The sequence below is a fragment of the Apteryx mantelli genome, chromosome 9 (genome assembly GCF_036417845.1).
Source record: "Apteryx mantelli isolate bAptMan1 chromosome 9, bAptMan1.hap1, whole genome shotgun sequence".
Taxonomy (NCBI): Eukaryota; Metazoa; Chordata; class Aves; order Apterygiformes; family Apterygidae; genus Apteryx; species Apteryx mantelli.
The window spans coordinates 14,782,993-15,254,795 of record NC_089986.1 but is presented as its reverse complement, the minus strand read 5'-3'; the positions used below and the strand labels follow the sequence as shown (position 1 = coordinate 15,254,795).

General features: G+C 44.1%; 2 protein-coding genes across 6 annotated transcripts; both read left to right on the top strand.

Moving 5' to 3' along the window:
- Window positions 1–46,711: 46,711 nt before the first annotated feature.
- MB21D2 (Mab-21 domain containing 2) lies at window positions 46,712–112,717 on the top strand. 3 transcript variants are annotated; one of them, XM_067301452.1, is made up of 3 exons: window positions 102,950–102,977; window positions 103,917–103,984; window positions 109,020–112,717. In XM_067301452.1, the coding sequence occupies exon 3, from the start codon at window positions 109,022–109,024 to the stop codon at window positions 110,282–110,284; it is 1,263 nt and encodes a 420-aa protein (XP_067157553.1). In that variant the 5' UTR covers window positions 102,950–102,977; window positions 103,917–103,984; window positions 109,020–109,021; the 3' UTR covers window positions 110,285–112,717. The 3 variants fall into 3 exon arrangements, with proteins under 3 accessions (XP_067157552.1, XP_067157553.1, XP_067157554.1); XM_067301451.1 differs by lacking the exons at window positions 102,950–102,977; window positions 103,917–103,984 and adding an exon at window positions 46,712–47,056; XM_067301453.1 differs by lacking the exons at window positions 102,950–102,977; window positions 103,917–103,984 and adding an exon at window positions 107,084–107,147.
- Window positions 112,718–142,055: 29,338 nt separating this feature from the next.
- On the top strand, window positions 142,056–389,501 carry FGF12 (fibroblast growth factor 12). 3 transcript variants are annotated; one of them, XM_067301797.1, is made up of 5 exons: window positions 142,056–142,083; window positions 299,989–300,099; window positions 308,442–308,545; window positions 379,545–379,743; window positions 388,743–389,501. In XM_067301797.1, exons 1-5 carry the CDS (start codon window positions 142,071–142,073, stop codon window positions 388,859–388,861), a joined length of 546 nt encoding a protein of 181 aa, XP_067157898.1. In that variant the 5' UTR covers window positions 142,056–142,070; the 3' UTR covers window positions 388,862–389,501. The 3 variants fall into 3 exon arrangements, with proteins under 3 accessions (XP_067157898.1, XP_067157896.1, XP_013810865.2); XM_067301795.1 differs by lacking the exon at window positions 142,056–142,083 and adding an exon at window positions 230,240–230,524; XM_013955411.2 differs by lacking the exon at window positions 142,056–142,083 and adding an exon at window positions 276,910–278,196.
- The last annotated feature ends 82,302 nt before the right edge of the window (window positions 389,502–471,803 follow it).

Genomic DNA, 471,803 nt, shown 5'->3' with positions numbered 1-471,803 from the left:
ACACAAACAAGATCTATTTCATCAATGACATGCACAAAGCATTTGGAAAGCAGACTGAGCTAAAGCTAAGGAGGAAAGATAAGGAGTGAAGATAGATCAAGAAAGAAAATTTTCTTTACTGTTTCTTCCTGGATTTCTTCCTCCATGAGAAAGAGCAAACTGTGACAATATTGCCATTTAGGGTCTACTCAGTGTTCTCTTTAAACTGTTACACACCAGACAAGTCCAAAGGCAAAGGGTGCTACTGTAGGTATAATCATAGAATCAAAAAACATTTGATATCTACTGTGGATATTTTGGCCAGATCTCTCCCTTTCAGATGTGCCAATAGAAATCCACATTTGTTACAGATTTCTCTTATAGCCAGAAGCCAGTGCAGATTTAGATGACAACAAAACTGAATTATTTCTCCGGTTTAGAAATTACATGGTTCAATTGTACAATAGCCCACATTTATAAAGTGAAGAAAAAATATTTATCTTTAACATTAGCTAAGCTTCCTGAATTAAGGTACATTCAGTACTGTGCTACTTACCCTGTGGTATCCAGCACTGAAATACACAATAAAATTAAAGTGCATTGTAAGTGCCAAAGAGTCCCCATGCTAGAAGACAGAGTTAAGTCTGTGTGGTACACTCTGCATAGTAATCCACCAGCTTTACTCAGCAAGAGGGAAATGAGGACGACCTACAGTGAAACAGAAGAATATATTGACCAGAGGGTGGAGACGATCATAAAAATCCGTTCAACCATGTGTCAGTACTGCTCCCTAGGTTATCTACCTCAAGAAAGCACATATTAGCAGAAACCATATTCTGCGTCACTTGCTTTGACACCCTTTGTTGTTTGCTAAAGAAATCAGTTTGAATTTGCTTATTTTTGATGCTGCTGTTGTATATTTAAAAAGTCTGCATTTTTAAATGGATTTCTTTTCACATTGATGGCAAGAAAACTTACCTCATTTTTACTTCATGGTAGTGCAAGTGTGATTTCTCTTATGCATTGAATTTTCTCTCATTCTGAAACTAACATTCAGCAGAGCAGCAGAGTTTTCAATTTACTCATAACTGTCCTGTTGTCATCGGCACAGTTCGGGAATGTTCTGAAACATTACTGCTACTTTGCCCCTGTTTTGGACAGATGCATGAAGGACTATTTTCTGAGCTGTGTGGATAAAGTGTCTGTGGGCTGTGTGCACAGAAAAAGCAGTCTGATCATTCCCACTGCCTCTTGGGCCTTTGCCATTCTGTTCTTTTGCAGCATCCCTTGCACTGGGGTCTGCAGAGAGACATCTCTAAAGCAGGCAGATTCCCTACTACATCTAGGTTTCACAGGTGATGAGTAGCAGAGGAGTATCAGGAGGTGTACAGTGATTCCTGCATTGCCTGGAAAACCCAGACAACGACTCCTGTTTTGTCTAAAAGGAGGATGGACCTGAGAGTAGGGGTACTCTGAAAAAGCAGCCTCTCAGTTACAGCCACTTTCCCTTTGTGATTGTATTCTAGTGGCTAAGGTCATTGAGACTTCATAATTTTAAGTGACTGGGATTTCCTCAACTCTTTCTCCTTACTCAGTGCAAAAGTTTTTCACTTATCATTAATGAGTAACTGAGGACGGTACTTACAGAAACAAAAGAAAGAGGAAGGATCAAAAGAGGTTGAGCAGGAACATAAATGTATTTCAAGTTAGGCGTTAACGGCTGTGATGACAGAAGGCCTGGGGCTATATTTTGCTACAGGCTTGTGCCCCACACAAGCCCATCAAAACCCAGAGGATGTATGGAGCTGATGTTGACTTGACTGGTATCCATTCTTCTCCAGTGAAAATCCTTTCCCTGGAAAATGTGTAGATTTTTGCCAATCAATCCACAGGGAAGAGGATTTCTGTGATTCAGAGACAAAGGAGACTCATTCCCTGAAGAAAACCTTTGGCCACATTTTTCCAGTCCAGCTGAGAAGAGCTCAATGTGAGGGGGAGAATAATACTAGTGACCTTCACATAAAAGTTGCATTGAGCGCACCAAGTATTTTCAGCAGGGCTGCTGAGATGCTAGTCCAACAGGTGGCAATTTTGGGGACAGCTGCCCCTAGCACTGTAACAGGTAGCAGGTATTCAGGTACATTCCCTCCTTTTATGCATATACTTTGCTCCTGCAGATAGTTTTAGGACTTCCTCATGAATCTCATGCTGCTCTGTATCTTTCTGATAAGAGACTGTGAGTCCATCTGCAAGAAGCCACACAAGCCTCCCTGGCTAGGAGATATTGCCCATGTTGGAAAGAAAGCATCCCTCTGGTAAACCCATCCATCTACATGATACACTGTCTTTGAGCACTCCTCACCATGACATATCTGAGGCACTGCAGCTCCATGAACTCTGCCAAAAGAACAAGCCATGCTATTCAGCCACACTGACTGCCCTTTTCTGTCACCTTGTCACCCCTGTTTCCTACCAGCTCAGGTACTTTGTGAATGGTGAAATGGAACACAGATTATGGCTTTCCAGCAAGGGATAAATATTAATATCCCCTTTTGCAGATGGGGAAAGATGACAGGGAAATGACTTGCTCACTGAGTCACCATCTGATTTCAACGGGATGTGACCTTACCCTGAATTCCTGACAGTCCAGCTGATCAACTTGCAGGCCCGCTATTTGTCTTCTCCATCTGCATGCTTTGTATCTCTGACAGGCGTCTGGGAGACACTGCCATTTGTATTAAAATACTGGTCTGGACTGCACAGCAACCTGAAGAAAAGTAGTTCTTCATTTCTAATACAATGAAGATAAAATTCTTTCAGGGCAAGGCATTTACAGACAATCTTAAGAAGAAGTTACCTTTTACGTGTGCCTTAAACCAAGAATGCAAGTGATGCACAGCTGGCAGCTAATCCCTATGACTGGCTTCCTAGTATACACTATACTGCTGTGCTTCTTTTTGAAACCACATGCCAGATTTCTTCTCATCCACAGTCAACATTAGAAATTTCCCTCACCTCATGCCTGTTGACGAGGCACACTGAGGCCACTCATGGGAACCAACTGCCTTTACGTGACACAAATAAATTTCCCACAAAATCTGCAGGAAAAGATGCAAATAGTAGGGCTTGTCAATGAACACAGTGCGTGTAGAAACATGCTTGAAAGGACAGGGATATACTGCACACAATTTTATTTCTGGCTGGTGGTCAGAAAGGGACTCCTTTTTTATTTTTGCAGTATGAAATTCTGTTCTCAGGAGAGAGAATCATCATGAGACCCCAGCAAAGGGACAGCAAAATGAAGGCACAACCAAAAGACAATTGTCCCAAGCAAGAAAAATTAAACAATGAAGGAAGTGAACAATCTCTGAATTTCCTCCATTCTAGTAAGTGCTGTCTAGTGTAGTTTTTGCTGCACATTTTTGCTAACATACATAATTGTCTTCAAGTATCTAAATTTGGTTACTCCATTTTCCTGAGCCAGAGTATTCTATGATGAATAGCAATTGCATTTGAATGTGCTGCTAATGTTCAGCCTGTGATGTTGTAGCCAGTGGCATGTTAGGGAGATTGGTAAACATAGAGAATGAGGAAAATTATACAAAACCTTTTTCCCTTAATCTACGGGTTTGGAGATAGCTGAGCCTCAGAATGGCACTAAGGAAGACTGGTCCGCTGCTACCTAATGTGATGCAGAGATGTCACCAGCTACTATGAAATGCTGGTATCTTGTTGGGGTGCACTCACAGCACATATATGTCCCAGGACCCATTCTGTCTGAAGCTAGATCTAGAAGAAATTTTAACTAGATTAACTAAATGGCTGGTTTTAAGGGGCAGAATCCTGCACAGATTCTCTTAATTTAGAATATACCTGATTCAGTAAATTTACATGCATAGTTTAAAAATCTTTATCTGATTTTCAGACAACATAAATGTATCTTACTAGGCTTTGCATAAATTTAACTACATTGGGTTTTGAAGCAATTTTTGTTAAACTGATGCAACTTGTGTGGGTAGAAGGAACCCTCTGTTATTTTATTGTTTCTTCCCATTTAGGTAATAAGTAAATTCTTCCTCTGTCCTAACAAAAGAGTGAATTAGTTCTGGTAGCACGCAATACCTATGTCGCAGTCAGTTTCCGGAATTCCCAGCGCTCTCTGGACTCCACTTTGCCTCTATTGATGTCATATATGAGAAGGCATTGCTAGATTTTACTCTTATTCCTTCAGAAAGCTGTCTATGACAGACTCCTGTTGGAGCTACTCTCAAGTCAGTGCTCTGGTAAACCTGCACTAAAGAGTTATGAAACAGACCATCAACACCCATAAATCCATAATCAGACAAATTTAGATTATACAGCAGTGCAATTAATCCCACCTTTGCTCTGTTGAGCAACATGCTTTGATAGGCTGAGGAGGAAGTACACAAAAAAATTCTGTTGCTAGAAAATAAATTGATTTTTTTTGATGAGTAAAGTGTACCTATGCTCTGAAGAACACAAGCTGAGGTTGCTTTTCTAGTTACTGGCTCTCCACACGAAAGCTTAGATTTAAAATTCAAGCATTCTTCTTCCTGATCTGACAGCCATAATGATTTTGAATGTAAAATCATATTAGAGTGCAGGTGCCAGATTAAAATTTCATTCTGTTTCTTATGTTTCGAACAGTACAGAGCTAACGGAAAGAAAAAGATAATGGCTTTTTGGTCAGTATTCTCAGTTGTCAATTCTCCACAGATAGAACTCCAAACTGCAGTTGGCAGTATTTGCCTTCATCTTATACCATGACCTAGAAGAAACACATATCTAGGGTAATGTTCACAAGCGTTTACAAATGAGTACTATATGAATAATGTATTACTAAAATTATAACTATTAAGGGCTTTCTTATTTTTGAATTGAAATATATTCACAATGTATTTCAATTCCAACATGGGTGGAGAATGCAACATTTCTCTCACTCAATGTGATATAGATTTTTTTGCTGGCATTCCAGTGGGTATTTGAATAAAGGAAAGATTATGATAGGTAAAACTACTCTCTTCCAAAGTTTGGGGGTGCTATGCTTGCAATCATGAGATCAGTAAAATCTCCAGTTAAATCAGTTTATAAAAGCCCAGAAGTTTCTGTTAGTCTATCTGTTAATAATAGATGAGATATAAAAAGACACTTTTGAATATGTATTTTGGGAACAGATCTCTGGCAGGAGGAAACTGTTGTGATTTAACTCTTCAAACTGCCTTCTTTGTGTAGGGACATTCTTTTTGGTTTATGATAATCTAATCAACTGGCTTTGGCTCTCTGGAGTTCAGCAATCTTCATACCTGCACCTTGATGCATTTTACATTTATTGTCTGAGATTTAAAATACACAGCAAACCTGTGGTGTGCAGAGTCCATTCTCTAACAGCAGTTTTTTTCAGAGGCAGAACAGTACTTTCTATTTTCCATCAAATGGTTTGTAAAACCAAGTTTCCTACATTGATAAAGGGTTCAGATTACTGCCAAGGTCCGATTCTGCTCTTGCACTGTTTTAATTACATTATTCTGCTGTAAAGTTTGCGGTTCTGGTCCTGAATTATTCTGGTGTAAATGAGAGGGACTCCTGGCTCTTTCTCTATGGCCAAACTGATATTACAGATGCAGCTCTGCTTAAAATTCAGGTTTGCAGTCTGGCTTAATGAATCCTGAGGTACATTTGAAATTTTGGCTCAGCAGTGCAAACTCCTTTGAAGCTGATTAAGCCTGTGTTGTCCCTCCCCTCCTCAGTACTATATTAGCAGTCCAATATTAGCAAGCCTTTCCCATACTTGAATCCTGTTCTAAACAGCTGTGTGTGCCTGGCTGATCTTTTCTGCTAATCCCAGAAAAACTGGCGCAGCTCTTTGCCTTCTAACCCCATTCCTCAGGCCCTGAGCAAACCTGCAAACCTCTTACCTCTTCCTGGCCATTTCAGGAAGGGCGATTTCTCCCATCAGTTATCTCTTGGATAAGGCTGCTTCCTCTCAGGATATAGTCCTAAGGTATAGTCACTTCCTACAGTAAGAAAGCCTCCTAAATTTTCAATGGCTCCTGCAATAAAGCTGTTAAAGCTGGTTACTGCAGTTGCTTCCCCAAAAATTCCTAATACAATTTCCTTTTTATTTAAATATGTACAGATGTATAAATTACTTTAAAACAACAACAACAAAAAAAAGAAAGTCATCAACATCTAGTCATATGGCTTTTCCTGATCTAAATCCTTCATTGCCCAGGACTACTGGAGCAATGTACTGTTCACCATTATCTATACCACAGACATCTCCCTGCCCAGTCTTCAGGAAAACTCACTGAGAGATGACTGAGTCCAGCTAAAAAAAGTCTCAGTTTGGCAGCTCCTACTGCTTTAAAGGTGGAGGGAGACTGGAGAGTTAAGCTGCTGCTCAGTCCATCCCCAGATCACAAACTAAACCGACTCTGGGCTCTAGCAAGGTGTGAAGCTTGTGAAATGCATTGCTATTTGCACTTTGTTCTACAAGCTCCACATCTGAAATGAACTAAACTGAAATGGTGACTACTTATGTCATTGACTGGTTCAGGGTGAGTGATCAGCACTCTGCTGTTTGCTTTGGAGAGAACAGTTTTTATAAAAGATTGTTTGAATTTTGAGCTATGCAGGAAAACAAGGCTTATGTCTCAGGAGGTAAGCAAAGTTCCTCATCAGCAAAGCATTTAAACTCTAGACGACATCTGGGTGTGTTTGCATACTTCTGTATACATAAAAATGTGTGTGAACAAAGTTTAGCAAGTACAGCTGACCACAGGAGAGGATTTTTTTGGTGCATGACTGTGATTTACTTCTCTGGAAACCAAAGACAGCTAGATAGCATTTTCTATCAGAGCCAGTTCAAAGTATGACATTCTAGAAATTATCATTGTATTTTGATCAAGGCAGAATGGTTTGGTTTGGGTTCTGCTGGTCAAAATACCGACTTTGTACATTTCAGAACTTCAAGCTTCCCCCTTTGCCACTGAATCTGAAAATCACTGGATAACCAAATTCAGACAAAAACAGATAAAAGATAAAGAGCTATGAAGCTAGAGCTTCATGCTGCTATGAAGGGAATGCTCATTATCAAACAGAATACATGCATGTACATTGCCTTTATGATTTAAATTAAAAGATGATCTTTCTGCCTCTAAACATGATATGATCTGCTGAGAAGCAGTGCTCACAGGACTGGATATGGACACAAGAAGGAAGAAAATAGGCTCTGGATATGTTATCTCAGAATCAAGTAGGTAAAAAGGGGCAACAAAGCAACCTAGGAAACAATACTCCTTGGAAAGAGGGATGCTGAAGCTTTTGCCAGCAAAGTCCGTGATATATTAGACATCCAGTTCTTGATGAACGTCACTGATTTGCGTTAGATAAGAGTAATGAGATGAGTGGCTATTAACATGATTCAGAAAGATAAAATATATTGCCATTATGCTAAAATCATATATGACCTCTGAAAGCTGGATGTTCCTATTGAAGCAAGCAACCTTTACACAGTTAACAATGCAGAGGTGGAAAATGCTTTCACTGGACCCCAGCAATGATGCCTTGTTGAGAATAGATGTGCTCTTCCACATAAAATCTTCCTTCCTTCTCCCCTCCTTTCTTGTGCACAGGGAAATTGAGCAGTGATACTACACTTCCAAAGCAGATCAATAACCTCAGAATATACCACCTTTATTTTAGGATAGCATGCCTATATGTATAATTGTATGAGTAAAACTGTAGCAGTGTTCTGATTCAGCTAGAATTATACCAGCCAACACCTCAAGCTAGACAAGCCCATTGCAATGCATATGAATTGCAGAATCATACAGTAATTTAGGGTGGAAGGGACCTCTGGAAGTCACCTGGTCCAGCTCCTCCTTAAAGCATGTGTAACTTCAAAGTTACATTAAGTGTGTCTGGGCCTTGTCCAACCAGTATTTGAGCATGTCCCTGGATGGAGATCCCATGACCTTTCTGGGCCACTCTCTGATTTCTGTGTTCACTTACTCCCATTGTGAAGATATTTTTATATAATTGGAATCAACTTGCATTCAGAAATACATGCAGAAGTGCCTGTACATGTGCTGTAACCAGGAATAACAGAATACATAAAAATAGACCTTTCTTTGATAGCCTAGCCAAACCAAATGGGAGAGAACATGCTTTATCTGGATGGTACATAATACGTCTGTGCCATGAGCAGGACATCTAACTGTAAATGTTGAAAATTCATATTAGGCTTCAGAAATCAACTTGTGACTTGCTTAATAATCGCAAAGCTCATATTTCTGCTTTTTCTTCACTTCCCTCAGAGCTCTCAGCCTCCAGGTCATTGTCAGGTTATGATTTCAGGTTTCCAAAGAAGTAAAATGTTTCTCTCCCTTGTCTATTTTTAAGCAAAACACCAGCTGTGAGTCAAAAGTATCCACCTAACTCCACAAGTTAAAGTTTTTAAAATAATTTAATAAGACAAGAATCAAAAAGGAAGAATTAGCAATGCTTCAGAAACATCTGAATACAGTGTGGGCGATAGAAGCAGAGGCAATTCCCTTCATACTGTTAATGTTGTAAGTACAGGACTTTCAAGAAAGGCAAACCTGTAAATCGTCCCTGTATTTCTGAATGAGGCTTTTAGAGATGGAGCGTGTGGTGCCCCCAAGTACTTGGAATTCTCTACTCTTTATTCAGGCCTGCTATACAAGGAGTATAGCAGAGGAGAATCTGTGAGAAAAGCTGTATGGGGAAAAAAAAACTAAATAAAATTAAGTATAATAATCAGTTAACATTTTACTGAAGAAAACAGCTTTCATTTTATCCCACAGTTCTATTGTCTTGTGTTAACATGTAAATCCAGGAGGAGAATAAAATGAAGAAAATAATACGATGATATGCTTAGAAAAATCTTCTAAGCAACTAGACGACTGTAAAGCATTGCTCTGGGCTGTCTTTGCATGCAGACAGCAAAGAGAGGAGGTTTCCAGACTGCTGTGCTCAAAGGCTTAGGTGCAATAAATCGCCCTAATTCCACTCACTTAGTGAAGCCACATGCACAAGCTACAAGCTGAGGGTTTGCTCCTTATTTCTGAAAAAGCTTTACCCAGGCTACGTTTCAAATCTGCTGGTGTGCTCCCATTTCCCAGGGAGGAACAGTGTGAGATTACAGGATTTGTCAGAGGTCACGGGTTCAGAGCATGGAAGGGGAAATCAAGCCTTACATTTATCTCAAAAGTCTGTTCAGTGAAATGAGCTCTTTAACCTTTGTCTCCCACACCCCATATGGGTCAGTCTGTCTTTCTGACCCAAAGGTGATTTAATTTATTTAATTAATTTAATTACCTCATTAGCCCAGGGAAAAGAGCACTCACCTGAATAAGACACCAAAGAGAAAGAGTGGAAGTGCTGGAGGCTGGGAGCTGACACTTAAGACATGAAGCTGGGCAAACTGCACTGTGTCAACAGTCTAAGAAAGAAAAACGTCTGCACTGAAAAGTGCAATTAATGGTGAGGCTTCTCCCTGGAAAGCAGGTAGCTGAGAGACTGCCGAAGTCCCCTGGCTTGTCTAAAAGCAAATGCGCTGTTAGCGAGATGATGGTAAATCACGTTGGGGATTCACTTTGTAAATCGCTGGTAAGGCTCGCCTCGCTTCAGCAATACTCCCTGGTGCCTATCAGCGAGCTGAGAGGGGTCTCAGAGACGTCGGCAACAGCAGTCAAAATCAGAAGCTGGACCATCTGCACTGGGCATAACGTCAGGGCTCTGAGTGCACTAATAGGCCTTGCTGTCCCTGCCTACCTGCCCTGGGGCCTCCCCACCCCGCCCGGCCCGGGCCCCATCTCAGCCCAGCCGGGGCGGCAGTCGCTGCCCCACAATGCCACAGCGGTGCCAGCTCCAGCCCTGCCCTGCCCCTGCCCCTGCCCGGCCGTGGCCCCTCCGGTCCCCGCGCCGGCCTCAGCCCGGCCCAGCCCCATGGCGGCACCTGATGCCCGGGGCTGCGGCTGCCCCTGTGCCCTGCTCTGCCCCGCAGGGAGCCCCCGCCGACACCGGCCCCCCGGGGAGCCCTGACAGACAGAGCGCAGGGTGCCCCGTGCGGGAGGAGGCCGGGAGCTGCCCTGGGCCGGTCAGAACTGGTTCCAGCCGGCGTGAGCCGCCATGGCGCTCGCCCTGCAGGGCGACGCCTGCCCAGGGGCTTGGGTCAGGCTGGGCGCAGCCAGTGGCCGAGGCATGGGAGGGCTCGGGAGCACGGGTGTTTGACCTTGGCTGAGCACGGGGAAGAAGGAAGAACGACGCTTACTGAAGCGTTCGCTTAATTGTGCTCTCTTTTTCACAATAACTGAATCAGTCATCAGAAGTCTGTGCTAACTGGCAACAAATTAGACTATGTAAAAACTCCTCAGGGTGAGACTGTTTTACCTAGGACACCATCCCCTCTGCGGCTGACGTGGTGAGTTGGTATTAATGTGAAAGCAAGTTTCTTTTCATGCTCTTTAGTTTCATTTCCAGTGGGTGATCTTATTGTGATCTGCGGTGTTAATTCAGTTTGTCGGGGAGTCAATTGTTTAGCAAGGAACTTGAGTGCAATTTCTTCCGTGAGTCAAAATTCCGTATTTACCACACCCAGCATTTAAAAGAGTGAGCTTTGATACACACCAGCAAGGCAGCACGGTCCAGCGGTTAGTTTGCTGGAATCCAATATCTGTTCCTGTTTCTGCTACTGACCAGCTGAATAATCCTTGACAGGTTGCTTCATCTTGATAATTATGTAACGTTGTCAACCACTTTGGTATCTGCAGATGAGCAGACACAGAAAAGAATCACTGCTTTTCTTATCCCCGTAGATTTTAATGTTGGGATTAAGGTTGCGTAAGCCTGAAAAGCAAGGGTAGGTTTCAAAGTTTAAGTTAAACCTACAGCTGTGGTGACATTTGCCTTTTGCTTCATTCCCTGGGAGAGAGATTGGATAAGATTGGGGCCAATCATTTGCTGTCCAGGCCTGGTTCAATGAGACATTCAAAAATGTCTTATGTTAGGCCTGTGTTCAGCCCTGTTGGTGTCAATGAGCCTAGTCAAGGCCTCAAACATTTCTAGGCTTTCTTGAACCTTTTGCTGAATCTGGTCCTGGAATCTGTGGATACGTTTCCTTAACGTTTGGCAGACATTTTTATGTCCCCGTACATGTTCATCTTTATGCACAGTCCTTATTTTCTTTTCCCTCCAAAGTTTAAGACTGAGCCTAGATCTGAATTTCACAACTAATTTTCTCTCTTAATAGACTGAAACAAAATCAATGGAGTCAAATACTCTGATATCAAATCTGTAGACAGTAACTGAGGAAAGACAGTGTTAATAGTTTACTTGTTTGATGCTATTCCTGCTAATTTTTGTCACCTCTGCTATCTCCAGAGACCACCAGACATTAAGAAGGCTGCCTAAAATGAAACAAAGGCAAGAATATAGTATGGGGGGTCCAATAGGGCCAGTCTTCACTAATCCCTGGAGAATCCCAGTGCTGCAGATGACTGCCCCTGTCAAACTGTGCTGCTTTCAGTGCTTTTGTTAAAGACCTGCTGATACCTTAGGGTGTTGAAAAGGTCTCCAAAGAGACAACCTGCTTCTGTAGGTCTGATATCTAGTATTTCTTTGTGTGATTATTCACACTGTAAATACCTTAATAAACACTCGGTAAGCATAGACACTTTTGCATGGTCCCTACCTGGCAGCTAGGAGAGTTCAGAGCAAACACAATCCTCTAACAAAGCCACATTGGCAGCTCTATGAAAAATGTTTTTGTGAGAACAACTTTTAATTCTCGAGGAGTTCTTTTTCTAGCTGTATTATTTGCTAAATCCCAAAGGGTAACTATGAATGAGGAATTATCACACTGTGGGTGTGTTTCCCATATGTAGCTTAGGCTCAGTTCTTGGGCGTATGCTGTGTAATATTCTAAGCAATGATTTGGAAGACACCATAAAATCATGACTGATGAGGTGTGCAGATGACACAGATTTATGGATATATTAGATATGGAAGACTATAGAACAGTACAACAAAGATCTGTAGTGCCTGGTAACATGCAAGCACGTTAACTTAAGGCAAATATACAGTCACACTTCTGTTACTAAAATACAGGTGTATTTAAAGGATGGTGACTGGGCAAAGGAAGTCTTGCAAAAGATTGGATATTCACTGTGCATGATCAGCAGAATTCAATATCATAAATGGAAGGGCTGGTGTGATTTTGAGGGTATGCTGACTCAGAAATTGGATGTGAAGTCAGCTAAGCATTTTCATTCTTTTGGAATATAGTATCTTAGTCTGGAGTCAAAACTTTAAGAAAGCTGCTAAAAATGTGGAAACAATAATGAAAGAGAATGAGTAGAAAAAGCTGGAAACATATTGTTTAAATAATATACAATGGTGCAATTAAATGTCATAATGCATGTGGAGAATGAGGCCAAACTGAAGTTGAAAAGGCAGCTTTAAATTCTGTCATTACTAAATTACTAAATGTTGGGAGCTGTACAAGGGTTTTTTGTTGTTGTTTTTTAACCCAGATCTGCATGTGATAGAAATTTGCATGTCATAATTTCCTCTTTTGTTAGAGCAAACGAAAAAGAGCAGCACTCCATCACGTGTTCTTGTACGATGCCTTAAAGTTATCAGTGAGGTTGGACTGGTTATCTCTGCTGCCTCGTGGCAGTACTGGTGACTTTTATTAGCTTCTCAGCCTTTGGCTGGTCCAGTGCTTGCAGATGATTCATTTGCTCTGCCATTGCCTTTGCAGCTGCTTGCTGGGGCAGAGCACTGTCAGTGCAGTGGAGTGCTGTTCTCCACCTTCCCTGTGCCTGAGTCACCCTGCTCTTCCCCTCAGTCTGCCTCAGGCTGCTCCTTCCTGTCTTTACCACCTCATACCAGATTCCTTACCCAGCCTCTGTCCCCACTTCTTGGACTTCTACCCTCATGTCCATTTTCTTGCTCTATCCCCAGGATATGTCTGCCTCACCTGGTTCTGTCCTTCCAACCCCTGCTATTTGCACCCTAGTTTCCCTTCCTACTGCCACACAAGTCTCTGTTCCAGTATGCCTTTCACCTGGCTCTGTGTCATGACCAGAACTGAATGCCTTTCTCCTCCCACCAACCTGTGCCCAGTGGTATTGGGTGGGGTGGGTGGGGTAGCAGCTTGACAGTAAAGATGAAGCAGGATGTCAGTTCAGTTTATTTTCTCAGAATTTATCTGTTTAATACCTAACAACATTTGTAGTGCTGGGTACATGAGGCTTTGCTCACGTACAGTTGGGCTGGAGGTTGCTTAATGCATTTAATGCAGCCACAATAGGAAACTCATCTACAGGGATCTGGCTAGACTCTATCAGTGAAGTCTGATTCTTCATGAAGTTGGGCAAACTTGGTGACAAAAAGCACAGTTCTGACAAGTGCACTTTTCCCCAAGCAAATTATAAGCTCCATTTTAAGGGGAGAGTGCACTAGCCTGTAAGAAGGAAAAGGTTACTATAATTTTAAAATGCAGAGGGGGGATCTTCCAAATGGCCACAGTGTTTTGCCTGGAGTATGCCAGGAGAACACAACTTGAGGCTCATAGCTTCATGGAAGGTGTTGACCCCAAACTGTTTGGATTTGCTACATCATAAGCAACTGAACACAGCAGCAGAGAGTTCTGTTTTTAATAGCTCAGATTCTCAGAAGTAATTAGTCATTGTGATTGCCTCATTTTTAAGGTGTTCAACTGCTGACCTCCTGATGGCCTCTGAAAAAAGAGCTTCTTCAGGGGCATTTCAAGCTAAGCAAGAGAAGCTAAGTATCCTACTCACCAAACACTTTAAAATAGAAGGCTTTCTATTTCCATCAGGTATCTCTATTGGTCTTTCAGGCAGCCTGTCACTAGGAACAAGAAGAAGGTGCCATTTAAAATGTTTGCCTATGCATAATAATATTTTAACTCTTCTCAGTTAGCTAACATTTTCTCTGGTACTTTAAAGGGACTGAAAGGTCCAAACTATCATAGCAGAGGTCACAAGTCTGGAAGTTGTTCATAATCTCAATTTTTTTTCACAGCTGGTTTGAGTCACGAGAACTTCTAGTATGGGACGAATCAGTGGTAGGCTGTGAATCTCTGCATTACATTGCATTGTGTAGATATGCCCTGAGTCATGTCCTTTTATTGTCTCAGATTGAGGCTGTAGAAAGTACAAAGATGAAAGGAATCCCCCACAGTAGCATGACTGTCTTCAATGCTGTCCTTTGACATTGCATGACTTAGAGCATAATGTAAATGAAAACTCAGAGACATAATGGTAACCTTATTATTACAGAATGAAAAAAACGTTCTTAGCAGTCAGACTGTCAGATTAATGAAGTAGAGTAGGGGTAGAACAGAGGCCCTGTAGTCATTAAAATTGAAAGCCATGGATGGAACAGTTCAGGCAGCTGAAATATTTTTCAGCATTTCCAGGTATCTCAAGGTAGGGTCCTTAACATGGGACCATCCCAAATCATTAGCCATTCCTGAAACTTGTGGGTAGAAACTAGTCTCAATATGCAAGAGACATATTCTGAGATGTATCTGAATGAAAGATGCTGTATAAAAGAGTCTGACAATAATCATCTAGGAAATTTCCACAGATTTCTGAAAGGATTGTAAACTTTGAGGAAAAAATAACTTTTTATCTGAGGCTGTTTCTTCATCTCTTTGTATCAGGTTTCTTTGGGTGACTTGTGTGGTGATGGATGATGCTGAACACTGAATTGTATTCATATCATTTGATAGCATTACAGTGATTGCTAAATAAACATTACAGTTTTATTGCTTAGCTATTGCCAGCAGGGTACTTAAATCTCCCTAAGACTAAAACAAGTTGATGTTGAACTGATTTCATGTAGTTATTCTCCTCCATTAGCTCTGGAATATACATGCCCCTCTACTGAAGGCCAACTTGAAAGTTTGCTTTTAGACACTGGGCAGAAGACATGGGATTAAATTCTGATTATTACAGACCATTTGCATAGTGATGTGCAGATCTTTCAGAGTATATCCAGATGCTGACTTGGCCATGCTAACTCTGATGCAAAGAAATTCAAAAGCTGGGGTGTAGAGAGCCAAAGTGACTGAGTAATCACCAATCTCAGTCTGGAAGCAATCTAGCAATATTCACATAGCACAGATCTGATAAGTCTGGATAAGAGGTGTGCTAGCTCAAGGCAATGCCATGTTATGCTGCCCTTGCCTGTCCAAATAGTGATTTTAACAACACAGGACTTTATCAGCTAGTTCAGGGTCCTGAGCCACTGTGTACAAACTGGAGGTACCCTCTGCTACATCCTCTGTCCGTAGCATGGAGATAAAAATATTTTCTTTCTGTCATCTATATGTTAGGACTGAAAGGTCTTTGGGCCATTGCCTGTCACTCGAAGTGCCTTTGCACCACACCTTGTCTGATGGGGAGCCTGATCTCAGCAGAGACACACAGTCTGTGGGTGGCAATAAAGTCTTGTCTGACAAATGCAGGTTGGCTGCAGCCAGTCAGGACTCCATAAAATGCACTGATTTCCATTCTGTAGCAGATGCAGTTCAATTACTGACTTTGACCTAAGAAACCTTCAGGACCCAACCCATTCTGCCTTAAAGAGCCCCTCTCTGCCCATGTGTCATTGCAGCAGAGGTCAAGCAGGGTGTCCTTACTAGGTCTGCCAATCAGGGAACCAAAAGAATTAGTATCTGAGGGCCCTGCTTTTGGCCATCAAATCCTCCCTCAGTCCAACAAGGCTGCGTAGATTGGCAGGACAACGTACATGAATGTTATTTTGGGTGGGGTTTCTGCCTGAGGGTGGGAAAGAGCACAGGTCATTGGGTGTGAAGAGCTTATTTTTGTAGCCAAATAAATGTTAATATATAATTTGGATTTGTCTTGTTCCATAAATGTGAAAGTATTTAAGCCACAAGAGGACTCAATAAACAAGCTGGCACTGCCTATCAGTCTGCTCTAAGTGACCCTGCTGGAGCACAGGGGTTGGACTAGATGATCTCTAAAGGTCCCTTCCAACCTCAACCATTCTGTGATTCTGTAAAATCCTGCCAATAGGAAGGGAGGACATGACAAAACTCAGCTCCTAAAAATAGGGAAGGTACTAAATGCTTTGGAGCTGAAGGTGCTGCCAGCTTCCACAAATCCCTCTCTGCCCTGGAGATGACCCCAAACCAGAAAGTAGGATTGCAAAGCAGGAAGAGCAGCTCTTTCCTCAAGGAAGCAATTCCAGATGGGGCAGGTGGGAACTGATCACTGTTGTGGAGCAGAGAGCTGCAGTTCCAGAGGGTTTTTCCATTCTAACAGCAGTGTGTGTGCCCTGGTGCCTCTCCCCTTTGGATATGGGTTCCTCATAGATTCCCTGTGTGGCATCTGAGAGAATTGAGTTATCTATTCACAAACAACAAATCTTGTCATATGGCTGCTATATAATAAATCCAGGAACATGTAGATATTATTTCTGTTGTCTGTTGCTCACCACCCCATAGAATTTTTGCCTCATATATAACACAATGAAAAGATCTAAAAGTCTTACATCTTTGGACTTCATTAAATTGATCTCTGTTCAGAAAGACTGGACAGAAGATGCATGTTACACAAATCAGAAGGCATGTCTTAGTGCACCCAACTGAAACAGATTTGTTTTTCAAGTATAAAAGAGCTTTTTTATTTCTGCCAGCACATATATTTCATTAGCATTATACTGCAGGAACTCTTATTCTAAGACTTCTGTGTAGCTATAGTTTAAAGATTGAGTTGTACCTGCTTGTTAGAATATATTTTTCTCTGAAAAGAAGTTGTAGTCATAAGAAAATGTTGGCTGTATAAACCTTTGGCAGAGGATGCACATGTGTAGTCAGAAGTCTTCCATAACTTGGATTCCTAATGGGAGACATCAGCTTTCTCAAATAACCCCTGCTCTACAGCCTTACATAATGACACTTACATAATAAGAAGTAGCCACTGTTTAAATATGGCACGTGATTGCCCCATCCTCAGCAAGGTCTGTTGGTGCTGCAGTACAGATGTGTGGTGGTGGATAGCTCCCTCTGTCTCACTGTGGAGGATATAAGAGGAGAGGAGTTCATCCACAGCAGAGAAATGGGGTGCACCAAACCAGCAATCACCTCTGCATTAGTAGGTGAAGTTTCATAATAACGATGATGTGAAAGGGATTCATGATCTCAGCTCAGTTCCTATGTGGCAATTGTCTCCGTACCTCATCTGACTGGCCCAGGAGGAATCTCTCTTGAAAATGCTGACAAACAGGGAGATGGAAAAAGAGAGTCCAAACTGTTGCCACCCTGTAGCAGGCCAACACTGTTTCCAACAGCTCAAGACAGCGTGAAGGCTCGGGAACCAGATGTAGGAGACAATTCACCAGAAAGATATAGCTATTATTTCTGCTCTCCTCAGACTGTGACAAAGCATGTTCATTATCCCGAAAGGCCTGTACATTGCCTGTTGTCATTTCTCCCTCTGACTGTAATTTTAGACAAATGCAAGATTTATCCTTTCCACTGGAACTTATTTAGCTCAGCTGCTTTTACTGTTCTAGTACAAATTTGTTTGCCACCACTCTCTAGAATTTTAATTTAGGAAGGGTGGTTGCAGTCTTTCCTCCAGGACTTCCAGTGCTTGGTTTCACCAGGAGGTGGCAGTGTGCAATCCCTGCACCTGGGCTGGGACTGACCCGATGACAAACTGCAGGGAATATGGAACTGCTAAATAGCCAAATCTGGAGTTCATATCCTCTGAAACACCACTCCCAGAAAAAACAAAAACAAAACTAAAAATCAAACAAAATCCCCCACCTTTTTGGATTTTATCATATCTCAATTCCTTCTGGTCTGTAGGAAACAAAGGGCAACAGATATCTTCTCCAGACCCAAGCGTTTGCTGTGTCTCTGGTTGTTCCTACTCCAGGCCCAGCTCTGTTATCAGCCAGTGCCCTTGCTGGCAGTGGTGTTTGCCAGACAGGTGTTCTCGTTGGTGTCTGCCCAGAGAGCTGCATGTTTCCATTCAGGCTAAGACCCCACCTGTAAGGATTACTTCTTCCTTCACACATTCCTAGATTTGTAATCTTACTTATCTGCTCAGTTCTTAGTACCTTTGTAGTCCCATAGTTAAATTGCTCCTGCTTTGTCTGAAGTGTTATTGTTATTTTTCTCAGCCACACATCAGTGTTCACATTGTAAAAGGAACTAGCCTTTGATGAGGCCTGTGTTCATGTGGGACATGCTTCAGAAATGCCAGGATCAGACCAACAGCTGGAGACAATGTGAGCAGACTCACTGCAGCAGACTCTCTGCTTCTCTTCCTTGCTGCCAGCTCTTCCCTCTAACTTTTCACAGTTAGCTTGTTACACTGAGTACTTTCAAGCTTTACAAGCTTGTAAATCATAATTGTGTGGAAACAGAGTGATCATTAAGCAACCATATAGCTTCATCTTTGTACCTGCAATAGTAGAAGAGTGACATTTCAACCAGCTACCAAGTCAGCCTATTCAAACATAACTAAATTTAATTTTAAATAATAAAAAATGAAAATGCACAAAAACAGTACGGACCCTTTATTAGAGCAGAACACATCTGAGCACAGCCCAGTGATAAAAAGGAATTTTACTGGACTTTTCTAAATCATAAGCTCTGAGATACAGCATCTAGAACACCACCCTGGGAATGCAGACTGACTCCTCCAGAGCATTCACCAGGAACAAGCAGAGCACAGAAAATCTAAATGTAGATCAGACATAGAAAACGAAATTGAATTGTGTCTCAGCCAAGACTGATGGTTCATCCAAGGTATCGTACCTGCAGAAAGCTGTCAAGAATTCAGGAGTAGGCTTTAGACACCCACTGCTACAATTTGGGAAATCTGGGCTCATCTCCCAAATCTCTATTTCTCAACAACAGAAAATAGGAATGCAGACAGCAGACCTGGAGGGAGTCACAAAAATGACAAAACCCAGTCCCTCTGCAATCACAGCAACTAGGCAATCACTGAAAGATGCACAGTCTCAGAGTTAGGAAACAGAGAAGACATGGAATCACTCTTTCATCGAAGAGAAACCACTCTAAGCCAAGTCTGTCTCCTCTGACTTGGGCACCAGCTGGGCTGTTATGGGAATGCCATGGTTCTGCTTTGCTAGTTTTTGCCACTGATAATAACTGGGGGGGAACTTTTTCCTTTAGATACATGTCCCCAGCAGTATCTTCCATGTCTGGAAATGTATACTGGTGAAAAATATTCTTTTTTTTTAAATCAAAAATCCACAAGCAAAGTCCAGAATTTTGTACTTCAGAAATAGCTAGTTTCCCTTTCTTAAGTGTAAGGAGAGAGCAGGTCACAGGTTTTCAGAGGAAAGAATGAACTTTATTCGTGGGAAATTCTGAAAGGAAAAGAGCATTAAATATTTTTTTCATTGGGAAGCGAAGGCAAGTGGCCTTGTTCCTCAGCTCTAACAAATCACTGTGAGGTGATTTCTTCCAGCACTGTACAAGAAATACGGAAATTCATGCCAGCCCTACCGTAGGTTAGTGCCTGTGTGTTCCCTGCAGTTTCTGCACAGAATCTCCTGTCACAAAGCATAACATCATGCTGTGTACAATATTTTCTCACAGCAATATCCTACAGGGAATTTGAGATTCAAGAGGCTAATGATTCTACTTATTTCTCAGGGAATAAAGTGTGGTCATTCCAGAAGGGCTTATATTCATTTCTCTTCCTCATACTGGACTTTTCTAGAGGGGGAAGTGGCTTTACATTTCGTACTTGACATCTACTTGACAAACTGGAACAGAGTCTGCTTGTCATCCTTATTTGAATAAGCCAGCAATTGCCGTATACAGGGTATGCTGCCTCAAGGCCAGAAATAGTCCTTTGCAGAGGAGAGAACCAGTACATCCATAAGCCACCACTGCAAGTGGTGCTTCTGTGCTCCCAGGCCAGCATGCCCCCAGTTGTGCCAGTTTGGCTGGCGGCAGTCCTGTTGCTGGTTGTGACCACAGCAAACACTGGAGGAGATTGAACTTTGAGCTCTGTGGAGGGTGATTTGGGTGTTTAATCAGAAGGCAAGCTGAGCTTTGAACACTGATAATGTAGCCCCAAACAGTAGAAATTAAAGATTCAAAATACATTTGTCAGCATTAGCTTAACTAAATAAAAGGGAAGAATACAGTTCTGCAGGAGATGCTTTGGCACAGTGCCTCTCTCCTTGCTCCAAAACCCTGGCAGCAGGCTAGCTGGGTTACTTGAAGTGGGATTTGATTATGGCCTGCCAGCCAGAGCCTCTGCTGCTGTGCTTGACTGCACAGTGTGAGTGTGTCAGGACAAGTTCACTGCAAGGGAAACTCCAATGAAGTCAAAAGAGTTGTGCTAAGAACAAATCCAGCCCATCATTAGTTTTTTTTCAGGGTGAATTAAGTGCTTATGCAAGCGGGCAGAGGTCCCACTGCAGCTGGCAGGAGTCTTTTAAGAGAGTCAGGCTGACTATTCTGTGCTGCCCTGCTCTAGGACCTGCCAAATAGTTTGGTGCCTCTTGCCACATGGCAGTGCTCTGCAGACGGAGATATTAAAGACAAGTATCGCAAGTGCTTATAACTGTGGAGAAAACTGAGGCAATCTAAGCAGAATATATGTCACTGATAAACTACTATCTTCCTGGTGCTGAAAACAGCACGGAAAACTAGTTCTGAGAGACCAACATGCAATTTCAGCTTTCACAACCAAATTACTACCATTAGTACCATAGCAGTGCATTTGTCAGTTCTGCTTTGCCACTGATCATATTACAGAAGCACACAGCTAATTTACTTATCTCATCATCCCAAATTACCTCCTGTGGCAATCTGGCTACCACTCCCCATCTCCCCTTCCCACTGCCCCCACTTGGGACAGCTTCTGCAGTCGTGTACTAAGCTATCAACACAGAGATCAGAACTCATGAAGCTGAATATGTGGGGTAGAGTCTAACAGAATCACAGAATCACAGAATCGCTGAGGTTGGAAGGGACCTCTGGAGATCATCTAGTCCAACCCCCCTGCTCAAGCAGGGTCACCTAGAGCACATTGCACAGGATCGCATCCAGGCACGTTTTGAATATCTCCAGAGAAGGAGACTCCACAACCTCTCTGGGCAACCTGTTCCAGTGCTCTGTCACCCTCACAGTGAAAAAGTTTTTCCTTATGTTCAGATGGAAGCGTCTGCGTTTCAGTTTGTGCCCGTTGCCTCGCGTCCTGTCGCTCGGCACCACTGAAAAGAGTCTGGTCCCATCCTCTCGACACCCTCCCTTCAGATACTTGTACACGTTGATAAGATCTCCTCTCAGCCTTCTCTTCTCCAGGCTGAACAGGCCCAGCTCTCTCAGCCTTTCCTCATAACAGAACCTTCTTAAAGTAAAATAGACAAGCACAGACAGTGCTCCAAACATTACATCATTTTGGTTACCATTTGTAGAGGAGAAACCTCTAGTTTTTGGAGTTATCTGACACAAAGTTTTCAGGCTACTGCATTGATCGGATGTAAAAATCAGGGACCTAGCTGCATAATGGAAGCTCAAAGAGTTCCATGGGGTATCCCAGTTTTTTGACCATTATCCTTCAGGATTATATTCCCAGATTTTTCCCTTATTTTCTTCTCCTTTGTAAAACTCAGGCTGAGGTCAAATGTTCAGAAGAACCATCCGTCCTGCAGCATCTCTGTCACCCAGTGTCCACCAGCACAACTGCACTGCCTCTCCTGAGGCAACAGAAACTAGCACGAGGCAAAGGTCTGGGCAGGCATGGCAGAAATAGAGACGCCAGTGGAAGGGCATGTTTCCAGGCTCCAGCAATGAATGGGCTATTAGTGTTTTTAGTGATGGTGACTATGACATTTTGCTGAAGATTGGTAATGCAAGGGAACAGTTCTGTTCTTTGGTAATGATAAACCTGAAATATGGGTCACACAACACACAGCAAAGTCCTCCTGCTTTGCAAAACCTATGGGACTTCTCATGCAAACACTGTCTTGAAATCAAGGCCACAGGCTGTACAAGCCTCTTCTTTAAAGGCAAGTTCACCACTTGGAGGCAGTGTCTCTGGAATACAAGCTCTGCAGTTACTCTGGGCCATCACTGCAGTCACATCGTACTACACTTTTTAAAGGGCAGAAATATATGTAAATATTAATTTGCAAAAAGTATTGACATTTCAGAGATGGGAAAAATCACTGATGTGTGATTGTAAATGGCTGAGATTGCACATGCTGATGTGCAGTCCCTAACATTTTTGATTTCTGAGGGAATGTTGTAAAAAGAGGATCTTATTATTCAAAATAACTATTCCTTCAGTGAGTAGGGCAGGAGGGAGTGGGAGCACTCTCTGAATGCAGGGAAATTCAGATGGTAAGTAATGTGTGATGGAAAGACCTCAAATGGAGCCCAGCCAGGTTTTGATTATGCCAGTTCAGATCAGCAAAAAAGAATCAGTGACCTGCTGGATTTAAATGGTCAGCTTTAGCGGCCTGATTCTACCTTTTATGATAAACCCCATCAATGCTTCTTTTACGCCACTTTACAAGCCTTTTGCCTGATTGAGGCACATAGAGGGGGAGCCAAGCACACATCGTGGCTCAGCAGACAAAACATTGCTGATGTCAGGGAGGCCCTGTCCACTCCTCCCAGTGCAGGATTTGGCCCTGGTTGTCCACATCTGTAGGACAGAGTCCTAGCAGATGGCAGTGTTCAAATATGTACTGCGTAGGTGTATTTCTTATCTGTCTGCAACCCCAGTCAGCTCTTAAGCTGGGAGACTGAGATGCATGGAGATGGACAGCAGAGCAAACGAACAACAAAAATATATTTGCTTATATATGTGAATCTACTGTATCTACCATAAATGGAGTGCATGCAACTTTACCTGCATAGACTGATATGACACTTCAGAGACACTGAGTTCTTTTCCTCATAGTCACAGATGTGTTTTTGTGACCATGGACAGGTCACTTCACCAAAGTATCTTCTGCAGAATTTGTTTAATACAATAATTCATCCATTTGTTTAATTTTACAGTTGAGAACTGCTTAGCTACCTAGTCTCAAGTATGACCTACACTGTAATTCCCAAGGAGATGGAGAGAAAAAGTAAGGCGTAAATTATTTTATTAGCTAAGAAGGCTAGAGTGGCATGAATGTACATGCAGTTATGTACGTGGCATAAATACACACATAAGCTTCTGCTCACAGCACAGAAGGAAAGGATGTGGGCTTTTATGTATTTTCACAAATAAGGATGAGGTATTTTTTTCTTAAGCTTTCCATAAATAAACTGCAACTGGAAGCAAATAAACAAGCAGAATTTCATTCTAAATGAAATTAATTGTCTAAATCTCTGAGGAAAATAAATGGAGTTGTTTTAGACAAGGAAAAATTTTTTTTACTATTGTAGTTGTTATATTAAGTATAGTTGGATCAATATTATAAGTTGGCTCATAAATATATGCAGTTCTTGATTGTTCTTTTCTACATTTATTTATTTTATGCTGTGTGATGTTTTGAATGCAAATACAGGGCCAGATTGTAGCTAATAGTGCTTAGCGATTACTTCTGAAAAGCACTAAGAAATTGTCTCCTGTGAATCTGAGGTATGGCTGAATGGGTTACAAGGATCCCCAGTTTATGACTGTCCCCTAAGCCCAGCAGGTCTCCTGGAAGCCTTCCTGTTTATGAAATCTGTCTGTCACAAATAGCAAATCAGGGATTATGGAACATCACAATCTCATTATGGGATGTCATCCCTCAGCACAAATACATTATTCTCAGTGGATTTGCAGACAGCCCAGCCAACATTGCTACCAAGACATGACAGATGTACTGGGTCCAGATTTACACTGAAACATGATTTACACCTTTCAGGACAGTGGCAAGAACAGGCTGCAGAGAAGACTAGAAATACTGTCGAGAGTTTCTCCTTCATGGTTCCTTAGACACCATAATCCCTGTCCTGCAGCATGGAGAGGGGGAGGGAGCAGCTCTCCCTTGCTCTTTCAGTTACAGCAGGATGAAGGGAATAATACTCTGCTCAGTATTTCTGTCTGCAGAGCTTGAGCTGTGCTTTCCACCTGTGGGAGCAAAACATATTATCCACTGCCAGTGAATAAGCCTTGTAATTTCCTTATAGCGTGGTCCATGCATCCTAGAGATGTGTCTTAGAGGGTGAGCAAAAATGTCCGTGGCTGTTCAAGTTGCATGGACTTCAGTGCAAATTGGGTAAGGAGTGAAGATGCTCCCTCTGATAGCTCTGTAGCAGCCCGGGAAGCACATCCTTATCTCCAATTCAATCTACCATTCTTTGCACTGCATGAAACTCATTCAGGGACCTTCTGTCTCGGGGCTCAGGCCATGCAGGGGATACAGGGAGAGGAGATGGCACTGGTCTGTGCTGGCTGCCTGCCATGAGGCAGTTCCACCCCTCACCAACACAAGCTAAGGCTCTAAGGCTTTGCAGCAGTATGCAGTTCTTATACCTCAAATGCCACTAGCAGCAAAGCACTTCTGAGGCCACATGGTGAATGACAGAGCTTGAGGACAAGGCTAGGAGCAGAGCTCTCCAAAAGAGAAACCCGGTAGGTTTTTGCTCCTATGGGGCTGAGGGAGCAGTCTAGAAGTTCACTAAACTAATTGCTGCCTGGGATTATCGGAAGAACTGGATTAGGCAGGAGACAGAGAGAGCTTTTTTTTGTCTGGATGGCCTCAAACTGTGCTCTGTGTGGAGGGTGCCTTAGCACTGCCCTGCACCCCGCAGAGAACCACCCTCAATGGCTTTCCAGGCACTCCCTCCTGTCAGGGTGAGCCTCTCTCAGCTGTGCTGTCTGCTCCCTGCTTGAAGCCCAAGCTGTTGGCTTTGTGTATGCTTGAAATCCATCCCTCCAGCCCAGGCTCTGTAGGAGCCTACAAACCAGACCTGAGCTGCACGGGGAGCTCTCCTTACAGACCATATTTCTTCACAGCCAGAGTACCCTTTTGGTAGGTTGTCAGGGTGCTTGTGGAGGCAAGCTATCCAGGATCCCACTGAAGAGGGAACAAAATTATAATAATAAAAATAACAGCAGTAATAACAGTTTGGTTGTATTTAATCTAAGAACAAGCCTCCCTAGGAAAGGGAAACATAAAGTGTCTGGGAATGAAAGCAAATTGAACTGCAACATAGGGAAATCAGCTCCACCAGAGCCTAAAATGAATGTGAGCAGACCTCCAGGGTTCTCTGAGATGAGATAAAGGAGAAAAGAAATGATCCGCTTGGAGCTAGAGGGGCCCAGTTACCATATTATCATGGGACAGCAGGGAGGAACTTAGGGGACATATGCAAAACAAGGGAGAGAAATGTCACCCACAGAACCAGCAGGACTGGTGGTACTCAGTACCATGGCAGCCTGTCAGGTCAGCAGGGAGTCACTGTTTCTAGGGCACAGGGAGGAGATTTTCTCTGTTTCTTAATGAAGAGGAAATCAGAACATCCTTTCACGGGCATATGGTACAGGAGTGTGGTGGTGCTGCTGGGAAGAGGACAGGCTCTGCTTTCTGGAGATAGGAGAAGCAAAGAGGGCTGCCCTGAGGGAGCAGGGAAGGAAAGGAGCTTGGCTGAGGTGTAAGCAGAATTTGGAGAGATGAGCGTGAGTTGTGAAGTTCACCCTACTATCATATATAGAACCCGATCCTGAAAAGTGGGTACCCTTCAACCTTTGCCCAAGATTCAGACTACAATGCATTCCCAGAACACAGTACCCTTTTGTGCAAGAAGCTGTCCTCAGAAGCACACATCTCCGCACGGAAATGAGCTCTTTTGATGCAAACACAAGGCCACCCTGGGTCAGTGATCCTCTGGCCCAAAGAAATGGAAGCAAGCCAGAACAATGCTGACATATCTCCAGCCACCAACTTACAACCTAATTTCCATTTCTAAACTATGGACATTTCAAGCCCAAAGTTTTTCTGAGTAAAGTGTCTGTGGAAATCGGGGCCTTCCCAATCCAGAGAGTTTGTTTATGGCTCAGGTCTGAATGAGTCTAGTGCTTAACCTTCCCATCTGTGAAATTTTAATGGGTGATCCTAAGTAATAAGAGAATTCTGCACAGTTTTACAGAAAAATCCAAGACTCACAGATTTATATTTGAAATATCCACTATGCAAAGTCAGAGTCAAGTGCAGGGAGATTCAAATATAAATGAAAAAAAATGTCTGCATGAAAGTGAAAATCTGGAGATGGATTACTGTTACATCTCTATGGTCACCCATGCAACTAGCATGATTCCTTGGATGGAAATTAGTAAGCAAGATACCCAAAAGTCTGTATTTCCACTGGGAATACTTCTTTTTGCAAAGTTCGTCCCAGTACTGATTGATTCTGGCTTTTAATGGGAAATAAAACCTAGAAGGAACTCTTGAAATGGTGAAGAAAAAAAATCATGCAGAGGAGAAATTGATAGTTTTGCCTAAGCAATGGCTGTTTGATGTCCATTTACAAATGATGTGTATCAGACACTGTCCCTCCCTATGACAGAGCAGGCTTGAATTCAGAATATAATCACATTGATTTCCTGACCCAGGAAGATGGGAAATCACATGCCCACCTGGGAAATGAGCATGTCTAATGATGAGGCAGCTGCAGAAGCAGCATGCAGACATTGTAATGTCTCATCAGGTCACACTTCAGGGGGAAATTCGCAAAATTAAATGTCTGTAGCCAGCATTGCAGCGTGGCTGGTATTCTTCCTGGTGGAAGAAACAAAGCGGGGCCCCTGTCCAGCCAGTCCCCAGTACTCATCTCCCTGCCCCTCATCTTTTTAGGCCAGCACACAGCCCTGCTGCAATGGGGGTCTTGTTGCTTTGTGTCTTGTGGCAGCATCCTCCCACACAGCTTTGAAATCTAGTTCTGGATCCATTTCCCATGAGAGATGAACAAAACTGCTTCTGAATGCAAAGACACACTGTGAATAGCAGCCACCCTTGAGCCCAGGGTGGCCCAGAGGAGCCACCTCATTGCCTTGGTTTCAGCTGGAAGGAGAAACAAGGGCCTTCTTGATGGTTGGGGACCTAAAATATCCATGCTCCTGTGCTGAAGTCATGCTTCACCATAGCCTGTCTCTGGTTCCAGGCACTTCTTCTCAGTCAAGTCTGCTAAAACAATGCACCAACATTTACCTTCTTAAATCCATTACTCTTTGGTTGTTTGTGGGAGCACCACCTCTTGAAATTCAGGTGATTTAATTAGGTATCCACTTAAGAACTTCCCTAGATCTGGCTTCACAAAACACTTCAAGGTTGCCCAGAGAGAGAGAGTCTATTTTGGGGATACCAGCACTTTCACGTAGTGTGTATCTGGAACAGCTTTACTACTTTCACTTTGCAACCTACCTTTTTGCAGAGCACTTTTCAAAATCGCACTCACTCACTCACAGTCCCTGAGGTCACATGCTACATTGTCACCAGTACAAGGGCAAGGACCCAGAGCAGGGGAAGAGTCCCGTGAAAGTGCTTGGGCACAAGCCTGTTGGATCTGACTGCTACCCTGTGCGAGGCTATCAGTTAAAACTCGACCCTCAACTTCCAGTGACTCTGAACAGCCTCATCTACATCCTGCCTGCAGTGCTTTGTCCAGAGCCCCATGTGTTCCCTTCTATTATGGTGTCTTGATCACACTGACACTGCAGCCATATCACCAAGATGACAAAATACAGATTTCCTTTGGAGCAGGAAACCACTGGGCTGAATTTGTTTGCAGCAGAAATGGAGTTTTGCTATGAGGCTTCTTGTTTGTAGTACAAGGAAAGGCTATATTTTATTTATGGATGAAAAGGCCTGTGAATAAATACAGTCATTAGTGCTCATAATCCCAACACTTACTTCTGCTCTGAAATAAAATTGAAGCATTTCATGACAGTTGGAAATATGGCAAGGCAAATAGTGGCCTTTCAAGGCCCTGGAAGACTTTCTAGGTCTTCCACTCTGTGTGCCTTTGTGAGTTTTCACTGCCCATGCCAAAACTTGGCTCTGTTCCTGCAGCCTTCAGTATGTGGCTTTGAGAAGAGATGAGAAAAATGTCTGCAGAGTTATCCAGCTTGGACAGGGGTAATCTGACTTAACCGTGATGAGACTGCAGGACAAATCCTACCATGCCTCTAATGCTCTGAGTCTCACAGCTACGGTTTTAGTTAGGTATGTTGAAAGGTTCATTAAGACTATACATCTGTCATCTGGGACAGATGATAGGAACCTGAGATTTCTTCTACAGATTTCTTCCACATGAAGGGGGAAAAATGAAATGAAATGAAATGAAATGAAATGAAATGAAATGAAATGTGTGAGTTTCACTTCTTCAAAAGTCTCCTTTCCTGTGACACTAACAGGAACATGATGCTAGATGAATGCAGGTGCAGGACTCTGTCTGTCATGCTGGCCAATACTGCCTTGTTTCTGTGTTTCTTCACAGACTCTTGCCTTATGCTTTTTTGGGGAGCTCTCTGGGGCAGCGATCCTCTTTTTGAATTTTTTTTTACGGCACCTGACACAGTGGAGTTTGGATCCATGTCTTTGTCTCCTGCATGCTAGAATAAAACACCTTTAATGTGAACATTATTTAAGAACTGAGAAGATTTTTAAAACTGTGTGTTGGTCTTGTGCTAGGCCTCTGTGTATGGGTGAACTCTATCCTTTGAGATTTGGTTATGGATCAGAGTTTCATGCTCTGAAGATGTGGCAATGGCAATAATTCAGGGAATTCCCAAGCCCTACATCTTGCCCTGCTCCAGGGCACCTATGCACTTGGTTATGCCAGTGCGATCATTTGTGAAGTCCTTTGCTGAGAACTGGAATAAGGAACTGATCTGCCTTTAAGAAGAAAAAGGCTAAAGAATGCATCTGCATATTCACTGCCGCCCAGATATCAAACTGTCAAACATCGGTACAACTGGGGGAGTTCACTGCAGCATGTGAGTGGGAAACAGCAGCAGGACTGGGGTGAGCGTGGGAATAAGTATTGCTAGTAAACACTTGATATACTGAAACACAGCCTGAAAGTGATGATCTGAAATCTGGTCTTCCTTCCAGTTCCTCTTTCACCTTATTAAATAATAAGGCCTCTTACCCACTTATTATGAGCCAGCATTCTTTCCTGGGGAGAAGCTGCTTATGGGAGAGCAGGAGCAGGACTGGCATTGAACTGATGCTCATCACCTGAGCTAGCGGAGATGCAAATCTAGGTGACAAGGGACAGGTCAGGCCAGGCCTGTGAGGGCTACAGCATAGGGGTGCTGGGGGACTCTCTGTTTCAGTGCTGCACTTAGCTGTTCTGCTTCACAAGCACTGATCTACTTGCCTTTTCTTTCATCTCATGCAGAGCACAGAGTGCAAGGGGGCAGGTGCTCTGACTCCTGGGATAAGCTAAGATGATGACTTCTGCTTTGCTCATCTCTGCAGCAGAGGAATCAGTCAGTTGAGGTTACACACTGACATGCATTTTGCCCCAAAGCCTCTTCAGCTAGAGCTGTGAGAACGGCTTTTGTTCTGCCACAATGGAGAAGAGAATTCTCATGTATATTTTAAACAGCATACTGAAAGCAAAGACTGATCTTCTTTGCTAAATCTAGAGAAACTCTGTCAAACTCAGTGAAACTTGCATCCCTGTGAAACCTCTCAGAGTGGTACCAGAATCTGGTCTGCAGGCACTGTGTCATGCCTGTATGGTTAATTGCCATCAGCAAATTAATTTCCATTTGCTCCTGTTGCAATGAGAGTCCAGCCATCAGCATGAATAAGAGTATTAACACTGGTGTCATCGTCCTTTCCTATCTACTGTTCCTCTCCTGTCCTGAGTTGATTTGGACACAAGTGACATCAGTTGCTTCTGGAGAGATTGCAGGCAGGGTAGATGGATGTGGCAGAGAAAGGAAACTGCAGGAGGACCTGACCCTGTAAAGAATGGGAGAGACACTGCCATGAATCAGCCCAGGAGAGGATGGTGCACATCTGCAGATCTAACAGAAGAAAATGATGTGATCTTATGGCTTCACTTGTAAGAAACTATAAATTCACTTATAACCCAAAGTGAACAAAAAATTCCAGCAGACTGTTAGAGAAGGATGTGTCCATACATTTACTCTCTTCTTTCCTATGGTACTATCCCATAAACAGTGACAGAATATCTGATGTCGCCTGGATGTGAATTAATTAATTAATTCTGATAACTGAGCAGGCACAAATTCTTGCATCAGCAAGGATTTGCACAGAAAAAATTGCATTTTAAATTTGGAGGCCTCTTTTGACCCTGTGCTTTCATTGGAGAGTGCTAGTTATGTTACTGACTGTATTCCCCTGTGGGCTGGTGGACCCTCAGGTAGACAGATAAACAAGTTTAAATTTTCCTTTCATTTGTGAGGCTCACGAAGATCTGCTTGAGGAGGCCATGCTGTGGTGGAATGTCCCAGCCCATGACATGGACTGGTTAGAGAAGGCAGGCTAATGTAGACAGAGAAACCTGCCAGCAAGAAAGCAAGGTTTAACTTACCTCTGATATCTTCATTGTAGAGGGCTGTAGGGGAAGGACTGGTGAGAGTAACCTAAGTATTATAGATAAAGCTATAATAAATCATACTGGTGTTACAGAGATGGACAAACAACTGATTTGGCTGTCCAGCATTTTGGCTGTAATAGCCAGTGGTCGATGTCAACTCCCCCACATCCTGCAAGGCACACTTTCTATTATAGCTTTCCTGCTGGAAAAGGAGTAAATATACTTGAAACAAAACAAACTAAGAAGTCACAGTCCATTTACAATAACTGAGTAGAACTGGGAAAGGAAGAACAGAATAGCTCAAGGAGTCAGGAGCTAAATTACAGGTGGGGAGCATGGATGGATAGATAATGGGATACACAGATCAGACAGTCTCATAGTCACTGATCACTGTATATTATAGTTGAAATGTTGGTCAGCCAATCATCTCTCCATCCCCATAACACCCCTGCATTATGGATCTGCCCATCTCTATGCCTTCCTGTGACACCCAGTGCAGCAGGTGTCAATGACTCAATGACTTTTGCTTGGAATACCCTTGGGTCAGCCTTGCTGAAGGCGTGATTTATTATAGCTTTATTCATAACATTTTGCAACTGATTCCTGTGTCTTTGATTTACCCTTCCATGAATGGCTGATAGGGAGTCTTTCTCCTGCATACTTAAAGTCTTTACTTTCTTCTCCTCTAGCTGCATGTCGTTCACGTGCCACAAGCAGGGCAATCAAAGGGAACTCGAGAGATGGCTGGTTCATTCAGTTTGATCTTCTGCAGAAAGGTAGGCTCTTTCTTTAAATCTTTGAGTACATTTATATGGGTTTCCTCAAGTCTCCCTTTCCGCACAGAATGAAGAAACCAGTTCTGCCCAGCTCAAGACACTGTTTGAAGTCTAGTTTGTCTATACATCATACATCCATATTTGTCTATACATCAGTGGCAAATGCAAACATCTGCACTGAATTGCTGTCACACTGGGCTCACATCCACTGCCTAGCCTCACCCACCTGCTTCAGCTACTTCAGTTCAGAGCTTGTGGATACGGAACTCCTTTTATCTCCTGTATATCTAGGGCCTAGCTGCCTTGCATGAATCTAATAAAAAACGTAAAAAACAAACAGTACAATTTACAGCTAAGTTGCTGAGATATCTATAGTTGTTACAGGGGATTTTTTGATGCTGGAGCTGATGTTTTAACAGGGCTTTTGTTACTCCAGCCAGAATACTGAAAAAACAAAATAGCTGCATGAAAGCATTTTTACACTAGAACAGAGACAGATGTGACCAAGCCTGAGACTGTTTCCCTGCTGTGCCCTTTTTTTCAGGGTACAACCACTTGAAAAATACATGGTGGGATGAAGGAACATGCTGGTGACATCTGGTCACACCATATAATGCCCACCTTTTGGACATGTCATTGTGCACATCTAGTTTCATGATGCAGATAGGCAAAGCTGCCTCATCATGTTTAATCAAACATATATGTTTAATCAAACATATATGCACACTGTTTTAGTCACAAAAGGACTGAGATGAAACCACAGAGGCCTTCCAAGGTCCTTTGCAAGCAGTAGCATTCCTCCTTGGCAAACAGGTTGGGAAGCAGTGCTCTGGACATCTCACCTCATTGCTTCCCCAAGTGGAAGGAGGCAATTTCTCAGCTCTGGGACACCTTCCGAAATGTATCAGCTAATTGTGCTCTGTAGTTACATCAGAAGCTCTTCCAGGCAAGCCCCCCATCCCACTTTGGGTTTCCTCTAAGCTGCACCTGGTGAAACAATGCAGAATGAATGGATGCTGTAAGAAGGCCACAAGGGTCCCAAAATCTATGAAATTTAGGCTGTTGAGTGGTCTGGGGTGCTGAACTGAATCAAGATTGAAATCTTGGCACTTAGCTACATCTCTAGGAGCTAGTAGCTATGACTGACACATTGTATTATTTGTTATTTCTCAGGCAACAGCTCCCAGGCACCAGTGTGCATTCTCCTGTGCCAGAGAGTTTTGTGATGTCCTGTATCCATTTATTTGTGTTTATTTTCTGTCATCCAATTGGTGTGCAGGACACAGCACAGTGGGCCTGTTTCTCACGCCTTTTCCCTACTCTGACCATGTATGCCAAGACAAGTCTTTGGAAATACCTCTTCTGTAGTCACTCCCACTCTAGCCCTACACCCTATCTGCAACATAAACAACTGTCCCTGCTTCTCAGTTCTAGAGCAGAGCGTGGCAGGGGAAAAGGCCATAGTTATTGTTAAACACCTCCCTCCTTCCCCACAATCGGGCGTGAATGCAGGCTAAAGCAACAGAAAATCAGGCTATGTGAGGGACAAAATTGCTCTGGAGAAGAGTTGTGTACAACCACATTCAGGCAAGGTACAAGGCATTAGGCTTGGTGTCTTGCAGGAATGGGATAGGTAATTTCCTTCTTAGTGTTGCATCTTCTCTCTACCCTTACTTCTAACACTCTCTGCTGTCCCTACTCTTCCTTGTGTGTATTTATGCTTATATACACTTTACTGTGTATAGCTGCTGCTTTCCAGGGACTGCTTTATTTCACTGGTTGGCACAGTGATCCCTTCCCCTCCAAACCACATTGGGAGAGGAAACAGGCTCCCCTCAGTTACATCTGTGCTCCTCCTGATTTTCTTGACTCCTTTCACAGGAGCTATTGGGATTAATAGGAACCTCAGACACTTGTCAGAGGGGTCAGGGTGTGTTTGAGAGAGAGGTACAGCGCTTGATTCTCAGCAATGCCTGCTGGGGCTAGAGGTGACTTAAGCTGCCACTGAAAAAGGACAGACACAGGCCAACCCACTGTGGACCTGCATGAAGTCTGTGTGAGGCAGTGGAAGGCTTTACCATGCTAATGCACAGTGTCTTCTTCTGAGAACCTCATCTGACCAGGGATTCATTCATGTTCCAGTGCCAGGAGGTAATGTGGAAAAACACAATTAAAAGGAATGTTTCCCTGAGATATGTTGTGCAAGCAGACCTGGAGAGGACAGCACTATAATTTCTTTGGTGTTATTGTGACATATTACCCATAAGGAATAACACATATCATCAGCAAATTGATTGTGATACACACACTGAAAGCTAAGTGGAATGAATGGGGAGAGACCAGAGACAGAACAGGCTGCTCTCCAGATATTATTCTTAAAATGAAAGTGACTGGATGGAAGATATACATCACAAAAATAATCTATTATACTCAGTGTACTAGAGCAGAACTTCCACCCTTTTAAATTCTCATTAAAATGCAGCCATCTTTGTTTCAAAGGATTAATATGTTGGCTCTAAAGAGAGAGGAAAAATGTGATCACGGAATTAAATATTGTTAATTGAAAATAACCCTAGGCGCTTACACAGTGCTTTTCAGCTCAGAATGTCAAAACTAGGATTTGGGATGAAATTCATTCATGTAAAGGGGCTGGTGAAAAACATTTTGCTGATAGCAAAAATCTCACTGAAAATACTGTGGGAGCTCTTGGATGCCTACACTGTGCACTGAGGCAAACATTGTCTTTGGGGAGAAGGCTTTTGAAAATGTGGGATGATCTCATCATCACATAGGAACAAAATATCTTTCTGTAAAAATGTCAGGAGATGATTTATGATGGTTTGGCTACAGCTGAATGAATGTTTGCACAGTTAGCTAAAACAAGCCCCCTGGAAACTGGAAAAAAATATCTGCTGGTGCGGTCTGACTTCTGTCACTCAGAACATGGGAAAATATTCATTGGGAAATGAGAACTTTGTAACCATGTGCAAACTCCTAATCAAAATGAATGTAGAGAAGAGATTGCCAGTGGTGGTTTTTGACCACAATGGTCTTTATGATGCCCTCAAGACTCCTTTTTAGCAGGGGGGCTTCAGCAAGCTTCCTCAAAAGACTTCAGCAAGAGCTCAAAGGCGGGCACACTGTTAAGGACTTTGCTGAGTTAAGGCCAAGAGCACTCAACCTACCTACATAGCAAATAATGTCTCCACTTGGCAGGTGGGGAAATTGAGGCACACACAGTGTGGCGGCTTACCTAAGGTCACAAAACAATGTGGGCTGGAATAAAATGAAAAACCCTTAAGCCATGTCCTTTCCCCTACCTACCCACCCTGCCGGTGCCAAATGAAGAAGGAGCACCTTTCGTGAGTTAGTAATTTCATAAGCATCAAGCAAAAGCCTTTGAAATGAATAAAAGTAGAAAGAGCTACACTCAGAGAGTGCTCTGTTCTTTCTTGGTCTCTGGACTATTGCACTGGCATTCTGTAGTAGTGCTGTGAGGATTTACAGTTTACTTGCTTGTACAGTACTGCCACTGATGCGTTGTAGTGAAGATTTAGCTTTTTTAGCCATTTGTTTCTGAACTCATTGCGACCTGCTTACTCTAAGTTTGTTGCTAAGTGGCTGGGATTTAAAATGGCTGGGACAACGATGTAATCAAAGTCATGCTTTGGTCTTTGGAGGCAAAATAGGTCATCAGTATCAGTGCTAGGCCAGGAAATTTTGCAATGCACCACCAGATGAAATAAATCACTCTGGAATAAAGACAAGAGGGCATCACAAGCTGGTAGGAAGGATCTGCGTGAAGTGGAGAGAGCAGAAGGATGTTTTTTATGTTGCTAATTGATGCAGTAATTCCAGCAGGAAGTCTTGTCACTGACGAGTGTATCCAACACCTCCACAAGCCCCCTGGGGAACAGAGGTGATGAGCATCTCTGATAGCCCATTATCTGCAGGTTTCAGTTCTTCGGTAAGGCAAAGGATGGCTTCTCACAGCCCTCCTAGCCACTAATGACCTCGTTATCATCAGCTGGGGTCTGCCATCACACAGCTCCTGGAAACGGGAATAGCTTCCTTCCATGCTGCATCTGGGAGGCAGATAATGAGACAGGGAAAAATACAGACTCAGGCAGCAGAGAAGGTGACTAAATCTGAAATATGTTCTGTTCCCAACTTTGCCTGTGGCTTCCCCAAGGAAGAGCTACAAGCTCTATGTAAAGAGGCCAGTGATACTAAAACACTTGGTTCTTAGAGACCTGGGGATGAGAAGTGCCACACAAAAGAAGCTATTATTGTTATAATTTTACTGTGAGTGATTCCCTGTTAGCCTGAAGGACTGGTGGAGGAGAAGGGTGGAATGGAGGATGCTGAAGGAAAAAACACTGGGATGGGCAGATAGCATTACCTGGAGCAGGCTCATTGTAGGACTGGACAAATCCCTCATACCAGAGACCCAGGGAAGTCAATGAAAAATCTCATGTTGCTGTCAGCAAGGTCAGGATTTCACAGGGTTCTCACCTTGGGCTTTATGCAGCCCAAAATGTAGGTCACAGCCTCACGTGGGGAGCTCCAACAAAGCAGGCACAAGAGTGATTTTTGGCTTTAAGCTCTTTAATATGTCACCTCAGCTTTTATGAAAAAAAAAACCACCCTCTTTTCTCTCCCATGTATGACCTCTTCCCAAGGCTCTGCAGTGAGTTCCCTGCAGAGGTCATCAGTGCCTCTCCTGGGGCAGGAAATGTGAAGACAAGGGACAAAGAAATATTTGGGCTCCTCAGGAGCTGAGCACAACATGCTAGAAACATCGCCTCTGCTTCCTGGACAAGACATAGGTAGGTACTGAGCAGGGTTGGTCCTCAGAAAGCTGTCTGAGTGCATGATGGGAAAAACACTAGTGGTGTTTCAGTTAGCACTTGGCAGGGGCCCAGACATGCCACCATTTTCAGAGCTCTGAGTTCACTGCAACACTGAACCTCCATGTGTTAGTGGAGTGGGACCTACTGCTGTGTTCAATGCCTCCGCGAAGCTTACGGCCCCCAACAGCCCAGAGGGAAAAAGTGGAAAAAACACTGAGGTTGTTTGGCGCTAGCAGAAGGTGGAATTTGATGTCCTGCTCTAAAACTCAAAAACAGTAGGCTTCATCATAGGCCCTCGCTGTCTCCTGAAATGAAGTAAAATTCCCATGGAAATGAAAGGAATTTTTTTCTGAATAAACTGCTAGAATTTAGCTTTACTTTGCTTAAGTAACCAAGGAGGATTTAAACTTGATCATTTATTTTCCCATGGAAAAATCCCATGAACTGTAATAGAGGAGACCCTGAAAGGCTTTTATCTCAATTACTGTAGAAAATTAAAGAGAATTAAATCCTTTCTAACAGTTTTCTGAATCATCCTTTGGGATTTTATAGAAGGAATATAATTCACCATTGAATTCTACAGACTAGTGGAAAAACAATGCCTATAGAAAAGTGTTCACTATCTATTAATGTCTATAGGGCTTTCCTATAAAAGGTTTTTAAAAGCCTTTTATTTACAAATACTTCCAGGGTGTTCTATTATGCTGTACACCTCTATTTATACTGGTCACTCATTAGAGTAAGAAAAGCAAAAACAGATGGCAGGGACCAGTGATCTGCTCTCTGGGAGAGAGGACAATGTGAAATCACAGAAGACCATCCCCATAACCCCATGAAAATGCATCACATAGCAAAAAGGCAGAAAAAAATCTAAGGTCTTGATCCCACATGGAGTTCCTACTGGCAGACCCTTGTTCCCACCCAAACCCTGCAGCTCTGAGAGAAGCAAAGAGCTCCACTTCAGATTACAGCTTGAGGGATTGACACTGTAAGTTGGTGACCAAATTTGATCATAGCCTGGAAGCTTGCTTGCAGGAATAAACCCTGACTGCATGTCTTCCCACATCTGCAGCAAAGAGTGGCTTAGATTCAGAGAGGAGCCTGAACAGCAGTTCAGTCTGAACCCCCAGTTCTTTTCTATTACTGGCAAGATGTATTATTAATATCAGGAATCACATGGCACATCTTATCTACAGATCTCAGAGCACTCTTCTAGAGAAGGTGAGGTAGCCAGGTGAGCCTCCCAGGGCAGTGCTAGGGGCAGAAGCTGGCACTCCTTGCTGCTAGACTACCTGCCTGCATACAGTCACTGTTTGGCTGCAACAGCCCTGCACAACATTCAGGGGTTTTTTTTGTTTGTTTGTTTTTACTTTTTTCTTTCAGGCATGTGCAAGGCCAAACTCTTTCCTGGGCTCCAAGTGTTTATCAGTACAGCAGTAATTTTTCAATTTCTTACTCACTTCCTTTAGCAGGGCAGTCTGGTCTCTTGGCTGCAGTAACAGACCCCTCCTAAGCAGACTGTGCTGCATGCCGTCTGTTTCTTTCTCTTTTAGTACTGGTCACACTAATAGAATTGGACTCCCCAAAGTTAGTCCCCCAGTTACTACCATGTAACTGCAAGGAGATTTAGGTCTTAGCTGTGCAGTCTTTTGCTACAAATTCAGTCTTACAGTTAAGAACAAGGTTTTCTCTAATGATGGCAACTGGAAGCTGCTTAAGACTGTCTAGCTGCTGATGTAAATCCTTGTATTCCTTCAAGACTCTGGGGAGTCTTTCCTATAGCCCTTGCTTTTCCTGCTTGTTGAGGCACTCAAGCCTCCAGATCAGATCCTATTGTTCTAGTTAAAGACACTGATGCTGCAGGGGATGGGGCTTCTGTTGAGGAGATGGTTGGCAATGTCTTTTCTTCAGCAAAGGAAGTGACAGTGACGGGAGTGCTGTAGCCAGAACTGAACCCTGGAGCAAAGCTGTCTCCAGCAGCCTCTGCCCTGCTTAAGCTACCTGTTTTTTTCTGAGGGATTCTTGCATTCAGAGCATGGTAGGGTGCTGCTGTGCACTTGGCGTATTTAGGGGTGATGCTGAGCTCCTCTTTCCAGTTCTCTGGTCAACAGGCTTAGAGCAAGGGCTACATAATATCTGCTTTGGGACTTCCCATTCTTGATGGGAATTTCTGTCACCCTTTCTGCTTACGCTAACTGATTTTGCTCTGTTGTTATAAATACAATCCCTGAAGGAAAAGACCTTGCTAACTGTAATTGTATGCTTTTCAGCAGATTTGTTATTCCACCACCTGATGGGGGACGCACTGAACAGTGCTTGACGCTAACGTTCTGACAGAGTTCCCCTGAGCTTAAGCAGTACAGCTAAGGCTGCCACATGCAAGAGCTTGCAGAGCTGAGAACAACAGAAGTCATAGCAAGTGTCCAGACATCCCTCCTCACCTACCTCTTGCAAGTTCACAGCAGGGGACATGGAAGAAAGATGACAGCAGGAACAGCAGGATTTGCCTGTGTCTGAAAAAGAGTGGGGGAGGGAAGGGGGAAACATAGTGACTTAATGTGACTTTCTTTCCAGGTGACAACAACATGCCAGACTTGCAAAACAGAAGCCACAGAGGGATTCTAGCGCGAAAGGATATTATGGCCTTTCTGAGGAAAATTAATTTAGGAAAATGCTAAAAAGGTGCTTCTGTGGCAGGTATCTCAGCATTGCCTGCCCATGTATTGAAAGCCCACATGACAAAAGGTGTCTGATAATCTCAGACTAAAGTGTTTTTCATTTTCAAGGGATGTTTATAAATTTCAGGTATTTGTATGCCAACTGCCAACTGCCAGCTAAAAACACTTAACTGAACAGTAAACACAGATCATTCCAGCAAGCAGAAAACAGCATGCCCAATACTGGAAATAGAAAATAAATTATTTTAGTTATTGGATTTATAAGTTGAACTAAAGCTAGAAAAAAACGTTCATACATCTTGCAGTTCTGGCCAAGTCCTGCCTCACTAATGTCCTTTAGTTGTGAAAAGCATTATTTTGCCCTTTTTTCATTTTTTTTTTCATTTGCATTTGTCTATTTTGGCAAGTATATTGTCTGTTGTTCAGGACACAAACTCCTGCCCCTTATGGTAGATAACTAAAGTGTTTTATTTGACAGATTTGCAGTCTGTCACAAATATTGCAGGAGGGTTTTTTCATTATAATTATATTTAATTAATCAATAATTAAATTGTTGCTGCCATTTCAAGTCTTCTGTTCCTCAGATACGAACCTGTCTGCCAGCCAGAGCTGTGCTGAATGTTGCTGCCCTGTAACACAAAACACAAGCTCTTAAAAGTATGTCTGCAGTGACCACAGGATGTCCCTTGTGCCATCAGATGCTCAAAGGTTATTAGTGAAGTAGAGCAGTTAAATACATTACAGAGCTCAGGCCTCCCAGATTTCATTTTGTGTTAATGTCTTTCTATAAAAAGACACTTGGAAAGCTCTTAGATCTTCATGCTAATGAAAGGGAAACTGATAAAGAAACCAGTGGCTTGACAATCAGTTACAGGTTAGGTATTTTAACAGGAGGCACAATGTGGGGAAAGGCTGAAGGAGGGGACTTTTGGTTCTAGACACAGGGCCGAGGGACTGTGTTTTCTCTTTGTGTGGATGCTGTTACCAGGAATTGTAGCATTTCCTGCAAACCTCCTTCTTTCCACTGCTTTATGACAAGTTGTAAGAACTGTATTTTCCAGGGACACAGGAAACAGTCTAGGGGCTCGAGCTTCTTTGTTTTCACAATTGAAAAAATATCCATCCTTTACAGTTACAACCACTACTCTAAGGTCTGGAGAAGAACTGAGTCACTAGTGAAGCCGATGCAGGATTTTAAATAACAAATAATGCTGGGATTGCTATTCTGTGAATCTCTGAAGAAGTAGCAGGTATGTCTAAATCACAAGGACAGTTGCTATTTGAGACAGTTTGAGTGAAGTGTCATGTAGAAATCTGCTTCACAGCTGCAGAATAGGATGTGGTAGTTAAATTGCTTCTGGTAGCCTCCTTGAGAGCAGAGGGCTGGTGCAGGAGAAATGGTGTAATTTGTTCTTTTCTCCCTGGACCTAACCATCACTACAGGTACAGACTCTCAGGTATCTTTTCTAAGTTCCTGGGTGGGGAGAGAGGAGCTGGGCGAAGTCTGATTATACCGTGAAATGAAGTAGGGGTATGAATGACCAGTTCTTCATTATGTTTATATCTGGTTTCCAGTACAACGAGGCCCTGATTCTCATTTGTGGCTTTGTAGCTTATGTTACTGTAATACAAGTAATTAAGAGCAAGTGAACCACAGTGATGAAGGCAATCAAGCCACAAATAATGCACACACATAATGTGTAAGGGAATGTATCTTGCTGATGATATTCTTCAATTGCCTCACCAGAGTATTTATTATGTATGGGACCAAACCCAAACACCAAATTCGTATCCTTTCCATGTAGGGGGAAGTCACATTCTGGTCATATCCCTGTGTCAGAGCATTAGCTCCAATGCAACACTGCAACTCCCAGCACTGCTCAGACCAGAATCCAAACTTTGCTATTTGAGCTCATCTCAACATAGAAATAAAACTAAAGACAGAAAATTGACATAAACCAGGGAAATGAGTAGCAGAAATATTTCCAAACATTGCTCACAGCGGCCCTGAGCCAACCCACTTACAGTCTATGAAGTTTTTCAGATCAGCTTCAAAGGTGCCTGAGTAGGATCTAATTACACTTCACAACAGTGAGATAGACAGATCGCCAGTATATTTTCACAAAAAAGGACACTGAGGCAAGGAAAGTAAATGAACTGGCAGGGGACTTACAATGATTAGCATATGAAGTTGGTTGAGAATTAAGAGTCTCTCAAAATCCTACTTCAAAAGCCTTGGTTGATATACGAGCTGCAATGACACATTTCTAGCTTGGGATATGGACTAAGCATCTGCTATTCTTTTAGAAAATGTTTTAAGCATCCTGAGTATGGATACTTTGAGGCTGGCTATGACAGATGCAATGCCATTGTTTCAAAAGATTTTAATGAGCACAGCTCTGCTGCCATGTGGATGGCTCTATGCTGTGTTCTGCTGACAGGATGTAGGAGATCACAACTTTTCACAGGAGGAGGCTTTTCTGTTTTTTAATGTGGAGGAAAAGTCTGTCAAGGAGGCAATATGCCTCTTTTTAAAACTGTCTCAAGACTGTGGTATATGCTGGGTGCAATTCGTCTGTCATGATTGCCTGCACGCAGAAGTTGTGTCTATAAATCACCCAGATTTTTATTTACAGACACTAACTGGAAATAATCTCTGGTGATCAGAAGGCGAACAAGGGCAGACAGAGTTTCTCATGGTCTGCGGGAAACACCTGGGACACACCAGGCATTTGCAGACGGGCAGAACTGAGACCAATCCATGCTGCTTTTGCTGCCAGACTTTCACAGCTGGTACCACACATGTCCCTATGTGGGGAAAGCTCCAGGTGGTGAAATGCATGAGGTCCATGGGCCACAATGGCACTGGCTTTCCTTTATAAATGGGCGAAGGTGAGGAGGAGACCTGGGTACAGGAGAAGAGCACATTTCCTTGCCAGCTCCAGATCTCCAGAGGGCATCTGGGAGTGCTTTGGTGGGGCTGTGTGATTTTATGTTCACTGCAGTTGCTTTGTCTCACTACTTTATAGTATGCAGCCCTTGAACAGTAGAGCCAGGAAGAGATTATGAGTCCAGACTTCATCTGAAGGACTTTAATAGCCCTGAGTCTGCACTAAACTTGGCCTGTGTTAGACCTTGTGGAGCCTAAGGGCTGCTCCCTGTACCTGAAGTTTTGAAGGTGTCTTTGGTGTGTGCAAAGCAGAGCACTGTTTCTTACCCCAGAACAAGTGGAAGTTCTCATGTAGAAGCATAGGGAGTGCTTTGGTGAGGTCGTGGGATGCTATGACATACAAATCCTGTCTAGGAGTCCTAAAAGGTCCCACTCCTGAGCCAGACTAGGGTCTGCTAGTGGAGGGAAAGACTGGAAGAGCAAAGAAGCAGTTAATGTACACACAGTATCACCAGGGTGCCCTGATGACAGTGACCACCTCATAAATGTGAAACAGAAATGATCCCTACCTCTCTCTCTGCTCAGACCTGCTCTGGAGGAGGTCCCTACAATGTCTGCACTGCAGAATCATCATGGCAGCACCTGGGGCCAAGCACAAGGCTTTGCCTTTTACTGAGATGCTCTATGTTTGGTGCCACTCTGGGCTCCTTCCTTCTTTCTGGTCTGCCACTGAGCAACTCCCTCCATGTGCATGGCTCACTTCCCTGCTCTGTGTCGCTCTTCTTATGTCACAGTCAGGCTGTTCTGTAGGCCAGGACTGGATTTCTGCAACACCAGGCACAAAGGACCCCTGAACAGCTTAGGAGGTACTGCTATAATATCAGGCATAAATTGCAGGCACCAGGCTGAAAAATAGAAGTGCTTCTAGTCAGTAATTTTGTTCCTGGTGGAGCCCCTTGCCACATGAAACCTTCAGCTACAACTGCTTTAGTGCTCAGTACAGATAGGAAGGATGTTCCTCGAGTCTACTTTTAGCCTCAGAAACTCTGGGTAAAATTTTTATGAAATGAGGGATGAATTTTGCTCATCTATGTCATACCATAATTACCAGCTGCAGTGAAATATCTTAAGATGATGTATCTGAGGCTCCGTCTTATTTCTGGATCTTGCTCTAATTAATTCCCCATACCAGCTCTCAGAACTGAGGGTCAGGAACTGAGTTGCCTGATCTTCCTTTCTCCGTATCCTGGGCCAGTTGCTGTTCATAGCTACTGCACATCTGTCTCCCCAGTCTTAGGATGGTGGTTTTAATACTCACTTGCTACCCAGCAGTTTTTTGAGACAGCCCATTCAACTGTGAAAAGCATTTTGAGGTCTCAGGTCATGCTACAGAAGTGAGAACAGTTATTTCTTCTCTTTCGCTTCATTTCTCTGTGGCCTGTTCTATCGCTAAGCGCTGGGACTGGTGCTGAGCAGAAAAGAGGATATCCGTTCTGCAGGAGGAAAATAAGAGGAAATCTGTTTGTAGGAGAAAAAGAGGAAGATTCTTTGAAGGAAAGAGAAAACATTTGGGAGAGAGGAAGAACATGCATGAGAGAGAGAGCATGTCAGAGAGAGAGCATGTCACAGAGAGAGATTCCAGTCCAGGCAAGGAACAGTCTAGTAGTCAGGGTATTCCATCCCTATCCCAAATCAGGTTAATATCCTCATTAGTAAGTCCTGGGCCTAGTATGGTATAGGCCACAGAGTCCCCCTAGGCCTGATTAATGTTTCCAGGAAAAGCTTTGAGGATGCTGTGGTGTTTCCACAGAAAGTTCCGTTTCAATGAATTGGCATTTTCAGAAAGAAAAAAAACATTTGGTAGAAAAACTCCTGGCCCACTGTACTTGCAATCTCATTCTCAATTATTTGCTCAGATAATCCCCAGTGCTTGATTTACGTAAGAGTTGAATTAACTGTGTATTTATTCAGAGATCTTAAAATGCACTGATGTGATGAGGTAAAATCACAAGCTGATGCAGTTTCAAGGGTATTAACAAGTATATGACAGTGGAGCAGATCTGCAGATCCCACTTGCCACTGAGGGACCTGAGCCCATTCAGAGGTTTACAGAGAAGGCAGTAGGAAGAGGCCTACTTTTGCAAACACAACTGCTTTACGTGAAGGAGAATTTATCTTAGCACTAAGATGGGCTTAGAGAGAAGCATTACCTGTCAGAGACTCTTGAAGAGAATTAAAACTGCTTGCTTGATGCTACTCTTGATAAACAGTTTTAATTAGAGCTCAGACATTAGATGAAGCACATTCTTTGGGTCTGAGCAATTTCTGAATAACACATGGTACCAGGAATAAAACAAACACCAGATGAGTGAAAAGCATGGAGCAGTTAATGCCATAATTTAATGGAAACTGACTGTAACTTTAAGCAGAGATGCCATTAAAACAGGCAATCAGACAGAAGTCACCATTGCTTCTGGTATTAACTGTTTCTGAAGCACCTGAAGTTTTCAATGGGTGTGTAGTGAATTTAAGCAGTCAAAGCTAGCTATGAAGCTGTTACTGAATGGGATTTAAAAATTTTAAATGAAAAGGGAAAAATGAGAGTATAAGGAAGTCTGCGATTAATCTGTGAGTAAAGAGCCAGTCTGACCATTTGAAGACCCAGTGAAAGACAGAACCTGGGACAAAACACTCATGAAAAGACTACTGGAAGACCCAGTATTGAAATTTGATGCTGTAACTAAAATACGGTTAGGAAAGAAAACCACCCAGTCTGTGAAACCTGTGGAGAACACCAAATTGAAAGATATGAGGCAGGAGAATTGGGGATGCAAAGTGTAGCTCATATCAAAAGGTCCAGCTATTTCACCAAGTGGTACCAGTGATGCATGCGTTATACCTGCTGGCATTTTGCTCCACACAAAAGTGAAACAAGGATGCCCATGCAACTAGAAATGGCTATGGCAGGGACACAGGGGACTTAACAGATTTTCAGAGATGGACAGGGCAACAGTAAAGGGCTTGATATGGTTGGGGTTCAGGAGCTATGGTGACTTCTGTGCGTGTCGATGATGAGGACTGGTGTTAGCACAAGAGGGAGCTGTCTGCCTGTATGAGATTGTCACCCCAGAAAAATACACACCGCAAAGAAATAGCAACAGGACTTTAAAAACCTGAGAGGGGCAGGAGGTAAGAGGCCTTGAGCGTGCAGGTAAGCAGTGGCCACAGCAGGCCTGAGAGGGCCTGGACTGAACCTGGTTAGCAGTAGTAACCCTGCTTGCAGAGAGCCATGGCAGGGCAGGCCACTGCTGGCACTAGCTGAGCACCGCTAATTGCTCTTCTGCAAGTGAGATCCCACATTATGTTAATGCTGTCAGTTAATTGTTTTGATTGGCAGGCTTTGCTGAGGAGGGAGACGTAGGTAAGATGCTTGGTCAAAGCCAAACCTGGTGCTGGTCAGAGGTTCATGTGACATGCAGCTGATCACCAACCGCTCAAATGCTGTGTGAAGTGATATATGTCAGATGTGGCTGTGAGTGGTATCTGAACACAAAAGGGCCTGTGTACCCATCAGAGGGCACGTGCATGCACACACTGGAGCTCCAACCTTTACCTTTGGGACATCATTTCTTAGATAATGAGCATATCAGTGCCCTGAGAAACTGTGCAAGTCAATAAAGGACAAAGCCAGAGGCACCAACCTTTCCCCTTTGAATAGGCTGTGGTTTCAGTTACAGGGTCTAAATGCACCTTTGATTTTCATTCTTGTTCCAGATAGGGTCCCACTGCAAGAGGTGCTGAACTGCACTTTTGATCAAGATTAGTGGTCCAGCAGAACCAGGCCAAGTTCCTGAGCACAGGTTTAAGTACTAGCATCTGTGTTTACTATGCATCTGGAAAACCAGCCTGTGACCTCTTTACACCGAGCTTAGTTCCACCTTCCTGCTTTTCTCTGACTCCCTCACACCTAATTTTGTTAGACACATTTTGCCTTAGCCTGGCATTGAGCTGAAAGCTTTGTTTTCTGCCAAGAATCTTGAGAAAATAACCTGTATCCAGGCAGTTTGCATCAGTGCCACAGCACCTGAAGTGCTCTGTAGAAGGCTAACACAGCATGTTTGTAGGCTCCTTGGGCAGGAAGATGGACAGTGCTTCCAGTGGATGGACTAAGGTAAATAATGCATCATGCTATATACGCTGGGTGATGAGACAAGGCACAGCAGATCAGGCTAGAGGGAGAAAAACATGCTAGGCTGAAAAGTTCGTAGGCATTAAAAATATATACAGAAGAAAAGAACTGCAGTATTGAAGATGGGGAAATGGATGGAGGTCAGAGGTCTGGTCTTCCTGCCACAGGCTCTCCGTTTGACCTCAAACAAGTGTTCTGGGCTCCCTTTTCCCCTCCTGTCCTTCGTCTGTGTAGATCGTAGGAGCTTCTAGGCAGGGTTGGTCTGAAGTGCAGCAGTGAGGAAACTTTGTCTTGGTCATTGCCTCTAAGACATACCATAAAATTACTCCATATATATGTGTGTGTGTGTGTGTATATATATGTATAAAATCTCTAGGATGTCTAATGGAGCAGAAAGAAATAAACACAAAATGTCTCCGGGAACATGTGGGAAGAGCAGAGTCCCAAGCCGGTTATTAACCCACTTGCAGGACAAGGCATTTGCTGAAGTTCAAAATTCAATTAAAAAAAAAAAAAGCAATTTTGCACCGAGCCCGAGGTCTGCCCCAGCCCCGGCACCCGCCCCCCCTCCGGCGGCCCCCGGTGGCCCCGCGCCGCGCGGCCCGACCCCCGCAGCGCGGCGGCGGCAGCGGGCGGCTCCGCGGTGGCGCGGGCGGGCGGGCGCGGCGCGGGCGGGGGCGCAGCCAGCGCGGCCGCTTGTTGATCGCGGCGCCCGGCTCCGCTCCGCGCCGCGCCGCGCAGGCAGCCCCCGCGCCCGGGCGGCCGCTGCGCTGCGGCGCCGCTTGCATTCTTCCATTGCAACCTCCGCCGGCTTTTTTCTCTCTCCCTTTCTTTCCTTTTCCTTTTTTTTTTTTTTTTTTTTTTTTTTGCATGAAGATGGCGGCGCCTCTCGCCAGCAAGGCAGGGTCCGCCGGCACCAACAGCAAGCCTCCCTTCCCGGAGCTGGATTTCCGATCGGGAGCCCGGGTGGAAGAATTGAATAAACTCATCCAGGAATTCACCAAGCACGACCAGAGGGAGTACGACGACCAGCGAGCCCTGGAGATCCACACGGCGAAGGACTTCATCTTCTCCATGCTGGGTAGGGCAGGGGCCGTGCGGGGCGGGGGCCGCGGCGGTGCCGCCCGGGGGCCGCGGGCAGGGCTCCCCGGCGGTGTGGCACCGGCACCCGGCACAGGCACCGGCACCGGCGGAGCCTCTCCCGCGCCGCGCCGCGCCGCGCCGCGAACGGGCCGGGCCGGGCCGGCTGGGAGGTGTCCGGCCGCAGGGCGAGTCTCTCCCCCAGCAAACTATTTGTTCCCATCCGCTCCCCTTACCCTTTTGCAGCGATATGTTTCTAAGCGCAGAGGGAAGGCTGGGTCGCGGAGCTGGCCGGTGCCCGAGAAACACGCCGAGCGAGCGGGGGGCGAGCCGAGCCCGACCCTTTATTGTTTTTCCCTCGACTGTCAAGACTGTGGGAAATACAATTTATTTATTTTTTTGACTGCTTATCTTGGTTTTTAGACCGGCTGATGCTTTTACGGGAGCATCCCCCCTGAACTGCGTTTCTTGCTTGGGTTGCAAAACTTGCTGCGAGTGGAGCAAGTCAGATTGTGGCGGGGGAGTCCTCATCTGCGTGAAACTTTGGTAGGCAGGGATCCTTAAACTATAGTATAACAAGTGCTGGCCGTTACAGAAATCACCGGGGCTCTGGCATGACTAAGGCTTATTAAGATTAACAATGGAATGACTAACAACTCTGACTCTCTAGGCGGTCAGTTCCTGATAAATATTTACCTTGTTTTGACTAAGAAATCACTCATCCAAATGGAAGACTTCAAGATACGAAAGGATGCTCTTTTATGTTTAGGTTGCACCTTGGGATCAGTATTCCGGATTTGAATCAATATCCCAAACATCTTTGCATGTAAAATAAGAACCTGGGTAAAAAGCAGGTGTGACCAGTCAATGGTTCTTTGTAGCTCAGAGGTGCACATACACCCTCGAAGTGTATATGGCACATCCCAAATTGGATTACTAATAGCCTATATCCAATTTCTCATTCAGAAGGACAGACCTATCATATTACAATAGTAATTATTTTCTGTAACAAGGGAGTATCCTATCCAGAAATCAACAGTCAGTTGCTTCTTCTGTAACCAGAAACATACCTACACTTACTGAAGCAGCATCTACCTGCCAGGCTGGTTGTCTTGTAGGGTACCTGGATAAGCATAATTGCCTGCTTGGGGTTTGCACAGCCGATTTTATGCGTGTATTGCTTTTTCACCCAGGGCTGGACAGGATATAGCAGACTAAATTTAGCTTGAGAACAAGGACAACAAGTTAAAAAGTCAGTAGCATGTATATTTATAGTTGTTGTTATAAATATTTTTCCCTTCCTGTTTTAAAAAAATGATGTGATGAAGCACAGGTTACATCAAAGTCCATAGGAGTTTTGTTATTGAAAACCTGATCCTACGGAAGTCATCCACAATGATGATCTGATACATCTTTCAATCTGGGCTTTAAATAACTATCTGAGAAAGCAGGGCTGGATGGGATGAAGCAAAGAAGAGAAGAGAGAAAAAAACCAGAACTGCAGTTTTGGGTGTGTGGGTGGCAGGTAGAGAAAGCTTTATATTGCCCTGTTTAAGCATTGCTAGTCTTTGCAGAGGACAAGGACCACAGCGTATTTTTTCCTGCCTGCGCTGGCAGGAGAAGACAATAGCAAAAAGACAGAAAACTGGACTGTAGCATACTTTGTATTTCTGCAGATGCACCTAAATGCCTTGCCATTCATGAAAATGATGAGCCTAAGGCTGTTTAGGACTGACAAATTAATGTGGCTGGCTTTATTGGTATAATGGGTGGGAGATGAGCCTTGTTTAGTTTTACAAGTATAAACTAAAATGGGGTTTAAACAGGAGGTGCATTCTTGTCCAAGTTATATCTGGCAATTAACAATGAGACCTGTTCCTGAAAAAGAGTTTTCAGGACCAAGCACAGGTCAGAAAAGGAGATGGGGTGTCTGATTTGTCTGGGTTGGCCCCAAAGGTTGCATTTCTGGATCACACCCTTCTTAGCTGGAGCAGTGTTCCTGGCTCAAGAGCAGCTTAAATCTAAAAGGATTTAACTTACTAATAAATAGCTCTTTCCCCTGTGCCTGATCCCTCCCATACGTACTGCTCTTATCTCGTCAGTGATGATAGGAAAATTAAACATAGCTTCCCAGATTTAATTACATTGGTGTGTAATTGGTGGATGAACTATAGGCCAGGAGACTTTGTGCAGGTTCTCAGATGTTGGTACTCCAGATGACTTGGCCTCTAGGTCAAATCTTTGCTTTCTGTCTATATTAACTCTTGTTCCTCTATGTGTTGTCTTGCGCTGGCTATTGACAACTGAACTGTGGGAGATCTCAGGTGTTGTGCTATGATAAGATTAGGGAGATGTCCTGCTAGTCATGCCTTTGTCCAGAATCCCTCAAGCTTTGGAGCAGGATTGTAAATGACCCAGCAATCTGGTGATCAGCAGGGGAATGAGTGTTTTCTGGATGTAGTCAGTTTTTGGGCATCTCATCATAGTCACCAAGACAATATGGTCTTGCTAACACTCTACCTGAAACAACACATGTCTTTTGGAGAACCTCTCCTGGGTAACTTCCCATACTCGTGCTGAGCTGTGCCTGAGGATTACTTGTCACTTTGACACAGGTATTACTGAGCATCAAAGGAGGGGAAGCCTGTATTAATCAAGGAAAGGAGTGGAGGAAAGACTGTCTTGTGCTCTGGGTGATGGGCTGACTGGGGGTGACCAGGAACCAAGTCTCCCTGCCAGTCATGAGCCAGGCTAATTACTTCTCACTGTGTCTCATGGTTTTTGTGTTTAAGGTGAGATACACAAGTATTTTTATTTGAGTGATAATGTTGCAGTCGGTTATATTTTGATTTTTAAAGCACTTGCTGCTATTGTGATGGGGGACAAAAAGCACTGATGTTACAAAACCTTTCAGGGGTACCTGACCCCGACAGTAGTGTTCCCTGCCCCCTTCTGCAGTACAGGTACTTCAAGGAAACCTCTTTAATAAAGAGTTCCTCTCTTTCAGTTCAGCGCTTAAATAAAAATGTGTTGTAATGCACAGATGTTCTATGAGACTTTTAAAAACCTCATGTATTATGCTCTTGAGAACTAGAATATTGCATATTAAATAGCCCCTTGAAATTTCCAGTGCTAATGCTGCCTCAAACCAGCTCTAGTATTAGGGATACTGATTCATTTTGCTTCTTAACAAGGGGAGGAAAAAAAAAAAAGAGCAAGGAGGCCTGAATAAATACAGACTATACAGAGCTATTTCCTCCGCTACCGGTACACATGGGCATTCAGTCTTCTAGAGCAGTTCTCAGGTTCTTCAGACTGGTATTTTATTTCCCTTTCCCATCATATGACTTTTCCTTTTCTGTAAAGAGTCGGGAGAGGGATGCTTAGGACACACCATGCCCTTCTTTTTGTTCTCATTGGCCCCTTCCCCCCAAATCAGGGAAAGGCCTGGTTTAAAATGATGATAAAGTGGCATTTATTTTTGAAGGCCTCTGCTGTACCTTTTTGTCGCCTCAGTGGTTGCATCCCGAGTCTGCAGGAGAGGTCTGGAGCCGCCTGCCCAGATCTGCAGATCCCCACTGGACCCGAGGAGGTTTTGCAGCCAGCTGCAACTTAGAGCTGTTGACAAGACCTCTAGAGAGCTTGTATCAGCACCTGATATGGGAGAGGCTGCGAGCCTATTCTGAGAGTGCTTCTTGGCTCTGAGCTTCAACGAGTTGCCTTTTCTGTGGTGTCTTCCCAGTGCTGAGCTGGGTGTACTGATAGGTGTTTGTGGTAGAGGCAAGCTGCATGGTGGAGGTATAGGTGGCATCAGCAAAAGATTTCTACTGCCAAAACCAGCTTCCAGAATGGAGCGAGTTACCCTGCTGGGTCCCTGCATCTGTAGCAGGGTTTCCAGCTGTTTCTTGGACGGATGACTCCTAAAACATGTGCGATGGAGGTGCAGATTGCTGTGCTGAGAACACAGGCGTCCTGACAACAGCTTGCTTTTATTAGCCCCTTTTACAAGAGGAGCATTTCATGGCCTCCTGTGTTCCTGAGCTCTGTATATCAGAATGACACTGATAGTGTGACTCTGTTGTGTGGGTCTGTGTGGCATTTTTTTCACCTTTCTCTAACTTGCATATGAAACCTCCTGTTGTAGACTAGACTTTAGGCATTGTTGGAAGTGTTACCTGTTTGTCTATGATAAATCACAGAAATTCTCTGGTTTCTGTTGTAGCATTGAGCTGACGAAATAGCAACAGGATTGCAGTGATCTCTCTAGGGTTAAGTCTTTTGTGTGTGTATGCCTTTTCTCAAGAGAGGCCAATCATGATAGGAGCGCACTGTACTCTGAGGCCTATGTTAATAAAGGCTCCCTGCTGACATTCCCTGTGCTGCTGAATGCGTAATGCACAGCTGTTAAAAACAACCTTACTGTACTGCAGAATTCATTTCTGGCTTCTGTTGGGCCACTTCTCCCTGCAGCCCACAAGTTTCTGTATTTGTATATGAGCTTGAGCTCTCTTGTTTTAAGGGGCAGAGTGCTATGGTGATATGTAATGCTAGGAAGGCGTTGGTAGCTGCTATTTGGTTGTAGCTCCCAGAAGTCAGCCCATTTCTTCCATCCTTGGGATTTCTTTCTGTGTAACAGTTAAAAAGGATCTGTAGCCTCCTCTGTCTCTTTGTTCAAAGGAATTGCTGCATGTGTGCAGTGAAAATAACTTGAAGATCTTTCTCTCAATTTGCTTTGAGTTGCTGGTACTTCACTTGCTCAACTACTGTTTTGAAACATTAGGCTGTTATGCAAAGTATTTAGTGTAATAGCTAGGAACATGTCCTGAGGGCACAAATTCTTGTGGCAGGCTTGTCAGGTTGCCCACTGCCTGCCTGTTCCTTCAGTCTGTGGAAATATTTGTAAAAGATTTGGGTGAATACTTGCCAAGCCCAATTATGCAATTATGTTTTAAGGGCAATTTTATAATTATAGTGGAGGATGGTAACCAGGATACATGAATTGTTGGGGGTTTTTGACTTTTCCTTTTTTTTTCTTCCACATGACTTTGCATGAACACTAAAACATTTAGAGCAATTCTAGTCAGAAACCCGTTCAACTTTCTTTTAGGCATCTGACTATTTTTATAGGTGAGTCCAAATTAAAGGCAAATACAACCTTGCTCAGGAAGGCTGGAGGACATGTTTTATTACAGCTTTGATGATTTATAAGACAGATGTGCACTTGGAGACCCAGTGCAGCCCGTAGGCAGAGCCCAGCCTGTAACCTAGAGGAGACTCAGGATATAATAGTCCTACCTTCACTTCTCAGAGGGAATCTCCAAGCTGTACAAATTTCTTGGATAATTGGGACCGTCATCTCTAATTTTGATTTGACAAATGCCAGACCCCTTTTGGCTTTGACCACTTCCTGTACAGCCAAAGCTTTTGCATCTTTTCTCTGGCCATAACATGTACAATCTTGCTCCTGTGTATGTCCCAGTCTTTTTGCTGCAAAGATAGTTTTCCCAGGTACATCTCTAAAACCTTTCCCCGTCTTCCTTCTGTGTCTACATTAAACCCTAGCTGTTTGTGCTCTACAAGATCAGTTAGGTGAGAAAGTGCCAGGAGGAAACATGCTTAAAATGAGATTAGCTCTTACCTCCAGTCAAGGAAGGTTTTAGTTGCCAGGGCTGCTACAGCATGACCCTATGAACAGCGAGTGAGGTAACAACCACCATTCCAGGCATGTCTTTATGGGACCTTATGGTGGCAGCTGCAGGTAGAGGCTCTGGCAATTCCTGCCCCTTGAGCATGAGGAGAATGATCCACCATTGGGTCCATTACCTGTGGTTGAGTGATGCTAGCATTTTTCAGAAGGCAGCAGCAGCAGCAGCTGTCCCATTGGACTATGTAGATGCTAGCTTGGGGAGCAAGAGCTATAGCTTATTTGCTATGAAAAGAGAGGTTGAAGAATTGAGAACGTTATGCAGAGTGACGTCCTTTCTGAGCCGGGTTTTACCTTAACAACTTAGAGCTGGGATCAGTTAAGTTCCATTTTCCGAAAGAAAACCACTATTTCTGCTACTTACAGTAGCTTTGTCAGCTATCTTCTGAACAAGGAGATAAAAATCCCTGAGAGTAACAGTCCATTCATCTGTACAATGTACATGTAGACTTTCTTTAATTTACCTGTCTTTGGGGTAAGAAACAAGCAGTATAGTAGATGGAGCACTGTGAAAACAAAGAAGGGGAGCTGCCCTGTTTTTTTCCTAGGAAGAGCATGGGATCTGTCATGGGAGCTAAAGCAGAAGACAGCTTTGGATGTGGTGCTCACAGAACTTCCTTTATTAAGAAAAGGGGAGTGTGCACACATGAGAGCAAGGGTGTGGAAGCTGAGAAGTGTTCTTTAGGTGAATGTCTCTAGTTGTTTGCCTGGGTCTTGTTCTGGTCACTGGTGATGTGATGTGAGTTCAAGAGACTCTAAACTGAAGCCTTATTGAAACTTGCAGCCACACTTTGTAGGTTCCCCATCCTAGTATGGATTTCTGCATCCAGTGAAAGGTTATGACTTCTGATAGCACAACCCTGTTTTACCATACCACTAACAAAAATACGGGTTTGGATTCTTTGCTAATGTAACTGGAAGGCAGCTTATGAGGCATTCAAAATAAATCTTTCAGCAGCTGCTGATGTTCCAATTGACAGATGCTGCTATGGATTTTGCTTTCTTTATTAAAGAGATCGCCACTACTTCCTTTCATTTCTACCATGCTGTTGCATTCCTTTTTACTGCAAATAGCAAATGTCCTGAATGGATTAATCTGAATTTCTGTTTGGACCTTGGTACCTGAGCCAACCTGACAGGTTCCTGAATCATGTGTTTCTGCATTAGATAAACTTCCTGCACTTCTTTCAAAGCACCATTTCAATGACTTTCTGGTTATAAGGGAGTTAAAATTTGCTGTAGCTTTCAGTTTGAGGAAGATTCCTTCCCTTCTCCCCACCGTATTTGACTTCTGAGCTTTTAATAAACACTTGACGCTAAGGAAGTTACAGCAATGCTGTTAATGCATTGTATTTTATCTGCCAGACAGTATGATTTTAGTCTAATTTTAGAGCATTTAATTAAAAGGTGGTTAATGCATTTCGTTGTGAGCATGATGGTGTCAAAAGTACAATTTGCATACCATGAATGGGGGCTGATTAATTACATTAAGGTTCAGAACATCTGTGTCTTGGAAACAGCATTGGTAGCTTCTCCCACCCACTCATTTTCAGATCTCAGGGCAGAAGTTTGCCCAGCACTAGGTGGCTTCAGATTGTAGAGCAGGAGATGGTGGCACCCATTTCTCAACAGAAAAACAGTTCTGTGAGTAAAACTCTGAGTCAGGACACTGTAGACCTATGTTCCATTCTGAGCTGCCCCACAGCTCACATAGCCCTGTACAAGTTTACAAATCTAATGATATGTTCTGGGATTGCGGTACTATCAGAAGCCTTCCACCATCTCTGCTTCAGCTCTCTGTGAAAATGCAGTACTTGTGCCCTTTTTTATTACTTGCTTGGCCTCTGAAAAGCTTTGTGGTAGAGGCACACTGACCACTTCAAGGTAGCTGTGTTCCTGCCTGACTGCTACAAATAATAGGTTTTTATTTATTTATTTATTTATTTATTTATTTCATTAAATACCAAAAGCTGAGAGTTTGAGTCCAAAGCCGTCTTGGGCACTGTGGCTAGCAATGCTATGAGAGTTAAACTCTTGTTACAGACTGCAGTCATCCTTTGCTGCAGAGAGGACTGAAGAGCTGCACCAGTTTGGCCCTGCAGTACTGGAATAGTGAAGCACCACAATGTTACCGTTCTTCAAGTTGGGATGCCTTAGCCATGCAACCCTCTGAGGCTGCAGCTGGAAAAAGAGGCCTGTTCTTGAGAGCCAAGCTTCAGAAAGCATGCAAATACTGAAAGCAGGTTGTTACTCTGTCATTGTGTGTTGATCTAGTGGCTTTGAGATCAAGTGCAGTTTAGCCTCTGAGAGAGAGATTCTAGTCTGACCTATTTAGGCTGTTCTAGCAAGTACTCTTATTTTATACTGAAGGGATCCCAAAGCTCTGACAAATTAGTTTAAAGAGTACATCCTGGTTACAATCTATGTGCCAATACAATTTGGTAGAGTCTGGCAATGCCAGGCAGGAGAAGACAGCAGTTTGGGACAGAAAGCAAGGGAAAAATGCCAGACATGGCCAAAGCTAGAAATTCTGCTAGGATTGCCATAAGAAACTGAGAGAGAATAATTTTCTGTCCAGTGACACCTTTCTAAGGTCATGATTTAGATGGAAAGTAGAAGTTCTTGTGTGGGATGTTTTTTGTCTTCTTAGAACTTCTCTACTGTGGCTTTCAGTCAGACCATGTGGAATTTCTTCCACCCACTGACGGAGTGAGACCTCATAAATGAGTTGGTCCAGAATTGCTGAGTAGCTAGGGAACAGCAGTTGCATCTAGAAATAAGTAAGTTGGTTCCTGCTTTGCTGCAAAAGCTGTTAGACCATGTGCTTTTTCTGTTCTAAAGTGTCTTAACTCTCCCGTACGTGTTGTTGGATCTTTTGATGCTGCTCCACACCTCTCTCAAAGAAGGATGTTTTTATTCAGTGCTGAAAATAAGATCTTGGTTAGAAAGTCAGTGACAGAAATTGTGAGGAAGCGATTGTATTAAACGACTATCAAAAATGTTAAGGCAAACACCGTAATCAACTTATGTGCTTTTCCCTTCAGCAGAGCTTCACTTTGCATTTCAATGGATCTCTTGACAAGCTGATGGTGCTTTGGGTGATCCAGGAATGCAATGGAACCTCCTCCTGGAAATGAATCCTTTGCTAATAGCTCTGGCTGGGCCAGTTCCACAGGACAGATGCTTGGAGATATTTCAAGTTTGTTTTGTACCTCACTAATTAATCTATAACTTAGTGGTAGAGCAGCAGGAAAGCTGCGTTTGCTGACACTTCATGATATAATGATTTAATCCTTTGTGACACATTCCTGCTGAGTGTCAAAGCTGATAGCTCTAATCTCTGTCCCTAGCTCAGTGTTACAGGAACCTGTTCTAGAGGGCATTTTGCAGGAGTTTGCAAGCTCTTGTAGGCACTTCGAGACTCATTCCTGTAAACTTTTTTTGCACGTTGCCACTTCTGAATGTGATTGTACAGCATTGCCTGGTGCACAGAGGAATCTGGAGTTGAGCTCAGACAAACGAGATAACTGATTGCATTCAAATGAAATAGGGCTTGTCTTGAGAGGAAGGGGAGATACCCTAACCTCTTCCTAAGTACACTTCTTTTGCCAGCATTCGGAGCAGTGTAGTTATACTGATTAAGAGGTGCCTAAACCCTCTGGTCTTTGTTATGTGTGATTCTGCAGCCTGAGTATGGATGCAGATCTGTACACTGGGATAAGCGTACAGCTACTCTCCAGTGTTCAATGCCTGTGATACAACCAGCGGAACAAGCTTCTGTTCTAGTATGAACAGTGAATGTTTAGGAAGAATTGCTGGTTATTTTAAACTTTTGGTTGATTGGTATTCATAAAACAATTTGCAGCTCTACAGATAAAGGAGAGAATGTCACTGTAACAACTCTTCAGGGACTTTGTTGCCTTCCATCTCTGAAATCTGCTTTTTGAAAGTTGCATACAGTATGGTGAATGGCAGATCAGGTATTGATATTGGTCCCTTGATATTTGGCCCTCAAAGCTTAAGTTCCTGAAATGTCTGTATTTCATAGACAGTAAGAGCAATCATGTGCTAAGCAATCACTAACCTGAGGAAAATAATAAGAACACAAGTCTTTCTGCAAGTGCAGCATGTCTTTGAACAAACTGCACCTTTGGAATTAAATGGCTGCTATTTTTCTGCATAAAAGCTATAATGCACCTCTAAGTGCAGTGAAGAGAGAAAGGAGCTGTTAGGAAACCTTGAAATTCCCAAAGACTGGATTTGACCGAGCATCTGTCAGAGGTTTGTTTTTTTTGTGCCAGGCTGTCTGTAAAATCTTGACTCTGTGTTCCTAATTTTCCCTGGTATCCACCTTGTGCATGTATAAAGCATGCAGGTGAGCAGCAATGTTAAACTGAAAAAGGCCATTTTCACACAGGCTTGTAATAGCAAAGAATGAATATGTCTATGCAGTTATTTTGATTGTCTTGGGGGAACAAGGGGATTCATGTGTGCTACGTAATGATTACCAAAAAACACTTAGCAAAACTACTTGCAGATTATCAGAGCTGCAGACAGTTAAGCTACAAGTTAGCCTGAAAACCCAAAGGAAAAATAAGTGGCTTTGATCTTCCTAAATCTAAATTCTGCCTCTGGAAACATAGAGCGCTCTTGAGTTACTTTAAAAAACAGACAGCCCCTCTCACTCCCCCACCCCAGCTGCAGACAGGAGGTTTAGAATTGTCTTTTTATCTAAGTTGCATCTTAACAATGCAGGTAAAGAAATTAGCTTGTCTAAAAATCTGTTGTTATGCTGGAACCAGCCCTTTAAGACATCACTTGTATATATGAATCACTTCAGTCTATTGTGCTAGTATGCCTTGCTCTGAGTTCTCAATCTTTTTTAACTAACCCTTTCTTTACCTTGGAAATGAATATGTGCCTTTGTTTTTATTCTTTTTTGTCTTATTTTGCCCAGAACAAATAACTCAAATGGAACCATTCTGTTATTCAAGTTCAGTGATGATAGTGCTCTGGAGCGTGGGAGAGCCCATTTGAGAAGTGATATAACTGAGGTGTGCAGGGGGAATCTCATCCCCTTTCAGCAGAGCTATTCTGCTGTGACTGGCTTGGCTGTGCCGAGGCCAGCTCTGCATGGCGAGAGTTGTAGGAGTCCTATGGAGGGGATTTCTGTCTGAGGGAGACAGGACCAGGGGAGACAAATGATCAAAATCCCCAGACCCACAGCATGTTGATAGACCTCCTGTTGTTCTTAATTCACCTCTGTAAATAGCACTAGTTTCCGCTATTGTGCACTAAGACAATAATAAATAACAATCCTTAGCATTTATACACCACTTCACAATCTTCAGAGTGTTCAAAACACATTAACTAATTCAGTCAAAATGCAAATATTCTCTGAGCAAAGCTGCTCTTCTTGCTACCCAGGGGGACCTTTCCTTACAGCTGGGACAAGCCTTTCTTTTCCTCTTAAATAGAGCTGATGACAAGAATGTTCTCTACAGGCACTAAGTCTTTCTTCCCTAAGTTTCTAAGCCTTTGAATATACCCCTGCTTGCACAGGAATTGGACTACTCCTCAGTCATATATGACACTACTAAGAAAATTATGCAGGAGACTTGCCTACAAGTTCTGTGCCACAAAGGTGTGGACCCTGAGTTGACGGGTACGTGGCTCCAGAAGCTATTGAGTTTGTAAAGGAGCTGATGTGGTAAGTGCATCTCTCAAGGCTTGCGTAAGGCCTTTGGGAAACATCGTCTCCCATGGACCTCAAGGCTGTTCATGCCAATGGCCTCACAGCAGCTCAGTGGAAAAAAGGTGTGGAGGGGAATAAACATCTTTCAGTTTTGACCATACTGGATCATCAGGCCATAGACTAAAGAGAATTTAGGACGCTTCCTGGATGACATTGGTTCATATTTCTCTAGATCAGCACCTACTAAAGCACCCATCTGTCTTTTGGGGCAGGAGAAAGCCCAACAGGAGGTCTATTGCCTGAGAAGAGTTGTGTTTTGGGGAGTTTGTCCTATCGTTCACAGTCCTGAATCCCGAGCCTGGACTAATACTTGCAGTGGTAGCAATCTAATTTGTCTGGCCTTTGACTGAATTTCTGTCTTGACGTTTTCGGTGTATGTGTGCAGTGATGGTGGTAGGGAGTTTGATGTGTCTTCGTACCTTTGAGCTGGAAAGGACTAGATCCACTCTTTATTTGGGAGAATTGCATTTCTTGTTAGCATCCCATTAAGGGGTCTAGGAGATAAGCATCTTTCCTTATCAGGAGACACATAAGGACCTGCTTTTAGTGGTTTACTTTGGAAATAACTATTTAAGAGTCTTTGTAAACTGGTGCCTGGTGCTGTGGAAGTTTAGTTAAAACCTTCTTTCTAACCTGTGAGGTTTAGTCATAACTAGGTGATAGCATTTCTGGATGGCCTCTTTGTCTAACTGCTAGGTAACCTTCTTTTTAGAAGTGGTGCCTATAGGTTTGACCTGCGACTGATTCTGAAAGAAGAGCATAGGTTTTAATTTTCATATAAATGGTTGTACAAACAGGAATGCCATTAACCTCTTAGTGACCTAATTACGCAGGGAGGTAGCAGCGCATTTTGAGATGAAAACTCTCATCTTGCTACAGCTTTCCCTTCACCCAGCTGTGCATGGGAGAATAACAGAGTGCTTTTTGCAGGTGGTGATTACTCTTTCAATGGCTTTGATACCCTCATTTTCTCTTTGAAGTTAATGTGCAGATTGCTAGGTGGCATCACTCAAAGTGACTGACTGAGCTGCTGCTGTATGTGAAGTGTCTCTCAGACGACTCATTTCCTGGTCAAACAGTACATTGGCTTCTGCCACAAGACATTTTAAGGGAGCTGGTCAGCTGAAGGAGCAAGATATTTTAACGGTTTATTATTAGCACTGTCGCTGCCAAATACAGCTCTGAGTCTAAGACTGAAAATGTTCCCATTAAATGCTGGGTGTGAATGGCTAAAAAAAGGATTTTGTGATTGGACTAGTGGACTGATTTAATTTGTCATAGAACTTCTACAAAATAATAGAAATTAAGTGTCTACTTGTGCAGTTCATTTTCTCCAATTGCTACTTGTGTTCCTGTGCTGGAAATATGGGGGATTTGGGAACCTTCTTTCACTTTTATATTTTGGTCTTTTGTGTCTGGGCTTCCCTGCTACATTTGAGCTCTGTTTTTTCTAGTGTTAATGTGCCATATTTTTTTTTTAATGACCAGAAATCAAACGTTTGTTTCCATTTCTCTTCTATTCTAAAACTCTGAAAGGTTTAGTGACTCTTTCCTCTTCTGAAGTTAGGACAAAATAAGCTTAAAGCATTGGTCTTTGTTTTCTGTTGTGTCCCTTCCTCCTGCTCCTCTTTCTCTTCATAGGAGCAGTATTTGTGGACTTGTATAGAGCACTTCCAAGCATTTTTCTTCTGCATTTCTAATTTCTGACTGTGATTTTCTCTCTAAAATATTCCCCTGCCCATCCTGTTTCAAGGAATTAGGTCCAACAAACCAAATCTAAAATATCCTCATTTTTTCCTGCCTTCCTCTCAAGGCTTAGCTGTACTGCCTAGCTGAACAAACCTCACCTTTGTCTTTGCTTTGGAAGAAGAAACAAGCAGGCTTGTTGATTCCTGCTGCATTAACACAATCCTCCTCCTTCATGCTGATGTAGTGTTTTTTTTTTTGGGGGGGGGGGGGGGAGTAGGGCGGAAGTTGCTTGCTGCTGTTTTTGAGAGACCTCTCAGGAGGCTGCTGCAGTGAAGATTTCCTGCACTCAGGCCCCAGAGACCTTACAGCACTTACTTGGGCTGTAACAACTAGAGAAGTGCAAGCAAAAAACCCCTTGTGCAATGGTGCGTGGAGAAGGGACACTGAGGGCGCTAGACTGAGAACACTGAAGACTCCCAAAAGAAAGCCCCAGAGAGACACGGAGTGGTGTCCATGTCCTGACCTCCGTCCTATGGCACATCTGAACCTGAACCGCCAGCTAACAACCCCATAGCCACCAAGAGCCTGCTCTGAGCATGCCTGCCTGCCCTGGGGAATTTCAGGAATGTGGACTTCAGCACAGTTGTGGGGCTGCTGCTGCTCTCCTTCCGTTCAACCGAGAGCTTTGGAAGTTGTGGTGGGGTTGGTATTGCCATAATAAAGCCCCATCGTAATTGTTTGCAGTGTTCTTTAATTAAAGATGTATTTTCCTGGGTAATGTTCCATTAGAACAGCAGGAGCCAACATCAAAGAACTGGAGAGAGGCCTCTTCCCTTCCCTGGCATAGCACAGCTTCACCCCTCTCCCTTCACCACCCCCTCTCCCAATCCCTTTGTTTTTAAGGCATTAAAACTTTAGTGACTAGACTATTGAAGAGGCTGCAATTAGTGGTGTATTGCCCCCAAATTACAGTTTCATTTAAAGGGGAAATTTATCCTCCTATTGATCTAAGGAGGTAAAAGGAGAAAGTATGGGGGAGGATGAAACTAGTATTGCTGATGCAGACCTCTCTCCTTTGCTGTTCCCTGCATGCTAAAGCAGCCTCATTTTTAGCCTCCAGCTACTTGAATTGCTCCTGCTGGAGGATATGGGAGGTCTGCTATTGACCCATGTGGGAGCAAGATCCCATAAGCTGGTCATAAAAATCTCATGACCTGCTTGGCTATGTCCATAGCTCTGTGTCTGGTATGGCCTTGCTCTGCATGCATCTCATACAGCGAGGCAGCCTGAGGCTGTGGTTTTGCGCTCCAGCTGCAGGTATGGCAGCAGGAGGTGAGGGAATGCCCTCCTTAGTCCCCTTTTGTGCTTCTAGTGGGTAATAAAAGGTCCTCTTCTTTGCATTCGAAAACTGCTGACACAGGGAAGCAAAAAAATTTGCGTCCTCAGCACAGCAGGGCAGCCACATGACTGGCATCTCTGAAAGACCTCAAACAGTGTATCCAGGAGTCCCATCCCAACTCTGTCAGCTCAGAGTTCATATACATGCAGGCATTCTGTGCCACACGTGGTTGCTGGAAAGTGATTCAAGCTATCTGAGGTGCTAACTACAGTATAACAAGCAAACTGGACCAAATGAGACCCCAGTGATTCTGCAGAAAAACATAAAGTTATTTTTAGAGTTGTTGCTCTTCTGTCCTGCACCAGGGAGGGTAATGCCCCAGTTGTGTACTGCAGTTCATTATTGTTCTGCCTTATTCCTCATTTATTGATCCTACCTATTTTAACTGGCAAATATTGGTTGCAGACTCACTGGCCTGAATACCTCCTTCCCAGACCTGTGTCTTCTCACCTAGATGGTGGAGACAATCCAGGGCTTGTGTTTCTCTACAAAATATATTTACAATTGATGCTGGTCACCTTGCAGCAAAACTATTTCTGTCTTGCTGATGGCCTGGCTTGCAAGCTGAAAATGTCTGGAGAGAATTTATTATGCTCTGACCATTAAATTTTAAAACACTCTTAATGGTAGATGTTAAATCACTGCTGTCCCAGTTCCAAGCTCTGTGCAAAGTTCCTAAGTTCTTAGGAAGACATTTCCCCTGCCCGCAGTCTGTGACAATCCTTGGTTTCCACGAAGGACAACATCAGCTTACAAGGCCATTCACAGGACAAGCAAGCAGTAGTTTGGTGAGGGACCTGTATGCCATCTGGCCGGTGGCTGGCCGATGTCCAGGCATCTGACTGGCTCTAGTGAGCAGAGCCAGGCAGATCTGGTATGACTGTGCTGTGAACGAGAGATGTTTGTGTTGGTGTCAGGGTGCAGGCACTCCGCTGGGACACAGGGTTTGTGTGGCTCCGCTCTTGGCTTTGTTCCTCCTTGACTGAAGCATCTTTGTAACAGCGAGCAAACAAGTCCAGTGTTTGACATTAAGCTACTTACAGCAAACTATTTTATTTTTGTACATGCCTCATAAATACTGAACTGCTCAGTGTTGTCACTCGACATGGCTTTGTCCCTTGCTGTTGGGAGCCTCTTTAGCTTTCCCTTAAGGCTGGGGAAACATTGCCATAGGTCCTTGGTGAGTTTTGAAGGCTGCTTCCTTGAGTATGACATGAGATGAGCGCTCTCCTAGCTGAGAGGGGACATGGATGCTATTGCCTGTCACCTGTGCTGGGAGGGCACTGAAAGCACTAAGGCAATATCTAACATTTCTCAAACCACTCTAGTAATCTTGAAGTGCTTTTCAGCTTCTTGCAAAGACAGACCCAGCAGGTGCACCTGAGTTGACTTCCTTGTCAAGGAAAGGTAGGTGTCTTGTTCCATGTTGCATTTGTTCGCAGGGGAAGCAGAGCCCTATGCCTTTCACACGGCTCTGTCCTCCTCATAGTAGCCTAGTGCAAGGCTTTCTTTTCCATCAACATGAATAGTATTTGCTGTGTTTTGCTTTCTTTCTCCCAAAGCTGGACTTCATAAAAAATCATCATCCAACATCAGGCTGGTGGGAAATGTTTGAGGTCAGTGTATCAAAAAAGGCTACAAAATTTTACTGTCTGCTGTGGCAGAGTTTCCTAGAGGCTGAGCTTGACCAAAGCGAGATATCCCCGGTCCTCACACAGTGTTTAAAACCACTGTTTATAGCGGTGTTTGCAGGGATGGCAGCTAGAAGTAAAGCTCTGGATCATTGTAGCCAGAAGCTTAAAACCACCTTGTATTTGAGAATTTCCCTCTACTGGAAGATCCTACTCTGGGATTTGCTTACACTGGGAGAGACAGGCAAGAGTAGAGAATGATGATGCTGGACCAGGGGTTTAAGTAAAACCACTTGCAGTAAGAATGCTTTCCCAGAGTGGGAATGCCTGTTTCAAAATAAACAGAAACTCTGACTTTTTATCTGCTTATTCTCACACCTGTAAAGCTTGAGCAGACCATTTTAACAGTGCTGCCGTATGGTTTCTTCCCATATTAGAAGGGAAAGTGGTGGACATGGACATCCCAGTGTGCATGCTGCTGTCTGTCTGGACCTGTCCCATCAATTAAACAGGAGTTGACGTAGTCGTATTTGAAGGTCAGCTGTTTTATAATCTAATATTACCATTTTTTTTTTCCTCTGGGCTCATTATCTCCCTCCAACCTGCAGCTCGGCGCCATCTGGTGTAGGCACACAAGGGAGGAAGATTAGAGGAAAGTAAAGCAGCTTTGTTTGCTTCCCCCATTGCTTCTGATGTACAGAGGAATTGTCAGTCTCTTACAGTATTGAATTTTAAGTGGTGGGAAGGGCTGAATCCTGTTAGCTATCTAGGGGAGGGTGAAATAGTCTGCACTTACCAGTGATCTGTCAGGAAATGTATCATGATTCCTTAAGGGACTTATGTGGCCACAGACTGCAATTCGTTGCATTTTATTTTATATTTAACTACTCTGTTTTTTTTAATGGCTTGTTTTTACCAGCACCTATGTTTTTCTTATGTGTCCATTGCCAAAAGCACTCCTAAATGATTTATATGCACAGTGCTAACCCAGACTACAGTCTGCTTTGGTAGTGAGATGCTGTGAATGCACATAGTGCATTTACACTCCCCAAAGTCACCCCAAAGTCACCAGGCAGACACAGCACAAGCATGTTCTGCTGCACAAGGAGGTTCATCTGCCCTGATGGTGTCCATTAGCACAGACTAAGAAGATGCACTGTTGCTTGTCCATCCCCAGCCTAGCAGGGGAAGCACCCCCACCTGCAAATAGCACCGGTTGTTTCCCTTTAATACACAGGATCGGGTCTGCACTCAAGCTTTCCCCTGCGTCCCTCCATCTGGAAGTATGATCACTCTCCATTCAAACTGCATGCTGCTTGTTTTCTGTAAAAGCAAAGCTCTTTTCTTTCCAATAATAAAATGATGATAATTAAGGAATGCTGATCTCCTAGGCCATCAGGATTACTTGCAGACCAATATCTTATTGTTTAGCTTCAATGCTACAAATTTTGCATTGGGCTGTTTTGAAAAATAATGTCTCTAGCCATAAATAACTATTATGTGTTTAGCTATTTGGAAATGATGGCTAATTGGTGTGCACTGGTTGGATACGAATATCCAAGCCAAGTTATGAAAACATTTGGCTTACTCTGTGATTCATGCCATGTAGATGGCACTGTATCATAAAGCGTATAACGTGCACACAGACTCTTTGTTGTCTGCCTTTTCTCTGCTACTGTGTAGCAATCTTCCAAACTGAGATTTTTTTCAGGTCAAGGATGCTTTATACAAATGCCAAGTTCCTGGAGAGAGGGTAATTCAGTTTTGAGGGTTTGGGGGTGTTGGTTGGTTGATTTTATTTCTTTCTTTAAATAAAATTGAAATGTTTCCTGCCCCTCCCACTATGGAGAGAATCTTGAAGAGAGCTAACATCAGCAGACATCTAAAAAAGGAAGATTTATTTGGGGACAAGGAGGGAGTTCAGGGTTTTTCAGTGTTTTACATTGGCAGTTCTGTGTGTTCTTATTTCTTCAGCTAACCCTCAGCATTGGGCAGGATGATTAGGTAGAGCAGAATGCTAAGGGCATTGTTAGGCTCCTAGTTGTTTCTGTGGTGAAGGAAAGCTCACTAAACACTGGCTTGCATGTACTTGATGGCATAGTAGAATGAATGTCAGTGCTTGATGTCCCATAAATTAACAACTTGAAGTCTTGTTCCAAGCAACATGAATTTTTGTATCCCAGGTTAGTACAGAGCAGCTTTGCTGCTGGCCTGAATAGCTAATTTAATTTGAGGTTTTCATGCTTAATTATGGCCCCCTAAGTTAAGGCAGCTGGAAAGTGAAACTCCTGAATTAATATCGAATGCCAGCATTTTGATTTAATTTCTTGAATTTGCTTGCTTCAAACTGGTTGTGCTATAAAACTCTGCAAGTTATGTAGGAATAAACACATAAAGTGCAATATGCCACGAGAGATGGACTGAGAATTTATTTACTGTCTTTATAATTGTGGTGGACTTTTTATGGAATCCTGGTTGTTGCTTCTTTAAGGGAAACTCAATCTGTCTAGTAAAGGAATATCTGGAAGCTCTAATTTATAACAGAAAAAACATATGTCTCCTTTCACCCATGCTCTGACGCAGTTCTTTCCACTGTAGTCTTTGAGGATAGGATTGGATTTTTCCTCTTATAAATCAGTGTAACATACAGTGTTTCTTCAGTGTCTTATTCAGCTTTTCCTGTCCTCAGCATCTCGATTTATACAAGGATCTTCCTGGGGAAGATCCATGATAAAATGAGCAATGGTTGCCATACTTCTTGACAGGATTGTAGGAATAAAGTGCACTGCCCCAAGTAGTTCGACAGAATTGAAGCCCCTGCACGCTACAGTGAAGAGTTGAGAAGGCAGTTGCACACAGTCAGAGAGGCTAACCATCTCACCACAGTCTTCCTAATGTGAAACTTTGCCATTTAACCTGAGCTTAAAAATACTGCTGTAGATTCTGTTTTGCAGCTCAACTCTGAAACAAATTGTGCTGTGTCTTATTAATTGCCTAGAAAGGTGTTTGCTGCTTCTTTTTCCATTTTGTTTTTAAGACCATTCTTGAAGTGACTCTTGACAGCATTTGTGCCTTCATCACTCTGTCCACTGTAGTTTATAGCACATTTTGCTTTCTGTCCAGACTGGCTCAGTTCTTGCTGTACCGTGGCACTATATAAGTAAAAGGAACTGCTTTGTACTCCCTTGCCATGAGGGAAGACCAGATCTGTGAGACTCCTGAAATGGTGGTTGGGGAGGAGGAAGGAAAGCAACAGAGGCTTTAACTGCAACATAACTCCAAGGGCACATTTTTGTTTCAAAATCCAAGTAAAAATTCAGGGGTGGCGCGAAGGTGTCTGTATAGTGAAATTGCACACGGAGTTCAGGCTTAGGCCCCTGGTTTGTAAAGCAGGCATCCTGCTTTAGGATACCTAGGCATCCTAAAGGACATCCTTCTAGGGCATCCTTCTGGATGAACATTACCCTACAAATGTCATTCCTTTACAACTCCCTGGAGCTGTAAAATGGGGAAACCTATTGCTCTCATTTCCAAGTTTATTTTATCCAGCAAAACCCCCCTTTTAGGAGTTTTGTTGTTGTTTAAACAGCCTGTTCTTTTTAACTAGACTAAAATTAGCTTTTATGCTGTTGCTTTGCCAGGCACTGGGAAATGTTAACACTAGCATTCTTTCAGCAAAATAGATTCAGCCCAGTGGTTTAACATCTTAATTTAATATGCAGTATCTTCTAAATTTTTTCTACCTGTGCTGAGAGTCTGGAAGTGAGAGTTTTGCAAGTGCTCTGAAACTGCCACAGTATATCTCTGGTGGCATTACTGATTTATCTCCCTCTAATTACTGATACACTACTTCTGTTTAAAATGGATTGAGCCCAGTGCCTGGTTGTCTGTATTGTTCAGTGCATGGGAAAATTTTAAACTCCAGAAATGTTTTAGGTTACCATTTCTCATCAGGGGAATGTTACTCTGTATGATGTTTAATCGGATTAATGGATTTAAATGCAACATTAATATTCATCTTGGTTGACTCGTGCTGCTTATTTTGTCAGTCACCCCTTTACAGCATGTGATTGACATCCTCTGCCATGGGAAGCAATGATTTTTCTGTCCAGCTCCTAGCTATGCTGGCCATTTACTCTATCTCTGAGAGAAGAATGAACCAGATAGCAGGTATTTTTCCCTTCAGGTGAGAATGACCCCAGGTTGAATACCTAGATATGATTTTTTTTCCTACCCCCAACTTTGCAGATCCAGTATGTGCATTTCTGAACACTCGAAGCTGTACAGGTCTTCTAAAAAATTTGCCACTTGTATTAAGTTATGTTGGTTTTGAGCTTTGGACCATCACCATGTTCTTAGTTTGAAGGCTGTGGTCCCTTTATTAAAAGAACTCGTGTGGTGATATCCAGACCATGACAGCTGTTAGCGAGAACAGAGCTTGGTTTTCTTGGACTACGTTTTGTTGTGTGGTGAGTGCACTGGGAGACAAAGGATGTAGATGCAAGGGTCAGGGAGAGATTTGTGTGGCAATATGACTGTGGCAGTTCAAAGCCCAAGTGGGACAATTATGATGCATTTGGAAAGACTGGTGAAATTCTTGCAAGGGATTCCCTCATCCAGCCCAGAAATGCATGGCTAGGCCAGAGGTGGGCTTTTGCAGCCCCTGCCTATTTTCTCCTAAAAGATCCTCCAGCCCTCCCCTATTTTCTTGGCTGTCTGAGGAGCTAATTTGTTGCACTTAAACTCAGAATGGACCCAGAGGAAAGTTTTCCTTTACGCCAATTTCTAATCCTCATGTCTTTTTTGCCCATTCCAGTTAGGTAGAAGGATCTAGCTGAATACAGTACATCTAGCATCCAGTATGTACCCACAGACCAGAATCAAGTCAACAGCTGCACGTGATGGACCTGGTGTTTTTGCTGCAGAAGGTTCCGGATGAGATCCCAGCTGCTGCTGTGCTTCTGCATCTGTGGGACAGTTAGGGAGTGAGGTTCTCCTTGGTGCTCTGTGTGGGTTGCTGTAGCTGCAGCTACTCAGTCAGTGGGAAGTAACACTCCAGAGTTTCTTTGTGATTACACGGCCTTGTTGAAGGCTGTTTTGTCTAGTGGAATTGCAAGTTTGCTCAGTTGCTTTTAGTGTCCAATGCAAGATGAAAGGAAGGAAAAAAAATTGTTATTCAGTTCATATTGCTATAAAGTTCAGTAACTTTGCCACCTGAAATTCCTCCTAGACTTCTCAATTCTTTTACTTCCAGGATCTCTCTGAACAGATTTCTGACTTTCCATTTCAAGAACAAGACAATAAGACAGAATCACTTGGCTTGGATCATTATGAAATTCCCTAATCTGCCTATTCATATTTTATTTTGCTTCAGTTTCTGACTCTTGTCTTCATTGGTATTGAAAGCATGCAGCCAAGGTTGATGAGAACAAAACTTAAGCTATGGTCAATCCCTACTTAACTGTTTGCTGCTTTTGAGGGAGGAATGTGAGTGAGCGAAGCCTTTTAATCTTTCTTATTCACCTGCACATGATGCACCCCAATGCAATAAGAATTTTTAATTTGCCTTTTGAAGAGTTGAGAGCTTAGTCACTGATCTGAAGTGGTGTACTGTGCCTGGTGGCACTGAGTGCTCTACAAGGAGTTTGGGTTCCTTTAGGTCTTAGTCTTTTCTTCTGGAGGACAGGAGACGCATACCTCTTATGGGCATGAATATGGCTAAGAATACTCCCCTGGGGAGAGATTGGACACACAAAGTTTCCAGATGTGTGGGGACAGGAAAAGAATTAGCACAATAATAGCTGGCTTTGCTACCCCAGATTTGTGCCCCAGAAGAGAGCGCTACTAATAGAGGCCTTCATGTAGCTCCTGGTACTGGGGCCACAGGGGCACCCACACTATCTCCTGGCAACTTGGTGGGGAATGGACCAGCAGTACTGCTTCATCTGATACACCTCCAGCAAAACCATCCTGCAAGCACCAAGTTAATGGTTGCCAGTAATACTTAAACTAAGAGTTTCTGATAGAGTGCAACAGAGTTAAGTCCTTTAGATGTTGCATATCAGAGGCTTCTAGTTTATATTGCCAGTACCACTAGGAGTTCTCGGTTGGGGACAGAGCCATCAGTACTTGTCTGTACAAAGACTGATAGAAAGCTGTGATCTTTGCCTTGAAGGTGTCCTTAGGATATAAGTAGCAAAAGCATTTTAAGTAGTCCTGTGCCTTGTGCCCCTCTGTTAACTTTCACTTTTATTGAGTTGTTTTAACCACTGATTGAACTGTTTGCAGTTCCTGCTCCTTTTGTTATCCCTCTTTGCATCCCAGCAAAAACCCTGCTGATCATCTTTCAGCATTTGTCCTATTTGTTACTGGAAGTTCCTCTGTAGAGGAGCTTGGAGGGGTTTTGCTCACTGTTTCTAGCAATAACTGAGATGGTTTTGTGAGTTTTGGAGAATAAACTGGATTGATTTCCCTTTTGTAGCCTGGACTAGAAATGCCAGTTCCCTTAGTCTGCTGTGCACTCAAGGCCACAAGCCAAGCTGCTGTCAATTTTACCTACTCCTCCTATGAAATTGCTGTAGAAAAGATGCTTTCCAGATCATGTGTGTGGAACAGATGTGACTGATATTACCAGATGATTCAGCTAAAACTGATGCCAAAACATCTTCCAGAACTCTCAACTGGCTGTTGGACTGAGCAAAGGAATAGCTCAGTAAAAATACTGGGCTGGCTCTGCTGTCTGTGTCTGTCTGTAACTGCAGCCATGCCAGGTACGGTTCTCTTTGATTTACCAAAGGTCGAAGAGGGAAACAGGATGAGGGGTGCATGCAGATGTCTCCTGCCACAGGGGCTAGGGAGGCAGTGGAGTTGTATGTCCAGCACTGGGTGCTCCCAGCCCAGGAGTATCGAAGGAATACAGAAATGCTGTTGCAATCAGCTTGGTTAATATGTGGAGGTACTTTCACGCAGTCTGTGCCCAAACTGTGCACTGCTTTCCCCACTCCAAGTATTTCTTTATTGTCAGGTACTATCAACATAGAGATAAACTTGGGTCTGTTTGGCCAGCTGTATTTCCTTCCAGCTTCTGCTGAGATGAAGGAAATTCTATTTTCATAAATAAAAATGTGATTAGCTTCCCTATTTTTCCCTTTGCAGTTACAATTGGCACTCTCCCAGAGAGTTGCTGGAATAAGTTTTTGGGGGCTAGATGCATACACAGACTTTTGCCAAAGACAGGACTGGGCAGCTGCCCTGAAAGTCTAGCACTGTAAACACACGTTCTTTTCTTTAAGACTTGCTTATATGTAGACTGAGAAGTGCAAGGAATGAGCAGAAGTGCTCGTTCAGATTTGGCCAATGACTTGACAGTGCAGCTCTTTGGACTTTACTGCTGACGTTGTAATTCAGGGGCACTTTAACTCCAATTCAGATTAAACTTTTATACTTGGGTGAAGTCCAAGGACCTATGTGCTGCTGTTGCTGCCGAGAGAATCCAGCCCAGTAAGCAGATACTAGTTGTTTTGTAATGCATTATAGTGAAGTATTAAGCTCAACTGATGGGCAGGTGAACCAGAGGTGTTTTTTTACTCCACAAAGTAATAAGTGTCCACAAAGGACATTTATGTGGTGGGTACAAAGTTGCCAAGTCTTGGCACTGGAAAATGTGGAGTTTGCATTTTTGTGTCTTTGACTGTCAAAAATTACATTTTTGTATGATACCAGCTGCTTCCAGCAGCCAAAGCATGGCATCTGGCTAGCCTAACTCATGAGTGCATAAAAGGGAAGAAATGTCTACAAATGGTGATGGTGGGGATTGTCTCCCCCTCCCTAGTGCTGGGCAGACTTGGGTTCTGGCAGAATCTTCTGCTGAAATCTATACTGTGTTCTCCCTTAATACAGGAAACTATAGGAAGAGCTGTGTTTTTCCTCTGTGACTGCTAAGTCAGGAAGGGAGGGAGGTGAGAAGCACAGGGATGCCATTCGGTGCCTATGGGAAAGCTGGCACCCAAGTTCCTCTCTGTATTTGCCCCTGTGGAAACTCTCTTTGACATTCAGCAGCCCTACCTGCCTTCCATTAGAAAACAGGATATTTTCCTATTCTTCCTTGTTTTTTGGACTGTAGAGTACAACCAGGTTTGCTGTGGAAGTGAGCAGAGCAGCCTACAAAGCACTTTCTACTCAATGTCCCAGGTATGTCTCCTAGCAATTTGGGAGAGGTTCCATGTTGCATGCTTGGGCTACTGCAGACTTTTGAATGTAACCTTGATGTTACATGGGAAATGGTGGCCCTTTAAGCAGTGTGTGATGCTCCCCGTACTCTGTGCCTTTAGACTCCAACAGACTGGGGAATGGGGCAATATTTGCATAGTCTGGCTTGTCTGTTTCTGTGAAATTATTAAATAAGGCAGTTGGGGTCCCAGCTGCGCCTCTCTGGTTTCTTTTGTACTTGATGTTGTGTCTTCTGTTCGCTTCCCAGCTGCTAAAGATTTTCCTTCAGCTCAAAATGCAGGGGCTGATACTTTCAAAGCAGGAGGCTGGTTGTTCTCTCCAGTTGGTAAAGCCAGGTTCTGTCAGCAAAATCTTGTTGAGATGGTTGCAGTTTTTGCCAGGAAGGCTCTTTCCTATCCTTGCCTGTGTCTGAGCAAAAAGTAGTGCTGAGGGGCAAATAGACAAGACTTGTACTGCAGGGTTTCACTGGCAAAACTCTGCTAGTCATGACTTGCATCTCTTGTACCATTTGGCTATGCTGACAGGAGAGCTTGCAGTAGACACTGGGATCATAGAGCTTTTGTATTGCTACAAAATTTCTTAAATGATAGGGTACTTTGTGGTCTTTTGAATTTCACCCATGACTGCATGGATGCTCTGGACCTAAATGTAAAATGCTGTATATCATTGACTTAGGAGTGTTTTGGTAGGTTACAGACCACCCAGTTAGCACAAAACCCAAGCCTGTGTGGATGAAAAGATGAAATAAAATATATTTACCAGGTTTTTATTTATCTTTTGCCACAAAGATATAAAATGGAAATGTGGATGCTGATTGGATAAAGAGGCTGGTTTGTATATTTGAAGTGTAAAAGTTTTCAGTCACTTGCACTGTGGCTAACTAGCTGCAGTATCAGAAGTTTGCAGTTCCCTTCTGTCACTGTTGACTATTGAAGAGGATACAGCAGAGTAAGAGGAGCATAATTTGGAGGAAATTCACTTATCTCTGCTCCACCTCTTCCTATGAGCAAAAGGAGGGGGGAGTCACAATCAAGACATCTGTTCCTTTGAACCCAGAACAGACTTGCTTGGGAGCGCAAGAGAGAACTTGGGGAGAGGAGAGAGGAGTCTATCGCTGCTGTGCAAGTGGCTGTTAATCGTTGATTATTGAGTACTGAGGGGGTGAGCTTTTATCATGCTGACCTTAGGGGATATTGAAAAGGTGCTGGCACTGACCTCTGCCAGGATTTAAATCCTGGAGGTTCAGAATCCCTTTGTGCTCTTTCAAAGAAGAAGCAAATCTCCGTGGTAGCCACGCTCTCCCCTCTGCCTCAGGGTAGGTGCCTCCGCTGTACTGACCCAGATTGCTGCTTTCTCCTCTCCTGAGTGAGCCTTTCACTGCTGGGAAACGGCCACACTCTGGGTTAGAACAAAGCAAACAGGAGTCCTCCAGAAAAAGCAAAATTATCTTGTCACCTGGACCAAAAGGATGTCCTGCCTCCCATCCACATTTTGCTCTTGTTGTGTGTGGTGCTTCAGATCTTGTGGACATAAGCACAGCGCTGCAAGGCCTTTCTTCTTCCCCTCCTGCGCCTCCACCTAATCTCATTTTGCTACTTAGTCACAGCAAAGACTGCTCTGATGGGTTTATGTGCCCCTGCTGCTGGCTGGGTGTGTTGTGCTTTATGTTCAGCCTGGGACAGTTGATGTAAGTAAGAGATCAGGTTGCACAGATCTACAGCTTCAAAGTCCTCCTGTTGTGTCAGCAGGTGCGTGCATGAATATTAAGTTTCCATCTACGTATTATATCTGGAAACAAAAGCTGTGTAGTAACCAGCATGTTACACAATGCCAAGGGGGTGATGCATTGATCTCAAACTAGTAATATGTGGCTGAGAACCCTTTTATGAGCTCACCCACACAATGCAGAGGCAGACAGTCCCCTAAGAGCTTTTCCCAGGCCCCCAGAAAGTTCTAAGACATAAACCAATGGCCCTGGCACCCACTGGCACCAATAATGTTGGTGGGGGTTATTCTTAAATTGTGGATTTGGAGTCTACTGTGTATTCTTCTCTGACATTCTCCCCTAGCTAGTGAGAAGCTGTCAGAGAAATGGCCATCTGGGAGACGCTATAAAGAGACTACTAAACCTATAAACCTGGGATGCTTGTACAGAATGAGAATGGTTCTGTCTTAACCTTAAGGGTAACTAGCAGACAGCTGCTAGAAAGAAGAAATGTGGCTTTGTGCAATGATGTGAAAAATGTGAGTCAGAAGCCTGCTGGTAGGTATATGAAGCGCTGATCGTGCTGGAAAGAAAAATCTCTTAGGCGTATCATGGACACAGGAGTATCTCTGTATTAGTGATTGGGATGGAAACCAAGGCTGAGCTGCGCAGAGGCTTTCAGGATGAGAGATAAGTTCCAGGGTACTGAATGAAACGGCTGATGTCTAGTTTGTGAACGCACCCCTAGTGATTATAGTTCTCAGCACAACTGAGAGCTGCTGATACATGACCTCTGGAAAAATTTCTCATACACCCATATAGTCAGAAACAGTCAGAAATCTCTCTGGTCTTTCTGCTTCTCTCACTAGGTGCAAGTTAGATGAACCCATATGGTGGGGCAGAAATGGAGACTTTCTTAATGTAGGTGGCGCTGGAACATGGGGACATGCTTAAAAATGATGGGATTCTGTAACCTGTGGCTATAAACTAAACATGTTAAGTTATAGATGTGAGAAAGGGGCACAGGAGCCCTCAAACACCTCCCTAAACTCTAATGAGAGACAATACGTGAAGGGAGGAGAAGGAACTAAAATGTAACTACAGATAGTGTGTCTACGAAGGTGAGCAGGCTAGTGGGACTAAACTGCTGCAATGGCCTGGAAAAAGACAGTGGGAGCCAAGCACTGACAGAAGAGAAGCAAGTGAGGCTGATAAAGCAATGGGCAAGAGAAGAGGCTGATGCTGAAGTAATCTTATGAACTAAATAAGAGTTTATTCCAGAAATAATTAGTTGAAATATGAAGCAATGGAGATCGTTAAGGAGTTAAACTCAGTGTCTGGTAGGCATGATTGTCCCATGCCTCAGGGACCCTCTGAGTGCAGGTTTTAAAAAAAAAAGAATCACAAGAAAGGACCCTGCATTCCTCCACCCTCTGTTTTCCTCTCCCGTCTCTCTTTGGTGACATGGAGGGTCTTGCAGTGCTTGGAAGAGCCTGTGGAGACAGGCTTACCCTTAGAAAGAGGAATGGAAAGGAAAACTCAGCATATTCATATATCATAAAGCTCCAGAGGAGGCAAAAAATGACCTCTAAACAACAGAAGCCTGTTTGAAGCTTACACAAAAGGATAAATAATATATCGCAAGAGCTCATCAAGGGAGAGAAACACAAAGCCAAGGATGTTATCAATAGGAGGCAGCCCTCAAAAATGGCATGTGCATGCTAGGCTGTCGGCGAAGGGAGCAGCTGAGCTGGTGAATGATGCTGCAAGGGAACCTCGGTGGTGACGGAGTTGTGTCTTTAAATACGTGATAGCACCACAAGGTGATCTGATTATGCAGATGACTACTCTAGCATTATGTTTACTTAGTTTTAGTGCAAAGCTATAGGCAAAGACAAACGAAAAGGAAATAAATAAAGGTCAAGGTAAGTTCCTCTACAGCAAATGCGTAAAGGTGGTTACAGGGGAGTGGCAAACCTGTTAGTATTGCAGATTGCAACACATTCCCTATGCTGATTTGGATTAACAGGGAGAGAAGATAGAGCAGGGCAAAGAGCTCATTTTAAATAAAAAGGGATATTCTCTCTTCCCATTGAGAAGGAATTCAGGCTGATAGACTTTAATGGGGTGTCTGGAAAAGGCTAGATCATATGTGTGACCATCAGACACTGTTACTGACTTTAAATTCCTCTTTCTTGAAAGACGTTGCTTATTTATAATAAACAAGAAAATGCAGACCTTAGCCAATTTGACTACTCTGTCAGGGGACTAGAGGGGAGCAGATCTTAGAACTGTGTTTAGAGTAGGCTATGATACTGCCTAGTGAAGGTTATAATATTGCCCAGGCACCTTCATCGAAAAGAGACGTCTTTCCATTGCAAGGTAGCTTGAATATTTGAATAATTTTAAATTTAAAGTTTAAATATAAGTTGAAAAATTATTTGATTTCTTTTCACTGAAGTACCTTTTCTGGCAGATCAAACCATGTAGAACATAGTTGTAGAGCATGCTCTATTCTGTCCTAGAGGCAGCAGAAGAGCCACAACAAATTTGGTTAGCAGATCATGTGGGGTCTTCTAAGTTGACAGAAACACCAGGAATGTAACCTGCACTGAGAGCTCATCCTTCTGGAGCAAGGGCCAGGCTTGTTCTCCTTTTCTTCATTGATTCCTAGTCAGTTCTGAGTCTGTAGTTTTGTATGCAACAGTAGTAACTATTGACTCCACTGTGTTCTGGGGACTTAGAGGACGCTTGAAAGGCTGCGGAAACAAAACCTGTGAAATATTCTTCTCTGTCCTTTCTTGAAGGAAGTGCCTGCCTTGGGCCTGAAATGTCCTGGATGGGAGGATTGCTTCTGGTAACTCACAGAGGCGTTGGCTTTATGGAAATGAAATCTCTGTGCACCGCTGCTCTCTCTTCCCTCTGCCTTTTCAAGGTGGAGGTTGTCGCAGAGCCCTGTGGTGCTGCTAAGAAGAACAAGCACAGGGCTGCAGTAGGATCCTGGGAGCCGCTGCCTGGCCCTGCCACGGCACCACTGGCTAAAGGCAGGGATGCGCCGCCAGTGGGTATTGCTCTGTGTGCTCTCGGGTGTGCACTTTGCTGCTCACACCAGCCTGTGCGTGATGGGCAGAGGGACATCTCAGCCTGCTTGGTACTTGACTAGCAGAGGATGGGTTATTTTTAATTTCATAGTGGCATTTAGTCTAGAGTTGTTTCTGGAGTTGCTTCCCTTTGCTGAGCCTGAGCTATTATATGAAAGTGCTACTGTGTGGAAAGACTGTCAGGAGCCAGGGAGGGGAGGCATTGCCCTGAGAAAGGGACTTTAAATCTGTGGTTCTGCTTCAACAAAGAAAAAAATGTGCTTTGAAAATCCTATAAGGGCTCAGATTATTGTCCACAGATTTCTCTTCAATAGGTAGTAGAATCCGCCCTTGGGAGTACAAGGGAACTTGCTTTCGAAGCAGCTTGGAGGGAGAGCATGAATTTATTCTTGCTTACATATAGATCTTTAAAACAAGACCAATACTCAAACCCTCAGCCTGGATGGGTTCCTACCCTCCTCCGGCCAGCAGCACTCACAGGAGAGACGTGACTTGTCCCGGCTGGCTGCTTTTCAGAGGCCCGGCCCTTGCTCCAGGGCTGGCTGGGAGCAGCCCACGGCACAAATGTAGCAATAGACTGGAGCTTGCACCCAGATACCTAGTGAGACCCATGACTGCCTTGTTGGCTGGTTCCTTAGGGACAGGGATTGCTGCCGTCTTCCACAAAGATAGGGCCTCAGCTGCTGCACAGATAAATGAGGTGCCATCAGGCCCTGCTTTGGACGATGCTGACATTCAGTGCTGCTGCAGGGCGTCCTGGGATCCAGAACAGAGGCAGGCTCTGGTGAGTGCTACCCTGCAGGCTGCGAGGAAGAAGCCTTTTCTGATGGTTCAGGGGAGTACAGTTAGAAGATATGTCAGGTCTTGCATCCTTTCCTGAAGCAACCACAGCCAGCTGGTTCTGGAGACAGGACAGTGGATTCAGCAGGCCATTGCTTCTGCTCTGAGGTGGATAGTGGCTCTAGTCTGACTGATGCATCACTATCTGCACAGTGGCATGGACAGACAAACTTTCCTGTGCTAGCAAATCCGTGTATCTTCCTTTTTGTCCTAACAGCATGCTTCTGTTACAGCTCTTCTTACAAATCTCCCAAATATCAGCTTTAATTAAGCAGTGCACAAACCAGACAAAGTTTGTCAGTTCTTTCCCCTAGAGCAGGGTTTGATTAGCCAGTGAACTAGAAGGGATGTGTGTGCCCTGGTGCCTTCCTCTCTTTGCCCCATTCTCCATTACGCAATGGGATTTGTCTGAACTGATAATACTGATATCACTTACAGAAGCACTCTGCCAAGACCTGTCACTGGCTGGTAGAGAAGATTTCTTTTTGATTGCCGAGACTGGACCTGAATATAATCTCACTCTTCCTTCTAAAGCAGCAGTAGAGAGGCCCAAACTGTTGAGATAATGCTCAAGAAAAGAAGCAGCGTAAAATAATGAACTCCTGACCCATGGCATTTGCTACCCTCTTTTAAGATGAGTCTCCTCTTTGTGCTAACCTCCTTTGTCCCCTGACAGGAATGCTAGTGAATGGTGTGAAAAAGGTGATTATAATATGACTTCTGGCCGTCTTCCATACTACAGAAGAATTACAAGCACCAATAAACTTACCAGGTGGCTGATGAAAAGCAAGCAGGAGGAAGTGCTTTTTTTTCCCACGACCCATAATTACGGTGTAGAGCTAATTACCCCATGACATGCGAAGGCCAGAATATAAACAGATTTAAAATGAATTGTGCAAATTCATGGAGGATTTGTCTGTCAATAGCTATTTAATATTTCATAGTCCACATGCAGAAACTTCTAAGCTGCTCATTGCCAGAAGCTGGGGAGGGTGTATCAGAGGAGGAATTACTGTAGGCCTGCTCTGCCTTTTTGCACCTTCCCCTGAAGTTTCTATTCCTGGTCACTGTCAGACACTCTGTGGTAGATGAGCTGACTCAGTATTGTTTTTCTACTGTTGCTGAACACTGCCTATTGCTGTGTCACGATCTCTGTCCCACCCCCTGTCATTTTTGCCTTTTGTACAGGGACCTGTCACACAGGTGTCCCAGTTGGAGCCTGCATGTGTGAAGCATCATTCTAATGAGCACGGTAGCTTAGAAGTTCCCTTTTCGCACAACTAGGGCAGCTGCTCCAGTGTAGGTGAGAGAGGAAAGACAGATGCCAGTGTCGTGAGCAATGAGGGTGTTTAAAAATAAATGGCACAGCAGTTCAGTTGTGCAGACAGATCAGCCGTTTTGCTTTTCTCACCTTGTGTGAGCTTCTCTATGTGCCCACTGTTGTACTTGCAGCTTGATACCTTCTCATTCCCCCTTGGTTTGCTGATCCTTTCTCTCTGGTGCTTTGACTCAAAGGATCTCAAAGTATTTTAAGCAGATGTATGCTTCCATATTAAGTTTTACACTACCCTCACTCTTGGCAGTGGAACAGTAAAGTGAGTGTTACTCAACCTTTTCAGGGGGCCTGGATGTGAAACTTGGAGATTGGCCTCTGGGGAAGGGATTCTGTTTGGTGTTTGATTAGTATCTAGGTGGGTGGCTTGTACACCAGCTGTCTGGGACCAGTGAGGGATGTGTTTGGTAGCAGACTGCATGGCACAGACGCTGTAAAGGGTTTTCATCCAAAATGTGTACTGCATAAATCTTGTCTGGCTGGAACAAGCTTCTTGACCAAACATGAATAGCTCTTAGTTTGTTGGCTTGGTTGATTGTGTGTATTCTTCTGCTTTCACTTCCTCCACCCCCACCCAGCCCCCACGCTCCCCCACTAGTTGCTTTTCATCAAATTTATCTGACATTCTTAGTAGACAGGAATGTCATCAGCCTTTCATTCGAAGTTTTGGATCTCTGTTGAAATGGCTTCTTCCTAGAGGGTGTTCAGGCTTTGATGTCCATCCTGCAAAACTTCAGGATGGAGGGAGGCTTTCTCTGTTGGGAGTGCTGGTCTGCCAAGCATTAGTTGCTGCTGTTGGACACCTTTTCGCCTGTACTCATAGGTGAGGCCATCCTGTCAATGTTTGGTGCCAAGTTTTTTTTCTTCTACCATGATCTCTTCACACAGCTCGCTAATTTGGCTGAGTTTCTATTCCAGTTTTTTCTTCAATACATATGCCTCTCTTCTCCAGCCCTTCCTCTGCTCCCTGTCACCTTCTTGCCTGCTGTGGGGCTCTGGGTGAGAGTTTCAAACACAGCCTGGGTCAGCCTCCTCTTCTCCAACAGCAGGTGAGGCAGATGGCTTGGCTGATTTTTAAGGTTATACGTATGTGTTTGGTTACATTAACATGTTTTTGTGACTTTGGGGAGCATGTATGTATAGAGGTATCACAATGCTAGTCTATGTGCTACAAAAATTTGCAACTTAAAGCTCTTTCCTTAAGAAGAAATGTTGCATACCTTTAGGGATTCCTATTTTTTTCATCTAAACTCCCTTCCTGAAACATCCTGTTAAAATGTGACTCTGTTGTCAAAAGCTGCATGCGTAATCTTGATATAGGCAAAAACGATGCCATTGGTTTTGCATAGGTCTTATTTCCTAGTTAGTCCTAGTTAGTCATCTTATTTCCTAGTTAGTCATTTATTTATTTGCATTAATTTTTTGCAATGCCCAGCTATGTAACCTCAGTGCTGACCCCATTCTGTAATCAGTTCTTCCCATCTGGTTGGAAAGAAAATAAGCACATACTGCAGTTTGTGTTACAAATTGCCGGCGTGCTTGTGTATCTCAGCATGGACTGTGTTGCTACTCTGCACCTTGATGTCTTGTGAAAGCTCACAGAGTTAATCTTTTATAGGGTCCAATCCAGTTCCCTCTTAATGGAAAGAATCTGATTGGTTTCAGTGGTCTCTGGATCAGTCCTCTAATCCTGTGAAGGAATGTGACCGTATTCTTGTGTGGATTTTAGCATGACTGTATGCTGAATGCCATAATGACTGTTGCAGTATTAGCCTGCATATTTTCCATTTGGGTGTGAAGTCATCTGGATGTTTGGAACTGCTCAGATATTTTTCTAAACCATTGCTTATCTCTGCATGGGAGCTCTGTGCTGTAATAGCCTTAGGACTGATTGAATATTGCATGCTACTCGGCTGTGAGTTTCCCCTTAATCCAGGAGGTTCCTACAGTCTTTTTGAAAACTAGGATAAGGAAAGGAGAGGAGAATGTGAGAAATATTTTTAAACGAATTTGTAATGAACCTTTGCAGACAAAGAATTAGGCATTGCAGGTCTGTAAGTGTGGTTTTCTGTATAAATTGACTGATATCTTACTTTGAAGTCATTCTGTAGATTTCCATCCTGTTTTTAATCTTGGTAGCATTACTGAAGCTTATCTAAATGCTATCCAGAGGTTAGCACTGATTTATAGATAATGTGGGGTCTCTGGTAATGTTTCAGTATAAGATTCAAATATTTTTGACAGGTTTATGAAATGCTGTGTATACACAGAGATTTTAGAAAGGAGTTTAAGAATCATTGTCCTGTGTTACTAACACCTCCTCTGTTGAAACACAAAGTAGAATCCTATATAGTGGGTTTTCTTTCTTTATGCTGGCAGGTTTAACTTGTTGCACTTGATTCATTTTGAAGAATTCGTCAGAGACTGGCCACTTTCTCTGCTACTGCTTTGAATCTGTTGCTTTCATGCAGTGCCAACATAGTGTCTGCAAATAGTCACGTCACATTTTCTGTGAATAACACTCTTAAAACCAAAAACTTGCAACTTCCCCTTCCCTTTCCTCTAGATACAGTTTTTCTGTTTGTAAAAGCTGGCTTTTAACCTTGTGTGGTTCTCTTTGGAACTGACAGTTCCTGCTGCTGATGTGCAGTTTCTCTGCAACATTTTGCAAGGCATTTCCTTCACATGGCAAAGTGGATGCATGTCCCTGTGGGGTGGTGGAGGGCACAAGCTGAAGTATGCCAGCTGGCTTGTTTTGGTTCCTGTTTCAGAGGGATTCTTTGTTGCAGTATTGCATTTCTGCAGAGCACAAGTGTGTTGTATCCTTTTGCATGGTAGAGGGAAAGCCAAATGCCACCTAGTCAGAGGATGAAACAGCTTCCAAGCATCCATTGCAATGGCTGAATAGGGCAGCTGAAGCCCTTGGCTCAAAATTGATACCCTGAAGTCTTAGTGACCTTGTGCAGCGCTACAATAATCTTTTTTTGGAAGGGCACCTAGCTTTGGGTCTTTCCTCCCTTGAAATGAAGCTCATCCCCCTATGCTGGTGGCATCAGAAAAACACAAAATGTGAAAATAGCATGTTCCCAGGCCTTGGTGGCAGATGAGAGCACACCTTTCTTAGAAAATTTCTGCCTGAGTTGTGTTGCTTTGTGACACCCATCTACTCGGCAATGGCAGTGAGCTGCACAGCCCTCTCATCCATCCTGTGTGCGGATGTAGAAATGGCAGCTTCCAGGGCACTGATGTTGACAGGTTGGGGAGAATTGTCTTGGCACAGGGAGCACAGAAGTGCTTCACTCACATTCGGTGCCAGATGTCTGCTTATTTCTGGCCACTGGAGTAATGCCAGCTCTGGAATGGGTGGGGGAAAAAGGGATTTGGGCAGTTAAAAGCAAGCTGGCTGCAAGGATGGGGAAGAGAGGTCAGGCCTGGCCGATGCTCAGTGCTTTGCAGGACCTTCTGACAGAAAGAGCCACATGGGAGTGGGTGGTCTGCTGCAACACCTGTGGGCAGCCCTGTGGTCTGTCCCAGGCCCTGCTCCTCATCACCCTCCTTAACATGCACATGAAATACATGTGGGTCTAGCCACACACATGCTTGGCATGAGCAGAGCCAGGAACATGCCTCTGAGCATAGGAAACGTGCTTCCTGGAAATCTGGCCAGGAGCACAATGGGAGCATGTTAGACATGGATCACAGGGTCAGGCTAATGATTAGCCCTACCCCTCCCCAAGTTGTAATTAGTTGCGGTGATGTCACCCTTTGCTCTGACTTCTCTGGCATTAATTACAGAGCTGCAAATTTCCTGTCTTTCCCTTTTAATCGCTCGCTGGGAAACACAGAGTTTACACCCTTTTTTTAATGTCTGCTGGCAAACTTCCTCATCGCATACTACAGAGCCTAGCCTCTGACTTGTAGCACAAACTGGAAACAGGCTCGATTGGGGTGCTTGTGCAGGCAGCTTTCTGAGCATGAACTCACCAGGGGTAAGAATGCTCCCCCTGTTCCTCTTGAGCCTGAAAAACTGGACACTAGGCCAGGAGCATTACTGTGAAGCTTTCCAAAACCTATCTTTTCACCCCATTTCATTTTAGATTCAGTCCTGAGGAGTAAGATCCAAGATGTGTAAAACCCACAGTGATGTTGTCCCTCCATTTAGGGGAGTTCTGCCCTCCCTGGGAAATCTAGGCTTAGCTGTAGCCTGAATGCTAGCAACTGGGGAATTGGTGTAGGAGCTGGTAGATGAGCCAGTTGCTGTTGGAGATATTCTTTCTATTGACAGGACAGCATTGAGATCAAGTCTGAACTGAAGCAGTTCTGCATAGCTTGAGTGGCCTTATTATCCTGGCATCTGTCCTAGTCCTACAAAGACCCTACAGCCCTATGCTTAGGCTGCCCTGTTGCTGGACTCTGCCTGTGCAGCTTAAACCTTGCTTCAGTAAGCTTGGGGCTGTGGCTTGAACCCAGCCAGCAGCAGCTTGTACAACATCTCCATTGCCCAGGGATCCTTGTGAGCTCTATGCAGCCTCTAATCATTGTGGTTGAATGGGAGGGGTAGGAGAGTGCTGCTAGTGGGATGCAGGATGGAAATCACAGGGACTGCACTAAGAGCTGTCAGGGGAGAGACAGTCAGGCCGTTGAGGACAAGTGAGGTGCTGGGGCCCAGGAATGTCAACATGAGCTGGCTGGATTCATGACCAGTTCAACGGGGGCAGTCCCTCGTTAAGTGCCGAGGCTGCGGACCTGATCCTGCAATCCCTGAGCCAGGCTGGTGCTGAGAGGAGGGAAGGAGCCTATGCCCTCCATAGGGGATGCTGCTCTTGGCATGTGGGCGCGCAGGGCTGCCCGTATCCTGTAGCAGTCCTAACCTAGACAGCTTCTGTGCTATACATAGGAGCTGACGCAGGATGTGAGGAACCAAGGAGCTGCACTAATACTCCTCCATTTAGAGAAGTTCTTAAAAATACAGGTCAGATACTGTTCTCAGGAAGCTAAATCCAGAGTGACTGTGGTGCCATTTGCAGGGTTTTTTTGGTATTGATGAGTAATATTTGGCCCTGATCTTCATACTTGCTTTGCAGCCATTTATTTTCCTGGACAACTCAGCCTTATGCATTTTGCTCTGTGCAGACCTCAGCAAGGTGGCCTCACAGCTCCTTCAGTCAAGCGTCTCCCAGTCAGTCCTCCTTTTGTTTTGGGTGACTCTCCTCTTTGAAGTGGGGTGCGTCTATCACAATGGATCTGTCAGTAACAAGAGGGGGAACACATCCCATAATCAGGAGCATTCTGTCTAGAGAAAATTGTTTATTATACGCAACCTGTTAGGGACTATCAATCAGCCAGGCTCCCTTTGTTGCTCCATAATGCATCATTAATGATGGCTGCTGCTATGCATTTAATTTCATTGCACACTAGAGCCTTGTCTCTGTCTCCCCATCCCTTCCCCCCCTCCTTATTATATCACCAGCACAGGAGAAATTAATAAATAGATCCAGGGAAGGAGAGCTGCAGGCTTGCTACAGGCTACGTTCAGTGCCCTTGCTCACACTGAGTTGTATCGTACTCTGAGAGAAATCTCTCAGGTGTCAGTGGAACTATGCTGGGATCAAGGTGCTACTTGCTCTTCATCATATGAAGAGAGTTGGTATGTGCCTGCACATATGTGAGCACAGATAACTGGCCATGTAAAGAAGAACCAGAGGTATCTCACAGAAGTGGTCTGTTGAGTGCTGGGGAAGTGTTCGCCACATGCTTTTCAGCTCTTCATCTGCCCCTGCCTCTTGATCTCTGAGCCTTGAGAACATGCTGATGCTTTGCTGTCTGTTGTTTTGCTTGTTCAGTCCAACTCCATTAACTTTCTTCTTAAAAAAAAAAAAAAGAAGAATATAGGACCTGTCAAAGGTGACTGAGAGAAACTTAATGAGGTTACAAATTCAGTAGGAGAGTTAGTGCCTCTGCTGGAATTTTTTTGGGGGAAACTACAAATAGTGAAAAGAGCTGAAAATCCCTAGTTGAGGCTGATAACATAAGAGGCTGGTGTTAGTGTTTTGTTTGTTTGTTAAATAAACCTAACTGTACAGTTTGAAACTGGCCTGTTGGAAGCCCTGAAGTTGTTTTTTCCCCTACTGTAAAAGTTGGCAACATTCATCTGCAGCTGAAGTTCAGCACCCCAATAATGGCTAAAATAATTCTTACTTCTGTCTGGATTATGCTAAGTGGTTTTGGCTGGTCATCCTGTCCCATGTCTTTCTGAGTATCTCCATGGTTTTTCTAAGCAGAGAGGTTCAGGCCCTGGTGTGAGCCATGGTTACCAAAATCCCTCTTTTTGTTGTGCTTTTCAGGATTAGAAGTGTCTTGGGTTACCAGGGTCCTTTCCTGCTATGTGGAAAATCCAACTGCCTTTGCCATCATGAACCAGCTGGCTGGTGACTGTCTCGGCACCAGTCTTGCATAAATCCCCATGCTGGTGCTGCCCACCCATGCTGAATGTTGCTCAGGTGGGCAAGACTATGACCTTCTGTTTGTTCAGGTGGAGAAAATGGTTTGCGTGGTCATTCCAGCACAAGAGCGAGGAATGGTCTGTGCTGAGGGTGAGACACCCTCACAAACGTAGTTGTACTTTGCATCCCTAGGTTTCTCCGAAGGAGGTCCCCGCCTTATCCTCATACCTGTTGCACAGAAAGACCCATAGCTACTTCACATCAGTCCCCAGGACACTGTGTAGAAACTTGGTCAACTTTAGATGGACTTCTTTAATTCTGTCTCCCCACATCCTTGGCTCCAAGCCATCCTCTTTTGGGATTTCCCCCTGGCAAACAGCTTTGGCAGAGTGCTCCAGGCCGGGCTCCAGCTTGTTCGCCTTTATCCCATCTGCGCTGGGGCAGCCAAGCCTGACTGTGGGCTTCCGGTAATGCTGGACAAGATCCCACTCCTCTCTGTCTGAGTGGGCACTATCTCTCTCTTGTGTAAAAATGAGGAAAGAGGGAGCTATGCATGTATCCTCAGATGGTTTGCAAGAGGGAAAAAGCTTGCCCATACTACTCATGGCCAGCAGCTTGGCCTTTCAGTCAAGGGAGCATCCTGTTTTAGATGGCAAAGGCCAAGAGTGGAGCTGTTTTAAACACCTGCTAAGTAGAGATGTTGCAAAAACCTTTGACCATATTCCAGCTGAAGGGAGTAACTCACAAGACTGCTTTGTCTCAGCTTTCCATTGTAAGGGAAAAATAACAGATTTTGACATTTCTTTTCTGGAACAGAGCACATAACATTTTTTTAAAAACATTTTGCATATTTTTATTAGATGTTACAGTACCCAGCTTTAGTCACTCTGAAGTATTTTTAGATTCTTCCTCTCATGAATGATTTCTGAGGTTTTATGGCCTTTGTTTCAACTCAAAGGGAAGTCAGATTTCAGAATCTTTTATCCTTGTCATAATGGATTTCTGTCTTTGTATTGCTCTACGGATTTGTTTGATATTTGTTTAATGCAGAAGAGAACAAATTTTACCTTTTGGTTCCAGATTATTTCTAAGACCCTCCATTTCACTGAGGTCACATTTCTGGTGTTGCTTTCTCCACACTAGGGTTACCTTCTCCCACAACATGGCATTAATTCTTCTGGTGCCTCCAGTGGAACGTGCCTCAGCCCATCGATGGCAAGACTGGTCTTTTAGGGCTGGGCTGTGAACCTGTTTTCCCAGGACAAGTACATGTCACTGGAATCAAGGGAGTCTCCATGTTTTCACCACAGTGCTGAAGGTATACACTGGCTCTTAATGTGATGAGTTTTGTATGATTTAAACAATTTGGCAGAAATTCCAAATTCATGCTACCAGGAGGAAAGTGTGAAGGTATAGTGAACAGTCTTTCTTTTAAAAAAAACAATTGTGGACTACTCTCAGTGACTTAAATTCATTGAAATTCAGGGGATCAATCTGATCCCTGTAGGGTCAAATCAAACAGTACAAGAAAATTTTAACTAGTAAAAAGGATTTACTGATTTACCTGCTAATTCTTTCCTCTGCTTTAGTACAAATTTCTTCAGAGCTGACTTTGCCATTTAAAAAATGGTGCTGGATTGCAGCAACCAGACAAAATGTATGCAAGACTTAGTTAAATCCTTGTGATGGTGGGAGAGAGACTGAGCAGAAAGTTGGTAAGAGAATGAGATTCACAGCTCAACATGTTCTGAGTTTTTTGCTGTTTTGTTCTTCATTTATAGCCAGTGAATTTTCAGTTTTGCTCAGTCTTGAGGATGCAGCTATAAACTTTGGTGCTGCCCCCCTCGTGTGTGGCTAGTGTAAAGCAAAGAATTACTCATGGAGCCTTAAATCACTGCTCGAAGCCTTAACATCAGATCATCATTCCCTTTAAATCTCTCTGGCACGGGCCCACTACCTCTGATTTTCATGTCTCACCAGTTGCTATTTTTACGTGTTGTGAATGGAAGAGGCTGCTGCAAATAAAACTGTGTGGTGTAGTGACTGTTTGTGGACTTGAAAATGGCTCCCACTCCCTTGTGTGCCTTATAACCTCCTGAATTCCCAGCTCAGCTTTTTCCTTGTGCCAGGAAATGGCTCCTACCTTTGAAACTACTCTCAAGAGATGAGAGAGTAGCTCCGTGCTGTCAGGAGCTGTCATTTCAGGCAATTAGAAATAGATCAGCTGACTGCTGTTAGTTCTGCAAACGTCTTGCTTTCCTGCGACTATTTCATTTCTAGCTGGTTTGAGGGTTATGTGTGGGGTAACCCTTCCTGATTGCCCATGTGTACTCTTTGTTTCTGACAGCTGTTTTCTGGCTGCTTTTTTACTATTTGTGGAGTTTTCAGTAGCTAGTATTGCTGCTGTGAGGTAGCTTTATTTGTAGTACAAGTAGTTTACCCAGGCTCTGAAGGTGGAAATACAGAGAAAATAGATGTGGATATTGCTGAAGGCAGAGGCAAATGAAGAAGCAGATTTATTGCCCTGGAGATCTGTGCTCTGCTACAACTGGGAGGAAATATGCAGCGAGAGCTAGAGAATCACATTAATATAACAAAACTCTTTGCACACCCTTCAGCTACACCTTTCATTAGGAAGTGCCTGCCATCCATATGTTGAGCACTGATCCCTACCCACCTGTCTATTCCTGTGCTCTCTCTGTGTAGGTGCTTCTGGTTTGTTCTATTTCTAGGTTAAATATTGCCACCTGAAGTAGGCAAGGCAAGACTGTTCCCAGAGAAGTCACAGTCCTTGTCAGTGAAAGGCCAAGATCTGTTTCTTTGCATTTTAGGTTGAGTTTGGATTATGAAATCAGTGTGGGAAAGTAAGGGGGAGGCTGAGCCAAGGCTACTGGGAGGAGCACCAGCCTATCTGGTGACCTGTACATCATCTCCAAACCATCCTGTATATGTAAGGAATTATGAGCTCTTCATGGCTCCCTTAAGCTGCCAAATCCATTTTGTCTTTCTCTGTCTCCTAGCCTGTATTTTAACTGAAGTAGAGCTAGCATGCAGTTAACCTGGGTGCTCCACCTTGGAGATGTGCTACCCTGGATAGTAAGATGGTTTCTACCAAACTATTGTTTGAAAGAGGTCTCCTTGACAACTAAGTTCCCTGGCAGGGGTCCGTTATCATTTGATGGAAGCCAGACAGAGTCTGGAAGGTAATGCCGGGAGCTGGCCAGTCTGCTATTTCAGACATCTTCAATAGCAAAGGCAGAGAAGGATTTGCCCGCATCCAGAAATAGCGAGGCAATGAGACTCTTGGCTCCCTACATGCACCTAGACAAGTGGAAGGAAAAATGAGTGCTTGCAAGGGACATTGTGTTCAAAACACTGGTTTTGTCACTGTCTCTGCTCCCCTGGGTGGTAGCCTTTTGTGAGAGGGTCTGAAGGATAGAAAAGCAGAGACTCCGATCTCTGGGATTGAGTGATAGTGCCCCTGATAAGTCTGCAGAGTACTGAAAAAGGCCAGGGCTTGGCCAGATGGAGTCACGGAGAGGGGAGACTGGGAGCATGGCCTTGTGCCAGCCTGCGGAGCGGGGTCGCCAGATCAAGGAGAGCAGCCCGAGGGGGTCAAAGGAGGATAATCCTCCAGCAGTGATGAAGGCTGCAGCTGTTAGTGTTAGAACGCAGCATTGCAAGAGCTTTCTGCTGCTGTGCCGTGGTTATCACCCTCAGTCTGCTGGCCCCGAGAGCCAGGTGAAGTGGGATGCTGATAGTGTCATCCCTTCTCCACCTTCAGTCAAAGTTGCATGGGATGTTCTTGGACACTGAGCTGAAGGTGGGGGAGCCTGCAGGTGCGCAGCGCCCTGAGCAGGAGTTTGTCCAGCATGGGATGGGTTTGTAAACCCTGTGATGGCAGCTGGAAGGGGAGGAGGCACGCTGCTGGAACTGGCATTTAGAAACGCTGGCGTGTGCAGCCTCGGAATAACAGCTGAGCTCAACTTCCGTTTCTGTCCCAGTTTGCACCAAATCAGATAACTCTGCATTGAGTCCTGCTTCCATAATGCTCTGTGTAGCAAGCAAGGCAGCTTGGTGGGGCTGATCTGCTTCCTCTGAGCAGGGAAGCAAGTGAGGAGCCCAGGAGTGGAGCTGGGGAGCAAGTGAGGGCTCTCCAGGCCCCTGGAAGCCACTTGTCACCATTCCTAGCAGAGGCACCCAACTTAGGCTACGCTGCAGGGCCTTGCAGGCAGGCAATCATCCCCGTAATAGAGACTTTATCTCCTGCAATGCATGGCATTTCTAGCTCCCACAAGGAATTGTACCTTGCTGCTGTTTTGCTTTGAGATTGCAGAGAGTTTGGCTGGGTGCAAGATGTGTGAAAATATGTTAGAAAACCCAGAAGAGCTCCCTGTGCAAAAGTGGGCGCCTAGAAGATGACAGCAGGGGCCAAGTGCTTGGCTGCCTGTCCAAGGTAGAGACCAATAGCTGTTGGAAAAGATGCATCACTCCCTTTCAGAGAAGGGAGCTCTGTGTCCTGGGAGGCACCTGCCCTTCTCTGGCCATCCCTAGGGTTGCAGACAGATCCTTTTTAGTGTGTTTTCCCAGGGCACCACTGGCATGGGGAACCATACACGGGATATCTCCATCTCTTTCCTAGTGCAGTGCCACCTCTCCACCTCCCTATATAAGGCTCAGTGACTTTTACTTTGCTGTTTTACCAAGTAAATCTACAGGGAGAGGTGATACCAGCCATCCCAAGGGGAACCTCACAGCGAAGAGCAGTGAGCTGGTTTGCTGAACCTGAAGTACTCAGAAGCTATGAGCTGGACTCTAAAAATAAAATCTCTTTGTGTATTTTTATTTCTGCTCTGTTTTCTTCAGCTCTTTAAGCCTTTCTTAGCCTTATCTTCTTCAGGGTATTTTTGGTTATTTACAGCTGTGATGGATAGAAATTTCTCATTTTTTTCATAAATTTAAGCTGAGACTTGCCCAGTTTTACGGTTACAGAAACTGTGGTCTTTAGCAAAAAGACAGACTCCGAAGACTAGTGAGAATTGGCAACATGGCCAAATGCTGAGTATGGAAAACTTCTCAAGCACCTGCAGCACTTCTTCGCTTAGTGCTAGGACCTGAACACAATGTAAACACATCTCTGCGGCTCAGGATTAGGAGGCCTTGAGAGGCACAGGTCTGTATGTTCCTGTTAACTTGGTACGTGGAGGTAATCGATGAGAATGGCTCTTCCTCTGTGTCATAGTCCAAAATGGTTTGAAACAGAACATAACTGTGATTACTGCTCAACTGGCAGGGGCTGTTGCTAACTACTGTTGTAAAATTGCAGACAGTTTTCCTTTCTCTTCTCTGTGTTAACTGGGAAGTTTGAGTTCTGGCTACAAACTCGGCCAGCAGTTCTGTACGAAAGCTGTCTGAGGCCAGTCCCAGCCCTGCTTGTTCTCATTCTGCAGCTTGGGATGCGCCGGAGCAGGCAGATCACATAGTTACAAAGGGTGTGAATAAACCCTGGAAAAGAGCAAGCAGGCGGCTTGTTTTATGTTTGCTTCCTTGTGTTTGTGTGAGTCATGGAGCTGGTGGTGGTCCTGCATTCACCTCGCGGAGAGTAAGTGTGTAAGAGCCCCATGCTTATTTGCTGAAAAGAGCTGAAGCCAGACTCTTGTGATACTCGCAAGAGATTGCAACTCCTATATCTACTGATTCTCTTTCTTCTCCCTTCAACCTAACGGCTTTTAAAGGATGATACAACAGGGGAGAGCCTGGATGCGCGGTGTGGTGTGGGGCCGTCTGTCCCAGCCCTCGTCTGGATCACCTGCGCGCGTGGCCTAGCAGGGTGTGCACGAGTGACTGCAGGGCCCCCGGGGGGGCGATGTGTAGAGGCTGGCATTTGCAGCAACAGAGAGGAGGTAAAAAACATCTCCCTCTGTTATCCCGGAGGCTGCTGGCATGCCTTGCTGCAGTCACTGCGGCAGAGGGGCTTGCTGTCCACCGTCGCACACCAGCTCTGCCCTAAGCAGTCAGGGGCCAAGGTGGTTTATACCCGAGCTGGTGCAAGTCTCTAGCGGTTGTGGCGTGCCCCTGTCATTCTTCACTGCCGGGAGAAAAACACCAGTTAGGTGCCTTGCAATACTTTCAGCTCATAATTATATTTTTTTTATTTCTGTTTTTAATCAAGAGTGATGTTATATTTTATGCTCTCATTGAAGCTCCAGCTTCTGGAGTCAGTAGATGATGCTGTGAGGATCCCCTCCCCCTCCCTTTTATTTTTTTTTCTGAGAAGTGAAAAGAAGTGTAGAAATGCAGTCTGGCAGCTTGTAGCCCAGGGGCAAAGGCAGCAAGGAGCACCAGCATGTTTCAGTGGGCCAGGTCTGTACTTGAGCTCCTGTTATGGGTTTTGAACACAAGGGTTGGCAGAGCTGCCTTTGATCTAGTCAGCTGCGTGTTGGAAAAAGCAGGAACAGTGCTGTGGCTTGCAGGTTAGGGTCAGTGGGCTGCACAATGGCCATGGATTCAGGTCAGCTCAGTGGAGCAGAAGTGGAAGTAAGTGAGAGGCTGCTCTTGCTTAAGCTATTTATTTGGGGAATGCAGCAGTGGTTTGGAGGTTCTCTAAACCTGGGGCAATTCATATGCTGAGCATCTCAAGCAGGCAAGAGGCAGCAATCCCAGCAATCCGCTTGCATACGATCCAGTCATTGCTCTTCAGCAGCACAGGCTCCCCTGAAGCCTGACTCCTGCATTTGCTGCCTTAAGCAATCTTTGCTTCTTGTTTCTACATCTGTTTCTTCCGTTACACAAACTCTGGTGTCAGGCCTGTGAGCTGAAATAGTCTGGGCTTTCAAAAGCATGACTCTTAATCCCAGAGTGTCTGGCTTCTCTTTGCTGTGTGCCAAGCTCAGTTTACCTGTGGGAAAATGAAGAACAAAGTCAGGGAGGGATACCCCTGTGTATCTTCTGAACTGCCACAGTTCTGCTTCAAACCCAGACCACTCTCAAACCCAGACCACACCGCTGGATTCAGCATTGCTCCCCAGAGGGTCTGCAGGTTTTGCAGCTATGTGAAGGCTCTGTTTTCTGTAGCCACTTAATTCACTTCTGCTGATTTCTCTGCTATTTGACAGATGTGTGCCTGTTCTCAGGGATCTTTAACGTTCCTGCTACCATGGCCTCTCCAAAATGAGCAGGCTCCAGCCTGCAGTGTGTAAGCTGCCTCCTCTGCCCAGCCCTCTTGCAACAAGTGATCTGCCTCTCATGAGGTCTGACTGCTGGGGCTGGGCAGATGTGCCCTGCACGGTGCCCCTCTCCTTTTAACTGCGGGGGAATGGAAAATGGGTATGGAGATTCAGGGTTTTCCATCTACCTCCCTGTTTTCCAGATTCCTGACAGGGATGGGGGGACAAACCTGTGTCCTGCCCTAGAGCACCAGTGAACCAATGCCATGTGGAGTGCTACGCAGCAGTTATGTTCCTCTAGCTGGAAACCAGTTCAGGACCTTGAAATGGGCTCAATGTATGGACTGCTTCTGGTTAAGTTCCTCTTGAACCAACAAGTGAGATATCTCAGCAATATCTCCCGTGAGAGCCCTCTGAGCAGCGTTTCTGGGGTGGGGAGTGTTTTTGGGTAGGTCTGCTAACAAGGAGAAATATGTGTTCATGCCATCCACCAGTGTTTCTGCTAGCTTAAACCTAACTTGTGGATGTAGCAATAGCTATTGAAATGCAGCTTCAGAAGTGTTTGTAGGAGATGCCCAGGATCCTCTGAGAGTTGATTTGCTGTTGCTGAGCACGGTACTACAGCACGTGTTGCAGCAGCTTTACTAACATATTGCTTGTGGTAGCTAGATTTGCTATTCCTGTCAGCTGAAAAGATGCTCTGGTTTTGTTCTAGTGACACACCTTCATCCCAAATGTGTTGTGCATTGCCAAATGTTCACAACTGTCTCTGTTATAGTAGGCAGATCCAAGGCTGCATGAGTGCACCCTCTAACCACCGTTCCTTTGCTTGTCCTGAACTAAGCTGACACGCAGAGTTTGCTGGGTCTCAGTACTGCCGGTGGAGTCATGCTGTAAATTCCTTGCCAGTTCCACAGCACATTGCTCACAGCAGAGGGTCTATATCTTGAATCTCTCTGGAATCACACTGACAAAATAGTAATAAAATTTCTTTGACTAGGAAGCTAGTTTTGGCTCCCAAATGTCTTACTTTTTATATCCATTTTTAATTTGGTTAATTCAGATGCTTTATAGACTCGATTAAAACATGTAAATTTTGCTCTACAAAAACACTGTTGTTTTTTCTTTTTCTTAATGCTTCCTCCCCCCTCCCCTATCTCTGGGTAGTCCATCCATTTATTGTACTGGAACAACTACAAAATCCCAGTGCTGCTCCTCAAATATAGATGTATGTACATTCTTAGTTGACACCCTCTGCATTTCATTTTGAATGCATCTAGTTTACTTTTGCTGTATTCACTCTGCTCTGAGGATGAAAACAAATAAGGCACACCAAGCAGTTAAGCATCGGTTTACGTTTCCAGTATTTAGTTTGAATGACCCAAGGGCTCTGTCTCATTTAAACTGAAGTACCAGCTTTCATTGATCATGGGAACTGTTCCTCTGCATCTGTGCAGGTATGTGCTTGCTGTGAGCTTGCTTGTTTTTTAACGAAGAAATAGCAAATCTAAATTTTGAACTAAATCTACCTGCAATGATTTATTCAGGGGCAATGCTTTCTTTTCATAACCTATCAAAATGCACGAGCAATAAATTTTTTACAGTGCTTCTGTAAACATCAACTGCTCTGTTTTCAAGCCAGGATGCACGTTGCCTGCTCAGTTATGCTGCTATGTAAAGTGACATAAATAGAAATGACAGAAAAGGAGCCCTGTACAGATGGTTTGGACAAAATGCTGACCTTTCCCTTCAGTCATCACAGGCTGGCAATCTGGCATTAAATAGTACATGTAGACAGGTTTGGTGTCTGTCTTCTGGCTTGTCACCTCTTAAACTTGCATTTCGCTCCCACCCTATACACTGTGTACAGTTAGTAAGAGGACTTCTGACTTTCATTAGAAGAAAATTATGTCTCAGATCTGGTTTGTTAAAGGATAGCTTGGCACTGTAGGTCTCTTTCCTGTCTTTAATGGCAGTAATTGTGTGAGAGCTGGTTTTCTGTTCACCTTAAATGCTAATAGGTGGCCAGGAAAGACGTGTGTGTAAGCCTGCATATATTTTCTTCCCTCACCCGTACTGCAGTGTGAAAACTCTATTGCCTTTTGTTTTCCAATGGTTCTTTTTCTCTCCACTCACAAATCCCATAGGCCTGCTGTTCTCTGCAGCCCCGACACGCTGATGCATTCGTGCCATCTGCTGACAGAAGCAATGATTGCACGTCCCAGTTTTGCTGGCGTTTTTCACAACTCCTGTGGGATATCATACATGGAAGGAGAATGAACCATGCTGATAGCAAGAGGGAAATGTTTTCTGTCTTCACATGTTAGTGGTTGGGTAACTAGCGGTAAAGTTTGAAATAGGATTTGAAGCTCAACGTTATGATCTAAAGAACCAGCAGCAAAGTGGGATACTCAAAGCTCGGAAAAGCAGAGAGATGTATTAGTAGCATCATGATTTCATAAGCCACCTTTGTGGGAGGGGGTAAAATGGTGCTTCTCCCTCAAACCCAGAGCTCTGTAGGATAATTTTTGCTTACTTTCAGTCCTGGTTCACAGGGGTGTGAAGAGCAAGAAGATAACATTACTGAGGTTTGAAGGTGTCTAGAGGAGAGCGCTCTAGAAAATCCTGGGATGTGAACAAGGAAGAAAACCCCTTGTTTATTCTTTGCCAGGCAAAACCTTAGCTTTGCAGATTTACTTTTCTCTCCTGCATCTGGACCTATTTGGCCTGTAATGCCGTATTCTGCAGCCCCGGCACTTTCTCAAGGCTTTCCATCTGCCAGGCTGGGATGATGCACTTTAGGGCTCTGCGCGCAGAGCAGAGCTGGGGGTAGCAAGAATGGTGCTGCCTGTCACAGCAGCATCTTTTCCAGCCAGAAAGACAGTGCAGCTCAGTACACGTCTTGTGTTTTGTTGCTGATTGGCTTCAGCTAAAAAGCAGTATTTCTCTCTCTCTCTGCCTCTGCCAGGCCTTTCCCCAAGTGCAGCTAGGAACAAGTTAGTAGGACTGTGCTTACATGCCTTCTGGGCATGAGCTGTACATCAGCTTTGTCTGACTTCAGGGACAAACACCCATGTTAAAGGGCCAGCTCACACCCCTGTGCTCCTGCTTTCGGCTTGTGCAATTAATTCTATTGACTGTGTTAGCAAATTTAGGAGGCCTGTAATCTTCTTTGTTTGTCCATTAATCGCAGTGGGTCCAGCTGTCAGTAGGAAACCAGTGAGGACAGTATTAGTTGTTGCCTTCTCTGAAGCAGGACTGTGTTCAGGCAATATCCATTCCTGCTGTGCTGGGAAGTGTTTTCGTGCAAAAGATGGGGAGCCCTGTGGGAGCTGAACATCCATGAGGGAATTTTACGGAGCGTTTTCACAGCAGCATCTATAAACTACAGGTCTGAAATTCAGCGAGATTTCAAATTACTGACTTCATGGGAAAGATCTGCATTCTCCATGTAACCTGCCTCTTGTAAGCTTATCTTCTTTATCAGCACTTGTGAACGAAGCTTTTTAGCCTGTGTTTGTTTTATCGCTGTTACAGATATATTAGAGAATCTGTAGGATTAAAATTCGAGGTTATCCACTGTGTAAGACAATAAAGAAGGTGGTTTAATTTTTCAGAGGAACTTTAAGTGCAACAGCCTTGCTGGGACAAAATCTACCAATATATGTTGTTTTTCCTTGAGGCTTATTGCTGAAGTCATGTGAGGTTCTCTATTAAATAACGTGGAGTATAAATAAAGTATTTCTAACCCTCACATTTTCAGGGGAAACCTAAGTGAACTAACTGAAATTACTAGATTCTTGGGTTTGAATTTTGAAAGTTAGCCCCCTTTCCCCTGTCCCCCTTGCAAAATGCCCAAAGAAAAATGCCCAAAGCTTGAAGGTACTGCTATGACTTTGAGGCCTGTGCTATACTCATGAATGCTTAGGTTGGGGACACTGCCTCTCAAAACTGGGAGGTTTGGTGAATGGGATCCTGCTCCCCTGAGCTTTTCAGAGTCACCTGGATGAAGAGGTCCTGATAGGAAATGAGATCAGAAGGATGACCTGGAGTGTCATTAGCTTTCCTTTGCAAGAGGACTTTGAGGTCCTCCTTCATGAGGTCTTTTGCGCAACTTTCTGACACTTCCCTGGACCCAAATCTTGCTTCTGTCCACACTCTTTCTGCTAGATTTTTATATGTGAAAGGACTTTGGGACTAGGCTGTTGGAGAGAATGTCTTCCTGGAACATATTCAGCAATTTTGCTTTCTCTTCTCTCCTTCATCTCACAATATACCTATCCTGGTGAGCTGAGAGATGCTCTAAGTGTGTGCGTGAGGCTCTGTTTGATGTGAGGTGAGCACAAAAAGGCTTTACAAGAGATGTGGGGCTGGTCTCCTGGAATTTCCCTGAGTGAACAGAGCAGACAGAATGGGGTGTGGTTCCTGTGCGAAGGGCTGCGAGGATATCATGCCTGAGCTGGCATTAGCATTTCCAGCCCTGTTCCTTGTAACTCCTCCAAAAGCACAGCCCTTGTCTCACTGCAAGGGCTCACAGCTAGCTGTGAGCACTGCCAGACCCTGCAACAGCTCCACCTGCCTCTCCTTCCACCGGCCAATTCACTGCTGGCACGGGAAGAAAGGCAGAGTGGCAGTACCTGGATCTTGCAGGGCCACCTGGCTCAGTGACTCCTGACCATCTGCTGCTCTCTCGAGATCAAAGCATTGCACCTTTGGAGTCCCAGTGCCAAAGTAACAGTGGCACTTTGCTGAGTGCCTTCATGCAAGGCAGCCCAGATTCTGCTCCTGTGCTGTAGCAGCAGTTGTTTAACCCTCTCTCTTTTGCTCTAATTGTCCCAGCTCCTCTGCTTCCTGGCCACTGCCATTGCTGTGGGGATAAGAAATCCTTGAGGGCTGCTGGGGCTGTGGGCTTGGCTCTCGCTGGAGATGGAATCTGCACAGCGCTTCCTGCTGCGCTCTTTAACAGATGACAGTGCTCAGTTGCACATAATTGCCTATAAAATCTGAGAATTTAGGGGCTGAGAGTCCCTGTTAGAAATAGATCATCCCATCGCTTCCTTCTGCTGGCTTTCATGGGCTGTCAAGTATGACCACTGTAAAATAAGGCCGGGGCAGGTGGGCAGGAGGCAGTGGCACATGTGCAGACAGGAGGGCTTAGGTTTTCCTCTGTCTGTCTCCCATGGGAAGGGAGGAGGAATGCCCCTCTAATTTCTGCCAAATGTTCCCGCTCGCTTCAGGGAAGCTGCTCTGCTTTCCTCTAGCAGAAATTTTGGCCTGTGCCTTCTTCCTCTGTCCACGTGGACAAAGAGGAATTCTGTGTGAAAGTCAAAGCCAACCAGCACTTTTCATAGAGCTGATTGCTATGCATTTGGCCTTAACAATATATCTCATATGAGTGTTTTAATAGATCTGGCTCCACATGGCTTTGGCAATGTTCTCTGTGGTGGGTGGGAAATTGGTTAGTACTGCAGAGGAGCTTGCTCTCAGCTCTCTGATCTCAGACGCAGTAGCACTGTTTAAGTCTTTTCAATTTTAGCACTTTCTGACCAAGTACCTACATTCCCTGCCTCATCTTTCTAGTCCAATCTATACTCATCTGTAAAGACAAACCAAACTGATATTGTGGTTCTGGTGTTGGGTAGCTCAGCACTACTGGGCCCATCTATCTTGGCTCCTCACAGAGTTTGGATAGAGGATCCACGGGGCCAGGGATGTATGGAAGGTGACTGGGAATTCGGGGAGCTGGAGAGAGGGTTTACTTGATGTCTTCTCTGCCAGACTCCTCAGACAGGCTTCTGAGGAGACCTGCTTTCCTTCTGCGTTCAGAGAAGGGAGCTCACCTGTGTGCAGAGCTCTTTTGAGGGTTTGCTGGTTTCCTGGTATCATCTTTTGTTCCCCCTTCTTCTGACTTGTCCCATGTTATAAAGCTAAACAGATTTATCCATAGGAAGATGAAGAGAGTGAAAGTGATTGATTGGAGGCGGTGCAGTTTTGATCTTCTCATAGACCCCAGGAGCCAAGTTCAGCTGATTTCAAGGGAGTATCAAGAACACTGTCAAGAACAGAATTATAGCTGTGGTTATCAATCCACCCTCTTATGGCTGCTTGTTGCCATGTAGACCCCACCTTTAAGTTTTAGCTTTGCCAGAAGATTTAGTGAAGAATTTTCGCATCAAGGACAAAACTCCTCCTACCGCTCTGCAGTGAGATAGAGCTGTATTACAGTAGAGGCAGGTACGGAGGATGGGCAGTATTGGTCCACGTCCAATTCATAGAGAATAGTGCTATGATTTGCTCTGACTGTGATTTGTCTCTGTCTAAAACAACTATACTATGGGAACAAAAAACAAGCTGATGGTTAAACACCTGGAGAGAGAATTTCCAATATATTCCAAAAATGATAACTGTAAGCAGGAGGCCTGGCATGAACAGCTCAAAATGCATTTATGATGGAGGCTCTAGTGTGAGTTACAGGATGCAAGGGTGCGGTGACATTCCTCTGGGCATAGCCTGCTTGCTGGCACCCGAACATAAAATGTTGTAGCTACTTAGGCCTTTTAGGACAGGCAAACAAATACCAGACAGTAACTAATAACAGAAAGCCATTGCAGAGGAGCCCAAAGTGCCTTTGCAACCTTGGAGTCAAGTTCTGCCTGACATGCACATGTGCCCCTCTGGCTGCCTTCTCTGTGAGTGAGCGTGAGGAGAGTGTGTTCCTGCGGCCGTAAGGGAACAGCTTTGCTCATCGCTGGAGTGCTGCCACGTGTCTTCTGCGAGAGGCACCTGGCGCTGACTTGTCAGTTTGGAATAAGAGCTCAAGGGTGGCTGAGGACTTTCAGTGCAGACTCCTCTCTTCTCCTGTGCAGTCCCCAAAGCCTTCCTCTTTCCTGCTTCCACTGTTCTCCTTCAGGGTCATCAATGCTCTGTATAAAGTAGTGGGATTGGCACTGGCTTCTTGGGGGAATATCCTAAAGGTGAAATTAAATTTTGGGGAGGAGTGTTCGATTGCATTGAACAAACCAGCAGTGGAGCAGACCTAAACTAGCAAGCAAAGCTGCTGAGGCATTTCCCAGCGGATTGCAAAGATGTATAGGTTATGCCTCTGAAGACATCCTCAAAGAAGTCACCTTTGAATGCTGTGAATGCAGTGTTGGCCACCTTATTTCACATAGGATATAGCAATACTAGGGCCCACCTAAGTGCTGACAGTCAGACACATGGAGGTTAAATAAGCATCCTCTTTAGCCTGAAAGGAAGATGACTGATTAAGCCGTGTAAAATCATGAGTGGTCTGTGGAAGGTGCCACAGCTACCTGAGTTTCTGTTTCATTTGCTGTCCTGTACCCTAGTAAGCCAGCAAAAGGAAAAACTTTTTGACAAAACATGTGATTTGGGGAACACAATGTCGTAAGCTGTTGACAATACCAAAAGTATAAATGATTTAGGAAGCAATGAGAGACGTTCCCAGAAGAAAAGTCCATTGGGGGCTGTTAATGACAAAACTGCAAATACTGCCTCTAGTTTGGGAAAGCCCAAAGCCAGAAACTGCTTGAAGGATGCAGAGGGAAAGTTATTATTCTGTACTTCCCATATTCTTATGCTTTCCCCTTGACAGCAGCCACCAGCAGATGCCTGAGACAAAATACTAGGATAGATGGACATGTTATCTAACTCACTGAGATTGTTCTTATACTCTTTAAAGAGCACAGTAACAGTGAAGGGACTAGGAAGACAAGGGGCAAGATGACCTTTCCTGCAAGGAGCTGCATACTTGCACTCAAGAAGCTTGACCTAGTTTGTGCCCACTGCTGTTACCTTGTAAGCAGATCCAGGACCGGAGTCCTGGTGAATCTTCCTCAGTGTAACATCCTGCTGAATATTTAGCCATGCTTCATAAGGGTAAGTGGGAGCAGAAGGGGCCCATCTAGACCCAAGAAGGGCTTGATAGCCCTTACCAAAGGTGAGTTCTCTGTCCCGGAGGGTGGAACTGATAAAGCAGTGTGTTCCCAGACAGAGTTTCTCTCTGGGATTTCAGTTGCAGATGTGGCCATCTTGTGCTATTTACAAAGGGAATTTTATGTGTGTTATGCACGCTTAAAAATATGCACACAGTCTACAGTGTTAAGCAGGAAGTAGCAGCAAAGCAGGGAGTAGCAGCAAGCTGTTCTTGTTAGTACCTTTCTGTCCCTTCTTCCTATTGCTCTGCTTGTCAGCAGCTCTCAGACCTCATCACCATGTTCCTTGGACCCTAAAACACCTCTTCCACTTGCACCCCTTATTCTTTGCTAGGCTTTCAGCTCTCAGACACTCTTATCTCAGTTTGGCTAATGTAACTCTGGAGCAGACTGGCAGGCTGAAAACCAGACACTGGTTTGGAGGTTGAGTCTTAGACTTTGCACTGCCCAGAGCTGCACAAAGATGCTGGGGCCCCCTCTGAGCTGAGCATGCTGTTCAGCTCCAGAAGCAATTTAGCTATGGTACTGTCATCTCTAAGACCTGGGTATTTTAGTCAGCCAGATCACTGCAGTAACATTACTACGGTTTCTGGTTTGGATGTTTGTGACAGCAGTGCCTTTTGCTGCACAGGCACACACTTTGGGTCTGATTTCTTGCACCATGAAATACCCTTCTGCATTGGCATACAGGATTTCAGCTAGCAGGGCGGCTTCCACCAGGGCACATGGGAACTGGAAAAAAACTGGGACACTACTTTTAAGAATGTTTTTAAAGAAAGCTTTGGAAAAAGAAGCTGATTTCTTTTATGAGGGGGTGTTGTGCCCCTGCAGTGTGTTCTGTCACCATATCACAAGATTTCTAAAAGGAGCAGAATCAGTAGGACATGGGTATATCAGTCTGCAAACAGCAGTTTCCTTTGCTCACCTCCCATGTTTGACTAAACTGGTATCACACGGTTCAGTCTCCCCACTCCCCTCCCGCCCCCTGCGTGCTTCCACCAACCATCCTCTCAAAATGTGCTTTGTAACTAAAGACTCTCCTAAACAGCTGACTCTTTCAGTTCTTCTGTGTAACAAAAACTTGTGCTGCTCATAAATAGATTTGCAATTAGCAAAGGAAACAGAAGAATCAGTTCAACCCAGCTGCATTAGAGTCGGCCTCCCATCCCTGTCTTAAAGAAGCCCGTGAAATTCAGCAGGCATCGCTCAGGCATTTCTGGGAGACCTCTGCAGGGATCTTTCCTTAGAACAATGTTCCTTTTCTGCAGGATTTGCTGTTTGCAGCAGAATTGTCAAGAAACCGCAGAGTGCCTATCTAGCGTCTTTACTAAAAATGACAGAAGCTTTTTGTTTTTTGACTACCCTGGGGTTTCATAGTATTTCTTTCAGCAGCCAAGGGTGAGAATTGCCTGACTGAAGCAGAGGACCCTGAGATTTATCATGAACTTACAAATTAGTTCTCAGATAATAACATCTGATGTGTGTTTTTAGTGCTGTCTGAGCGATTCAAAGCACTCTCTGAGCATCCAGTAGGTCAAATCCTTTAGGTTTTGGGCTAACAAGAGGCTAAGGATTTTATACAGAAGAGTGGGAGCGTGTCAAGGAGAAACTTAAGGAAAGACGTGCCCAAGGTTATCCATCAAACTGCATAGAACTGGGAGGAAAACTCCAGAGCCCTAACTCTGCTGCATCCTGTGCATGGATTCACCAGCAGAAAGCAGGGACGCAGAGCAGGGCATGTGGGGGGTCTTCAGCTGATCTTGTGGCCCTTCTATGTGTCTGCTCCCTAGGCTGCCAGCTGACATGAGGATGGCAGGCACCCAGTATAGTGCTTTTTGAGCACCCGGCTGAGATGAATGGGCACTTCCCCTGCCTTCCAGACCAGCTGTGTCAGCTCACTGCAAACCTACATGGGCTCAGCTTGTCTGAGATCCTGGGCTCAAGCTCTGCTTCCCCAGAAAGTGTGGTTAGTTTCCCAGTGACACATTTCTGCATATCCCAGAAAATGTGCTTGGAGTCAGCACATGTAATTCCATAGAGCAAGCTTCCTGCAAGGACTCTATGCTGCTTCTTGCTGAAAGTGCTGAACAAATGAGGGCAAAAGAGATCTGTCGAATCGAAAGCAATTCCCAGCATTTCTGGTCTCCTCAGAGACACGACTGCTTTCTGGAACCCCTCTGGAGAGTTTCCCTTTGCGGGAATTCACTCGCCCCGGGGGCCTCAGAGTTGGATTTACAGAGGAGTTTAAACATACAAATCTTCTGATGTTAGCGGGGACTTCGGCTGATTTCTTTCATGAGGGGGATGTAGCTGTGTTTCTTCTCAGGTGCTGAGGGTGCAAGAGCAGCAGTTTGATGTTCACTTTTTTTTTTTCTTTCAATATGATTACTAAAGAATGTTGATTAAGACAATAGCCAAGTCTGTGCAAGACAGTGGCTGCAAATAACAGTGTCTTCTGCCAGGGCATAAGCTAATGGTTTGGAGAGGGCACAGTTTAAATGCAAGGTCAACCAATGATTAGTGCCAGAACACCGCATCATTGCTATTGATTGAGGAAATGAGCTTCCAAACCTCTTGTTTTGAGGAGATTAGGTTACATGCAAAGTGAGAAGGAAAAGGGGGATGAAATGGCAAGAAGGTATCAGTGAGAAAACCAGCTCAGGTGTTGAATTTCTCTGGAGAAATGCTCAATTTTAATTCTGTAGGTTTTTTTCCTATGTTTGAGATAAAAAGAAGAGCTGGGGAAAGGATGCTGCTAACTTTGTCCAGTTCTCCCTTCTCTTCCCTCTACCCATATGCATGTGTTGATGTGTGTAAGGCACCTGAGTGTCCCAGTTCTCCCAATTGCTCATGATGCTTTCTGTTCCTGGGCTGAACACGCAGCCCTCGTGCCTGTGTCTGTGCACAGGGTGGGAGGAGGATCCCTCTGGCTTCTTCTAAACTCCATTGTGGGGATGAAAGGCAAGAACCAGGTATGTTTATTCTCTACTGCAGCTGTTTTTAACATCTGATGTTAGACAGCCCTGTGCTTCTTCTGAAATCAGATTAGATGGCAAAGTCAAGAGGTGAACAGAGAAAGCTCAGTAATAAGGAATAACAGCTCACTAACATCACTTTTACTTGTTGAACTCCACTGCAGAGCTGCCTGCAGGCTGCAGCCAGCCACTTCCTATTAATCTTGGGCCTTTTCTTCTTGTGAGAAAGGGCAAGCCCCGGCTGTGTACCCTATGGCTAAGCTCATGGGCACCGTTTACACATCCCTGGGGATCATCATGCCCTAGAGGTCTTTGGCAGCCCAGGCGAGGTATCTTTCATGGCTTAGCAGCCTCTTGTTTGCCTTCTGTGCTGGTGAAGTATAAAATACGTGCGTGGCCCTAAGAGGTTGAAGACAACCTGATGAGGGACCACATGAGCTTTCTGAGCCAGCTTGCAAACCTTTCCTGGCACAGAAAGTGTGCAGGAATGGGGTTGTTACAGTAACACATTGTCCCAGCAGCTTACAGGGAGCATTGCAGGCTGTGCAGGAGGAGTGGGTGATGCAGGGGGCAAGGAAGAAAGCCAAGGCTGTGCGGTTACTTGAACCATCTCTTCCCCAACAGGCTGGGATGTGAGCAAAGCATTTGCTACTGCAAACTGGGGTGTAAGTAGGAGCCCAGGAGCAGTGCAGAGCTAGTGCCTGGATCTGGTTTGTCTCCTGGCAGCATTCCTGCAATATGCTTCCACTGCATGCAGGGTACTGCAAAATCCTTCTTTGCAGAGCCTTCCTGAGCACCCCTTGCTCCTTTGATCTCTCCCAAGGTCCCGTGCAGCAGAAGTGTCGCTTCACTCAGTGACTTCTCTGGTTGTGGATGTGTTTAGTCCAATGAAACCAGGTTGGCTAACAGAATGACACCTTTGCTCATGTTTTCCAGTGGCAGAAATGGCTACATTTCTAAGGCATCAGGAAGGAACCCAAAGTTAGGAAATGCACATGTTGGAAGTAAGTTTTTGTATATTTTTTTTTCTTGTGATTGCTTTCTTCAAAGACTGATCTTCAAGTTCCTCCTTATTTCAACAAAACTGGTCACAAAATAGCAGCAGATTTCTTCATGCACTGTGATGGATATGAAACCAATTCACCTGAAATTCTGTAATGGATTGAGAGCTTTTTACTGCCTTTTTTTTTTTTTTAATGGACAGAATAATCTCTCTGTCGTGTGCATCAGAGTCCCAGTTCATTCAAGGATGTATCCCAAATGCAGATGTTACGTAAATGTAAAATCTCTTTGTTCTGTCCTTTTTTCTTCTCCTTGTATCAAAGTGCTTGGAATAAAAATAAATCCTATTTCCTACCACCAAAGCAACAGCAATAGAATGAAACTGTGTCTGTAGAACTAATTTTCTCACCTGTGTTACCCTGAATTGACTGCTTAGTAAACTAACCAGCAAGCTCAGCCTATGTGTGCTGCTCCTGATTTTTATATTCCCTGCATTTCTCATGCTTTTAAGCATATTTACCTGTTATATTACCAAGTTTCATAGCTTGATCTTAAACTAGTTACACAGCTAGGAGAACAAAGCTTCTGCAAACACTTTAGGCACCCATGGTAAGTGAATATAGATCTCATAGCAAAATATCAACTTTGCCAAACCACCTTTTCAAGATAACGTTACCCAAGGTATGCTTGCAAATTATATGTTTTGTCTGGTAGCAGTAAGGGACTTCTTAAACATTTAGGAATATACTCTGATGCCATGAGATTTGGACTTCCAACTAAAGTAAAAATTTCTGCATTTTTCCCTAGAATTTCTGGGTTCAGTATTTATAGAAACTCCCCAGGGCTTCTACGTATTTCACAAGGTTATCTGTAACCCCTACCCACATCTGCTCCCAGTACTGAGATGAGAAGAAGAGAATCCAAATGTCTTGCTGTTGCTATTATCTCAAATACTTAGTCAAGTACTGGTCTTGATAGTTTTCTACGTATTTGCACTTGCATGCTTGCTGAGCTCGAGTGCCTGTTTCTGCTGTGTGGACACATGGTGCTCTAAGCTGGTGTTTAAGTTGCTGGAACATGGGATGGAAGCTTTTTGCCAGGGTAATGTATGCCATATAATGTTTGTTAACAGGTTTCCTTGATATCCTTTCATATATTAAATAGATATATGAGTAAGGGAGGCAGTCTGAACACATAGCATACCCAAAAAGTCTTAGTGAATCCTGGATTTGGCCTGCTCAGCTATTTATAGAACACACTATGCGTATTCTAAATATATTTTCCTCAAGGGAAATTCATCTCAACCCCTTGCTCCACAACTTAAATTGGATCAGCAGAACTGCTATGATCTGTTAGCAAAAATTCCTTCTCTGGCTCCATGGCAGAGCTGCAAATATTCCTGGTCCAGGCCTTGAAGGAGAAGTTCTGTGCGAGACAGAGTACAAGGGTTTGGATTTAAACTCTGCAACCATCCAGCTAGAGAGATTTTGATGTATTAAATCATTTCCTGGAGCCATTGCCTGAATATTTTTTTATGTTTCTCCTCTGCTGGTAGATCTAGAATTCTGAAGAGGGAAAAGAAAGTGACATATTGGCAGTGTACTGCACTTTTCCCTTTCAGGTGTTTACAGCCTTGCAAACTAGGTTTCATGGAGAGCACACAAAACGTTTTCTCCCTAGAAGAGGTGTAAAGAGTATTCTGTGGGCAGAAAGCACTTCCTGTTGCAAGAATGCTTGAAATTGGGTGTTCTTTTTTTTTTTCTACCGTAGGGAAGAAAAGTGGCTCTTCTGTGGGAGTGCCTAGATGACAGTGCCTGGAGAGCTGTGGCTCTCTCTGTGGGATTGTTCTTCCTGAAGTGTTTTCCACCCACCAGGAGCAGAAGCCTCCTCTTTGCTGGCTGGGATTTTGCGGCCCCGCCAGCAGCAGAGAAGGCAGCGCTGGCTTTGCCCAGTGCAAGCTCTGCTTTGTGTTAGTGAAGCCCACAGTGCTGTACAGTGGTGCAGAATTAATGCTGCAGGAGTGGCTCCTGCTCTCTGACTTTGAAGCTTGATTATACATATCTTGTGGCTTAAAAAGTAGGGGTTGAGCCCCACTTGCTGTTGATTGAATGAGGGCAGACCATCAGCCCTGTTGCTTCTGGGTAAGGATAGAAGATCTCCTTCAGCCAAGGAGAGCAATTCTTCCTATAGTAGATTTCCCATCTCTATCTTCCAGAAAAATCATATGATCTTTTTCAGTCGAAAGCTCTTACTGTACTGTAGGTTAGAAGTTTTGGTGCACAGGGCACACTATAGAACTTCATAGGACATTTTTCATCCTTCCTTAAGTTTAAAAATATTTAGAAAAATACATTCTTTATTGAATTTTGTAGGTTTGAACAATTTCCTCTGTAGGGTGGTTACGTTCTGTCTGCCTCCCTCAGGAACATCTTCCAATCTGCCTGGCAGATGCCACAGATCACAGTCATGAGTGGAGAATTTAGGATCAGTATGGGGGCAGGACTGGCCATTAGGACCCCCACATGTCCAGAATAGCTGTACTGCCCCACACTATGTGTAGGTACTGCCTTGTGTGCTCAGAAGAAGCACCTATGCCTATGATATGATTGACCCAGACTCTGCTCCAGAGGTCTAGGGCTCAACTTATGACTGGGATCTAAAGTACCAAGGCTTCTTGCCCTGATTCAAGGACAGGATTTGGAAGGAGTGGGTCAGTACTGACTCCAGAAGTCAATCAGTTGGAAGTTGCATCTAGGTACCTTTTAGAAATCTTTGTCTTCTGGGTTCAAGAAAGGAGTGACCACTGCTTACTTGGCTTGAGGAACAGAGAAACTTGTGCAAGGCTTTGCCACCCCATGGATCAGGATAACATAGCTCACTGTGTATCTAAGCCTCAGAAAATGTCTTTGAGGTTGACAGAAGCTTTTTTTGGTTACTATCCTTTAAAGGATGAATGGGGCAGCAGCAGGTGGCAAGATCACAGAATGGGATTAGCTGAGGACTTAGCAGGAAGAGTTTTTTAGCGCTCCTCCAGAGCTATTTCCTTCTCTTGCAGCCTCTGGAGCTGCATGAAATGAAAAGGGTTATGTCCTTGCATGCCTGACAAGAAAATCATCCCAAAATGGATGCAAAATGGATGAGGCCAGTGCTCTTGGAAGCAATGAGGTGGGTGAATAGTGCTCAGCAAGGAATTGCACATGGGGGAGAGGGAGGGTGGTGGTAAAACACTACCCTGAGAACCCTGCTACCTTGAGAACAGCATGGCTCTGCCTTGCTTGCAGAGTTACCCTGGATATTGCCCCGACCCTCTTCCCCTTCAGACACAGACCTCTCCCCAAAGTGTCCTAGGCTCATCCAAGGAACTGGTATTAGCCTTGCTTTTGATTTTGCTCTGGTGATTACATGACTAAACCGTGTGCATGCAGATAGTGCTTCCTCGCTCCCCTGTCTAGCATGACCCAAAGGAGAGGTGAGTCTCTCTGAGAGCATTGCAGAGCCACACAGCTTAGTGCGGCATGCAGCACTTTGGGATGCCGCTGCTGCTCTCCCCTGGGGAGACCCCATCAGGTCAGGTGGTACCTGTGTAATTCAGAAAGGCTCTGCAGTACCTGGGGCAATGCCAGGATGAGTACTCAAACTCTGGTGCTGATCATTTGGATTAACGTTGCAGTAAAGAAATACTCCTAATCTATCTGTCTGTGGTTCCTGGTCTGATAGTTTGATTGATAGCTCTCTGGCTCACCTTCTTGTGGTTCTAGCTGTTTATTCTCACTGATGTCTCTCTAAGACTGACTTCCTCATAATGGAAGGTCTAAATTAGACCACTCTTAATGTAAACAGACTATAGTGCCTTGTGAAAGGTAATGTATGCCAGTAAAAATAAGTACATACATTTGTGCTTGTAAGAAATAATGATATATCCCTCTTGCAGCAATTGTGAGAGATTCAGTGTCTTCATTCAGAGTCACTGGACTTAGTTCTCTCATGGCCTGGATGTGTTTTCTGAACTTATGCTGGGAAAGAATCAAGAGCTTGTAACCACAAGATGGACACCAGAAGTGAAACAGCCTAAGTAGCAGGAGCAATCTAAGTATAGAGCTCAATTTTAAGCCTAATTTGAGCATTGATTGAGGTGCTAATATCTCAAGTACTGTGTGGAGTCTCTTTGTCTGCCATTAACATTTTAGGAACAAAATATAATGTTGTAACTGAAGTCCACAGTAAAAAAAAAAAAAAGGTTTGCACAATTGATACAGGCAGTGCAGAATGAGGGGAAGGTGTCTGGTTTTGGTAGGTAAAATAGAAATCTGTCTTCATGGCTGTGCTCTGGGGAGCTCATCAGATGTTTTATGGCGTGGTACTATCATTTCAGCTTGAACAGCTAGCTTCAGAGCTGGCTTCTCTAATTCCCAGTAGTTTAACCTGTCCCCATTCTCCCATAACAGGGTAGCATGTTGCCTTCACTCATGTTGCCTTGTTCATCAGTAAATGTAAAGCAAACTGGTAAAATCAGACCTGTTTGCAGTAATGTTTGTAACTATCCCATTCATTCACACACAAACCAAACCCCACTATGCCAGTCCAGCTTTTTTCTTACACCAGAGAGAAAATAAGAACAGTCAGTCACTTAATATTCTCATTTCTTTTTCAACTGTAGGAGAAGCATTTGGATACCATGGAAATGAGGAACAATATGGTGAAAAACTGGTTTAGAGGGAGTTTAAGTTAAATTTAGTCCTGCAAATAGCTTAGCTGTGCTTTGACAGAGGCTTCTGCTTTTTCTGTTGCTCCCAGTGTGATGTTTAGGATGGACTTCACCCATTTCCAGGAGTGCAGGGAACATTCTCCCCTTGAGTCAGGTAGGACTAGAAGTTGGCTGTATTGGGCCTGATGTAAGTTCGTGTCACTCTAACAGTGTAGATACCCATGATTGTTTTTTTCCCTCTGGACATGGGATAGGTTTTAATCCTGATTAAACCCTGAATCCCAAATCTGTTTGACTCCTCTTAAAAGGACTCCTCTCTCCTTCTTTTGCAGGCATGGTTCAGAAACTTGACCAGAAGCTGCCTGTAGCCAATGAGTACCTGCTGCTTTCGGGCGGTGTGCGGGAAGGTGTAGTGGACATTGATCTTGATGAGCTGAATGTTTATGCACGAGGGACGGACTACGACATGGACTTCACCCTGCTTGTGCCCGCACTGAAGCTGCATGACCGCAACCAACCAGTCACGCTGGACATGCGCCACTCAGCTTTGTGCCACTCCTGGCTGAGCCTTCGGCTTTTTGATGAAGGAACTATCAGCAAGTGGAAGGACTGTTGCACGATCGTGGACCATATCAACGGAGCTACCAATTATTTCTTCTCTCCAACGAAAGTAGCAGACTGGTTCTATGACTCCATTAGCATTGTCCTCTCTGAGATCCAGAAGAAGCCTCAGCGAGGGATGCCAAAGGTGGAGAAGGTAGAGAAAAATGGGACTATCATATCCATCATTTTGGGAGTGGGCAGCAGCCGCATGCTGTATGACATTGTCCCTGTGGTGTCCTTCAAGGGTTGGCCAGCTGTGGCCCAGAGCTGGCTGATGGAAAACCACTTTTGGGATGGGAAGATCACAGAGGAGGAAGTCATAAGTGGGTTTTACTTAGTTCCTGCATGTTCCTACAAGGGGAAGAAGGACAATGAATGGAGGCTGTCATTTGCCAGAAGTGAAGTGCAGCTGAAAAAGTGCATCTCCAGCAGCCTCATGCAAGCCTATCAGGCCTGCAAAGCTATCATCATCAAACTGCTCTCCCGCCCCAAAGCCATTAGTCCATATCATTTGCGGAGCATGATGCTGTGGGCTTGCGACAGGCTACCAGCCAACTACTTGGCTCAGGAGGATTACGCTGCTCATTTCCTCCTGGGTCTCATTGATGATCTCCAGCACTGCTTGGTCAACAAGATGTGCCCTAACTATTTCATCCCTCAGTGTAACATGCTGGAGCACCTCTCTGAAGAAACCGTCATGCTGCATGCACGGAAGCTGTCCTCAGTCCGCTCAGACCCTGCCGAACACCTTCGAACTGCCATTGAACATGTCAAAGCGGCCAATCGGCTAACGCTAGAGCTCCAACGGCGGGGCAGCACCACCAGCATCCCCTCCCCGCAGTCAGATGGAGGGGATACCAACCAGCCTGATGACCGATTAGCCAAAAAGTTGCAACAGCTAGTGACTGAGAACCCAGGGAAGTCCATCTCCGTCTTCATTAACCCAGATGATGTCACAAGGCCCCACTTCAGAATCGACGATAAATTTTTCTGAGCTTTCATCAATGTTTCTTTGGAATTTTTGTTTTGTTTTTAAAAACTCTTATGGTGTGTAGGTTTTTTTGGTTGATTTTCCTTGATGACTCAGTCTCTTGGTTTTTACATATCCAGCATATATTGGATCTGTTGAGAACAATATGAATAAATTATAATTCCTGGTTCTGCAGGACAGTGCAGATTTTGAAACAGTATATTATGGTTTCATATGCTGCTTTTGTTTTTTTTGCCCACCCAGCCCCCTTGTCTGTGAGTAGTTTCTAAAGGAGAACATGCACCATAAACACACATACCAGTGTTATATATAATTTTTTTCAAGCTTCCATAATTTATGTACATTTCTGGGCCAGTGAAGGGATAACTCACCTTCCATTGCTTAGGACATTCACTTTTACTTTCCATGAGCTTCCGTCACCCTAAAGAAATGATGAGAGACTCTAGGCTGGAAAGCACTACTAGCAATTTGATAAGGCCAAACCCATGGGGCTGAAGCCCTGTTCATCTGTTCTTCACACTTCTCACAGTAGGGAAGAAAGTTGACTTTAGAGATGATGATGCGACTTTTGAGGGGAAGAGTTGTTTTTGTTTTGAACTACTTTTTGAATGTAATTGTTCATAATTGGACCTTGTACAGTCCAGAGGGTTGTTTCTGCTGCTTTTCCATGCGGAATAAGGTTATGGAATGTTAGTTTTAGTGTGTGTAATTATTCAAAGCCTTATTTAAATTCTATTAAAGAACATACCATTATAAATGTTAATTGCACTAATGAAATCTCTGCCATTACCTCAGTCCCACTGTTTGTGTTTTTTTCATGAATTAGCATCTGTTATTAGGTCCCAATATTGCAGATTGCTTGAGGCCCTTTGGGTCTCATGGTTTCAGGTGACAATTACTTGATTGTCTTTTGTAAAAGACTCTTCCTTGTTAGCCCTATTACGTGTGAGAAGCCAGATTTTTGCATTGGCATATTTCTTTGGATGTGTATTGTGTGTTGCAGTGCATATTGCATTAATATGTATTGCATGTTGTTGAAACAGGTTTACCATTAGATAAGGATGTAACACTAAAGCAGAGGTATGTGCAAAGTGAATCAGCCAGACCTGGAGCAAAGGAGCTATCTTGCTTCTGTAATGCATGTATTAGGCCTACTCCTTTATGTCAGTTACCGTTCCCTTGACTCCTGTGGACTTTCTGACTTACCCTGGGACATATGAGATCTTACTTAGGTCTCATATTTGCAGAAGTTGGGTTTGTATGTAAACTTGTAGTGCAACAGTAGCCTTGTTCTCTGCAAAACACATTCGCTTTCCTTTTGTGTGTAGGGTAACATGTATGGTAACGAGGGTTAGTCTGAGCCAAAAATAATTCCAAGAGTTCAAGGATGGAGTGGCTTTTTGTGGCTGGCTGGCTGGCCAGTGACTGATATTTAGGCCTTAAATGAGCAATTTGGGTTTACTGATTATCCCAGAGAAGCTGTTCTGATCCAAACTTGATGCATGTTTTAATATGTGATTATTAGAGCAGGCTGAAATATTTTTTAAATATTTGACAGACAAATGAGGCATATAGCTGGTAAATTCTAACAGATGAAAATTGTGTATGAAAAATGTGTCACTTTTTTAGCCCAGCCTTTCTGTAAAGAGACCAGGCTGGTGGAGCAACACAGGAGCTTTGGAGACTACATTAGTTTATCAGATGGCAGGGAGGTTTCAATACCTGATTTAGTGCCCAAGTCACTTCCTAAAATGAGAATTTGACTTCTCCATCTCTTGGGCCTATTTGAAAACTTTACCCCAGTGCTGCAACCAAGGCATTATGAATTTACAGGTATTCTCTTACATGAGCCTGAAGAAGCTCTGAGAAGTTGCTGGCTAGATAAAGTGAATGAGGATTTAACTTCAAAGCACAATTGGCTAGTGATCACAAGCCCCAGCACAGCTGCGGCTGTGGTCTGGGGAAGGACATGTGTTGACTTCAGTGGAAGCAGAACTGGGTCCTAACAGTGTGGCTATTGTGAAAGATGAGTCTCTATTCAAACCTGTGTAAGCTGCGGGGAAGGCAGGAGAGCCAACTGGGAATCCTCTCCACAAGTGGCTGGAAAATGCCAATTCATTGAAATGTTTTTTTTTCCCAAGTCCCTGGGACTTAGTGATTCATCTGTTGGGAAAAGAGTTTGGGCTACTGTATGAAATTTCCCTTCACCATACGAGGGAGAGCTGCTCAGCACAAAGCAGCAGTAGCCTGCCAGGCAGAGCACTTTCCCGGGAGTCCCAGCGTCCGTGCCGGTGCTCCTGACCTACTCAGAAACACAGCTCTCGGCCTTCCTCATGCCAGTTCGACATCCTGATGACCAGCAGCTTGGCTAGTCAGGTCAAGCTCTGGTGTGTGCTCCTTTTTTTGGTTTTAATTAAAAAAATGTTTTGAAAAGTATCTATCTTGTTCTTAATGCATTACGAGGAAAATGTGCGTGTGTTTGGGGGGAGAGGATGTTTGGCTTTTTACTGAACTGGAAAGCAGTTTTCCAGCTAGCTCTGAGAGCATGTAATAACCTTTGACTGGATCCTCAGTCTTCCAAGGAGGCAGAATCCTAATTTCCAGGTGGTTTTGAATCTCTGTCTATCATTTGCTGGTTCACACACTTTATAGTTCAACTTAAAGAGGTAAATTGCCAACTCTGAGAGATGGTGTATGCTGTGTGTACTGGAGAACACCAAAGGCTTTATTTTCTCCCTCTCCTATCATCCCCTCTTGCCTTCCAGTGTGTGCTGGGACAGACTTTCAAGTTGCATAGGTATCTAATGGGATTTCAAAGCACTGACAGTTTCAGTACCAAAGACCTTTTGATTTTTCACTCCACCCTGCAAGTTTCAAGGGGAGTGTAGTGCTTTTTCTATTGGGGAATTCTTAAAAATCCCTCACACAAGTATTTTAGAGTACCAGACCCACTGGGGTTAAAAGGGAAGATTTGGCTGATTTGACAAACACTGAAGGCAGAGGGGTTTGCTTTAAACTAGCAATGTAGTTGTCTTTCCTTCAGGCTCCTTCCCTACTGATGTCAAGAGGAGACAGGTCTGTCCTGTGAGCCCATCTCTCAATGAAGGCTTCTGTTCTGCACCCATTGCTAGATGGGGGATAACGTGAAGAAAGAAGAAAGGTTTTTTGCTTTTGCCCATTAGTTACCTCCATGCTGGCTTCTGTCTCTTGGCAGTGATGTTGAAAAAGGATGGGGACAATTAGTGGGAGACTGGCTGCATGTGTAACTATGTAGGAGGTCTCATGTATATAATACTGCCCTCCTACACTGCTGAAGTGGAGGGGAGTCCCAGCCAAGAAGCTCTTGCCTTGAAGTATCAAAAATGAAGAAGTGCTCTTTAGAGGTTCAGCTTTCATTCCTCACTGTGCCCCTCCATGGGTGTTCTGGCTCTTGTCATACTCTTGGGACAAGCTTTTACCTTTGCTCTTTACATAAGGCTTCTGGCCAATAGCACATGAGAGGAGCAGCTGCTTTGACCAGTTCCTTGTTGCTTCTTTTGGGAGACCCAGTCCTGCCTAGGGGAACATGGGAGCTGCTGCAGAGCTGATGGAAATGCCAGCTGGGAGGGGCAGTACTTACCTCTGTGCTACACTGGTGAGAGGGGATGTTCTGGTAGTTGAAGGAGAAGCAGACAACAAATAGCTTTAGAGCTTTGTGAAAGCCTGCAGAGTTTCTGCTCCTTCAAGCACATTATGTGATGCCTTGGTCACTTCTGGCTGGCTGTGATAAATAGGTTTCTCCACTTTTTCCAGTACTCCAGCATAGAGAAATGCCTGTGCTGCAGCCAGAAAACTACAACTGAGCATTAAGAGTTGCTCATTGAAGGAGACTGAATAAAATATTGGAGGGAGTTTAACCGTTCAATACCTGATGCAAGAGCCGGTCCCAAAAAGCCATTGGAAGAGCTGTTCTTTAGAAATCTGTCTTTTCTGCTGTCCTTCTGTCACTGTGAGAAATTGCTCTCAATTTTGATCTAAGTTCTTGGGCTTTGGCCAACTGCCTTGTTCCAGTGGAGGGCAACCTTGATATGAGCTATGGCAGTTCAGGACTCCTTGGGACATCCAAGCTCTGTGCCCTTCCACCCTTTGGTCTCTTTATTGAGGATGATATTAACTCTGAGACAGGTTTGTGTCTGCTACAAATATGCAGAGATCAGTGACTAATGCACTGAAAAACAGCAGTCACTCCTGACATAAGTGCCTTCAGCTTTTGTTGGCCAAGGTAATGGGCCATAAGAAATAATCCACAAGTCCCAGTCTGTGGGCACTGAAACAAATACAGAGGACCTGGTTTCACTCAAGATGCCATCTTGATGCTATTTGCCAAACATGCACCAGTAGCAAGCAGCCTGCAATCTATTGATTAAATTGTCTGGTAGATTTGGGGACAGAGGTAAAAACAACTACTAATGCCTTAGAATGCCAGAGATTCCTGAGGTTGCATTGCTCTGCTCTCTGGAGGGTATGAACGGTGCTTAAACCCACCTCCACTCAGCCATGTTCTCTAAAAACATTTCTATACAGAAGGTTTTTTTAGATATCACACCAATCTGCATACTGTGTAATGATGAATGCTGATGGTAGCTGGATAATAAAACCAAAAGCATCTAGGAGCTGATGGTTGAGGCTGGAGAGTCACAGGACAGTGTCCTGTCAAATCCTATTGGGACTTGAAAATGTGCTTGAAACTGTGCTTTGCTGAATCAAGTTGATTGTGATCAGAACAAAAGTAAGCAGATTTTTGTCACATTTTAATTAACCCATGCATAACACAAGCAGTACAATGCAAGCAGTGAATGGGGCAGAGGGAATGGAGAAGATATGCTAATAATTATTTCTCCAAAAAGATTTTTTTTTAACATGCATAGTTGGTACCTAGAATTGATTTTAAAAAATACTGTATGTCTCTTTTCACACGTTCAGCACTGGAAACATTTTGCTGCTTTGTGTTGTATTAAAGCAAGTGTGTTTGAAAGGTCACTGGGCAACTGAGCGTAATAATGTTCAGATTCTCTTGGCATTGCTCAGTGATTAAAAATATTCAGCATGCAAATAGCTTACTTTTAACTTCAGCAAGTACATCATCTCCCTCCTGCCAGCCTTGCTTGGGGTGAGCTAATGGACTCTTAACATTATTATGCAACTTATAAAGTTACTGCCTCTAATAGCTTCTGCTTGAGCTCTCCAGAAATGAAAATAACCATGATGGGGCAAAGGCTAAACAAGGGGGGTGGGGGGCAAAAAAAGCAGATGTTAAAAAGTTGCTGTGCCAAGGGCCTCTTGCTGACATGTTTTGTGTTTAGAGAAATTCAGCTTTATATTTAGCACACTTTGGCTTTTGAGAACTGTCTGTCAAATGCAGACCGATTTATTTCCTCTGAATGCTTTTAGAATAGCAATAAAATAGCCCTCCATCCCTTCTCCTCCACCCCTCCCCCCATTTGTAATCTATTATTTTAGGGCTGTTCTGAGGAACTATTGTGTTTTCCTATTATTATTGTCTCTGGCTCAGCACCATGCTTGTGGCTGAGAAAAGCTGAATGTAGGCTTTTGGGGGTTGTTTTTATCTTACTGACCTTCTGTGGTAGAGGAACACACTCTCATTCACTCTCCAGACAGCTGATTTGCTGAGCAGAAAGATGTGAGTGAATACGGGGGGCATCAGGCTCTGTTTAAACTGACTTAGTCCTGTCTCTCCCCTGCAGTTTTTGTGAGCTCGAAGAATAATGAATGTGCTTCTGGAAGACATCACTGAGGTCTTGCTAAGCACAGAGAAGCCATTTGAAGACATGCTATGTGATTCTGAGGTCTTAAGCAAGCTCTTGGGCAAGGTGGAAGTTCAGCCCAAACAGCCACTTTTCTGCCTGATTCTCATTCCTACCAACACCTCTGTTTTAGCTTTCTTTTGGGGAGGTGGAGAGGAGAGAGGTGAGCTGATTTTGTCCGCATCAGTAGGTGCAAATCACAGCTCTAACTTAGGAGTTAGATACTTTAATTCTTAATGGCTCTGTTTGTCTCTAAGGCTGCTTCTTGCTCTACAGCCTGTCATGACATTGGCAGGACAGGGACTGGATTTCATGATCTGTTTAGCCAATTCACAACAGTACTGTGAGCAGGAAAGAATGGGCTTTTCTCACAAAGCACTAATGACCTTATATCCGTCTCCGGTCTCCTGTGTGTGGAGGTTCATGCACACACTGTGCTGACACTCACCTCTAATGGCTTCAGTTGATTAGTGAATAAGGGCCAAGGTGCTTTTGTGCAAACCGGCCAGCTCCCCTTCCTGGCCTTGGGCCTCCTTTATAGGGCAAGGGCCATTCCTATCTAAAGACAGTGCCCTGAGGGAGCCCACTGCAGTCTAACCTGTCTCTCCAACAGTGTGGCTTGTGTAGTGACCAGGAGAAGACACCATGGCTAGTGCTACCATAAGGGCACCCTTGTGTCTAGAGGCTCATGAGTGTCACGCAGCAGCCAGTGTCCCCAAAAAGTGCTGAGGCTGCATTGCTTCCTGCACCCACATGGGAGGGAGACCAGGACTTATGTAAGTGGTCAGGGCATGCGAGGCGCTTCATTGTACCTTACACCTACTTTGCCTCCATGTAAACTAACGCAGAAGAGTCAGGGCAGTGAGGAACAAGGACCAGAAACACTGTCTCTGGGAAGGCATATTTCCGCTCTAAATCCCCTGCTGTTTGGTATATGCACATTCAACTGTGATTGCCCTATGAGGATCCTCCAAATCTTCCTCAACTGTTAATTATCGATGCAGGGCTCAGAGGAGCCGTTTCAATCATTGACTTCAGCCACCACTACAATTACAGACACCTATGCTAGATATTTAGGATCCAGAGATTGTCTATGCCGCCCATCCTGCTTTTTAATGCATCTAGCACAAAAAAATGAAAGCTGAAACGTCCATTTAGCTTCCCTCAAAGGTCCTCTCTATTTGCCAGTGGTTATGACTAGGCTTGGATGATGTACACAGTGCTACAGTGATTACATTACTTTGTTGACCACTGGAGGCAAAACTGGGATTGGTGAGTGCTGTCTTTCAGGACTGCTGTTAGAAGATTTAAATGTTACATTGCTCAATACCTGAACTGTCTGCGCTACCATCATCTCTGCTGCTAATGCAAATGGTGGGAGCAACAGTGGAAGTCGTTAGAGAAAGCCTGCAGAAGAAGCATGAGCCAATCAGTTAAAGGAAAATCTAGAAGCTGAACCCAATGGTCCTGAATCCCTCCAGTCCATTCTGACTATAGGACTGATAAGCTTGTCGTGGCATATGTCATCAGGTTAGTTCCTTACTTGTTCTTTCTCCAAGGCATGGCTCTATTCCACATTAAAACCTGTGCCGAAGTTATTGAGTGTGCAGCCCAGCCCAGCAGGAGGAACCGAGAGCAACTGCTGCTGAACTGGTTCCTCCAGTCTGTTTCTCTTTTGGACCAGGTCTGCGCCATGCAGGAACACTGAAGGGACCAAAAGGATCTTTAAATAAACTCTCTAGAGGTGTTCTGCTACATAGTAATGTACTAGTAAGAAATGAAATGCTGCTGAAAGGAGCTGGATAAATGCCTTGCCATATTTTGTTACAATCACCTAGATCAACCTCATCATCTGTGTCATCTGTCTCTCCAGTTTATTTTCAGAGAGGCAAGCATCATGGTGACTGTGCAAAAAAGGAAGAGAAATGCAAGTTCATGTGACTTGGAGTAAATAATTCAGAGGAACTGTCTTGCCATTCTGATGCATGGTGCTACCCAGGGCTGCCAGGGTGCAGTGGCATGGCATGCACAGAAATCATGCTCTCCCAAGTAGAAGTAAGCTACAGAGAAAACTGAGTGAATCCTCCAGTCTGTTAACTTTCCAGCACATTTAGCAGGCTGAAACTCAGCGGTGTGACTGTCAAGACCAGGAGTGAGGCCACAAGTTGTGGGTGCGGTGTAAGTACATGGACAGTGGGTACTTCTTCAGGCTGGAGGGCTCTTCATCTGGTGCTGCTTGAACCTGTGCACACAGGTAGCTGACGCTGCAATACTGTAAACAGCTGTGGAACTCATTTAATGTGTCAGTGCTTGAGTTTGAAAGCTATTTCTGAATAGCAGCTCAGGAAATAAATTGCCACAAAAATGAATATTTAGGGTGCTTTCTGGAGAAGAGACATGTGATCAAAATAAGCCAACAGCCTACTTTTCCTCTTTATGGCTTACCATGCTCTGTGGTTGAAAAAAATCTGTATCTTACCCCGATATCATTGGGAACAGGAGTAGACTAATGTATGCTCCAGCTGATTGGTTTTTAACAAAGGCTGCAGATTTATGAGTAAATTATGCTAAATACTGAAACATAATAGACATGGATGTTCTTCCAGGCTGGGCTCCCCTCAGAGAACATGGCCTATCACATGTCCTGTTTCCTAGCCCAGACAAGTGTATTTGTTAATGAATAAAAGAAATCTGTACTGGGAAGACAGCAAGCAGAGCTCTGTAGAGCAGACAAGGGCTCCTAGCTGTAGCCTTTATGTCCTTGATACATTCCTGGAGTTTTCTTCTACTTCTTGCTGCGGTAGGAGCAGCATGATCCTGCCTTTTGAAGAGCTGAGTGAGTTTGGACCTTACTGCAGGAGACAAGAGAGGCTGTAGGAAGCCAAGATTTGTGAATAACTGATCAATGCTGGAAGTGTGCAAACCGGGGTAATGAAAACCTGCAATCAGCTTCAGAGCTGAATGGTGCTAATGGGAGCATTTGGGTTTCTTGGGAAAGAGGCTGTGCTTTGAATGCTTATAGTCAGCTCAAATCTTGTCATTTCCCTTCTCAAGACAAAGTGCACTTCTCCTACCAGCCCTCTCTGATATACATCCACACAACTGTGGAAGTTTAAAAAATAGAGTCAAAAAACCCTCTTTTTTTCCAGAAAAATGCAAACCACCTAAAAAGCAGTGCATCATGTACAGCACTTCCACTGAGCAGAGTTGAGAGAGAAAATGAACTTCATTCGATCAGTTTTATTTTTGTGATAGATTTAGATTTCCTGCCCAGCTGCCAACTCATGAGGAACTCTGTTGTATTTTCCTCTGGGTGAAAATGGATATGTTCTAGATATACAGCTCAAATACCTTTGGGAAGATGCAGTTTTGGAGGAAAATGCAGACCTGTGTCCCACCATTCCAATTCAATATTGAGAATGAGGCACAACAGTTGTTTGTGTGTGGCAGCGTATCCTTAATATTTGAGCTCTTAGTGTTTCAGTTCATTATTATTTCAGTGTTTTAGGAGTTCTCCTGAACAGTCAAGATCTCCGGGAGATGTTTCCCACCTTGATACTTCTCTCTAAAAGTGCAAGGAAGACAGTACAATGCAACCGTGCAAGGACAAGGAATGTTAGGTAATTCCCATAAAATGTGCCAGGGGATCTTTATGTTTGTAGAACAGGGTCCCATCTAGTTTGCCTTTCCTGCCCCTCTGTCCCTTCACACACACATGCACACACAGGAGAGGTCTCAGGTGTGGTTTGGAGGTGTCAGACATGGCTACCATTCCCATTTCCTGACTGACCTGCTCTAAGTTCAACTCAGAAGAGCAGAGAGTAAGTCCAGGTGACCTTGTCCTCTGGGAATCTGGCTGTCTCACTGGTTAAATCCTAGTAACAATTCATCTTTTATTTCAGGCATGAATTACTCCTACTATACCACTGCATGTGACTTGAAGGACTAAAAAGATCTTTGCACAAGGCTGGGGCATTATGAATTGCTGTGGTTTGTTTATCACTGGGAGTGGGACTTCATTTATCACAAAGAACTGAGTTACCCTGACTATTTGTGCAGCCAGATCTGAGGTTTAAGGGACTTGCAACATATTTAGACATCTCATTTGTGCCCCTCAGGCATTGTTAGTGCTTCCTGACATAGACCTGGTCCCCCAGTACACTTGTTAAGTCCTGTGATGCTGTTGTCGTATAATAACTCACCCGCTGATTGACTGGGCCCATGTTTAACCGCATGTACTCCTGTGACCTGACTGCAGACAGGTCCTTCCGATCCAAATGCCATTTCTATTTCAATAGTTACTGCTCTCTTACTGAGCACTCTCCTCAATAAGTGCTTCAGCAAGGCACTCTGCAAACATAAAGAGCTCTGACCTGCTGTAACACAGCGAAGGGCCCATCTCCAGCTAGTGAGGAGACAGGGTGCATCTTGCCTCAAATACCTAACTGTCTCTGCTTGACTTGGAAATAGAACCCAGCTCTTCTATCAAGCACATCCAGCAAGGAGAGCTGCCTCCTGTGTAGCACAGAGTGTATCCTCCCCAAGAAACACAGTGTCTTGGTAAAGAGAGAGCTGATGTGTCTGCACAGCACAGCACAGCACAGCACAGCTCAGCTCCACACAGGACTAGCTCAGCATTTGCAGACAAGGCAGCTCTGTTGGTGCAGCACTCCACACAAGCTGATTTTCTCTTTTTTTCAGCAGGACTAATTAGACCACATGCAGCTTCTGTTTTGGGGAAGAACTCATTTAGAGCCAGCTCAGGTATCTCTCAATTGCACAACATTCCCCAGGTTGGAAGCATCCACTATGCTTAGAAATCTAAATAAGAGCAATATCTCATAGCAGTATTTCAGTCTTCCAGTTCTCCTTGGGAATATCCTTCTGGCATTGTATGCCTGTGGCACTGTCCTTTCATGCATCTGGCATTCTTCTGAGAGCTGGGGTATCTATGGGGAAAATATCTGCTCTTCTCTATTTTATACAAATGTCCATGTTTACCAGCCTGAGTTTAAGTGGTGGGGTAGGGAGGGGAGGAGGCAGGGAATAGAATAACAATATAAGTTCATGAATGTGTTTATGAAATAATCTCTTGTACACATAAATCGTTTCTAGCATCTGATCTTCATTCTAGTTAGAGAGAGATATTGTTGATTTGTACTTCTGCAACCAGTGAAATTCCTTTGCAGTCAGTTAGAGCCAGGAATTTCTGTTAAATATATATAGTATTTCCTCTAGGTTCATCTGAAGAGAGTGATAATAAGTTATTGTTCGCAGGGGTATATAGCTACCTCCTAGCTTATGTCTGCTGACATGCATTAGAGCTGAGTTTGAACGGTAGTAATCAATAGTGGGAAATGCTGCCGCTGAAACTGCTGCTAAGTGCAGCTCTAATGTTCCTTATGCAAACGTTAATACTCACCAGAGAGCACACCTGCTAAAATGAACAAAGAAATAAGATTGACTGTTCTATTTGCTAAATGATTCCCCATATTTCCTGTTGTTTTTTTGTGGTTTGCATATCTTAAGAGAAAGAGAGCTGCAGAAACTGGAGAGGGTAAGCACAGCCAGAATTAACCAAAGAGCATCTCTCTTTTTGAGGCCGGTATGGGTTGTCCACACACTCAAGTCCAGGCAGTGTCAGGCTATCTCTGAGCATATTAGGACACAGCTAGACAGGTTCTGCCACCCTTGTGTGCTTAGTCCTGACACAGACCAACACAGGCTCACACTTCCCTGACTCAGCTCAGAGCCAGAACTAGTGCATGGGTTCTACTGCAGAGCCAATTCCTGGACACTCCCATGCCCTGTCAAAGCTCATTATTCACTAAGCTGCTGCTCAACCTGAAGCTGGAACCTGATTTACCAGGGAGCTGAGCACCTGCTGCTCACACCAAAATCAGCAGGAGTCACAAGTTCTCAGGCTTGCCAGTGGCCAGATGTGGAATTCGCTTATGGCTGAAAGCCAATTCATTGCCCTGAACACACAGGTGATGCATGGAGGAAGACTAGTCTTGTGACAGACACAAGCTCTCACTTTCTTGCTCTGTCTGCAAACTGGACTATTTGCAGTGACAACTGAAAACAGGAGAGAGCTTTATAGCAGTACTGTCCTCCTTCCCCCCACCTGTAGTACACAGCAAAGTGAAATAAGAGAAGAAAAATATCTTTAGTGTTTTCTTCACAGGAACCCTGACCTTCTTTACACAGCTGACAGCTTCACAGTCCAAGAAGGTTTATACTTATGAGTCAGGGTCACTGCAGCCTCCAACACAGCTAATTGACTGCTCAGCAACACCTGAGTACAGCAGCAAACCAGGTGAGGTGAATCTGCCTTATCAGCCAGCTGGTAAAGCAAGGTTATAAAGGAGGAAAGGGGCCCTACAGGAGGGTTGTGGGTGGTTATGTTGGCCTGTCTCTGTGCTCTGAGGGAAGCTGGGGTGACCTACAAGGGATGCAATTAACTCTTCAGGTGGAGGAAGTGCATGATTTGGAGGCAGAGGATAGTCAGTGACAAACTGAGAAGCAACATAAGTGAGCCTTTATAAAGAACAGTATGAATCTGTGAATAAGGGGGGAGCAGCACTGTACCCTGGGCCTGTCTTCCTGAGAAGCCTTCAGCAGGCTCTGTGGTCCAGACATGGCTTAAACCCTGCATTGTGAATGAGGACTATGGTAATTTCCATGTTGGAGAACATGGAAAGGGTGCTTGTGTGCATATATATGTGCATGTGCACTCTTTCTCCTCTTTCCATTCAGCCTTCTTTTCTTCTGGAGATAACAGCAAAGCTGCAAGCAAACTTGTAAAATGAATAAGATGAAAGGTAAAGGTTGACTTGCATATACCAGGGGTTGGGGTACCTGGAAAGCCAGAGGCAATATTATGGGCATTTGGAATATCAAGTGTCCTGCTGCTTGCTCTTTCTCTGTGAAGGAATCAACTTAATGTAAGAAGGAGAGCTTGTTAGTGCTGCTGCCTGACAGCCTAGAAGGAGTTTGGCTCTGGAAGAGTTGAGCAGCAGCAAGAGAGATCTGGCTGATCTTGAAGGCAAACAACCTTGGAAATGCTTCTGGGCTCAACTTGTCTGAAGCTGTTGATTCCTTGTGTGATAATGCTGTCTCAGCCAGCAACAACAGCACATCCTCATTAAGGAGGAACTATGTGGTCAGACAGTAAGGAAAGGACATAGATATCTATCCTGGAGTACAGTCAAATGGGAACCTTTATGTTCAATACTCCCAATAGTAAATGGGACACCAGCAGTTGTCATAACGCTTTGTGAGATGTCTTGCAGGGAAGGAGAAGTGATTCCTTACCTTATGTGTTAAGGGTACATTTACACTGTGAGTTGATGGATGCTAAATTTGCTGAGCCTTATATGCTTCCTATCTGTCCTACTGGGTGCTCACCTGGGCACAGCTTGGGTGCAGAGTATGTTAAAGAGCCCTACTCTGGCTATTGCTGGATGTGCTGGGCTATAGCACTCTGCTCTGTAGCACTTAGCCTTGTTGAGGTGCATGCTGTAAGGCCAGGAGGTCACCCCAACCAGGGTGACTATCTCTTGATCAAGCCAGTTCAACAGCTCAGGTTAGATCCTTACTTGAGTGTGTAGTCTGTGTGTTGACTGGTGATGGTAGGAGAGTCTGTACTTGTGAGTGGGAGCCATGCTGAGCAGTGCCTATGTGTCCAGGAAAGGACGTATGGGTGGATTTGAGTCAGACTCCTTATGCATGATCTTGGAGATATCTGCAGACTTGCAAATAAAATTGTGAGCAGGAAAAAAAATCTTGTAGAAAATGGCAAAAAAGTAGCCCTGTGAATAATGTCAGGATTCCTCTTGTTATGCTGCAAAAGGTCTTTCCCCTGAATCTCAAAGAACAGCCAAGCACAGTTTGATTAAGCTGATGAGCAGAAGACCACTCCTCTCTAGGGAGAAATAGCTCTTTTCAGTCCAGGACCTTTAAGCTGATTACTTGTAACAGGGTCTAATGCTTTCTAGCACTACCAGGTCTATGCTGCAGGCATATTTGTGGTGTGGTGGGGCAATAGTGTGATACAAGCTGTCTGTGGTGCAGGACAGAGGTGTTGGTTCAGCTTGTGCACTTCATGACATCGCCCCAGGTTCTGCTCTCTACCAGTTCACATCTCAGGCTGCCTGTGTGTGTTGTCTGATGATCTCATTACTGTGCATCTGACCCCTTGCAGGGAGGGCTGTGGTGCCTGCAATGCTGTCCTGGCTGAGCACAGCCAGCAGGGAAGGAAGATGTCTCTGCCTCTAATTTTCTAAAAAGAGTGGAGTCTAGTCTGTGGCATGGTGTGGAGCTGGGTCTGAATGAAGAAAACTCCTTCCCATGGATCTCAGGAGGTAGCAGAGTTCAGATGTGAGAGCCTGAAAATATGGCCCTTCTCTTTAAAGTGTTGTTTGAAATTCAAAAACAGCTGCCCTAGAAGCTGTCACAGACAGACTCTTCTCACCTTCTCTCATGAGCTCTTACAAAAGTGGTGCAAGCTGGAAATAACATGTCTGTGTTGCGCTCTCTTTTGTATTTGTCCATGGTGGGAGGGCAAAGGGAGATGGAGTACCTTGTGTTGTGTAAAGCATCATCTCCTGTTTCCTGACTCCTGATGCGCTGAGCGCTGAACTCATCCTCCTGGATTATCCCTGCCTAAAATGTCTGCAGTAATTACTTCACTGACCTAAACAGTGTATGAGGCATCAGCAAAGCACAGGTGTGCTTCTTGTTAATTCTAACACCTCAGTGTCCTAGTCTCTGTTCTCAAAGTCTTTGTTGCCTCGACAGTCTCCAGCTTTTTAGAAGTGCAAGCCATGCAACAAAACGCTCTCCAGGGTATCAGCATCAGTGAGTGCTTACCCAGTGCAGCCCAGTTCTGGCTTATTGTATTTTAAAGGCTTTCATTCTTCCTTATGCTCCATTCCTCTGCTTGTCTAAAGAAATAAAAATGTTTCGGAAAAAATTGTTTTTCCAGCTCATATCATTGATTTTAAGCCAATGTCCAGCTCTTGAAGTATTGTTTAGATCGCAAACTCCACCCCACCGCTGTGTTTTTCCAGCTCTATGCAGCTGTGTGCATAACCTATATGGTACGATTATACCATCTATCTTTTGATGCTCTTCCCCAGATGTGGATGAGAGGAGCAGCTGCTCGTCTGATGTCTTACAGTGGAGCCTTCATGCAAGCTGCTTTGAGGGTGTGGACCCAAGGGAGAGCTTCCCTATGGGTATGTGAGTCCTTAGAAATGAAAACAAAAATCTAGAGAAGTAAATTCACTGACTGCAAGGGAGGCTGGTCCTGTTATTCTTGAAATAAGAATTTCAAGCAGGTCTCTAAGCCACAGGTGGGATATGCATTTTTCATTGCTCTCTGTGCAACCTGATTAACACATCAATGGACGTGGGCAGAGACCAGTGGGCAGAAATCAGAGTTCTCAGCTTCAAAGTTTTCATGATAGAGTATGAAAAGAAAAGCCACCACCTTCTCTCTCCTGTCCCCTTCTCCTTTCAGGCTCTTGCAGCCTTCTCTACACATTTTGGGGTGAAAATTCACCCCTCCTTATGGGTTTTCTCTTACCTGCTGGTTTCTATTACTAGGTGGGAGAGTGGGAGCTCCTCTTTGCTGGAGTCCAGCCTCTGGATGACTTGGAAGATCTGATGGCAAAGGGTTTTTTGAACTGCTCTTATTCTACTTATCGTGTGTAAGTGTGTGACAAGCAGTTTGACTATAAGTGCTGGCAAAGCTTGTGAATGGCTCACTTCTCAGAGCCCGACTTGGGCCAGCTGCTCTAGGGCTGTTCCTGGCTCCTACCACTGATGCCTTGTGAAGGGGGCTGCTGATTTCCATGTGGAGACAGGCTAAAACCATCAGCAGCAATGCTCTAGGTCTTGCAGGTTTTCATCCTTATTGCAGAAAGATTTGGTTAAGATGCCTAGCCGTGGTCACTGGTGGGAGATAAGATTGTTCCATGGAGCCATCCATATTTTTGAAATGATAGTGCTCGTTCACTTCTGAGATCTTAACACACAGATAATATGCATGACCTTGCTATTGGTGATGAATGTGAACTGATGACAGCTGGCAACATATTTTCATGTGTTCTCAGCCCAACATCTTCCACCCCAGGCCTCTTCTCCCTGCTTGCCCTTGTAATTGGAGATAAGCTGGACATGCATCACTATGCAGCATCAAAAACGTAATCTAGGCATCTCTCCTGCCTGGGGGGCTGTATGGGGCGCGAGCGCCTGGGCGCTGGTGGCTTGGCGTGAGGTGCCCTGTGTGGAGGCAGCCAGGGACCACCCCCGGCCGGCTCTAACGGATGGGAGCACCCTGGCGCTGGGGTGTGTGGCGGCAGGGGTCGTGGGGATGCCAAAGAAAGGGGGGCAGGAGACAAAGGAGGGGTTGCACAAGGGGACGTGTGAGGAGAAACGTGAGGGGATGCGTTTGGAGAAACAAAATGGAGGAAGCAAGGAGAAGGGGATGTTGCTGGGGCACAGCTGGAGGGGTCTTTCTGGGAGGAGGTGCTCCCTGCTGGGATGCGCAGAGGGGGACTGGAGCAGAGATGCCCCCAAACTAGTTGTGAGGGACCCGTGCTGGGACAAGAACACCCCTGAGAGGACTGTGGCCATGGGGGGGGACCCCATCAAAGCAGAGGAAATGAGTAAGAGGCAAGGAGCTGCGGAAAGCAAGCCCTGTGCACTGACCCCAGCCTCCTGGGCTGCCCGTGGCCTCACCAAAGGGATTGGGAGGGCTTGAGTGTAATGTGCAGAGAAAATGAGGGACATGGGAGGAGAGGTTTTGGACTGAAGCTGAGCCTGGGGAAGCAGGAGGGGAGGTGTTTCCCTAAGCCTTTAATTGTTTGTAGTCTTTGTTTATCAATATCTGATTCAATAATTAAAGGTTAATGTTAATTGACAATAAATTGTCACATTCCCTGAGTCAAGACTGTTTTGTCTGTGACAAGGGCATATTAGAAATGTGATTCACAGAAATCATATGCCTACAGACTCTTTTCTGTGAGCTGCTTGGTAAAATTTGAGCTGCAACTATTGATAGATACATGTTAGAGGGGCACCTGGAGGTGTCTGATGTTCTCACAAAGGCACCATAATACCTCACTGAAAAGCAGCTTTGCTCAAGAACAACTTTATCCTTTTCCTAAAAGGATATCAAACCCTTCATGGGAGGGCAAGTAAGGGCTGCTAGGGCCTTTGATAAGGTGATGAAAGCATCTAAGTGATTCACTTTTCAAGCTGAACAAGCTTTCAGGCTGTGCAGATCTCCAGAAGAGACTTTAAAATACCCTCTCATGCTGTCTGGGAACAAAGCAGGACTTGGTGAAAGATCAGGTGCATTTTCTGCCTTTGTGCCCTATCCAGGCCAGTTTGTTGCTGAGCAAAACCCCACCCGGGCTTCAACTTCTGCTGTGTGTGGTGCAGCAGCTAGCCAAGTTTCAGATGCCCAGAGCTACATCTCCTTTTCAGAGCATCACGGAGCAGTTTTGCTCTTAGCCTTCCTTCCAGAATGGCAAACTTGGAGAAATAGTGGGAAGGAAGATCTCTCAACTGAGGGGAAGCAGAAGTGGAACATTCACACCCACTGATGCCATTTCAGATAACGAGCATTGTCAGACTCTTGCCTTTGTCCAGATACTAGTCCACAAAGTGCAAGCTAGTCCTGACTTTCAGATATTGTCCATATCCAGGGTCTCTTTGGGATCCCTCCCTCAGGAGACTTTATGGCCTTCTGCAAGCACAAATGGCAAGGCTAAGGCGAGGGAAATGGAAAGCTTAGAGGAGGACCAAGGGAGGGATTCAGACCAGAAAGAGCTATCTTGACCATTCCATTGCTCTGGGACAGATTCAGTGGTCCCTACCTGCTCCTGGCAGGTGTGTTGAGTTCTGGAGGCTTTTTAATACAGAAAGGTGGGAGTTCTGCAGCTTCTAAGTGCATAGTGAGATGCCCAGACAAGTGACCGATGCTCTGAAATCCTGATTGTGATGCATCTGTGAGCACTGTGGCCTCTTTCAGAACCATGGCAGTTTTCATTAAAACCCAAACTATTGCATTTGACTGAATTTGGGAATACTTTCCCAAAGCCTTTCCCTAGCCTTTACTAGCCTTCCTTTGCACGAACTCTTCTGGATAGTTGAATCCTTTAAGTGGTAGAAATGAGAGGTAATGCTCTGGAATGCCCTGGCTTGGTAGTCAGTGAAATCCCATGTTGCAAGGCCCAGTAATGCAGAGTTATCCAGATTAGACACTGCAGCTGATTATCTTGCTGATAATCCTGCCCTTGGTAATTTAATCAGGATGGGGATTGTGAGGCCAGGATCAGGCAGAAATAAGGGATGATTGCCCCCTTGTATATCTGTAGTGCTTGGAACTCTTTGTGACAATATCTTTAAAGTATTTAAATATACATGTGTGTGGCAGTGCTGTTTGCTACAGGTACTGCAACTGGAACCTCCTGTTCTTTTCTGGCAGTTTGTAGGTGAGAAGTCAGTTATTGAGTGGCTTGGGGGGGGGAGGTGATGCAGGTTCCTGCATCTGATTTCCTTGAATTCTCACAAAGGGTGCATGTGAGGGGACTGGTATGCGATGCCAATTTAAACAAATTGGAACAGCAAAGATAATGATCTGGCCCAGCAAGAAGAGCAGATGGTGTTAACCTTCCTGTCACAGATACAAGCAGGTCTCCTTCTCTACTGTTATGGGACGGCTGGGTGAAATGATCCACACTCTGCTCCCACCTCTGGGAAAGGCTCCCCTGGTGTGGACTGGGAGCCATGCTGCTTAGCCATGTGTTTGGAGAAGTGCCGAAAGGGGAGCTGCGTTCATGCTGCCTACTTTGGGACAGAGTGATTCAGACTGCCTGACACCTGGGAGCACCAGGCTCTTCAGTCCTGCAGAAAAACTGGTACCCAGGACATTCAGCTTCACAAAACCTGAAGTGAGTTAAGACCTTATTGTTGAACACACTGAACTTTTGCACTATGGGAATAAGAACTGCTGAAGGGAATCTAAGAGGACAACTTGCTCAGTGTACTCTGTGAACCTGATGCTAGTAGCCCAGCATAGCCTTATTCAAGGATGACTGACAGTGTCTTAAGATTTTGGATGCCTGCTATAAGCTACTGGTTAGAGAAGAAAGCGTGCACTTGGAGCAGCTCTGTGCCTTGCTGAGTGAAAGCTGCCTTGTGGATTCCTTATTGCTGACCTGCAAATGTTGTAACTTATGTAGGGCTCTCACAATGCAGACATCTGTAAGGAAAGACATTTTAGCAATGCTAATTTGCTTAAAGGTGTAAAATATATACTCTGTGAAGGCCCACTCTTTTCAAGGAAGGTTGAAATAAGCCTAGAGTGTAAATATTAACTGTCAGGGAAGCCCTTGTCCTGTATACAGTCCAGCTCTGTCACTGTGCAGGGACTGGGGGGAAAACCGAGCTCGACACTTTTTGTTCTGGCCAGAAGAGGGCAGAGGTTTATACACATCCACGTGTGGCCGTCGGGACGTTAATATTTAATGATGACATTTAATGGTCACTACCGAGGGGCTCAGCACTTAGAGCATTGGTCGCGTTTCCCCTCATAGATCATGACACTGGATGGAACAACACGGGGAACATCAGTGAGGCAGAGCAAACAAACTTTCCTTGTCTAGGGAAGGCAACTCTTCCTAGTCCAGGAGTGAGCAGAAGTGACAGGGAGCTAAAAATAAGGAAAGAGGAATGATAAACCAAGGCAGAGAATGGGTACCGCAGAAAGGGGAGGAATAGCAGGTGGCAATGACAAGCCTGGGTGCTGGGCAGGGAGACGAGAGCTTTCCTCCACATGGCAAATGTAACTCGTGTCTTTTTGCAGATGTCAGAATTGCAATGCTTCATGTGTGTGGGAGGACTGCAGCTGGGGAATGGGGGAGATGGCTTAGCCGGAGCTCACAGACTTGGGGGTTGCCTTGGTACTCTGAACACCTCAGGCCTTAGGGTATTTCAGTTCAGCATGACTCCTGCCTGGCATTGTCCCTTTATAGGTGGCACGCTGAGCACTGCACTGCTGATGCACTTTTGTTGCTTAGATGTTTGTGACACTTGAGAATTTTCAGGATCAAGCAGTAAGCGTTTCCAGCAAATGCTTTTATGCTGGAGTTGTTTGCCAGTCGGTGCTTTCTTGGTGCTGGCAGGAAAACATCTTTTCACTGGAAAACAGCCTCACTGCTTTTCCCACTTGCTATTGCTACTGGCTGTTTTGCTACTGCTGGTTGGCTGCACATCCCATTGCTCAGTGTTTCTGCTGCTTTGTCTTGATGCTGCATCCTCTTGTTTCTTTGCTGTCTGTCCTTCTGATTACTACACCTGAACCCCTTCAGCCTGATCCTCTAGCCTTCTTGTCCTATTGCAATGTGGAGCTTGTTGATCCCCTATCCTGGTTCATTCCAGCCTTGACTTCCTCTGCTCCTGTTCCTTGGAGGAGGGTCTCAGACTCCATTGCTGACCTGCACATGCTGAACTCTCCTCGTTCTGCCCCCCTGCTGACTAAATAGGTTTTCTTCTCCAGCTTGCTTGCTGGCATGGGATTCAGTCACAACTGGCTGCCTGCCACTTGAGTCACTCCAAACCTCCTTCTTCTGCCTTCACTTCTTTTTCTGACCAAAATCTCATCTCTTTTTAAGTCTAAAAAGAAACACAATATGATGTGCTCTCCTTTCTCCTCTTTGCCTCTTGGATATTAGCACAAGTACCTCCTCCCATCTCCCAGACTCGCTGTATCTATTCCTATCCATGCCTTTATTGTTTCCCTTCAGGTGTCCCTCTCTTCTGGCAGGTCTTTCTTACAAAAAACCTTGCTATTCAAGCCCCATATATTTCTCTAAATAGAACCCATCTCTGCACCTTGACTTGACAACTAACTTCATCAAAGTCAGTCCTTCTTTCCCATTATGTTCTGCTCTTGCCACTTGGGACACTGTCCTCCTCAGCTATTACCTTCCCTCTCTGGGTAGTCTTCCATAATGTGTTTAGGAAGATGCTTCTCTTCCCTTCGCCTTTTTTCAATCCAAATTTATGCAAGTCTCCCATGTTTATGCAAGTGGCCCTGTCTCTACCTTTAGATCTTATCTGAGTGATCTCATCCAAGGACTGAATTGTGCCTTTGTGGATGATGTCCTCTCAGGCTGAGAACAAAAGGAGGCAGGTTTATCTAGATCTTTGTGGAGATCTAGCCATCATCTAGCTCGCCTCCAGTCCCTTCCTGCTACCTGCTTTTCCACCAACAATGGAGAGTGCCATCAGGCCTACAACTTACATGTTGTTTGTCTTGGATATATCACTGGATTCTCAGGTCCTGGCTACTTCAAAGTTCTGCAGGCTCATGTGCAAGTTCCCCTCTTCCACACCACGCAAACCCTCCCCACTGTCTTTTTCCATTACTGACACATTATTTTTCTTTGATCTTGATGGGAGCAATCTCAGGCTGTTCCGGTCCCCAACTTTGTGTCAGACCGTTCTTACTTTCTGTTACAAAACCTCATCATTGGGTCCAGATCCTGCTGCTACAGTAGCTCTTCTGTAGCATGAGTGTGGGACAGTGGAGGTACTATGCTGTAATATGCAAGAATGGCTTGCTTAGCAGTGGGAAGGAAGAGTAGAGAATCCTTTGCCACCCCTTATCAGCCACTTCTGCATAAGTATCTAGAGGTCTGTTCACACCTCTGACCGTGATGCTAGAGTTGGCCACTTGTTACAACCCCAAACAAGCTCCTTCATTCTTTCCATTATACCTGGGAGAAGAGATTCCCATTAACAGCCACAGAGCTGACCTTTTCTACAATCTTCCTCAGAACTGCCCTTTGCCAAACCCTTTGGTGGCTGAGTTGTGCTGGGCTGCCTGCAAGAGAGCTGATGATGAGGCTGTGCTGTACCCTGCGTGCTGATGCTTGGACTGCTAGTTCTTGGATTGCAACAATCTGCAGCTGTCCAAGTACGTCCTAGCAAGAGTTAGTGCAGGGCAGTCAGCATGTTGTAAATTCAAGACCTTGCTTTCTGCCCTGCTGGAATTATATTCTTGTTTGTTCTGCAAAAGCACTAAAGAATCCAAAGACTAAATGAAACTTCTTGTTTTTAGTGCTCTGATGTCACAGGAAAAAAAATCGAGCTCAGGAAAATCTCTTGCACTCTGTGTTTGTGCCTTGCTGGCTGTTATGTACCTTTAACATACCTCTACAGAATTAATGGCAGACTTCTTTCCAGCACCTTTTCACTTTGTCCCTAGTGTTTGCTTCTCATTGCAAAGCCAGCTACTAATGCAGTGAATACAGTAAAAACTGCCTGAGGAGTGTAATCTCCTCTTCCTCATTCATTCTCTGTGCAGCTGCTTCTCTGGCCAGAGAGGAATGCCCTTTTCTTAGTATTTATTGCTAAAGAAGCTGCTTGGTTCCTCAAGACTTGGAGGGGGAAGAAGGAATCATGGGCAGTCATAGAGGCTGGTCTGAGCTGTCAGGACCAGCTACTCTACTCTCAAACTCTCCTCTCTAGAGCTAACTGCATGGTTTCTGGTATTTTAGTCCTGAAAGATAACCACTTTGTCTAAGAAACACAAATACCTTTTGCTTCATCACAGTCAACTAAGAAAAGGGATCTAGAAAGGCAGGAGGAAGAGGAAAGACTAACTTTATGTGCGGCAGAAAATGAGGTCCCAGGAATGGAGTTTGAAGGGAAAGGGCAATGGTGAGCCTGTTCAGAGTTCTGTTCTCCTGAAGACCATGAAGTTTAGCTTCAAGCATGGCTGTGGGGGGCACTGGCAGGGCTGTGCTCTTTGTATCCTCTGAACTGGCTGGGCACGGCCAGCACTGGTCTGCATGCCAGATAGCTGTGTAGTGCCAGGGCACAGCTAAAAAGCTCTGTCTTTCTGGGGCTTCTGATTCTTCTACCTCAAAGTGCTGTACTTGGTGCAGTCTGCTTGAGCATCTAACCAGCAGTAGGCTACGGCCACTATCTGTGATCTCAAAGACCTGTTTCATCCTCTGCTGAAAGGGCTGCAACAACAGATACTGGAGAATGAACAGGACTTAAATAACTTGCAGCTGGCTGTACCACCTGTCTCTGTCAAATCCCAGCCTCTTCCTGGAATCCCCACTACATGTTTGTTTCTGCATTTAACTGCCTCTTGGAAGAGGCCACTGTGGTATTTAGAAAACACTACAGCAAGATTGCAGGTATGGTCCAGCTTTGGCAAGATGAAGGGATGTGCTCACCAGGTGGAGCTGAGTCCTTGTGAGGCTTTTAAACGGTCATGTCTGGCAGACCTTGGATTAAAGCATGGTTTGGTTGTTCATATAGGTGATGCACACAAACCAATCAAGCTTTTTGATAAGCTGAACCCCAGCAAACAAGAAGTCAGGCATTATCTTTGGTTTATAACACAAGCCACCAAAGAGTGTCTGCCTAGTGTTTAGCTGACTTGGGGACAAAGGGCAGGTTAAGTCTATTTCTGGATACAGAGCCAATTGATGGAAACTAGGGTTCCCTGATCTTTGAATTCCAATCATTAGGCATATTCTGGGTCAGGCAGGCGTTTCCTTTCAGTGCAAGAGCGGTCTCTCTCTGAAGGAAGGGTGTTGTCTTTGCAGCTCAGCCTAGGTTGCCACAATTAATACTTTCACCATGTAGTTTATAGCCCATCTAAAAGACACTGGAGCACAAAGCAAACTGCTCTTAGAAAAGTAGCATCACCTCTTTGTACTACAGGGCTGCTGGAAGCTTGTGCAGGTTAGAATGTCTTTAGGGATCAGGCTTCACCCAGGCAAGCTAGAATTGATAATACTCACTTCAGGGGTCAAGTTCTTCATACAAGCTTGAAGAGCTGTCTCCTTAGCTTGCAGTCTTTCATGTCAGGGATGAAGGCACCCTATTGATTCTCTGTTCCTGAAGATTTGATTTTGGGGAGGATTGAGCTAGCCTTTTTCCACTCCTTGCCGTATGTCTCTTTCTTCTTGCAGTTTCTCCACTGGGCGTGTGGGTGCCAATCCAGCAAAAGACATGAGTTCCTGCTTCAGGGTAAGCATGTGAATGTTTTTTCTTTACAATGGATGCTGTAGTGCTTAAGGTTTGTGGTGTGTCACTGTCTGCTGTAACACTAATGTGATAAATAACTTCACACTAAGGGTCCCCTTTGTACCACTTGAATTAGTTTAATTAGGATTGCTTTTGCTATTCTTTCACTTCTTATCTTTCTGTTCCGTATCTCACCACTTTTAATTGGATTTCACATCCCTTTTGCTGTATATTTTTTTATGTTCTCTGCCAAGAGGAACTCAAGCTCAGGACCAGTCAAGTCAAATGGCTGTCGAGTGGTGCTGGTATCAAGTAGCACTTATCTGCCTTTTGTATTTGGACAAACTGAGTTTCAGCTTGGATTATTACAAAGATTTGATTCCCTGAAGCTGTACTACAGCTACTGATAGTAGTTGTACACACTGATTGTAATGGCTTTGGCTTTGTAGGTTTTGTTGCATTTGGTATATTCTAACATTTTGGCAAGCGTAGCATTAAAAGGAACAGATTAAACAAAGGCAGGTGGAGAAAATGTTGGAGCTGGATAGGGGATGGGAACTTCCTTGTTCCTTGTTTTCTAAGGAGTCCTTTACCTCAGGAAAGCTGGAACAATGTGCACAAGCTTAGGATTTTGGAAGGTGCCAACTGGTACTGAATAGCTCTCTTAGTGGGCATCTCACAGGACTGGGGGGTCTGAGGGCAGAGCTCAGATCTCTAGAAAAGGCTTTTATGTGGCAGGGTAAATGCTAGGAATATGGCAAAGAATCTGCCTCTTGAGACTTGGGCCTCTGCAGAGGTCAGTCTGCTGCTTTCTCTTGTAACAGCAGACAAAGAATATGAATGTTACTTAGCTCTGATGGCTGTAGAGTAGTGATGAGCTAATAGCTTTTTATTGTAGGAAATAGAAGTAGGCAAGTAGGTAATAGGATTTTAAGATAAATAGTCCATCCTCTGCAATCGTTCTAGCACATGGCTCTTAAGAGGGCAGGCTGCCTGCTGTCACCACATGTGATCTGCCAGTAGAATTTTCCTGCCTCTATTCTGTAAAGTCTTTTTTTGTGTGTGCCTGTAAAGCATGCTGAATGGATGTAATTACCTTATTAATCAAACCAAAAAGGGGTTAGTGCTTAAATAGCCTCATTCAGCAGCTTATTTTCATATTTTCTTTTTTTACACAAATGTCTTAAGCTTCTAGAATAACAGCTAGACTTCTGACACCTTCATCCCTGCCCTCCTCTGTGGCAAACAAATCATGAACCATGCAACAGGAGTTGACCAAGTTGTTTACTAAACTGAATAACTAGAAGCTTGTGGTTGGACTTGGAGCAGGAGCTAGCTCCTGCTCCACTAAGCACTTGCTGCAAGGACAGAATCTCTGGCTTCCCTGGACTTGGAGTTCAGGGTGCTCAGTACATCAGAGGTAAAATTTAGAGTTGAGCTGTTTGGGTCAGGTCCAACTACCATTAAAGTCAACAGGAAGACTCTTAGTAATGAGTGTTAGGGTTTCTTCCAAGTGGCTACCTAATGCACTTTCTCCCAACCTAGCAAGGCAAATAGCTGGGTGGGGTTTTCCAGCTGTTTTCTGGGAAGCTGCTTGCTGAGTGACCTTAGTATATTTTGGTATACTTCCATACTTTTGGGGGAGTTTTGATTTACAAATCTCAAGTTTTCTCATATCTGGCACATTTTTCTGACTTGAAATTAACAGCCTGATGAATCAAAAAACCTACAATCTTTAAGTTCAGTATTTTAACAAAAATTGATACAAACAGATCTGTCTACAAATATTTATGAAGAATAGTAGGAGCGGCAGGAAGTTGATGATACTCTGTACCAAACCCAATGCTGATGCTCAAAAGGATCTTCCTTTCAGAGTCAATACAATGATGATTGTTCTTTCCTAATTTTCTTCCATAATAAATTTTTATTCCTTAATTATAAACAATTTCAAAGCTATGCCCTTGTTTTGGTACTTTTGTTAGTGCTTTCTCCTTTAAGAATATTGTCTGATTAATCTCAATATTTGATCAGTAATTGTACGTAATTAAACTGATTATATGTTTCCTCAAAGGTTGTGGCCTGCTTTTGTCTTTATTTTACACCCCAGCTCCTAATGCACTTACACTCTGCTTCTAGCAATTATTTGGATGAGATGAGGAAATGACATCAGCTGATGATGTAGTAGTTTGTTGTTGTTTATTTCTTGTTCAGAATCAGAAGGCCTGTATATCATCCTTAAGGTAATGGATGACAGGTTGTGGAATATGCCTTGTATTTTATTCACACCTGTATCATTCATTACAAGCTTCTAGCCTGCTTACTCTCCCTTTCTCTTATGTCCATTCATTCCTTTTTTTAGTGGTGTTAGAGGTCCTTTGCTGCTGCAGTGTCATGGCCCATTTTCTTGGAACCTGCTGTTTCAGCTTGTGCTTTTCTGAGTACAGCTCATGGTATATGGACATCTGAGACCAGTGTGGGACAGAGCGGTTGTATTTGCTCTGTCCTAGAGAAGTTTTTTCTGCTGGCTAATGATGACAGTTGGCTAATGATGCCTATTGGTTTTTGTGAATAGATGCTAGAATTCAAAAGTAGGATTTTTTCAGAACTACTTGGCTGAGTTCTGCTTTCAATCACCACTGGTTTCAAAAGGCGTAGGGTTAATCCCACACTGAACATGGATGCTTGTAGCTATTCCTCCCTCTTGGTCAGAACTCAATGCAGCTTCTTTTTGATTAAACTCTTAATAGCTCTTAAGGTCTCAGGGCAGGGAAAGTGCCCTTCTGTGGCTGTGAAGAGTTTTGATCTGGGTGCTGAGGCTGGCTCCTGGGCATTTTGGCAAAAGGTTGAGACATTAGCACCTAGATTCATGTTCAAGTTAAGTGAAGAACTGAAGCTGGCTTATGTCCAGTTTTGTGTAGAGCTCAGTAGAGAAGCCAGGTCCCCTGGCTCTTGAGCTAGTGCATCTGTGCCTGGGTTTGTTGCCTTCTTGGATGGTTGTGACTGGGAATTGGCACTGAGCAGGTGAAATCCCACTACTGACAACCTGCTACCTCAGCTCTCTCCTGGGAATGTTTGTCCTTATGCAGAAGTGCCCTGTGTACAGTTACATGCATGACCTTGTGGCTGGCTGGTGCCCCTGCTCTCATGAATGAAGGTTCTCTCTGGAGAAGGAGGCATGGTGCCAGTGTAACAGATGGGCAGGAGCAGCAGCAGCTGGGAGACCAGGTATGATCCTCATGTGGACTTGCTGTCTGCAGTGATGTCAAAATGATCACTTGGCTTTAGCATGTCTGTCTCTGCTCAGGGGCGCTTCTAAGTTAGCTCCTGCTGGAGACTGGGTGCATAAAGGGGACAGGCAGCACTGGTTATAGCAGGCAGTGAGACATACAATGTTAGCTTTGGCTAGCACTGCCCATCAGTGGGGAAAGCAGCAGGTTCCTGGGGGCTGGAGGTCTGGGTAATAGTTCCAGCTTTGTCTGGGGCGCTGTGTGAGAGCAGCCAAGCTGTGCCCTTACTGTGTTCCCTCTCAGCATCTCATCTGTCCAGACTGAGCTCTCTGAGTAGAAACCTTACCTCTGTACAGGTCATCCCAGTCCCACTGGGGAAAGGGAGCACCTGGAGGGACTGCTGTTGAAGTGAATTGGTCTGGTGGGGTGGGCAAGTCTCCAGTATGTGCATGCTGGGCAAGAGCTTTACTGATAAAACACCTGTGCAGGTGGTCCCAAAGAAGCCTTGTGTTGGCAGCCCTGCAGAAACCACTTGGGGACAACAAGGAGGGTGAGTAACCCTGCCTTTCTCAAATGGTGATTTGCTTGCAATGGCGGCAGCCAAGGGCATGTTGAGGCATTATGAGGAGGGGATCTGCACAGGATTGGCTGTGCTGTGACTGTGCTACTTCCTTACTTGTACCATGACTCCAGCTTACTCCCAGAACTTGAGCATCAGAGGAAAACAGCTGAAAAGCCAGGCAAGCGCCACAGGCAACCCTGTTTACTTAGAATAGGAGGAGAGAGTGGTGCTTTAGAAGCTCTCCTTCCCCTCTGGCTCAAAAGGCGTGGATGGGAAGGAGTCCAGGGGCAGTATGTCTGCTGCATCTCTTGAGTGCTCCAGCATTCCATTTTGCTGTGATTTGGAGAACAACTCAGTGCATTACTGAGCTGCCATTAATGAATGTATTTTTATTTGATGCTTGTTTACTTGGAAAGCCACAGTAGATACAGATCTGACTTTCCTGAGGGCTAGTCATGTCACCAAACTCAAGCTAGTCCTGCTAGTTTGATATTTTAATGCAGGATGCACATTCTAAAGTAGAGAACAAAACAGGCAATATTGTATTCTTTCCACTGATAGGTAGCTTGAAAGGTGACCTGTGAACGGGCACTGGGGAGAAGAATACACTGGATCTGGTCCTTTGGATTTGCTTTTTTGTACTGAGAAGAGAAACTTTCAAGGCACTGCATCTGTATTCTGCGTAGAGAAGAGTGGTTTTTAAGTTGACTGTTCTAAGAACACAGGTCTTATGACCTTGTGATGGACTCATGAACTTGTAGATAGATTGTGACATCCCAGATGTGACCCAGAAAGACTGATTGGAAAATGAATGTGTGGATTGGTGCGTTGGGGTTTTTTGTTTCTGACTGGCTTGAACTCTGCTCCTACCTGCTGTTACTGGAGAGGAAGAAATACTCAAGAGTTCAACAGCAAAAACTAACAGAAATGTTTTTGTCTTGCTCCAAGGGTGAGGCCTCTGAACTCTTGATTCATGTCTATCTCCATCAAGATGACTTCCAAATTGAAGAGGAAAAAAAGCTAAAGAAAAGCAACCTTCCTTTGCAAACAGGGGCAGCATGTCATGACTGCCTTGATATTTGTAAGGTTAAAAGGAGGGGAAGAACATTCTGGGCAGTCTCTACACTTCAAGCATCTAAACAAGGAAAATCTCTCTCCTTTTCAGGACAGTGGAAAGAAACTATCTGGGAAATTCAGTCTTCATGTACTCCCATGGCAGTGGGGCTCAGCCTGATGCCTGCAGCTAGGAACTTTTCCCCCAGCTTTTCCTGTGTAGCTGAATTATTGATGGTTGCTAGCTTTCCAGTGTGCACAGCTTTGAAAAAAGTCTCTTGGTTCCTTGGTCCCGTGCCTGATATTACAGATACTGCCTCAAATTGTTCTTGGTAACTAGCCCAGCTGTACCTTAAAAGTTAGGGTGCTTTTTTTTGCCCTTGCTTCTTCCTGTTGAAAGTTGTTCCTGAACTTGGGTGCTAAGAACCTTAATGTCCTCTCTAAAAGCTGCCTGGTTCCCAAGCTGTATTCCCCCTCCTATGCCATGCACAGTCTCTGAACAACTTCATCAGTTCTTCTCAGTCTCTTTTCCTACCACATGGCTCTGTCAGTGGTGAATCCAGATTCACAGAAAAATGGATAGAGAACTAGTTACTAAAAGTCTATTCCTTGAGCTTTGTCTGGTTGGTTTTAATCTGTAGAGTTAATAATTGGATTCCAAAAGTTTTTAAAACAACCTTCCTTCTCTGTCCCTTCCCCCTGCCCCTAAAGAAAAAAAAAAAAAAAAAAAGCTGAGGAGCTATTGAGCATTTTAGTGTATGTTTTGATTGCATCTTAGAACATTAGTAAGAACTAACAGGCCTTGAAACAGCTTCCCCTCTACTCCTGAAAAAACACACAGGTTAACCCTTGGAGGTGTAGTCTTGTCATAGTTCAACACTGATGGCAGGTAAAGCTATAGCAATGGAGCAAACGGGAGTCTATCAGTAAATGAAAAAAATTGAAGAAAGTAGTGATTTGACCTGAAGGTCAAATCTTTGTTAATTGGAATTTTTGAATAGGTTTCCTTTGTCAGTTCCCTATGATGCATTTGACCCAAGCTCATCTACAGTATCTGAATATTGGATCCTGAAATAAAACTGTTTTTCACAATGATTTCATAGTAAATAGTTTAAAAACTGCTTGATAAGTTCTAAGTGAATTTTACATGGTGAGCCTTCGTCCAACTGGGCTGTTTCTGGTTGATTTTCAGTGGCACCTTCTTGGACTTGTATGACATCTCTAACTTCTGTGACATGTCAGCTTGTGGAATGATAACAGATTGGAGCAGGTATTGTTGCTGAGAGCTGCCTGGACCATGTAGTAAGATGGGATCATGTGTGCAATGTTCACTTCCCTAATCAAATTTAGGGTTGTGCTTGGGGATGGGGAGCCTGTAGGGTGTGCCTGCAGATGGGTTACAGTATCTTAGACTACAAGGAACATTAAAAAACCTAGGTGACAACTGACTGTGGTTTGCCAGTGTTGGGCTGCAGGTGAGAAGGTGAATATAAACACTAAGATGTATGAAAAAACAATAGGAGCAGAGCATAATTGCTTCTGTATTTAAAAACTTCAATGCAGGACCCATCTGTCCTATATGGGTGCAGTTCCTAGCATGATGGATACTTTGAACTGCTGTTTTAGTAACACAAATCATTGATTAATAACAAAGCATGGTACTTGTGAGGCTGGCACTGGGTTTTACCCATCCCACAATGCCAAAGTTGAAAAATTAGAAGAGATTTGAGAAAACTGCAGGAATGATTTCAGGTTTAGACAAATGTTCTTACAGGGACAAACTTAAGGAGCTCAGTCTACCTTCTTCTGGGCAAGTTACATAGAAGTGACTTGACCCTGGTATGAATATGTTTATCAGCTTCTCACTAGCAGAGGACTGCTTACTTAGTCAAGCAGTCAGAAGCAGAACAGAATCCAGTGGCTGGATGCAAAAGGCAGGAAAACAAAAACTAGCCATAAGGTGAATGTTTTATGAGTCAGCATAATTAATCTTGAAACAACACACCAAGGGAAGGCTTTAAGCTTAGTCTGGGCATCTCCTAAGAGACGCTGTCCAACTCTGCAGGTATTGTGGGCTTGGTCTGACTTGTATGGTAAAGGGAGGTTGGTTAGAGTCAGCTGAATGATCCCTTCTGCCCTAATCAGAGTGTTGTGGTCCAGTGGGTTTGTTTCAGGCCATGTGCAAAAGTGCATGCACATATCACCTGTGGAAATCAGCCAGTGCATAGGCCTCAGCCAGGACTGTGCATTTTGTGTTCTGCTGCACAGATGATATCTCTTTATGTATCCAGGGGATGGATGATTTATGTGCCAAATTCAGGCATACGGCCATCCTTTAGGACTCTAATAAATAAGTGGGCATTTACTGTGTTGCATAACCCAGTAGTGTCTCCTAAGCAAGAGAGTCAGCACCTCATGGTTGCTTGGAAGTGGGGTGCAGCTGGCAGGCTGTGCACCTTGCCCAGGTGAGCGGGAAGGGGAAGGCCAACTCCGGGCGCGCTGGGGCTCAGCGCTTGGGGCCCTGCAGCGCCCGGCACTGGCACCTCAGCCCGGAGCCCGGCGCTGGAAAAATCCAGCGCAGCGCCCGCTCTTGGCGGCGGGGCTCGGGCTCGGGCTCGGGCTCGGGCTCGGGCGCGCCGCGGTGCGGTGCGGTGCGGTGCGGGCCGCGGAGCCGGCGCGGAGGGCGGGGCGCGGGCAGTGCGCGCATGCGGGCGGCGCCAGGCAGCGCGGCGGGCCGCGGAGCCACTCGCCCCCGCAGCACCGCTCGGCCAGGGACAGCTCCCGCGCAGGTAAAGCCCTCCGCGGCCGCGCCCGGCCCCTCCGCGCCGCCCTCCGCGGGCGGGCTCCGCTTCTCGCGCGGTGTCCTTCGGGGCTCGGCTGCAGCTCCGAGGCTTGAGACAATCCCGTCCCCACAGGAGGAGGAGGAGGAGGAGGAGGAGGAGGGGGTGAGAGCCGGCGGCTCCGGCGAGCTCTCCGAGCCGGGCTCGCGGATTTTTGCCGGCGAGAGCAGCTGAGGAGGGAGCGCATCTGCCTGCAACTTCCCCGCAACTTGCCGACGCTCGCGAGGGTCTGCGATGGAAGGCAAAGGTGGGTGGCGGGCGCGGGCGGCGGGGCCCTCGGGGCAGTGGGTGACAAAAGGACTGCAGTGCTCGGCTCCGCGCGTCGTACCGGCCTGCGAGCAGCCGTGCGATGATGTGCCGTGTACATTGCAGCAGCGGGAGGGAAGTGGAATTGGGCAAGGCGATTCCTTTTCAACTCCCACAGCTTAGCTGACAGTGGTTGATGTTCAATCAGTTGCGTAGCGGAGTGTGGTGAGGATTTTGTTTGTTTATTTATTGTAGGCAGATGTTAGTCGGTGATTTGTTTTCTTAATGCTAAGGATTTGCATAATAAATACGAGGTCTATCCCATGTTTTTTAGTCAGTCAGCAACGGGGAGGTTTTTAACAGATGAGAAGCATTTCATAATTAGAATGGTTTAAGAAAATTTTTTTCCTGAAATGAGAAGAGCAGGGCTATAGAGCTGTGCCCTCATTACGCTGCATATTTAACACATCAGAACGTGCTGATAGATTGGAAGAAATACAATGAGTATTGTGCTATTGAACTGCCCACCCTATGAAGAGGGAATCATTAGATATTGGCTGTCTAGCTTGTGTGTTTGCATACAGAGAGACGTATATCTCATTCAGATACATCCATTCCTGCTGGGCATACAAAATTTTTTATATACATATGTTTAGTCCTGCACACTTATTTACCTACCTACCTCTACAATTACATCAGACATCATACATTCAACTGGTATGTGAACTCAAAATCTGTAAATGTTAATTGCTATTGAAATATTGATGATAAGTCAGTCCATGCAGTGGCAAGGCTAGTTGTCATTCCCACCTAACCCTAGCTGCTAGCTCTTCTGTATAACACAATTTTGGTAGCTATTTAATTGATAGAGATCAAGGCAGAGGGAGAATATGGAGTATATTAATTCAAGGAAAATGATGGTAGACTTGTATAACACAATACTACGTACTTTCCAGGGAGCTGAGCAAGCTATATTTAAACCTTAGGTTTATTTTTGTAACTAACTTGTCAATCAGGGCTATATTCTCCTGTGTGGGAATATCTGATTATATGCTGATTAAGGTAGGAAGCTATTTCAATCATATGGAGGCAGCATGTCCTATAAAGTACAGTGGATTGTGGGCAGTGATCAATAGAATTACCAGGGCTTGAGCACAGGTAAGTGCCTTTTTCTTTTCTTTTTCTTTTTCTTTTTCTTTTTTTTTTGAGAGGAGGAAAAAATAAAGCATCTTCAAAGGCTTGATTTAGACCAGAAGCTTAAAGCAGTCATGTTAGCCATGATTTTTTTGGATATTCACAGTGTTTTCACAGTTAACCTGAGATGGGACACCTTTACCCTTTGTGCAGGTCCTACTGGTATGTGTCTTGATGCAAAACAAATGGACTGTGACTTAAAAATAACACATTATGTGCCTTGTCATGCACTACACAAGCAGGCGAGAGGCTCTGTGGAACTTCTGATGGGACTAATTTAACTGGAGGAGTTGTGCACAGGGAAGAAAGCTAACATCTGCAATAAAATGAAAGAAAATAAAACATATCCACCTACCAACTACCTGGGGGCAAAAGCAGCACCTGCTAAAGGGTCACCAAATTCCCATCTTGTGCAAACAGATCTATTATGATGCAGTTGCTGAGCTGGGAATGAATGACCAGCTGAACAAGGCAGCCTCTCAGGCCACTGATACTTGTGTTTATTACTCAAGATGTGCTCCACAGCAGTCAATGTACCAGGGCTCTTGGCTTTGGTGAAAGGGTTATCGGGGAAGTGAGATAAATGCAAGAGTCACCCTGAGTTATTTTTTCGCAAAAACTTGTCAGTAGTTTGCTCTTACTAGAGATTTTCCTTATTGGGGATGGAGTGGGGAATAAAGACTCTCTGGGTATCATCCATGCAGAGGAAAGTCATTCAGAACAAACTCGACAGAAATCAAGCTACCGGAGTGGGACGGGTCTAAAGTACAGATGACCTTAAAGGAAATGCACAAGGAATTTTGTCATCTTAGTGGAAAAATGAGATGGCAGTTCAAGTCTGCTCAGGATGAGGATCCAATTGTGTTGTCACTGAAGTAATTTTTGAACTCCTTTATTGCTAGAGAAATATGAAGAGGCCAATGGTGCACCGATCTAACACAGGAGAGGGACTTATTTTGTATACATGTGTAGTGAGGCACAATGCAGGATTTCTCCCCAAAGAAAAGGCACAAACCAACCCAAACCCTTCACATATTCAGCTTTTGACTAATCCAAGGTGTATTTCCAACTGCATTGCTCTAATAGGTACTCGATTACCTTTTATTTTCATTACTAAGCAAGCCTCCGCATTGCAAGTCCTGTATGTTCTGGTTACGAGACTGCTGCTTATATATTGCCTGATATGGTGTTGCTCTGAAGTCATCCCTTGCTTTTTAAATGCTTCCTCCTGCAGCCCCTCTCCCACCCCTCACTCCTTTCCGGTGTTCATCTTTGAACATTTCAAACTCAGTGTTATGCAGATACCGGAGGAAGAGTGTGTGCTATATTAAGCGACATAAAGTCTCTGATTAAGAAAACCTGCCTCCCAGCTCCTGAATTTAGCTGCCCCTGGTGACTGGTATGGAGGTTCCTGTCTAGGATTTGACATCCCAGGACAACTTGGTTGTCAATGTGGCTGATGCTGATGCTTTGGAAAGCCCACAGTCCTCTGTAAAAAGAGGGCTAAAGACAGGTCTCTGGAGCTGTTTAGGGCAGCTATAACTGATTGTACTGGTTAGACTGTTTCATGAGAATGAGGGGGGAGATGTATTCACCCTAGATTTATGCAGTGAGGAGCAGGAGTAAGGACTTTGCAGTTGTTAGGACTGTTGCAGTAACAGTGCAGGCAAGAGGGTCCTGGTGTGGGCCAGGGAGGAGATGGTCGTGCAGCCAGCATGCATCCCTGAAGCTTTCTGAGGTGTTGCGGTAGCATTGCAGATTCACAGTGGTCTGAAGTCCTAGCCTAAAAGCAATATTTGGCCTTGCCTTAACTTTCAGCCTTTTTGACTTGTTCCATTCCGCACGTTCACTACCTCCAAACCTTTTCCAAGAGTGAAAAGCTTGAAAGTTGTAGCTGCTCCCAAAGTTTATTAGGCAATGGGGAAAGGGAGGACTGTGGATGAGGACTGTTTTGCCTCCGCTACCTGATCCCTGTTCTCCGAAACTCACCACTACAGCAGTTCCTGTAGGTTGCAGCAGTAAGCAATACCACTCCAGACATCCCAGGAGCAGGGCTTTGCCAAAGCTAACAATAGTTAATGTGGAGGTTAAAGAATACTTGGTCATTTGCCAGATTCTTCCATCACAGTCAGAAAGATGGTTATCAGGGAAAGGAATGTCATACAGTGCTGTTCAGACTTGGAGGTTGAAAAAGAAATCAGCCAAGCAAGAGTCAAGCTGCGCACAGTATAAAACATATCCCTGGGCTTCTGGACAGAGCAGAAAGGGACTGCAGGCTAGCTTTGCTGCAGGGAGGACTCCCTTTGTCTGAAGGTGCTGTACCCTTTTCTCTAGTACTGAAGACGGGGAAAATTCTTTCTTGTGGTAAGGGAGAAAACACATATCACTTCAAGTCTCCACCTCATAGACAAGTGAAAAGATACTTCTGTTACATGGAAAATAGGGACATGCTACCTGCTGGGCACTTCTGCAAGGGCCCGGTCAGTTCTTTGGTGTTCTCCTTTCCCTGGAGGTTACTGCTGGATCCTGGGGGCCCTGGTGAGGTTTCACTGCCTTGGGTGCACAGCAGGCTGCTGACAGCACCTGATACATGCTGTTAGCTGGGGAATACAGCAGGACTACTTCTTGCCAAGCCATCTGCCTTTTTTACTGACAAAGCTGAGCTAAAGCAAGATGGTTGGGTGCCCCAGAGACATCTGGATGTGATCTTGTCTCTGTTTCCAAGCTGTGGTCCTGCTCCACTTGGGTAGTGGTGTCCAGTTGAAGAGAGATCCTCCATGAAGTGGGTCTCCCCTCAGGAATAACAGCTCAGAGAGCTGAATGGTAGTAGTGAGGGCTTCTGGTCTACAGCTCTCTTCTGTTAGAAAGTCCTAGGGTAGCAGAGCTTTGAGGAGATGTCTGCAGAGGACATCTCTACAAGGTAACTGTCCCAGGCAGGCAGGTGCTACTGTGGTGTCTGAATCATGTTCTCTTTCCAGGCACAAAGGCTTGAGAGCTGGCTTTTTGTTTTTGCAGGAGAGCCACAACCTTGCTGTCCACAGTCATGCAGCATCTAGGCCTTTAAATGATGTCCTATAAAACTACTAAGATCTGGTTTACCTACCTAGGATGTAAGGATATACCTACCAAGTGCTCCTCCTGGGACTGGCAAATGGGTCTAGTCTCTTGGCATCCTGCTATTTTCTGGATTTGTGAATAGCAAGGTGGTTTGAACCATCTCTCCCTACTTAAGCTGCTCTGAACCCTCCTTGGCCAGACCCAGCATCGTGGGCCAGCAGTCTCTGCACAGCACTCTGCACATGCTATGTTCACCTCATGTAGAGATGGGCAAAGGACAGTATCTTCACCTTGAAGAACTTGTGATCAAAACTTAACAAAAGAGACAATAAATAAATGGTAGGGAAGCGGATGGGCTTTGTGGATAAGGAGAGGTCTGCAAGTGAGAACATGCAGTTCTGGAAATTGCTGTGCACTGTTCTCTTCACTGATAAAAGAAAAGATCTTGGTGATCCCTGCAGTAGTTCATGTCCTAAACCTGTTTGGGAAGATCTCATCAAAGCCTTCTGTGCATGATGAGTTATCCTGATGTATTGCATATTTGTTAGAGTTGTGAGCCTGTACCAGGTATTGCCTACTTACAAACATTTGTTTTTTGAAGTAATGCAGATGGCTTTGGTAAAGTATGGGTCATGCAGAAGTCTTTTTTTGGTTTCTTCTGTAAAATGGAAACCAGCCAAGTAGTGGCATGGTCATTTTTGCTATGAAATAGTTCCACCCTTTGGGAGCATTTGAACCTTGGTCAAGGCAATCAGAAGCTTCTCTGAGGAGCTCATATTCCAGAAGGAATGTAGCTGGACTCTTTACCTTTTGTAGTGATATGTGATAGAGGACATGTTATTGAGGCCAGCAGTTCTCATACTGGCTGCTTGAAGTTTAACACAAAAAAACATGTTTGGAGGTATAAATAAATGGTCTGATTCCCCCACCACTCCCAGCTGTGCATTTCCATACAGATACCATCTGTGTATAGCAGGCAAACCCTCTGGATTTGTGACCTTAACACCTATGTTTGAAGAGAATGGAATTTGCATCCTTGAGGCTGGGTTTCTACCTTTGCTGGAGTGGGGTGCTGTGAAGATCATTTTGTTCCCATACCTCAGACTTGATCCCACTGAAAGATGCAGGAGGAGTGAGGCACTAAGTGAGCATTTCATGCATATTTTCTCTAATGTGTGCCTGAGAGCAGGTGAAGTGTCTGTTCCTGTTACAGACACCAGAAGTCATATTAAATGCAACACAAAAAACAAGTCCTGGGGGGACTCAAAGAAGGCAAGAGCTCAGGTTGCTGTGTGGGATCGGCAAGTATTCTAGCCAGCAAGGCCTGGGAAGTGCTGCCACCTAGAAGAGCTGATAGCTGAGTCTGCATTGCCTTTATTAACTATTCATTGGTAGCTGTTAAAATACCGTGGGTAGATGCCTGCAACTCCTGGACCAGCGTGTGACTGAGCCTGTCAGATGTCTGACCCCAGCAAATGGCTGGGGGAAGTGGACACAGTGTTCCTGAAAGTGGTTGTGCCCTGATAGGCTTTGTAATGAGAAGGAAAAAGGGAAAAGTAAATGTCTGTGCTCCTATACTTTTATACCTACAATCCAGCCTGTTATAAAGACAAAGGGGAAAGAGGACCCTGGTGATAGAGGCTTAACTGTTGTAAAAATGGGAGGAGGATTTAGTCATCTGGCTATTATTAAAATAAACAAGAAGCAGCCAAATTCCCTCACCCTAGTTCCATGAATTACTTGAGAGCTGTGAAGGTTACTTTTAGCATGAATGAAATGTTGGAGTACTTTGAAATAACTATTTTTAATGCATTAAATTGTTATGCCATTATATGTCTAATGGCTGCAAGCCTAGTCTATGGACACTTTGAGTAACAACCTGCATACAAGTCTGCTTCCTTATTCATTTGTTTAGGGCCCCCAAATTTAAAAAAAAAAAAAAAAAAAAAAAAAAAACCACAAGCCTTTAAACCAGTTTTTCAAAAGGCTTAGCTTACAGCAAGATTTTTTTCTTATCTGCTCTTATCTTCCCCCTTTATCTGTTTTGCTATTCAAATTCTGTTTGAATTTCATTTATTTCTAATGTGCCATAGAACTTGATATGTAAAAGCTAGTTATTTAGGGAGAACTGCAGAAACTATTTTAGTCTGTGCCTTTTGACCTATAAATGAGATAAACACCAAGCTTTGCTTGTAAAAATTGTGTTATTAGCATGGTAAAAGGCAATTTGACAATGAAAAATATTCCTGATGGGCATAATTAATGCTTTCACTCAAAGTATAAAGATTTTAATAATGCTGTTATACTAAAATGATTGAAGAAAGAATTTACTATTTTCCTGTCAGTGATGCACAGATTTTTTTAATAGTTCTGATAACCTGGCTTTTTTAAAGTATTTTCTTTATACCAATCAAGAGAGTACAAGTAATCATGCTAATTTAAGTTTCCTCTCCCAGGTCCCAGGTTTGAATGAACTTGATTTGATATTTATGCAGGATACATATTGAATGCTACAGCTTTTTCTTCAGATTGAATTAAATGGTGTATTTACCGTGTTGTCATGTTCTAGTAGGGATCTTGTGGTTTGAGATGATGGCTATTTGCTCAGCGGAGTTAGAAGGCCTAGGAGCAGTACTGCAGTATGCCTTGAGCCACATGGATGAGGATGGGCTGTGTATGTTAGGGTGTGTGCTTTTAGAAGGAAGGACATTTTTTAATAACTGGCAAAATGAGCCGTCAGGAAAGTATGAAATAGCATTTCCAATTTGGAAAACTGTGGATCTTAAACTGTAGTTCTTTGACTTTTGTTTCATCTCTCTATTGATCACTGGTTTAGATTTTTTTTTCAGCTATCTGTCTTTGATAAGTAAAGTTAATTTACTGAATGTAGCTACTTAGAAGATTTATGAAGAAAAGTCAGAAGTGCTGAATGTTTTACTAGCATAATGAAGGAAACTCTTTGCTTCTCAGTCACTGACAATGTAGTATTAATATAAAGACCTTTCCTTGAATTTAATGCCATCTCCAAAAGAGACTGGCAAGAAAGAAGGCCCCATCAGGAGGAATGAAACGTATCTGGTCACTGAGTCTTGAAGTCTGTGCTGCTTCCAACATACAATGCCATCACTGTTACTCCCCTCAAGTCCGGATAGCTAAGGGTATTTGTAGGGTGGACATGCTCAAATGCTGTGATAGTCCCTCAATCAATGGTTGGGCTAGAGACCTCCTGATGTCTCTTCCAGCCAACACTGGGCTGCGTCTGATGTGATCCTCTCTGAAGTAGATTCTGAATTCTGAGCCTTGCCTCTTCCTCTTCCCCTTTGCATAATGCACCCCCTTCTCATATATGGGTGTTTATCATGGTTTGGTGCACTGAAGATCTGGATCCAGATATTGTAGCTGGAATTTGGCTGTGATTTGTAGAGTGGGGGGAAAAATGCATATAGCTGTGCAATTTGAAAGATCAATCTTGTATGAAATTCAGCAGTGGAATAAACTTCTACCTTAAAGGACAGGCCTCAGAGCTTCATCTTTTATTGATGTGCAATCCTGAATGCATATTTGGGGAGAGAGCTTTAGTATAAAACTTGTCTAAACTTTGCTTAAGAATATCTTTCAAGAATGAATTTAAAACAGTAAGAAACAAACAGAAAACCCCCAAATATTCCCAGATGGCCAGAATTACTCAGTTTCATTGTAGAGATGATCTTATTTTGAGACTTATGTTTTCAGAAACTTTAGCTAAGAAAGGATAGCCAATATGAATTCATTCTTTACTTGAGGATTCTTGCACATGATGTACTTACTACAGTGTGAAAGTATCCATTTCACTGATACTTTAGAATAATCCCAAAGAAATTCAGCCTTTCAAAATATAAGTGGCTCCAACATACTGTAAACGAGAAGGAAACAGCTGTAACGCCAATGAAGTGAAAATCCAGCAACTCCTGGATATGGAGAAAAAAAATCATGTATACATATATAAAGGAAGGTTTGGATTTCCTAATTTGATATTAACAAACCATCGCAGTATAACTGGGTTGACATCAGAATAAGCTTCCTCAGCAAGACCTGATTTCTGTAACACTTTCAGCATATTTGATCTCTTTGAAGGTTGAAGTTGAGCTTTTTAGATATATTCTCCCCCCTGAAATTCATAGTTCTTGTTATCTGTCAGTACTCCTGGTATTCTAGTATTGCCTATTAACTGATGCCCTACACTTTCAACTAGTGGTATTGACAGTCAGCTGTTAATTTTTACACTTTTTATTCACACCAGTGTGTCACAGTGGAAAAATGTACTGTAAATTGTAGCCATTTTGTTTCCATCTGAGAAAGTGAAGGAGAAATCAGTGAAGTTCAAAAATTCCTGTCCTGAATCTCCTCTTCCAGTCAATATCTGGAATAAAGCCCATGGAGCTACTCTAGATTTGCACTTATATAAGTAAATGCATAATTTGGTCAGTAGGCAAAATCCAGGTCCTCTAATGCCTTACCTAATTGAAAACACAATGGAAATAATATGTGCTTGTATGGTAATGGACATATTTAAATGTCTTTAGGCCTCATTTATTAACTACTTAAATGTTTAAACAAGAAAGCTTTTTATATTGCTTCGAGGTAATGCTAAAAAAAAAAAAAACCAAACAGTTGTGACTTATCTTTTCTTTGATATTCATGCTTTGCCTCCTTGCATACCACTTTGAAAGCAGATAGTTGGTAACAGTAAAGCAAACTATGTAGTTTAGGCCTTTGTGTTAGTAACTGAATTAAGATCACTATATAATATCTTTGAAAGTCAGAATATCCACTCCATGTTCAAAATGACTCTTAAGTACATATATAACAAGTGGTTGTGTGGTGAGACAGAAATACCTCCTATTACTACTGAAGGTAGCACCAGATACTTAGAGTTACCTGCCTATTTTATTTGTATGATTCATCTCAATAGCTTGAGTTTCAGGCTTTCATTCCTAAATGGTATTTATAGTGCATTTTTCCAAAAAAACTGTGCAACATCCAAGAATAGCAAGAGTTGTATGAGAGCTGGGGTGGAATTTTCTACCTCTTTTGATTAAAAGATTACCAGAAATAGTGAAGACATGCCTGAATGCTGAATATATTCCATACTGAAGAAATGCTGGAATGCAGTCATAAGCAATATAGGAAGACAGAGAAAGAAAAGAATGCATTTAAAATCTTAAACTTTATTTATAATAAGAAAATACCAGTTTTGATTAAAATCTTCCTTTCTGTGGCACACCTTAAGGAGGATGGTGACAGCAGAACTGAGTGCAGAATTTAGCCTTATGTTCTGCTGTCTGTGAAATGGAGAACAGGGTATTGGGGCTGATGCCGAGCTTTGTGTAAACAGGGATCTTCCAGTGCAGGCAATGCTTTCTATGCTGTGCAAGTCAGAGTCAAATGGTAGGAAATTTTAGCTTGGTCTGTTAAGTGCATGCTTTCGTATATACACACTATAAGCAATGCCTCTTTTATTTAAAGGTTTTTGGGAACAGTGAGTCTGGAAGAGTCCTGGTGAATCTCAGAGCACCATAAAAGCTGGAATCACCAGCACTGAAATGAGTTTATACTCATGTGGAGCATGAATTCATGCTCAGTAATCTCAAAGGTAAGGCTAGTGTTCAACTACTTATTGCTCTTGTCCTCCTGAAGTCACCTTTATTGCCCAGAAATTACATTGCAATTTGGTCATCCACACCAAACAAATCATGTCCTTAATGCCGTGTTCTGTCTTGAAAGTGATTGTGGTGGACTGTTGGCTTGGAGAACGTTGGTAAGGACCACGTCTGTTCCACTCCTGTGACTCCACTGGAATTTTATATCCAATTCTGTAAGCTGGATTTGTTCTTGACATGTTGGGTGTGGTCAGTGCTTTGCTCTTCCCCCTTACCCTCAGTGACCTGATGTGTAAATTTGTTTTGTCTCCTGCAGTTACTGCCTGTGGGCAGCCCCTCTTAATATAAGGAGCTTCTGTTCGGGGAGAGGATTAGTCAATGGTTTAGCAAGGACAATGTGTGATGTTTCTGGGCTCTCCACCCACCTGTCAGGAACACTGATGCAAGTATCTGCCTCTTATTCCTGTCCTGTTCGCAAGGGAGCGCCCTAAAAATAGTTTTTTCCAATTTGCAATAAATCCCATTTTGGGGGCAATTTTTGTGCTGAATTGGATTGAACTCAGTATTTTTCTTACCTTTCTGGCCAGTCAAAAGCTTCCTGGACTCTGCACTTTACTGGTGGGTCCTGCCTCGGATACAATGAAAGCCTGCCAAAACCTGAGGTTATATGAACAAAGCAGTTCAGATTACAGACTCACATTTTTCAGCTGAACGCTTGCACTGTGTCCTGTTCTTACAAGGAGGTACCCCGATAGGTACTTCTTACTGACTTCACGGAGGCACTATGGATTTAAGTGAGGCTTTTAAGGCCTTCCCAGGTGAGAAGATATGTATGGACTGTAAAGGTGTGTCATTTTTAGTTCTTCTTTCTCTAATCAACCTGGTAGCTCTTCCGTCTGTTGAAGTATGGAGGTTAAATTGATGGAAGAAAGAAACCATTGTTTCCAGCTCCCCATTTTAACTCCTTTCTTATTAGTATAGAGGACAGTGCCATGCTGTGTTTCCCATAGGGAAATCTGTATATTCTTCCACTTCAAAAAATACTGTCACTCAGCCAAAGCAACATGCTTTGAGTCTATATTTTTAAATTTTACTTCCTTTTTTAAATTTAAAGAACAAAAACCATTTTCGAACAGGACAGTACTGCCTCACTAAAAATGGATATAAAGGTTTTCCATGGAGCTCAGTGTAATTGGTTATGAAATTGTGACTGTTTTGGTTCACTGTATCTGGCATTCCCATGAAAAAGATTTCAGCTACAAATGTCCTGCCCGTCCTTTATCAGTGGTTACTGGCTCAAATAGCTAGCAAAGCCACGTGGAATTGTTCAGCTCTGTGAAGACTGCTGATTTGGCCCCAACAGGATAGGTTATCTTGTAGCTTTACTAATAAAGCACTACTCAAAACCATTTGAATTGTCTTGGGTTTGGAAGCTTCAGGGTTTTCACCCTATGTCCCAGAATAACCCCTGTTACCACTGATAGCTATGAACTCTGTGTATTTATACTGATGCTGCAGGGTACCAGAAATAGTGACCAAGGTGGCTAACAGCCAGTGGCTGCTGAATGCTTCAAGTCTAATGAATTGACAGGTTTTGTATCTCTGAGGAAAAATGCAATCAGATTGTCTGTAATTATGTTACCAGATGATCGAGCAATCCAGAAAGAGCAAAGCGTGGGCAGTAAACTTGCTCCTTGGTATAAGACAAACCTGTATGGCTCTGGTATATATTGCCCCTGAAGGTTGGATACTTCCTTCTCCTTGAAAGATATATTGGACTGTCCATTCTGTTCCTGAAGGGTCTAGTTAACAGCTATATGAGGCAATAAATCAGTTCTTGCTCCTCCAGTAAAGGAACCCCTTGGCTCTCAGCTCAGCCCCTGCTGGCAAAAGAGTGTGGGAATGAAGAGCCAGGCTTTCACACAGCTGTGCCAAGTTCAAGGTGCCAGCATGAAAATCACCAGGGTTCAACCCCATATCTCTATACTCTACAGTAGGAGAATGGCTACAGAACCTCTGATTAATTGGAGTTACTATGCATGGGGACTAGCTCTGTACTCCCATGGCAAGTCAAATGGGGAACTGGCTGTTGCACTGGCAAGTATGTTAATTATGTGCATGCCCTGGGGCATGTCTGTCTTGCCTTACGTAAGAGGGCAGGAGTTAGGAATGCAGTAGTAGTTTGTTTATAGTGTCTTACCCTATTTATCTGAGACTTTGCTTGGGTAGCATTTCCCCTTTGGAGGTGGTTGGATCCAGATCTGGATTTTGTGCTGTCGACCAGAGCGCTTTGGGTTTTTGGGAAGGAGACCGTGTGGCTGATGTGGAAGTTGAAGCTACAGAGCAACAAGACTCCTGGGTTAAATCCCATCTTTGAATTTTCACATTTTTGTTGAAATTGCTTTTAACCCCTCTCTGTGCTACTGATGGATGGTACAAAGATAAGTAAGGTAACAGAACATGCTCTGGGAGTGCAAATATTGGATCAGATTCTCAGGAGATTGGAAGCTACTTAATAGATTCAGAAGCCAGCCTGCTTTTTCACCTGAGAACAAGAGATGAGAAATATCCGAAAGTGATAGTATGACTGACACAGTGCAGATATGAAATAAGGAAGGATTGAATCCTGACCTGGGGATATGTTTAGAAATGGAACTGTTTTGAGAAATGAGTGATTTGCTAAAATTGAGACATGGATATCTCATTTTCTCCTAGAGGTTTTGAGCCATTTTACCACTAAAACATCTGTTTACCTCTAGCCTGCTGACATTTTTAGCTCATCCCTCCTCCTTGTTCAGATAGCTCAAAGGTGTGCTGTCTGGTAGAATCATTTCAGCATGGGATAAACTGGAAGGCTGCATCCCATGCTAGCTGCCATGACTAACAAAGTCAAAGTTTACTGGTTATCTGTTCTTTGGATGATGGATCTTAACTGAGTTTTTTCTCACTTCTGCAAGAAATAGTGAGAGCACCAGTGTTTAATAATAGAAGGTAAAAGCATAGTGTCAGACCTTGAGACATATGAACTAGTGCTGCAGCATCTTAGATGCTTCCTGGTGGTCAGAGATTATAGAAGAGTCAAAACCCACCTAATCCCTTTGGCAAGGTAGAAGACAAGGACATTAGGAAACACTGTTCTGTTTCTGCTTCCTTAAGATGATTGTTGTTGTAGTATGTTGTCTTGTTCTCTGTATGTGCCTCAGACAAAAATACCCCAATCTTCTTTCTAATAAAGATGGTAATGCAGAAAGCACTGGAAATACTAAAGGTCCAAGAGCTGTCTCTAAAGCAATGTTTTGTGTCCCATCAACAAACCTCTGAGTTCTGTATCCCGAAGAGGGACATTCTTATCAGAAACAAAGCTAAACAGACCTAAGTAGATCTCCTTATAATTGTCACTTTTTCTTTTGTTACAATTGCTAATCCTCTGGCATTTCATAACATCTTTTTCTCCTCTTGCGCTGTCGACTCGAATACCTATTTTACAATATCATGTTCATTAGAATGGCAAAAGACTGGGGTCCCAGTTCTACTTTATAATTGGTTTGCTGCAAGACTTGGCAGATAGAGATTACCTTGAAAGGTAAATGAAGCTACATGTGCATGTGATCTAAAGCCAGTGTGCATCACTACCCAGTTTAGATTTTAAACTACATGTGTAATATTTTTATAAGCTACAATTGAAGGACTTTCTTGTTTGTATCATTTTGCAGGCTACAATAGGCTTTTGTCTGGAAAAAAAGCAAGCAAAAAAACCCACCTCCTAATATTTTTCCTCCTGATAAGGTCAGATTCATGTGCATTTTCTGGTGGCATCGAAACCCTTTAGTTTAAGAAAATTTTCATTTATATAAAATACTTTATTTTTAAACATCAGAGCATCTTTACAGAGATATAAAAAAAGTTGTTATTTATCTCTAAATTGAGTCAGATTATATAATGTACATATGTTTTATATAAAATTATTACAGCAACCTTATTTTTTGAGGTTTAAAACAATGCAGTTAGTCTGCAGTAATAATCTGTAAAGTTTCCATGCACAGAGTAAATCTCATCTTTCATGCAGAAAAACATCTTCAAAGACAAATATTTGCAGTAATAGCAAAGGCAACATGCAGAAATACTGTTAAAGAATATTTTTCTTTGTATAATTGTTCCTTTTCTGTTCTTTGTGGATCTTCACTCAATGAAAATAGGGGTACATACAAATGTGTGTGCCTCTAGAAGCTGGCTGATTTTAATCCCCTTTAGTGGTGGGGAGGGGTGTTCAGTAATTCTAAATGAGAGGGTTTAGAGGAGGTGTGCTGCTTTAATGTTTCTGGGGTCTCTCCCAGGTACTAGTTTACTTGGTTTTGTGGATGACAGGCACATTCATGAATGTGTTCCGGAGAGATCAATGAGTTTGTCTCATCTGGCCCCTCTGAGGACAGACCGCTAGTGTCTTTATTTTGTTGTGTGCAAAGGGAGAAGAGGTCAAGCTGAACCACAACAGGTCAGCAGCTTTTCACTTCTCAAAAGTGTATTTGAAATGTTTCCCAGGTGGAAGGGGACTCAATGGCTCTAGCCCCAGTCTCCCTTCTTTGGCTAGCACTTGGTAGCAGAATATGCTTTTGTAATTATCTCTTATACCTTGACCCAGACCCTTTCTCCCTAGCTGTTGCTAAACTGAGGGTCAAGATAACTATATCCTGCTGGTGGCCTCAATAGCTGCGCAAGTGAGAGGACGTCCTAATAGCATGGGCATGCTGGTGCTGGTGTTTACATGCCTAGTCGGGACGAGATACTTAGGTAAAAATGTATGCTTACCATTGAGAAACAAGAGTCCAAGTTGATAAGCGTCTGTGTCAGTGGGTGCTCTTTCCATATTTGCCTTGTCATGCTCCCTTTGTTTTCTGTCATGATATTTGTTCTGCTCCTGTTGAAATCAGTAGAATAGGCACATCTCTTAAGTCAATGACTCATAAACTCTTATGTATTTATATTTGTTGTTCACACTTAACCAAACATACCCGTGATGTTTTGTAGCTCGTATTATCTGCCTGAACAATGTAGCTGTTTTACCAATAAAAGGTGGAGCCCCTTGAAAAATAAAAATCACTTTCTGAAAATGATCCATTTTGCTCCTTTGCAAAGCCCAGCCAGGAACCACTAGCATCAGCTCCTCGTGTTGTTCAAGTGTCTTTGGAGTAAGGTGGCTAAACTTGCTATATATTCAGTGACTGTCCTAGCAGTTAATTAGAAATATTAGATTACTTAAAAAGGCAAAGCCTTTTCAGGGCCAGTATAGACCCAAATAACTTTTGGAAGGCCCATCTCATGGGAAGTTCGAGTGTTTCAATATTAGTTTTTGTCCAGACTAAGGGAAAAAAAATGGAATGGAAAATTTGTGGGAGATGGAAGAAATCAGTTCAGTAATGTTGAATTGTTTTGTTTTGCTATTTCTGTTCAAAACCAGCTCAACATATCTTAACTATGTTCAGATGACACATGTTTATAAGACTTTTTCTTTTTCCTCCCTGAAAGAACCAAAATGCTTAACTTGCACTGATTTCGGTATTTTCTCTAAATGACACAAGGCCTCAGGAGCTGGGTCTGGCAGCTGGACTCTCCTCTTTCCTCCTATCAGCTGTCTGCCTGGTGAAACATGAGCATTCGTAACGTACAACACTAAGCTATTGCACAGCTGTTTGCATTTGTGGATACCAGTGCTTCAAAAAGGAAGCCAGTAACATTATCTGTGCTACAAGGAGGAAAATGAGGCACTGAGCAGAAGCAACTTGCTCAAGGTCACCCTCTAAAGTGCTAGAATAACAGAGGTATTCTAACAGAGTTAGCAATAAAACACCTTTTTCATGGTGCTCCAAGCTAGCACATCAGGAAAATCATATATACTTAAACACAGGGATGCTCTGTATTGCATTGTGGAAGATACATTTCTCCAGGGACCTTTTCTCATAAAAGAGGATGGAGGCCTGAGCCACAAGTTGCATGAAGCAGTGTGTTAGTAGGGGAAGGCAGCTGAACTAAAATTTTCTCTTCTGTAATATTTTGGGTCAGTTCAACATGGCAGAACGTTCTGACTTAATTGGTCTTGTATCTGATGCTCTGTCATTGCCCTGATGAGAATGTGTCTGTTGAAAATAAAGGTTTTTTCATGCTTAAAGGAAAAATCTAAAAGACAGTTCTCAATGGCAGTAATGAAGAAAGCCTGAGGGCTTATTGAGGAAGGATCTGTGGACCTGGTTCATAAACGGATGACTTCTGCCTCGGAGAAGATATTACTGCCCTCCTTTGGCATAGAGAAATAATTGGAAGGTCAGCTAGAATGGCAGTAGGGTGCCACAGCACTTATGCCAGTTTTATGCACTTACTGATCTTGGGGCTTAGGGGGCTTTGAAGAGCTTAATTGTTTCCTGATACCAGACACAAGTATGTAACTATCTCAGTACATAGAGGTATTAGTTCTCTGCAGTTCTGTCTTAATTTAAGATTTTTGCAGAGTTAAGTAAAAGCTAGGTTTCCTAATTGTGTGCTTTCTTCATTCTACACCTATCCACCTGCCAGCATCCTAACTCTTCCCACAGGAATACTGTGGCCCTTATAAATGCAAGTTCAATGTCCTACCTCAAAAGCTTTTGACTACTTCCAACCAGCAGCATACCCTGAAGGGGAGTAACACTGACACAGAGAACTGGAGTGCACTGGGGATGAAGCACTGCCTGTGTTCTGGGTGGCAAAGGTGGAGGCTGTGCTCTCCTGACCTCTGCTCATAGAGGCATAACCAAATCTTCAAAGCCAGCCTTTGAATTCCAACTTAAAAAAAAAGAAAAAAAAAGTGCTGGTAAATCAGGGAGTCCAGAGGAACAGTTACATAACTCGTACTCAACTGTATATTTTTCCCAGAGGTGGGTGTATAAGTTGTTCAATGGTTTAGAGGTAAGTGGATTTTCTTTAGGAGGCATTTTTCAATTGGTGGGACCTGGAGTCCCAAGACTTTAATAGGAATGTAAGGACACAAAAGTATCTTAATGTAAGCAACACTACTGTCCATTACGGAAAAGGATATTTAAGAGGATATACTACTTACCTCTGCGTATCCTAAATATATGAGGATATGATTTGTAAAAGGATACTATCACTTTTTTGCCCCCCCCCGCCCCGAGTTTCTTAGGAAGCATAACAATTTAGTCATTTGTTGGAAAGCCTATACTTCCTTCATTCAGAAAGTAACAGATACATCTGAAGGTTTTTTGGTTTTTGTTTTTACTTTAAATTCAAATTATTTTCAGTAGATCAGTGTTACATCATTGATTGCTCTGTATAGAAGATGGATGTTTTTCAAAGATCTGTGCTTAGTGTTCACAATGCTAGTTACTGTCTAATCTCCTATCAGATAGTATTGAAAAGCAAAAAAACCCCCACCAAATGGGAATGCCCTTAACATCTGGAAAAAATAAAATGGAGATAAGGACTGTTTCATAGTATGTACTTTCTTTAAAAAGCAGTACATGCCAGAAGAAATGATTTGTTAAGTTTTGTGTAAAACTGTCCTACTGGCTGGTTATCTTTAAGCAGCACACCCAGGTGACAGGCTGTTTCTCATACAAGTCCAAAAACCTGGCTGAGGGTTAAATTCCACCTGGAAACTGATCAGAAGCCGAAGTGGACATAGGAACGTTATTGTAGTGTATCCCCTGCATGAACCATTGCTCAGTAGGTGAGCAGGACCATGCAGCATTGATTTAAACTCTGGATACTTTCCTTGTGGCTGCATCTTAAAAGCAAAGGGCAGTGCTCAGCTCCCTGAGTACGGTCTGTGGCACTTGCTCCCTGAGGACAGACGAAGACAAACAGGTTTATCCTGGACTATAAACTGAACTACCTGAATCAGTGCAGAGCTCCAGGATGATCCCAGTGCTTTAGAACTAGTCATACATATGCCATGCTCCGACAGCTGATGTGATCTCACTTCGGGCTTGTACCTGCCTTCTTCCAGCCTAGACTCTTGTGAAATGGTGATCTGCACTTAGCTGCTGCGTGGATGTTGCACTGTGAATGCCCTGCTGTTGCTTGTGGGAGCTATCCAGTACTTGGTTAAGAGCCTTTCCAGCAGAAGTGAGTGAGGGGTGCGCAGATGGAGACTTGGACGCTTGCTGGTTTCTGGAATTGTTTAGCTCTTGACTGGATGATACCTGAATCCAAGGCTTTGCTGTGGAGAGTTTGGCAGCTCCTGGATCTGCAGTCACAGCAGGATGTACCTTGGCTGTTGTGCAGAGCAGCCAGAGAATACCTAGCAAGAAATAGTGTTGGCTTTGTGGTATGTACTCCAATCCAGTAGACTCTTGTTCCCATCACTCTCTTGCCCCATGCCAGCACTATTTCTGGAGAACTATTTAGCGATGGACTTAACCCCCTGTCCCAGTGTGCATAGAAAACAGAAATGAGGATGCCAGCATTCCCAACCAAGGGTCAGCAGCATTACAGATCAGCCTGCTTTTGCACTTCACCCTTGTGCTTATTTTTGAATCTGCTTATAGTTTGCTAGGCCAATTCTGAAGCTTAACATTAGTTGCTCAACCAGCAAGACAGGCATTAGTGAGTGTTTCTGCCATCAAGAAATCCCTTCCTCTGTTTTACTTGGGTTTCTGGATTTTTTTTTTTCTGAACCACTTATTAGCAAATTACCTGGATTATATTGAGAGATATCTGATAAATCTAGTGTTTCCCTCCTGTTAGTCTTTGATGTATACCTCTTTGAGGAAGCAATCAAGAAGACTCCAACCTTCACTCAACTGTATGTAGTCCTGCTTGCTAGTCTGCTGGGCAATAGCAGGGATGGCTAGTGGAGGGGATGGGAACACAGACTTCTGGTATCTCTGTCTAGTCTAAGAAGGTTTCTCCCAGCTTTATCACTGTGGAAACAGCTTGGCTCATTTTGGAAAAGCCAAAGCCCTTCGGATGTCCCAGAGGGACTTGTTGGTTACAACCCTCAGTTCTGTTTGGTTTTGATCAATAACTTTCAAAAGAAGGGGCATTTCCTTCTAATGTGTAAGAGAACCTGCAAAGTAGCAGTGCTCATAAGGTCTTTGCGTTGGAGGCTTTCCTTCCCCCTCTCTGCTGAGAAGCAAAGAAACCTGACCAGATGCAGCTGAATGTCCTGGGGAGTTTCCAGTGGGCTTTTGCTAGAATGCACTTGAGTTTCAATGCACAAAGAAGGAGTCAAGGTTAGGTTTCAAGGGGTGGAAATGACTGCATTTTTTTATTGCAAGGATCTGGGAGTGGGAAGGCCAAGCAGATCAGACTAAATAGCACGGAGGTCATTACAGCTAATGGGAAGGCTGAACAAACTGAAAAACATTATTTGATGCTGTGCAACCTGGACAGCTCACAGGGATTACTCTCAGTTGCATTTGGCCAGCAATGTTTTAGCAAGGACTGTCTGGCCTTTCTTGAGGTATCTAGGAGAACAGGGTCAAATCCCTACTTTGGATGTGTATTACCCATAAGTCTTGTATGCACTCCTCTGAAAACTTCAGGTAGGTTAGGGGAGCTAAGTGAATAATGAATAAAGCCTTGAGGAAAGTGGGACTAATTCTGCTTAGGAATAGCCCTTGCTAAAGCTAATATATTTTTAGTAGAGCCTCAAATGCCTACCTCAGCAAACAGCTGGCCCTGGACCCCTGACGGGCAGGTGCTGAGCTTCAGTAATTCTTTTGTGCGGGTCAGAGTGCTTGGGTCTGCTGCAATATCCAGTAGGGTGCAATCAAACATATGACCAAAGCATTGTCTTACAGAACATAGCTCCACGAAAGCCAATTTTCTAAGTACTTTGGAAAAGTTTGGAACACTGTCTTGGCACTGATGTACATATGTATTTGTGCTTTTGCTCCCCCCCTCCAAAGATTCTTATTTGCCAAATGCATTAGTCAGCCTCCCACTGATGACTTAAATATGATCACCTCTGAGTGATCAAGAACAGCCAAAGCTGCCCTGAAATTGAAGAAATCTGTCCTTGTCTTGGATGCCTCTGACTTTCTTCCCCTCCAGCCTTGCTCTGTTGGAAGTCCCAGCAACTGGGGTACAACATTATTAATGGTGACAGCTTGGCACTTTTCAGGAGAAGGGAAAATAATTTTTTAACTGATTTGTTAATTGCAGGTCAGGGTCAGACACTGTGGAAAAACAGTTGGTTAATCTGGATCTGATTCTATATTGGATGAATGTCTGTTCCAGCATTTATGAGCTGCTGGTACCTTTGTGCTGAGCAACCAGACAGTGGCTTTGGGGAACAACAAAAACTGGGAGGGGTGGGCAGTGTGTGCAAGAATTGCCTATGACGGTGTGCAGGGTACCTGCTCTGGTGAGAGGTGCTGGATTTCAGTCTTGGGTGGCTGTCACTCAGGCTTTGCCAGCACTGAATTCACACATTTCCAAGGTGGTGTTTAGAAGAGTGTGATTACCACAAGTAAGTGTTGCTAAGCCTGCAAAGCTCTGACTTAACCAGCTGATGTCAGGACAGTTGGTCACAGCATAGCTGTGGAGTGGAACGTAGATGGAGGACTCAGGAATCTGATCAGCCAGGATGCAAACCACTGATTCCTTGTCTATCCCTGGTCTGAAAGAACTACCCTCCCAAAATAAGCCTGAAATCACTTTGCTGCTCTAAAAAATAAACCTGCCTAGGAATTAATACGGTTGTGATGCTATTTCAGCACCTTCAGTGGGATTGAGGCTGTGATGCTTGGTGCCCTGGAGAGTCATTGCTTCATAAATCTGATGGGACTCTTCAGTTATGTCGTTTCCCTGTTGTATCTGCATCCGTCACCTCATCAGTGTTTGTTTGAAGCGCGTAGGCTTTTGATGGTAAAGCATTCGACTTTCAGGACAGCATGAGGGAAGGAAACTGCATTATGCTTTGACTGGGGGAGGGGTGGGATTGTGGCTTTGTGTGTGTATTTTTACAGCACTGAGCCCAAACCTTCTAACCTAATGGGACAGATTTGCAAATTTACACTTGCAAATTCTGCCTTCCAAGGGTATTCACGCACAAGCTCTTTATTTATGCCCCAGAGAGCAGCTTGCACCTGTGTCATTTCTCCTGTGGTATAGGAAGCTCATGAATTGATAGGTTGCTCTCTGCAGTAATAAATGCCTTATCCTGCAGCACTAACCCCCTTTAGGGGCTAGTGAGGCTAGCTCAGGTGAGCAAGGGCCAGAAACACAGCCTTGCCTCTTGTATGCGTACTGCAGATACTGTCACAGCACAAGTGCAATAGAATATGTATAAAGCACCAGCACTGTTTAAGCCCACAGATCTCCAAGCTGTCACGAAAAGCTTTTTCTCGTTGGTTCCTGCATGTAAAATGTTGAAGAGCAGTACTACACAGCTGCCTGCGAGTCTGGCCTTGTTTCTGCTGCTTTCTAACGGCGGTTGGTGCATTGCATTCTTCCCAAGACAGGAAGCTCAGGCACTCATAACCATGGAAACCCTGGCTTGTCTTCCCTGATAGCTTCAGCTGTACTCAACGTCCGTCTCCTCAGGAAAAGGATGGCTGCAAGCTACAGGTTAGTTATGTGCGCGTTATGGTATGCTAAAGGTAAAAAGCCCTGAATCCCACCACAGCAGGCTTCTGACCTACCAGAATGAAGCAGCAATGCTGAACTAATGCTAGATGGGATTATAAAGAAGAGGTAGGAAGTAGAAAAGAGCTATTGAAGGAGGGTTCTCTCCAGGAGCAGGAGGATGCTGGAAAGCCGAGTAAGAAAAAGCTGCATTTTAGTTGTCTTTGTGTGTGTGTGTTGGCTCTATGTGCTGGACAGCTGGAGCTTTCTGTTGTGATTTTTAGCTAATACTTTAAAGAAAAACAGTAATTTTCCATTTTAAGTTAGCAGTACTTTAAATAACTTGTAGTAGAGAAGGAAATCTAGGTCTAAGCTCCTGAGCATCAAATAAGGTTTGAGATGGGGATCAGTGCCTCTCTTGCCTTGGTATTTGTGCATGTGTCCTCAGGTTCGCTCGCTAAGTTATCGGAAGAATGATTGGTGATAAATGTCTGTCAAGGCTCTAACTTAGTGCCAGCAGTGTTTTTAGACCTGTTAACATGGGGGAAAAAGTGTGGAGAAATGTCTTAAAATGAGCCTTAAAAAATAATTGCGGAGGGTCTTTGTGGTGATGGCTCTTTCCACTGCACTTCAGTGTGGGTGTGCATCTGTCTTCAGTGGGCTGCATTTTAAACTTTCCTCTTAGACTCTTATTTGATATATTTAGCTTTCAAAGCTAAGTGCAGTTACAGCCACAGAACTCCAGGCTTTTAGGAGAAACACCGTGGATCACCAGCCTCTCAGAAAGGCATTGTGGGAGCTGGCAAGACTGGGCCCCTTTCCTGAAATGTTGAGTTGTGCATCCCTGTTAAATGCAGGGACAGAACTGTTGCCGGCTTTGGCCTGACTTCGGGAGATGTCTGAAGAAGTGCTTTCCCACTCCAGGGAGGTGTTTGGTGCAGTGACCCGTGTCAGCACTTTGTAAATTGGGGGCAGAAACAAAAATAGAACCAACCTTGACCACTGGCAAATCACTATCTCAGTGTGTCCGTGTGTGAAATGGAGGTGATAAGATTTCACTGTGGCTGCTTTGAGGCTTACTTAATGTTTATGGAATACACTGAACTTTTTGGATAGGACCTGCTGCAGAGGGCATTATTTTATGGTTCCCAAATGTCTGTTTGACATGCATTAGACACATGAAAGCACTGGCATCTTCCCAGTGTAAAATACATAGAGATGCTGGGAGTGGTTGCAAGTTTGAAGAAAAATGTTTCTTTTAAAAAAAATAAAAATTAAAAAAAGCCTATAATATTCATTTGACAGCTACCCTTTGGAAATGTTATGAGTATGAAGAAAAGGAAAAGCTGGTGAAATCCAGGGTAGATGTTAGTGCCTGAACAATAAAAACTGTTTTGGAAATGCTTCATGCCTCTGCTTAGTATGGGTGTTGACATTCTACCTCCAAACAGAGCAGAGTGCCACCAGTCTGTATGATGAGTCCAAATTTTCTGTGGGCATGACAAGTATAAATCTCTCTGCCTTCTCTGTAGCAGCCTGACAAGAGGGTTTTCATGCCAATTGCTACAACACTGTAAGAACACTGAACCAAATCAGGGAGCCTGTACTCCAAACTTGCCCCATCAGTAGGGATTCTGGCCAACACAGTTGTGCAAGATATAGTTTTGTAATAATAACAATAGGCCTCACAGAAGCAATTTTTAGTTTTCAGGCTTCTAGAGTGTTTGAGCAGTGAAATGTGCTTATCTTTTGTCTGTGCAAAATCCAAGTAAAGACTTCAGGAACTGATCCTGCATGCATCCACACACATGGTAACTACTGTTGGTTCTGATTCTTGAACTACCTTTGGCAAATCAGCCTAATCGCAGCAGTATGGCAAATGGTGCCTTTTTTTGCTCAGAGCTAACGGATGTTTATATTAACACAGATAAATTCATAGTTAATCCCTGTATCAACACTTCAAAGTTTAGATTGCAACTCAAACAGTGTCCAGTTGATTTGACAGATGTATGTGTGTGCACATGTGTGCATGTGAAATAACCCAAACTGGAAGTAGACATGAAGGTGAACTTTCTCAGAGTTGTGCTAGAAAATATCTATTCTTCTGAGTCTCTGCCTGCACCTAGATCAAGACATGTACAATGACTTTGAGTTGGGTCCTAACAGTGGAGATGAGACAACGCAACATTCATGGGTGAAAATGTACTTGTGAGCAAGTTGTCATGTGGAATTAGGTAAATGATTCTTGTAGATCCATTGATTTCTTTGGAATTGCCAGAGGTGACTTTAGTTTATAAGGGCTAGTGATAGGTGCTGGTTCTGTATTCTGAACTGCGTTTTTCTGGTGACCTGTTTCTTGCCAATGTGAGTCTATTTTTGGACGAAAGGGTGAATGAGTGACTACTATTTAGGCTATGTACATGGAGCTGAGGAGCCCAAATGAATATGAATAAAAAAGCAACAAATCATCCTGTAACTGCTGAGAAGAATATCTGATGATGGCTGCAGTTGTGGTGCAAGTTCCACTTACTATTATTGATATTTTTGCACCAAAAAGAAAGAGGCCCATAAAGAAATTAAGGGTAAAGTTCAGCAAGCTGGTGACTGAGTAAGGAAGAGAACAAGCTGCTGGCATAATTTCAGAACATCCAGGTAATAATCTTGCCTTTCCACTGATTTGCTTTGTGATCTTGGCCAACTCTCTTCACGTTGCTATGTTTTTGGTACGCAACCTGTTTTTCTGATTTACCTGTTGAGACTGTAAGCACTTAGTAGCAGTTATTTCTGTATGTGTTCATGATGCTTAGTGCTTTGGGTCCTGATCTGATCATTTCTTCATGGTGTTGCTGAACTGAAAATAAGCTAGTAGCATTTATGATATGCAAAGGACCTGAATGTGAACATTTAGGGAAAGTTTCTCCCCCCTTCAAGGGAGATGCCTTTAGAGAGCCTGTTAATGGCTTACGTGTTTCCATAATGTCTAGTAACAAGATCCCTAAAGCTGAGTGAAATCAGGGGACAGTGGATTGATCTTACCAATGCACGAAAGGGAAGGGAGCATGGAAAACGACACAAAATTGGGCACAACCAGACACCTTGGGCTTCCAGAACTGATGGTGCAAGGCAGAAACCTCTCTAGCCCAGTAGCCCGAGACCTGTTAGAGGTGGCTGTAGCTAATTTAAAGCATGCAAGAGCAGCTCTAAGCAGCGCTAGTTTGCAAAGCCTCTGCACTTACCTCTGACAGAACTCTACATTGCAGATGTGCTGCCTTCCTTTAATGTCTTTAGAGCTACAGCTCACAATTACTCTGTGGCAGCCTGGACTCTCACTGGTGGAATATCTTGAATTACTGCCTTCTTACGTCATATTAAGAAATTAAGGTAGAGTTACAAATACAAGTGTGTCCCATCTGAGCCTAACGCATGCAGATGGAGCCATGTGCAGAAGGTTGTAAAACTGATGATGCTCACATTAAAGACTGAATACTGCAGAGAGCTAAGCAGGTATGTAGCTGTAGGTATGCAAAAGTTATTACTGACTTCAGGCTAACATGATCAAAACCCAGCCTATTTTCTTAGGAATGTAAGATTTGGAGATGGTACATTACAAAATTAAGAGCTTTGGCTTATGCTATATAGTGCAGATTAAAACAGATGACTGCAGTGGTTTCTTTTGGACTCTCAAGCTATGAAGCGAATATGGGTTGTCTTTTGGTGTATTGTAGGTTTTCCTTCATACCTGCTAAAGGAGGGTGTGTGTGTATGCACTATGTCAACATGCTGTGTTAAAGGAGCATCCTTGAGCTGCCAGGAGAGCTTTAACTGAATTCCTGTTCTGGCTTTTGAAGTTTAGACTGGATTATAATTTGGAAAGGTTCAGCAACAGACAAGTTAGCTTGTACAACACACAGGGCAGGACAGAGAAATATGTGAAAGCTGAGTTATGATCTCAGAAGGGTCTGAAGCTGCACCTCCACCAGTCATAAGATGCCACTCATCAGCTGCTTGCTGTGGAGGCAGAGGCTCCTGGTTCCCAGCTCCCACAGCACAATGAACTCCCTTCCTGAACAGAAGCAAGAAGTGGTTTCTCTGAGCAGAGGACATCAGGAAGGAGGAACCAAATGGATCTGAATTGTAATCCCAAACTTGGCTGTTCTGAGGTTTGGCATTTGGGTTCAGTTTCTAACAAAGATTCTCTTTTTTTAGAAGCATGTCTAAACTGTCCTGTTTTTAAAGCTATCATGTATGTCTTCTGTAAGGTCATTTCTCTGTCACTTCTGTCATGTGTTACCTAGGCATGAAAATGTACAACAGAAAAGTTGCAAGGTATGCACAGGACTTTTCAAGAGGTTTGGTACTACGGTACCTATTTTTAGAGATGAAGTTTCAGATACTTTGAAAGCTAACAGATTTGATAAGTTGTTATGCACTATTTTAAATGCAATTGAGTGTCATATTAAAAGCCTCAATTGGAGGGATCCTCAATCACCAATCACTTCTGAAAAGTAAGTAATGTTTCATGTTGTCAGAGACTGGAAAAGGGCCTGATCCAAATCCGTGTATCATTCCCTCCCTAAATCAAAAAAGTCAGGAGATGTCTCTTCAATAGAAACACAAATAACTGGCTAGCTGAGGAACCTTTTCTTTAAAATAACAGATTCTTGCCATCATTTTCTCTGACAGATCTCTCATTACCTGCTGGCAGTACCTCCCTTGCTTTATTCTATTCAGAATGCTTATATTAAATATTGGAGAACCAAAACCCCATTTTCCTATTTGAGAAGGTTCTTCCAGCAGCTGAAGTTAATAAAAACAGAAAAGAGGATATAAACTTAAGACTGTAGAGCTTCTACAGCTGGATTAAAGCTTGGGGTCAATGACTCTTAAAGTGCATCTTGTCCATGTGTATTGATCTTCTGGTAGCTATGTAACACAGAGCAAAATATACTCTGAAAACCCTGGGTTTGCTTGACAATATCTAGGTTTTTGCTTAGAGCCCTCTTCTTACAGAAAGGAGTTACTTTTCAGGTTCTGTCCAGCATGGTGACATGTGATGATAAGGTGGTGTAGCCTCCACAGATCTCAAAGTTGGGAGAAAGTGGAGTGGGGTTTGAACTTCAGCCCTGCTGATCCAGAGCCTACTGCATTTGCTTGGAGTTCTTCCTTCAGGCCAGACTAGACTAGATGAGGGTAGTTACTCCCCAAAACACAGGGAAAAGGAAAAGCTCAAATTCATCCAGCACAAATTTGCTCTTCCATGAAGAGCTGCAGGTTATGCTGTTTTGGATGACTGACAGGCTCACATGGGTCGATTGCAGAAGCTGAAGCCCAGGATGAGCATTCAGGGAGGATGCTCTAGTTCTGTTTCTAGTTATTTATATCTGCTGGTGCTTGGGAAACATCTTTGTGGGCCTCAGCTACTATGGAGCCTTAATAAGGAGACAGATACAGAGGGTTTTTGTGTGTTTGTTTTAAGTCTGAAACAATTCAAGGGCTCTAGAGACTGAAGACAGCTGCTGAGGGGAATGCAGTTTTTCTCAGCTTAAAATAACTTTCTTTGTAATGTGTTTTGACTCTCCAAGGTCTCTTTCAAGGCTCTGCCCAGGTAACATCTTGACCTGTGAAGAGCAAAGCTCCTGTGAGGAAGGAGGGCCAGGAATTTCAGGAATGGCAGTTTGGGACAGGCAGGTGACGAGAAGGAAAGGGGGAAAATGCTGATAAGGGTGACGAACAGTTTCACCTTCAGGAGTAATGAACTGTGGGAGAGTTGGCTGCATTGAGGGTCTGGCACAGTTTCAGCACATGCACGTGGGGATGGATCAGCTGAGAGAAATGACTGCATTTATTCAATGAATTTACATGAGGTGCCTGTGTTGCCAGAAAGGGCTGGGCTCCCTCCCGCTCCAAAACATTAGCGGCTCCATGCAGAAATAGCAGGAGCAGAGCGGCAGGCGCAGCGGAGGGACTAAGCTGTGAATTTTTCAGCAGAGCCTTTCCTGTGAAGACTGCTGCATGAGGCAGCCCACACGCAGTCTGGGGTTAAGCTCCCCACCGCCATTCCTGGAGTCTGGCTCTTGAGTAATCAAATTAAATTGAATTAAAAGTTAACTATAGCCAGCCCACTGCTGGCTGTTCTATAGGTTTATTCTGCTTTGAGCTAAAACCCCTCTTCCCTCCCGCCTCTGGGCCCCTATCTTTAGAAATCCACCAACAGCTTCTTGCAGGACTGTCTAATCTGAGGTATCAGCAAACCTCTGTGTAGTCACACTTTCCTTGTAGATGGTATGTGTAGCTAGGATGCAGAGAAGGAAGTGTTGATTTGCACTGGTAAATGTGAGGGACAGAAGAGGAGGAATAGGGCCGTGTTGGAAGATAGGAGCCAACGAATGCTTTCACAGCATGTGTGGTGTGAGACAGCTGGGTCTTGAAGTGGGGCACCCCAGGGCACCTCACATGTCCCCTGGACTCCCTGAAATTATCATGCCATCTGCAAAGCAAATGCTCCTTGCTGCTGTATTCTTGTTCATGGCTCTGAGAAAATATCCTGGCAGAAACCTGTGGCACACAGGAGTCAGAGCTGGTTAACAGATTTAATCTCTACAGCGTGTTTTCTTACACTCCTTAACCCTGCCAGGTTATTTTCAAGGTGACTATCTATCAAATATGCTGACCAGGCCTGCGACTGGACTGTATTCATCCTAAGGCCCCAGCAGGAGCTGTGACAAACCTATCAACACAACCTATTAAGCTAGAATAAATGGTCAGAATTAGGAATTAATGGGGGACCTCCAACTGAGGTTTGCTCCCTTAGTTTCATGAGACAGTGTTTGAAGGAAAGCCATCTCCCCAATCCTTCTAAAGGATTAAATCATAATACACAATAATGAATATTTAATTTTAAAATGGAATTCCTTTACATAAGGATTTGATTCTTCACTTCATGCTTGATTAGCAAAGCAATGGCTATAATGTGGTCCAGGTTCCTGCAGAAGGAGATCTTGGCTGAAGCCCCTGGGCTCCGTTTGAATGCATGTGTCCGAGGCCCAATAGTCACATCTTGTGTGAGATGCCAAGGGATGAGAGACTCTGTGCCTGTGACGTGCTGTGATAAATAATAGCGTGGCAGGGGTATGTTGGCCAGCCTGTGACAGAACAGAGACACAGCCACTTCAGGCTTAAACTTTGTGCAGAGAGCTGCCAGAGTGAGAGCCAGTCCCCAGTGACATGCCGCAGTCCCAGCCTTGGAGCAGTGCTCCAACTCTAGGGGTCTCATGGGACACACAAAGCAGATCATGAAAAGTCTGTAGTGTGAAAATCCCCAGAGTGCCCTGGATTCCTGTTTTAGCTAGAAAGTCACATCTAAGAGGGGGAAAAAAAAATTGCCACATTTAAATCATAATGTATGATGGAGAATCCATGACAGCCTTTACTGCTGTGGATTCAAACTTACTGATAGTTATCACTATTATAATAGTGTCAATATCAGCCTTAAGTGATATTGTTAATTACCATAAACATACATTATTTTGGGCCAGCATTTTGTCTGGCTTTGTATTGCCTCTTTTTAGACCTTGTTTGCTAGAGGGCAAAGCTCTTTGATCAAATTGCAAGTACCTATGTAAAGAACAGAAAACTGATCAGATTGTCCTATTAACCTTCCTTCTTCATTAAGTAGAACAGATGGTACTTCTGGAACCTTTCTCTAAGCCCAGCTTTGTGGTCCTTTACTCATTCTCTTAATAGTTCTTTGCACTTTACGCAGTTTTTCAATATCCTTCTTGAATTGCAAGCATTGGAACTCATAATTTTGGCTCATTGTAATTTGTCGGATCATAATATGACACATTTTTTGTTTCGCCTTCCCCCACTCCACTGTGTGGCAATACTGAAGTCTATACTGTATTCTTTGAACCTTATTTAGCTGCACAGATCTGCATCAGTCCTATCTTAGTTATTATTTAACAGTACCACACTATGCCATCTTCAGACTTGATTAGTAATGATTTTAGGTTCTTGTCCACTCATTTAACTTAGTGTTAACAACTTAGGGCCAAAGACCAGCCTCTTCCAAGTCCCCAGTACGAACTCACTTGTATACCTGTGATGACTGTTTAGTGACCTTTAGTTGATTTTCAGTCCATTAATACATGTCTTTTTAATTCATCTTAATCAAATCATCATGTAGAGTGAAGGTCAAATTCCACATAAAAAATAAATGTTGTCACTTTATTGACCCCAAAAAAGTAAAAATCATATTAAATAAAAGTTAAATAGGAAAAGATATAAAATAATGATTAAAGTCAGTATTAGATACTGCCTGTTCTGCAGAAGTACCAGTTTATACAGGCTAATTTTACCATTCTCTTACTTTGTTGGGGATTGTTTAGATTTTCTATTTACCTTTTAAAATATTTGGCACATCAGCGATTTTGTTTCAGCCACTGGGAGTTTCATGTGCCCAAGTTGTTTTTAAAATTGATATCGATAATCCAGGATGTTCTTTTAAAACTCTGTGGTGCAATCATCCAGACCTGCTGAATTTAGGTTCTGCTTAATTAGCTACAGTTCAAGGTTCTGTGTCGTTGATAGAGTAAGGAGTACAGAACTGGTATTACGATACAGGCGTATACCACCGAGCTACTTTCTGCATGTACAGAAAAGGAATGTTGAACAACTCATGATTTTTTTTGGTCTTGCTACAATATGGAAGTGATTGAAATAACAGTGAAATAATCTTTAATATCGTCAAAAACCAATCTGTACGGTGCTTAATTTTACTAGCTAGATTCACCCCTGTGCCTTCCTGTATTTCTGTATTTATGATCCTGGCTTTTGGCTCTTTGTCATCACCTTTCACTTTCTACAGGGTGATATGTGTTTAATCCTGTGCTTCTAAGTGACTTAGTGTTGGATGCAGCATTTTGAAGTTAGTGCATTGTCATCTGGATGGTGGTGTTAACGTTCTGAGGGCATTCTGGTAACAGCAATGTGGGACCTCTAGCTTTTCCATGCTGACACCTACTGCAGCAGCACAGCTATTATTCTTGTCCATTCTAAATAGATGCTTAAGGAACGAGAGTAAAAACTCAAGTTTATCTTTTTCTGAGCTATCATTGACCCAAGGACAGGAAATACTGTTTGAATGTCACTCCATTTCTTTTTTTTTTTACTTATTCCTAAAGAGGCTAAATACCGATTTTTTCCATATTCCTGTTGTGCACTGTCTGCCAGGATTCAGCACTACCTAGTAGGCTGACCGAGTTTTCAGAAATGAGCAATTCTGGTTCTTCTGATGTGTTAGTCCTACTTTTGTTGTATAGATGGATAAAAGTGAATGAGTACAACAGGAGACATGCAGGGAAGAAACAAATCCCAAGGTTCACTTTTTTGTTTTGGGTTTAAGTACCAAGATTTCTGTTTTTGGTTTGGTCCAGTCAAACCCAGAAGAGAGGTTATTTTCTTCCCTAAGACATACAACCCTCTTTTAACAGTTGATAGAGTATTACTGCACAAAGTCTATCTCCTTTGTGCTCTGCGTGCTTCTTGGTTGAAAACTTGTGAGCTATAAGAAAAAAGATACTCTTGAAGAACGGAAAGGAGATCTTTCAGTCAATTCCTCAGATATAGCTATATGCTCTGAAGTATTGCTATTAGTTCCTTGGGATATTTGCTGGCCAGCTTCAGAAGCCTTGAAATTTGCGTCTTGCCTTGGATCTGGGAAGACAGCAGTCCATCCTGTTGTTCTCTTGCCTCCCTGAAGAACATTTTCTCTTCCTATACAAGGTTCAAAAGCTGTCAATGTAGAAGGCTTGTGGAGATGAACATCCCTTGCAAACATGTGCATTATGAAAGCACCATTCATAGTTAATAGCTAAAACTGAATTTTTAACATGGTTTCACGGGGGCAGAATAATGTGTTCTTCCTAAAATGAGTATGGATTGAGCTCACTTGTATGCATAAGTTATTGTGGGTTGTATAATACCAAGAATCAGCTAATCTGTAGCATCTACCCAAGTTCACACTCTTTGGATGCAGAGGAGCAAATGCAAAGCAATTCAGACAAGCTCAGCCTTCTTTCCCTGAAAGCTTGAACTGATTCAGGTTATCTTGTATTGGGCGTGAGCCTGGGAGTGTACACAGGTTTTCCTTGATCAGTTTGCTGGCTTGCTCTGCCTTGTTTCTATCGGACCTATTCTTTGAGAAGAGAAAGAATTCTTTGATGGTTTGCATGGCACTCAACTAAGGGGATTCTTACAACAAGAATCAGCTGACTTGAAGAAACAGACAGAAAATATTTTTAAAAGGCTTCCTTTGAAAAAATAGTGTCTGACTGTTATGAATGACTGATACCAAAACAACAGACATATCACACAGATTATAAGTTAGCCTTTCTGAAATCTCATTGGTAGTCTGCATTTGAAATAGTTTTTTTAAGGATTACTTTCCCCCCTGCTTAGCTCCTTCCCTTCAAAAGTGAAGGTTTATACAACATCCACGTGATTTCAGTGTGGAGAATTGGCCAACATCACATCTCGAATTCTTGCTCTGTCCTGTGACTTGGTGGGGATGAAGATGTATATTGTTACACCAGGTAATAACTGCACAAAGATGGATAACGTGGAACAGTGTTGTTCCCAGATTAAACAAGTGTTCAAAGTTGCATGAGATTTCCTATCATTTTGACCCTCCCACCTGAACTGGGCAGAGTGGAGATAAGATGTGCTCAGTAATTATATCTATCCATTTCTTAACCTGTTTGGAGTTGCTGAAGGTTAGCTGCAAGTCTGAATGTCCTAGGCTTAGAAATTTGAATGCTCGCATGTGATGACTGGAAAGTCTCTGTGGAGTGGTTTGTTCTGTATTATTGGTATGTATGCTTCCAACCTGTGCTCTGCTTTAATGTAGCTTTTAATCAGTAAATATATATGAAATGAAATATGGCCCTTGTCAACACTGCTAGTAAGGTGCATTTGCAAGTCAGAACCCTTGAGAGTAATTGCAGATGTAAGTGTTGCCAAGCACATGCTGTTCTTGCAAAAGCGAAGACGTCCTTTGGAAAATACAGCCTCAAATTAGGTTAAGATGGTTAAGAACTGATGCTTTAAATTGCAGCCTAGTGCAGATGGAAGCCACAAGCAGGATTTTTGTTTCCTTTCATTTTTTTACTGTGTCTCTCTGCTCTGAGTTTGCTTCATCTGAATATACTCTAAATATCCAAAGTAGTAATGGAGGAAGTAGATATAACTGTGCTGTTTCCTAGCTTGGGATTGAAGTCTTTAATTAGAGCAATGTGGCAGGATCTCTTCTTTCCCTGAAGAGTAGCATACACAGTGGCATGCCTTTGGAATCCTCTCTTCTACTGGACAAAGAAATAGCTTCAAGCTTTAAACTTAGTATAGCAAACTCAAGACTTTAAAGATGCCTCAGTGATCTCATTTATTATTGAGAGTGATGCCTCTGGTGCATGATGATGATTTCTGAGATGGCTACAGTCTGCTCTGGAGAACACGCCCTGTGCCTGCAAGCAAGTGAATATCTCTTACCCCCACAACAAATTCACACCCCACTGCCAACAAGGTGTCAATGTTATTTGAATCATCTCAGAAACTACGTATAATAACATCTTGACTCAAGAACCCTTTAAAGACCTGGACTTCTGCTGTGCTTAATACTATGTTGAGATGACATTTAAGAAAACTCAGTAGTATGTTTGTCTCCTGCTGGAGCTGAGAACTGCCCTTTGGGCAGGGTGAGAGTTGGAGCGTTACATACAGGACACACGAGATGCCAGTCAGCCCCATCTGGTATGGCTCTGCTGCCTGGCTTTGGCAGGGAGCTGTAATGTTTTTTTCCAGGTTTTCAGTCTCGAAGCTGCTGCGGGTTTGGTGTCACGAAGCTGTCCAAAGGTGAACTCCAAAGGACTCTGCCACTGGAGCAGTGATCAGCTCAGAGGACACGTGTCCCATCAGCAAAACAGCTGACTTCAAGGGTGACGCAAGCTCATAATCCCCCTGGATAGAGCAGGAGCCTTTGCGCATCGTCAGGGCTCCCACTACAGCCTTGCTCTGACTGTGGCAAGGAAATTTGACTCCTGCATCCCCAATCTGGTGTATTTCTAAATCATTGATGTTTTCCCGTGTAATTGGAGCCGAGACCCTGGTTTGAGATTGTTCTGTAAAACGGCTCGGGAAGAGGTGAGGTGCACACCTGAGCTCCACCACAGCGTGGGACCGGGCCGTGTCCGTGGGAGGCTGCACAGTGCGTCGGCCAGCTTCTGCGCCCGGCCCAGGGGGCTGCTCTCAGCGAGTGCTTTGTAGTCAGGGTTAATCAATGTTGTGGATCCCTGAGCTCAGAGGGTTGTTAAATAGAAGTCATCAGCTCACAAAACCCTACATGGAAAATGAGCAGAGAATAGGACTGTATTAGGGGCAAGTATTTTGTTTCCTATGTTTACCTAGATGTCTTTTTTGCTGGTTGCCTGCTGATGCACTGTAGGAGATGGGATACCGGGCTATGCAGCCCATTCTTGTGTTAAGGATGGAAAAATCTAAACAGAAACTGGAGATATTTGTGATGGTATGTACTTTCTGTTAAACTCTGTACTCGTTATGCAGTCATCATTAAATCAAAAACCATGATGCCAACTCCGTATTTTTATTTTAAATATATCAGTAACTCAGTTCCTTCTTAGTGCCTCCTCCTTTTATTTAGAAAGACATTTTTGACATACAAGGTAAAATATATTTTTCTCATTATTAATAAACATCCAGGTATGTTTAATGACAGGGCTATGAATGAGTGCAGCAACATGCGGAATATGATGAGATGATTCCTCAGGTACATGAAGTTGCAGTCCACTGTGGGACAAGCACAAATCCCTCATGGGCATATTGTCTTCTGCTGTCCAGCTCAGTGAAAATTAACTACAGAAGAATGTAAAGGGAACTTTTCTGCAAGCTATGCATCCTGTGATCAGAGAATAATGTGGAAAAGAGATTTTGAAAATACCTGAGTCACCATTTTTGAAAAGGTGAAAAATGATGGTGGCTAATTTATCCCTACTAGAATTCTGCTGTTATGGAGTTAATCACAAGACAGATTTGTTTTTAGTGTATGGTGTGTATCTCTGTAACAGCATGAACTTGCTTTTTTTGGTGAATAGAAAAGGTTTTATAACTTGGCTGTTAGAGAGGGGAGAACCAACCAGGCTGCACTATGAAAGAGATGTGCTAATGTGATTTTTGGCCTGAAATGGTCCCAGATGCTGACTGTACTCCTTGAGAATATTTTAACATCTTGAAAGTCATAGTGTTTCTAGTTTTGTAATTTGAGAGGAAAGGTTAAAGTGTGGTGTTCTAAGGTTCCCCCCCCCCCTTTTTTTTCCCCACTAGGCTTTAGAGGAATTTAAAGCTATATTTTGCTTTAATTGACAGAGGCAAATACCTCCTCCATTTTATAATGGACCTTTTCTTGTTGTTTGAAGGTTTTTATTTATTTATTTTTTTTGTGTCTAGACTAGGAATATTCTCCTGGCCTGAACTCTGTAGACGAACATAGGCCCTGGAGTCTGTGTTTTTCAACTTTTTCCCATGGACAGGGTTTATCATCAGTAGGGCTTTGTTCCCCGGTGCCACTTTGATCCACAGATACAAGGTAGTGATATCTAGGGCTCACCTCTGTTATAAAGAGTAGTTTTTCTCTTCACAGAGAAGAATCCAGAGAACTACTCATAGTAGAGAATTAAATTCAGTGTAGAGTTTCATGTCTGATTTCTTTTCAGCTGTGCAAATTGTTATCCTAGCAAAATTGAAGTGAGTACAATTTGTTCTTAAAAACAATTGCTTTAATTATTTCTTGCTTTGCTACACTCTGGCATATGTGGCCAGTGGGACTTACTTAAAATATATATGTCCTTAATAGCAGTTCAAAAAGGAAGAGATCTCAGCTGGAAAAAATTAATGCAATGTAAAAAATTAGATTATTTTCTCCATCTGCCCTTGCCTTTGTCTATTTAGTTATCTCAGTATTTGATGTTGAAATTTACAGACTAATAATTGTAGCTGCATGTGCAAAGATAGGCAGAGAACAATTATCAACTGCAAACATATCTCTTCTGCTTTTTTTCCTTCAGTTAGTGTAGTATCTCCAGGGCTGTTGTTATTGTACACGCTATTTTTTGCATTCCTAGTAACTCAGTAAAACTAATTACTTTTGAAGGGTTGTTTGCTGCTGATGGGGGGTGTTCCATTGTCTGGGGTAGTTGAGGTCTATAGGGTGTTTACACTGCGCTGTCGTGATGTCAGGCCCGAGTTTATTTTATGGGAGCTGGCTCTGGTGCGAGCAGCAACTTATCTCAAGTAGTGCAGAGCTGGTCTTAGGGCTACCCAGATTCTCAGGCTGGTTTTGTAGTCTTTTGAATTTAGCTGTGTTCTGGCTAACCTGCTGCCCAAGCTAGGTAGTTTAAAGCTAGCTTGGCTCACTCTGATGCACTGCAGTTAGGACGTGTGTACAAGTGCGTGTCCCTGCTGCGGCTGTGCAACGCTGCACGTTGTGGCAGCACTGAAGGATGCCAGCCCTGCTACATCCTCAGAGAGGTGGGTGCTTCGTTGTTACTGAGTTCTTCAGCTCATACCCCAGGAGGCCAAGTCTGGCAAATACTTATGCATCTGCTTGATTCAGGAGCATTGGCTATAAAATGGTCCAGTTTATCTGAAGAACCACCACTGGAGCTACTGCAGTTGCTGGCATACTGTGGCCAAGCTATGCTTTGGGTTCTGCATAATGTTTAGACACAAATCCAGAGACATTGCATTTATTGAGGCTGTGTAAGAGCCTGTAAAGGCTAATTCCATAAGGCCTGTAACAGTCAATTGCGTATGGCTGTGGGCACAACCTCTTGAAGATGCTGTTGCAGACAGATCTTGCAGCATACAGCATGTTTTGCAGAGTCTGTGCTGTTCTTGGGAACTTGACCTGAAACTGGCTTTGCCTTTAGAGTTCTGTAGAACAGCCTGTTACAGCATAACTACCCCAATTTTGGACTTGGAATGACTCTTAATTGTCTCATAAATCTGGTTAGTGCTGTAATTTTCCGAAAACTTGGGATTCAATTTGGACCTGAAGCCAAGTGTTCTTGGGGAAAGTAACTGTTGGATAAGGTGGATCCCTGAGCTAGAAGGGTGATGTGGAAGAAGGAAACCTATCCTCACTGTTACTGAAAATTTAAAGAGCTATTCCCCACACTAAGCTGTTTTCTGCCATCTGTAGGTTTGAGAGTGAACACCTGACTGCTCACCAGATTGAGAGTGTCGTTGGGAAGTTAAATATCTAATTATTGTTTTATTAGTGAAGTGGACCTGCTGTACAGAGCCTTCCTTCCCTGTCTCCGAGTTGTTTGAGAAGCTCAAACCTTTAAATATTGAGAGACTCTGGCCAATTAAGTGATTTTTGAGAATTAAAGACACAATTTGCAGCTCAGCTTTCTGGTTGTTAAAGGTTAGTGGAGTCTGAGAGTTGAATTAGTGTTGTCCAAGAAAGAGTGAACCCCTCTCCAATTAAGGGCAGCTTTCTTGAGTCTTTCATGCTTGCCTCACTTCATCTGTCTGGATTCCTATGACCCTGAAGTGGCTTTGATAAATTGTGCAGTTATGAAGGTGTTAGGTACAAATAAGTTTGCAGTGTTCTTTGAGAACCTTTCCTGTGAGGTAGGAGTGAAATAGTTAATTTGTTATCATTCCTATGTGCTATGTGCACATCAGCTCCAGTTGCCACTACGCTATGGATAGCTGTATTGTTGCTATAATCAGTTGATAGCACAGCAAGCACTGTTGAAATAAGCTTTCCTTGGGAATACCCCAGCTACTTACCCAAATGCATATTGCCTTTTAAAAGTCAAGTTTATGCCATAATAAAAGGAGTTATCTCAATCACAACTAGCACTATTTTACATATTCTGTATTAAAAGGATTTCCATTTTCTAATCTACTGATACATACAACTCGCCATTTTGCTAATTAAGCAGAAGGGACTTAAAGCAATGAATTTAAATTATCCTTTAAAAACAATTTAATGTCTAATCAGTCATTCCAGGAATTGGATTCTGCCATATGCCCATATTTCTGTTGGTAGTTCCTGTTCTTACCAGCAGCCTGTTGGGTCTTGCATAGATGTGGTTTTGCATTATATCACATCCTATCATAACCTATTACCTTTCTCTGTACCCAGTACTATCATTCTGATTTGAGTTTTACTTATTCCATATAAATGTGAATGGCTAGACATGGAGGAAGTCTCACAGATGGAGACTGCCTGAATGGAATGATAGACTCCCCCCACCAGCTACTGCCAGCCAAGACTTTAGAGGACGTGCAGCCAGTTTTATTTGGACTGGTCGTTCTCAGTGTTTTCCACTGTGACCATTTTGTAGCTGAGGCTTTGTTTGGCTTGTAGCCACACTTGTAAAGTCATGAGTCCCTCATTTGGAAACAACTGCCTCGGGTAAGGGAGAGGGATGCACCACCTTCACAGGGCTTGCATCTGTGCCTTTTGCCCGTGCCATGTCCATCTGAGCTCAGTAAACTCGCTGTAACCTGGTTGGCATATGTGCACTGTCCCTCACCCCTGCTGAGGCTAAGCACAGTTTGAAAGCTCTGGTGCTCAACCCCTCTATTCTCTGTCTTCGCCTGTGCTGTCCCTGTGCAGACACATGCGGTCCTGTCCTGTCTGCATCTCGCCTCATGCTGTTGGCTGCACAGGGCTACTTTGCTGTGGAAATGTCTGAGCTGTGATGCACTTTAAAGCAACTGTTGGCACGGGCAGCATGGTGCAGGAGCTCCTTGGGCTGCAAGAGCAACGGCTGAGGGGTCATCTGCCCAGGGTGAGTGGGGGTGAGAGGGTAACATCAGCTCAGGGCAGAAGTGAGCTTGTGTGTTATTTAGAGGGGAAGTCCCTGAGGTACTTGCAGGGCAGTTGGCATGGCTACCTGCTGCCTTCTACAAGGAAAGACTGAAAAGTAGTTACTTGCTTTGATCTATTTCAAAAGGTGTTTCTTGCTGAAGAGATGAGAACATTAAAAAAAATCGCTGTCCTGGTAAGAGGTCCTGTATAGCATGTGATCAGGAGATAACGCTACACAGTGCCATGGGGTTCAGATCCTATCTCTGTAAGGAGCTGGTCTGTCCTGAGATCTTTCCTATTAAAATCCTCCTGTTCCTGTGGCTTCTGCATGCCCCAGCTGAGGGAAGAACTGCAGGACATAGAAGTGCTTGTGTTGGCAGGCTGGTAAACACTTGCTCCTTCATATGGTCCAGGAGAATCTCTAATTTAAATGCTGGTGGCTGCAGAAAAGATGTTAATGAGGCGAGCCTAGCAGCCTCATTTACCCATATGAAATCATTACCAGCGGATAATTCATTCTCCTGGAAAATACAATAATAATAATGGAATACACAGAACACAATACTACCCTCTAATAAGTCTGACAGGCAGATTGCAATGTATACTTAGACTGTATTAGCTAGCCAGCAATTTCAAATGCTTTTATATGCAGACCCTTGTTGCTCAACTTCTGCTCTTTGCTGTTTGAGCTAAACTAATTAAAGAAAAATGTACTGTAGCTGGGAAGTCCAAAAAAAAGCTAAAAACAACTCTTCCAAAACAAAAATAACCTCCCTTACAAATGAACAGCTTTCAATTTTATTTGCAGAAGTCACTGTTTTTCCGCAGCATTGTCCAGGGGGCAATTATGCTATCTTGGGTAATAATTTTGTTCAGGATCCTAGGTTCTTAAACTTGGAGTGTTATTGCAGACTGCAAGAACTGAAAAAGACTGTATAACTTGGTTCTTTTGTTCTTATAATGAGATGACAGCTATGTTACAAGGAATGTTATTAACCATTTAGTGCATGATACGTAGACTATAGCCGTTAAACAGCAGCATCTCTGTGTGTGTTGCAGGCTCCTCCTTGCTGCAGTTTGCAATGTTTGGGGGCTATCTTGGCACACTTTCAAAGCATGCAACCTGCAGAGGACACTCCTGCTTCTCTTTTGACATGCATGTAAAATGCTGCCACTCAGCTCAGGTTTATGCAGGCTGCCAGGCTGGGGACATCTGTGTCCTTGGCAGCAGGGGTGGGAATACCTCCCATTTCAGGTGCTGGAGTTCTGCTCAAGATCTGCTTTGCTCCAGGCCAACAAACAAAGAAGGGCCTTTGTGAGGAGTGGTTGGCCGCTAAAGGTAAAGCACCAGTTGTTGAAATAGGGCTTTGTTTGCAGGTTGCCAAACAGTTAAAGCCCTTTCGCCTATGGGAGATGAACTAGTTGCTATAATCCTAAAGATGGCTGAGCAAGGCAAGTGACCACATCTTTAGTCCATAAAGAAGATGCTGCTTAGCACTTCTGAAGAAAAATTTTGGCCTCATGCTTCTCCTGCATCTGGTTTCTGTCAGAGCTGCCCTCAGGAGCAGGACAAGGCACTCTCCTTTATCGTCTCCAATCAGTAGGGAAAATAGGGCAGGAAATGGGACTGGAGAGGGGAAAAAGAGGGAGTAAAAGTAAAGAGGACAACGAATTTTCTGCTGGAGCCTTTGCCAAGGATGGGACCAGAAGGATGTGAAAAATGCTGAGGATGTCCTCTCCTTGCCTGCATAGCTGCTGGAGGAGCAGGTATGGAGTGGAGCAAGTGGGGGGCTGGCGTCTGCAGAACAAACTGCAGAGTAATCTCAAATCAAAACCACTGTCTTGACTGACCTATTTGTGAAAGACTATGATGGTCTCACTGTTGTGCCCACATCCCTAGAGGAGTCCTTTGTGTGCCCTGTCCATAGGTCAGAAGAGAAACCAAAAACTGTAATATCTTTTATATGAAGACTACTTGTCCATCTTTTCTTTCTTTCATCTCTTGACCTGAAAACCAGTTTCTTATCTTTTGGTGCACTGGACTTGTGCTTTTGTGTTTCTGGACCACAAGCAGTGCACATATCTGGACTGTCCTGGAGAGTTCACTGTTCACCTGAGTTAAACCATCACAGAAACTCATGTAGGCTCAGTCTTTTCCTCGGCCTGTTAGGATTTGACTTGAGTAACCAATTTTGGCAGGCAAAATGTTGAAAAATGGCCTAAAGCAGATCAAAACTTCTGTCTGCTTGTAATGTAGAGCCAATAACTGGTTGCTATCTTGAGCTGTGCTTGAAGTTAAAATTAAGACATTGCAGTGTTCAGCATGTTCCCTCTACAGCCCATGTTTGAAAGATGCATACCAGTTTGGCGTTCGAAGAAATATTGGCACGATGTGCTATTGAATGCTAGCCCACTTCAACTACTGACTGAAAGATCAAACACATTTTGCTCTTGGCTTGCTTGCCTGCTGATGCAAATAGCATCAAGAGCTTGGCATTTCAGGGGTCATCTTGAAAGAAGTAGACACTTGAAACTCCCCCCCAGCCCTGTGTTTCCGTGCTCTGTGCTGCCATTGCCACTGCAGTAGAAACATTGCCAGGTCCAGAGTCCAGTCCGCATTTGATTTGTTGAAGTGCAGATAACCGTGAGGGCTGCTGGGCAATGGGAATCGTGCTCCAAATCAGGGAGGTTCTTTTCCTTTTGACTGGCAGGTTTTCCGTGTGCATCTTTTATTTTGCACCTGTGCTAAGGTGGCTTAAACTGCAGAACTGCAGCCTTTACAGCCCCTTTGCACTCACCAGCAGCTTAACAGGGTACAAAAATGGGGTATAGCTGGTCGTGTGCAAATGGTTTGCATACATCTTTCTTGTCCTACAGGAAGTTTTGTAATCTTTTCATCACTTTGTAACACACCAGGAGGCTTCTATGTCTCTACCAATTAATTTACTTTGGTTATTTCAATTTTGTACACAACTTTACAAAGTCTTTAAAGCCAGGGTCTTTGTGGGGGGAGGGAGGGGGAGGAGGGTAACTGAAGCCAGGCTGGGTCACAAGTAACAGTAGGAGACATAATGCTTAATCGCAAAAAACTGCATACATGCTTATAAGCTGATGCATGGAAAAATCCAAGTGCTTCCTCAGCTGCCTGCCACTCTGAATGATAGAAGATGATGGAAATGAACTCTAACTTGTTCATTAGTGTGGGAATCAACCAACTGCAAGACCAGCTGTTGCTACACCTTGCTTGTACTAAGGAAGGTTTTTTGCTACAAATACTTACGCCGGCTACTTTTCTGGGTGTTGCTGCCCCACATGAAAAGGTGAGTGCCGTGTGCCTCTTGTGTTCCCTTTCTTACAGTCAAATGGTAGGAACTAGGGCTTTTAGTGCTGGAGATTTCAGTTCTGCAAGGCGGTGTGATGCAAACAAGGCAGTACAGAAGGAGCAATGCGTCTGGTGCCAGCAGTAGGAAGTGTTCTTTGCTGTATGCTGTAGAAGCAGGTATGACAGTATTTCTGAGAACACGTCATTGTGAAATGGACACACAGTATCTAAATGTGCATCTAGATATCTCCACTCTTTTTTCCCCAGAAAGAGGAATATTGAACAAGGAATTGCTCGGGAATTTAATGTCTATGCCACTTACAGCTACTGTTTAGCAAATTGTGTGAGCCTGCCTGTAGTGGAAAGCCTGGGATAAAAGCCACTATGCAGCTCTCTGGAATTACCTTTGTGGTGCTGCTTCATCTCTCCCTGTTCACACTGTCAGGCAGGCTTTGACTCACAAATGTTAATTAACCCAAAGTTGTTTTTCATTGTCCTATGTGGAATTTTTCTTTCTCAGCGTTTACACTCCTGGGTGGAGTTGGTTCATTTATTTGACATTCCCCCAGACTGGAGAATTTTAATTTTGTAAATGCCAAGAGTTTTTACCCTACATACAGCCTTTTGTTAACCTGCTGTTGTAGATAAGTCACTAGCTACACAAGTGATGTTTGCAGTCATACTGTCTACCTGGGGATGTTATGGTAGGCATAGGATGGTAGTGATTTAGCCAGCCCATATACAAGCATCGTATCACCCACACTGCTCCTGCCAACGCTCTGTCTCCTGGCGGCATGTTTTGAGGCTGCTGCATAATTGCTCTGCTGGAAGTATTTTCATTAATAATGGAATTTAACTTCTTTACATGCTGTTGACTAGTTTTTGTTCTCTTACGTTGATGTTAACTATGGTGGTTCACAGGGCTTTTGGGGTGCACATGAATGTTATTGTTCGCAGAACTTGACCTTGTCACCTAAGGCGATGATTCCTAGGGCCTCAGTGAACTTTGTCAAGGGGCCCAGACAAGTCACTAAGATTCTGCAAATGTGATTTCTTCAAAAAGACTGCGTGTAGCTGATCTTAAGCGTTAAAAAGAGTGCTCTGGGAAAGAATGGCAAACTTGGCTCTGAGATGTTCTGTTCCTCAGTTTCCTCTAGCAATTACAATCTAGCTGGTAAAATAGCCTGAGTCAGATGGGAGTTTTGATACTTGATGTTTACTGCTAGCTAGTAACCAGTGTATCAGCTCTGAGGGTTTACTAACATGAAAAGATCAGCAAGTGCATCTCCTACCAGGAAAAGCTTGGTCCCTTGCAGACCTGAAGAATGGTGAGGATGATTGGTGCACCTGAAGGACTGTCTGTCCCTTCCTGGGAGAGCAGCTGCAGAGGACTGCCCACGTCACATCTCAGCTGTTTGGCCCTGAGGAAGTCAGTATTTATAAGAGAACTAAAAACTAATTCAGGTCGTGACTGTGTTTATCAGAAAAAGGGATGCTTTATGTTTCTACCTATTTAAGTATATAAAATCTGTTCTCCTTTTCCTGGTTATAAATTAGAGCAGTGCATTCAGACTTCTTAATTTTGGCTGTAACAAGGCTCAACATATCTGGCAATGATGAATAAAGGGTTTGACTGGAGCATATGCTAATGCACAGAAAGAGTGACACTTAAATGCCCCCAAAGTGCCGTATTTGGCTGCGGCTGCAGGAGATGCGTAGTAAATGATGCAGTGCTGCCGCTGTGCTTGCGAGGGACAGTGGTAATTTCTGGCTGGCTCAGGGATCTAATTCTACTGAGCTTTGGCAGTTGTGTGAGCAGTGACCTGCAATGAGTGTCTTGCAGCCAGGTTTTCAAAAGCGGCCACTGCTCTGAGCTGTGTAAAAGGTTTGTTTGGTGTCGGCTACAAATCTCCCCGCAAAAGTCGGTGAATGCAGGGCACCTCCAATGCCACCTGCAGGTACTTTGGGGCCCTGGAGGCTCAGTGCTTCTGCAAGTCAGAGGCGCAGGGTGTTTGAAACCTCGGCTGGAACTTGATGAATGTTTCTTAGAATGGACTTCCAGGCTGGATGCAGTAAAGGTGCTGAGCCCCTATAGCTGGAATACAGACCCTCCCTCTTCCTCAGCTGCAAGCTCTGACACACCGAAAGGAGTCAGGGCATATCTGCACGTATGCTGGGGAGCTTAGGTCATTAGAGTAGAAGAGCAAAGTGCCATTTGCACTAAGACTGCTGTTGCAGTAGCACGATGTTCGTACCACAAGCAGAGCTGTTGGAGCATAACAAGGGGCACTTTCTTTTGCAAGATTGTTCTTTTCCCTCTCTTGCTCTTCTGTCTTCTGCCTTAAGGCATAACTGAAACAAAAAAACCCCTAACATTCGTCACAGTCACTTGCAAGGGTTTTGGTGGTAGCAGTGTGGTGCCACTGGAAAGGCTCTTATAAGAAAAGCTTGGGGGGGGGGGGCTGTATGCTTTTTGAATGGTAAAAGCCTTTTGTTTCTCTGCCTGTAGGCACAAAAGTTTTGCTACACATCAATGGGCTAAAACTCATCTTAAAGAAGCACAAAAAAAAAAAAAAAAGTTTGCAGCTGTTTTCTGGGGACAGAAAAAAAGTAGAAGTACAGACAAAGTCTGTAATGTCCTGCTTGCAGAAGGGGGTGGAGCAGCCAAGGGCTGGGAGCAGGGCAGGGGCTGGGGCTGTCTGGAGCAGGTAGGAGGGGGCTCCCCTGCTCGGAGAGGCTGCCGGGGTGAGACACCTTCCCTGCGGGCCCACGCAGAGGCAGTAACGCAGCCCGGCTCCGGCAGATGCGGGCACCGAAAGCTGAGCTGAGCAAGGTGAGAGGGAAGGGGGCCGTGCTGGGCTTGCCCCGGGTGGCTGCGCTGCGCGGCGGCTCTGCTGTCATTTTTGCCGTTGCGCGGTGGCGCGGTTGTGCTCGCAGTGCTAACGAGGTGCGTGCCAGGCTGGCCACGGTGGGCAGCTCTTTGGTGGCGTTGGAGCAGCTCCAGCACGCCCGTGGGAAATGGCATATGGGACAGCATGTTGCTGGATGCGCTCTCACTCGGAGCTGTGACGAGGCCGGGGCGCTGTACGTGCAGGGAAATAAACACTGAAGACTGTGCTCTGAGGCTCGAACCAAGCCTGTTTGGAGCCTGTGCTTGCTGGCTCCATCCAGGTAGTAACCAGACCGCACAGGGGCGTGCATGGTGGTGCTGAGAGCTAGCTGATTTTGTTGGAAAGGCATATCGGAACCCTGTGGCACGAGCAAAGCAATAGGCAATGCTGACAGGGTAAGGCTGGCTCAGGAACCGCACAAAAGATCAGTGTTGGAATATCCTCTGGCAAGTAACCTCTCTTGCCACAGCTAGAAATGGATGTGGAAACTTGGGAGGGAGAAATATGCACGCTCCTGAGACAAGGAGTCCTCTTGCTTAAAGGAATCAGTGGTGATTTTCTTTTTTTTTTTTAACCTGAAATGGCTACAGCTACAATTTTACACAGTTACAGAAACAATTTATATCATTACCCTAATGAGCTGCTAGCTGTTGGGAGTGATGGGAATTTGGGACACCATGAATAATAGAGAAAAGTATTAACAGGGGGATTTCTGTTCCCAAACCTCAGCTGGGTGTCTTTGCACCATGTTTCTTGTTGATCCCTCTTCTGGGAGGACTTATTAACTCAGCGCAGTGCTGTAGGAGCGCTGGCAGCTGGGTGAGGTCTTCCAGGACTTATTAATGCAGGCCAAAAGCCTCAATGGAGGTGACAAACCCTGCCAGACCCAAACTTCTCCTTGGGGGAATTGGATAATCTCAGGTAGTTTATCTGCAGTCCATAGAACCTGCCCATGACAGTGGTTGGATTTCTCTAGTAAAACTCTGCAAATGCCAAGAAGGACAGAAGACTGTTATTTAAGAGGATCTAGAAAAAGATAATATTTCCCCATTTGCTGAAAAGTAGATCTTCCATAAACAAGCTCTCCCAGCTTTGAAGAAGACTGTGCTGTAAAAACTGGTTTACTTTCAGACTTTTTGGCTATTGAGATTATGCTAAGGAAAGACAGTGTCAATTCAAAAGGGAGAGAAATTAGATCATTAATCCTTTGTTGGAAATTTTTCACATTTTTACCCCAAGAGAAGAAAATACAGGATTTCAGAATTTCTGCTGCAAAAAATACTGGTAGTATGAGCTTGTTAACAGCTTTGTTTTGAATAATGGACTGGTATGAATTAGCCAAAATGTTTGTTCAACAGTCTTGACTTCTGATCTGTCTGAGAAAAGTAACAAATACGGACTTATCTTAAGAATAGAAACGTGGGTTGTAAAACCACTTCTAAGACAAAGTTGACCTATTTCCCAATTTATAGTTTATAACCTACCAAAGCTAATAGCAAAAATACTCCCAGATTCTAAATTACAATAATTGTGGTGAAGTTTCTAAAAATACATATTTGTACTTGCCCACCTAGTTGCTTCTCATCTGCAAGAATTAATGTCTCTCAAGACTCTGGGAACCAGTCAGTTAAGAGTTGAATGATGCTAGAAATGATGTTAGAAAAAAGTAAAATGGTAAAGTGCAATGAGAAAACTGATGATTGGGAGGAGAGAACCACCATGGTTTTAAGAGCAGACAGCCCAGTGGCCAAAGCATGGTATTTGGCCCTGTTGCCAACTCCAGTGACCTGTAGCAGGATCCCAAGCGGGCTGCTTGCTGGGTCCTTTCTGTGCTTCTGTCTCCTAGCGCTCAGTAGGGGTTGATAATTCTCATCCTGCTGCTAGTGAGGTTTGTAAGTATTAGTGAATATGTGTATTTCACTGTGGATATTTATAACAAGCTTTGAGACCCAGAAGAGAAGCATGAGCTATGATTTTCTAGGGGCAAATGAAGACCACTATAGATTAGAGCAGCCTAGAGGGACTAACTGCTCCTGTTTGGAGCCTGGGGTAAAGACAGTAAAATCCAGGTCTTTAGAAATGTTGCCCTGGTCCCATGCAAAGCACTCTGCTTCCCTCACAGAAGTAAGACCAGTTGCTCTGAGCTGTGATTTCTGTGTTTCCTCATGCTGCTTCTAGAATGTAACTCTGAATAGGCTTCACACATGTCTAAAAGTTCCTGCTGTAACTTATCAGTTGAATTAATTGTCAGAGTTTGTTGCTGGTTTTTGCTAGTATTTAACTGAGCCAGGACTGCACAAGAAGGAACTAAATGTCACTGCCTTCTCTAGGACAACGGGACTTTGAGCTTGTAGCTGAACTGAAATGTCCCTTGGGATTGCCTTATGGGCAGAAAAAAGTCCTACAGACTGCATATTAAACTTCCTATTTTTAACTTTGTCAGGTTTAGGGAGGATAGCAAGACAGCCTGATTTTCCCTGAGGATTCAAGTAGAAATATCAGTCTGTCATTTCAGTTCACTACTTAGGGATAATTAATTACCGCTGAGGACAATTAATCATTTTGAAGAATTTTTGTTTCTTGCAAAGGGCAGGAACAAATACAAGATAAACACCCCTGTCTGATCCAATGTGAGGCCAAGCTAGGCACCATGATATGTTAAATGTTGTATTTCTTTGCTGTCCTAAGCCTTGGTGATTCAGAGTGGCTTTTGTGTTGTTCAGGCTCTGTGGCCCTGTCTGTGATGGTTGGAACTGTAACCTAGTCAGGACAGGCAGTTTCTGATCAGTATATTTAGTAGCGATTTCTAATTTAGGGTGACTCTCTGGATGCTCAGTCTGTGGGAAGGGACCAGAAGGGGTCCCTCAAACCATGTGCCACAAGTCAATCTTTTGTGACTTGTTCCTGCCGTGTTCTCTGGGTGTTTGAGGATGAAGGGGCTTTGTGCTTCCTGGCTTTCTTCTCTGTTAAAGCAAGCACTGTGAGCCCACCTAGGAGGAGGTATGATACCAGCTATGTTTAACAGAATATGTTTTGCTGTAGGTGTGACTGGCTTCTACTGCTCTCCTAGCTGTCATCCCATCTCATATACCAATTGCTAGGTGCTCAATTTATTGCAGGGCCAGACTCTTAATGATATGTTAAAAAGGAGCTTGATATGGAGGTTTTTTCTCCAAGTTCAGCTGTGTTTTCTTTGTGTGTTTGGCAGGGCTCATTGCCGTGTTTAGGCATGATGCTTATCCCCAACTTTATGAAAAAAATGAATCTGAGTGATTTGACCAGGGGTCTCAGCCCTGCAATGGTCTTGCTGGATGTAAACCCCAACATCCGGAGATCCTGCCAACTTCTCCACGTCATCTCTGAATGGATGCTTGATCTTGGTGAAACACTTTCCAAGGGTGCTACTGGTACAAACTTGGTGCAAGTCAGTGGTGACCCACTCATCATAATCTAAAAATAGTTTTGAGCCTGGACAATCCCCCCAAATGTCACATATTGCATTGTAGGAAATCATACAGAAATTTTTCTGAGCACTGCTAATATCCCACATCTGTTTTCTAAGTAAACGGAAAACATGACTATTTATGATTACAATTTAGTAATTGCCCTAAAACATCCTTAGAAATCACTGCTTCTGACAAGAAAGCCAGTCAAGGTTGCAGCCAATGCCACCTTGCATTGCTCCAGGCAAAGATATAATGGTTTGGGAAGGTTGATCTAAGTCCATCTTCTGTTGGCGTGACAATAATTAACAAGTGAGCTTTTGGAAGAGGATGTCTGTGTTGGCCAGCACTTGGGTGTGTTGTCTGAGATGCTGACGAATGTCAGATACCGTGGACTCAGCTGGCTTGGAAGTGCTGTGTATTTTGGGCTGATGCGAATGTGCGCATGTGAGGGGTGCTGTTGTATTTCTATTCTAACTGCAACACCTTTGTCTCCTGCTGACAGACTGCTAGTGTGCCTAATACTGTGGTCACTTTGTGCTGGTCCTGGGGAAGGTCTGTAGTGGGATGGTAGCAATTCTTTGTTTTACAGTATTATTTCCTCATAGATTGAGAACAATTGCTCAATTTGTTCTCATGGCTGGCTGGTTGCTTTACCCAGTGTAGCCAGTTTGCACTGCTGGTTTTGCAGACTGTAAAATACTGCCCGTTGCCACAAACTCCATGAACTCCAGTGCAAAGTGCTACAGCTTAGCAATAGTTATAAAGGGACCTGAGTCATAAGGTTGGAGGTAACATCCTTGACCAGAAATGGTTTGAGAGAGAGAGAGCAGAAGAGAGAATTTCCCACGTAGTAGTAAGTTAACATAAGGTATGCCAAGGGTCCCCCAGGGAGGATCTGATGTTCAGGATGTCTACGGACAATCTGGAAAAGGTGGTGAGCATGAACATCATAGGCATCTGCAGGAAACAGGATTTAGGCCTGTCAGATTGAAGTGCTGGCCCAGCTGAAGCTTGGTCTGATCCAGCAGTGCATCTACAGCCTTTCAGTGCAAGGCCCAGACCATTGCTCTGAGGCTTTCATGTGGTGATTTCATTCTAGGTCTTTTAGTGGAGAAGAACATCTTGTCCCTTGGGTGAGAGAAACTACATGCTGAAGGGAGGGCACTTTTACTGGTGCTACTTACCCAACAGGCCCCTATCATGCCCATTTTCACTTTTCTGCTCCTTTGGCTGTGGCACAGATGTTAACATAAAAATAGAAATCTCTCAATAAGTATAATAACAGGATTTCCATAGGCATGTGCAGGCCAGTTAAATGTATTGATTTCCAATAAACAGACCTTTAAGAACTAAGTGGAACATATTTTGGAAGCATGTCAGACCAAGTATGCTTTATAAATAAATCATAACTGGGATACTTGGTATGAGACTATCTTATGAATAAATTAGATTGTCTGAGGTCAAGCATAGTTCCTTTAGGTCATCATAAATGTAACAGAGAAAAACTAATTTACTGTCTATATTGTAACTTGCTCAAGAAAGTGGGAAAGAATCTGCTGTGGGAAGGAGCACGAGCAAGTTGTTGGCTGTAAAGAAAATACGCTGATAATGTTGTCCTGACACTTCTCAGAGAAATTTCTCTATGGACTTTATAGGCAATACTTCAGTTTCTCAGCACAAGTTCCACAGGCTATGTTCTTGGTCAAATAAACTTCTCGCTCTGTTCACTCTATCCCCAGGTAACCTGGTTATGTCCCAGTATGGCTTCTCTTAGGGAGTATAGGGGTGGAGCTGTCTGATATTTTAAACTTTCTCTGCAAGTGCAGCCTGTTTGCACGGTGATATTGGTTGCAATAGATATTCGGGAAATTGAGATCCAGGTGCTTGGAACTGTGTGTTTCCTGAAGCAGTATGGAGAATAAACGTAGTGTGAAAGCCTGTCTCCAAGCAAGAGTCCCTGTCTTGTGAACACTTAAGTAGAAAATACAACTGCTTGCACTCTTAACCGTCTGTCATGTACTAGTCAGCAGGGATCCTTTCTCTCCTTGGAAGCTCTTGGTAGACTGAAGTGGTGCCTTAATATCTGACCTGAGTTAGAGGTGAACTGCTCCATGGGCAAAGACAGTGTCATAGTTGGTCTTTGCTTCATTCGTGCAGGAAAAAGATGGTGCAGCTCTTCTTGCTGCAGATGACTTCTTCCTCAGCCGTGGCTGAATTTTGCTGGCTGCCTGTATCTTGCCCAGAGACTACAAATGCTGCTAAGTGATGCAAAGGGATTTTTCTACTGAACAGGATTGAGGACAGCTGAGCTTTTATATAAGTAAAGTTTACTCCTACATGCAAGCACACAGCTTTTTTCAAGTCCCAGCACTGGCTCTTATTTGAAGCTTGTAGGTTTTTGCTCTAGCCCTCTGTTAATCAAATTCTTTAGTTCCTGGTTTGTTCTTTTTTTCCTGTCAAACCTCCATTAGGCTCAGTGGGCATTTTGTAAGAGTAAAGTCTGTAAGAAACCATAATAGGAAACAGCTGTTATCTCAAGAGGGAAACATCAATGTGAATTTTACTTTATGATGTTTGTATTTCAAAACTGAGTGAAAATATTTAGACAGCGGATGGCACACAGGTGTGAAACTAAAGTGTGGGGATAAGTGACTGATTAAAATTCATCTCTGGCATAACATCTTGCCATTATATAAGGTGAGGAGGGACAGAGACCTCCTAGGCCAGCTGGCCTAGACTCCTCCTGTTGCTGAAAACCATGTCGTACATCACATTCATGAATTTGAATTGCCCTCTTAAAGCAGTATTTCTACTGGGAAACTGTTTCAGAGTCTCCTTGTTCTGATCAAACCTTTCTGATTTCTAGGTTATGTATATTCTTGGCTATATTTATCTCTATTGACCCTTACGATGAGGTTGTCCTATAAATACCTCAGGGATGATCATATTCCCTCTTGCATTTGGTTTTGCTAGGCTTAAATGGGCCAAGCTCCTTTAGTCTTCATCACACACAACTCAATTCTTCAGCCGATCCTGCTGGCCCTTTTCTGTACCTGTTCCAGATGGATTTCATCTCACTTGAATGCTGTAATGCAAGCAAGCTATTTTCTTTAAATATAAAAGTCTTTTGTGTTGACAAGCTTAAAGATCAACATCTTGTCTGGCATAAGGCTGGAGTCTGCAAGTTCAGCATTTGGACTTAAATAGTTTTTCATTTTTTTCACACAATTAAAAAAAATGCAATATACATGCTAAACAGATGATGCACAGCAGGGCATTGTATAAGCTGCTTTCTGTTGTGTATTGCTCTCAGTGATGGATGAAATTAGGCTTCAAGAGTCACTGGCAACCTTTCTTCTAGGGGTTGTATATCAAGATCTGTTAGGGGGCATTTTTCAGTGATTTCAGTTTCAACTTTTGTGCCAACACTTCTTAAATTGTCTACTTAGCTCTGCCAAACTCCAGAGAGTTTGAGGAATGCAGAAATGTTTGGATTGAAATACCTTGAAAGTTTATCAAGTTCAGATGCAGTTATGAATTTGACAAGTGCCAACTTACGGAAATTACTGTGCCAGCTAAGATTTATGGCTGATTTTGTCCATTGTTATTTCTCTGACAGTGTCCAGTGGCAAGTGCTTCAGACTGCTCACAAGGTAGCAACAGATCAATGTTTCTGTAGGAAAAGCACCTTCCTAACCTCTAAGACTTGGCTTATGCCCTGAAGCAGGAGTGTTCATATCCCTAATAAAATGTATCATCCAGTGTCTGTGGATGTTCTTGTTTTTTATATAAATAGATTATTCTTCTTGGATTTGTGCCAGGTTCTTTCAAAATAAGATACTGTTGCAGTGAGTTTCAAAGGTTATTAGAGCTGAACTATGCAAGGCCAAAATGTGAATTTTGGAAATACTGGGATCCAGTTGCAAGCCATATTGCTTTCCACTTGTGAGCTATATGGAAAACAGAACTGTGTAACGTGTTCTGTGAAGTCTGACTTCTACAATACAAGTTTTTCTCTGTTCTAACATGTGGTAGGCATGATATGAATTTATTAAGGTTAATGTCCTTAGTTCTACTTTATTGCTGCACTTCAAATTAAACTTGAATAATAATTACAGTAAAGTATTACCAGTATTGTGGGAGTTGAACCATTTCTGATACTTCCTTTTGGAATCACTGTTGATGTGAACAGGATGGCAGTTTTGAGATGACTGATTCCTGAAGCTGGTGTAACCGTGCTGTTAATTAACATTTTTGCAGTGCTTTGAAAATGTAAATTGCTCCAGGACTGTTAAATATCATTATTATAGCAGTCTTGAAAAGTAATAATCTATGAAATTGAGTCCAGAATTACAAATGGCACTACGATTTGGCTGGTGGAGTAGCAAGCTGCAATTCAGGACTCCAGGGTTCAGCTCTTGGGGCTTTCTAGTGGGGTTTGGCTGAGGTCCGCTCCTGGCTGTTGGCTTCCTGATGATCAGCGACCTGGAAGAATGGTAAAGATGACAACAGATCATTCGATCAGAGCCATCAAATTGCCTGGTGAACTAGACACAAGCAAATCATATGCAAAGTGTTACTTGTAAAAGTAGGCATTTGGGTACAGAGAACAAGGGGGTTTGCTATTTTTGAAAGTTCTGAAGCAAGTCTGAAAAGGTGCAGGGCCACTGTGACTAGTCAGCTGAAGCAGAGCTCTCGGGAATTAATCTGAGCACTCCAAGCTCCTCTGCTTGTGACTGCACTTATGGGTGCTTCAGCAGTGGTGACGCTCAGACACGTGGAATTCCTAGCTGGTAATTGAATGCCATCTGTGGGAGGACAAACAAGTTTGGAGAAGTAGTAAGATGATCACATTTTCTCTGGAATTGACACTGGTATTATCTCTTCTTTTTTTTAAAGATCCTGGAAAAAATCAGAGAACTCAGAATAGCATGAGAATGACCAGAAAATATGATTTATAATGAGAGGTCCCAGGAACGTGATTGAGTTTATCAAAGAGTGATTCGATCTGTCTGGTATCTAGATGGAGAATAGCTCTTTAATGTACAGCGAGATCCAGTGCCTGGAAATGAAAGGCAGGCACATTCTGACCAGAAATAAATTAAATTTTAACTGTGAAGGTAATTAGCCATGGGAACAGTGTATTTGATACTGAGGGCTACAGTGAACTCTGTCACATGAAATGTTAAAATTAGGATTGAATGCTTTTCTGCTCCAGCTTTCATGGAAATTGATTCAGGACTATCTTGTGGCCTGTGCTATGCAGAATGCCCAAGTAGAGAATAATAGCAGCCTTATTTATTAACTAACTATGGCCTTTGGACAAGTTTAAGGGGGAGTGCCCAATTCTAGGTACTGTCAGTGAAGTCCTGGCTCCAGTGGAGTTCAAAGGCAAAATTGAATTCATCAGAGCCAAAATTTCCACTATAACTGTGAAACCCTTCAAAGTCTATTCATTACAGCTGGAGTTTGTTCAGCTGCTGTGCATATAATAGCTGTGAAAATTGGCATTTCCAGAACTGAGGGGGCAAAGGGGGAGCCATGTCTTCAAATTCTGCCTTATTCTTGCTGTGAGGACCAGGTTAGTTTCCTGTGAATCAAGACTTAATATTGATTGTTAGCTCCCAAGGGTGTGTATATGACCTAATGAGTATTTGTAACAAGTCTTTGAAAAAGGTGTGCAGAGTTATACCTGTCACCTCACCCCAGCACTGCCAGGCATCTGATGCTCACTGTGACGTCTGAAGCAGAGTGGCTGAGCTGACCTACCGTCTGGCCCGAAAACATGCGTTCTGTTTTGCAAAAAATGGTAGAAGTCAGGATTCAGTGCTTGTTTTTTGGATCTGAAATTTTTCAAACTCTTGTGTAAAACTCCAAGGAGAGGTTGTGTGTGTGATGCACCCAAGTGCTGTTTCCAGTTGGGCAAAGCAGGACTTCCAACAGGCAATTCTGCATCAGGGAGTTCTGGCACAATCATCTCTCACTTTTTTTGAATTAACCGTAAGCTCCATTTTTAGTAGAAATTCCATTGAAACAGTTTAGTTCAGAAAAGCTGGTGTTTTCTGACAGTGGCATTTTTTTACTCAAGAGATCCTAAGCAGTTCTTGTTAACACTGAAAAGGTTTCTGGGCCAAGGAAGACTCTTCAAGGTATGTACCTCTCATAGGGCCTGAGATGGTTTGGGGCAGGTCAGCTGGCTGTGAACGGGAAAAATGTTCTTTGCATATATTCTCTAGTGTGGTGAAAGGGATAGACAGGGGAATTTGTGTTCTTGAGGCTTGCTTGATTTGCCTGAACTCATCCCTGTCACCAGAATGTCTGCTAAGTGAGCGACATTGCTGTTACTGCTGTCAGGGGCTGTGCAGCAGACAGAAGTAGTTGTTTCCATAAGATGACACTATTAAAATGAGACCCCCATTGTGCAAAATGTTTATATCTGCATACCTGCTGCCTAATCCAGTATTAATGGATGCACCTTGTCCTCGTATATGGAGCCTAAGCATGGTCATTCAATCCAAAAAAAAATAGGCACCAAAGTTTGACCTATCCAAAGTCACATGTTGAAGCAGAAAGCAAAAGCCAAGAATAGATCCAGGGTCCTGAACTTCCCCAACCTTTACAGTCAGAGGAAAATTTCATCTCTCATTTGTAATTATGGTCAAAGTCTGGGCTGGAAATAAGCACTGATTTCCATTTCTGCTCTGCAATAGATGTACTGTGTGACCTTGAAGGAAAAGATGTTCCCTTCTGTGTCTCAGTTTACCTCCCCACTAATGGAGATAACTGTATTAGTATGTAGTAAGCTTTAATGGACTTTGTTCCTGCACCTACTGAAGTTAATGGCTCCCTTTGCAAAGGGGGTAAGACAGATGTACTGTTCACAGAGTTTCTTGATGGAAGGTTGTTATGGAAGTGACATTTTGATGTTTTGTTTTGCGATATTTGTTTTAACCTCTGGGCTCAGATAATAGCCACATATGCTTGTGTGCAGCTCTTTCGCCCACATAATCTTACTGGAATCAATAGCTTGAGCAGGTAGTAAGGGATAACAATTCGATCTTGAACAGCAGCTGCTTTTGTGGACACATGTGGTCTCACCTGGCCCTGGCATTCCTGGAGCAGTGTGAGGCTTGTGGGAATTCATAAGAAAACCAGGACATGATTTGGCAATGATTCAGTGAGCCACATGAGTGCTACACCTTGATGCTTGGCCCCTGAGCAGCAGGTAGATAATGGCTAGTTGTAGTGAACAAATACAGTGTGTCAAGAGTTCCTATCTAAGCAGAAAACTGTGTCTAATCAGAGCTCTGCTCTGTGCCTCATTTCCCTCATGTGCATTAGGAGATGATACCTCCCTCTTTGTCCTCCTGGCAGCACCCCAGATATGAGCACTGGGAGCCCCTGCGTATCAGCAGAGCTCACTAACATTAGGGAAAGTGAACATGTATGGGGGTGAGAAGGGAGAGATTATTTTTCTTTGTGTGTGTGTGTGTGTTTTACTCTCTTCCAAGGGTAAGGAGAGAATTAGAAAATACAGCCCATGCATTCCTCCAAGCACAGGGTCTGCAGCTCTGCTAGTCATTTTTCAAGTGCACAGAAATGGGCCAAGTATGTGCAAAGATAAAGCAGACTGACTCACTGTGATTCATAGTGCTGAGTTAGAAAAGTTAGAGGTCCCAGTGCCACGGAAGCGAGTGCAGCATCACTTGTCGCCCTGCATTCCCTCCTGTGCATTGCAGTGGTCTCAATGACTCTTCCAAAACACTATGCTAATGTTTTAAAGCACATCTGAATTGTTTCCCGATAGCTGGTGTTGCCAAATAGAATATTTTTGTCAAATGAAACAACTTTTCTCTGTTCCTCTCTTAGTAGGAGAGACCTAAGCATTACTATTTGTTTACACCTTTTGTGCTGGTTCTTTGTTTCTTAGGCTAAGGGGAAATAAATAGGCATTTGATCCATTGACCAGTCAAAACTCTGTTAAAGCAAAGTAGGCCACAAAGTTTCTTTCTGTGCATGTTACTTAGAAGTTTTTCAGAAGCTGATTAATAGCCCTTTATTTTGAAGTATGTAGGCTGGTCAGGTTTGGGTGGATTAATGTTTCCTCAGTACTAGCTCTGGGGGAGCCCTGGAGCAATCACTTTCTTACTGACCAACACCTGGTTTCCTAGCACAGCCTGGAACTGTGGTTCCCTGATGGAGGAGATAACATAGGTTTGGATGTAGATGGATGTCATAGTTCCAGCTTTTCTGTAGCTGCAAGAGGTTCCTTTGAGGTAGGTGGAGATTTGACTGTGTGGTGAACAAGTCCATGCTAAAAGACAGTTTCCCTTCCAAATAGCACATAACCTGGAGAAGACAACTGGAGCTTTAAGTCTGCAAAGCTTCTGTGTGAGGTCACAGTCAGAAGGCTGTGCATTCTTCTTATCTGGGGAGGAAGAAGGGGGTCATTTGTTTGCCATTATAAAGCTTTGTGTGTGTGTGTGTGTGCATGCACAATGCTTCCCCCCTCCCACATTTTTTTTTTACCACTTTTTAACTCTAAAAAGATTTTATCATAAAATTGCCCTTGATCTCCAGCCTGAGACACTGATGCATATTTATAACCTTTCTTCTGTACTTTCTTGTCACTTGACTTTACCAAACACCAGTTTGTCTGAGCTGACGATATAAAGCATGAGCTGCAGCCCAAATGGGGTAAGGCCTGGAAGGACTCTCTTGTCTTGTCTTGTCTTACTCGGTCCTCATCTGAGCTCTAGATGCGTAAGGGGGCATCATTTCACTGTCTGCTAATGAAAAGATCTAGTAGGATGTAACATATTTAGTCAAATCCCTTCACCCCTGGAGTCCTGGCTGACTTTCTCTCCACAGATAGCTGAGGCTCTCTGTGAGCAACTGATAAGCAGACCTCCCCCCCCCAAAACAGACTCCCCTGGCCCCCAAATTATTTCCAAATGTATAACCATGACACTGCCAACACAGGCCAGCTATTAGTTGGTGTTAATTGTCACATTTCCATCAACTCTCATTCCATCTATCCCCACAAATGACTTGGGCCTTGCTGTTTAGCAGCAGCCAAGAGAAACTGGGTTTTGTCAGACACCTTTCAATCTCTGAAGCCACCTCAGGCAAACTGGTCATCAGAACTAAATCTTCTGCCTCTGCCAAAGTGGTGTGTGAAAGCCTGCATCACCTGTGCTCTTTCTGAGGCTCTGGTCACAGTGGTGAATGTGCTACCAGCTTCACACAGGTGGTTTCCTGTGCAAAGATCCCTCTTTCCTAAGAAGCACAGCATGAAGCAGGACGACATTGGATCTCCAAGCCCTGGTGGTTAAAATCAGCAGTTCAGTGCACCACGCAGTAATCCTGAGGCTTATTCAGACAACTCAGCAAGCTGGGAGAAGCTGCTGGGAAGAGCAGTAAGCTGTAGCATATTTTACACTCTGTCCTTGGATATGAGTCATGGAGATCTCCATATGCTGAGAGTAATAAGCATTTGTATTCAGATGGTTTCTCAAACTGCCTGGTGTTGAATGCTGGGGAAGAAAGTGTTTACTGTTGTTTTTCTATGCAGGGGCAAAGTGCAAGGTGGACCATTGAGCTGCTTTCTGAAAGCTGTTTTCTTAGAGATGTGTTATTGGGCTGTTTTGCTTATTGTCTCCTTGAACAGAGGCAGATGGAACTCTGCTTTCTTCCACCCACTGTCTGTGTGAGACAAAATATGATTCTCTGTATAGGTCTCAGTAAAAGGCCTGCTTATGGTTAGATAGATGAGTTCCCACCTGCTGGTCTTTATTGCCTACATGTTCCTGGTGACTGCTAGACACAAAACATGTACAGACCTTCAAGAGTTTTTAACTAGAAAATAGGATTTACTACGGCTTGGAGAGCACTTTGATAGGTGACAAGTTAATGGCAGGACCCATGGAAATAATCCAGGTATCCTGTCTCCTGGGGATAAGCAGAAAATGTCATATGTGAGCTGTGCTGCAGAGCTGTCAGCTAGGAGTCACTGCACGGGTGTCCTCTCCCCTGTTAAGTTTTTTTGCATTGCACCATAATGGTGCCCCAGCAAAGCCTTTGTTCCTAGGAAGCCTTCTCAAGAGGTGCTGAAAGAGCCGGGAGGTCTCCGAAAGCATGACAGGCCCTTTGTGTCACAGGCTTTATCAACATTGATACAGCACATCTTTGTGGTGATGGTTCAGGTCTGGTGCTCCAGATGTGGCTGTGGGTCAGCTGTTGACAGCGCCTGAGAGCATGAATAAGGCTATCTCACTGAATTCACCTGCTCTGTTAGCTGAACAACTACATGTTTCAACAGAAGCCACTGTTTTGTGAAAGCCACAGAAGTGATCTCCACCAGGAAGACTTTCTGAGCTTCTCCTGTAGGGTAGGTGTGAATTTTTAAGAAGTGGTGTCATCTTTAGTTAAGTGCCCTCAGCATCAATCAGTTACCAATATTTCAGCTCCCTTCCCCGGTGCCTTCGGATGCATCCGACATCCATCAAATAAAGCAGCCTCCAGATGGCCCCAGCATATGTCCATGTCTCGGAATAGCTGAAATCTAAGTGCTCGCCTCCTTGGGAAGCTGCAGCCCCTTGCTGTGTCTCGGCATCCAAGGGAGACGCCTGCTGCTTTAATCAATGTCTTCTGTTTTTTCTGCTTTGTCATAGTCATAATAATAAGCAAGTCTTGCTTCAGCATCCCTAGCTGCAAGAACCTTTCTGTGCTTGAAATACTAAATGCCTGTCAGTCCCTTTCTTCTTTTCTTTTCTCTTGTCACTAATACCCTACTGATCTCATTCTCAGACAGCACTAATTACCCTTCTCCTCCCTCCCACTATTGCTTCCTTTCTTTCATTTTTGTAATCTTATTTGTGTAAATCACCAAGGGTGAAGCAAGAGTAAATATCAATAGAATCAATAGACCCGTTGAAGCCTCAGGATGTTTCTAACAGCTGCCTAAGCTCCTACCTGGGGAACAGTAATTACTGATGGCAGATATTGGTCTGTCCTACTTTGCACCAAAGTTTTTCTTGGTCTGTCATATCTTTGCTCCTTTGTCCTCGCTCTGCTTAGCATTGTAAAATGGCAAAGCAATTTCTGGGCTGCTCAGGATACTCCTCAAAACTTGCATTCCCTGAACTTTCCCAGTGGCACCTGTGCCAGCAGGCTCCAGAGCCCTACACTCACCAGTCCTGTTGCATTGACTTTTCCTGAGCCTTTCTCAGAGAAAGGGAAAAATGGATGTACTGAGCACTCAACACTGAAGGTAAAAATCCTTTAACTTTGAGACATGGCCGTGAAATTTCTAGCCTTGACTGGATCCTGCAGGGGAGAGTCATGACAGTCCTTGGAGCTCAGACCTTACTAAGTTGTTCCTCAAAGTCCCTGACCTGCTGTTGATGCCATTGTCCTTCAAAGCCTAGGAGGGCCATGAAGAAAGTGCTGGGAGCTGGTTAGTGCCTGAGGAGAAAGTCTTGCAACCTCTAGGTCACTCTGTCTTCCCCCTCTTGACACCTGTTTGAGGGGAGTGTCTCCAGAGAATGATGTGCTTGTGTAACTCCTGCTCGTTGTCAAAGTACAAAGTCATTTAAAAATGAGAACTTTTCAAAATAAGTTAAATTCTTGGAACAGTCTGGGGGAAAAAAATGTCTGCACAAAAGCTTCAGAGAGAAATCTTTCACCAGTTTTATAAATATTTTTATAATATAGCAATACGATGCTCCTTCAAAAATGGCAGCTGTGATAGTGCATGTGTTTTGCCATGGTTAGCATGTGTGAATAGTTACGTTTCCTGTCTGTGTTTTGTGTCCTGAAGCATTTGGCCAAGATTTTACCTAATTTCAATTAAAGTTCCCATTGAAGAAATGAGCTTTGGCCCATGCCTGCAAGTGTGAAAGCACTGAGAGAAGCAGTTGTTACTGCATCAACAGAGCTCTGTCATTCTGCAAGGATCACAAACTCTACAAAGTTTACCTTCTGGGTAATGTAACTTTGCAGATGTCGGAGTTTTGAACAGTTTGCCTGGGACTCAGGCATTCAGGTTCCTAATGGCATTGACTTGCTGAGCTCTGCACAGGAACACGCAAGCATCATTGCAGAGCTTGCATTCAGACACCTTCCAGATGCTGAGACTGTCGTTCAAATAGTGCAACCTACTTGTATGAAATCTAGCCTTGTGTACTTGCCTGTGTAATCTGCAGCTCAGTCAATTCAGCCTGTAGCATCCAGTTGGGAGACCATTATGTTTTATACAGGGTTGGCTGCAGTTTACTACCCTATGTTTGGGGAGGGCATCTGCATGATTTTCAGATTGTAGGTTTTATTTTCAGTTTCTGAAACTGGAGGAGGGAATTAAATTCTGCAGTGAGGGAAGGAGTGGATGGTACCATAGCTTGTCTTTCACTGCTAAATCTGGTGAAATACAGTAAGTTTTTGTTTTGTTTTTTTTTAACCCTGAAAACAAAGGTTATGTTGTGGAATCAAGGCATTTCACCTTCCTGAGCTCCCTTGGCATATTCATTTGCATGTGGAAATGGTATGAAAAATGTCAGAAATCTTCTGTTTGTAAAGGGCTGAGCATGTTTGTTTAATGAGATGTCTTGGAGTCCTTCCCTTCCTCCCCTATAATCTGAAGGGGAGGAGGTTCATCCTAAATTTCATCTTGGACCTTTCTATTATTGCAATAATAGATAACGGTTCTGTGAACCTTCACACTTTGTAGAGCCCTAAATACAAACAAAGAACAGTCTTACCTTTTCCCACCCAGACCAGTCTCAGAAATGCAGTGCTATGAAGAGGCATGGATTGACAGTCCTGGGGACTGATGGTCCCATCACAGTGGCATAGGACTCACAGCAAGTCACATACAGCCTTTGCCTGGGCCATCTCTTGAGATGACTTTTTTAATCTTCCTGTTCACTGATGCTTGGCCTCTCTGGTGAGCCTGCCAGCAAGGATTCCTGTTCGTGGCTGTTGCACTAGTAGCTTTGGTAAATAATCAGGGCTATCAAATTTATACTACCTAAGTCACCAAAGAGCCACCAGGTAGTGACAGCTTCCCAGTGTGATCTTATAGCTCATCAGCTCCTTTCCCCTGGAGGTAGCAACATGTACAGACCAGTTCTTTTGTATGCAGATGGCATCACATTCATGTCTTGTAAAAAATTTACGAGTCTTGACATGTGTATTCAGGAGGTATGGGGCCTCCTATTGTGCTGCTAATGGAAATACATTAATAAATTTAAGCTGGAAATTAGGAAAAAAGTTTGCAATCATCAAATGGACAGTGTTTTGGAACAGGGCTTCCCATCGGTGTAGTAGCCTGTTTGGTGTGTGTGCCTTTTTTTTTCTTTGGTGGGTTTTAAGCATTTAAGATGGGCCTGTATGAAGTGATGATCCATGATAGCTAGATGTGGGTGTGTGGGGCAGGGATTGACATTTCAGGGCAATAGCAGTTGTCTGTGGGCCTCACTGAATGTAAATTTACAATAGCTTCACTTGTTTTCTCTTTCTGAAATCAAACTGCAGTAATCTGGATTATATGTGCTTGGTTTATTCAGTTTGAAGAACAACCGTACCTCAGATAAAATCACCAGGGGTGGCTCTGTGCAGAGCAGCCCAAGGCTAGTCTCGTGCAGTGCTGTGCAAATGTGGTCATTCAGCTTTTGGGACACTTTTGTGCCTGGAAGCAGCCTAGTGACACTTCTGTGAGCATGAGACAGAGCTCTGTGGATCTGAGCTGACTCTGCAGAGTTGATCTGAGTGTTTCTGTGCCATTTGCCTCGAACAGTGGACAGCCAGGCAGGTTTGGTTTTAAGGAGACTTTTCAGTGAAAGCCCTCCCAGTGCTGGGTTAGAGCCCTGAAGCACTCCAGCATCTGCTCTGTGCTGCATGCTTTGGGTAGGTATTTGGTCCGACTCTGTAGCGGAGCTCAAGCCTGTATTGGGTCTGTGTGCTGCTGTAGTCTGGCTAGGAGGTTCTTCTGGAAAGCAGTGCAAAACCCTTCCTTGGCTGTGCGGGGAACAGGCAAAGTTCAGCATGGCTGGTGCTGACCCAGGTCAGGAAAGATTTTGCACTCCAGCTGGGTCTCTGGAGCATCTCTGCATGATACCACTTGCCCAATCCCATATTTCCTCTGTTACTTGAGTCCCCCTAGCTTTCCCCTACTGCTGAGAGTCCATAGTACCTTCGGGAACACTGGTGAGGGCAGATCCCAAGTATTCCATGCTATCCCTTTCCCTCACTGCTCTTTACAGCCCAGTAACGCCTTTCTTCCCTGCATCTTGTTGCCAGCTACAAAATTACACAAGTAGCTCCTTTAAAATGTGTCAGTCCTCTCTCATCGATTAACTGGTGTGAACTGCTGTAAGCATGGGCAGTCTGGTATTTTCCCTTCCACCTTACTGTACCAGTCTCAGTTCTCTGCCATTGAAGGCAGATACCTTTTATAAGCAATGCCGATAATGGTCATAAGACATGCTGCTTACAGGAGGTAGGATTGTAGCACAGGAAGAGAAGAATCTTTCCAACTGTAGGGTTATATCAGGATCAGTGTGATGGCAAGTTTGCCTCTTGCTTAAATTGGACCCTGCTTTGCATGATTATATCTGTTGGGGGGGGGGGAGGGAGAACTCAGTAATTTGGGACCATAAAATTATTAAACTATTTTCATTGGGTTTGTCCACACTGTCTCTTTTTGTACACAGAATACAGTATTAAGAACATACAGTATTAAAAACAATTTCTAAATTTAACAATATTTTGGATTAAATAAGGTAATATACTAAGTCAAGTCAATTATGTCTCTACTGAGAAGCAGAAAGTAAGTCTCTATGGCTCTCATAATTCGTCAGCTTTCCTATTTACTCTGAAGGCACCATCCCCACTGTCTCATAGGCCAAACAACTTGTACTGTGTTTTCAAGACCACTGATGGTGTATGGATATAAGGGAGCATGCTATGCCTTGGGAAGCCACTCCAGGTAGGTTTCAAGGGTAGCAAGCTCCTCATTTTTGTGGTTATTCTCTGTGAATTTATAGGCAGTTGGACAGGAACAAGTAAAAGCCTGTGGTTTTTCATTGAGACCTTGTTGGTCTATTCATGAAGATGATGCATTGGGAATGAGTAGTTTTGTACTTCTAAGTTCCTCCTTGAATAAGAAAATACAGAGGAAGTTGTTGCCTATACAGGTGGAGACTAGGGAAAATATTCAGTGTTCTGGGAAACCTCTTGAAGTAAAACTGGGACCTGGGAAGGACAGGTGACCGGCAGATGTGGAGGGTCTTTTGGAATAGTTTATTCATGTAGATTTGGGGTCTGCAACTGTCTTTCGGTGAATGCACCGTAACTAGGAGGTGCTTTTGCATGGATGCTCTGGTTCCTTTTTATGCCCATGCAGCACAATGTGGTGTGCTACAACTAGCTCTGTGTTCTTGGGTGGACAGAGGTTAAATGCTGTACCTTGGGTTTTGAGTGATCTTCAGCCTTTTGCTTGTAGATGTCAGTAGATGACCAACGGGTTTTAATGCATTAGAAGAAAAACTTGGGGGTGATCCTTCGTATTCTGTGGCTTTTTCACTGCATCATGTTGTGAATGCATTGAGTGATAGTGTTGAAAGCAGGCTTACAGTGTGATTTTATTGTGGAACCTGGAGTCACTGCACGCTAAATTCATTCCATAGATAGAATTGTAAATTAGATGTTTTTTTTCCTGAGGATGTTCTATATCTTCGTTAAAAATACACACAGACCTAATAATCCAAAATGACAAATGCATGAATCAGAAGCTTATAGGTATCACACATTGAGGATACTCAATTTCTCATGCAGCAATTAATCTAAAATACCGTGAGAAAATCTGTATCATCCTCTCCCTAACAGAGAATTTGCAAGTAGGGCTCTGAACCAAAATAGAGCTTTGGTGGCAAGTAGCAATTCTCCAGGTAATCTGACAATCCTTTCCCATTGTGCTGTGTGCTTTGCAAATGCTATTTTCCCACGCTTTTTCCTAGTGGAAATGTGAACTTTTCTCTCAGTCATTTTTGTTGGAAAATGTCATTGTGACAAAGGTGTTTGTGGAGAAAAAAAGAAATTCAATCTGCACCTCCCCACCCATGTTAGTGTCGATGGAGTATGCAGCCTTAGTCCTAGTATGTGTAACACACCTGGGTAGGCCTCCTGGAGTTCAAGCCCTGAGACAAGGGCTGTGTTTTTCTCTGTATGGATACTAGCCAGCCTGCGCAGGCCGGTCCTGCAATGGTGGAATACTAATAATTATGGAAAGGAGATATCTCTCAGAGAAACTGTATTTCAGACTTTGTAAGGTCCCCATCAGTGTTGCTGTTCTTCTGCATGCAGAAGTAATGAGGGAGAATTGCAGTGTTTTAGGGCAAGTGTTGAGTCTTGAGGAATACCTGGCTGTTGCTGTTCCACGTGATCTGATCTGATACATCTCTAACCCTTGTTACAGGGAAGGTGTTGTAAGGAACATGGCAGAGGACAGGGAATGCAGTTCTGAGGTGAATAGGGGAGCTGAAGATACTGTTACTGACTTTCGGGGCTGGGCTAAGAACTGATATAGCAATTTACTGTTCAGCTTCAGCTCCTTAAAAGGAGCAGAAGCATTTGCTGACACTTCTGGCAAAAATGCTCAGGTTGTGTCTAGACTGACTTAAGGTGAAAATAAACGCCTCTGGAAAACCTTTGTGGATGAGATTCAGTTGCCAAGCACAGCTGTCTAGTGCTGTTCTAGTCCCCCTTGGAAGTCTGAGACATCTGCAATAGTGCAGGCAGACGTAACACAGGACCTAGAGGAGACCTGCACCGCTCTGGAGGAGATGGAGGCTGGGCAGGACACCCCATGACTCCTTACATGGCACTGGGATACATATATTTAGGCAACTAAATCCCATTTTGTATGTGCTGTTGTGTGAGCGTTATCTGAGTTTGCTGTCTTGATGTGGTCTGCCCTGGAATTCAGAGACTTTGTGGAGTAACTTGTGATGACCTGAGAAGGCGCTCAGATGCAAAAGGAAAGAGCTGAGCAACTGAATGAACTAAGCGGAGCACATTTTGGTGGATAAGGAAGTCCACTGGCAGCATCAGCACTGATACGGGAGGAGCCAGTGGACTGAACTAAGTGAGAAGTGAGAGAGGTGGTGCTTGCTGTACACCTATGATGGCAGGGAAGGAGCAAGTGGGTAAAACCCCACAGAGGCACATAAATGGGGCATTTCATGCTTATACGTCAACCCCTCACCCAGAGGTCAACCAGCATTTCATGGGCATTAACCAATTTTCTTGATGCACTGAGTTATGTTATGTGGCCCTCAACTCAGAGGGGGAAGATAGCTCTGTGTAAACACAAGCAGTGAAAATACCTTGTGTGTGTGCAGGGGGGGGAGGCACTTGCCCAGCCTCAACTCCCAGCTAATCTCTCCACCACAACTCTGATCAGTAGATGAGATGCAAGTCCTGCCTTTCCCAGATAGCTTTCTGGAGACCAATGATTTAAATCCAATGAACTGAAAACTGGTTCAAGTCATGTGTGTGTGTTTTTCTTGAACCACCGTTATGGGTTCTTTGTTGAACTCTGTCTATAACAACATGATCCAAGGCTCAATCAAGAACTGAAATGAGAAATTAGGCTCTGAGAAACAGGGGCATTCACTGTAGCTGGTGATAAGAGTTTTTCTTGAAGAATCTTTGTTAGTACAGTTGATGCAAAAGTGCAAAGGCCAACAGAATGGAACAGGTTGTCATCTTGCTGTGTATTTTCTTACAGCATAATTTCCATTATGATGGGATCTGAAGTTTTATAGGAGAGTACTTTTATGTTTAGGAGTTTACAGTGTGAGATTCTAGCCCTAGGGGCTTGTCCATGCCTGCTAGCCTGTGTGGGCTGAGCTGTTCTATCTCAGCCAGAGGGGTCATTTACACATAGCTAAGCATTAGGTTTGTGTGTCACTGTTTCCAGGATTGCGTGTAAGGGCTGAATGGGCAAGATAAAATATGTTGTCTAGGTAATGCTATGCACTTAATCAGTCATTTTCTGTAGACTAAGGCTTCCTCTAAACCCTTTTTCACATGTTCTTTGTCCATAATCTTGCAGTCTGAGCCACCCAGGCAGGCTCAGTGCTGAATATGTGCGATCTAACCACTGTTAGCAGGCTTTTGCTTTTATTAGCCTTTCTTTAGTCCAGATTTCATATAGTTCTCACTATGCAAATCTGAAAACAAATGCCTTTGTTTTCCCGTAGCACTTCTGTGCCTCTTCTGTCTATGTATACTTGGTTTTAATTCTTTTTCTGTTGATTTGATTGTCTTTCCCTGTACTGCCCTATCTTTATTTGCTTGCTATTGATTTGCCACTTTGACTCTGCAGAACTGAAGGAGTTTAGGAAAAAATAGGCTCCTAGAGTGAATGTTTCTTGAGAGTGAGCAGCAATAGCTGGCTGTGCTTAGGACATCATGAATATTCCAGACAAAGAGTAGCCTCATCTCCCTGTATCCCTAGAAAGCCTTCATGCGAAAGCTTGAGCTGAAATTGCCAGTCAGTTGTGCGTCAACATGCTCTTGATCCTCTTCTAGAAAAGGAGTGGTTTTCCAAGGGAGAGTATCTGCTGGGCAAGAAGGACTTTATTAATATACAAACACTTCTGGCCTGTGTCCCTGCTTTCAGGAAAGTCCTGCAGAAATCAGTAGCAGCAAGGCTGAAAATGGGTTCTGGACCTCCTGACTTGATTTCATGTTCACTGAGCTAAATGTCTGATAGACTACTTTCCATCACTGTTGTAATTCTACGTTTTTGCAGACATGTCAGTGTGGGGAAGGCTGTTAACTTAATTGCTTTCAATTGTTACATAAAAACATCAATGAGGAGCTGTAACTATTCAGAAGTTTTAATTATGGCCTGATGTGATATTATTGTCCTGGCCTTGCGCACCTCCGGGGGTGTATTTCTGAAGGAGGTGTCTTTTTGTTGCTTCAAGCTGACTCTTCCTTCTGAGAAGTTGTTCTCTCCATCAAGGTGACACTCAGGAGTGACAGTGCAGCATGTCACCCAGGAGAAGTGCTTGGCAGGGAGCTGTGACTTTGATCTGATGTTTCCCCTTATTGCCAGGGTCTTTTTCAAAGGGTATATTTGTGACTCTCCAGTTTTTCCTCAGCATCATCTCCAATAACCACTTAGTCATGAAGGGAAGTCAGATCCTCCTGAGTGGCTCTGTCAGCTGCTAGAAGAATTGCTAATGTGCAGCTTCCTCATTGCAAGTGCATTACCACCATAGGGCTCCCAAAGTCCAGGGAAACTGAACTATATCAATAAGCAACCCAAACTGCAGACAGGGTGGAGCAGGGGGATGAGAATGTGATGTGGAGCCTTGTACTTTGTTTCACTGGTATAAATGCAGCCCTGCAGAGAAAGTCCAGTGCAGCAATGTCTCTCTCTCTTTTTTTTTTTTCCTCCTTCGCCAGACAGGTCCAAATCACACCCACAAATGATGTGAAGTGGCATCTGCAATTACCATGTCTTGAAGTCCTAAATCTCTCAAGTCTTAAAAGTTGGGACATTTTTCCCAGAAGTTGCATACAGGTGGTCTCTGTATTTAGACAATAACTTTAATGGGGCTCCCCACGGGTTTGGAAGTAAAGGGCTAAGATGCAAGTTGAACCCCTGAAGTTAAATAAAAAGTTTTAGGAAGCACAGGCCATGCTGTGACAGCACTGCAACCAACAGAGGACTTTCAGGGCTGCCTATCATACTCTTTGCTTCTTCTGAAAGGTGCATAAAACTTGTCTTTGTGCTTTTGCAACCTGGAGAAGGGAGAGATTTGCCTTGTATAGGTGTATGCGTAGTTAACTTGGTGTAACAAAAATTAGATTGTAGCTTCCCACCAAAAGGGGCAGTGCTTGCTGTGCTTGAATGCAGTTCCCAGCAGTTGCTCCTTTGCAAGTGGGATCAATACAATGCGATTGTGATGCAAATGTGTAGCAATGAAGTGCAGCCCTCCTTTTTTAAACAGGTTCTGCAGCTTGCTTTGCCAAATATTTGTTCTGTTTTGGACATTGTCAACAGCTTCCTCATGTAGTTGTGAAACCTAAAGATCACTGGGACAAAAAATGAAAAAATGAGTGGTTTTGTGGTTAGAAACACACATGCCAAATAGACTGAGAAAATGGTCTGTTCTAGCTTACCTTCTTCTGCCCAATATATCCTGGAGTGTCTCAGACTAAAGATGAGGGAGAGCTTGGTTGATTGGTTTTTAGTAACGGATTATATTAAACATCAAAACATGCTGGGGGGGGAATCTCAAACTGAGCTGCCCATGCTCTGACTATCCCAGCAGGGATGCTTAGTGCTTCTGAAACATATTCCCTTGAGGTATCCTGACCTCAGCTACACAAAAAAATGAAGAAATCATTAAATATTGGATGCTTTCTTAAAGATATATAAATGCGTCTTGCCCAGAGTGTGTACAATGGACACACAGTGTGTACTGCATGTGTGTTTTGTTTCACATTTGCAATTCATGCAGAAGATGTAACGGAGGAGTGAGCTACATGACTGAATTTAGCTGATGCTAGAGATTTTTCATAAACCTATAAGGTGATGCTTCTGATATCTTTAGCTTTGGTGTCTACTTTAGGGAACCTGTGAGTAAGTGCCTCTTCTAGTGTTGATGCGGCGGAACTGACTGAAGTTCACTACAGGGACAGATGCTTTTCCTTAAAATTGGAATAGGTCTGCAAGAGCCTTCCTCTGTCTTCCATTGCTTCATGACCATGTGGTAAAGGGTTGGGCTCAGGTGTGACACAGCACCAGGCAGAGCAAGTCTAATAGTCCAGTTTTGGATATGTTTTACAGACAATATATTTAATGATTTCCATGTCTCTTTAATACACACTGAAAGCAGCTTTGCATATTCTGCACTGAATAGGTGTAACTTGGCTTTGTGCGATGTGTCAGCTGTGCTAATGTGATTGCATTAACCTATTAGATGAGACATACCTGTGTTTAGTAAATGGGATGGACAAGGGAAGGTTAGTTTGTCTTGTTTTTAGGAATGGGCAGATAGGAAAGAACTTCCAGTTTAGAGGTTTGGTGGATTCTTTGGTGGAACTTGGGTCTAAGTGAATGGAAATTTTCTACTCTGCAAATGCAGCTGGATGAGTAATTTGTAGTGAATAATATATCTGATGTCTTTCACTGCATTTGGGATTGACAGCAAACGCATCACAATTTTAATTATTGGGAATGATTTGCTGAAATATTCAGTAGCTATTTTTGGTTCCTGCAGACTGTGCATGAAAAAGCTATTTAAAAGCCAGACTCTTCCCCGCGCCCTGGTCTCCTGGCTGGTCTCCTTGTTCCTGTACAAGCTTTTCCAAACAGGGCAATGGGAATTGCCCATTCCCATTGGGCAGACAGTCTTGATCAGGATTTCACATATGGGAGCCTTAGAAAGAGTTCCTACAAGTCTTCCTACCCCAACTCTGAGCAGAAAGCATGAGAGGGGGACAGGACAGCGTCAATTTGGCTCCTAGGGGCACTTGCAGAGTTGAGATGTTCCCATGTAACTGGAGTGGGAATCTGCAAGCTGGAAAATGCAGAGTTTGAGAGGTGGGGAAAGCTTTACAAAAATGATGTCTCCTCCTCTCCTCCTGAACTATTCATAGGCTTGAGAACCCCAGTACCTCAGGACTGGCCCTCATGTTTTAGGCTGTGAGTTATTTGAATACTGCATAAGCAGGACCATCTGGGTAATCCTGTGACCCCCAGTGTAGGGAATTATGCTGGCGTGGCCAGTTTGCCAAAACTACTGGAACCAGCTTTTGCCTCCCTGGCCACCTTGCCCTCCTTTACCTCCCCATCTGTGCACAACTTTGTACGCTGCCCACTGCTGCACAGCGGAGCTGGCCTTGGGTGATGCAGACACTATAGGGAGAAACACACTTATTCCCCAGACTTTCCCAATGAGCAGGGCAGCAATAATGTCATATAAATTTCCTGTGTCATCTGCAGAGCAATCAAGGCAGCATCTTTAAAAAGGAATGGATAGGGATGAAGAAAGATGTGACTTTCCTGAAGAACTGAAATAGCAACTAGAAAGTGAGAGATGCAGGTATGGATCTGGCTGCTTTGTCCGGGCTTCTGTCAGCTGCTCTTTAAAATGTTTTGCTACCCTCTGGTGGCTTTCTGAGGAGTTGTGCAGTATAATTTTCATTCACTGTAAATTCCTCTGCCAACTTTTTGTGTGAAAAGCATTGAGAAAGCTAATCTGACTATGGATTTTTTTTTAACTGATTCCAAAGCACCAGTACATTAATAACAGTCAGCTTTGTTTTCTTTTTTTTTTGCCTTTTATTTATATTCAGTCTCTTTTGGTTCAGAATTATAATTGCAAAGACAGCTTGGCTGGGAGCTTAAAATGGAAGAATAACAATTTTGTATTTAGGTTTGTGGTGCAGTGGGACTATTTCGTGTTTGGAAATGATACTTCCTTGGCAGCCCTGCAGAATGCAAGCCTGTGTCCTCTACTTAGCTGCAGAGGACACAAAGTGAGTACCACTGTCATCAATAATAGCAAAACTCCCATGATCTCCTGGAGCTCAGAATAGGACCTATTCAGCCTGATGCAGGGCAGAGCTCGTACCTCCATCTTCCTTTCACTGTATCCCAGCTCTGAGCTGGTGGGACTCCATGACACAGAGCACAGTGCAGTCTCTACTGCTGAGTAAATTCTTGGCTTCTCCCCTGTTCTATCTTTCCTGCTCTTTAATTGATTCTACATTGTGGCTTCGTGGCAGAGGAGTCATATGTAGGGATTTAAAGGGCAGTGATTTGACTGATTTTACAAGAAACTCCTTCCAGGCATGAATTCCCAGGTTATGGGGTCAGAGACCCTTGCGATCTTCTTGGTCTAACCTGCTGCAGAGAACAAGTCATAGGACTGCCCTCAGTTGACTCCTATTTGAACTACAGCATTGAGCATAGAAAACATCCTATCTTGATTTAAAATTTTCCAGTGTTGTAAAATTCACCTTGTTAAATTGTTCCTATATTTTATACCATCACTATTACCTCAATTCTCTTTACTCTGAATTTGTTTAGTTTCAACTTCCAGCTTTGGGTGGTTCTGCTACCTTGTGAGTTTGAAAAGCCCATTGCCAAATCTGTCCTGTGTAGGGACTCACGGTGCCCTTGGTTAAATTAGCCAGATAGAGCTCTGAAAGGCTCTTTGGTTGTAAGAAAGGAAAAGTTAAGAAAATTATCAACTGAAGAGCTGTGGGATGTGAACCTCGTGTGCAACAGCACAAATTCATTGCACAGAAGACACGCAAGAAGCTACATAAAGGCACTGTTGGAGAGTGTGAAGTTTTTCTTATGCATGTCTGCATTGGCTGTTTCTAGAGTTCACAGACTCAAAACATAGTAAGGCAGGATTTATACGGGTTTTCAAAGTAATATCTACTTGTAAGAGTCCTGCAGAGACTAAGGTTTAACCAGGGATAACTTGAAATATAAGAGCATTTGTTGTTTTAGGTTATTTTGTAAATCAGCTGTGTTGAGGTCTTGTGGGATGTAGGCTGCTTTGCTGCATGACTGTTGTTAGCTTCTTATGCTGCTGCATTTCACAATACATTTTTAAAACCAGCTCCATTCGTTTCACAACCTGACAGAGGTCTGGAGTGGAGAGCAGCTAGCACCTCTTGTACTTGTGTGAGGATTAGCCTGTAAAAGCACAAGTCTTGTGGGACAGGAGGAGTAAGCACAGCTAGAAGGCCAACTTAAAGGAGAAAACAGATTTGTGTTGTTCGGGCAGGGGAATGGGCTACAGCAGGTTTGGTTACTGCAGTCGCAGAATATGTGACAACTTACAGCCCAGCTGTTTCTGTGGTTTGATTTCCATCAGGCCAAACCTCCTGTTTTAAAGCCACTCCAAACGCTGCAGGAGATGATGGAAAGGCAGTCATTGTGGAGGTGTGGGAGAGGCTTTTAGGTCTCAAAGCGTTGTCTCTTTTTGGGAGGGTGTCTGAGTTCAGCGCCTGGGACCAGCAGTCATCAATGCAAAGCCCACTATTAGTACAGTTCCTTTCACAATCAAGTGGGCTGCTTGCGTGAAGCTCCAGGGGCTGCTTATTTCAATTCTGCTGCAATATCCCTCCTTGTGAAGAGGGGACAGAAATGCCAACCTCAGCGTGCTCTCCACTCCAAACCTCTGCCAGGCTGTGAAATGCCAAGGCATATAGTAAGGATTTGTTAACCTTGTACGCAGCTGCTATGGAGACAGCCCTGCTGTTGATGTTCAGCATCCCCAATCCATCTTCCTGTGTTGATGCTTTCAAAACCAAATATATGTTTTAAACTGATACCAGTAGTCATGAGTATGTCTTGCATGATCTTTTGCAGCCAGATGCAAACTTGCTTGGGCTGCATTTTTGACTGGCTGGCCTCAGTCTGGTTCAAGACTGCAGGCTTAGTGAATGAGCTGATGCATCCATTCTCACAGCTCATCTAAATAGCTAAATGTGGTGCTCTGCTGACAGAGTTGCATGGCTTCAGGACTGGGGACAGTTTGCTTCCACCCCACTCAAGGAAACTGTTTGCCTCCCAGCAGAAGAGTGGCTAGATCCTTTTAAAAGCAGGCACGTGCTACAGTCTTCGCAACGCATGTACCCTCTTCTTGGGTTCAGAGGTTAAGTGGATGGCAAAGAGTAAGAAAAAGAAGGCTTCAACTGAGGCATTTTACAAAGCACTGCAAAATCACTTATTTTTATTTCCAACCTCCACCTCAATCCACTCAGGTCACTGCTTGTCCTAGAGAAAGATGAGATGCAAACTGACAGCCCCACGGTAATGCAGCAAGGAAAAGATGCTAGGGATGTCTGTGAGCACTGCTGCAGCGGGGACTCAGGACTGCTGCACTTTGCATTACAGAGCCAGTATGGTAATGAAAGGAGGTTTTCCCTGGATCAGCAGGAAAGTGCTTTCCCAACTAGATACAGGGGTATACTTGTGATAACTGAGAGCTCCTAGAAGCTGTAGCATTGCAACACATTGACAATAGAGATCCTTTTTGTGCAAGAAAACCTTTTCCCTAGCTGTCTATATAATAGGGCATCAAAAAAGATCTGAATAACCAAAGAAAGAAATGTTGCATAACTTACTACTGCTGGAGGAGAGGGAAAGAGGCAAAGAAGGCAAAAGAGTGCTCTAACCTTAAAAGCCAGTCCTTTCCATCAGTTTTGGAAACAAAATTGCCAGCAGTTAGCAAGGAACAATTCCATCTAAAAGCCTCACCAGTGGGGTCTGAATCTAGTGTTGTGAGGGGAAAAACACACTCTTGAAGCTACACTCCTCTGTTTTTCAGGGCACTGCACCCTCATTCTGTGAGTGCATCAGATGACTTTCCCAAAAGGCACTTTGGGGATGTAGCCTACATCTCTGGAAGGAACTGAATGGGGAACATGTCTCTGCTAATGAAAGCTGCAGCCAGAAATAAGAGTTCCGGAAGTTTAAAACTAGGTTAAAAGCAGCGAGCAACGGAAAGCAGCTGAAGATGGAGTGGGTTAAAGAGCTCTTGAGCATTAGACAGTGGGATGGCTTTGCATCCCTCCAAACTCCTGGGTAGTGCAGTTCTGGCAGACTGACAGGGCTTTCAGGGTGAGCTGTCACAAGATACTTTAGCTTGTTGGTTTTTTTCCCCTTAGCTTTTTATTTTTTTTGAATTCTCTCAGTTAACACACACTAGTAACCCCTACTCTTACCAGTAACCAAAGGCCCATTTCAGTGCAAGCATTAAATAATGGAAAAGTATTGCCTATAGTTTTTTAAGCTGATAGTATCACTTATAACCCTTAACCGTGCAGAAAGTTTGTCAGCTCAACCCTATACCACCAAAGGGGAAAACTTCTTTAAATCCTTGTGACCCCTAAATTGTGGTCATAGTGTTTGTGTAAAGAATAATAATCAGCTAAGACTCCCACAATAAACCTTTTCTCCCTTTTTCCAGTAAGACGGGAGAGACCTGTCTAGTTTTATCTCCTATGTCACGGAACTGCTGTACTGCACCATGTACAGGAATGGCATCCTTGTAACTCCTGCCTGGTTCCAACTACTAGGTCCTGTCTTTCAAGAGCGTTTGTAGTGCGGGAAGATCCTGAGAGCAGTACTAGCATGAAAGGGTAGTCAAGGCTACTGCTCCTTGCAAAATTGGTGCTGGCTGTTTTACGTTCTATAACTTCTTGAGATGTGCAAGAGAGAGCTTTTTCTCTTGCAGAGGAAAAAGAAAAAAAAAAAGTGCAGCATTTTGTGTCTACATTAAGTTCCCTGACCAGGGGCTGAACCATTGTGTGTTTATTTAACTTAGCGGTTTTCAGCATGATTTTCTGATGGGTGGGTAAGTGCTTCTCAGCAGAGATATGGGATTGCAAAGAAATCTTGGAGGGAAATGTGCAGTGGGGAGAAAAAGGAAGTTAGAATATTAAATGCATGTAGCAGAGTCTCTGTGAAGCGCAGTGCAAGCACAGCTGCTGCCTGGCAGGCTGGCCAAGCCAGGCACGTGCTGATCTCCATTGATCCTAGTCAGTGTAAACATCCCTGAGAGAAATGATAATTGGCCTCTGCAGGAACCCTGCATTAAACATCCCTCGGTGAGAAAGACACACAGGAAGAGATCATAGTGCACCACAGAAATGACCCAACAGTTCCTACAAGGCAAGGACCTATTTGGGGAACAGGCTGAGGAGGAGTAGAAGGAAGAGGCTTTAAAATGAGAGATTATCCAGGCACTGCTCCATCCTTGCAGACCAGTGCAGGCATTTCCTTATGACTTGTTCCCCTGGAATTGCTCTGTTCTAGTTTTAGCTGCTCAGAGACTATCCCACAGGCTGGAGCAGACGTCAGCTCAGAGATTGTTCCTGATTATTAATTTACTCTGCCTTAATGTAGGCCCATTACCAGGCACTTCCCCTGGTGGTCTGCAAGTAAAGCTAGTCTGTTCTGCTTCTCATCAAAGGCAGCTGCATATTTCACTTGGAATCCAGGGGGCTGTCATGCTTTTTGTGCTTGCTGAGAGATGTCCCCTCTTCATTTGGTCTAGATAAACGGGCAAAGAGGTGGCTCTGGTTTCAGTCAGCTCCCTCCTACCTGAACCCAGAGATGCTCTACAAACAGGCAGGGAGGTCAGTGTAGAGATGGCTGAGCAGGGGGTGTCATCCACAGGTCTGTCTCCCTGCTAGAGACCTGCATGCCCCACCACGTTGTGCCTGCTGTCGTGGGGAGGGACTGATTTGCTCCCAAAGAACCACAGCCACGCTCAGTCTGGCACGCATCTATTGATGCCAGCAGGAAATACCCTTCTCCACTTCCCAAGTTAGTAATTGTTTGCCCTCTGGGGAAAGGCAGCCTAATTATTTCAGCTGGACGGAGGCCTGAGAGCCCCACTTTTACGAGCTCTTTAAGAAGGTATCTTGAACAATCTGTCCCATGAGAACATCAGCCTGAGAATGATGCTTCTGCTTTCACCTGCTTTTCTCCACATGGGTTGATCTGGCAGTAATCCTCTTGGACATTTGTGTTCATGTCTTACAGCTCTCACTGTAATCAGAAAGGTGATTGAGGGAGCAGGGAGAGGAGAAAGGCTTTTCTCTGTCCTGCCTTGCCCTCAATTGTCATCACTGCTGTAGAAGTGTAGCAAATAAAAATGGGGAACCAGATCTCTTATTAGTCTCTTCTCCCCTCTTCCCCTGTGTAACACTGCAACTGATGCAATCCCACCCTGCAGAACTGGACCAGAGTGCTTTCATGCGGTGCTGAGTGATGCTGGATTGTTTAGGCCTTCACTGTGGCTTGACACCGAGCACAAGGGAATGAAAAAGAGATGATGTGACTGTGTTGCTGTAACTCAGCAGGGGAAAAAGGAAAGAAACCCCCCTGGGAGCCAGCCTTTCAGTCCTTGCACCCACAAATGACTTGTGCTGCCTAGTGGTGTGCCTGGTACTGCAGTCAGGAACTCATGGCTCTGCCACTGTGAAAAGTGAAGAGCTAAACCTGTCTTTTAACAGCAAGCTGTCCTGGTGAGGCCTAAAGAAGCAAGAGCTGGGATCATGGCACTGAGAAGCAGCAGGGAGGTGGAAGCACAGGTCCCCACCGAGAGGGGTGAACTTTGAGAAAGCTGAGAAAGCAATGTGTGAGGAGTGAGCAATAACCAGAGCACAGGCAGTGCTTGAGCTCTGCCCGCTGTGGCCTGCGTCCACCCAAAAGCATGGCTGCTGTGCATGAATGCCTTGCTATTTGGGTCAGCCCATGCTGGAAAGAGGAACTGCAAAGCAAAACCTGGAGGGTTTGGGAAAGAAGTGTACAGAGCTGAAGTTATTATGGGCCCCTTTTTCTTCGCATAGCAGCTGAAACTTCCCTCTCCCTGATGCACCAGCCCCAACCCAGACCTATGAGGACCACCTCCACATAGGCTGTGATTGCTCTATAGGTGAGGATTGTTGAGCTGGCATTCCCTAGATCTGAGTCATCCTGCTAAATCTGTGCACAGCACCTGGGGAACAAGGGAGTGGGGGATGGAGGTCCCTTATGGGAGCCAGGATAACAGTGAAGGAATTGAAATGATGGAGAAAGGGTGAGTCAAGCCTTTGAGTGTTGGTTTTGAAAGTGGGGCTTGCCTTCTAAATAATCAGGTGGAGCAAAGGAAAGGCCTTGTGGCTCCTTCTGCTGTCTGGAGAATGTTTAACATCTATGAAGAGCTTGTGAACCACAATATTTTGTAGTTCAGGTTGCCTCTGTGTTGGAGGTTAAGCAAATGTTAGCTGGAAGAAACTGTTTTGGCAGTGGTCTGGGGATCAATGCAAGACACTTAAGAGCATACTCGGAACATTTTTGCTTTGGCCATTTCTCCCCATCAAAACTACTGCTTTGCTTTTGGATTTGTGGGGTGCATCTTTTTTGGAATGGGGGATGATGGCTATGGCGCTACTTGCTTGTGAATACATTATAGCTGGTAGGATTACTCATGCAGGGACAGAAATGCTGCTTGGGGCTAAGCAGCACCGAATCCTCAGGACAACCGATGTCTGTGCTTGTAGTTTTCAATCTTGCAGGTATTTTTTTCATCTGAGGATTGCAAAGCACTTCACAGACTTCCTGAAATTTAGCACTGCCATTGTGTGGCACTTGTTTTGACAATGTCCGTGGCTGTCCCAATGTAAATAGATACAAGCCTAATGTAGGACTGACTTGAAGTCAGACAAGTCCTGCAGCAGTGGATACAGCGGCTCTGCCAATAGCCTCACTAGATAACATGCTGTGGTGACTTTTCTCAAGTAGCCAGAGAAAGTGCATTGGGCACATGCCATTCACAGGTTAAAGTGAGAATTAGAAAAGGTGCATTTCAGTGACTCATAAACAGCTTAGGACACACTGATAGGGCAGGAGCTCAGCTTTATCATTCCAACTTTGAATCCTTAAAGTGTCTGTAAAAGAAATCTGTGCCTGAAACTTATGGGCCAAATGCAGACCTCATGGAGTAGTAGTAGTTTATGCCAGGCGTGAATCTGGCCCCAATTCTTGAACATTATTGCTAAACCTTTTGCAGCTAATTCCCTGCCAATCCCCCTCTTGGTCAACTTTGCTGCTGCAGTTACAGCTTTAGCCTGTGCTAAGCTGCGTGTTGTGCTGGTCCATCACCTGTGCCTTGTGGATGGTCTGGGTTTTGAACTTTGCTCTCAAAGTGGAAAGCCGGTGAAGTGATTGACCTTCAAGGCATTCAGCAATGCCATGTGCATGTTTCCCTGCTTATAAAGTAATGTCTCACTGATTTATCTGTTCACACAATTAGTTGCCTCCCATATTTTATTTCCTTCTTACAGTTTCCCAGACTGGTCATTCAACTCTTGTGATTTCCTCTTTCTTGCTGTGCTCCACATCAGACTTCACTAAAATGATGCTTCATCTTTCACTTGAACACCTTTCATTCCCAATTTTGCCAGATTATGCTTGCTTTGAGATGGGACTTGCTGGAATCTTTCTTCTAACATAAGTGAAATATCGCCAGCTGCTGAGAAAAGTTTCCCCTTCCTGTAGGGAAGAAGGATTTCCTAAGGGCTGATAATCAATCTAAGCCTCAGTCCACACTAGCATCATTCTTATTTTCAGCAGAAGCAGAACAAGACCATTACTGAGTATGTCACAAGTCAGCGATGATTCCTGTCTCTGGGAGCCAGCAATGTTACCTGTCACTGGCATGATTATTGCAAACTGGTGTTGCTAACTCTTAGAGGATTTGGTTCCTTTCTTAAATCCCTAAGCCATTACATATGAATCACAACCTGACATTTTTAGATATTTTTTGGTTCTAATGGCTGCAAAGAAAAGCTAAGAATATAAACCTTAAAAGACCCTAAACTGTGAATCAAATGTAAAAAAGAACCCCAAATGTGTATTATGACTTGGTTTCATCCTTGTTAGTATAGGATGGAGGAGATGGGTCTGTCCTGTGGCTGGCAGTGTTTGAGCCTGGTAGTACTGATTGCTTTCACTATTTGTCCTGCAACTATGAACAGCAAAAAGTGTCCCATTTCACGTGAAGCCAGTCTGATATGCTGTGTCTCTGGTACGCATGGATCAGCTGGGAGGTGTGGGTTTACCATGGGAAGAGGGGAAGGTCTAAAGAGACTTTTCTTGGTCACTGAGACCAATTCCCTACTGCAATGATAGCGCATTGGCATTCCCAGACCAGTGCTGCAGCTCCCACACAGAGATGGGGCATTGCCTGGGACTGTGCACTGGGACTGCAGTTCCAGAGCTGCAGCAGCAGTGTGCAAGGTGTGACCTAATCAGATGGGAATTAAATTCTTCCCTGTTCACACCCATGTCTGCCCAGCATTCTTGGGTATTCCTCAATTGTCAAGTTTTATATAAGAAATTTATGGAAGTGTTTTGTTTTGATAAGGTCAAAACCTTTCATTATAACTTTATTTTCATAATAGTGTCAAAAATATTTCAGTAAAGTAGAAGTACCTTTGAGAAGGTCATTTCAAGGAAAAATAATGGATATGCTGATTTTTGAACCTTTTTGGAGTATGTGCCCAAAGCCATAATGTTTGCTGAAAAAATTCTGAAGATTGATCTTAGCTCTCCTATATTCCAGTGAGGACTGCACTGCATAAGAGACATTTTCAGGGAAAAAAAAGATTCCTAGACAAAAATTTCTCTAAACTAAGCTTACCCAGAAAATTGTTTGCAATAGGAAGTCCTATCCTGAGGCCAGGATTTTAAGGTTGGCTATTATGAAGGCCTGGTAAATCCAGCCTTTAGTTCTCTTGAAACATGAACTTTCCTTCACATATATAGCTACATTATAACTACTCTGTAATATTATTATTTAATGCCCAACTGCTGTCTCTTTTTTTGCCTTCAGAACCATCAGAGACAACCTGTGTGGGTCTCATAAAGACCCTGCTGCTTTGGAGATGCCACACTGGAGGCATGGGGAGCTGCATACTACAGAATAGTGGGTTTGCCAGTATAATCTGCATTTAAAACGTCTGCTCTTCAGCCGCCATAGCCAGCTAATGAGTGAGGGTCTGTCTGAACAGTAGTGCCCCAGCAGTAAATGACTTTACTGTGATTTGAGAAGCTGTGAATTGGAGCAGAAAGCACTTCTTGTATCATCATTCCCAAGGCAGGGAGTCAAGCAGGCAAGTACTTGCTTGTCTAGATGAGACTCTGCCACATGTGTTGCATTAGCATGCCACAATAAATACACTTCAACTCTGGACTTCTGAAAAAGGTGGTGTTAGTATGTCACTGGAAGCAGGCAGGTAGGGAGGTTCATACTTTCACTGATGTTGCTCTTGATGTCAGATACACTTCTGAACTTCAGGAGTGAGTTTGCTGGAGGACAAGAGGGATTCGGCTCTTTGCAGAGGCGGTCTATTATACTTGCCCTCAGAGAATCTCCTTTGTTAAGCCTCTCTGCCTTTCCCTGGGAAATGGGTGGTTTAGTCACACTCTTAGACAAGAGAAGTGGCCTGCCAGTTATTCATGTTTCATGCAGTGAATCAATGGGAAGTCATGAGCGCATCCTGGTCTAATCTGGAAGATGTACCTGTTCCATCACTGGTCTTCGGCAGCTTTGCATTGGTCCTGCAGCCAGGAGGAAGCCAGCGAGCAATGCCCTCCAGCAGCCATGAGAGCTAGCGAGGGCAGAGCTGCGGGCAGCCAGCTGCCCACTGGCAGTCTGCTGAAGGCGAAGGAGCAAAGGCACTATCTGATGTGGCCATCTGACAGGCAGGGCCCTGGGCCGACTAGCTTGCTTACCTGGCTGCCTCAAAAGTCTCTTGGCACAACTGCAAGCTGTTGCCCTCTAAGCATGGGTCATGTCTCAGGCAAAGCTATCTTTGCCCACTGTGGATTAATAACCTCAATTACCAGGGCACTAAGGGTCAGAACTTCACTGCGGTGACTGTATTATGTCCCTTTAATCTGCTTTCCTCTCTCACCAGCCTCTGAGGCTGCAGGGATTGGAAGATAGGGAAGAGTTCTCCTGTCTTCCTGCATGGTTTTGTGTCGCTCATCGAGGGGCTGTGGAGACAGATCATATGCTATAAAAGCAAGTGGAGCTGGCAGAGAAATTGCACCTGCCAAGGAAGCACCTCTGGAAGACAATTGTGCTACTCTTGGATGCAAAGGGCAATTTGGGGAGCAGTGTGGCAACATTTTAGGGTCTTCTCTGAAATTCAGCCATCAGCAAAAAATCACAACCCCACCCTTTACTCTAGGGGTGTCTGGAGCTCAGGGTTGATCACCTGGGGAAGGGACATCATGGCTCCTGCAGGGGATATTATGCCTCCTAAATCCCTTGGCATTCCCTGAGCATCTGGATAAAGGTGATCCAGTTGAAGTTGTGTGCTTGGATTTCTAAAATGTCTCCTTTCCTGGGTCCTTCACCAGGGATTTCTCTTAAAGAAAAAAGGCCAGTTCCCACAAGGGAGGGAAATTACCAGTAGAGAGAAACAGGACTGTGCTGTCTATCTTGAAGAGCGAGGGGATGGGGAAGAGAGAGAGTTGCTGATCAAAACAAAATAAGTTGGAGTAGGAAAAACAGATGTGGACAGCACAGAGTTGCAGAAGCATCTCCTAATGCTGATTGTGTGGTGAACTAACAGCAGTATAAATAGAGGAGTGCAGCGCAGTGTGCCTATGGGGGGGCAGGGGGAAACTATTTAAGGGCCCTCATGATAAGGGGTGCTACTTTGGCCTTTTTATTTCTGGAAAAGATCTCAGGGATACTGTGGATCACTCTCGAAGTGCTAGCTCAGCAGAAATGGGAAGAAATTATTGGGAAAGGAATAGAGAGCAAATAGCTATCATTCCACATGCTAGAAATCCCTAATGCACTCACACCTTGAATGCTGTGTGCAGTTCTAGTTATCCTGTCTCAAAAAAAAAAAAAAAATAGAACTAGAAAAGACACAGGAAACGGCGACAAGGTCAATGGAGTGTGCAGAATAGCTGCTGTCCAGGGAGAGATGAAATAGATTAGGCGTTTTCAGGTGTCTTCAGAAATGAAACAATTGAGAGGGGAAATACGACACAGGCATATGAAATCATGACTGTCATGGAGAACATAAAATTACCATTTTACAATATAACTAAGGTGAGCATTTAATGGAACAATCAAGAAGTGGTTTAAAAAAAGAAAAAGAAAGTTTTTTCAGTGTGTGATTAACCCGTAGAACTCCTTGCTAAAGGATGGTGAGGACACCAAAAGTACTAGTGGGCTAAAAAGCCAATTAGAAAAACTTGTTGCAAAAAAACGCATCAAGGGTTATAAAACTTGATGTGAGATGTCCTATGCATTAGGACATCTCAAAGCTGCAGGGCACTGGTGGTTGGGAGTAGTTACTGATGGAAGGAATGCTGTATGGCCCCTTTACTACCCTCTTTTCTAGAACATCCATTCCAAGTCATGGGAAGGGGCATGTCATAAATGTTCTAACGCATGGCTTTTGTGGAATAAGTTGCTACCTAGTGTGGTATAACTGTGTAAATTGTGCAAGGTGGAATAGAGTCCTGGAAGTTAATAAAGGGATGTGGTACAGGTGAGAAATGCTTTTCCCCTCCCTGTCTGTGGTGCAGAATAGCTGTGAACACTCAGCAAGCTGTAAATAGTATGCAAGAGAGAGAATCCCTCTGGAACAGGTGCTATATTGCGTCTCTATAGGTTGTCTTCTCTGTGCTTGAACTCTAAGAAAAGAGGGTTGACCGCAGCAGAGGTGCTGCTTCTGCATTGTAAGAACTGCAGTTTGCAGAAGGCTCTGGGACTATCGAAGTGACATAATGGGATGGGGAAAAGCAATGGAAGTTGAGGGAGTTTCTATAGGCTCCTTGGGCAGTCCAAATTAATAAGGGCAACACAATCCTGTTTGTGCTTCCCAGAGGGCAAATCTATAAGTGGAGGGGCACTAGGTTCAAGCAGTCCATCACCCTTCACAGGTGTGCATATCTGAAAGACTGTGAACCCTGTCTTGCAATCATGCCCTTTCTGAGAACAGGAATAGGGATGATACAGCAGGACTGAATGAAGAGTCTGCTTGGCAACTGAGTTACTTTGCTGCAATGGGGTTAAATACTGGCACTTCTTAATCAATGGTCCTTCTGTGCACTTGGAAACCTTCATGTTAAGTTCTTCATGCATGGATCTTTAATTGAATGACAGATGGAATCAGGAAGAGACTGAATGACTTATATAGGATCACATCAGAGGATAATATTAGAACTAGAACCCCAAAGCCCCTGCTATTACCAGCATAGCATTGTCCCCCAGACTTCACCCTAAGTCAGCCTGCTTGCTATTATACATGGGGACAGAAGCTGTTCTCTTTCACTGGCAATAGTATACTCAAGACCTATTTTTTCAGATGACTGTAGGAGAGCATGTCAGTTGTGAGGCTATGGACGTATCCCTTCACCTTGCATTAACCATCTGACAGCATTTGTAGACTTTTTGCTACAGTGAGAATTAAGAAATAGAAATGCATTGCTCAAGGTGTATGTGCAGCCACAGAACGAAACCACCACTGTCTATTTCTGAGCCATTTTGGTTTTCACTACTACCAAAACATGTGTGGGGAAGTCTTAGGAGTTCCAGCTTCTGAGGAAGTGTCTCTCTGCTTAGAAGTATCCGGAACATCCCCTTTTCACTAATTCAGACTCAAGATATTTGGTACACAAAGCCGCCTTTACATATAATATTAGATTTCTTCTTAATGTCTAGAAATGCAACTACTAAATACTTGTTACTAGAGCTTTTTATGTGTCTGAGGATAAACCTATTCAAGCCTAAGGATAAGCCTATAAAGGCTATGGGATGTCTTTTTTTACTAAATCTAGTTTGGTGAGTTGAGAGGAAGCTGAGATTTGTACAAGCCATTCTCTCTACCAGGAGCTGGAGGAAAGTAGTTCCTATTCCCTTGTGGTATATGGTAGACCTGCTTTTTGACCTTAAAAAGGCACCTAAGGAATTGGTCCATCTAACCTGATGTACAAAATCAAGCTACATCTTTTCTTTGTGTCTCATCTTCCAGCTGCTATCAGAAGGCATGTGATATGCTTTTTCTATGGCAGTGTTTCCAGCAGAATAGGTGCAACCTTTGCCTTACAAAGAGCATAATACTATACTGATCAGGAAGAGACTAATCGTCTTGTTAAATCACCAGAGTGAGGACTGACAGGTGATTCCCTACTCTGCCACAATTTATTGTGACCTTTGGCAACCCCCCTGAACTTTGTGCTGCAGTTCCCCACTGGCTCTGGCATGTGTACTTTGCACTTAGGTGGAGTTGGGTACAGTTGCTATGCATGCTCAGGATGTCTAGAAAGTGGGCCCCACTATCCCTTCTTGCTATCAGTGCTCTGCTTCGCAAAGGAGGGGCAAAGGATAAGCAGAAATACTGCGAAAGCACTGTGATGACAGTGGGATAAGCCCTTGTTTGCACTGAAAAGGGCTGTAATTTTCTGACCTATTCCAGGGCAAATGTTGCTCAAATGGCTCCTGCAAAGAAAGGTGGCGAGAAGGAGTTTTCTACCATCGCTGAGGTGTGGTGGCTGAGGAATATACCATCAACATTCATAAATATATCCACAGAGTGAGCATCAAGAAATGAGCATCAAGTGCTCTCTAGGAGATCTCTAAAATTACAGTGAAGGACACAGGTCTGCCCAATGTCTGAATTGGCACCAGCTTGAACAAAGCTGTTGGGACTAAAGGCTGGATCTCAAAGCTGTTGGTTCCTTACCACATGCGTATGTGCATTACCGCATATGTTTGGCCAGAAAATACAGTGAGGGTGAAGATTCACTAAACAAGCTCTACAGGCTGTTTATCTATGTATCAGTTGCAACATTCAAAGAACTACATGTAGTTAATATGGATGAAAACAGAACAGAAAGGACCCAGCACCTTGAAGGATTATCACTGCCTTTATATGAATGCAAGGAAATTGCCTTTTCTGACTAGTCTCTTCTCTGAGCTTTCACAGATTTTTTTCCCCCTTTTTTGGCTTTGGTAACTGATAAACTCCTGTACATTCTGCTATTTTAATACCAAGCAAAAAGTCTCATATGCTAAATCACCTTATCTCTTTCTCATCACGGTGAGCACAATCTCTTTTTAGTAAAAGGTATTAATTTAAATTCCATAATCCCAAACATATTCTCATCTCTGTTCCATGCTTTAGAAGGCCAATGGCATTTTAATTTAGTAAGGGAGAAACACACATGACACTGTGTTCCCTGCAACTGTCTTCTGACCTCAGAGTCTTTCCTGCCTTTCTTTGTGTTCCAGCAAATGCAATCTCTGCTTTTATTCAAGAATACTCTATCCTTTGATATCCATGTTTTATCAATGGGCAAAATTCAAATATCTGTAGCATTTCACAGTGACTTTTGGAATATTATTTGCATTATTTAATAGTGCAAACCCATAAATGGAGCTACAGCAATATTTATGCACTGCTTATGTCCTACTGAAACATCTGGATATGTGCTGGCCCTTTACAGAGAAATCAATTTTGTTTTGCCTAGTTTTGGATTAAAATGAATTAACTCATCCAGCAATATCTTGATTTATATCAGCTCCATTTATCTTTCTAAATAAGATTTCTTTACTAGGTTAAGATTTACTAAACTGGGTACATGATATTACTGATTATTTTGTGGCATGTGCACACTTCAGTCATATGCACCACAGTTCCTAAAGTATCATCCTTTGCCATTTTTATGCTTCTATTTTGCTGCTTAAACTTACTTCAATCTACTCATTTTGAAAGAGGTGCTCATTGCAGTCCTCATGCCCCTCCTTTAGAAATGCCAAATAACACTCATTCACTCTTTTCACTGGTTTGATTCTGCTCTCCTTTGCTCTGACACCTGAAACCCACCACACAAAGGCAAGACTGCTGACAGATCAGAACCTACCACCTTTAGATTATCAGCATTGCTAGCAAGTGATTTTGAAACCCTCCAAAGAAGTGGGGATTATTTTGTTAGTAATTTTATGGATTATTCTGAGTAGGTAATTCTAAGAAAAACTGTGCTGTTCTAATAAACAGAGGTCTCAGCTGCTTGTTGCAGTTTCTTTTTCTTCTTTTTACAGACCTGTGCATCATATCTAATACACTTGTCCTCCCATGTCGAAGTCATAGTGCCTCACAACTCCTAGGCTAGCCAACACATAAAACATACCAGTGCATCCCCGGGTACCTTATGGTGCTGCACTTCAGCATTGGCTTCTCGAAATCAGAGCCCCCTCATTTACAGCTCTGCATTGGCTGCTAAGCAAGGAGGGCACCTTGACTTCAGATCTCGCTGTACTGTCCTTGATCTGGCAGATCCAGAATTGTTCTCATCTCAAACATGCTGCTGATGCATTTGCAGAAAGAGATTTTTTTTTTTTCTTTTTTTGTGTGCGCTGTTACAGGAGTATGGAGAACCACCAGTTGTATTTTAGAGCTTCACTGTGTAAACTGCTTCTGTCCCAGTTCCAGTGGCGTTCTTGCTCTCTGGTCAGGTATGGCAGAGACCTGAGACAGCCATGGGGGAAGAGGAGAGGTAACAGCTGTAGTCTCAGTTTGGTGTCTGCCCAGACATGGCACAGCAATCTTCTCTGTTTACCACAGAACAGACATTACTAAGGAATGTAGCTGGAGCAATGGTCCTGGGTATGTGGGGACATGAAGAGACAAGGGAGAAGGGCAGTTTCATTTTATTCTGTGACATGGTGAGCTTTCAAGGTCCTCTGTAAAATAGTTTATGAACCAAGGCATACAAGAGTGATGATTTTCAGCCCAAGTCATAGTACTACACAACAAATTGAGTTCATTTAATAACTAATCCCTGGCATCCTTGCTACCTGTGCATTCTTTTAATGCTCCTGAACTCTGTGCTGCTAGCTTTCCTTCTAGCTATGTGCTGTTTTTGATGTACTAAGCAGAGCTGACTAGAAAATAAGAGCTTCTATTTCATGAAACATGTAGCATTTTCATTGCTTTTTTAAATCCTATTCTAGAAGAAAATGAAGTGTAGGGTGTTTACTGGGGGCACAAAAGACTCAGGTGCTCTCACAAACATTGATTTTGCCACAAGTCCTCAGCAAAGTGTCATACTAGGACAGCGTTTCTTTTTCTATGCCTGTCTATGCCCCTGGACACTCGTATCTCCGTGTTTTTTTATAGTTTCCTGTTCCATCCTAGTGGGATTCCTACTGAGCAAACCACTGCTGCACCCTATATTATGCTGACTATGCCTCGTTCCTCATAGTTCTGAGTTGAGATATCCTAGCAAGAGTTAAAAATTCAGACTATATCTACACACTCATGTCTGTACGGAGTGCCAGCTAAAAGCCTGTTGCATCTCAAGTGCACTCTCTGGAAAAACTGTCTCACAGGCTGGTCAGAGGTGCCTGGCCCTTTTAGCCATATGCCAGGAGGAGCAAGAGCAGAGGTGGCTTTCAAAGCCAGTGCAGAAGCAGATTAACCCTGCTTGAGCACAAGGTAATCCAGGAAGAAATTGCCTCAGCGCAAGGGTGAGTACAGGTTCAGGCTTGTCCCAGAGGCAGCTGCCTTTCATTGGAGTATTACAGTCTACTAAGGTGAAAGAGTTCTTTTGAGAGTTTTCTGTACATTAATACTATTTCCTCTGAGGGGCTTTCTGTGCTCTGGTATGGTCTGTGTGGTGGGTTCTGAGCTGGGGAATTTCATGAATCAAAGCCTAGTCTCTCAGAAGAACTTTTTTACAGCTGCCCTCCCTGTGAAACATGGGCTCTGCCTTAGCCTGACTTGAGTTTGCAACAGCCTAACTACCGGGGTTTAAAAATGGGTAAAATGAAATGAACCTTCAGTTTCAGTGGAGTGACCTTTGCAAAAAGCTATTGCTTTAGGATTCCGTAAGCGTAAATAAGGAGACCTTCTACTGCAAAGTGTGTTTATACTGAGCCCCCTGCTTCTTGGTATGCACTCCTACCGGTGATTTAAGACAAGCTGTGTGTTTGTTACCAGCCCAGCCACCCGGGGAGCCCCCAAAAGGCCGTGTTCGGCGCCTCCCGCACGTGGCGGCTTCCCTTGCACGCTGCGCTCCGGGCTAAGCACGGCGCGTTCGCGACCTGAGCCGGCCCGGCCCCGCAGGGCGCCCTCCGTGCCGGGCGGGGCAGGGATCGGGGGGCCCGTCGGCCCGGGCCCGCGGCGGGGCTGCCTGCCTGCCTGCCTGCCTGCCTCCCGGCGGGGCTCCGCGCCCCGGGGCGGGGCGCCGCCGCCGGCGGGGCGGGACTGGGCACCTCGGCCGCCGCGGGGCCGGGGCCGGGGCCGGGCTGGCGGCGGCTCTCCGCGCCGGCGGAGGGCGGCGCATCGGGGACGGCGAGGATGAGCGAGCGCTGCCGCCTGCCTTAACCCGGTCGCCCCGCGGCTCTTCCCGGCCCGCCGGCAGCGGGGGCTCCAGGCGGCGGCTCGGGGCTGCCGGGCGAGGCGGCGGTGCGGCTCCGCTCCCGGCGGGGGCTTTGCCGGCAGGGGGCAGGGCCGGGAGCCGGCCGCTTGGGTTTCTAGGGCTTGACGTCCTTCCAGCTAGCCCGACCCCCTTCCCGGCGGAGCCTTTCCTCCCGGGCGGCCAAGTCCCAAGAAGTGGCGTTGGGGCCGCTCCGGGCGCGGCGCGGCGGGGCCGCGGCGATGGGCCGGGAAGTTTGGCGGCGAGGGGGGCCGGCGGCCCGCCGCTGAGAGCTGGCCGCCCCCGGGGCCGGTCCCTTTTCCGAGGAGCGGGAGGGCGCCACAAAGTGAAATCCATGAGGATTCTTGGGCTTCTCCTGGAGAAAGGCTCGCATATGCTGCAGTGTCTCTGTGGAAGGCGCCTGAGATCCAGCCACAGCCCAGGTGGGGAGAGCGCGTCCTTGTCCCCGCCGCCCTCGCCTCCCCGCCCGCCCGCCCGCCCGGGCGCTGCTTGGCCGGACGCCGCTCGGCCTGGGCTGGCCCCGTTTCCTCGCCTTCGTCCTCTTCCTCCTCCTTCTCCTCCTCCTCCTCCTCTCCGGCCCTGCCCGGCGCAGCGCACAGGTGGCCGGCAGGGGCCGGGCGCTGTCCGCGGTGCTGACCCCCACCCGCGGCCCTCACCCCACCTGCGGCCCCCAGCCCACCGGGGCCCCCAGCCCACTCGCGTCCCCCATCCCCACCCGGCCGGGGCGGGAGCGAGCTGTCCCGCGTTGCCCCACAGCCCTGTGCAACTCCGAGGCTAGGTGCTGCAGCCCATTGCAAGAGCTCCCTACGCTGTCTGTTGTAGCAGCATTTTCCTGGCTGAAGTGTGGGGGAGCTTAAACGTGTCCTCAGATGGAGATGGTCCTAGGAGCAAAGGCTGCCCCTGGCAGGGGGCTGGGAGCCACCTTGAACCCCTCTCGGCTCCCAGCCTGCTAGGGAGGGAGCAGTGTTGGAGGCTGCATCAGGATGGGGAGCAAAGTGGGGTGAAGGGCTGAAGGATGTGCTTGATCTTGAGCTGTAGCTGAGCGCTTTTTTGAAGAGACTAAGTGCCTGAGTGCCTTAGTTTGGTACAGTGCTGCCTCTGAGTTTTGGGGTGGTCTTGTTGAAGTCCCTTAACTGGTATCTCTGTGGCTGTCTTTGTACCACAAATGTTTCAGGAGACTGACCTGCCATTTCTATGATGCTGGGTAAATGAGCATAGAAAGAAATCCCATGTTGTTATTATTTAATACTCTGTGGAGGTTATAGCACTAACCCTGCTTCTTTGAGCTTGATTGAGTTTCAGTTCCTACTTGGCTTTCTGCTAGGACTACCTATTGAACCCTGACTGTTGTAATATTTGGGCACTGGATGCTTATAGTGATATCTTTCAAAATACCACTTGTGTTGTTTCCTTATCTGAGACCTTGGTCTCAGAGCAGAAAAATTTCCACACCTCCTACGTAAATACTTGGTACTGTCCATTGAAAAGAAAGGCTGTTTGGGGAGCACTGTTGCTGAGGTAGTCTGGATTCCCTTTTGGCCCAGCTAAGGAGAATTTGTTAATGGCTAGGGCCAATTGTTTATGCCTCAGTAGCCTCCTTCTCTCCCACACAGACACTTGTGTGTGCAGGTCATTGGCCATGACTGGCTGGTAGGAATAGGAGAGGTATGGGTAATCTACGAAAGGGTGGGCTTGGCTCCCTGGAAACTAACTATCTTCTGCTCTACTTTGAAGAAAGATCTGTCCAGATCAATTGTGGACAGAACAAATTGTGGCTGTGCTTGGAAGTATCACACAAGTTATTCTGATCTCATTGGAAAATGATACAAGAGTTTTCTTCAGAGTCACACGTGTGAATGTTTGTTTTGTGTCATTTGGAAACTTGGGGCAGTAAAGAGTACGATAACCTCCTGGTGAAAATGTGGTGGTACCCACTCCACTAGAATATGCTAGGCTATAACTTCATTGAACTAGAAGCCGGTGATAGTGTCCGAATGATTGCCCCCTTGAGCTGGTTTGGTTTTACTGATGTATTCTGTGCTAGGGCATACTTGGTGGATATATAGTGAGTGTATCTTTCCTTGTTTCTCCTGCTCTCACTGGGTGATACTGAACGTTATGCTGTCTGTGGACTTCTTGATGTTGTGCTGTAAGGAGGCGGTCCATGGGAATGATCTGTGTTATCTCTAACTGGCCGTGTTCCCTAGGTACTATCCCCACACCACAAGCCTGAGCACTCTAGATGGGGCTTGTTACTTTGAATCAGACTGCTAAAATACAGTCCTTCTTCCTATCTGTATTTTTTTCCTTTCCATTAAGTTTGGGCTTTATATTCTCAAAAAAACCTGCAACAAAAATGAAAGCTACCAACAAGAAAGAGGTCACCATAGGCTAGGCCTGCTGGAGGAGAGAAGACCTTGCTGCTTCTTCAAAAGGTCAGCATACCTGAGGAGCTTTATGTATATTCCCATAACAGCCCAAAGTGTGTAGTGTAGTGCCCAGCATGGCACTGCAGGGGGGCTCTACTAGTCAGAGATGTTGCAGGGGAGTAGGGACCGTGAAAATACAGACTGCAACAGCAGTGGCGTAGTACTGTGAGCCACTTATACGCCCTTGACCCTCCCATCTGACAAGTTACACTGATATAGGATGTTTATGCCAATCCATTTGGCGTTTTATGTACTTAATTTACATGTTAGGATGACCAAGCCCTTCATCCTCCTCCCATCTACGTTTTTGTCTCATTCAGAGAAGTTACAGGGATGTAACTATGTGCTTAAAATCTGACTCATATGCACATATTGTGTGAATCAGAGCCCTGGACCACTCTGATAAAAAATAATGTATAATACTTTGAAGAAAAACAGTAAAGTTTTGCAGGTGGTTGCAGGTTACTGTGCAGCTCTGTTATGATGCCAACAAAAAGCTTAACAAGATTTATGCCACTGTTAAGCTAAGATCTCTAGCCTTTACTGCTAGCTGTAGCCTGTTGTTTTCTCGCTCTCCACTTCGGTGGTCTGCCACCATTTACCTTAGACTGAGTTCTCTTTTACAGGGACCAACTTGTTTGGTTCTGTTTGAGCAGCACTTTGCAAAATGGGGTTTGATAGTTCTCTAAGGCACCACGGTGATAAAAGTAATTCATGGCAATATGCAGTGAGAAATGTATTCCTAACCCTTTCTGCGTTTTTTTGCAAGTATTTTGGCCCAATGATGTCCTGTATCTTCTTCTAGGCGCTTCACTTCTTATCTGAGTTTTAGAAGTTGTAAGCTTTGTATTGCATGCACAAAATTGTATTGCATGCACAGAGGCGTTTCTCCTCTGGTTGATGTGGTTGTAATTACTTTTTTTAAAGTCTTCGGCATTTTAGATCATTTATTTTCTTTCTGAACACCTTTTCCCCTTTGTTTGGAATGTATGGTTTGCCATTCCAGAATTGATTTTGCTTTTGGCTTCCAAGTCAACGTTATGAAATAGATTGCTACTATGCTGTGAAGTTCAAGGTAAACATCAGAAAATGATTGTATTGGTGTTATAAATGTGAATGGACTTGTAAAAAAAACATTTCAGGTGACCTGTACCTGGTTTGCAACTGCTGGATGCAAAAGGCCCTGTCCCCATAGGCTACCTTAGTAGCAGTATGGAGTTTTCTGCTAGTGAGTGTTCAGTCCTCCTCCATAATGACCTGTTATTTAGCTGTATTGGTGGTTCTGTCTCATACTTATTCTGCCCTTGACTTCTGTAGAGACTGATCTGCGAGATGCACGACTGCTAAAATCACAGATATTTCTCATGTCATTACATCAACTGGTATGAAGGTATCTAGCGATAATGTGTTTTCAGTTTTATTTTCAGTACCATAGGCCTAGTCGTACCTATAGATTCTGATCTGTTCCCAGAAAATTCAGATAAGAGTGCTTCTCAGTGTAAATTCCTATTTTGTGAATCAATGCCTTCAGTAGAAATTAAGCTCATATTGAAAGTAAACCTTGGACTTGGCTTCACTGGGACTTTCACACTGGTAAAATTCGGAGATGTTCCTGGAAATAGGCTGGTTGATACTAGTTTTATGGCAAATTAAAATGATGTTTGGCACAGCAGGTTTTTGTCTTTCTGTAAGCATCGCAATACTGAGCCTGATATTTGGGGCAATAGGAATAAGTACTCTGTCCAGGCAGGCAGCGTCAGACGGTGCCTCCGCTATTAGCCTGTCTGTTACTGCCTCTGCATATCTTTGTGTTTGTCGTGAGACTATTTGGGGCACTGTCATAATGTGCCTGCAGTGTGTGCACGTGCAGATGCAAATGGAGTCACATGCATAAGATGTACAATTGCCTATTCAAAAGTAACATTTGGCTTATGAACAAAACAAGCATTCTTTGGGTTTTTTTGCGTAGTGATCTGTGCATTCATGCACACTTTATTTGTATGTACCAGTTCTGGAACAATTTTCTCATTGCTGCTTACTCAGGTAGACAGCAGGTAATAGTGTATAGCGTATGCTATACAGTCAGCTTCAAATTAGGGAAGTAATAGGTCTGTGTGTGTAAGCGACAAATTGTAAAACTCGTAACTCCTTGCTGAGTTTAGCAAACTCTGAGAACCTCTGTGGTATGTGGCAGTTTAAAGCACAGACTGTGTATTGGTGGTGGGAGATGGGGAAGGTGACTTAATGTCAGTGAAATGGAGATGAGAGCTGGTCACAAGGCTGAAAATACCTAGGCAGTGATGTTGTGCTGGGAGGCATCAGCATCTTTTCATTCCTACACCAGGTCCCTTGCTGCTACCCTATGCCACTTTTCGGAGCACGTCAGTGTCCCCAGGTCCATTTTCCTCAGGTTCCCTCCTCCTATCGTGTGTCTTTGGAAAACTAATGTTTGTTGACCAATGAAAATCAAGAACATGTGCTATTTCAGGATAATTCCTGTTGTTGACTCTTACATGCAAGCTGAAAGAATATTTTTGTCTGAGTTAATTTAATTCACCTGGGAAATGAATTAAGCAAAACCGTGAAAATTCTTTTTTATTTTGTAATAGGAGCACTTCTCTAGGGTATTATTCAAGAATAGCTATAGCATTTTAAATCCACACTTTCCTTTATTCTGAAGTAACCTTCTCATGTAGACATACACTAAGCATCTGTCCTGGAAGCCCACTGTGCTTGTGTCTCTGTAAAAGATCTCTTCTGGCTGGTCTAGAAATGATGGATTTGACAGAGTTCCTATTCGGTGAAATTTCTTGGTTTCTATCATACAGAAGTTCAGAGATGGATATTATAATGATCTTAAAGTTGTACACATGTAGCTCTGTTTTAAGGGTTCCCAGCTAGATATGTGTAGTTATGTGAAGGAAAGTCTTTGATTTCATGCAGGATTTTATTGGTCAGTTTGCATTAAATATTTCAGAAATCTCCAAAAGTGAGTGCAGGTCTGGAGTTTGCCTGTGGTGTTAAGGTAGTTTGGCTAGTAAATAGTTGTTGGCCCTAGATGATACCGACCCTAGGCTTGTAGAGCTGAGTATCTGGAATTGCAGGATCTTGACCAGTCTTCTAGGTCTTGAAAATTGCCTGGGTTCTACCAGAGCACCACTAATATTGAACCATGTTTGTGAAATCTGTTGATTTCAATGCATTAGCAAATTCAAGCAAAATAAGATTCTTCTGAATTTTCTTAAGCAGCTGTAATCATGATGATAGACAACCCTCTGAAGCAAAAGTTGGCTGTTGTAGAGCAGTTTTCATTTGGAGATTTGCAGGGTTGTGCAAAGGACATGAAGCTTAACTTCTTCCGCCTCCCAAATCAAAGTGAAGAGGAAGAATTTGTCTGAGTTAAACACCATGCACAACTGTGACAAGTTATAAACTGTAAGTCAGAGTGGGAAATGTTAACCAAGAACTTTATGAAAAATTTTCCCTGCTTTTCCGTCAATTTTCTTGAAAAACAACACATATGAAATACTGTCTTCTGCATTATTATTTTCCCAGTGTAAAAGTAACAAAAGAATCCAGGCTCATAAGCAGATATTTAAAGCTGGTGACTTTCAGAGCAAATGCTTTCAGCTTAAGAACTGTGTGAAGATCATTAGTTTATGTCCACTCAAAGACCAAGGAGTATTTCCGGAGGTATGTCTCAGTTCAGTGAACCGTTTAAGTGCACATGTAACTCTATGCACGCACCTCATCCCATTTTAAGATGATCATGTGCTTGACTACTTAACAGAATCCTTGTTTTAGATAAGTGGCTTTCAGCCTTTTTAATATGTTTCATCCCTAAAATTCTTCCAATTTTCTTTGTCCAGCAGATTTAAGATTATTGATAGTAGGCTTACTTTCTGCTCAGTAGACCCCTTGGAGATATTCATAGTTGTGAATTCCCAGCTGAAAAGTCCTGTTCATTAAAGAAACTGAAATTCTGCATGCTTCTTGTCTATGAGAATGATCTAGTGTTGTCAGCCCTCCTTCTCCAAACCAGTCCACTTTTTTTCCCACAGCCCTTTCTGCTGCTTTCCAGAAGTAAAGTATTCCTTTTTTACTGGTCAGATGCTAGTTGCAGACATTTAAATCCAGATGGTACAGATATTATCAAAAGTTCAGCGGGCTCTGAAAGCTAGATAAGATTGCTTCTGTGATAGTACTACACAAAGCTTTCAGTTGTATGAATAGATGTTTGCTTAAAAGACCTTTAAATAGATTCTTCCCCGTGGAGGAAAAGAGATATGTAGCTTTTAATAATAAAAATAGCATTTCTTCCCTTAGCCTGAAATGGTGTGGAAGGAGGTAATCATGTTTTGTATGGCAAAGCATTTTTCTAAATGGCATGTTTATGCCTTTCTAGTATTGTGACTGCGATTGGCTGCTGGGCCTATTTGCATGTGCTAAATTGCAGTCCTGGAGATCTGTGAAAACAACCCAGCAAAGCCAATCTCAGCTGGGAGCATGGAAGCTGCTGCTAATTTTGTGATGAGCCACCCACAGGCCCAGTGTGAGTCATTATCATTGTTTTGTTTTCCAGAATTCGACACTGAATGTTTCCAGGATCCAAATCTTGGATTGTCTCTGGAATTGTTTCTATTCCCTCATAGCTTTGTTTGTTTCAGATAAGTAGAAAGAATAGGAAAAATCCTGTTTTAAAAAAGATGAAATAATTAACTGTTTCCTTATTAGTGTCTTCTTCCTGCTTTAATGTGCATTAGCAGCCTTTTGTTCACTTGAAAACTCACTTGTGCATAGCACAGCAATCACGCCGCTCAGCCCTAATCAGACTGCCTTGTGTTGCCGAGGGGATGGGTGGGCAATAGTAAATACAGTGAGATGAAGTGACTTGACTGAAGTCATAGCTTGGCTATGGTGGGGAGTTTCTGCTCTCTGTTCTTTTGTGTGTCCTGGTAGTTTCTTAGCAACTCTTTTTATAAAAAAGTTACTGTTGTGCCTGGGACCAGCTGGGGCATCCTACTTCTTGTAGGTCAGGAGTCTTTCCTCTGGGAAATGCACTGGCCATATCCCCCGGACTGTAGACCCTGATATCCACTTGCTGAGATATCCACTGGGGGATATGACAAGGGGTTGAGAGAACAAGAAAATACCCTGTCTTGTGCTGTGGCTATGACAAATCTAGTCCCTTTAGTCCTGGTTTTCACCCTGTCTTCTAAGGTGTCTTCTCAAACAGATTTCTTTGGTATACTAGTGACAGTTCTTCGCTATTAGATACTTTCCCCCAGAGAGCACAGGATGCTCTGTAGTGCAGGAGTGCTATAGTCTGCTTCCTCACAGTGCCCAACTGGTGGCCTGGCTGGCTGGATCTGTCTCCACACATGCCACTGTGGACAGCTTGGGAGGGTGCGCAAGTACTGGAGGGGCACCGATCATGCAAGTGCACCCTGCAGGGAACATGGGAAGGGTGCAGAGGAAGGGATGGGTCTGTGGGGAAAAAGGCCCTGGAGCAGGAAAGTGGATATGTGTGGGCATGCAAAAGCATGGAGAAGGGTTTAAAGGCAAAACTTGGACACACAGTGGGCGGAGAAGACATGGACAGTGCAGGAGGGCTACATGAACAAGAGGATGGAATAAGGAGCTGAGAATGCTAAGGAAGAGGGTTGGAGAAAGGGTGACTTTTCATGGAACAGGGTCTTAAAAAAAAAAAAAATACTAGCAAGAAATGCTGTGCTTTTTTGTGGGTAAAAGTTCCCAACTCTGTGCTCCATGCTCGGCCTTAGTCTAGTGACTTTTCAGGATAGGGAACTTTACTGGGAGCAATCTAAGGTATTCTGGAAGGGAGGGACAGGCCACAGCAGCCTTGTGTGCAGAGCTTGGGGTGGATCTGCACACGATTAAACAAATCAAACTGGAAAAGCACAAGAATCAAAAGTATGTCAGTGATACTGCCACATTGATATGCTCTAGTGTCTCTAGGATGTTAATGAGTTTAGAAATGACCCCTGGAAAAGTGTGTCCAAGTCGTCTATGCTGCAAATTCCTCCTCAAGTTCTGGATTTCCTCTTTTGTCACAGTGTGAAACAGAATTATAACAATTACACTGCTGGTGGGATGCTGGCAGCCAACGTGCTGCTGTTGTTTTCCCGGATTCTTGTGACTGACTGTTGCCATTGCTTAACTTCATCCTTGGTCATTTTTTTGCTGGTGGAGACAGCAGCTTTTTGTTTTGTGTATGTATGGCCCTGACACAACAGGCTCTGGTCTCACAGCAGCGTGTGGACCATGAGCTTCTATAAACAAAATCCAACAGCAGTCACAGCATGTGTAAGTGGATCTGACTTCAAGTGAAATTGCAGCAGCAGAAATTCAAGTGAAGCCTGTAATAGTTTGGGAGCAGCTTCCTATGTCCTAGTGCACAGTGCTGACCTTGCTCACAGCTCTGTGTGCCCAGACCCTTTACTTACCCACTTCTTGAGTTTAGAAATAGCGTAGACGTATTCCAGTTGTGGTATTGGTGGGGCTAAATGTATTGATGGGCTAATTTCCACAGGCATTTTTATTCTGTGTAGGCAGGATATAATCTTTGTAAATATTTGGTCAGTTGCTCAGACAAATATGTATATAAATATTCAAGTATGGCTAAACTTCCCACTGCTGTTATCTCAGATGACTGGGATTTACCTTTTATGGATAAGACAAAGAAACTCAGTTTACTTTTTCCTCTGTTTCTGGGTTTGCTGGAGTTTCTGTGATGAGTCCTTTACTATCCCCAGTACAAGAGGGATGTGGCACTACTGGAGAGAGTCCAGCGAAGGGCTACAAAGATGATTAGGGGACTGGAGCATCTCTCTTATGAGGAAAGGCTGAGAGAGCTGGGCCTGTTTAGCTTGGAGAAGAGAAGGCTGAGAGGAGATCTTATCAATGTGTACAAGTATCTGAAGGGAGGGTGTCGAGAGGATGGGACCAGACTCTTTTCAGTGGTGCCCAGCGACAGGAGGCGAGGCAATGGGCACAAACTGAAACACAGACACTTCCATCTGAACATGAGGAAAAACTTTTTCACTGTGAGGGTGACAGAGCACTGGAACAGGTTGCCCAGAGAGGTTGTGGAGTCTCCTTCTCTGGAGATATTCAAAACCCGCCTGGATGCGATCCTGTACAACATGCTCTAGGTGACCCTGCTTGAGCAGGGGGGTTGGACTAGATGATCTCCAGAGGTGCCTTCCAACCTCAGCGATTCTGTGATTCTGTGATTCTTACCCTTAACCTGAAGAGACAGCTCTGGGAATATAATTCATGTTCTCTAGTAGTTTACAGACTGTTCAGTAAGTGAAATGCTCCTTTCCTGCCTCCACCTAGCCTGATAAATGGCTGACACACATCTTACAACATCTTGCTAGAGATCTGCTACTGCTCTGCAGCTCATTCACAGCACCTTGGCCAAGAAAGTGGCATGACTGTGCTTTTTATCTTTTCTGAGTTTAGTAAAGGTGAATTAGAACAATAGAATTCCTTCAGACAGTATGTCAAGCATGAATAAGAAGTACCGTTGAGTGGGAGCATGTCCTTTTTTGCTGATACACTTTTGTGAATTAATATTGTACTTGTTTGGCATTCCTGACAAGCAACGGGTCTTGCTCAGAGCACTCCAATGAGAGCCTCCTTCCTGCACATACACAGCTCCAGCCCTTTGGGTCAATACCTCTCTGTCTAGCATGTTGGCTGGCAAGGCGAACTTTCCTGTCAACAAGAGATCTTTCAACCTCCCAGAGAAGGTCAGGAAACTTCATTTCTGAATGATATTCTGCTAAATATTTATATAATAATAAATATATAATAGCAATAAATATTTATGTACATACACAACGTTCCTCTTGTATAGACCCACAGAACTTGTCTGCTGTGCAGAGCATCCGAGGATCCTTGTCATAGACCAGAATCCACTGTGCTAGGGGCTGTACAGACACAAGGTGCCCTTGCACTGTGGGGAGAGCTCATCATCTAGGTACGTGTTCACTGAGGAAAAGGCATTTTAATATGGAAATTCTGTTTGAACAAGGCCTGAAACAGACAGCAAGCCTGGCAGGACTCGGAGAGAGAAATGCTGAGTCCTGAAGTGTGTTGGAAAGGCAGGTGTGTGCCTGACTCCCTTCTACAGCAGGGAGGAAGGGCTGTGCGCATGCCCTTGCTCAGCCTGCAGGTGCCCATTCGGTTTCTCTCTGTCCCCCCACACACTTGGGTGAGCTCCGAACTTGGTGCAAGTCTCAACTCGGAGCCCATCAGCCTTTCCCTGCTGCTTCTTTGCTCCCTGGCTGCAGAAGGGGACACACTGCTGGGAAGGGGAGAAAGGCAGAGTGTTTCTCTATTATTTACGGGAATGTTCGTTTGGGGGGTAAAACACTGCTGGGATTAAATGTTACAGAGGAAAGATGAAGTGCTTGCTACCAAGTGAGCACTTTTGCACCCACTAACTGAAAAGAGACAGTCTTCTGTTATAGCTCTTTTATAACTGCTCTTTAGGTCTTGAGCAAGCAGGTCTTACTCCCGATTTAAGCTTTGTTTTATCCACAGCACTGTTGTGTTACAGAGCCAGATCATCCCTGGGTTTAATATAGACTGGAGAGCATTATTTGGCAGAAAAGAAGCATCTTTGAAACAGGCCAGCATAAAACCATATGGAGGCAGCACCAATTAACAGAAAAACATGAGAGCAATTGTATTGGGCCAGAATAAAGTGTCCATCTAGCCCAGTATTCTTGCTTCATCCACCTTAAACAGATACTCGGGAAAGAATAAGAAAATAACAATATGATATGCCGCCCAAATGTCCCTCAGAGGCTCTCCCAGTTTCTAGCTATTTTCAGTATATGAAACTTTCCGAGCCAGACATAGTTCTGTGTATTTAGTAATTCTCAGTGGATTTCTTTTCCATGTAATCCCTTGAGTCCACATAAATTTTTAGCATCATAGTGTCCTGTGGGAAAGGATTTCCACAGATCTGTTACCTGTTGCATGAAGAACCACCTCTTCTTTGTTTTGAACTTGGTTCCTATTAGCTTAGTTTGATGCCTTCCTGAGATCCAACACTGAAAAAGCTAATGAGTGATTGATCCTATCCTCCTCTCCTGGCCACTTGTGATTTGATGAATCTCAAGCATATCCTTCCTAAACTATCTTTTTCAGGCTGAAGAGTCTTTGATCTTCTTTGTTGCCTTTTCCAATTCTTTGTTGCCTTTCCTAATTCTGGTAATTCAAGTGTTTATTGCAATGAAAGGATCGGAACAGCATGCATAAGCTATAGCATGAAAGTTGTAGAGAAGAATGACCTGAAACCTCCTCTTTTGCTTCCCTCGCAAATGATTTTCTGATTCTTGTGCATGGAAGGTACTACGGGGTTTACTGGTGGCTCTGGTTAGTGTTCTTCCCTGTGAGTTCTCCCATCTCTGTCTCTGTCAGGTGCATGCTGAGCTCTCTAACAGAAAGGCTGAGCTAGAGCTGAAGGGAAAAGTGGTTGCACTGTCAAACAGCCAATCTCTGCATTACTCTTCCATCAAAATGCTCAAGTAGATATCATACAAACCAGTTTGCCAATGTGGAGGGGAACTGAATCCTAGATAAATCCAAATCCTAGTGATTGCATAAGCTCAGTGTGGCATCTAGAACAAGAAGTCTCTCTTTGAAGAGCAGGAAGAACTAAGCCAGACTGGCTCTCATGGCATCCCATGCTCCTTCTTTCTGTAGCACTTACCATCCTCACCCGTCAGTACCTGCTGCCAAAAGCAGCTCTTCCATTTATTTCCTGGAGCCATAGATAGGCATTTTGGTCTCGCATCTTGCCGGTTCCCTCTCACTCCTTCATTCCTTCGTTTGTTTCAAGCACCAAAAAAGATGAGGCTTTTTTTTTGCTTTTTTTTCCCGGTTTTCTGCTTCCATCCACAGGTGCTCACAAACAGTGGGGTCAGTTCAAGTGGAGAGACAATAGTTGTGGTATGGGAGCAAGAAAGAGTGTGGCAGCAAGGAGAGCAGGACAGTGAAGCAACTGTTAAGGCCAAATAATGTGTATCTGTAACTGTCAGCCTCTGCAAGCCTGTAATTAAACTGGTATCTCAAGCTGTGTGTGGACACAGCCTTAGTCAGCCATTTAGCCAAGTCAGGAGATGAGGATGGCCATGCTGAAAGCTCCGTGTGTGACGAAGCGTGGGAGATCACCTTGAGACACACTTTTGTTTTTTGGATGCTTTCAACTTGATTGTGCCTGACAAGTGGCAGTGGAGGTCAGCTGCCCATGGCTCAGAGCAAGAAACAGGAAAGTTGGTTCAGTGCTGACCATATGCAGAACCGTGTAGGAAAGGGGAGATGCTGCACCTTCTGCCTGCCCCGGTGCAGATCTCTGCAGCTGACCTGGGCCTCCCCCGCAGCCAGAGGAGAGGAACCAGAGCATCTGGGCACAACTGACCTCCTTTATTGTATGCACCTTCTGCATAATGAGATGAACTGGAGCTTAAACCCCACAGATTGTATCGGCAAGATCTCCACCAACTAAAGGAGAAACCGGGGAGATTTGCCCAGTCTGACATTTAGGCTGTGGGTGTCTACAGGTAATTTCATCCTGGGTGTCACCATTCCTCCTTCTGCCTTTGTTGCCCCATCTGTTACATGGAGACACTAATGCCCACTTTGCAAGGCAGCTGTGAGACTAACTCAGGACCTGTACGGACCTTTGAAGAACTGTAAGTTTTGAAGTGGTTTAATGTTACTCTGAGTCTGGACACTAGACCTGGGTGAATGAGTTGGGATTTTAGGTATTTAGCAGAAAATACACTGTGAGAATTTTAAGTACGGATGAGATTTGCGTTCTTGCTTTAAGAAGCATTTGAGAATCCCAGTCATTCGGTAGGTTCCCATTAAAAGTCCATGCATTATAAACTTCTCACGTAAAAGTATTTAAGGTTCAGTAGGAATGAAGCTTACAAGGGAGAATATGTTGACTGCCTGTTAGAAAGAAATAGATGAAGGCAATTGCTTTCTAAGGGTTAAGTACAACCTGTAAGCCAAGTCCTAGAAGGGTTAGAAAGTGGCCAGCCAAGAGCTGTGACGTAGCAGTGATAGATTTCTGGGTAGTGAATGCCCTGTCCTTCTGTTTCTCTTAAAGAGTGTCTTGCTCACTGAAGGTTTCTAACAGCAAGTCAGTAACAGTACTGATTTTAAAGGGCTCAGTTATGGCTTCTGCATGAAGGCAGTCATTTATACCACTAAGTATTAACAGAGATGTTTCAGGAGGTAGATTTCAGAGAAACAGAGCTTTCCTGGGGCTTGCATATCCTCTCCACATCACCTGCAGCAGTCTGCTAATGCATAGGCAAAGTGGGCTGTGACCTCAATCAGCTAGTTAATTTTAAGCCCGTGCCTAAGCGATTTGCTAAAACTGTGCTTATTCAGAGAAGGAAAGCTGACTGTATTTTCATTACTCAAGCTAGGTGAATTATAAATGATTTTAATAGTGAAAGAGTAAATTACACTTTTAAACAATTATTTAAATTTCTATAAAGAATATTAGTAGCGCAGTAAGGATGTCAGATGGTAGATAGTCATGTTTATACTTCGATAATAGCCCCTTCAAAGTTACTTGAAACATTCTATTGTCCATTTACATTTTTATCTCTGTATTTTTAAGATGAGAGGAGCTCATTAAACCAAAGCCATTCTATGGCTTATGTCAACAGAAAATGTTCTTTTAAATGTTCAGAAGGATTGGTTACAAAAGCGTGGGAAAGATAAGGAAGAAATTGTTTTCCTTTCATGTTCAGTATATTCTTCGTTCTTTTGCTTTTTGATGACTAAGCTGTTCTGTATTTGAAATTAAAAACTGTTGATTGGAAATTCTTGCAAGAGTAACACAAATGGGGCTTGATTTTGGAAAGTGCATTCATAATTGTTTGCCTAATTTGTGTGTGCAATTAGCATGATTGCCACTGGAAGTGGCTATCTGAGAACAGAGTTTTGGAGATTTCTCTCTTTTTCTGATCTGTTTTTTCTCTCTTCTTCTTAAGATGCCAGCTTCTGTGATGTCTAAATATTACTCATGGAAGTTTAATTTGGTAATAAGTGTATTGATCTCCTTTCATCTCTTACCTCTCCATTTTCAGACGTTTGTTGAAAGGCTGAAGGTGATTATTTCCTTTTGCTTCCTTCTCAAGTCCACTTGGTGCAGTATAAGAGAGGTTCTTTCATCTAAGTGGTTGGTCTTGCTGTTTAGAGTCTCAGACCCCATTGGGGTCTCTATAGTTTTTTAAATGTCTGTGGTAGCATTTGAGCACTTTCCGGACATGCATAAAGGAACATGACTCTCATCTGTCAGGTGTGGTTTGTTCTCCCTTTCTCATCCTTTCCTGAGTAGACCTGTGCATGCAGGGGGCATTTACTGGTGTCAAGATGAGATTTTTTTGTTTGGTTTTACTTTAAATATCTGATGAATTTAAAATGAAGGACAGAAGCTTCCCTAGAGTGTTGTTCTCTCCAGAGAGGCTGAGAAACCTTGCTCAAGTTAGAGGTTTGCAGGGCACATTCAATCTTTGAACTGACTTAGAGATTGTTCTCATGGTAACGTGGTACCAAGGTTGCAGTTCCTCAGTGGCTTCACTCCAGCGTAAGTGAGGGCTGCCACGGAGAGGGACAGGCCTGCACTCCCGGCATCTCTGGCCACAAACTCATATTCCCTCTCTATGCTGATGATAGTTCTGTGTGGCTGGATAGTAAGCCAGAGCAGGAAACTCACCTTTTTTCTTATTATAATTCAGTAAGGTTAATTTTCAGTCAGATCAATTCCCTTAGCTGAGTCATCACATGGCCACACAAGTGCCACTGCTGTCAGGAGGGAAGCTGCAGGCAAGTTGTAGCGGGAGGTGGGGAGAGGAATGGGTGGAATTGCCCCTTTTAGCAGCCACCCTCTCTTACCTTGGTTTAAAGTGATGTGGTACTGCACTCCTCCTGGTGACGTTCACGTTGGATTAATTTTTCCTCAAATTTCCTCCATTCTGAGATACAGCTAAGTCAAATCTAGAGATTAGGTGCCCCTCTCATTTTGAGATGTGACTCAGACCTATAGTTGCAGAGGTGGGAGAGCCATTACAGTGCTGCAGAAGACAAATATCTTCTGGATCATTAATCATGGGGTAAGAAGCACACTGGCTGATTACTTATTGGCTGTGGTCTTTCATTAAGAGAAAACTCAATTTTCCCAGTATCGACAGCTGTCTGATGAAGGGGCTGTGCTATGCAGCAGGCACTGAAATACTGAAAGCAAACACCTGGATACAGCCACGTATCAGGAGGGATACCAGAAGTGCATTTTCTCCTTTTCTTCTGCTCTGTGCTCTCTCTTCTTGTTGACGAGAAACAATTTCTAGGGATGAGACATTAAATATGCCAATCCTGGCCTGTCTGCTAGCTAGGAAATGCTGAGACATTAATGTGCTTCAAATGGGGCAGCTGTTTTTGCTGGTCCCTGCTCATTCCTGGCCTGGGTTGGAACTGATCTAATTATAGAAATGTATTACTATTGCCAAAAAGTCCTCCAAGCCAGACAAGACCTTTGTTTTTGTCCTGGCCAGTCCTTCTGATCCTTCCCAAAACACACACATTGTTTGTGCTCTGAGGAAAAACTTTGGAGAGACACAACAGAGCATGCTTTGCCAGAGAGCATCAATTCCTGCTTGCCCCAGCAGTGCTTTTCTCACTGCGCTGTCCAACCAAGAGCCCTCTCTGTTAGCACAGAAAATCTTCCCTCCTCACTGAGAGCTGCTCCAGCCCCTTCGAAACATGTAATTATAGATATGAAAAAATAAACTTGTTCATATTCAGCACCTGATAAAATGGTGAATCAGGAATTTTCATTTTGCATTTGAAATGCAAGTTCTCTCGCATTCAGAGTGTTCACCAGTGTGCAGCCTGAATCTTAAAAGGACCTGCGTCTGCCCACGGGAAAGGCACAAGGGGTGCGTGTGCAAAAGGCCACATGGAGACTTTCATAAATAACTTCAGTTGACCAAATGATTAAGCAAGCCAAGGTCACTTACCTGCCTTTGTACTCATCAACTACAAAGTAGTTATCTCAGCAAGACCATGGCCCACACCTAGCAGTGGACTGTGGAGACCGTATGAAGCCATTCCTGATAGGATAACTGTCATGCCCTTGGTACTGGACAGCCTGCAGTGGGTTTTGCCAGGCAGACTCCTGCTAAGGGGTATTTTGCCAGCTATATAGCAGAGCAAAGCAACACGGTGTGTTCAAGGATATGCAGCAAATGAATCCTAGTAGTGTTGTGACTCTCAGCTCCTTGCTCTGCCCACTAGACAGCATTTCTGCAGTACTGCTGCCTTGGTAGGAGGGAGCACAGCCAGCAGCTTGGGAAATCTGAAGAACATCTACATTCCTAGGTGACGTTCTTTGCAGCGTGATTCCATTGATGTCCTGATACTGCAACTTCATGCTTCAAAGAAATGTACCATATAGGTAAATTCTTCTGGATTCTAAAACCTTCTGCAAGAAGCAGGAGTCTTGGAGAAGGCAGTTTCTGGCTTGTCCTCACAGGCAGCCTTCTGGAAGATTTGCTTCAGCCCAAACTGCACACAACCCATCAGGCTTCACGCAGGGCTGCCTGCCTGCAGCTGCCTGACCTTTCAATGCCTAGGCAATCAAGTTAATATTTTTATGACTCCCTCTGGCTTTACACTCAGAAACTGCAAGCTCCCCTGTTGGGAACCCTGAGGAGGTGAAACTGCACTGGACACATCAGGATGTTCAAGAAGGGGAAATGCAGAGTAGAACAGTGCTGTTTAGGGCAGGCAGATGGTTGGTGGCCTGTTGTATGGGAGGAGATTTCAGGGCCGGTTGGCCTGGCAAAAGGAAGGATGAGAAGGCATAGAGGTGTTCTCTAGAACAACATCCAGGAATGAACAGCAAGGAAGGGGGAGAGCCATTTAAAGACAAAATTGGTGTAGGAGAGGACTAATTTGGCAACAAGAAACTCTCTAGCCACGGTGGGGGCTGAGGGTCCAGACCAGCATTCAATACAAACAGTGGAGTGAAGACACCTGATCATGTTTAAGATGGCCCTTGCGAACAGGATGATGACACCCTGTTCTTAATATAAAGATGTTTCAGTGCTGTGTCAGGAGATTGCTGGTATACAGGGTGGAAGCAAGGTAATTGCTGGAAGACATAAATCTTTCTAACCAGCTTCAGTTGAGTTATTTTTAAGCTCAGGGCAGTCAGTGTTATGAATCCCGTCCCCTTAGGACTGGAGGAGTGACAGCCAGCAAGACATGCTCTCTGGAGCACAATTCCCCTCTTTCTTCCGTCCACATGCTTTATGCTGAATGAAGAAAGTCCATGGGCTGTGACAAGAGTGGAAAGATAACAGGGATAACCACTAAAGCATCAGTGCCCTATCTCTGCCAGGCTTTGTGAGGGAGGGCTTGGAAGTCCTCCTGGTAAGCTGGGTTGGTACAGTATGTGTTTGGTTTTGTTTTAGAATTATTTCACTTAATAATGCCATTTTATTGTATACATCTAGAGCAAGAAGAGTCACAAAATAAATATTTCTATAGAATGGGTGCTGGGTTAAGAAAGGAGGCAACAGATGTACAAATAAATACTTTTTTCTTTGCTTCTACTGCAAGGTCTCTGAGGACTGTGCTGGAATCAACTATTTCTTATATTCCTCTGGGCATGAGCCTCTTTTTTATTTTCATATAGTTCAGGAAACAGAGGCATCTGCGAAGCAAAAACCAAGTCCGTACTTGCTTCCCTTCCTTCTTGTGCGCACCCTGTGCATGCAGCCAGCACCTTCCAGCAGCTGTTCACAGGAACATACTGAGCCAAACCCAAATCGGTGGCTAACTCCATCTTTCTCCAAACATTTACATTGGCATCAAATGCTGTTGTATTTGAGTATGCAGGACCCCTCATGGGGAGGACTGTAACATCTCTGAATATGAGCCAAAATCCTTTAATCATAAAGAGATAATCCACTAAGTAATCTGAACCCCGCAGTCTGCAGGGCATGGGGGATGCTTTCTGGCCCTTCTCCCAGAGATCCAAAAAGTTCTCTAGAAACTGCTGCTCTAATAAAGGAAGCAGAGGTGAAAGCCAGTAGTAAAAGACATTGGAGTTTAGGTTTTTGTTTTTTCTGATGCTAATGTAACTCACTGAGTAAAAAAAAGAATATATTTCTTTGTTTTTCTTTTTCTTTTTTTAATCTGTTGGCGAAAAGTTGGCATTTCTTTCAGAAAGAAGGGTCTTTCCACAGGATATTTTTCTCCTCTTACAGAACGGTTAGGATGGCAGATTTTCAACCAATCCTACAGTGATGAAACCCCAGTCTCTGCAGGGGGGGAAAGGAAAATATATATCTTGTGGAGGACATTGCACATTTTGAGTCTGATGTTTATGTGGGTGCTTTTTACTGGTTGAAAAGCTCTTCTAATTATTCAGGGATGTGGGAACAGTGGTGCTTTACAAATCACATGGCTGTCATGAAATGGCTAGTGAGCATCTCTGTGTGTTTGCATGTCTGTTGTTCCCACTGTCTTTGGCACCTGGGGTGAGCAGTAACCAGCTGCATCATCAGCCCAGTAACATTAGCAGAAATGTCTTCCCAGCCTGAGCAGGGAGGGTGTATGTTTTGGAAATGCAGGAGCCCAGGGTATAGTCATGCAATCCAGTTTAGATTAATGGCATACACATGACTTTTTACTGCGGCTGACTTGATGGTGGTGATTCATGGAGCTGTGATAACTCAGTTGCTTTGGCTTCAGTGATCAAATATAGTTTTTTCTTTGTTTCCATGAAGTCTGATGGGGCTGGTAGTGTGTGATCCAGCAGCAAATGGGAAGTACCTTGTCCTTCCATAGATTTCTCAGGTGGTCATGTGGGCTTTTTCTATACAGCTGTTTGAAGGGGATTTCTGCTTTTTGCAGGGCCTAGAAGGAAATTTGCATGCAGCCTTGGAGGGAACCTGCTCTGCAGCAGGACTGCCATGTCTTTTGAGTAGTGTACAGGGCTGAGCAGAGGTTTTTCAGTGGCCCAGTAGCAGCAGACCTAAGTTCTTGGCAACCGTCTGGAGTTGGTTAAACCATTGCCAACATGCTCATTGGAGAAGGGATGGAGATTTGGGATGGCCCTGTGGTGGAGTAGGACCTCTCTTGTTCCTGAGCACTGATGCAGTCCCATTAGGAGAGCAGGGCATGTTTGTCAGCAGAAACCTAAGGGCCACCTGGGAGGAACTGTGTCTTTATTAGTTACAAGAGAGTCCTTGCCATTCCTCTCTGTCATAAAGATGGAGACAACTGTGTTGGTCATACCTCTCTCTGTTGAAAGCTTTTTGTGTTATGCTGCATTGAGGGATCGTAGGTCAGCAGTGACAGCCTTCCCCGAGGTCTGTCCTCGGGACTTAACCAGCCCCTCATGGTCACGTGGAGCACAGCGCAGGAGACAACCTCAGCGTTGGTATCCAGCTTGGCTTCTCTGAGCCCCCTGCTGCAAACAACCTGCTCAGCACCATGTAATGCCTGCTGCCTCTTGGATCTCATTGACCTCTTCCTCCTTGAACTCTTCCTTGAGCTGTTCTCCTGGAACTGTGCGCAGACTCGTCCCACAGGGCACAGAGCTGAGACTTCTGGTCTAGGACTCTGCTTCACCTCTGGAGCCTCTGTCCCTCTCCGTGGGTGAGTTGCTTCTGTGAACATCATCTCATGATAATGCTGTCTCCTGGAGTGTTCAGTAGCAATTGCTGGAGTCGTTTCTCTCCCTGTCTTCCTTGTACTAGTAGATCTGTAGTTTTGTCCTTTAGGATGTGTTTGCACTGTGTTTGGGGATGTGCTGTGCAGAGGTTCTTAGAGTTAGCTTTAATCTAGCAAGGTCCAGTTGCAGTAGCAGTGCTGATGTGTTCATCACCCAAGCACGTACCCAAAGTAGCCAGTGTGCTCATGTAAGATACACTGCAGCTCAAGCATTATATTTTCTCTGCTGTTTTTATTATCCAAGATAAATAGATTATAGTTAGATATGCCTACCAGTAGCTCAAATAGGCCTTCATTTCAGTACATTAATACTCCATGCCTGACCATCCTCCATGAGGCTTTTACAGTTAAATTTGTATCCTATCTGGAGACACTGGGACTACTCTTGCCTTGGACTGTAGTTAGAAGTATTCTTCCAATTTATGCGATCATCCCTATAACAGAAACATTTTGAGGAACAAGCTAATTTTAGCCAAACCCCTGATGTGCCTAGCTTCTATCACTTAGAGGGAATCTGAAATATTTTCATCTCTTTGAAAGAAAAGAATGGCCAGATCTTTTTCTAAAAAAAGATCCTTAACTCTGAGCTATTTTTTATTCTGAAGTCCTGTATGGGATTTTAATTCCTACTTATTCTTGAAGCTAGTGTGAGATGCATATCCAAATCTGCTAGATAGTTTTGCAAACTGTAAGCTAGTTTAGATATGTCTGCCTGCCTTTTATTTTAATGATAACCCTCAGCAAGTTTGAAATTCAGTAATCTGGACTGATAGCTATTCTTGGAGGCATCCATATCCCGAAAATATTGACCTATGTTTCTATAGCCTTTTATTTATTTGTTGTTTTTTTGTCTGTACTGTAATATTCATAAAGTTCAGCAAAATAAGGAATCAAAAAGAGCATGTTTATGTAGATTTGCGATACCTGTTCAAGTGCTTTGCATGCTTATCTGAATGAATCAGTTGTGCAAAATTCTGTGCTCTTTCTGCTTTGGTGGCTCTGTACAAATTTATACATAATCAGTATAGCTCAACCCAAATAAGTAAAATGTGGGGAGAAGCGATTCAGATGGAGAGTGTCTGTTGTGAATTCCGGACAGTCAGGAAACTGGAGCCCATCAAGCCATTTTTGAAGAATGTCCTTTTAGAGCAGAACTGAACTTGAACGTGTCCTGGTACATTTCCATAACGAAGCAAGACTCACACAGCTAGGCAGGCTAATCGAGTTCCTGCCGACGGCTCGCTCCAAGCCCAGCAAAGGAACAGCTTCCATACCTCCAGTATTCAAACTGGGTTTGATCGGGGGGGAGCAGCCACTGCTTTAAAATGTTAATTGCCATATGTCACAGTGCTACTTGTGCTTGGTGCATACCAGGCTACCTGCGGGTGTGCATCACACAAATAGAATACAAGTCCAAAAGATGCATGCCATAGCTTTGCAGAGGCAGAGTGCTTATCTTGTGGAGTATATGGGATCCTTTTTTTTTGTCTGCTTTCCAAAACACTCTCTGCCTATTTTACCTCTGTAGTTTTCAGTTTTTCATCACCTGCAAGTCACTGGTGTTTTCTAAAGGCCACAAGGAAAAAAAAAACAAAAAACCCCCCTGTGATTGCTCTCTCTGCCATGCCTCCTGTGGGTATTAATGAGAATGTCACTGACATTATTGCCCAGATGTGGAGGCTGCTGGTGACAGGAGGAGCTGATTTCTGCAGAAGCAGGGAAGGTCCGAGGCTTCTCAGTGCACAGATGCTTTCCATGAACATATGCTTAATTAAAAAGCAAACTCACTGCCTGCTCTGCAGCATCAATATCTAGGCTCGTTTCAAATAGGTATTTGCTTTGCTGGGCGCTTATGCTTCTAAGGGGTCTGCAAGTGCTGGTGATTGTGTTTGTGCAGCTGCGCCTCAAACACCATGTGTCAGGTTCTGTTAGCATGCAGAACTGCCAGCTTCATTAAGGTAATTGTGCCCAAGGTCTTTTCTTTCCTCGCCTGGTTTAATGAGGAGCCAGCGCATCCGTTTGATGCCTCCCTGTGGCCACTTGGCTGCACAGCTTCCAGGAAACTGCAGGCAAGGGGGGAGATGGAGCTGGCTTGGCCTCTGGCCACAGAGCTGCTGGCCAGAGAAGGTGTTGCTGCCCTCACCTACAAAGCCAAATACGGGGAAGGTGAAGCTGGGCTCCTAATAGCGTATTTTGGTGCTCAAACAAGTAGTCTGACTTCTAAAAACACAAAGAAACAAGTTGCTCCCTTTAAAATTCTCATCTCTATTAGAAAGCTGTGCAATTTTGCTCATGAGTCTTAAGGACAGGAACCTCTCATTAGCCTTTTCCCCTTCCCGAAACCTTGGGGTCTCAGTCAGAAGCCAAATCCCCGGCATAGCTGGCAGCGCTGCAGCAGACTCGGGAGGGATAAATGGGCCATGCACTCTGCAGTGCGTTGGTGGCACAGTGGCGAGGACAGCTTAACCCTCTTTTGCAGAACAGGCGCAGTGATTGCAACTGGCAGGCAACCAACAGTGCCCCTCCCTCTGAGGGGGGGCAGCCTGAAAATGGGCACCTGGATCTGAGAGCTCCAAATATCCATGCTTAAAAAGAAGTTGCTTAAAGTATCTGCCAGGTTGGGCCTGTTTGCTTTCTCTCTACTGTTCTCTCTGGACCCATCACAGGAATGCCTTTTCCAAAGGGAAAGTGGTTCTGTGCCCTGTTTGTGACACATATGACATCTTTAGTGAAAATGATTTTTTTTTCTGCTTTTTCAGTTTTTTTCTGCTTTCTCAGGCTTCCAGGTCCCAGGAGGAGTTAATGAAAGAGGGAATTCAACCAGCAGTCCCAGAGTTTCTCACTAAGGTGTTAAGGGAACCCCTGAAGGAATGCACATCTGTGCCCCAATCACAGACCCATGTTCTCAGGCGTAGCAGGTTTTCAGACAGCCTCTTCATTAAAGATGATCAAGGATGTTAACAATTAATTATTCACTGAGAGTCTTTTTGATTATTGGCTGCAAGAGGCTGTAGGACCACAGGAAAACAGGCATGACAACGAGACACAGACCCGCTCTGTGTGGGCACATTGTGTCAGAGCCTCTCCAGGCGCTGCAAGGCTGGTAGCTCCTGCCAGGCCAATACCTGGTTCCCTAAGAGGCAGACGGGCCCTGGCAGAGGCTGAAGCAACAAGTAGGCACCATGCCAGCGCACAGTTAGCTAGCAGAGGTAACGATAGGAGTGAAGACATGGTCTGAGGGACTTCAGTGCTGCCTAGCACAGGATGAACTGCGCTGGGGACCCTGGACGCATACTTTGGCTGCTATGCTGTGTTGCAAAAAGCAAAGCTGGTCACAGATCCGCTTTTCTCTATCTGTGCAGACACACAGAGGAACCAGGGGCTTATGCCACCGTAGGAAACATTTCTGCCCGCTGTGAGACAGAAACTGTCAGGTTGGGTGTTGAAAGGTGAAAGGAGGAGAGAGAAGCTCATGGACAGCCCGCATGTAAGGGATGCAATAAAGACATGTCTGTGGTTCATACCTGAGTGAGTTTTAGGCAAGCCAGTTTGTGTGCTGTTTGCAATACAGCTGGAGTGCTGTTGAGGGTAATAGCCTGCCATCGAGACTGGGCGGTGGGTGAGTGGTGAGGCTACACTGAGCTCCAGGCTGTGCGCTCGGGCTGTTACTGGTGTCCCAGGGAGCACTCCACTGTTACTGGTGCCCCAGTAAGGAAGCTCACGGCACTGTGTCCATGTGTGTTGTGACTGCTGCGGCTCTACAGCATGAGAAATGTGAGCGGGGGCTCAGCTTGCTCCTGGAGGCCCTTGGCTAAGTCCTGAGTGACTCCACAAATTTCAGTGTAAGTGGGAGCAGCGTTAGTCTCTCCTTGGCTTTTGGTGAGGCATCACATGCTTGAGCCAGGCTTCTGCTCTCACTTTCATCAGCAGAAGTGGCTGCACTTACTTCTATTCACCTCAGTGTAACTGGGGTCGGCTGGGAAGTTTTTGTAATTACTTAGCATCAGGAAAACTGGAAGAATCGTGGAAAATGAAGCTATCTCATAGAACCACTAATTACTTCCACTGGCGTAAAGTTGATGAGGTCCAGCACTAACGATGTTCTTTCTAAGTCTTTTTATTCCAAATAGAGTCAATGTTCTTAGACCTGTGCTGTGCCCAGGGTGGTGTTGCTGGTACATGGGAGGCTGTTCTGTTGTTCTTACCTCTTGTTCAAAAAAAATCTACTGGAAAAAATTGCAAAGAGAAGAGCTCAGCATTGGCCCACTGAGGATTGCAGCATCCTGCTAGTACTTATTATTTGCTGTGATCTATGATACTGCAAAGGCCATGTCCCTGGGTAGGAAATGCCTAATTGTATAAACAGACAATACTGGAAAGGAAAATAGTACCCGGGAGAGAAAGCAGCAGTGCATGAGAAATAATGGGCTCTATCACTGTGGTTTTGTTGGGCAAGGTAACCTCAAAGATTTCTTTAAATAGGCCAGAGATGTGAGTAACTGCTACATTGTCAGTTTGTAATATGCTTGCCAGTTAGAGAGCAGGTATTAGTAAAGCCATTGCTTTTTAGAGCATACATTCTTTTAAACTTTGGCTCTGTAGTACTTGTTCTATGGTGAGTTAGAGCAATATCCAAAGGATTTCTCTGCACAGTCATGGGCATTCAGACAGGAATATCTGTGGGACTGCATTTGTGGCCCTTTTCTGGTCATTTTCTCCAAATTTCAATCTCCTGAAGAACAAATATTGAATAGATCTGTTTCCTGAAAAGCCTTAGAAGATTTGACCCTGCAGTCTATTTTCAGTTCTTGCTGCAGAGTTAGGGTGTGGGACTGCGAGGTCCATGGAAATTTCCTTTTCTCAGGCAAGCAACTAGCCAATACAGCACAATATGTTAGCATTAAAATGGAATATAGCTCTTGACATTAATGCTGGGGTAGAAAGTTGTATGCAGCCCGCTTCCTACATTAATTTCCTATTTTATAGTACAAATTACAAATGATGGATTTGCATGACTGGCAGAGCAAGAACTGCTCAAGGCAACATAAACAAATAGGTATGCATAACAGAGTGAGTAGGGACTTTCACACCTTGCTTGCAGACAAATGAACAAGCAGAACAGAAAAGGCCAAGCTAGTTACCTAATGTTTTCCTTTGTAATCTGTGCGCCTACATTACCCTGCAGGTTGTAATATCCAGAGTTGTTGTGGCTGTACCTCTGTCTGCATGTTGGTCTTTATTGCTTGGCCATGAACCCAGAGGTGCTCACCAGATTTTGCTGGATGCATATTCAGACAGCTAAAGAGCAGCATCTGAGCTTCCCAGCTCTTGCCGTTTGTACAGGACAAGTGTAAAGGTGGATGGTAAAGGGGCAGAAGTTGCCTCCCTTGTTACAAATCCTGTGCATTGGGCAATTGCAGGTCCAGAATTTGCCAGCTGCCTCCTCCTGCTTCTGAGTGCGTCCTGACTTGCAGGGAACAGGACTGGGCGAGGGGAAAGGAGTATGTAAGAAAATCTTTCCTATCCTTTATGGGATGGAGAAAGGAACTGAAACCCCTGACTAAAATACCATTTGTCCCCATGAGTTGTAATGGGACTGTAACGGGACCCACCTGGCAGGGACGGGGGTTGACTGGATGGAAGACAGCAGGACTTGAGGACACTGTCTGATTCGCTGTAAAAGCAGGGCCAAGGTGATCAATGATATCAGCTCCAAGGTTCTGGTCAGCTTCCGCCGTGGCTGCAAACGGCCTGCTCGAAAACCCGTCTTCCTGTTGCCCGGCCTGCTCTGCCAGGGAAGGTACACAGTGGGGCTCTGCGCTGCTAAATGAGTGGTTTGTTCCACCCTGCTGCTGGTTGCATTTTTAGCAGGGAGTGAGGGTGACCTTGGTACATACTCAGTTTTCTGGAGTCTGTAAAGCACAGCGAGGTCTGTGGAGATGGGTAGGCATTTTCGGTATAAGCTACAGACCTTTGCCTTTAGTAGCAAGCAGCTCTACCTTAGAATTTGCGCTTGGATTCTCTTTGTGTGAAGCATGATGACTGTTTGCTGCAAAGGGGAGAGACGGTTTAAATTAGTGCTGGGAGAACAACAGATCCGGGGTTTCTTGCAGTGCCAAAAGGTTCGGAGGGGAGGAATGAGGTTTTAGCAACTAGTCAAGTGTTTGACCTATACAGAGAAAAACATTTTACTTGCTTTTGATTCTTTCATATTGCTTTCTCAAACTGACACTGCAAGATGGCACAACATCACTAAACATTCTGGTCCAACAAAATCCAAATGTCTTTTTTTTAAATGTGGAGATGATCACACAGAAGATTTTGTTGGCCTGTAACCTGTAGCACTAGGGCGCCTGTGCTCTGTGCCGAAGCTGCAAACAGTGCAAGAGCTCATGAGCCAGTTATAATATGAAGGGAAAGCCCTGCTAAGTACAGCACAAAGCTGCAACACCTTAACAGGAGCAAGTGGTGGACCTGAGGAGGCGAAAGAGCTTTGATATTGCGGGGGAAACTCTCTCCTTAGAAAATGGGCTTGGACTTGCCGGTTCATCTCCCAGCACTGGTGCTGGATCTGTTGTGGGTAGCAGATGGGCTGGTGCTGTGGGATAGCGGAGGCTGCTCTGTGTGTGTGTCCGTGTGTGTCCGTCCCTGTGAGCACCAGGTGGCAGTGCTCTGCCTGCGGTTGCAGGGACAGCCACTGCAGCTGGCAGTGGGTCCCGGCGCTCAGTGGTGCGCCTACGCTGCACGGAAGTGGGATGTCTGGGGCACAGGAAAATATCCTGCTTGGGAAATGGCAAGGTTTTCCTGGCATAGTCCTTTAGCCCCCACCTTTGAAGGTGCTGAGCATCTCTCTCTCTTCACTAATTTCAGCAGCCCCATTTCCCCCTAGCTGACCCTACAGCGAGTCCTGGCCCATGGTAAAATCTCCTAAAGTATCTCTGCTGCCAGCAGGAGGCCCAGCTCCTTGTGGCAGAGCAAGCAAATGGCAGAGGGATGCCAGGAACTAGCGACTATGTTAGGAAAGTGCTTGAGAGGTGAATGCAATCGAGCGCTCAGCCGGTGTGTGGGGAAAGATGGCATGCAGAAGCCCCAGTTTAAAGGGATAGAGGCCTTCCAGGCAGTTGTTAAAAACCTTCCTCTGCATTTAACATCCAAGTCCTGTGGGCTTAGAGCCAGCCCAGATTAGCTAATGCCCAGTGTTTGCTGATGGCGTCTCAGTGACCTGCGAGCAAATGCTTCCGGGTCAGGGTCTGCCCCACGACAAACAGTGCCCCATGGGCACGTCAGGGCAGAGGCTGGGGAATGCACAAGTTGATCTAATATCATGCTGTCCCCAAAGTCATCAGGTGAGGGAGAAACAGGAAGCAAAGAGGAAGAGCGTGGGATTAGCATGGGCTGGAAACAGAAGCCAGAGAGATGGTGGCTCTGGTGTGGGGTGGCAATGAAAAAGGACAGTCCCTGGGGGGCCAAGGCCTGAGGGGGCCTGTGGAGGGCTACAGGAAGGCAGAAATGGGCTAGCAGGAGGAAGACAGAGACAAGCAATGTTCAAAGTGGTCCAAGCACTGGCCTGGGCATTGAAACACTTCTGTCTTTGCCCCAAGAGGAGGAGGAGGATGTCCTGCTTGTACAGCCTTGCTTCAGCTCTGCTCTGGGAGCTAGTGTAGCTCCTGCCAAAGCCTGTGATGCTGTACCCTGGCAAAAGCTGCCCAGCGCGGGGACTGTAAGCACCAGTGTCACAGACAGATGTGTCTGCCCTCCTCCTGGCTCTCTGTGCATTGAGTCCTGGAGGGGCTGGCCTGTCGGGGTCTGCACGTCAGAGATGCCCGTGTGCAGAGCAGTGGGTTCGTGCAGTTCCTGGCCTGCCTTTTTTCCTTCTGCCCTTGTCCCTTGCTGTCCTTCAGTGCCCTGAAACACTGTGCCGCTGTCCGAGAGGAGAGACAGGGGCTCTCGCACTGTGCAGCAGCAAGGCCCTAGACAGGAGCGCAGTCAGCCTGTGATGTTTCATGGTGAGCTGGCACCCCGACATTTATAGTCTGAACGTAGGCTGCGGGAGGTGAAAAATCTTCCACGCTGTCCAGGTGGCAGCAAGCGGCTCTGTGAGCCGGGGCTCTCCTCTTGTGACTGCGGGGCTGCCCGTCAGCTGGGGACCCCTGCGCGGAGGCCTGGCTGCGCCGGGCAGCTGGCGGTGGTGCAGAGCCAGCGGCGCAGCGAGCGCTGCGGCGGCGCTGCACGCTCGGGCCTGGCTGCCGCCCGCCCCCGCCTCCGCTGGGCGGCACTGCCGTACCGCAGCCGCGTGCTCGCCTGCACCGCTGCTGCTGCTGCTGCTGCTCTCCTGCACCAGTGCCACCGGCCGCATCGCTCGGGGTGCCTTCGCTGGCCTTGGAGCAGGGCGGTGGTGTTGGCTCTTAGCTGCTGAGAAGTCATGGCCAGATGCATTTGTGGTTGATGTTATTGGTGTTCCCAGGTGCACAAATTGTGCTGTGCGATGCTGCGTTGTCCCCAGGAGCATCCTTTCCTCACAAAATCCTTTCTAGGACAACCCGACACTTGCTTTTTTTGCCCTACCCAGCTGTTTTCCAGTGCTGGCTTTGAGCCCCAGGGGTGTGAGGGGGGACTGGCTGCTGTCAGCCTCTCTTCGTGCCCGCAGTGAAGGAGCTAGTTACATCCTGCTCCTCTCCACTGGCTCCACTCCTTGCAAAAGCTAAAAGCTTACAACTGCTCATAGGGTTGCTGCTTAATTTATAATGGGAGAAGTGCTAGGGTTTGTCTGTAAGGATAGCTCTGGGATCGTGGGGTGAAGGTTACAGATTCTGATCTCTTCCCTGTGTTAAAAAATGACTTCACGAAGAAAAGAGGTGGGACAGAGTGAGTGAAATCTCTGCTTAACCCTGTCTCAGCTCTGCAGCAGTTCATGGGCTCACTAAGTACACACAGCTTTAACTCTTTGTACTGGCTAAGCATGAGCTAAGTTGCAAATTTTACAGGTGTCTCGAGGTGTGGTTTTGTTCCCCATAAAAGATGAAGAGACAAACTGTGCAGTCCCAACACAGCTCTGAATATCTACCCTTCCCAAAAGAGTCAGGGGCAGGGAAGGTATGGCTCTGCTGTACATTAGGGCAAAAACATGGATGTGAGCTGACACCATGACTCAAGTGCAGAGAGAGAGAGCAAATATCTGCAAAGCCCAAAGTTGAGCAGCTGGGCGAGGATGCTCCTAGTAGCCCCACCGCCCTAGCCTACATGCTCAGTAGCTTCTTTATGTGCTTGATGGGAGAATGAGCTACTGTCCTTAACCCTTCTCCTTTGGGAAGATGTGGAAAGAGCTGGACGTTCTCAGCCTGGGTCTATCAGTGGCAATATTGGCTGACTGGTGGTGGGAGGGGTGGTTATGGTGAGACTTACTTCACAAGCTGTAAGTTAAGGAGCAAATCACTGTTGAAGTAGATGCCAACCTCAAGTGTCTTCTGTGACAAGGCCCTGGGAGGCACTTCTGCCCCAAGGCTAGGTATCATCTCAGAGTTGACACAGGTGGTGCCCTGTCTGTGCAAAAAGACCTGATACATGTACCAGCCCACTACCAGCTCTGTCACAAAAAGAACTGAAAGTCCAGAAAAACGTGCCAGTATAAAAATAGTGCCCTTTGTTAATTGGCGCATTTTTTGAAAGCACTTGCAGACGTTAATAATGATGATACTCAGGGAATGGGAGGAGAGGGAAACTTCAAAAAGGACATAGTTAAACAAAAAAATTGTTAACGGTGTACTTCCTGTGCAAATTCAGGGGTGCATGTACCCATCTGGACTGATGTAACTAGAGGCTGATTTTTATCCTGATTTTCTTAAATCCATGTGGTTCTCACTGTGGACATCTACATCTCTTTTGTCATAAAGAGTGTGCACTACTGCATAAGGTACAGGACTGGTCTGCTACCAGATACAGTAGCTGACTTTTCTTGTCTCTTGGTCCAGGTACCAGTGGAGGTAGATGGTCAACCCCAGGGGACAGTGTTATAGCCTGGTTAAAAGAAACTGACAGTTATTTTGCCCTCATTTGGCTGGTGATTCTTGTATTTTGCTCAGTTCAGACAGCAAAGCTGGTGTGGTCAGTTCATCTTTCACAGCAGGCTCTCTCCCTTTCAAGTTCACTTATCTGGCTGCTGCCCCCCTCTGTTGCATATCAATCACGGATCCTCGTGTCCTGCAATTTTCTGCGTTTGCTATCACAAGGAAAAATTCAGCTGCCTCCACTCCAGGTTAAATACCTAACCAGCGCTATTCCCTATGGAAAAGGGAGCAAACTAGTCTTGATGTAACTCACAGACTAATGGAAACAGAACTGGAAGCTGAGAAACTTCAGCTCAGCTGCTTCGTTGTGCTGTGATGAACAGTGTGCCTCATGGAGCTGAAAGCAATGTTGAATTTGGAGAAGAAATGAGATCTTTCCCCAGATTTGGCAAAAAGAACATGTACAATCAACCTGGGTAGTTTTACTTTTTTCCAAATCATTGCACTTTAAAATTTTGCCTTGAGAGTTGAATTCCAGGATATTTTGCAGTTTCCCTAAAAAAAAAAAAAAAGTTGAAAAGCTTATTTTTTCCCCCAAATTAACTTTTTAAGGGCTAAATAATCTGAAAATGAAATGAGATTAATTTCAAGCAAAATAAAATAGTTTGGTGAACCCAATATAGTTTTCCAGTTCTGTAATTCACTGGAGGAAAAAAAATGGTGAGCCAGTGCAATACTATCCATTTTTCTCATTTTATACTCTCCCCAGAAAAATCAAAACCAAACAAAACAACCTGCAAAGCTTTTAAAATCGCCTACACCGAGAGGTTAATTCTATAGCCTTTTGGGGCACAGTCACTTTTGCTATCCTGCTGTAGTCAGATGCCTTAGTGGTTTATGCAGGATTTTTACTCAGCAGGATGGAAAAGGATCTTTTTCAGTAGGAAACATCTCCATATAGCCACAGTGCTTCACAGGAGCACTTGATGGAGGCTGCAGGACTGAAGTCCCTTTCAGCGTACTGTAAGGACAGGGCTTCTCTGGTACCTGTCTAGCAGTTCCCACCTGCTTGCGGGCAGCCGTGGGTGCACAGGCTCACACCTGCCCCAGCCTTCCTTGGCACCTCTGTCTTCCTCCTCTTTCTAGGCTGCCAAGCTCTTGTATCTTTGTACCGGATACAGAGGGACCATGGTGCTAAAAAAATGAAGTCCTGATGAAGCGAGGTGGCAACCTTGTCATTTACAGCAGTGACACAGAAATCCTGAGGGTTGTAAACGTGCTGAAATAGCTGGAGAGGGGGGAGAGTGCGACCTGGGGGGCTGAGGCTCCTCTACAGAAATGATGCCAAGTGCTCTCTTTGCAGCTTTGCAGGGGGAGGTAAAATATGACAGGGTCATAGCTTGTGGGGGAGAGGAGCGGAGCTGGATGTCGATGGGACAGGATGAAATGTGTCAGCCAAAGAGCGTGTTGATTCTTTTGGAAACAGGGAGCCTTTCCTGACAGTTCCTGTCAGGCTCCGTGAGCACTGGCGAGGTGCAGGTTCCTCCGTTGGCCTTCCCTTGCCTTTGAGCACTGCTGCATCGATTGCTGGCCACGACAGTGCAGCAAAGGCTGAGGGTCACCCCAGGATCCCTTTCCAGGTCTGCGGAAGTCATGCCTGGGCCTGGGTCACACCTCCCTTGGGCCAGACACTGAGACCCTCAGCAGCCTGCATCCCCCCTTATGTATCATGGCTGTCTGCAGGCATCCAAGTTGGAGAGCTGCAGGCACACCAGGGGCTTTCAGCAGCACAATCAGCTCCCACGACCAGGTTCCTGCCCACTCCCAACCAGCTGTTTCAGACACCAAAGTGCCCAACCACTCCTAAAAAGCACGGTGACACAGTCCAGCCAGGGTGCTTGCTGCTCATGGGAGCTCCCAGCCTCCTTCTGCTGCAGGTGGCTGACCAAAGCTGCCTAGCTAGGACCACCGTTGTGCTCGGTATGTTTGTGTCCTGTTTCTTCGTCAGTTGTTGTGAGCCTGGGATGACGTTTGATAATTCCCACCCTCCGTTGGGCACCTGAAATCGGTCTGACCCTCCTGAAAAGTTTCTTCATAAGCTTTCCTATGGTGATGCCTCACAAAAGAGGTATCTCGTTTTATGGATGGGAGGAATTTGAAGTGAGGGGGAGTTGTGTACACACCTGTGGTCACTCAGCAAGTTGGCAGCTGACCTGGGAGTAAAACTGAAGTCTTAACTTGGTGCTTGCTCTTGTCATTAAGGATGATCTGCAATATTTGTGTCCCACAGGCTTCAGTGCTGTGCTTGTGGATCAGGAAGAAAGACTGCTCAAAAACAGTCTAGTTTTAGAGCTGGCATAATTGTAATTCCTGCACCACTAAAAGCCGGGGGGTGGTGGGGGGAGAGCAGATAAAAATCAGAAAATTAGAAGTTATTACAATAAAAGCCAAAGTGCTAGAAGCCAAAAATGTCATTGCAATGTGAGTTCTATTTTGACAGTGTCTTATTACATTGTATAAGAGGTTGAACATATGCAAGAATATCTTGGTTGATAATTATCTGATTTGTGATATGTAGCTAATGTGTATTTGTTGTTCTGCCGTACATTATGCAGTAGCAATTCATTTCTAACCTACATTAACTGGCAATATAGCAGTTCAGTGCAGAAATTAAAGGCATAAACATAAGTTATACTTAGGCCGAGTAGTAGCTAAGTTGAGGGACTAGCAGTCCTGGTCAGTGGAGCCCTTCTGGGATGATGTAGGTCACCTGAAGCTCCTTCTCTGAACCATCTGCAAATGGAGCTCACCTTTTGCCTGTGTAGATTTCTGTGGTGTATATCCAAAGGTAAATGCTTAACACAGATGTTGTAAATTCTCTGCTTTACCATAGGCCTATGGGTCCACAGTTGTTTCTGGACCAGTGGAGAGGGCTGACATCTGGCATCCCTTACAGTCAGCCCCAAGCAGCATCAGGTCTGGAGAGGGAGCACTTTTAAATAATTGGTGGGGAAAAAACATGTTGTAGTTCACTGCAGACTTCTGCGAGAGACTTTAAGTTCAACCAGCTCTCCAAGGGTGCTGTTTCTCTCCTTGGTGGTACATTGTCTCCCTAACTCACCCAGTCCAGCAGTGTACACCCCAAGATGATACTGGGTATTCCCAAAGTATCCGACAAGCAGAAATGAAATATTCACACAGATGTGGTTACCAGCTGGCAGGGGAGCCTCCACACACAGGAGAGATCAGCCTGACAGCTTACCTATCCTGAAATGAGTTTGTGGAAAGCGTTGTCCCTGCAGACTGCACCAATCAATAGCAAAGATCTGCAGGAGTGGCTTTCAAATTAGATAAGCTCTTGGGCTGATGTTTGAATGATAGTAACAATATAAACGCTTGACTGAATACCCTCCTGTCATTACATTCCTAACAATGCTTATATAAGAACATTTGTATTTTAGGAGATTTTATTTTCTTTCTCTTTACTTAATGACACCACTAAATAAAAACATTCAGTAATTACTCTTGTTTATTGTAATTCATCAATTAAATGAGTAAGGCTATTAGGATAAATATGTTAGAAATGTTATCAAAGATTAAAGAGACAGTGCTCATTTAAAAATCTATTGAGTGTGCATCAAATGTTTCCCCATTCCTAGAACATTAAAGAGAGATGTTTTAAAGACCTCTGGTATTGGTGCTACATAGGAGAGGAAGGATCTCATGGCTCCTGCTATTGCAGGCTGTGTCACAGCATCTTTTCACAAGGGAAGGAGGGGGCAGAATGAGAACATGAGGGCAGGATGAGGATGAGATGTGCCCACTAGTCCTGTTGGAAGTGTCTTGCTCCTCTTATTGCTAGAAACCATGTCTAATTTCTAGTCTAAATTTATTCTTGGCCAGTTTCTACCCGTTTGCTCTTGTGCCAGCATTGTCCTTCAGCTTATCTGTCCTCTGGCTGCTGTAATTTATGCCCTGTTTACATTTCTTTCTGCCTAAGCAATGAAGATCTATGAAACATGTCCATTCTGCTTTAGTTTGTAGCCAGTTTCACTTTCTTAATTGCTCCAGTGCCAGGGTTTCAAGCAACACAAGGGAACATCCTTTGTTTTAAAAAGAAAAGCTTTCATTCAGGCTGTGTAATATTGTGGGTGTATTTTCTGTTTGATTGAAGGTTTGTGAATGCTCCATTTTTTCACAAAATTGAAAAGCTGGGCCAAATTCAATCTGACAGAATCCATGTGAAATGGTTAAATAAATAACAACAGAAAGAAGACTTTTCAGACCCTGCATTGTGCCAGGGGTCAAGAAAGAAAAGTGATAGGATGGCATTTGTTGTTGGAGCTATCCAAGTGCAAATAATAAGGCTGGGATTAGCATGTAGCCTTTTCTAGAAAGAATGCCTGGTGCTTGCCTGTTATGCTGGTTGTTTTTTTTTAAGGGAAACTTTGCAGAATGGAATCAATCTGGTGCATTTAATAGGGGCTAGAGCTGGTGAATGCTGCAGCAACTATTTCATGCACATGCCAACTTCAGGGCAGATCATTAGGAGTGCAAGTGATTGAGGACTGAGGGGGGTTCTTGGACTGTCAGTGAGATCTGGAAGCCTAGTTCATTCATGTCCATTTTGAAAAATCTCAGCCTCTGTTTCTAGCTCATGACAGTTAAGACTTGCTGATGAATAACAAGGACCTAAAAGTTGTTGAAGGTGATGAAGTGTCTATGAAATATGCTCCTCCACAAGGACATGTTTCCATATATTCCTTTTACTGCTACTGTTTTCAGACTTCCTTACGTACACCTTTAATACAGAGGGAGATATAGCCCTGGTAGCTACAGATCTTCAGGCTTAATTCCCTAAGTGCCTGAGTTTGTCATGAAGAAGTTGCTGCAGGGTTAAAAGTAGCTCTATTTCTCAGTCACTTCTTTGTCAAATCAGTCTTTTCATATGAGGCTACCTTCTTGCATCCCACATTTTACAGCATGTGAGATGCGCTGGAGGGAGTATTGGAGGCACCAGTTTCTAGAAGTATCTGTAGTAGAGAAATGAAGAAATAATATGTCTGCCTCCCAACACTGAGAAAGGAGCACGTGTCATGGACACTCCTCCAGAAACAGAAAGATCCCAAAAGCCAAGCAAATGGGTGTCAGATCCTGCATGAGGCTTATGAAAACCAGCCACAGAAGAGAGAGAGCAGCCTTGGAGTCAGTCTCATGACTGACCTGCCCAAGCTTCTGATGGGAGGCATAAGCCAACCCTTCTCATGGCTGAAACTACTCGGCACATTTTGTTCCAGTTCCTTTGAATGGGGAGGTTTTCCAAGAATTCAGAGCCCATGGAGCTGCTGAAGACTAGAGGCACCAACGCAATCTCCCTCTGCTGAGGAACAGAGGCTTTGGGAGCCAGGTGGCCTCATAAAAATAATGTTTTGCATCCTTTTCCCTGGTTCAGAGGATCGGAGACTGCAAGAGTATCAGGATTTCAGCTTCTCTGTCTCCCTGGCTCTCTTTCAACTCTGAAGGATGCTCTTTGGGCAGAAAATCTCAATGTGTTTATAGAGCTAATGGGTAGCTGGTCAACTCTGCATGGAGTGCTGATGATTTCTGTTGCCATATTGCCACCTGTACCCAGCGCAAAGCCATGTTCTCCTTAATTACTGACAAATGTCTCTTCAGAAGCCTCCCAATAATTACTCAAGCACCCGATTAAGTGGCTTTTAATTTAGACTCCCCACCTTCCCACACTCCTACAATTTCTAATTGCCAAGCACAGCTAGTCTTGTGAGTAAGCTTCTGCCAAAAGAAATTCAAATAACCTGCCCCCTAGTTTATACTACCTTGCATGAACAATACTGAAAGCTTGGTGAGTGCATAGCATCTCAAAAGATGGTATTTTGAACAGACTAAAGCAGAAGCATTCAATCATAATGAAGGATGAAAGCTCTTATTGTAGGTTTCCCTGCATCTGACAGCACTTGGCAATGCTATTGCACCTTTTGTTGGAGTGCTGCATGCTGCCTTGCCAGCTTGCCCCATTACTAAAGGCTTCCTGTTACCCCTGGCATGGGGACTGGTGTGTTGCACAGAGCCGACAGCTGCCGCAAGAGTGCCTACAGGCTCCTGTAGATGCAACGGAACCGGTGACAAGGAAAGACCATGGCCTCATGTCAAGTGCCGTAGGAGAAGCAGCTGACACAGTCCCAGAGAGCAATGAGGAAGGAAAACTTCAGAGAATGGTTGGGGAAAGGAGCATTCCCAACTTTGCAGCCCTGTTGTGGAATAAAGAGGGAAATTCAGGGGATCATGTCCTCCCATCTTGGAGGACCCAGCTGCGTTCAAAAGGGAAGGCTTTGGGAAGTGACTTTGGGCAGGCAGGGGACATGACTTGTTTCTCCATGCATGCTAGAAAGACATTGCTCTCTCCACCTTTTTCTGCTGTTTTGCAAGGGTGGTCTCTGGACACCAAATTCAATCAATGACTTGTTATCTGTAACAGGGCTCCAGTAACCCTTTAACTGAATAGTGTTTTTTGTGTTAGTTGGTGTAATAAGACCAGAGAGACACTAAGTCTTTACTTGAAGTGGCAAAGCAACACACATATGAAGAGAGGACAGGCAAACAGGAAAGTAAGGCCAAAGAAAGAAAAGGAAAGAAATTATGCATAGAGTCCAGAAATTCCTTGTACAAGGCAGGAGCTGTAGAGAGGCTATGAACAAAGGAAGCAAGGAAACTAAGTTGCCAATGTCCAAAAGCTATTCTTGGAAAGCCCCAGAAGAGCCTTGCAAAGTAGTTAGAGCAGCTTTTGCAACACTGCTTTGAGCAATTCTGGAGTTCAGCAGTCAGAGGGCAGAAAAGGCCAAAGATGTAATTCATGTGAGAGAGACACATTTTAGTGATACAGGCTGGGAGGCTGAGATGAATGCCTGTAGATGATCCAGCCTAACAATCTGTAATGGTGCTTTTTTCCTGTGAAAAATTCCATTCTGTCAAAACTGTGGGAAGGAGAAAGGAAATAGTCATTTCAGAAGAGCTTGTAGTACAACGATTTGAAGATCCAGTTTCATGCACCTGCTCTGCCTAATGCAGAAGCAGAGACTTGAGTCTTGGTCTCAAGAGTGGGGAGACCATCAGCTCTCCTGCAGCAATATACTTTCTTGCTCTTTTGACATTTCACAGTGAGCTCCAAAAGATCTCATTTTCATTCCTTGTGGGGAGGAAACATAACTTTGAAATCTTGAGATTTTTTGCAGAGTGGATTTCCATTCATATTAGCTCTAATACTGAATCACAGTAGGCGAGTCTCAGAAGTCAGATGGAGAAGACTATTTGTGATTGCGTAGTCTGGTCTCCTGTTTTACTCAAGTCGGGACTCCGTAGAGCAGTCCCAGAAAGTTCTCTGTGACAGGAATATCAATAGGACAAGAAACTTCTAGAAAAATAAAATTTGGATTAGACACTGGGAAGAGCCTTTCTCAGATGAAGGTGGTGCAGAGCAACATTCCCAAGGGACCTGTGGGATTTCCACTGCTGCAGGTCCCTAAGCAGGGATTGGACCAACCTTGTCAGCAATGATTAAGGTACTGCTGGCACAGTGTAGGGGTGACCTCTCCAGGGTCCTTTATACCCTGTGTGCTATGATATCAGCTCATCTATTTTTGAAAGAGGTTGACTATTAGGGTAAAATGATAGAGAATCCATCACAACTCTTGCCATATCATTCTCTTGATGAATTACCGTTGCTATTAACAATAAACACGAGCCTTGCCTTGACTTATAGACTCCGCATCTCATTCTGACTTTGCTGGATTGAAGAGCCCCTCCTTTCAAAAATGTTCTTATTGAGAAGTGAGATATTTATTACTCAGGGCCAAGTCACCTCTGTCATTCTCTTGGATACAGACAATCTCAAGCATTTTTCTTCTGCAGCCAGACTTTCAGCCACAGCAAACTTTAAGTGGCTACAGTATTAACAGGCAAAGTACAACTGAGTAATAAGAGCATTTTCACAGAGTGGCCTCATGTGAACCCCCTGTAGCTGTATTTATTATTGCACTAAAGAGACTGAATTGCTCAAGTCTCTTGCTATATAGGTATTCTTTGTAGACCTCAGGCCCTCTTGCAGCTATTTTCTGATCCCTTCTTATTTGTCAATGTCCCTTCTGAAGTGCGTCAGCTGGATTTTGTGTGTTTTGTGATAATAGTGTTTGCAACATTGGGTACAAATGTAACGGAGCATCTCTGCTTCTACTCCACATTAATACTGCTCATATACCCAATGGTAGCTTAGCTGGAGCATTGTGGAGAAAGCTCCTGTTCAGTCATATATCTCTCATGACTCCCAAGTCCTAGGCAGAGTCATTGCTTTCAAGAAAACAGTGCCCAGTCTTAAATTAATATAGCCTGCACTCTTTGCCCCTGAAGGTTTGATCTTATAGCTGGCTGCATTAAAATGAAACTTGTTTGTATGCACTCAGTTTCCCAGTCAGCTCAGTTTAGTCTCTTCACCAGACCTGCTGCAATCATTAATTACTCTTCCATTAGTCTTTGAATCCTTGGCAAACTTAGGTTTGCTTCCAGGCCATTGAGATCTTTATTGGTATCTGGATCACAATGGAGAGAGGATACTGGATTTGATTTTACTGGGCAAATAGAAAAGGTGATTTATTGCTGGGAAGAAAAAGAAATGACAATACAAATAGCAAGAGGCGTGTTTTGGGGCAGGGGTGTATGTGGGGGGAAGTGATGTATTCATCCAGTTCCTTTTTACCTTGTGCTTTGTGTCAGTGGGAAATGAGGAAGTCTCCAAAACTTGTCCTAGCTGTATGACACCTGTAATCTGTTAGTTGCATTTAGTGTTGAGTATGTCCCTGCAGTATGTGGGAGAAGTAAGCAGGTTTGGTTAAATGAGATGCAGTCTGGATGCGTGTAACTTCAGAGGCATCCTGAGGGTAGGATTAATGTCCCAGCACTTCTGTTCTGCAAAGCTGGATGAGAGTAGCTGTACCAGGTTTTGTCAGAGTCACTGCATTTCAGACGAGCTCCCTGAACCACAAGGAGTCTTTGTCAAGTGACAGAGCAATAGGCTGCCCCTTTGAAGTACTACTCTCCCAACCCTGCAGGATTTGAGATGTGGCTTGGCTAAGGCTGAAAGTTCTGGGCTCCTTATAGATTTGGAGACTGCATGAAGAGCGAAGGGACAAGTTTGAGGACAGGGAACTTCCCAAGGCCTCTTTAGGTCTGGCAGAATCCATCGTGTACAGACAGAGAGATTTATGGGTGGGAACAAGAGGGAACTTGTTATTTCACTTCGACAGTTTCTCTCTCCTCCTCTCCTGCTTGGTGTATACCGGTACGATACCTGTGCATTAACAAGGTTGGTGTCACTTGCTGGGGAACAGAAGGCCCCACAGTCCTACTGGAGGAGTGCGATAGGGGTTTTATTTTCCCTCCCTTCCTTCCTATCATTCTCAATCATGCAGTCGGGCTGTTTTGCCTCAGCCGAGATCTAATCAGGAAAGATCTGTTTGACTTTCAGCAAAGACAACTTGATGGAAACTTTAAATTGAAAGGCTTCTCCCCACACACTTGAAAACAGTTTTGGTTGGAATCAGTGTTTGGCTCTATGGCTACAATGTGAGGAGGTTTCACAGTATGAGCAGCTTGCTTTCCTCACATGGAGGAGGGAATAGCCATGGCCCCTTAGATCTCCTGAGCCCCAGGGTTTGTTTGAAATTGCACTGAACTCCACACTCCCCTCTCCACCCAGACCAGATCACCTTCAAGCAAGTGAGATGTAAAGCCAGACACAACCAAGTTCAATGCCCATGGGAAATGGGCACTTACCACATTATTGAAAGTTGCGGCCAAAATGTGCTACAGACTATCAGGCGTATAGGACTCAAAGAGAGAGGCAGGGAGGGCTGATCTGTCCTAGGGAAGGAAAGGTTGTAGAAGTTGTCTTGTTCATGAAAATGCCACTGTCCCGAGGTATAAGGCCTGGAGTTAATTTATGGAATGCCCTCCGGAAACTCCAGATCTGCACAGCAAGCAGCAAAGCTCCCAATTCCCCTTTTGGATGGTCAGTTTTGTGGGCAGCCTCAAATGGGAGGAGTAGCCCTGCACACATCCACAGCAGCTTTGCTAACACAGCCTCTGCTGATGGGGCACACACAGCTAACCATACTCTCCTGGTCCGACTCTACTGGCTCTATTTTTTGTGCAAAATACACGAACGCCTTCCTTTCTTGAGTTAAAGGATACATGGAACAAAACTCTGCCTTTACCAGCCTATAGGCATTTCTGGTAACTAATGATGTGGCTCCTCTAGTTTTACACCTCTGTGTTTTGGGAAGGAATTTAGCATGGTGTGTCTGAATGAAGTAAGAGTAAGTCAGTTGTCCTCCTGATAGGTCTTCTAGCTCTCCTCTGCTCCCTGGAAAAGAAAGGACAAGCTTCAGACAGAGAAGAGCATGGACTGCATGTTCATTCTCAGGCTCACAACTGGGATTGTTCTGTGTTGGCTATTTTACCTATTTCAGCCTCAACCCCTTGCTCTGCATTAAAAGCACATGGGATGTGGTCTTTTCGTCTTTTTCATATTTTGTTAATACAGACATAAGCTCTGGGATGAAGTCTCAGGCCCACATGCTCCCTTCCCTTGCAGGTCCTTGCAGGCTCCTGTGGCTTAGGGCTATCAGACAGGTGGCCACAGATGGAAAAGATTGTAAGGAGGCAGATGGAGGGAGCTGTTGTGTGGGAGTGGGGGAGCCCACTGAGGAAAAGGAGTGTGTGTGTGTATGTGTGAGGAAGAGAGGCAGTCACCTGTCCTGTCTTTTAGTCTTTCAAATTCAGCAACTCTAGTAGAGGCAAGGAGATGCTTGAGTCTCCTTCCCATATGCTAAGATAGGTGCTTCTAAGTCTGGAGCAGCTGGTTGGATGAGTGTCCCTCACACAGGAAGAGAAGGCTCTTAACTCTGCCTTGTACAAGATTATCTGCAAATAAAGTGCCTATCCTTTCACTGCTCCTTGATTGTAGACCCTTCAGTAAGGTCTCCTTCTATTGCCTTAATGATTGAAGTGCTGTGTGGGAGCTGTCATTGGGCAGGTGTTCGCAGGCCCTTTTGCTTGGACTCCTGCCACTAATGAGTTCACAAGTGAAGCACATCATTGAAAGGACAGGAATATTTCATATCCTGATCCCACTGCCGAAGGCAATGGCAGAATGACTGATGGAGAGAACCGTTGGGGTGATGTGGTAGAGGCTTGAGATGAGCCCATCTTGAAAAAGCCCCAGATCTCAGTCTGGTACGTGGGCCAAACACTGACCTGACTGCCAGTAGGTGTAGGTTCCTCTTCGTATTGTGGGAACAATTTCAGATGCCCCCTCCTGCTAATCATGCTGAGGCTTAGTTTTGTGTAGCAAGACCTAGGCAGCACAGAATCAACCCTAGACTGACTTGCTCAGCCCAGCCCATGCAGGCAGCTTGTGTTGTTTAAAACATGAAGTCCTAAAACAGCAGAATTTTGAAGCATGGTCATCCCTGTTTAATTTTGATGGATTTTCTGAGGCAGAAAAATAAGCATTATGTTTATTTTACTGACAAAGGAAAAGACAGCAGCAAGAGGTGGCAGTTTTCCTGTACCCCCAATATCTGGGCTAACAGGAGTCTGCTTGTCATGTTGGGTAGAACTTGGCAGCTGCATTTGGTCTCCCAGTCAGATACAGCTTTGCCAACAGCACCCTGTGGCTGTGCTGGTGCTACTGCATGAAGGCAGACTGGATCCCAGTGCGAGAAGGGCATTGCCCCATCGTATCAGTGCACGTACCCTAAACTTGCTGTCTTGCTTGATCCTGGTAGAATAAGAGTTAAGAAAATAAGCTGTGTGGGGGAGAAACTTCCTTTCCTGCTGTCTTGAACAGGTGCTTCCAGAACCTAGGAGACTGGGTATATTCAGCCATGTATGAGGCTTCTTGAAGAAAAGTACATGATGACATTTTTATTCCTAGACAACCATGGCTGCCCTCAGAAAAGTAACACTTTGTGTCCCCCTGCCTCTGCTTGACGTAGGCAACAAGTAACTGAGGAGAAATAAAAGCTTCTGTTGTTAAGTAGAAACCTTCTCTTAAAAAGAAAGATATGCATATATACGTACGTATAAAACCTCAGTTGAATTCATTTGTTCTTCTGGGCTCCTGTTGGTTTCGTTGCATTGGTGCTTCTTGTGGCCCTGTTTTTCTAGCAGTAGTTCCATACTGCAAGCTGCATAACTGCTTACCTGCCACTTGCTTTAAGGCACAAACAAGCCCAGCTTCTGCACTGAATCCTCCCTAGGCTTGAGTTGTTTTTAAAGACACTGAGTAGGGTAATGAATACTCCAGTGATGAGCTGCAAATTTTGTTTTAATTGAATCTTTGAAGCCAAAAAGGGGGTGAGGGGCCCATTAAATAAATTATTTTAATATAGCAATCAGATGATGCAGGCTCTTCTGCATTTATTAAAAGGGCCTAGTCAGCTCAGGGCTCAGCTGTGCGAGAAAAGACCAGAAAGCCAGCCAGTTTTCTACTCCGATGATGTTTTAGGGTCAGATCTCTCTCCCAGAACAGCAGATTTTTAAGTGGCCATGTGAATTCTTATTAGGCATCCAAACATAGATATAAAGCCATGCATTGTAAACAGAATTACCTTGCACTTAAAACAAGCAAAATACTGTAAGGTCTTTTCTTTATCAGGTTACGCAGGCATGTTTTTTTAAAAAGTCCACCCATGCAAAGAGACTGGGGAATGCCAAAGCAGCTTGAATTTTAATTATGCTAGACATGCAACAAGGGGCTACCTTGCAAAGAATAAAGTTAATAAAACGAGCTTAATTCTGCTTAATAAGCAGACTTGACAATACACATATTTTAGATGTAATTTTCAGTGTGGAAATTAAATACAATTCTTTAGAGGAGGCTGAATGCAGACGTTCAAACTCAGCGGTGCCTTCTTATTGGAAGAGATTTGTTGCTATGCTGCTATAAAATGGTAAATTAGGCTATTCATAATTATTGGACAGAGATGGGTGTCTTTCTTTTCCCCATTCAATTACAGAAATGTCCCTAAATTTTTTTAAAGGGGTATTAAATTTAAATCTCTTCCTTAACTTTTGTGCATTCATTTTTTAGTAGCTATGCAGATAATACATGAAAAAAATGCATACACTTCTATCTGTAGTTAGCTCTGTGTGTACAGAATTAGTAAAATAGAGATATGCCTAATGACTGAACCTACAGAACATAGCCTATGGCTTCTGAAGCCTCTATGAAGAATAAACAGGATATTCTGTTAGCAACCCTGCGGGAATTATTGCACTTCACTAAGGAAAGATGCCAATAACCTCCGTTTTGACCTAGATAGATCGTTCTGTTTAGGAAGGTAAGGGAATGCAATTCTAGATCTCTTCTCTGTTCAAGCCACCAAAGCCCTGAAATTCAGCCAGGCCTTAATTTTAAACCTCAGCATTGAGGATAGAAGAGTTTATTTAGCAAATGAACAAAACCTCATAAATGATAGTCTCTTGAAATGTTTATATTGGCCTCTCTCTGTTGCAAGTGCTTAATGCGTAGGGGAGTAACTGATATTTAATAAGCATTGTGAGTCCGATTCTCCAATGGCCATGGGGAACCTGACCCTCTGCCTGCTCATGTGGGCAGGCTGGAACCTTTTTTCACGAACTGCAGCAGGAACGCGGGAGTCTCTCTCCAGCATGATCAAAACAATCTTTCTTGTTCATTTTATGAATCAGTGCTGTTCTCTCCTTCCCTCTTCAAAGTGCATGCCATGCAGATTTCCAGAATGAGAATAGGAGATGAGAGGGGAGCTCAGGGGAAAAGGGGGAGGGGAGAATAACTAAATATATGCCTTTAGGAAAAATGGTCAAATTGGGCCAATTTAATCAAAAAAATTCAATTTCTGTTGGAGGCAGAAAGGAACACAGTCCCTTAATTCAGTAGGGGCTAGTTTGTATGGAGAAGCACATGCTGCACCCCCCTCAGAGAGGAGCAGCTGATAAAGGGGAAAAAGGAGATGTTTTCAGCCCTATTTACACAAATGAAAGTTGAGAAATCTTCTTCTACTGGCAGAAACCAGAGGATGTGAAGGCTTTTCTGTTGCACTTGGCAGTCCATGTAAGATAGCACATTCCACCTGCAAGAATGACAGTGCAGGAGCATGGTGAGACTGGCCTTAAATTAGCTTAGCTAAGGCTAATTTACCTGTAGCTTAGCTAAAGCCTGCTATGGGTTGCATGTTTTTTTTAAGTGCATGGTCTATCCTGAAAATTTTGTGAACTTGCGGCATGATCCACAATGGTACAGAGCAGATGCACATGCCATTAGTGTCACTGGGAGTTCATGGCACTGTGCCCTTTTGTCCAAACCAAACCCCATGGACTATTTGACCATATATAAATAAAGACACAGACCTGTGAGTTAGCAAATGCAGTATTATATTCAGTTTTATAAGCTCTGCTTTAATTTGATTTCATCACTGCAGAGGCAGAGAGACCTGCGAGAAACACCACTTCTTTGAGTTACAGTGAGTCTTTTTTCAGATCGACAAATCACCAGAAAAACCTGTTAGCAAGTTTATTACTGATTAGGATCATTTTTAAGTGCAGAGCTGCTGCTCATAGTTTGCAGCTACACAAGAAAACAAAGTCATCACATGTCAAAATATGTGAAACATCTAAAATGGGGGGGGGGGATAAAACAGCATTCTTTTAACAGAGATTTGAAGGCTACAGGCAGGAAGTATATTTATATATAGGTGGAACGCCTCTTTTTTGGGAAGATATCAGATTTGCTCACATCCTTTGAAGATGAAGCTTTGGATAATTCACTGGCAGTTCAGGCAATGATTCTCTGATTGCAAACAGCTTTCTTTAGGCCATGCTGGTACCTTGTACTGCAACATTCTTTGAAGTCAAGTGCAATAATCCAGCAGAGAAAATTAAAATATGAAGCATTTTAGTTACAGAAAAGGGAAGAAAAATCTTTATTGATTGGGACACTTAAATCTACTCAAAAAAATTGGCAGCAGTTAAAAACGGATCAATGGCCAAACATTTGTATCTCCCAAATGTTTTGAATATCCTTCTCCCCTGTTCTCCTGGCAAACCTGATCCCATCTCATTTTGGTGTGCATAGGATTAAAAGTGCAAATCAGGAAGTAATGTCAGAGTTTAGCTAATCTTTATGGTCATAATAGTTGGGTGTTCAGTTGCTTTTTTATATATATATACATTGTACTAGTTTAGAGCTAAAATATTTTGGTCAAGGGAAAGGTCTTGCCACCAAGGAGTCACACATTATTTTGCTGAAGTTGGTAATTCCCTGAGGTCACTACCCATGGGTTTAAAATGTCCTCTTGACTGGATACGTACTTCATCTGGACACCTTCAGGACTGGACTCAGTCTAATCCTGCCATTGTCAGTGGCCAGAGAGAACCTCGGGCACCTTCTCCTCTTCCCAGCAGAGATTCCCTCTCCCAGCACCCCAGTCTGCTGTATGCTCCCCAAAGTATCTTGACATATGCTCATCACCTTCTGCACATACACTTGCTAGTGTATGTGAATCTGAAATCTGGAAAACACCATCCTTATGGTGTATAAGCAGCAGTTGCTTATCTGGATAACCAGGGACGTATTTCTCGATCTTAAATGTTTTTCAGTGCAGTTTTGCAGCTGGAGATTTGAGAGAGCCAACCCAGCTCATGTGGGTTGTTCCGAGGAGAGCTGCCTGCTCTGAAAGTGGTGGTCTGCCTTGGAAGGCACTTGTGCAAGAGACAGCCCGGTAGCGCCTACCACTTCTGCCGGGCTTTGCGCTCCCCAGGAGAGGCACCAAACCTCCCTCGCCGCACAGCCCCGGAGGAGCTGCGAGCTGTTGCCCTGCCTTTGCTAGCAGGCAGCCAGGGAAAGTAAGGCGGATGCTCCACAATGCAGGCAGCTGAGGCGCGGTGCTTCCAGCCCTACCTGGGCGTCTGCGAAATGGCCGAGGAGGCGGCCGAGGTGGCTGCCCAAATCGCGGGCGGCCCGGGCGGCCGCAGCTCCCTCGGGGGCCGGGGCGGCAGCGGCCCCGCTCCGGGCACGGCCGCGGGGGCTGCCCGGGCGCGGGGGCAGAGCAGCCGCGGAGCTGCAGTCGCCTCGCTCTGCCTGCGCGATTTTTCTCATCCAAACCTCGATCACGTAGGATTGCGTAGAGGAGGGCGAGCGGGAGCAGCTGCAATTCTCCCAGCGCCCGGAGCCAGGCTCCCGGCCGGCACCGACCCGCCTCGCCGCCACGGGGCTCCCCGCCGCCTTGGCAGCGGCCCCACGCGGCGTGGGCGTCCGGGGGGGCTTCCCCAGCCCCTCCCTCCCCTCTCCCCCCGCCTTGGCTCGGCTCGGGGCCCCGGCGCTCCCGGGCCTGGACGGAGGATGCGGGCGGGCGGGCGCGGCGCGGCTCCTCCTCGCCCTGCCGCCGCCGGGCGGGACCGCGAGGCGTCCTGAGCTCCGCACGGAGCAGCAGCAGCGCCCCCCCCCCCTTCCTCCTCCTCCTCCTCCTCCTGCCGCTTCGGATCGCTCCTCCTGCCGCCGTCCCCGCCGCGGCAGGCCGGGGCCGGAGCCGCCCCGGTGCTGAGCCCCCCGCGGCCTCCCGCCGCGCCGGACGATGTGGGTTGCTGCCGTCGGGGAGAGCCGCTGCCGGGGGAGAGGCGGCGAGCAGGGCTGGGGGAGCTGCGCCAGCCATGGCGCTGTGAGCCCGGGGCGCCGAGCTGCGGCGATGTGAGCCCGCATCCGCGGCCGGGGCGCTCCCCCCCCCTTTTTTTTTTCATTTAATTTTATTGTATTTCCTGGTTTTGCTTGTTTGCTAGCCTGGTGCTTTTTCTTGTTGTTGCTTTTCCTTCCCCTCCCGCCCTCTCTGCGAGCGGAGTGGGGAGGGGGGGAAGGAGGAAGAGGAGGAGTGCAAACAGAAATGCAGCGCGGCTCGCCGTGAGCCCGGCCGCGGGAGCGGAGCGGAGCCGCGGGCCGCGTCCATGTGCGCGCACTGCCGCGCCCCGCCGCGGAGCCACCGCGCTGGGGCCGGGGCTGCCCGCGGGCCGAGGGGGCTCTGACTCATCCCACGGCCCCTCGACGGAGGGCGGCCGGCGAGGAGGAAGCGCCGCTGCCCGCGCCCGGGCGGAGCGGAGCGGAGCCGCGCCGAGCCGAGCCGCGCCGCAGGGACCCCGCGGATCCTCCGCGCCCCCCTTGGACACAGCTGCGGCCGGCGGACCTTTGCAAGCGGGGCAGCCGCCTCCCGGATTTACAAGGCGCGGGGGGCGCTCCCGGCCCGGCCTCGGCTCTGGCACAAACCCGCCCGCGCCGGGATTTGCAGCCGCGCTGCGGGGCGCTCCCCGGGGACAGACACATGGGCAGCGGGGTCCGGCGGCCGGCCATGGTTGTTAGCCTCGGCGCCCTGCTCCGCCTGGCCGGCTGAGCCCTCCCCGGCGCCGGGACTCGGGGCTGCAGCGTGTTAATCGGGGCGTCCCCGTCGCCGTCCCCCCGGGGCGCGGGGCGCAGCGGCGGCTCGGCCCCAGCGCGCCCGGCCCGGCCCGCCGGCGCCCCCCGGAGCGGCGCGGGGGGCGCGGGGGGCCCATGAGCGGCGATGGCAGCGGCTATCGCCAGCTCGTTGATCCGGCAGAAGCGGCAGGCGAGGGAGTCCAACAGCGACCGGGTGTCCGCCTCCAAGCGCCGCTCCAGCCCCAGCAAGGACGGGCGCTCCCTCTGCGAGAGGCACGTCCTGGGGGTCTTCAGCAAAGTGCGCTTCTGCAGCGGCAGGAAAAGGCCGGTGAGGAGGAGACCGGGTGAGTACCGCGGGCCGGGGGGAGCCGCTCCGCGGGAGGGGCCCGGCCCGCCGCCGCTGCGGAGCCGGGCGGTTGCGCCGCGGCGCCCGCCTGCCCCGGGGCTTGGCCCGCTCGGATGCCTCCTGCCGTCCGGGGAAAGGGCTGCTCCGCACTTAACTTCTGCCTGGGTCCTGGCCGGCTCTCCTCGCTCAGGCTCGCCGGATCGATGGGCACCGACGTGCGGCCAGCATCCCCTCAGCCGCCGCCGGGAAGCGCGAGGAGATTGGGTCCCCAGGCAAGAGAGACGCCGGAGAGACCCAGCGGCTTAATCCGTGCTAGCTTAACCCAGAATCGTATTTTTCCACCTCCCTGTAGATACTCTCGAGCTTTTAAATAGTCTGCTCTTATTTTCTGCGTAGTGACAAGGAAATCGATAAGCTGAGGATCAGTTAGAATTGTGGCCATTTGATAACTAGATCCATCAAGTGCTACTTCTTGAGCAGAGTTGTACAAGGAATCTTGTTACCTTAGAAAGCTTCAAAGGTGGTAGCTGCGTGACTGTTGCACTTGATATTTAGCTTGCAAGAATCTAAAAAATGCATTTTGGGGCAGTCTTTTTTTCCCTTCATTTTTTCCTTTTTTTTTTTGTGTGTGTGTGTGTGCTCAGACTTTGTTTCTTGTGGAAAACTTCAGCCTTGCAATACGTGTTGCTTGCATTGCCACAATGAAGTCCCACCAGCCACAGCTTAAATTCCGAGTGGTGCTTTGTGCTCTCGGCTCTCCTTGGTGGGCATGAGAACTCAGTACCTAGCCCCAGTAGGCCCTCCATGATTTTTTTAATGGAACTATTATTTACTTCTTCCTTTTTTCTTTTTTTCCTCATTGCTATAAATCACCACTAAGGTTAAAAAAAAAGGAGGGGGCAACAAACAATGAGTTGAGAAGCTGCTATGAACAGGTATTTTTCTCAGGTATCTGTTGGTATCATATTTTAAAAAAAAAGGATACTCCATTCACTCAGCTCTTAGGGATGTGCTATCAATCTTTTTCTTGCCTGTGTAATCCTCCCATGTTTCCCACATATATTAATGTATTGCTTGTTGATTAATCTTTTCATGAAGCCTCTTCTCCACATCTGAAATCTGTCAGTCACGACTGCAGCAAGGTGTCAGAGCTAGCTGGGTACTCTAACAGGCAGCTGCTTTTCTGGTCTGTAAGTTGAGGTATTTGACCTGTACTCAAGTGAGGAACAAAAAGAGATAGGGGGAAATTCTCTTATCACAGAAGACCACTTACTGTTGTCAACAAAAGGGAAAGAATAATTAATCCGTTGTATTGCTGTCAGCATCCCTGATTCACAGACTGTGGGGCAGGGACTATATTTAGCTAGCAAAATGCTTCAAGATCTGGAAAGCACGGGTTAGGCTGTGAAAACCAAACTCTTTAACTGTCTGTCTTAAGGCAGTTACCAAAAGAGGATGCAAATTTGTGGCAGCTTGCTGGGCCACCCCCTGCATTAGTTACCCTGTGAGCCCAGAACCAAAAGATGGTTCTTGCCCTGAAAGCATGGTTGTTTTGTCTCAGGAATTACTCTTTGTAGGGTCCAGAGCGGGATCTGGGAGTCTCACTGCTTCCTGCAGTCAGACTGATCATGTCCTTTTTCATCCCTCTTTCCTCCTGTCTTCACCTGCTATTAAATGATGTCCCTCAAGCCAAGGATTTAAAGGAGTGTGAAGTCTAAACTTGTTGCCTAGATTTTAAGATGCTTCATCACATTAAAGTCTGAGTGAATTTTACAGCAGAGTGTGGGTGGTGAGTTTTTTTATTGTTCCTAGCTGCACAGGTCCGATTCTGATTCCTTTGGACTCACTGAAAGCCTGCGAAGAATTGCTCAATTCTAAGAATTGCCTCAACTTGCCTAGACTTTCATGCTAAGGAAGGTGTTCAGTAAGTTACAGACCAAAGTGATTTAAGGAAGTCTTTTTATTGACCTAAAAGAAGGATTAATGCCCATGTAAAAATAGAGCTGTCAATCACTTGTAACCTGTACTGTATTCATTTTACAATATTATAGAAGTAGAGGAGTTGTTTTTAAAAAAATGTTGAGTGTCCTTTCCTAGGCTGTGGACTGTGCCTGCTTTAATTCCCTATATAAATCTTTAAATAGAGAATTGTTTCACTGGCACATCATATTCCTGGAATAAGGTGTGCTGTTCAGAAGGCAGCGTGCCACTCGGTTTGCTGCTACTCAGTTTGTTTATTCAGGGAGTATATTGTGGCCAGATAACTTATTCATTGCAGAGTCGCTCTTGTGCATAGAATATGATATGCAAATGAATTGAAACTGGTTTAAAGAAATGTGCATACATTGTGCAGTGATCCACAACCTCAGTGATTATGTTGACTTAATGATATGCTGGCTCAGTAGTTTGTAAGTCAGTGAAAGGAATGTGAGAAACATCCATGTTCGAAAGAGGTAGAATCCCATTTGGAAATGGTACATTGCCAAGGCAACTATCTTTACCTTTTTAAACGTGACCTTGTTTTATGGCTATAGGGAATAACTGTCAAAATACTTAGCGTTCACAGAGTGATTTTCATCTGCAGCACTCAACAAGCTTTACCAAATGGAGAAAATTCTCCCCATTTTTACAGATGGTGAAACCAAGGCATAGACCAGTTACCTGACACAGAGACCTAATTCCTGATGCTTGTTCCAGTACATTACGCTTTGGGCCACCCTGCTGCAAGTGAGATTGCAATGCTGCAATGGTGGAGTTGTAACAACTGGCACCATTGCAGAAATGTAACTCTGATGGTGCTATGTTTCCTTTGTTCTTTGCTTTTGCTTTGAAGCTATTTTTTTTTTAAGCAATCGTGTGAGCTTATGTCAATTAAGTAGTTTTTAATATGTGACGCAAACATTGCTGTAACTAAAATCTTTAGTAAAGATGTGTGTTAGCAGAGTTATATTTTGCACTGGTTGACACCTTGTGCTCCGCCTTACAGCTTGTGCAAAGCGAGAGTGAAATGCTCCCGCTTACGAGTGTGAATGGAGAGTTCTCATCTGGTAGAAATTCACACTCACTTGGCAGTGGGCATGAGTAATTGCAGGTTGTAGAGAGCTATGGGGAACCAGGTCCATGCAGGGACATCTTGTATAATCAAAGCTGTCAGTGCCTAGGGAAAGCAGACTGCAGAAACATCTCATTTTTCAGTTGCAGTAAGCACCATGTTGTAAAACCGGCACTTGTTTCGTCTGGCTTTTCAATGGGCAAAGGCAGCACTCTCGTGCACTCACTGTCTCCACTTTTTATGTTATTTATATCTCTTGTATGTGTTTAGCTCTTAGATATGAAATGGCAGCTTAAGATAGGCCAAATAAGCATGCTGTGTTATGCACCAAGCTGAAAATTTGGAAACCTGGGCTTAATCCTGTTATCGTGAATTAATACAGGCCATTGGCAGCGATTGTGCAGGCGCCAAGCAAACTATGTGCATGTAGAACAGCACCTGCACAACTGTATAAAGTGCAGCTAAAAAACAGATCGTAAATTTTGCTCTGACCATAGTAACTTGATAGAGAATTCAGAAGAAATTGCTGTATGGCATGGTTTTGTGGTGCAGGTTCAAGAGATGGGTCTTTGTGTAATCAGAGAATGGTAGATCCAAGAGGTGAATGCAGAAGACTAGACCAAGCAGCTCTTTCTACATCTGCTCTGTCAACAAACGGTTGAACCAAACAGTGGGCCCCCCCCCCCCTTTGTGGCTGAATTAAAGCGTCGAGTCCCCTCCTGGTCAGGCAGTTCCCCGTCACAGCTGTTCTGTGATTCTGCTGCAGGAGGCTCTGGGCTGGTGGGCCCAGCTTGCCTGTGAAGGCTGTGACTGTTGCCTCGCCTGCCGCCTCCTCAGTCAGAGCCCATCCTGGAGAGCTGGGGGGGTTAGGCCCAGGGAGGGCCACAATGTCGCCTGCCGCAGGCTCGGCAGGGCCCTGAGGTGTGGCATGACTAAGCTGATGTGTTTTGGGAGCCTTGCATACAAGTGGAAACAGGATGGAGTATCAGGCACAGCATCGATGGGAGTTCATGGGAATATTTTCTGAGCGAGCGCCAGTGGAGGGATGTCATTATTTGGGGAAATCATAATTGAGTTTAGTCAGCCTTTGGACAGACCGTGCCAGGTGTTGTGTAGCATCGTCTCCAGCCCTGCAGATGTTGTATCCGTAGTTTGGTTTCCAGCTCAGAATGCTGAGCTCATAGCCTCCAAAGAGGGATTTTACCCCAGGAAAATCAAAACTATTCTGTTTGTTTTTTTTTTTTTTTTTTCTGTCTGATATGTATTTTGCATTCCTCCAGAGAGAGAATGCTTTTCCTTAAGGACATCTAAAGGTTTCTCCCAAAGTGAAGGAAATGGCTCACAGGTAGATAGAAAGCAGTAACTTAAAACATGTTTTCCCTTTGCGGTATTTTTTGTTTTAAATAATAGATGGAGATTTGGAATTTAAAATATACATAAGTAGATATTTATGCAGCAGTTTAAGTAAAATGTAAGAGTGAGTTTAGTTGAAGGACATGGAAGGACTTCGTTCATTCAGAGATTCCTTTAAAACATCATCTCCGTAAGCTGTTAAATTCCCTGAGTTATATCCTGAAGTCCTTTCTGACTTCATACAGTGAAAATGATGATTGAAGCTCATGGAAAAAAAGCCTTTTTAGTTCTGCATGCTGATTGTTAAATTTGGCATAGTCCTTCCATGTTTTTTACAGAGCCATTTATCTCAGAACAGTTGTAATATCTGCCCAGGCTGTGAAATTTGGCCCATCCATTGCTATAGCGTCCGAATGCCGGCTACGTTACCTCAGTGCTTAGCTGCTGTCTGCAGTATTATTTAGAGCAGATCCCAGCACTTTTCCGTAATGTGTGAATGCGTGTCTACGCGTGCATAGAGCCAAGGGTGGTCCATCAGATGCTTCTGCCTTGCTCCTCTGCAGAATTTGGTACTGTCCCCCATAAGCCGCTGCTGTCCTGGTGTGAGGAGTGGCTGGGGTGTATAGAAATGCCTGGAAATACTCATCCTGGCATTGCCTTGCTGATAAGGGCTTTTAGAAGGACTAGCTGAGGTGAACACTTGTATGCCATGTGACTGGCCAAACACGAGCCTAACTGATGTTGGTAAGGAAGGGTCATAGCTTTGAGGGATGTGTGTCCTCCTTGCTTGGGGCCGTCTGTAGTTGGTGCGGTCAGCCTGTGCTGTAAGGTCCTTCTGGATCTGCAGGTGCTAGTGAATGCTGAAATAATCAAGAGGGGGAGAAAAAGGCTCCCTTCTGCTCGTGACAGCTTGGCAAATCGGTTCCATTTTATCAAATGGAGAGCCGGGGGTGGTGTTCCCCATGTTCATGACTTGCAGATGTGGTGATTGTCACTCTGTGTGTCGGTGCTTGGTTACTATGGGGAGGTCAGATAGCAACCCAGAGCTTTCAGACTTGAAAATCTGGAGAAGGAACTGCAGGTTCTCAGGTTACTCCAGCGCATAGAAAACTCAGCAGCCGACCCGCTTTGCAACACAGGTTGCAGGTGAGCACGTCAGTCAGTAAGCCACCTTGTACTAGGTCTGGACTGAATATGTCTGATGCCAAGAAAATCCATGGAAGTCATCCAAGCTACTAAAGGGATGGATGTCTTCTCTCCCCATGGCCTCAGGGGTAGTTGTGCTTGTGGGAGCAATGAAAATTATTGTCTAGTAGGGGAGGTTCACCATTAGAGCTGTACGAATGACTGATTCTTCAGTCACTGGTCGAAAGGAAAACTTGGGGGAAAAGTGATTACTGAGCGATTATTTTCCTTCCCCAGAAAATAAAAGATCAAAATAAATTAGTTTATCATTGACTGAAATAATTGCTTTAAAAAAAAAAAAAGGTTTGGTTTCATTTGGAGGATTTTTATATGTGCATTCTTTTGTAACTTTTAGGTATACTTTAAAATGAAATGTTGTTTTGAAGTAAAAAATCAAAGGCTTGGGTTCCAAAAATACCAAAAGGAAGACAAGATTTTCTTCTTCCTTCCATCCTTTCTTCCATTCTTCCTTCCCTCCTTCCTTCCTTCCTTGCTTTGCTGAATTCAGCATGAATATAGACTAATTTCAGTAGACCAGATACTATATTTTTTTAGCAGATATCTGCTACAAAAAAAATCAACAACTTGACTCAGGCAGAGTAGAGAGCAGAGCTGCCACAAGAACTGAATAGATTGTAAGCATCTCACTCCTCTGAGAGACAAATATGATAATGAGTCTCACTATGTTGAGTAGCAAGTGCAAACTCACTTGGGCTTATCTTCCTTCCTGCTTTCCCCTCCAAAAATGTGCACCCCATGAACTGCCAGATAACACTGTGGTCAGTTAGGCTTTTGTTTCATGCCTCTGACCAGTTATGTGAACATTAGTTCTGAGAGTTTTCTACTTCTGCACAGTAGAAGCCAAGCTGGGATTTACCTTTATTATTAAAGTCAAAACAATTATTAAAATGAGAAAAAATGCAAGAGATTGATATCCCTTTCATGCTTGCGAATTCCATGGTTTGGCAGGAGAAGGCAACCAAAAGTGTAAAAGAGCCTCTCCAAAGAACTAACTTTTAAATACACATATATTTTCAGGTACTCCGTGTTCTGTTGCCTGAACAGCAGCACATTTTCAGTTGCTCCAGTCCTATGGTAACATCTTTGCCACAGTTGCATTATTATTGTACCTTAATCTGGGAAGTGTCTTGTGAAATGTCTAGTACCAAAACCATCCATTCTGTACCTGGGCTGCACACATTGCAGTCTGTCAGGAAATTGTATCTTTATACTCTCTTCTCCAGTTAATACATGGTTCATCTCTATTCCCTAACTAACAAAGTATTTTTCATATTAATCCATTATCCTTTCTGAGTATAAAGCAAACTACTCATCTACTGTCTTATTCTTAGCCTGTTCTGACAGACAGCAGAATTCTGAAATAACTTGGCCTTTCTGGAGGCCTCTTTTACTTTGCAACACTTAAAAGCTGTAGTATGGCCATCAACACACTTTTGTGCCCCTTACCCTGCCAGGAAAACTAGCAGGACTTCCTGGAATAAACTGATTTTTGAGGGGGATCTGTGGACTGGTGGGAGTGAGTATGAACACTGAGCTTTTGCAGCATAGTAGCAGGTCTGTAGAGCTACTGTTTCCTGACAGTATGGTCCCTGAAAATAGCAGCTAGGACACATCTTTAAAATGGTAAAGCAGAAGGCAGCTTTCTAGAGAAAGCTGCAGAAAAGGACTATAGTATTCAGTTTGCAGGCAGACTACTCTGGCTTTTCCCAGCCTCCATACTGCAGCATATACAAATATCTGCCTATTTGTTCGGAGTACTGAACTGGGGCTCTCTGATACCGTAATGAAGCTGACTTGGCTGCTGAGAAAATTAAGCTAGATGTGCCCTGAAATTAGCCAGACACCTTTGCCGCCTTGCAGCCGCTCCAGGATGTTCTGGTTAAAGGTGACAAGTGACAGAGACATGGGCTACGAGGCTGGGCTGCCTGCACAGGGCAGCGACCCCAGATAGCCCTTCCTGTCCCCAGGCTCCACGGGATGCCCCACCGCGTGGCACCTTGCACCAGGGCTGCGGAAGGCTGGGTCCCCGCAGCTGCTCTAGTCTTTGGAGCTCTCTGTCCTTTCCCCTTGGAGCAGGCTGGGCGGAAAGAGTGAGGAAAGGGTTAATGCTGAAACTGGCCCTAGGCACTGCGTGGGGCTTGCTCAGCTCTGTTCCTGCGTCTGCTGGGCGGCTGTGGGTTTGCCCCTTTCCCCAGTGCCACGTGGGGCAGTTGCATTGCTGTCCCTGAGATCGCTCTAAGGAGATGCCAGGAGAGGTTATGCTGCTCCTGGCAGAGCTGTAATTCTGGAGGGCTGTTCAGCTCTTATTCAGACCCTAGACTGGGTCGGGTCGGGGGAGGCAGGAATTTCCCTCGCTTCTCTGCAGCTCGTGCATGTATTGTACCTGAAGTTGTGCGTGGGAGAAAGGGGGGATTTAGTCCAAGGGATGCCCCCCTCAGAGTCTGCCTGGCACTGCTGCCCCTTCAGCATTGATGAGCACTCAGGGGAACTGTATTTTGAGCGGGCCTTGGCGTCGTCATGTTCCCAAAGAGATCTGCTCTGTTGAGGATCTCCGGTGCTTCTCTGCCCAGAAGGTGGGCAGCCACGGCGAAAGGAAGGGGCGGCTACGCTGCCACCAGCCCGCATTCCCCAGCCTGCTTCCCAGGGGCGTTTTGGTGTGATAGGTCTTGTCTGGAGTGTGTGGCCAAATTGATAGGTGTCGAAAGGGGGGATGTGAAATGGCTGGTTGTCTCCAGTGGCGGTGGGCTGGATTTGAGGATGAAGATCCAGAGCTGGATACAGCCATTATGGTGATGGAGAGCGCAGAGCTTCTCCCCCGTTTCATAACAGCATGCGTGGACCTTGCTGTGCAGAGCTGAAGCGGGGGGTCTCCCCCCTTGGCACTCCTTTCTCACCGTCCCTCCAGCGTGTGTTGCATCCCTGCAGTCCCGTATTCTTTGCAGCAGTCTGCCCTGTTAAGGGGAGGTAATGGCCACATGTTATGAACTGGCAAAATATCCACTAAGAGGCAATATAATTCTGTTACTAGTCACTCTTTTCCAACTGAGAGCTGATTGTGGTCACGATAAAGAGAAAAAGAAAAACGGTTCCTTTATCAAGAAAGGAAAACTTGAAATATTTAAGCATTTTAGGATGAAATGGAGGAAGAAAAGAGCCAGGTCTTGTGGTTAATAGAACATGTTCACTTAATTTATATTTATCTAGAACAGCATAGTTTGCAGTCCCCTCCCCTTGCAGGCTGCACGGATAGTTTCTTTGCTTAGCAGTTGCCCCCTGTATTGCTAAAACTGCCAAATAAATACATTTCTTTCACCTCCCAAAGCAAAACTGTTTGCAAAAGGTCAAGTAATATAGGATTGCTGCAAGTGAAGCCAGGCTGCAAACAGCCAGTCACATCTTCCAGAAAATTGAAGAACAGGGAGAAATTAGCAAAAAGACACAGCAGTCCTTGGCGTCCAGGGGCCGGCTGGGGGTTGGGGAGCGCATACCGGTTGCTGGACACGGCTCTCCGGGGACTCGGGGGCCGCCGGGCTGCAGGAGATCCGGGGAGCACATACTGGCAGGCGAGGGCGTTGGACCAGCCACCCAGTCCTGTGTCGGTCCTTTCCCTGGCACAGGGCCTGTAACAGGATCTGGGTCTTTATCGCTGGCTTTGAACGCTTTCCGTTTCAATTATCGATCTGCAGACATTCAGGCATGCATCCTTTGGTGACCCACATCGTGTTCTGGTGGAGATTTTCTGTGACAGTGGCTAAAAGGGCTGGCAGAGCTTGTGATATAACTACCAGTACTCTGCTGGCTTTTTATGGTTTGGTTTTATGCTTTTCAGTACAGGCTCTGCCTGCTGGCTAACACACAGCATAATTATTTAAAAAATTATAAACATTTGTTTTGGCTTTTATTTAATTTCTTTCTGTGCCACTTCTACCTTCTCTGTTTCTTTAAACATTTATTCTATCTGTTTCTTTCTGATTCTTCAAAAATACCGCTTTGCTTTCCATAAAATAAATTTTAGGTTTTATAGCTAGGGACAAATACCAGTTTCGGACTGATTAGAAAGCTACCAGATGACATTTGAGAGCTCCTTAGATCTGAGCCCTCATGCAGTGAATGTCTCACGGGCAGCTAGAGAAGGAGAAGCTGTGTTCAGAGACCTGCTGGAGATGTAGATATTCCTTTTTTTTCCCTCCATCTGGCCTGTGTCATCCTGAGCTCAGACTTCCCAGTGAGGGACCTCTAGGTTTACAGCTCTCTCCTGAGATGGCATGGGGCAGAGGACCGGCGGGGCAGCCGGTGAACCTGCCTGTGTCAGCGGAGTCCCTCAGACTGCCTGACATCAGAAAAAGTGTTTCTAGTGAGATATTAACCACAAAACAAGAGCATCGGGAGTGGCTGTCCCTATTTAAAATGTAACTTTAGATCTAGCGAAGCAGGTCGCAGCTTTCTCAACACTGCGAGTGTTTTCTTTAGGTTGAAGAAATCTGACTCAAGATGGAAAATTTAAACCATTCTGCAGGTAAAATCATTGTATTTTCACAAAGTAGAAGGAAACAAAAAAGAATTTGAATCAAATGCCTTCAGTTTTAGCATGAAGATCTTGCTTTTTAAAGGGCAAAGGTGTTTCAAACCAGAGAGAAACAAGCTGCTCATCTTCTTTAAGCATTTGGGTGTTGTGGAAGATCTGTTGAAATTTAATAACATCACAATTTTTAGTATCTTCTCTCAGAGCATTTTGAGTCAAAAAAAAGCCTACCAGATGCTATAGGAGGGTTTAAGGCGTGTTAGTGCAGTGAGCAAAAAAATTGTTAAAATGCAACCCCACTGGTTCTAGCTTTAATTTTTCCTTTTTTTTTTTTTTCCCCCCGTTAGAAAAAAAAGTCAAACACCTCTCATCCCTTTGGAAAAATGCCAAGGGAGCTCATGAGGAATATGTCGCAAAAGAAGACATTATTGCCCACTGTTATTCAGTGCTTGCAGAACAACACCAGAGCCCGAATTTTGCCCTGCATTGCCATGCAGTGATTGGATTCTTACACAGGGATGTTAGGTGGGCTCACGTTGGTAGGACCAGGTACCCTGCCTCGGACTGAGAGCATCTTAAGTGATTCGTTTCTGCTCAGTGCTTGTTAATAGCATGTTCTGTCCATTTTCTATTTTAATGAATTTACCTTTCCGAGAGCGCGGAGCAGAGTGGAAGAATGATGTAGTCATTTCTGTAGTATTGTGTTGGTTGCATGAGGGACGTCTCGGTGCTTCTGCAGTATTTCAGGCCTGCAGGATTGATGGAGGAAGCAGAGAGATTTAGTGTCTGAGAATAGCACAAATCACAGTGCAGTGACAGGCCTGAACAGCAGGGATGGCTTCTGCACTGTTCACTTCAGGATTGTGTGTGATTTGGTGGCCTGTGTGGGGCACTTCAAGGTGAGGGGAGCAGGGGGATTGTGCCATGGAGCCCTTCAACAGACTTGGGGTGCAGACGTGATAATGTCACCAGGTCATGGACTCCTGGAATTACAAGGCTGAAGGGACCCCCGACGTCGACTAGTGCAACCATACCCCTGCGCTGAAACCTGATGTGCACCCCCCGACATGTTTCTTTAACATGTTCTTTACACCCTCCTATGGACAGATTCCAGGCCATTCCCTGGTAGCCTTGGTAGAAAGAATTTCCTAGTATCCAACCTAGATTTTCTTTGCAGGAAATCAAGAAGAAATCAGCTTAATTCACAGTGAAGGAGTTTTAGGTTGCATATTGGAGAAAGCAAAGCAAAACTTAACCTTTTAATTCTACAAGTGGCAAAAAGTTACAAGTGTTAAATGTTGGTTCAGTGCTTGGCAGAAGGGTGTCCTGATCCTGGGCTCTCAGCACTGCTGCGGCAACACCACCGATTTTGCTCCCGATGTTTTTTTCCATTTGTGGTGAGTGGTGTGGGTGCCCCGCTCGTGAGCCAGGGGAGCCTTGGGGCAGAGAGCACAAACAGCTCTGAAACGTCACCGGGGACCGATGCGGGCCAGCGAGAGGCCTCTGTGAAGAGGCGCGCACATGGTTAGTTTGTGGAGTCACATTTGTACCCGAATTAAATACACTCTGTGATTGTGGGCTCACACACAATATTTATGCTATGCTCTGTTTCGGTCTTGGTGAATATGCTGTAATTTTGGCTAATTACACAATATGTCAGGAATAATTGCAGGGAGTTCCTCAAAATAAATAATACATCTCGCTTGCTTTGCTCTCCATACTTACGAGTGTGCCTCAACTTTCGGTAGCCGAGGCATTGACTCTGCTAGAAAATGACAGCTTAGGAGCATTAGCTACAATTTCTCTTCCATTAATCTTTTATTCCAGATACCGGTTCTCATTTTTTCCCCTCCCTTTAACTAAAAAGGGCTCACATTGTATAAATTCTGGAATAGCCCTACGTCTTTCCTTCATGCTTTCAGTTCCTATCAGGCTTTGCTTTTCTCCTCATCAGCAATGGAGTCAATACATGTATAGAGCATTGCTCTTCAAAGGGAAACATTTTGAAAGTTTGACGACTGGTGAAACATGCTGGATCAACAGAGCAACCCAAAACATGTCCTGGGGGTGGGAAAAACAAAGCCAGAAGTGTAACTGTGTGAAGAATTGATTTTTCAGTTCACTGGTCAAATAAAAGAAGTGTGTGGAGAGGAGGGGATTCGGGTCCTATGAAATACTTCATTCAATTTGAAATGAAACTTTGGGTTTCACTTCCAGCTATTTTAAAATCCTAACTTTTTTCATTAAAATTCCAAAGCAAACATCATTTCAAAGGAAAAAAATGAAAACATTTACCTCTTTAAGATCTCCTTTTTTCCCTAGTTAATGAGATGGAGTTTGCGTATAGCTTCAGCTGATCTTACTCTGGATTTTTGGACCGAGATAATACTTAGTTGGACAGTTTTACCCAGTAGTAATCAGCAATTTCCATACCAAGATACCTGATGGCAGAGTTAGGACATCAATCTTCTTCTTGCCATGCCGTTGCTTTCCTCTGTGGTTGTTCTTAGAGACCTCTTTCTGCCCTGCAGTGCCATCCTTTGCTTGTGTGCAGAGATTGCTCAGAATGGGTAGCTCGTGTGTGATGTACATTAGTTTGGTATTTGCCTTCTAGGAAAATTCATCCAAGACTTTGGACCTTTCTTTTTCTTGAGCCCTGGACCTTATGTGGCCATTGTATAGGGTCAGGAACTTGGAGAGCTAGTGAGGTACAGAGTGACTTCTCCCTAAGTCATAACATCCATAGACACTACAAGTGGGAAATAAACTTCCCTGGAGGGACTCATTTTTGTAAGAGCAAAGCATGTGTAGTGCAAAGCTTTGTACATGTCTGTTTCTTGGTAGAAGGGTGCAGGGAGGCAGCCGTGCACTGTGCTGGAGGGCTTATTACTATTCCTCCTTGCAGGCACCAGCACAGGAAAGGAAATCACTTCTCTGCATGCTCTTTTTGCCTACAGGTTGCCATTCTGCTCTTGTGACTCACTGACAGTGACAGGAGGAGATGCCTTTGATGGGTGCTGTCATCATCCTGAGTCCATCATCCCTCTGACTTAGGGAAACAGCATTTTTGGAAGCATGTCCCTCAGATGCAGAGTCCATCCCTGTCAGCGCAGCTTGTTATTTCATGTAATGCATCCTGGAAACACCAGTTATCTCTGTAGTTATTTGGCCTGTGTGGAGATTCTCGCTTGAGATGAGTAAATACATGAGCGTGCCGTGCAGCCCTATTATCCCAGAATCTTTTTCTTCTCAGAATAAATTCACTGTAATTGGAGGGTAACTCTAACCCTGTAATCACTGTGAACTGGAGCTGGGCATGCCCTTCGTTCTGCAACACCAAGAGGAAAGCTGAAATCAACTGTTTGATGCCTCTAGAGTCACAGACCTCGGGAATTGATTTCTCAGCGACAGTCAGTCAGTCTGTTTACATCTCTCCATCCTACCTACAGGCTGGGTGGCGTGCCCATGCGTTAAGGTGAATGTCTGTATCTAAACAGAAGGGATCTGTGGCAGCTTTGCAAGGTGGGGCTGGACAGACTGCTTTGCTACAGAGCCTCTCCTGATGCTTGTACAGCAGTCTTTTCCTCACCATGAAGTGCTCTCTGGTTGCGCTGGGTCAGGCAGCCAAGAGTGGTCCTACCTGCTCAGCAGCTGTGCCCATGCAGGCTGACACCACATCCAGCAGTCACGGACCACAGGTGCCAGAGCTCTGCTTGGGCAGTCTGAGGAGGAGGCATTCAAATGCATGTGCCCACTAATGCTGCTCGTCTCCCTCAGCTCTGTGGCACACATGTTCATTCGCCCTCTCCCCCCGCCTGTTACTCAGGATGCTACAGGCTGACTTGCCGAGTCCCTCCAGGCCACCTGCTTGTGGGCTTCTACCAGCTCGAGTGCGTCCTTCTACTCAGAACAATTTTGCTGTGTTGGTTAGCCACTGAAGTCTTGGCAAACGTTCTGTGGGGCTGGGAAGTGTCCTCCTTGCCTCTACCTGCATGCTTTTCTGTACTTAGTGACTCCTGTGGGAGTTGAAAATGCTCAGCATTTTGCGGCACTGTGCCCTATTTGCAGAGGAAGGATTCCCTACCTGTGCACCCGAGTGACACAGTTTGAGCGTCCTCCAGGATCCCCGTGTGTGGCTCAGGAGGCTTCGACCTGCCTCGTGCATGACTCACTGCTGGTGCAGTCACGGACACCGGTTCACAGCATCTGCTGAATGCTGGCGCTCTGTCATGATCACAGTTGGTGTAGCCAGGACAAGCTGGGCAAGGCACATGGTCCTGGAGAAATACACCCCTCATCTTCAAGGACAGCAGCTCCTGGTGCAGCGGTTGTGAGTTGAGCTGGACTCAATGAATCAGCCTAGTGAGTTGAGCTATTAAACTTATGCCAATAGTGATGCATTTGATTGGAGACAGTCACTTACCACATCTTAAGCCCAAAACACTCTAGAGAACTTAGCAGTTACTGGATGGAAAAAGAACATTTTTCTCCCTCAGCTTTTCATCTTCTCTTTTGCCCTGAGTTCTGTGCTGATGCCTGTCACCATAGTAATCTGCATGAAGCTCACTGATGCATTTTTGTGCCGAGTTAATACAAGCCTTCATTAATACAGTAGTTCTAAACGAGGGATTTTGGTGTCCTTCTCCATCTGCATATGTTTGCAGTATTTAGCTTATCGAGTATTCTGGAACCTGTCCTTTTTAGGGGATGGGAACTGCAGTTTCTGTTGTGGCACTTTAAACGTGGAGTTAATCTAAGTAAATTAGAAGCAGTTTACGCTCTGACTTGAATGCTGGTTTTGGTGTGTTAAGGATTTGAGTGCTGGTTGGGTGAGTCATAAATCAACCTCCCATTATGACAGCTGCAGCCTGAATGGAGGAAAATAAGAATAATGGAATGTGTAAATTCCTGCCTAAAATGTTTAATTGCCATAAACAAATGTTTAAAAACATTTAGGTGAAATACACTCCTGAGATGCATTACAGGTCTCGTGTTTACAGTCACATCCTCAGCAAAACTGTTGCACAGGCACAAAAGATAACATTATTCCCAGCAGTGTTTCAGATCAGCCCTGGAGATGCTTTCTCCTTTTGCCAGACCAGTGTCCTTTGCAGTGCAGCAGGTACCAGGCCGGGCTGTTTCAGGAGCCTGCTTCAGGAATCCCTTGCAACATTGCGGAGCTACGACCAGGCAGAGACGTTGAGTCAGGGTGTCTTCTACTGCAGAAAAAGAGAGCAAACAAACAGGGAAGTCTCCTGTCAAAACTACGCAGTAGCTACCTTCCTTTTACCTCTTTGCGGGTTGCTGACTGCAAAATGGCTGCTTGCCTTCTGAGCCAGCACAGTCCTTTATTGTTTGACAGCTTATTGCACAGAAAACAGTAGCTCAAGAACTTCAGAGTTTAAGACATAGCCAACACAGAGTACCTCTGGCTACCTCCGGCACCCAACACAGTAACTTCTGGAGTGAATTTTAAAGCAGTTCTGCACCAGCAACCTCAGATAGTGCCTGGCCTGCCAACCAAAGCCTTGCTATGAATTGCAAGAGTCCTTGGAACCAGTGGCTCAAATCCCTGAAAGGTCACTAAGCCCTTCATCTTTTAAGAGATCACTAAAAGCCAGCCCCCCTGAGATCCGTGCCATTAACTCAGTGAGGTCAGATCAAAGTGACTCCTAGGAGTAGGGTCTTGCTGAGTCCCTTTAGATTTCCCGGCTGAAGGCAAAGTGGGACCTAGCTTGCCTCAGCCTTGGCAGTCACGTACTGGTAATGAGAGGCCCTATGTGAATCACAAGAAATGGGGTCTTGGCAGGCTGCCTTCCACGATGGAGTCCCAGCTGGAAGTCAGTGTTGTGCCCTCTTCCTTGGTCCTCCGGAGCTCAGGGTTCATGGAGGACTAGACTGAGCTGCCCTGCAGTGCTTGACAGAGTATGGTGTTCTTTGTGCTGGGGTTTGTTCTGCTACATGTGGCCAGGCCATGTTTGTGCTGCTGCTTTGCTGATGAGAATAAGGAAGACTTAGTGCCCTCAGCGGGTCTTTGCTGCATGCACGGTTGATGTGTGACCTCATAGCTCCTCTCTGCATTAAGGGGAGGTATCCTGCTTGTATATTTCCTATTTTGCAGGTATGGGGTGAACTCCCTATTCACCTTAAATGGCAAAAATAAAAGAGGTCATTAAAGAGCCAGTGACATTTCTGATAAAAAGCACTTCTTCCAGTGTCTCTGTCGCAGTTCTTATTCTCTTCCCCACCACATGCAGCAAATAGCTTCAGCATTTTGGGAGCGAGGGATGTGACTGTGGGGTAACTGATTTGGATGTGATCCCCAGGCCTCCTATGAACACGTCCCTAGAGATCAAACAAGGTATGTGTGAGCACCTGCACCTATCATGTCCTTCAGGAAGCTCCAGGCACTGAAAAGCTCTGTATAGCTGTACGGTATAGTAACAGAAAGCACAGCAGCCCATGATGGACTGAGATAACTTAAGGCTCAACAGCAGGGCAGCTGAACTGAATAATGTTAGCATCATGTTACCTCTTTAGTAATGACAGGGAGATTAGAGATCAAATCATGACTTGCCTCAGCTGTAATAAAGGCATCAGAAAATTAAGGTGTGTGTGGGGGTAATACAGCTAGAGAATTTGACCTGTAGAAATGGGAACAGGCAAGATACCCTTCAGAGGAAGTGCAGTGAGTAGGTCATGGGATGACTGCTCTGAGAAGGGTCAGCAGCTGAGGGCTGTGCCTTTTCTCTTGGAAAAACCTCAAACTGCCAGATGCTGCAGACCAGGAACAGAGCCATGGCTTAGCTCCTGCTCCCTGTTGTTCTTCACTGCTGTGCACTGTGAGTGGGCCTGTGGGGATGTTTCCTGGTGGTGACCTGCTCCTGGACCTTCTGGGAGCACCAGCTGAAGGAGCACTCAGTGCTGCATCAGAGAAAGCAGAGGATCTGCTGAGCTTCCTCTGCATATCCAGCCCTGAAGAACTGTGTATGAGCAGCTAGAATGTGATCCTTAATGTAAACATCCTAATGAATAATGGTGTTGCTTATAAAATAAGGGCAAAAATATCCCTCTGCATATTGCATAGGAACCCTAATAGCATGTGGTCAGCACTGGGAATATGCATTTTGTGGAAATACTCTTGTGCTTAGTCTTGGGGTCAAGGAAGCTATAACTTGTTCTTTAAATCCATTCTGCAGTAGTTGACTTTGTGTTTAGGAAGCCACTAAATCACTGCAGAAGTCTTGTCCATGTTAGTTCAGGTCCATCACTGCTGGATCAGCTTTCCCTACAGAAAAATAGAAGAGCATACAGAGAATCCTGAGTGGGAGGAATAGGTTTATCCCAAGTGTGTTAAGCAGTACTGCTCCTTTAAAAGCAAGGGAAGCTAAGTCCTTCTCAGTATACAAGAAGGGTGAGGTTAGAGAGAAGGCTTGAGTTTGATCCCTGATGAATTCTGTGAATTACAGAAGGGAAATGCTCATGGCAGGGTTTGTGTTTAGCTGTGCTGGTATATATGTATTTTTTTTCTTTATGGTATGTTTCTTTCTCTCATTGATTATAGCTTGGGGCAGTATCATTGAGGGAACCTTAGATAAATAAAAGTATCAAGGTTTTGTGGTTTCTTTGTTGGCTTGTTCCCCCCCCCCCAGTCTTTACTGGATCACTAGGAATATTACCTGCAAGGAAAGAAGGGCCCCTCTGCCTCTGCCTCTCCCTCTTTTTTTTTTTTTTTTTTTGGCTAAACTGTGAGAAGTTCTCAGTTTATTTCATTATTTATCGCCTTTTGTTCTGACTTATCTGGGTGTCCCACCCTCCTTAATTGACCAGCAGACATACTGTTTGTGATATATTTTCTACAAACTGAGGTTTTTCACATCGTTACTGCAGCATAAGGGATAGCAGTCCTGCAGAGGCTGTGATAAAGTTACCGGTCTCTGTAGCTGAAAAGAAGTGATACTAGACTATATGGTCTGATGCAAGTAGGGAGTGTCTTTGAAGTCAAGTGCAGTATTTTTGCCTCTAGGCCAGCACAAAAAATCCTATCTTGTGATTACGTAGTCTCCTCTTCAGGTAGTAACTCTGTGGTGAGCTTTGGGGAGAAAGATGGGTGAATCTGAGTTTCTTGTTTTAAGTGAAGCCTGTTTTTAAACTTTGTAGGCCTCCTGAACACACAGCTGTAGGAATAACAGATGCCAATATCCCACTTTATGTCCAGACAAAAGTGCCTGGGGGGAAGCAGCTCCTCAGGCTGATATAGTCACCGGTGTAGCTGTTTCTATTTAAGCTGGTTCCTTTGCAATCAATGGAGAGATGCAAATAATTTTGGGGCCCTGCTAACCTGGCCTACCTTGCCTGATGAGTTTTGGGATGCAGGGCTAGCCCAGCCCAGGTGTTGAACCTGCGCTGTGGAGAAGTCTGTAGTAGGTGGGACAAATCATGCATTGCCCAGACAACTCCTTAACCATCCTGGGCTGCAGCCAGTATTAAAGGAGAGGACTTTGTGCTCCTTGTGCGCGTCTCTGTGCTGTTTCTGCATTTAGTTCAGGTAACTACCCAAAGGCGTAGCTTGTTACCAGTGCTTTTGCTCTTTCATGTAGAAAGAGACCCAAGGAAGTGCAGAATCTGGGGGCGGCAAAAGCTGTGCATCTCTGAAGTGCCTTCTGACCCGTTGGTTTCTGAAAAAGATTTTGATAGCTGGAGCTGCAGGGCTTCCTCGGCGAGCCCGGGGAGCACAGATGCTCCCGTGGAAAAAGATCTGTGCAGCATGGAGAGACAGGAACACCGCTGCTGTCAAATTGTGTTAAGGCCAGGAGAAATGTGGTGATTTTTGTACATGGCTTAGAGCTCTCGGTTTCACTCCCCTTGAATTTTACTTTGAGTTTGGGAACGAGCCTCAAACTTCAGCAAAACCAGGTCAGATCAGGAAAAAAAGAACAAAGAACCCGCCTGGACACGATCCTGTGCAACGTGCTCTAGGTGACCCTGCTTGAGCAGGGGGGTTGGACTAGATGATCTCCAGAGGTCCCTTCCAACCTCAACCATTCTGTGTGAAGTAAGATAAAATTTCTCCTCCAATCTGTACTGTGGCAGGCATTGACTTGGAAAAGCCCTGGATTATGAAGAAGGCAGTTGTCAAAGCTTGAGTCAAACTTGACCTTGTGTTTGTCAAGTCGGTAACGTGGAGGGACACTGGGGCTTTAGCCTGTGTTTCTCTGCGGTGGCACTTGCAGCCTTCTGGTACCACTGTGTTTTCATCTATATCCCTGATGCAGGGGGACCTCAGGTGATCTTGGGTGGTGTTTTGATAAATTATAAAAATGATAAGATACTACTATTGATGAGAAGATTTGCCCTATATTTTACTCAGTAGTGTATTTACTAAAAATGGGAGAGGGCTCCACATCCTTCCAAAATGATTTGCATCATCATAATATAGTTTAGACCCCACAAAAGAAGGAAAGGGGGTTTCTATTGTGTAGTTAAACATCTTCCTGAGCAAGGAAGAAGGGTCAGGGTCAGTTCTTGTCTCCACCTGAGGGGTTTTAAGGGAAGATCTTTCCCCTTCCCTAGCACTGAGAAGGCTTCAGGCTGCAGGAGCGTGTTCTAAGTCTATCCTGCTGAGAGCTCTTCCATTTTGTGTAAAGTACTTTCACATTAAAATTTAATCAGAGAATAAAAATGAGACTGAGACTCATTCAGGGATTCAAACACAGATCTCTCATATAAGTAAGTGCCTGTAAGTAAGTGCCTTTACTATTGTGGTTTTAGATAAAAGACAGAAAGTGGGCAGGAGCAAGGAAGGTGGTGCAGTCATCTGTGCCTGAAAATACAGCTTTTCCTTCCCTTTTGCTTCTACATGGTTGTTAGAAAAGCAAGTTAATTAAAGCATCTGCATCCAACAAAATAGACCTTTAGTAAGAAGAAAGCAAAGCATTTTGTTTAATCTAAGTCTCATTTTGATATATTTTGGCTCAACTGACATTAGCTCTTAGTAGATGGCTAGTACAACTGTACTTTATTTACTTCCCCTATCCCAGAGTTGAGTCACATAGGGACAAGCCCTTTCTGCAGTGTACAACATTTTGGTTGCTATGAAATCACTTTTTTAAGACAGCATAGAAACTGATACTGATTTATTCAGTGGCAAGCGTATGCTTTTGCAGATGCAAAATAGTGCCTGATTCTCCCCAGGTTGATGGAGGGGCTGCCAAAGCTAAAAAAAAAAATCCTCTGCACCTGCAGCCTGTCTGCGTCTAGTGTCCCTACTTGCTGCAAGGGGGATTTGATGGCTGAGAAACGCAGGCTGAGTGGCTGCGTAGTGCCGTCCTCGAACGGAAGTTGTACAGCTTGGGGAGAAATTATTAGGGATGGGGGCTCCTAATGGAAACACTTAACACGCAACGTGACCAGGGTTATATAATGACTATGGCTTATTAAACGGTCTCACTAAATGCAGGAAAGACAGGAGACTGACTAGATTTTGGTATGCTACACTGGATATTTTCCTGTCTGTTGAGCCAGCAGTAACTAGCTTTTATTTATTTACTCTTGGTGGGTGGTCACATAAAACTATAAACCGCTGCCACACACGGAAAATCTACTATGTAATCTAGCTAGTGTGTCTGTCTGTTCATGTATAGCCAGCTGTCTTGCTTCACCGAAGCAATGTCTGTGACAAGTTGTAAGATTCATGTGATAAATTGAACTTTTTCTGAATTTTTGACCACTTAATTTGTGCTTGATCAGTTAGATAGAAGGGAGACTGGCGGTAATGCTGTGGACCCCTGACATGTTAAGTCATCTTGTGGCAAAATTGTTTCTCATGTTTTCCTTTTCCTCCCCAGCAAGGTCATAAAATATTGTGTAGGCAATAGGGGAGCTTCTACTCAGTCCACAACTGACCATCCCGTGATGAACTGGGGCTAGGAAAGGACCCTACTAAAGGCAAAGGGTGATTCCCATCTCCCAGACAGAATGTGGCATGTGTTTTGTCACTGGAAGGGAGCAACATACGGGATCTTAAAACAGGTGTTTTAGGGGGCCATAAATGCTTCAGAGGTCATTTTTGGAGGTGTCTTGCATCTGTTCTTTTTAGGATTTTGCTCCCTGAGTCCCACGCAGTTGGACTCATGCAGCCTGATTCAGCACTCGGTTACTTTAGTTTTGCACCACTATAATACCATTGATTTAAATAGATTTTCATTGGCATAAAACTGGAGCTACACAATAGTGAATCAAATATATAGAAACCAAGGTACTTGGCTTCACAGGCAGAATAAGGAACAAGCAAATTCTTTGCAACGTTGCTAACAAATTTTCTTCTAAATGAGCAGCATATCCAGAATGCATAAGTTGTTTAAAGACTTTCAGTTGGTGGGTAACTTTCAATAAAGAGGTGTTCCATAAATCTGTTACTTTATGCTGCACCAACTATGCATTGCATTTTACTCGCTCATCTGATCTCCATTTTATATGCCTGTATGTCTATGTATATATGAATATTTTACAACCACACTTGAAAGGAATTGCAGAAAGCTGTCTTATTGCCCAAGCACTGCTTTATTCACTGAGGGCTTTATGGGGGCCACGCAAATTGGGTCTCTTGCCACTTGGTGCATGTTTGGTATATCTAATAATTATTATTATTTTTGCAGAACCCCAGCTGAAAGGAATTGTGACAAGGTTATTCAGCCAGCAGGAATTCTTCCTGCAGATGCACCCAGATGGTACAATTGATGGGACCAAGGACGAAAACAGCGACTACAGTAAGAAAAATTAGCCTGTTTTGCAACCCAATTACAATCAGATGCATCACCTAGTGGGGCTCACTTATGAAGCTTCATTTTTGAAAAGATCAAATTAGGAAGAAGCCAGCTGTTTTCTGCATATTTTTTCTATCTCTACTTCCCCTTTAAATCTCTCCTGTATAATATCATATGTTTCCTCTCCGATCTTGTTCCCTCCCCACCAGATTCTGTAACTGCCATCTGGGTGGGGTGGAGAATAAAACCCATGATTTGAATTGCTGCCAGAAGAGAAAGAAGATTATATTTATATGCATGCCACGTGGGTGAAGGATATGGGGAATTCTCTCTCCAAGGAGAAGAGGAGAAAATTGTTTTTTACTGTTTTATCCTGAAAAATTCAACAAGCGTTAGGAATTGCCAGGCTGGAGAAAACCAGCTGTACACTAAAAAAATCTAGTGTTTTATGCCTAATCTGAAGGTTCAGATACTGAATGACCTTTCTCAAATGAGGTCTTTTTCCAAAACCCTGTTGAAAGGGATTTGATTCATGCCATCCATCAAAGCACAGCAAAGTGCAGTAGCAGAGGCATGCAGGTTTAAAAATCAGGCTGATGTGCAGGAGGTTTAAACCTGGTTGGTTTAAACACACACAAGTAGTCCATCTTCCTTGCAAAAGAAGTAGTTTACCAAATACTGAAGGTCCTTGCTAAGTTAGAGAAGCTGCAAGGTGTTTTCTACAGCGTTTCTTCATTTCATGGGCCCCAGTTGGACCCTTCTGAGAGGGCAGTAGTAAGCTCAGATTCTTGGTGCTGCTAACTGCATCAGTGGAGTAGGACTGAAGTCTCAGGTCTGGGTCATTCTATACTAGTTTGAAGCTCTCCATGCCACTGCTGAAAGGATATTGTATGTAGCCTGCCTGCTGGGGAAGGTGTCTTCCCAGTCATTAGTAGCGATGAACTAAAAGTGATCTGTGTGGTAGACTTGATAGAAACAAACCTTAGGTACTTTGTGGAAGAAGGGACTACTTTATTTGAGGACAAGTCCTCGCTCAAGAGGAGCTCCTAGCTAGTTCAGAGGCATCCTTCCTTAGAGAAGGAGGCAGGATTTGAGCTGCAGATGCAGACGAAGGTTTTCTGCTATAACACAGCCCACGTAGCAGTGCCTTGGCATCATCCTGTGAAGAATGTGCTTGGACGAGAGCGCAAGGTGAATGCGGATCTATGGAAGCAGTGCTTTCCTCAATGCTGCAGAGCGGGCAGGGTGCATTGATGGGGGTGCTGCATACGGTGAGGCTGTCTGTCCCAGCTGAGGCAGCTGAGCCTTGAGCCGGGCTCCATGTGCAAAGCAGTGCATGGAAAGAGGAGCTTTAGAAGACAACAATTCAAACAGTGGAAGGCTGGCCATACTGCCCTTGTGAAATTATCCACGAGGTTGGGTTCGCCAGAAACTTGGCCAGTAGCATGCTGTGAGTGTCAGGTTTGAGTTCTCTTTTTCATATGCTGGTGTTTAACATATGAAATATCACAAATTACAATGACACAACTTCTAACTTACATCAGAGAATGTAAGAGCAAGAAAAGGACTCCCCCCAGCCTTGCCTACAGGGGAAGAGTCTGGCTTTGTGATTTTTCTCAGGCAAACACTAACACATGTGATGAGTTCAGTGGGCTTAAACGTGTGAATAATGACCCAACGTTGGGTCATATTAGCTGTTTGTTTTTTTAAAAAAAGAAGCAATAGGATGTTCTCAATCTGCAGAGGAAAACCCCATTGGAGGCCTATTTGTCAATGACATGCAAAGAGCTGCTAAAGATGACAGGAATTCATTACCCTCATCTATCAGTGAGGACCGAACAACAAAGTAATGGGCTTAAATGGAAGCAGAGATGAATTTAGGTAAACACAAGAGGAAAATAAAATGCAAGAACAGTTCTGCAATATCTCAGTCTGGCAAGGGAGACAAGAAAAGCTGATTCTGGCTGCATCTAGGCCTGTGCAGTGGGTACCTTGAGAGTCCCCATGACTGAGGTTGGCCTTGAACCGCCCAAACAATTGTCTCATTTGTGGATCCCGTTAGAAATGTTAGAGATCAAATTGATGAGGTGCTGAGTACTTGAGCCATCTCCATCCTGTCTCCTTAAGTGGAAATAGGGGGGTCTGAAGAGCACTTCTAGAGCATAAATTTCTTTCCAGTGAGATGACAGTCCAACTTTGGCAGCTTGGTGAGATAGGAGGCATCTAGCTGAAATGTGCCAAGCTGGTCACTCAAAATTAGGGTCTACAACAGAAAGCTTGAGTCAGTATGTGGTCTGTGAGGTTTTTGAGATAAGACTGAGGCCAAAGTATTCCCCATCTCGTGACCTTAGTATGTAAAAAGAGAGGAAAATAATCTAATCTGATAAATTTGGCTCCTGAAAATGAAATGAGGAATGAGCTTTCAATGAGTTTTAATTTTGATCATGCACTCTCCTTTGTAAATCTTCAGTTTTACTCAACTGCTTGTATTATATGCAGCTTCAAAATTAAAGGTTACTTCAAAGCAAAACCGTATTTTTTTCCACTTTGGAAATGCCAATGTAAAGCATGCTGACTATTTTTTGCCTGTATAATTTCCCCCCAAACCTCTTGATTTTGACCAGAAAAAAGTAAAAACGGACTTATTTAAGTGAACAGTTTCAGATCTATTTCACTGATATTTTCTGATTTAAAAACACTTCTCCAGAAGATTACTGACAAACCAGTCAAGTATATTCAGTATTTCTGTGCAAGGGTGAAATTCATCAAAGGGTAGATAAATCATATTTCCTTATTCCTGGAGGGGATTTTGATTAATTCACATCCACTGTCAGAGGAGGACAATCATGATGGCCGCAGCAGAATCTTTTCCAGGCTGGACGGTCATATATTCTCCATGCAGAAGCTGTCTTAACACTATTAAATACATAGTGGAACATCATGTTCTATATATCCCATTTCTATGTTCTACAGCAGCACATGGATTATTCAAATTAGCAATAGGAAAGGAGGCTTAATTTTCATGGAATACATTAAGTTGGTTTACTCTGGTAAAGTAAACATTTAAAATGAGACCCAATGTGTCCCTTAGATGTCTAATGCAATTAAAAATTCTAATAAAAATCCAGTTATTTATATAAGGGGAACTGCTAATATTTAAGCAATTTTTAAATTAATTATCTATCTGGTGCCCATTATATGTATGTTCTTGAGAGGCTGATGGCATTTATTTTCCACCCCCTCTCACTTAAAGAAAAGAAAAAACCCAGAAGCCAAGTTCTAATGGCATTTGAATAGGCATCCAGCCAGTTTCCTGCGAAACAACACTTGGGACATCTGTTCCTTATACCATGCAGTTAAAGGCACGCCATCTTAGTATAAGCAACAAGACAGATCCTCTTCCTACTTGCATTGGGATACATGAAGAATTTTTTTTTTAATCAAACTGCATTTTCATGGATGCCCTTGTCTGTGCTCTTAGTAATGTCGTGTATGAAGCTGAATTTGAGGCAGTATCTTTTCTTTCTGACTCTAGTGATCTCATATGGTCTTTCAGGTCTGATTGTTGCTGTTGATGCTTGCATTATTATGGCTCTTTCCTGAGTTGAAGATGGTAAAATCCCTTCTTCATGAGAGCCATTTGACTCCTTAGTATGCCAGTGTAATCCCGCTGAACATCTGAAAATCTCCAACAAATAGGCAGTGGGTAAGGGTAGGTCAACTCTTCTGATCATATGGAAAAGGCCCAATGTATCTGAGATGTGTCAGACTTATCAAGTATGCATTGGCTATCTGTGCAGAACATGGGTATTTTTGATTGGGGCTTTCGGGACAGACACACGGAATCATAGAAAGATTAAGGTTGGAAGAACTTCTGGAGGTCTCCAGTCCAGCCTCCTGTGCAAAGCTGGACTGTCTTCAAAGTTAGCTCAGGTTGGCTCATTCCAGTTTTGAATGTTTCCAAGGATGAGATATTCCATACTTCTGTAATCTTTCTGGTTCCAGTACTGCACAACTATCATTGAGAATAACTTTTTTTTTTTAATATCTAGTCATAGTTTTTCTTGCTGCTACCTTTGTCTGGCGCTGCTTGCCCTTTCACTGTGTTCCTCTAAGAAGGAACTGGCCCTGACTCCCCTTTAGGTTGTGGAAGACTGCAGTTAGATGGCCATAGCTTTCTCTTCCTCAAGCTGAACAAACCCAGTTCTCTGTCTTGCTTTGTGTACCTTGTACCACAGCCTCTTAACTGTCTTAGTGGCCTTCTTTATTCCCCTCAATATCTTAAACCTCACCATCTCATGTTCACTGCAGCCGAGGCTGCTGTTGACTATCACGTCCTCCATCAGTTCTTCTTTACTCGTGAGTAGCCCAAACATACTGCCCCAAAACAAATCACCAGCTGATATAAATTAATTAATAAATAAATAAATTTAGCTGCTCCAACTGACTTACTACTGCTTATAACAGCTGACCGTATGGACTACATCTTCTATATGACACTCCTTACATTACTCTTCCATTGCTGTAAATGAGTTAGTCCAGACTGATAATCAAGTATACATTCAAAGTTTAAAAGTATGTAAGGCATCTAATAAATTGTGGTAAGAGTGAAAAAGACATTGATGGGTGAGGGTTTAGAGATGGAGCTTGTTAAAAGTATTAGCATCAAAAAAGCAGGATCAAGTGTAAATCTACCAGTGAATGAATATGGTAATGAAGGAAAAGAAGCAGAAATAGTCAGTGTCATGTTTGTTGTTGTTTTTTTTTGTTCTGTGTGTGAAATAAAATAGCATGTCCATCCGATATACAGTTATAGATGGCGTAGAAAACTTACCATTTGGAGCAGAGGAAGAGTTTTAAAAGCATCTACTGAATGTTTTTTCTTCAAATCAACAAGCCATGCTGCCAGTCCTACCCTACTACAACTAGTTTTCTTCTCCCATCCCTATATCTTGTGTTTCAGGTTAAGGAGAACTTTTTTTTTTTTCCTGACACAAAATGAAACAGCTTGGTTTCAAGGTTGATGGGAGGGGGGCGAGTGTTTGGTTTGGGGATTTTTTTTTTTTTACATTCTTACAGTGATGCTTTGACATGTTCCAAAACAAGCTGAAACATGTATTTAAAAAAAAAAGATGACAATAAAATGTTTCAACCTCCTAAGAGGTTTTTCTAGATTTGGGTGCAGAAACAGCTCTGAGAATTTGCAAAGTTTGGATTGACCCAAAAATACTTTAACAGAGGAAAACATTTGGTTCCTAAAATGTCTTTGACTGTCAGTTACCTGAGTCAGATGTGCTCTTCTGCATGCCTGCCTGTCCACTTGCTTCCCTGCTCAGCAGTATGTAGAAGATGCTCTGCTGTGACTGTGGGTGGTGTTGGTGCAGTCTGCAGCACAGTCCCAAAGAGCATGGGAACTGGGAGCAGTCTGGCTACTGTAACATGGAGCTCAGCAGGGTTGTTGCTGTTCCCCTCTGCCTTAGCTGTGTGTATGTGGAGGAAAGAGATTTGGAGGCACCTGTGTGCTTCCAAGTGGGACTTCTCACCTACTGATTCTGGGCATTATCCCTCTGCTGCCTAATGAATGTTTCGAATGGTCTGTCACAGGTTTTCTATGCAAGACAAATTGGCTGTAGAGAATGAATGATGATGCTCATTTGGATTCATTATTAGCAGTAATATGCTCCATTTTTCAGTGGGGGGAAAAAATTGGGTGGGGAATTGCTTATAAATAGACTTGTTATTTGCAGAGGGTTTTAGACCGTCATGATAGTGACAAAAGCATAGAAGTATAAGCTCTCCTTGGTTAGTGAGCTTTTCACCAGTAGAACTATGATATAATACGGCTCTTTAATGCTGAGTAGCTGCACTGGAGTTATTTATCTCATCTCGGGGCTATATCAAAGTAGCGCTGTCCTTGACTCTGTTGTTTACAGACCAGTACACATACTGGACTTCATTTACTATATCCAGCTGTTGAAGTCCTCCCCTCCCTCCCATGAAATCACATAAATCTAGGCACTGGCTTCAGTGACGCTTCAGCATAAGCTTTGATGTTTTACTGAATATGGTGCTTAAAGGCATGAAATGGGGCTGTGAGCGGGATTCGTTTTGCCATGCTAGAGGTGCTTCTCCTTTAGGCAGCTCACCTAGGGGAGTCATCTAGTCTTCCTCGATAACTGAGAGACAGAAGTGAGGATTCATTTGAAGCTGGGATTCATGAATCCCTTTTTGGAGACAACCCTAAAACTAGCTTAGCCAGGGCACCTAACTGTTAAATATCTTCAGTAAAGTTACTTTCTGTGTTCCCTGTGTTTTTTCAAGTACCTTAAAGGAATACCTGAAAAGGTATTCAACTGTGACCTCTAAGCAAATCCACCCAAGAGTTCAATTAGAACAAAACTGGTTTCCCATTGCTCTTCTCACACCCTTTGGACCCTGCTTTTTCTCTTTGAAATTGTGTGACTCCTGTGACTTCAGTGAAGCTCTTGTCTGCACCACTGGCTGCAAGAAAAGAATCAAGCCATATTTTATTTCTTTTTCTTTCCTTCTTTCCCTTGTTTACTTCAAATACTTTTGTCTTCTAAGACATTCCCAACAAACTCCTGTCTCTTCTGCAATTATTCAAAGACTGTATATGAGGGAGGTTCTTAGGAAACATGTCTTGGGTGCACACCTTCCTGTCGTTGAGTAAAATCCATGTGTGTTTCTTGGCAAGTCTAAGTGTAACTGGTCTCTTGGGCTGGAGTTGAGCTGGACCTGAGTGATCCCTTTTTGTCATTCCAGGATTAATACTGGCCAGGCCTGAGGAGCAGTAGCACTTTGAATGGGCCATTTTGGCAAAAGCCGTTCTAGCTTCCAGGGCTGAGGTTAAATCAGTGGTGGTCTGTGGAACATGCTGCTGCCAGGCAAGGAAAGGCTTGGGCAATGGCACAGTGGGAAGCAGGACTGTTTCTCCTGAAACTTTTGTGTGAAGACTCCTTTGTGCTGTGCTCACTCCGCTGTGATGCATCAGGCAAAACTTTGAAAATGATCTATAAAATGAATCAGCTAGATGATGGTATCCTTACAGTCAGCTGGAAAACAGAGTGCTTCACCACAGGCTCTGTCACTCAGTCTTTCCTCTGTATTCTGCCCCTTAATGGGTCTCCCCTGGGGCTAATTTGGACAACCCAAATCTGTTGAGAAATTTCAAATAGTCATTTTACAAATAAATGAACATATTTAAAAAAAAAAAACACGTGAAATGCTTGATGAATGTAGAAGGGGCAGTATGACCTTGTGACTAGGGAACCAGAAAAGTTATTCTCGTTTCAGGGCAGTTTTTGTGGGAAGGCCTTGAATGAAACTTTTCCATGTTATCTGTGCCCCTGCTTCTGCCCGAACTTGTGCCCCATCTTTCTATATTCTGAGCTCCCTTGGACAGGGTCTACTTAGCTCTTTTTAAGCTGATGCACAAGGGGTCCTACAACGTCTGGGTGCTCTTGTCATACAAATCTCAGTTGAAACAAAGCTATGCTAATGCGTCAGTGTTCAGTCTGTCAACACTGATAGTCCTCTTCCCTTTGAGCTGATTATGTTAGGAATGTAGCAAAAGTCTGACTTTACGGTAATGTGTGTGCTCATGGGAAAGGTTGTTCACTGGGATATGAGGGCTGTTTCTTCCAATAAATGGGAGGAAGTGGCTGAAATGTTTTAATCAATAAGATTGCTGTAAAATTGAGTACTGAAAGCTCTTGTCGTCTTCCATGCTACCCAGTGCTTTTTCTGAATGTGGAAGAGTGCTCAAGTCCTGGAGTTTGGGAATATCTCTTCCTGAGTTTCTTTATTCCTTTGATAGCAGGAATCACAGGACCAGTCACACAGTCAAGTTAATTTGCATCATTCTGGCCATGGTAGCTGTCTGTATACTCTTTCAGCATACGGCAAATGCAAGAAAGTGTGACTAGTCTTAAGTCTGTTTCAGGGTGATCTAAAGTAAGTTGTGTTACCTTGTGTTTGCCACAAGCAAAGATGTGTACATGCGCAGTTACTGTAGCTCAGCTGGCCCACAGTACGTTGTTAAGATGTGTTAGCTTGAGTGTGTATCTGAGCCCTTGGCATTGCAGACATACTGATGGATATATTTAGGCTCCTGAGAGGCAAATAAATTCAGTACTTTTTAAAATTTACTTTCAACGTTGACCTCATGGCTACAGACCTTTCCTGTGTCTGGAAGCAGGACTTTTGTTTCTAATTCAGTATATTTTGTAAGAGTCAGGAGTGGGGTGGGCTGGCCCAGAGCCAAGACAGCAGTGGCCCTGCAGGGCGATGACTCCATAACCATTGCTTTTCTCTTCCTTCCGCAGCCCTTTTCAATCTAATTCCTGTGGGTCTTCGTGTGGTGGCAATCCAAGGGGTGAAGGCAGGTCTATATGTTGCCATGAATGCTGAGGGATATCTCTACAGCTCGGTAAGTACTTTGCACTGCTGGGCTCCTGGAATGGTTTGGGTCTGTAGGCGGGGGGAAGAGACTGCATTGTGACTTCCAGCCAGCTTTTTCTGAAAACGTGCATGTATTTGAAAACCTTTAAAGGCAGGAATCGGTGAGAGCTGCTGCAAAGCCATGCAATATTCACTCTGTAGTGGCTCTGTGGAGTTTTGTGGCAATATTTTCTGACTTGTGAAGATATACTTCTGTTTTCCTTTGAGTAGTTACTTAATGTAGGTCACAATGTGGTTTGCTGGTTATATTCTGGTTTCACACTTGTGAAACTGTATGGACTGAACAGGATTTGCTTCTGAATTGCACCTGTGTAACTAATTGTAAGTGGTGCCCTAATGGATCATACTCTGCTTTTGACTGCCATGTAAATCCACGCTAATAACACTGACTTCGTTAAAATGGTTCTGGACTATTTTGTTGGCATAGTGCTTCAGCTGTGCAGAATTCCCTGTATTTGTGTGATCTTTTTAATGCACGTAAAAGATAAGTGAGGCATTTTTTACTGACTAATTCCCCTATAACTTTCTTAGATGGCATGAAAGGGCATGAGGTTATTCATAAGATTCTCATTTGAAGTAAGTAATTGATTTTCACAGTGAATAATTGATTCAGTGATTTATTAAATATGGCAGCCCTTTGCCAGAATTTTTTATGCTTCAAATAACTTTGCTCTAGTTCTACATAGTAAAAAGTGATGGTTAATAATACACTTCTCATTTCTGTAGTTATGATATCTTTAAAGTGTATAGTCTAGATTCTAATCTTATCTCCATTTGGGTAAATTTACAGTACAGTGATTCTGCTCTTGTGTAGGCATTTACTTTGCTTTAAAAGCATGTGTAAGGTTGGAGATAGGACCTCTAAAAGGACAACAGTCTGTGTAGCTTGGGGCATAAATGTTGATCTACCTAGCCTATGTGCCTTGCTGTAAACCTTTGGACCCAAGGATGTACTCTACCCTCTTTCCCAGACAAAGCCAACACTTAGGCTAGCTCCTGGAATAGTAAGAGGCTGCTGGCTCACAGGACTAATGCCATTGGTATCTGTCTTTGTTGTTAGCATTCCAGTAAGTGCAGTGTACTGTCACATAAGATGCAGCTTGAAGAAGGCACAATACTTCATAGCTTGTAGCGGAAAAAAATATTATTACTGAAATGTGTGTACCACTTAGGATATGCATCAATGCGCCAGAGAGATCTGTGGCTCTAGCTTTTATTTACCTCTCTGATAGCTGTCAATTAATTTTGCTTTAGGTTTCCTCGTAGGCATTCTGCCCAATAAGTTCTGGGTGGCTGTACTTCAGAGTACTTTCCCTGTAAGATCATGCCCTCTCCTAGAACTAAATTCTTTCAATGCTGCTAATGTAGTTGAAGCAGCTTGAGATGGAAAAGGCCAGCTTGCTCCTATGCAATGTTTCCTAACCCATATCATCTGTCTTCTTTCCTGGTCAATTTTATACCACTCACATGGTTAGGATTTCCCCCTTTCCCTTGGGAGGTAGCAAAACTCTTTCTCCCCAGTAGCACAGGGTAAGAAATGGCAAGTCATTGTGTTAGTATGCCTGGCGAGATAGATCTTGAAACTGGCTGGTTGTCAAGAAGAGACAGAGAGATCAATCTGGATCTCTGTAGATGCCAGACGCTTCCTGTTCTTTCATAGCCCAGTAAACATAAATGACTGCCCCTAAATAAATTACATCAGTTTACTAACAATGAAAATCTCTTCTGTTTGTAAAGCTAGCTGAGTCCTGAAGGTAGAAGGTGCTAACACCAAGTTTAGTGTGGTACTGCATTATCATGCATGCTTCACCCTAGACGCACAGCTGTAGGGGTCTGGACTGAAGTCTTGCCCTGTGTTTGTACAGTGTCAAGTGTAAAGAGACCTGGGCTCAGAACTGAGACTCCCTGTAGCACTAGTACTTCTAAAACAAGGGATGCAGGAAAGTAGAGTGTGAGTTCAGCAGATCTGGTGGTCTGAGTGATAGACCATCTACTCTTTGGTTCATCAGGAGAGAGCAATAAATGGATGCTACTGACCTGTCTGTACTCCAAGGAGATGAAGCTCACTGGGCCCAGTCTTCTTTTTGTATTGACTGGTGGCTCTGTCTGTTACTTAAACAGTAAATCAATGAATGCTCTGTGCTTTAAAGCAGACCCCAAGATAAGAAAAGAAAATTTGTGGATAAAGCATGTTAGGAGTAGGGATCGTGGGTCAAGCCGCTCGTAGCATCAAAGACAAGGAATTAGATCAGGGTCCTATAACAGAACTGGATGTGGCTGAGAAGTGTTCAGCCTGTCCAAGTAGTCTCTTGGATGCTGCAGCTTTCTTTGCGGGGCTGGGATCCTACTCCAAAACACCATTTGGCACAGCTATGTCAGTCTCAAAGTCTGTGCTGGAGAATTGCTTTGGCAGGACTTGACAGTCTGTTCCTCTCTGGGGAGAGCAGGGCCTTTGGCCCTGTCATCTGGATCTCATTGCTTCCCACACCAAAGGACATATCGTCCCTGTTCCTTTGCTTACCAGACCCTAAGCTAAAGCTTTGCTCTGTCTCAGGCCAGTTTCCTTTGTTGTCATGTGTGTGCCTGGTTTTTACCAAGCCTTTTCTGAGGGATTTCTGAAAAAAACAGTCAGTAGTTCCCTGTAGATATAGTTCACTCACACGGATCCATTGAAAGATGGACTTTTTCTGCTTCTTGGCTGTCTCACTTGCTGTTTGTCCCAAACCTAGCCCTGCTAGGACGACTTGTGACACCCCAAAGCTTGGGACTGCTTTAAGATAAAATGCAACTGGCTAGGGAAATCCTTGATCTCCACCCCACCTTGAGTCTAGATTGTCTGTGGCTGTAAGTGAACACATCTTCTCTGTGTTTTTTATTTTTTGGTGGTGTTTAATCTGTGTATGCCAACTGAGACCTTGGCTGACATCCTCTGCCCTGGATCAAACCAAAACTGGATACAGGCTATTATCAGCCTGGTCTCTGAGACAATTTGTGCCAGCTCCTTCTGAGCTTAAGCCAAGGAACTCTTGAATGAATGGATTTAGAATAACCAGCCCTTGGAAAAAGTCTTCCCAGTGACCACCAGCACAAAAGCAGGGCTAAGGGAGGTCCTCCAAAGCCAAACTCAGTGAGAAAGTTCTCTGCAGAAACATGCAGTCCCTTTGAGAACCCTCCTGTGTTCTTGGCCACACTGATACCTTTACTAATGAGTTTCCTCATTTCTTCTGTGCAGTTAGGGATGGGCAGGAACAGTGTGTGGATTTATTTGTTGCCTAAAGTCTGCCATAGATCTCTAGCCAGCTTTTGAGTTCTAAATGCATTACATGTCAAAACCTGCTTGTTTGGGAAGCAGATGTTTATGACCTCTGTACATTGTTTACTTACACTTGAGACCTGATTTTTTTTTTCCAGAGTTGCTGACTGCTACCTCTGAGGTCTGTTGGAGAATTAGGTGCTTAGCAAGCAAGAAAATCAGGCTCTTGGTGACTTGAGCTACCTGCCTTTGCATACAACAGGGTGCAAAATATCGTTTTCATAACAAGCTTGCAAAGTCTTTGGTGTGTTCCCATTGAGATTTCTTCTAATGTAGAGCAGCTGTAAATTCCCTGATGGTGCTTAAAGGTTTTTATCAGCACCTGCTTTGGGGAGCAGTACAACTCTCCCATAGGGATCCACTGTTAGCATTATATACCAAAGCAACAGTGTATGGAATGAATGAAAGACAGGCTGTATTATTTGTACTGTCTTAGCGCTTGGGAAGCCCAGACCAGAGGCTGGTTATTGCAGAGGCTAGAGAAAATCAGAATAAAAATGTACATCCTACTTCACTGAATTTACAACCTAATCGTAAAGTGAGAGGACACGGAACATGCTCTTCTGTCTGTCTATCTGGAGTTAATAGTTCCACTACCAAATTGATTCCTAGTGTTGGTATGACCTTTCTGTGGGAGGCTGAAGTAGTCACTTCTCCACTCTATCTTTGGCTCCCAGCTTTAGCTCCGTTACCCCTGTTGCAGCTCACAGGAGTGTGGGGAAAGGAGTGTCTGCAAAATGTTTTGGCTGTGAGGTAAACGTGGTTCTTCTGGAGCAGATGCTCATCATGGGCCTATAGAGCCACTACAGGCCCACCCAGTCACTCCAAGTATGCTGAAATTGCAGCTCTCAGTATGATATGTATAATTCAGTGGCATTACAGCTGAGATGGGTTTTGCCCCAAGTGCATAACACTTCTCTTCTAAAATGTACTGCTCTCCCATATTCCTTGTTGTTTAACTCTAAGTTCTAATTATTTTTGAAATAGCAAATCATGATACATAATTTATTGGAAAGACTGAGAAAGCCCTAGCAGAGATATGGAATATAGAGGAAAAAAAATGGGTCGCTTACAAGGGCTCAGTATGATTTTACAGTATAAACCTGTGAGTTTGAAATGCTGAAATTAGAGCTTGAATCACTTCAAAGATTCCTGCTAATAAGGGAATGATTATGCACAATTAAAAAAGAAAAAACCTAAACAGCATTGACAAAACCCAAGTCACATTAAGAGCTCAGTGTGTCTTTTCATTTTCTTTCTCTGCTTTTTTATTCTGCTCTATCACTTTGCATAATAAACATGTCTTGCATAATAATAAACAAGCATCTGGAGAACTATGTATATTAACTGAATTTTTTAAATCTCCTTGCAATGCTCTGTTTCACTACAACTCCTCTAGGGTTGCTGCACTCTTATTTATATCGTTTCAAGGTCATTGGCTGGAATCAATCATGTTACATTTTCTGCCCTAATAGGTTTGGATTGTTTAAACCTGTGCCAGCCAATGCCATTTCTTTAATTTCTATTTGACCTCTAGTGATCCTAGTTGATTCATTCAGAAGTACAGCTATGTGAGGCAGGTATTCTGCTCATGCCCCTTTTGCAAGCTTTGCAAGCAAGCGCACGTACTGGGGGGATTCACCTGCCTCAGTTAGGAAGCAGATCAGTGGAGAGAGCAAAATGTCTCCAAAGGCAATGCACAGCAGAAGCCAATTTAATATGCTTTGAATTTCCCTCCAGAGCATGTGCTCTTCTTCAGTGGCTGTCTAGGGAAGCAAGTTGAACAGAGGCATTAATTGGGAGGTATAAAGCTCCTCCTGTCCTCTGGCTTAATCATAAATATGATTATGGAGGGAACAAAATGGATGCTCAGTGTCAGCAGTTCTGCTGAGGAGGGCCAGCCACTGGGAGCAGATTCCTGCCTTGCTTTGAATGTTCCTAAAATACAGCTTCTAATGAGCATTCTGGCACACCACCCTCATAGTGTGCAAACTTATAAACACAGCTATCAATAGCAAAGTGGTCACTTTTCCCTCAATGAGGTGCTACCACTGTTTTTCCTCTTCTTGACTGTCCCATCACTCAGAAGATCTTGAATGGTCCAGGTTTCTTTTCGTCCCAGCAGTGCGAGCTCCTCACCAACCGATTTGTGTACAGTGCAAGTCATGCAGTGACGGTGCTGGCCCACACCAGCTCGATGGTTATACAGGGTGTTGTAAAAGCAAATGTGGCAGTAGGACTGGCATGCCCTAAAAATGGGTATGACCTCACTTGGCAGGACCAGCTGGACTGCTCTTCAGACAAGGAGAGCTGGCAGGAGAACCAGGACGTTGTTATACTGTGGCTTTTTGGGCAGGTTTCCTATTTGGCATCTTAGTTGAGGGACTGTATTCCCCGAACTTTCCTAGCACAGCACCACGGCAGGGCTCCCAGGAGGGGAGAGTGCCACGCAGCACATTGCATCTGATGCCTCGAGTTGGGTCAGGCTTAGTTTTCATCTGCAGTGTTTGGCTGTTCAAGCAGGAGTCTGTGGAGAGGACAAAATTGGTAACAGCAGGACATAATCCTATTTTCCTAGCTAGCTGTTCCTTGTCTCATAAAATAATAACACAAATTATGAGAAATAAGTATGCCTCATAAGAGGTGCTCTCTTTTAGTCTTAGCTGAGCAGGACATTTAGGAATGTGTTACATTCCACCTAACAGCATCTAGGGAAGCGAGAATGGGACATATCCTTTAGCAAACAGTGGTCTGTCAGTATTGGGATGCATTAAAATCGTTTGCTGAAATTTCATTTTGGAAGAAAATCAGGGAAAAATTCTCTGGTGGTACTGACTCATCTCATTTTGACACTTCCCCAAAGGAACATTACAGATACCCATTTTGAAACAACTTTAAAATGTTTTATATTGCTTTACAGTTCCTAATAAAATCAGAACAAAATGTTTAGATTCCAGTTGAGCGTTTTGATCCCACATGATTTCCTTGAAGTGTGAAAGGGGGAGGAGGGCAAAACATGGGAGGGGAAGGTTGGGGTTTGCTCTAAATTGTGAGGAAGGCAAGAGTAGAGATCTCAAAGATGAATCACAGTCAGAGCTGCCATCTTCTGCACAGTGTCTGTTGTGCTTATTTCCTTGAGGCCAAAAGTATGGGTCTACCCTTAGATAAGCAGGTAAGCAGTGTCTTTGGGACAGCTACTAAGCAGCTGTAGCATTGTATAAAGCTTGTCCATTTTCCTCTGGTGCATGGTGTGCAATCAGTTAACCCTTGTAGAAGAAATGATGAGGCTGAATCAGAACTGTTGATACAGTACAGTTTTTGAGTTGGATTTTGAAAGGAAACTCAGGAAAACATCTAGACTGAAAATGGAATGGCGTGCAGGAAAGCCCCTAGTTAGCAGAAATGACATGAATGGAGCACTCATCCCAGTAAACTCAAATAGCCTTTCAGGGTAAGATGCTCTGTGTGACACACTGCAGCAGATGTAGACCACCGGTTGATTGCAGTGGTTGCAGGAAAGTCTGTATTATCATTGCATGTTGCAAGCACAACATAATCAAGTCTCAGAAGGAAGAACCTAGGTAGCTGTGATTTTTTTGAATACTATTTGAGAAAGGATTTTTCTTTCTGGATGGGAAGGGTAACATCTTCCTTCTAGACAAGCAGCATTATTAAAAATCATAGGCCAGGCTGTGGCTAGCTTTCCATCCTGCCATGGAGATGATGTGGCAGAATGTCTCCTAGGCAGCTCGGTCCCCAGGATTATGCTGTATTTGCTTCCTTCGTTGTATTTGTCAATGTCCAGTCATAAAAGAGTTGCTTTCATGTGCCAATGACCTAGACGCTTGTCTACAAGGAGTTAAGCTGAGAACTGCCAAACTTCTTTCACACAGACCAACCCACTGCCTGTCAAAGTGGCACAAGGCCTCCAGAACCAAAAGTCGATTGTCACTTTTGCATTACGATGCATCAAAATGTAGTGTGTTGGAGCGAATGCAAGAAGACAGGTCATGGGAAAAACTGCCTCACTTTCCATCTCCCTCTCCTGCAGAGCCTGCCCCTTGGGTAGCCCTGGTGGCTACATGTGCTCAGCTCCTTCCACACCTGAGACTGAGCTGCTTAGGTAACTGGTCTCATCCACAGCGGCTTCAGTGGCAAGAGCCACTTGGCTAAGGAGAACTCTGATTTTTATTGGAGTGGATGCATTTCTCTGGCCCCCTCGCCATAGTCAATCTGGAGACGCAGTCGCAGAAGTCCCATTTGTTGCCTTCCCTCTGCATCCTGCTGTCTAGGAGATGTAGGAACATTCCAGTAGTTGAGCTCTTCTCCCTGGGCTAATAGTTTGCTTTTCCTGAAACTTTCCAGCCTGCTTTGTTCATTTCTTAATACTGTTTATCCAGTGTCTGTTTTGGCCATGAATAGTGACATTGTCTGTTTTCCACAATTCCAGCACATCAAGGGTGACAGTGGGATTATAATGTTTTAATTTGTGGTGGAGAGAGGATAAATATTGTCCTTTCTGAATCCACAACTCTGATGTGAAAAGAGAAAAGTTTGAGCGAGGACATGTTTGGCTGAGGTCAGGTGTGTGTTAATGAAGTGATTTGGATCTCCTTTCTGATAACACCAAAGTCAAATATAGACTGGATAAAACTAGTGAATGGCATACCTTTGCCAAACAGTGACTAATGGCTCTGGAGGCGAAAGCAGGAGATACGACAGTCATAGACAGACTGAAGAAAAACAAGAAGAAACCTTGCTGACCGTGTGCACATTATTATAACTAGAAGCCAAATGACAGAAAACTTCTTTTAATGGGGAAAATTATTGAGCTGTGGTGTACTTTTCCAAAGGAAAGGGATAGAAGTTCAAAATACTTGGGCTATTTCAAGCCAGACTGGCTGAATCAGTGGGGAATATGCTGTAGTGGAAAGGCCTGGATGGGAGCCTGAACCATACCTAATTTTGCTGTTCTGGCTAAGCACTTGAAAAGCAAAAAATGATTTTCTTCAGATCTCAGTCATGGGGTCTGAGTTCAGGTCCTGTAGCTGTTTGGTACTGTGAGTCCCAAGACATAGGGCTGACTTCTGGTACCTCTAGTTACATGGCATGGTGCTGTAACATGCCACGAGCCCCCTGAAATCAGTGGAGTAAATGGACTCAGCAGGAGTTATCAACCTGGCTGTGTGTTTCAATGGAATTGAAACATGCTTATACAAATTCCAGTTCAGCAAAGCAGTTAAATTGCACCTTGGTGCTTTGCTAAATCTGCATTCCCAGGTCTCCTCTGCAGTAGGGGCATTGTCTGTTGGGATTATCAGCCACTTTGTAATGCGGTTGCATCTTCTGGCATCTTTTCTGAAATCCGCTCTTTACTGCAAGGAGAGCTCCAAATCTCTCCAGCTTCTCTTGAAGTGAACTCATCTGTGAAGGCACGAGCAGGACTGAAGGGACTACTGGCAGTCAGTCACTGCTGTGATGTGTTGCATGCCGACAGCGTGCTCTGCTCTGCAGAGTGTGGGACGGCCAGCGTGTTCGTTCCAAGGAGCTTGCGATCTGTGCGGTCTCCACCCTCGCGAGTGGGGAGGAGCAGAGGGGCACCTTGCCAGCAGCAGCGCCCAAAGGCATCCCGGCAGCAGAGTGTGCAGGCAGGCTGAATGCATCCTTGGACCCACTCTAGCCCCACCTGAACCACACCTGGTCCTTGCATCTGGACTTGTGGAATAAGGTGCACCAAAGACACCTTGCAAGGCCTGTCTTCTACAGGTGCTCTCAAAGGCTGAGCACAGTTCTGACCTTCTGACAGTAGGTTAAAAGAGCAGGAGAAAAGCAGTGTGTATCAAAGGTAGAAACCATCATTTTTCACCCATTGGGTCCACTGACACAGGGTCTGACTTCTTTTTATAGGTATTTCTAACCCTTGTGGAAGGCTGAAAATGTCACAGAATCACAGAATCACAGAATCACTGAGGTTGGAAGGGACCTCTGGAGATCATCTAGTCCAACCCCCCTGCTCAAGCAGGGTCACCTAGAGCACATTGCACAGGATTGCATCCAGGCGCGTTTTGAATATCTCCAGAGAAGGAGACTCCACCACCTCTCTGGGCAACCTGTTCCAGTGCTCTGTCACCCTCACAGTGAAAAAGTTTTTCCTCATGTTAAGATGGAAGTGTCTGTGTTTCAGTTTGTGCCCATTGCCTCGCGTCCTGTCGCTGGGCACCACTGAAAAGAGTCTGGCCCCATCCTCTCGACACCCTCCCCTCAGATACTTGTACACATTGATAAGATCTCCTCTCAGCCTTCTCTTCTCCAAGCTAAACAGGCCCAGCTCTCTCAGCCTTTCCTCATAAGAGAGATGCTCCAGTCCCCTAATCATCTTTGTGGCCCTTCGCTGGACTCTCTCCAGTAGTGCCACATCCCTCTTGTACTGGGGAGCCCAGAACTGGACGCAGTACTCCAGATGTGGCCTCACCAGGGCTGAGTAGAGGGGGAGGATCACCTCCCTCGACCTGCTGGCAACACTCTTCCTGATGCACCCCAGGATACCACTGGCCTTCTTGGCCACAGGAACACATTGCTGGCTCATAGTTAGCTTGTTGTCCACCAGCACTCCCAGGTCCTTCTCCGCAGAGCTGCTTTCCAGCAGGTCAACCCCCAACCTGTACTGGTGCCTGGGGTTATTCCTCCCCAGGTGCAGGACCCTGCACTTGCCTTTGTTGAACTTCATGAGGTTCCTCTCTGCCCACCTCTCCAGCCTGTCCAGGTCTCTCTGAATGGCAGCACAGCCCTCTGGTGTATCGGCCACTCCTCCCAGTTTTGTATCGTCAGCAAACTTGCTGAGGGTGCACTCTGTGCCTTCATCCAGGTCATTGATGAAGAAGTTGAACAAGACTGGACCCAGTACTGACCCCTGGGGGACACCGCTAGCTACAGGCCTCCAACTAGACTCTGTGCCACTGATCACAACTCTCTGAGCTCTGCCATTCAGCCAGTTCTCAATCCACCTCACTGTCCACTCATCTAACCCACATGTCAGCATCGAGTAGAAATTGTTGAGTTTTTTAGATTTACTGGATGTATATTATTGGGATATTTAATTATATAATCCAACTTGTAAATTTTGAATGAAGGAATAAACTAGCTAGAATCTGGCCAAACTTAAAATAGCTTTTTAAAAATATTCTGCTCTAAGACATTTTCTGTTGGTATTTCTCCTCTGAAATGGTACAGGAGGCTCTAGGGTGAGGCATGCAGAATTCTGAGATACGGGATTGTGCAAGAGCAAAAGTTAGAGATTTTGAAATTCCAGCAGTAAGAAGCAAGTCATAACCTTTCTTGAGCCATAAATAGGGGGGGGAAATCCTAGTTTTCCTGGATGCTAAGGCCAGAAATGATGGTTCTGAGCAGAGTTGGAATCATGGTTTAGTCCTTACTTTGCAAGCTTATATGCAACTTCCTCTGCTGCTAATAGTCTTCTGTACACTTTTCACAGGGCTAGAAAACCAAGTAATCGTGGTTGGAGTGATACCCCATAGTCCCTTTATGGTGTATCAGTCCCCTTCTGCCTGCAGTTAGATTGCATGTTTGATCTTTTACTCTTGTGACTAATTTCACTTACTTGCAGTTTTACTGTTCTTTAGTTAAATCTTCCAAGTGGTTCTGCTGCTCGCCTTGTTGCTTTCTTTTTCCTTAACCAATTTTTATTAATCTGATATTGGTGAGTTTTGGAGTACATATGAAAAGGAAAGATTCATCTCGATGGACAGATGCTATGTAGACCTGGGGACTTACCCCACTCCAGGAAGGATTCTGGGAGTGAGATAGCTTTCGCTTGATTAAGAAGGGAACCTTTTTTCCCACTGGTGCACTACAGGTTATTCTACGTATCGCATCCTTTGTTACATATGCAGTGGCTACTCTGTGTGGAAAAGCCTGACAGGCCCTAAAGCTTCTGAATGAAATGTTGTCCCTTTCTGAAACTGGTAAATTCAACTCCCCCCTCCACAATTCACAAGCTAATTTGGTACTTTAACATCTCAGCTATCAAGAGGGCAGCAAAGAGACCATCAGGGCATCCTGCCACCTCTGGCATGCCAATGACATCTGAGGAGCAGAGAAACTGTACAAGGGAAGCACTGGTAGGCTTTCATGCAGCTCTTTTCTGTAAGTTAGCATCTGAATCTCAGAAAGTTGAAAGTTTTTTGATGTTCATAGCAATGTGCTCTCCCATCCCCCAAATACATACCTAGGCACCAGCTCCATGCTAAAAGCTTTCTGAAATGTGAATACTCTCTTGACATAAATAAGACATGGCATGAAGATGGTAAGTCTTCCTGTTTCCTCACCACTTTCCTCCTGAGAAGACCGAAGGGTTGTCTTCTCTTTTAAGAAGCTTCCTTGGTTGGCTACTCTGAAGCCTGCGCATCAAATGCATTATTGATAACAGCGCGTGGGAGTTGCATGCACACATGCACACGTTACAGATTCCCAGATGCTGTCTGGAGCACTGCAGAGGAATTACTGCAGCTGGGCAAAGATTGCCTGCTTCTCTCTAAAGTCTCTGAGGTAGAAATTGGCATGAGTCTCCTGCGTAGCTTTTTTTCTTCCACCATCAAATCATCGTAATGATGAAATGGAAGAGAGGAAAATAGAACCTTAGGGATTTTGAACAAGGCTGTTAGGTTCAGAAGTGCTGAGAAAGATAATGTCCAATTTTCTAGGCACGTGCAAGGTAAGGTGAGGAACCAGATTCAAGGTAATTCGAATGTTCCTCCAAGTGCAGTGGCCATGCTGGGCTATTGCTTCCCCCAGCAGGAATCTCTCTAAAGCAAGCAGGAGTCGAGAAGGGCAGTTCCTTGCATCCCTGCTGCAGTGTCCAAAGTCTGTGCACTTGTGCCAGGCATCACGTGTCTTTAAAGTGACTTTTCCAGTTGCTTTCAGGTTGAGGAATCAGCATGTTGTCACCATATTGCTCTAAGTGGGTTCATGTGCACTGTAAAGAGGTCCCCCCTTTCTCCTGGCACTGGCTAACTAGTGGTCATGGAGCTGGGGCAGCTAAAGGGTTTTCAGTTTTAACTGTACTCGGTGCCAAGGAGAACTGCCACAGAGTGCAACTGGGGGAGATACCATCACTTTCCCCACAGCCCCCTTTGCACCTCTGTTCTGCTTGGTGCCTATTCTCACGCCAGATAAATGGCTGCAGGGAGGCAGCAGCTTTTCAGTAGGGAAGGGTAGACTCTGACTAGAGCTTTATTTCCCATTGGGTGGGAATCCAGCCAGCTCAGGAGAAAGGTAGTGAGCAACCAGCCCACTCCAGGTGGGATCCATAATGCTGTGGTGTATTGACTTCCTAGTTCTTAGGGGAAAAAGGCTCATGGCTGTTGTACCTGCTTGTCCCAAACAACTCCCATCTTCTCTCACCTCTTATTGCTGCTGTGGGCATTCTGACAAAACTGTTCCTTTTGCTTGCAACCTCTCCTGGCATGCCCTGCGCTTTGGGAGTTATAGCTAAACGGAGTTGCCTGTGCTTCCTTGAGTGATGCTCTGTGCATGTTTCTGGGCATCCTGTAGGCATCTGATGCCATAGGAAGGCGCCTAAATTGCCACTTCCATCCAGTGCTTCTCAGCTTGTGGACCTGTCTGGGAATGAATGTTCCCTCTTTCTGGTTTAGCAAAGAAAAGATTCAGAGACCTTGTAAAGGGACTTCCCTCCCTCCCCCTTTTCCCAGCCCTTGAGCTCAATGCAGAGCTCTGCCCGAGCAAGCATTCTGTGGCATACAGGGTCTCGATAGCTGGAGAAAGCGGAGGGTCACTTCAGGAATCACATCTATGAACTTTTGTTTAGGGGAAAAAAGAATATAAAGCACCTCTAAGAGCAGGCTGCAGCTTGGCCACCCCACCAAGATGCTCACAGTCCTGCTGCACTTAGGGGATTGTTTCCAGTTTAAACCCTGTCACCTAGATTATGATTCACTATTTAGTGCCTGTGGCAGAATTTCCCTGTGGATGCTGGGGGCAGTATCCTATGGTGAGCGGGGAGGGGGGATGGAGCAAAGGAAAGGACTCTGGAAGACCTTGGAGTGGCGTCAGAAGCAGGGTAGTTTGGTGATAGCTGCCAGGGTTTAAAGGAGGAAGGGGAAAGAGAGCTCATACTGAATGCCAGCTTTTGATGGAAGAGATGCTGTGTCACTTTGAGTCTCAGATGAGAGCACTACACAAATACCGTCAGCATAGTAAAGGATCCAGCCTGTGCTTCTCACGTGTCAGATAGATAGAGAGCAGTTTAAATGCAATTCTTTTGCCTAAAGCTACATCCCATTATTTGGCTTCAGGGATGTGCTGTTCCAAGGGTGTCTGGGTCATCTGGATCAGTGGCAGTGGGAAGAATTAAGGCAGCAGGGGTTGCAGTGGCTGGTGGTGTGGGCCCTAAAGAGAATCTGTTATCGCTTAACTGTGAGTTGTTCCTGGGCTCTCCCACGCTCTCAGTTAATTCTTCTGTCACCCTGGAGAGCTTCATCACGTAGTTAAGGAAACTGAGCATAAAGGAGCAATGTGACATGCCCAAGGTCACGTGTGAAGACTGGATTAGGCCTTCTGTTCTTTCTGATCCTAATTCTGTGCCTTAATCACAAGCTTTCTTTTATATCACTGTGATTATTCAGGTAAATGGTGCCTCAGCAGCAACACAATTTGTTTGCATAGTATCTTGTGTCTGAGCAAATCAGTCCACTTTGAAAGCTGTATGCTGTGTAGGCACGGCTTGCTTTTCCCTCTCTGTCTTCCCATTTCACTTCTTTTCTGGCTTCTCAGCATTTATGTCCCTAGTAATCTTCATTGAAGATAATGGGAGCAGGCAAAAGAACCACAGGAGAGTCATACTCTGCCAGCCATCTTCCCTTGCACATCTTAATACCATATGTCAAGTACAGTTGCTCAGAGCTCCACAGATATCTCTTTTTCAGCCACCCAAGGAGCAGGGGCGGCTCACAAGATGGCAGGTAGAGAATTGGAAATGGCTTCTGAGAAACTCAAGATTGCAGCAGTGTTCTGGAAAGAAGCACTTTTAAGTGCTGAATGTCCCGAGGAGCTGAAGTGCCGGCTCTTTCAAGAAAAGGATTTGCTAGTAGCAAAATTGAGCATGGTTTTTCAGACATTTTAAAAACTGACTCTCAAGGGAGTTCAGCACCCAGTACATTCCCTTGCTCTTGCTGGAAAGAACATAGGAGTGGCCCTCATTCAGCTCAGTGTCCTTCTCCAGTAGGAGCCACTAGTAGCGACAGCCAGGAGAAACCAGTAGCAGAGACAGTAGCTTAATGAGTTGTCTGAGAACAAATCTGTTGATGTTCATATAGTCAGAAGTCTGAGATGAGTGCATTTGCCCTAGTGTACTTGAGACTGTGATCTGGTCTGTCCTTTGGGTCAATCTCAAAGAAATAGTGCTTGTTTTGGAAACTGGAAATCATCTTACCACAGTGCATGTCTTTCTGGGAGTTCATAACAAGCACTCCTTAGTCACAAAAGCAGGCAAAGCACCCAGATTTCCATAGCCTCACTGACACTGGCTAATTTCTAATGGTTTTCAAATTCTCCCGCAGCTTCCTGAAACTGTTGGCCACTGGATTCCAAGTGTGAGTCTTGCAGACATTTTATTCTGCAACAATCTGTATTTTTGTAAGGAGCTCTGAGAGTTGACTTCTTAAAGTATTTTAATTAAATTTTTTTGTATTTCCAGGAGTTTCTTACAAAGGAGTTCTTTGTGAAATTTTATTATTCAAATTTGGAAGCATGGAAGGAAATCAATTTCCTCCTTCAAAACTACCTTTTTTCACCTACTCTATTCACTTATCACGCTCTGCCTTGCAAGGATTATTCTAATCAGATTTCACATATAAAAATAATAACGTAAAAATAATTCTCTCCTTTCAAGTATTCAGCAGGCTTAAGTAAATTAAGACATTGATCAGATTCTGCTCACTATTGTGGTTGTGAATACAATGGAGGGTACCCGATGCAGCTGGGAGAAGAATTTTGATGTATACTTTTTATCTTAGGAGAAAGGCCATAAGGTAGGACTGAAACTGGCCTGGTTCTTGGGGGTGGTTTGGTTAAACTTGTGTTTCTGGGTAGCAGCTGGGATGCCAACCTGCAAGGCTGGGGACCAGCCCACCTGCCTGCTTCTTCCTCCTTGCCCGAGGTTATTCCCTCGCAAATGTGCAGCTTGATCAGATCTGTGAATGCATTCAATCTCCTTTCAGTCCAAAATATCTAGATTAGCAGTAACTGCTTAAACTGTGAGAAAGCTTGGCTCACTTTGAGAGACTTAATAAGGGAATGGGTGGGCCTGAGAGACCAGGAGCTTCTGGCAGAGTGCAGCGACAGATGGGGAAGTCTGAAGCACCATGTTCTTCATGCAGTATGTGAACACAGCCTAAAGCAGTGGGGGCAAATGGCAGAGAACGGATGTTTGCATTGCTGCTGCTTGTGCTGTAGGAAGCTGCTCTCTGGCAATGCAAAGCAGCCAGGCCTGCCAGCCTGGTGCTTCACCATCACCTCTTTCACTTAGCTGTTTCAAAGGGGAATCAAATGTCCGAATTGCTTGAGTGGTTTTGCAAATCTGTCCTCAGCCTAATGCACCAAAATAACAGCCTGCAGCAAGGCCAGCACGGCTTCTCTGCATACAGCTTATTTCTGATTTGGCAGCTCTTTGAGAACCTTATTTGCTGTACATGTCAAGACTGATAGTGCTGCTACAGGGGCTATGCTACATTTCACCTTGACCATCCTCCCATTCTTCCTCAGTAAGCTCATTATAAGCTCCTAAATCATCATCAGGGTTTTGCCATGAGCGACAATGAATGAGTCGTTCTGTAAATACTGCCACAAGGTGGTATGTTCATGTTTCAGTGTGAGGTCAGGGTTGGTGAGAAGGGTGGAAGGCGGCCACTCTGATAATGATTCTGTTGCAGTCTGAGTCATTCTACTGCCTTTGAGTGAAAATTAATCCATATTCCATAGGTGGGTTCCTCTGGGGAGTGATTGAGTGAAAATGGATGTGTTCTGTTCATGTTCAGCCAGGATAAGGACAGTACACAGGCTACTGACTGCTGTGGATTATTTTGAAAGTCCCAGGCACATGAAACTTGACTTTAGTAATAATCCAGGCCTGCAACCAAAACATCAGAAATAAACATAAGTGTCATTACTTTGCAGAAGGAAGGCAGGTCTTGTGCTTCGGGTACTAGCTGGACAGTTTGTAGGGTTCAGCTCCCTGCTGTGCCACAAAAGCCTTTCCTTGACCTCAGGCCCAGTTACTTAGGATTTGATTCAGTTGCCTAAACCTAGGCATTTATCCCCTCTGAGATGTACCAATGCATCCTGCCTGGCCCCCAGAAGGCCACGGGTCTCCCATAGGTCCTGTGTCCCACCTACCAGCCCTATGCATGTGTCTTGGATGCCTCAGGACATTTCAAATGGCACTAGAAACTTATATTTAGGCAACTAAATCAAACCCTTAATTTCTCTGGCTCAGCTGCACATCTATATGGTGCAGAAAAGATTTCTTTCCTACTCCCACAGAGACAGCATGGAGATAAGTGTATTGAAGATTGACAGGCACTAGGATGCTATGTTGAGGGCGCTGTGTAAGAGCTTGAATAGATAAGGGAGTGACTACATGGCAACATGACATTTTTTTTGCTTTGTTTTTTACCTCAAAAGATTTTCTCCTTCATGTGCCCTTTTTCTATCAGGATGTTAGAGCTATTATACAGAGATGAGCTCACATGAGCCTCTCGCATCTGAACCCTTCCCAGGTTGACATTGCTCCAGATCTAGCTGCATTTGTCTCTGAGTTCAGTTGTCCTGGCCTTTTTGACCTATTTGACCCACGTTATTCAACCACTGGAGTGTGCTTATGCTTTACGTCTCTTCAGAAGCGTTTGGAGGCAGTTTCCATTTGGGACCTCTCTATTATTCATTTAAAAAATAAAAGGCAAAAGGAGGCTTTTGGTTTTCAGATCTGCCAAGTTGAAATGGTGCAGGCAGGTAGGGAGATCCCTGTTTGACTTCTAAATGGAGTAGACTGACCTGGTGCCACCTGAGAGAATAAACCAAGAACCTGACCATCTTGTTTTTCTACTAAATCTCTGTTCTGGCTCCTAGTTGCTTCCTTGCCAGTGGTGCTGTAAATACCTGAGGCTCCCTGTGTTCCAGAGGGATTTCAAAGTAATCACCATCTCTGCAGTTCTTTCCACTTTTCTTTACAGACTTCGAAGCCCAGTTTTGTGCTGAACATTATCCTAACATTCATTTGGAGATTCTCCAAAAGAAATTTTACATAGCCCCCAAGAGAACTTCTGAAAATTTCCTCCAAGAGAAGTGAATATTGGAAGTCTGTAGGACTTAAGAGTCCTAACTAGTATAGCCACGTTGGACAGTCATATCTATAGAGCCCATTGAAATCTGGGGCAGGGTATTAGGTCATCTGCTTCCTCAGGTCTCCCTTGAAAAATCAAACCATTATTCTCTGCATCAAGGGACTCCCATGTGTAGTGAGAGAGGTGGCCACTGGCTTGTATTCAGGGCAGGAAGAGGAGGGTGTCAAGCTCTGCTCTCTGCAAGACAAGTTTTAGCCATAACTATCTGAGAAGAAACTGAGTAACCTTGTAGATCTTTCCAGAGACCCTGTGAGACATATTGCAGCGTGCATCTTTGGGTAATTATGTCCTTTTATTTATCTTCACTTTCACAGTGTCCTGTTGCTCCGTGCCAGTAGTCATGAATCATATGTTCAAATAGTAAGGTATAATCTGTCCTCAGTAGTGTCACTTTAAATTTTAAAATTCTTTACAGTTAACAATGGACCTTCCGTCCCCCAACACTTGAATGTCTAGTCACTGAAACATCCAGAACACAAGTGAAAGCCAAAAGAGGCCTTCTAAGCATATTGTAAGTTAATGACATTGCATGGATTCTCCATTCATTTTTGCCCAGTGTTTCTTTTGCTCAGAACACTTCCAGAGGAGGCCATGGTGGCTATTGTTGCAATTCCTCCCATATGTTGCTAGCGGTTTGAGTCAGGAGCCCTTCATATGCACCTGATTCTTGCTGGGTACTTCACTAGCCTTATACAGTAACTAAGTCACCAAGAGACATGAGCACATCCTTGATTCAACAGGAAGATGCTTGTGCCTCCAGTTACACGTGTGCTCAAGTACTTGGCTGAACTGAAGAAGGATTTTCCCCCGAAGATTGCAGGGGACAAGCTTTTGATCCAGACCCACATCTTGCTCCCTGCAAAACTTGGCAGCGTCCGTCTAGTTAAAATATCCCTCTCTGCATCTTTCTAACTCGTCTCTGTAGGAGCCATCTGTCTGTCTAATCTTCCCAAGCACTAATTGATGGCTGTGCTTAAGATTTTGACCATCCAAACAGAGTCCTCTAATGATGAAGCCAATGATGCAATGATTGTTAGTGCATGGTGAGGCATCATGCCATTGTTTGGCTTCCTACTGCCGCTTTCTTTCATTTTCCACTTGAATCTGCGTATAATTGTTAAAATGAACATCCCAGTTGCCCCTAATCTCTTGATTATAATGCAAATATTGACCACTTTTCCTTTGAAAGTTCTGTGCAGGAAGGAAAGAGGAATGCCTCAGTGGACTACATTGTCAGATATACAAAGCTAAATCCACATTCGGTAGGACAAAGAAGAATTTACATACTCAGAATGGGTAATTCGCCTAGCGAAGAACGTAGAGTGCATGCTAGGTAGGTAAATTATAAGACTCTGAGGCTGTCATAATGATAAAATTGAGGTTAAACAACAGATTTACATATTTGAAAAAGTGGGCTTACGTGTGATTCTTGTTCATTTAGATAAATCAGCTAATATTTTTGCCTAATACACTGCAGAGACAATAATCTGACTTGTCAAATATACATTATAAGAGAAAAATAAAGATTTTTTCAGTAAATTGGGCAATAGAAATCCAATAAAAAAACCTGTAATTTTTATTTTCCTGCTTACATTATTCTCTGGCTTGAAAGCATTTGAAATGGTGCTTTTTCCTGATTAGATACCTTTTTAGAAATGCCTGTCAACAAAACTCCTTTCTTGAAAAACTTACTTTCTTGAGCCCTTTCTGACATCTGGGTAATAAAAGCCATTGAATAGTTCTTTAGTGTGTGACTGTGGAGTCAGCAGAAAATAACTGTCCAAACTGCAAACAAGAACTGATTTAACCTGGTCTGTAGATTACAGTGAATAAATGATTAGGAGAAACATGTTGCTGGATGTTTTCAACCTTCAGCAACTCAATAACTGCCCTTTTCAACCTCAACTGACTGAAATAAGCACTCCTAAGGAAGTTTTGCCACTGAATTGTTTCTATGTTTGTGTCTGTTTTTTAAAGAAGATCTTCATTGCCTTCCCCAACAGTATCTTAGTAACTTTGTCCCTTTTCTGTTTAGGACATCCATTACCTTTAGTGCATGAATACCTGTAGATTTCTGAGCGAGGCTGAGATAATAGCTGCAAGATAAAAACTGCAATTAAACCGGCCAGTTTGGCTTTCTGTGGAAAGCAAGCTGTGAGGCTTCTGTCAAACTTGGTTGAATCATTTTTACCTAGAGCAATATTTTAATGAAGCAAACTGCCTGGGTTGGGACTGTAGGGTTTTCATCTATTCTATGTGGAGGGTCATATATGCTGAATGACTGACTGTACTCTTAACCACAGTTTGGAAGGTGCCTGGAAAGTTTCATGTGATGTGACAGAGCAGAGCAAATAGGGGACTTATTAGATGTATGCACTGGCTGAGGCAGAGCAGGTTCTAAAGGCAGTGAAGGTGTCACATATCCATTTGTGTGCAGAAAAGAGAAAGAAAAAAGAGAATGGTTCATGCCTGGAGGTGAGTCTTTGGAAACACAGCCCCACTGAGAGTTTTAGAGGATGGTGAACCTCACTCTCTCAGAACCCTTGCCAGCATTTTTCAGGAGAACATTAGCAAATTTAAAACAAAGAAAAAGAATATCCTTCACATAGTATAAGAGGGCTCTTAAATACAAGGATACCACAGATTGCTGGAGACCTAGAGAACAGGACTCTTGCCCTATTACTACACTCTTCACTAGCACATCCACTACAAATCCCTGCCAGCAACAAAATAATAGGCTAGAGGGACCTTTGGCAGAAAGGAAGCTATCTCCAAGAGGGACTAGGAGCAGAGTGTTAGGAAAAGGATGAACTGAATGAACTTTTGCTTTATTATAACCTTCAGGCACCCCCTAATGACAGTGGTGGGCGTATCAGCAAAGCTCTCTAACAAGGAGGCTGATGACTAGGCCCATTTGACAAGAGGACAACAGTACTATAGGAAGTTTATACAAGTCTACCAGGGGCACATGGAGTCTCTATGAAAGATCTGGGTATTTAATTAGAACTGTGTTGAAAATTCTTTAGTCTTCTGCCTTAACTATTGGACTCTTCTTCCTCTCTTTAGCTCATCTTGTTTAATATAATCTTTTCTCTCAAAATAGTATATGCTGACGTCATTAGCCAGAGTGACCAAAGTCCTGGGAATCTTGGGGTAAACCTCTTTGGCAGAGCTGAATTTTTAAACTGGTACCAAGAGTAAGACAGTCTTTAATCTCTAAGCTCTCTCTCTCTGATGGGCCTTGCTGAAGATTAGAAGGAATAGTATGCTTTTAGTTCAGCATTGAATGTTTTTGTGACAGCAAAAACTGGTGACTTCAAGGTTCCTTCTTCCTTCCCCCACCCCGCCCATGCCCTGTGATTATAATGATCTTTGCAAAGAATCATGAAAAGTGTTTGGAATGCCTGAGTCTGAATAAATATGAAGGATCTGCCTTAGTTCAGGTGTATTTTCAGTTAAAGTCAGTGGAGCATATGTAAGAGCAGAATGAGGACACAAGTTTTTCTAGAGGATGTTGCATCCCATCCTCTATCTCCCTTGCTGTGGATACAAATAAATGCGCTGTGTATCCTTGACTAAATAGACTTATGAAGAACAAATGCTAGACAAAGTGACATTGAGTAACCACTGGGCCCTAACACACATGTTATTTGGAGGAGAGACATGAGAGGCTGGAAGAGCCTGAAATGCCAAGTCAAGAAATGAAACAGATCATCCAAATTCTCTCATATTCACCTGGCTAGGAACTGAATAAATTAGGCTGCCTGCAGAAGTCAAACCATGGGAAGTCACTATAGGGACACCAGTCACTCATACTGGAATGTTTTACCAGCAGGCAAGGATCCTTCTGTTCACAAGTTTTCTCAGGCATATTTGCTGTTTGGTCTCAATTACTGATCTGTCATTTTGTTTGAATAATTGCTTTTCTGCAGATTGTTCGCAAGCAGTTTTTACAGGGCTGCTTCTCATTTTTAGTAATGTTAGGATGTTTTGACAGCATACAAAAGTCACAGAGGAGGCCGGTAGTCCTTGGTTAGCTCATACCATCAGGAGGTTAGCCTAAAGATTTGTGAATACAAATCTAGCCACTGCTAATGTGCACTGATCACCTGCCGGGGGGGGGAGGCAATGTTCACTTCAGCTGAATCTTACGAAACAGGTCCTGAAGTCCCTTCAGATGACTCATATCTTTTTCCTGCCAAATCTTCAGTTTTCACTCAAGGCCAGATCTGTCAGACAAAAGGACAAGTGGTCTGTACATCGTGGGGCACTTTGGACAGTGCTAATGGGCAGGAAATTAGCAATCTTAGACAAGGTCTTTTATATGAGCAGACTTCCATAGTAGTTCCAACATTTTTAATGTGTCCCATGCCCCGCAGAACACAGTCAAGTCTTTGCAGGCAAGTAATGAAGCCTGTGGCTCTGCAACACATAGGTGTAGCAGAGGCACACCAGCTGGTCAGGAATGGCAAGGAGGCGTAACCTCAAAGAGCCGCTGAAGTCTTATAGTAAAGGTGGAGTATTCACATGAACCTGAAAGAACAACAGTAAAGGCAGCAGAACTGGACAGTTTAGAGTGCTAATAGCTGGATGCTGTGAACTGTCTGACCTGAAGGTAAACAAAGAGAGAAATACCATTTCCTTCATCATCTGTGTGACGTGTATTTTCAATTTCAGTTTGGGCATCTCTGTCTTGGAAGTAGCCATTGTGTTTCAATTCCTGCGTTGACAATTTTGACCCAAATAAAGGAAGGGAGCCAGGCTGCTTTTCTCAAGCAGCAATTATGCCAAGTTATTTTTTTCTGGCAGCATGCGGGACTACAGGCCGCAGAGCTGTTCAGTCCACAGTGTCATCCTAGTGGCTGTTTCCTTTTCTTTTCAAGCAATGCACTGTGAAAAATACAACTTACCAAGAACCACATTCTACTGCTATTTATATATGCTTTTTATATATATACTTTATATATATATATATATATTTTTTCCTCTCTTGTTTCTTAATCCTCTTCTTCAGATAAGGATGTTTCGTTATACTCCACTGAGGTCTTATATACCTTAGAGGTACCAAATTTCCCTCTGTTTTCGTCTGTCATTAATGGCTAGCATTTTCACAATATTCCCATCAGTAAATTTGAACACAGTGTCCCAGAATGGAATAAAGGTATGGAATGTGTTTAGATGGCTTTATTGTGCAAATGCAAATACATTGCCAAGATTAGACCCTGTGAAACAAATGCAGCAGCAGAGCAACCTGCTGCAATAAGCTAGTGCATAAATATCTCAGCAGAAAGGTTCAGGGCCATCTGCAAAGGCCACTAAAGCTTACCGGGGAAGCCAGAAATCAAAGAGAGAGGTAATAATCAGTCTTCAGCGTCTCAGAAGCATACGGGCCTCCTTCTGCATTATGCTACATGAATGTCTTTTGTATTGCAGTATCAGCCTTTCGGTGATAAAAAAAAAAAAAAAAGAGAGAGAGGCACAGAAGTTTTAATAGAGAGCTCAGATATAGACTGAAGCCATTAACTTGCTGAATGTCCTTTTTTTTCCAAAAGAGCAATCTGGTTACCATTAAAAAAGCAAACAAAAAAACCCTCTCCCAAATAATTTTGCATGTTTGCATTTGTGTTAAGTTTCCTGTCTCTGTTCCGTAACATGCCTTTTTTCCAAGAGGTAGGACAAAACAACAGAGGAAAAACGTTTTGGCTGGAATAGTAGATAAGACTTGGGCAGGTGGGTGGTGGAGGAGATTCATTGTGTGATACAGAACTTACCACCTTCTGCGTCCAAATCCTTCTCTGTCTAACTTTGTGCAATCCTAATAAATCTCCACCTCTTGGCTAGTGTCCACATCCAGACCATGTTATTAGTCATTGGTGGCAATTGCTATTTGTCATTATTGCCGCTATAGCAATTGTCAGTCTGAACACACTGGCTAGGACCAGAGAAAAACTAGTTTCTCCGTCTGTGCTAAGAAATACTTGGAGCCAGTGATGCATGGTCAGGAGGTTGTTACAGCTGACTGTTGCCCAACATTGTCCTTGCTGTGTTTCCATCTCTTGGATAATACCTGCTGTTCTTTTATTACCAACTTCTAATGAATTGTGTATTGATATATGTGTTACTTCCGTTGCTGTGAACCAGCTGTACTCCCAGGCACTTCAGAAGCTCTGAGATGTTCCTGCAATCATCAGTAATAAAAATGTTGCCACTTAATTTGCACTGTCATTTCAGAATGAGGAGATAACGTTCCCAATGATCTGCCTTTAAAGGGAACTCATTTGTTGCTAGTACTCAAAGAGAATCTAGGGAGATTATCTTGTTCAGTTTGGAAACTGCAGTGTTAATTAACAGGTCTTCAGAAACCATCTGCGAGATTTTATTGCAATTTGAGATTTGTTCCTACTGATTCCTGGGGAGGGGGAGAGTAGGGGTTACACATTGATGGCTTGTAATTGCTTCTACATTTGTGCATTGATCACTGTGGGCGCATTCAAAGCAGAAGTTATTAAAGTCAGTAGTGCTGCCTCGCCATTTTATCTCTATTTCACTTTCCCCTGTTACCTAAGTTCTTTCCGCAAGGGTGTTTACTGCTGTTATGCATCCGACACTTCTGTGATTGTGAGTGTATTCAGCAAAATTCCTCCAAACGGGTTGCAGGGGATTGTTCCAAGCCACAATCCAACAGGACAGAGGGTGCGCGAGTTAACTTCAGCAGTGAAATTATACAACAAAAGGCATTATTAAAAGTGGATCTTTAGTCCAATAAATCCTCCTTTATGAGTCAGAGGTTGGAGGGAGTTCAGAGAAGGGCAACAGAAGTGATTGTGGGGCTGAGGGTTGAGTTAGAGGTGAGGTGGTAAGAGAGGGGAAGATATCATTGTTAGGTAAAGCAGGAAATTGAATACATGAAGTGCTCTGCTGGCTAAAAATGGGGATGTTTTCAGGAAATGGGCAATGAACAGAAAACATCCCAAGAGTTGAATACAGAGTACCAACCTGATGACTGGAGTGTACTAATCCAGTTATATTTACTCTACAAAATGGAGGTTTCTGAGAGTGTAGTGACTATTGATGCAGGTGCATGTTTTAAATCACTGTCTTTGCAGTGTTCATGATGTGTCCTTTGATTTGGCCCATAACCAAGGGTGGGAAGGGCAGCGGTTTCTAGAAGCCTTCTGTTTGATACCTGTATGCAAAGGGACCTTTTTGTTCTAGCAGAAGAAAAATCCCTCTTATTTAAAAAGGATAACAAGTAATTTGGGAACTGAAGAAAGCTTTTCTTTTCCAATGAGTGTGTGTTAATTAACTGTCTGTCTCTACAAATGAACTATTAGTAGAAGGTGCTTAAGTAAAATGCCCTAAAGCTGCCACTTTGCTTCTTGACTGTCTTCTCTAAAAAAGATGTTGCGATCTGCTGTGAAGCCCAGTCACGGAGCTGAGGAGAGCCTGCAGCAATCTTCCTGCAGGAAGGATGCTGGCAGCATTTCCATCCTAGCTTTGTTAGATGTCTTGGCAACTTTTCACTTCAGTGATGACAGTATCCTTTTAACCCACCTTTTACACCTGTTGGGCTTTCCTGGAAGCACCTTCTCTGGTTTGTGCTGCATCTATTCTAGGGCTGCTGGATTACAGATACATTGTGCATGTTTAGTATAGGTGCATCTGATTTTAAGACTATTAATTAAGGGAGCATCTAGGCTTCTGGCTCTGAGCTGATGCTGATCTCTTTTTCTCGGTGATGCCAGGTCAGTTAGGGCATGTGCCATCACCCTGACTTTTGCCTATTGGGCTCCAGTGTGGCAGAAAAGGATAGCAGCGAGGGGAATGTGGCTGTTTTCCTTTTCTCTTGCTCCATTTCCTGGCTGAAGGTCACAAATATTTCCTTGCCCTCATTCCCTCGGGGTGCTGGTAGTGCGGCCTCCATGTATGACCTTGCAGGATTTTTTTTACTCTTCTCAGTTATTGCCTGCTACTTACCCCTTCTGCCACTTCTTCTCCTGGTGGATGTAAAAGCTTCTTGTGCCAAAGGCTGTGGGGACTCTGCGAAAGGTCCCTGCTTCCCCTTGGGCCACAGGCTTCTCTAGGGAGGGTGTACAGGGAACCTGAAAAAGGCAGCAGGGGCGCAAGCAAGGGTTTGTCCCAGCTTGTCAGCGACCCATCACAAGAGATGCCAGCAGCGCATTTTGCTTTGACTGCCTAGTGCTTTGACCTACCTCATTTCTTCATCTTGCTGAGAAGGCAGAAAGGACAATCCCAGTTCTATTTTCACCAGGATAAGGTGAGAATTACTCCAGCGATACTGCGCGAATCAGTCTGGATTTATATCAGCGTGATTGAAGTGGGCTCAAAAGAACATCGAAAGAGAAGCAGAGTCTGAATTACTTTCCTAACAGCATATGGTGGCCATGCTGTGGAGAAGGTGTCCTTGCCCTGGGCCTCAGGGAGGATTTCCCATCAGCGGTAGGACCAGTAAGTGTTTTCTCTCACGAGCCAAGGAGTGGACTCCTTTCTCTGTGTCATTAGCAGGAGTGTTAGGTTGCCAGTGTTATCAACCTAAGGCACTGATAATACTAGTGCATACAGAATTTTGCTAGGGTGCTATGGGTTGTACAGTTTAATTATGTTAATTGGAATTAAAGGGGAAAATAATTCCCTCTTACAGTAGGAATAAGCAGGATATAGACTGTCCTATTTTTTTCAAGTGAGCTCTGCTGAAGACATGGGTGCAGAGATATGTAGTCAACCTGCTTTAATGAGATTTGGCTGTAATTTTGTGATGAAATTATTTTAGGTTAAAGTCAATCACAAAAAATGGGTTTCATTGTATTAAAGCATATTTGAGACCCAAAAATCTCATTCATATTATTAGTGAGATAAAAACTATCAGAAATTACGTCATTTTGAGAGATTTTCATTCTCTGTATAGATGTTGGAGGACAATACTGCTCTTAATGCTGGGTCTAGATATACTAAGATGTGATAATTCATGGATTTCTTTTCCAAATAGTTATTGAACTAAGAAAAAGCAATGCTATTTTAAATTCAGATTTGCAAAATATTGAGATTATTATAGAAGGCTTAGACATAGAAAGTGACCTTCAGCTGAGGGATCATGAGCTGTTTCAATTTAAATTAAATGGAAGGCTAAACATTGAACTGTAACTAAGATTCATGATTTCATAGAAATTAAGGAAACTAGTTACAGAAGCAAACTAGACTGCAGTGCTCAGGACTTGAATGCAAAAGTGACTTTTTTTTTTTCCATCAGAGAGGAAAAAACTGTTGATTTAATATCCCAGAAAAAGGAAAAATCGTGTAGGGAAAGACACATGATCTAACAGATTAAAAAAAAAGAAAGCTAAAAAAAAGGATATTTGATGCAGGCAGGAAGTCCACAAAAATGCAAAATGTGATTCAACAGAGAAAACTATAGCTTTCCGGTCAGAAAGCACAGGGGCAAAATAAGAATCACCAAATAAGAGGATGTTAGATCTTTCCAAAAAAAAGAGAAGAAAGAAAATAGTAAAATCCTATTTAGCCATTAAAATAAAAGCAGGAAAGAAGTGGGCTGAATTTGCGGTGAGGTGCCAGTAGAGATTAAAGGTGATTTTAAAGAGGTCCTGAAAATATGTGAACAGAAGGAATACTTCTCTTAATTTCTTGGTAAGGAGGGTGGTATGGCCAGAAAGAACGGACAGACTGCACGCCTAGGCAAAAGAAACCATTGCATCTGGGGTGGAAGTAGTGCCCCAGGATCCAATATATCAAATTGCAAGTCTGTTGATGTACAGTTTTATGAAGGTTATGTGGAAATATGCTTCTTATTGAAGAATACAGGTGCAGGACTTTTATTTAAGAATCAGCAAAATAAGCATCAGGTGCATATACAGGCTCATTCCTTTGACTTCAGTACTACCCAAAAAGGGAAGAATCATTTAAAATCATGGAGTTATGTGATAAATGAGATAAAATGTAGCCTAAATTTAATAAAGCTAGATTGTGCAGATTAATGTGTTATTGTTCTTTATGGAATAACTGGATTTCTAGGTAGAGGGAAAGCAGTAAATGTGATTTAGCTGGATTTCAGTAAAGCATTTGATATTATGCCACATGTGTTACTAGTCCAGGTGGAAAGTGAAGGACTAGCAAAAGAGATGATGGTAGAGGAAGTGAGGAAGCTTGCAGATGACAATAGGTTGTGGTGCACAAGTGTGTCTACTCTGGCCTGACAGCAAAGCTGTTAAAGTTTGGGCAAGGAAAGAGCCTGGTGAAGCTTACAAGTGTCCTGGATCTGGGCTGTGTTGTCAATGCAATAGGCAGCTGGAATATCGCACAGGAAGAACAGGGTAACTCTGGATGGCTGGAGTTGTAGAAACAGCAACTACAAAAGAAGTTGTAGTCTAAAGCAGACATTAGAGAACACGGCCTGATAATAAGAGTTTCTGCTCTGGACTATTTAACTTTCCTGGAAACAGCAGCTTAAACCTTGGCAATATTAGTTACATCATACAACTGTGTCACACCAGTGAGATGCAACTAAGAAAATGTCAAATGACAGGGCAGGATGTTAGTAGGCACAGATTACCTGTAGAGAGCTACGGACATACTCTTGCTACCAAAGACAACATTTCTGAGGCCTAATCTTCTACATGCATTTCTGATTAATTGTATTAAAAAGATTGAGCAGAGCAAGTGCAGAGAGCGTCTGTTAGCATGATCTGCCTTCAACTGATTTGTTTAGTTCCTAGCAAAATGGAGAGTGAGAGTAGGTTATGATTGCTGTATAAGTAACACTGGTGGTACCTACCAGCAGCGTACCAAAGGCCAGAGCTGGCACAGGAACAAATGGCCATTGCCTCGCAATGACAACAACCCGGTAACTCATTTAAAAATGAAACTTGGTGGACTTAAGAAAGGGTTGATGTGATATTGTTTCCTGCAATTGCCAGGTACTGGGCTGTGTGAACCAGGAGGTTACTTTCTCTCTAGTATTTTTCTCTATTTTGGAACAGCCATTTTTTTTAATAGCTAGCTTAATAAAAAGTCCAATTATGGTGAGATTTTTTTTTTTTAATGGAAGTAATTTATAAATGACATAGAGGAGCCACTTATAAATGGAGAAAGCATAGCAAGTATTGCCTTGGAAACATGCTTATAAATGCACCTTTGCAGGATGCCTTCTGCGCATTTGAACACATAAAAAGAAGTAAGTTATAAAACATGGCTCACGGTGCTACTAGGACCTTGCAGTGTAAGCCTGTTTATATGACTTAAGCTGTTTTACTGTTGCTAAACGTACATATTACTGAGTGACTTCTTCCCGCCCTGTGTTGGCTGTGCCTCTGATGTGCGGAGTGCTCTGGGGTGCTCAGCAAGTGCCCCGTGGTGCCCAGTCTCAATACATTGGCCACACCCACAGCTAGGGGAAAAGACTTGTAAATCCTGCCTTGGTCTGACATTCGGGAGAGTTGTTGTCTTGCTAGGCAAAGGCAGAGTGGAGTCCTGTCACCTGCCTGGCTGCTGATACCTGAGCTCAACCTTCAACCCTGTTTGTTAGAGTTCCTCAGCAAGAAACTCGTGGGACCTCATACATATCAGACCTTTTGTTCATTTAGCGACTGGAACTTAGAAAGGGAGATGCTCTCACCTGGCAGTTGCGCTAGCAACTCCACCTGAACAGTGTCATAGCAAAATTTTTTTTTCTCCATAACTAACTGAAGTTAGCTCACCTGCTCATCTCCTTCCATCTTCAGTGGCTCCCTTGCTCTTTGCTGAGAGATACAGATGTTTATGATGTTTTCACCTCACTTGTGGCTTAGTGATTAATATTCTGCAAACTGCTGAGCTTATGGACACCAGCGATTCCTTGTTCTACTTAAGGTACTTAAGTCAGTCGGGTTTGTTTTTCTTCCTCTTACTAATATCCACCTGGTGAGTTAATTGCGTAGGAATACAGCCAACAAAGGCAGAAAATGTAGAAAACATGACACTAAGCTCAGCTAGGAGTATTCTGCAGTGCTGGCCTCCATGCATTAGAGAGGGGAGTGTGTAGGAGAGAGGAACTGGCTGGCAAAGTCTGCTGTATCAGAGGAAGCTGTTTCTGGTGTTTGTTCCTTTGGTGCTGTCCTGAATTGCGAGAGCTGCATGCCCTCTCCTGCACTGTCCTGGTTTGACAACAGGGATGGGAAAGCCATGCACGGATTTTGCTCTTATCCCCTTCTTCCCCAGAGACTTGTGCAAGGATTGGATGTCTGTCTTGGAGATGAATAGACATAAATTTTCAATTAGTAAATTTGCCCCTCTCTTCCTCAACATATTTATTTATTGACAGTTCTGAAAATAGACATGGATTCGGGCTGAGTTCCTTGATTTACCTGAGATGGAAAAAGATTTTACAAGACTAAAATATTGGAAGAGAAGCATGTGACAGTGTTCACTTCTTGTTGGGTTATTTGTTTATCTCCAAGCAGAATATATGAAACAGCAGCAATTGTGAGTGCCAGGCTTGATATTTTGGTGACACTCTTCCACTTTGTGTAAATAAATACCTAGATGATCAGCATTTCAAACAAAGACCTCACTGCTTGTGGAGAATCACAGAATCACAGAATCACTGAGGTTGGAAGGGACCTCTGGAGATCATCTAGTCCAACCCTCCTGCTCAAGCAGGGTCACCTAGAGCACATTGCACAGGATCGCGTCCAGGCGGGGTTTGAACACCTCCAGAGAAGGAGACTCCACAGCCTCTCTGGGAAACCTCTTCCAGTGCTCTGTCACCCTCACAGGGAAGACGTTTTTCCTCATGTTCAGATGGAAGCGTCTGTGTTTCAGTTTGTGCCCGTTGCCTCGCGTCCTGTTGCTGGTCACCACTGAAAAGAGTCTGGCTCCATCCTCTTGACACCCTCCCTTAAGATATTTGTACACATATTAATAAGATCTCCTCTCAGCCTTCTCTTCTCCAGGCTAAACAGGCCCAGCTCTCTCAGCCTTTCCTCATAAGAGAGATGCTCCAGTCCCCTAATCATCTTTGTAGCCCTTCGCTGGACTTGCTCCAGTAGTGCCACATCCCTCTTGTACTGGGGAGCCCAGAACTGGACGCGGTACTCCAGATGTGGCCTCACCAGGGCTGAGTAGAGGGGGAGAATCACCTCCCTCGACCTGCTGGCAACACTCTTCCTGATGCACCCCAGGATACCATTGGCCTTCTTGGCCACAGGAACACATTGCTGGCTCATAGTTAACTTGTTGTCCACCAGCACTCCCAGGTTTTTTAAGCTTAATCATCCATCTGAGAGAAGTGATATAACCACCAGGCAATATGGTATTTTGAAGCTGGGCTTTGTTGGTTTCTCCTGGGAGAGGTGTTCCAGATCATGGAAAGCATCAGTAGTTGGACTGAGAGAGACAGAGATCTTTTAAGCTGGCACCTGGGATCCTTCAAATATGCGGGACACCTGTAGCCTAGTCCCAGTATCAGTGAAGGTTTCGCTATTTGTACAAGGTCAAGTAGGAGCAGCAAGAGACCCTTCCTCTGCTCCAGCGTAATTATTTCATTTCTTATCTTTTTGTACACTTGACCTGGAAGCATTGATAGTATTTGTCAGTGCTAGGCCTCTGTGTATAACTTCTTTGAATATATGAAGTATTGAGCTGAAAAAACAGAAATGCCATCATTTGGGATCATGTTCACCCCAGTTACCATCAAGAACATTTGACTCCACCACAGTGATCTCCTCTGCCTTGGCCCGGCTTGACCCCATGCTTTGTCCCATCCAATGCAGCCCTGCTTCCTTCTTGATCTGGTTTCTTTCTTATTAGCAATCTCCTTGCTCACGCTTCCTTAGTCTTACACTCTGAAATTTGATAATCTCAGTAGCTCCCTTTTCTTGATCCCTGCCCATCAGTCCCAGTTTACCTCGTCTTCCTCATTTTCCCCTCTGTTTTTTTGTCTCTCTTTCTGCTTGCTGGTCCACCTTTGTCTCATTTATATTTAAATTGGCCAACTCCATTTTGTCAGGACCCAGCAGAGAAGGTAGAAGGAAAGAAATTTCTTTGCTGTCAGTTCAGATCAGGCACAGCCTGTAACCATCCAAAGTTGAAATTGCCAGGAATTTTTTTCGCTGGAATACATTGAGTTTGGACAGAATCAGTAGGAATTAACAGCTCTTGAACTACAGCACATTTCCCCTGTACTCATGTGTGAATGTCTCATTTTCACAGATCATCAGCTTAGCTAAAGCTTGAGTGAATGTTCTTTACTCCATGGGATGAGGGGTGTTTTCCAAGAACATTTCACCAGAATTAACATATTTTTCCTTACATCCTTCCTAGAAATGTATGAACTGTCATGGCTGAAAGTTTCCAGGTGAATTCATCTTGAGATAGTTGAAATTATAAATCAAACAGTCAAAACTTGGCAAAGTTGTAAGCACTTGAAAACAGAGGGTTATTGTGAGATTTGTCAGACAACCTTAATAAGTTTCACCTGCAACAGCAAAATTCAGTAATGCAATATAATTCTGAGTCATCAGCACTGCACAGATGAACACCATTAGATAAATGGGACCTAAGAGAAAGTACAGAACGCTAGTACCCCAGCACTTACAGGCTGTTCTTTTATTTTTATATTTGTAAGGATTATGAGTGTAATAATAAAGTGGAAAACAGCTGATTATTCCTAAAATGCAAGTGTAACTAAACACATGCTGGTAGTCCCAAGCGCATATGTGTTGGTAGTCCCAAGCACTGTTACACTTTAGGAACCCGTCTGTTCTTATATCCTAAGTTACCCACCTCGTGGCTCACGTTTGAGAAGGATTTGTGGCAGTGCCAAACTGATTGATCACGATCCCATTTTCTAAAGTGCCCTCCCTGACAGCACAGACTGTGTCTAGCCTGCCAACAAATCTAACTGAGAAAGTCCAGGATAGCAGCTCTAGGCCATTTATCAATTCAGTTTGAGATTTGCAAGGTAGAATTTCTAACTTCTCCCAGTGTCAATACCAGGAGTACAATATATCCATCCCCAGCGAGCTTCCTCCTTGTGTACCTCTCTCTTCTGCTCAAGTGTAATGAACAGATTAATCCTGGAGCCTGAGTGTCGGTTTAGCCTATCTTGGCTGAACAGGCTGAAGAAAGAGAAGTAGTGTGGGACAAATTGAGTATACACCTCCTAGTCATTCTCACCCTTTCTTGCTTGGTTTCTTGACAGTTAATTTGTTGCCTTTGATGTGTACTATTACAGATAACATTGACTTAATAAGAGTTCAGCTTTTGCGTTCCAACAAGGTGGGACTGAAAACATTAAACTGGAAAACTGAATGTGACTCTAGCAGAGAAAATGGGCTCTGTGAGTTCTCACCAGCTGAGGAGCAGCCCTGGGCTGTAAGGAAGATGTTGCAGACTCTGCTGCAGATTTGTCGAGTCCGGTTTCTGCTTATGGGCTCATCTAAGAAAGACCTGGTCTGTGGACTGCTCAGGGCTGTGCAGCAAGACTGCAAAAGTGCTTTGAGCTTTAAGTATTTCTCCAAGTGTTAGAGATCAGGATGAGACTGAATATAGGGTACTTCCTTTTTTTATTACTGTCAGAGAGAGAACTGAGAACTACATGGACCTTGGATCTGGCCAGCTCTGATAGTTTCCAAAATGTCCTGCAATAAGGAGATTCCTTGAGTCATCCTGATAGTGGTGATATGCTGAGTGGAGTCTGCACGTAAGTGTTGGAAATGCTTTGCTGTGACATTGGCTTCTGATTTTCTTCTTGCCGCAGGGAACCAGAGTTCCTAGTTTTAGTTGGGAACGCAGAGTTGTTTCCACTTGCTCCTGTCATTAAAGGGGCTGAGTTGTGCAGTGCAGTTCAGGGAGTTCAGCCTAGGCTTTCCTTCAGCTGGTCTCCTGTTTAAAAGCATTGCTGCCTAGACAACCAGACAGCTTCTGCATATGTCTGATAGTTTGGGCAGGCAGTTGTCATGGTTATGGATGCTGCATAAGAACCAAAATAGATGTATAGAAAGACGGTGATAGAAGTTGGCGCCAATCCTGTCTTTTCTGTGCATGAGCTGACAGGATGTAGCATGGAGGAACCACCTGTTTCCTGACTCCATTTTCTGTCAAAGACAGGGACTAGGGTTTGTGATTGGCCTTGAACATTGCAGAAGGCAAAAGAAGCTGATCTGTCTGAAAAAGAAAAAATCGTTTTGATGAAATTTTGGGGGGAGAAAATAGACAACTAAAGATGTTAATTTGTTAAAAAAGTCCACACTTCTTGAGTTTTAGATTATATAAAATGAAAAATATCAGTGTCGGGGAATGTCAAACTTTTTCCTTCCTTCAACTATTTCTCTTCTCCCACTTGGAGGGAAACAGCAAGGCATAACACTGCCTTTCCTCCTTTCAAACTGGTTGCCAAATGTTTGTTGTTTTTAGAAATGTATTTTTTAGTGTTTCTCATAATCACAAATCATTGCCTTGGGCTTTTCTGTATAACTGCATCAAAACTCAAAGGCATGGGGAGTTCCACTGAAAACACAGCAAGCTGCTTCTCACTTGATGGCTATTTCAGAGAGCCAGTTGAGCGCAGAGGGGAAGCAGAGCAGCTCCTTGACTTCTTCTGCATAGGTCCATCAAGCCCCTGAAGAAATGAGCCCAGTCTCTTCAGCCCCACCACTTTCTGAATCATGCATAAACCTCTGCAGGCTGTGAATCTTTGTCACAAGCCACTGAGAAGTATTGGAATGGGCAGAGTGGTTTGTCTTTGCAGCAGATGGGTAGGGTAGCAGCTGAGGGGGTTGCAGGAGTCGGTCTTCTCCACCTTCAATTGCAAATTCCCTGGAAATTTGCAATTCCCTGGAGGGCCAGGGCAGTCTGTCATCAAGGACCCCTGCGTGAACGGCAAATCCCGGCCTGTGGTGGGGGAGTCAGTGAGCAGTGGATGACATGCTCTCCAGGAGAGGAGCAGAGGCTTTGTCACTCCTGCTGTCATCGCAGGACATCAGGTGGGACAGAAAGAGTGGAGGCACTGGGAGGAGGTGGTGGAGCACTTCAGCCAAAGCTGGTGCAGCGTTTTGGAAGGACAGTCTGAGTCACAGAGCCTTGCTCGTGCTCCACATCCAGGCTGTACCAGGATCCCAAACAAGAATTTTGGTCGCATTCAGGCTGCAAGCATCAGGTCCTGCATTTTTGCACCTTACTCTAGGCCTTTTCATCTGTCCTCTTTCTTCTACAAATCCTAAGATTATCTGTTAATTTCCTTATAACAATAACAGATAAAAGGTTACAGTAAAGTGGTTATTCTGAGTGCTTTTTAACCCAGTCCTCCCTTCTGAAAGCCTCTTATAATAGAGTTTTAAATTGGTTTAGGGACAGAGCCTGAATTTGATAAGATGTTTGTTAACATGATGGAATAATCAAGTCACTTTGATTTCTCCCCAGGCAAACTTCTCTGCAGTCTATTAAAATGGAATATAATGCCACTGCCATTTCCCTCAGCTGTAGTCAAGGAGATATTTGTTTTAATTCAGCACAAGACTGCCCCACCGGCTCGGATTTCTACTATCCGTATTGACATTTGTAATTTATTACCCTTTTACAACACACAGTAAAAGTATGTTGTATTTGCCAGGCTGGCTTTTGAGAACTTCATCTCAGAATCAGTCTGTATAGGATACATTGAAATTGTTTTCTGTCTCTCATTAATGTACTGTGTTATACAATATTAACACAGGCTCCATTCATTTTTCAGGAAGCCTTGGGTTTAGTAAAGGACACAAATAGAATATAGCACACCAGTAGTATTATCCTGGGTGTGATAAATACAGAAGGCTCCTCATGTCCCTGCTTGTGTCATTGTTTAATATGATTCTGATTAGCTGGCACTTTGCCTTCAAATGTAAATGACCTGAAAAGGTACAAGGAACCAGACCACAGAGGATAGTACGTGCTACACTCATGTTTCACCCCAAGAGGGACACATTTCTTTGAAAGGTATGTAATTTGGAAGGCATGTTGGGGTGAAATATGCTGCAAAAGTGTCAAACTCCATTTTAAACTCCCAGTTTTGCAAACACGTGAGAACTGGAACCAATGTGGAGGTTACATGCACTGGTGCCGTTCGCAAAACTCATTTCTGAGTGCCTGCAAAGCCAGGCTCTGTGTAATTCACAGGGCAGAGTGGGTGAGGTAGGCAGCTACTTTAGATCTTTCACCTAATATCATTTCTAGTTGGCAATCTGGGTTTTGTAGAACTAGACTTTTTCAAGGGGAGAATGTCAATTTTGACAAGATGTTATAATTTTTCAATTAGATAGATTGAAACAAAAAATTCATTTTGGCATCGATATGTCATAACATTGTGTTTTGATTGAAAATGCCCTTTCTGCTGTGACAGATTCCACTTTTCCTTCTTTCTTTCCTGATTTTTTTTTTGAGTGTTCAATACATCAATATCTTGTCCTGCTTTGAACTGAGAACATTCCAGACATTCCCATGAAAAAAAACTTTTTCTAGCAAGGCTGGTGGTTCCCTCCCACTGTCATGTATGCAGTAGCTGACAAGTGTTTAGCTCAGTGTGTGATGTGAGGCCCTGAAACACCATGCTGTGTTATATTATGGTGGTTACATGTCTCACCATTTCATTTCTTTTAGAGAGCAGAATAGTGGCAGAAATTGGCCCCACAGCATCCTTGGAACCAAAGATTATAACTTGTTCATTACTCTAAATTTCTTAAGGCTAAAGAGTAAAATGAAAGAAAGGTAAAAGCAAAGTTACTTTGTTCACAAATATATTATCGCTGTATGCTGTTGGAGTTAGGAGATAAGATTTTCCCAGGGGGTTTTACTTACTCTGGGCACGAGGCCTGTATCTGTGAAAATTCACAGCAAAAATCCCCTTTGTTTAAGAGGAAGCAGCACTTGGTACTTGCAGGACATGGTAAAGAGCTGCAGATGTTATGCAAAAGGAGCTTTTAAACTAATTCAGATCAGGTTCCTTTGGGACATGGCTGAGGATTTACTGTTGGATCTCATTGTATATCAGTTTGTTTGAGATTCTTTGGTGACGCATGGGGGAGATGCATAAAACCCCTTTATCTTTCCCGTTCCATCTCCTCTTACTCTTGCCCATCTGAAAGACTTGCTTTATTAGTAAAACACAATAAAAGACTAATTGCAAAGAATGGGGAATTTTAATGGCTTCATTTACATACAGAGAATTTGTCTCAAATCAATACTAGGCTGTCAGAAAGGAGAATTGGCTGGATGTTTTTACTGGGTTTTCATGTCAAAGAAATGTGAGTTTAAGCAATGCAGTTTGGAATACCCTTTGGGATTACTTTCCTATTCCTTCCCTAGCAGCTCATCTTCATTTGTTTTGAGACTTTTCTTTTTTTCCAGTGAAAGTTCTGCTTCTTCAAGTAGAAAGGGAACATTTAATGTCATTTGCCTTGTACTTGTGGTAAAAAGCTGGCCAGTTTTACCTGCAGATTTGCTTGTCAGATGGTGACATGAAGGGGTAGTGCTTGTGCGCTGAGAGCTTGAAGACAAGGCTGAGGAGGAAACATTGAAAAATATGTTGACTTTCCTAGAGGAACAAGGCTGTCTTCCTTAGATGCGGCCACTGCAGGTGTGCCTAGAGAGGCGGACAGACACATCCTGATGACTGGCCTCAGAGAAACTGTGTTGCAGTCAATCTTGTGTCAAAACGTGAGCAGTATCTGGCTTAGGTTTCCAAACAGAGCGTCAGTGGAGTGACCTGTGGGTTTGCAAAAGTTATACATCATTTTAAATTACCTTTCTGTGTTTATTGCAAAACCTGTTGCAATAGCCTTTTCTCTTGTCAGCCTGGGGCTCAGTCCCCATCTGGGATATTCCATGGTGGACACCAAGGGAGCGAGATCACTCTTTCCCCAACTGAGAAAGTGCGTCAGGCGGCTAGAAAGAAAAGGTTGCAATTTCTGAAGGAATACGCCCAGGTCATCATAGTGTGCTGCAGCTGAGGAGATGATGACCATTTCTGTAATTTTTTTTGCTGTGGGAAGCAGAAGTTGCAAAGCGAGGTTGCTATTCTAGACGGGACACCCACATCACACATGCTGTGCCCAGGCAAGGCAGTCTGGTCATCCCTTTTGTGCTGAGCGAGCATCGGAGAGAGCCTACACCACTCCCTTGATCAGTCTTGCCGTGTGTGGAGGGCAGACAGCTCTGCTCTCTGCCTCGGCACAGGATGGACCACAGTATCCGCTGGATTATGGGTTCCTTGTAACGTGGCCAGTGGTTCTGAGTCTGACCAGCATTCGGTGAATGACTTCACATGGCTTTATTTCTGTACCAGTATAGGGAAGAGAAGATTCAGGCTGTGTGTCTCTTTGTACCCTGTGTAAAGCACCATACGCACTAATGGCACTGTCTAAATAACAGTAAGTTCCTGTAATTTCCATAAAGGTCTCAGGAGGCTTTTTTACTGCTCCTGGCTGGTGCTGCTGGAGTTCCCTTACTTAGCGATAATGATTGAGCCTTTGGGATGGGACATATGTATGCTTCCCACAGTGCCCTTTTACTAGCCCCTCTGATCACTCCATTCCTTCTGCTCTACTGAGAACGAAGAATCCTATTTCTCCATTAAAACTACTTTCCTATTTAAAATACAAGATTAAAAGGAGTCTAGAACTCTACTCTGTCAGATACAGTGGAAAGGGGGGAGTTTTTATTTAAAATATTAAGTGAATGGATAAAATGGAAGAGAAGAAAAACCTCAGTGACCTTGAATGAGTAACAGAAGTCACTTTTGGCGATCAGTGATCTGATTTTCACAGGGTGGTGGTGCAGAGTATTCCTGTAGGACTACTGTGAGTCTTTGGCACAGTGCTCCAGGTGGAAGGAGCCTTCCAGCTTCTACCTACAGTGGGAGCTTCACCTGCACTTCTGGGATCAGGGAATTCACATTTCACTGGGCTACCCTTCCATACTTTCCAAAACTCAAATGGCCATCTTGCATGTATATATTTGTGCTCAGTTTGTGGTCCTAGATTTGTCTGCATTTGAAAAACCTAGAGACTTCCTTTAAGAAAAGAGGGAAAAAAAGTGAAAGCTGGGATTCTGGAGAATACAAAGGCAATTTAAAGAGTTGTCATTTCATTGTACTGATATTGATCTAGTCTAAACTCAGAGAGATGCTGTGGTTCTACAGATCTGTCTCTATACTGAACTTCTGTAGCACTCATTTATAAAATGTGAGCGTGGACCCAGCTGCTGAACTTACCAGATTTCTGCAGCACTTTGGCCCAGTTGTAAAATTCTTGTTTTTGCGAGTTCTTGTTGTAGCCACTGATGAAGTTCTTTGAATTCGAGACCAACAGTGTTGATTTAGATTCATCTTAAATTTCAAGAACGTTCTCCAATCCTGATACATTTTGGTTTGGTTCTAAATTGTCCATGCTTAAAGACGTAAAAAAAGCATGCCTTAAACCTGAAGATACATGTATATATAGTTGTATATCAAGGAGAATAGTTTTTCATTCTGTGTTAAGATTTCACCCAATACATAGATAATAAAGCTCAGCAAAACAAAGCAGTACCTCTTTTCATGTGTGCTAAGGCTGATTCATTACAGACACTGACATTGTTTCTCTCCATCTCTAGGGAGCAGGTGGCACAGCCTTTGATCTTCAGATTGGCTGGGGATGGAAAAGCCCTCGGAAGTCAATAATCTTTCTTTTTTTCAGCCTTATCTGCATTGTGAGAAGGGTTCTGCAGGCTCTTCTGCATCAAACTGCCTATTAGGTTCAGGTTCTGACCTTCTGATTTCTGTCCCCATTCTTTTTCTTCTAGAGGTCTTCCTATTCTATGGTGAATTCACATGTGTCTGAAAGTGGGTGTTTGCATTCCATGCCAGGATGCAAACTGGCATATGTAAATTTTTCTGGAATGAAAACCACAACTCTAAGAAGAGTCAGCTGGTTTCTCTTGAGATCTCCTGACCTGGCCTACAGCTGCTATGGTTGATGGTGACTATAGGTTACCCATTGACTACCATAATGATTTAGCCAGGCAGATATGAATAATACGTCTTGAACATCTAGGAACAGGAATGTACCTTATCTCAAAGTTGTGAATAGGGACATAAGGCACTTCAGTATCACCTCTGATGAGGCATCAGAGTGTCCTAGAAACAAATGGTGGGGAAAGATGTACGCCCTGTTCCTCATGTCCACTCTTCTACTATTACAGATAACTATGTCACTGACTTTTAATAGATACTGATTCACAGAATATCTACCTTGAGTTCCACAAAATGCTTCCCTCAAAAGATCAAATTGAAAGCATGTAATAGAAAATGCCAAAGACCACCATAACAATGTTAATTTTACAACTTCAGAGGATAGAAATGAGGCATCATCTTCAAACTTTGCACAAAGAAATCATATTTTTTATATAAATGCAAACCAAAGCTCAGAACATTTTGACAGAAATGTTATTTAGCAGCTCTTGTTCTTTCCCAAACAGTATGTTTCAAACACAGAAAGATCTTTTATCTATAAGAATATATCCATCAGAGAATCCACTTGCCTGCCTCTTCTGTTCATAAAGCATGTAATTCCTCAGTCATCATTCACATGTACTATTACATTGATTTCCTCAGCTATACTTGATGAAAATGGTTCCTTTCAGGCTAAATACGAGAGGAGGAACAAGGATGCATATGTGAGGGGGAGCAGAACTACACTCGTGTGGTGAGCCATAAACCAAGCTAATGCCCAGAATTTTCTAGCAATGCAGCTAAACTATGTATATGTGGGCAGAAATAGTGCTAATAGTCTAGTTAATTAAACCATTGCCAGGCTCCTGCTGTTATAATACCTATTAATGCCTAATACTTACATAGCAGAATTTACCCAAACACTGCAAACAACTTTATGAATTGTGAATTAATTAAGGCTCACCCTAAATAGTTAGAGAGAAGTTATTACTTTATCTGTTCTGCAAAACCTGTGTTTTGAATCTTGGTCCTGTCTGCTGTCAGTGGACAACACAGCATTCCTTACCCACTTCAGGCACATTAATAAATACACCATGAGAGTATAGGCAAAACCGTAATGTTTTGTATTGCTCTTAATTGGTGTTTCCAGCAGCTGTTTGCTAGGTGAAGAAAAAAAAAGGAAAAGGAACCAAAAATATTTTTTTAACCAGAAATCTGTGTTGAAGAGGAGCCCAGAACTGAGTTAGATATGGGGACAGCCCTTTGAGACTAACTGATGCCCAGTGGTTACTCTCGTGGTCAGAACTGTCGTTGTTTCAGTTTTTGTTGCCTCATCTTCCCGTCAGTAGGTCAGGTTAAGTCTTTGCCTAGTGCGTCTCTATAAACTGAAATCTTCTTGTGTGGGCTCTTACAGTCTGTCATCAAGCCGCTTCCCATACTTCTCTTCAATAACCAAAGTGATAAGGGATAGCTGGAAAATTAGTCTGTTCCACTGAGCTCTCAATGCCATACAAAAACAAGAGCTTGGAAACTCTTCAGTGAGAGTGGGTGAGAGGGGCACCTGCTCCCCAGCTGGAGAACCCAAAGCTGGTCAGGGGAGAGCTCCTCTGAGGCACAGAGGTGCAGACCAGTGCCCCGCTCTGCCTTGTTAGAGTGTTTTAATGTGGTGCTCACTTGCATGCTCTCCCACTTGCTTTGATTAGAGATTGCCTGTCAGAGCTCCCACTGAAACTTTCTTTTCTGGAAGTTTCCTGTATGCTTTGGGCTTTTTGGTGGTGTGGGAGTGCTATGTTTTGTTTGGTTTTCGTTCACTAGCTCAGCTGAACAGGAGCCTGGGAAAATGGGAGCTACGTGTACTTTGGAGATCCCAGAGTCAGTCCTGTAAACCACTTTGTCAGGCAGGGCTGGATGTAGTTGTGGTGGGCACAGGGAGCGGAGGGCGGCTGCGCAGTGGTGTGGGCTCAGTGTGTGATACATGTCCTTCCTTGCCAAGTAAATCCACCCCTGCTGTGTAAACCAGAGAGCACATCCTAGGGAGCTGCAGCTTGGCCTGTCCTCAACAGCAGATGGAAAGACTGAGAAGAGAGGAAGGATCCTCTTTGCAAAGCCCCAGCGATTCCTGTTCCACAGTGTAGTTGGTTCCCCTGTAAGCCTCACTGCTCCCCAAGCCTTGAGCCTCTTCTCCTCCTCTTTAAAGCCTCTGTCAAACAGTGGGGACTTTAGGGGCTGGGAAGAACCTTCTCTATCTGCAGAAGCTGGTGCTTCCTGCAACTCCAGCATCTGTGGTGACTTAGGCTCCCTGGCTCAGCACTAGAGCAGCGGCAGCCTGGCCTGGCTTACCAAAGCCCCAAATAAAAGCAAGCAGGGGTTCCTGCAAAATCAAGCACAGGGATATAAGAGCACTCCATCCACCCATGACAGCCCATGGAGCAGCAACGTCCATCCAGGTTGTGAAGGAGAAGCAACAAGTTGTCTCCTTTACAACCAGGGGAGTAAGTTCCTGACTAGTGGAAATCTTCTCTAATTCACTGAAATCATTTCCAGCTTTAGGCTGTGGCTGGTATTTTTCTGACCCCGTGATTTCAGCAGTGCCATCCTGGGGGCACAGTTCTCAGTTAGACAAAACTTTTTGCCAGGCCTTCTTGACACCCTGCCAGTGTGTGTGGGTGTTCCCCAGGGAAGGTTTTGGAAAATTTTCCTTAGGTGACAACCAGCCACCTGTGCAAGCTGCGGTTCTCAAACCCTTCGTATCAGCCCTCAGACAGGAGAGATCACAGCCAGCTCATTTGATATTTGAATCGAATGAAGCTACATTTAATAAAGCAAATGCAGGGAGCATCATAGGCCCCCTTCTGCTGCTGCTGCCGCCTGTGGGTTTCTTGTCAAGGTTGTTTAACAACCTTGACAAATGTTCTTAATAAGTGACAGGCTGCCTTGGCAGGGTTTCCATGCACATCAAACGTGCTGCTCGAGGTTAATCCAGGTGTCCCTCTCCCACTTAGGAGGGATGGGAGAATCTCCTCAGGCAGAGCCTCGAGTTTTGCGGGGTCAGGGCCTCCCTCTGGTGGGGATGTCCATATGGAGTCTCAAAAGCTATGGTCCCTCAGAAGCAAATGTCAGGATCTGACAGAGTGGTAACATTTCTATGCTTATTTTTTTATCATTGCAGCTGCGATGTGTCAGGCGAGACCTGCCTGTGTCATTTTCTGTCCTTGGTCAGTGTGTGACGTTTTTTATGATGGCCCTTTATAGGCCACATTATCTTGCCTTCTATTACTTAAAAATCTATTACCTTTTTATGCATCAGTTCAATCTCCTTTTCTGCAATGAACTGCTTTGTGGTAGGACACAGAGGTTCAAAAATGCTGCAGCTGTGGATTTGGCTTCCCCAGGAGCTGAGGAACTGATATAATGACTTTTTATTTAGGACAGCCTTTAAGTTCTGAGGGTGCAGAGGAAATTTTCTTTGAGGCAAGTTATCCCATTACTGCCATGTCAGGAGCCCTTACACGTTCTCTGGAGCAGCTGGTGCTGCTCAGAGATGAGATGTGTTACTGGACAACCCCCCGGTCTTATCTTGATATGGCAATTCCTACATAGGAGAACTTTCATGAAAAAAAATAAAACCTGTGGTTAGAGCTGTTATTAACACAGTTATTAACTAGAACTCACTGAAGGCAAAAAAGGGGAAATGCAGTCTGAAGAAGACCTTGATGGTTTTGACAGTTTGTGCCCTTTCAGACATGAAAAAGATTTTCTGGTCTGTCATGATCAATATTAAGCTGAACTCTGCGCAACCAGTCGTACTGTCTTTCGTTAGCACAGTGCCCAGAGGCAATGATTTGAAATTACCATGTCACTAGAGTTTTGCAAATATTTTTTCCTTCCTCCCTGCACTTGGTTCAGTAGCTGTGTATCTCCTTGGTCTCAGCAGAGCCCAGACATTAGTTGCAGGTAATGGTAAAATCATCAAAAGCTCAAAGAGTGTGTGTTTCACTCTGTTTTGACCTGATGGCTTGGTATCTAGCATCACACACTGTTCTCCCAGCTGAGGACTGAGACAGCTGGGGGATGAGAAACAGGGACTCTGGTCTGTTCCCTGAATGCAGAGCCCTCAGGCTGCAACTTTGCAGTCTGATAATATTATAATATATCTACTATCTAAGTCTGCAAGACTTGTACTGAACAGTGGCTTTGTAGCCTGTATTTGCCCATATATATGTACATTCTCATGTACTTACAGGTTACATTTTTAGTGGTTGAAGCTGGTTTAATCATTTCATTGGATTTGCAACCCTCATAGCAAGTAGGTAATTTGTCACTATGTGTACTTGTGTATGCATACATATATGTATCCACGTATGTTTCCCTGGCTTACACAGAGCCTGTCAACTCTCATGCCAGTGATAGTTTCTATCCCAGTCTCAGTGAGGATTTAGCAGCAGTGGCAGAGTAGCAGTAAGGATTCCTGTTGCTGAGAATTAAATTACTTTTCAGAATAAGCTGCAGTGGAATGGTCCCCAGCACCCTGTGAAGCAGTGGCATGCATAATTAAAAAACAAACTACTCGTGTCAAGTAAATGAACAGAGCATATTTTGTCGGCTTCTTCCTTTGCCTTTTTATTTTTTGTTTTTATATGTCAACCCTTGCTTTGCAGTCTGCAAAACTCAGTCATTTGTGGTGCTTCGTGCATTCATTTGTATGGCAAAAACAGGAAGAGTTGGCTTTCTTGGGGTAGTAAAAAAAACATAGCATAATAAGTGCCAGATTAGGTCAACCTTCTAGTTCCATCTAATCCTATATCTTGCTCATTCAGAATAGATAAGGAAAAAACAATTAAAATTCTCTAGTAGCTAGGATTGAAATAATCTGCCAACCCTCAGCCCCATCCCTCTTGTCAGTTGGATCAGGGTCTCTAACAAAGACTGATTTAAACCACAATGTAAGAGCCCTATCAAGTGAGTTTCATCACTACTCACATTAACTCTTGATAACCCTGAAACTACTCAGTATCTTCCAGAAGCTTAAATTCTTGTCCTTCACATCTTTCTGTGTCAGGAAGAGTCACAGACTTCTGTGGTGTAGCAGCTTCTGGGAGACTATGGTCATCCTCATGTTTTCCAATGCTAATATCTGTGTTGGACATGTGTCCTCACAAGGTTAATTCACATCCAGTAACTTCATTCAGAGCTTACAGTTCACGCTTTGAAAATTATGATGTTTAAAATAATCACAAAACAATAAATAAAAGTTGGATGCTTGATTCCCAGGTCCTGAGTGACTTCAGTTTCAAACTTCTTTCCACTTCTGCTAAGTCTAGAAGCATACTCCTCTTTCTTAAGGAAAATCACTGCATGTAGTTCCAGTCATTGGGTTTCTGGGGAACAAAAGTGTGCTGTGAGACTTGGGTTACATTTTCAATAGTTTGCTACCATTAGCAGCAGAAGCCAGTCTGGTACAGGGAGGTGGTGGGTGCTGTACCCCTTGGAACTGGCTGCCCCTTAAGAGATGGGAGTAGTTGGCAATGAAACAAAATAGCAATTAGCACATTGGTGCTAACAGCCTGAGGGAACAGGAAATGTAAAGGACTCTCTCTCTCTCAGTAGTTCGTGTGGTGGCTATTTTTCAGTTATAAGAAAGGTTCCTCTTTGGATACTTGTGTGCTGTCAGATAATTTAGCTCTTCATTGTGCTCGCTGGTGCTGTTTCCCTGACTATTTGCACTGAATGGATGGCAGCTCACTCCCAGGGTCTCTCTTGGAGGGAAGCACCTGCTTCCCCCTGAGTTGTGTGGATAATTCGCTCCAGCGACCATTCCCTGAAGGCAGTACAGAGGAGAGAGCAGGCCAGGTTTGGTTTCTTCCAATCTTTGTGCAGCCCTTCAAAATTATCCTGGCAGGTCTTGCATCCTTAGACGTACACACAAGCTATAACCTCAGTCACATGCTATAAATTATCACCAGTGGGCTTCACCACAGTTGTCTCATCATTTCAAGGACTTCTAACTGAAGAACGATGCAACAAATAATGATGATGTTACAGAGCCACAGGAGCACTGTGTACAGCCCAGGCTTCTAGATCCGGGCCAGATGCTGTGCAGGCACACCAGTTTGTCCTTGCAGGGGCTAGCACAGCAGTTTGGACATGAGCCCGTCTCTAAAGATCTCTGTCTAGGCTGGGTACATTTAGCGTACATATAGCTTGGGCTGTGAATGCTCATCTAGATTTCTCCTTACTCAGTTCTCAAGAACATGACATCTCTCTCCTGTCCCCAGTCCTTCTCTTCATCACATGCCTGTCTGCAGCCCTGTAGAAAGGTGAAACCTGCTCCCAGGAGAGAGAAAAATGCAAATAGAGCAGAGCAATCGTAAGTGCTAGAGTGGGGGAGAATCCAAACTATTTAGGTCCAGTATGTCCCCTACACTTGCTCAGAATATTACAGAAATTTCTCTTAGTCTGAAAATCAATAAAAGCCAATTAACTAGAGGTTAGAAAGGGTCCTTGCTGATAAGCCAAATAGACACTTGGCTTCTTCCGTTCACCTGCCAGGCTCATTAACAAAATCTGAACCAGTTCCAGGGACCTGCTTACTGCTTCCCCTCAGGGCTTACCCTTCCATCTAGCTCTCATAGCCCAACTCTGTCAAATGAAGCATTTGGGGCATATCACTTAGCTAGGCAGCTTTCAAATACCAGCCAGGAGAGCTGGTTTGGGAAGACTTAACTGAAGATGGGATGAAGAAAAAAGAGAAGGCAAGGACACAGATGGGCTGTTCCAAGGGGAAGTATTTGTTAAGCAGCTGGAGAATACAGCAAAGAAAGCTCTGTATAGAGAAAGAATTAGCTATATGAAAGTCCCTCAACTTTTTATCGACTTACCTTTATTTTTTCACACTTGAGTGCCATTATTAACTGCCTGAACTTATAGTTCAGAACAAAAAGATTTATGTATCTAAAAGGCATATAGGTTTGAAAAATCCAGGCTTTATTCTGCTCTTGATTCCATTGCATCTACCCACTGAATGCAGTCAGGGCTCAGGGTGACTAGATCTGCATGCTTGTTCCATGACTCTGATCTTGCATTAGTATAAAGCGTATGAGATATTATTTCAACAGATCATTTCAAACCAATGCAACTGCCTTCTTTGGTGGAGTAACTTAGCTGACCTAATGGACAAGAGAGAAGGAATTTGGATATGATGCATAATGATTTTAGTAAAGTTTTTGAGAACTCTCCAAAAGGAATTCCCATCTGCAAGCTAGGCAAAGATAGGCTAGATGAAATTAATGTTAGGTGGGAGGACACATGCTTAGAAAAAGCGCATGAAATGCATAGCAATCAGTGTCTTGCAGTTAAATAGGGAACACACCCTGTGGAGTCTTGCACAGTCTGTCTTAAGTCTGGATCTCCTCAATGTTTTCATTAATGGTGCATGGGATAGGAGACTACCCATAGCAAAATGTGTGGATAGTGCCAGACTGGGAGGCACTTTGGAAGATGAGGTCAAAATTCCAGTACCACCTTGATACATGGGAGAAGTAGTCCAAAATCAATAATGTAGAATTCAATAAAGATGATTTTCTCATGAATAATACTTCAGAAGGAAGACTTAAGTGCAGAGGAAAGAAAGAAAAATATCAACTAGGCAGCAACACTGCAGGAAAGGAGCTGGAGCTTACAGTGGACCACAAATTGACATGAATCAAGAATGAATGAGAAGCTTATAAAAAAGGCTCTTGTCATTTTGGGCTCTGTGAATGGATGCCATGGGGAAGAGGTAGTTATTCTATTCTGGTAAGTCTCAGGTGGAGTACTGAAGCCAGTTCTGGGCACTGTGCTTTCAGAAAACCCTACGAGAACTGGAAAAGAAGGCAGAGGAAGGAAGGAAGGGGGGAAAAAAGTGGTCCAGAGAAGAATTGTAAGAGTTACAAGGTTTAGAAATGTGACCATTGGGAAAAAGGTGGAATGCTGGGAGAATGGGGAGTGTTTGTTTTTTGTTTTTTCTCAGAGGAGAGCAAATCGAGAGTAACACATAGGCATGAAGAATGACAGACAAGCATGATAGCAGCATTCACATACACAGAAATTGTTCTTGAGACAATTGTGACCATTTGCTCTTTTTGTCCATTGTGGGAAGGGCAAAAAGTAATAGACTTAACTCTCAGCAAAGAAGGAAGGAAGAACTTTGTGACAAACTCTTAAGAAAACATTGGAGCAAGTAGTTAGGGATATTATGGAAGGGAAAGTTTAAGACCATGTTAAGATGCTTGACTGCTCAGGACTATCTATCTTCTAAACCAAGGCATTCAGAATCATATTCTGTCCTCATCTGTACAACTGCAGTCACTAACTTAAATTTCTGTGCATGCATAGCAGGCAGTGGGCAAGGGCATATCACTGACCTGGGATGGTGAGCTTTAGGTATTCAGTATGTTTTAATACTATTCAATTCTTCTTCCACTTTTTGAGACCTGTTTGATTACCAATTGCATTACAAGTCATTTGAGCACTGTTAATGACCCCGGTTAATCAGAGAAGCACATTTCCCCATGAAAGAGTTCAAACAGTGAGAGCAAGTACAGCCAAGATTAATGCCTCCACTGCAGAGATAATGTCCTCCAGGGCCTGGTTGCCGGCTCTGTTGCAGGGCAGTCAGTATCAAGTGAAAAAAGCTACAAATGCTTAGCACCTCTGCAGGATGGCTGTTCTGTAATCTGCCCAGTTGCTGAGATCAGGCTGAATGTTTCCTTATGGTTTAGAACAAGGATAATAATTATGATACAATCTTGCACACAGAAATTTGTTTACTAGACATTTTTTGCTGCATTAGAGTTTAGGCCTCATCCCAAGTCCTTTTGTTATTAATGAGCCTTATGTATATAACATACCCTAGCCTCTTATAAGTCTTTAATAGCACTAACAGTTAGATTACTTATGTTGATGAGTCTTCTGCTTCCTCTGCATTACAGCACAGATTTCCAATAGTATTTGGAGGTGGAAAGATGCTTACAGAAGCTTTGTGGGATTTACAAAAGTACTTAGGTGACTTAGGTGCCAAATTCTCTTTGACTTTCAATGGGAGCTAGGCACCTAAGCTGTTTCATAGCCTTAGTAACTAACATGAACTACATGTCCAAATTGCTGAACATCTCTTTTGGGAAATGGGCATCCAAGCACGTACTCTGGTACCATCCATCTATAACTCTGTAATTCAAGCAGGAAAGACTGATGCTTTTAGGTCCAAAATCTAGGGCCAGATTTCATGTGACCATCTACTGTATTATTGCATATACACATCTGAAGCTATTAAACCTGGGGCTTATTACTAAGCTGATGGCAAATTCAAGGAAGCATTCAAATTCAATTTGTTTTAATCTCAAGGGCCTCTGACCCCCAAACCTGAAACCACATCTGACATCAGAAAATGGTATGAATTGGTTCCAGACCAAACTTGGAAAGGTATGTGCTGCTCTGCAAAGTAGCTGCAGAGCAAAGGAAGGGAAAATATTATGTAAAAATAAGATGATTAATATTCATGCAAGTGCTAAGGAGTGACATTTTGATTCCCTAACACCAGTATTAGCATTTTGCTTTTTGTCAGCAAACCTGAGTTGATTTTTGGCTCAGTTTTACCCTTTAAGGTAAGTCCATGGTAATAAAGTTGTACTTTCACAGCTTACTGAGTGTGCATGCATGTGTTAGGAGAAAGGTGGCTGTTTCGATGTAAAATGAGGGTCTATATAAAAAGCAGTGTAGCAAGAAGTCTTTCAGTAATAACCATTTCTATTAGTCACTGGTTTGTATTTTCATGGTACCTGGAGAGCCTGGGGCCAGGAACTTGCAAAATAAAGAAAAGTCCATCTTCCCAAACGAAGATGGAAACTTGAACAGGTAGAGACCAAAGAAAGCAGCTGGGAAGGACCAGCTGGACGCTCAGGCAGGCAGTGCTGGGCTCCAGTTACAGCTCCCTCCTGCAGCAAAAGCAGTTGCAGGAGCTGTGCCGGGAGCCCAGCTGTAGTAGGGACCAGCCATGGAGGGCCCTGGAGTAATTACTCGGGAGCTACTGTTGTGAGAGGTTATTTGCCCTGCTGCTGAGGTTATTTGTCTCGGTTTCAAGTGCTGCACAGTGAAAATATCATTATTGGCGAAATATCTCAGAAGAATGAGTATCTTGCAGTGCAGTTGAGCGTTCACTGCCTGCTGATCAGTTGCAGGACCTTTACGCTCTGATTAGAAGCTGAGTGTTATACTTTTTGTTTTCAGAAGCTCCCAATTTAAATTAATCAAGCACAGAAGCACACTCTGGCTGGCAGGACACTCAGGAAATCAGCTGGGAGCCGGCATGATATCTCCAGCTCTCATCTTGTTTCACTCTTATTGCCACTGCTTGGTGACTTTTGATTTCAAAAATATTGGCTTAGCAGAAATGGGCTTGTCACCTGTCCAAATAGCCAATCTCTGATATCCTGAATGTCTAAAGGATTTTCACTAGGCGTGACTGAAAGGTTCATCAATAATATAGCAACAGCATTTAAAATACAGAAGAGAATTCTGTCAAGGGATCGTCAAGGTCAGGGGATCTCAGAAAAATTTAATCCATCCACAGGAAGTGTATTTGTCTTCTTTGAAGGTGTAGAAACTTGCAATTAATTATTATACTTGTATTTACAGAACAGCAGGGAAATCCTGCTATCAGCCACAGCTAGCCACAACCTATCCTGTCCCTGGCAGAAACAGAGGTCTTCCAAGAACGATTGCCTGTGTCTTCAGCTAACACTTCAGCTTGCACCAAAATGCTTGCTGCTCTACATAGGCACCATCAAATCAAGGTGGATGTTCAGAATTTGATGAGGTCCTTGACACCTCAGTCAAAGATAGAGACAGTCAGTTAGAGCACCCAGGATTAGTTTAATGCATGTTGATGTTTTTTCTAGTCCCCACAGCATCAATAAAGTATTCATACTTTGGGAATTTTTGTTCTTAGATATTCAGTTACTTCCAGGAGGGACTACTCTGAAGTCAAAAGTGCCCTGGGGGTATCTGTCCCGCTGTTTCTATACTGCCAAGCAATTAGGAGATAGACGCAGTGCAATGAAATCTTCACAGGCGGAGCGAACTGCAACACTAATTTCATCCTCTCTGCAAGTGTATGAATTTGGACAAATTCAAACCTAAAAAGCGCAAACTGTGTAATGCGCTGGCACCAAACTTGCTGTCTGTGCAGAAAGCCTCTATTAAAAATGTGCCTTTTGTTCTGGAGCTGTCAGGTCCCCTGCTTTGTCACAGAACCTCCCTGGTGTTGGGACTGATTTGAGACACCTTTGGTGGGATGTGAAGGCTGGGGCTTGGCCAGCCGCACTCTGTTGCCTTTTCCTTCCATGCCAGGCCCTGCCCAAATTATACCTGCCGCTATGCTGCCCCTCTGCTCTTTTCCCAAGTGCTGCTCACTACTTGATCTTGCATGGCCAGCCTCTTCTGAAATAGGGGTAGGGACAAGTACATGTGTTTTCCTGGGGAAGAGGAGGAAAACATTGCCTGAATGAGATTTTATTTTGTGGCAAGTGGCTGTATCTGTTCTAAAAACAAGGGGACACCTTGGAAACGAGGACCTGAATATAGTACATCTGCTGGACCCCCAAGCTGGTTTGGAGGTTTGCTTTCTCTTGCTTTCTCTCACAAGGGGTGATGTCACCTTTGTTGGCCAAGGTCTGGTCTTGGTTTGGCTACCCTGGGAAAAATGTTATATGGTGGGAATGGACAAGCAAGAGTTACTGAAATTCTCTCCACTCGTGTGCACTTAAATACAGGGATAAACAGGAGAAGAGAGGAGATGCCTCTGTCTGCTTTTTTCTTAGTGGTCCAGGCACTGTTTTGCCTGTATGTTGTTGTATTTTTAGACTTAAGATGTGATGATCCCAGTAGTCAGGGGAATGATTATATGAAAGCAAATTCCTACTAAGAGAAATAAATTGTTTTTGCTTCTCCCTGTGTACGAGTGCTGTGGGTTAATGGCTCCACGCTGCCGAATCAGTGGGATTATCCTTCTTCATTTTTTTGGAGGATGGTTTTTGAGATGGCTTTGTGTTTCGATTTCTGATTGTCTTTTCCTTGTGAGACTGGGGCTGCCACGCTCCAGTCCCTGGGATTGCTGTCAGTGAATTTGCTTCGGACTGCGCAGCTGCTACAGCAGAGAGCTGACCAGCAATGGCAGTGAAGTTCTGCTCTCCTGGTCTTTTCTAATAAGAGCAGGTGTAGCCTCCGTTTAGCGTGGGCATTATGTGTGAACCCTTTCAGTCCCGCCGAATATGTTCAAGGTCTGAATTTCTGAGTACATTTGCTCCTGACTGGAGATCACTGCACATTCCCTCTAACTCTTTCCTTCCTTGGAAGCAGCTTTTTCATGGAAATTAATCTGTTTGGCCAAAGATTCTCACTGTTGCAGTTTGGATTATTTTCAACACAGTCAGTTGACAGCAACAGCAATAAACAGTCATGAGCCTGGGCAGGAGCCACATTTTGTCACCACTTGCCAGCTGTTGCGAGGGTTGTATGCGGTGTGGAGGAATTGAAGGGTAGAGCAAGGGGCTCCTAGCTGCATAAGTATGAGAGAAGGAGAGGTCACACCTTTTCAACACCAAAATTTCTCCCAGGCAGAAGCAGGTTCAGCTGTTGCTGAGGTTTTTGTCCAGACTGGTGGATCTCTGCAAGTCCCACACAAACAGCCACTGCGCATGTGTAGGTGGCACAGTATATACAACTCAGTCTGATGTATCTAGTTGCATGAACTCGTGTAAGCTTTTTATGCAGTACCTGTGCAGCACTCCTGATGCACCAGGATAGGCTGAATATATATATGTCTGCTGCATATATCTGTATTTCACGTAGGGAAGTGACGGGAATGGATAAGCCTTAGCACAGTGCGGCAAGCACTCCCACAGCTTGCAAGGTAGTAGGAGCCGCGTAGCTGCACAGCCGCCCTCCTTGCCTGCCGTTGGATCAGGACTGCGGAAGATCTCCCAGGAAGATCCCTGCTCCTCTCATAGTTGTTTGAGAAGCGCACAGCCTGAATATCAACTTCTTCAGAGGCTTTCCTAAATTCCTGCTGTTATCATGTCAGGGAAGGTGATGATGGCTGCTTATGTACCAGGGACTCTGCCTGCGTGTGTGAGAGCAGGTGAGAGACAGGTAACCAACCGTCTGCGCCGTTTCATGGTAGGCATGAGGTGTCCTCTTAGCCCAGGATGGACCAGTTCAGTGCTCTGGTGTTGTCCCCTGTGATTAGCCTGCCAGTCAAGGGGGCCTCTCTCGTTGGTTTGCACCATGATAGAGGACTGTAGCAGAGAGAGGGTAATAGATGCACAGAAAACAGTTCTATGAAACTTATTTCAGCTGTACTTGGAGATTTCCAACTGACTGCCATGACTGGGGCTCTGTGTTGCCACCAGAGGTTGACAGTGACTTACTTGGTCCTGTTACTTTCTTGGTATATTATGATAGCAAAGTTTACTGTGGGAAAACAGTATGTCTCTTTCTTATTTTGCTTAAAAAGTCCTTTTTTTGTATCACATTTCTGCATGTCATCAAGATGGAAGTGGCCACAGAGAAGTTGCTTCTTATAATCAGATGAAGTTGAAACAAAGATTTTTCTGCGTCTAAATGTTTTTAAAATATGGTATTGTGTGACCTGTGCCTGAAGGACCCAGCAGAGCAGCTGAATTTCCAGGTGATCTCAATTGCATAAAACTGTGGCTCAGGAAGAAGCAAAAGCTTGCTGTGGTGAAGTAAAGTGCTGGGAAATAGAGAAGGAGGAATCAGAAGTGGAAAAAAATATGGTGTAACATGCCTAGAAGGAAGGGGAAGAAGTTGGTATGATGTGGCATTGCCCATATTGTGAGACTGGAAAGAGGACAGTTGTTTGGGAACAGATCTCAGAGCACACTGGTAACCCTTAAGAGCATGCGAGGGAGCAATCCCCATCCCAATCCGAACAGCCCTACGAAGAAACACCCTGCAGTGTCATCCCTGAAAGGGATGTTGTCAAATGTGATGAAGATGAAATCACCGTGCTTCCCTGCTGTCCCCAGCACATTTCTCCCGAAAGTGCAGTCAGTGCAGTTGTTATGCATGAACTGTGAATGCAAACACATCTCCCCGGTGCCCTGTCCCTGACTGCACACCTCTAGTTTTCAAATGGCTTCTGAAGCTGAGCGATCGCCTGCCGCACCTCAAGTGTCCCCAGCTGCTCTGTGGTCATCAGATTTTCATAAACTGTCTGGTTTCAGCAATTCCCCCTGTAAACAGGGGAGTGAGTGAGTGAGTGTCTGACCATAAATTTTCCTAACCCTACAATAGTCTAGTCACTGCACAGATTCATCCTTTGTCCCAGCATTGCACAGGGGTGTGGAGCAGTTAATACAGGAGGAAATTGCTGTGTGTGTGATTCGTGCTGGGACAGTAGCCAAAAAGACCCTCATCCTATTCTGCTCAAAATGAAGAGCATGAAATGGCACAATTTGAACTGGGACAAGAAAAGGCCCTTGAAGCACTGTGGCCATCCCTTACTGCCTGTCATCACTTTCTCTAGGTTGTCTTCTTTACATTGAGCCAAGGCATGTGGCAGCACCCCTTCTTGGGGCCTTCTTGGGAGCCACAACTTAGAGCCACAGCTCTGTTTTGGCTTTTGATCACTAGAAGATGCATGTGTTGAAAAGCGGGAGCAAGAATGACAGCGTGCTTCATTCTTTTGCCTAGAGGGACAACAGCCCACTGCTGGAAGCACATGGTGTTCAGAAGCTTGCCACATTGATTAAGAGAAGGCACATCAGACTTTGACAAGTTACACTGGAGGCTGAACATTGTCAGCTGTAGAGTACATGCTAGCACATATACTGCATACATAAAAAGCCATTTATTTTTGCAAAGGGAGAAGCTGCTTCTGACAATAGGGAGTTCATTTCCATGGACCTTTTGGGGTTTTCTGATGTGTGTATGCTTGGCATCATTGCTTAATGACTTTATTTTGTTTCCCAAAACATTTGATGCTACTACTGCTAGAATCAGAAAGAGAGGACAGGCCACAGCAGCACTGTGACTCAGTGTCATGTCTCTTGAACTCAAAAGGTATTATAAAGTGGAGCTTTCATGCAGGCTGAACAGCAAAGGGCACCATTTCGTGCCTGCAATGAATCCTGGTTTGCCTGGTATTCCACTGCCTTCCTGTACTGTCATGAACAGGGCGGAGAAATGCTTTTACATTTAAAGCATTGGTCTTGAATTCAGAAAATCCAAATTCTGACTCTGACACAGCCTTTCCAAGGATCTTATGCAACTGACCTCATTTCTTTGTGCTCAGTTACTTCCTCACTGAGATGAGGACTTCTTCCATCCCTCATAGTCCTCTTGCGTGAGTGAACTTAGCTGGAGATATTCAGATACTTTGATAGGTACCATTTGGTTCCCTAGAGGGACAAACCTCTACCCTTACTTGTGGCATTATGGGACTGATCCTGCTTCTGTCCTATAAAACTGCCTATGTAAGAGTGGGCCTAGCATGAAACAGCTAAGTATCATGATGGTCAAAACTGCTTTTGGTAATTTCTTTTCTCTCTAAAATATCACATTCTATTTGTCATTTCCTCCCACCTACCCTCAAATCTAATGCAACAGAGAAGAATTGTCCATGGGCTGAGACTTGACAGGTAACATAGTGTATGGCATAGCAAAAAAGAAAGTAGGGCCAGGAGACTGAGAAAGGAGAATATGAGACAGCAGGGCTGGGGTTATGGCTATAAGGGTCATCCAACAGAACCTTTCTGCCAGTTCCCCGCTGAGCACCATCATTTTGGCCAAAGAGCTGAGGGTGTCGGGATCCAACTCTGCCTCCTGAGAACTGGTGAAATCAGTAAGCAATAGAGGCTCAGCCACTCCTGAGCTGGGCAGCAATGTGCATTCCTGGAGATGATGCTCTTCTGAACTGAGCCCTGTCTGGAAACCTCACTCCCATCCCATTTCCTGAAGCCTTTCCTTGCTCAGATCCTTCCTGCCTCTCCCTGAGGAGCTACTTCAGCTCCTGTATCTGATCTGTATCTCCTGTGTCCTGACCTGGCAGTTGTGAGCTCCACATCCCCTGGAAACAAGGGAAGATTCCGCTACAAGTTTGGCCTGTTTTTACACTTTTACCTAGGCACCTGCTACTGGCCATTGCCTGACTGTTGGTCTGGCTCAGGACAGCTGTTCTTAAGTCAGTTTTAATAAGAGTGTTTGAAACCAAGATGGCTCACTGGAGAGGTTGGTGTCATTAAGGAACGCTGCCCCATTCCCCACCATGCCTGTTGTGAGCATATGTCTGGCGTCAGGATGAAATCCACAGTGCTCGCTGTGAGGCTGCAACACAGAGGGAGCTGCCAGCTGCCTGAGAGAAGCAGCTGATGTATCAGTGTCGCCAGCAGATATTGTCCCCTGCATCATGCCCAGTAATTGGTACATGGGGCTGAGTTGTCCTTTTGTAATGATTGCTTCTTTTATCGCCATCTTCAAAGATGGCTTTGCACAGAAGACCAAGAGCAAAACTACAGCTCATTACTTGATTGCATAATTACATTCTGCTACAATGTAATTTGGTTATGGAGGTAATTAAATGGATCAAGGTCAGTAGTAGGGCTCAGGACACAAGTGGGGAAAAAAAAGCTGAGAACTTTTTTAGTGCAGAATGCCACCTTGTTAGCTTCTTTTGCAGCTCCAGTTATTTTGTGTGGCCCTGCTGCCTGTCTCTCTGGCCTCAACAGACAAGATGTGATGGGCTGTTTCTTAAATGTTTTTCAATAGAGGGAAGAGGCACAGAGAGGCTACTTTAGATCTGTGAAGCACTGAGAGGAAACAAAAAAAAAAAGTAAGGCTTGTAACACTGTCAGTGACAACCTGTCTCAGCTTTTCACATGGTCGTGGTGAGAAGGCCAGAGCAGCTGCTCTAGGTGGCTGGTGGGGTGAAGGGGGCAAATGCGTTTGAAGGCAGGGGCTGCGCCTTGCAGGGCGGGCTGCCTTTCCGCAGGAGACCCTTGAGACTCATGAACCTGACTCCTCTTTCACTGGGTACTTTGGGTTCGATTTTGGCTGGAAAGCAGAAGATTTGTACCTCTTGCAGCAGGGGGCTTCTGAAAGCACCTTGCACTGTAAGCAGCAGGGGAAAGAAACCAGAGAGTTATAAAACGGAGCTTTGATCAGAACTGGTGTCATGAGTAGCAAGGACTGGATCAAATAGTTCAGGGCGTCCCTTTCACGCTGCCTGCTCCTTGTCCTGCTGTGTTGGAGCATGGGCTCTGCTGCATCACAGTGACTGGTTCCTGGGTATGTATGGTAATGGGTGTACAGATTTTTTTGATCATTCAGAAAATTGGGGAAAGAAGGAACAAAAGGCTTTAGCATGCATTCAGGACTTGTAAAAATGAATGTACCTTCCTCAGAACAGTAACTGCAAGTAAGTCATGCAACAAAGTTTACTTGAGAGTTGAGCCCTTCAGAACAACCTAGTCTTTCTGCTGGTTTCCAGAGCCTGATATGAATAAATAATTTAATGGCTATTAATGTGAATGCTACTGATTTTGAATCTCAGCCCTATCGTATTAGACCTTACAGCCAGCTCTGCCCTTAAGGAACATTCTTTCTGCAATGGCTTTGAATCCATGCAAATGTTATCTGCACCCTCTGAAGAGTCTAAAGCTAAAAAATGGCTTTTGAAAATGGGTAGCACCAGGATTATCATGCCTCATTTTTTATCAAGTTTACGCTAATAAAAAAGACAAAAGAACAAAATCCAAGACTTTTCAATATCAGAGTTAAATTTAGAAAGCAGACTTCTTAAAGCATCCTTGTCAGTTGAAAGCTTATTTTTTTTATGACCAGCTTAAAAAGCAAAATCTCACAGCTCTCATTATTTTTCTCTTGTGCCACACATGCCTCATATTTCTTTACTGCCCTCTTCTAAATAAAATGATCCCCATGGTGCTCTTACTTTCTGTATATTCTTCTAAGTGCATAGGCTTGTTGCATGTTTTTCTGAGCATATTAGCAATATAATTGCTTCAGTTAGGTCAATAGAGAAGCAGTAGTGTAAAACTAGTAAATAAAGTCCAATGATTTTATGAGCATTCTCCCACTTGCCTGATTGAATTTCTGCTTCACAGGTTTTCGCCTTCCAAATGCTTCATGTTTTGAAATATGCTGAGAGTGGTTCATGGCTACACTGTTCATTTCCCTGCACGACAGTTTTGAACATGGCGAAAGACTGCGTGCCTGTTACTGACCCAACCTAGACTGTAGGGCCAGAAGTTACTGTTCAGGTCTGTTAGTTTGAATACATCATCTGATAATAGAATTTTGCTAAATAATTTTGCTTGCAAGAAATCTCTGACTTTGAATGAGTTGACGTAAGAAAACATTTCGGGACTTTGGGTTATCGTGTCTTTTGCTTCAAGTGCTAGAAATTACATTCCCACAGGAGTTTTAATCTTCTCCTTTGTTGCCTGTGTTATGAAAGTGATAATATCCATTTTAATTGAAACATTCATGAATCAGTGTTTATTCTGTGAACAGACTGTGTAGTCCAACTTTAAAGAGTTTTAGAGGATCCGATTCTCTTCTTGCTGCTGCGCTGAGTGATTCAGGACTTAGCATCTCCACATCAAGACATGACAGTAATCAAGACACATGAAAACTATGAAATATTGTGGATAAGGAGGAAGGATTGTTACGTCCATGAGCAAATAAGTTTCTCTTTTTCATTTTTTCTTACGTTCTGGACTAGCACAGAAGAAAGCATGTAGTGACAGGTTCCTTGTTCAGTGATGTAGTCAGGACAGCCCTGAAGTTTCCTTCCCCCTTTTAATCTGTTTGTTAGAACAGATAATCTAGATTTCTTTAAAATTTATCGTGCTAATAAAAGTATTTTTAGATCCCTGAGGGACCCAGCTGAGATATGTAGTCAACTCCAGACTTTATGCAAGCAAAGTACTGCGATTCAAATAGGCAGGCTCAACAACTGTCCTTTTTTGTTATTATTATTAAATGAGGCTGTTTCTTGTAGTTGATGGTGGTGGTAAGTGCTTTCAAGAGGCTTCTTGTTCCTACATTCAGTGTGACTGTGAGGCATTTCAGATCACAGAGAAACAATTTAAAGTGCAAACTGCACTACAGGAGAAGAGGATCTTGTCTGTCCAGAGACGATCCAGGTTACAGCATCCTGTTCACATCCCTGTTTTCCCAGTATGTGTTTAAAGCACAACACACACAGACCCACCAGCTCCTTTTAAGAACAGTCAACATGCAAGCAGATTGCTGGCATTTTGCATATGTCACATGCCAACTTTCTTATACCCTCTTCCAGTAAGCCAGCTACCCCAGCCATCTCTGGGTGTACACTTTTGGAGCAAATCCTCCAATCGCTCTCATTTACTATTCTTTGGTTTGCATCACTGAGTGGTCTTTGACTATGGACACTGGATTTTGGATGAAGCTAAAGTGAAGGATACGCTCCAGGAGTGCCCCTAGTGTGTTAGGCATTTAGGCTGTGGGACCAGATAACAGGTAGGCCAGCTTGAACCCACCTTGATGTGTGTATAGTGCAAATATCGGGTCCTCGCCACCAACAGTTTCAGTCTACGCATTTGTTCCTGTTGCACTGCGTGACTTGAGTTACAGACACAGCTTCTGTAAACCAAATTCAAATGTACACAGATCTGACTGTAAGTCCTGGATCTGAGACTCTTGCAATAAGTAGCTACAAATAGCAGATACTAATTCTTAACTCTGGATTGCTTTTTTGATGTGTTTTGGGTCGTATATTTTAAAGACAGTTGCACAGTCTTCTATATATTAGTAACAGAGTAAAATGGTCTCCTGCTTTACTGTGCATTATGCCAAATAAAGTCACTGTATTATATTATTCTCCCTCTAGAGTGGCTATATTATCTTAGATTGGAAATTGCAGTCATTAGTTGGCTTCTGAACAGGATCAGATGCCAAAGCTAATCTGAGGTCTCTAGCAAAGTGTGCAACAGAGTGAAAAATTTCACTATAGCCACTATTGTAAAATCCCTTATGATACACTTCCATCTGTCTGATTCCTGGGAAGCAGAGAGTCAGCTACGATGGATCGCTTGGCTTCCTACACTAGAACAGTCTGATCTAAGCTGTGGCATAGTTTGGGTCTGTACAAAATGCTTGTGCATTGTCCACATGGTATTTCATATCAAAATGATACTGTAAGAGGAAAAAAGTAAGGCTGTCAGAACACACGTGAAAATCGATTCAAGATATAAATAAACCTGGTCTTCTCAGTAAAGTTGTTTTGGGCTGTGAGATTTGTCGGCTCTTTCAGGCTAAGCAGAGATACTGTGGTCAATATGTGGATTGGACTTCTATCACAACCAAGTTGGCTGATTTTCTGATTCCCAGGAAATAAATGAACAAAGGACTATCTGCACTTCATGCCAAACATCCTCTCCCTCTTTCTCTATCCCCAAAAATGTTCAGAGGAACTGGGGGCTAATTCATTCCTCATGCTGGATATCCCCTCCCTCTATCATATATAACTAAAGACAGTAAAAATGTAAAGAATTTCGGATGGGGCACTGGTCCTAGAGCATCTGGCTCAAGAACATGTAGCCTGAAGGAGTCAGGACCAGCAGAGGTGCCTGCTCACAGGACTTATAGTTGAATATTGTGATTACATGATGGATGTTCACCAACAAGCTCTCTTTGTTGCTAGTAAATAATATTTAGGACCAAGAGAAATGTGCCCGTAGCTTCTCTTCACAGCCTGCCTTTATAGCACAAATGCACATTCACTGGTGTTCTGGACAATGAGCAGAGGGATTTGAAACATTGGGCATGTGTTTTGCTTGGCTGAAGGTAGAGCATCCCCCAGGGGAGAGATGGGGCAGACACCTTAGTGTTGTCCTGGCAGTCGTTAGGAAAGCACCACTGGCTTTTTTTGCTAGCTGAGTCAGCAGAAACCTTGCAGACCCAGGCTTTGAGGCACAGATCTTGGTGGGTTTCCTTTGGCCTTCCAGATGGGTAGCAGAGCTGGACTCAGCCTAAGAATATACTGTGAACCTTTCCTTTCTCTGTGTGTAGGTGCTACTGCAGCTGTAACAAGGGGGAAGAAAAAGCCACATCAATTGCCACCCTTCATAACATTTCCTGTGGGTTGTAAGATCCCAGCTGTCCAAAACAAGCTCACCCCAGCCTCTGCTGATGCTTTAGACCACAGGGCTTGCAGTTAATTGGCCAGTTGTAGCCAACCTGTCAGTAAGTTGTCAAAATATTAATAATTTAGCACCACTCATTTTCAGGATGGAAGTTTTAGCAGCAAAGAAATTGAATTTCCAGCCCTGGTCATGACAGCTCTGAAATTGGTTTAATGCAGGAGAGATCTTTTCAGCATTAGAAAAGATAGGGAGCGTGTCAGTGATGGTGCATTCCAGTAAGTCTTGCAGTTTGAATTTAAGAGTCAAAGGCAAGAGGCAATCTTAGTACATCAGAAGCTTACAGTTGTATTAGGCCTGGTGAGCTTCTTGGCAAGTCCTGTTATCTTCTGCCCATATCAGAAAGAGAGGAGTTTTGCGTAAGAAACTGGACTGGGATGCAGGGGAAATAAATTTGTATGTTAGCTTTGACACCTCTTGTTTTACAAAACACTCAACAAGCCAGTTGGTCTTTCACTGCTCAAAATCTCTGCACAAAAATGTAGAAAATAAGAGCTCTTCCCTGTACTCTGTCATGGTGAGAGTGGTTTTCTTAAATGCCCAAAGCATTGGTACTCTGGTTTGATCCTTTGAGGCTAATCTTAATATAAATAATAATGTGATAAATATAATATTTAAAGCTAATTGTCAACTAAGAGGTTTCTCTAGAATATTAGAACAAAAGGATCATGTTTATGAATGCATAATCATTATTTTAGTTTATACATTATTATTATCACCAGTATGAAAAATAGCAATATTGTAAAGGTGACCAAAGGCCACAAACCACTTTATGGTGCCCTGTACTCAGGCTCAGACAAACTGATGCCAAGAAACTCTCTCTGGCCCTGTAGAGAGATCACAGGCTCAAAGCATCCCATCTGGCTGTATTTTTAGGGTTCTTATATTATTATTTTTCTTCATGGTTATTTCAGGCATTAGCAGCTGAGGCAGTAAGATACTAATTTAGGAAATCTGTTTTTCTTGTGTGCGACTAACATATCTCCATCTTGTCTCATGATCATTATCTCTGAAATGCAAAGATATATTTCTGACTCCTGCTTTGGAGTAAAAGGAGTTTCTATCATCAATACCAATTTCAGATACTTTGTCAGAAAAATAGAATGCAGAGAAGACAATGGATGAATTGGGATTCCCAGATTAGGAACTGAGAAGTTGATCCTGGGATGAATTCATGAGATGCCCAAGCTACCAGTAATAGAGTACAAGAGACTGCTGTCAGAAAACCCCCTTTTTAGGAAGCGATTGGTTTTTTAGAAGGGTAATGCAGAACTGGATGGGCCAAGTGCCATTGGAATGAGCTATGGTGTGATCACTTCTCCAGTTATTAACAACTCTAAATTTTAGAAGATGTTAAATTTCCAGCTTGAAATAAGACCCAAAATTATGCAACAAACCAAACAATTAAGATCCAAATATACCTTATGTTTTGAAGAGAAGGGATTAAAATTTGTTCTGTCCAGCCGTGAACTCGAATTTTGGGTCCATCATTAAGAAAAAAAGCAAGCAAACAAAACATGCCACTTGCTCTCTGTGTCTCATCTGCAATTTGCTCAGTGCGCTGTCTTCCCTGGATAATACTGTACATAAAGCTATTCAGTCTTACTCCCTGAGCCTGGTCTTTCACCCAGCCTACCCAGGTGTGTGTAGCAAAACCCACTGCTCTCCAGGGAGGTGTGGAAGTGAGCAGTCCAGCTTTCAGAGTCACCCTGAGTTATGTTCTTGTCAGCACTCATTAAACCGAAAGCTGTGTTTGTATCAGCGTTGGATGATGAGCAGCCCGCCAAAGGCCAGAACAGTGAATTTAGGCATTTTTAACCTTATGAGGTGCTTAGTTAAAACAGGTCTGCGTGTTGGACAGGCCAAGAGCTGAAAGCAGAACACAATATTGAGGTGTGATGGGATAGACAGATTTGAATTTGTATCCCCCAACTACCTGAGTTCATCTGCTTTGTAGCGAAATGGGAGACTGTAGCTTGTATAGATCTATATGAGCTCATTTTGATCGAGGTAACTAGCTAGCTGAGGCAGAAAGCTTGGTGTGTGCTGCAGAACCTGCCACCAGGCTTTGGTCAGTACTAAGCCATGCGCCCAGGCAGATGTCCTTGCTGCTCTGCTGCAGTGTTACCTTGAAAACATCTACATGAGCTGCAATCACATCTGTGTCTGCAGCATCCATAAGCCTTCTCTAGGGTGACATGGATAGTTTAATCAGGCCTCAAACACCAAAGGGTGCCTTAGAAAGGCTTGTATTCACATACAAAGATCTGTAGCTTAATTACAAAGTACAGAGAGCTGGACGAGTGTCCAGCACTAGAGTTTTTTGCCCATTTGTTTGAAAATGTGCTCCCTCTAATCCACAGATGGTCCAGGCAGAGCCAAAGAGCTTGCAGATACCATATTGTCTCATCAAGTGAATCTGTGCTCTGCAGCAGGGCTATAGAATCCCATATTTTTGTAGCAGCTTGTTATTTTAAAGTGTATCTCCTCTTTCCTACTTCTAAAAGGCCACCAAGAAGACTTGTCACCAGTCTCTTATGGAACTAGAAGGGGGAGGAAAAGTGGAGTGTGAACAGTAGAATATCACCTGCCATCTGGACAAAGATGTGATTAGATGTAAGGTTTGGATGCAAATTTGCAGTTCTTGATCACGTGCCAAGAGAGCTCAGCTATAATTATTTTAAAACATTTCCAGATAGATGCAACCCTAGGTCATCAGGGAAGCTACACTGAAGTAGGAGGACACTGAAGTCAGTCAGACTGTACCTAAGGCGTCGTTCCCTGTGGAACTGCTGAAGTTGTCTGCAGTGGGGTGTATTCTGTGAAAAGGAACTACATGGTTAAAAACCTGTCCTGGGAATATGAGTATGCCAGGAACAAGCTTGTCAATATGAGATTTGTGGTCACGTGTCAGATGCTCAGTGCTGGTGGCACCAAAGGGAGCTTTGATTAAACCCTGCTCTGGCTGAGGTCAGTGGGCAATGTGGAATGGGCTTTACTGGGTAGGAGCCGAGAAAAGTAGATGCTCTTTTCCAATGCCATCCTTTTCCTTTGAATGGAGCAGCATTCATACAGACAGTGAACATGATCCAGTCATTCCATGGTCTACCTTGACAACCTTAGTGAAATGCCACTGCTGATGGCTCTGATGATGCTTGTGATTCAGTATTGACAGGAGGTTACTTAATGTGTTTTTAATGACTTGATAAACTCTTAAGTATTAACACGAACATCAGTGAATATCCCAAGCCAGATTCTCTGTGAGGAAATCCTTGCTGTGCCATAGACTTTGGTGCAGTTCAGTGCTTTTATCCCATCTGAAGGTCTGGCACAGTAATTGTGCGGAACATAAAGAGAAACCCGTAAGTGCTGTAAACAAAGGAAAACTATTACTCTGGGAATGTGTTTGTTAGATATTTCAACACTCGTAATTAACATCCCTTTCCTAAACAGTGACACAAACTACTTGCAGAATGGGCTTTTTCTTTTATAGCTGCTAGTTTCAGTGACTAAATTTATTAAGTCATTAGGTTTGTGTGTGGATGTGTATATTTGTGATTCTCCTTTGGGTTATAATAAAGGGAGATCTTCCGGAAAAAAAAAAAAAAAAGAAAGAAAGATCTTTATTTATTTGGCAATTTTGAGAATGTTTGTAGGGAAATGGCAGACAGCACAAACAAGTGTCCTAGTCCTGAGGGATGCTGAGCAAGCAGCTGGGATACAACAGCTAGTGACATCCTTCCCACTGGCTTCTTTGCTGTCCCTGAATGCAAGCGCAGGAAAACCTGTCATCATTCCCACCGCGGCCCAGAGGATGGCGGGTGCCTCTGTGCCAGGCAGAGCTTGGCCCAGGCAAATCAGAGGGCAGGCACTCTCTGGCCCTCATGGTCAGACAGAAGCACGTACCCAGTACCACCATGCCATCGCTCACGGAGGGTACTGCTCTTTGCACCTCCCGGTGAGGACGCCCAGTGTGCTGGTGGCAGCGGTGCTCCCAGCCTCGTCTGGGCAGGGGCTGGCACTGCTCCCTGTCGCTCGGAGCATCACCAGGATTGCCTGCTGCCGTGGCATCCTTGTGCCCATGCCTCTGGAGCGTGGTCTTACCTTGCCCCGCTGTTATGCCCTACATGCAGAGCAGTGTAATTAGACTGCAGCTGCCTGGCCCCCGCTGCACGCCGCATCTGCAGCGGCTTTCGATCGGGCTCAGGAGCCTTCCCGGACATGGCTTCCCGGCGCTGCTGTGCGTGCAGCCGCGGGGCTGCCCAGCCTGCGCGCTCATTCAGAGACGCGAGCGGCATTTCTCAATGAGCGGTGGCAGAGCCGCCGAGCGCGGTAATCACTCCCCAGGCAGCCAGCAGCTCCCAGAAATCGCAGCCAGTCCCCGGGTGACTGCAGGTTTCCCAGACAGGCTCCTGTAATGGTTTCCTTGAGTGTGTGTGTGCATCGATGGAATGTAGGGTAATCCATCGCCCTAACTGATCGTCCGCATGCATCTGGGTGGTCATGTCGATGGGCATTTTTCAAAGGAGCCAAGTGCTGACTCTGCTTCAGGGGGTGACTGTGCATTCGCTGAGGACCCCGGGCCTGACTTCAACCTCACGCCCACATTTAATAGTGACGCTTCTCCACGGAGGTCTGTGGAGCTTCTCCTGCTTGACAGAAGTGCAAAGGAGAATCTAGTTGAACTTTTTGTGTTCAAGACTAAGAGCCTGGGATAGATTTTCCTGACCGTAGCAGGTCAGGAAAAATCCGTCCTCTTGCATCCCACCCCCAGCTTATGCTAGAAGGAAAGGGGAGGGGGGCAGATGCAGCCAGACATTTCCAACACTCCCCTGAAGGACCAGACTGACCCAGATTATATCAAGGTTGTTTCAGCTTGCGTCTGGACGTCCAGTCCACATTTCCATCTACATATGGCAGGTAATACTATTGGGATCAAGGATAAATTGAACATCTGTTTTTTTCTAAAACAGAAATGGCTTAGGGAGCAATCCATGGTACCTTATGCTCTCCCTGAGCTGGCCTGACATAGTGCAAAACCCCCCAAATGACAGTCACGTCCATTTAGCTCTCTTCTTTGATTCAAAGTGTCATTGAATGTGGTCTCCCTAATGTTCTGTGTGATAGCTGCCATTTTTTTTATATACTCTGCAATTTCAAATACAAGAAAACTGGAGTTAGCAGAAACCAGACTTACATTTATTTTTTAAAGCAAATCTATTACTCTGTCTTACTGGAATTGCCTTTTGTTCAAAGGATTGGATTGAGATATAGAAAACAAGTTGCAGGCAGACACTAATCATTTTGCATAGAAATTACTAAGATTTCTTTTACAAATATTTAATGCAGGTTTTTAGTTTAACAAAAAAAGGTTTTTTTTTTTTCAAAATGTTTTCAGTAATATCTACAGACATTTAACAAAATACCTCAGGATCTATATCTATTTATTTACCTTCTGTCCAAAAATAATTTTGTTATAAGTATATGTTTCATGTGAAGATAAAAACAGACAATTTTCTTTTTTCTCTAAATCACAAACATCTTTAATGAAGAGAACTGGTGAGTTTTCTGAGTGAGCTGAGTTTACAGTGGTGCTGACAAGGAACTGAGAGTCCAATGGAGTTTTTACAGAAGATAGAGTCACAATTTATTGCTTTGTTTAAAGGCTCTAAAAAGGCTATTGATTGGAAGATGAAGCCATCTGTCCTCTCACTGTCTTGTACCTGGTCGTGTTATTTCCACCAAGTAGAGAGTACGGAAATTAAATGAGTGGGGTTTATTATAAGCCTCTCCTGAGAGGTCCCTGCACCAAGTCATAGAGTAAAGTGGGTACTGCTTATCCTGCCATTAGGTCTGGAGGAGGATGGCTTGTCAGAAGCATGGTGGGGGGAGATAACCTGAGGTTTTGCTATGTTTTGCTGCTTTTAACCCACTCTGTACCTTTGGGATGAAGAGGAAATGTTGGACTCTAAGTCTGCCCATCTAGCACATTTCATCAACAGTGAATTCATCTTTTTTAAAAAAATAAATAAATAAACCCTTCATGCCTCAGAGGTATAGCCAATAGTTCAGTGCTTTTCCAAAAATACCTTCAGTTATCTTGAGTTTTCAGTCTGTAAAGCATTTACTGTTAAGAACTACCTTGTTAGTGTGAAGCCTGTTAAGCTCACCTGCAGTTTCCTGTTTCTGTCCAGCTCTTCTCATTCCAAGACAACCGAAACAACAGTTCCCACTTGATTTAACATAATTACCACAACTAATTTTGGCAGTAAAACTGGTAGAGGTACTGCTGTTAATATCCAAATAGCCCTTTGTTATTGGTACCACAAAGCCCTCAATGAGAGACATGGGCAGAAACTAAGTGACACAATATAGCTGTTTCTTGTAAATGTTGGAGGCTTGACATTGGCCACCAAGAAGATAATGATGAAGAAAAACATACAGATGTGAGTGCTAAATAGATTTAGAAGACATGCCAAATGTGCAGCATTTGGGAGAGTGGCCTGAGCCCCTCAGAAGCACCGTCCGTGTCCTGCTTGCCTGTCCCATCTCTTTTCCATGAGCCTGTTTTCGTTCTCCATCTGCCTGCCCTTTGTGTCCGGTCTGCACCTGTGGTGTCTGCAGCAGAGATTTCTGGTGCTTGAACCTGCAGAGCCCCGCTGGCTCCAGGGGATGGAGATGGATTCTCCCTGCTTTCTTTGGCGTGGCAAAAGCATTTGCTGAATTGCAGGCACAGTCCTTATCACTGGTGACAGGTTGCATGGCGGGAAAGGCACGGCCGAGCTTCAAAATCCTAGGCGGGTGACAGACTGGCAATTGGAAAGGAACTTTTTTGAGTGTTTTCATGAAAACTGAGCCCATTTCTTAAGGGGTCTGTGAAGAAAACTAAGGAGCTCTTGCGGTGATTTTCCGCTGTGCCACCTTGCTGCCTGCTCCTTCCTTTGTATGTTGGGTGTGTGACTTTGTGTGTGTAGTTTATTTTTATAGGCTTTTACTGTCTGTCAGCATTATAGGATTATACATACTAAATTATCATTTTGGGGGTAGAAGGAATTTTATCCCGGTGTGTTTGTCTTTGCATGGCACAGTGGGAGCCCTGCTGTTGCTGAATGTAATGATATGCATAATAAGAAAAATTATAATAGTGAACAAAAATGGCATTATTTAACTAGAACTTATCTGTCAAATTTGTGAGGTTTCTAAAACTGCCTAATAGACATAACTGGAATGTTTTTTGGTGTTGTTGCAGTGGTTAGTGTCCTAAAGTGGTATCTCAACTAAATTGCGGGGAAGGAGGACTCAGCCAGCCAACAAAAAACAATTGGAGAGCTTTCTTTATTAGTCTCATTTTGAGGAAGCTTAAACACTTAATGGAAATCACCATTTTTGCTTTACTTTTTGAAATGTTCCTTAGGTAGATGTCTTTAAACACAGTCTTTAACCACTTTAAAATAACAGAATAGTTTTACTGCTTTATTTTGTACACATGATATATGCTATGGCATGTGCTTTTGTGAACTTCAGAAAACATACTGCAATAATTTTAAAACAGATATTTACCTTAGAACTTTCAATTTTATATAACTCCTTTATAGAATCCAAAAGTTCTGCTTTCTGAAAGAACATTTTCAAAAAGCATTTGCTGTTAAATTTCTGCTTCATTGAAAACTAAAAGAGTAGTCTTTTCTCCAAGTTGAAATTAAAACAAATGTTGAAAATCCAAGTATCTCATGCACTGTAAATTCCATGTTTTGAGCAACCTAGTAGCTTCCCCTCACTGACTACAAACTTTTCAGTCTTCCTAAGGATAATTTTATTAATACCTTTTTTGTTGATGGGGGTAAGCAAGGCATGGGAAATGGAACTGAGTTGTCCAGTCTAGTTTTAGAGCTATTCTCCATGCCGAGGAGAGCCTCAGGCCCTGCAGTCCGTAGAGATTAGATGTTACGTGGTGACACTGTGCAGACTGGTGAGGAAATCGGCTGAAAACTGCCTGGCTCCCACGTGAGCGATGTGTTCCAAGGCAAGACAAAGCCTGGAGATAAAGAGCAGATTTAAGAAGCGCTTAAACACTGATCTTTTGGGAAGCTACTTCAAACACTGTTTTATAGTGCTCTAAGTCGTCTGGATCTCTCTGAACTTGTTTCACTCCCTCCTCCTAAAATATTTATTTCTGCAGCAAGGAAGATTCCCTCAGATAGGGCAAAACAACCCGTTGGGCTGAAAGTGTTTTTATCTGCATGGTGCTAATGATTGATGCAAACTTCACACATGCAGCACAGCTCTGTGATTTCTGCTGCTCTTTATCTTCTGTGACTTCAAGTCTGCCTGGCTCCGTAGGTCTGTTGCACATTGGATTTATTGTCATACCAGCAACACTTTATATAACCCCAAAAATCACGTGGGAATACATACCTCCTGAGTGTTGCTGAATGTTCAAAATGTTCACTCTTAAATGAGGTCTGCAGTAAATACGTGGCAATACTCCAGATGCTTTGCCCTGATGTTGATCATGGACTTTCCATTAGGGAGGCTGCAGAAACTCCTTAAGTCTTGTGAGTGGCAAGGATTTGCTGAGGAGAGTAACCTTCAGCTTAGAGCTTGTTTGAGAGCGCACCACTCACCTGAGTGATGGATACAACAATGCCTGCCTTCACTCATGGGGGCTCCGACACCCTACCTTGTCTGGGTCCTGCAGAAGGGATTTTTTGATGAGAGTGTTTCTTCAGAAGATGCTTATTCATTGCAACTGGAGCTTTTTTTTGCAGGAATGTAGTAGTTTTAAGGAAGCCAGTGAGAGAATTTGTTTGGCCAGGATGAATTTACTGGTCAAAGTTAAAGTCTGGGGGGAAAAAAAAACCAAAAAAACCCAGCCTGATAACTGTGTCTGACTCTGTGAAGGGTTCAGCTGAGGCCACTGTCACAGAGCCCCCAGCTGGCTGCCTCTTGGCTCTTGATTTAAGAGAGGTTTACTGATATTTCCCTGATTTTTAAATCTTGAAAAATTTGTGGTATGTGGCAAGTTTTCCTCCTGAGTATAGTTGAGAGTAGCTTCCTCTTCAAGACTTCATGCAAATACAGTACAAATGGCAAAGACATAGCCTCCCTATAGGGGATCCTTGTTCTTATCTATCTCCTCCACCACCAGCACAGGCTCAGGAGATATCTCTAACAGGCCCATTTGTTTTTTGTTCTGGGGCAGGTGTGAGACTGCATCTCTGTATCTGAAGAAATATTTAGATGTCAAAAATCTTTAAAATTACTTCTTTCTGCTTTTTGAAAAACATCCAGCCTTTGTGCCAGCATTTTCTCCTGCCCCTTTTGAAAATAAATAAATTGCATACTTGTTTCTTGTGCTCTGTTTCTCCACATCCACTTAAATGTTCCTTATAAGCAACCTTTTGCCTACAAATATTTGAAGAAGCAACAATGTTTTGGACACCAACCATTGTACACTCCTGGCCCATCACAGGGAAGGTAAGAGTGAGCCCAAAGGAAGGCACTGGTGATAGATGAGCAGCAAGGTATTATCTTTCTTCTCAGTTCTCTTTTTATTTTTTTGCTTAGTATTTCAGCCGAAATCCTTAGAAATGGGATCTGGGAGAACGTACATCCTCCACAATATTTCAAGATTCCCAACACAGACAGTGGCTCTTGACATGCAGACAAGGGCACTGCTCTGGCTGTGTTTCCAGCTTACTGGGACACAAATTACTGAGTTTTCCTGCACATTTTTCAAGCCCATTTACTGTGGGCTGTTTTGTAAACTGCAGCTCTCCATTGTCAGTGAAGGTGAGAGCTTCTCTTTCAGCAGGGAGTTTTCTAGATCTGTGTTATTGCTGGGAGCTGGCATTGCTGATGCCTGTTGTTTTCTGTTGTTAAACTGACTGTAATGCGTGACCATTGTGTATCACTCAATGCTGCCTAATTTAGAAGATCAGTGATTAATTGCTTCTATTGCTTTTTCTTCTCTTTCTCTCTCACTGCAGGATGTTTTCACACCAGAGTGCAAATTTAAGGAATCAGTCTTTGAAAACTACTACGTTATTTATTCTTCCACACTGTACCGGCAGCAAGAATCCGGACGAGCGTGGTTCCTGGGACTCAATAAAGAAGGTCAAATTATGAAGGGAAACCGGGTGAAGAAAACCAAACCCTCATCACATTTTGTACCCAAACCCATTGAAGGTATGGAATCTGCTCTCTCCCTCCATCAGTGGGATATGGGGAGGGATGAGTTTGCAACTGCAGATATGGGGCAGCTTGTGTAGGGTTGGTGGTGTCGAGGAGCAAGACCAGGAAGCAAGGACAGTAGCTGCAAAATTTCAGAGCAGTGCTGGGTTGCACTATTAGCATTTCATCCACTTTCTTTCCTGTATCTGCACATTATCCCAAAGCTCAACTTTGGGGTGCAAAAGGATGAATTCAAATGCCCTGCCACATGAGAAGTTGCTGGGAGGAGAAAGGAGCCCTCCAGCTGTGTTTTACATCTAGCCCAAAAGTTTAGAGGGAATTAGATTCAGAAAAGATCATAATGTTGTGCTTTCCATGATGATTTTCTCAACATCACTCAGTGGGTTTCCAGTCCCATTTTGAGTCAGTACAGGTAGGATTTACCTCACCTGACTTTAGACTGTGAGACTCTGTTCACAGTAATGGGAAAGAAATGTGTTCTTCCAGCACAGCTGTGGACTTATTTTATATGTCTACCCTAAGAAAAAATAACTTACACACGTCTTTCCTTTTCTGTAAAGAGACCTTAGTGAGTCAGTCACTGGTGGTAGAGATACCTCCATCATGGATGTCCAAAGTTAGGTGAGCTGCTGTCATCCCAGCTGCCTCCATCACAGCATGAAGCTTCAGTGAAAGAAGTTGAATTGAATTTTTGCCCTCCTGCTACAGCTGATTACACACTACTGAAGTATGCCACATGCTTATGCTGGGAGATTTTGCTTTTTATGTGCTGGCCACTGGATAAATGGAGAGCCATAGTCTCCAGTATGATGACCCTAGTACTTGACAGGCACTAATTTGATTTCAGAAACAAGAAAACCCTAAGTTCTTTTTCTGTTGCATGAAAAAAGCACAACATTTTGATCCCGAAAGTAGGTAAAAATGGAGGTGTTAACCATTTGGCCTCTAGACTGGCTTCTCTGTCTAGCATGCAGTCCATTCCTTGCCTCGTCCCTCTTGGCTTTCTGACTCCATCCCTGACCTGCTAGTGACCACCCTTGAGACACTGCAGCCCAGTGGTTGGCCTCAGCTGCATGGCTGTGTTGAAGAAAGCAACTAATGCTTTGCTGACAGGTACCACACAAACAGTGGAGGCTTCAGCTAGGGTCTATGCACCTGCAGCTGTTCTGCAGCTCCACAGAAAAGGCACAGGGGCAGAGGGGTGTGTGTGTGCATGTAAGTGAAAGGCCAATTCAAGAAGGCAGGCTGAAATCTTCTGTTGAGCCGTTGAAGCAAAAAACAGGTAGGGAAATTCAGCTCTGAGCATTCCCAGAATATCTGTGACTTTTGCACAGCAGATGGAGATGAGGGACGAGCAGAGAGTGGCCAGGAATCTTCTTGTCCTGTGCTTGTTTTCAATAGCCTTTCTGCAGCTGGGAGCTTTTTGATTGTTTATTTGAGGCATTAGTGGGACTGTCTCGCTAGAGCCCACTCTGTGTTTTGCTAAGGAACAGGGCCTATTCAGGGCATGAAGTCTGTCACCAGCTTCTCTTCTGTCTCCTTCTCTCCTGCCTTGGCTGGGATGTGAGTCCTTTGCAAATGATAGCTTGCACAGCTGCATTTCCTAGCTCCTGGTATTTGCTGCCTGCCCGTGTGGTTCCTTTGAACGCAGGATTCTTTTTTGATGTAGTGCACTTGGTGTCTGTTGAATGGCTCAATAGTTGTCTTTTGCATGCATTTAACTAGGACATTCCTGTGGCTCTCCTAGCTGAGCTTGCCATAGCAGAGGCGCTTGACCCACAGCAGTGTTCTCATTGCAGCAAATGCCGCTATGGCTTTCATTTTGAAAAACCCAGCCCAACCCAAGAGCTTCCCTTTCCTGCAGTTGCATCCTCCCACGCTTGCTTCAATCACAGCTGTCACATAACCTCCCGAGCGAGTGAGCGCTTTGGAAGTTGGCAGCCAAATTAAGGGCTCCTCCACCCCTTCCCTCCTCCACAGGCTTTGCAGTCAGCCTCTGTGAGTGCTGCTGCATCAAAGAGCTGGCAGTCTCCCAAGCCGAGGCACGTGTCAGCTTCCCAAAGCATTCAGCTGTCTGGGACTGTGACTCCAGACGGAGGACTCTGTTTCCCAGCCTGAGATTCACTGTAGGTAGCAGAGGGTTGTGGGAAGGTTTGGAGTAAAACGGGCTCAGCTCCACGTGACTTGTCTGCGCCGCATCCATCAAAGTCTCTGTGAGCAGAGCTTGCAAGAAGATGTTAGAGAAAAGGGGCAATTCCTTCCCTGTTTTAAGAGCATCCTTCCCTCTGTCATGACTCTAAGGAGTATTCAAAGCACTCCACTGCTACATTTGCACATCCCTTCTGTTGAATGCCATAACATGCCCCAGCATGTGGGCTTTGCTGCTTTTTCCGGCCAGTATTTTGCAGCTCCCATCTGCAGTGTGCACCCAGGTTTCCTTTTGTTCAGGTACCACCATAAGCATTAATACTGTGACATGATGGCTGACACAGTAATGTATGCAAGGATGAATCTAGTCCCTTGGGAAAGAAAGGTGTTACATACATTGCTAGGAATCACTTCACCCACCACTTCAATGGCAATTATCTCTGAGATGAAACTTCCCAGTTTTTCACTGTTTGCAGAAAAATTATGCAGCAGCTTAGTGAAGAAAGTGTTCGCAGGAACAGGAAACGTGGAAAAGCCCAGATTGCTCATACAGCAACTCAGGGATAGTTTTTAACTCCCTTTGCTTTCCATTTGTGTATGTATGTGTGTATCTATCTACCTGTGACTTTTAATAACACCTACAGTTATTAGTATGCTAATACTACAGAAAGCTTTGATTCACATAGATGATCAGCAAATTGGAGTTGTTCTGTGTGAAAGTTACCATACACAAACTAGAAAGGTTTTGGTGTTTTGTTGGTAGGATGGGGTTTTTTTGGTTTAGTGTAGGTAGGATTTGTTTGTTTGTTTTTGGAAATAACATCAAGTTTAATCAATATAAAAGCATGAAAAACTTACTGAGTAATAACAGGGGAAACGTTAAGTTCCTCTCCCATCTGCGCACAGGCAAAGCCAAGGCAACAGCCTGGCAGGCAGTAGTTAATGTAATGTACTGTGAGGTGCCAGTTTTGGTTAAAAACACACATACGCAACACATTTATTTTGGTATTTTATTTCTGATCACTGATCATTCGAGCTAAATGAGCCTTTAAAGTGCAGACATATAGATTGGACCAGACTGCACAACAAATTTGCTTGAGTATAATTGTCACTTGGATACCAAGCAATCTTTTAAAGCAATTTCAGTCTCTTTAACTGTCTGTAGTGATTAGTGGTGGACAAACACTACCATCCATGGCGCCTGTTGTTCTTTTAAACAGCTATACCCAGCTCAAACAATGGGAGATTTTTCCATTCACTGCAATAAGAATTATATCAGATGTTTACTGTGGATGTGCTCTGTTGTTTATATTTGCTTCTCCTTGAAGACATCGTTTCCAGATTTGCTTTCTCTAAAACAGCTACATTTCACTTCTCATCCGACCCAGACCAGAATGTATTTGGGGTTGGTAATCCAGCCACAGAAAGTGGAAAACAAGTCTTCCCCCATCCTAGTCAGCAGAGCTGCCCCCTAAGTCCAAATTCATGGTGCTTCAGCCCCCATGACTTGGGATGATATCCTATGTGAAGGTGCCCTGGTAATGACTAGTCTGTTCCACTTACTACCACTGATGGGTATTAGAGTGCAGGGAACAGCATGGCAGCCCCTAGATTTTTCCCAGTGTATTTCCCTGTAGTAACAACATCCCAGATTTACTAAAGCAGAGGCCTCAGATGTTGCAAAGAAGTTCAAAGACACTACTGAGTAGGAAGATGTGGTAGGCCTATTGAAAATGCTTTGTAAGTATTACCTTTATCCATACAAAGTGTTAAGCAGGGTTCTTTTTTTTAAAAAAAAAAAAAAAAACTCTTTATCAGTCTTTTGTTAAGCACAGCTCTTCTTATGGGTCTGTCTTGCAGGGGACAGGCTTTGATGTGTTGTCTTTCCTACACTAACTCACTTGTTCATCTATCAAAACTCCTAATCATGTTATTCGACATCAAATGCAATGTATTTTAACCATGCATTTCCTTGGCTTTTTGTCATACTATGCTCTGTTTCTCACCTGAACCAAGTGTGATTCCATCTGGCAGCATCCTGCACATTTAGCCGCCAGATAGATGCAAGCTCAAATGGCTCTGAAATGCATCAGCTGGGATTGGGTTTAGAACAGAATAATTAGAGGCAGAAAACAAGGGTGCATAATCACTCGCTCCCTTCTGCCCCTAGCTGCTGCTTAGACAATTAATTCTCTCCACTGAAGCATTAGCTAATGCAGCAGCCATTGCCTCCCGCCACTGACACCCCAAGCTGTGGCATCTATCACGGGAAACAGGCTTGTGTCCTGGGCTGCCTGCTAGAGGGTGTGTGCTGAGCCTTTCCCAGACACCGCTGCACAGTGGGACCAGGGCTGACGCCATCCTGCAGGGCTGACAACCTGCCGACCTCCAAAATGGCAACTTGGTAAAATTTGGTTGCTTGCAATTCCCTGGCATGTAAGGCAGGGAAAGGCAGGAGTGAAGCAGGATGGATGGGATACATGCAATGTCCTCTCATAAGCTTTGTTCCATATTCTAGAGAGAAATAGAGTTTTTTTGCCTCTGCTGAACCTTGTCAGTTTGTAACGATGCCAAGTGAGAAATGCTAGGATCAGGACACCAAATGGTGCGTGTTTCCCAAACTCAGCCAGTCCCTAAGGCCCAGGGAGAGAGCAAAGGGTAATTTCGGTTTCATCACTGCGGTGGATGCAGAGTCGCTCACCTGGATCAGGCCCATGTGGGTGGCATGCCAGTGCCATGCTTGGGAAGCAGATGTGAAGCTGGGATCCTGTGCCAGCGCATAGGCAGGAGATACAACTGCTCCCAGGTGACAGGCAGTCCCTGCCATGCCTTGGCATTTGGGAAAGATGCTCCCCCCTTCCCCTTCTCACTTGCTTGTACCCCCAGGCCTCTTTCTGCCCAACTGCTCCCAAATGTGTGTGTTTGTACGTGCGAATGTTAGGCACTCCTGGATAGCAGGCAAGCAGAGAACTGAAAGCCACAAGATGCAGTCATGGGCACAGCTCTGCTCCCGCTCGCCCCCTTCCATTTACGCCCGTGGCTGTACAGCAGATAACGCTAATGGCACATTCCAATTAAAGCATGAATATGTATGTGTTGATTAGAATCTGGGACATGAGAGCTGATTATCTGATTGAAGCTCCAAAGCATTAGCTTGGTTTACAGACAGTACGGGCTGTATTTGGCTTGGTGTGTGGGTGTGGGTGTGTGGGAAAAGCAGGGAGGGGACTCTTGTTCTAGCCAAGTTTGCTCATCCTTCCAAAGCCGCCGTGTGCTGTGTATGTAGAAGCAGACCTCCCAAGCATCTGGGCATGCTGACTGTCACACTGCTGCTAGTTTACCTCAAGGCAGTTGACAGGCATAGTGTATTTCCACACACACACACACACACACACACACACTCAGGGACCCCCAAACAGACCTGTCAGTGAGCGCAGGTCATCCTGAAAAAGAAAGCGTTTGGCTTAATGCTGGGAAAAATCTGCTGGGTCTTCACACTGGTCCATTTACAAACAGATCGCCTCCCCCACCCCTCGGTCCGTGACTGCCATCCCTGTGCGTGAGTCACAGTCAAGCTTCCTCAGCACAAACTGAAATCCAAGACCTTGTGTTGCACAACATGTCACACTGTCCTTAAAAACTCCGTGCGGATGCTTCTGTCTGTGCATACACACACATGTCTGTGTGCACACATGCACATGGGTGTCTTGGTGTGCACAGGTTTGTAACCTCTGCAGAGTCCAGGCATAACTCCGCACATGCACACAACCATTTTGTGTAGGAGAATATCCAGGCAGAATATCCAGTGTGTGACACCATATAAATACTGCATACTCTGATACTGTAGGTGTGCCTAAGTACTGAAAATACACTTGTCCCATGCTGCTATAGATTTTCTGGCATGGTCTGTCTTGTGCTGATGCTTTGACAGGTCTGTCTGAAAAGCCCAATCTCAGCTGCCTCCAGCCGTGCCCCTTGTCAATACTTGTATCGTTCACTAGACTGGAAGATAAACTTCTAATTCCTGACCTATTTGATTGTTTGGTACAGGGTTTGCTTAAGCTTTAGCTGCAAAAGTTGTTTACTTCAGTAGCTTGATTTATATTCAGTACTCTGTGGGCCTTGTTAGCAATTCAGTGTTTTTGCCCAAATGCCATGGTGAGAGGCAGGGAGCAACAGCCAGCTGAGAAATGGAAACACACAGGGGTACTGCCACTGCAAACTTGGCTCATTTTCAGCCCTTGTGTTTAAGCATGTAGCTCAGCTTGGTGAAGTTGCAGGTGCACTGCAAAGATCTGCCATACCAGAGTTCCTGCACCCTCTCCTATGGACTTGCACATTGCCTCCAGACCACTGCTTCTCCCTCTCTTGCTGCACTAAGCAATGCCTTAGTTTCCCACATGCCCGGAGTATGGACTGTGGAAGCTCTTGTGCCCCACCACCCATGTGCTGCCACTGTGAACTAGGCGCCATGAAGTAGCAGTGGGAGTGGGGGCTTCCTAAGCTAGTATTGTTCCCAAAACCCTAACTGTGGCTTAAATTTCTCTTTTTTTTTCCTTTGTCCTTCTGGGTTTACAGGGGAATTGGGGATAGGTACTGGTGAGATGAGCTTAAAACATGCAGCTGCCTGGGGAAAATAACTCACCCAGCTCGCTCCCACGGCTCCAACCTGGGCCCATAGAGGTCAGGTTGAAGGCAATGCTGAACTTGAGGCAGACTTTGGGTATGCAATGGTGGGAGCCCTGGGGAAACACCTGCACAAATGCCCAACTCTGCACTGCAGACATCACCATTAGCGATTAAGGTCTATCACAGAAATGATGTGCAACCTCAGAAACCTCAGTGACATCAAAAAGCTGCGGGACTTAGGCTAAGAAATCACAAGGGAACATGAGCACAAGTTTTCCTCACTTGTTAACCTTTTTCATACTCTTCTTTAAGCTTTTAGTCTTCAACATTAGGCCATTTCCAACTCTCTGCCAAGGAGTCTCAGCAGACTTAAGGGTGTAGCGCTGATAGGCACTTTGCTGCAACAGGCAAATACATTATCACAAGGTTGTTGAGTGACACCTCCCGAAGCGCGGGGGGCAGCTGAGCAGCTGAGCGGGGATGTGAGAGCCCTTTTCCTTCTGTTGCCACTGTGCTCTACACTTTGCTTGCAGCATTCAGAGCTAATCTGGGCAGCTCATGGGCAGTCCCGGCAATCCTCATTCTGGCCCAGACACATGGGACAACTCATTTAGTCTCTCTGTTTTCTCATTTCTATCAAAGCATGGCTCTGGTAGCAGTAATAGCTTACGGAGCAGTACCTACCTCACAGACTTTGGGAGGCCCAGCTAATGTGTATGTTTAAAGTGCTTTGAGTGCCTTGGATGAAAGATGCTCTATGGGAAAAATAATATTTTTTCACTGCTCATATATTCAATGCAATATCCTTCCTATTAATACACAGTTGGCTGCACTTTATCTCTGTCCTGTATTGTTGCACATTGCTATAACTGTTTATCTAGCTAGGAGTAAAATGCTGAGCAATAATGTCATTTGCAGCCTGGATCTAATTGGCAGGATTTATTTGCAAATCGGGGAAGGTTATAAATATAAGCACTCACATTGCCTCTGTGAAGATGGGGTATTTTTTTCATTTCTTCAGATATATTTTGAAATTTTGTTGTTGTTGATTACCCAGAACTAAAACATGATGGGCCCTTGTTTGAGCTCTATGCAGTGGCTGGTGACATGACAGCTTTACAAAATGAAGCAGTACACAATCTTTTCTTTCCATCCTAATTTTTCCTAAGATCCAGGCAAGAGATTTGCAGTCTGGACCTGTCTCAAGTTCTCATCTCTGATGTGTCTGCCCTTGAAATGCCTCAATAGTTCAATCACATATACACCCCACCACATTTGCAGTGAGATCATCAGAGCTACTCCCTTTGGTATGAGATGCTGAGCCCTCCCTCAGCACGTGCTCCTTATCTGGTGCACCTCACACGGACAGCCGTTAGGAAATAGTCCACATGGCTAGTTAGGTAAATGTTTTATGCAACACAGGACATGGGAATTTGCCATGTCTTGGACAGACACTGCCTTCTCAGGCTCTTTGTGCCCCAGCAAATACATTTTTAGAGGCACACATTGCTTAGCCAGTGTTAGGAGAGAAGGTGCCCTCTGTCCACCTTGTTCTCAGGTGCTTCCAGGTGACCATGCTGAGCTGTGATGGCTCCTGGCTTGCTGTCACTCAACGCATGTGTCTGCTCATGGGTTTGGCCCTGTCTGTCTGTCTGTCGATTTACAGGAAGAATCAGAGGTGCTGAGAACAGATGTCAGCTCTTGGCTGAAGAAGCCAAAATGGGCTGGAGTCACCATTTCCAGATCCAGAGCTTAACACCCAGAAGGCTTGGATGGCTCAGATGCAAGAGTAGTTTTGATTCAAGATTCTCAAGAGCTTCTTGTTAGACATTAAGGATTGGTGACCGGGTAATTTTTGGATCTGTTATTAGCTGATACCAGCATCTTGAGACAATACACTGTGCTGTGAACTGGAATGATTATTTTATATACATAAATATATCATTAAAAAACAATAAAGCACAGAACACCAACGAAGCAGAGATCCCCTGTTTCTATCTGTGCCTTTGGAAGGGTACAGATACAGAAGGGGAATCTGACTGGCAGCAAAGGCAGGCGCTCTGCATGACAACAGGATCCACCGCTGGGTCACTGACGTTTTTTAAGTGTGTGCACTGGCAGGGGGGATTTTAGCCTCACGTACAAAGAAATAACTCATTGTGGTCAAAAAGCTCTGTGACTGCAGGGCTGTTGATTGGTATCTTTTCTGTTTGCAGTGTGCATGTACAGAGAGCCATCGCTGCATGAAATTGGAGAAAAACAAGGACGCTCAAGGAAAAGTTCAGGGACACCAACCATGAATGGAGGCAAAGTTGTTAACCAAGACTCGACATAGCTGACAAATACCCTCCCTTCGTCCAACTGCTCCCCTCCCACCCACCTACCCACCCCACCTGGCGAAACCACACTGAGACCACGACAAACGGAGCAAGGCAGGACCTACCGGTAGTGGCTAGGAGTCCGAACTCAAGAATCTTTCTTTGTGTAGGATGAAGACATCGAACCACAGATCTTGCCTGTTTCAACGTTTTAGAAAACAAACAAAAAAAACAAACAAAAAAGTGAAAAAAAAAGTTTTAAATCAGGACTCCATTAACATTTTCAAAAGCAAACTGTTTGCTCTGTGATCAAAGGGGGAAAAAAAATCTCATCTCTGCATAATAATAATAATAACTAATAAATATAATAATAATAATAAAGATGTTACCTTTAAAAATAAAACAAAGCTTTTGGAAAATTGAACTTAGCATATGATGTGCAAGAAACAAGTGTGTTGCAAAGACGGGGACTGTGCTTTCTGTCTTATACTTTCACCTCACGTTCACACTACTGTTTTTTCCATTCCTGCTTCCCTGGGGATGGATGGAATTTTTCACAAAGCAGGAAAGGTAGGGATGGATTATGACTGTGTTTGCTCTCCTATCAATAAAATATGGCCTGTCCGAATTAGGAGTCTGACAGTTATGGGCAACAAACTAGCTACTCTGTATTGAGTTTTTTCCATCTACATTCAAACATCGTGTAGTTATTTGTTGCTAGTGTCACTATGCGAGTATGTTTGACCCAAGTCTGGCATTTTATGCCTTTTTATCATAATTATTTATATTTATAGGCTTGTTTTACTGGATTAGTTGCCAGGGGAGTTTCAGAAATGGGTTTTCAGGTCTCCCAGGATGAAATGATTATATTTATTAGGGGAGCATTAGAAGATAAAGGGATGGAGGGAAGGCTTTTTGCTTTAAAATATGAAATGGAGGAAGTAACGCTACTGAAATACTTGCTGTTACATGGCAATGATGAGGCATGTGCTATATGAGGGGGTGGCATGGATTTAAATGAGAAGATGGGTGTGGGGAAGGAGTAGATGATGGGGTGTGCAGAAGAGGGGTAGATACGGGGGAGTGAGAGTGAGTGAGGGAGTGTGTGTGTGTGTGTGTGTGTGCGTGTGCAATTGAGACAGAGCGAAGATACTGCTTTTTCCTTCTTGCAACCAAGCTCTCTATACGTGTTAAGGCTCCACGTTCATCTCATTTTACACATGTTCAAACCTTAAGCTACAAACCCCTCTAAGCCAAAGCCTCAGCCCAGTTGAGCCTGTTATGGGAAGAAAATCCCTGAAAAGCTGAGGTGACCTGGGTGCGGCTGTGTTTCACTCTCCAAATTACACAGGAGAGCGTGAACTGTGCTTTTCCCTTGTGACCCACGCGCAGGTGCCAAGAACAACCCTCCTTGGCTTCCCTGGGAGACGCCCCAGCATATTGCTTCCGTCACGCCCCGCGTGTGGCATGGCACACGCTGCCACCGCAGCCAGCCTGGCGCTGAGCCAGGGCAAGAGCCAAGGGGGCAGATGTGGCGAAGGGCTGTAGAGGTCATGAATTCAAACGGCCACGAGGGAAAGGAGAGGAAGACAGCGGTGCGCTAAGCACTGAGCCCACCCGCAGCAGTGAAGGCATTAGCAGAGGTTGGCAAAGGACTTTCCCTGGCTCTGTCTTGCTCATTCTCGCCTTGCGTTTTTTTTTTGTTGTTGTTGTTTTTTTTGGGGGGGGGGGCGGTCGGTGAAGCAACAACTTACCTTTGCTCCTGCAAGCAGTGCTGCAAACAGGGAGGGGCAAAGAGCATTTCTTGTCCCATGCATGTTACTTCAGTCTCTCACCTCTTTCTGCACCCAAGGCCTGCAGACTGGAGCAGCAAAAAAGTCAGATGTTACACAGATGCTGTAGTAAAAACAGCCGCTGCCGAAGCTGAGGCGCCTGGGAAGGTCACGCTGTTCAGGCCACTGTTAGGTCTCCTCTATGCGCAGCGAAAAGCAGAGTGAGTCAGCAAATGCCCAAGGGCCTAGACAGAAGTACGGTAACAGGTCTGAACTGCCCATGAGACAAGGGGAAAGAGCCCAAAGCCTTGGCGTTATGTGCCAGGAGTGATGACTGTAAATTATGGACACACACACACACAAAATGTACAAAATGCAAAATACCACCTTAATTCTTGGGGTTTCTTTGCTGTCACTGCCAGTGCCTCAGCTGGTCTGCGACTGCAGACAGCACTAAACTGCTCTGGCTGCTGGAGGTCAATGAGCAGGAGGGGGTTGGTCGCAATCCTCTGAGAACAGGGTGAGGACTCGGCGCCTTCCAGCCCCCTCGGTGCACTCCCGAGTGACTGGGTGTGTGGCAGGTCTTGGTGATCATTTCTGTAAGGGTGCAGAGCAAGAGCAAAAGCCGAGAGCGCCAAGTTTCAAGGTTATGGAAGACTCCCAGGATCAGCATGAAGGAATGAATTTCAAGCATGTCCATTTTGTGTTTTGAAAAGCTGAAACCTTGAAATAAAGAGCCTCTTATCATGGCTCTGCTGGCTAATGCTTCACTGAGCTCCCCACCTACGCACAGGCAGCAGCCCAGCTGTGCTGTATGGACAGAGAGGGCACCAGTGCCTGCGTGGGCAACATCAAAGCACCATGTCCATCAACAACACCGAATGTTAGCTTTCAAGGGCACACTGCGGCTTGGCAGCAAGGCTTTCTGGGGCTGCCAGTCATGTAGGATTGGCTTATTCCTTCCCTGCTCAGAGCACCCAGTCCTACAACGCTGGTGCCAGCTCACTAATACATTTTCAGCTTGGGAACATGCCCCCACTCCCTCCATCCCCCCTGCCCCCAGCCTTACCTGATACAAGTCATTCTCTACATTGCAGCTCACTGACAAACTAGAGAGAATCCCAAATTAAACTGGGGGTTGGGGGGGGGGGGCTGTTTACTTTCTGGGGAGATGTGGCGTTCAAAGAAAGGGGGCCTCAAGACCCATTACATTGGGTTAGCAGGTCCCTAAAGTAACCAATACACCAAGCACCCGGGCCCCACGGGAGGCTGAGCCAAGACCCCCCCCCCCGCCCCACTGCTGCACCCAGGCCTGGAGGCAGGCGCTGACGGCAGAGCAGCTCGCAGGAGGAGGAGACGTCCCAGCTGGAGATGGGTGCCTCGGCAACAGCGCATGAGGTGGGGAGCAAGCGATTTGAGTTTCAGGTGCTCTGTTTGAAAGCCAAGAGCCCCTGGGCTCACAGCAGTCCTGGCTGACCTGCTTTAGGCATTTAACCCTATAGCCATGGCTTAAAATCCAGGGATTGGGGGGGGGGGGGGCTGGAAAGGGCCTCCCGGACTCTGTAACACCTTAGAGATCCACCGTTTGCCTCTGCCTGTGTCCCCAGCATTTTTCCTGGGGCATGGAGCCAGGCCTTGCTTGGCATGGCCTTTCTTAGCCACCCGCCTTGAGGTTGCAAGGGAAAGCCCACCACCTACTGCAGACGACAGGCGTTCATGGCACTGTGATACCACAGGCCTCAGCTCTGGGTCACTTGCCAAGGGCAACGAAGGCAGATCTAGCATGGGAGACTGTTGTGACCTTGTGCACAGGACGCAATTTGCCAAAGGCCCCAGGAAGCAGTGAGCAGCAACAGCTCCCGTGCTGCCACGTGCTAGTTCTTCTGTTGTGCGTCTCACTTACCACTTGACACACTGGACCTTTGCCTTGATATTTTTCTTTTGCCAACTCACCACTAGACTCCCTAGGAATGCAGCGTTCAGTCCTAAACGTCAGAATAATCTGCTCCTTTGGTCCACCATGTTTCAGTTAATCAATCAATCAATCACCTTTGTGTGGCACTCGCTGAGCTGGCCTGTACCGAAAGCTCATTAGTCCCGCTCACACCCAGGCCTGTGCTACCACAGAGGGACCGGAGAGCAGGTCTTCTGCCATCTGCTCTAAGTGCTGGGGTTCCTCACTGCCTTCTTGCCCTGGCAAACCGTGAGCCCCGTATGGTGGCATAAGCCATGCTAAAATGCTCTCGCACCTTAGGAAACACTGTGTGCTTCTTGACCTCTAAAGAAGCTGCAAAAAAATCAGCTCGCAGTGTAATGAAGTGACTGACTCCTCACATCAGGACAGGCCAAACCAGTACGGCTCCGTGGCATAGCTCCACACTGTGTCACGCTGTCCCAGCCCCCAGCCGGGGGGGGGGGTACTGCTTGGCACTGGGCACCCATCCACAGGGCTTCCCGAGTGGAGCTCAGCTCTAGGTGCCTGGGGACGGCCGTATGCCCTTCATGTGCCTGGAATAGTCTGGGGAAGCATGTGGCTTGCAGGTACCAAGTGGCGCTCCATGTATTTCTGCCTCAAGCACCTTGCAAGCTTTCTTGCCAGGCCAGCTCTCAAGGAGGTGGTGTGGATTTTGTTGGATATCCACCTGATGCTTCCCAATCTGCAGTGAAAAGGGGAGTACACACAGGTTTTTTTCCTGCTTTGGAGGCTCCTACAGTCTCTTCATTGCTTTTAGCTATTATTTCCCAACATCAAAGTCCTGATGACTGACATTTCTTTTTCCCTTTCTCTACCACATACTTAACAACTTTTTTTAATGGAGATTTATGACACAATTTAACGTTATAGCAACTACAGCCCTTGTCTAGCTTATGTGTGACACTAGCGTTCCCCTTCTAGCAATGCTGGCATGGCATTGGGAGAACATCTAGCACAGAAAATGGCCAAGAAATGTAAATGATAAAAGAAGGGGGTTTTTTTGTTTTGTTTTGTTTTTTTCATCTCAGCTAGCTCATAGTAGCTAACTCTGCTGAATCTACAGCACGTCTTTACCCCCAGAATAACATATTTTGCCATGATTTTTGACTGAATGGAAGAACTTGGGCACTACAAGCCCAACAGCAGAAAGCACTTCACAGAAATATGGTTACACTTAAAGGATTCATTTTGCTTCACCCTTGACTGGCTTTTAATTTTTAACGGCTGCACTGTTCTTCCAGTACATGCTATGCAACACAGCCCTCTCACCAAAGCATTAAGGGCAAAACCTGCTAACATAGCTCATTTGGCACATCAGGAATTTACGGGAAAAAAAATGTAGAAAAATACCAGGAAGAAAAGCATGCCACAGTGTGATAACAAGTCTGTGCCTCAAGTGTCAGGGCTGGCACCAGTGACAATACACTGTAAAGAGAAGCTGACATTCAACAAAGCAGCTTTATGAAAGTTGCCTGTCACCAACATTTTTTGTTGGCTCTCAGATAGGGTCTGGCTGATAGATCCCTACGCAGTCCTCTAAGCTGTCACAGGCCTCACTTTTTACATCTCTATGTCTTCAAAACTGCACTAATTGTGCACCATGAGTGTGAACCCTCCCTGGTAAGACATCATTTCCACACTGCCCTGTGCAAGGCTGAAGCAAACGAAGGTGGAGTTTGTACATTAAGCTGCATCAAGGGGGAAAAAGGGCAATGAGAAAAGGTGCGAGTGAGTGTGTGCAGGTCCAGATTCCTCTCCCAAAACTAGAACAACATCTGTGTTGCTGCTGTGGGATGACCCACTGCAAGCACCTATGAGTAAAATCAAACTAAACATGATGGGATGTCCTCAGTGAAGTTGTTTCCATGGCATTCACCTCTTCCCTATCCCACAGCCAATGCTTCAGCCTTCAGGATGACTGAAGACTGTTTCCATGGAGTAAGAGGAAGCAAAGCTGACATCCTCCTCACCAGCAGGGAGTAAACCTTGTGTGTTACACTCGCTGTTTTTGCTAGACACCTTGATTAACGACAAAACCCCCCCATAGCCCAGCTGATACATTTTTAGCATCGGATTTATGTATAACCACATCTCAAAAGAGTAGCTCATTCTAGTAGCTGCTGAAGGAAGTGTAGTAGCAAAGCACTGCTGCCCACTGAAGTGGCCACAAAGTTAAAGCTAAAAGTAACTACCATTTCAGGACAGAGCGTTTCTTTTCATGACACTTGCAAAACTCACTGCCGAGTGCACAGAAAGCTGGACCCCTTCCCACCTGCCTCCCTCCTGGGCTTTGGGTACCTTCTCTGCAGCAGCAGAGGTCTAGGCTGGCATGACTCCAGGGCTCATCTCACTGGTGTGAATACCAGGGAGCACTGTGAAAGGTGCAAGGAACACGCACTGCACTTCTGCCCTGAGGAGAGGGCTCCAGAGCATTCCCCATCTGAGGCAGCTGCAGGATCAGGGCAGGAAAATTTGACCTTTCATAGCTTTCTGGAAAGGCCAGAAACTGTGGTCCAACAGCTGCTAGAAAAGAGAGAAGGGGATTGTTTCATTAGTACCACATGCTGATGCAGGCATGGAGATAATTCATCTTTAGGAAATGCCATTAATGTTTACTGAATAATACAAATGAATCTGGGCTTTCCAAAAAGAAAAAATAATTACCAATTAAAAAAAAAAGTGTCTGGTTATGGGATCTGAGGCAAAGCAGAGGATAACCCTCCCAAGAGTCTATTAAGAATGGGTTATATATTGTTCCATTTTCCATGCTCATTACAATCACTGCCCCAATAATAGCTACATGCTGTACCTTTTTCTATTCTAGTACAATTTTCCCCATGGGAACTCAATATCTCAGTTTAAATACTGAGCAGAGTTGGTAGAAGAAAGCAGTGCACTTCTGCTGTGTTAACCTTGTGTGCTAATCTGCATTTTAGGTAGCTGTTTACTACCTCTCTTTCTCATTGCCTAGTACAAAAAAAGAAGGGGGAGCACAGGGGAGGAGGAAACTGTTGGCCAGACAGTCAAACTAAATGACACTGTGGAGGTCAAAGTATGTCAGACTTACTGTCTTTCAGAAATTAAGGCTTTAGTGCATTTAATTCCTTGAGCTCTGAGAAAAATTGCGAGAAGAAAAGCAATCATCGGTGGCTCCATTCTAGTGCCAGTGACTGCATCCCAACCTAGGGAGGGCGGCAGCAGCTGCAGTTTGTTTCTGTGAATTCCTAAAGGGGAATGAAAAGGGTTAATACATAAAATAACTTGACAGTTTCCACTATGGCTCAAAATGCACCCACATTTACTGTGATGTGCTGGAAACCCAAGTACTGCTGCTCTCAACAAGGAAATTATTACTGCATCTCAGAGAAAAGACAGGTTCTTTGAAGAATCACACTAAAATGAGACCACAGGAGGTGAAAGGAAGAACCAGGGGACAGATATTCAGCCATGGTCACCCATGAGGTTAAGGACACTTTGCTGAGCATGGACACCTTGCAAACCTGCTCCGGTGCCCCATCATGCTGCAGGGCCGAACCACAAGACCTGGGGCCGGTCTGTCATTTCTCAGTCTCTCATGAATGCCTGGGAGAGGAGCCTTCAGGGTCATGTTCAGTGAGGAACATGTGTCCCTAAACTGGAGACATTTAAACCTCTATAACCAGCTCTTGGCTTGACTCCTACATGCAGCGATGCTTTCCTTTCTCAGGGGTCAAAGCCCCCGCTGGGAGGCAGTGCTGGCCCTCCTGAGTCCTTGGGGCAGCCCAGGCCAAACCAGGCAGAGCAGCTCCTGCTGGGGCGGCAGCATGATCCCAAAACAAGTGCCCCAACCCAGAAGGGGCTCCTTGCAGAGTCCTACCCTCGGCACGACAGAGGTCCATCAAACACCCACTTCCAGGGACATAGGAAAGAAAAAAGGCAAGGCTCAGTCTGTCCTGGGCAATGCTGCTTCTGAGGACCCTGGTCTGTGCAGGCCCCCATAGACGATATCCCAAAACCTGAGACACAGGCACGTAGCCCTCCCATGCCGGTGTTCATGGCTGCAGCCAGCCTGTGCTTATGTGCAAGGTGCCCAATGTCCCCGACAGCTGCTAGTCAGTCCTGTGACAGGGCTGTTACGAGGATCACTACGTTTTGGCTTACAAAGTGGTCTGATACTATAATAACAGGACCCTGCAAAGACAAATAGCTTCCTATTCTGCTGTGCCTTGGGAGAGGTCACTTATAAGATCTGACTCTCACGTTGTTTCTTATTAATTTCATTTTCCAACTTACCGCACAAGCTGGCTGGCAAGTGAAATAGCTCCACTCAATTCACGGTTAAACAGAGAGGCGATCCAGGGCAGATAGCACAAATTCAGAGATGTATCATTGCCTGGCAGTAACTCAATTTGAAGATCAAAAAGAGGTGTGTTTAACTTTGTGTTATTTTCATTTTTAATTTCCACTATTTTCTGTGCTTCCTGATACCAGACAGAATGGAAAGCAGAATTAATAGGGAGCAACACACTTAGAAAACATTGCTTTCTGGTGTGGAAGCAGGAGACTTTCACCCTCTCATAAATAAAAGGGTACTCCTGTGATTCCCTGCTTAGTGCTAAATCTACAGAAGTTCACTCTAACCTCAGATAAGTACTTTTTGCATGAGAATGTAATGAATTTTCACAAGGTCACACTTAGGGCACAAGAAGGCTTGCCCTTCACCAACAAGTCCAGGTGATGTTCCAAGTGGGGTCGTTGTGCTGCAGCATAGGAGCCTAAATCTGAATTCAGACTGTGCAGCCCATGTGTGGAACCAGAGTTCTGTGCAAGGAAAACTCCCCATGGTGATTCAGAGACCTGCATTAGCCACCAATGAAGCTCTGGGCAAATTCTCCATTTCTGGATTTCCCCGTGCATATTAGCCCTATACAACTGAATCCAGTTTTTAAACCCTATGGTCACCTCATTTTTCTTGACTCTCCAAACACAACCACTAGACTATTGCAGCATTTCACACCCTCTATAACCAGAAATACACCTTTTATAAAATGGTAGCTGGAAAGTTTAAAAATCAGATATATGTGATTATCAAGTAGCACTATAACCCTAGTCCTAGACATGCCCAAAGCTTGGAGTCCATATCCCTGTAGAAATCAAGCTTTGACTGTTGCAGTTTGAGACCATCTATTATTAATTCAGTAAAATCATTTTTTCTATTCAGAGATATGTTCCTTGGGAAAAGCTTCTGCAAACATACCAGCAGGTGGTGGCTTCAGAGAGAGATCGAATGGATGCACTCATGAAAATCAAAGCCGGAGGTACTTTAAATAGAAAGACAAGCTCATCAGTGAAGTTGTGAAATCTTTCCAAAGGCAGTGTGAGCTTGTTACAGGTGAATGCTGCACCTTTTCTTTGGCAAACAGAACTACAGGATTAAGCTTTAAGTCATGGCAGCTTGCACTAAAACAACTGGTCAAAAAAGGAAGAAATCAGTTCCATATGGCTTCCTACCTGGATTTTGCTTTACTTTGAAAATATTAAGGAATCAAGAATCAAATTCACCCTTAGGGCACCGCCAATGAAATCAACGTGCATCCCTTGGAATTAATCTAGCCCAAGCCTCATTTTCTCTTCAACTGCAGGAGCCAAGGTCATTTTCCCATCTGGATTTTGTAGATGCTTCTGCAGATACTGATAAATTGTACCTTTTCTCAAATCTTGACCATCACTTTCATGGATAGACAATGATTGGACAGTGTCAGAGGATCACAGGAAATAACATAAAGACTCTTGGGGTAAATTCAGACCTTATATTTGCTATGTGCCACTTTTCCCATCTCCCAAGCCAAATACAATTTCCTTCCACAGGGCAGTGCTAGACTTTATCTTCCTTTTTCTCTAAAATTTCTCCCTTAAGGCTGGATGATATCACTCATTTTAACATAGGGAAGATCCTCTATTCCACATCTGTAGGATTTCAGCTAACAGGGTGACTAGCATTTTTCTGCTGGGTGAAGGACTGAGAAGGACAAAGAAACCATAAACCTAGCTTTTTCTTCTGGGAGGGAGAGTGTGCAAACCTGTATGTCTTTCTATGTAGGTGTGACTATAGCCTTATTCCCTCCCAGTAACACCCCTTTTACCAGTACATGTAATGTTGGGGTGGATTTGACTCTGCAGGAGCCTCTGATGACAACAGAGTAAAAAGCATCTTACAAACAGGCTGTCTTAGACCCTGACCTAATCAGCATCTTAACAACTGCTTTTGAGGCTACAGTGAGGGAAAAGGCATACTGTGAGCATGCAACTAGGGGAATAGTTCCACGGTCCAAAAAGCAGATAGGACCCAAAATGAGGCAGGGATTGGCGACAAACACCCACTTTCACACAGTGCTCCCTGCCAGACGTACAGGCCAAGCCTCCACGTGGCACATCCACCAGTACTGAATCCCACTACCCCAGATGGGTGCTGTGAAGAGGATGTACCATTAAAACAGAGCACAGCCAGCTTGATTATAAGCTGATATATTGATGAGTAGGGGTCTGGAAAAGCAATCCCTACCTGGACGCAGACTGCACAAGGCTACCTTTCCCTGCTTAGCCTAGGTTGACTGAGCAAGGCACCTCCTTGGTTACAGAGCAGGGTATCAAACTCTGCTACTCAGCTCATGGTCCCCAAGCGCTAAAATACAGAGATGCCAGCTATAAAGTCATAACACTGGGAAATTTGTGGTTTGTGATATTTTAATATCCTGAGCAGAGGATTATTTGCTGTTTAGTGTGCTTTGAAATGTTCTCCTTCTGGACAATTGATAGCTTTACTGCTCCAGGACAGAATAATAAACAGCTGTGCAGTTAAAATAGACAGGATCCTCTGGATCATCTTAGGGCATCATTGTGAGAATCTTGGAGCCCTGTTAGGTCACGGAAAGGCTGAGGGGTTATGGGGAGGATTTGACAGCTGATGCAACCACTTGCAGCTGTTCAGAGTTCATGTGAGAGAGAACTTACAGCAGATTATTCAGGGCAGAAAGAACACTTGTAAATCATGGAGTCTTACCTCTTGCATAACACAGACAAGTGTCTTACAACCAGAAGTCATAGATGGGCTTGATCAAAGGTACCCAAGTTATGGCAGCGCTGTTCCAATCGCCTGGAGTTTCACGTGCCAAATTGTATTTACCTAATGTAGTAGACAGTTCATCAAGAGGCTGGAGACCAGGTAATCAGCTTCTATAAATGTTCATTTCTTGATTGTTTATTCAATAAGGATCGCATCAAAAACACACTGGAAGTAGTGAAAAGACTCCTGTTGCCATTGCGGCAGTCTGAATCGGACCTAAAGAGTTAAGGCTTCAGACTTTTTTATTTGCACAACTGGAATTTGGTACCTACTCTTCCAACTGTCTGTATCAAATTATGAGCTCCATTTTGAATAATACACTCAACACACATCTAAAATTGCCTCTTATAAATATGCTCCAAACAGCTAGCCTGCCTGCACTGATACCCCTTCAGAAGCGCTATAACCCAGCATCACCTATCAACCCACTTCTATGAAAAATGGTTTTTGGCCCGAGTGAAAGAAAAGACGGCTGGAGATGATGGCAGAAAAGACAGAGTGTGGTTCAGGAGAGGATGCAGGTGTAGCAAGGGGAAGTGAGGGGAACAAATGGGGCAGGGAAGGCAGAGTAGCCACCAGGCATGACGGGACACAGAGGCATCAGGTCAATGACAGTGACAATATTGACAGTGAAGGTCAGAAGCATGGCAGAGATTTAGGACGGTCTCCAAATGGCTTTTCATTAATTTTTTTTGCCTAAAGTTGTCTAGTCCCTCTCTGTCTGGTCCTTGCATCCTTGTGCCCCTCTGCATCCCCAACCTGGCAGTACCTGATAGCCATCTTCTGCTGCAGCGGCAGGGAGCCCTGCAGCACTTAGCAGAGCAGAGAAACAGTTCACCTCAGTGAATACTGGAGCAAAACTCTCCTGGCTCCAACTGCACACAAGCCAATAAAGATGTGAACCACAGTAGCTGGCAGTCCTTGTTACGTGTTAAGGCACATGTTACATGTGGAGCCAGAGCTTGTTTTACTGTGTGTGGACAGCATGATAATGAAGATCTTTTGCCCAGTTTCTGGACGATTGAAAATCTAGGCAATATTTTTTGACGCAACAGTATTCTTCCAGTGAGAAGAAATACTATCTCTGATTTGTATTCCTCTGACTTGAAATCATTCATTTTAAATGACTGTTTGTTCTGTTAATTTAGAATCTAGGCAGTCATGGAAACAATTTATTTTGTTTCTGAAAGGAACTGAGCTTGAGTTTGTTAAGCACATATATACTTTGTTGCTTTGGGATGCAGCTCCCTGCAAGAACGAGATTTCTTTATCGCCAGCAGCTCCATAGTGAGCTCTCTGATGATATTCCCCAATGAAATCACTGGGGGCCTCCCCTTTGCCTTTAGTAGGCTTTGAAGCAGACCCAGTGATGGTTGCTTCAGTAAGTCCCCCAGAAGCATGGCCCTCCACGTGCACAAGGTTAGTGAAGTCAAATAGCTGACTGCCTGAGCCCTGCCACTGCTCATCATGTTCAGCCCCACCTCTACAGCTACTGACTCTGTGTCAACACTAGTCCAGTGGGCCTGAAGCCAGATGCAGTGACTCAAGACCCAGGAGCAGGAGTAACACCCACTATTTCTCCAAGGTGTTCAGATCTGAAGTCTGGGCACATCCATGTCTCAAAGGCATGGCTTTCCCCCAAAGAGCAGCTCCCCCTGCCCTTCATGTAAGGTCCGAGGATGGGATTGGGCCCTACAGCCCACCTGCAGCAGTGGGGGCACCTGAGGCGGTGACAGATGGTGGCCAAAAGCACATGGCTGTGGTCCCCAGCTGCCACAGCGTGTGCCACATCAACATCTGCCACATCAACACCTGCAGCATGGCATCATGTGCCCTAAAAGCGTTGGCTGGCTGCAACACCCAGGAGGGGAGCTTCCTCTGTCCCCTCTCTCCCATTCGCACAGCACAAATTGTACACGGGCCCCACCGAGAGGTCTCATTTTGCACTCACCTCTCCTCAAGCCGAAGCATCAGCTGGCAGCCAGTCTGAGGGAAAGAGCTTCCTCCACAGGCTCAAGGCTTCCGACAGAGCCAAAGGCTCTTTACAGCACCTCATCCTGCCTTTTGCCTTCCTCTTTGACCTGACTGAGGAAGGTAAATTAAATGTCAGTTCTGTCACACCTTTCCTTGATTCCTCTACAGGATTTATTTTCTAACAGCCATGTGATAAACTGAATGTTTTTCTGATTTATGCCTGATAAACAGGAGGGCACAGTCAGTGCCATGGTGACTTCCACCACCATCACCACATGATGCAACACAGGCAGTGGGCTGACACTGAGACAGGAGTCTGGGCCAAACGTGTGCCCTCTGGCCAAACTTCCCTTCCCAAACGGTGGCCACTCATTTCCAAACCCCAGCATGAGCCCTCCTCTCCTCTGCAATGCAGAACACCTTGTGCTTCCCACACCCTCTTTGGAAACTTAGAGCCTTGCTGCTGGGAACATGGAAAATCTCTTCCAAAAATCCTACCCATGATGATACAGATAAAATAGGATTTGGCCATTTCTAACTATTCCAGTAAACAAATTATCAGCATTCATTTCTAATTACTTTCATTATATTTTTTCTGCCTCACAGTAGATTTCCCAAGAAAGAACTCTGATGTCTGTTAACTTTATTTTGCTTTTGTCTAAGCAAAATCCATTTTTTGAAAAATGCTTATTATTATTTGAAGCAGAAAAGGAATTGATATTAAACAAAAGCTGGGTAATATCATCTTTTGTGATATGCTGAGCAATGACTTGGACTACAGCAATGTTACATGAAGCAAGGATGTGTTTAAATAGATTTCATCCTGGTTTTCCACTAAACCTCAGTAAAAGTACATTAAATACATGTATTTCAGTACCCCAGCACGGACATTTTGTTCTGTAACTCAAAATGTTTCATTTTACCACTCAGACAATTCTTGCCAGTTGGCAGCTTTGCATGTGTACTAAATTGCTAAATTTCTTAGCATTTACCCACTTATCTAGTTTGACACAGCATGCCTGCATGAGGCAGAGGGATTTGGGCCTGGGAATACAAGCATTGCACTGTCAGGGTTATAGACACTTAAATTGGCACTTTGTAGTCAGATAGCATGGCAATGGCCCCCTTGCAATTAAACTGATAATCAACAAAATAGTTAGATGTAAAATGTTAGAAGTAAAAAAATGTTAGAAGTTGCATGAATTGAAACTGTAGGCACTTGACAGCAAAACAATTTGCAAGAAAGACTGCACTGTCAGAAAGAGTCATGAACAAAATTGGTCTCTCATTTACTGCAGGCAGATCATCTCCTTTCAGACTGAAGAGTGAATTCATGGCCATATCTCTGCACCAACTACCCATGGATTTGATGTCAGGTTGGGCCCAAAACCAGACAAGAGTTTGTCTCTGTGCCATGGATTCAGCTAAACTGATTTAGCAATCAGCTGCTGCCAAAAAGGGGTATAAGGTGTCACTTGTGCTCATGCTGGTGCTCATCTGACCCCAGTTCAGGGCTGATTCAAGGCACTAAAACAGAAGAAAATGATTCGATAGTTTAGCCCCTGAACAGTCTCACCACAGGGGCAGCCAAGAGCCAACACTTGCACAAGGGAAGGAATGAAAAAACAGGGCCAGCAGTGAGGAAGACACCTGGTCTGCTGCTATCTGATCCATAGTATCAAACCATGTCCTCAGTGCTTCCTGTTCTCCCAACAGACAGAACAGCCTCAAGATCAGGAGACCGTGGAAGATTTCTGGCCTCCGTCAGATTAAAGAGAGACTCTAAGTCCTAGGTTGGCCTTTTGCTCTGAACCAGACTAAACCTTCCTTTCTCTGATGACTGGTGTCAGAAATGAGGATTAACAATAACCCATTAAGACAAGCACTTTAAAGCTTTACAGCTACGACAGATACACAGAGGCAGGGTCATCTCACCACAGATGGCTGCTTTGAGTATTTCCAATACTGTTCCTAACTAACCACCCCAGTGATAGCCAGGACCATGGCACACTCCCAGGTCCCCTGGCCACAGGTCCACACAGCACTGTTGCAGGCAGTCTGCAGAGGGAAATGCATGAAGGCAGCCTGCTGACAGCCTGTCCCAGTCTTGATGACAGCAAATAAACTGCCTAAACCTTGCAGTGACACTGTGCCAAGCTGCCAGCTGTGCTCAGCTCTGTTCTGGGTGCGCCAGGGACCCTGTTTCAAGCACACCTGTGCTTCCAGGATGACGTTAGAGCTGGGAGCAAGTCTAGGTCTGAGAGTGGCCTTGAGTATCCAACACAGGCAGCAGAGACTTGGCTGTCTTTCTAGGAAGAAAAATTGGCTTCTAGAGCCCCTTACTAAATATTCTTTTTATTCCAAAGTGGAAGGAGTGGCTGATACCCCATAAGGCTGTGCTGCCATTCAGAGAGACCTGGACAGGCTGGAGAGGTGGGCAGAGAGGAACCTCATGAAGTTCAACAAAGGCAAGTGCAGGGTCCTGCACCTGGGGAGGAATAACCCCATGCACCAGTACAGGTTGGGGGTTGACCTGCTGGAAAGCAGCTCGGCGGAGAAGGACCTGGGAGTGCTGGTGGACAACAAGCTAACTATGAGCCAGCAATGTGTTCCTGTGGCCAAGAAGGCCAGTGGTATCCTGGGGTGCATCAGGAAGAGTGTTGCCAGCAGGTCGAGGGAGGTGATCCTCCCCCTCTACTCAGCCCTGGTGAGGCCACATCTGGAGTACTGTGTCCAGTTCTGGGCTCCCCAGTACAAGAGGGATGTGGCACTACTGGAGCAAGTCCAGCGAAGGGCTACTAAGATGATTAGGGGACTGGAGCATCTCTCTTATGAGGAAAGGCTGAGAGAGCTTGGCATGTTCAGCCTGGAGAAGAGAAGGCTGAGAGAGGATCTTACCAATGTATACAAATATCTAAAGGGAGGGTGTCAAGAGGATGGGACCAGACTCTTTTCAGTGGTGCCGAGCGACAGTACGCGAGGCAGCGGGCACAAACTGAAACACAGACGCTTCCATCTGAACATGAGGAAAATCTTCTTCACTGTGAGGGTGACAGAGCACTGGAACAGGTTGCCCCGAGAGGTGGTGGAGTCTCCTTCTCTGGAGATATTCAAAACGCGCCTGGATGCAATCCTGTACAACATGCTCTAGGTGACCCTGCTTGAGCAGGGGAGTTGGACTAGATGATCTCCAGAGGTGCCTTCCAACCTCAACCATTCTGTGATTCTGTGAAGGAGCTTGTGGCCAAAATTTCACATTTTGCAACATTTCAGAGAACTCCAGTGTTTGATTTGGACTGAAATTCCAGCCCAGGTGGCACAAGTCCTGTGGGTTTCAGGACAGCCATCGTTTCATCTTCTAACTTTACACTGCTGAAAGCACTGGCTAATGACAGGTGAATGACTCCTAATAAATGGGACAGAGCCAGACCTGGCCTTGGTCATTGTTTCTCAGGGCTTTTCATGGTAGAGGCAGATGACTAGCTAACAATGGAAAGCATCCTCAATAAAATGAGAAGTCTCAAGCACTTTCTAAGACAAAAGCTCCAACCCGTCTCCTGGGATGGCCCTATCTAAGGTGCACAATAATATCACAGTAAGACTGCCCATAAGGCGTTCCATCACGAAGGAGTTGAACTACATACCTTCTGCTGAGCTCTTCACCTATGTGATAACTCGACACACTATATTTCACATGGTTAGTTATCCTCCACATAAAACAGCATTGCTGTTTCTCTCCATGGTAAATCAATAGCATATTAATGACATCGAATGAAACAGCAGTTCTTTCATTGTTTCAAGCTCTTGAGCTGTACAAGGGAAAAATACATTACTGACAAATCTGTTCTTCGGAACCTGCCCAGCCTGCAAGGGTTTGAATAGCAGAATAAAGTGCCATCTGGCTTAGACAGTTTACTTCCACCACCACCACCAGGTCTGCCTGCCCTTACACCAGCCTCTCCCACCCACCCTTAGCAGAGTGGTTTGGTCTAGTGCCTGCTGCATTGGCTTGAGACCAAGGCAAGCTGGGCCCTATTCCCAGACCTCCCTCTGCTTCATGCTGTGCAGCTCAGATTCCTTATCTGCGCCTCAATTTCCCCATCTGTAAAAAAAGAGTAAACCATCGGTGTCTTTTGGAAAGCTCCAAGAAACTACTTTAACAGTAGAAAGAGGGAAGGATTAGGACTATCCAAACTGCTGCTCTATATGCAATGGCTCGAGCTTGAGAGACAACAAGAACTGGGCTCAAGTCACCTCCAGCTGTTTTTGGAAGCAAACACCCTCACTGCTGTAGATGTGCAAATCTAAGTCTCCTTCCTCCTGCACTGCTGCCTTTTTTTCTATGGTGCCTGTGAAAATTACAACTTTGTCATTTGAAAACAAAAGTGCTTGGCTGGCAAGAAAGGCTCCATAAAGAATGCAATGGAAGCTGTCACATCTGTACCATCTGAACACCATCTGTCTCCCAAGTTTACTCTGAAAGAAAAAAATCCCATCCAGTTTTCTTGCTCTACATCAGTAAAATGCTTAGCAGTGGCACTTGGAGAAGAAATGAATACATTTAAATTAGACAATGGCATCATAAAGCACCAGCTCAGTAAATAAAAACCTGGAGGTTAACATTTTTAGGGATTAAGTAGTCTGTTAAGTAAAGTTTACCATGGCATGTTGGGGTTTTTGTAATAACCACATAGTTATGTGCACGCAGCATCCAAAACAGGCTCCTTGGCTTTCTTTTCAGACTGGTATTTTTGTCATAAACATCTGCGACTGCCTCTGAGGAGTTACCTGAGATCCAGAGTCTAATTTGGAGCTTCAGACACCTGCAAAACAGAGACATCACTTTTGGTAGAGAACGGAAGGACAGCAAAGTGACAGAGGAGGAAAACAAAAAGGCAATCTATCTCTGCTTAAAGAGCCTCTGACAAATGCTGGAAATGGAGGGTAACTGCTGCAAGTGGGCTAGCTCTACAACACAACTACTAATTACCAGGATACGTGGAACCAAACGCGGCTGCACATGGTTCCTGGGTAACATCTTGCTGAACAGAGTGCTGAAGTATATACATCGCTGTTCATTTGCGAGACTCTGTGCAGCCCCTATGGTTATCACTAAGCTTATCACTTATTATCTTCCCCTCTATAAATCTTAGACTAGCCTCACAGATGTTCTGTCCTGGAAGGAAGGAACGGCAACCAAACCCACTGCAAGTCTAAGCTAAGAGCAGAATCCGCTGTTTCCTGGCTGGTTTTTCAGACAGCTTTTGCACCTAAAGCAGAGCAAACCTGGATAGTCTTCAACTTCTTCCAAACTCATACAAGTGCTTTTCATTAAAGCAAAGCAGTGCAAATAGTCAAAAAAGGCTACTCCTGCAGAGTGCTCTCGAGGGTCACAGGGCCTTGTGCACGGAGCAGATCTCACAGTGCTTTTTGGGGAAGTTGTGTCCTCTGCCAGCTTCAAGGAGTGGCTGCTCAGAGCTGCCATCACTGTGACCTTCAGCTGACCTTATTAAATGAACAGGATTGGGGACAGAATTTGCTCAAAGCACCTTGGGAATCTTCAGTGTGAAAGTCACCACTACAGTAGATTATGCCTCAAAACACCCTCTCAGGACAGCCAAGAATATTGGTCTCACTTTGCATATGGGAAAAATCGGCCTCAGACAAACACAGTCTTATGAAGACACATCTTCCACAACACTCCCGTAACAAGCAGACCAGATCCCCCTAGTGCAAGTACTCCCAAAAAACTGCTGAAACCTCCTGGCTAGTGAATTGCCTCGGCACTACAGGTCCCTAATTCCTGTATTGCCAGTACTGCTTCCTAATAGTTTTTTCCCCTACTTCAGCATCACTTTGCCCCCCACATAAGCAGAGAGATTATCTCAATTATTCCAGCTGTTGTGCTACACCATATTGAACATAATCAAAGCTAACAAAGCACACTTCAGTAGCTCCATTGTAATCTGGCATTGAAAGCTGAAGATCCTAAATGAACAGTGCTTAAGCTGATGTCATACTCAAGGGAGTTCAGTGGGGGAGAGAGGAGGGGGAAAAAAGAGAAATCAAGCTGTGGATTTTACACAGCTGGGGGGTTTTATTATGATTAGGAAATTTCAGAGAAGTATTGATACAATGGGATGGGAAGAAACCATGATGCCAGGGGTGTATCAGTCTCTATTTTTTTGAAATTCAACCTTCTTAGACAAGGGAATACAGATTTACCTGGGATCGTCCTCATACAAGGCCCTGGGTAGTCCTGCAAATTCACTTAAAACACAGCAACAGTTAACAAAATGGCTTCTTCAAGGCATCCATTTGAAATAAAATGAAAAGAAAAACAAAGCCTTTAAAGTAGAGGCCGCATTATACATACTTCCCTCTCATTTCCCTAAGCAAAGAGCTCCAGACACACCCAGCTCCTGGGTGGATGATAAACAAGGGAATAGCTTTGGCTATAGCCATAGACAAAAAGCAGCCCATCTGCTGATCCTGAAAGCTCCATCCAAGCTTGCAGCAGGCAGCATATAAAGGAGATCTCAGCCTAAACACAGTGTGGGAGGGCGAACAGAAATAATTTGCCCAGTGGTTAGTGGTAGAAAGGGAATTGGCACTGGGTCCTAATCCAGAGTCCAAATGATGAGAACAAGCACTGGTTACCTGGCACTGGAGGCTGAAGACGTTCCCTGCACTGGGGTTGCCCTTGCTGAGCTCCCCTAACTCTGGGCATATCCCTTTGGGCATGTCTCTTAGAGCATTTGCCAGTGGGTTACAGGGGAGGCTATGCAGTCCCACTCCGCTTCTATCTTTTTGGCTGCTAAATCTTGTTGCAAGAAACTGATAACACCCCTCATGCCCATGAAAAGGCATTTTCCTCCATGGATGGGTTTTCAAGTGCTGTTGGGGTCCACACCATGAAGTGAGACACACTAAAACCCTGCAGCTTGGGGCCATCTCCAGGAAGCAACAGAGAAACATTTTTCAAAACACAAACAATCAAAACTGCCCCCCCATCATGGTCCCACTCTTACAGACTTATCAGACGTTTAGTCCTTTTTGTAACACGAATGGTGACATTCCCAGGTGCCTACCCTTCCTCTCTTGGATGCTGGAAGGGCCAGAAACCTTCCAAGTTTTCAGGCAGTGCCATTTCAGCAGATCTGAGAAACATTTCTTGACGTCTCACAGTTTACGTGAACCACAGCAAACCCTTCTCCATTATCACCCTCTAATATCGCACCCCAGGGATGCTCCTTCCAGGGTCATCCAGCTCTTCACAGCAAGTGCAGAAAAATCTCCCCAAATCTAGGTTCATGTTGTCCAGAATAAAAGAGACCTGCTGTGTGTTGTAGAGCCTGTGACACAACTCAACAGTCTAATTTCCATGTCTTACAGGGCAACATTAAGCATACATATAGAAAGTTTCGTGCAAAATTCGTCCACTCCTCCATAAGACATCATGCCCAGGCAATACACACATGCACACACAGAGGACGTGGAGCTCTCTAATGCCCGGTGCCTGAAGTGTTAATACAGCACAGCAGAAGCAAGGTAATCTCTGAAATAAGGACAGTGCTCTGCGAACAGATCGATCCAGGGTTGCCCTTCAGTTCCCAATTGCTGACTGACAGCAAATTGATCACAGTGTGGCTTGAATTTCTCTCCTGACAATTTAGGCAGGTCAGGGCCGGGAGCTCTGTAAATGCATAATCTGTGTCTGGCACTCGCTCACTCTGTACTAAACAATGATAAAATCCTTTGGAGCAGGCTGTTTCTCCTCTGGTCGCTTAACTTTCTTATCGGGCTGAACTCCTGGGGTGATAGTACAGCAGACCTCCTCCTCTAAGGCAGATAAGTAAAACATACTGTAAAGAAAAGTACAGGGTATTGGCACATCTCTCCCAAAGGGGCTGTCAGCAGCTGAATGCCACATTCACCGTCACAAACGTGAGGAAGGAGTGGGGTATTTTTTCCAGGGCTCCTTTGCTCTCCTCTCTGCCATCCTCACTAGTGACTGATAGACTTTTTGTTCTTCCTTCCCTCTGGCTCAGCGTGGGAAGAGCCAGGCCGTACACAGGCTACGGCAGTGTCTTTGCTAATTCTCAAAGTGCCACCTACAGTTTGTGTGAGTGCATGCGTACGAGCATACACATTCATAGGCAGAGAGGCAGGTGTGCTATGAATATATATATATGTGCTGAGACAGGACTGAACCTGCACACAGCTCACACCTGAGAGGATGGAAATAAGCCTGGAAATGCTTCTGCACTTCTGGGGAGGACGTTGACCAAATAGACTCTACAGGAGTACAAGACTTGCAGGGAATGAAATAAGGTTGTTCTGATGGCACCTTTTATACCTTGAGTGGTCCTCAGTCCCTAGCCCTGCATAAGTGCCTCAAGCACAGGAAAGGGATCTGGTAACTATTTTCATGACAAAATACAATTGTGGCTTTTGCAGCACCAGCTCCCCAAAGGTGCCAGGCAAATGACAGCAAGCGTTAGAGTGGGGCAGAGCAGTGGCTTCAGTAGTTGCAGCAAGCTAGCAATCACCACAACCACCTTTCCCCCACTGTGAATGCAACAGCTGAGAGGCCTGGAAGAAATGAAAATATACAGGCAAGACTAATAGGTGCCTTCAAAAAAATGATAGCAAAAGCTGATTTGATATGTCACAGGTCCAGTTTAGGCAGAGGTGAATGGGGAAGTGATCACAGTCTGTTTTTCACTCAGAGACTTCAGGGGAAAGACCTGTACAGAGCAGCCAAGGGATACATTTTTGTGGCCAGTGAAATCAATCTGAACTGACTACTCTGTTCAGGACCTGCTGAAGAGAGTTCAGAAAAAAAATTGTCTGTTAAGAGGTTTGGGGATCTGGTTCTGGCTTTTAATCAGAGCTGGCTTTTTAAACTGAGTATTGTTTTTCTTCCTTTGCTTATTTTCAAGGAAAAATGTCCTCCATATTTATTGAAAATATTGAAGCTTTTCATAAAAAATCTTTCCTACTCCCAATAAATGATTGAAATAGAAAAAAACATTTTTTAATCATTTTCTTGTGGAGATACTTTAAGAGAAATAAAAGAGAACTTCACTGGTCATATCTTGTCCTATAGCAGTCAGGTTAGCTGGGATGCTCTCAAAAGCCATCCCTACATCCCCTGAAATAATAATGACCAAACACTCTCAGGTAGAGAGGCTCTCCCTGGAGATTTGCCTCCTGCCTCACCTGGGTACTTCCACAGCTCTGCAATTATGGTGTCTTTTCCCTGGGGTTTCATCAAATCCAGAGAAGGCTGTGATGAACTGACATCCCCAGGGGATTGCAATGACCAGATCACCAGACGTTTTGCCCCAAACTTAAAAGGAGCAATCCTGGAATTGGGTTTCACAGCCTGTCCGTGCATCCAATCCAGATCGACTCCATGCAAGAACCTTAATGAGAGCTTTATTGTGTAGATGCTCTATATTCACATAGTAATAGCTCACATCCTAGAGAGAAAAGGCAAGATATGGGAGAAGAAAAGACAGATCACTGAGGCACTGAGGCAATGTGGCATGGCAAAGCTATCAAAGGATGCCCAGGTGGATGGGGTCACTTGGGGACACAACCATGAATCCCTGACCAGCGATGTAAACACAGAGCCATCCTTTCCAACAGTGCTCCTTGGGGCATCATGCCTTTTCCTTAGCCATCACAAATCCACATACAGAACAGGCATAACCTGTAAAATCACAGCCCAATATTGCCCGGCCAGGTTACCTATTAGCACGAATGACTATGGCAGAGAGCACTGATCTTGACTCATTGTACGGGCAGACGTCAAACACAGCCTCTGTGTTTGCTGACGAGCCCAATACATGCAGGAAAGCCACCCTCTGGCATCAGCAGATGTTTATAGGAGAAGACCCTGCAGAGGCCTCAGTGCTCTGCTCTGGATCTACTCATCCTCTTTGCTCCCTGTTTCAAGCAATCCCAGAGAACCCAACAGCATGTTCTGTTTGGGCATGGGCACACTTGAAAATGGTTATTTACAACAATTTCACCCTGACTGACAAGAAAACGGGAGCACAGAATCTTTTCTTTATACATCCTGTGGCTTACAGCCCAAAAGCAGCTGGACTCTGGCCAGGCTATGAGAATGAAAGATCATATTTTGGGGCAGACACAGCTGTGAGACCAGCTTCTTCCTGCTATTATTTGACTTTTTAAAATGCACTTAAATGGAGAGGTTATTAACTAATTGCATGTTTTTCGATTTAACTCTTTGCTATGTCTCCCACTGTAATAGAGGTACAGACAGCATATTCCCAATACCCCTTTCAGTCGTTCCTCTCACAAGTCAATCTTTCTTTCTTTCTTTTTTTTTTTTAAATCTTTCTTTGTTATAAGTTTAAACCTTCTGTGGAAAAGGGGAGGTGGAAGACATTTCTTCCTTTCCGTGCATGAGAAACATTTTTAGTCTACATTTTAACTGATTTTTCAGCTTTTGAAAAAGTAAACAAAATTTTAAAAGGTCAAAAATCAAAATGACTTTTGGTGGGTGAAAAGAGAAAAACTTGAAAATGCAAAGGGAACATTTGACTGGGCAACACCCACTCTTCAAAACCCCCAAATACACGCATGCACAAGCGAGCTGGATCAGTAGAAACTTAAATCCCAAATGTAGGTAGAGTCAACCAGCAACACCCTTATTTGTAACCTTCCTTCTTCCCACTGCCTACCTCTGCTAATTTGGAGCCTCACAGCTGCTAAGCCAGTTGGTAAGAGGCTCAGGGACCGGGGGAACCTCGCTCGGGGAAGTGACTGGGTTTCGGCCTGCAGGTTCATAGCTACACACTTGTCTGAAGGAATCTGGCTTTAGCAGTTAAGCCAGCATCTTTTTGGAGGTGCCACAGACTTAGCCAAGCCCGTGCAGCTGAAGGTCCCCTGAGTATTTAAACCGCAAATGGGTGGGGAGACTTTGCTCAGCCCTATCGTTACAGCAGAGTTGAAAGATAAGAGTTAAAAGGTTGCCAAACATTGCTGGACCATCTGAGCTGGCTTTCTTTAGCAGAGAGCAGTCTCCTGTTCTGCTCCACTTGTGGAAACTGCCCTGTGCCCTCCACCTGCGAGCAGCTAGCAGGATCGGGACCGTCCACCCCGGCTTGTCAGACAGCATTTCAAGAATAAATGCATTAACAATTGTGTTAGGCACTATAGTAATAACAGAAGGGATGAATATGACAGATTACTGCACATTTAATTCCTTATTGTGCCTCCTGGACCAGACCAGGTAACGTGACTTCATGAAAGTGCTACTCATGCTGACAGCTCCTGGAGAGTCCAACAGCTCCAGCACAGAATTAGACAAGTCCATCTCTTCTGAATACTTTCTTATGATCTGAGTGGAAAGAGCAGCTTTGGCCGCTCTTTGCTTCTGCTGCGACTTCATGCCTACAGCATTTCTACACATTTCCAGACATGCACGCACTCAGTGAACTGGAGAACTGAGCAGGATGAAATATCAACAGCCCTAAAGCCCATATTTACATGCAGTCAAAAACTCAGTGCTGGCTTTGATGATATATTATCCTGATGAATTCCATATGTAAATACACATTATACCAGCTAATCTCAGGTGAATCCATACGCTGGTGCACCAGCTATTTGCTCCAGCATGAACATAGGTCTTTGGGAAAAAGAGGAGATGCTCTGTTTACATGGCTCTGTGACAAACAAGTGAGCTGTATATTTAAATTGGAGGTGGAAAAACCTACTGAACATTTCTGTTATTTCTTATAATTAGGACTCATGCTATGCTTTTAAAAAAAAACAGTTTTACTCCAAACTCAGTTTCCTGTCCTCCCTCCACTGCAGGCTGTGTTGCTGCTTTGCTTTGCGAGCTCTGTAACGCCATATTTACTGATTCAGCTAACAGTTAAGGAAGGTCGAGCTGACCTTGTCGTACACAGGCTGTCTGGGTAGGGAGCCTACTGGGGACTGTGTGTGTCTGGCTAATACGGCCTCCCCGGGTGGTAAGCCTGCTACTTGCTGGAGTTAATATTCACACCCACTCTGTGCAGGGGTTGCGAATACCCAAGGAACAATTAACCTGCCACAAATGCTTGTTGCATCATTTTTAATCCAAGGTGTTGACAGGAAAAATAATTTTTTTTTCCTACTTGGCTTAGAATAAGAAACAGTGAAGTCTCCGGATTTGACTGATGAAATGCTTACTAAAAGAAATTCTCAAACAATGAGTTCCCCAAACAACCTCTCTTCACCCTGTAGTTTTCATACAGCATGACATTTAAACTTCCTATGACTTATACCTGGTTTTGTGAGAGAAAAGCCCTTTTAAAACAGTGATGCCTATTGACTGATGCAACTGCCTTGCATTTAGAAAGAAACAGTTAAGAGAAACACATTAAATCTCACGACAGAGCCAGACCTGCTGTCTCGGTTCCTTGAGTCAATCAGCGCATTGTTGCTGCTGTAAATCAAAGGCAATCCTGCAGTACTACACCATATTATAAACCACATACTGCCCTGCAAAGACAAATGCACCTGACTATTAACTATAAGAATTTATTCAAAGTTCATAATCTCCCAGTGTTTTCTTTATAGTCTAAATAATCAAATAGCTTATATAAAATATGTCAGTTAAAATATTGTAAATGCCAAAGACGTATATATATAGAAATACACACATATCTATAGGTATAGATACATACACACACATAGGTGCATCTCACATATATATTCATTTCACTGCACAGAATGATGGAATCATTGTTACATCTTATATAAGGCCACATGCTGTTTTCTGCAGATCATGATTCCAACTTCTGTTTAAAAACTACAGGATATAAGCCCCAGATATTCGTAATACATTCCCAGCTTTTTGAGGAGCTGCAGGAAAGCAACTTACATTTGAGTTAAAACTATTCCTCAAGAAATATGCACATTCTGAATAGCGTGATTTTTCAGGCCAATGTAGCAAAAAGCCTGTGGAACAGAGGAAATAAATGTTCACAAGAAAAGACTGGTGAGCACTCTGAGAATACTTATATTGCTAATTACCAGAAAGGAACAAAATATTAGTGTACTTTATCTTCAGTGTATCCTTCTATGTCCTATCAAAAATGAAACAGAGTTTAGGACTGCTAAAACCTTCTGCAATCTAGCAGCTTACTATGGATTTCTCCACGGGAATTCTTTAACCCGTAAGTGGGACACTCAGCAGCAGCAGCATGACTTTGTTGAGAAGCCAGAGCAGGTCTGAGACACCTTTACTGATTTAGGTATCCAAACGTTTTCAAAAAATAGGTCTGATCCAGGTGCCTTTCTCACCCTTCTGCAGTGCATTACTCGAAGCCCCGATAAATGCTTTGCAACGCTCAGTGGCGAACACAGGATGCCTTACCCACAGCGAGACAGGGATAAACTGCTTCATTCTTGATGTAAGAGCATAATCCACATTCTACACGAACTGGCAACTTTATCATCTACTGGATCCTTTATGTATTGAAAGACAGATATAAGCATAGCTATAGAAAAGCTGTGATGAAGAGCTGGCTCTCGGGGCACAGTCCTACTGAAGTCTGGGGAAAGCAGTGGAGTTCAGCTCTACAAGCCAAAGACTCAGGGCACAAAAGAACAAAGTGTGGGTATTTGCCAACTCTGCCTTCAATCAGGACCTCAGTTACTGCACGGATTCGTTACAGCTATCACGGGAAGCACCTTGAATGCTGAAAACAGTGGGAGCTGAACTAACAATAAATCTCTGTTACTGCGGCTGTCTAAGGCAATTGGCAAGTTTGTAAGTGTAACGCTTACATATATGGTGTCTGCGCGACTGCATTGTGTATGCATATCAGCAGTGGATTTCATATTAGAGGTTTATATAGATACATGCAATATACAAAAACGTATAGATACATTATACAAAATGCAGCCCCCAAAAATGTATTTTTCAGTGTAGCCCGCTGCCATTCCGCATGACCTAGATAGTTCAAGGGCAGGAAAGCTACATAACGTAGTATCTTTGCTGATAACAAAGCAATAATCCCCTTTCTGTGAGGAAATGGCAGGTTTGAAATTGCCTTGTGTTCCCAGGCTTTAAACTTGGCAGCATGTCGGTTCTTGTAAATGTTTCACTCCAGAAGAGTCTGGCTATCCATTATTAGCAGCTAATTCACTGTCAAGCACGTGGGCAACAACATTTGGACACAGGCGACGAGGCACCAGCTGTTAGCCTGCTGCAGCTCCCCATACATTAAAGATTGGTGCATTTCCTGAGATAGGGATTTATTTCATGTATCGTGGGCCACATTTCTGGTGAGAACAGTAATTCAAACAAAATGCATGGCTTGCAGAGAATCTGTTTACCTGTCCAAGCCACGGGCAGTGGGAACAGAGCTTATTTTGCAGTAAAAAAACATGGTGAGAGGAATAATGCAAGTGTTGAAAATTCATGTCAGCCCAAAAACCACTACTGCGCTTGTTAAAAGCAGATGTGTCTGCCACCTAAGCATTCTTCCCTTGCAGCTAACTTGAAGGAAGCATTTTGGCTGATGTTAATTTCTGATAACCATATATTTCAGTTTATAATGCCGCCTTTTTTAAAGCCCAGTAATTGTCAGTAACGAACAATTACAAATAATTTCATAAATATCAACATGCTCTTAAACAGGAAATGAGTAAATTCATTGTGGCTTATCTGTCACGAAAATCTTCTATTTATAACAGCATCTCTTTTAACTAATTAGCAGGATTAGTATTACCGGACTGTTTGTCAGTAGGATCCAAAGACCCTCATCTCCTGCTCTAGCCCTGGCTACTTCACATCATGTTCTCATTAGCTCCTGAGGGCTCTCTCCTACCTGTGTCCTGAATAAGTCAAGATTCTCTCATACCTTGACCATGTCCTTTTGTCACACCTAATGTATTATTCTGCCATGAAGTCACATCTGTGTATGTACATGCAGCATTATGACACACAGCACCAAAATTCTGACTAAACTGACCACCATTACAGCAGGTCCTCAGTCATATTGGCTATATTATCTCTGATTCCTTTGCTCAATCAATTGCTGTTAAGCAGGCGTAATACCATTTTTTTGCCTATGTCTGAGTGACAGAGGGAAAAGAAAAATCTTCCCAGAGGAGATGGGAAAAGCCAAATTATTCTGAACATTTGCCAAGAACAGGAGGAATGCTTAGAAAAGAGGTGTTGATACTAGATTCAAGGAAAAGAAGGGAGCAAGGAGAAACAAGCCCCAAAATATTTCCTTTTTTTTTTTTTTTTTTTGAATTGTTTGCCCCCTATGAAATAATAGACTGAGGAACCCATACCAAACTGTAAAGACAAAAGCTGTGGAGCAAATGAGGTCTGGCTGGGGAGATCCCAGAAACTATGTGGAGTTGGCAGCGGGGCAGTAAAGGAAAGGTGGAAATCTCCTCCAAGATGTGACACTTATGGAACTGCAAAATGCACACATAACAGAATTCAGACAGCACCTTAAAAATCCGCTGGGAAATCCAGCAAAGATACAAGCTGTGCTGGTGGCAGCACAAAGGCAGGACCTCCAAGAACAAGGGCTGCTGGCATTTGCATGGCCAGGAAGTATGTGGAAAGCATTGCACTGTGCTCAGACTATTTACACGGTGATTTTCCTAGCTTCAGGAAGTGTTCATGTGTCCCTCTGAGAAGCCCAATTTATATTTATAAGGCTTTATGAACTTGCAAAATCTTTCAGAAATTCTGATCTGTGCATAATTTCCAGTGCTTCTTGTCAAGTGCCTTTCCTCTCCATAAAAATGTGTTATTAACTTTCAAAATCTTACTTCATGACTGTTAAATTCAGGGGAGGCTTCAGAGCAGCAAGTCTAATTGTTGGAAACTGGTCCACTGGAACTAAAGGAAGAAAATGTTCTGGGAAACAAGAGAGGGCAGAAGGACTATAATCATTTTGCATAGAAAGAGAAGAAAGTTGGAACTGTTTAACAAAGCAAGCACACATCCTTGTGTTCTTTACTCAGCAGTAAGGTACAGCGAAGCCAAAGATTGGTAAGGGAGAAGAGACCAACATTTGCCCTCTTCAGAATCATTCTCCAGATTGCAAACCAGCTATTGTGAAACCTGCTACTGCACGTTCTCAGAGCATGTTGCTTAGTGACCAATATTTAATTTTCATCCAAACAAATGCACAAAAGCCTCTGGATTTTCCCCAGTATGTTACTAGGTTCCAAGTGAACACATTTGCCACACATCACAAAATGCAGCCCAGAATCCCATTTCCTAGACATCCCAGGTTTCAGAGATTTGTAGATGCCAAGGTCAGAACAGAGAATTTGTTTTTACTGTAATTCAGACCAGAGGATACCTGCTGGCATATCTTACACCAAGCAATTAGTCTGCTTAGTGCCAGCTTATCATAAGGAAAGTCATCCAGTTTCAAGAAAGACAAGGAAGATTCCACTTTGTTTCCTGTTAGTCTGTTCCAGTATTAATTCCCTTCTTGCCAAACATTTGAACCCTATTTTTACACTCAGTTTTTCTAACTCTGGAAATTGTAGAGGTGTCTGGGTGAGATTCTCTGACCTTTGTGATAGGAAAGAGTTGAGACTTGCTGATTATAACAGCACTTCTAGCTTTAACATCTCCGCGTCTCTGAAAATTACTACAGATACTGCTGACAGGTTTTCAGCAAGTTTGTCCACCTACAGAGCTGGCGTCATCTCACTTGCTGAAGGAAACTACAAAGGAGAGATTTCCTTTGGCTCAAGAGACACTTCTGAGTAGTGGCAACGTCTGTCTTTCCTCAGGCATTTCAGCCAGCAGGGAATAGCTTGGGAATCCACGGGCTGTTGTACTGAAGCAGTGGCCAGAAACAATTAGAAAGCTCTGCTGGGTGTTTCTTCAGCCTGTCTCCCTCAGACGGTCTGGCTATTGCAAGCGGTAAGAGGCAGAACGGTCTCTCTCTGAGAGGTGTTACTAGAAAGCATCCTGCCTCTCCCTGGCACAAGGTTTTCACTGGATGTGAACAGGATGACGTGCCAGACCTAATGATACCAAGGGGATGGGAGCACTAACAAAGTCCAGGTCAGTCAAATAAACTGGTCTCCAGCTATTTCAGCCGCTGCCTGTAACACACAGGCTGCTAAATCAGACAGGCTCCCCGCTCTGGGTGCCTCTCCTCATCATATATACTGATCCTGTGCAATGCCTTCCCCATGTAGGAGCAGCTCCTAACCACAGCAGCTCCAATGCCAACACATCTGGCTGCAACACTCAGTCTCTTCAAAGATGTTGCAACAAGGGCTTATGCCTGCCTGGCAGCCCACGAAAGGAGGGAAGTCACAGTGCTGCCTGTGAATACGTTGCAGAGGAAGGAGCAAACGCGCTGTGCAAACCCCGTCCTGGGGTGGCCAAGAGGAAAGGCCTGGGTAGCCTGTTCGGAGGGCTCCGAGGGTGACCTCGCTGCGGAATGAGTGATCGCCCCATCGCCTCCCCGCTGCGGTGCTAGTCACTTGTTGCATTAGGTGTTTTGCTGATTTCTACACCTCACATCTCAAGACAGACTCATGGCTTCATCCCCACACTGGCTCCTAAAGCTCTATGAGGCTCCCCTGCAGATACACTTTGCCCCTCACATTAAAAAACACAATACTGGGGCTTCTCACTTCTTGTGACATTGTGTATGGAACAGGGGACAAACACCGGCACTGACGTGGTCGTGCCACCAACCCTGGCCCTGTGGCCCCAGGAGCTCTGCCAGGCCGTCTGGAGCCATGCAGCCTGCTCAACCATCCTGGCATGGGGCGCTTGCACACCAAAAAGGAAGGAAGCGGGGAGGTCTGATCTTGATTCTTCCTACCTGCAGCATGGAAATATAAGTGCTGTAAAACTAATCATTTTTTTTAAATCAGTTGATGAAGTTCTCTGTAGGAGTCACAGACAGTCAGATAAACATGGAATAGACATTAGAAAAAGATGGATGTGTTAGGTCTGATTAATCCAGGTGCTTTTCTTGAATAACGATAATTGAGGTTTAGCATGGCTATACGTATAAAATCAAAGTTAATCATTAACTGGACTGCCTCCAAACTTACTGCCAACCCACCCTCACATTTGTCTGGGGATACTGCTATAATTTCATTGAAATTGGAATTCTCACCCTGAAAATTTCTTCTTTCACCTTTGATGCCATTTTAATCCTATTCCTTGCAGAATGCAGATTTGAAATTTCACTCTAAAAAACAGAGCTGCATGCTCATAAGCCTGGTCCTGTCAAGGGACAGAAGAGAGCACTGAACTTCACCTCACCTGTGGCTGCAAGATTCTCCTAATCCACAGTTTACAAGCAGAAAACAGCAGGACAATGAACCGACTCTCAGCTGGCACTGCAAACAGGAGAATTCACCTTTATATTCAAACTGCAGGAGTCAACCACGTCAGCTCAAGGAGCAGCCCTGTGAACTGGTAATTGTAGAAGGATGCCTTTGACATCCATGGCTTGCTCAGTAACAGCAGGTGCAATATAGTTAGTTAGTACTGCAGCACATAGGTGCTACTGTAATTGCTGCAAGTATTTATCTTAACTGTGCCAAGAATGAGCTTGGCTGAGCACCTTCCCCTTGGACAGTCAGAGGACCTAAAGAGTACACCTGAAATGCATCCTCCTCTCGTAATGATGTGGAAATCAGAGATTATCTAAGCAGTTCTGAAGCAACTTCTACCAGTTACAGAAAATGAACCCAATTAATATTACCTTATTATTTGTTTACCTGATGTGTGAGCTTGTAAAGGTTTTGTGAGCTTGTGAGGGTTAATATGCTGACCAGCTCAGCGCAGCCTGCTGCCCTGCCAACCGAGTGCAGCCAAACTGTCCTCGCAGAGGACAAATCCAGTGAGCCAGAGCTTGAGTTCCTTTGGCCCACAGCCCACGTTGCTCTGAGCAGGTGTGTTCCTTGCTTTCCGATCAGGCAAAAGAAGTGAGGAGATCTCATTTCAGGAGGAAAGCGAGGAGCTAAAAGAATCATATAAGAGGTCTTGAAAAACATCCACACCCATATATTCATAAATCTATAATTCTGGATAAAATTATGGATTAAAATATTAGGTTAATGTACTATATACATATTCATCTTTACATAAATGTCATGCTATGTCTATTACAGTATTTCCATCTCTTGCTCTCCACACAGAAGTAAATTAAGGTTTGAATCCTCCATATTTTACTCAATCTATTTCACAGAAACATTTCTACAGTTTTGTCGAGAGGTTTGTCTGACAGCAGGCTGCTGCGGCATGACCCTGAGTCCTGGAATCTGTTAGCACTCTGGAAGGAAGCCAATCGTACCATTTTCTGTCTAGGCATTTCCTCTGGGTTTGGCTCTCTGTTCTGTTTGGGTGTTTTGTAATTTATTTGTAATTTATTACTTTATGATGAGGTTTGCAAGTATTTTTATTTAACAACATGGGCAAAAGCCACCTCTGGGGTAATAGCTTGGGAATCTCCTTGGATTTATATTGGGGAGAAATTTGCTGCTGGCTTTTTTGGATGATTAAGCTCTTAATTTACAGGCAATTCTAGTTCATAAATATTAAATGACCATCCAAATAACAAATTTCCTGATGATGATTTGATTCTTAAATTAAATAAGCCACTGACTTTTATACCAATAAATCTCATCCAGTGTCCTAAAAAACCAAACAAACAGAAAAACCCCTTACCTCACAAAAAAGCATCCCAAATGATTTATCTGGGTCTCTTTTACCAGCTCCTGATGCTCCGTTGCTCTATTCTGCAGGAGCTATTGAACTTGGCTCCATTCAGGCTGACAGCTGAGTAAGCTGTTCGTTCTCTAACTCAAGATGCAGTAGGCCTCCTTTACCCCCAGGAAGCCTGGCTGGTATCATCAATAACGATATTTTAGACCCTACACAAGACTCTTCTAATTCTTGCCAGCCCAAGGAAATGTTTATACATGCACGTGTATACACTCATGCATACACAACCTGCTCTTCTCAGGTTGACTAAAGCACTAAACAGGGCCAGTGGCTAAGTGGCAGGGAGGAAGCTGGATGCAGTGGGAAAAAAATCAATAACAAGGGTGACTAGGGCTGTTTGCCTAGTAATTTCCATCAGAAAACAGGACAAACACCTGCACAGTCCTGCCAAGTGAGAACCAGACTTTTGGTTTGTAAACTGGGAACCTATATTACATGGGAATTAATGGAGTTTGGTCACTGTGCATTGCTACAAACGTGGTGTTACTAAGGGAGTGGATGACAAGCTGTCTATATGTTGTCTGTGGCTGCTGAATTTCAGTGTAGCCCAGCTGGTTAACCTTGACCTCCTTTATCCTATGACAAGGCCTGGAGTGGTGTTTCAGGCTCCTGTCCTCCTCTGTAGACTGTGCTACTATAACTATGAGAGGCACAAATATTAACAAGCAAAGAGTTCGGCTCCAAAAGGATGGAGAATTTCCGCAGATATGGAAAGCATCCACTACCCCAGGGGATAAGATACCTGTGATGAGGATCATCAGTCCTGGTAGTGAAGGGCATACATGATTATCAGCAAGTATCCAAACCAGACCTTTTTTCTCCTCATTCTGGTTGCCTTTTCAAGTAGGCTCTTCTTGACTCTTTGTGGGGTGAGCAAGGCCACAAGGAAAAAAAGGAGACCGTGACCTGCCATCTCCTGAACATTTGCCAGTGATGTCCAACTTCTGAGATTTGCTGATCTCTAACCATTCCCCAGTGGAGGCGTGGAATATGATGGGAAATGCAAGACTGCCAGCAGGAGGTTTGCTGCCCTTAGTCCCCTTTGTGCATCCCATAGGACTAATCTCTTGAGGGATCCATAGGACCTGTGGACTGAAGATTAACAACCAGCACCCTAGAGTCACATGTGCTCTCACTGCTTCTGCAGGACTTTTTTTTGGCTGCTCTGATTTTTACACTATCTTCCAGTTTTGTGCAATTTCAGCCTTCATATTTGTCTGATTTCTAGCTGGAGTTCATGAATTCAAAAGGATGCTTCTCCACCCTCTTGTCCCCTTTCACTGGGGTAAGTTGCTGTTCTAAAATGTCCATGTTCATTGGCCAAGCACTCAAAAGCTTTTTTGAAAGTCTTGCTCACTTCATCTGTGTTAGCAGTTAGACAGGTTTAGAGAAAAAAATGGACTAAAAAGTTACGTCTACAGCTGTTGAAGAGATACGTTTATTATTTTAAAAAATTCAATTAAAAAATCTCACAATAGATGAAATCAAAATAGTCTGATGCGAACCTTTTACTTCCAACTAGTGAAAAGCCTGAGAACTACTGTTGTTCTGTTGTTACACCACTTTTTGGGGTAGCCCCCCCAGTAGCCCTGGGTCCTATTTTTTCTTTCTGACACTTCAGCTTTACACTTGTGCACCTGCCTGACCTGCAGCAGCTGGCATGAGGGAAGATGGAGCCTGTCCTGCCTGGCAAGGGAGATATAACCTTTTTCATTTTGAAAAGCTGCCTATGAAAAGCATGTGGATAGAGCTGCGGGACACACAGATGATGCACAGCAGACAAAAGCCCTGGTTATTCAGATCTGGTCAAAGAGCCAGGCAGACCGAAACAGATTATGAAGTGACCCCAGGCACAGTGAAAATGGGGAGAGTAACAAGGAGATCCACACAGAGCTAGACCTTGCTTAAATATTTCCAAAATCAAAGAGAACAAAACAGCTTTGAGACATAGCATCTAGTGCACACCCTAGGGCTGGATGGTACTCCCAAATGTTTGCATATATGGCAAGCTAAATAAAATGAACTCTTTGACACAAAGTTTTTTTCAAAATGCAACATGAGAGCAGATCTGCACCAAGTACAGTACGATGGTCACCATGCACTGGCATGGAAACACACACTGATGTAGTACCTCCAGACACAGCCCTGCCACTGCTTTGACACAGGCAGAACTTGGTGCAAGCCAGCATTTCTATTCTTAGTCAGAAATAATATCTCTGCTAGGAACAGTCCCCCACGCACATGACCAGAATATAAAAATCCAACCTGGATAAGACCAAAAAAAACCCCCCCAAAAAACCCTAGGTGTTGTTCCTCAAGCTCACTGGAAACTAATTTTTTGAATCAAGTACAGACTGAACACTTTTTTCCAGCACTTATGATATTCACAGAACCATTTTCTTTTTTTACTACAAATTGTCCTATATAAAATTGTTAAGGCTCAAACCACAGAATCTACATTTCCCCTTAAGCAAATTGCATTGTAATTCAAGGGCTGGAAAGGAGAAGAGAGCTGGCAGTATTAAATGGCTCGTATCATTTACTGATGCTCCTGCTTGAGGCCGCCAAAGTGTTTCGAGCTAGCCACATTGAAAGAGATTAACCTGCGCTGACAGCACCCTACCCGGGTTGAAACGCGGAGAAGTGTGCTGTCTAGAGTGCTTAAATGCTAATGGTGTCCCTTATCGTCCACATCCAGGGAAGACATCTTCATAGGGTCCTTCAGGTTATGGCTAATGTATGTGAGAGCGGAGGCTGCAACAGTGCCCTGGGAAGGCAGCGGGTGTCGGGGGCCGGTGCGCGGGACACGTGGATGCAAGGGACACCCAGGACATGCAGGGCAGTCACCAGTCTCTGCCTTGGCCTGCTGGAAGTGAGGCCGGATGGACTCCCCTTGGCAACAGCAGGTCTGTGAGCGGGGAGGCGAGTTTTTAGGATATGGCCGTTTCTTTCCTAGATATCTGACTAAGACTGTGAGAAAACTTCATACAGATCGTCGAGCCTTCTTGAACAATATTGACCAGACTCAGGCCCAAATACTTCTCTCTTCATCAAAAAATTTCATCCTTAATCAGAATCTATACATGGGGACTAAAATTCATCACTGAAGTTCACTTAAAATAACTGATTACCTGTGTTAAATTAGAATGCTTGAAATGATCTAGCATTACAATCCTCCCTCAACTTGGGAAGAAATAGTCACCTTTCTAGGATCTACAGCTCTCCTCTCCAAGGGTGATATCTGTCTTTCATCTTAAACTTCTGCAGAACATAGAACATTTATTTTCTATTAAAACGATATATACTTCATAAAGGGAAGCCCAAGGGATAAATACTCTTTTCCTGAAATCCGAAAGAAAACTCTCCAGGGCTCAGGAAATCTTCTCCAGGCCTCATTTATTTGTAAACCTAGACTTGTACAACCCTTATTAATTCTACAGTGGTAAAAGATATGCGATTATGCCATCTTTATTTGATTATATTAGTTTGCTCTTCAGTGCCACAAAGCTTAGCCATTACACAAATAGATAGAGATAAGTTATAATTAATGACTTTGGGAATGTTCTGAAGATCACTTGTAATTGGCAACAACAACAAAAAAATCTCTAGTTCATTTAATTAGGCATTTGATGGATATTATGACTTGTAAAACGCATCCAAGCTTATTGATAAGGGGTAATTATTAAAAGCAGATTCTATTTACTAAAGGAGTGGTAGAAAATATATTATAAGTCACGTTAGCTCTGTTAGTCTCTCATTAGGATTGTAAAGAGACATTTTTCTGTTGTCCTTCAGTTCTTTCTGTGGCAAAGCAAATTGATGGGATATTACAGCTTTATGCCACGTGGGATATTGTTCCTGGTACAATGACTGTGATCTATCGTTCCTTAGTACAGACACCATGGCTGGCCCTGCACAGAAGAAACAAAATCCCTGGCAGGACCAGAGTTTCCTCTTGTTTCCTTCCTCTACATGTTTGTTTAGGAGGCAAATTTCCAGGATGCATCTTTGGTGCACAGAAGTGCTCGGGCGGTGCTCAGTGCAGCTCTGGAGCCGCCAGCGAGCCCAGCGGTTAAGGAAGGGTGTTTAGAAATAAGGAGCAGTGCAGAAAGCAGAGCACCGCAGGGATGGGGCTTGCTGTGTCCTGGGAAGGCTCAAGCTTTCCATGGGAGGAGATTCAGCGGAGGAGTGGGGGGAGGCAAACTCTTTGCTTCTTTGTTGTAGTGTTTCAAGGAGTCTATAGCACAACATGAAGAATAACACGGTGCTTCTTCAAGCACTGAAGACCAATTATCTTAAAATTATATCCAAAAGTGCTATTTTCAGACCTGTGTCACAGTAACACCTACATCCTGAAGAGATGAACTAATGTTTGTAGGTCCCATAAGAGAGTTGCTCCAAAATGTCAGGTACTATGACCTGAGTGCTTTTATTTCAGGTTACTGAAAGATATCATTTGCACAAGGTCTGGAAATTAGTCTCATGTCATGCTTTTAATGACAAGGGAATATCATGGTTTGGAAATCTAAGCAACTAGTCAGGAGGCTGGGCTCTTAAATGATGTTTTAAATTGATTGGTGGGTAAAACGTTCTCCAGAGCAACCTCTATCAGCTTTATGTTTTGAGTATTGCCAAACTCAGGATAAAAATTATAATTAATTTATCCTTCTCAAACCTTTAAATTACAATTAAAGACAACACACACAATACAAAAGTTTTCTCTTGATAGTACATGCAATGTCAGAGTTAATTATTATAATTTTAACTCAAGATTTTTTTCATTCATAATGTTAATCTCCCTGTTACTCAGAGATTGGGGAAAACTAGAAAAAATCTGTAATTGGTTTTTCCCCCCAAAATGCTTCTGTGCACCACTTGCATCCAGCATGCATCTAATTTTGACTGAAATATTTAATTGGCAAAATAAACTTTGTTCTTATTCTCAAGAGGTTTGTTCCCTGTAAGAACTACTTTTGGTAATTAAACAAAAGTAAAAGAATATCTTAGATGGTCATTAACCAGGACATTGTACAGTTTCAGCTGGATATGGTTTTGCTGGATCTGAAGGGCGTTGCTGGTCATGCTGTGTCCCTGAAGCGACAGTGCTAAGATATGAGCAAAACGACTGCTGCACTGTACAAGGGTTGCGATATTGCAGTGGGAATCTTAGACCTCCTTGTGCACAGGTTTTAGCAAGCACTAATGCTCCCTGAGCAACTCTGCGCAAGGGAACAACCCTACCAAAGTCAGGGAGACTATCTGAGAGGCTTTTGCAGGATCAGGGCCATGGTTTCTTTCTGGAAGCCACTAAATCAATGTAATGCTGCACTGCACTTTTATTACCTGTATGGTTTTCTGTTGTTTTCAAAACTATTTGGTACAGTGTTGCTAGCATCCTGGCAGGGGCTGCCTTACCAGGAAAATCATTATGTTTATTGCTATGCTATCAAGCAGCTCAGTATGGTTTGTAGTGCCACAGACTGTCAACTTTTTATTGTGGGATCAGATCTAAGTCCTTGAATTCAAGTCTTAACTCTGTCAGCAAGTCAATACATGACCATGAATAAGCTACAGTGCAAACAGCCTAGTCTACCCCCCACACCCTTAAAAAAAAAGGCAATATGTTTGTTGGTACAACACTGGAGGTGTGATGATAGGATGTGCTAGTGTACCTGCGGTAGCTCAGTCTGCCCAACCCAGGTAACAACAGTGATTCAAAAAAGGTAGCACCCTGTTGACAACCCAAATATGGGCTCAAGAGATTGGGGGTTGTTTTAGTGCATGCATTTTGCTCTGTATATTCACAGCGGTGATAGACACAGCTGTAACACTGGTGGGGAAGGTGGGGAGATGAGACAGCCTCACTCCCGCTCTGCACCAGGAGTGCAGATCCCACGCTGGGCTGGTTAATGCAGGGAAGGACTGCAACAGTCTTTATCCCCCCATAAGCCTGAGTATCCAGCTGACTGACCTGGATTTGCTCTGCCTGTGCTCAAGAAGCTGCGAGAAGTCAGTGACTCAGACTTGGCACTGGGATGACATATCCACATAGCTCTGGCCAGCTCTGGGCTGACAGAGTAAACTTCTGCATGCCAGCAAAGAGCAAGTAGATGTACTCAGTGCTGTTATCTGCATTAGCTAGTGCTCTCATGCTTTTGAGAAGTTCAGTGACGTTCACAGAGGAAGATATAAAAGCGCAGGGTAGTCGCACCAGTCCTCGAAAAACAGCTTGCTTCTCCATTGTCTTGTCCCTTAGACTGTCATTCACCACCCAGGAAACCAAATCGCCAAACCAGTAACACATCCCCTATGTGCATTTTATTCTGGCACACAATATTTCAGTATAGCATAATTCCCTTTCAAAATAAATATATCTTTGCCAGAAAAAGCATTGTTGCAGTGTCTGTAGTGTAAATGTCCACAGTAGTATGGGCTGTAGGAAGGAAATTATACTGCTATACAGTTTAAATCCACAATTCAGTTATCTGTTATTAAGTCCTTCACATGTAAACAAGGTAAAGCTTCTCTGTGTGAAGTGAGAAACTTTTGCTGCCATCACAGCAGCCAGATCACAAGCAGCAAGGACTTAGTTCTTTCACACGTAATCAGGTTTTGAAAAGTCTCCTAGGACTTGAACCTGAACCAAAGAGAGCTCTGATGTGAAGACGTGAGAGATTACACTTGGGGAAGAGAAAAATCACTTCAAGAGATAACACTGAAATATTGTCTTAGACATAAGAGAAGGATGACTTGCAAATCAAACCACCTGTCATTACTTTTCCCTGCACTGAGGGACTTGCTGAAATTGGCTCTGTAGCCCACAGCGCTACAAAGTTGACTGCCATGATCTGGAGCTTCGTGGACATAGTCTGGAGTAGAGATCTCATTTTTTAAAGCAGGTACTTATAAATCTATACAAATACACATATACACAGCTGTATTTCACCCTATTCAAAAAAATTCTTAAAGCAGAGAAATAAAGAATGAGCACAAGCTCACAGCTGCCACGTATATAATTATGCCTTTGTCCCAGAAAAAAAGCCTTTCGAACTGCATCAACTTTTGTGCAGAAAAATAGGTTCTCATAGTTTCTTGGGCTGAATGTGTGCTTAGAGGGAAACTTATCTGTGAGCCCCGGCCACCTACTGAGCCACTGTCTAGACTATCCCTTACCCTGCCATTGCCCCAGTCAAAACTAGAGGCTGTGAACACAGCAAAGCTCAGTACGAAGCAAATTGCTGAAGGGGATTTACTGACAGATTTTTTGCTGATGTTGTTCAAACTGCTTCAGAGCTTGGTTCACATGCCTACTGAATTATTTCATCTACAACAGCCTGCAGAATTTAGCCAAGAGAGCACAGATTAGCTGTGCCATAAAGCTAATTCCCATCCAAACTTTCTCTTCTAATGGAGGAATTCTCAATTCTGATTTTGTAGCATGACCATACACACAGTATGGCTCCTGACCATTACTCTTGAAAAGCTCAAGAATATTAAGATACTGGTTTTGAACTTTTCCCTATTTTAAGTCTTACATGAATACTTCTTAGTGTACCTTACTCTGCTTAAGCCACTAACAGTAATAGAGTGGCCCATCGTTGGTATAACCGTACACCCTATGGCAAAAATAGTCCACCAGAAGAGGGAAACACAGCAGAGACTTACCAGACAGATTAAAAAGAAAAATAAAGACGCAGGTGATCCCTACCTGAGGATCACTTTTGAGCAGCGGCAGGTTGCCTGGGCCAGCCTGGCAGGGCGTGCAGGCGACAATGAACCACGAGGGAAGCAGCGCTGCTTGGTGTCGGTGCCCTCCGTGCGAGGATGCAGTATGGCCACAGCTAGCAACACCTGCCGTTCCTCAAACCCTGAGCATTAAAGTTTCCCCAGAACCGAAATTACAGCCTGGCCTTCTGAGCTGCTGAAGTAAAGGAGGAGCTTCAGGGTCTTCTTACCTTCCTTCAGCTCCCAGGGTCACAGAGTGCACTCTTTACTTCAGTGTTATTTAGAGTATCCTCTGAAATACACCTCTCTGAAGACATGAGGGGTAATGTTTCAGACCACCACTCGGTCACTTTAGGCGACAGCCCTCTCTGCAGCACCCAGAAGTGCCCCTGTCTTGCCCTGACAGGGCTGAGGTTTCTACCTCTGCCACCAAGCACAGCATTTATGAAGCATCCTGGTTTTCCCATCAGAGAAATAATGTTTGATGCAGTGCCTCTGAACCGAGTGATTTGTCAAGGTAACTGCAATGGGAGGACATAGCATAGCTAGGAGCTGATCTACTACTGTCCTGAGAGATTCATGTTGGTAAATTGATGGCTGACACTGCTGGACCTTTCAGTGGAGAAACTGCCTGGGCCATCTAAAACGCCATGTTAAAAATACTAGTATTTATCACTTACAGGGTGCTTTATAGCCTTAGAGCTATTCACAGAAATTAACCAGTAGCTCTCCTCCAGTTTCCTACATAACTAACATTATTCTCATCTTACAGCTGGTGAAGTCTGATGTGTCAAGAAAAGACCTCACAAACTTAATTTCTAGCATTGGCTGAGGACCCACTGATCCAGCTGAACACTAAGAGCTAACAAGAAAAGAGCACCTGGACCAAAAGCCTACAAACACTGGGCTACAATGAGAAGATTAGTTACAACTGAAATTAAATTCTGTTCTCTCCCAAAAGAATATAGAAATATGCCCTTCTTCTTAAAGACGTGACACCGTATCTCTATACTAGGAACAAAGGAGGAATTTGGAATGGTTGAGGTTTGACTTGGTGTCATATCCTAAATCCTGTTTCTGATGTTCAGTTGACCCCTTTGCTTATTAGGGGCAGATGTAGCAGTAATTCAGTCAGCTTTCCAAAAGAAAAAAATATATATAACCGATGCAGCAGCTAGGCGCTATTTTAACTTTGCTTGTTTTTCAGAACTTTTCCATCAGTCCTGGAACTTCACAGCAGACCACGCAAGACAAGCCCTTTCTCCAGAAATGTCCCGCTCCCTATCATGACTAGAAGTAGCAAATCCACTGTGAGAAGAGATTACAAACAAACACCCCAGCAAAGCACAAACTCCCTCGTCAGTCCAGTAACTCCTTCTGTGTAGGATAACAACAACAACAACAAATTAAACCTCCCTTGCATGTTATCAAAACACTGGCAGCATTGCAAGGCTTTTTGTAACAGCGTCCCTATCTAATGCCTGCTCCCAAAGCTGTGTTGTACTCCTGGGAGCTTCCCCCCACCCCCCGTACAAATGATATTTATATTACTCACAAAAATAAAGATGTGATTTCTCCTTGTCCTTCTAGCTGTCACTAGTGCATGCTCCTGAGTGCAGAGGCCATTCCCTCCTGCCTCCGTGGTATTCCTAGCTATTCACAGGTGCTACCAAAAATAGCTCTGGGAGCTGAGATTATCACTGCCTGCCATTTTTCTCTGCGGTTTTGCATTTTTCAAATTGCTGTGAGGCTTGCAAAGCACACAAAGGGGACACCCTACTCAGGTCTCAGAGGTCTTTAAAATGGTAATTGAGCACCTAAAATTATACCTGTGCTTTCAATAAACCTCCATCCCCCAGATGAAGATAAGCAGCCCAGTATTTTTGACATCTCTGCAAAGCAAACTACTGGATAGTCCAACATTCCCTACCTTTAATGTTAAAACTGACTTCCCTTAATCTTCACTCCTGAAAAATGTATCAGACATATGTCTGTGTTTGCCCAGGACAAAACCCAAATCAGGCAGCCCAGAATAGCTTTGATCTTACTCATTGAAGTTTTCTTTGTGAAATACGTTCCTTTTAAAAGTCAGTTATCAGAAGGTCAGAATAAGGAGACCATTAAAATAACTAAGCACAGGCTGGGATCAATTAAAATAAATTGGGAGGAATAAGGACTTAAGAACAAGTTGCTTCATCAGGGAATTCAACACAGCTGTGTCTACCTTGCCTTCAGTATTTACAGCATGTATATTCACAGTGCCTTGACTCAGAGTTATATACAGCTGAATACCATGGTTATTGAAATCAACTAAAATATAGTGTATTAATTTTTTTGAAGCAGAAAGATTACTTTTAAAAAGCATTTGTTGTGTTCCTGTGAGCTTTCAGTAAATCTTTAGTGGTCTCTTTTTTTTTTAGAGTCAGATGTAATTATTGTATCAGCTCAGCCAGGTACATAAGCACACACTTAAGTTCATTTTGATCCAGTAAAGCATTTATTTAAGGCTACACTATTCACAGGGCTGAATGCATTCAGTGGGACTTGGGCAATTTTATGTCCCTTTGTTGAAAGTCGCAGGCAAAGAACTTAACTGGATAGGGGTGAACAAGCCAAACTGGAGTTTCTTGGTTAACCAAATCTGTTGCTTTTTTCCCAAACTAGAACTAAATATTAAGGAGAGATGTTGCTCAATATCCTGCATAGAGAGAAATATTTCTGGTGAGACATAAGCCTAGATATTGGAAGCAGTTATCAGCACAAGGATGAGATTCAGAAAAAAATACAGCAGCAAGAGAAAAAATCTTGGGACAGAAAATTAGATGCACAGTGTCTCTTGGGCTTGAGAGTAGGTAAAGTCAGTTTTTTCTTTCTTTCTCTTTCCTTAGAAATAGCAGAATAACTTTGCAAAATCACTTCAAGATCTGAATAATACTTTCATGCTGAAGATCCAGCATCTTTCCAATCTAGCAAAGCAGCTGAGAATAATGAGTTTAAAGCACTAGATGGGGATTCAGGGGAACCCAGGAAGACTCCAGCTTTGCCACTGATTTTCAGTATAACGGTGGTCATACCACTAGTCTGTCTCCCAGGTCTTGTCTTTGTTTCACATCACCCTTTTGCCTGTTCTTTGCTGTAATACCTATGGTCTCATGACTGCCCTTCCAAACAATGACAAAAATGATTCGCATTATGAGGGAATTAAGTTTATTTCATGATGTAGCTGGTGATGGTAAAGAAGAAGCACTTGAACAGTCGTGCTGAGTTTTACATATTAAATTTTCTGGAAGCTTCATGCTGAGGTTGGCAGAATGAATTACTGTGTGAGCTGGGCAGTCTCCCTGTGCATGCCGGAGCCTGGATTCGGGCAGCCTTTCACCGGGACAAGCACTGGGATGCGGGGCAGAGGCACACTGTGACCAGGGTCAGGCTTCAGCCATCCCAAAGAAAGATAAAAGGGGAATAAGAAAAAACACAGTTACCTTATCTTGATCGAAAGGAGAAAAGATAAATGGAAAGGCAAAAGCTGCTGAGAGTAGGGGAAATGGAGAGGACATGGCATTTTCTTGTGCATTTTAAAGAAAGAACATTTGTTTTTAGTCTACTTCAGCTGAGAAAACCATTGCTTTCCACTAGTCTCCAGATGTCCAGCTATATCAGGTTTAATTTAAAGAGCTTCCAGCCTTATTTGTTTTCCTTCAGAGTGTTTTTTGGTACCTCTGTCTGTAGTTGAATGTCACCTAGGCAGGAACTTTGCATCATGAAAAACAGCATCTCAATAAAAAGCTTTCAGCAAGCAGCAGTTCTCCATGGCAGGGAGTTATTAATGTATTTGAGCATGCTAGTTAAGCAAGGTAATTAATATATCTCTGAACATTAGGTATGCATGGACAACTCTGATAGCTGTCAGAAAAATATAACCTAGGTAATTTCTAGAATATAAATTGAATGTATTCTCGAAAAACAATTTCTAATTATGAAGACTAATTAATTTTGGGGAAAAGCCTGCTTTTGTTTAACTGGAACAATAAATTTAATTATGATAACTAACACCCAGTGGACAAACAGTTCTGAAGAACATCATCTCTGTCCACAAATAATCAGAGTTTTCTTTTATTTAAATCCTGATCCTGCTATGTTACCAAAAAACAAGACAAAACAAAAAAACCCTGCTTTTTGCAAACATGAACATGATTTCCTGTGTTATATTTAGGTATATGCCTGGCATTAAGCACACTTGCAAGGGTGCCAGCTGAATGCGCATATGCAGCTAGGTATCACAACCTGCCTGGTGCTCAGAAGTGTGGGTGAGACACTCAATACCACAGGCAACTGACAAAAAAAACAAGTAGCTGGAACAGAAGGTGTCTTTTATTATCAGCTCCCAGCAGCCTGGCTAGTGAACAGCAGTGGAACAAAACAAAAAAAAGTTGTGCTGTGCCAGGCTTTCTCTTTTCCTCCTCAAGACAGAGTCACTGTTAAAAACCAGCAAAGTGTGAACCAAACCCTAGCCCTATTTGTCTTCATTTGGTAATGCTCTGGGCAGATGTAACCTCTCATGGCTGGGACAGGGCAGGGGTTTTTGGTGGTCCCATTGGCAGCCCCTTGCGCAGAAGGTGCTGGGGAGACCATTTCAAACGAGAGTCGAACCTGCATGCTCTCCCAGTTCAGACAGCGCTTCCCCTCCACTCTCACCAGGACACACACTCTTTGGGTCCTTATTTCTAGCTATTTTCTCCTCCTTTCTTCTGAGCAATAGGAGCAGACTGTTAGGAGTAAGAGATTCAGTGCCAGCCAGCATCACAACACACAGGCTTTCAAATGGCAATTTTTCTGCTGAATTTACAAAAGTTATGCTGTAGGGGCTGAGGGAAGAACAAGCACAGACAGGGAACCCAGATGGAGAAAAGCAAGCGTCCACGGTCCGGAGCAAGCTGTGTGGAGGTCATGGCATCATCATGTCCCCCTCTGCAAAGCAGAGGAAACATGCTCCGTCTCTGCCAGTGGCTCTGTGCAGGGGTCACATGGACCAAGGAAAAGCAACGTGGCCAGCGACCGGTGCTTGGCCCCACTCCCTGCAGCTGCCCAGCCTCTCGTGCTCACGCTGTGTGGTGCAGGGCCACTGGTGCAGTAGGGGAGGGACCAGGCTCCCCATCTTCTGTGCCTCCCATATCCGTTCCCAAGCTTGGGTAGTTTGGCATCTTGTATAGCCAGCTCCGTGAAATTGCATTTGCTTTTCTGGGATGGATGGTCCTGCCTGCTGGGTCCTTTTTGCTACCATCTTTCCTCCTTTCTGGAAAGGGGCTCACCACATGACAGAGTTGCACAGTGATCACTGTGAGGCTGTTTTCAAAAAGCGACATCCTTCTTTTCCCCATCGTGGAAAGCTGTTTTTATTTACGCTGAAATGCTAAACTCCACCCCTATTCATTTATGATTTGAGATTAGAAAGTGAAGTTCAAGCAGCCAGTTAAAATTGCTGAGATCTAGAAAGGGAGCAGCACAAGAAGCGTGGATTCCCCTGAAGCAGGACAACAAGCCTTTGAAGTCTTTTTCCTTCACTCAGCCATCTGACTTGTGTGATATTCATGGCCCCTAGGGTTAAGATTTGCATCGCAAAAGAAACACTTGAAAAATAGCTGGTTCACAGCACTCACATGTACCATCCAAAAAGTTCACAGACTTCATGGCTAGCTGCATCACATTTCTCTGAGGCCTTGGTAATCTTGGTGCAAAGAAGTTACTCCTGTCAGAAACCCTACGTACAGCGCTGAGTCAGGTGAAACTTCAGCAGGAGATGGCAAACCTGCTTACTGCTCTTGTTTTTCTTCATGATCATTGATTTCCCTTGCTGAGTACCTGGATTTCAGGGTGAGTTCTTCCTGAAGGAATGCTTCAGCAATGAGGCACACATTCAGATGACACAGGAAAGGCCACAGAACTATTAAAATGTAAAGAGAAAGGGAACTTGAATCTCAGCTGAGGGCAGCTCAGAAGAAAATATGGTGTTTTAAGAGACTTGGGGTGAATTTCAGCACTGGCTTTGAAGTACTGTGTCTGTGAGCAAGGGATCACCCTGACTGCAAGACAAACACATCTTTCTTCCTCTCTTGCAAACTCTTCTAATATATATATTTTTTTACCTATGGCTACATTAACTCTCATTTGGTCTCGGGCAAATCACCACACATGGTACTTCCCAAAATCTCCCAGAAACTTTGGATTCCGATTAAAATAAGTGAAACAGAACTGCTCAAGCCAAGCCAAGTTTTTTTTCTTGGTAGAGAGGAGAATGGGATTGGGAGCACATGTTGAATCCAACTGTGTGAGACTGCTGCACCATGGGGCTTCTAAAATGGCGATAAGTAAACCTGGGAAGACAGGCTGTACGGACAATTTGAGACAGCTGAGAAAAGTCACGCATCGTCACAGAATAGCCCAATTGTCAGATATATCAGAGCATAGGTAATTGCAGTATGAAGACACATCTAACAAAGAGAGATGCATTTGGAAAGAACTGAGAGCAAACGGGAAGCTAAAAAGAAAAATTCTACAAATGCGCAGCATAAAACATCATCAGCCTGATACCACCAGTGAGCACAACAGGAGTGAACAAAATTTCCATCACTGCAACATACAGTGCTCTGCAGCTACCAGTACCCCTCATGGGATGAGGGAATCCCTGCAGAGGCAATAAGAACAGCATCTGGTTCTGGGCTGAGTTCCCAGGGTCTGTTTTAAGCAGGCAGGAGTCTGGCTGCTGCTGAGACTGGAAATGCTGCACAGAGCTTGGTGCTGGGCTGGCAGAGGTCGGTGGGAGAGGCCACGCAGGGCTCTGCTAGGGAGCAGTGGCACAGCGTGGGGAGCCGGTGAGCCCTGGCTGGGTCGGCCCTCCTTCTCTCTGCTCACCGTAGCAGGGTGTCCCTTCAAGCCCGCACCCCCACCTGCACCAAGCTCACTGTGATGACTTTTTCCACCCAGGCAGTTGCCCAAGAATACACTGTGGGGTGGAAGCAGGTGAAGGTTTTGTAATCAATGCTGCAATTCTATTTGATTATTGCACATGAAAACCAAAGCAGTTGGCTCCCAGGTCATCCTCCCTGCAGAGGATCTGCCTTCCAAGGAGTGTCAAAATTTGACTGGTTTTGATGAAAGGTCCCTACAATTGAAAGATTTCTGGAGAAAGTCTGGTTTCAACAAAGCAGTGTTTTCCGGTGGAAGCACAGCCCAGGGCAATTCCAGCCCACTGTAAAGATAATCCCTATTCTGTAGAGCAGGGATCCAAGGCACAGGAGGTGGTTTTCACTACAAAGCCCACAGCAAAGCAAGTTGCAGAAGCAGAATCCTGACTACAGGGTTTGCTTCAGGTACACAAAGGCAATTCTCACTAGCAAGAAGGTCATTATTTAATATAATCTTCATCTTTTTCTTAAAGTGAGAACTACCTTGTGACCAAAGGTTTGTTCAGCATCCATCAGGCTGGCCCTGAACAAAGTCATCATAAATTTTCTCATTAGCATTTCTACAGGACTATCTCACCACAGGATTAAGATGTTGCACAGAAAATAATGAATTCATTCTGCCAGCAGCTCTGTGATATCAGGTAGCATTAGCTCCACTTTATAGACTTCAAATACACAGACAACACACACAACACTATGCACTTGTTGTGGGTGCCCAGTGTGAGATGCATGAGCCGTGGGCTTTTTGGGTGCCTGATATTTTTATGTTTTGAGAACAGCTCCCAGAGAATTCTATTAAAGACATGAACATGACAAGCTGGGAATACAGAAAAAGAAGATATGATCCTCATCCCATTCAGCTCTAGGCACCTAACAGAGCCTAAATTATGACTATATTTGGTCTATTTTTCCTCTATTATCTCTGGAGAGGGATAAAGCGACCTGTGTCTACACCGTTTTTCCATACCTCCCCTAGGTCTCTCTCCATCTGTCTTCCTCTTGGGGATTGCATGCATTTCCTCAAATGTAATAATTAGCGTATTTCCAACAGATTTTGTGGTTCAGCTTCCTCTAGCTCAGCACTACACCATTGACCTTATGGAGTCTGCAAAGCTTCCCAATGGGCTGGCTGTAGTGCTGCAGTCCCTGGTATTATCACTACACACTCATACTCCTTTGCATTTAATCCTGCACAAGCCCATAATAAAATGCCAGTCTGTGATCCAACAGATTTCTAATCATCAAGGACCTACTTATCCCTCCTAATAAAGAAAAGATAAAAATATTCAGAGGGGCCAGCCTGAGATACCGGCCATTTATCACAAAGATGTTAAGACGGAAGTTTCATTAAATCTTTGGCATTCTGGCTATTTGCAAAGGAGGGCTGTCATGATTTCTGGATGTGAGTATAAGGGGCGGTCTTTAGCAAAGAAGCAGGAACACCTTTCCCTGCATGTGCGTTTTTTTTAAGCCACTAGATCTTCTTATGCCAAGCCTGGTTTGCAAAAGCACATGGGGGTGACAAGTGCCTGTGTGACTGGAATCATTATCAAAGTTGCAGATGCAAGAAATTCAACATGCAAAATGAATGCCCTTAACAGTCCCCCTTCTTCCCCAGAAGTAAAGACCCAAGGATCCAGGTGCAAAATATGTCCTGTGATCTTGAGAACCTGTGGCAGCTGCAGTCTCCAGAAATGAAAATATAATTTCAACAGGAGTGAAAGAGCATGGTACGTTCTTTAAAGCTAAATAATTAACAAAATGAATTGAAAGGACTGAAATATAGCTTTAAAGATTTATAAATCAATTTTAAAAGTCACTATATAACGTTGAATTATCTTTAAAAATCTGCCAATCTTAGACCTCTCTGTTTCACCTCCTCTTGTTATTACAGTTATTAATGCTCCAAAAATGACAGGTGTTCAGCAAGAGAGATGAAACGCAGCTTCCAAAACAACAGCAGGAGCTAACGTTTCTGCACTAGCGCAGAGTCACCTGCTCTGCCTACAATCACTGGAGGAAACGAGATCTCTCGCATTACCACCAAGCTTCAGGAGAGCTCCTTTATTTCCCTCCTGAGCTAACATGTTTAGAGCTGGCAGTGCCACACTGAGCTGTGTCCCTAAACCCCCAGAAAGGCTGGCTACGGCGCTTCATTAGCATCAGCACCATTCTGGTGCCGACTGTCTGATAAACTGGACAAGCAATAATTTCCCTCTGCCCAGGATCTTTGCTGAACCACTCAACAGACACAGTGTGACTCTGTACAAGAGGATCTGTGAAAGCAAGAAAGACCATTTAGACAGAGAGCCAGCTGCCTGCAGTTGCATCTGATATCTTCTCGCCTCTAGAATAATCTGCGCATTTTAGCAGGAATTCTACCTGCCTTCGTTCATCCTAAGGTAAATTAAAAATATGAAAAATGTGGTTGGTGACATTCTGCTCCAGCATCATGTTGCCACGGAAGAGAAGACCCCCATCTGCTCTTCTATTGTCAAAACCTGAAAATGTTTGCCATGAAACATGACCAGACCTTGCTGGAGTACCACGTGGATAGGTGGTTCTTCCAAACTCATGAATGCCACAGACAGACACAAGAGCATCTTGTGTTGCTCTAGAGCAGCCCTTGCAAACACAAGGCAGCCAGTGCACAAGAGCGCTGATCCTTTGCCAATAATCCCTGTTATTATGTAGCTCCTTCACTTCTCTTCGATATTCATGTCTGATAAATACTCTGTATTCATGTAGCAGCGGGAGACCATCACCCTTTGACAATGGCTTGTTTTCACTGACATTATCTCTAAATTTTTCTCATTTCATGCGACTCAGATGGTTGACACTTAAAGAGGCTTACATGGCAGTGCTTAGAAGAACAACAGAAGCTGTCCACAGGCTACTTTTTTATATCAACTAAAGAAGTCAAATCATTAGTAAAAAAATAGTTTTAATATTACAGATTTGTGAATAACTGGAGTGTAAATCTTTCAAGAACAGCAGGAATTAAAGATAAGGTTATGACTTACAGAAGAAATAGTCTCACCTAATTTTCTAACAAAGTTTAATGGTTTGATCAAGAACATTCATTTAGTTATGGCTAGGGACTATACCTCAAATAGGGTTGGATGCCTTATTAGAACAGACAACCACGTATATGAACAGAGCACTTCCAAAATGGGAGAGGAGTGAGCTATGACTGGTAAATAGGATAGCTTTGGAAAAATACTTCTTAAGCCAGGAGATCATTCCTATGAGCACCTGTCATACTAATGGGATCATTTTCTGTTCTGTGTTTATGCAAGGTCTTGTGCTTTTATTGCATCTCTCCTGACTAGTTCTGGTCCATCACAGCCCACCTGCAAGGGGAAATAAAGCCCCAAGAGAAGCAGATCACCGTCTGCTTGGTGACGTAGATTACCTGAATTTCTCTGCTCTTTGCTCACACCTCCTGGCAATTTCTTCTCTTGATTTAATCTTTAAAAATGAACTCATTTAAATAATGATCCTTATCTGACAGTCGATTGCTTTCTCCAAGTGAGCTGATGTAAATTGAGTAGGTGGCTTGTCATCATACCACAGAAACATCAAACCAGTGCAGCAAACTTCAGGCAGGTTGCAATTAGTACTTTCAGAGCAATTTCTGTGGCTCATTTACTGCTGCCTCTGCTGGTTGCTCCTACACAGTGAGGATTTCTCTTTTCATGATCACAGATGTTACTCAACACAGTTTTAATACTTCTTTTACCTTTAGAAACACTATATTTGTGGGCCTATTTATCACACATATGGGCAACTGAATAAATCAGAAATAATTTGGAAGGCAAAACATACCCTTTTCCAATTCAGAAAATGTCTGTATACAGATTGCCATCCTCTCAGACATGCTATGTGAAATTATTTGTTGACTTATTTCTAAGAATAATGACAGCCTTGTAGCTTGTTAGTGAGAAGTCTGTTGAAAGACTTGGTATTTGAAGCCTGACCTTTGAATTGGAAACAACAGTTGGAGCAGTTATTTCTTGCCTTTGAATAAATTAAAGTAATCCTTAGAGCTAGGACTTTATTTGGGATTCTTAAGAGCCTGAAAATGTCGTTCTGCAAAAATCTCTTCTTAAAGTTTTTACTGCAGCAAACACGGGTCCAAATAATTGCCTGTAGTTATTTTTTAATGTTCGTTGCCCCTGAGGCAAGGAGTCTAACCAGAAACGGGGCCCCACCTCTGGGGCAGTGAGCAGGCACTTAGTGGCAGACAGTCCGTATAACAAGCTTTTAAAGCAAACAGCGCATGGAAAGCAAAGCAGAGGTACGAACGCCTTTCCAGGCTCATCCAGTGTGTCAGTGGCAGTGCTGGGAACAAGCATGGGTCTCCTGACTCCCAGCACGATGCCCCAGCAAGTGTCCTTGCCTCCCTTCCCTGCAAGGGCGTCACTGGGAGGCTCATTTCTTCCCAGATTACAGCTGAGGAGGTTTTGATGTGAGAAGCAATCAGAAGAGTCAGTTTAGCTGTTGGGAGGATAATCCCAGTGAATCTGCTTTAAAAAGGGAGGTAAATAAATAAGATTCATTGCAGCAGAGACCAGAGAGATGTTGTTCAACCTGCCGATGCTTAGGGAATTATGCTGCACCATTGCTGGGCCCACTGCTGCCCTCTTTAAATCACAGGGGTAAATGATTTTATTTTTCTGGAAAGCACGGAGGCACTCGCTCCCTGATCTGAAGGCAGAGTGAAATGGCAGTAGTAACCTGCAGGGATATTAGCTACAATGAGGACTGATGACATTAAAAGCTGCAGTGCCAGCATCCTTCCTGTGCAAAACAACCCTGCAGGCTAAATCCCTCCTTTTCTCTACGGTGTTTCTAAACATTTCTACAAGTGGCCACTTTCAAAGGACAAAAATGGAAATATGTTAAGCTATCGAAAGGGGGTCGGTATGTGAAGCCCAGATACAACAAGGAAGCCAGAAAAGAGGGATTTCCTCTTCCCAGTCAGTGCATTTATTCTGGGATCTGAGGACAATCGATCAGTGTCTCAACTGTGATTATTTTTAGCAGGCGATGCTGCTCATTATGACCATCTACTAAGGGTATATCAACAAGAGAAACGTGAATATGCAGGACAATCCTGAAACAACTTTTAAAGGAGATGTCTGGGCATGTCGAGGTGGAAAAATCTAAGAGAAATAGGCTGAGCTGCTGAAGCAGTTAAAGAGTCAACAGAACTTTTCTTCTCTGCCCTCAGAAAAAAAATACTAGGTTAATGCATAATAACAAAAGCAAAATGCTTCTTCAGATATATGAGAGAGTAAAAGACACTATGAAGATATTTTTAGAAAAAGAAAATTAGATAAATCCTACATTTAGACTGAGGATCTTTTAGATAAGCTGTTGGGATAAAACAAAGTTTTTTATCTAAAAAGGGAGAAGTTAGTCATCTGAGGGGGGATTTTGTCCCTATTTGAATTTGGGTAATTTAATTCTGCTGAATATTCAGATAAACTAGATTTGGGGTAAAATACCCGACTGCATAATCAAAATTCAAAGAAATAATAAGATCCTGTTGCTGTCACTGAAGCAAGAAAAATTCATACTGAAATAAGATGTAAATGTTCAACAGTTAGAGTAATTAACCATGAGAACTGAGGGACAAGGTAATCTCTTGGAATCTCTGCGTGGGGATGGGATGTCTTTGTAAAAATATGAACCAGTTCAAATAAAAGTCATAGGCTTGAGGAAGGTAAAAATAATGATGTGGTTTATTCTGCCTTTGTTTTGCAGATCAGACTAGATGATAGAAATGGTTTTTCCTTTCCTTGGCATCAATGATATCCTTGTCTGGGATAAAGTGTTAGAGAAGTAATGTGCTGTTAGCATGTTAAAAGTGTCTTAGACTATGTGATCTCTGCCTTGCCTTTGGCTCTGCACATCTCTGAGTGGGAGTGGAGGCTGCTGGAGATTTGAGGCTGAAGATCACACACCGGTCCTGCTACAACAGTCACAGCCATGAAGGATACAACCTGTTAAAGCAACTAGTGCTCGGTGAGCAGCAGCGCTCAACAGTGGCCTGACCAGACTTTGTCATCAACAGCATCAAAGGCTGCAAAACCAGCAGCAACCAGCAAGCAGGCTCCATCCACCACTGCCTCCAAAGCACGTCCAGAACGGTTACTGCCGCAGATCAAGGACCCTTGAGGACACAGGGTCCTGGTTTTGCCATCACATTAAACTTTGACATTTTCACCTATGCAAAATAGTAAGTATAAAAACCTGCCTTTCTGCTTACCTAACACTGCACGAGCGTGGTGCTTTCACTAGCTGACGAGGAGGAAACAAGAGAATGTGACTGTAAACCAAGACACTGAAAATGCGAACACGCGGACCCTTCCACTAGCAGATCCCTTGAAGACAAGGCCCTCTGTCTTGCTCTCCCTTCCCTGGGGAGGAGAAGCCAAAGAGTTTCAAGATCTTCTCCCTCTGGATCTCAAAAGTTTAAAAAGAGCCCATTTCATGTCATTCTGCAGGACATTAAGATGAAGCCTTCAGAAATGCCCAGGACATTCCTAACTCCCACCAAAGTTTTACTCATGCTCTAGATAAATGAAGCCCTTATAAAGTTTTACATGCAATGTCCATTCTGCCCTGATGAAAAGCACATACAATATTTATTTACTTATGTAAGACTGTTTCCTCTGGGCACTAGGCCCAAATATAACAATCATTCTCTATTGAGAAGATGGCTTTGAACCAAGCCATCTTGATGAAGTATTTCTCATAGCCTCATTTACAGCTGTGTATCAGCCAAACAACTCAGTTACAAACAGAAACACCAGCAGGAACTGCATAAGTACCCTGGTACTTTGGAAGGGAGGTTTGGCAGAAAAATAAACACAAGAGATATCCTTTGTGCTGCTGTCTTTTGAGCTCTTTGATGAAAACTGAGGCTTGCAAGGTAATTTCAAGCCATGTAACATGCTCATGAATAGCTGCTGATAATGCGGACAAGTCAGATTAAACAAGCTAACTAATATTAGAAACAAAGGCATTCATGGCTGTGTTTCTTGTTACTCGAAGCATCTAGGCTGAATATCTAAATCATGCTGGAGCTGGAAGAGGAATTAGTATATTTTTTTAACTACTCAATTATGGCAAAGTTCTTATTAGAATGGGAAAGTCATATTTTCTAATTTTTCACATTTTTTGTCAACATTATTCAAAGAATTTGTTTTGTTTCCTTTTTTCTAGAAACTCCTAATTTTCTTCATTTTATTTTAGGTTTTTAAAACTAAACAAAAATCTCTTTAAAAATGATGATGCTGTTTGGTTTTTCATCCCAAATGGAAATTTTCTCCTGAACATTCCTGTTTTAGCAACAAAAAAAGTTTAGACTTTTTTTTTTAGTTGGTCATGACTCTTTTGCTGCATTGTTTGGCAGGTTCCTTGGGAAACTCACATCAGACAGCACGCTGGACGGACAGCAAGCAGGTCTGAACTTTGGGACACAGAACCGCTCTCGATCCCTTCCTCTATCCCACCTTCTGGTGACAAGCCCCAAGCACACATCATGCCCCATGTCAGACACTGGGTTTTACGGGAAGGAAATGGGAAACCACAGGCTAGAAGGCAGCATTACCCTGATCTGGCCAAGTACCTGATTTGGATTAACAGGAGAGCAGTACTTTACAGCGTGCTTTGCAGAATACCTCTTTGACAGTTCAGGTGTAACCTAAAAGGCATCTATAATTCACAACAGCACACACCTCCTTTAATGCTAAGCATTTCCAGAGAGAAGCTTTGAAAGCAAGAAAAAGGAGCAATGTAGGTGAGGATAAGGACAGAAGGCTAAGAGCAAGATCAGACACCTCATGGAGAAGAGACCTTTCATAGGTGTTGAAGGAGAAATCCCCAAGCTTTAGCTCCTCTGGCAGATGCCATGCTCAAACTTCCTGAGCCATCCCCTTCTGAGGCTCAACTTGCTGCGCTATTTGTGCAGGAGGGACTGGATTAGACCCTCTTCCCTGGGGGCTGGAAGTGCAATCAGGGCAGCATGAAATAGTGCCATTTCCAGCCCCCTTTGCTGGGGCAGACCAGCCACAGCATGGCGGAGGAGAGAGGGAGCTGACTGCTGCCCACCACCTCTCTCCACGGAAATCCCTTCGGCTTGTTTAGCAGCACAACACCGGATAACATTGGCAGTGTCACCTCTGATGAGAATGGATGTTACTCATCAAGCACTGGCATCTGAGCTGATACAAAACCATGCTGAGTTTCTGTGAAGCGCAGAGAGAAGAGTTTTTAAATTACCTCATACCTCAAGGACACCGGTCCATACTCAAAGGTCAGGAGCACAGAAAAGCAACATGTTCCTGATGGAACCAGCTTGAAAAGATGCAGAAAGGATTAAGCTATGGTGGCTGTCGCTGACAGGCAGGGGAGGGGCAGGGTTGGGTAAATGTTTGCTGAGATGTGACAAATGCAAAATTGATTTTCTTCTTCATTTAACACGTTTTTCACTCTCTTCCCACCCCCCTTCCCCTTTATGATTAAATTTAAAACAACAGAGACTTCAAGATACAAACACACTTAAAAGTTTAGAGGATAGGCATGGGAGAGGGATTTGAAGGAGGAGGAAGCTTTATATTCATCATTGCTTGAGAGACTCCTCACTTAGGAAAGCCTGTTAAGGGGACGCAGGAATGTTTTGGAAATGGACACCCTGGGGAAAGACAAAGAGGATGGTCTTTGTTCTCAGGCAGAAGGGCTGGCTGCACAGCACTGTGCAATCAGTGTCCTGCAGGTACTAACTCTGTACGCTGAGCTGCCATGGTTGGATCCAGACTGCAGGAAAGGGCTAGGGTCTTTGCAAGCTCCTCTAGGCTGGAGAAACATGGTTAGGTTCAAAAGGCCCTCCCCGGCATTTGTGGAGAAACACACAGCAAGTTGCAACCTTCCACGTGCCTGACCCTCATATAAGGGGCCCACACGCACAGACAGGTACGTTACATGGTGCTCTGCAGGTAGACTTCGGTTTTGAAATGGAAGTTGTGAGATGGGAAGAAAGCTGGGCAGAGCTCTGTTCGGACAGTCACAACACCCTCTGGCAGCTGTGGCTCTCTTCCCACCATCTCAGACCATGGGCTGTCTCCAACAGATCATGCAGGCCATACCTAGAGGCTGTCCAAACACTGAATGTGAGCCCAGCTACCAAGAAAGTTACCGTGTCAGCAAACTCAAGAAATTTCTTTTGCAGGAAAGAGTCTTCCATTCAGCAACCACTTTGTGCTATTGGGACTGTAGCTCTCTGATCTGCTGAGTGTGTAACACACTTTGCAGATACTCAGCCCCCTCCATAGTCTTTGGGCTCCCAACTCCTTCCTTTGAGAGGACAGCAGCACGAACATGTCCATCAAGTCAGGAGGGCCCACACTCATGGTTTAGTTTAGCTTGCATGACATAGGCCTTCCCTGTGTTCACCTTGCTTCAAATATAACAAGTAGAGGTGAATTAGAGATCTTCTGGAAGAAGAAAAATCCGCCATGGGTTTTGAAGTGTCTTTAACAGACATTTAAACAATCTTTCACCTGGCAAAAGGCTGGGCGTATTTTGAAGATCTGTAACATTACCCTCATTTGTTGCACAGCAGGAATGTACTTCGGGGAAGAACTGCGATGGGAATATTTTAAATTGCAGCTGCGAAAATGTAGCTTCAAACATCACAAATTTCCTCCTCTAATTCAACCCATTCAGAGCTGGTCTGGCTTGTAAGTCTGAGTGAGAATGACAAAAGCAGGTAAATTTCAAGCTTTTAGCTTCATTTTTTCTTTAATTTACTTACACACACCATTACTGATCAAAAAATCTGAAGAAGGGGGGAGGCTGGAAAGCAGTATTAAGCAGCAAGACTACAAAGGAGGAACACCTTTCTTCTTTATATACAATTATTGCAGTGTTGAAAACAATGCCTTTAAAGCTTTGCTAAAACAGATATTCCCATTCCCTTTTCCTCCTTTGCAGTAGTTCTGCAGTTTCAGCTCTGCTAGGGCTATCTGGAATGGCTCTGGAAACCCTTGCTCCTATGGCGCTTGGGCACATTGGTCCATGTCATCCATGTTTATTAGTGCTGCAGGGCAGCTTCATTCCACACTCAACATCCCTGGAGACATTCGGTTTAATCCAGAGCAGGTTTTCCCAGCCATCCAAATTAGCCCACCACAGACATGTTACATGGTGCTTATTAGTCATCTAAATGCACACGCACACAGCTGGTGTTAAGCTGAAAATCTCACTGTTAAGGATGGGAAGAACCAGTTTAGAGGAAAAGTGAGTTGACTCAAGCTGTCTCTCAAACTGAACATTTTATCACAGGTCAGTTCTGTGGCCAAATGTGCAGATGTGCCTTAGATTCAAGTCAACACAGGTCTACCATTAGTATGTCCTCAGATAATAATTACTATTTTAAATCATGCTGGCTGGGGTGGAGTCCCTTCTTGTTTTTGACTCTGCAAATCTAACAAATGAACTTCATGTCAAGGTTTGCCCAGCAGAAGTGATTATGAGACAAGCTCCCAGTTCCCACAGCATTTAACGCAGTGCTGCCTGTTCTTCAACTCTAGAAAACACATAAAATCCTCAAAATGCTCATTTCCTTTGTTCAGCTGGGGCTCAGAAACAGTGTTTCCAAAAGTCCCAGCACCATGAAAACTTCCAGAAAGCAGAACGCTACTGGGCATATATCTGCCCCAGCAGCTGCTGGGCAGGGGGACTGCCAGGACAGGTTGGAGGTAAACATGAAAGTGGCTCCTCAGCAGAAAGCTGCTGCATAGCAGTAGGCAGCTGAGCCTGGTGGAAAGCGAAGTCACAGGCAGGACATGTGCCAGCCACAGCAGTCCTGAGGGCTCGGTTCCTTCCAAAACCCCAAGCAAATCCTGCTGATGGTGATGTGGAATATCCTGGCCAGACCCCAGCAGAGCACCCTTCAGCACTGTGTCCATTGCAACTAATTAAAGTAACCAACCTGACTTGAATGTCTTTTAGGAGACTGTCCTATGAAGTTGTTACGGGCTAAGAGTTATTTGTGGAGATCAACTCTTCAAGTGTTGTGGACTGCAAATCTATTCACGATCTACTCACATGCACAGAACAAACTGAAAAAGAGTCTGGATTCACAGTGTACTTTTCTTCCCTAGGAAAAGGCCGGCCTGCCTTCCTTTCCTTCTTTCCTTCTTTCGCAAGTATTTGAAATCATACATAGCCTGGCAATGGGAAAATGCAGCAACTAGCTATTAGTGTGTAGCATCATCCCATGCTTTAGGTCCTGTGTTGTCTTGTATGAGAACCAAGTTACAACCCACTTCCATGCCTTTCTTATCCTGAGTAAGATAAAAGTAAAATGTTTTCAGTAAAAGCTGGATGTTGCAAGATATCAATCCATACAATGTACTCCGTTGAACCTAGTGGGGATTACGAAGCCGGTGGTATGCTGCATCCAAATCTGGATAAAGCTCAAGAAGCTTACTGTCTGTAAGAGTATAATCTGAACTGGCACTGGGTCCATCTCATAAGCCCGTAATGGACTGATCTGTACTGTTTTTTCCAAGTTCTGTTTTAAATGTTTCATGACATGTATCTTCCTGAGAAAAAGCATTTTCCACACTGCACCAATTGTGACAGTGCAATTGCAAAGTTCAAGCTCTGCTCTGTTCTGCAGTTCAACTTTTTGAAGAAAGATCAGCTCAAAGCTTATCCTTATGCTTGGCTCTGCCTCAACATCTTCCTTTGGGGCCACTCTGCCCATATGCTACCTCCTCTTTTCCCTGGAGAGCAGGGCTGCTGCTGGCAGGGGAGAAAGGGGATGGCAATCTGCTTCAGTGAGTCAGCAGAATCCAAATCCGGGAAGAAGGTGGGATATTTCTTGCAAAACTGAGCCAGGCTGAAATAGTCCTCCACCTTCTGCCTGCCACAAAAATGTTTGGAATCTACCCTTCACCTTGCCCCATGCTGTTTTATTTTTCCAGGAAGGAGAGTATTTTGTATGATTATTAACTCTCTCCAAGACGTCTTTGGCAAATTATATTGCTGCCTTTCTCCTTGAAGACATCCCACTGAAATCTGTATTCCTATCACCTGCCCCCTACCTCTCTCAATGGCAGCTACTCTGTTCAGCTGTTCTTCCACTTTGCATTCCTGTTAGACTAGCAATATCTGCATAATATCATTAGGGGAAAAAAAAGCTTTTGAAATACAGCTTTTGTTTTAATGACAGAACAGCATATGCTGTCACTCCTCCAAGCATTTTCTAAGTGGTGATAATGCTCTCAAATTCTTATTTAAGTACAGTATTTTTCCACCAAGGCTCTCTAGGTAACGATGCTCCCACCTCATTATCTTTCAGCAGTGGTGCTAGCAAACAAAGTACATGGAAGCCAAAACAATATAGGTTGCAACTCAAAGAGACAGGAACTAGTCAGGGATGGTAACAGACCTGAAAAGCAGGACTCAAAAATAAACCAGAAGAGTTTGATCTAGGACTCTGGAACAGATACATGGAAAAATGATAAACATAGCCTGGACTCACTGTCCTTTTGCATTTAATGCACAAGAAATGCCTTCATTAAAGGATGCTGTTTGCAACAAACCATTGAAGCTGCACAAGCTTCTTTAGTGCCATGTGGTGGCTGGACATGAAACTGCCTTCAAATAACCGGTAAGCTATCGTCAGCTCGACATATGCTTCCTGCCCAGCCCACAGTCACACCAAAATCCTCTGACCTGCAAATCTGTACATGGCTCTCCATCTAGTATCTGCCAGCCTCTATTGCCAGCTGATGGAATTACTGCAGTAGAGGTGTCCCTGTGGTGAGGTTAAAGGCTGTGAAGTCTGCACTGCTGCTTGTCTGTATGGGAAGAAAGGCGTGTTCTTAGGTTTGTACAGCTGACACAGGGCGCAAAGTCACCCCTGTGTCAGCATGTCTCGTCACAGCACACTGAGAGGTACCAGGAATGGTGGCTGTGAGCTGTTCCTAGGAAAGCGATGTGCAGGGCAGAGAGCAAAGAGCAGAGCAGTGGTCACACGAAGGAAAAAAAAAATCCATCTCCACATTGCCTCCTTGCTAGAGCCAAGAGGAACTTCCCAGGGCTCACTTCTGCATCTCTCCCTTTCCAGAGCATTTTTCTGCCTGTTCTGGCTGTGAGAGCAACTGTGATTCCAGATGGTATCTGCTCCCAAGCGAGTCCCACTCAGTGTGCTCTCACACATGTTTTGACTTGTTTTGTTTAGATTTGCAATATCATCTCTGGCTGGACAAATGCAAACTAAGTCACTGGCAAAGATCTTTGAAAATTATTGAATTATTTATCTACTTTAATACAGATAGGAACCTGCTCATTAGTTTTGATTAGGTGCAACCATGGTTGATTGGAATCAAATTTGCCCTTTGAATTCAAAACACAAACAGAAATGACAGCAACAACAAACCTAGCAGCAACGTCTGTCAGTTCTAGATCTGATCAAAGGCACACAGGACGTGAATGAGCTTTCCTGCAGAGGGAGAGGGATTTTTCCAGAGCGCTTAGCACTGGTTTCCCTTCCCTTGCAGACAGGGATGTTTGTTTCTGCCCTGATTGTAGGAGTGAAGGTGTAGGACAGGTGCAACAGTTCTAGAAAATCCCACCATATTATATACACAGAGACATCAGGCATCAGAGAGAAGGACATTTCTGCATTCTCTTAAAATAAAGACAAGAAATCCCAATATCCTACCATATGCGGTTACATTTACCGTTTGTTTCTAAATTAAGGAGGAGAACTTCAGTTTCAACAAACTACAAATACCCCAGCTCTGATCAGGTATGCAGGTGAGACCTATTGTCAGACATGCAGCTGGCTCTAGGGGTTTCGTTTTTTTCAGAAAATAGTTGAAGTATAGACGTGAAGACAGAGAGACTGGAAGACCTCCAACAGCCTCAAAATGTCATACTTGTTATTAAAACAAAAAAAAGAGTATGTAGGGCACCTGCTGAGAAAAGGACGAAAGTTTTTTTATGAAAGAATTGAATTAATTTTGTCTTCTCCAACTATTGCCCACAGCTTTGTTGACACTTCCCCTAATGAAACATGAGAAACATGCTGGAGGTGCTCTGAGGCAAATGTGGCCAAGTGAGAGAGCTGCAGAAGGGAGGGGGGAAGATCTGGTTTCCTCCACCTGAGACCATGTTGGGAAGTGCCAAAGTGACATTCATTTTATTCCTAAAGATAACACTGCGAGGACACCATGCACTCCATTCCCCAGAAGTCTGGTCTGGAAGGTGGGCAGACCTCTTTTCTTTCCAATTAAAGTATATTCTCTCGCGCGTGTCTCCTTGTCCGGTACATGATGTGAGTGATGCATGACTGATTCCATCTTGTCATTATCTCTGCTCCTTCCTTCTCCCATCCTTGTGCATATCCGCATCCTATGCTTACTCAGACTAAAGGAAGGAGCACTCTTCCACTTGACATTTGGTTTTGCATGTGCTCCCCGCATCTAAAAGGAGGACTCAGGAGACAGAAAAGGAAGACGTGGAGTGATTGGAGGTATTGCTGGGACTGCTACCCCACAGCTCTGGTTTATAGGGAGCTGCAGACTAATGCAGATAAACCAGCCACATCCATCCCTGCAGGGGTAATCAGAGAGGCAGTTCCTCAGCTTGGAGAAACTAGCTTGGCTCCAGTGAAGACAGTGCAGCTTGGCCTCGTAACACCCAGCTTGGGTTCTGACAGCCAGAAGTAGCAGTTTGTGAAACTACAAGCAATCTACACTCGGGAAAGCACTTGGCTCTGGCTGGTACTGGCAGAGCTGCAAGACCCAGAGAGGGAACAAAAAGGCAATGCAGGAGATCTGGCTGAAGGCAGAAAAAGATGCTCTGTATATGTCCAGTAATGAGATCACTCAGAGTTAACTTTTCCCATATGCTCTGCACATGCCTTTTTTAGGGCTTGTCTCCCTCAAGGAGTTCCCAGACAGATGGCAGAGGAAGGTGTGAGCTTTGCAAAGAAATCTGACCTGTTGTCCAGACAATCTTGAAAAAGTGCTTGATTTTTTTCTTATTTATTCACAATACACCTCTCTCTGAGTAGTAATGGCCTCCCAAGCTGAATAAAGCTTGGGCAGGATTTGGAGGTAGAAGAGAGGCGTTCCTTTCCTTTCCTGCAAGCCCACCTTTCTGCTCTGCATTAATATTTCAGAATGGGGAGAAGATGTTGGGAAATATTACTGCCACTTTCATTTTTCAGCACTCCCACTTGCTGCTGGCAAAGAGAAAACAATCTGCTCTGCCTTCTCACTTCCGGACCCTGACTTCACTCAAAATGCAGCTCTCTTCAGGCTTTCTCAGCACTGCCCCACTGAAGCCCAGAGAAGGCTCAACATGCTCTTTTCTCTCACTAGGGGCTTGGAGCAGACCAGTTGTACACCTCGACAGCTCAGGGGAGCAGGTAAGTTCCCATAGCTCGTGGCGATGCTGACTCCCTGTGTGGGAGGCACAGCACCAACAGGTCCTGGAGAAGCTCTTGGCTGGTCAGGACTACTCCCAGTACTAGAGATCAGGTACCATCTGGAGGGACTGAAGAAATTTGGCCAGTTGGATCATTTCAGGATTTTACAGCACAGAATTAAACCAAGCTATGATGGAAGCTATAGCTTCCTAGGTGCAGCTGGAGACTGACATTAATGGGACAGTCATGCCTTCATGTGCAGTTCACCAAACCCACACTAGCTTCCCCCTTTCCAGTCAGTCCTGCCAGAAAAGAGCTTTCCGCACCTTTACCTGAATTTCTACACAACTAAGTGATAGGAGCATAAAATAGAACATTTCTCCCTGTCTTTCCAGCAATGCTCTCAGGCAAATCCCAGATTTGGAAAAACTCCCAGTCGGCCTCTAGGCCAACCTGTGCATAGGTGGTCAGTGCATCGTGCGAGGCTGCCCCTTGCTTCTGTTCCACATTTCTGGTCACCGCACGGCACCTCAAAGAAGAATATACATACTTGATCTACTTGATTCATGTCTAGCTGCAGACCTGTTCCAGGTCCATGGTCACAAGCAATATCCAAGTGGAAGGAGGGGGCTGCCAGAACACCTGCCAGTTTCCAGCATCAACTTTAAAATCTTATACGTAGTTCTAAAGTGAATCTAAACCAGATTTGCACATCAAACATTCTTATTCCCTGGAATCTGTTTCAGACTACATTCAGTGAATATTGTATGTAAATTATGATTCATCACCATATCACCCAAATGCATTAATTTCACACCAGGATTTCACAGACTGCCTGGGCAGTTCAAATCAGCTCCACTCCATCCCTTTGTAGCCCCGTGCAGCCCTGTCACACAGTTTGGCACTTGGTGTGCTGTAGTTTCCTATAAATTTGGGAAGATAAAGGCCATGCAAGAGACAAATGTTCTGCAGCTGCTTTGGATGGCACCCACACAGACACCTCAGTGACTCTGACCTGTCGTTCTAGTGTACATTTAAAGAGGTACCTGTCAGGAGGCCTGTGGTCTGTGCCTGTCTGTGCACATACACTGATTTCTCCTCAGCAGAAAAGGTGAATGGTTTGCATGTGAGTTGTTTTATTGGTCATAACCTAGAGATGAGAGAAACCTCAATGCTTCTTTTTCAGATATTGGAAAGTGATCCTTTTACTTCAAACAAAAAAAAAAAAGGTGGCTTTGGGGCCATGCCTCTTGGATTCTTCTTAGCTACATGTCAAAATTGAGAGCAGGCTACAGGAAGCCTGAACTCTCATGCCATTCAGGTTAGGAGGGAGCAAACCTTCTGCAAGAGCAGAACCTGGCAGGTACCGGGGGGTTAAAAGTCTGACCGTCCCCTGAGGAAACAGCTCTATGCTAATAAACAGCACAAACTTGTCCTGTGCTTGAGCCGATTCTGTGACCAAGAGGGAACAGGTTTAGGGTGAGACTTTTCCATGTAAAACTAGGTGCCCTACCTGAAAGGGGAAAAGAAAAATGGCTCTCCACTTGATTTCATCTCACTTTCACAGTACGCAAGTAGAGCAATTCCATGTGAAACCACAATGTGACACTGAAATGAAAGGTATCAGGGGAGCTCCTTTTGTCTTTAAAGTGGAAAAAAAACCCTCCAAACCTTAACCGCAGCTTATCTTTCTGAACAGACAGACAAATGTGGCAAGGTCTGAGTGAATCAGCATGGGCAGGATAAAACTTTTTAAAAGTAAATGAGTCAGCTCCCTGACTCACACTGATCCCCTTTTCCTATGGAAGGCTTCTGAGCTGTTTTCCAGCCCTTTCTTATTCTCCCTCTTGCAACTTCTAAAAAACCAGGACATTTATTCAGGCAGACAATTGGAGGAACAGCAAGTCCCTGGTAGGTTATGTGACAATTTGCCAGGGTCCTGAGGCCCGTAGGAAATGATGTAGGGATGATGGATGAAGGTGCGAAACAGAATTGTCACTCCACAGCTGAGGTATTAATCAACTGTCAGGGCCAGGAAGAGTATGGCAGGCAAGCCTTGAAAATGGGGGCACCACGCTGCAAGGGAGGCCCCCACTTCTGGTGCCTCGTGCAGAAGGAGTACACTCCAGGAGTGACCTCCACTATGCACAAGAAGCAACAACCAGTCCTGGCAATTCCCTGGGCAGTTATTCCCAGTGAAAGCACTCACTCATTCTTGCTTTCCAGCGAGACAAATTCATTCACAAGCCCTGCTGGGCTACCCAGAGCCCACTATCAACTGTGGCAAATCACTCCAGTTCTGTTAGTGGGAGAGATCATGGAAAAAGGCCAGCACTCACTCCTGCCCCTTGGCATAGACGCGATGGCGCAATGCTTCTTTTGCCACTGCACAACTCTGTGTGCTGGGAAACTCGGAGGTGGCTGGGGCAGGGGGTCAGAGCAGGCCCTTGGGGTGGTCCTGGCTGCCCGGGCACTCAAAACCCCAGGAGACTAGATACAAACCAAGCACTAAATGTGAAGCTTCACACAGGGCTCGGGAGCTTCGCATTTTACGTTTAATGATCAAGGCAACAACTGGGCCACTGGAGGCTGTGCCCAGCATACATACAGCGAGGGAGTGGGATCTCAGCCTCTTTGTACTCCCTAAAACACCTCTTTCCAACAACACTTAGCAGAGTGACTTGTCCTAGAGATGGCATTATATTGTTGCCAGGGTGTTTTCCTTCAAGATCTCAATACAGAATAGTCAACAAACCTGGAGAGGGAGCAAACAATTCTTCAAACAGAGAGGAGAATGCAGGGCCCGGAATTCAGCAAATAAAGATTTTTCAGTACAGAGGCAGAACAGGATGATTGGAACAACGGGTGTGTTTGGGTAGAACTAATTTATTTTCACAATTTCAAGAAATGAAAGATCAAGCAAAAATTTTGTTTAAAGTAAACCTGATATAAAAACATTTACTTTCATTGTGAGTTGTTATACCCTTTTAAAGGTTTGTCTTTGTGATTTTTTTTTTCAGCTTAGGTGATTTTTAAAATGAGAAATACCCATTTTAGAACAAACAGTCTTTTTTTTCTCTTTCAACATGGAAATTGGATGTTTTGTCATTTGAAAAAGCCCAATTTATTTTTTACTGAAACTATTCAGCAAGAGTTAATTTCACAAAGAGGTCTGGTCCCTCAAAAATTCAACTGTTAGTTGAGCTCCCTCCACCACAAAAATATTACCCAGCCCATATAGAACAAAACCTGTAGAAGGCAAGCTCAAAACATCTTCAGTGTCCAAGGATGTAATGTCCCAGATCACAATTAAGCTGCTATTTTCTGTTTCTGTCTCACTGCTCCCTATCACTTATTTCCATCTTTTCCCCAAGCTCACACGTCTGTAGCTGTCCATAGAGAAGTGAATGTAGCGTTCCCACTTAGATTTGTGGTACACCAAAACATCATAGCCTGTGATGGATATAATATTTGAAAAATTCCCTAAGACAGATTCACATTCAAAATTCCCTTTTGAAGAAAGGGAGGGGCAAAAACTCAGTTCTTGTTGACACTGAACTCCAGCTTTTGTTTGGAGAATTTAACTCATACTGTCACCTCAGTTAATATCCATCGCTGCAGGCTTGACCCCATTCCCTTGACGTTAGAAGGAATTTGGCTTATGATTTCAAAAAGAGTTTAGCAAAAGATATCTCCTGCATATTTTTATAAAATTATGCAAACATCTTTGCACATGCATTAACAACAAGAAACTGCCAAATCAAAAGCCTGGAGTCATAGTGCTGAAGTTCTGGGTTTCAGCACATCTGATATCTCTGAGCCAGTAGAACAAGCTTGACATCATCTCATCCAGGGATATTAAATTTCCAGCTGGGCCTAGAAAGAGATTTGAAACATCCGATCACCACAGCTGACAGGTTTAAGTCATAAACATTTGCTGAGCACAGCCCAGAAGGGATAGAGTCAAAGAGAGGGAGATTAGCAGTATCTCCTGCTCTCCGGCTGGAGTAGTTCTTATTCAGTGCAGAAATACTCTGGTCTCAGATAGACTCTGAGAGCTACATTTTCTCCTTCTCATGACTGTGTTTTGGAAAAGGTCTGTAGCCTAGTGAAAGAATTTCAGCAGTTTGACAGGAACCAAGAAGGGCAGCCCAGGCAGCCACAAAGATGCAGTGCGTAGTTACCTCTCACTTGTACTGCAATAGTCAGACAAACCTGAACTCCTGAATAATCTAGAAAGACCTTTACTGGCAGCTTTTGCAGTGTCAGTATCCAGACAGATTTGAAGCCCAGCCTGAGCAGAAATGCCATCAGAAAGGCAGAGAGGGCTGAAGTCCTCCCTTTGAGGTTCAACGTGCTCTCACAAAACTATTCTGGGGCAAAAAATGACTGTTTGGCATTGTTTCCATTAGTGAGCTGAAAAAAGAGAAGAATGCAAAGCTCAACCATGGTTTGGAGACCTCATGCAGAGAGGCCTCCTGAGGTGCTGCTGCCATCTTCAACTGCTCTTTTGAGTAAAGCTTTTCCAGAGTCCTTTCTGGAGCATTAATGTTCCAGATTTTCATTAACTAGGGGGATCATGACAAACCACGCAAACTCATGAAATCTCCAGACAATGCCACACTGAGAGAAGATTTCCAACTCAGTTCTTTACAATTCTAGACAAATTCCTGCAGCAAGAAACTTCAGTTTTATGCCTGCATTTACCACCTCACCACTCTCTGCTAAATGAAACACTAGTATTTACATTTGGACTTCATCACATGGCCATGAAGGAAGGTTTGTGAATCATGGCTTACATTTTGCATGTACAAATCAGCCTGTTAGGAACAGTCCCACAGTTTTGGTTCAGTTGTCTGCAGTCATGTCAGTTGAAGTCTGTAATGCAGCTGCAGTATATAAGCTTAACAGTGTCTGTTACTGGATGAGAGAGATGGAAAACCATGGTGCAAAATAAATGGATTGCATAGCCTTAAACTAGCCTGGAATGGCTGGAAGTAAAGGATGTTACAAAGCTGTCAGTAGTGTTTTCCATGAGATATGTAAAAATCAAAAGGGGGAGCTGAAAAAGTGTGAGGTGTAAATACCAGGGTATGGGAAAGGTATGGGAGCTTCAAGATTTCCGTGTAGAACATGTAGAATTGGATAGGTCTGAGAAGTCATTTTTACCTCAAATTTCAGTAGTTATTTGCACATTTTTTAGTATAGGGACCTGGTCTTTCTCTTTTCTTTGCTCCCTTTCTTGCTATTAACTATAATTCCTAAGCTCTGAAGTGAGGAGTTGCTGCAATAGGACAAGCTTCCCTTGCTCTTTTTCACACCACACGGAGAGAGATGAAGGAAGTGCCTGTCTGAAGGAATTATCACAGCAAGCACAAGACTAATGGGGCCATTCATTATTTTTAATTATATTCATCATCTTCTGGTGATTAGAACATAGTCATAAATTAAGATACACTTAAACGTGGTACATCTGAGTGAACTGGATATCCTTTGATATCCTACAGGAAGTGAATTTGTTGGGAGTAACAATGTTGTCACCTTGACAGGGTGGAGGGGATGCTTTGGTATATCAGGGGATCCTCAAATGTCCTTGTAGTACAAAAGACAGAGAAACTAGGAGACGAATGGATATCTCTGCTTTGTTTTCTCAGGGTTGGAGCTCCTGAGTGCTCCACTTCCAGTTCTGTCTGCAATCTCTTGCAGAGTACTGAATTGAAGAGCACCCACAGCCTATCTTAATTTTTGTTCTTTGCAACACAAGGGATGCAGGACAGGACCCTATTCATGGAAGTAGCTCCCCTTGTGTCCAACGGATTATGAATGTACGTATACATGTATACTTGTGTAAAGGTTGTAGATTTGGATCTGTTAATAAACTAACTCTTCATATATCCTAGGAAGTAGTTAATGGGAAACAGCATTAAGGCCCAGCCCTTCTAAAGTCCAGCCTTATATCTTAATGGCTGCACCATAAATTAATATGGTAGAATAGATTTAGTGCTTCTAGTTTCAACTAGAATTTCTTGGGGCAGGGGGAGGTGAGAGCATAGATTCCTCCTCAGCTTCCACTCCACCTTTACATACCTCTGTATCTTCAGTGAAAACATAAGTTAGCTGCTTCCTAGAAAGAAAACCACAGGCACGATTACTGTGCTTCTCCCACTTTCTAAAACTCCTTGATTCATTAACTAACAGAGCCCAGATAACTTAACCACAGAACCTTGCTGCTTCCTGCAACCTCACCCAGGGTGTCAGAGCACCCATGGTGCTTCCAACACCATGCCTATGCTGACCACTTTTGTACCTGACTCTGAGACAAACTAATGAAAAAGTAGCTAGAAGTTTCAATGCCTTCAGGCACCAAACCTTGTTCCTACAGCAAAGATCTGTGGTGGCTGAAGGTGCCACATCCTCTACAGATCTTTGCCATCACCTCTCTCCTGAAGGCTACTAGCCTTCTGCTACTAACAAAAGAAACGTGTTTGCGCCTTGGATGCTCCAGTTCACTCTCTGGCATCTTAATGGAAACTGCGCATGTTGTGAAAACCGACACCGTCTGCTGTTGGAAAGAGCAGGTGTACAACATTATCAGTTGCGCATAGCTAGACATTGGTCAAGTGTAAACATTTTTCTTTTTTAATGTGGATTAAGGCATACAGACAAGGTTTGCCAGCTTAACTAAATACCCTGATCAGTTGATCCACAGCGTTATCAGTATACATTGTTATAACACACGTCATGTTACCCTGTATTTGCTATGGATGATGAATGTGTGGCCAGAGAGTTCCCATGGTTCGGGCAGACATGTAGTAAATTGTTAACTTGTAGAAACTTGAAAATATAAGATGAAACCCGTTGCTTCTACTTATTACCACCATCCTATGCCTTTTTAGTCTGGTAAGTAAGTCCCCTCTCTCTTGATGTTTACACCATCTGTAGTTTTGTAAGTTCTTATTCTCCTCCCAACACTCAGCTGTTTCTCAGTTAAGCTCTCCATATGCTATCTATCTTTTCTATATTTCCTCCATCCTTCACCTCATTCAACTATTGTTGTTTTTTGGGTTGTTTTTTTTTTTGTCTGAATACCCTTCAGAGTCTCAAAAAAGAACTTGTTTTGTGGAAAGGGACCTGTCAAACAGGCTGCCCCTGACCAAGAACAAATGGCCATATGGATTTCCTAAAGCTCTACTGTTACTTGATTGTAGATACATTTCATTGCTGATCAACCCCTGGAGCACCACAGTGCTTTCGATCATAAAAAAAAATAAAAATCAATAAATCACACATCATATATCAACAGGCAAACAAGCTGTTGCTATTAAACAATTCACCTCTGCCAACACAAATACCTCATCACTGGCAGCAAAGAACCACCCTCTTTCCAGATTTGGATTTAGTTACATGCCAAAATTTGACAAATTATTCCAAGTCGTTTTAACCATGTTTGCTTTTTCATTGGAAAAAATAGATAAGAAAAGCTTAGCCAGTTTAAAAAAAAAATACATAAAAAAATGATACCTGTTACATTACTTAACAGAGCTAAAATGTTCTATCTGACTGGAACATTTATCTGTGAATACATCTGCAGAGCCAGGATTACTTTGAAATGGGAGGATTTCAGAGCAGAGACAGTGCTGTCTCAGTGCTCAGTCTTAGCAACTACTAAAAAGTCATTGAGTGCCTTTAAATGTTCTGTATTCCTGCAACTATCGAGATAAATCCAGTGTAAGTTGCAAGCACAGAAGCTCATAACACAATGAACAGGATTTGAATAACAGCACTCAATCTGAACTTAAATTATTTCAAACAAACAATTAAAAAAATAGAGAAAAAAAAAAAGCCAACTTGGAGCAGAGAAGTGGGAAAAAATCAATAGAGGTCATTCTCACTTGCTACTCAATGAAATAAAATGCACTAAAATAAAAGAAAAACAAAGTAAAATACAACCAGGAAAACACTATCTTGATAAGAAAATAAGTCTAACACTTTTTCTAATGAAAGTATTTGCAATCAATAAGTGCCTTTGGAACAAACACATATTGCTTTTTGTGCTGATTTACATGAGGCACATCTGGCTTTGCCTTGATATTGAGTTCCCAGAGTTTCACTGCCATCCTAAGTGACTCAAGACAAAAAAAGAGACTCAAGACTGCCGTAGGTAATGGGAAGGTCATCAAATAAAGGTGGTGCTTTAGTCCCTCAAAAGCCCCAGAAGAAGTTTTGTACTAGGCCACTCTGCAGTAGACTGCCCTGCACTTAACACTGGGTCTGTGTAATTCAAAATACTTCTGGTTTTAATCACTATTGGTTATATCTTTTCTGCATCTTTCAGGTTCATGTCTCTGTGCCCACTGGTTTCTAAACGGTGCATTGAGTGGTTTATAATGAATAATAAAAACAAATTTTAAGATATACTAAACTCCTCCTCAGGAGAATATTTTCTTGTTAATCTATATGTTTCTTTCAACCTCATATCACAGGGTGGTGTCCATTTCACGTACCTTTTTAAGTACAGCGTAGACATCCAGATCGTTGAAAAAGATACAAATTGAAAGCTAGGCCTTTCACTTCTGAAGAGAGGAAGCTTAACAAATTTTATTTTGCCAGACATGCTCAAGGGGTTCTGTTTTCTTCCAGCTGAGAAGGAAAATACTGCAAAAGTTTCTGTAAAGCAGAATTGCTGTGTTTTGGCCTACTGCATCCCAAACACATATAGTTGCCACATTAGCTTTTTGAATGATGTAACGCTGTGTGTCCAAGTCTGCAGACAGACAAGAAGAAACAACAGCTGCTGGAGGGATGAATGACTTCCACTTAGCTGAATAAGGTGTCAACTCTAATTCCTACCACCAACATTAAAATAGCAGCACTTTTCATTTGTGACTGTTCCATCAGAAACACTTGGCTACCTGCAGCAATGGAGATTGAGTAACCATAGTAAAATGCCACTTTTCATGACAACATGCTTTAAAATTTTTCCTCCTCCTTCCCCCCAAAATGATCTCCAACAGAAATCAATTACACTGTCTTCTAGCCCATGAATTCATGCATGTTGGATCACTTTCTGTTACTAAACATGCCCAAGAAAATGGGGAAAAAAACATTGATTACTGGGTAGCTCTAGGTAATGATTTCTTTTCACACCTACAACTAGAAAATGCTATTTTTTTCAATTCGCAAAAGTAATCAAACTAAAACTATGATCCAGCAATATCTGAAGCTAAATGTTTTTAGTGGATCTAGACAATGTCTTCCTCTATCTCTGTTGAGGATGAAAGCAGACCTCTTTTTCTTTGTTATTATCTACTCAAATAAAGCTTGGGGCTGTAGTTTGGATCTGAATGTGCAATCTGAGGTTAACAATGCATTTATACATCGTATTACACATCCCACATCCATTTAGCCTCTGAACACAATGGCATCCTTAATTTTCTCTGTTACATCTCATTTTTAGGCTGTTTAAATTCATTTGAAAAAGTCATTAGCTTTACATTAAGGATTGCTGTGGCATCCGGCAGATGATCTATAGAGGAAGATTGTGTTCAAATGGAGCCCCATCGTCACTGCTCATAGATTGAGAAACATTATTTAAGAGAAGGACAGAACTAATGGCATTTGACACCAAAATGCACTGCCGTGATCATCAATGAATCACACAGTGCATTATCAATGTTAATGCTCACAAGACCCCCATGGAGTAGGTAAGTAGGATCACTGTGACTGCAAAGATGGAGAAATGAGGCATAGATACTTTAGAAAGGAAATGGGGTTAAAAATAAATAGTATGTCTACAAAAACAGAATGAAACAGGAAATTAACTCAAGTCTCTCTTTCCCTTTTACTGCTTGAAACACAAATCCATCCTGTTGGTTTAGCCATCTGGTACTTGAAGTGCCTGAACTGACATGGAGGGGGCAACATTTTAGGGTCCTCTCGTCTCTGACATTTTGGCTCCATACAGTCACCCAACCAGCAAGGTATTTTAAGAGGAAAATAGTAGTAGTCACCTGCACCAAGGGTGAGACAGACAGAGCTGATTACCCTCCTTCCCCCAGCAGTAAGTCAGGAACTAACTTTGAAGGAAAATTGCTGCTGACAAGAAGACTATCAGCAGCACCGGACTGATGAGCCTTGTCATCTCCATCCATTACAGCTTTGATCAGGAAACACAATCTGCATTCTCCAAGCCCACAGACACAGAGTGAGAAGACGCAAATGATGACCAGCAAGAAAACATACAGTTTTGCACTATAGGGTTTTTTTTAATACATATTTTTCTATTTTTATGAGCATTAGGAAGATAATTCCTGAGCATTCCACACATTCACATTTCTTGTTTGTTACAAATATTTTATTAAGTCAGCAGAGCAAAGATTTTATGAAAAAAATGAGACAGTTTAAATGGTCCATGTTGCAGAGAACAATAAAAAAATGCTTTAAGATTTCTGTCTTTTTAAAACACAATGGACCATTGTCTTCTCCTGAGAACAGCTTAAGCACACTGCACCCTATAAGGTGTTTTACTTAATCATCCATATTAAAAGTGCTATTGCAATGATAAGGCTTGCAGAAACATTTTGCGTAAATGCCTGGTTTTACCTTCTAGTTTGGGAAAGACAAAGCAACAATCTCTTAGAATTATTAATACTTGTGCTAGCGGGTGTCACAGTCCCATAACCCTGAATACAGGCCCTGAAACAGGCCCTCTTCTTTGGAAATACTGTCCAGTCCCACAGGTCTGTTATCCAACCCACCTCTAATGATGGGCACTCAGTTTCAGCAACAAGTAATCTCTGGATTGTCACTACTAAAGAGTTACCTGTACATCATTTCCCACTGGGACAGGATTTTCCCAGCAAGAAAGCTAGCAGAATACAAGAACTTGGAGCAAAGACCGAGCCAGAAGGCAGTCTGCCATGATGAAGGGATTTTTTTCCTGTAAAACTTCCCTCAAAATTTTCCAGCATTCATTCCTAAGATATTTGGGAGTTAACGCTGACTTTGAAAAAAATCTCAATTCCTGATCAAAAGCTTCTGCAGCTGAACAGCTGTACTTGTTCACCAAAGGAACAGGAGTTAATATAAATCCTTTGGACTTTCACAAATAATTTCTGCAAAGGAAACCAGTCCTCCTCACCAGTGCACGATGTGATCAATGAGCTCCTTACCAACTAGAACTTCAGCTCATTGGGTCTGCAAATATTATCAACCTCATCTAATGCATCTAAAGGTAGAGGATAGCTCTGTGTCTCCTCAGCGCCCAGTCCCCAAGCCTCTGCTTGGTATTTTAGAATATGCTACAGCTCAGACTGAAAGTCGTTAGTTCAACAGACCATTCTGGAAAGTTTGCAAATCTCTAACCCTAGTTCGACATTGTTAGTAGAGATTTAAGAAAGAAGCCAAAGTGAGAGCATTTAGGTGGTCAAACTGCAGTTCTCCATGCTTGAAAAGAGGCAAGATTGAGAGTGATTGCTCGTCAGCATTTTGGATCTGGCAGACAGAGCTGTGTCACAGAGTTTATACAAAATCCCACTTGGATTCAGTTTAGCAGTCTGGGTTCTTAGACCATACCTATATAAAGCAGGAAGCCAACAGAAGCCAGCTCAGACTTATACTCCCTCTTGACTAAAAGGTGGCATAAAAGAGACAAGAACCGATGGAAAGCCACTGACAGCCTGAGGCCATCTTTTTCCTTAAGGAGGCAAACATGACAATGCAAACCTTGACATTGCATCAGTGTCAAATTAGGCAAAACCAGATGGGGAGGGTGAGTGAGCGCCCATGTTAGTAACGGCTTTTGGAGGAAGGTAATAGGAGTTAAATAAGCATTAAGTGTTGCTATAAAAATGCAGACATTGTCTTGGAATCAGGATAAACAAAAACATAGAGGAAAGAGCTGAAGTAATGAAAGCTTTTCAATCAGTGGCTGAGGGACACAGTTTATTAGCCTAGCAATAAACCTTGTTTGCTGATCATTTGTTACTGGGATTCAAATTCAAACACGCTTATGGATAGCATGCAGTGCATTCTGCTGCTGTTTAACTTAATACTGCAGCATATTGAATGAATCCCATCTTTCCTTGCTGTATATCCTGGAAACAACTGTTACTGGCAATTATGGAACTTGACTAAATTTTTGAATTCAAATTTTGGATGCTCAGATTCCAAATGTACAACCAAGAAGTAATTTATAATGAGAAAGTGGGAAGAAGCCGCACATTCTCGGCTTTTTCCTTTAAACCCACATGTCCCTTGCATATGCTGTGGTCATATTCACACAGTCCTTACCTCCAAAAAGCTTTGGCAAGAATGAGAAGCATCAGTTTCATGCTGAAAATACTGTGCTAGGTGAAACTGTATGGGGCACACTGCCTAAAGATGTAGGAGACACTCCCTTTTAGCTACTACCTTTGCAGGGATTTGAGGTCTGTGCTTTTCCTACCTCGTAGTGAGAAGAAAACAGTGTTCTCCAGGGACAGTGGATATTCTGTTGTTCTTCTGGGGTCCAAGGACACACAGAGGTCAAGTAACACAACGAGAACAGACATCCACCATTGCATCCTTTTAACACTGTAATAAGGAAGGACGTTACTGTCACTTTTCTTCCTTCCACCCCCACTCCTCTGTCTCCTCTCAGATTTGGTGCTAGACCCATCCTGAAGAAAGAAGACCTTGCAGAACACTCCCAGTATAACATCGGAGTGGAAGTGGATCATTATTGGAGACATGGACAAAGGCCAGACAAGACTGGTTTATGGGTGTATTTCAAGGGATTTCTGGCAAATGTAATTTCTGCTGACATTACTTGTGTAACTCAATAGTGAAAAAGACAAGCAAAAATTCAAGTTCTTGGAGGTCCAAGAGATCTTTTACTCTTTTTTAACCTTTTCACTCTTTTTTATCACTAAAGGAAGGGAAAGAGGGTGTTTCAGCCCTGAACTATAAGGCTGACTTACAGCTGGTGGCTCAGTAATTGGTATTTATGGCTCAGAACACATTGCTAACACACAGGTTGGAGACTGATATTTTCATCACTTCTTATTTTGCTCTCAGCTTTGCAGCGATTTCATGCACTCTGAGTTTGTCAATTACCTTCCTGAGCTGGGATGGTGTGATTTGTTTTTAATGCACGAATAGTGAGTTTTAATAGGCTTTGTTTTTTGCATTTGCAATTTCATGGGGACAGATTTAGGGACAAATATACAGGGAAGACCAAGAGGGCACCGAGTCTTGATAAACACCTCCAAGGGTTCTTGGAGCTTCCTTTCAGCCCCAAACTGTGATATATCCCTTCCCAAACTGGCTTCTAAGACTCCAGCTATCACAGCTCCCTTTGGGCTGTGACGTTTAGCTTCTAAGGTCTATTAATCCATTGTGTGTTTCTCTGACTGTGAGTTTTGCCCTTCTGAAGAGTGGAAATGATGCTGAGCAGTGGCACAAATATATTGTAATACTGAAACATGTGAATTCTAGGTGAGATGGAGGAAGATACTACTGGAAGAGTTCACAGGGGATGAGTATGCTGGCAAGTCAATTCAGGAAAAGATATCTTAACAGAATGCTGTGAATGCAGAATGATGTACCAATATGAATTGGGAGGTTTGAGGGTAGGTCTCATGAGACACAGGCTGCTAATTTTATAGTTTGCTGCCTTGGATTTAGGATTTGTAGAGAAATCAAATAGCCTCTCTATAATTCATTCCTCTTTCACTTTTTTCTGGATTCCTAATGCACCAATTTTCCCCAAAGTATAATGTGTCTTGCCTGAGGGAGTAGGTACCAATAAATCACAAATGTCACCATTTTGTCATATTTGTCACTTTGGAGGCAGTGTATTCAGAAGAAGAAAAGAGAATGAAAGGATAAGATAGGCAGAGCCCATAGTATGCACAGAAGCTGGTTGGGACCATGCACATCTCCAAGCAAAATACTAATTCCCAACTTCATTGAAACCAGTCAGGGTCAGGTAACATAGATAACCTCTTAAATACACAGTAAAACACAAAAGGCAGGTACTCCAGGAATTTCATGAACATGCCAGAAGTAGAGAAGGGGTACTGTAAGGCTAAACCAATCTGCATTCCCTGAACTGCTCAATGGTAGGGATGGAAAAGGGAAGGTCCTGGTGTGGAAAAGACAGAAAATGAAAATTTTCAAGGAATACATACAAACTTTCCTGTAAATGGGCTGCTGGAATAACCCAGGCAGAATAAGCCTCACTTTCAACTGAAGCATGAAAGTTGATAATCTTCTTTGTAACCTTTTGAAACTCTTTGCTTTTCTATCACACATACCAAGGCTGAAGGGAGTTACCTACTAAAGCTGTGACTAGACACACACATTACATACAGCAGTGCATTCCTTCAAAGAGAAATAGTTTCTCAACAGTTTGTCACATGCACAGTACTAGCCATATCTAAAGAAAGCGTCACTTGCCTTATTGAGAATTACACCCAAACTAAGAAAGATACATTTACCATTCCTAAGAAAAAGAGGTGGGGGTGGAGGGTGAAAGATGGTCTAAATTACTTTTTACACATTCATTATTTGTCTGTAAAGACTCTTAAAAATGGATTACTCATATATGTATTGTATTTTCATAAACCATTTTATAGCTATTTGCACTGTATGCTAAAACTAAAGTTGGGAATATGTCTTTCTAAAAGCTATTTTTATAGATGCCAAAGCTTACCCATACTGCCTTTGTCCCTCAAGTTTCTTTGTCAGTGAAAAAGTGCCAGAGCAGGGCAGATCTTCCTGCTCTCAGAGGGTTGTGTCTAGTTTCAAGCTGAGTAATTACTTTGGGTAAGTTGTTTCATCTCTGATGAAGGAGTCTGTTGCAGTCCAGGGACGGTGCCTTTCCATCTGGGCATCAATTAATAGATACTCCAGGCTAATACTTGCAGTTTCAGGACTGCTCTAATTTTTACTTGACAGTAATGAGACTGTCAGAATAATTCTTATCTCGGTAGAAATAATCTCTCTCGATCAGTGTTGCACAAGAGGTAAGACTGTCACTCAGTTAACTTCTCTCATACAAAGCCCTAACTGTTAGTGATAGAATCAAATAGAAAAAGCCATTAAGGGCACATCGGCTTGCCCCTATCAGTGGAAGACTCTTTCTTACTAAATGGTTTCCAGACTGTTATTCATTCTTTTAACTACGAATATCAGAACTGAATCCAAATCTCTTGCCTTTCCAGGTGAAGAAATTATGAATTCAGGGTTCACTTTCCACTAAAGAATAGTAGTGTTCCTCTCTGGAATACTGTGAAGATAATTTCATCATCCTGCGGGAAGTGCTCAGATACAATGTCAATGGGCTGTACTGTTCATAAAACCAGCAAGCACATCTTGAGCTTATCAAGTTTATTGCAAATTATTAATTTTAAATAAAGTAGATTTATGATGAGTGACGATGAAATAGGGAGATCACCCTTGCAGTACAGCATGTGCATCCACAAGACTGCTGCATCAGCAGTAAAAAGGAGGAGGAAACTGTCTCTGACTAGGTCTCATTTAGGAAGGCATTTATTTATGGTTGGGATCTAGAGTATTTTGAACTGCTGATGCAATGTGCTGATAACAAATACCATCAGTGCTCACCAGCCAAGCTACCTTCTCTTTTGCCATGAGGATGGACCTTACAAGATAAAAAGCTTTCAAGTATACGGCTGGTAGAAAATGGAATTAATTACTTAAGGATTTTGGGGCAGGACGAGGGAAGAGTATGGTTAAGTTTACTACTGTTGAAAAGTGCTTTGCACTGATGGCAAATAGCCAAGTTTTAGTGAGATAAGCTGTGATCTGTAGACACAAATTGATGAGCAAATGCAACTGCACATACAGTCAAATTACAAATTAACAAAACTGAACGTGTAAATGACAAAGTATCCATGTCTTTCTTTGTTGACAAGTTCACAAAGATGCTACACACAACCATGTTCTTTGAGCCAGTATTTTTAAGAATTTCATCCTACATATGAAACAAAAAGAAAAAGGAGGGTTCCCCCTCCTCCTCTTGGGAAACCACATTTTCCACTGAAAACACAGATGACTGTATACATTAATGTGTATACATTAATGACATACTGACCTAGAAGACTATTGCCATAACTGCCTCATTATACTACTTTAGTGCAACAGAGCTAAAGAAGGCAGGGGAGAAGCACACTCCCGAAATTCAAAACCAGCTAAGAAATAAGCAATTGCCTCTTGTCTAATGCATGAAACCAGACCATGTGAGCTTCAGAGCTAGAGCTCTGTTGGCCTGAATCTAGCTTCTTTTCCCTGAGCTCACCTCTGAAATTTATGCATAAAGGGTTTTTGACATTTAGAAGCTGATCCAAAGATAGGTCGAATCATTAAAAGCCTGTACCAACTGCAGCTGGGTTTGGGACAGACTTTAAAGTGAGAAGCATGCCTGTGTCCAGTGCCAGCAGGACCTGATCCTCCACATCCCCTATGCGGCCAGTGCATGCAGAGAGTGTCAGAGAGAAGAAACATTTGTGTAGGGCTGCACCTAATTCTCTGCTCTGTTATGTGAATGTAATTAACAGTGCAAAACCTATGTGACACTGCAGACCATCAGAGCCCTCCAGATGACAAGTAAACTTATAAGTGTTAACTCAGTCACACAGCTTAAATTGCTCAACCACTTTTTTTCTGCTCACTGTTAAACTGCTTGTCTGACTGCTCTTGCTACGGTTTTGCCTGATTCAGTTTCCTCTGGTAAGGAGACAAATTAAAACAAGGAGAAACTGAAAACAATGAAAAATACTTCCCCCCAGTTTCCCATCTGACGACTTTCACCCTGTTTTACCACGTACGCTATAGATGATGACACATATTAATTGCACAGTGTACAGGACAACACAAAGCAATTAACACTTCTCATGTGCTTCATGGCTGCTCCCTGCGCCGTTTCCAGGGGGAGTTATGACGTGAAATCTCATGACTAGCATGAAACCAACTGCAGTCATCACTGAATTTATATTTTTCGGGTCTGCCTAACACCCTGTTCAATGCCTGCTGGGCTTTCTCTTATAGACAATCTGTCAGCCTGAAGCAGCAGACCTAGTTTCTACAGACATGGCATAAAAGCAAAGTTACCTGCCTCTGGATCTCTAGGCTCCATGCCCTTTGCATATAGGCCCTGTTTCCATATCCGCTATGATTCCAGCTTGCCCTTTACCAGTGCATTGAACTGCCCACATCACTGCTACGTCTCCGTAAAACTTGCTAGAAGTACATACAACATCTCGAACAGCAGACTCCTGAGCTTTGCTCAGGCTTACAGCATTACTGCAAGGCAAATAATGCAACAACATTCTTAGGAAAAAAGATATATTTTTGAGTTAAAACATAAAAGCTACAGGGAGTGCTGAACTCTTCTCAGATCTCCAAATCTGGAGCTCTCAGCTCTACAGACAATTTCATTTTATTAAAGACAATAAATACAGACATTAAATCACAGCTTTGGGCTGTAACTTGCTATTAGTTTTCAGCAGAATCCCCCACTGGAAATGCTTCAAAACTGCAGGAATGACCTTGCTCCCATAATTAATCCTACCATTGTTAATGATTGTTTCTAGGTACCATAGCTCTTCCCCAGGGTCTACTTTCAGCCTGTTGTTCTTTGCTTCCTCCTGTGCTTCTCTAACAAATTGGCACCAGGACTTACAGGTCCAGCCTCAGGCAAAGTTGGGGGAGCACTGTCAATTCACCTGTTGGGAGGTTCATTTCATTCATTGCACCAAGATCCATGATCACTGTGTCCTGCTTTTAACTATGAATAGTGCCTGTGCGCTGCTGAAGGAACTCCTTTTGACTGCACTGAACTAATCATTGCAAATACTCGTTCTCAGCCTGCAAGGTGGGAAGTGTGAAATTAGGCCTATGCCTTAGTCTGTGGCTTTGCTTATTATGTCTTGGATGCCACCAACATCCTCACTAGTCCTAATAAAAGCAAATGGAAACTAGATTTGACAGAGTGCTTGGCAGACCTGAGCCCTGTTCCCAAATTCACCATGTAGCTGTGGCTCTAAGCAAGCCAGGGAGCTGCAGATAACTCAGGATGTTTAAAACAGCCTGATACCCAGCCCTATGGTGTGTCATAAAAGGCTGCAGTCGAGGGTGACAGTGAGGTGGTGAGCTTCCTCAGGAGGGATAGACATTTGGAGAATTTAGCCTCTCACGCATGCCTAGATCAGTAAGGATTGCATCACTGGCTGTGTAGGTGTATTCTTTACTTAGCATCCTCAATCTGTAGAAAACAAGTTACCTTGGCACAGAGACTCTAATTGGTGAGACTTGTGAAATTGTAAGAAGGAACTAAAACCTTGGAGTCTTTCCTTTCCAAGACACATTTCAATTCTAGAAGCTGTAAATTCAAAGTATTAAAAGCAAAACCCAGAAATGCATTTTTTCTTCCTAGGTTTTGATGCTCTGCTTTGTTCTACTTTAAATTAATTGGAAAAAATCATTTTATTTGCATATCTCACTGGGATTTTACTATTCTCTGTATAAAATTTGATTTAGAAAGGAAAGCCTGAGAGCCTTTTAAGCTGAGCAGTTGGCAGACACATAGGCGTGTATATAATATATGCGTATACCATGAAGACATACATCAGTAGGGGGTGGACTGTATATCTCCCTATGCATTTATTTCTATTTTATGGTATTTTAAAATAAGAAATACCATTTAAAGGAGCTGATTGCCTCAGGCTGCTAAAAATTTACAAGGCTCACTTGAAATGTTTTTGCTTAACACCAGAAAAAATCATGCATTTGAAAGGGAAAATTTCAATCATTCCAATCCCAGTGACCTCTTCAGGACATTAAGATACTGTTGGTGGACAGCTTTCTTAAAAGATAGATCTTGGCTTTCTGCAGAAGCAGAATAAGATTTGTTTTCATGTCAGGAGTAATGGCATTTCTGAGGGACATACTGATTTCATACAGATTTTAGAGAAAAGAACAGCTGTCCAAATACATCAGTGATGCTAGAACACCCAAGCACAAGTTCTCTGAAAGGAAGGGAAGCAAGTGTATTAGGCTCAGAGGTATGTCTTAGATCTGGGGACAAGAATTCATCCTGGATCCAGAGGGCCAAAGAGCAGCAAGCTTAAGATACACAAGGATGAAACCTGAAGAGACTTTGAACAGTCTTAGAGGGTTCCCTAAGCTCTGACACATGGAAAAGGGCCAGCACAGAGCACTGACACTTACAGCAGGGGCTGCAAGGTAGAAACTGAACATCTGCATCCCACTCTTTGCCCAGGTAGGTCCTTTTCTTTGCGGAGATGTAAGAGGCAAGCCTTAGAAATAGCTTCTTGGAAGTGCACAAGCAGTTCTAGGAATGCAAAGTCAACCTGCTAGGAACACAGAGACTGAAGTCATCCCATCTGTTCTCCTGATCCCAGAGCTGGCTTCAAGAGTCTTTAAGAATGAAGAAAAACAGAAGAAAATACATCATATCTCCAGGCCATAGAGAAAATCACTAAGAAACTGTAGACAGAGGAAAAATCCATTAATAGGCTTAGAGTCTTGAACAGTGCCCTGAACCCTGATTCATAAACAGCTTTGGGTTCTTTATGGAAAAAAAAGGGAAAAAAAAGCTCCCCAAATCATCCAAATCCCAAGCCCATAAACTACGTTATGAGCTTCCTGGGTTTGGTAGCACAGTCCAGAGCCACTTGTTTTCACTGCTGAGTCACAAGCCACAAAACACCAGAAGTCCCAGCACTGATAAAGTCTGGTACTTCCCTACCTCAATATCTGATACTGACAAGTAGCTGCTGTGTCATCAAGATGAGCAAAGGCTCTCTAGTGGACAATTTTGGATGCTCTTGGGACAACAGCTGGTTTCAGCCCCTGTTCTGCAGTCCTGAGGGCACCAAGGCTGAGCCCTCACAGGCTGAACTGCTGCGACATGGAGTTAAAGCTGCACAGCTTGCACTCTTGCATGGAGCAAAAAAAAAAAGATCCTCAAATGCATTAATGTGCAAAATGGCTGTGCGATAGTAAAACAGATGGGTTTTCCAAGCATGACTGCTTCTTTTGGAGAGAATAATGCCATTAATAGCGGCTGGAAAGAAGGCAGAACTTGCCAGCACTGATGGGTCCGCTTCAGAATGAAACACACTTCAAACAGAAACAACCCTAAACCTACTGGAAACATCTCCCCAGTTTTGGCATCAACCCC

Coding starts and splice junctions, on each gene's coding strand:
- FGF12 (XM_013955411.2), top strand. CDS start 277,998: ATGGCAGCGGCTATCGCCAGCTCGTTGATCCGGCAGAAGCGGCAGGCG. Junction 300,100..308,441: donor GGACGAAAACAGCGACTACA/GTAAGAAAAATT, acceptor TTCCTTCCGCAG/CCCTTTTCAATCTAATTCCT. Junction 379,744..388,742: donor TGTACCCAAACCCATTGAAG/GTATGGAATCTG, acceptor TTCTGTTTGCAG/TGTGCATGTACAGAGAGCCA.
- MB21D2 (XM_067301451.1), top strand. CDS start 46,846: ATGAAGATGGCGGCGCCTCTCGCCAGCAAGGCAGGGTCCGCCGGCACC. Junction 47,057..109,019: donor CTTCATCTTCTCCATGCTGG/GTAGGGCAGGGG, acceptor CTTCTTTTGCAG/GCATGGTTCAGAAACTTGAC.